The sequence below is a fragment of the Trachypithecus francoisi genome, unplaced genomic scaffold (genome assembly GCF_009764315.1).
Source record: "Trachypithecus francoisi isolate TF-2019V2 unplaced genomic scaffold, Tfra_2.0 Lachesis_group16, whole genome shotgun sequence".
Taxonomy (NCBI): Eukaryota; Metazoa; Chordata; class Mammalia; order Primates; family Cercopithecidae; genus Trachypithecus; species Trachypithecus francoisi.
In genome coordinates this window covers 3,893,443-4,360,378 of record NW_022681461.1, presented here as the reverse complement: position 1 = coordinate 4,360,378, position 466,936 = coordinate 3,893,443, and the positions used below count along the sequence as shown (strand labels likewise).

The 466,936-nt window shown below is 45.5% G+C and overlaps 3 protein-coding genes, 1 long non-coding RNA gene and 1 other non-coding gene across 12 annotated transcripts; 3 read left to right on the top strand and 2 right to left on the bottom strand.

The window, feature by feature from the left end:
• The first annotated feature begins 16,488 nt into the window (after positions 1-16,488).
• Positions 16,489-16,600, top strand: LOC117099559. The gene has a single exon (XR_004443883.1). It is a non-coding gene; the product is annotated as a U6 spliceosomal RNA (small nuclear RNA).
• A 58,876-nt stretch (positions 16,601-75,476) lies between these two features.
• LOC117098321 lies at positions 75,477-76,478 on the bottom strand. The gene is made up of 2 exons (XR_004443339.1): positions 75,914-76,478; positions 75,477-75,850 (listed from the first exon to the last, which is right to left on the bottom strand). It is a non-coding gene; the product is annotated as an uncharacterized LOC117098321 (long non-coding RNA).
• Positions 76,479-81,569: 5,091 nt separating this feature from the next.
• On the bottom strand, positions 81,570-90,443 carry FAM120AOS (family with sequence similarity 120A opposite strand). 5 transcript variants are annotated; one of them, XR_004443328.1, is made up of 5 exons: positions 89,912-90,443; positions 89,300-89,420; positions 86,814-86,904; positions 83,677-83,787; positions 82,383-82,987 (listed from the first exon to the last, which is right to left on the bottom strand). XR_004443328.1 is itself a non-coding variant. In XM_033236716.1 (4 exons), exons 1-3 carry the CDS (start codon positions 89,926-89,928, stop codon positions 86,818-86,820), a joined length of 225 nt encoding a protein of 74 aa, XP_033092607.1. In that variant the 5' UTR covers positions 89,929-90,443; the 3' UTR covers positions 81,570-82,376; positions 86,814-86,817. The 5 variants fall into 5 exon arrangements, 4 of the variants coding, with proteins under 4 accessions (XP_033092607.1, XP_033092604.1, XP_033092606.1 ...); XM_033236716.1 differs by lacking the exons at positions 82,383-82,987; positions 83,677-83,787 and adding an exon at positions 81,570-82,376; XM_033236715.1 differs by lacking the exon at positions 82,383-82,987 and having other exon boundaries at positions 83,450-83,787.
• A 314-nt stretch (positions 90,444-90,757) lies between these two features.
• Positions 90,758-208,353, top strand: FAM120A (family with sequence similarity 120A). The gene is given in 19 exon segments (XM_033236707.1): positions 90,758-91,231; positions 111,110-111,356; positions 116,547-116,629; positions 138,124-138,136; positions 138,139-138,251; positions 139,422-139,518; positions 156,912-157,012; positions 157,228-157,514; positions 168,858-168,945; positions 171,030-171,257; positions 173,836-174,010; positions 184,841-185,090; positions 192,552-192,666; positions 198,318-198,527; positions 199,730-199,913; positions 200,483-200,620; positions 203,011-203,152; positions 204,501-204,597; positions 206,467-208,353. Coding segments are annotated over 19 exon segments (3,354 nt in total). The 3' UTR covers positions 206,779-208,353.
• Positions 208,354-217,769: 9,416 nt separating this feature from the next.
• PHF2 (PHD finger protein 2) lies at positions 217,770-325,789 on the top strand. 4 transcript variants are annotated; one of them, XM_033236710.1, is made up of 22 exons: positions 217,770-217,813; positions 276,818-276,903; positions 283,214-283,328; positions 292,720-292,880; positions 296,181-296,322; positions 300,282-300,468; positions 301,506-301,668; positions 302,983-303,070; positions 303,544-303,650; positions 305,193-305,284; positions 306,529-306,618; positions 307,236-307,604; positions 309,898-310,017; positions 310,505-310,623; positions 312,619-312,797; positions 312,923-312,993; positions 314,006-314,169; positions 319,783-320,060; positions 321,115-321,210; positions 321,844-321,953; positions 322,754-323,138; positions 323,803-324,122. In XM_033236710.1, the coding sequence occupies exons 1-22, from the start codon at positions 217,785-217,787 to the stop codon at positions 323,889-323,891; spliced, it is 3,240 nt and encodes a 1,079-aa protein (XP_033092601.1). In that variant the 5' UTR covers positions 217,770-217,784; the 3' UTR covers positions 323,892-324,122. The 4 variants fall into 4 exon arrangements, with proteins under 4 accessions (XP_033092601.1, XP_033092602.1, XP_033092599.1 ...); XM_033236711.1 differs by lacking the exon at positions 217,770-217,813 and adding an exon at positions 219,889-220,396 and having other exon boundaries at positions 301,611-301,668; XM_033236708.1 differs by lacking the exon at positions 217,770-217,813 and adding an exon at positions 219,891-220,396 and having other exon boundaries at positions 323,803-325,789.
• The last annotated feature ends 141,147 nt before the right edge of the window (positions 325,790-466,936 follow it).

The following is a 466,936-nucleotide window of genomic DNA, read 5'->3' as shown; positions in this document are numbered from 1 at the left end:
TATGTCTATGTATTTATGCATTGTGTACACAGTATTTCACTACTACAAAATATATAAAAGAGTACTCATTAATTGGCTTAAAAATGAAATAGAAGTGCTGAAATCCAATAGTAAAAAAGGAAAAGACTAGTCAAGTGCTTTTTCAAGTTTATGTAACTTAATTAAAATATTTAATAAATAAGCTAACTTTAAAATTATTGGCAAAGTAATCTTAGAAATGTCTTAAGAATTGCCAGTATACATTTTTGTTTGCATTTATTAATCAAGCAATTTCATACTATCCCTGCCAAATACTATAAGGTGTCAAAATTTGGCACAAGGGTTACAAAGCTATAAACCCAGCCCAAGACAGAGTGATCTTTGCTTGTGTAATCTTTAATAAATAAGACATTGATATTGGTTTAATGAAAATAGCTACATCTTGAATTATTTAGTAAAATTACCATAACTTATAATCTTGTGGCTTTAGGCAGTCTAGTCCACAGGCAGTAAGGAGGTGTGTTTTGGGAAAGGAAAAGGACTGTTAACATATTTGTTTCAAAGCTAAACTATAAACTAAATTCCGCCCAAAGTCCAGGAATGAACAAGGACAGCTTGGAGGTTAGAAGCAAGATGGAGTCAGTCAGGTTATATATTTTTTTCACCGTCTCAGTTATAATTTTGAAATGGCAGTTTCATGGCTTTAAATCATGACTATTGAAGATTTCATAAGTAATCTAGCTAAACTAAGTAAATTATAGTTGTTTGTCTCTAACAGGGTAAATGTAATGTTATAAATACTTGTAGACAAACTTGTTATACTTTAGAACCTAAAATTTCATTATTTGGGTATTTTCCAACAAATATATATTGTAGGAAAACATTCTTGCTAAAAAAACAGTATGTGTTTTTTAAAAAAAGGTGAACAAGTTTTATATAATACAAAGCTTATTTATAGGTTATGTATAGGCTGGGTGCAGTGGCTCATGCCTGTAATCCTAGCACTTTGGGAGGCTGAAGTGGGCAGATCACCTGAGGTTGGGAGTTTGAGACCTGCCTGACCAACATGGAAAAACCTCGTCTCTACTGAAAATACAAAAAATTAGCTGGGTGTGGTAGTGCATGCCTGTCATCCCAGCTACTTGGGAGGCTGAGGCAGGAGAATCACTTGAACCCGGGAAGTAGAGGTTGCAGTGAGCTGAGACTGCACCATTGCACTCCAGCCTGGGTAACAGGAGTGAAACTCCATCTCAAAAAAAAAAGGTTATGTATAAAACAAGGTAAAAGGAACCAGGAAATAAGAGAGATGTAAAGAAAGTTATAAAACTAAAGAGGTTCACTGGACACAATGGCTGATGCCTGTAATCCCAGAATTTTGAGAGGCCAAGGCAAATGAATCACTTGAGGTCAGGGGTTCGAGACCAGCCTGGCCAACATAGCAAAACCCCATCTCTACTAAAAATACAAAAAAATTAGCCAGGTGTGATCATGCATGGCTGTAATCCCAGCTACTCGGGAGGCTGAGGTGGAAGAATTGCTTGAACCCCAGAGGCAGAGGTTGCAGTGAGCCGAGACTGTGCCACTACACTCCAGCCTGGACAACAGAGTGAGAATCCTTCTTAAGTAAATAAATAAATAAGTGAAGAGATATTTTTGTGGGAAGAAAGCTTGAAAAGAAATAATTTTATATGAGAAAGAATCTTGTATGGTAAATTTAGTCCTAAAATAAAACGACTGGTTGTTTAAGAAAGAGGGATGTTCAAGACAAACCAGAAAGTCCAAGAATGTCATGAATGGTCAGTGTAAGTCACAATAAAAGAATTTATTTTAAAAAAACACACAAGAAAATTTATAAAGTCAGGCTGTCATATTGTCATTAAGTTTTGGTTTGCTTAGGAATAAAAACTGATGTTTAAATCTTTTTTTTTTTTTTTTTTTTGAGACGGAATCTCACTCTGTCACCCAGGCTGGAGTGCAGTGGTGCAATCTTGGCTCACTGCAGCCTCCGTCTCCCATGTTCAGGCGATTCTCCTGCCTCAGCCTCCACAGTAGCTGTGACTATAGGCACATGCCACCATGTCCGGCTAATATTTTGTATCTTTTTAGTAGAGATGGTGTTTTAAACATTTCAAATTACAAATTATGTATTTTTCTGACCTAATTAATCATTTAAGATATTAGGTTCCCTAAAGTCCAAAAATGACATAATTTGGCTTATTTTGGTGCAAAAATTATACGGGAAGCATTGTCAAACATGAAATGGTGTTTGGTTTTCTTTGGGCTGTATTTGTATAAATATGTTATTGGTATGTGTTCCAAAATTATGGGAAACTCCTATAATTCTGATATATCTTAGAGGGCATTGTCAGTAATAATTATAATTATTATGTTAAATTATTGTGTGCCACAGAGATAACAAATTTCCTTGTCAATTGTGTCTTTGATTATGGCTGCCCTAAAACTTTTTGTCATGCATGGACAATTGTTGTCTTGTTTAGGTCCTCTTTAGAAAGTGGTTCTATAGGCCGGGTGTGGTGGCTTATGCCTGTAATCCCAGCACTTTGGGAGGCTGAGCGAGTGGATCACGAGGTCAGGAGATTGAGACCATCCTGGCTAATACGGTGAAACCCTGTCTGTACTAAAAATACAAAAAAATTAGCTGGGTGTGGTGGCAGGCACCTGTAGTCCCAGCTATTTGGGAGGCTGAGGCAGGAGAATGGCATGAACCCAGGAGGCAGAGCTTACAGTGAGCTGAGATCTCCCCACTACACTCCAGCCTGGGTCACAGAGCAAGACTCTGTCTGGAAGGAAGGAAGGAAGGAAGGAAGGAAGGAAGGAAAAGAAAGTGGTTCTATAATCAGTTATAGAATTCTAACAGGTGTTCTTTGTTTTGTTCTTTGAGACAGAGTCTCGTTCTGTTGCCCAGGCTAGAGTGCAGTGGTGCAATCTCGGGTCACTGCAACCTCTGTCTCCTGTGTTCAAGTGATTCTCCTGCCTCAGCCTCCCAAGTAGCTGGGATTACAAGTGGCCACCATCAGACCTGGCTAATTTTTGTGTTTTTAGTAGAGACAGAGTTTCACCATGTTGGTCAGGCTGGTCTCCAACTCCTGACCCCAAGCAATCCACTTGCCTCAGCCTCCCATAGTGCTGGGATTACAGGCATGAGGCACTGCTCCCAGGCTCTAACAGGTGTTCTTAAATGTAGGTTTCTGATAACTTTGGAGGTTGTGACATTAGAATAGAGGGAAAAAACTTTCAGGACTTACATGAAGAACTGAAGTGTTCAGGAATATTAAGCAGAACAGGAGTTAACTGCATAAACTGAACTGATAGAAGACTAATATTTTCAACTTTTGCTTTAAGTGTTGCTAATCCTTTGTTTTGTTTTTTTAGTCTTGAAACTTTTCTTTGAACAATCATATGTACAAAATTAGGAGCATATTTGTTTCTCTCTACCTGATTTCCCCAAAATCTGGAAACTATTTGCGAGTATTCTTAACTTATGGCAATACAGTTATTTGCATAAATGCAATAAGAATCTGTTTTCATTTGTAACAGGACGCAATTGGAGGAACTGGTTATTTTACCAAGGCTTTGACTGGAATGGTGTGCTCTCCTTTAAGGAATCAAACTTCACTTATGGAGCCAATAAAAGCCTTTGGTATTCTATGTTTTTGGTGCTATTTTGAAGAGCGTTAAAGACATTTTTATCTTCAAATGCGACATAATTTGTGTATGTGTGTGCACATGTGCAGAGTCTCCATTGCTTGGAATTGGATAGGTTATATCCCTTGGTACCTCACTGTTGATTTGTACATAGCAGACAACTTGCATATATAACTGTGTATATTTTCAGCAACATAATAAGCACGCTCTAAATCTCCTCCCAAAACAAAAGCTTCACTGACAATAACCCATAGCTACCTTCTGGTCCTCTCCTTTCTTTCTTTTTCTTTTTTCTTTTTTTTTGAGATAAAGTCTCACACTGTCACCCAGGCTGGAGTGGAGTGGTGCAATCTTGGCTCACTGCAACCTCTGTCTCCTGAGTTCCAGTGATTCTCCTGCCTCAGCCTCCCAAGTAGCTGGGATTACAGGCACATGCCACCATACCTGCTAGTCTTTGTATTTTTAGTAGAGATGGGGTTTCACCATGTTGACCAGGCTGGTCTCAAACTCCTGACTTCATGTGAGTCACGCCGGCCTCCCAAAGGGCTGGGATTACAGGTGGGAGCCACTGTGCCTGGCCTTTATTTCCAAATTTTTTATTGTGCTATTAAACATAAATTCATTCATATGATGTTGTACATTTTATAAGTGGTAACTAGATGTGCATCTGATTTATAGAGAACATTTTTCTCTTTCAATTTTGAAGATTTTTTGTGATATACCACATATACTTTGAATTTTTATGTAGTCAACTCTGATAAATTTCTATTTATGCTTTTGCTTGCTGTTTTTATTGCTACCAATGCCAAATTCTGATAGACACGAAACTACATTTTTTCCAGGTTTTACGTCATTTCATTTTTTCATTGAATTAGCTCTAAATAGCTTAGCCACACACCTAGGGTGTGTTTAGTATTCTCTAGGCACTCAAACTCTGAATCCTCACAATGATACTAGGAATTGCTAACTCCTATTTGAGGCTTGAAGGAGTGAGTAGTCCAAGGTGGTGCAGCAAGTAAGCCATGAGGTAGAGATCTGAACCCAGATCTCATGTCTTTAGTCACCACTCTAAATGTATGGTGGAGGCATGGCTCTCACATTTTTTCTTTTCCTTTTTTTCATAAACAGTTACACAATATTTCAGGAATTTTTACTGAATTTATTATTTGAAAATTTTTTTATTTTACTCTAAGTTTTATAATTACTAGAGTCTGGTTTAAACCAGTGTCTTTCTGTTCCATTAATTTGTCTTTTGAATTTTCTGCCAAAATTGTGTGCTATATTACTTTAATTATGATAGTTTCATTAAATACTTTAATGACTGGTAGTATAATTTCTATTGATTACTCTTTCTTTTTCCCTAAATGTCTAGTCTCATTTCACCTATTTATTCTTCCAAATGAAACTTTCTTGAGTCACTTTGTCAAGGTACAGGAAAAATTCCTTTGGGATTTTGATTCCCAAACTTGATGTGTTAAAAAGCTAAGTTCTTCTGATTCAGAAGCATGGAATGCCTCTCTTTTTATTCAGGTCTTCCTTGTGAATCTCTAAGTGAAGTTGTATTGTTTTCCTCCAACGGGTGCTGCATATTAGCAGTGCACAGAGGAGACTGGTTTTCGCACTGGCGTTGTATAACCACCGTGCATTCTCATTCTCAGTTCAGTCTCTATGATGGTTTAGTCTCTATATTGTAACAAGTGTTTATTGAGCACCTACTATGTGCAGGCACATACCACTGGGAGTACAGTGGTGACCAAGACAAAGTTCCTGCTCTCATGGAGTTGACATTCTAGATGGAGACATAGTCTGTATAGACAGAAACCACTCACTGTGTCCTCATTGGGTGGCACTATGACTGCATATGGTTTGTTCCCACCAAAGTTCATGTTGCAATTTGACCCCCAACATGGTGATGTGGGGAGGTGGGAGCTAGTGGGAGGTGTTTTGGTGCCTTGAAGGGGATGGATCCTTCATGATGTCTTGGTACCGTACTCCTGGCAATGAGTTCTTGCTCTGGAGAGACTGGATTAGTTCTCACAAGCCTGTATTTCTTCCCATAAGAGTGAGTTGTCAGAACGACATGATGCCTCTGGGGTTTTGTCTCTTTGCACTTATTTGCTTCCACTTTGACCTTCTTTGCCATATTAGGACAACACACAAAAGCTCTCACCAGAAGCCAGAACTGTGCCCTTGAACTTCCCAGCCTGCAGAATTGTGAGCTAAATATAAACCTGTCTTCCTTATCAATTATCCAGTCTGAGGTGTTGTCATAGCAATACAAAATGGACTTAGATAATGATAAATACTATGAAGAAAAACAAAAATAAAGTAGGTGTAGCAGGCTAAATAATGACCTCATCAAAGAAATTCACATCCTAATCCCTGAGTTGGGGAGGCTGCCTGGGGAAGTGAAGCTGGAGCAGGGATCGGGCACCGAGTAGGCACTTGTGAGGCCCTAGGAGGACGAAGCTAGGCCCCTTGGGGCTCAAGGGACCCCCGCCTAGTGGTGGGGCTCAGAATGAAGGGAGCAGCAGATAGGAAAGACCTGGAGAGGGCAGAGCCGGGCAAGGAGGCTGGACCAGAGCATCCATTGTTTGACTCTGAAGAGATCATGCAGGCGCAGTGGGGAGACTGGATGGAAGAGGGTTCGGGGACATTTCAGCTAAAACATCTACTCGGCTGTTCACAGCCCACATTTGGGAAATGAGAGGACAAGGATGAGTCTGAGTCCTAGACTGAGAATGAACCGGGTGACTGGTCATGCCAGCCTGGGAAACTGGGACATCTGGGAAGACCCCATGAAGCTTGGGAGCAACATCGTCTTACAACATGGAGTGTCTTCAAGATGACTTTGAGGGTCTCCATGGAAAAGGGGAGAGGCAGTTGGATTTATGGATGTGGAAGTTCACAGAACCTTGAGCTGGTGATCAAATTTGGAGGGCTTGGGCTCAAAAGGATCAACTCTTAGGAACTGCTGTTGCCCCAAAGCCCTCCTGCCCCAGCCCACACAGCCTCATTGGGAGGCAGAACCAGCTGGCTGTGGCTTCGACCCCTGCAGCCCAGAACCCTGGTCCCTGCTGTCTACCCACAGTGAGAAATGAACGATTCTTCACAGTTGCATGGGACAGCATTGCCTCCCCATTCAGCCTGGCCTCAGGCAGCCTTCGACCCCCAGTGCCCTCTCAGGGTGAGGGACTCTTCTCTGCACCTCTGCAGGACTGCATGAGCACCACCAGCACAGTGATGCCTGTGGTATGCGGGCCTTCTGCCCCCTCTCAAGGGCAAGTCTAATAAAGCCAAGTTCAGGGACCACAACCACGATGTGTACAGAGTGGTCACCACTGCTGAACTCCCTTAACCACCTGGAAGGCGGGCGTCCTGGCCCAGGCTTAACTGCATTCTCCAATGAATGAAGACACGATTCTGGGTTTTGTTGTTGTTGTTGTTGTTGTTGTTTTTGAGACAGAGTCTTGCTCTGTTGCCCAGGCTGGAGTGCAATGGTGCGATCTCTGCTCACTGCAACATCTGCCTCCCAGGTTCAAACTATTCTCCTGCCTCAGCCTCCGGAGTGGCTGGGATTATAGGCACCCACCACCACGCCTGGCTAATTTTTGGTATTTTTTATTAGAAATGGGGTTTCACCATCTTGGCCAGGCTGGTCTTGAACTCCTGACCTTGGGTGATCCACTCACCTTGGTCTCCCAAAGCACCGGCATTACAGGTGTGAGCCACCATGCCCAGCCATGTTGTTTTTTTAGAGACAGGGCCTCACTCTGTCACCCAGGCTGAAGTCCCATGGTGCAATCGTAGCCCTCACGATACTGGCTAATTTTTAAATGTTTTGTAGAGACAGGGCCCTACTCTGTTGCCCAGGCTGGTCTTGAACACCTGGCCTCAAGCAATCCTCCCACGCTGGCCTCTCAAGTGTTGGAATTACAGGTGTGAGCCACCGCACCCAGCCTATTTACTTATATGCATTTAAAAAACTTACAGCATTTTTTACTGCTCCCATTCTCACCATGTGATGTGCTTGCTTCCCCTTTGCCTTCCATCATGATTGGAGGCTTCCGGAGGCCTCCCAAGAAGCAGGCACCACTATGCTTCCTATACAGCCTGCAGAACTGTGAGTCAATTAAATATCTTTTCTTGTAAATGACCCAGCCTCAAGTATTTCTTCATAGCAATGCAAGAAGGGCCTAATACAGGGCTATTTCTCTCTGTTTTTTTGAGTCAAGTTAGACTTCTAGTTCATTTAACCTAGTACTTTTATGCTAATGCAGATGAAGTAAGAATTTTGTAGGTTTCTTACCTGTTTCACTTCTAGGACCACCATGATCAACTAACAAAGGCCATAGGTTTGTGGAATCACAGTTTTGAACTGCTGCTTTGCCTCTGCTGTTCCTTATGGTAACTATGCCCATCTTGCCTTTGGTGATTGAGTGCATCCACTTGGCCTCTGTCACCCTGGAATCCAATGACTCCTATTGCACATAGTTTTCCCAATTCAGTTACCACATCTCCTACGTAAGTTCTGGCCTATGCAGAAGAGCTATCACAGAGCTCTTCAAGAATGCTGGGGATCTCTTCACATGTGTTTTCTTCTTTTTTTATTTTAGAGACAGAGTCTTGCTCTGTTGCCCAGGCTGGAGTGCAGTGGTACAATCATGGTCCACTGTAATTTGGAACTCCTGGGCTCAAGCCATCCTCCCAACTCAGCCTCCCAAGTAGCTGGGACTACAGGCACATGCCATCACACCCGGCTACTTTTGTTTTAGAGATGAGGTCTCACTATGCTGCCCAGGCTGGTCACACAGTCCTGACCTCAAACAGTCTTCCCACCTTGACCTCCAAAAGCACTGGGATTACAGGCACGAACCTCCACACCTGGCCACCAATTTATTTCTCACAGTCGTGAAAGGTGTGTCTTTTGGACTCTTTCAGGGTGGGAGAGTAGGTCTTAGTTGACATATCTATTCTAACATTCCAGTCTCCCTAAGCCTTTTTATACTTGTTTTTTATTTTTAACTTTTGTGGGTACATGGTAGGTGTATATGTTTATGAGGTACATGAGATGTTTTGATTCAGGCATGCAATGTGTAATAGTCACATAAGGGTAAATGAGTTATCCACAACTTCAAGTATTTATTCTTTGTATTACAAACACTCCACTTATACTCTTTTAGTTATTTTATTTTATTATTATTTTGAGACAGAGTTTTACTTTTGTTCTTCAGGCTATATAGTACAATGGCATGATCTCGGCTCACTGCAACCTCTGCCTCCCGGGTTCAAGTGATTCTCCTGCCTCAGCCTCCTGAGTAGTTGGGATTACAGGTGCCCGCCACCACACCTGGCTAATATTTTTGTATTTTTAGTAGACACGGGGTTTCACCATGTTGGCCAGGCTGGTCTCACACTCCTGACCTCAGGAGATCAATCTGTCTCACCCTCTCAAAGTGCTGGGATTACAGGTGTGAGCCACTGTGCCTGGCCTCTTTTAGTTATTTTAAAATATACAAGTTATCATTGATTGTAGTCATCCTGTTGTGCTATCAAATACTAGATCTTATTCATTCTACCTAACTGTAGTTTTGTACCCAGTAACCATCCCTACTTCCCCTTCCCAACACTACCCTCCCAACCTCTGTAGTCATCATTCTACACTCTACCTTCGTGAATTCAATTGTTTTAAGTTTTAGTGCTCTTAAGTAAGTGAGAACATGGGAAGTTTGTTTTCTGTGCCTGGTTTATTTCACTTAACATAATGACCCCCCAGAGTTCCAGCCACGTTATTGCAAATGACAGGATCTCGTTTTTTTGTGGCTGAACTGTACTCCATTGTATATATGTACCACATTTTCTTTATCCATTCATCTGTTGATGGACACAGGTTACTTCCAAATCTTGCCTATTGTGAACAGTGCTGCAATAAACATGGAGTGCAGATGTCTCTTTAATATACTGACTTCCTTCATTTTGGGGATATCTCTAGCAGCAGAACTGCTGAATCACATGATACCTCTATTTTTAGTTTTTTGAGGAACCTCCAATTGTATTAATTTACATGCTTATCAACAGCATACAAACATTTTCTTTTCTCCATATTATCACCAGAATTTGCTGTTGCCTTTTGGATAAGTCATTTTAACTTGGGTGAGATGATATCTCATTGTGGTTTTGATGTGCACTTCTCTGATGATCAGAGCTGGTGAGTACCTTTTCATATACCTGATCGCCATTGGTATGTCTTGAGAAATGTCTATTCAGACGTATTGTTCACTTTTTATTCTGATGATTATTAGATTTTTCCCATAGAGTTGCTTGAGCTCCCTACGTATTCTGGTGATTAACTGCTTGTCTGATGAGTAGTTTGCAAATCTTTTATCCTATTCTGTGGGTTGTCTCTTCACTTTCTTGTTTCTTTTGCTGTGCAGAAGCTTTTTAGCTTGATGTGATCCCCAAAGACGAGATATGAAGTCACTTCTGAGAAGGCTGATCCGCAGGGGTGCATGGACCAGACTTGGGGGATTCTTCTCTTTCTCTCACTCCTTATCTCACACCCATCATTACAAATCCTATCACTTCTGCTTTCAGAACATGACCAGACTCTGGGCACTTTTCCTCTCCATTGCTCCCACCCTAGCCCAGGCCGCCTGGATTCATCTCTCACCAGGATTTCTGCAGTTGCCTCCAACATCACCTTCTTGCTTTGTCTTCATTGGTCTATTCTCAGCACATCAACCAGAGAGATTTCTCTTAAAAGTCAGTTCCTGTGACTGCTCAACTGAAACCCTCCAATGGCTTCAAATTTCACTCAAAAAAGTATTTCAGGTCCTTACCATGAGCTATAGGGTCAACACAATCCACATCCACTACCTCCTAAGACTGGCTCCCTGCTTTTCTCAGCCTCAGCCATCCCAGCCGCCTTTCTGTTTCTCACGTGCACTAAGCACATGCCAACCCCAGGATCTCTGCACTTGCTACTCCTTACCCAGACACTCCCATGGCCATTTCATCACTTGCTTCAGTATTCAGCTGAAATGTCATCTTCTCAGAGAGGCCTCCCCTGCTTGTGTATCCACTTGTGGCCTTAGCACACTCATCATTGTTCTTGATCTCTAAGCACCTCCTTTTGACCTCAGCCCCACTACAACAAACAATTAATGCTGTTTGTTGGTTTTCTTACTTCTACTTTGGACCCAGGAAGACTCCCAGGCCAGCACCTCTCAAACTGAAATGTGTATATAAACCAGAAAGACTTAGAACAGCACTTCTCACAGCATAATGTGCAAATTGCTTAGGGCTCTCATTAATTTCAGATTCTGATTCCGTAGGTTGGGGACATGGCCTGCAATTCTGCCTCTTTGACATGTGCCCAGGAGGTGCAGATGCTGCTGACCCTGGGTGTTACGGGCTGATTTGTGTTCCCCAATGTTTATGTTGGAACCCCGCCACCCAGTACCTCAAAAGATGGCTGTATTTGGAGATAGGGACTTTGAAGAAGAAGTAATTACGTTAAAATGGGATCATTAGGATAGGTTCCAATGCAATATGACAGATGTCCCTATACAAACAGGAAATTTAGACACAGAGTCACACAGAGGAAAGACCACGTGAAGACACCTCAGAAGAAGCCAACCTTCCAACACCTTAGTCTCAGACTTCCAGCCTCCAAAATTGTGAGAAAATTAATTTCTGTAGTTGAAGTCACTCAGACTGCGGTACTTTGTTACGTCAAACCTAGCAAACTAATGCTAATTTTGGACTGAGAAGTGCGGTGCTGCTGTAACAAATACCTGAAAATGTGGAAGTCACTTTTGAACTGGGCAATAGGTAGAGGAAAGAAGAGTTTTGAGACACCTAATAGAAAAGCCTAGATTGCCTTGATAAGATTCTTGGTAGAAATATGGACATTAAGGGGCATTCTAGTGAGAGATCATAAAGAAAAAAGGAGAGTTGGGCTGGGCATAGTGGCTCACGCCTGTAATCTCAGCACTTTGGGAGGCCGAAGTAGGCAGATCATGAGGTCAGGAGTTTGAGACCAGCCTGAACAACATGGTGAAACCCCATCTCTACTAAAAATACAAAAATTAGCCAGGTGTTGGTGGCGTGTACCTGTAGTCCCAGCTACTCAGGAGGTTGAGGCAGGAGAATTGCTTGAGCGTGGGAAGTGGAGGTTGCAGTGAGCTGAGATTGCACCACTGCACTCCAGCCTGGGTTGCAGAGTGAGACTCCATCTCAAAAAAAAAAAAAAAAAAAAACCGAGAAAAGGAGAGTTGTTGAAACAGTTTCTACCACCTTAGAGAATACATATATTGCCATAAACGAAATATTGCTAGAAATATGAATGTTAATGATGCTTCTTATGAGGTCTCAGATGGAAATGAGGAACATGTTACTGGAAACTTGAGGAAAGGTGATCCTTATTATAAAGTGGCAGAAAACTGGACTGAATTGTGCTCCAGTGTTTTGTAAAAAGTAGAGCATCTAAGTGATGCCCTTGGATATTTAGCTAAGGAAATTTCAAAGCGGAGTGTCAAAGGTACTGCCTGGTTTCTCCATGCTACTTATAGTAAATTGTGAGAGTGTGAAGGTAAATTGAAGGAGGAACTTTTGAGCACAAAGGAACCAGAATCTGAAGATTTGGAAAATATTCTATCCATATTGCAAAAACTGAGAAAGTGTATTCTGGAAAGAACACCAAGAAAGTAGCTGGAAAAGATTTGCTACAAACAGATTACAGTGTGGCTTATGGACCCAATTAACCATCTTAGCAGAAGTGCTGCCAGCCTGTACTGAAAGGAACAGACAGCACAAAATGGAGGAAGACTGTCAGATTTCTGAGATTCTACAGGATAAGCCAATAGAGCTGTCCAACTGTGAACATCCTTCAAGAAAGAGAGGAATGACTCTGAAGATAATTCAGAAACCAGCAAGGCTCTGCTGCAAAAGGCCAGAGGGCAAAGGTCTAGGGTCATTTTGTTCCCCAATATTTCAATCCTTCAAACCCTGAATCCCTTCTCTCACTACTCAGGACTTGTGCCTCCCCTATCTATTTAGTTTTAGAAGATACCGCAGGCTTCAGTCCATTGCTCATTCCTTCTTTTCCCAGTCCACTCAATGTCTTTCTTGAGGTTCCTCTGGACTGAATGTTTTTTTAGGAGTGTTGAGTGTTAAACAGTTAACAGGTAAATGTTTGTGTTGCCTACTTCTAAGCTTTAAAATATACTTATCCAGCCAGGCATGGTGGCCCTCGCCTGTAATCCCAGGACTTTGGGAGGCCAAGGCAGGCAGATCACCTGAGGTCAGGAGTTCGAGACCACCCTGGCCAATATGCTGAAACCCCATCTCTACTAAAAAATACAAAAATTACCCAGGCGTGGTGATGGACACCTGTAATCCCAGCTACTTGGGAGGCGGAAGCAGGAGAATCACTTGAACTCAGGAGGCAGAGGTTGCAGTGAGCCAAGATCACGTCATTGCACTCCAGCCTGGATGACAGAGTGAGACTCCATCTCAAAAATAAATAAAATAAAATATGCGGCCGGACGCAGTGGCTCAAGCCTGTAATCCTAGCACTTTGGGAGGCCGAGACAGGCGGATCACGAGGTCAGGAGATCGAGACCATCCTGGCTAACACGGTGAAACCCCGTCTCTACTAAAAAATACAAAAAACTAGCCAGGCGAGGTGGCGGGCGCCTGTAGTCCCAGCTACTCGGGAGGCTGAGGCAGGAGAATGGCGTGAACCCGGGAGGCGGCGCTTGCAGTGAGCTGAGATCCGGCCACTGCACTCCAGCCTGGGCGACAGAGCGAGACTCTGTCTCAGAAAAATAAAATAAAATAAAATAAAATAAAATAAAATAAAATAAACTTATCCCACACATATTTATCACAATAACAAGCACCCTCTGAACACAGGCAAACACTGATAACACATACTCACACTCGCATATACATAATTTTCAAATGACCATGAACATTCTTACCACAAACAAAATTTGTTAATGGAGTAATTGATACTCTGACCACACACACACCCAAACCACCAACACAGACCATACTTTATCTCAGAGCCCATATTGACCATACACCCTCTAAGTGCACATACACATTAACCAAACATACCAACACACAGATTACACAATGGCTATGCACCCTGTGGCCACACAAAATTGCTGAACACAAACACACATTCACACAGAAACTATGGCTGTGCATGTGTGCTTTAATTATGGTCATTCCATACCCCAGTATCAACATGGATGTCAAGAGTTGGAAGGGGCAGACATGGCACAGGGACAGAATGTGGGGGCCGGTTAGGCTACTCTTCCGTCAAGTAAATCTGATACCCACAAAGCTCATTGCTACATTTACTTGAGATACAAGAAACAAGAAAGGCCAAGAGGGTATAAAATAGTATTTTTAAGTGTCTTATGCAAACCCATCACCAAAAATCAAAATGTGAAAGACAATGATATTTTAATAAGCTGTGAGGAGATGCATTAAAGATTCAATGTAGTTCTAAACAGTGAAAGGCAAGATATTCTGACTGGAAGAATACTCATTATTGCTATTGAAATTCTAGGCAAAATATTCATTGGTTTAAAACAGTTCAGGGTAAAATATTTCACTTTCATTGAGTAGCTTGCATTGGACAGCCATAAAGAAAGCTGGACAAAACACACACACACACACACACACACACACACAAATACACAACTGAAGGACCAGAGATCTCAATCTCATTCACAGAGCTTGAGGGGCTACAATCCCTGAGAAAAGGGAAGGAAGCACAAGAATGAAGCAACAGGTTCACATGGGCTTTTCTCCTAAGGCCTTTACACATTTGCACAGCAGGAGCAGAGAATCCAAGCAGAAAAGGTAAGTCATCTGAGTTAAGGAAAAATATACAAAAACTCAGTTTAAACAAAAACTCAGTTTAAACAAACGACTATGACTTCTAATCAGATGTAGTAAATGTATAACAACAATGAAAAATCAATTTAATAAGCTCTGTATGTTTTTAAACCCCAAAGGAATGTGGAGGCAAACAGGACTAAGTCACAGACGATGTGAGTCTGGCAGGCTGGAGACCTAGAAAAGGGTTGACTTTCAAGTCTGAATGGAGTTTTCTATCAGAATTGCCTCTTCTTCATTGGAAGTCAGTATTTTTCTTAAAGACTTCCAATGATTGGATGAGACCCACTGACATTGTGAAGGGCAATCTGCTTTACTCAAAGTCTACTGGTGTAAATGTTAATCCTATCCAAAATATACCTTCACAGAAATATCTAGAATAGTGTTTGACCAAATATCTGAGTACCATGACTACTCAAGTTAACATATAAAATTAAAGTGTTGTTCAAGTTTTCTATTTTCTTATTTCTCCTGTATCTGGTTGTTCTATCCATTATTGAAAGAGGGATATTGAAGCCTCTTACTATTAGTGTGGAACTATTTCTCCCTCTATTCTGTTAATGCTTGCTTCTTAGATTTAGGAATTCTGGGGTTTGATGCACGTATGTTTACAATTGTTATAACTTGGTAAATTGACACTTTAATCAATGTATCATGTGATTTTTGTGTCTTGTAACCATTTTTGATTTAAAGTCTATTTTGTCTGATAATATAGCCACCCCTGCTCTTTTTTTGGGTTACTGTTTGCACGAGATATCTTTTTGCATCCTTTCACTTTCAATGTAGGTGCGTCCTTAGATCTGAAGTGCTTCTCTTGTAGACTGAATCTGTTTGGATCATATATTTTTATCTCTTCTGCCAATCTGTAACTTTTGATGGGGGAGTTTAATTCATTTACTTTTTTTATTATTTATTAATTTATTCTGAGACAGAGTCTCGCTCTGTCACCCAGGCTGGAGTGCAGTGGCACAATCTCTTAGTTATGTACATGTCCTCTCCAGAATTTTTGTTCATTTTTACAATTTTTCTCTTTGTTGATATTCTTACTTTTAATATATCATTTTCCTTATTTCTTTTAGTTCTATTCCCATGTTGTCATTTAGCTCTTTCAGCATATTTAAAACAAGTTTTTAAAAGTCTTTTTTAAAAATAAGTCTGGTGCTGCGTTTTCTCATGTATGAAGATCCACAGAAGCAACTTTCAATATTTTCAGTTGTTGCTTCTAGTATTTACCTATATGTTTCCAAATAATTTGTTATTTTGCTAAATTGACTTATTTATTGTATACATTATCTATTCTCACCTGTTGAGTATTTGAGGTTTAATTTCTCTTTCTTTTTGCTCATGTTTACTTCCTCCTCCCCTCATGTTTTCAGTGTAATTCTATTATAATTGGAGTTTTAAATGGTAATTCATGTTTACATTATCATGATTATGTAAATATTGTTTGTTGCTGAACACAGAATTCTTGTGGAGGAGGTTCATTCAATGTCCCTCTTCCCCATGGGGGAATATTTTTTGTTTCTGTTGCTTATAACTTTAAGTATATCATGTGTTTATCCTGTGAAGTGAAGTTGTAGTACCTTACCAGTTTCCTCATAATGATGAAATACATGAAATCTGTAGAGTATGTTCATTTTATATCTGTATGAGAGTCACGATTTTATCCTGTTTTGAAAATAGTTCTTTTACAAGTGCCCCTGGCTGATTAGAACATCTATCCAAAGAAATGTGGAACAGAAAAACACAAATACATTTTTAAAAGATTTAGTGTCACAGGCATTTAAAAATTGTGATAAAATATATATAATGTACAGTTTACCATTTTCACTATTTTGGTGACATTAAGTGCATTTGTATTGTGCAACCATCACTACTGTCCATCTCCAAAACTTTTTATTATCTCAAAGTGAAATTCTCTACCTTGTGCTCACTTCAGCAACACATATACTAAAATTGAAGTGATACAGAGAAGATTAGCATGGCCCCTGAGCAAGGATGAAATTCTCTACCCATTAAACAGTAACTCCTCATTATTCCTTCCCTAAGCCTCCAGGAACCACTGTTCTACTTTATGTCTCTACAAATCACTATACTGTTACTTATGGGTTTTCCATGTATAATTTTTATTGTGTTAAGGTACCTTCCTTCTTTTCCTAGTTTGCTGAATTTTTTTTAATCATAAAAGGATGTTGAATTTTGTCAAATGCTTTTTCTGCATCATTTGAGATAATTATGGTTTGTTTTCCCCATTCATTCTATTAATGTGGTGTACTGATCAATTTTTGTATGTTGAACCATCCTTGCATTACAATAATAAACCTCACTTGGTCACAGTGTATAATATCCTAGTTTTAATGTTACTAAATTCAATTTGCTAGTATTTTTGAGGATTTTTGTATTAATATTCTTAAGGTATATTGTTTTGTAGTTTTCTTTTCTTGTAGTGTCTTTGCCTAGTTTTGGTGTCAGGATAATGCTGGTCTCACAGAATAAGTTAGAAAGTGTTTTTTCTGATTCAACTTTTTGGAAGCGTTTGAGAAGGATTTATGGTGGTTCTTCTTAAATATTTGGTAGAATTTACCTGTGAAGCCATCAGGTGCAGGGATTTTCTTTGTTGGGAGGTTTTGTTATTATTATTAGTTAACTGTCTATTCAGATTTTCTACCATTTCATGGTTCAGTTTTGGTAGGTTTGTGTTCCGAAGAATTAGTCCATTTCATCTGGATCATCTTCTTGGTGTACAGTTGTTCATAGCACTCACTTAAAGTCATTTTTATTTGTAGAATCTGTAATTTCTGACTTCAGTAATTTGAGTCCTCTTTTTCTTGTCAGGCTAGCCTAAGGTTTGTCAATTTTGTTGATCTTTTCAAAGAACCTACTTTGGATTTCATTTATTTTCTCTATTTTTTTTCTATTCCTTATTTATATTTGCTCTAATCTGTGTCATTTCCTCTTTCTGCTAGCTTTTAGTTTAGTTTGTGCTTTTCTAGTTCCTTAAGTTGTAAAGTTAGGTTGTTGATTTGAGATTTCTCCTTATTTTATTATTATTAAATATATGTTTACAGCTATAAATTTCCCTTTTATCTCTGCTTTTACTGCATCTCATAAGTTTCTGTATGTTGTGTTATCATTTTGATTCATCTCTAAGTTTTTTCTGATTTCCCCTGTGATTTCTTTTTTGACCCACTGGTCATTTAAAAGTGTGTTTAATTTCCACCTATTTGTAAATTTACCAGTTTTCTTCTGTTATTAATTTCTAACTTCATCCTGTTGTGGTCAGAGAAGATAATTTGTATGCTGTATATCTTTGTGTATCTATTGAGACTTGTTTTGTGGCCTAACATATGGTTTATCTTTGTGAATGTCCCATGTGCACTTGAGAAAAATGTAGATTCTCTTGTGTTTTTGGAGTATTCTGCATATGTCTGTTAGATCTAGTTGGTTTACTGTCTAGTTGGTATTCAAGTCCTCTATTTGCTGACAGTTTCTGTCTCGCTTTCGTATTCATTTATAAAAGTGGAGTATTGAAGTCTCCAACTATTACTGTAGAACTATTTCATCCTTCTGAAATTTTTTGCTTCATATATTTTGATGGTCTGTTATTAGATGTATAAATGTTTATAATTGCTATATATTTTTGGTAAGTTGATTCCTTTGTCAATATATAACGTCCTTTTTGCCTTTTGTAACAGTTTTTGAGTTAAAGTCAATATCATTTGATGTTACTATAGGTCCTCTTTTGGTTACTATTTGCATGAAATATCTTCTATCCTTTCACCTTCAACCTGTTTGTGTCTTTGAATCTAAAAAATCTTCTTTTAGACAGCATATAGATGATCATGTTTTTAAAATTCATTCTGCAAATCTCTGTCTTTAGATTGGAGAGTTTAATCCATTTATATTTGAAGTAATTACTGATATGAAAAGATTTACTTCTGTTATTTTGCTGTTTTTTTCTATAGGCTTGTAGATTTCTTATTCCTTATTTCTTGCTTTACTGCTTCCTTTTGGTTTAGTTGACTTTTTGTAATGAAACATTTTAATTCTCTTTATATTGCCTTTTGTGTATGTTCTATATCTATTTTCTTTGTGGAGTTGCCATGGGGATTGCATTTAACAGCCTAAAGTTATAACACTCTAATTTGAATTTTTACCAGCTTCACTTCAATAGCATACAAAATGTCTGCTTCTACCTCTGTCCCTACCTCTTTCACTTATTGATGTCACAAATTACATCATTTTTCTGGATTTTAAAATTTTCAAAATAGATTCAGGGTGTGCAAGTGCATTTTTGTTTCATGGATATACTGATTGCATAGTGATGAAGTCTGGGCTTTTTAGCGTAACCATCCCCTGAATAGTGCACATTATATGCAATAAGTAATTTCTCATCCCTCATCTCCCTCCTCTCACCTTTTGGAATCTCTAATGTCTAGTCTTCCACTCTCTATGTCCACATGTACACATTGTTGAGCTCCCATGTATATAAAATATAACTTTAAACATTTTAAAATTTTATGCTACCTTTGAATTTTCTGTTTCTTTGTATGCTTTGTGATTTTTATTGAAAACTAGACATTTGAATCTATAATATGATAACTTTAGAAATCTGACTCTTCCTTCTCCAGAGGTTTGCTTTTTTTTAACAAAAATTGTTGTAGGATGTCTTTGTGCTGAGAATCAGACTTAGTTGTAAACTTCAGGTTTTCTCAGGTTTTTTTTAAGCCCATATCTTTCCCTGAGCATGTGTGGTGCCTTCCTACACTCCGCCATATATGTGGTTGCTTTGGAATGTCCTAATTCTTAAATGTCAGCCAAGTCTTTCCCTGGAAGCTGCAACCCTTCAAATAAATTCCAGAGTTTCAAAATAATTACATCAGGCCGGGCGCAGTGGCTCATGCCTGTAGTTCCAGCACTTTGGGAGGCCGATTCAGGCAGATCACCTGAGGTTCGGGGTTCGAGACCAGCCTGACCAACATGGTGAAACCCTGTCTCTACTAAAAGTACAAAATTAGCTGGATGTAGTGGTACATATCTGTAATCCCAGCTACTTGGGAAGCTGAGGCAGGAGAAGTGCTTGAACCCGGGAGGCAGAGGTTGCAGTGAGCCGAGATTAGGCCATTGCACTCCAGCCTGGGCAACAAGAGCGAAACTCTGTCTCAAAAAAAAAAACCACACAAAATTATTACACCAGATAGATTCATCCAGCATAATTGTTGTTAAAGTGAAGACAGGGATTCTTCGTGCTTCCTGTTCACCCATCTACCCTAATGACACAAATCCATGTCACAGGGTTTGAAACCTGCATATATTTTATCAGACTGCATAATGAATACAGTTTCTCTGAAATGTTACTTTAAAATTAATCTGTCACGGAGTATATGCGGCAAAGCCATTTAAGAAAAAAGGAAACTTTAGGTTTGTCAAATAGAGATCATCTGACCAAACTGACATGATAGACAGTGTCACATAAGTTCACCTTCATTGCCAGTCCAACTTAATACAATATAGGACTGAAGATGAACTATCTGTAGGAATATTGGTGCTGCACTCTTTTTGCTCATGTCCCAGAGGGTGGTAGGGGTATTGCACTGCACTAAAATCTCTCTCTTGAACCTGATGCCTTTTATAATTTCACAAATACAATGTGTCACTCTGTGCTACTAATAAATATTTAATGCATATCTATCATTTTAAAAGGGAGATGCGAATAACCTGTCCAGTGTCTTGGCTCTTACATGGAGCTCTGGTGTCTGGAAGCACTTCACCTCTCAGAATGTGATAGCCTTATTTCACTTAGAGAATACATAATCTTTTCTTTAAAATGTATACACTTATAAACTTATAAAAGCAATATGATACGGCCAGATGTGGTGGCTCACGCCTGTAATCCCAGCACTTTGGGAGGCCGAGGCAGGCAGATCACGAGGTCAGGAGATTGAGACCATCCTGGCTAACATGGTGAAACCCTGTCTCTACTAAAAATGCAAAAAATTAGCTGGGCATGGTGGCGGGCACCTGTAATCCCAGCTACTTGGGAGGCTGAAGCAGGAGAATGGCATGAACCTGGGAGGCGGAGCTGGCAGTGAGCTGAGATAGCGCCACTGCACTCCAGCTGGGGTGACAGAGCAAGACTCTGTCTCAAAAAAAAAAAAAAAAAGCAATATAATACAATACCAACATTTTGAAAAGTATATATATATATATATTTTGAGACAGAGTTTTGCTCTTGTTGTCCAGGCTGGAGTGTAATGGCATGATCTCGGCTCACTGCAACCTCCACCTCCTGGGTTCAAAAGATTCTCCTGCCCCAGCCTCCTGAGTAGCCGGGATTACAGGCATGCGTCACCATGCCCGGCTAATTTTTGCAATAAGAGCGAAATTCCATCTCAAAAACAAAAAACAAAAAAGAAAAAGAAACACGGATACAAAATACTAGAATAAAAATGAACAGAACATCAGTGAGTGGTGGGAAAACTTCAAGTAACCTAATATACACGTAACTGGAGTCTCTAGAGAAAGATAAGGGACAATAACTCAAAAAAATAAAAATAAAAACTTTTCAAATTTGATGACAATCTAAACTCTCAGAACCAGAAACCTCAACAAATCGCAAGGACAAGAAACATGAAAAAAACTAAGCCAAGGCACATCATAGTCAAATTGCTGGAAAAACTGACGTCAGTGACAATGGCAGCCGGAATAAAGAAAGACACGCTGCATAGGGAGGAATGAAGATAAGGAGAACATCAGGTCTTCCTGATTTTTGTGTTTTGTTTTCATCAGAAAAACACAAGCCTGCATATAATGAAGCAGTACCTTAAAGTACTGAAAGAAAAAAAAAACAAAGCTGTCATCCTAAAATTCTGTACCAAAAGAAAATAGCTTCCAAAAACGTAGACATAATAAAGACTTTTTAAGGCATACAAAAATGGAAAGACTAAATTAGCAGCAGGTCTGCACTATAACAAATGTGGTTTTCTACATTTTGAAATGAAGGAGGTTGATCCCAGAAGGAAATCTGGATGCACACCGAGTCATAAAGGGCGATGGAAGTGGCTGACGTGGTAGAAGATCTCTGGAAGACTTCCCTCCTTCTTCTAAAATTTTCTTTAAAAGGTAATCGATTGTTTCAAGCAAAAATAATAACAATGTGGCTGGGTGCAGTGGCTCATGCCTGTAATCCCAGCACTTTGGGAGGCTGAGGTGCGCGGATCAGTTGACATCAGGAGTTCGAGACCAGTCTGATCAACATGGTGAAACCCTATCTCTACTAGAAATACAAAAATTAGCTGGGTGTGGTGGCAGGTGCCTATACTTAGGAGGCTGAGGCAGGAGAATTGCTTGAACCCGGGAGGCGGAGGTTGCAGTGAGCCGAGATCGTGCCACTACACTCCAGCCTGGGTGACAGAGTGAGACTCTGTCTCAAATAATAATAATAATAATAATAATAATGCAGTATGAGGTCTACAACATATAGGTATAAAATATATGACAGCATTAGCCCAAAAGCTAGAGGATACCAAATGGAAATTCATTCTTGTAAGGCTCTTTGTTTATATGCAAAGAGGTGTGATATTATTTCAAAATAGATAACTATAGATTAAAGATGCATATTATAAACACTGAATCAACTTTTTTTTTAGACGGAGTCTCGCTCTGTCACCAGGCTGGAGTGCAGTAGCGCGATCCCAGCTAACTGTAACCTCCGCCTCCCGGGTTCAAGAGATTATCCTGCCTCAGCCTCCGAAGTAGCTGGGGCTACAGGCACGTGCCACCATGTACTAAAATTTTTGTGTTTTTAGTAGAGATGGAGTTTCACCATATTGGCCAGGATGATCTCAATCTCTTAACCTCGAGATCCACCCACCTCAGCCTTCCAGAGTGCTGGGATTACAGGCGTGAGCCACTGTGCCGGGCCTTGAATCAACTTTTATAGAAACAAAGGAGTTGTATCTATTAAGGCAAAAAGTAGGAAAATCTAGGATCATAAAAATTGCTCAATTAATTAAAAAAAAAAAACAAGAAAAAAAGAAACGACAGATAAACATATAAAAAAACCAAGAGCCAGATGATGGATTTAAACCCAAGTGTGTCAACAATCACATTAAATCTAAATGTTCTAAACATTCCACTTTTAAAAGATTATCAGACTGGAAAGATTGCAAGACCTATCTAATTACTGCCTATAATAAATTAAAAAGGCACAGGTTAAAAGTAAAAGAAAGGAAAAAGATATGTTTAAAAAATGAAAATAAAGCTAGAATAACTACATTAATAGATTTAGTGCAAATATTGTTACCAGGACAAAAAATGGTCATTTCATAATTATAAAGGAGTCAACTAATCAAGAGACAATAATAATTTCTAATTTTTCTATACCTAATAATGGAGCTACAAAATACAGGAAGCAAAAACTGATAGAACTGGAAGGAAAAACAGGCAAATATAAATTATACTCAGAGATTTCAACACACTCTCTTGACAATTGATAGAACAAATATACAGAATATCAGTAAGATTATAGAAGATTTGAACAACAATATTAAGTTAACCTGGTCTAATTGACATAGAACAGTCAAAAATAGCAAATATAAATTATTTTCACATGCACATGGGAAATTTACCAAGATATCTTCTGGGCCATTAAAAAATCCCAAAAGTATAAAATGACTTAAATTGTACAAAGTATGCTCCCAGACCATAAATGGAATTAAATTAGAAATCAATAATAAAAAATTATCTAGAAAATCTAATATGTGGGAACTAAATTAATTCTAAATAACTCAAAGTTCAAGAAGAAAAAGGGAGATTAGAAAGTAAGTTGAACTCAATAAAAATAAAAACACAATATCTAGAAATCTGTGAGATCAGCTAAAGCAGTACTCAGAAGGAAATTTATAGCAGTAAACTATATTAGAAAAAAGCAAAAGGCAAAATCAATAATCTGTTTCTACCTTATGCAGCTAAAAATAAGTCAAATGCAAAGTAAGCAGAAGAAAAATAATAGCATAAATGAATGAAAGAGAAAAATAAATAGAACAGAGAATAACAATGAAACCAAAGCTAATTCTTTAAGGCAAACAGAATGGATAAATCTCAAGTCAGACTGGTCAGAAAAAAGTAGAGACAGAAGAAACAATCAGTATCAGGAATGATACTGGTAACGTCACAACTGATTCCACAGATATAAAAAGATAACAAGGGGATACTATTTTTAAAAAACCTTTCTGCTAACAAATGGAAATTTAGATGTACAAATTATTTTAAAGACACAGTCTATCAGTGCTTACTCAAGAAGAAACAGATAACCTAAATAGCTTCATATCTGTGAAGTTATTTAAGTTAAAGAAGTTTATTCTGTAGTTAAAAATCTTGAACAAAGAAAGCTCAAGACTTGCGGCTTAACTAGTGAATTCTGTCAAACATTTAAGGAAGAAATAATGCTAAATCTAACAAACTGTTCCAGAAAACTGGAGATGAAGGAATATTTCCCAATTTATCCTTTAAGATAAGCATTGCCCTGAAACCAAAACTGGGCTTTTTTAAAAAAAAAAAAAAAAAAAAAAGAAAACTGCACGTTGATGTCTCCGTGACTATAGATGCAAAAATTCCTAACAAATTTTTTTTTTTTTGCAAATCAAAACCAAAAATATATGACCAAGTGAGGTTTACCCCAGAAATAATATCCCAGGGTTGGTTTAATATTTAAAAATCAATCAGTAGAATCCACCATATTAACAAACTAAAAAAATCATACAATAGTCTCAATTGATACACAAAAAATATTTGATAAAATCCTACTTCCATTCCCGATTAAAAAAAAAAAAAAACTCCCGGCAACTAAAAATAGAAGTGAACTTCCTCAAGCTGATAAAGAACATGTGCAGAAAATCTACTGCTAACATTAAACTTAATTGTGTATAATTAAAGCTCTCTTCCTAAGTCCAAAAATAAAGCAAGGATATTTGCTTTACTCACTTATTTTCAAAATTATGGTAACGCTGATAGCCAGTACAATCAGGGAAGAAAAAGAAACAAAGGCATCCAGAGTGATAAGGACTAAGGGGGAAAAATGTCATTCTATGCACAATAGGATCGTCTATATAGAACATACAATGGAGTCTACAAAAAAGCTTCTAGGCTGGGCGCGGTGGCTCACGCCTGTAATCCCAGCACTTTGGGAGGCTGAGGCGGGTGGATTGCCTGAGGTCAGGAGTTTGAGACCAGTCTGACCAACATGGTGAAAACCCCGTTGCTACTAAAAATACAAAAAAAATTAGCCGGGCCTGATGGCGTGCGCCTGTAATCCCAGCTACTCGGGAGGCTGAGGCAGGGGAATTGCTTGAACCAGGGAGGTGGAGGTTGCAGTGAGCCGAAATTGTGCCACTGTACTCCAGCCTGGGCCACAGAGTGAGACTTCATCTCAAAAAAAAAAAAATCAAAACCACAAAAACCTTCTAGAACAAATAGATGACTTTAACAAGTTGCAGGAAACACAATCTATATTTTTTTAAAAAAAACTTGTTTTATTTCTAATAATCATATCAAATAATGGGAAACAATTTTTTTTTTTTTTTTTTTTCAGATGGAGTCTTGCTCTGTCACCCAGGCAGGAGTGCAGTGGCCGGATCTCAGCTCACTGCAAGCTCCACCTCCCGGGTTTATTCCATTCTCCTGCCTCAGCCTCCCAAGTAGCTGGGACTACAGGCGCCCGCCACCTCGCCCAGCTAGTTCTTTGTATTTTTTAGTAGAGACGGGGTTTCACCATGTTAGCCAGGATGGTCTCGATCTCCTGACCTCGTGATCTGCCCGTCTCGGCCTCCCAAAGTGCTGGGATTACAGGCTTGAGCCACCGGGCCCAGCCGGGAAACTGAAAACTTGAAAACATCATTTACAGTAGCATCTAAGTTATATTAAAATAGGATAAATCATTCAAAAGATTTATGTTACATATGACCATACATTTTATTTATTTATTTATTTTTGTTTATATATATTTTTTGAGACAGAGTCTCACTCTGTTGCCCAGGCTAAAGTGCAGTGGCACAATATCGGCTCATTGCAACCTCTGTTCCCGGGTTCAAGTGATTCTCTTGCATCAGCCTCCTGAGTAGCTGGGATTACAGGTGTGCGCCACCATGCCCAGCTAATTTTTCTATTTTTAGTAGAGAAGGAGTTTCACCATGTTGGCCAGGCTGGTCTTGAACTCCTAGCCTTAGGTGATTCTCCAACCTCAGCCTCCCAAAATGCTGGGATTACAAGCGTGAGCCACCGTGCCAGGCCTGATCATACATTTTACTTATATATGTGTTATGAAGACAATAAAATATTGCTACTTTTTTTGCTTAAATACAATTAACTTTTAAAGATACTTAACAAAAAACATGTTTTTCATGTTTTCATTATTGTTTGTGCTCTTCATTCCTTCTTGTAAATCCATATTTCCGTTTGGTGCCATTTTCCTTCTGCCTTAAGGACAGACATCCTTTAACATTTCCTGTAGTTCAGGTCTCCTGTCAGCTTTGGTTGACTAAAAACATATTTGTCTTTTTAAAAATCAACTTTATTTTTTGGAGCAATTTTAGGTTCATAGCAAAATTGAGCAGAAGGTACAAAGTTTCCGTAAACCCCCTGTACCGACACATGCACAACCTCTCCCACTATCAACATTCCATACAAGAGAGGTACATTTGCTACAACTGATGAAGATACATTGACCCATCAATATCACCCAAGTCCATCCTTGATATTAAGGTTCACTCTTGGTATTGTACATTCTGTGGGTTTGCACAAAAATATAATGATGTGTATTCACCATTACAGTATTATACAGATTACTTTTACTACTTCTGTGACCCACTTCTTCATCCCCTTCTCCTCCCTAATACCTGGCAACCACTGATCTTTTTACTGTCTCCATAGTTTTGCCTTTCCCAGAATGTTTTGTTATCATACAATATGTAGCCTTTTCAGATTGGTTTCTACCACTTCGTCATTTGCATTTGTTCCTCCATGTTTTTTCATGGCTTGATAGCTCATTGCTTTTTAACACTGAACAATATCCCATTGTCAGAAGGCACCATAGTTTATTTTTTTCATTGACTTACTGAAGGACATTTTGGTTCCTTCCAAGTTTTGGCAGTTATGAATAAAGCAGCTGTGTGCAGGTTTGTGTGTGGACATAAGTTTTCAACACCTTGGGCAAATACTTAAGAGCTTAATTACTGGATCATATGGTAAGGGTGTGTTTAGTTTCATTTGGCAAACTGTATTGCCAAGTGGCTATGCCAGCTGGGTGCGGTGGCTCATGCCTGTAATCCCAGCACTTTGAGAGGCCAAGGCAGGTGGATCACCTGAGGTCAGGAGTTTGAGACCAGCCTGAGCAATATGGTGAAACCCTGTCTCTACTAAAATTAGCTGGGCCTGGTGGTGCATGCCTGTAATCCCAGCACTGTGGGAGGCTGAGGTGGGCAGATCACTTGAGGTCAGGAGTTCGAGACCAGACTGACCAACGTGGTAAAACCCCATCTCTACTAAAAATACTAAAAGGAGCCAGGTGTGATGGCGCATGCCTGTAATCCCAGCTACTGGGGAGGCTGAGGCATGAGAATCACTTGAACATGGGAGGTGGAGGTTACAGTGAGCCAATATCCCACCACTGGACTCCAGCCTGGGCAACAGAGCGAGACCCTGTCTCAAAAAATTAAATTAAATTAAATTAAAAAGTGGCTGTACTGTTTTGCATTCCCATCAATAATGAATGAGAGTTCCCATTGCTCCACATCTTCACCAGTATTTGGAGTTAGTGTTGTGAATTTTTGTGATTCTAACAGGTGTGTAGTGGTATCTAAATGGTAATTTACAATTATGTAAAGACATATGACATTGAGCATCTTTTCATATGCTTATTTGCCATCTGTATATCTTTTTTGGTAAGATGTCTGTTCAAATTTCATTTTATTTTAATTAATTAATTATTATTTTATGTGCACATAATCTTAACACACTTTTAAGCACACAGGTTAACTACAAGCAAAATGCTATACAGCAGCTCTCTAGAATATTTCCTCTTGCATAACTGAAACTATACCCACTGAACAGCAATCCCTCATTTTCCCCTTCCCCTGGTAATCAGCATTCTACTTTTCACTTCTATGGTGTTTGATTACTTTCCTCATATAAATGGAATCATGCAGTACGTTTCCTTCTGTGCTTGGCTTATTTCACATAGCATAATGTCCTTAAGGTTCATCCATGTTGTCACATATGATAAAATTTCTTTCTTTCTTAAGGCTGAATAATATTCCACTGTGTGCATATAGCACATTTTATTTATTCATTCATCTGTTGATGGACATTTAGATTGCTTCCACATCCTGGCTGTTGTGAACAATGTTGTAATAAACATGAGTTTGCAAATATCTCTTTGAGACACTGATTTTAATACCTTAGGATAAATACCTAGAAGTGGAGTTGCCAGATCATAGGAATAATTCTATTTTTAATTGTTTTGAGGAATTCCATGCTGTTTTCCGCAGAGGCTGCACCATTTAACATTCCCATTAACAGTGCCTAAGTGTTCCAATTTCTCCAAATCTTTGTCAACGTGATTTTTCTAATAATGGCCATCCTAACAAGTGTGGTTTTGTTTTGCATTTCCGTCACAATTGATGTTGAGCATCTTTTCATATACCTAATGGCCATTTGTATTGTCTTCTTTGGAGAAATGTCTATTCCAATTCTTTATGCATTTTTAAATTGATTTATTTGTTTTGTTTTATTTTGCTTGCTATTGAGTTGTAGGAGTTTCTTAGGTATTTTGGATATTAATCCCTTATCATATACATAATACACAAATATATTTTTCCATTCCATAGGTTGCCTTTCCACATTGTTGATTGTTTTTTGTTCTGTTTTGCTGTGCAGAAGCTTTTTTTTTTTTTTTTGAGACAGGGTCTCTCTGTTGCCCAGGTCAGAGTGCAGTGGCACAATCTCGGCTCACTGCAAACTCTGCCTCCCGTGTTCAAGCAATTCTCGTGCCTCAGCCTTTGAAGTAGCTGGGACTACAGACTCCTCTCATTGTGTATTCTTGGCATCCTCTTGACGATCAGTTGACCATATGTATGCATGGATTTATTTCTGGGCTTTCTATTCCATTGATCTGCGTGTCTGTCTATATGCCAGAACCATACTTTAAAAATAATTGTATCTTTATAATGTGTTTTAAAATCAGGAAGTGTGGTGCCTCCAGTTTTGTTCTTCTTTGTTTTGGTGATTTGGGGTATTTTGTGGTTCTACATGAATTTTATAATTTTTTTTTATTTCTATAAAAAATGCTATGGGGGCGGTGGCTCACGCCTATAATCCCAGCACTTTGGGAGGCCGAGGCAGGCAGATCAGGAGGTCAGGAGATTGAGACCATCCTGGCTAACACAGTGAAACCCTGTCTCTACTAAAATACAAAAAAATTAGCAGGGCGTGGTGGCGGGCTCCTGTAGTCCCAGCTACCCCGCAGGCTGAGGCAGGAGAATGGCATGTACTCAGGAGGTAGAGCTTGTGGTGAGCCAAGATGGTGCCACTGCACTCCAGCCTGGGCGACAGGGCAAGACCCTGTCTCAAATTAAAAAAAAAAAAAATGCCATGGGGATTTTGATAGGGATTGCATTGAATCGTTGATCATTTTGAGTAGCATTGACATATTAACTATATGAAATCTTCCAACCCATGCGAACAGGATGTTTTTCTATTTGTATCTTTAATAATTTATTTCATAAATGTTCTATAGTTTTCAGTATACAAGCCTTTTGCCTCTTTAATTAAGTTTATTTCTGTTTTATTCTTTTGAAGCTACTGTAAATGGGATTGTGTATAAATTTCCTTTTACTTTATTCAATGCTAGTGTATAGAAATGAAATTGTGGCCCAGACTGAAGTGCAGTAGCATGATCATAGTTCACTGTAACCTCAAGCTCCTGGGCTCAAGTGTTCCTCCTGCCTGAGCCTCCTGAGTAGCTGGGACGACAGGCGTGTGCTACCACACCAGCTAATTTTTGTATTTTTTTAGTAGAGTCGGGGTTTCACCATGTTGGCCAAGTTGGTCTTGAACTTCTGATGTCAAGTGATCTGCCCATCTTAGCCTAGTAAAGTGCTGGGATTACAAGCGTGAGCCACCACTCCTGCTTTTTTAAAGCAACTCCCAGCCATGTAGAGTGTGCCAGGTGTCAGGTTCCACTTTGAGCTGGGGGGCCTGAGGGGAGTAGGTGGACGGGTGGCAGGTAGCTGAAAGAACACTCGAGCGACCATAGGCAGTTGGGACATGGCTTTATTCTCTCTCTCCTACAGAGTCAGCAGTGCACTTATATGACTTACAGACAATAGTGGCTCAAAGCCAGGTATAAGCTCACACAAACAGGTTACGTTAAATGGCTACATAAATATGATCACATAATGCACAGGGTTGTGCGCCTGCACTCTAGACCCGCTGTGTCATGTTGTGCTGGATGTCTGCCTCGGCCTGCTCCTGACTGAAGCACAGCCATTCTTTTTACACTCTATCCCCTAGACTGGGAGAGCCCTCGTTGTGGGAAGACGTACCCACAGGGAGGAACCCTGGTCTTATAGGTCACAGTAGCAATACAGGGAGCAACAACTCATTACTAATACTCCCATGGTGCTGCCTACAATTATTAGGGTCCAGCGTAGGCCAGAGCCCAGAGACACCCACTGTGTCTGTAGGAGGTTGTCAGTAAGGCTCTCAACTGCCTTGATTTCCTGGGGAACTCCCTGCAAAGCTGCCATTAACGTTTTGTTGCTTGTCAGGGATGAAGGTACAACATTGAGTTCCCAAAAGAACACGGGTGCCACTTTGGGCAGCTGTTACTATATCTAGGACCATCCAGCTCTGCAGTACCACCTTCCTGGTTTGATCAACCTCATCTGTCAGCAGAAGGAGGGCAACTCAGGTGTCATTTGAGGCCCAAGCTGTGTGCTCCACGAGGGCCGTAACTTGCATTTCCACAGTTATGACACCTGTTCCAGGAATGGTTCATGCTAAGGGGTAGAGCCATCAGGGGGCTCGTCGAACTCGCAAAAACCAGGAATGTAGGGCCTCCCAGTTAGGTGGGCATCTAGGCAATGTGGGAATGACAGTGGCAGGCACATAAGGCCACCCCCAGGTACAGCAGCCAGTTTAGTTCACTGGCACATATGACCGTGTCTCCACAGACCCATAAACTCTGCGGGGACACAAAGTCCATTGGGGCTCGACCTTGATGAGGCCGCCTATTCCATCATACCAGGTGTGGTGACATGTTATATTTATGCAGGCTATGGCGGGCAGCTGCCCCACGGTGATGTTACCCCAATGTTGTTCTATACATCGTGGTACCTGTGGTGGGGGCACCACGTGTTCTCCCACTAACCAGCTCCATCCATCGTAGGCACTATGGGTCAGCCAGGGGGCAGGCATGCTGTGGGTTTTGCTGTGCTATGTTCCACCGCCAGCCATGGGACCCCAAGTTTCTAACCATGTCCAGTTTTCCACAGAAACTGGATGTACGTGCCAGGGCAAGCCATCTGCACTGCTGCTGGAAGAGTGGTGCAGATCCAACAGCTGGAAGCTTTGGTCACCTCAGTGTAGGCACGGGCCCCAGTCCACAATGCTGTGGGAGCATGTCAACCTACTGTTGAAACGACGAAGCAGGTGCAGGTACCAACAGGGGTAACTCATAACCCTCGGGTAAAATACAGGACAACCTTTCATCTCCGGATAACAATGCAGCCACCAAGGACTTCTGCCCTGGGCGATGGTACCACACCTTTTCAGCTCCCCATGGTTCCCCTGGGTCCTGTATCCATGCCAAAGTAATCGGGGAGCTCATAATAGGACACACAGACGACACATATGTCCCCCAAAGGAGGGTTCCTTCCCCAGCCATTCCCCTAAGAATAGTCAATCGTGGAGGCCACATACTAAATACCTGAGGAGTGGCATGTAAATCATACTGTAGCCCCCCACCCCCACACGCCCCCTGCCACCAGGGAGGTACAATAGCCAACCATCGGCAATGGGGGGCTTGGAGGGTCCAGGACCAAAGCCAGGTTTTCTCTTCCCCTGCCCTCAGGGCCGTTAGGGCAGGCAACAACAATTACCATTCATCTCCATACCTGGTCGGGGGAGGTCATCCTTGGTGTGTGTCTGTCGCTGGATGCGGGTGGCGGTCCGGTTAGCAGTGCCTGCACCAGGGCCAGGCCGCCTTTCCGTGGCTATTCATTCAAGGTTTGCAGCACCAGGTCCAACCTTGGACTCCAGCCCTACAAAGACAACATACGAGTGTAACCTGTTTTTCAGGAGTCTGTCATATCGCTCAGTCATACCAGCAGCTTGTGGGTTATGTGGAACATGGAACCTCCACTTTATGTCCATCCGTTGTGCCCACTGTTGCATCTGCTGTTCAGTAAAATGTGTTCCCTTGTCACTTTCAACAGTCAGAGGACGACCGCATAGGGCACACAAGTGTTGCAGGGCCCGAATGGTATGTTGCTGGTCGGCTGTCCTGCAAGGGTAGGTAAACAACAGACCGGTGGCCACGTGTACAGCTGTCAGCACATGCCTATGCCCCTGCAACCTTGGCAGCGGCCCGATGTAGTCTATTTGCCACCTAGTCAAGGGATTCTGCCCTACTGTTGCTTGTTGTGTAACCTTGGACAGCTGTCTCCATCTGGGGTATGCCTGTGCACATGCTGGGCACTTCTAGCAGGCCTCCCAGGTATCTTGTGTGGTCAAGGATAGACCCCAGTGCTTATTGACCTGTTGCATTAGTTCACCTCCTGTATGGCCCAATTTTCAGTGCAGTCATTGGGCTACATCTTGTGTAGGTGCTGACTCCAACCACCGGACCTTGGCCAAAGCATCTGCCTTGTCATTCCCAGGGGCAGCCAAAGGCACATGGCCTGACACGTGATAAATAGTTACATCTTTTTGGTGGCCCCATTTCCCAGAGGTCTTGCCACATGGCCTGGCCCCAAATGGGCTGGTGGCCAACTAACCAATTCTGTAACTTCCAGGCAGTTAACCACAAGGTCAGGCCTCGATAAACTGCCCAGCTATTGGTACAGATTACCATAGGTGTCTCCTCCTTGGTGATCACCATCTACACTGTCCTGAGTTCAGCCCATTGACTACTTTGCCCACACCCGGTATCAAACCATATGGTATCAGTACAAGGCTGGACCACAATAGCGGTCCAGGCAGCAATAACGACCCATCCGTATACCATGCCCCATTGGGAATAGGGGAGCGTCCTTCTTTAAATGGTGATGGCTCAAGGTTTAAGGGTGCCTCAGGCGACCCATGGCCTTACCTTGCATCTTGACTACAGGTCCCAAGACTTCTTGTAATTCTACTGCTAAGGGGTTCATACTCAGGATACTCCACTATTCTAAATAGGCACCCCACTTTGCTAAGGAGGATGTCTGTGCCATCTCAGTCTTGGGGGTCATTATCCATAGACATACCCACCCTGCTATTAGGTAAGTCATCTGCATAATGACTATAGCCTGCCTTGTCACACTCTCACAAGCCTGAAGGGCGGCATATGTAGCTGCTAATTGCTTCTTTATCAGTGAATACCGGAGCTCAGCTCCCTTTCAAAGTTGGGACCAAAAGCCTACCCATGTTCTAAAGTGCTCTGTGCACTGCCGCAGGCTCCAGTTGAAACCATCTGTGGCCACATGCACATCAAGTTCAAATGGGCACCCTGGATCAATTACTCAAAGGGCCTGCACTTGCTGTATGGCCTACTTGGCTGCCAGAAAAGCCATCTGAGCCTCATTGTCTCAATCCCAGGTAGCTCCCTTTTTTGTCAGCTGATACAATGGTTTATCATCTGAGTCAATGGGGCACAAATGCCCGCCAATATCCCAAGAGGCCCGCAAAAGTCTGTAGCTGCCTCATCATTGTGAGCTGGGGATATGCCTGAATTTTCAATGATGACCTCTGGTATGGCCTTTGTCTTACTCAACCAGATATCGCTCAAGAAATTGACAGACAATCCGGACCCTTGAACCTTGGATTCGTGGACGGCCCAACCGCATGCTGCCAAATGTTACCACAAGAGGGGTGCCGCCGCTTCTAAATCTGCACGAGAATCAGAGGTTAGCATAATATCATTAATTATGACATTTGCCATTTCCAGGTGGCTAAATCCATGGCAACGAGACCATGACATATGGTGGGGCTATGCATATAGCCCTGTGGCAACACTGTGAAAATCAATTGTCACCCTTCCCCTGTAAAGGCAAACTGTTCCTGACTCTCTGGAGCAATGTCAGTTGAGAAGAATGCATTGGCCAAGTCCACCACATAGTGGAATTCCATTGTCAAGCAGACCATCAAGTCCACGATAGACGATACAGCTGCATGTAAAGGGCATGTTACTTTATTTAGTTTTGGATAATTCACCATCATTCACCAAATTCCGTCAGGCTTTCTGATTGGTGATACCAGAGAACCAACCATAGGGGCTGTGGGTGCCACGCCCTATCTGCACCTCCTCTAACTTCTTAATAGTCCCAGTTATCTCCGTATGCCCACCTGGCAAGTGGTATTGATGGATAGAAGTAACCCGTCAGGGTTGTGGCAGGACCTGGGGCTGATGATCCATATATCCACGCAGTACTGGCTTAACCACACGTACTTGGAGTCTGAATTCTCCAGCTGTGGTTTGTAAAGCCAAGCCATGTAGAATATCCATGTTCCCCAGAATGTATTCAGGTATGGGAGAGATATACACAGTGTATAAGCGGGGAGCCAAGCAGCTTATGCCAAGGTGCAAAGATACAGGTTTTACTTTCACTGACCAGCTTCCATAGTTGTCTATATAGGCAGCCTTGCCTGGAAACTTATCCAGGTTCCCATGGATGAGGCTACAATCTGTCCTGATACCTACCAGCGCCACCACCCGCTGTACGTTGGTGGGGGACCAGTGGATTGCCAATTCCACATGTGACCTCTGGTTGTCTGGTGTACCCCCAAGTTGGGCACCTTGGCCAGTTCGCTAATCAGACACAAAAGGCTCTACACCTCAGCCCGTCTGCAGGTAGTCCTTGAGCTGGAGCATCTGGGTGGGACGGGGTGGAGCAGCATTGTCCTTCTGCCTCTTGGGCATTTTCTGGAATTGCTGCTCCGGGACAATTGCCTCCACAAAGTTAACAGTACTTCAGTGGTCTGCTTCATCAATTTTCTCTCAGTCAGCCCTAGCCAAAATTAAATCAATCCACATCTGCTTGAGGATCACTCACTGGGACCCCTTTTTGTCTTGTGAGGTGTCCCCCTGCAGAAGGGATACCTTCCCCTTTTTTATGGTGTGGATTCCCCGGTCTCGACAACAGCCCTCTGCTTCCCTGAGGGACATCATGGCAGTAGTCACCTCATATGTACGGTGCCCCACATACGGAATGAGGACAGCGGCAAGGGAGCCGAAGGCCCTCAGGGGCGCAGAGCCCAATACAAGGTCCCTAATGTGGGAGGAAAAGCGTTCATCACCTGGTCCTTGGATATTCAGATGGAACATAGCCTGCTGTATACCCATCTCCCCTATTACTTGCACTAAATCTGTATACAAGGGCCATTTACTCACAGTTTCTGGTATTTCTCCAGCATCGTTCCATACCGTTTGTATGGCCACCATCAGCCATTCAATTAGGGTGCGGTTGCCTCGCCCCAGTGCTAACCGCCTGCTCACCTGCAATCGCTAATGGAGGGAGGGATGCGTCGTGATGGAGGCCAACCTTTCCATTTCAGAGGTGGAGCAGACAATAGTCTCGGCTCCCTCATCCCAAAGGCATCCAGGTGGGAAGAGGTTCCCCCGAGTGCTGTCGACACTGCTTACCTAATTCCTGCAACTCAGTTGGCCTATAGGCACTGTATGATGTGTGTTCCATCACAGTAAGGGGTCCCTGAGCCCACCCCTAACGGCTGTTCACGCTCTATTTTCTGACGGACCACTGGGTGAGGCCGCAAAACAGATTCTTCCTCCTCGGAATCAGACGGAGCAGGGGTCTCTGACCACGATAGTGGGCCCAGGCCTGCACTAACCGCAGGCCCTAATTCTGCTTCCAAGCTGGGTAGCTGGACCTCCAGGCACTCTGCTTGCCCCTGGAGGTCCCTTACCTGCGCTGCATCCTGCAGGGACTGAGCGTGCACTTCCCATAGCGCGGTAAAAAATGCCCATCCAACTGTGCCGGCGAAGGCACGCTCCTTCTCGGGGCTCTGTGCTTCCAGGTGCTTCGGCAGCCTATGCTTGCATTTATCCATGGAGCCATCAGTTCTAAGGCTTTTCTTTTTTGGAAAGATTTTAAATTACCAGTTTATTCTCCTTATTAGCTATAGGTATATTTATATTTTCTATTTCTTCATGATTTAGTCTTGGTAGGTTTTGTGTTTCTTGACATTTATTTATTTCCTTTAGGTTTTCAGATTTGTTGGCGTAACTTGTTCAGAGTATCCTCTTATAATCCTGTTTATTTCTCCAAAGTCAATATTAATGACCCGTTTTAATTTGTGATTTAAAAAATTTAAATCTCTCATTTTTTCTTAGCCCATCCAGTTAACAGGTTGTCAATTTTGTTGAACTTTTCAAAGAACAAATTTTTATTTTCATTGATTTTCTTTATTATTTTTCTATTCTCTATTTTATTCATCTCTGCTCTAAGCTTTATCATATTCTTTCTTCTGCTAGCTTTGGATTTGGTTTGTTCTTCTGTTTCTAGTTCCTTAAGTTGTAAAGCTACACTTTTTATTTGAGATCTTTCCTTTTTTATTTTTGAAATGGAGTCTCGCTCTGTCGCCAGGCTGGAGGGTAATGGCGTGATCTCAGCTCACTGCAACCTCTGCCTCCCGGGTTCAAGTGATTCTCCTGCCTCAGCCTCTCAAGTAACTAGGACTACAGGTGCGCCACCACGCCCAGCTAATTTTTGTATTTTTAGTGGAGACGGGGTTTCACCATGTTGGCCAGGATGGTCTTGATCTCCTGACCTCATGGTCTGCCTGCCTCGGCCTCCCGAAGTGCTGGGATTGCAGGCGCGAGCCACTGCACCCAGCCTGATCTTTCCTTTTTAATTTGAGCATTTATAGCTATAGATTTCCCCCTTAGAACTTCCGTCCCATATGTTTTGGCATGTTGTAATTTCATTTTCATTCATCTAGAAGTCTTTTCTAATTTACTTTCTAATATATTCTTTGATCCATTGGTTGTTTAAGGTTGTATTGTTTAATTTCCACAAATTTGTCAAGTTTTTAGTTTTACTTCTGTTATTGATTTCTAACTTCATCCCATTTTTGCCAGAGAGGATATTTTGTAGGAGCTCTATCTTTTTAAGTCTACTGAGACTTAATTTTTGATTAACTTATGATATATCCTGGTAAATGGCCCATGTGTACTTAGAAGAATATGTATGCTGCTGCTGTTGGGTAAAGCATTTTGTGTCTATTAGATATAGTCGGTTTATTATGTTGTATCCTACTATTATTATAGAACTACTTTTATTTCAATTCTGTCAGTTTTTGTTTCATATATTTTGATGGTCTGTCAGTAGGTGTATAAATGTTTAAAATTTTTAAACTTCTTGTTGTATTTAACCCTTTATTAATATATAAAATCTGACTTTGTCTTTTCGAAATAGCTTTTATTTAAAATCTATTTTGTCTGATATTAGTAAAGTTACCTTTGTTCTATTTGGTTATTATTTGCATAGAATATCTTTTTCTGTCTTTTAACTTTCTCTTTATGTCTTTGGATCTAAAGTGAGTGTTCTATAGACAGCATATAGATGATCATGTGTTTTTAACCATTCTGCTATTTTTGCCTTTCCATCAAACAGGTTAATCCATTTACACAAAAAGTAATCATTGATAATGGGCTGGGTGTGGTGGCTCATACCTGTAATCCCAGCACTTTGGGAGGCCATGGCAGGTGGAATGCTTGAGACCAGCCAGGCCAATGATGGTGAAACCCCATCTCTACAAAAAATACAAAAATTAGCCAGGAGTGGTGGCTAGCACCTGTAGTCACAGCTACTCAGGAGACTGAGAATTGCTTAAACTCAGGAGGCAGAGATTGCAGTGAGCCAAGATCATGCCACTGCATTCCAGCCTGGGCAACAGAGTGAGTCTCTGTCTAAAAAAAAAAAAAAAGTTATCACTGATAAGGAGGGATTTACTTCTGTCATTTCGTTATATAGTTTCTATGTGCCTAATATTCTTTAATGTCCCTCATCTTCTGCATTACTGTCTTCTTTTTTTTTTTTTTTTTTTTTGAGACGGAGTCTTGCTCTGCCACCCAGGCTGGAGTGCAGTGGCCGGATCTCAGCTCACTGCAAGCTCCGCCTCCCGGGTTCACGCCATTCTCCTGTCTCAGCCTCCCGAGTAGCTGGGACTACAGGCGCCCGCCTCGTCGCCCGGCTAGTTTTTTGTATTTTTTAGTAGAGACGAGGTTTCACCGTATTAGCCAGGATGGTCTCGATCTCCTGACCTCGTGATCCGCTCGTCTCGGCCTCCCAAAGTGCTGGGATTACAGGCTTGAGCCACCGCGCCCGGCCTACTGTCTTCTTTTGTGTTGAGTTTTTATAGTAAAATGTTTAAATTCATTTCTCATTTCCTTTTGTATCCAGCAATACTCACTTACTCGTAGTTTTGCTTTCCATGGTTTTAGTGACCTACAGTACAGTACAATAAGATATTTTGAGAGAAAGGGAGAGCCCACATCCACATAACTTTTATTACAGTATGTCATGATAATAATTCTATTTTATTATTAGTTATTGTTGTTAAACTTTTACTGTGACTACTTTATAAATTAAACTCTAACATAGGCATTTATATATAGGAAAACACATGGTATTTATAGGGTTCAGTACTATCTGCAGCTTCACGCACCCACTGTGGATCTTGGAACATATGCTCCACAGATAAAGGGGGACTACTATGTATTCCATATCAATTTTTTGTGGTTACCATGGGGGATTACATTTAACACCCAAAAGTTATAACACACTAATTCGAATTTATACCAGCTTAATCTCAATGACATATAAAAACTTTACTCCTTTACAGCTCCTTTTCCCTCCTTACAGTTGATGATGTTACAAAATTACATGTTTATATCTCTTGTGACCAAAAACATAAACTAATAACTCTTACAAGTACATTGGTCTCTTACATTTGTAGAAAAGAAAATCTGGAGTTACACACTAAAATTACAATAATACTACTTTTTAGACTGATAATTGTTTTTAAATGTATTCTAAAATGTACTGTTTTAAAAATATTCTTATCTTAAATAGTGTAGAAAACATAAATTGGAGGTACAAACATTATTATTGTTACAATAGTACTAACTTTTATAATTACCTATGTATTTTTCTCATAGATATGTATTTCTTCACATGATTTCAAATTTCTGTCTAGTGCCCTTTCATTTCATCATTCAGGACTCCCTTGAGCATTTCTTGAAGGGCAGGTCTAGTGGTAACAAACTCCCTCAGCTGTTGTTTATCTGGGAATTTAATTTCTCCCTCACTTTTGAAGGAGAGTTTTGCTGGATATAGAATTCTGTATTGATGTTTTTTTTTTATTTTAGCAATTTTAATATATTGGCCCACTTCCTTCTGGTCTCCAAAATTTCTGATTAGAAATCTGATGATCATCTTATTGAGAATCACTTTTATGTGATGAGTCACTTCTCTTTTGCTGCTTTCAAGATGTTTCTGTCTGTTGAAAGTTTGATTATAATGTGTTTCAGCATGGGTCTCTTTGAATTTATCTTACTTAAAGTTTATTGAGCTGCTTAGATGTTTATATGTGTGTCTTACATCAAATTTGGGAATTATTTCTCTGAATACTCTCTCAGCCCTTTTTCCCCTTTCCTCTCCATCTGGAACTTTGACAATGGATATGGGTCCACTTGATAGTGTCCCACAGATTCCTTAGGCTCTGTTCACTTAAAATTCATTTTCATTTCTTTATTAGGCCATTTTTACATTGCCATAAAGAAATACCTAACTGGGTAATTTATAAGAAAAGAGGCTTAATTGCCTCACAGTTCTGGAGGCTATACAAGAAGCACAGTAGCATCTGCTTCTGGGGATGCCTTTAGAAGTTTATAATCATGGTGGAAGGGCAGGTGGGAGCTTGTATGTCATATGTATTAGTCCATTTTCATACTGCTGGTAAAGACATGCCCGAGATTGGGCAATTTACAAAAGAAAGAGGTTTATTGAACTTACAGTTCCACTGAGATCATGCCATTGCATTCCAGCCTGAGTGACAGAGCATGACCCAATATCAAAAAAATAAAATAAAATAAAATAAAGTAAAATAAAATAATAAAAGCCATCATATCTCGTGAGACCTATTCACTATCACAAGAACAGCATGGGAAAGACCTGCCCCCATGATTCAGTCATCTCCCAGTGGGTCCCTCCCACAACACGTGGGAATTATGGGACCTATATGATGAGATTTGGGTGGGGACACAGAGCCAAACCATATCATTCCACCCCTCGCCCCTTCCAAGTCTCCTATCTTCACATTTCAAAACCAATCATGCCTTCCCAACAGTCCCCCAAAGTCTTAACTCATTTCAGCATTAACTCAAAAGTCCACAGTCCAGAGTTTCATCCAAGACAAGGCAAGTCCCTTCTGCCTATGAACCAGTAAAATCAAATACAAGTTAGTTACTTCCTAGATAAAAAGTAGTTACAGGCATTGGGTAAATACAGCCATTCCAAATGGGAGAAATTGGCCAAAACAAAGGGGCTACAGGCCCTGTGCAAGTATGAAATCCAGCAGGGCAGTCAAATCTTAAAACTCCAAAATGATTTCCTTTGACTCCATGTCTCAATCCAGATCACGCTGATGCAAGAGGTGGGTTCCCATGGTCTTGGGCAGCTCTGCCCCTGTGGCTTCGCAGGGTACAGCCTCTTTCCCACCTGCTTTCTTTTTCTTTTTTTTTTGAGACGGCGTTTTGTTCTTCTTGCCCAGGCTGGAGTGCAATGGCACAATCTCAGCTCACTGCAGTCTCTGCCTCCTGGGTTCAAGCAATTCTTCTGCTTCAGCCTCCCAAGTAGCTGGGATTATAGGCGTGTGCCACCATGCCCAGCTAATTTTGTATTTTTAGTAGAGACGGGGTTTCACCATGTTGGTCAGGCTGGTCTTGAACTCCTGACCTCAAGCAATCCACCCGCCTTGGCCTCCCAAAGTGCTGGGATTACAGGCATGAGCCACCATGCCCCGGCCTACCCACCTGCTTTCACAGGCTGGTATTGAGTGTGTGCAGCTTTTCCAGGCACGTGGCACAAGCTGTCAGTGGACCTATCATTCTAGAGTCTGGAGGATAGTGGCCTTCTCCTCGCAGCCCCACTAGGCAGTGCTCCAGCAGGGACTCTGTGTGGGGTCTCTGACTCCATATTTCCCTTCTGCACTGCCCTAGCAGAGGTTCTCCATGAGAGCCCTGCCCCTGCAGCAAACTTCTGCTTGGACACTCAGCTGTTTACATATGTCCTCTGAAATCTAGGCGGAGGTTCCCAAACCCCAATTCTTGACTTCTTTGCATTAGCAGGCTCAACACCATGTGGAAGCTGCCAATGCTTGCACCCTCTGAAGCCACAGCCCGAACTCTACCTTGGCCCCTTTCAGCCATGGTTAGAGCAGCTGGGATGGAGGGAACCAAGATTTAATGGCTGTCCTACTGGGTTTCGAACTTGCATGGGGCCTGTAGCCGCCTCTTTTTGCTGACGTCTCCCTTTTGGAATGGGAATGTTTACCCAATACATGTAACTCTGTTGTTATACGTATTGGGTTATATGTATTGGAATGGGAATGTTTACCCAATACATGTAACTCTGTTGTTATACGTATTGGGTTATATGTATTGGAATGGGAATGTTTACCCAATACATGTAACTCTGTTGTTATACGTATTGGGTTATATGTATTGGAATGGGAATGTTTACCCAATACATGTAACTCTGTTGTTATACGTATTGGGTTATATGTATTGGAATGGGAATGTTTACCCAATACGTATAACTCTTGTTTTTGATTTTACAACCTCATGGGTGGAAGGGACTTGCCTTGTCTCAGATGAAACTTTGGACTTTGGACTTTGGACTTTTGAGTTAATGCTGGAATGAGTTAAGACTTTGGGAGACTATTGGGAAGGCAGGATTGTATTTTGAAATATAAGAAAGACATGAGATTTGGGAGGGGTCAGGGTTGGAATGATATAGTTTGGATATGTGTCCCCACTCTAATCTCATAATGAAGTGTAATCCCCAGTGTTGGAGTTGGGGCCTGGCAGGAGGTAATTTGATCATGGGAGTGGATTTCTCATGAGTGGCTTAGCACTATCCTTTTGGTGCTGTTCTCATGATATTGAGTTCTCATGAGATCTGGCTGTTTGAAAGTGTGCTGCCTTTCTCGACTCTCCCATGTCTTGCTCCTGCTTTTGTCATATGATGATATGGTTTGACTGTGTCCCCACCCAAATCTCATCTTGAATTGTAACTCCCACAATCCCCACGTGTTGTGGGAAGAACCTGGTGGGAAGTAATTGAATCATGGGGGCAGGTCTTTTCCGTGCTGTTTTCCTGATAGTGAATAAGTCTCGTGAGATTTGATGGTTTTAAAGACAGGAGTTTCCCTGCACAGCTCTCTTCTTTTGTGTTCCACCATGTGAGATGTGCGTTTCACCTTCCACCATGATTGTGAGGCCTTCCCAGTCACATGGAACTGTAAGTCCATTAATCCTCTTTCTTTCATAAATTGCCCAGTCTCAGGTATGTCTTTATCAGCAGTGTGAAAATGGACTAATACAGTAAATTGGCATGAGTAGAGTGGGGTGCTGCTGAAAAGGTACCCAGAAATGTGGAAGCAACTTTGGAACTGGGTAACAGGCAGAGGTTGGAACAATTAGGAGGGCTCTGAGGAAGACAGGAAAATGTGGGAAACTTTGGAACTTCCTAGATATTTATTGAATGGCTTTGCCCAAAATGTGGATAGACGTATGGACAATAAAATCCAGGCTGAGGTGGTCTCAGATGGAGATGTGGAACTTGTTGGGAACTGGAGAAGAGGTGACTCTTGTTATGTTTTAGCAAAGAGATTGTTGGCATTTTGCCCCTGTCCTAGAGAGCTGTGGAACTTGAACTTGAGAGAGATGATTTAGGGTATCTGATGAAAGAAATTTCTAAGCAGCAAAGCATTCAAGATGTGACCTGGGTGCTGTTAAAGGCATTCAGTTTCATAAGGGAAGCAGTGTATGAAAGTTTGGAAAATTTGCAGCTTGACAATGGAATTTTAAAAATCCCATTTTCTGAGGAGAAATTCAAGCCAGCTGCAGAAATTTGCATAAGCAATAAAAAGCTGAATGTTAATCCCTAAGACAATGGGGAAAGTGTCTCCAGGGCATGTCAGAGGTCTTCACAGCAGCCCCTCCCATCACAGGCCCTGAGGCCTAGAAGGAAAAAATGGTTTCATGGGCTGGGTCCAGGGTCCCCATGCTGTGTGCAGCCTAAGGACTTCGTTCCTTGCATCTCAGCTGCTCTAACCATGACTGAAAGGGGCCAAGGTAGAGCTCAGGCTGTGGTTTCAGAGGGTGCAAGCATTGGCAGCTTCCACATGGTGTTGAGCCTGCTAGTGCAAAAAAGTCAAGAATTGGGGTTTGGGAACCTCCGCCTAGATTTCTGAGGATGTATATATGTCACACTGGTGTGAGAGGTAGGCTCCTGAGGCTTTGGGCAGCTCCATTCCCGTGGCTGCTCTCACAAGCAGATCTTGAGTGTCTTTGACTTTTTCAGGCACAGGGTGCAAGCTATTGGTGGATCTACCATTCTGTGATCTGGAGGATGGTGGCCCTCTTTTCACAGCTCCACCAGACAATGCCCTAGTGGGGACTCTGTGTGGGAGCTACATCCCCATATTTCTCCTCTGCACTGCCCTAGTAGAGGTTTTCCATAAGGGCTCTGACGCTGCAGCAGGCTTCTGCCTGGACACCCAGGCTTTTCCATACATTCTCTGAAACCTAGGCAGAGTCTCCCAAGCCTCATTTACTCTTGCACTGTCTGCACCCCCAGGCTTAACACTACATGGGAGTTGCCAAGGGTTATGACTTGAACCCTCTGGAGCTGTAGCCCAAGCTGTACCTGAGCTCCTTTGAGCAGAGGCTGGGGCCTGATGGCTGGGATGCAGGGAGCAGAGCCTTGGGGCTGTGCAAGGAAGTTGGACCCTGGGCCTGGTCCATGAAACAATTCTTTCCTCCTAGGTCTTAGGGCTACTAATGGGAGGGGTTGTCATAAAGTTTTCTGAAATGCCTTTGAAGCCTTTTTCCCATGTCTTGGCTATCAGCACTTGGCTTCTTTTTAGTTATGCAAATTTATCTAACAAGTGGTTGCTCCACGGCCTGCTTGAATTGCTGTCCCCAAAATGCCTTTTCTTTCTTTGCCACATGGCCAGGCTGCAAATTTTCCAAACTTTTACACTCTGCTTCCTCTTTAAATATAAATTCCAGTTTTAAGTTATTTCTTTACTCCCACATATAAGCATAGGCTGTTAGAAGCAGCCAGGCTATATCTTGAATGCTTTGCTGCTTAGAAATATCTTCTGCCAGATACCCTAGGTCATCAATCTCAAGTCCAAACTTCCACATATCCTTAGGGCATGGAGACAATCCAGTCAAGCTCTTTGCTAAGGCATAACACACATGATTTTTGCTACAGTTCCCAATAAGTTCCTCATTTCCACCTGAAACCTTCTCAACCTGGCCTCCACTGTCCATATCACTATCAGCATGTTTGTTATAACAGTTTAACCAGTCTATAGGAAGTTCCAAACTTTCCTTCATCTTCCTGTCTTCTTCTGGGCCCTCCAAACTCTTCCAACCTCAGCCTGTTACCCAATTCCAAAGCTGCTTCCACATTTTCAGGTGTCTTTATAGTAATGCTTCACTCCTGGTACTAATTTTCTGTATTAGGCCATTCTTGCATTGCTATAAAGAAATACCTGAGACTGGGTAATTTATAAGAAGAAAGGTTTAATTGTCTTACAGTTCTGTAGGCTATACAGGAGGCATGGGGGCATCTGCTTCTGGGGAGGCCTCTGGAAGCTTACAATCATGATGGAAGGCCAAGTGGAAGCTTGCATGTCACATGGTGAAAGCAGAAGCAAGAAAAGAGAGAGCAGGGAGGTGCCACAGTTTCAAATAACCTGATCTCATGAGAACTCATTCACTATCATAAGGCCAAAACCAAAGGGTTGGTGCTAAGCCACTCATGAGAAATCCAACCCCATGATCCAATCACCCCACACCGGGGTCCATCTCTAACATGGGGGATTACAATTCAACACAACATTTGGGCAGCAGCACATATTCAAATGATATCATTTGCTGTTTCTTGACTTAATGATTTTCATTGGCCTGTCTTCAAGTTTACTAATTCTTTCTTCTGCCTACTCGAATCTGCCTTTGAATCACTCTAGTAAATTTTTAATTTCTTTTTTGTAGTTTTTAGCTTCAGAATTTCTTTTTGGTTTCTTTTTGGGACTTCTGTCTTTTAACTGATATTTCCATTGTGTTCATGTATTGTTTTCTGGACTTTCTTCACATCTTCCTTTAGTTCTTTGAGCATCTCTAAGACTATTATTTTTCAGTTTTGTCCAGTTGGTCTGTCAGATCTGTCATCTGGTCTTCTTCAGGGATAGTTCTCGTTGATTTATTTTTTTCCTTTGAATAGGTATACTTTCCTGTTTTTTTATATGCTTTGTGATTTTTTTGTTGAAAATTTGACATTTGAATTTACTAATGTGGTAACTCTGGAAAGCATATTTATTCCACTCCTCAGGATTTGCTGGGTTTTGCTTTTATTCAAATTTTTTTCTTTTCTTTTCTTCTTCTTCCTTTTTTTTTTTTTAGATAGGGTCTTACTCTGTTGCCCAGGCTGGAGTGCAGTGGTGTGATCACAGCTCAGTGAAGCCTCATCCTCCTGGGCTCAAGGACTTCTCCTGCCTCAGCCGCTCAAGTACCTGGGACTACAGGCACACACCACCATGCCTGGCTAATTTTTGTATTTTTTGTAGAGACAGGGTTTTGCTATATTGTCCAGGCTGGTCTCGAACTCCTGGGATCAAGTGATCCCCCTGCTTTGGCTTCCTAAATTGCTGGGATTACAGGCATGAGCCACCGGGTCCAGCTCTGTTTTTGCTTTCTTAGCTGTGTAGGCTATCTCTGTGCCAAGGATCAGTCTGAGGTGTAAACTTAAGCTCTTCTCAGGTTCTCTCTGTGCCTGCACCTTTGCCTAGGCATGTTCAGTCGCTTTCTAATTTTCCCTGTATATGCCATTGTTTTTTAGTGCCCTAGTCTTTAATGTCTGGTTCCCAAAAGGAGAAAGAAAAAAGAAAAATGAAGGGGGTGGGGGAAAAGAAAAGATACTTGGTCCTTTAGGGATCCTGGTGATCATTTTAGCTGGAGTGGGGAGGCTTGTATCAATACATAGAACTGCAACCACAAAGACCTCCAGGCCCTTTGCACCTCTCTGATCAGAAGGAGCAGTCAGCAATCAGAGCACGGATCCTTGATACTTGGAGGACAGAGGGCTTTTTCCCACCTTGGCTTCCACCAGCTGTGTGTAAGCCACTCCAGGAACACAGGTAGAGCTGCCTGCCGGGGTTAAGGATGGAGAATGGGTAGCTGCTACCGTGCTAAGAGCTGAAGTTAACTGCAATTTACATCCAAGCCTTCCCTTGGAAGTTCCAAACCATTAATAGACTCAGAGTTCCAAGACCGTCTGTCATCAGGCAAACTCTGTCAGTTCATCTACTTTCTGCGTGGAGAGAGAGATCCCTGATGTTTGCCACTCTGCCATCTCCCGAGAATATTCTGGGTCTCCTTCACTTTTGAAGAATAATTTTGCAAGCTACAGAATTCTAGGTTGGTGGATATTTTTCTCTCAACACTTTAAATAATTCGCTTCACTCTTCTTGCTTGGATGGTTTATGAAGAAAAATGAGATGTAAATGAGATGTTTCTCTACACGTAAGCTTCCCCTGCAGTTTCTTTCATGATTTTCCCTGTATTTTTGGCAGTTTGACTAGGAGATGCCTAGGTGTAGGTGAAAGCCACATGTCTCTTCACTCTCAGGCTAAAGGTGATGCCCCACTGCAGAATTCCTCAGCTTGACTTTGCATCAGAATCATGAGAAGAACTTGCAAAAAATACAGATGTCTAGGCTCCCCCTAAGATCAACTGAATCAGAGACATCCGGGGGGGCCAGATGCGGATGTTTCCTACTGTACTGTCTTCCGCGTTGTCTTCTCAGTAGTTCTTTTCCTGGCATCACAACTTCCTATTTTTATAGTATACCTGGAGGTTCAGTGTTTTATCTCACCATAAAAAAGTCCTTAAATCAGAGTCTAATAGAAGGATCATCTATTTATGATTCACATAGATATTGTATCACATGAACATTGCACAAGAATGGGCTCTTGGGAGAAGATTTTCAGGTGCAGTCTCTTCCGGTTCCACGAAAAATTGTAGGGACCTTACTTTAACAAAAAGAAGGCTCCAAGTAATGCTTATTTTGCACATCATTCAGATTTTATTAGAAACTGCTCAAACCTCAAATGGTTACCTTTGCTCTTCAAGGAGGTAGAATGATTGATATGGTTTGGCTTTGTCTCCACCCAAATCTCACCATGAATTATAGCTCCCACAATTCCCACGTGTCGTGGGAGGGACCCTGTGGGAGGTAATTGGATCATGGGGGTGGGTCTTTCCCATGCTGTTCTCATGACAGTAAGTCTCACGAGATCTGATGGATGTATAAAGAGGAGTTCCACTGCACAAGTTCTCTCTTGCCCGCCACCACATAAAAAGTCCCTTTGCTCTTCCTTCGTCTTCCGCCATGATTGTGAGGCCTCCCCAGCCATGTGGAACTGTGAGTCCATTAAACCTCCTTTTCTTTATAAATTACCCAGTCTCGAGTATGTCTTTATTAGCAACGGGAGAATGGACTAATACAATGATCTCAACTAAAAAGATGATTAAAAAAGAAAGGTGATGACACTACAATAGTTATATTTAAAAACATATGTAGTTTTTTGACTAACTCAGCTAAGCCATCATTTTGTGACCTTATAATTGATCATCATAACTGGAAAATGTTGAGTGAGAAGGGCAGGGCAACTCCTAATAACACAGCAGACACAGGCACCATGCAGGGCAACACCCAGTGGCCCTTCATGACCCGGAGCCAGGGAGCCGGCATGGGCAGGGACTGCTGCACGTTCACCACACTCATGCCACGTGCCGGCCTCAGGCTTGACAAGCTCAGGCCTTTGGTCAAAGGTCCCATGGCTGCGTGGAGGTGCATGGGAGGGGCAGGAGTGAAGTGGTTCCCAGGAAGAGGCACAGCTCCAGGAGAAACCGCTCCATGGAAAATCAAGCTGGTTTGCACGAAGATGGTGGTGGAACAAAGGAGAGAAGGGAGGGCATTTGAAGGTAGGATCTGTGGGACACAAGATGGATGGGATGTAAAGGGTGAGGAGAAGCACAAGTCAGGAAGGATCTGGGGTCCGGGCTGAGGAGCGAGTGGGCTGGAGGCATTTGAGGGTGCAGCTGGCAACAGCACCCCTGCAGAGCCGGACACAGGCTCTGCCACACGGTGCTGCCCTCCCTGCCTGATGCGGGGCCCCAGCAAACCAACTGCACCAACTTGCCACTCGCACTCCCATCCAGGATGTTTGCGACCTTGTGTCTCAGCCTGTGGTGAACCTTCTGCCAGGCCTGCCAGCCCCTTCATTTCACCCCACTTCTACCCAAGAAGCATCTCCATGTCTGATCCCAGGAAGGGTATGGCATATGACCATGCAGGGTCGCAGGCCCACCTAAGGAATGGGAGTCTGCACTGCAACAAGACCTCCAAGTGATTCCCGGGCACTGTGACGTTTTCAGAGCATTGTAAATATCTCCTGCCCATCCTGAAATATTCAGCTCAGGGCCACCTCCTCCAGGAAGCCCTCCCTGACCATTCTCACCTCCCAGGCCATGACAGGGACAGTGAGAGAGCGGGTGTTGAGGCAACCCTGACTGTTCCATTACATTCTTGAGCATTTCCAGCTCATGAGTCTTTTTCTTCCACTGGCCAGGAGCTCTGGGGGCTAAACTTCTCTGTACCCATGCCTCCAGAGAGGTGTAAATGCTTCATACTTGGGTTGCCTCGCCATGCCCTCAAGCCTGTCTTGCACCTGCCCTTGGGGTCCCTGTTGTGGGCTCAGCCGAGAGGCAAGGCCATCTGGTCCTGAGGGCCGGCAGGTATTGTAGACACCAAACAGAAGTGCAAGACGGATGTACCTTCCCACACTCTTCCCTGGGGGACCCGCTTCACTGGGCTCTGCAGCAGGACCTGTCCTTGGGTCCCATAGAGACTTCTCTGGGGGCAGTCCCCTTAATTAGATCATTAGGAAACCTTTCAGTGTCGTCCCTCACTCCTCCTCCCTGCCCCACAACCGCCCACAGCCAGCCCAGTCTATTCTTCCTTCTCCATGCCTGACGACCACCCAGGGCAGCCCCCAGAGCTCCCAGGAGACCCTGTGAGGACCCTCACCAAATCCCAGCCCCACCCTGAACCCTCCCTGGGGTTATCAGGCAGCACTGAGGTCCCCACCTGTGCACCTGGCCCTGCTCACTGTCCTCCCCCATCTTTCTCCAATTCCCCCGGGACAGCTTCTGAACCCTCAGGGCCTTGATCCTGCTTTGCTGCCAGGAATATTCCCCTGGACCTTTCCGGCTGCCTCCTGCCCTATTCAGATCTCAGCTTAGTCACTTCCCAGTGTGCTCCCTCCCTGTTAGCCCTCAGCCCTATCACAGGTGTCTGCAGAGCTCCTGTTACCGTCTCATGTATATTGGGCCCTGACGTCTGCCTGCCCACCATGAGGACGTGAGCTCCGTGGTGTTCAGGCCTCCTGGGGCTGTTTTGCCATCCCCCTCCCAAGTGCCTGCATCAGTGCTGAAGACATTGCAGACGCTCACGGATATAGACTGACTGCATAGACGCCAGTGAACACAGGGACACCCACGCTTCTGCTCTGTGGAGCTGCGCGTGCTGCCCAGGCTCCCTGTGCGCCTGTCCCTGTTCCTGCCTGCTCTGGTCCAGGAGGCTGACTTGTCTGCTCTGCAAGGCCCAGGCTCCCTGGGTGCTGGTGCCTGCTGCAAAATAAGAAGCAATGGTGGCAAAATGTCCACCTCCCTAAATTAACTATAAAGGCTAGAACCAAAATACTCAAAATATGATGAACTTTGAGTGGTCTTGTTTATGACTCTATTTGGGCATTGTTTTCAAACCAAAGTTGATTCCAGCCAATTTACTGTACTATTTTCTAACGATAGCTCATAGATTAGAAACGGTCTTTGTTTTAAACCTTCCCTTCTCTCTATGTGTTTGGTCAAGGGTGGCGCATAGGGCCACAGGACTGAAGGGTCTTCACAGAGGTGTTACCTGACAGACCTGGATTTCAGGTGTAAGAACTCAGGAGAAATTGATTTGAACAGGGTCCTACACTGCCAAGAGTTTCCCTTGGATCCAGTGTGTCTCCATTCAGTCCAAGCGTCCTGGATGGGGTGACTCCACTCTGTGGACACACAGTGACCTAGGCCCCTTCCCTTGTGTGGCACAGACATCTGCAGCTCAGGCTCCCTAGGTGCACCTGCAGTTCTCACCTCTTCAATTCTCATAGTCCTCTTCAGAAATCCACCTTTGCAGAGGGTGGCAGGTCATTTTTTGGCCCCAGTGTATTACCTTATAAAGCCATACCTCCTTTTATTGCACTTAGCATGATTGTGTTTGCAGATACTGTGATTTTTACAAATTGAAAAATTTTGGCAACACTACATCGAGCACATCTACTAGGGTCATTTTTCCAACAGCATTGCCTACTTCATGTCTCTGTTACATTTTGGCAATTTTTACAGTATTTCAAACTTTCACTATTACTATATGTATTATGGTGATCTGTGATTAGTGATCTTTGGTGTCACTACAGTAATTGTTTTAGGTTTAGGCAGCTATGGTAATTTCTTAAAACAACACAGCGGTGCAGTCTGCCACATTGATTGACACTTCCTTTCATGAAAGATTTCTCTGTAGCATAATACATATAGTAATAGTGGAAGTTTGAAATACTGTAAAAATTGCCAAATTTTTACAGTTAATGTGGTGTATCACATTTATTGATTTGCATAAGTTTAAACATCATTGCCTCTGAAGGATGAATCCCACTTGATCATATTGTGTGATCCTTCAAATTTAATGTTGAATTTTGTTTGCTAGTATATTGCTGAGGATTTTTGCATCTATATTAATCAGGAATAAGGTCTATAATTTTCTTGTCTTCTGATGTCCTGGTATGGCTTTGGTACCAGGGTGTCTTAGTTTGTTCTGCATTGCTATAAAGGAATACCTGAGGCTGAATAATTTATAAAGAAAAGAGATTTATTTGGCTCGCAGTTCTACAGGCTATACAAGAAGCATGGCGCCAGCATCTGCTTCTGGTGAGGGCTTCAAGAAGCTTCCACTCATTGTAGAAGGTGTTGGGGAGCCAGCATGTCACATGGCAAGAGAGGATGCAAGAGAGAAAGAGAAGAAGATGCCAGGCTCTTTTTAGCAATAAGATCTTGTGGGAACTACTAGAGTGAGAACCACTCGTTACCACAAGGAGCACACCAAGGTGGTCATGAGGGACCTGTGCTTATAACCCAAAGATCTCTCACTGGGCCCCAACTCCAACATTGGGGATCAAATTTCAACATGAGATTTGGAGGGGACAAATATCTAAAGGATATTACAGGGTAACACTGGCCTCATAAAATGAGTTTGGAAGTGTTCCCTCCTCTACAATTTTTTGGAAGAGGTTGAAATGGATTGGTATTCTTCTTTAAATGTCTGGCAGAATTTATCCATGAAGCCATCTGGACATTGACTTTTCTTTGTTCAGAGAGTTTTGGTTATGATTTCAATATCCTTAAAAGTGATCTTTCAGATGTTTCACTTCTTCAAGATTCAGTCTTGGTGTGTTGTGTGTTTCTAGTAATTTACACATTCCTTCTATGTTACCCAATATGTTGGTGTATAATTGTTCGTAGTAGTCTCTTAGGATCCTTTGCATTTCTGTGGTGTCCATTTAATGGCCCCCGTTTCCTTTATTTATTTGAGTGTTCCCTCTGTTTTTCCTAGTAGGTACAGCTAAAAGTTTGTCAATTTTGTTTATCTTTTCAAAAAAACAAGCTCTTGGTTCCATTGACTTTTATATCTTTTCAAGTCTGTCTTTAATTTCTTTCTCCTCTAGTTTTTATTCTTTCCTTTCTTCTGCTGACTTTTTGCTACTTCCTTGGGGTGAAAAGTTATACTATTTGAGATCTGTTGTGGTTTAAATGCATCCTCTGAAGTTCATTTGTTGGAAACACAATCTCCAATGCAACAATGTTTGGAAGTGGGATCTAATGAGAAGTGACTGGGTCATAAGGGTGAAGTTTTTATGAATGGCTAATGTCATTATTGTGAGAGTGAGTGAGTTATCATGAGTACGTTGTTATAAAGCCAGCACAGCCCCAATGCCTCTCTTTGTCTCATGTGCTCTCTTGCTCTTCTGCCATGGGATAACACCACAAGCAGGCCCTTATCAAATGCCAGCACCATGCTCTTGGACTTACCATTCTTCAGAACCATGAGAAATACATTTCTTTTCTTCATGAATTACCCAGTCTGTAGTGTTCTGTTATAGACAAAGAAAATGGATTAACACATATTTCTTTAAACATGGGTGTTGGGCCGGGCGTGGTGGCTCAAGCCTGTAATCCCAGCACTTTGGGAGGCCGAGATGGGCGGATCATGAGGTCAGGAGATCGAGACCATCCTGGCTAACACAGTGAACCCCGTCTCTACTAAAAAATACAAAAAACTAGCCGGGTGAGGTGGCGGGCGCCTGTAGTCCCAGCTACTCGGGAGGCTGAGGCAGGAGAATGGCGTAAACCCGGGAGGCGGAGCTTGCAGTGAGCTGAGATCCGGCCACTGCACTCCAGCCCGGGCAACAGAGCAAGACTCCGTCTCAAGAACAAATTAAAATAAAATAAAATAAAATAAAATAAAATAAAATAAAGTGTTTATCACTCTAAACTCACCTGTCAGAACTACTTTGGTTACAGCTCACAAGTTTCAGTATTTTGTGTTTCCTTTTTTCTGTTTTGTTTTGTTGGCCTCAAAGGATTTGTGTTTCCTTTTTGATTGACCCATTGTTTGTTCAGTAGTGTGTTGTTTGATTTTCACATATTTGTGAATTTTCCAAAATTCCTTGTTGTTCTGGTTTCATACTGCTGTAATAGGGAAAGATACCTGATGTAATTTCAGTCTTCTTAAATTTGTTTAGACATGTTTTGTGACCCAATGTATGCTCTATCCTGGAAAATGTTTCTTTTTTTTTTTTTTTGAGGTGGAGTCTCGCTCTGTCGCCCAGGCTGGAGTGCAGTGGTATGATCTTGGCTCACTGCAAGCTCCGCCTCCTGGGTTCATGCCATTCTCCTGCCTCAGCCTCCCGAGTAGCGGGGACTACAGGCGCCTGCCACCACACCAGGCTCATTTTTTGTATTTTTAGTAGAGATGGGGTTTCACCGTGTTAGCCAGGATGGTCTGGATCTCCTGACCTTGTGATCTGCCCACCTCGGCCTCCCAAAGTGCTGGGATTACAAGCGTGAGCCACCACGCCCAGCCAGAAAATGTTTCTTATGAGCTTGAGAAGAATGAATATTCTGTTGCTTTTTGATGAAATGTTCTGCATATGTCTGTTAGGTCCGTTTGGTTAAACCATAGTTCAAGTCTAAAATTTCCTCATTGGCCGGGCGCGGTGGCTCAAGCCTGTAATCCCAGCACTTTGGGAGGCCGAGACGGGCGGATCACGAGGTCAGGAGATCGAGACCATCCCGACTAACACGGTGAAACCCCGTCTCTACTAAAAATACAAAAACTAGCCGGGCGAGGTGGCCGGCGCCTGTAGTCCCAGCTACTCGGGAGGCTGAGGCAGGAGAATGGCGTAAACCCGGGAGGCGGAGCTTGCAGTGAGCTGAGATCTGGCCACTGCACTCCAGTCCGGGCGACAGAGCGAGACTCTGCCTCAAAAAAAAAAAAAAAATAAATAAATAAATAAATAAAATTTCCTCATTAATTTTCTGTCTAGATGATCTGTCCATTGTTGAATGTTGCATATTAAAGTTCCTTTCTGTTATTGCATTATAGTATATCTCCCCCTTTATTTCTGTTAATATTTGCTTTGTATATTTAGATCATCCAATATTGGGTGCATATATGTCTGTAATGATTTAGATCCTCTTGATGAATTAGCCCTTTAAACAAGATACAATGACTTTCTTTGTTTCGCTTTAAAGTTTTTGATGTAAAGTCTATTTTGTCTGATATAAGTGTCACTACTCGTGCATTCTTTTGGTTTTCTTTCGGATGGAATAACTTTTTCCATCCCTTCAGTTCCAGTCTGTATGTCATTAAAGGTGAATTGAGTCACTCATAGGCAGCATACAGTTGGATCTTGTTTTTAATCCATTCAGTCATTCTTTTTATTTAATCCATTTTCATTTAAAGTAATGATTGATACATAAGGACTTACTTTGTTATTTTCTGGTGGTTTCCGAGTATATTTGTTACTTTCTTCCTTTCTTGCTGTCTTTCTTTGTGAGTTGATGATTTTCTGTAGAGGCGTGCTGGATGCTTTTCTGGTTTTGTGTTGACTATAGGTTTTTCCTTTGCAGCTACCGTAAGGCTGACATAAGTCATTGTATAGTGACAATGGTTCATTTTAAGCTGATGACAACTTAACTTTGATCACATACAAAAACTCTACACTTTTATTTTTTCCCCACTTTATATGTTTTCAATGTCACAATATTTACCTTTTTAATACTGTGTATCTGTTAATAAATTATTATAGAATATTTATTTATTTATTTATTTATTATTTATTTATTGCGATAGAGTCTTGCTTTGTCGCCCAGGCTGGAGTGCAATGGTGTGATCTCAGCTCACTGCAACCTCTGCCTCCCGGGTTCAAGTGATTCTCATGCCTCAGCCTCCTGCGTAGCTAGGATTACAGGCACACGCCACCACACCTGGCTAATTTTTGTGTTTTTAGTAGAGATGGAGTTTCACCACGTTGGTCAGGCTGGTCTTGAACGACCAATCTGCCCACCTCAGCCTCCCAAAGTGCTGGGATTACAGGCGTGAGCCACCACGCTTGGCTAGCAATAATTATTTTTAATACTTTTGTCTTTGACCTTTATGCTACAGTTAAAAGTGATTTACACAACACCTTTATGGTGTTAGAGTAATATGAATTTGACTCTATGTTACTTTAACCACTGAGTTTTATACTTTTATATGTTTTCATGTTACTAATTAGCAACCTTTCATTTCAGCTGGAAGAACTACCTTTAGCATTGCTGACCTTTAGATAGGGTTTTTCTGGGGACTTTTTAATTGATGCTGTTGTTGCTTTCTGTTTGTTTATTTATTTATTTTTTTAACAGTTAGGCCCCTCTTCTATAGGGCTGCTGTAGTTTGCTGGGGGTCCACTCCAGACTCTGTTCACCTCAGTCCCTTCCACACCTGGAGGTGTCAGCAGTGGAGACGGCAGAACAGCAAAGATGGCTGCCTGCTCCTTCCTCTGGGAGCTTCATTCCAGAAGGTCTGCGACATTATACCAGTGGGACACCTGTATAAGGGGTCTGATGACCCCTGTTAGGGGGTCTCACCTAGTCAAGAGGCATGGGATCAGGGACCGACTTAAGGAAGCATTCTGACTGCCCCTTGGCAGAGGGATGTGTGCTGCACTGCAGAGAATCCCACTCGACCGGACTGCCGAGATTCCTCAGAGCCAACAGATGGAGAGACTAAGTCTGCTGATCTGGAGAGACTGTGCTGCCCTTTCCCCCAGGTGCTCTGTCCCAGGGAGATCAAAGTTCTGTCCATAAACCTCTGCTTGGAGTTGCTGAAATTCCTGCAGGGAGGCCCCACTCAGTGAGGAGAGATGGGTCAGGGTCCGGCCTAAAGAGGCAGTCTGGCCACGATTTGCCACAGCCGCTGTGGTACACTGTGGAGAATTCCTTCTGGGTCCAACTGCCCAGTGTTCTCTGCTCCAGCAGGGGAAAAATGGCAGACTGGAGCTGCAGTTAAGCCTGTCGCCCCTTCCCCAAGGAGCTCAGTCATCTTAGGCAGCAGGCAGCAGCAGTGATGATGGCCGCCCCTCTCCCCGGGAACTTGGTAGTCTTAGGCAGTCTCCAGCTCAGTGGCTGCTGAGAATCTGCACAGCTCTGTGCTTGGGATCCAAGGCCATGATGGTATGGGCTTACAAGGGGGATCTCCTCATCCACGGGTTGCACAGATCTGCAGAAAAAGCGTGGTTTCCCCGGGCGGGGTAGCACAGTCACTCACCACCTCCCTTGGCTGTGGGTGAGAGCTCCCCTTGCCCTGTGTGGCTCCCAGGAAGGCTATCACACCACCCTGTGCTCCTCACTCTCTGTGGGTCACATCAACCACCTAGTCCTTCCCAACAAGAGAACCCGAAGATCTCAGTTGCTGGTGTTGGATTCACTCACCGTTTTTGTTCTTAGTGGGAACCTTTAACAGCAGCTGTTTCTAGTTGGCCATCTTGGCCCCTCCTGCCCACTTCCCTTTAGCATCTCTTGTAAGGCAAGTCTAGTGGTGAATTCCCTCAGCTTTAATCTTTCTGAGAAGGTATCTTGCCTGCAATTTAGAGAACAGCTTTGCCAGGTAAAACATTCTTGGTTGACTTTTATTTTTTCTATCAGCATTTAAAATATTTCATTCTACTCTCTCCAGGCCTACATGATTTCTGCTGAGATAGCCACTGATAGTCTTGTGAGGATTCTCTTGTTTGTGATACATCACTTTTCTCTTGCTCCTTTCAAACTTTTTTCTTTGCCTTTAATTTTGATGGTTTGATTAAAACCTTTCTTAGTGGGCTGGTCTGATGGTAGCAAGTTATCTCAATTGATGGTTCACAGTCAGTTACAGATAGAACCCCTTATTCTACTCTTTCCCCTCTTCTCACTATGCACTTGGCTAGTCTTTTTTTTTTTTTTTTTTTTTTTTGAGATGGAGTTTCACCCTCATTGTGAAAGCTGGAGTGTAATGGCATGACCTTGGCTCACTGCAAACTCCACCTCCCGGGTTCAAGTGATTCTTCTGCCTCAGCGTCCAGAGTGGCTGGGATTACAGGCACATGCCACCACACCCAGCTAATTTTTTGTGTTTTTAGTAGAAATGGGGTTTCACCATGTTAGCCAGGCTGGTGTCGAACTCCTGACCTCAAGTGGTCCACCCGCCTCGGCCTCCCAAAGTGCTGGGATTACAGATGTGAGCCAAAATGTTCGGCCCTGGCTAGCCTTAAAAATTAATTATTTGGCTGGGTGTGGTGGCTCACATCTGTAATCCTAGCACTTTGGGAAGCTGAGGTGGGCGGATCACCTGAGGTCAGGAGTTTGAGACCAGCCTGGCCAAGATGATCAAACCCTGTCTCTACTAAAAATATAGAAATTAAACAGGCATGGTGGCGCACGCTTGTAGTCCCAGCTACTCGGGAGGCTGAGGCAGAAGAATCACTTGAACCTGGTAGGCAGAGGTAACAGTGAGCCAAGATCGTGCCACTGAACTCCAACCTAGGCAACAGAGCAAGACTCAGTCTCAAACAAAATTAATTATTTAATTTAGAAATCAAATGTGTCTCAGTGAAGTCCTCTTTGAATTTAACCTGTTTGTATACTTTTAGTTTCATGTGTCTGGATATACATATCTTTCCTCACATTTGGGAAGTTTTCAGCCATAATTTTAAAAGTAAGCTTTGGTCAGGTGTGGTGGCTCACGCCAGTAATCCCGGCACTTTGGGAGGCTGAGGCAGGCAGACCACGAGGTAAAAGGATTGAGACCATCCTGGCCAACATGGTGAAACCTCGAATCTACTAAAAATACAAAAATTAGCTGGGTGTGGTGGTGCGCACCTGTAGTCCCAGCTACTCGGAATGCTGAGGCAGAAGAATTGCTTGAACCTGGGAGGCAGAGGTTGAAGTGAGCTGAGATCCCACCCCTGCATTCCAGCCTGGCAACAGAGCAAGACTCTGTCTAAAAAAAATTAATAAATAAAGTAAGCTTTTCACCCCTTTCTCTATGTCTTCTCCTGGGACTTCTGTGACATGTATTTTAGTTCTCTTGATGATGTCCAATAAATCCCATACACTTTCTTTACTCTTTTTCATTATTTTTTCTTTTTTCTCCTCTGCCTAGATAATTTCAAATGGCCTGTCTTCAACTTCACAGATACTTTCTTCAGCTTGAACAAGTTTACCCCTGATGTTCTCTATTGCATTTTCATTTTATTCATTGTATTCTTTAGCTTCAGAATTTCTGTTAATATTTGTATGCTTTATGTCCCTTTATTTACTTCTTGCTTTATTCATATATTTTTTATTGATTTTGTTGAGTTGTCTCTCTGTGTTCTCTTATAGCTCACAGAGCTTCCTTAAAATAATTATTTTGAATAATTTGTCAATTTGTAGTTTTCCATCTTTGGGGTCAGTACTGGAACCATATTAGTCTCTTTTGGTGATGTCATATTTGCGTGATTCTTCGTGCTCTTTGTAGCCTTGCTACAAATGTCTATGCATTTAAAGGCACAAACACATCTGTTTTACAGACTGGTTTGGGCAGATAAAGACCTCCTGGGTCTTTACATTGCTGGGTCCCTGGACTGATAGATAGGTCTGTCTCCAGGGTCACAGATGAGCTGGGCTCGAGCGAGGTAATTTGTCTGTTTACAAATCCACAGCTGGGTCTGTTGTTGGCAGGCCTGTTACCATAGGTACAGATAGGCATGGTTCCTATCAGACCCTCAGGTGGACAGGACTTCCTCTGGAATATCAGTCCAGTGGGGCTAGAGCCATGTCATAGAGCCACTTCTGTGTCTGTAGTCAAAGCCATAGGCAGCAGGCCTGTTATCAGGGTGCAGAGTGGCTCTCACTGGGTCTCTGTGTGGGAAGAATGGCCTCCAGGACTGGAGCTGAGTCACAGGGCTGCTTCAGCGTCCACAGTTGGGAGCTAAGCCAGCAGGCCCACCACTTTTCAGGTGGCTGTGTCTCCTATCAGATCCCTGAGTGGACAGGACTGCCTCCAGACCACAGCAGAGACTGGTACTGAGTGTCACGGCCACTATAGGGTTCATGACCAGGACTGACTCCAGTGTCCACAGCCAAAACTGAGGTTGTTGGTCCTGCTAATAGGGACACAAGTGGGTGTTACTTGGTCACTGGTCAGGCCGGACTGAGATCAGGGATGGATCTGGGTCACAGGGCCGCTTACAGATCCACAGTTGGGTTCATGGCTAGCTGGCCTGTTACTGGGGACACGCATGGGCATGGCTCCTTCTGGTTCTCTTGGAAGATGGGCTGGGCTGCAGGACCACAGCAAAGTGGGGCTGAAGCAGAGTCCGTAGGGGGAGGGGGCTGCTTCGGTCTGCAGCCGGGACCATATACAGTGAGCCAGCTCATGGAGTACAGGTTTGCCTTCTCAAAGGAGATCTTCTGGGTCTTAGACTTCTCTGGAGTTTCACAGTCTCCTACCTGGACCTCACAAAGGCCCTTTAATCTGTGGGTGGCTGCCAGATGATTCTGTAGAGGAATACAAACTGGGGGCCACCTATTCCACGATCTTGCTGATGTTTGAAGAAATTCTTTTAACAATTCTTGCAAGGTCTAACAGCAGCAAATTAATTTTTGTTTGTCTGAAAAGGACTTTATTTCTTCTTAACTTAAAAAAAATAGACTTTATTTTTAGGGAAGTTTTAAGTTTACAGCAAAATTAAGAGTAAGGTACAGAGATATTCCATCTATCCTCTGCACACATGCACACTATCCCTGACCACCAACATTCTCCACCAGAATGGTACATTTGTTACGACCGATGAACCTACATTTAACACATCATTGTCACTCAAAGTCCAGAGTTTACATTAGGATTTATTCTTGTTGTATATTCTATGGGTTTGGAGAAATGTATAATGACATGTGTCCCTTATTACAATGTCATGTGGAGTATTTTCTTTCTTTTTTTTTTTTTTTGACATGGAGTCTCGCTCTGTTGCCCAGGTTAGAGTGCATGATCTCAGCTCACTGCAACCTCTGCTATCCAGGTTGCAGCAATTCTCCTGCCTCAGTGTCCCCAGTAGCTGGGATTACAGGCACACACAACCACACTCAGCTAATTTTTGTATTTTCAGTAGAGACGGGGTTTCACCATGTTGGCGAGACTGGTCTCGAACTCCTGACCGCAAGTGATCTGTCCCCTTTGGCGTTCCAAAGTGCTGGGATTACAGGCATGAGCCACTGTGCCTAGTCTATGTAGAGTATTTTCACTGCCTTAAAAATCTTCTGTACTCCAATTCTTCATCCCTCTATCCCTCACCCAACCCGACAACCGCTGATCTTTTTATTGTCTGCATAGTTTTGCCTTTTCCAGAATATCACATGACTGAAATCATAGAGTATGCAGCTTTTTCAGATTGGCTTCATTTACTTAGTAACATGCATTTAAGGTAATTCTGTCTTTTTGTGACTTGGTAGCTCATTCCTTTTTAACACCAAATCATATTCCTTTGTATGGACTTCCTCCAAGTTTGCAGTGGAGGAAGTCCCAGGGGGTCACAGGGCCACTTACGGATTCTCTTGGTTCCGTAAGAGGCTTTGCAGACTGTCAAGAGGCTTTGCAGGCCAGTTTATTTATCCATTCACCTACTGAGGTGCATCTTGGTTGCTTCTAAGTTTTGGTAATTATCAATAAAGCTCTATCAGCATCCATGCAGATCTATTTGTTGACATAAATTTTCAACTGATTTGCGACTTGTTTTGAATAGGTCCACATTCTCAGTTTTACCGGATGGAAACAGTTCTGTGGGTGGATGATGGTGATGGGAGCATCAAAGTGTGAATGTGCTTCATGCCACTGAACTGCACATTTTTAAATGGTTAAGATGGTAAGTTTTATGTTATGTGCATTTTACCACAATTCTTTTTTAGAAGAGAATACATTCCAAAATCTACTAACTTGGTTTCTTGGTAAATTACCTTCAGTAATGTTCCAACATTACTAGGAATCAAAACCTTAAAATAGGCATATCTTTTGATCCAGCAATTCCATTTCTAGAAATGTATTCTAAAAAATCAGACATGGCAATAATATTGTAAATATACACACATTTTTCCAAGCACGGTGGCCCACGCCTATAATTCCAGCACTTTGGGAGGCCAAGGCAGCGGGATCATCTGAGGTCAGGAGTTCGAGACCAGCCTGACCAACATGGTGAAACCCCATCTCTATTAAAAATACAAAATTAGACGGATGTGGTGGTGCATGCCTGTAATCCCAGCTACTCAGGAGGCTGAGGCAGGAGAGTCACTTGAATCCGGGAGACTGAGCTTGTAGTGAGCCAAGATCACACCATTGCACTCCAGCCTGGGTGACAGAGTGAAACTCTGTCTCAAAATAAATAAATAAATAAATAAAAATACACCTTTACCACCTAATATTTTTACATAATGAAAAATGGAAAATCACTTACCTGGCCCAAAATAGGCAATTCATTAAATATTTCTTTGTATATCACCATACAATGTAACTATTTTAAAAATTATGGCAGGTATGGTGGCTCACGCCTGTAATCCTGGCACTTTCAGAGACCCAGGTGAGTGGATTGCTTGAGCCTCAAAGTTCAAGACCAGCCTGGGCAACATGGTGAAACCCCATCTCTACTAAAAATACAAATTAGCCGGCGTAGTGGCACCGGCCTGTGGTCACCGGCCTGTGGTCCCAGCTACTCAGGAGACTGTAGTGGGAGGATCCCTTGACAGGGGGATGTTGAGGCTGCAGTGAGTCAAGATGGTGCCACTGCACTCCAGCCTGGGCGACAAGACAATAGTAATCACAGTAATAATAATGATCTAGTTGTGTGATTTTCATTACATTTCATTCCAGTATTTTGTTATGTTGAAAAAAGCAGATCAAAAAACAGTGCACACAACGTGTGTGTGTGTGTGTGTGTGTGTGTGTGTGTGTGTGTGTAAGGCTTTTCAAGTGATTTATCTAGAGAACTATCTGACAAGCATCCGAGATCATGTTAAAACCCCACCCAGCTGAACCTTGGGGAACCTGCATAACCTTTGATTCACACAAAAAACCGCGTCGATTACTTCTTGAGTGCTGATTCTGGCTCAGGCTCTTTATGTACATAGTCCATTTAATCCTCACAGCAGCCCTTCGTGGTAGGCACATTTATTATTCTTGTTTATAGATAAGAACTCAGGGAAGTGGAGTGCCTGGTTCAGGCTCACAGCCAGGCAGCAGCAGGATGGGGAAGCTGGAGGCCAGGCTGTCTAATTCCACTCCCGCAGCAGCAGACTGCTGTCCCACAGAACCCTCTCTACACGCAGGCCTGGGTCGGGACAGTACTGCAAGTTCAAGGAATTGAGGAGCTGATCAAGACAAAAAATATGACCACAAAGTGACAGTAGCACACACATGCTTTATTTGGGAGATGCTCTAAGAAGGCTGCACGCGGAGGAATCCCCTCAGGCATGGGCCTGTCAAAACACCGTACTAAAAGAGAGGAAGGCAAGGGAGCTCTTGGGGACAGGATGTGAGAGATGCGGGAGCTCCTGGGGACAGGGTGTGAGAGACGGGGCTTGCACATCTAGGTGATGTCACACAACAGCCCAGTAGGGAGAATCTGGGTCAGAGCTCCCAAGGGCAGCAGTGACTGGAGGTCCCCATAGCCTCAAAGTTCATCTTATCCATGGCTAATAGATGGTGGACATGGTTTTGTGGGGTAGGCAAAGCAGGTGGCCTCTAAATGACTAAAAATATGCTTATCTGGGCTACATTTAAAACAGCTGGATGTATAAAATTTGAGGTCGATGAATGGATCTCAGCCTATTGTTAATCAATAAAAACTCCAGTGGCCAATATACACACAGGGCAACTTTGGTTTATATAACATCTTTGACTGATGTAACAGACCAGCCTGTTGAGGGCTGCATCAATCATGGGTCCCTGAAATGGGGATACATACAGCCTGCTGGAGGAGACAGGCTGTGAAAGGAGAATGGTGGGTACCCTTCCCCTCAGCAACAGGGAGTGTGGCTGCAGGTGAAGGCAAGGAGTGTCCTCCCTGTGGGGCAGGGACAATATTGTTTTCAGGTGTTTTTCTTTTTTACTGTGATTATATATATATATAAAATTTGGTATATATGTGCTATATATTTTATATATAGATGCACCATAAAATTTATCATAGTAATAATTTTTTTTTTTTGAGACGGAGTCTCGCTCTGTCACCCAAACTGGAGTGCAGTGGCCGGATCTCAGCTCACTGCAAGCTCCGCCTTTCAGGTTCACGCCATTCTCCTGCCTCAGCCTCCCGAGTAGCTGGGACTACAGGCGCCCGCCACCTCGCCCGGCTAGTTTTTTGTATTTTTTAGTAGAGACGGGGTTTCACCATGTTAGCCAGGATGGTCTTGATCTCCTGACCTTGTGATCCGCCCGCCTCGGCCTCCCAAAGTGCTGGGATTACAGGCTTGAGCCACCGCGCCCGGCCCATAGTAATAATTTTTAAGTGTACAATCAGTGACGTTAAATTACATTAACAATGTTGTGGTACCATCATCTCTATCCATTTCCAGAACACTTTCATCATTCCAGACCAAAATTCTGTACCCATTAAACAATAACTGCCAATTTGCCCCTTCTCCAGCCCCTGGTAACTGTGATCTATTTTTTTCTCTCTATGAATTTGTCAATTGTAGGTACTTCATATAAATGCAGACATACAGTATTTGTCCTTTTGTGACAGGCTTATTTCACTTAGCATATTGTTTTCAACTTTCATCCATATTGCAGCATGTGTCAGAATTTCATTCCCTTTTATTGTTGAATAATATTTCTTTTTATGTACCTACCATATTTTGTTTATCTATTCATCTGTTGATCAAAGTTTGGGTTTTTTCCATCTTTTGGCTATTGTGAATGAAGCTGCAATGAACATTGGCATACAAGTATCTATTTGAATCGTTGCTTTCAAATCTTTTGGGAATATATCTAGAAGATGAAATTACCGGATCATATGATAATTCTATGTTTAACTTTTTGAGGAACCACTAAACTGTTTCCTGCAGCAGCTGCACCGTTTTACATCCCAATCAGCAATGTTGACTGTTCAAATTTCTCCACCTCCTCATTCTCACTTGTTATTTTTTGGTTTTGTTTGTTTGTTTGTTTTGATAATAGCCACCCTAATGGGTGTGAAGTGGTATCTCATTGTGGTTTTGATTTGCATTTTCCTAATCACTAATCCTGATGAGCACTTTTTCATATGCTAATTGACCATCTGTATTTCTTTGGAGAAACGTCTATTCAACTCCAAATTTTGATGAAATTGTTTTTTGTTGATAAGTTGTAGGAGCTCTTTATATATTCTGGATATTAATCCTTTATCAGGTATATACTTTGCAAATTTTTTCCCATTCCATAAATTGCCTTTTCACTCTTTTGATTGTGTCCTTTGATGCATAAGTTTTTAATTTTGATGAAGGCCGATTTATCTCTTCTTTTGTTGCTTTTAGTGCCATAGCCAAGAAATCACTGTCAAATCCCATGTCATGAAGCTTTTTCTCTATGGTTTCTGTTTGGACTAACGGAGGTAAGATGGTGCACTTCCGGGTTCTTCTTCACCAACTTTTCCTGCACGCGAAAGTGCAGCCGGCACCCGGGAAGGTGTAGACCAACTGGGCATGCGCCAGGTGACATCAATCCGAAGAGACCAAGATTTACCTGGTCGCACCTGCGGAACGCCCCCTGACACGCCCGTGCCCCGCCTATTGCCCTCCCACTCCTAGAAAAGCCGCTCCGGCCAGTGCGCCACGTGGACTTCCCAGCCCCACTCCTGTCGGGATGTCGGGACTGTATCAGGAACCCCGCCCGAGAGCCCCACCCGGGGAATCTGTCGGCCTTCTTTGCCGGAGGCCAACAAACCTCTCCCTACCCACCTTCTTCCCCTGAAGCTAGGTGATCAAAAATAGATTTGCAGTTTTGCTCCTACCCTTGCCTACTCGCTGGTTCTTTTGTGCCCGCTCTGGTGGTCTTTAGAAAAACAAATCAGTTTCTTCTAAGAATTTTGTGGTTTTTAGCTCTTATGCATAGATCTTTGCTATATTTTGAGTTAATTTTTGCATATACTAGTAGATAAGTGTCCAACTTCATTCTTTTGCATGTGGATATCTGGCTTTTCTAGTACTATTTGTTGAAAAGACTGTCCTTTCCCCAACTGAATGGTCTTTTCACCCTGCTCAAAAATTAACTAATCATGTATGTGAAGTTTATTTCTGGAATCTGTATTCTATCCCTTTGGTCCATATGTCTGCCCCATGCCAGCACCATATTGTTTTGACTACTAAAGACTTGTAGTAAACTTCAAAATCAGGAAATGTGAGCACTCTAACTTTGCTCTGCTTTTTTCAAGATTGTTGTGGCTATTTGGGTTTCCTTACATTCCCATATGAATTTTAGAATGGGTTTTATTATTTCTACAAAAGAAAATGCCTTTGTATTTTGATAGGGACTGAACTGAATCTATATATCACTTTGGGTATATTTTCATGTTGGCAATGTAAAATCTTCCAATCTATGTCCATGTATTTTTGTCTTCTTTAATTTGTTTTAGCAATGTTTTGTAGTTTTCAGTGTACAAGCCTTTCAATTCCTGGGTTAAATTTATTCCTAAGTATTGTATTCTTTTTTATGCCATTCTAAGTGGAATTGTCTTCGTAATTTCCTTTACAGATTGTTTATTGTTAATGTACAGAAAGGCAGATGATTTACTGTGTATCAATTTTGTATCTTTCAACTTTGCTGAATTCATTTATTAGTTCTAATAGTTTTTTCATTGAATTTTTTTTTTTTTTTTTTTTTTTTGAGACAGAGTCTAGCTCTGTCGCCCAGACTGGAGTGTTGCGGCCCAATCTCCGCTCATTACAAGCTCTGCCTCCCGGGTTCATGCCATTCTCCTGCATCAGCCTCCCGAGTAGCTGGGACTACAGGCGCCCACCACCACACTCGGCTAATTTTTTTGTATTTTTTAGTAGAGATGGGATTTCACTGTGTTAGCCAGGATGGTCTCGATCTCCTGACCTCGTGATTCACCGGCCTCAGCCTCCCAAAGTGCTGGGATTACAGGCATGAGCCACCATGCCTAGCCTTTCATGGAATCTTTAGAGTCTTTTAAAACCTATTTTTCACTGCAAACAGAGAAAATTTTACTTCTTTCTTTACAATTTGGGTGTCCTTTATTTATTTTTCTTGCCTAATCACTCTGGTTAGAACTCCTAACACTATGTTGTGTAGAAATGGCAAATGCCTGTCTCAGTGTCCTGTTTCTAATATTAGGGGAAGGTTTTCAGTCTTTCACCATACAGTATGGTGTTAGCTGTGGGTCTTTCACAGTCCTGGAGATTAGGACTGGAGATCTTGGATAATTGTTTTAGAATTTCACCACAAGAAGATCCCAGGCCTAGCATAATGCTCTACTTAACCAGGTATCTAGAAATACTTGCTGTGCTTATCTTCTCTTTTCCCTCCAGGTCCTGTCCTTATCCCTTTCCACCTTACTCTGTGCCCCACAGTTCTACTGGTCTTTATGGACTTCACTGATGGATTTCTTTGTCCTCTGGTTTCCTATTAGGTTTGCCAATGGGCAGCACTAGCACAAGGTTAGAGTGTAGGAGAGTGAGGATGGGTATTTATTCCCCTGCCTCCTTCCCTGTTGGGTCAACCTGGGTTGACTGTGTACCTTTATGGGAAACTCTTCATATGACCCCCTCTGACCACTGCTCCCTTAAGATTCTCAACTATTCTTTCTTTTCTATTCAGGCCTAGGGACAGTAATGCTGCCACACCACCCCTTAATCCTGCCCACACCTTTGCAAATAATGCTTTAGCCTACATTCTGCCTAATTACTCCATTTCAGTGTTCCATCTGTTTCCTCTTGGAATCCTGACTGATCAGATATTTGCATACGAACTTTTCCAAACTGCCTCCATTCATTTACTCATTCATTCATTTCCTCACTCAACAAACATTTTTTTTTGATAATTAACTATATGCCAAGCACAGTTCTAAGCACTGCTGATAAAGCAGTTAATAACACCTGAAAACCCTGTCCTCTCAGAATTTATATTTGGGTAGGGGAGAGGGAAAAACAAACAAGCAACATATATACTATTATAACAAATAAGCAAAATATTTTATCCCAGATATGATCACTGCTGTGGAGTGAAAGAAGAATGGGTGTAGCTAGCACGGGTTAGGATTTTTGATAGGGTCGTCAAGGAGGGCCTCATTGAGAAAGCAACGTTTTAGCAAAGATCTGAAGGAGAGGAGAATTTGTGTCACTTGGCTATTTGGAAAAATACCAGATAAGAGGATCTTTCAGCAGGACCATGCCTAGCCAAATCTATAAATAGTAAGGTGGCCAGTGTGGTTGGAACAAAGTAAGGAGAATGGCAGATGAGGTTGAAGCGATTCAGCCCACAAAAGTGACTTACTATGATCTGAAAATTAATACTAATGAAGATAAAGTTTTATGGATCATATGTCCAGGTCACTGAAATCTCTATGCTTATCTCTACTTGATAGGTTTGACTCATTTCAACTCTGAGATCATCCTGTCCATAAAGAGAACAAGAGCTTACCCAGTCAGCATTAGGTCAGTCTTGCTTCTCGTTCAACTCTGATGTTGAAATCTAGTTCTGATAAACAGAGTTAGGCCTTGTCCAGTTGTGCACAAGCCCCAGCACTGCAGTACACATCTAATAACTAGACCACTAGCTTTGGTATCACACGGAGGTCCTGGTCTGATGTCCTTCCTATTACCATAGTTCCTCCAGGACTGGAACTCTGCTTTCAGAGGAGTGAGCCCTGACTCTGGCCCCACCCTGGGCCACTGCTTTCTGCATCCCCTTCCCTGCAGGATCAGACACCAGTGGGCTCCATGGACCTTCTACTACCGCCCCCTGTTGGGTCCTTGCCTGTGCCGGCTCTGATCCTACACAACTGCCTGCTTTCTGCGTTCTTGTCCTCCTCAATTTGACCCATCCCATCACCAACCAGGTTGCCAACTGTTTTTAATCACCCTAAGTTTTAAATTGTTTTACTGCAAGAATTTCAGTTTTATTTGGTGGTAAAAGAATTTTTTAAAGTCGATAAAGTATTAATCAGAGAAACTGGAACAATGACCGGATATTATGTTAGGTATGATAATGGTAGTGTAGTTATGCCTTTAAGAGAGTCCTTATTTAAGACAGTCCTTAGAGCTCATACTGAAAAATTTGTGGGTGAAAATTATATGATACCGGAATTTTGCTTTAAAAACATCCAGTGTAGGAGGGGAAGGGGACACAGATAAATCCAAATTGGCCATAAGTCGATAATTACTAAACTGGGTGACAGGTACGTGGAAATGACTTACACTAGACTCTTTACTTTTATACATTACCATTTTACTTTTACTTTTATACATTAACATTTAAAATAAATTGGTGAAGGGATTTGTACATTGGCTAACTAGGTGCAAAAAATGACGTTAGATAGACCATACCTACAGTAAATTCCAGATCAATCAATATGAGCGACACCAGGGAAGAACCAGAGGAAAATATAGGCAAATGTTTACCTGACCTCAAGGTGAAAAATATCCCTTCAAGCATAAAAGGAAAAAAAAAAAAACTATAGAGGAAAAACTTAATTGATGTGATAAAATTTAAGAAAGGTTCTACATTAAAAATAAAAATTAAGAAAGCCTCTACATTAAAAACAAAAAAAAATCCTTTTAACAGGACAGCAACAAACTGGGAAAGATAAGAGGATCTTTTAATATGTTTTAACTAAAACGTATTATATAAGGTAAGCATTATTATACTTGATGTAAAAAGAGCTTTTATGAAATAAGAGAATAATGCCTCAATATAAAAAGTGTCAAAAGACATGAGTGGGAAATTACTTGAAAATACACGTATATGGCCAAAAAGATATATTTTAAAACCTCAATCTCAGCCAGGCACAGTGGCTCATGCCTATAATGCCCATACTGTGGGAGGCTAAGAAGAGAGGATCACTTGAGGCCACGGTTTCAAGAGCAGCCTGGGCAATATAGCAAGACTCTACCTCCAAAAATATGTATATATATATATATATATATATTAGCCAGGCATTAGCTAAAAATAAAAAAATTAGCCATGCCTGCAGTCTCAGCTACTTGAGGGGCTAAGGTGGGAGGATGGCTTGAGTCCAGAAGTTCGAGGCTACAGTCAGCTATGATCACACCACTGCACTCTAGCCTGTGCAAGAGTGAGACCCCATCTCAAAAACAAAACTAAACTAAACAACAACAACAAAAAAACCCCTCAATCTCAATAAAAATAAGAGCTACCATTTTTGATCCATCAGTTGAGCAAATTTTTGAAAATGATAACACTTGGTGTAGGTAGAGCAGAAAACAGGCATGCCCATTCATGGTATTAGGGTGGTGACATGATGCCACCTTTCCTGGGAGGAATCTGGCACTGGGCATCAAAGGACTAAGATAAGAATAGTTAGACTCTCTGACCTGACAATTCTAATTTGGAAATTTATCCTTAGGAAATTAGTAGACAGAAATATATTGATGCTCAGTGATGTTTGTTACAATGTTATTTACAATAATAACACACTGTAATCTCAGCACTTTGGGAGGCCAAGGAGGGAGAATTGCTTGAGCTCAGGAGTTTAAGACCAGTCTGGGCAATATGATAGAGCAATATCTCTACTTAAAAAAAATAAAATAAAATAACTGGGCATGGTGGTGCACGACTGTGGTCCCAGCTACTCTTGAGGCTGAGGTGGGAGGATTGCTTGAGACTGGAAGGCAGAGACTGCAGTCAGCCGATATCACACCATTGCATTCCAGCCTGAGCAACAGAGCAAGACCCTGTCTCAAAAAGCGACAATAATAATAACACACTGAAAACAAATGGAAACGTGCACAAATAATGATTTGGTTCATTCATAGCATATGGTATAGCTTATTCACAAGACAGAATACTATGTAGCCACAACACACACTACAACTAATGTATATTATACTCAAATGAAAGCGTGAGTACCTTCCCATATTCTGGAATATTGTTGAAAACATGATTTCATGGCTACTACATATTCTCTCTAGAATTCACACTTATAGATACTCATAGATTAATACGTATCTCAAAATGTTACTGGTGGTTGCTGCTGAATAGTAGGGCTCAGCATGCTAATTCTCTTTATCATACTTTTCTGGATTTTACAAAATTTTGACAATGAGCGTATATTGCTTTAAAATCAGAAAAATAGACTCGAAACAATTACAAAATCAGAAAAATGAATGACACTAAAGAAATTTAGACTTGGGGAAAGATGCCAAAAAGGATCTGGCATACCCCATGTACTGCCTCATATGATCCGGGATGAATTCAAAGCACGTGGGGACGTGCACATCCAGGGTTGCATAGTCAATCAGGCAGCAGCCCAGCCCAGCCTCTGACTCCAGGAACTTGTCAGTGCCCGCCCCTCTCAGAGGTGTCTTTGTGGACACATGTGGTACTCAGTGGTTTGACAGATGCAGGCTGATCAAGGAATGCGTCTGGTAAACTGCTATGTTAAAAACCTAACAGATCCTTGTCCAGGTGCGGTGGCTCACACCTGTAATCCCAGCACTTTGGGAAGCTGAGATGGGCACATCACCTGAGGTCAGGAGATCAAGACCAGCCTGACCAACATGGTGAAACCCCGTCTCTACTAAAAATACAAAAAATTAGCCAGGTGTGGGGGCATGTGCCTGTAATCCCAGCTACTTGGGGGGCTGAGGCAGGAGAATCACTTGAACCCGGGAGGTGGAGGTTACAGTAAGCCAAGACCGCGCCATTGCACTCCAGGCTGGGAGACAGAGCGAGACTCCATCTCAAAAAAACAGCAACAAAAAGAACCTAACAGATCCTGTACTTTCTTCTCAAAAGCTTGACAGATATCATGAGGCAAGTGAAGTAACTAGAAGCAAAAGTATACTTTACTGACGTCTACATACATTATTATTAGACCTGACAATGATGCTTTTCATACTCACTGCATTATTTATAAGCCTGCTGGTTATTTACATTTAAAAAAATCCTCCACAGAGCCTCACATAGTACTACGGATGTAATGATGTCTAATAGAGCCTTTTGCTGTTGCTGTTTTTTGCGCTTGCTTTTGTTGCTGTTTTTCTAAAATAAATAAATAAATAAAAACTTAAATTATAATATTTATCATTTTAATTGATGTGTTGAGTTTTAAAAAATCAAATAGTAATAGAAACAAAATAGCATCCCTTGCGCCTCCCCTCCCTATTGCTCCCTGGTCTTAAATTGTCATAAGAAGTCACGAGAAACCATGTACAAATTGTTAAGCCATTTCTTCTGCCATTTACCTTCCAATTCCTAAGGAATATGCATGTGCTGTTATTTATTTTAGACATTATCTTTTTTCTCCCTGTCTTGACAGATGTCATCTAGCTCAAGTGCACTTTGCTCTCCCTCTCCCATTCCCCTGGTGTAAGCATACCACAGTCTTTGAGTTCACATTATTATTTGTGTCATATCGATACTGTTCACATGAGCCAGGAAGAGTACAACTTTTTTCTTAAATTATCATCTCTCAAAAAATAACTGTTGTCTACATACCTGTCTTCCAGTGAGCCAGAAGCCTCCCTATGTCAGCAAATCCACTGGTGCCGTGACTTCCCACTGAGCCTCCTGACTTCCTGTTCTGCACTGGCTTGTCTGCTTCCTGGACCTGCTGCACAACTTGCTCCGAGTCCTATACTTGACGTCCTGCTTTTAGATCCCATGCCTTCCATGCCATTGGTTTACAAGTTTATTTTCCTGGGGTACTTCCTTCAGGAACGTTCAAGGAGACAGCAAAGAAGGTAAACTTTTGCATGCTTGCATGTCTCGAAGTGTCTTTCAGTTGACTGAAAGTGTGGCAGAATGTAGACTACTGAGGTTGAAAACTATTTCTCTTTGAATATGGGGATCATTTTTCTTCAGTTTCCTAGAGGTGCTGCTGAAAGTCAGCTGTCATTCTGACCTCAGTGTCCTTATGCATGACCTGTCTGCTTCTCTCTGCAAAGCGCTGTCTAACAGACACAGAACAGAAACTGTCTATGTCATGTAAAATTTTCCAGGAGCCACCTTAAAATAAAAAGAAACAAGTGGAAGTAGTTGTAATAATGTGTTATATTTAGCCCAATATTTAAAAAATTTTAAATATCATTTTGGCCGGACATGGTGGCTCAGGCCTGTAATCCCAGCACTTTGGGAGGCCGAGGCAGGTGGATCATGAGGTCAGGAGTTCAAGACCAGCCTGACTAATATGGTGAAACCCCTGTCTCTACTAAAAATACAAAAATTAGCCGGGCATAGTGGCGCACGCCTGCAGTCCCAGCTACTCAGGAGGCTGAGGCAGGAGAATTGCTTGAACCACGGAGGTGGAGGTTGCAGTGAGCCAAACTGCGCTACTGCACTCCAGCCTGGGCCACAGAGTGAGACTTCATCTCCAAATACATATATAATCATTTCAACATATTTTCAAAATGAAAAATATTAATGAGATATTTTACTATTTTGTTTTCTACTAAGCCCAGCAATATTCAGTGTCTACTTTACACTTAACAGCACATCTCCATTCAGTGGCCACATCTCCGGTGCTGAACAGTCAGCCATGGCTAATGACCACCATATCTAACAGCATTAATTTACAAGCTTTCAGGATTTTCTCTTGATCCCAAATATATGAAAATTTCAGGCCCATATATGTCTAGATGTGGGTCCTCTTCATTGTCATGCTGAGCATCTATCGAGCCCTTCCAATCCAGAGACTCATACACTGCAACTCTGAGAGGTTTTCTTGAAGACAAAGAACAAAAAATAGTGTTAGTAGTACTATTACCATGCCAACTCTTCACATCCTTTTTCTCTGTTCCTCTTTCTGGAACCCTGTTCAGTCAGGTATCAGGCCTTCTGGATTGATTCTCCGAATTAATTGTACTTTCTCTATTATCCTTTTCTGTTTTACTTCCTTTTTGTTCTGCTTCCTGGGAAATTTCTTTAATATTGCACTCTAATCCTTATTTGATGTTTTTAGTTCAGCTGCCACAATTTTGTTGGAGGTTTTTCTTCTCTCTTATATTCTAATACCTGTTCTGTTTCATGAATGTAATGCCTTATTTTATTTGTCTGCTGATAGAAATAAAAGATTTTAAAAGTTTTATTCTGGCTGGGTGCGGTATTAAGAAAAGATATTAAAAGTTTTATTCTGGCTGGGCGTGGTGGCTCACACCTGTAATCCCAGCACTTTGGGAGGCCAAGGCAGGTGGATCACCTGAGATCAGGAGTTTGAGACCAGTCTGGCCAACATGGTGAGACCAACATGTATTTTTAATTTTCTATTAAAAATACAAAAATTAGCTGGGTGTGATGGTGGGCAACTACAATCCCAGCTACTTGGGAGGCTGAGGCATGAGAATCACTTGAACCTGGTAGGCAGAGTTTGCTGTGAGCCAAGATCATGCCACTGCAATCCAGCCTGGGCAACAGAGTGAGACTCGGTCTTAAATAATAATAATAATAATTTTTTAAAAACAAAACTTTTGTTCTGTTCTCTTCATCACTGCTGTTTCCCCTAACTTCTGTTCTCCTGATATTTGTTCATTTGGGTCCGTGTGTAGTGTAGCATCTTTTCTTCAAATAACAGGTGATGCTTAGTGGTCCATTCCCCTTCCAGAGGGAGAGACTGACAGCTCAGTAGAGTGTCTGGGAAGACAGCCCAGGCTTGTCAGTCTGAGACTTCTCTATAGGATATTCAAGAGGCAAGCCAAATTAGAAAAAAAAAAAATTTTTTTTTTGGAAGACTCCCAAAACCAGAATTTGAGACATTTTTTCTACCGTCTTTCGAGATTTTCCCAGTAGATAACCTCCTGCCTGTGGGTAGCCAGGAGAGTTAGGGGTGGAACAGAAGCCTGAGAGCAGAAATAATCAACAAAGAGTTGAAGAAGAGCAGCAAGGATTTTGTTGCTTAGTATACAGATTTAATTTTAACCCGCCCTCCCTTCCTCCCTTCCCCGTCAACCTAAAATAATCAGAAGTCTCAGCCTCCACTTAAAAGAGTTTATTCAAGCGCAAGTGTGAGGGTAGCAGACACCAAAGAATGGTGATCATCACTCCTCGGTGTGGGGAAAGGTAAGATCATTCATATTGGTAAAAAAACAGGGGTGCTGAACAGAATTGCAACATTTTCTTTCTTGTTTGTTTGGAGATACAGTATTGCTCTGTTGCCCAGGCTGGAGGGCAGTGGCATGATCTTGGCTCACTGCAACCTCCACCTCCCAGGTTCAAGGGATTCTCAAGCCTCAGCCATCCAAGCAACTGAGATAACAGGCATGTGCCACCACGCCCGCCCGGCTAATTTTTTGTATTTTTAGTAGAGATGGAGTTTTGCCCTGTTGGCTAGTCTGGTCTCGAACTTCTGGCCTCAAGTGATTTGCCTGCCTTGGCCTCCCAAAGGGCTGGGATTACAATTGTGAGCCACTGTGCCCAGCCAGAATTACAACATTTTTTTCATTTTTTAATATAAGATATAAAACACACACACACAAGTTGGCTGGCCACCATTGACTATACTCTAAGAGTTACTCAACATTCATCACAAAGAGGTAAGGGTCTCTATCTCCAATGTCATTTAGTTGAGGTTTGAATGAAGAATAGGAAGGGTGGTTAATTCTCAACACAAAGGTCAGAATCAAGGGTCATACACCAGAGAAGAAAAATAGCATTTGTGTGACTCAGTTTCCATGGCTTAACTGTTTCTGCTGGCATAACCAATGGAGAAGGTCCTCAAACTTTCTTTTCTTTTCACACCTTTTCTCTCTTCCTCCTTTCTTTCCTTTCTTCTTTCCCACCTCCTTCTCTCTCTCTCTTTCTCCCTCCCTCTCCCTCCCTCTCCCTCCCTCTCCCTTTCTCTTTCTCTCTCTCTTTTCAGCACAAAGCCTCTCCTCTCACTTGTGTCTGGCGTCCAGGTCCGGAGCCTCTACCCTTCCATGGTCTACAGAAACCTACAGCTCTGGCCTGGGGCAATTTCCTGATTTCATGTGTTGGGGGAGGGATCCAGGCAGCAGCCTCTGCTGTGGCAGGACCTTGTCTCACTTGGTCTGCAGGCTGGTGTCTCTCCAATAGACTCAATTACCTCTGCTCCACCACTTCTTCCCTCCAAAAATATCTGTCAAATCCCCTTGTCTGTTGATGTTTCCTTTCCTGTTCTCTTTATCGTTGGAGATGTAACGTATTTTTAAATTCTGTTCCTCTAATTTTAGTGAGGTCTCAAAAGGAAGAAGAGTTGAAAATGGCCACTCTTTCTACTAGAATGGAAAGTCCTCCATTCCAGACTTGTATACATCATCTGCTCCTGATTTTTGGCTAGAAAAAGTAATAATTATATTATCCATTATTAAAGATGTGTCTACATGATTCCAATATAATTTGCAAACAGCCCATGGTTATATTCAGTACTGTTATATGTAAAAATGTTTATTTAGAAATAGAATGCTTGTTCCCCAGTGCCACAAAGAAATAGCACTCAAACATAAATGTAATTCTCTCAGCAAGGCCATTTTTACTTTCTGCAGAAAGGGTGCTTATGGCAGATGGAACAATGGCGAGAGGACACCTGAACAATGGAGGGAAGCAATTTTATCCCTTAGGCAGTTTGTCCCTGCTACTGTGTCCTGTCTCCATTGGCTGGAGCCAGACCTCACAATCTAAACTAAAACCCGATTGGCTAACAGTTTAAAACTTTTCTAAACAGGTAAAGGCAATAGAAAAACAAAGCAAAAAAGGAAGTTGCTTACGAAAGGACTTAGAAAAGTAATAAGATTCCCAAATAAGGAATAAACATTCCCAAATAAGGAAGGGTCATAAGCTGCGAGCTGAGACATGCCTGTGAGCACGTCTAGCACAGATACCTTGGTTAAAGTGCAAGTACGTAGACTGTACTACGTGCCTGTGAGCACATCTAGCACAGATACCTTGGTTAAAGTGCAAGCACATAGAATGTACTACGTGCCTGTGAGCATGTCTAGCACAAAGTTAGTCTTTAAAAGAAACGTTTAATTCTAACACTTAGGATTTTTTCTTTAATAAGAAGGGAAACTTTGAAGAGGAACTTTTTATTTTCTACAAGTGCAATACACCCAAATCAATACAATATGAAATGTTTTATTTAAGCATATTTAGTTAAGAAGTATTTGTACATTACACCTATTTTTGAAAGATAAAATATGAACCATAGTAAGAACACTAATATGACTGATTGTTTTCCTTGTGACTACTAATACAACTGCTAACACAATTCGATTGGTTGATAAGAATCTTTTTGGGAAAATTTCTCCAGCATTTAAAAAATAAAAATGAAAACTTGGTAGTCAGCAGTTTCTTTCTGGGAAATTTATTGTCTATGTTTAAAAATTATAAACTACAACTTTTAGCTTTGTCTTATGTAAAATTAAATATTTTTATTTACTTATAAATTTAATATTTATGGTATTTTTACCTAATAATAATTAAATAATGTTTATGTACTTGTCAGGATTCTTCAGGAAACAGAGGGTACACTCTTCTGGGATTTAGAAGAGAATCTCATGAAGGTCATATTTCCAGCAGTGTGGACCGGGCTAAAGGAACCAACAGGGGATGTCGAGGGACCCAGGCGCCAGCCAGAGTGGCCTGAGACGGCAAGGGTGGGAAAGCACTGGAGCTGTCATCTTCCTGGGACTCAGTCCTTGACAGGCTGGGAGGGCGTGGAGGTGGAAATAACCTGACAACTCCCTCGTTTTGCTCCCTGGGCTTCACCTGCTGATGAAATCCAACCGAAAGCAAGAGAAGGACGTCAGTGCAGCTGGCCTGCGTGGGTCAACCCTTGAGGCTTGCAGCTACAGAAGGACAGAGAAAGAGCAGAGCAGGGGAGGAAAAGGAACAGAACCAGCTGCCTCACAATACAAAACTGTTGGTGTGGGCTTAATTTGGAGAGAATCGAAAAGCTATTTGGTAACCAACCACTGGACTTGGGATAATGGTATCTCCCATTCCAACTGTTCTCTAAGTTTTCCATTCAATATTTTCTTTAGGTTTATAAATTCTGTGTACCAAGGACTACTTGGTGGTTCTGCTTGCAAAGAACCTATATTTGCACATTTAGGAATTTCTAAACAGAGATGGAGATTAAAGTCTCTTCACAACTGAAGTAAAACAGAAATGTTCATGTTTTTCTTTAAACACTTTCTAGTGTTAGCAAGTTAATTTAAAATGTAAGTGAAAATCCATTCTCAAATCAATGGTAGCCATTTAATTTTGCTGACTTCTTGGGCTTCAGATTTGAAGTTTAGTGATCTCTCAGTAAAATCTTAAATGTTGATTTTCTTTTACGACCTATGAAAGATGACACTTTCACTCAAGTCTTAAGCATGCGAATAAAAATTCATTTTATTATTATTTTTTGTTTGGCTTTCATTGAGCTATTTTGGGGTTAATCTTTTGGCCCTCACACATGCACAACTCCTTCGAGTTCAATGGGTGTTATGTGCATGGAAGAACTTAAGAACTGGGCCTTTGGTTTATTTCTGTAATACTCACTTGAATTGCCTCTGCTTAGTTTTCAAAAGGTGGCTTCCCGGATTTCTATTCATTTGTGCACTGCGCTCTCCCTTTCCCTTTGTAAACTTGGACAATTCATACCCCTACCCTCTCTTTGGTGTCCAGAAGTTCTAGTCTGTGAAGCACTGTTGCTTAGCAACAGGTTAACTGGCTCTTCCTCTCTATGGGGGACTATAAAAAAGCCGGTCAGAACCTCTACAAACTCTCAATTATTGAGGAATACAGATGCAGTTTCTTATGTTGCATTACTGATGGGCCATATGGTGTAAATTCTATCTTTAAGCTACAGCAAGATAGAAAATGCATGTTTCAACATCAAAATTTTAAAAATTCACATTGGCATACTTGTTTGGCTTGATTTAAAAAAAATCCATTTACTTAAAAAGAGTGCTTTTAATGAAATAAGGTACACATTCCCCCTGAATTAATTAATTAATTAATTTGAGACAGAGTCTTACTCTGTCGCCCAGGCTGGAGTGCAGTGGTGTGATCTGGGCTCACTGCAACCTCTGCCTCCTTGGCTCAAGCCATCCTCCCACCTCAGCCTCTCAAATAGCTGGGACCACAGGTGCATGCCACCACCCCTGGGCAAAGTTTTTGTATTTTTGGTAGAGACAGGGTTTCACCATGTTGCCCAGGCTCCTCTGGAACTCCTGAGCTCAAGCGGTCCACCTGTGTTGGCCTCCCAAAGTGTTAGGATTATAGGCATGAGCCACCACACTTGGCCTCCCCTTGAATTTAAACCAAAAAAACAAAAACAGACATAAGTTTAAGTTGATTACAAAATCTTTTCCAAAATATCTTCTCTTACTAAAATTTCTTTCATGTAAATATTGTTTGGAATAGAGAGAGGGTGGTGACAAAATAATCTTCCTGTATCTTATATCAAGTTGAAATAGACAGTGGAAGCCAATTTGGGATTCACAAATACAGTACTGTGACACTTGGAGAAACAGAAAACTTTTAGAAGGCATCTTTAGGAAATGCTAAGGTTAAATCCCGTTGAACTGGGGAACAAATAAAGCTAAGGTCAAGTCTGGTGTTTTCTCATTCAGTAATAAACAACCACAACATGCAGATTCTTCACCTGCCAACAAACAATTCTAAAAATCCCTCTTGGTAGGAAAGAAGATAAAAAATTATATTTAAGAACACCTGTCTGTGCACAGTGGCTCACGCCTGTAATCCCAGCACTTTGGGAGGCCGAGGCGGGTGGATCACCTGAGATCGGGAATTTGAGACCAGCCTGACCAACGTGGAGAAACCCTGTCTCTACTAAAAATACAAAGTTAGCTGGGTGTGGTGGCGCATGCCTGTAATCCCAGCTACTTGGGAGGCTGAGGCAGGAGAATCACTTGAATCCAGGAGGCGGAGTTTGCAGTGAGCTGAGATGGCACCATTGCACTCCAGCCTGGGCAACAAGACCAAAACTCTGTCTCAAACAAACAGACAAACGAACAAATAAAAAACACCTGATTACCTATAAACAAAAACAAAACAACTCCTCAAGTTTAAATTTTATAAACTTTTTTTAAGTTTTGGGACTTCTTTTTTTTTTTTTTTTTGAGACGGAGTCTCGCTCTGCCGCCCAGGCTGGAGTGCAGTGGCCGGATCTCAGCTCACTGCAAGCTCCGCCTCCTGGGTTTACGCCATTCTCCTGCCTCAGCCTCCCGAGTAGCTGGGACTACAGGCGCCCGCCACGTAGCCCGGCTAGTTTTTTTGTATTTTTTAGTAGAGACGGGGTTTCACGGTGTTAGCCAGGATGGTCTCGATCTCCTGACCTCGTGATCCGCCCGTCTCAGCCTCCCAAAGTGCTGGGATTACAGGCTTGAGCCACCGCGCCCGGCCAAGTTTTGGGACTTCTTGCTGGCCAGGATGGAGGGGGCACAGCACAGTTCAGTTCTCCCACTCATCAAAACCAAGGATTTTTCATCCAGCCTGGGTGACAGAGCAAGACTCTGTCTCAAAAAAAAAGAAAAAGAAAACTAAGAATTCTAAACAAAACAAAATGCCAACTCCTTGAGGTCTCTGGAAAGTAAATAATGGCATGCAAATTGGAAGAAGGAGGGTGACAAAACTTGAAGAAGTCACGAAACAGGCATGTGTTTCCCAGTTTTCTGTACTCCTATCCCTTTCAGGTTTTTTATTTTTATTTTTTATTTTTTGAGACGGAGTCTCTGTCACCCAGGATGGAGTGCAGTGGCACAATCTCGGCTCACTGCAATCTCCACCTCCCAGGTTCAAGCAATTCTCCTGCCTCAGCCTCCCAAGTAGTTGGGATTATAGACACCTGCCACCACGCCTGGCTAATTTTTGTATTGTTAGTAGAGACTGGGTTTCACCATGTTGGCCAGTCTCGAACTCTTGACCTCAAGTGATCTGCCCACCTCAGCCTCCCAAAGTGCTGGGATTACAGGCATGAGCCACCGCGACCAGCCCCTTTCAGCTTTGATATAAAGATAGCCAGCCCCCCAACAACCCCCTGTCAGGCAACTTCCCAGTTGACATGTGCAGTAAAAATTCCAAGAAGAGCTCGGTCTCTCTGGCCAAAGGACCAGGAAAAGGAGCCCCTGTGAACCAAGGAATGCAGGGGGAAATCCCTGTGTTCTTCCTCTCTCTCCCTTTCTCTTTCTTTCCCAGCCCTGCTTTGAGGGAGACCCCAGTCATGCTACCATAAAGAGGCAGATGGGCAACAAAACTCCAAGACGTTTCTGTGAGCCAAGCAGTGTGTGTTGACGCATCCTAGAGAAGAGAGAGCTAGAGGAGGGGAATCCCTAAGTCTGGGTTCCGGGCTGGCACAAGTCCTGGGCTCAGGCCTAAGCCGCACATGCACAGGCAGACACAGAGAAGTGAACAGAGTCTTTGAAAATTGAAGAGGTGCCACTGGGACCACCACCACAGAAGGGGAGACAGTTTGCCATCTGAACTTAACTGAGTTGGTTGTCTGCTTACAATCAGTCTTCTCCAGGGGATTTTAACAAGTTGCAGACTCTCGGGACTTGGTATTCAAAACATTCAGAATACGATCCAACATTACTAGATGCTCAAGGAACCAGGTAAGTGTGACCTATTTGCAAGGAAAAAGACAACCAACACGTCATTCCAAAAATGACTCGGATGTTGGATCATCAGACAACAACTTAAAACAACTTTTATAACTATTCTCTTAAGATGAAAACAAAGGGCCAGGCTCAGTGGCTCATGTCTGTAATCCCATCACTTCGGGAGGCCAAGGCGGGTGGACCACCTGAGGTTGAGTGTTCGAGACCAGCCTGGCCAACATGGTGAAACCCTGTCTCTACTAAAAATATACAAAAAGTAGCTGGGCATGGTGGTGCACATCTGTAATCCCAGCTACTTGGGAGGTTAGGCAGGAGAGTTGCCTGAACCCGGGAGGCAGAGGTTGCAGTGCACAAAGATTGCAGCCTGGGTGACAGAGTGAGACTCCACAAGAAAGAAAGAGAGAAAAAGAGAAAGAGAGAGAGAGAGAGAGAGAAGTTCCTGATGGAGACACAGAAGCTACGAAAATTACAAATGAGAATTCTAGAACTGAAAAAATTATATTTCTGAAGTTAAAAAATGTAATGGATGGACTTAGTAGCAGAATGGAAATGACAAAAGAAAGAGTCAGTGAATTGAAGACAGATCAGAGAAATTAACCAGAGGACACTGAGAAAATGGATTAAACAGAATGAACAGAACTTGAGGAAACTGGGAGACAACACCAGAAAATCACATATATTTGACACTGGAGTCTCAGAGGGAAAAGAGAAATTGGTGCAGACACAAAAAAGTTTTTAGAAATAATTGCTGAAAACTTCTTAAATTTGACAAACAATAGAAATACACATTCAAGAAACTCAGCAAAATCTAAACAAGATGCTCAGCATAACATAATCGAACTGCTGAAAACCAAAGATTTAAAGAATCCTGAAAGTAGCCAGAAAGAAACCCAATACATTAGGTATAGGGAACAACAATTCAAATTGCAGGTTCTCTCAGACATATAATAAAACATCGTGTAGGCCAGGATGCAGTGGAACAGTATCTTTAAAGCACTCATAGGAAAGAATCATCCACCCAGAATTCTATACCCAGTGCCAATATTCTTCAGGAATGTGGACTTCCTGAAGAATCCGAAAATATGTCCACAAAGTCATTGGAGATCCTCTCTTCAGAAGCTGGGGCCTAATTCCCTTACCCTTGAGTGTGAGCCAGAATGAGTGACTGACTTTTAATGAATAGATCAGAAGTGACATTTCATGATTCTGAAATTTTAGTTATTATGGTGAACACCAGTCCTCTGACAACATGTGACAACATGGTTCAAATTTGAGTTACCAGAATATATTAACTGTAACTACATGAAGTTCAAACTTTCTGCTAGCTCCCCAGTCCACAAATCACTACATAATAACAGAGGTACATCATGATCAGTGACCAATCATGTCTCTTCTTTCCAAAACCTGTGGGTGATTGGTCACTGTGCGTCTGTGTTCAGTTCATGCACAGACAGCGAAGTGTGAATTGTGTGGCCTCCTTGTCTCCCAGTGATAAACCCACACAGCATTTTACACAAATGGATATTCAAAAGAGAAAACGGACAAATAGAAATGCAGCAAAGAAACTCAAAACCAAAAACACTGAAAGTGAATGGAAATCAAACATAAACGGGGTCACTGAAGAAACAGACTATGGGATGCTGGCACTGCTGCCGAGAAGGTGAATTCATCCAATAAATGAAGAATGCGGTTGTGATGGAAAGGATGAAGATGTCCTAGAGGAAGGAACGTCAGCAAAAACCTTCACGTTGAACGGACTTGGAGATATTTCATGACACTGAAAGCAGAAAGGATAAAATATTAGAAGCTGATCCAAACTTAGAAGGGGCATGACAGGTTTTTGAAACACAGAAAAGGTGCTTGCTGCATATCATAAGGTACATGACTTTTGAAGAAGGCAAGCACTGTTCAAATGTCTCGATGGTTTTTAGGAAGACATCAAACACTTTAATTCCCAGTGTTGCTAATGTTTTAAATTACAGTGTACAAAAATATTTACTGTATTGTTTCCTTATACATTTCTAACAGTACAAGATTACCAATGTTTTGACAATTTTCAAAAGACAGGAAAAAAATCACAGTTTTACCCATTAATGATTATTAACAGCACATGCCACAGTTTCAGGTTGGAAGGTCATTTTTACAGTTCTGAACTGCTGTTCAAAGTGAGGACTGTGTTTTATGTTGCGAGACTCTGTGCTCTGCTAAAATTCCCTGAAGAATGTTTCTTTTTTTTGTTTTGTGGGGCAGTCAGCCTCGTTAGCCTTAGTCCGCAGGTCCTGCGTTGCCTTCTGTTTGGTAGTGGTGATCCGAGTGTCAGTTCAGAGTGTGGCTGTGTTGCTTGGGCTCTGCCTCTGGTATGTGCAGCTCTGGGCTGAGCACAGAATTCTGCTCATGTACAGAATAAGAGAATCCTCTTTTCAGGTCTTTGCGTTTCAGGATTTCCCCCCAGACTCCCTGGCACCCAGGGGGCCCCTTTTCCTCATCCTCTGGCTTAGAAAGGTGGGCTCTCTCTCTGATGATTACCTGCCCACTTTCCATTTTGCCAAAAGGAATGCCCCTCAGGCAGAAAGCAGAGAGGGGGGAAAATGATGGATTAGTTCTACATTCTTCAGACCATAGGGTCATTTTCTTCCTGCTTCCTCTGGCTGGAAAGACAGGTTTTCTCTCAGGGGTATTTTTTTTTTTTTGAGACGGAGTTTCGCTGTTGTTGCCCGGGCTGGAGTGCAATGGCGCAATCTTGGCTCACTGCAACCTCCACCTTCCGCGTTGAAGCGATTCTCCTGCCTCAGCCTCCCGAGTAGCTGGAATTATAGGCATGTGTCACCACACCCAGCTAATTTTGTGTTTTTAGTAGAGACAGGGTTTCTCCACGTTGGTCAGGCTGGTCTCGAACTCCTGACCTCAAGTGATCCGCCTGCCTTGGCCTCCCAAAGTGTTGGGATTACAGGCGTGAGCCACCATGCCCGGCCTGACTAGGGTCATCTTTAGGTCAGGACTGAGAGAGAAAAAGTTTAAAAAAGGAAAAAAGCCAGGGATTATAGCCACACTTTCTAGCTGGCAGGGGCCCCATTTACCAGAATGTTTTAAGAAAGTTCCAGACTGTTTTCCCATCAGTGTATGAGGGTTGCAGTTCTACATCCTTCTCAGCAAACAAATTAACCGTATTTGGCACAGGATTTCTAGACCTGTAGGTTAGGGAAATGTCACAACATGTTTTGAGGCTGGCAAGCAGTTCTGCGTTTCTTAAGAGAATCTGTGAGAAGATGTAGATATTGGCTTCATAATAATAAAGTGAATTTGTGGTATTAAATAAATGGAAAATAAAAGGCAAATGGTACAAATTGAGAGTTCTTGAGATGTTTGGACTACGAAGGGATTCATTACCTAAAGAGTGGCTTAAGATTTAGAAGGCATAGCTTTACAGTCTCTCTGTCTTCTAAGGGCAGGCTATCTTCTGTCTTCCGGGAGAGGGTATAGTAAGTCTTACCAAATATGCAATAAACATGTTGTTTAGGGATGGTCAGCATTCCTTTTCCCTTCCTAAAGGTACTCAGGTTGCTTTCTCAGAAATTGTATATATTCATCCCTGAGAGGTCTGAGAAAAAAATAAAAAAAAAAATTGTGTCTACTTTTGATGAGATTGTCAATCCAGGAACCTGTCTCCCCATATTAAAGTCAAAGGAACTATATACTGTTTTCATTGCTGGGCTGGGGACTCTTAGTACCTAAGTCTGGTCCATTCTACTCTTTTTCATGACTTCGAATCTTGAGCAAATGACTACAGTAAGATTGGGGTTCATTCACATCATCAACACCCCAGCTGTATTGTTAAAAGTACCTGTCAGTCTTATTCCTGGTTCTCCAAACTTTCATAATTTTTTTTTTTTTTTTTTTTTTTGAGACAGGGCCTCACTCTGTTGCCCAGGCTGGAGTGCAAGTGGCATGATCTGGGCTCACTCCAACCTCTACCTCCTTGGCTCAAGTAGTCTTCCCACCTCAGCCTCCTAAGCAGTTGGGACTACAGCTGCACACCAGATCTAATTTTTGGATCTTTTGTAGACAATGGGTTTCACGTTGCCTCAAGAAAAATAACGTCAGGGTAATATTAAGTCTTTTATCAGTGACATGTACCTGATTTTAAAATGTTATATATTGGCCGGGCGCGGTGGCTCAAGCCTGTAATCCCAGCACTTTGGGAGGCCGAGACGGGCGGATCACGAGGTCAGGAGATCGAGACCATCCTGGCTAACACGGTGAAACCCCGTCTCTACTAAAAAATACAAAAAACTAGCCGGGCGAGGTGGCGGGCGCCTGTAGTCCCAGCTACTCGGGAGGCTGAGGCAGGAGAATGGTGTAAACCCGGGAGGCGGAGCTTGCAGTGAGCTGAGATCCGGCCACTGCACTCCAGCCTGGGCGATAGAGCGAGACTCCGTCTCAAAAAAAAAAAAAAAAAAAAAAAAAAAAAAAAAAATGTTATATAGTGCTTCCTAGTTTAACCAAACTGGAGGCATGTTTTACATGATGGGCTGATGTCTCATGAATAACTGTGCCAAAATCCTCATTTCTGAGTGCACTGATGCAGTAGATGGATGTCTCAGGTCCCTTAGCTCCCAGATTGGGCCAACTCTCCTTATACCACACCTGGGACCTGGGAGGAATGGGGAAGTGGGCACAGCTTTCCCAGACTCTCGTTCCACCCTGAGGATAAAGTATTGCAGTAACTTTCTTCCTGCCTTCCAGACGCACTTGCATTCTTTCTGGAGCTCTAGTCAACCCTAACCTCTTCCTTTGTCATCAGCAAGGTCACAGGCCTGAGCTGCAAGTCTTAGCTGTTTCCAGAAGGGTGACTGTGTGCTCCCACCTATATCTGAGGTCCTAGACTCCTCAGAGGAAGTCAGCTTCATGTGATCTAGGCTACTTAAGCCTGGGGCTGGGGCGTTTTCATATCCTGGTATGACAGACTTGCTTCCTCTGGAAAGATCTTTATGGTTTACACAAATGCACAGACCGCTTAATAATAGTCTCTAAAATGTACACCTTAAAATGGCTTTGTACTTATGGAAATTCCTAATAAAAAAAAAAAAAACTCATTTGATTCATATCACATTGTAAAATATAGTTTACTTCAAAATATGATCCTGAAGATTCCATCAGGCAGTGTTTAAGGAATGACTATAAAGTTTTAGCCCTTAACAGTATACTCAACTGAGTACCGTCTCTCAAAGCAGTTCCTGTCAATGTGTGTCCATTGATTCCATAGCAGCTCCCACTGCCCACCCTGCTTGAGAAGCCTCTTTGAGAGTTGCCTAGAGTCTATAGCACTCATCTGAAGGCCCTCCATGAGAACAACTCTTCTTTCTCTCTTCCACATAGATACTTTTGCATCAGCCCAAAGCTATTTGGACACAAGTGGGGTGAACACGGTAAGAAAAAAACAAACCAAGCAACAAAAACAAAAAGCAGGCAGTGCTGCATTAGACTGAAAGTAAAAGATGGAACCTCGAAGCACCTATGAACCGCCAGGGCAGTGTTGGTTGCTTTCACCCACATGGTCTCCTTTGGTGTTCTGGTGCCTGTGAGGCAGTATTCCTATGGACAATGACCCTAGCTTAGAGGGCTGAGATTGGCTGAGAGTGATGCTGTTTATAAATGGTAGAGTCAGGACCCACACACGGGTGTGGTCTGACTGCAAAGTACATGTGGAATTCAGAGATGGGATTACCATCCTCGCTATAAAGGGCAATATGATCTGTGGCAGGAGGGTTGTATAGATACTTACTTACACAGATCACACTGATCCCCTTCTCCTCTTTCTTTTCTCTATGCAAGTATATAATCTATTTGTCTATATGTCTGTCTACCTTGGTAGATTGGGCTCCTTGAAGAAGGGATTACATTTTCTTCATCTCTATATCCCCAGTAGCTTGCCAACGCCCAGTATACACCAGGGGCTCAGTCGCTGTTTGTCTTATTTTCTTGTTCACTCTACTCTGACTGAGGACATGTCACTTTCTCCTCTTGACCTTCACATTCAGATGTGTTAATAGAAGTGGATAAAGACCACTCTAGCTTTAAAACACCCTCCAATATAGAGAGAACGCTGAAACCAGAAGCAGAAGCTGAGGAATGGTGAATAGAGCATTTTCCTTCACACAATGGGCATTAGGGTGGTATCCTGTCCCTTGAACGCCTCTGCAGAATTTGACCCTACTTTTTCAAACTGGACTCAAGAATGATCTTAGTGTTGGTGGTTTTGTGGTTTTCCTTGAGACTTTGTTATTGACAGAACAGCTTCTGGAAATCTGAAAAGAAAAAACAAAAAACAGGCAGTTTACATATTAGTTTGGAATATGAAATGTGTTTTGTCATGGTCTCCAGAGTCCGAATATGGATCTCTGTGGAGCTCTCCTATACTCTGCTACTGCTAACTCATACTACCGGAAAGACAGCAGAGCCTGAAGATGTGTGTGTTCTTCTGGGTAATTAAAATTGATAATTAATTAACAGGGCTGGTGCTAGGTAAACATTATAGGTTAGAATCCCAAGTGTGGATTAATTTGCTCTCTTCACAGACTCCCTGCTTAGCTCCAGCCTGCAGGTCTCCCAACATATGCTAACGATTACATGGGCAGGATCAAGGTCTCTTATTACCTTGTTTGGAAAACTGGAAACTCATCTGTTATTGCTGGTGGTTAGACACCTCCCCTAAGTAAAATATTAATTAAAGATATTAGGCCGGGCGCGGTAGCTCACGCCTGTAATCCCAGCACTTTGGGAGGCAGAGGCAAGTGGATCACTTGAGGTCAGGAGCTCAAGACTGGTCTGGCCCACATGGTGAAACCCCCTCTCTACTAAAAATACAAAACTTAGCCAGGTGTGATGGTGTGCACCTGTAATCCCAGCTACTCTACAGGCTGAGGCAGGAGATCACTTGAACCTGGGAGAGGGAGGTTGCAGTGAGCTGAGATCACACCACTGTACTCCAGCCTGGGCAACAGAGCAAGACTCCATTTTGGGGGACAAAGAATAAATAAAATAAATATAAAATAAAAAAAGAAAAAGTCCCCAATTATTAGTTATCATATTGTGACCCCCAAGAAGAGATAACTTACTAAATTTTAAATACAGATGTTTATTTTTCCCTCAATATATAAGCAATTTAACTTCAACCCACCCCTGAATTTGAGCTGAGAATGCAGAGTATATAAGCGTTTGTCAGCTAAACATTTTGCCCACCATCAATAGTTACTCAACAAATAAAGTGTGTGTGTGTGTTTTTTTTTTTTAAAAAAAGAACACACAACTAAATAGGGCAACTAAGAATTGAGTTTTATGTGTTATGATACAATAATGAATTTTAAACTTTCTAAAAGTACAATAACTGGTCTATGTTCTCGAGTATAAGTCTAGACAAATACAGTCTCTGGAAAGAACTACAAAAGTCAACATTTATTGAGCATTTGTTGTGTGGTAGGCACACAGATTATCTGATTTAAACCTTAAAACAACCTGGGAGGTTAAGTACTATTAATATGTTGATTTTACAGATGATAAAATCCAAGGTTCAAACAGGGTAAATATTTTTGCAAGGGCACAGACTTATCATAAGACAGATGCTGGGGGCCTGACTCCAGAAACTTAGAACTCTACAATGTGAAAAGGTGAAAATAAATTTATTTCCAGAATTTCAGATACTGGCACTAGCATTTTTTTTGTTTGTTTTTTTTTGAGATGGAATCTCGCTCTGTTGCCAGGCTGGAGTGCGGTGGCGTGATCACTGCAACCTCCGTCTCCCAGGTTCAAGAGATTCTCCTGCCTCAGCCTCCGGAGTAGCTGGGACTACAGGTGTGCGCCACCACGCTCAGCTGATTTTTGTGTTTTTAGTAGAGATGGGGTTTCACCATGTTGGCTAGGATTGTCTCGATCTCTTGACCTTGTGATCTGCTCGCCTCGGCCTCCCGATATGCTGGGATTACAGGCGTGAGCTACCATGCCCGGCCGTACTAATGCATTTTTAAAAATTAAAAGCAAGAGTATTTAAAGAAAAGGTAAATACATGGAATGCAATGCTATGAATGAAAATACAAGTGATTAAAAACTACTACTACTCACGTTGTGAACCTGCCTTGGGTTATGGAAGGAAATTTGGATATTTCTGGATTTTCCCTTATTATTTAATGGCTAACTGTATTATTTCTTTTATTTATTTAATTATTTATTTTTGAGATGGAATCTAGCTCTGTTGCCCAGTCTGGAGAGTGCAGTGGCGCCATCTCGGCTGACTGCAATCTCTGCCTCCCGGGTTCAAGCAATACTCTTGCCTCAGTCTCCCGAGTAGCTGGAATTACAGGCACACACCACCAGGTCCGGCTAATTTTTGCACTTTTAGTAGAGACGGGGTTTCACCATGTTGGCCAGGCTGGTCTTGAACTACTGACCTCAAATGATCCACCCGCCTCGGCCTCCCAAAGTGCTGGGATTAGAGGCGTGAGCCACCGCACCTGGCCTGTGTTTTTTCTGGATAACATGTCATCCTGGCTTTGTGACTAATTTTATGCATAAGTGAGTGGCATAACTTCTCAGTCTGCTTTTAAATGTAACTTCTTAAAATAGCAGCAGCATTTAATGTATGTATATATGATACTGGCTTGTATCTGAGGTGGCTATCAGAAGAGAAAGCAGAAAAATCCAACTTGCCTTTTTCACCGGGAGTATGGGGGCTTCTTTGACCAAGTCGTGCGCGTGCAGGCTCCATGTGCTGGGTAGCAGCTGTCCGGCCACAGCCTGTCGGTTGCATCCTGCTCCTCTACAGAGGGTTCTCCAGAAAAAGAACAGATGGAGAGGTGAAAGTAAGTAAAAGCGGCACTTTAAAACTTTTAGAGTGCTGGGTTTCTAAATTTATATTCTGAAAGGCATTAATCTCTTTTTGAAAATGTTTTATGCAAGCCTAATATACATACAGTAACAACCTCATTTTAGAAGCAATTACGACAGAGCTTTGGAACAGAATTTACGTAAACGACCTCCTTCCAGAAGATGCCACTAAAGCAACAAGATTTAAATCCCTCTCCCTAAGAAGAGCAGGGCGAGCCACTGCAAAGGCGCACGTTTCAGTCTGGCCATTCTGCAGTGGGAACGCAGGCTTTCCCACGCTGCAACAGACCTGTGCTCTCAAGACAGTCTCTTCCGTGACGAGCAGGCGCTCAGGACTACCTGTACCTTCAGACATTACGGTGCGTTTGGCCATGTCATTTGTCATAGGTGTAAAAACCACTACAACCGAGAGCCCGAAGCTGCTGGGATGAGCACCTGCCGCGGAACTGCATTCTCGCGCTCCTTCCTGCTCTTTCCAAGAAGCCAGGCGCGGCCGGCCAGCATCCCGCTCCCCTGGACCCCGCAGTCAGTGTGGGCAGCAGGCCCAGAGTGGTGCGAGCCCACCGTGGCGTTAGAAAGGCTGCGTCCCGACGAGCAGAGTGATTCGGCCTCCGGCTCACCCTCAAAGCTCCATCTTATCGCCGATTCCCTCAGGAGCAGGCGAGCTCTTCCCCAGGACCTGCTTCGCGGCTTCCCTTCGCCCGAGTACCACCGGGCGGAGGCGGCGGCGGCGGCCTCTCTGGCCCTGCGGGGAACAGGGCGCAGGGAGGGGAGCGGCGGCCGACAGGCCTGAGGCGGGCGAGCGGCCTGTGGCGTCCAGGCGCGGCCTGCTCCGTGTCAGGCGCCCCCTGGATCTCGCCCCGGCCCGAGTACGGGCCTCCGCCTCCGCCTCCGCCGCCTCCGGGAGCTCCGAACCACGTCCCGCCGGCGCCGCCTCTTCCGCCAGCTCGCCGGCGGGCCTGCGCGGGCCTGGGCGGCGTCCGCGCCGGGCGGGTCCGCTACGTCAGCGCCGCCCGCCCGCCCCGCCCCGGCCCTCAGCCTCGGCCTCGGCCTCGGCCTCGCAGCGGCGGCAGCGGCGGCGGCGGCAGGTCCCTCCCCAGACATGGCCCTGGGAGGCGGCAGCACATGGCGGCCGCGGCGGCCATGAGCGCGCCCCCGACCCGCCCCAGTCCCCCCTAGAGGCCGCCGCCCCCGCCCGCCCGCCCGCCCGCGCGCCACGGCCCCACCGCCCCCGGCCCCGCCGCCCCCGCCCGCACCCGCGCCCGCGCCCCCGCCGCCGCCATGGGCGTGCAGGGCTTCCAGGACTACATCGAGAAGCACTGCCCGAGCGCCGTGGTGCCGGTGGAGCTGCAGAAGCTGGCCCGGGGCAGCCTGGTGGGCGGCGGGCGGCAGCGGCCCCCGCAGACCCCGCTGCGCCTGCTGGTGGACGCGGACAACTGCCTGCACCGCCTCTACGGTGGCTTCTACACCGACTGGGTCAGCGGCGGCCAGTGGAACCACATGCTTGGCTACCTGGCGGCGCTGGCCAAGGCCTGCTTCGGCGGCAACATCGAGCTCTTCGTCTTCTTCAACGGCGCGCTCGAGAAGGCCCGGCTGCACGAGTGGGTCAAGCGGCAGGGCAACGAGCGCCAGACGGCACAGCAGATCGTCAGCCATGTCCAGAACAAGGGCACCCCGCCGCCCAAGGTCTGGTTCCTGCCGCCCGTCTGCATGGCCCACTGCATCCGCCTGGCGCTCATCCGCTTCCACGTCAAGGTGAGGCCGGGGATCCGGGCGGGCCGGGGACCGGGGCCGCGCCGCACCCCTATCCCCCTTCCCAGGGCACAGAATGTCGCCCGGCCGTGGCGGCGCTGGGGGCAGCGAGCTCCCCCAGCCCTGGCTCGGGATAGCCGGGCCGGGCCGCAAGATGGATGGCCGCGAGTGCAGGCCGCGCGCTGCCCAAGCCCGCCTCCAGCTGTCCCTGTTCGGGGTCCTCGGCCGCGTGGGGACACCTGAGGGCTGGGAGAGAGCACCGGACGAGAATTCGGAGGCGGCAGTGTCATCATCCCCAATATCCTTAGTTTTTCCCGTCCGGTGGGGGCGGGCAGGCTATCACTCACCTTCCACTTTGACAAAATATGACTCCCTTTTCTAATTTAGCCTGTTCTTTCCCAGCAACAGGTTCATCTTGGAAGCAAGCAGGATACAGAGTAATAGAGGGGGTTTCGCCAGGGCCCTTGGGGGCTGCAGATATCACTGCTGCTGCCGCCGCCCTTGCCAATGCTGTTAGCCCGGTGACAGCGAGACGTGTCTAAGGGCCAGTGCCCTGGCCTCTACTTCGGAACGCAGTGCCCTGTCCGTGTTCCTCTTAGTACAGGGTGTTTAGAGAATCTTTCTATGACTTTTTGTGTTAGATTTCAAAGAACCGTGCACTTTGACAGGATGGGATTTTGTCAGTTCTGTGACTTCACGTCGGTGTGAAAGGTCTTTAAGGCAGTTCGGTTTTGTAGATCCCACGCGAAAGGAGTCCTTCAGAGTCAGGGGGCGAGCTATGCGGGGCGTGAACTCGCAGGATTTATTTTTCGGGTGCACAGTAAGTATTCAGTGACCTTCAGCGGCGCCCTGACGGGTGGGTAATCAGAGCTCTCCATCACCGGCCTCCTCTGGCCCTTTGGCAGAGGGTTCCGCAGCTGGCACGGGGCCAGAGGAGAACTTCAGGACCCAGCAGTGACTGTGGAGATAAGCACATACATGATCCTGGACTTCACGTTCTGATTGCTTGCTTTTTTCATTGGTTTTCTTGAAAACAAATTTTGGGGGCCTTTTTGGTGTCTTAGCTCTTGCCACTCTGCCTTCCATCTTGTCATTCTTCGACATTTCCTTGAAACTGCTGGAGCTGAAAGTTTGTGAAATTCTGTCTTCGCGGTTGCCCCCGGTGCCCGCGACGAGATGGTGGTAGTTAAGCCGAAAATGATAGCGGAAGTCCCACCCACGATCCGGTTGCAATTGGTGAGATGGTGTTTAAGTCGTGGGTGGAGGCGGCCGGCAGAGTCCCGATTGGCCCCTACGCCTGGCAGACACACAACTGCCATTCCTCAGGGAAGTTCGGGTGAGAGGAAGTGCCTGCCTAGTAATTTCTGAATCGGAGCCTGGGGCGCTCAGGGAAGTGAGGTGCTGCCATTTGTCTGAGGCGATCCATCTCCCTAATAGAGCGTAAAAGTGTTCATAGTTTAGTCTTGTTCAGAGATGGAAAAGACTACTTAAGAGACAGGATGCGCTGCACTTACTTGCCTTTGGTAACCGCACAGCTATCTACTTAACTAGTCAGGCGACTTTCAAGGGAACACTGAATGTTATTTAGGATTAGAATCAGTGTGTATGCATATGGTCACTGTATCTTTAAAGAACTGAGTTCTTTTTAATTCTACAGTTTCTTTATCTTTGCACCCCCTTGAATGCCTCGCACACCTAGTAGGTGCTCAGAATTCAGACCAATGTGTAAGTGTTTGGAAACTAGATTTAAGCTCCATTTAAGATCGTCTTATTCACTTAGGTTTCTGGACAGGGGATAATTTTGTCTATATTTTGCTTTTGCTAAGCTTTTAATTATTGAGCTAGGATCATATTATAGTGTAAATTGCACAAAATGAATATTGTAATGACTCGATTACTTGGTGGTCTCTTAGCTGGCGACCTTACTTTTTTGAAAAGTGCCTAAGAGATTTAGCTACTAGAAATTTCTCAGCAACCAAGCAAGATGTCAGGAAGTTTGGGTACAATGTTGTGGGGGTTGGCGGGCGTGGGGGGGTGCCTTTACTTTCCTCACTGAAGAATCCTTTTAAGCTCTCTCACTCACGGACTGGTCTCTTTTTAGATGTAACTCTAACAAGCTTGGTTATCTGTTTTCTAAACTCAGCTTGAGAAGAGGGTGAAGAGGAGAGTCTGCCAGAGGCAGGAGCACCATTAATAGCAAGAAGTGACAACAAGAGTGAAGATTTAAAAAGCTATAAAAAGCAAACATAATTCTGGGGCTATTTTAAGAAAAGGAAAACAACCCTATGTACTTCAGTAGTTCCTGAGGGTAGTACAATGTGTATTCTATAAGGATGATTTTGAGTCATAAAAATTAATATTCAGCATTCTCTGTTTAAGGGATTGAAACAGTGTATACCATTTAATAAAATATACCCATAAAATGGTTAAAAGGTTTAAAACCATGATGAGGTATCTACTACAGGCCTATTAGAATGGCTAAAAGAGAAAAAAATTTGAGCAATACCAAGTGCTAGCAAGAATGCTGAGCAACTGGATCCTCACACATTGCTTGCGGGAATGCAGAACGGCACCGCCACCCCGGAAACCAGTGGCAATTTCTTAGAAAGTTAAGCATACATTTATCATACCATCCAGCAGTTCCACTCCTGGGTATTTTCCTAATGAAGACTTTTGTTTTCGCAGAAACTCATACTCAAATGTCCATAGCAGCTTAAATCATAATAGCCAAAAGTGGAAACAAAGTATCTTTTAATAAGTGAATGGTTAAACTACTGTAAGGCCATACTGTGGAATGCTACTTAGCAGCAGTAAGGAAGGTGTAGGTAACAACTTGCATGAGTCTTTAATTAAGGTTTTATACTGAGTGAAAGAAGCCAGGTTCAAAAGGGATGATTATAAAACTATAGTGATGGGGACCCATTCAGTGGTGCTGGGAGTAGAGGAGAGGAAGGATGTACACATTAAGGGGACAGCAGGAGAGAGCTTTGTGGAGTGATGGAACTGTTCTGTATTCTGATGGTGGTGATGCTACTGTACATTAAAATCAGAATGATTCATCCAAAGTAAACGTGTTAATTTTACCGTATGATAATTTTTTTAAGATTAAGTAAAAACCACTGGCAAAGGAATTGACATGAACACTTCAGTATATATAATGTTGGGTAAATGAGACATTTATAAAAACTTTAAGCATCTTACTGGTGCTTTCTCCTGTTTTGTAAATTGGCGGAGGGGCATAATTTCTTGTTACCCTTGCTTACAGAAATCTTTTTTTTTTTTTTTTTGAGATGAAGTCTCACTCTGTTGCCCAGGCTGGAGTGCAGTGGCGTGATCTTGGCTCACTGCAACCTCCACCTCCTGGGTTCAAGTGGTTCTCCTGACTCAGCCTCCCTAGTAACTGGGATTACAGGCGTGCCTGCCATCATGCCCGGCTAATTTTTGGGTTTTTGGTAGAGACGGGGTTTCACCATCTTGGCCAGGCTGGTCTTGAGCTCCTGACCTCGTGATCCACCCGCCTCGGCCTCCCAAAGTGCTGGGATTACAGGTGTGAGCCACTGTGCCTGGCCAGGAGAAATCTTTTTTGACTTAGAGATTATTTCTTTTACAGAGTAATAATTGTATTTTTTGTTCAGTAGTAGTAATTGTATTTCTTTAACCATTAGAAGTTGGTCTACATGGAAGGAGAGCCAGAACAATGAAAATAATAATAATACGTTGGCCTGTGTATTGACTAGTTTTGGACAGGTCCTGAAATAGCCTAATTTGAACTTGGTTTTAGCTAGTTACTTGGACAGTTTCCTCTTGTGTGCTTTGGGTCATTATAACCTTTGAAACTTCAGTAAATGACATGTTTATTTTAAAATCTTGGTCACTGGAGCTTTCATAAATGTTTCTGCTATGTGACTTGTGGTATCAGTGTAAGGGTTTATAATGAAGTCCTTCAGATCTTCTGAATTTGCTTCCATTGGAGTTTTGTTAAATAATGCTCTTACATAAAATGGCATTCATGCTTTAAGTCAGTGGAAGAATGTGAGGTTAGACTATGGTTTAGAATTTTCATGGTTAGCATAATTACATGTTTGTATTTAGAGATGATTTCTCTTCATGTATACTTGATGGGGGAGAGAATGGTATCAGACCAGGTCCTTGCTAGGTCCTTTCTCACATATGCCATATCATTTAATCCTCAGAGTGCTTTGTTACCCCATTTTACATGCGGAAAAAACAGGATCTAGTGATTAAGTGACATCTGGGGACAAGTCATTAGTAACCTCAAGACGGAAGTGGAGTGCTAAAGTCAGAGTTCAGCTTCTTTGTGTAAGAGTACTTTGTGGGTGTGCCTACCTACAGTTCACCCTCAGGTCAATTATGATAGCTAACCGCTTCTACTATGTTTTCTAGTTAGGATAGGAATAGCCAAGCTTCTACTCAGAAGAAAAAGTTTCTTTTCAGAAGAAAAATGTCCATCAGTAGATCCTGAACACTGACAGTATATCTTATTCTTTTTTTTTTTTTTTTTGAGACGGAGTCTCGCTCTGTCGCCCAGGCTGGAGTGCGGTGGCCGGATCTCAGCTCGCTGTAAGCTCCGCCTCCCGGGTTTACGCCATTCTCCTGCCTCAGCCTCCTGAGTAGCTGGGACTACAGGCGCCCACCACCTCGCCTGGCTAGTTTTTTTTTTTTTTTTTGTATTTTTTACTAGAGACGGGGTTTCACCATGTTAGCCAGGATGGTCTCGATCTCCTGACCTCGTGATCCACCTGTCTCGGCCTCCCAAAGTGCTGCGATTACAGGTGTGAGCCACCGCGCCCAGCCAGTGTATCTTATTCTTTTTTTTTTGAGACGGAGTCTCGCTCTGTAGCCCGGGCTGGAGTGCAGTGGCCGGATCTCAGCTCACTGCAAGCTCCGCCTCCCAGGTTTACGCCATTCTCCTGCCTCAGCCTCCTGAGTAGCTGGGACTACAGGCGCCCGCCACCACGCCCGGCTAGTTTTTTGTATTTTTTAGTAGAGGCGGGGTTTCACCGTGTTAGCCAGGATGGTCTCGATCTCCTGACCTCGTGATCCGCCCGCCTCGGCCTCCCAAAGTGCTGGGATTACAGGCTTGAGCCACCGCGCCCGGCCGTGTATCTTATTCTTAAGGACCTTTAATTGACTGGAAAATGTTTAAGGTTCAAAACTGACCATATTATACCTCAAACTAGTCATTGTATATATTTCTCTATTGTACTACTTTTGTCACTAGTTTAATTCACATAGCATAATGTCTTCAAGATTCATTCATGTTGTAGATTGTGTCAGAAGTTCCTTAACTTTTAAGGCTAAAGAATACTCCACTGTATCTCTGCACCACATTTTGTTTATCTGTTCATCCACTGGTGGGTACTTGGGTTGCTTCCACTTTTTGACTATTGTGAATACTGAGTAATGCTTTTATGGGCATGGTATACAGAGAGCTGTTCGAGTTCCTGCTTTCGCTCCTTTTGGGTATATACTCAGAAGTAGAATTGCTGGGTCATATGTAATCCTCTGTTTTTCTTTTTAAGGAATTGCCATACATTTTCCACAGTGACTGTGTAGGCCATATATTTTATGTCATAAGTTATATAATACATATTATTATAATATAGTTCTATTTTTTCACATTAATGTGATCACACTATTCGTTATTCAGCAGTTTGCTTTTTTATTTGTAAGAAGTCTTTCCATGTCTATACTTAGAGCCCTAAATCTTTTCAGTCCCTAAATAGTATTCCATAATTTATCCAACCCCGACAGATGGTGTACACATGGTATATACATACAGTAGAGCCAAAGGTATGCACATTTTAAAAGCCACGTAGGGCCATAGAGTCAACATTGCCAGACCTTCAGACTTTGCAAGAAAGCCAGAAACCCAGATTTTATTTAAAATTATTCCATTTTAAAAATGCCAAGTGAAGGAAAACTTGGTTCTAAGTTAGCTTCAGCTCTTGTGCCAATAATTTATTTGAGCACTGATCTTTATCAACAATTATCATGGTCATCTAAATCTCTTCCTTCTTTTTTTTTTAACTTTAAAATTAAACCTATCAAAAACCACTCTGTCTCTTCCTGTCTGCCTCCTTGAACCTTTTTCAGTGATCAAAATGCTTCCATTTCCTGGGGTTACTGCAATATGATGTTTCCTTAAATGCCACAATCCTCTTGGCCACTTCCATGGTATATTCTTTATTATGTACTTCTCAGTATTACATCTTTTGAGGTGAGTGCTAACCACAAGTTTATTCAACATCTCACCATTTCCAAGGGACAGCCTCACTGTCCTCAAAGACTTCAGCACCTGGTTTTACATACTTATATATTGTTTATACTGTGTCCCATCAACACAGACACTGACTTTTCACATCTCTAATCTGGCATCCTGATTCTGCAACTGGAGTGAATTTCTAATTGCACTTTAGATACTCCCGAGCTTGGACTATATAATTAGTGAGAAAAGTGACCCCACCTTTAACACTTGTGAATGCTGTGTCCCTGTCGCCCCTTGCCACTCCCACTGTCTGTCCCTGCTTGCCTTCTGCCATTTCTCTTTTCCCATTCTGTTGGCTTCCTTTTTAGTATAATGAGCTTGAGCTTCATGATCACACACTTCAGAGTTACACCCTCTACCACCATAGAGTCATGCTTGCTATTCCAGCATCCCATCCTCCCAGTCCCTAGAATAATGACACACCAGGCCAATTCTGGCTCAGTAGTCTCCTACTTAACTGTTATACTCTTCCTTTTTTCTGGTACCCTCAACATTTGAATTCACTGTATTTACCCAAAAGCTCTAAGAAATGCTTTGCAAACCCTTTGGTGGGTTGTGAAACCAAATTATTGGATGTTTGCCATTATTTAAAAATGACAGAGAATAAAATAGAATGAAAAATAGAATGCAAGGCATATACTATAGGTAAATTCCTTGTTATTACCCTTTTGTATTACTGTAGGTAGCAGTCAGAATGGCCTCTGCACCTACCCCCGCTCCCCGGTGGAACTAATCTTGCACAGCTTTGGCAGGGTAGACGGCCACATCTTCAGGGAGGTCACTCTCCTGTTGGGACTTGAGCAAAACCATTAAGTCCAAATTCCTGTTCAGACTTGTAGACCTTCCTGCGAACTGAACTCATTTGACCTTACTTCATGTTTCACAATCCCTCTACTGTACTTTTTTAAATGTTCCCAACCCAACTGCTCACTATTTCCCCAAGAAATATCCAGCTTTTGCTTATGTCATTCCCTCTTGTTTAACTACTGTACTGTGTCCTACTTTTGCTCATCAAAATTTTACTTATATTTCAAAGCCCATGTCAAATGCCAGCCTTCTTTGTGGAATCTCTTGATATTTGAAAAAGTGGACCGGGAATACACACACAGCATAGTGTGTTTGCCGTGGACGTTCTGTAGTCTGTTGTATTGCACCTACCTGCATAGCTGCATATTTACCTCCCCCAGCCACCCGTAGTCTCCTTGAGGCCAGGGACCGTGTGTTTACTCCTCTTGTACCCCCTAATGCTTACCATAGGCACTCAACTCTAATCAGAATATTTGCTGCGTTCCATTATATACCCAGACAAATTATTTCAAAATCTGGATCAATGGCCATTACTTAAGATTTGTTTTTTTTAATCTTAAATTTCTCATACACTCTTTTCTGACTGGTTCCCAGTGGTGGTTAATTCTCCTCTCAGCAAACGCTGGAGTGCCTGTTAATGCCCAGGCCTGGAGGAGTGAACAGAATAGGAAAGGAAGGAAACCTTCAGGGAACCTATAGCCTCTGGGTTGAAGAGGTTCATTTAAATCCTTTTTTTCTTGTTTGGAACTTTCTTTGATACTGTAGAACAATATATTTACTCAGTGAAGACCTGTGAGTGGCTCTCAAGTAGGGTTAACAGTTGAGACATTTGGCAGGGGACATTTGGCAGTGCCTGGAAGCATTTTTGGTTGTCACAGCTGGGGGAGGATGTTAACTGAAGGCATCTATTGGGTGGAGGCCAAGGATGCTGCCAAACATTCTACAGTGCACAGAACAGCCCCCATAGCAAAGAATAATCTGGCCCAAAATACCAGTAGTACCAAGGTAAGGAAATTTTGGTATGAGCAAATCAAAAAATTCTAAGCTTTATGCCTTTGTAAAGTCATATAAATGTTTGCAATAGAGATGTCCAAGTATACCAGGAAGAAAGTAATCAAAACCACAACTTAATTTTCTGAATCAAAATACAAGTATACTTCCTCCTATGTCTAACATGTTTAGATCGACATTGTTCTTCATTTTAGTTTTCTGAAATTTGTATGAATAGGAAGAAACTAACACATAGTACACATTCCAACCTTAATAAGCACTACACCATAGGAATAAATGTCAAATATCGCATAATATGAAGAAGAGAGATTTTAGGATTTGAAAAATTAGACTACTTTTCAGTAGATTTATAGGCATAATTTTCTAAATAAAACAGGCATTTAAGTGAATCACAGTTCAGATAAAAATATTCTTAAATTCTCTAAATGTCTCCATATAGTTCACCATTTATTTCACTTTTGCTTTTTTTTTTTTTTTAAATTCAAAGTCTCACTCTGTTGCCCAACCTGGAGTGCAGTGATACGATCTTGACTGACTGCAACCTCTACCTCCTGGGTTCAAGCGATTCTTCTGCCTCAGCCTCCTAAGTAGCTGGGATTACACGCCATGCCCAGCTAATTTTTCTATTTTTAGTAGAGACGGGGTTTCACTATGTTGGCCAGGCTGGTCTCGAACTCCTGACCTCTGATCCGCCTGCCTTGGCCTCCCAAAGTGCTGGGATTAAAGGCGTGAGCCATTGCACCTGTCCCCATTTTTGTTTATTTTTATGTTTTCTCTAGAAGTAAATCTGATGAAGACCTTGCCTGTTATCCAGCTCTTAGAATGGTACTTGGTGTGTAGTACATGCTCAGAAAATATTTGATAAGTGGATATGAATCACCAGTTACAGGCAAGGAAGTGTGATGACAGAAAGATGGTAGGAAGCAGCAGTTTTAAAGTCCCCATAGAGTTAATTCCAAAATCACTGGTGTCAGCTTGGCCACCTGGTGCAGAGCTTTTATCTTTGAATAAGCCTTTTATGCTTCTTAACTTAGGAGATGTGTTGAGGGCATAAAAGGGGTGACTGCTTAGGGAAATGGGCTGCATTTAGCCACTTTTCCTCTTGTTATACCTGGCTTTATCACACATTGTTTCTAGGCATCTCAGGGAAAAGTGTAGACTTGAACTTGACCCACTGCAATATTTGCAGAGGTGATGGTCAGTCTGCATTATAGAGTTTAGGATCCATGATTTAGAAACAGTACTTTTGTGCTCCAGTCATTTGGCATTTCTCAGTTGTCTCTAGAATCAATTAACTTTCTTGAAGGGATGAATTTACCATGTTGGTGTTTTACTGGTTAGTGCAGGGAAGTATACTAGAGGGTTTATTGCTGGAGGGTTGACTTGACAGGTCTGAAGTGCATCGTTCATCCTCTGAGCTGGAGCATATTTATGAACAGTAGGAACAAGCCAGCCCAGACTATTGGAGGGGTCACTGGGCTGCATGGATGAGACGGTTCAATTTCCTGGACCTATGAAGACTTTGCAAGTGTTACTATCTTGAAATAAATAGTATCAACCTGAGATTCTTATTGAAATTTTATGTTTTATATTTTAGAATGATATTTTAATAAGAATGATGTTGCTAGGATTTAGCTGAGTCATTAATTACTAGATTAGGCTAAATAGATTATGAATACAAATTATGTGGGTGTTTCCTCCTTTTATCATTTTATTTTTTTATTTTTAAAGTTTGTAAAGTTTAATTTGCATTTCTTTCATGACATCCACTCCTTTATTATTGTTATTATTGTTAATATTTTTAGAGGGAAAAATCAAACAGTTTTACAATTCGAGCATCCCAAATCTGAAATGCTCCAAAATCCAAAACTTTTTGAGCACCAGCATGATGCACAAAGGAAATGCTCATTGGAGCGTTTTGGATTTTTGATTTTTGAATTTAGAATGTTGAACTGGTAAGCATAATAACAAATATTCCAAAACCTGAAAAAGCCTGAAATGCAAACACTTCTGGTCTTAAGTGTTTCAGTAAAGGACACCTAACCTGTATTATTGAATAACCATTGAACCAGACTGTGATCACATCACAAGCAGTGTGTGCAAAAGAGATTGCAAAAGCAAAAAAGAAGTATCACCCTTTGATACAGCCTGGCAGATACAAACTATTACATACATGCTATTTGTCCTTAGTCAAAGGAAAAGGAAAACTCTCCCTTTTTATAAGTAGGAAGTTAATTTTGGAGCCAAGCACCTAGGCCTTCTGAGAAGACAGGGAGATACCCTTCTTTTTATTATTATTGTTAATTAAAATTGTGGTAAAATACGCATAACATAAAATTTACCAACTTAACCATTTTTAAGTGTACAGTTCAGTGGCATTAAGTATATATATGTATATATATATATATTTTGAGATGGAGTCTCACTCTGTCACCAAGCCTGGAGCGTGGTGGTGTGATCTCATCCCACTGCAACCTTTGCCTCCCAAATGCAAGCGATTCTCCTGCCTTAGCCTCCTGAGTAGCTGGGATTACAGTGTGCGCCTGCCACCACACTCGGCTAATTTTTGTATTTTTAGTAGAGACAGGGTGTCACCATCTTGGCCAGGCTGGTCTTGAACTCCTAACCTCGAGTGACCTACCACCCTCGGCCTCCCATAGTACTGAGATTGGCATAAAGTATATTCACATTGTTGTATCACCACCACCACCACCATCTATCCCCAGAACTTTTTCCTCGTCCCAAACTGAAACTATGTACCCACTAAACTGTAACTCCGCATTCCTTCCCTGCCCCAGCTCCTGGTAGCCACCACCTCTGTCTCTGAAGTTGTGTACTCTATGAACGTCATATAATGAGATCGTACAGTATTTGTAATTTTGTGTCTGGTTTATTGCATTTAACACAATGTCTTCGAGGTTCATACGTGTTGTAACGTGTCAGAATGTCCTCCTGAAGGCTCAGTAACGTTCTGTTGTATTGGGTAGACCACATTTTGTTTATCCATTCATCAGTGGATGGACACTTGGGCTTCATCCTTTTTGTCATTGTGAATGGTGCTGCTGTGAACATGAGTGTACTGACATCTCTTCGGACCCATTCTTTCAACCTAGAAGTGTAATTGCTGTATCATAGGGTAGTTCTGTGTTAAGTTTTTTGAGGAATCACCATACTATTTCCCAAGAGGCCACACCATTTTACATTCCCACCAGCAGTGCACAAGGGATGTATTTTTCTCCACATATTCTTGTTGACACTTATTTTCTTTTTTTTTTTAAATAGTAGCCATCCTAATGGGTGTGAAGTATACAGTGTCTCATTGTGGTTTTGATTTATATTTCTGTAATAATGAGTGAAGCTGAGCATCTTTTCATGTCCCACTCCCTTATTTTAAGAAATGTTTTCCTTGTTTTTAATATCGCTGTACCCAGTTCTCATTTATTCTAAACGAGATGTGTAAGATAAGCTTGTTTAGCTATGATTTCGCCTTACCTGAAGAGAGAGAGTTCTTTTTAGAGGCATTGCTGCTATGTGTCATAGCATTTAAATTGCCCTTCAAACAGCAACAAAACTCTGCCACCAAATTGGAGTTGACTTTTTTTAATGTTCTCATCTTTAGTTGGACTAGAGTAGGGAACAGAAGCTTCAGTGTTAGTTTTTCCCACCTCAGAGCTATTGACTGCCCATTGGGAAGGGGCCCAAAACTGCCTTTTTGGTAGTTGTTTTTTAAAACAAAGTAATTTAGGTGAACCTATACGCTCTTATGATCAGGTTGTTTTTTATCTTCTGAATCAGATAGTGGGCTGGAGGGTGTGTCACGTTGTTGCCTGAACTGGTGTAAAATTATTCTGAAGAAAAACCACGTGAACGGTGTTTTCCTAGTGTCAGAAAATCTATGTATGAGAACCCATAGCGTTTCAGGTCCTGTGTGAAAAGCATAAAGAAACCTTTTTACGTAGCTTCCTTAAAGGTACATAGTAACTGACATTTGTCAAGTGCTTATTATTTGTGAATGCTTCTGAGCTGTTTACGTGTAGTATGTTTAATCATCGCAGCTGCCCTATGAGACAGAGGAATACTATTATTCTTACAGATGAAGAAATGGAAGTACAGAAAGTACTAAAGTAGGCAGTGGAGTTCACCCAGCTGGTGCCAGAGTCACAAACCTCACTGTAGAAGTGTTTCTTTTTTTTTTTTTTTTGAGACGGAGTCTTTCTCTGTCGCCCCGGCTGGAGTGCAGTGGCACGATCTCGGCTCACTGCAAGCTCCGCCTCCCGGGTTCCCGCCATTCTCCTGCCTCAGCCTCCCGAGGAGCTGGGACTACAGGCGCCACCACCGCGCCCGGCTAATTTTTTGTATTTTTAGTAGAGACGGGGTTTCACCATGGTCTCGATCTCCTGACCTTGTGATCCGCCCGCCTCGGCCTCCCAAAGTGCTGGGATTACAGGCGTGAGCCACCGCGCCCGGCCAGAAGTGTTTCTTCACTGGAGACTAGGAGTGAGTAACAGTGTGAAGTTTTTTTCTTATGGGGTCGGCCCGTAGCTGTGTTTCAGAATTAATAAACATTATACTTGCCAAGTAAGCTTGGGAGTTTTTTAGTCGTTATACTTTGTAAAAGTCCTGAGTTTTGATATATCTGCTTTTTTAATGATGAAATGTAAATCTAATGAGATAAAAAGATTTACCTAGGAATATTTGGTAAATTTAGAGTGGCATAAAATTATCATCTTAAATGAAGTACAGAGTACTTTCTTGAGACCAGAAACGGGCCCTTTTGCCACTTCTTAAAACTTCTTTTTTTTTTTGAGACGGAGTCTCGCTCTGCCGCCCAGGCTGGAGTGCAGTGGCCGGGTCTCAGCTCACTGCAAGCTCCGCCTCCCGGGTTCACGCCATTCTCCTGCCTCAGCCTCCCAAGCAGCTGGGACTACAGGCGCCCGCCATGTCGCCCGGCTAGTTTTTTGTATTTTTTAGTAGAGACGGGGTTTCACCATGTTAGCCAGGATGGTCTCGATCTCCTGACCTCGTGATCCGCCTCTCTCGGCCTCCCAAAGTGCTGGGAAAACTTCTTAACACTAATGACACCTAGCATATTTTTTGAGGAGGGGTAGACAGGGAGGAAGAAGCTGAGAAGTGTTGTGCTTCCCATGCTGGCTGCCCCAGGTTAGGGTGTTCTATTGGACACTGGCCGCGTCATCACTTCACAAGGGATGAGAAGCAGAATGCTCCTCGGGGTTGTTTACAGAAGGAATTTGAGAGTTTCACTTCCTTGATCTCAAAGCTTGCATTTTGATAGAGTGGAAATGGTAGCCCTGACAAAAATTAATCAAGGCCTGGTGCTTTTGAAATGGCAGATACTTTCAGTGGCTACTAGCCTGGGACTTTCAGTAAGGAGGCAGCTCATAGTTCGGTGAGTGACTTTACCCCCTTTCAAGGGCTACCTGTAAGTAAGTGTTTTCAGGGCTTAATTTTTTACGTCATTTTGTTCTTCGAGGGGGTTCAAAATGAAATAATCTCAACATTGTGTTTAATAGTTTTAATTCACTTCTGAAATTAACATTAAGAACTGGAAGTACACATTTCATTATATTATGCCCAGTCCAAGCCAGGTGTTGGAAAGCCAGGGAAGAGAAGAAGCAGATACACAAGAGTGAGAGAGTAGCTTAGTGCAGGAGAAAGGAAAACAGGAAGGCACTTCAGAAGAGCAGATGAATAGCACGGGAGCTCAAGTCTGTCAGACCCTGAATCCCCAAAGCTTCAGCCTGGTACTTAATGTTTATTCTTAATTAAATAACTGCCTCGTAAGTTATTTTGATGCAACCCAGAATCTTTTTTCCATTCCCACCCAACGTTGCATTGTATCATCTTTTTACCCCTGCTCATGTCCTTGACCAGATTTTTAACCAGACTTTCCATGATTTAAATCTTAAGGAATTGTATATTGGGCCTCTTACGAATATTCTTAGTAGTTTGACTGCATTTATTCACTCATAAATTAATTGGTAACCAAATTCCATACTTTGTAGGTTTTCCTGTTTCTTTCAACTGGACTATCTGTGGGAAGATTTCTGTTTTTATGTAATAGGCTTTTTGAAACTTGCATTTAGGCCAGGATTTATTTTTCACGTGTCTGTTATACTTTGTTCATCTAATAAAGTGGTTTGAAATAGTCTTTCAGCTGATGTCTTGTCTTGTCTTGTTTTTTTTTTTTTTAGAAAAATAAACTTACTTGGAATAATTTTATAGAAAATTTGCAAAGGTAGTACAGACTTCCCAAATATCCTTCACTCAGCTTCCAGGGAATGTTCACTTCCTGCTAGCTGGCACAGTGATCTATACCAAGAAACTAGCCTTGGTAGACTACTGTGAACTTCATTATGGACTTCATTTGGATTTCATCTGTTTCCCACCAGTGTCCTTTTCTCTTCTGGGACTCTGGTCAGGACCTCTGGTATCCTCCATCCCCTGTCTTCTGGGACAGCTTCTCTGTGTGTCTTTGGTGATCTTGACACTTTTGAGGAGTACTAATCAGGTGTTTTATAGAATGTCCCCAATCTGGGTTTATCTGATGCTTTCTCCATATTAAATTATGGCGTGTGTTTGGGAGAAGACTAGCCCAGAGGTGTGGGGTGCTTCTCAGCACCCCACATGGCACATGGCATTGACTTGGCTTAGCACTGGACGATGCCAACCTTGGTTGCTTGGGTAAGGAGCTGTCTGCAAGTGTTTGCTCTGTAGTGACCAGTTTTCCTTTCGCTCATTTGTAACATCCTCATCCTTTGGAAGCAGTAATTAAGTCCAGCCCACATTCAAAGGGGAGAGGGTTAAACTCTACCTGTTGGGGAGAAAACTATATGGTATTATTTGAATTTTTCTGTAGGGAAAATGTGTCTCTTCTCCCTTCATTTATTTAATCATTTATTTTTATCATTATGGGCTCCCGTCCTCTTGCTAGGGTCATAATCAATTCACTTGGGGTTATATCCAGTTCTGCCTTATCCTTGCTCACATTATCCTGACTCTGGCTGTGGGAGCTCTCTTGGGTTGGCCCGTGTGACACAGGCCATCCTTTTGTTTTGGGAGTGCTTCCTTGCTTTCTGGACCTACAAGATGCTTTAGGTGCACCTTGTGTTTTCCTGCTCCAGTGTCAGCTGTCTCCAAAGAGAAGCCCTGGTTCTTTGTCATGGAGAAGGTGCCTGGAAACCTTGGTCGGGGCGCTGGTGTAGTCCTGCTGCTGGAGTGTCTCTGTGTCTGGGCCCTCGTAGCTGACAGCTTCAGGTACTCCTGCTGCTTGGGGGCCCCTGTGAGGAGATCTGTGTGGACACCAGCTCTTCCATTGTTTCTGTACCCACCTATGTGTGCATTTTCGCCTCAACACCAGTTCTCACTGATGTCTCATGGCTAATCCAGCACCATGAGGTTCATTCTAGCCTTCTCCTTTTGCATGATTATTTGTAGTTTCTCTGACAGTGAGGATCTGGCTCATACAGCATTTGCTTTAACCCTAGTGTTCCTGCAAAGTAATTTCAGAATTGTTAATGCAGATTCTGGGAGGCATGCTTAAACAAGTGGAGTATGCTGGTTGCCAGGTACTCAAGTGGTTTCAGTGAGGCTGTTTCATACATTTTATAATACAGTTGTATACATTTGTCAGTCTGCATTCTACCCTGGCATCCCCTGACACCCTGGTTGATTTGTTTTTTCATTTGCATACATTAAAGTTTATTCTGTGTGTTGTACAATTGAATGAGTTTTGACAAATGCAGAGTCATCTTGTTCCTACCACCCCTAGGCAATTGACTTTTAACTCTTTCATTCAGAGTTTTTTCTGATTTTCTTTGCCAGATCTGCTGTCACCACTCCCAGCATTTCCCCCACTGAGTAACTGCGGAACTACACTTCCATACTTCCATTCTTCACCCATGGAAAAGGACATCCTCTCTGTTACACTGGTGGTTTTTAATGCCAGGTTGCACTTCCTCAGATAAAAGCACAATTAATTTTAACGAGAAGGAAGAGTTCTAGAATTTTAGAAGTGGAAGGAATATCGAGATCTATGAGATTTTACATTGGTTGTTGGGGAGGTTGTCCTGGCAGGTTGGGTATCTGGGGCAGAGTTGGAGCATAGACTCTGATTTACACCCCCTCTCCCGCCCCCCAACCCTCTTTACTCAGGAGACTTGAGAAAGGAAAGATGAGCTGAGGCCAGGTTGGGAGAAGTCCTACCTTTGCCGCAGGTGTGAAGCTGTGTTCATGGGTGTGCTCCTTTAGCTTTTGTTTTAGAACACAAATTCTAGCAGTTAGATGTTTGTTGAATGCTCTGTCTGGTTTTGGGAAGGATTATGGTATTGTTAATCATTTGCAAATTAGAGTCGTACTGAATTATTAATAGTTCAATTACTTTGCTTTTTAATGCCAATCTAAAATCAAGTGTTCTGAGCAAATAGGTGATTCTGTTGTGGGTGGAGGAAGGAGGTAATTGTGAAAGCCCCACATGCCACCTTTGTTTTTTTGGTTTTTTGTTTCTTTTTTTTGAGACGGAGTTTCGCTCTTGTTGCCCAGGCTGGAGTGCAGTGGTGCAATCTTGACTCATTGCAACCTCCACCTCCCAGATTCAAGAGATTCTCCTGCCTCAGCCTCCTGAGTAGCTGGGATTATAGGCGCCAGCCACCACGCCTGGCTACATTTTTTGTATTTTTAGTAGAGTCGGGGTTTCACCATCTTGGCCAGGCTAGTCTCGAACTCCTGACCTCAGGTGATCCACCCACCTTGGCCCCCCAAAGTGCTGGGATTACAGGCGTGAGCCACTGCGCCCGGCTACCACCTTTGTTTTATAAGGTTCTACTGGATATTGGTCTGTACTGGATAGACCGTATCTTACTAGTTTTAATTTGCTAATTTAAGGACTCTTTGGGGAACCATCAAATGCAACGCCAAAACTGGGGCAGTTTTTAATTGTTTTTGGTACTTGCTGGCTGCCAGCACCAAGCTAGACCCTTGATACAAAGATGAGTAAGCTGTGCCCCTTGTCCTCTTGGAGAGACATGCATGTAAAAGAACAGTAGTTTGTCTGGAGTGCTGTAACAGAGAGATGACCAGAGTGTAGGTATGGTTTATAATAGGACTTCCTCCGCTTTTTGTTAGTTTTTTTTTCTTTTAAAAAGGGATTTTTAAAGCATAATTCCACCACCCTGATTACAACTATGTTGGCCTTTGCCTTTTTCTTTCCAGCCTTTTACCACAAATGAAGTTTTATATAGTTGTGTATACACGATATTGTATTCTGAAATGCTTTTGTTTAATACTTTACCTGAAGCTTTTTCTGTTTCTCCACAGTACAGTATAGTGACTGTGTCTATCTCTGTAATTTATTTTTTTCCCTTAGGAGTCTACCGTGATCCTTTTTATGCTTCTAATGTTGTTTATTTAGTGAATTGGTTTCTTAGGCTCTATTTCCTGGAGTGAGGTTACCGGGTTAAAGAGTATGAACGTTTTACAGCTCTTGAAATATATTGCCTGCTGTTTTACAACACTGACCGCATTACTTGAAAGCTGCCAGATTAGACCTGATCCCTGCTACTCTCAGACTTCATCATCCCCCACTTTTCCTCTTGATCCCAGGGTCGGAGCGCAGTGGGTCCCTCTGTCCAGGCAACAGGCCAGGCTCACTTCCTGACCTTTGTACGTCTCCCTCCCATGCCCCATGGGTACTCTCCTTGGAGGTCCTGCCCAGGGCCAGCCCCTCCTTTCAGGGCTTGGTTAGAAAGCCACTTCTTGTGAGATGCCTTTGCTTCCACTGTGGGCCAGCAGCCCCTTCTCACCCAGGCGTTGTTCCCCACCCTGTGAAACTGGGAGATGAGTGCTGGCTGTCTCTCAAGTCCCTGCTGATGGAGGTGGGCAGGGCTGGGCTCTCACCTCCTTTTAGCCTCTGTTTTAGTTCTGCCCAGCTTCCTTCCCAACATGTGTGAATCTAAGGAACAAGCTGCCTTTTCTAGATCTCCTTGGAGGAATGAGGGAGGGTGAGCCAAGAAGGGAGTGGTCACTTACTGTCTCCTTTCATTTTCGTATCTCTTAATAGAGTGTACAGACTTAACTATTAAAGATGTCTGGAAAAAAGCCAGTAATTTCTAATGATTTTAAAGTAGTTTAAAAATCACTGTAAATGTAAAGTTGTACATAATAAAAGGATTTGAGGTAAAGAACTTGGATTAGAAATTACCATTTCTAGAAGTGAGAGGATGAAGCAGGCCTAATTTTAGATTTTTGAAAAATCTATTCTGTTTTAGCTGGTGTACAGTGTTTTTAGATTGAAGGATAAAACAGCAGTTGCCTTTTCTAAAGAATAGAATGTTATTTGACTGGATGTTGTTGTGTTTTTTTCTTATAAAGTAAAATGTTTGTATTGAAATATTTACCAAGAATTCAGAAAGTGATTTCTTCTTTTACGTACGCATCTTGAAAAGGTTTGCTTTGCCTCTCAGTGAGATTTCATTATAGCTAACTTTCCAACAAAATGTGGCAGCTGCTTTTATTATGAAAGTTGGTGAGAAGTGAGGTAAACTCCACAGTGATGTCCAGTAGCATTATCTGAGGTAATGAGAATGTTCTGTCTGTGCTGTCCAGTTAGTATGTTAGCTTCTGGTGTCCTGTGACCTCTCAGTACTTGAACTTAATTTTGAATTTAATTTAATATAAACTTTCTCTCAGTGTAGCCACACATTGGACAGTAGTTTTAAAAACTTAAGGTTAAGAATGGCACACAATTTTCTCCTCTAAGGCCCTGTGGAGAGTTAATACTCCTTTGTTACTGGAATCACCTAATTTAGTTTAAATTAATGTTCGCTAAATTACCTTATCCATTGTAGAAACAAAAAATCTGCCAGAATTTTAGTTGTATTAATGAGTATGTGAAACAGCAGGAGAGAATTTGGTGGTCTTGGACTGTAAATCATTTAGAACATTTTTTCCGGGTGTTTTTGCTATATTTTTTGGACTAGAGAGTCCAGAGGACTTTGACTTCTCAGAGGTGTTGCTTCTCTGCTTGCTCCTTCGTGTGTTGTGGAAATCCGAGGTAGTGTGGATGTTTCAGTGGGGATTCAGCAGAAGTAAAGAGGGTGTCTTAGATTTTTCATCACTGAAAAGGCAGTTGATGTAGACCTAGTCCTGACATAGTGTGTGGGACACAGAATAAGCCTGTGGCAGTTACACTGAGGGTGAACATGTGCATCCTTATACAGTCTCCACGTGTGGAAGGCTTTAGGAGGATAATAACTGGTTGACAGGTAGGCGAGGGATCATACTTTTATTTTATTTTTAAAATTCTGATGATTTCACCTGACGCATTTGATCTACTTTGAAGAAATGGTTTGGTTTCATTGACACTGGGTGGCTTCTTTCTGTCTCCCTCTTTCCCACCTCTTTATTTTCTTGTGTCTTTCTCCCCGTCTCTTCCTTGAAAATACTGTCATGGGGTCTGCTGGCTTTGTGTGTTTTCAAGCAGGGTGATCTTTGAGCTTGACAACAATTGAAAATTGATTTGTAGTCTAGATGGGATCGTAACTTACTGACAGGAAATTATTTAAATGCAATGTCCCACAGAAATTTCTTAGTGGAGCAATGTGTCACAAACTTTATTATGGCATTTTTTTGACTGTTCGGCTTTCATGGATAGTTTCCATAAATGTGATTTTTCAGCTTGTGTACAAACATTCCTGCTTATTGAGCTTGTTGCTACAGTGTTACCCTACATCTGATGAAGTTTTTTTCTCGTTTGCCAGGTTGCACAGAGCATTGAGGATCACCATCAGGAAGTGATTGGTTTCTGCAGAGAGAATGGTTTCCATGGCTTGGTTGCATATGACTCTGATTATGCACTGTGCAACATCCCCTACTATTTCAGTGCCCATGCCCTAAAACTGAGCCGGAACGGGAAAAGTCTCACCACAAGCCAATATCTGATGCATGAAGTTGCCAAGCAACTGGACCTGAATCCAAATCGTTTTCCTATTTTTGCTGCTCTCTTAGGTAGGTGGAGCAGTGTGAAAATATTTTATAAGGGAGTGACCATATGATGCGCTCATTGATCTTTTAAGTATTCAGTGCTTGAATGTTTTGGATGTGTATCTCACATTGAAGAGAACCAAGGTGTGGGCTCTTCCTTAGCATTCCTTGCTTTGTATTATTTTTTGGCGTAGCTAATGTGCTACTTTTGTTCTTAAGTGTTTGTTGAGGTATCGGTATCGTTCTATCCAGGAATTGTTCAGATTAATTTTGTGAATAACCTTATTTAAGGTTTTGAAAAACTAACATTCTAAATCACAGTTGTCAACACATGGTCACTAGGTAAATTAGACATTTAAACCTTTGACATAAATTATGTTTATAATAGAAGAAAATATGCTATGGGGTTAGAACGATGATGTTTTCACCTCATTTTCAGGACACTCACTACTTTAGAAGAGAAACAAAAATAAGCTATCGTACCTTGTTTCCAACACGTACATTTTAAGTAAATGTGTACATGTCTTTAAAAAATTTCCTTGGAGGAATTCCTTATGCTGAATACCCAGAAAGGGTGAAATCTTGTTTTCACTATGACATCTTTTAATTTTCTTTAATTAAAAATAATCCCCCCATGCCTGTAATCTGAGCACTTTGGGATGCCAAGGCAGGTGGCTCACCTGAGGTCAGGAGTTTGAGACCAGCCTGGCCAACATGGTGAAACCCTGTCTTTACTAAAAATACAAAAATTAGCCGGGCATGGTGGCGGGTGCCTGTAGTCCTAGCTACTTGGGAGGCTGAGGCACAAGAATGGCTTGAACCCGGGAGGCAGAGGTTGTGGTGAGCCGAGATTGCACCACTGCACTCCGGCCTGGGCGACAGAGTGAGACTTTGTCTCCAAAAAAAAAAAAAAAAAACATTTCCCAAGAGGTAATATATTTGTCTGTCACTTTATATTTGCATTGTGTGTTTTCTTTCTTTGCTCTTTTGTCAGATACCTTTTCTTATGCTTTCATTGTGCTTGTCTCACCCTACTTTAATATTCAGCTCTAGTTTGCTTAGAGTTGATAAGAATCGTGTCCAACTGTAAGTAAACATGTTTTGGAGGGAGGCACTCCTGTGGTTTGAATCCATGAATCGGATGGGATTTGGGGCTGTTTCGGACACACAAGCCCAGTTTGGGAAGCTGTGTGGTCTCCAGTGCTCAGTTACCGTGCTGCCTTGCAGTATATATTCCATAGAGGCTAGCCGTCCAATCCAGTCCTGTTCAAGAGGGGATTATATTGTGGATTAGTTTTAGAAATGCCTAGTTATCAGAAAGATTTTTATAAACACTCCAAAACAGTTTTACACAACTAGAAATTGTAGTGAAGGAGTCACAATTTATTTTTATTTTTTTGGAGGGACTGGTTCTTTATTTCAAAAAGACACTTGTCAATCCAATATTCAGTATCACAACAGTTGCGCTATTGATTTCTCTTTCTCCCAGTTGGTCTCAAATGAGAGTACGTTTTAAGCCAATAAACTGTAGGATATATACCTAACAGACCTCCTAGAAACCTTATCAGAAAATGGGGACTGGGTAGGAAAGAAGCTTCAAAAGATCAGCAAACTGCCAGCCCATGGGTTGCAGAGGCTGTGCTCTTCAAGTTTTCATCTTTAAGATATCTTTGGACAATTTTTTTGTTTGTTTGTTTTAATGGAATCTCACTTTGTTGCCCAGGCTGGAGTACAATAGTGTGATCTTGGCTCACTGCAACCTCCGCCTCCATGGTTCAAGCAGTTCTTATGCCTCAGGCTCCTGAAAGCTGGGATTACAGGCGCCTGCCACTATACCTGGTTACTTTTTGTATTTTTAGTAGAGACAGGGTTTCACCATCTTGACCAGGCTGGTCTTGAACTCCTGAGCTCAAGCAATCCACCCACCTCTGTCTTTGCTGGGATTACAGGTGTGAGCCACCGCACCCAGCATTTTTTTTTTTTGAGACAGGTTTTCACTCTGTTGCCTATAGTGGAGTGCAGTGGTGCCATCTCGGCTCACTGCAACCTCTGCCTCCCAGGCTCAAGCGATCCTTCCATCTCAACTTCCCAAGTAGTTGGGACTACAGGTGCATGCCACCACGTCCGGCTAGTTTTTTTGGTGTGTGTTTTTGGTCAAGACAGGGTTTCACCATGTTGGCCAGGCTAGTCTCCAACTCCTGAGCTCACGGCGATCCACCTGCCTGAGCCTCCCAAAGTGCTGGGATTACAGGCATGAGCCACCGCGCCTGGCCACACAATTTTTTATATATTATCTTGTGAAAGCATTTCATGTTTTGCTATTATCAGTCAGTCAACAAAATTGTGATTTCACAAGTTGTGTTTGTTTGAATCTAATCGCAAATACAGTGCTTAGTAAGGGAACTCTTGTGTCTTTGGGGATTTGGGGGATTAAAACTAATCTTTTAAATATATTTTCAAATATTAAAATATAAAAGGATATTTCCTCTGATGTTAAAAGTGAGTATGGCAGTGTCACATTATATGGAAAGTTCCATATTTGCTTAAATGCTATGCAAAATAGCTTGGCATATTAATTGACTTTGAATGTGAAAATCATATGCTCTTAGAATATGGATGCCTTAGCTCATTTGATAAATGGAAGAATACTGTTTATCTTGTTGAAGAAACATTGACTATGGTATTTGGAAAATGATGCCAACTGATACTTTTCTAGCTTGTTAGTTTGTGAAGTTTTGAAATAAGTGAAAAACAAAATCAATTGCAATATGTTGTCAATTTAATTTAGGGCTTGGAATCTCTTCAAAAAGTTTAGTGACGTTATAGGTAAGCTCCTGAGTTTTTGTTGTCGTCGTCGTTTTTTGAGATGGAGTCTCTCTGTGTTGCCCAGGCTGGAGTGCAGTGGTGTGATCTTGGCTCACTGCAACCTCTGTCTCACAGGTTAAAGTGATTCTCATGCCTCAGCCTCCCGAGTAGCTGGGATTACAGGTGTGTGCTACCACACCTGGCTAATTCTCACCATGTTGGCCAGGCGGGAAAAGTTTCACTGTGCTCAAATGAGAAAGCTTATTTTTCTTTTCCCTTCTGTAATGGAAAGTATAGCTATATAAAGTATTTTGTTTTAGGAATGTTGGAATATTCATTTAAGTATTTCACCCAGTTTTTCACAGGGACTGTTACTAATGTTCAAGTTGCCTTAATATTATTTCAAATTGGCCGGGCGCAGTGGCTCAAGCCTGTAATCCCAGCACTTTGGGAGGCCGAGACGGGCGGATCACAAGGTCAGGAGATCGAGACCATCCTGGCTAATACGGTGAAACCCCGTCTCTACTAAAGAATACAAAAAACTAGCCGGGCGATGAGGCGGGCGCCTGTAGTCCCAGCTACTTGGGAGGCTGAGGCAGGAGAATGGCGTGAACCCGGGAGGCGGAGCTTGCAGTGAGCTGAGATCCGGCCACCGCACTCCAGCCCGGGCGACAGAGCCAGACTCCGTCTCAAAAAAAAAAAAAAAAAATATTATTTCAAATTGAAGCTTCCAAAATTTCAGACACGTCATTCTTCTTCTTCTTTTTTTTTTTTTTTGAAACGGAGTCTCGCTCTGTCGCCCGGGCTGGAGTGCAGTGGTGCGATCTCGGCTCGCTGCAAGCTCTGCCTCCCGGGTTTACGCCATTCTCCCGCCTCAGCCTCCCGAGTAGCTGGGACTACAGGTGTCCGCCACCACACCCAGCTAATTTTTTGTATTTTTTAGTAGAGACGGGGTTTCACCATGTTCGCCAGGATGGTCTCGATCTCCTGACCTCGTGATCCGCCCATGTCGGCCTCCCAAAGTGCTGGGATTACAGGCGTGAGCCACCGCGCCTGGCCAGACACTTCATTCTTCACCGTGAAATTCTATGCAATCCCTTAACAGAGGAAAACAGTATCAAGTACAGCAAACCTGGGCAGTTATGGTTCAGATTTGCTCATTTGGACATTACGGGAGTTCAGTACCTCTGGATTGTGTGTTTGTGTGTTTGGAATACAGGTGGAGTGTCCGTTATCTGAAATGCTTAGGACCAGAAGTATTTTGAAGTATTTGCATATGCCTAATGAAGTATCTTAGAGATGGGACCCAAGTCTAAGCATGAAAGTCATTTATGTTTCATATATACCTTATACACATGGCCTAAAGGTAATTTTATAAAACATTTTAAATAATTTTGTGCAGGTAACAAAGTTTTGACTGCCTTTTGACTGCGTCCCATCTTATGAGCAGAGGTGTGGAATTTTCCACTTGTGGCATCATGTTGATGTTGAAAAAGTTTCAGATTTTGCATCATTTTGGATTTTTGGACTACGGATGCTCAACCTATATTATAATGTAGCAATATTCCGAATGGTCTTACTTTGTTTTGCCTTCTGTTAGTAGCAAATTAATGAATCTGCTATCATAATGTGGAGGTGATTAAGTCGTGTTATAAAAATCACGGTTATGTGGGAAATTACTGCTTGGAGATTTCAGTGAGATAGCTAACCTACTAAAGATCAGGTATACCAGGCATATGAACATGATTGTGAAAGTAGAGTGTTCCCCCCAAATACAGTTTCTCCATTGAATACAGTTTTGTTTGTAGACTGTGACAGCACTGGTGATAGGATGAGCAGCTTAATGGCCTCATGCGTATTATTACAGGATGGGCCTTTTCACATATGTTTGTGGGTGGTGATGGAAATTATGGGAGAAGGGTGTTGATTCATGTTACAATCAGCAGTCATTGTCATTTAATCTTGCTAAGAAAGATTTTATAATTGTGCAGGTTTCACATTTGGTGTTTTTATGTAATTTTGAACCATAGCTATTTCATGAACAGATGAAAGCTCGAACCACAGCCATTTCATGAACAAATGAAAACTTGAATCTAACTGGTGTTTGATAGCCTGACATTGTCAGACTGACCTTTTGCAAACTGGTGTTTATTTTTAATACTGTGCTGTGAGGTGGCTTCAGTTTTATGCAGTTCTTAGGTTGAATGCTGCTGGGACTCCACTAGAAATTCCCGTCATTCTTGAGGCAGCTGCAAGGATTCTGCCTGCTGTATGTTGCTTTATGTTAAGAGATGAAGAGTTGTTCTCAGTTTCTGTTTGAAAGTTTTCTACTATAGATGCAGTGCTTTTAAATGTTTCCCTGTGTTACTTAAGATGATTGCTTTTATTTTATCCATGTTTATATTCCAGGAAATCACATTCTGCCTGATGAAGATCTGGCTTCCTTTCATTGGAGTTTACTTGGTCCAGAACATCCACTAGCCTCACTAAAGGTACAAATTTCACTTTATTTTTCTAGCATTTGTAATAATCAACTGTGAGTTTGCTATTACGGGGTTTTTTTTTTTTTTAAATTTTTTTTTTTGAGATGGAGTCGTGCTTTGTCGCCCAGGCTGGAGTGCAGTGGTGCGATCTCGGCTCACTGCAAGCTCCGCCTCCCGGGTTCACGCCATTCTCCTGCCTCAGCCTCCCGAGTAGCTGGGACTACAGGCACCCACCACCACGCCCGACTAATATTTTGTATTTTTAGTAGTTTCACTACTAAAAATTTTCACCGTGTTCACCAGGATGGTCTCGATCTCCTGACCTCGTGATCCGCCTCCGTCAGCCTCCCAAAGTGCTGGGATTACTGGCGTGAGCCACTGTGCCCGGCCTGCTATTACTTTAATAACATGTTAGGCCCTTTATTGGTGGTGCTACAAAGTTAGCAATATCATGTTTTCCCATGATTTCAGGATATGCACTGCCTTAAAAAGCAAGCAACAATGCTACCATCCTTTGTTCTCAACACCTATATGTTAGGTAAATGTATAAATGTCCTTGAAAATTTCCCTTAAGGAATTCTTTGTGCCTTGTACCTAGATAGAAGGAAATATTTGAGCTGATGTTTTATATATTAATTTTCTTAATTAAAATTAAAAATTTTAATTTTTTCTCTAGGTAGTATAGTTACTTGTCACTTAGAGCAACATCTTTTGCATAGTTGACAAATTTTGTAACTAATTTTCTACAATTATAAAATAATCTAAAGCTTTTGGATGATGGGGGAGACTCAAATTCATTAGATAAATGATCCATTTGTACTGTTTTATTAAAACTTAATATTACTTTTCTCTCTTTTGATTCCCTTCGTGTTTGTGATAGTCACAAACATCAGAGAGGGAGGCACTTAACTGATTTTCTACAGTGGAAGGTGTCTGTGTTTGATGTGAGCATAGGAGTAATGAGTGAGATTGGCACAAGGCACTGGAAAACTTCAGCTTGGAATTGTTAGTGACTCTTGTGATTGCAATGATCATTTGTCAGGTTCAAATAAATGCCTTTCTTGACTTGGGCAAATGGGAAGATGGGGACCTAGACTTTGTATCTGCTTCCCGCCCTGGGACTGCTTCCTTATAGTAAAGGGTGGCGGTTAAATTGGGTGGTTTCTGAAGGGCTGTAAAATTCTAAATGTTGTCATAATTACCCTCCCTCCATAAACAATTTTAATTGGTGGCTAGTTTCAAATGGGAGTTTTTCTTCTACATTTTAATTTACCTTTAACTTTGGTCATACCCAAAAGCTTAAGTAGAATTCCTTTCCTCCTTTCATTTTGTTCCTTGCTATTTCAAACTCTTTTTCATCTCTAGCATGCTATAAAATGTTCTCCTTTTCACCCTAACGGGTTGATATGGACTGTTTTCAACTTCTTGTTCAAAAATTAGTTTTTCTCCTCTTGTTAGAAATTACATTTCTGGCCATAGAATCCCTCCTGTATGTTTTCATGAATGAACTGATGTGATCTGTCATCTGGACCCTAAGCTCCCGGTTATGCCATGACTGAAATGCGGATTGGGGAAATGCGGCGTGTCATCAGCTGGACTTCAGAGCACTGCACCTGTGCTCAGTAGATCTGTTAAGCATTATGCTTTTATAAGCGAGACACAAATGAAGGCTTGTTTCCTACAAGATTTATTTTGTTTTGAAGAGCAGGGGTGAGATACTCCCAAGGTCTCTGGCTATATGTGTATGTCTAAGTTAAACTAGCCCTGCTTCATATGTCACAGGGTTAGAAGTGAAGAGCTGTTTGAAGAATTATTGGAAAACCAGCTCAATTTATTGCCAGGTGAATAACATCATTACATGTGTGTTTTTCCTAAATTTTGTTGAGAAAATCTTTAAGTATTAAAATGTGGAAAGAATAGAGAATGTGTATCCATATATCCACCATCTTGGTCTGACAATTATAACATTTTGCCATAAAGTGTATGTCTGTGTTTTGTTTAACAAAAACTCTTTGGAAGTAAGTTGCAGATGTAACACTTCACCCATGGAAATGTCAGGTTGCTCCACCACTTCAGCTTGCTCCATCACTTCCTAAAAATAAGGACATTTTGTTACTTTATGATGTTAGTCTTATGACATCAACTAAATTAATAATAATTCTCCAATATCTTTTTTTTTTTTTTTTTTTTGAGACAAGGTCTTGCTCTGTCACCTGTGCTGGAGTGCAGTGTCTAATATCATTTAATATTAAGTTCACATTCAGATTTTTTCAGTCATTTATAGGTTTTTTTTTTTTTTTACTCAGGGTCCAGTCAAGCTTTATGGATGCATTTTGATATTAACTGAGCACTTTTATGGCATATTGGAGAAGAAATCCTAAATTATTTTTCAGATGACTTGATAAGTTGTAGGATTTTAAAGTCAAACCTGAAATGCAAGCGCACCTGGTTTTGAGATAAGTTCAGAAACTGCATTTGTTAGCCACTTTAAATTTCTTTTTTGAGACAGAGTCTTGCTCTGTCACCCAGAATGGAGTCAGGGGTGAGATCTTGGCTCACTGCAACCTCTGCCTCCCGGGTTCAAGCAATTCTCCTGCCTCAGCCTTCCACGTAGCTGGGATTACAGGCACCTGCTGCCATGCCGGCTGATTTTTGTATTTTAATAGAGGGGTTTTCACCATGTTGGCCGTATTGGTCTCAAACTCCTGACCTCAGGTAATCCACCCACCTCGGCCTCCCAAAGTGCTGGGATTACAGGTGTGAGCCACCGCGCCTGGCCCACTTTAATGTTTTGACCCTTCACTCACATTTTTGTATACAGCACCACTTCAGTAATTTTAATGTACGTAGGGGAAATTGGATGTGGTTTTCTCCCCATGAGCATGACTGATGGATGTGCTGCAGAATTGTATGTATCCCACCTACTATTTAGTCTCTTTCTTTTTTCCCAGTTATAAAACCAATTGCATCCTTTGAAAATTTGGATAGTTGTTACATATCTCCATAATATTCTGAGTTTTATTTTCTGAAATATTCTTTGTGTTTTTGTATTGTGTTGAAATGATGACAGGTTTAAGATTATGGTATTGCATTTTAAAAGGTGCTTTGAATTGATTAGATAGTAACTTCATAGAACACCAACCCTCTGTGAACAATAATAAATGTGGCTTTGGCGAAATAGTACAAATATAATATGATAAAAGGGATGGACCAAGAAAGATTAAGCTTGAGGATGCAAAATCACGTGTCCTTAACAGCTGTTTTTCCAGTATACTGTGTTAGAAAGGGAACCAATAAAAATCATGAGAAAATTTCTGTTTTTACCATCTGATGAAAATCACAAAATACCATGGATAGGAAGTCATTAGTAGTGGATAATTTATGTGATTCCAAATCTTCAGTATGTTGGTAGCACTATGAATTTTTATTTGTTTTGTTTATAAGTAGCATTCTTAGACTCATCTTTTAAACATGTGTCTTTACAAATTTCACTACATGCATTCATTCATTCACTGTGAATTTTTAACTCTCCAACTGTCGTTGAACCAGCTACATCAGTTAGAAATTGTGAAGTCCTCCCTGACTGTCCACAGCCCTGGGGTGTGCTGAAAGAATAGCATGTCTGCTTTGGGGCTCTGGGGGCTCAGAAGCACAGGGAAGAACAACTGTTAAATCGTTGGGTAATATCTGCAAAGAGGAAAGCTAGGACGGGAGCCACATTCTGTTTTGTCCTGCTTTATTAGTTAGTAGTAGATCGTGCTTATTACTAGGTTATGACTGCAATGTTAGACATACTTAGAACCTAAAATTGGTAGAAGGCAGTAGGAAATAGGACGTAAGGTGACTTTTTCATATGTCAGTGGTAACCGTAAGAGTTGCTACTAAGGTGAGTGTCGAATTTCTTAGGTTTAGTTGCAAAGAATATTTCATTTATGTTCAGGACAGTTGGGCCATTTCATGTAACATGTAAAATTGTAGGGTGGTGTTAGGGGTCAGGTAGTTTCTAAGATGTGGTCAGTTCTATAATGAGAGTAAGAAAACAAGAGTTATGTGTTATTCCCTATTCCTCGGGAGACCTGGCTGTTGAGATTCCTCACTGTAGTCCTGGAGATGCCTAGAGGCTGGGCTGGAGTGTGACCTCTGTCTCTGCCCAGGCCCAGGTCCTGCAGAGCAGGGAGCCTGGCAGCAGATGATACAGAGCGGGCTGGCCCACGATGGGTAAAACCCCAGGGCTGCACAGGCACCCAAGCCTGAGGCTGCGTTTACCTTAATTTGCTGTAACTAAGTTACTCTGTTTGATTGGAAATGTAAGAGAATCTTTTATGTACCAGGAAGAGTTGAGATACACTCCTGAAATGTACACTCACTCCCAAACAATGGGGAAGGCATTCCAGGAGTGCATCTCATTTCCTTGCTCATTTAAACTTTTTCCAATGGCAGTATTTCTTCAAAGGGTCATATCTTTAATAAGGAAAATACATTGAATATCCTTTCAATGTATTTTTGGACATAGTGTTATAATTAGGAAGATTCGTGATTGTATTTACAGTAATGAAAAGTGGGTTGGATGCATATTGGTCTTTTGAAGAGGCTCCCACTGCTTGTGTTGCTCTGGGCTGCTGTGCTCCTTTGATGGTTTTGGTGTGGCTGGCAGTGTTGCATGAGAGAAATGGAAGGCGTCAGGCAGCCTGGTACCCAGGGAGCTGAGCCCACAGAGCATGGGCTCCAGTCCCAAGCCCAGCCTCTGTGACCCTTCAGGTGGTGCCCCCATGCCTACCTCCTCCTGTGCCCTGGGAGTGGTCGGCCATTCAGTCTGCCTGGTCATAAGGTTTAGTGAGCCTGTGGGTGCCCTGCATAGCTGGTGTGGCCCGTGCTCATCAGAGGGGGCCTGTGGCTATGGCAGTCCATCCTGGGCAGGGCCCCCTGGCTGTAGACACCTGTTAAGTGAGCAGTTTTTCAAAATGTGCTTTTTGGGGTTTTAAAAATTGTATGATTTTGTGTCCTAACTGGGTACGGGAATTTTTTATCTTGGGTGGGCATTTTGTTGTTTTAATTTTTTAGTATGTTTTATAGATGTTTGCTGGCTTTATTTTTTTAAAAACATAATTTCTTGTTGCCTCTGGTTTTCTTGAATCTTGGGTTTTTAGAACACTTTATAGAATGCTTTTTGTCACTTAGGTGTTCTACATTCTATTGACCTCATATTTGGATATAATAACATTTAAGTTGGACCTGTTTAGTGTCAGGTCATTGTATTCATTTTGATGGTTTTTGTGTTCCTGAACTTCATATTCAATTTCATATGTTTTGAGTTTCCATCCCTGCCAGTTGTTTGTGATTGCAAAGTATTCCCAACCACTGAGCCCTTTGAGCTCCTTCTGCCTCCTTGTCTGGGACACCCCAGCTTGCAGATTTTATGTGGGCTGACCCTTTCCTGAGACTTCACTACCAGCAGTTCTACTTTCTAGTTAGGTTTAGTCCATTTTACTCTGTCTACACGGCAGTTCCCAGTCTTTTTGAAAGACCCTATCTCTGCGTGGTGAGCCTCCCCTAGAAGTACTTGTCCTCCTCCAGCCCTTTCTGACCCCATCATCTGGTTGTCCTAGGGCCTGGCTGGGCCCTGAGCCAGGCTGCACTGTCATCCATGGAACGCCGTCTTCTCTGTATGATCCTCTCTTGGAGCTTCCCCTAAAGTACGCTTGCTTTCTTCTGCATCATCTTAGGAGCTCCCTCTCATTCCTAGCCCTGGCATTTCTTCCTTTTGATTTAAATGTCTTTGTGTATTTATCATCTTACCACTCTGATGCACTTATTTTTGGTAATCTTTTGCCAGCTTTATCTTTCCCTAAGGCACCCGTATACCGGGGACAATCTGTCAGGCCATATCAAGAAAACTTTTAGATTCACCTCCATTTTTTTCTTTTTGGAGACAGAGTTTTGCTCCCTTGCCCAGGTTGGAGTGCAGTGGCGCAATCTCGGCTCACTGCAGCCTCTGCCTCCTGGGTTCAAGCAGTTCTCCTGCCTCAGCCTCCCGAGTAGCTGGGACTACAGGTACACGCTGCTGCCACGCACGGCTAATTTTTTGTATTTTAGTAGAGACGGGGTTTCACCTTGTTGCCCACGCTGGTCTCAAACCCCTGAGCTCAGGTAATCCGCCTGCCTTAGCCTCCCAAAGTACTAAGATTACAGGCGTGAGCCACCGCGCCCGGTCATTCACCTTAAATTTTACCCAGGGGTATCTTTAACTATATTTTTTATGTCTTATTGTCCTCAACCAGAAGTCATTGAGTGGTACTTTTAAAACATGTCCTTTAGGGCCAGCAGTTGGGTCTGGCTCTGAGAGAGTAGTGAGGACGGTAGCATCAGGATCTCCAGGAGCAACGATGGTAGGGCTGTCAGTCTGGTCTTCTCATCACAGGAACCATGTCACCTCCAGGGTTGGAACGCACAGCAGACCCCACAGTGAACCAGTCTAGTAGTAGATCAGGGCCCTTCGAGACAGACAGGAACTGAACAGTCCTTTTTCTTGGGTTTCCCGGATGGACACTTGGGTGGCTGTTGCAGCTGCTGCTCAGCCTGTGGTCCTAGTGACCGCTGTGCCTGGTGCCTGTGTCCGGACTAGGGCTAGAGGTGCTGGTAGGTCTCATGCAGTGCCTGGAGCCAGCTTCCATCTGAGAAGCGCTGTAGCATTTCAGGCACTTTGAGGCCTCATTGTGTGTGACGTATACCATGTAACCTTGCTGGAGCTAGGTTGGTGATCAGATGACTTGATCTTTCTGAAATCTTTTTTTTTTTAAATTAAGTTGGGTATCAACTGTAAATAAATAGAAAGATGGACTTTGTTTATTTCTGACTTTCACCTATATTGTCATAGCGGGAGGGAGTGGTTCTGATTCTATGAACCCTCCAAAGAAGGAATTTCTCCTTACATGTTAGTGTTAATTGAAGTTCACTTCATATATTTTGTTCTTAATAAGTCATTATATAATAGTTTAGTAAGAGCTAAGAAAAACTTCCTAAAATCTATATACTTATTTAGCTTTAGAAAATATAATGTTAGGGGCCTGGAAGGTAAGTAGATTAAAAATATTCTTCTGTTTCTTTTTTTTTTTCTTTCTAAACATAATCCAAATATTGGGGAAAAAAGAGAGACAGACAAGATGAGGTAGTTTGACTGAACCCTCTGATTTTATTAATGTTTGTAGTCTTCATATGTCTATTGCATTTTTACTGTCTTAACTAGAAGCCTATGTTATCTTTTTTAAAATTCTTTTTTATTATAAAAATAATTAGAAAAAATTTAATCAGTACAGAAATATGTCATCTGAAAATGAAAGGTACTTATAATCCCACTTCTCAGAGATAACCACTTTAAACAGATTGATATTTGATCCCTCAAAGTGTAATAAAAATGTCTATCTTGCTAGTGGTGGTCATCATTGTCACCATCCATCATCATGCATGTGAGGCATCATGTGTGTGACATTAGCTAAATGTTCTTAATGGTTAATGTATACAGATTCATTGTGCTGGATTTTAAGCTTTAAGTCTTGAAAACCTGCATTTGATAAGAAATTTTTTCTTTTCTCCTTTTAATTTATATGTGAGGTTGTTAAATGAAATAACTTAAAATACAAACTGAACTCAAAAGGATTTCTGCTTGTTTATATCTTCCAGTCAGTCTCCTTCTCTGTTCCCTGTTTGTTTTAAAATAAAACTGGAAAGCTTAGAATTCTGAGGAATCTGCTGGAATCTCTTGGGGCTCAAGAATAGTTTTTCTGTCTCTCTCTTTCTTTTTTTTTTTGAGAGACAGGGTCTTGCTCTGTTGCTCAGGCTGGAGTGCAGTGGCTATTCACGGGTGTGATCATGTGCAGTACAGATGCAAACTCCTGGGCTCAATTGATTCTCCTTCTCCTGCCTCAGCCTCCCGAGTGGCTGGGACTACAGGTGCGCACCACCACACCCAGCTTCTGTCTTTTTTTCACAGATTAGGAGTAGGTCTCCTGTCATATTGCTGGGAAGAAAGGGATGTAAGTTGTGGGAGGTTTGTGCTCCTTCCTTGTTACAGGATTGCTTTTAGTTTGGCTCCTCCCATGGAGTGAGTGGGACTGCCAAGCAGAATTCTTCCTGATTGACCTGGAATGGATGACCCTGCCAGCAGGAGCAGGAACAGAGGCCAGCAAGGGAAAGGCAGACACAGTCTGAATGGGATCTGAAAGATACCGTGTTGGTAGTGCTGGCACTTACGGTATCTCTGGGAGAGAGACCTGGAATAGAGCAAGCAAAGAGAAGCTCAGTAGTAGTGTCTTTGCTAACTGTGCTTTATTATTATTACTATTATTCTGAGATGGAGTCTTGCTCTGTCACCCAGGCTGGAGTGCAGTGGTGTGATCTTGGCTCACTGCAACCTCTGCCTCCTGGGTTCAAGTGATTCTCCTGCCTCAGTCTCCCAGGTAGCTGGGACTACAGGCGTGTACCACCACACCGGGCTAATTTTTGTATTTTTAGTGGAGACCAGGTTTCACCATGTTGGCCAGGCTGGTCTCGAACTCCTGAACTCATATGATCTACCCGCCTCGGCCTGCCAAACTGCTGGGATTACAGGCATGAGCCACTGCGCCCGGCCTGCTAACTGTGCTTAGAACTAGAATGCTCTAGTTTTATTTTAAATAAGCAGCATAATGTCAGTCTTAAAAATGAGAGTGTAAACATTTTCTAGCTTACTTCCTACCCTGTGAGTTCATAATGTCAGCCCTGTTTCTAACCAGGCTTTCTCCATCACTTTCTGCTTAGCATATTCACCTTCCACTGAATGCCGTGGTGACACGTGTGAATTAGTGCCGTGTCCTAGTCCTAGTCCCGTGTCTTCCCCCTCCACTCGTGGCAGATCAGACACTGTTGTTGCGCTCTAACTGTATACCGAGGGCTCCTCAATCTAGAGAATATCACCCTTAAGACATTTTGCCTGGAAACTGCCACTACCCCCTGCCCAGCCAAATCTGGCACCAGATTTCGTGCCAGGCAAGTTCCTTCCAAGACATTCTTGGTCAGAAACAGAGGGCTTGAGCTGGGTGTAGTGGCTCATGCCTGTAATCCTAACACTTGGGGAGGCCAAGGTGGGAGGATCACTTGAGCTCAGGAGTTCGAGACCAGGGCAACATAGTGAGACCCTATCTCTATAAAAAATGAAAAAAATTAACTGAGTGTGGTGGCATGCCCCTGTAGTCCCAGCTACTCGACAGGCTGAAGTGGAAGGATTGCTTGAGCCTGCGATATCGAGGCTGCAGGGGGCCTTGATCTGTGCCACCGTGCTCCAGCTTGTGCGACAGAGTAAGACCCTATCTCAACAAAAAAGAAAAAGAAGCAGAGAGCTTGCTAGCAGCAGTCCCAGCTATGTCCAGCATCTTGGTTTCTTATATCTCTTGCTCACAGCCCTTGTCCAGGGTCAACTTCTCTTCCTGACCCTCTTGCTGTGTCTTTGAGACTCTAGCCCCTGCCACCCCAAAAAGAAGCCGTGTCTGCATTAGTAGTCCTACAACCCCTTGGCCAACCACTAATATGATTTCTGTCTCTATGGATTTGCCTATTCTGGACATTTATTTATTATTATTATTTTTTTGAGTCAGAGTCTGTGTTGCCCAGGGTGGAGTGCAGTGGCACGATCTCAGCTCACTGCAAGCTCCGCCTCCCAGGTTCACGCCATTCTCCTGCCTCAGCCTCCCGAGTAGCTGGGACTACAGGCACCTGCCGCCACATAAAACCACACAACATGTGGTCTTTGTGTCTGTCTTCTTTCACTGAGTATAGTGCTTTCACGGTTCTTCCATGTTGTAACATGTATCTGTACTTTATTCCTTTTTTTAAAAAAAAAAAAAAAAAAGAAAAGAGAAAGAAAAGAAAAGAAACTGTCTCCTAGGCTGGAGTGCAGTCAGTGGCGCGATCATAGCTCACTGTAACTTTGAACTTCTGGGCCCAAGCAATCGTCCTGCCTCAGCCTCCTTAGTAGCTAGGACTATAGTCACGTACCACCACACTGGGCTAATGTTTTAATTTTTTTTTAGAGACAGGATTTTACCATGTTGCCCAGGCTGGTCTCGAACTCCTGGCCTCAAGCATCCTCCCACCTCGGCCTCCCATAGTACTGGGATTACAGGCATGAGCCCCGTACCCAGCCTACTGCATTTTTTTTTTAAATGACTGAATGATAGCCCATTGTGTGAATATATGACATTTTTATTGCTCTTTTCATCAGTTGGTGGACACTTGGGTTATTTCTACCTTTTGACAATTATAAATAATGTTGTTATGAACATTTGTGTGTAAGTTTTGTGTGGATGTTTTCATTTTCCATGGGTATATGGCTGGGAGTAGAATTGCTGGGTCATGTAGTAGGTCTGTGCTTAGATTTTTTTTTTCCTTCCTCCCTCCCTGCCTCCCTTCCTTCCTTCCTTCCTCTTTTTTTTGAGACTTTTTTAGAGTCTCACTCCTTTACCCAGACCTGTGGCATGATTTTGACTGTCTGCATCCTCTGCCTCCCAGGCTCAAATGATTCGCTTCCCTTAACCTCCTGAGTAGCTAGAATGACAGGTGTGTGCCACCATACCCGGCTAATTTTTGTATTTTTGGTAGAAATGGGGTTTCACCATGTTGGCCAGGCTGGTCTCAAACTCCAGACCTCAAGTGATCTGCCTGCCTTGGCCTCCCAAAGTGCTGGGATTACAGGCGTGAGCCGCTGTAATTGACCTATGCTTCGCTTTTTGAGGACCATCAAACTGTTTCCACAGCAGCTGCACAGTTTACATTCCCCCCAGTAACGTGTAAAGGTTCTGATTTCTCCACATCCTTACCAATGCTCGTTATTGTCTGTTTTTTTATTTTCTCCATCTTAGTGAGCTTAATGAGGTTTCTCATTTTGTTTTGATTTGCATTTCTTTGACGACTGATGATGTTGAATATCTTTTGCTATGCTTATTCGTCATTTTTAGACCTTCTTTGGATAAATGCCTCCTCAAATCCTTTGCTCATTTTAAAATTGGGTTATTTGTCTTTTCATCATTGAGTTCTAAGGGTTTTTGTTTTGGTTTTTTGAGACAGATCCTCGCTTTGTCTGGAGTGCAGTGGCATGATCTTAGCTTACTGCAACCTCCGCTTTCTAGGTTCAAGCAATCCTCCTGCCTCAGCCTCCTGAGCAACTGGGACTATAGGCATGCGCCACCATGCCCAGCTAATTTTTGTAGTTTTGGTAGAAACAGAGTTTCAGCATGTTGGCCAGGCTGGTCTTGAACTCCTGACCTCAAGTGATCCACCCACCTCAGCCTCCCAAAGTGCTGGGATTACAGGCGTGAGCCACCGCACCTGGCCTGCATTCTAATGATTTTTAATATATTCCAGATGCAAGTCTATTATTAGATGCATGATTTACAAATATACTACTAATCTTTGCAATAAGTTTGCATCCCAAAGTGTTATCTTAAGCAAAGAGTCAAACCCAAAGGAAATCTGTCTGATCACGTTTATATAAAACTCTAGAAGAGGCAAAACAATAGTGATAGAAAGCAGACTTGTGGTTATCTGGGACCGCGGTGGGAAACGGACACAATGGGACTCTGGGGTGATGGGAATGTGATATTTTCTTGATTGTGATAGTAGTTACACTATTGGAGGCTGGCAGGGTCACTGGTGGCACTAGGTGGCAAGTACAACACAGGAGGACCAGCCAATTTAGAGAAGATGAAGACATCTGTAGATGAGAAATGCCTACATTTGTAGGCTGCATATTGTAACTCACTGAATTATATGCTAAAATTGATGGGATTTTATTCCATGCGAAATATTTCAGTAAAACTGATCTGAAAAATGCTGGTGTCTGACTGTAGGCAGCCCCTCCCTGCGGGCAGTATCATTCTATTCTCCTTCCCAGTTACTGTGAACACTCATCGCTCTCTCCTGGCTCTGCTCAATTTCACACTGCTTTCTCTTACCAGGTTCTTTCTGCCACAATATTGACACCTTCAGGCATGGTCCTCCTCAGCTTCTCTTTCCTCATCTACACATTTATTTTCCCATTTTTATTTCTTTTCTAGCCTGACACTGGAGTATTCCTGGCCTTCTTGAACCTTTGTCATTGAACACATCTGGTGGGACTTCTGTGTAATATCTCCCTCTCTCTCGGTTCTTGGCCCTCAGTTTGTAAATATGAACAGATCTGCCCCATATTCTTCTGACTACCATCTTGTGGTAGCTCCTGTCACATCCCCAACACTTAACTTCCTTCCCTTGAATCTCGTTGTCATAAGATTGCTTTTGTCAAGACCATGGATGCCCGTGAGAGCTGATCTTGTGGCTGGTTTTCCGCCTCATCATACTCCTCCTCTCCTCACCGGGGCCCTCCCGCCTGGCTTTCCACATGTCAGTGTGCTGTAGTCTTTCTTTTCCTCCTCCTCGCCTCTGTTGCCTCCTACGGGTTCCATCTGTACTGTGATTCTCACACTCTCCTGGCAGATCTGTGCTGAAGTCTCAGCTACCCTGAAATGTATTTCTCCAGACAAATCCCCTTCACCGAGCTCTCCACCCTGTCCTCTCTACTTGGATGTGCACCTGCACGTCAGATTTGGCATTTCTGATCTACAGATGTCTTCATCTTCTCTAAATTGGCTGGTCCTCCTGTGTTGTACTTGCCACCTAGTGCCACTAGTGACCCTGCCAGTCATCCACGGTAGAACTTGGGAGTCATCCTGATTCTTCCCCTTCCTGCATCTGCTTTGATATTTCCTGAATTGCCACATCCTATCCTTACTTCTGTTTCAGTCACTGCTTGCTGGGATTCATGCAGGAGCCACGGACCCTCCCTTTTGCTGATCTTTTGCTCGGCTATCTGTCTTCCACATGGTTCACAAAATGATCTGTTTAAATTCGGGTCTGATCTCATCATTCCCCTGTTTAGAATTTCTCAGTCACTCTCTTCATCTGTAGCAGTGATTTGAATTCCACGTATCTGTTAAAAAAAAAAAGTTGGAAGACTACTGTTGTGTTGCCAACTCTTAATTTTTCTAAGTAAGAATATTGGAAGAAAAAGGAATTCACCGTCTACCATCTTTTCATTAAATAAGCACATTTCAACACTTGAAAAAAGGCGCAATTTCGAATGGAAGATAAAAAGACCACAGTGCTGTAGCTAAGTGTGTAGAGTCCACTGAGCCACTCACCTGGTTGGCTGTGGTGGGTACTTAGTAAGCTCCTCTGTAAGCTAGGGACATTAACAGTGACTACTCATAGAATTGTGAAGATTAAATTGAGTATGCATCCTTAGGGCACGGCCTGGGTACACAGCCTTCGAAACTATTAGAATACATGACAGGTATTCCCCCAAGAAGGGAAGGTGGTCACAGTACACAACAGTTTCCTCCTTGGACTGGTGGCACCTTTTTGTAAAGAGATCCTGTCACTGCACGATGGAGCCCAGGTTCCAGTAGGGCAGCTGAAGTCACCTCCGGACTGCCTGCCTTTTCATCCTAGGCTCTAGGCCTGTAAAATGGAATGAATAACTTTTCTTTGTTCAGTTTCAAACCTTTAGGTACTTCAGTATATGTGCATAGCAGTTTCCATGTTTGGAGTGATGATCACACTTAAAATTATTTGTGATTAATTGCATTTTAACAGCCTTTCAAATCTTTATTTAGGCAAATGCGTACAGAATACTGATATATGTCATAACGTTTCAAGAATTTTGAAGGCGTGACTATTAGCGGTATCTGACAATTTTAGGGTCTACGTGTTTTCCTTTCCCTTGACTGTTATAGTAGAAAACCTTGGGCCTGCAGGGTGCATTTGGTGATTCCATAGCTTGGAGGGCTTGGTCAAAAGCACAGACTGCTGGGGCCAAGGACTGTGGTGGTGACAGTTTCTTGGGGACCACACTTTGAGCTTCGCCCACCTTGGATCACCAAGGAGGCATTTCTGCCTCCTCAGCCCCCGGACCTGTGCTCCACTGTGTCCTCTCAGGGGCTCTCTGAGAGACTGGGGCAACATTTTGTCACCAAGAAGAATGTGAGCTTCTGGAAGTCAGGAAATTTGAAGGGTGGTTCTGTGTTCCTTTTTTCTAGCACAGGCCTGACCCGTGAATGAATATTGGCCAAATTGAGCTTCCGTTTCCCTTCCTTGAAATTGCCAAAATGCAGAGTACTTGCCCTTCACTGTTTTCCACTTGGTAATGAAGTGGATCAGTTCTGCTTCAGCAATGATACTTTGTGAAACTTGCATTTATATTCATTTGCATTTTAAATAAGCAGCCAAGAGACACTTTGGGAGCAGTGGCACCAACAATCTCAAAATCATTTAATCATAGTTTTGTATGGTATATTTCATTAGCTTATACATCCCACAGGAATATGACTGAGTGGATTTTAGAGATTAGGTTAGACCCTGTTAGATGATCCTGTCTAGTGGTACATTTTAGAGAGCTTTGAAAGAGTTTTCAATCAACATATTACATGAAAAGGAATACTGGATTTTATTGAATCCTTTGAGTACTGTGGCATGTTGGGTTTGATTTAGCAGTTGGAATATTACAAGGTAAGTTCATTTAAACGAATTCACAGCTGTAGAAAAAAGGTTTGATTTTAAAGATATAACCAAGAGTGAGACTGCAGATTTTTAAGCAGTGAAATATTAAAAAACAGTGAATAAATAAATAAATGCTTCTTTAAGAGGGGCTAAATTATTTCTTATTTTGCTTTCAGAAACCAGGAAGAGATTGTTTTCTTTGGATTTCAAACGTTGTTATAGTGTAGTTGTTTCTTAGCTTCCTTAAGGTGCCCCTTGAGTGCCTGAAATAATTCACTGAAATCAGTGACTCTAAAGCATCAAAGATCTTTTCTGTCTGGAGTAGCCACCAAGCAGCTTCAGTGAGGGCTTTCCATTGAAGTCCCCTTTGAGGACGTGCCTGACAGGGTTTCCATGGACTTTTTTGTCCTTGTAGTATGTAGTATAGGTGCCAGCCTCCACTCTTCACCCCAACACAGGCCTGGTAGATAGATCGGTGAGAACACCTACTGCTTGTTCTGAAAGTTACGCCTGGGGGTGTCAAGCTGCTTGGAGATGACGCCAAAGGCTCGCCCTGCATGGCCGCAGCAGAAGTCCAGCCAGTGCTCCCAGCACCACCCATTTGGGGAACAGGCCCAGTAGTGTGGCCAGGCTGGTGTCCACACCACTGACCCAACTCCAAGATCGCAGCCTCCTGGAGGTTTTTTTTTTTTAAAAACAAAACAAAACAAAGGTTGTCAAGAGTGGCCAAAGGACTAGAGATTGTCATAGGGGACAATGGGGTGCCACTGCTCATGGATTGTGACATGTCAGGGAGATAGCCCTGCGGCGTGCTTGTCTGGGTCAGGTTTGGTGGCATTCTGCATTCAGCAAAGCCCTGAATGCTATATCCATCTGTCAATGATGTTTAGAAGACTGCAGAACACGTTTTTCAGTAGGAACTGATGAGGAGATTTGGGGAAAGATGAGCTAAAAGTGAAAATCTTTCACATAAGAGGATATTTTTGCACAGAGACAATCATCAATTTCTACCCAAACAGTATCTATTATTTAATGATTCTGCCTGGAAGCAAAGGGGTAAGCTGAATCTTTCAGAGGTCTTTCCCAGTCCTAAATTATTTTCTTGACCTACAAAGCAGGTAAAATTTCAGTCACAATTGGTGAAATTGCAACGCAGTGACATGAAAAAAGCAATTGATCATAGGCGTTAGCTTGTTAATGAAGTTTACTTACTCTCCTTAGAGGTAGAATGCACATATGGTTCTAGCTCTAGACATGTCGCAATGTATTTGACTTTTTTTTTTTTAAATGTTAAGTTTTTGGGCTAAGATTTAAAAAACCGATTAAAGAAAGCAGAGGAGGAAATAAATGGGACATTAATTACAATATTTTATACACTGTCTCTAAGCAGCAGACACTTGACTTGTTTAGTTTGAGTGTTAATTTTGTTTTTATGATAGGCAAGGACAAATTACTGTAACCCTCCTGCAGTACCTGTGTAGTTACTGCTGTGATGAGATGAACCACCTGCTATTTTAGAATCTCAGGGAAAGTTAGCAACACTGCTGATGACGCTTTTCATGGACGAACAAGTCTTGATGTGTTTTTTTTCCCAGTTGGAAGTATATTGATAACTACCTTCATGTGTGTGATGTTTATACAGGTGTGTGTGTGTGTGGTGTGTGTGTGTGTGTGTGTGTATGTATAGGGTTATGTAGATAGATAGCATAGAAATTAACTTCTCATACATATATGCTTTTATCATGTTAAAACATTTAACAAGTTTCTAAAGGATTTATCCTAGAATACCTTTTAGTACCAAGATTCCCTGGTATATGTAAATAAAGACATATGTCCAGCTTTCCAATCTATCTGTCTTCTTCAATTTAAACTGTCTCCTGTAAAGTCCATCCATATGTCCCTCTGCTGTTGCATTTCTGTCTCCAGTCACTTTCTCATGTGGCAGGGGTGGGATTTGTTGATATGACCAGGCCCTTAGGACAGCACCTCTGACTCCTCCTGCACCTGGGTAGCGAATGCACACCAGGTCCTGACCCTAAGGATTAAAGACGATGTCAGGGAGCTCATCCTGGATTGGATTGAGAAGGCTAGATTAGGAGCCATCCAGGAGGGAAGGAAGCTTCTCTCTGCACAGGCTCGGAGCTGCCTGCAGAGTCGGGTGGTGGAGGGTGGCTGGTGGGGAAGGTAGCTGCATGGTCAGCAAATTATAAAGGGCCAGTGTTTTCGGTGTTAAACCAGAGGTAGCATGTTTGATGTTATTGAGCCACTCAGAAGGATTTAGGGGACACTTTAATTATAGCACCTGTTTACTTCAGGGATCTTTTAGCTACATGTTGTAGGGCTGGGGATAGTGATGACAAGGATATCCACAGGAACAAAAGCAGCAGGTTCTGTTGTTTTCTTTTGAAGTGGGATGGGAGTGAAGCAGGGCTGCCCAATTACTTGTGGTGTCATGGGTGTAAGCCATCGTCATGAGCTGCACATGCCCCTGGGAGACAGGAGGCCCTGCACCCTTCTCTATGAACTTCTTTACTTCTGGGGAAAGCCTGTTGCTGTTCCTGCCTGCTCTGGCCCGGGAGGCTGACTCGTTTGCTATGCAAGGCCCAGGCTCTCCTGGTGCTGGTGCCTGTTGCAAAATAAGAAGCAATGGTGGCAAAATGTCCACCTCCCTAAATTAAACTACAAAGGTTAGGACCAAACTTAAAAATATGATCTTTGAGTGGTATGGTCTTGTTTTTGAGTGTATTTTGGCATTGTGTTCAAACCAAAGTTTATTCTAGCCAATTTAATGCACTATTTTCTAATAACAACTCTGTTTTAAACCTTCCCATCCATATCAAACACAATGATGTTGAGGTTAAGTGGGACCCTTTCTCTAAATGAAAATATAATACTTATCCTATATAATTTTGGAGGGCCCAAAGATGTGGAATCAATGTATTTGTAAGAATTGTATTAAATAATCTTCATTTGATAAACAGTACCTTACAATCCTAATGCTATCTCTCAAAGTTGAATGAGAGCAGTTTCAGCATCAACTCTTGAACGGTAGCTAAACTAACAAGAGAGTACCCAAATGTGCTCTAAAGGGAGCAGCACCGGCTGATGTTCTGCCGAGTCTGTGAGTGTCCAGGACCCAACTACAGGGAGATAACAGGCAGGTGCTCTCTACCCAAGCCCTCACATGGTGACCTGCCTCCCTCCTGGGGGCCCACTGTCCCCCGGGGGCTTTCAGGCCCTGTGGGTTTTGGGCAGAGTCCCAGGAGCCAAAGGGCTATTTGGGAAAGGCTGAAACTTGGCTTCACAGTCAGCCAGCTTCTATCCGGAGTAGTCATTTTCTTCCTGGAACTCCTGGAGCGCTCTCTCAGTGGATCCAGCAGCCATTCTGTCTTCCTGGTCCCTTTTCTTATGGAAGAAGATCTCCCTCTGAAAACTAGAAGTGTCTTCCTTCAATTCCTGGTGGTTACAGGTCTGACACATGCAGGTTAAGTATAGTGCACCTTGCGGAGTCTCTGCTCGAGGTCCAGGCAGTAGGTGTCCTCCTGCGTGAACTCCTACTGAGGCCCCATCATGGCTTCTCAGTGCAATTCAGGCAGAGCAGGACGCTTCAGCTGCAGCTTTGCAAGCTCCTTCCCCAACTGTGCCCTTGTGTCCTGCAGAGAGGCCCGCTCAGACTTTGGATTTGTGCTGTGCGTTCTTTACTCCTTTGGAATTCTTCCCACAGGTGCTTATCTGTTGCTCCAGTCTTTCCTTCAGGACATTTGAAGGATGCACCTAAGTCAGCATCACCATCCACGTTCTTTGGAGGAACTTGTAGCCGGGATGCTAGCGGACCACCATATCCTGCTTCCCTGTTCCCCTCCATTTCCAAGTCTCCATCCTTCATGTGATCTCTACTGCTTTCCAGCAGATGCAGGATGCTTGGAGAGGTGTGAGACGGGGAGGTCATCCACCTCACTCCAGCATTCGTGACCTGTTCCATTATTGTCTGTGCTTGCTCCGGCCTTTTCATCTTCCCCTTCTTGTCTGCAAGCATTGCTTCCGTCTCACAATTTCTTGGTCGGGCAGCTCTGCAGGTTGCCAGTGGTCAGTGCTGTCATTCAGATCATCTGTGCTTTGCCCCAGAAGATCTTCTCCATCGTGCTGTGAAGCGTGTGGGACCTGCTTTGTTCAGTCACTTGGGGAAATCCAGGAGGCCTGCTTTTCTGTGCTCTTTCAGAAGCTCACCTAGGTCCTGGTAGGAAGACCTGCTTGTTTCATTTGGAACTCTCAAGCAGAGGGTTTGGAGTGATTGAGGACTGGCCTCTGGCCCGGGCAACATTAGGCCACCACCAGCTTGGGGTGCTAGCCGCATCTTGGATCTGGCCGTTCTATGGACCTCACCCTGGGCTGAGTACCTTTGAGCTGACTCTTCTTGTCTTCCCACTGTGCGTCATGAACGTGAAGGCCACCACAGCAGTGCATGCCCAGATCACGCAGGGTTTCCATAGGTTCACTGGCACTAGTCCCAGGATTCTGTGCATCACTAGTACTGCTGCCTACAGGGGGCCCAGCAGCAGCTGAGTAGGCATTGTGTGGTGGGCAGCAGGCCCTCCGTGGCTGCCAAGGGCTCTGCCTCCACTTGCTAGTGGCCTGTGGGCCACAACTGACCACTTGGAAGCCTGTGGAGGGTACTGTCGCTAATACAAACAAGGGCTGCCATGATAGATGTGTGAGAATTAATACAGTACTATACATAAAACGCTTAAAAGACTGTCTAGCTAAGATATGTTAGCTAATATATCATCGTGATCCTCAACAACAACAAAATAACAGTAACCTAATACACCGTTATGACTCACTGGAACGTGTCCCTGTTTTGTGCATTTCTCACTCACAGAGACTTGGAAAGGCAAAGGCACTTACCAAAGGGGACTCTGCTGTTCTGCAGCCACCTCCTCACATACATGGAGCCTTGGAGAGCAGGGGCCTGGAGGGGAATGACAGAGAAGTCATGTCAATTTTAGGTTTTCCAGTACATATAATAGAAATGTTTACACAGTACTGTAGTTTATTAGGTGTGTAATGACATTACGTCTGAAACACAAGGTACATCCCTTAATCAAAAATACTTTAGTGTAAAAAAATGCCATGATCTCTTGAGTCTACAGTGAGTTGGAATCATTTTGCTGGCGGAGGGTCTTGCTGATGGCTGCTGACTGATAAGGGTGGTGGTTGCTGCAGGTTGGGGTAGCTGTGGCAGTTTCAGGAAACTGGACAACATTCAAGTTTGTCACATCAGTTCACTCTTCCTTTTATGAAAGATTTCTCTATAGCCTACGATGTTATTTGATAGCAGTTTACCTACAGTAGAAATGTTTTATGAAATTGGAGTTAATCTCAAACCCTGCCACTGCTTTATCAACTAAGCTTATGTCCTATTCTAAATCCTTTGCCTTTATTTTGACATCTTTGACAGCATCTTCACCAGGAGTAGATTCCATCTCAAAAAACTGCTTTCTTTGCTTGTCTGTAACAAGTATTTCCTCATTTATTCAGGATTTATCATGAGATTGCAGCAATTTGGTCACATCTTCAGGCTCTACTTCTAATTCTGGTTCTCTTGCAATTCCCACCACATCTGCAGTGACTTCCTCCACTGAAGTCTTGAACCCCCTCAAAGCCATTCACGAGAGCTGGAATCAACCAAGTCTTCCAAGCTCCTGTTAAGGTTGATGTTTTGACCTCCTCCCATGAATCATGAATGGTCTTTGTGACATCTAGAGTAGTGAATTCTGTCCGGAAGGTTTTCAATATACTTAGCCCAGATGCATCAGAGGAGTCATTTTCTATGGCAGTTCTAGCCTGATGAAATGTATGTCTTTAATAATAAGACTTGAGTGTCAAAATTACTCCTTGATCCATTATGGGATGAGGACTGAATGTTGTGTTAGCAGGCATGAAGACAACATTCATTTCCTTGTATATTAACATACAAGGGCTGGTCCCTCTGCAGGCTCTCGGGAGGATCCTGGCCTGTCCAGCCTCGAGTATCTGAGGCCCTGTCATGCTACATCACTGCCTCCTTTCTCCACATTTTGAGGACCCTGTGATTCCCTTGGGCTTGTCTGAATAATCCAGGATAGGATTCTTATTTGAAGATCAGCTGGCTGGCAGCCTTCATTGAATTTTGCCACGTAATGCAGCATATTCACAGGTTCTGGAGAGGAGGATGTGGACAGCTTTGGGAGGTCATTGTCCTTCCTACCACAAAACTCTTATTATGTGGTTAGTCTTCTTTTCAACCTGTTAACTTACGTTTTTCTGGTATCAGCTGTTTTTGGCTAATGAGATGTTCCTACACTTTATTTGATATTCTTTGTCACTTTCCTCAAACATGCCCCTCAACAGGTAGTGATACCATTTTTCTCCAGTTAGAGCTGAAGTTGGCCTTCGAAGGTGGGTTCAAGAACTTGGTGACTGCATTTATGCTTCCAGTTTCAGGGAGTCCTGGGCTCTAATCTAAAGGTCCTACTGGTGCAGGCCTTCATCTTTGTTGGTTGGTGTTGAAATAAAGGGAGTGAGTGGTGGCTCCAAGCCTTCTTTCTGGGCTGCTTTGTGCTTCGCTTGTTATGGATGCAGGTCCTGGGCCTGGAATTAATTGCAAACAAGTCTTGGACTTCTCAGAAGTGGTGGAAGGCTGTCAGATGCTCTTTTCACCCAACACAGTTTAAGCAGCTGAGTTGTATTTCATCCACTGAAAGGAAAATCTCGTTCTTGAGCTTCAAAATGTGAACCACTCAGGGAAGTCTTAGGGCCAAGATCTCACAGGTGAACAATCATCAGGCACTGATAAGATCTTAGATGGTAGCTCATTGTTGGAATTTCTGGCTCCTGCATTCAGATTAGCCTGGTTCTGGTTGCTCACCATCCACTGTTGACACCTGCGTTTGTTTTCTCAGGTCCGGGCCCACCAGTGGTCTTGCCACCTTGCGACGTAGTGATCAAAGCCGTTGCTGATTATGTACGCAACATTCAGGACACCTCTGACTTGGATGCCATAGCTAAAGATGTTTTCCAGCATTCACAGGTAAAAACAAAAACAAAACAAAACAAAAACCAGATTCGTGGGATACGACTTTGCATAGTGGTGCGGCCAGGTTTGGAAGAAGGGGACTTGTGGGTGCAAGCTGACCCGATGGGTCTGAGAGCTCTTGCTTAGGCCACTGGAAGAAAGAAAGCTGCGGGTTGCAAGGCCGAGGCTGAGGTAGCCTGGTCATGGTCCCTGCCAGCCAAGAAGTCTCAGCCGCTTCACCCAGCTTTTCCAGCCTGAGTAGAAAGAGGGAGATCCACTTGGACGGCTGGTGAGGTCTGCTGCTCCTAAGTTCTCGAGCTTAATAGGATCTGTATTTCCAAGTTTTCAGAACATAAACTGTATCAGGTCAGTCATATGGCATGATAAATCTCTGATTTGTCTGTTTTCTTCAGGTGATGGTCAGGGATTTTCTTCTTTTTTGGAGAAGTAGGTATGCCAACAAGTTGGCATCAGTAGAATAGGCAAGGCTCTGTGAAACTCCTGCCGTGTCTCTGGAGAGCTGAAATCGGGCCAGGCACGGTGGCTCACGCCTGTAATCCCAACACTGTAGGAGGCCGAGGCGGGTGGATCACCAGGTCAGGAGGGCCAACATGGTAAAACCCTGTCTCTACTAAAAATACAAAAATTAGCCAGGCATGGTGGCAGGCGCCTGTAATGCCAGCTACTTGGGATGCCAAGGCAGGAGAATCGCTTGAAACCGGAAGGCGGAGGCTGCAGTGAGCGGAGATCACGCCACTGCCCTCCAGCCTGGGTGAAAGAGTGAAACTCCATCTCAAAAAAAAAAAAAAGAGCTGAAACCCTGGGCAGGCCCATCCCCAGTCTGTCACTGCCATCCATTCCCTTGGTGCAGATGGCTTGAGATTCCTCTCTGGGCAGGACCAGAGACCGAGCAGAGTGGAAGTCAGAGAAGTCCTAGAGCTAGACCCAGGGCCCTGACTACCACTTTGGAGTTCTGCTCTGATAACTACATTGCTTTAAAAGAATTCACATTTGGTTTGATTCTTTTGTAATAATCTCTTAATTTTCCCTGAAAGTTTTAACGTCATTCTAAATTCTTCTCTTGAAAAGCTGCAGAATATTATACATGCGCTGAATTATAAAACATTGTGATACACATGACCAGTGGCACACTCATTTATGAAGGTTTTCCTGCCTTTATTTCAGTCTAGAACAGATGACAAAGTTATTCGATTTAAGAGAGCAATTGGATATTATTCAGCGACTAGTAAGCCTATGTCATTTCATCCACCACATTACTTAGGTAAGTAAATAAAAACCTGTGATCAATATTGACCATGTGATAATCCAAATAGGTTTAAATATTCACCATATAATCTTGTAGGTTTATGTTTCTGAAACATGATTTTCTGTAGTTATGCCAGTAAGTATAGCCAGAGTTCCTGGGCAGACTCAGTAGCAATCCCTGAAAATATTGAGGAGGAAGATAACTTAACAGCCTTCGTAGGATGAAGAAGAATCAGAGGGCATCATGCAGATGAGGCAGCAGGTCAAGGGGATGTTGACGTCTTGGCAGCGCTGAGATATCTGTCTGCTTCTAAATACAGAATTGCCTGAGGACATAGAAGAGCCTCCACAACTGCAAGTGACTTCATAAATGCAGTATATTTGTAGTTTCTCTTTTCTTGACCCCTGCCTTTTTTTTTTTTTTTTTTTTTTTTTTTTTTTTTTTTTTTGAGATGGAGTCTCACTTTGTTGCCCAGGCTGGAGTGCAATGGCGCAATCTCGGCTCACTGCAAGCTCCGCCTCCCAGGTTCACGCCATTCTCCTGCCTCCGCCTCCCGAGTAGCTGGGACTACAGGTGCGCGCCACCACGCCCGGCAAATTTTTTGTATTTTTAGTAGAGATGGGGTTTCACCATGTTAGCCAGGATGGTCTTGATCTCCTGACCTCGTGATCCACCCTCCTCGGCCTCCCAAAGTGCTGGGATTACAGGTGTGAGCCACCGCGCCCGGCCTTTTTTTTTTTTTTTTAATTCTTTTTTGTTGTTGAGCAGAGTCTTGCACTGTCGCCCAGGCTGGAGTGCAATAGTGTGATCTCGGCTCACTGCAACCTCTGCCTCCCAGGCTCAAGTGATATTTGTGCCCCAACCTCCTGAGTAGCTGGGATTACAGGCATGTGCCACCATGCCCAGCTAATTTTTGTGTTTTTAGTAGAGATGGGGTTTCACCATGTTGGCCAGCCTGGTCTCGAACTCCTAACCTCAAGTGATCTGCCCATCTCAGCCTCCCAAAATGCTGGATTACAGGCATGAGCCACCACGTTCGGCCTGCAGAAGACCAAAAGTTAATTCAGAGATTTGAAATTGGGAAAAAAAATATTTATAAGCTGTTAGCCTGAAGCCTGCTTCATAATGACCATCTTGTGGAGGTTATAAAACACTAAATCGTAAGTAGAAGTATGAGAAATAGACCCCAACTCTCGTTTAAATTGTGTTGTTCGCTTCATTTAAGTTAACAAAAGAACGAATGCATGTTCAAGAGACTCTTACTGGAAGGAAGCTTTTTATTTATTTGAGAAGACTAATTCCAAAATTGAAAGTGGCCTTAGGAGCTGCACCCTTCCTTTATTCAAGCATAGTGTCTGCTGTGTGCTCTTGGAGATCTGGGCAGTGGAGATCAGAGGCATGGCACTGGCTTTGGCTGCCTGTGTTTGTGGCTGGGTGACAGACAGGGAAACGTGGCCTGTGCTGATGCCCTGTGATAAAGGAGGTATGGCTTGTAACCTGGAGATGGGCATGGGTGGGGGCCAGGGCTGCTTGGCCCTGGCCTCTTCACTGGGAGGTCAGTAAATGGCAGCAGCCTCCCAGTGGGGCTCTTGGCTGCTCTCTTGCTCCCCTGCAATCCATTTTCTTCCCAACTGCCAAAGTAATGTTTAAAAATGGCAATTGGACTGTGCTACTCCCGTGCTTAGAATTCCCCACTGGCTTTCCATCACACTTGGAATAAATTCCCAACTGCTTACCTTGCTTCCTCCCCGTGATCTGAGACTGCTGGCTCCTCACTCCTGAGCGCAGCCTCCTTTCTTGCCTTGCATGAACTGAGCTAGCTTTTGCCCTGGGCCTCTGGGCCAGCTTTTGTGCCTGGAGGGCTCCTTTCTCTGATCGGCTTGTGTTTGTGCCCTTCTGATTTGTGAGATCCAGGCTGTCATGTTCTCCAAGGTCTGCCTGGCTTTAAATGTCTGCACACTCCTTGGCTTCTATTTTTCACCACCACCACCCCTTCCCCCGTCACTCCCCACAATGTGAAGTCTGGGGTAATGAGGGCCTATTAGTCACCTTTATTTTACTTATCCCCAGTGGATAAATATTTGACTGAATGAATTGATCCACTTGGTTTTTAAATCAAGAGAGTAAAGTGATGAGATGTGTTTTAGGATTATTTTTGGAAAAGGGGGCATAGAGCATCGGCAGGAGGGAGACTAGCTGTATGCTGTTTCATCAGTTAAGGTGAGGCATTATGGGACCAGATCGTGGTGTGTCTGCTGTATACCCTGCATACAGAAGATGTCTAATAATTGCTTGTGGCGATGATGGGGAGCATGAACATTGCCACCTGTGGCCTACTGCCTCCTGACCTTGGGCTCCCTATTTTATTAGAATGGGGTCATTATGTGAATATTAAAAGAGAAGGAATATGTAAAGTGCTTTAGTGAAGTACTTGTTCAGTCATTCAATGCCCTTTTAGGTCATTCTGCCTATGAGAATAACAGATACTGTCTGATAGTAGATACTGTCATTATTCTTCTCGTTGGCAGAATGCCTTCAACAGGCATGGAATGACTGGGCATTAGAATGAGCAGTGAGGAGCCTGGAAGGAGTGCTCAGAGGTGGGGCTGGCAGTCTCCTGTGTTTCGCTGACACTTTGCTCCTGTGGGACAATCTGTATGGCAGGTGTAGTTTAGAAAGTCCTTAGAGTGTACTTGGGACTAGCACATCTGCTTGGGAGAAAATTAGGAAGATAAGTATGGAGAAAGGCGGCACACTTAACATTTGGCATTGATCTGGGCTCATGATAACAATCATGAAGATGTTTTGAATAGGCAAGATGAGTTAAGTTTGAATATCTTAAAAATATGTTCTGCCAGGTGCTTTCATGTTCTTATCAAATTATTAAGATTTTAGGTAAGTACTTTAGAGATGAAGTTTACTCAGAATTTAGTTTCACTTTCATTTTCACTACTGGGTGGCTTATGGAGAACAGGAAAGTCACTGGTAGAGTCTGGGATGTTTGGGATGATAGTTGCAGGCAGCTTCGTGTAGGCATGAACTGCCTGTAAATCCTCCTGTACAGCGTTCCCTGATGTTTCTAGCTGTTGCAGAAATGTGGGTTGTATGCGAAGGGACTAACAAAAGTACAGGCACAGAATGACAGCCAGGCAGGAAGTTTGGGCAGTGTAGAATTTTAAGATGACTGCTATGCAGTCTGGAATGGCAGGAGGCAAGCTTGGAGAGAGGCTTCAGGCAAGATTGGGAAGGACATTTTGTTTCAAGCTACATACACACAATTTGAAACTAGCAGAAATGGATTCTTGTAAAAATAACTTTAGCTTTTTTCTGATAACTCTGAAGAAACATAAGTTATATTAGCTCTCATTGATTTTTTTCCCCCTGCATACTACTGGGATCCAACCAGTGAAACTAACAGGATGAAGACTGGAACCTAAGTTGAAAGTCTAGAAGGAACAACGTGGAGTCGGTGGGACCCTTTCTGGCACCCCAAGTTAGAACCCACGATACATTTTTCGTAGAAATATTTTTATAAGTAGTAGATGGGTCCTAAGTGGTGTTTGGTGATCTGTCATAGAATCCAACCACAGTCCATTATGTTATTCTACAGGAAGATAATTCAGAATTTTGAACAACCAATGTGGAGATATCACTTTCTTGTTATATTAGAATTTGTCTCAATAGTCATTCAGAAATTGGAACGAGTGTAGAGTTTTGGAGAAGTTTTAGGGTAATCGTATGATGAGCTTAGAGTGCATGGCTATAGGGAAAACAGGGCAAGGTGATCTAACCAGAAGTTTCTACACTTGGCTGGAATTTTAGATTCCATCTCGAAACTGCTCTTTCAGCATCTTAATTGGGCCTTAGGAATATATAAATATATATATATATATATTTTTTTTTTTTTTTTTTGAGACGGAGTCTCACTCTGTCACCCAGGCTGGAGTGCAGTGGCCGGATCTCAGCTCACTGCAAGCTCCGCCTCCCGGGTTTACGCCATTCTCCTGCCTCAGCCTCCCGAGTAGCTGGGACTACAGGCGCCCGCCATCTCGCCCGGCTAGTTTTTTGTTTTTTTTTTTTTGTATTTTTTAGTAGAGACGGGGTTTCACCGTGTTAGCCAGGATGATCTCGATCTCCTGACCTCGTGATCCGCCCGCCTCGGCCTCCCAAAGTGCTGGGATTACAGACTTGAGCCACCACGCCCGGCCAGGAATTTATATATTTTTAAAAAGGAATGTTCCTAGTTAGATACCAGTTGGCCTGGCTTTTAGGAACCACCACTCATCCTCTGTGCCTTTCCTTGTAAGCCTGTAAATCTATCTGCAATATTGAGAAAATTACCTGAGATCTCCAAACAGTTATTGGGTAGTGTAGAGTTCTTAGGAGGACACACACACACACACACACACACACTTGCAGTATCGTCTCCCAGAAATCATGTATTTTGAGGTGGTTTTGAAAATAAGTGGTGATGAGATACATTTTTAAATTTCATTTTTTAAGCATTCACTATGTCATAATACTAAGCGAGGACCTGCGTATCTGGAAATGATTGTGATTTGTTCTTTTTGTCACATCATGTAAAATCTGCCGTAGCTCACCAGGAAATCACTAATGTAAATGCAACACAAATAAGATATGTGATAGTTGAGATTTCAAAATATTTAGTTCCCTAGTTAGACCAGTTGCTTAAAAATCATTGGTGGAATTTACAAAATAACAAGTAACACAAGTGTTAGGGTCTCACCTCAGATCTGTGGATGTGGAATCTGGGCACAGATCCTGTGTGCAGGTGAAATGGAGGCTGAAGAAGTATCCACTGTGTCATTGGCCTTCCTTAGTGAAAACAGTAAATGAGCTCCTACTGCACATTTTAATTACACATTTGTTAGAATGGTTAACATAGAAAACACCAATAACACTAAATGCTGGTGAGGACGGGTAGCAACAGGTGGTGTTGCTAATGGGGATTGCAAAAATGGTACAGCTACTTTGGAAGACAGCTTCGCAGATGTTTACGAAATTTCCAAGTCATGCTTGTTGGTGTTTGCCCAAAGGAGTTGAAAACTGACGTCTACACAGAAACCTGCACACAGATATTTAAAACAACTTTATTCATAATAGCCAACACTTGGAAGTACCAAGATATCTGCAGTAGGTCAATAGGGAAATAAAGCTTGGTATATCTAAGCAATGAAATAATCAGCACTAAAAAGCAATGAGCTATCAAGCCATGAAAAGACGCAGAGGAACATAAGCACATATTACTAAGTGAAAGGAGCCAACCAGAAAAGGCTACATACTGTGTGATTCCAACTATAGGACGTTCTGGAAAAGGCAAAAAGTGTGGAGGCAGGAAAAAGATCAAGGGTTGTCAGAGGCTGTCGGGAGGGAGGGATGATCAAGCAGATTTTTAGGGCAGTGAAGCTATTCTGTATGATACTGTAATGGTGGATACATGGCATTGTACATCTGTCCATATCCAGAAAATGTACAGCACCAAGAGCGAACCCTAATGTCAACTGCGGGCATTAGGTAATCATAATGTAGCCAGGTTTGGCTCATTGGTTGGAACAAATGTGTCACACCAATGCAAAATGTGTCCTCTGCTCAAGATTTCTGTAACCTTGAAACTGCTCAAACAAAAAGGCCTTTTTTTTTTGTTTGTTTAAAGTAAAGAGCTGGTTGATTTGTGGATTTCATGACAGGCAGTGTGCTGCGTGCTGAATGGTGTGGTAAATAAGAGAGCAGTTACCATTGCCCCTACAGATGAATGCATAGTGGGGAAGTGAACACCAGGGAATCCTGCAGGAAAGAGAACAGGAACTTCAAGGAAGACCAACCTGATTGAATCAATCTACGATTAAAGTGACGATTCTGATTGATTAGATTATTGTTGAGTGGGGTTTGGGGGTTCAGTAGGCATCTAGCAAAGTGCCAATATGGGAGGAAGTGTATTCCATGCAGGGGAGGTGGCATGTGAGAGGTCCTGAGGTAGGAGGACATAGTGAAGAAGAAGAGGAAGAAGAATGTGGCGGAAGCACAGAAAGCAGGGAGAGTGGTCAGGTGATGCTGAGAGCGGCAGTGCAGTTGCCAGGCACCACCTTGGATTTTAGGCCTTAGTCTTAGAACATGAAATCTCATGGAAAAATTTTTACCTGTAAAAAAATGATTTTGTAACTATCATACTACAATATGTTAGTCTTAGAACATTACTAATATCTTAGCCTTCTTATATGTCTTCCCTGGTTGCTTTCCTCGACTCTCTACCACCCTCAATTTTGTATTAGTTATTCTCTGCTTCTCTGTATAATTTTATCATGTCTGTATGTCTGGATACAAAATAGTTTCATTTTGTTTGTTATGAAATAAAATCATATAGCATGTACTCCTCCGACTTGCCTTCTTAATATTTATATTATTGGATTTCATTCAGTTGGCATAGTTCATTTTTTAATGCCGTGCAGCATTCCATTGTATTAATATATATTCGTCCATCCACTGTTGATGGAAAATGGACTGTGTCCAGCTGCTTGCCATGATGGATAGTGCACTTGTGAACTTTGTTTCATGTGACCTGTTGTGCACAGGAGTGGAATTCCAGGGAACCTCCAGGGTAGGCTCTGCTCAAGCCTCTGCTGCTGCTGGACATGGATGCAACTATTTATTCTCCTGGCAGAAGTGAAAGAACTCTCTCGTTGCTCCACGTTTTTTTTTTTTTGGGGGGGGGGGCTAGTGATTATGAAACTATATCCTGTAAAGGTTTCAGTTTGCATTTCCCTGATTACTAATGAGGTTGAGAATCTTTGTGTTTATGGACCAGTAGGGTTTCTTCCATTGTAAAATGCTTGTTCATGTTGTTCGCTTGTGTTTCTGTTGGGTTGTTTTTCTTTTTGCTTATTCATAGGGATACTTAATATATATGTTGGATGCTAGTCAGATATATGGACTGCAAATAAGAATCTCCCACTCTGTGGCTTGCATTTTTCTGTCTTATGATGTGCTTTGATATCAGAGTTCTTAATGTCAAATACGTGAATTTTTCCCTTTATCATTTGTACCTTTAAGTCCTGTCCTGTATTTATGGTGAGATGATGTCATGTCTGAGATTTGCTTCACAGTAATGCAGTAGTGGGCAAAGAAGGGTGGAAGTGCAGATGACACGCAATAGGCCGTGTACTGGTTGATTTTGAAGGTGGTTGGTAGATACATGTGGCTCATCATACAGTTCCCTTTTTTCTTGTGTTTGGAATCACACCAACTCTGCAGATCAATTTGGAAAGAAGAAAATCTTTATTATTGAGTGTACTAAAGAAAATGTTACATTTCTCTATTGATTTGAATTGTCTTGAATATCTTTCCATAAACTTGAATTTTCTTCATTAAACATTCATAACATCTTTCGTTAAAGATATTGCTAAGCATTTATTTTTGGGTGCTATTTCTATGTGTGTCTTAAATTATATTTTCAAATTCATACTGTAAGTTGATTTTATCTTAACAGCTTTGCTCAGTTCTTATTAATTTTCATAGTTGATTTGTATCTTGCTTTGGCTGATTGTGTCTTCTCTAGTATCTTTTTGATCTCTGTGATCCTCTGAGCCAGCTGTGACTTAGGGCATGATTTTTTTTCTTCTCCTTTTTTTTTTTTTTTTTGGTTTTCAAGATGGAGTCTTGCTCTGTCCCCCAGGCTGGAGTGCAGTGATGCAATCTTGGCTCACTGCAACCTCCACCTCCCGGGTTCAAGCAATTCTGCTGCCTCAGCCTCCCGAGTAGCTGGGATTACAGGCGCCCGCCACCTCGCCCGGCTGAGTTTTGTATTTTTAGTAGAGACGGGGTTTCACCATGTTAGCCAGGCTGATCTCGAACTCCTGACCTTGTGATCTGCCCACCTTGGCCTCCCAAAATGCTGGGATTACAGGCGTGAACCACCGTACCCAGCCAGGGCACAATTTTTAATAGAAGGTGCGATGGTGACTGTTCTTGTCTAGCCCTTGATCTTAAGGGGGAGTCTGATATCTTGTCATCTTAACCCTTAGCACTGTCTCCTCTACCTTTTCCAGATTAAAAAAATGTCCTCATGAAAGAGTTTTAATCTGGGAGTGGTGTGCTGAGGTATGCATTTGGATTGCCCAGGCCTCAGTGTGCAGAGGGGATCGGGGTGGTTAAGGGCAGGTGTAGGGAAAGGAGTGGGAAACTCTTTCAAGTATTGAGGCAAGGCATGGTTGCAGTCCCTGGGGCAGGTTCTCCTCTGCGGGAGGCAGGAGTGCTGGGTGGATTTCACAGATTTTTGGGAGATAGAATAAGTAGATAGTAGATATTGATGCTTGATTATAGAAGCTCAGTGAAAAGAATTCTGGGGAAATGGCTCCCCGAGTTTTGGCTTGAGCAGCTCAGGTGAAGGTGCCATTAATGAGATAAAGATGATTGGAGGAGGAGCATATTTGGAGGATGGTTTTGGACACGAATGTTGAGGCGCCTTCTAGGATCCCAGTGGAGATGAGAAACGGGCGTTAGAATGCGCAGGTGAGAGCAGAGTGAGGAGCTAAGCTGGAGTCCTGGGTTGCCGCTTTGCTGGTGTGCAATGCTGAGAGGAGCCGCGGTGGTGGAAGTGGAGGATAAAGAGATGACGCCCCTGGGGCCAGATGCAGGAGGCGGATGCACAGAAAGAGTGGCACAGTGAGGCTGGGGGAGGTACCCTGTGCACAATTGTTAGCAGCGCTGAGTTCTGAGAGGTTGGGCAGGATGAGGGTGCCGCCTGATATAGATGGAGTGTCAGAAGGACCACTCAGGGCAGGCTTCGGCTGAATTTGCGGCTCCCAAACCTTGTGTATGTACAGTTGGTTGGCCCTCAGCAACAGGCAGTGGATCCTAGGAAAAGTCATTTTTAGCTTTCCTTCTTCCTCAGTATAGAAATTCATAGAAGAGGATAGGATGGGTGGCAAGCTCAGGCCTCTCTCCAGTCATTTCCATAAAGGGGTGGGGCTTTGAAATGCAGGGGAGAATTAAATAGGTTGAAGTCGTTATGGGGATGATGACTGCTGAGAGAGATGGGTGAAAGATACAGAAGGGATGGTTTTGGTGCACATGTGGTTTTGCAGTGGAGGTAGGGGAGCTTGATCTCTCATAGCAGACAGACAGCCTCCTGCTCTCTGGCCTTTTGAAAGTCTATCCTCCACTAAGCAGCATGGAGAGGTCACAGAGTGAGCAGACCGAGGGCAGATATGTAGAGCAGCCAGCATGCTGCGTGTCAGAGAAGAAGTTTGCAAATAGGACCATGTTGAAAAAGGTGCTGATCAGCACTAAGCAAAGAACAGATGCTGTACAGTGAGGAGCAACCTGGTCCTGGTCACAGCAGCACAGTGACCTCTGGCTGTAGCAGCTGCCAGGTGCTTGGGAAGGGCCCTGTGGGGTGTTTCATTGGTCAGGAACCTGTGGTCAGCTTGTGTCCTGACAGGTCCCCAAGGCAGGTCACATTCTACCAGACCAGACTGTGTCCAAGGGATCACCTTCCTGCAACGCCCAGTGACTGAGCTGGATGGCTGAGTGGTCTGGGGTGGGCACTGCCACCTCCAGCGCGGGCAGCCTGCCCAGGAGAGGGGATTCATGTTGCGAAAGTTATTAGTGACAAACCTGAGGGAGAAGTCGGGCTGGTCCTGGGACTGGTGTGCTGGGCTCTGGCCATGGGGAGCCTGCCCCTGCTTTGCTGTTGGGCATCACTCCATCCTGACTGAGAAGGGCTCCTGTGCTACATGAGGTCTGTGTGTCCTGCTGCTCCCCTGGCTTTTCCTCAGAATAAACAGCCCTACTTCATATGTCACCACAGCCCTGATCCCTGTGTCGCATTGCTCAGTAGATAGTGTTAACAGTTATTTTGAAAATACACGTGCTCTCTCTCAATAACATACCCCCCAGAATCTGAGGAGAAGATGAGAAAATATCGCACTTGGAAGTTGAAAAGACAATATGTAAAGAATGGTTTTAAATGCCAGACAACTGATCCTAAGCTGTGGAGAAAAGGTGTTCAGCCTCCAGGGAACCCAGTGGCATGCCACTCAGACCCTGGAGGTCTGAACAGAGCCCACTGCAGGCTCTGGTGAGAAATCTGTAGTGTAACCTGCCTGAGACAGCTGAGTGCTCTAGCAAAAGGGCCAAAGGATAGAGGCAGGTCCTCTAGTGCAGAAAGAATGGAAATGTGAAAGAGACCACATGGTGGCCCACACTGCCCCAGGCCATGCCTGGCTGACAGCTGGATGGCTGGACCCACCTGGACCCACCCGGTGGCCCTCCTGTCCTGCTGTGGTCAGGGCAGAAGCAGAGCCCCTGGGGCCTCGTGCAGAGGAGTTGGCTCAGCAGGGGACGTGGATGGCCTCGGGGGTTGGGACTGACCAAGCCTGGGGGCTATGACCGTAAGCAGAGCCCATTATAGAAGCTGAGGATGACTTTCTTATTTTCTCCGGAGGTGGTTTGATACTGTACAGTGTGGAGGTGCCATATAATTTAGCTATGTCCCTGCTGTCATTGTCAAGAACGTGTTTAGTTTTTTGCTACTATAATGATTTAAAAAAATTTTTTTTCACGAGGTATTCAATATTATACTATTGCTGTGTTTTACTAATAACCTTAAAAATTTGACATTCCTTAAAAATGTGTTATATTAGGCCGGGCGCGGTGGCTCACGCCTGTAATCCCAGCACTTTGGGAGGCTGAGGCGGGCGGATCACGAGGTCAGAAGATCGAGACCATCCTGGTTAACACGGTGAAACCCGTCTCTACTGAAAATACAAAAAATTAGCCGGGCGCAGTGGTGGGCACCTGTAGACCCAGCTACTCGGGAGGCTGAGGCAGGAAAATGACGTGAACCCAGGAGGCAGAGCTTGCAGTGAGCCAAGATTGTGCCATTGCACTCCAGCCTGGGTGACAGAGACCCCGCCTCAAAAAAAAAAAAAGTTATATTAAATCCTCACTTTGTCCTATAGCTTTGCTTACTAGACTTGCCCTTTCTTATTTTTATACTAAAGTTTTGTTGTTGTGATGAAAAACTGTTAAAAAAATAGAAGGAACAGTAGAGTGAGTGGTGGCATACCTACTTCAGGTTACACAAATGGCAGCCTGTGCTTGAGGTCAGTCTTTATAAAAAAGAGACGCATCAGGCTTTTCTAAAAGTCACGTACAGCCCCCGGAACGTATTTTTGTATTTCCTCACCTCATACATATGGAATAATTAATACAGTGCTTTAATTTTAAATTAAATGCTGTATTGTGCTTACTATTCTGCACTTGGTCTTTTTGAGATGTGTCCTAGTTCATCTTGAGTTTTTATCTTTAAAGCTGACGCAGATGATGTTGATGTTAAGCCCCGGAGGGTGACGGAATAAAGGGTACCAGGGGGAAGTCAGGGCATTACTCCTGTTGAGTAGAAAGGCCACTCATCTTGCGCTTCTGGTCCAGAATTCCCAAGTAGAAAACTGGATTCTCCTGCTGGTGCTGGGGACTTTGCTTTCAGTGTCTGCTCTGCGACCTTTCGCTCCATTTTCAGTGAGTTCGTGGTAGTTAGAGTGAAGTAGGAAGTGACACAGGTTGCCTGATCTTGTGGCCGTTTTGGAAGGTCATTTTTATTTTGAACTTAAAAATCGAATGTTTTGGAAGAACACTCCTTTGAGCCACTGTGTGATTTAAAAGACTGCAGCATGTGTCTTCCCAAAGCGGATGCATTTAGGTTTATTAACGTTGGGTTTGTTAATGACGTTTCAATGTTTGGTAACAAATGAGGAATGTCAGTTCAGTTTACCAGTGACTTCAAAATAGAGACCTGGTCGAGTTTCCTTTTAGGTTGGGCTTTTCCAAAATCCACAAATGGTCAGAAACAAATTTATCTTGTTTCATCATAGACTTACAAAACACATTTCGGTGCCTAAATGGGATTTGGGATTTTTGTTTGTTTATTGTGTTGCTTTTGTGAGTGTGTAGAGACAGGGTCTTGATGTGTTGTCTGGGCTGGTCTGAACTGCCTCAGCCTCCCGGTGTCAGGATTGTAACCAGCTTTAATGAGGTGTAATGTTTCTATCCTGCCTTCTTAAACTTTGCTCAGTCAGTACACATATTCTGTTCAAACTGAATAATTGAACCCAGGAACTGAATACATTTAGGTAAAACTTGCTACTTGAGACTCGGGCACCGGGTGGATTTGAATGATGCCGTATCTTGTGCTGTCTGTCCTCTCACTATCCACATTCAGGGATGGAAAAGATTTGGAGAGTGATGCTTATAGTAAAGTTCAGCCCAGCTCCCTGCTGTAGAATGTTCTTGTACGAGCAGTCGAGCAGTCAGTAAAGCAACCCTTTTCATTGTTGAACTGCTCTTGTTCTTAGAAAGTTCTTGTTTCTGTTGACTTGAAATTTGCTTCCGTGGTTTAATTTTTCCCACTGTTCCGAATTCTTTCACGTGCCTGTTCACTGAGTTCATAATCTTACTTCTCATGGGCCTTGCACTTAGCCTTCTTCAAGCTCATCATCTCTCAGGTTTTGCCTCCTCCTGTCATGAGGCCTTGTCTTCTGGGCACCAGCATCTGGCTCTTCCCATGGGGTCTGGCCAGTACCGCAGGCTCCGGACCAGCATCAGCTGCCCCCAGGCTCTTAGCTCTAGGGAGTTGCTCCTCCATCCTTTGCCTGCCTGGGCACCGACCTTGCACCTAGTCTCAGTCCAGGCTCGGCCCCGGCTCTGCTGGTCCTTCTCTCCCTACAGGATGGCCAGCCACCGCCCCCTCCCACTGTGCTCCAGGCCCCACCCTGCCTCTCTGGACACTGGATCCGTAGTGTAATGGGAACAGGTCACATGACAGTTTCCTTTCTATGCCTTTTTATCTTCTATAGACTATTGAGATTTAGTAAACATGTCCGTTTGCACATGCTTAAAATGGTTGAAAAGTTTTGCCTTGTGTGTGTTTGCAAGCGATGAAAACTAAAGGTGGTAGGGATTATATTAATTTATTTAATCTTGGACTCAACATTTTCAAAGCTATATTTTTTGGGTAATACTTGAAAATCATACAATGTCTGCCCATTTATTTATTTATTTATTTATGAGATGGAGTCTCACTATGTCACCCAGGCCAGAGTGCAGTGGTGCGATCTCTGCTGACTACAGCCTCTGCCCCCTGGGTTCAAGCGATTTTCAGCCTCTGCTTCCCGAGTAGCTGGGATTATAGGCACCTGCCACCACACCTGGCTAGTTTTTTTTATTTTTAGTAGAGACGGGCTTTCGCCATGTTGGTCAGGCTGATCTTGGACTCCTGACCTCAAGTGATTCGCCCGCCTTGGCCTCCCAAAGTGCTGGATTACAGGCATGAGCCACCGAGCCAGGCCAGTTTTTTGTTTTGTTTTGTTTTGTTTTTTAAGGCTTATTTTGTTATTCTTGTTTTGTTTAACATAACATTTCAGAATCATATGCCAAGTAATAGAGGAACGTTTGTTAGGTGGGGCTAGGAATGGGGACTGGGGTAAGGCCGACTGTAGTTCTAAGAAGAGGTTCCAGTTTAACACCATTCCTATAAGAATTTTTCGTATTTTAATTCAGAGCAAAAGCCACACAGCTGCATAGAGGTGTGAGTCCTTTGAGGAAGTAGGTAACTGAGCTGTAAAAAGTCAAGATCACACAGCTGAGGGATTGCAGTGCGTGTTTCTTTTCATTCTGAAAGAACTTTTTACTATTTAACAACTATTTTTAAAGTTACAAAATAGTTTGAAATATAGTAAACTTTTTTGGCCTTTTTTTCTTCGTTCGCTCCTTGTCTTCAGTCTGCGTACTTTTTTTTTTTTTTACCAAAAGCCCACCTCTCTAGTAAGTGTGAAAGGAAGAGAACGAGAAACCGGGGGTGTGATCTCTGCTCTGGAGCCTCGTGTCCCTTCTGAGAAAGATGCCTCTCGTTGTAGAGAAGACACAGAACGGTTCTGCTCAGCTGCGCTTGGGCATGGAGAACAAGAACCCATTTAGACGAAGGCCTGAATCCACAGAGGCAGACCCTGGGTTAGGACGCACTTCTGTAGCCTTCAGAAGATGCAGACCAATTAAGTAACTCATTGGACTGCCTTGATAGAATAGTGACTTGCTCTGTGGATTCATAGAGAATTATTTGAGGTCAATGATTGGAATGTGATTTTAGAAAATATTCTTTCCTTGGAATTCTTTGGTTTTATGCTGTAATGTAGTTTGTTTGTTTGCTTTGAAGGAAAGTTTGCACTTTCAAGGACGGTTTTAGGGTGTAATGGCCAAAAAACAAACAACAAAAACGATCATCTTCACTTGGACATATGGGTGCTACATGAGTCTAGCCTTTCATTTGTATTATTCCTTTTTTTTTTTTTTTGAGACGGAGTCTCGCTCTGTCGCCCAGGCTGGAGTGCAGTGGCTGGATCTCAGCTCACTGCAAGCTCCGCCTCGCGGTTTCACGCCATTCTCCTGCCTCAGCCTCCCAAGCAGCTGGGACTACAGGCGCCCGCCACCTCGCCTGGCTAGTTTTTTGTATTTTTTAGTAGAGACGGGGTTTCACCGTGTTAGCCAGGATGGTCTCGATCTCCTGACCTCGTGATCCACCCGTCTCGGCCTCCCAAAGTGCTGGGATTACAGGCTTGAGCCACCGCGCCCTCATTTGTATTATTCCAAAGTTAGGTATGTGAGGTCAGCCACAAGACATTATACACTAGACATTTTACATTGATTTAAATTATACTGTCAGAGTTTGAATAGATTTTATAGTATTCTTTGGGCCAAACCTGCCTATCAGAATCACCTGTGAACAGTTTTTTAATAGCGACTTTGATTGCACACGTGGAGGTGCAGATCTAGCGAACATACTGTTTTAGGAGCAGCTCCTTGTATTGTCTGTGCCATGCATGTGTGTGTGCCATGCATGCACGTGTGGGGTGTGTTTGTGTGCACTCCTGCGTGTATCCGCACTTGTGTGTGAGTGAGCACTTAATCGTGCACGCACATCCCTTAGAGGCGTGGACCTGTGGACTTACTGGTCAGTTAGGAATGTGTTGTGTGCGTGTGTCTGTGTGCATGTTGTGTGCAAGTGTGAGGTATCTGTGACTACACACATGCCAGTCTCATTATTCCCAGCTTCTTATACTGCAGTTGTCTTTGTTTGGTACAAAGGTGGAAGCTCTGCCAAGGCTTTTTCTTGGTGTGAGCCAGGATCAAAGGGCTGTGGCGTTTTAGAGCTTACAGGCTGAGGGCCCTTGGAAGGCAGGAACTGCAGACGAATTCTAGTCTGTAAGGTTCCCAGTTGTTCTCTGGGGGGAGTCAGCAATGATCTGTGCTTCACTCCCAGTGTCTGTTGGCCGTGCTTGGCTCTCAGGAGGCCGGACCAAGGACAGCGTTTGCTCTCCTGGTCTCACCACACCGGTATTGGCTTAGGGAGCCTCATGCGAATGCCGCCATGGACGTTAGCTTTTCAGAGAACGGGAGTGAAGGTTTGGGGAATGTTTCTGTCCTTACCTGTGTTGGCAGGAGTCAGTGTAAGAGGTGGTGGTTTGTGGGTTGTGTACCCTTTGCCTGGTGTTTTCTTCTGATTTCATACTGCTGTAAAGAACTGCCCAGGACTGGGTAATTTATAAAGAAAGGAGGTTTAGTTGACTCACAGTTCAGCATGGCTGGGGTGGCCTCAGGAAACTTAGCATCATGGTGAAGTTGAAGGGGAGGTAAGGCGCCGTCTTCACAAGGCGGCTGGAAGAAGTGCGGAGTGGAGGGGGAAGAGCCCTTATACAACTGTCAGACCTGGTGAGAACTCACTCACTATCGTTAGAAGAGCATGGGCGAAACTGCTCCTGTGTCGCCTGGTCTCTGCCTAGACACGTGGGGATTGTGGGGATTATAATTAAAGATGAGGTTTGAGGGGGGACGTGAAGCCTAACCATATCACCTGGTGTTCAAATGAAGAGGTTATAGAAGCATATCTACTGCTTAAAGAGGGAAATTGGAGTCAGGAAGCTTTAGGCTTAGTTTTCTTCCACATTTAAAACAAGCCCAAGGAAGAGATGGTGCAGCCGTGCAAGCCCCTGGCGGATCTGTTGTGTCTCACACAGGTTTTCTATTTTCTCTGTGTCTTCAGCAGTGCATCTTACACCACCTCAGGGCTCCTTTCATACCCAGGCCCAGTCCTCAGCCTGACACAACATAGACACTCAGCAACTAAGTGTTCTGAGAGGGGGTATAACTCCTGGGGGTCTGCGTCCTATGTCCTCGTGTTCTGAGAGGGGGTATAACTCCTGGGGGTCTGCGTCCGATGTCCTCGTGTTCTGAGAGGGGGTATAACTCCGGGGGTCTGCGTCCGATGTCCTCGTGTTCTGAGAGGGGGTATAACTCCTGGGGGTCTGCGTCCGATGTCCTCGTGTTCTGAGAGGGGGTATAACTCCTGGGGGTCTGCGTCCGATGTCCTCGTGTTTCCTGCTGGTAGTGTTTGGAAGTGCTGTTGACATCTGGGCCTCAGTGGGTCCTTGTTACTGCGGGTCTTGTGCCATCTCTGGAACAGCCCTTTATGGGCACCGTCTACTCACTCATTCACTTCTGTTGGCTGACGTGGCCCCTGAGATCTCTTCTTGTCCTTAGACTCCGTGAGGCCAGACGTTGAGTGTGGAGGCTTCCAGCCCCTGCCTTCTGTCCCAGCTTCGGGCTGGCCCGGCTCCTCATCCTGCTGTCCTGCTTCAGCCATTCCGCTATGTGCTTTCAGTCCCCTAACAGATTTCTTCAGTTTGCAACATAGCGTGGGAATGATGACTAGCACACATCGGGCAGGTTTATGAAATTATGTTTTAAGAGAACACAGAATCCCAAATTACTCATCCTGTATATGTGTTAAAATGTGTAACCTAATTGCTAAACAATGAAAAACAATTCCTTTTACATTTAAAAACTCAAGAATATAATGGTAGTTGCAATGTACTTTAAACAGAGAAGTCCTCTTGCTTGACAAAGGTAAAGGAAACTGTTCGGTCCGACTTTGTTCCTTTCATGCCTGCCAGGGCTTCGGTTTTACGGAGACCTCAGGCTAGGAGCAGCCCTGAGCAGGGAGACTGAGTTACAGAGAATCCCCGCCAAGTTGCAGGCAGAGGGACAGCCGAGGCCCTCAGGAAGTGCACGAGAGCAGAACCACTACGGCAAGTTCACCGAGAGATCTGGAAAGTTAGAATCCCAGTCCCAGTCCATCAAATCGAGCATCATAAAATTAAGTTGTCCTTACGGTGAAATGGCAATTTGTAATGATTTCTGAGAAGTGGGACCCATGGTGGTGTCGAAGTCTGAGCCAGGTGAGGGTGAGATCCCTGGCGCCATGGGCTGGCCGCCAGGATGCCCTGGGAAACGCCTTCTGTTCACCGCTGTGTGATTCTTTTCTTTCTGTGTTGGTGAAGCAGCCAGACCCGGTCCGTTTGGAATGCCTGGGATGGTGCCGCCGCATGTTCCTCCTCAGATGCTCAACATTCCGCAGACCTCTCTGCAAGCAAAGCCCGTGGTAAGGCCTTCCCTGCGCTGGGTCGGGTGGCCGGTCTCAGACACGGTGTGTGCATTGAATTTCAATGAATGCCAAAATAAGTTCCTAAGCTCTTGAATTGATGTGTGAAATAGATGCCAGTGTTTGTTGAAATAAAAATGAGCCGGGAAACGTCAGCCTGGACCTGAGTCGGGTCCTGCTGGCCACGTGCACGTGACCCGTGCCCTTCGCTTCAGGCCCCACAGGTGCCCAGCCCAGGGGGCGCCCCGGGCCAGGGTCCATACCCGTACAGCCTCTCTGAGCCAGCACCTCTCACGTTGGACACGAGCGGGAAGAATCTGACGGAGCAGAACAGCTACAGCAACATTCCTCACGAAGGGAAGCACACGCCGCTGTATGAGCGGTCGTCGCCCATCAACCCGGCCCAGAGCGGCAGCCCCAACCACGTGGATTCCGCCTACTTCCCTGGCTCTTCTACATCGTCATCTTCCGACAACGACGAGGGCAGCGGAGGGGCGACAAAGTGAGTGGTGCGCGGGTCGCGGGGTGCTTCCTGGCGGGTAGTGACCTGGGGAAGCTGCCTTCTGGCCTGCCAGCCCAGCGGGTGTTGTGCTCAAAGATGTAGTTGGTTGCAGGTGGGTGATGGTCAGTCTGTACTCAGACGGGGGCTCCTTGGACAGAGAGGAGAGAGGAAGAGTAGGTATGTTCTTTGAAGTTTTCCATGATTTAAAACCTGCACCATCCCAGCCCCATGGCCTGGAGCCACAGGAACCTTTCTGGGGAGGAATTTGACAAGAACTGGTTTGTGTGATGCTCCAAACATGGGGCCATTTGTCCGGTGTGGTGCCACTCACACGCACCACAGCAACTGCCTGCCGACCCCCGAAACACTGATCTCCTTCTCCTGGATCAAGGGAGCTCTGAATTTCCTCTCCTTCTCCTAAACTCAGCAGGTCAGAGGACACTTTTGAAATAACACTGTTTGTCCAAGCAAAACCCTAGAAAGCTGCCTAGACCCGGGCTGGAATTGTTTCCTTAGAGGAGTATTTTAAACACTGTGTGTCCCTGAGTAAATGAGTTCACAAATACATAGTTGGTTAAAATTTGATAGAGGAAATCTTAAATTTGCACTCCCCCTTTCCTTTAAACTGTCTTATGTTTATAACAAAAAAACAGAGACAGAAAATGTCTTTCCTTTAAGTCAATGTCTCCTTTTCCTTAGTGTGAACTCTACAGCGTAGATAACCAGGACTGGTTGATGTTACATGTATTTCTTATGTAAGAAATGTAAGAGACGTAGTTGTCAGTTTCCATGCCAGTTCTTACCTGGAGTGTCACCTGAAGCAGGTGATCTTTCTTCTCTGTCCTCTCTCCATCTGTAAAATGGGAATGAATGTCTGATAATCCAGGGCAGAGCTTATTGAAGGGCTCTCTGCCATCCAGGGATGCACACCCTGTTGATAGCAGAGAAGTATAACATTAATAAATGTTGATTTGCTAAATGTGCAGAGAAGTATAAAATTAATAAATGTTGATTTGCTGTATATGCAATGCCAAGACTCTAAAATGAAGTAAAGAGTTGCAGTTGAATATTCAAACTTTTAAATTAACCTCTAGCAAAATAATATATTGAGTACCCATTGAATCAGAATCTCTGGTTAGGGTCCCCAAATTTGCATTTTACATAAACACCTCAGTCAGTCTTTAGCACACTGAAGTTTGAGAACAACTGGTAGATGGTCTTAGAAGCCCTTATGCACCAGAATTCTAAGGCATGTGCAGTTTATTTTAAAATGTGACTCATATCAGCAAGGTCCAAGTGTCTGTTAAATACAGTTTTTGTTTTAGTAAGAAATGTTCTTTCTAAACTCTGAAACATGGGTGAGAAATAAGACAAAAAGCAAAAGAAGTAAGCTTTATAACCCCAACAAGAGTTCAGTGCTAATGATGGAGATGTGGAAACCAGGTCAGGGTGCTGACTTGGGGAACATAGGTGGTGACTGGAGCATATCTCAGTTGAGGCGCTTGTTCCTCCGGTGGGGAGGGATTGAGAAGAATGTGAGTTGCCATCTAATTTGGCAAGTTGTCTTTGTTAGGGTGAGCTGAACTTGGAGTGATTAGGACTGCCTGAGTAAGTCCTGTCTTTGCTGTGTACACACCCTCCTACCTGTCTGTAAAGGTTCTGGTCAGCTTTTTGGAGCCTGTGCATCTGGCCTCCCTCTGACCTCTTGCAGTGCTTATTGTCTTTATCCCCAGTATGGCATCTTTAGTGTTTTCTGGAGATGCATCTTGTTTCTTTTTTTTTTTTTTGAGACGGAGTCTCACTCTGTCGCCCAGGCTGGAGTGCAGTGGGGCCGGATCTCAGCTCACTGCAAGCTCTGCCTCCTAGGTTTACGCCATTCTCCTGCCTCAGCCTCTCGAGTAGCTGGGACTACAGGCGCCCGCCACCTCGCCCGGCTAGTTTTTTTTGTATTTTTTAGTAGAGATGGGGTTTCACTGTGTTAGCCAGGATGGTCTCGATCTCCTGACCTCGTGATCCGCCCGTCTCGGCCTCCCAAAGTGCTGGGATTACAGGCTTGAGCCACCGCGCCCGGCCGCATCTTGTTTCTGCCACTGGAATTTGACCTGGTCAGAGTCTTGTGTTTTTCCCATCCTTGTGGTATGAAGTGCCATGAAGAATGCAGGGTACACCCTGTAATCAAAAGATTGGATTCAAGCTGTGTGACTTAGGAGTGACTTAATTTCCTTGAATCTGTTTCTACTTTTATTATAATAAGGAAGAGACAGACATGTTAGAGTTGAGATGAATGCAGGCAGAGGAGACGAGGGTGCTTGTTTCTGAAGGCTTTGGGGTCAGAAACTAGCATTCAGCTTGGGGTCAAACCCTTGATCACGGTCATCCTTGGCTTCTGGCAGGTACAGGGGTGTGACGCGTGTGCCAAGTAGGGAGAGTGTTCATGATTTTCAGCGAGGGTTCTAGTGTGTTGAATTGGTTGTTCTGCAGTGTGTAATGTGCCCCTTAGGCTGTACATAAGAGAATGAAGAATTGCTTTCATAGTTTACCAAAAAAAAGTCACTACTTTTTTAACCTTTGGTTTAGAATTGAATGAGGACCCCGGGACCTATGTTGCTTTTTCAGGATGGTCCTTAGGGAATGGAAATTATTCATTCTCTTAGGTAAGAAATACTTAGGCATTTATTTACCAGTGAACAGGGCAGAGGATAGGAGTGATGAGGTCTGTGCGCAGAGCTTGCATTCTAGAGGACAGTATGTAAGCAGTGAACATAGAAGCCCTGACGAGTGCATGAAGAAGACATGCCGAGAGTGAGGAGCGGGGAACTGGGAGCACTAGAGCAAAGGGGAGCGGGAAGACTGGGAGAAAGAAGCAAATCAGCTGATGGACTGTGGTGTGAGGACCAGCAGGGCGGGGCCGTGCACAGCTGGGTGTGTTCTGAGTGCCACGGGAAACGTCTAGGGCAAGCTTGTTACCCCGTGGCCCGCGGGCCGCACGCAGCCCAGGATGGCGTCCCAACGCAAAGTCATCAACTTTCTTAAAACATGATGAGATTTCTGATTTTTTTTTTTTTTTTAAAGCTCATTAGCTATCGTTAGTCTATTTTATGTGGGGCCCAAGACAATTCTTCTTCTTCTAATGTGGCCCAGGGATGCCAAAAGATTGGACACTGCTGATCCAGAGTGAGCTTAGCATGACCTTAGGCTGGAGAGACCCTGGTGTTTTTTTGGAGGTGAGTTTACTTCCACCTTGATGCCATTTACCCTCGAGACAGTGGGTCTCCGGACAGTCAGACCATTCAGCTAGTGGAAACAGTTGAACTCCAGAACTCTGGTCTTAACATAAATTGATGGTAGAAATGTTTATATGTATGTATATATTTTAAAATTTTTTTGAGATGGAATTTTGCTCTTGTTGGCCAGGCTGGAGTGCAATGGCATGATCTCGGCTAACTGCAACCTCTGCCTCCCGGGTTCAAGCGATTCTCCTGCCTCAGCCTCCCAAGTAGCTAGGATTACAGTTGCCCACTACCACGCCCAGCTAATTTTTCTGTATTTTCACTAGAGACGAGGTTTCACCATGTTGGCCAGGCTGTTCTCAAACTCCTGACCTCAGGTGATCCACCCGCCTCGGCCTCCCAAAGTGCTGGGATTACAGGCGGGACCCACTGGGCCTGGCTAGAAACATTTATAATTTCTGGACTATAAAATAACAGAGGCGATTGGCCTTGTAGATGTGTAGCAAGATGTGCCCCCACCTGCTACGCTCTGCCTCTCATTGTCCAGCCCTAACTTCTCCTGTCTCTGTAGTGTACGTTCAGTGATACCACAAGGAAGGAATAATGTGGGACACCCTGCACAATAAACGGCCTAGTTTCCCCAACAGTAAATCAGTGGCACCCTTTTAAAGGGTGGTAGTGATGGGCGATGGGGATTGTTACAGAAAAAGACAACAAAAAAAGAAAAAAGCTTCCTATGAATTAAACAGGTAAGTGCTTTTCTAAAATTATTATTATTATTATTACTGTTTTAGGGACAGGGTCTTGCTGTTTCACCCAGGCTGGAGTGCAGTGACATCATAACTCACTGTAGCCTCAAGCTCCTGGGCTCGGGTGATCCTCACACCTCAGCATGTTCCCCCTGAGATGAAAGACATGTTCCCATGCCCAGCTAACTTGTATTATTTATAGTCATGGGGTCTTGCTGTATTGCCCAGACTGGTTTCAAACCCCTGGCCTGAAGCCATCCTCCTACCTCTGCCTCTGAAAGTGCTGGGATTACAGGCATGAGCCACTGTGTGCAGCCGACGGCAACTGTTTTAAATGGAAAAAGATACAAATGTGCTGAGTGTGGTCCTGTACACCTGTAGTCCCAGCTACTCAGGAGGCTGAGGCGGGAGGATCACTTGAGCCCAGGAGGTCGAGGCTGCAGTGAGCTATGATCATACTTGTGAATGGCCAGTGCACTCTCTCCTGGGCAATGTAGTGAGAGCTCATCTCTTAAAGGTATAAGCGTGGAATTCACAGAGGAAGCAGCCATCGATAAATGTAAAAAGTTGTTCACCCTCTGTAAGAATATCAAAGTTCTATAACTTAGAACATAAGATACCTTTCACAAAAGCTTATAAAATTGTCAAACATTTATTTCTGAAGATAAAATGTGGTGGGGGGTTATGGACGGAGTTATTGGGTCCTGGCTGTCGCCACTGAGCGTTGCTGGATGTTGTCATGACTTGTGGACGTCTGAGAGCTGTGTGGGTTCGGGTGCTCTTTGTGGAGGTTTGCTCTGTGCCTGTAGGAAGGTGGCTGTGGGGTGTGCATGGCAGCAACATTGGTGGAACAGATGTGTGTGACCCCATGCTGTCATCAGGGTTCATTGCACAGGAGCCTCATACATACTATAGAGAATCTGCTTTTATAACCCCAAGTTAATGGGGAGGCATCCACACAGATGGCAGCAGATCGGGAAATGCTCTCAGCCAGTCCTCAGGGGCAGTAGGGCAGTCTTCATCTGGGTGCGCTTGGCAGCTCTGAGCTTTATCTCTTCTTTTTGTTGTATTTCTTTAATATCTTATTCAGCGTTTTAGTTTCTTTAGTTGGGTGAGTTGTTCAGTGTCTTTGTACTGTGCAGTTCTCCTGTGCTGTTGGAATGGAAGTCATGGGCTGTGTTACTCTTTTGGAATGTAAATTTCTCTTTAGAATTTTTGGAAAAATCTGTTAGAGGAGGAGTTCTTAGAATATGAGAAGACTTCTTGCCACATAGCTGTGCCTGCCTGACGTATTTTTCCAACAAAATTGAAGGTGAACCTGTTAGGAGCTCAGTTCTGAGTTTGATTCGCTACTTTGAAGAGACACAGCACTCTCTTTGTAGCATGTTCCTTGAAAGAAAATAGGCTGGTGCTTGGGTAGTGATCAGAACTGGCAGTTATTCTAGGCCTAAAAGAGTTTGGCAATAAAATAAGAAAAAGGGGCCACGTATGGTGGCTCATGCTTTAATCCCCACACTTTGAGAGGCTGAGGCTGGGGGATTACGTGAAGCCAGCCTGGGCAACATAAAATTTAAAAATTAGCCTGACGTGGTGGCATGTGCCTGTGGGTCCAGCAACCTGGGTGGCTAAGACAGCAGGATCACTTGAGCCCAGGATTTGGAGGCTGTAGTGAGCCATGATGGCACCACTGCAGTCCAGCCGAGCAACAGAATGAGTCCCTGTCTCTTAAAAAGGAAAGAAAGAAAAGGAATGAAATGTGTGGCTTTCTAAGTAACGTCTCTGCCAGTTCCTTGTTAGAGCAGTAGTGCAGTACCAGCATAAACTTGCTTTATTCTTGTTTAAATTTTAAAAGTTAAGGTGACATTCTTGTCTTTTTTCCCTTCCTGGTGCCTGTCAGATGTTTGTAATCTTGTTTCAGTTGAATTAAGAATTAAAGCTGAGGCTGGGTGCAATGGCTCATGCCTGTAATTTCAGCAGTTTGGGAAGCTGAGGTAGGCGGATCACTTGAGGTCAGAAGTTCAAGACCAACATGGTGAAACCCTTTCTCTACCAAAAAATACAAAAATTAGCCGGATGTGGTGATGTGTGCTTATAGTCCCAGCTGCTTGGGAGGCTGAGGTAGGAGAATTGCTTGAACCTGGGAGGTGGAGGTTGCAATGAGCCGAGATTGTGCCACTGCACTCCAGCCTGGGCAACGGAGTGAGATCCTGTGTAAAAAACAAAGCAAAACAAAACAAAACAGTTACAATTGAATCCTTGTGGAGGTGTTTATTTTATGTTACTTTCGTAGATTCATTTGGACTTGCAGAATCTGAATCAAATCTGAGGTTGATGTATTACAATTTTTAATTCTTTGTTTTATACCTTTTTTCTAATTATCATCTTGATTCAAAGTTATATAGAATTCAAACACTGGAAAATACAGTATAGAGAATTCCCCATGATCTTACTTCTAGAGAGGTAATTATATTTGAAAGACTGGTGAATATTCAAGCACCTTATTTTCCTCTGCATCTGCTAAAATAAGATTTTTACAGTAACTAGGTCTATCTTAGGGAGAGTAACTTGCCCTTTTTCCTTTTCTTCCATCTTTTATACTTAATATACTTATGTAACTGTGTATTCTTATTTGTGCATGTATTAATATGCATATGTACTTAATACCTAATATTTAATAAGATCTATATATGTCCACTTTATTACTTTAATATTTTTGCATAAAATTACTGACATTTTACAATAGATATGTAAAAGTCCTCATTCAGAGAGAAGACTGACTGAGTTTCTTTCCACCTTGTGTCCTTATTTGTATAAATGTGTTTCATTTTCTTGAGAATTTATATATGTATCTTAGTAGAGAAAGCCCTGTGGAATAGGACATCTCCACATTTATTATTTATTTTGACATGTGGTGGTATGGAGGCATCTCTTGCATAAGTCTTGTGTTCCCCTCCCCTGTTAAGTTTTGCTAATGACTTGTACTCCCTGGACCAAATCTGGACTGTGAAAGATGAACCACAGGAAGGCAGGCTGTTTGGTGTTAGCGTGCTCCGTGAGCAGCACTGAGACTGAGCTGTTGGCAGGAAGCGGTTTGCTCAGAGTCTCTTGGTTGGTATTTCTTGGTGGCGTTGTGACTTGAAGCTCGCAGGACCTCAGAGCATTCAGCTGTGCGTGGCAGGTTTGCTGTGTTGTTTGTATATTAAATTAGCTGATGAATAAGCTCAATGAATGGTAGCTGTCACTACTTTTTAAAAATTAACTATTAGTATGCTAGAAAACCAGAACACTGATTCGGTTTTTAGTGTAAAATAACTAAAAGAATTTTATTTGGCTCCCTTTGATCTGGTATCCTAGGAAGTATGTACCTGATGTGCCTGTTTTGCTTGAAGATGGTGTTGAATGTTTTTCTTGTCCTTTAAGTCCTTTCCAACTCCACTTCCAAAAAAACTTTGTGTTTCCCGAGGAGAATTCCATCGTGCCCTGCTCCAGGATCCTAGGCATGGGTCCTGGGGCTGAGGGAATGACTTTACTATAGCTGTGGGTTTTTCTTTCAGATCGTTACGCTCTTGTTCCAGACAGATATTTGCTTTATATTTATGTTTTCACTTTTTAACACATGGTACCATTTCTAATATCTTCTCATAAAAGTGATTCTGAATTTTATACGTTGGCAAAAATTAATCATCATCTATATCATTACATTGTGTGCTAACCATCCACTAATCTGTGTAGACATTTCGTATTGGTCTTGAGACAGATGTGTTGACACAGTTAGGTGTCTCTGAATCCTCACTTGCGGTGTCCAAGGGGACTGCTCCGTGGCCAGTTGGGGCTTCTTGGTCACACAGTCTTCTGATGACAGTGAGAGGCCCTGACAAGGCTGTGAAAGAAGTTTGAGCCATCATCTGACTGCCACATGGAAAAGTGCTTTCTGTGTTCCTGACATTTTAAGCTCACCCATTACGTGAAGGAACCTGAATGTGTGATGTTAGCTTAACTAGGGCATGAGAAGACTAGACCTATTAGGTGTCTGTCTCTGTGACTCTTGTAGCTTCCCTGGTCAGGGCACCCAGATACTGGTGCTTCTGTAGGGAGATAGCACTTGGCAGGGCCAGGCCCTGCAGGAGAACTCTGAGCATCTGTCCAACCGGGCCGAGGCTTTCTGTTGCCCAGGCCCTCTTTGTTACACTATCAGAGACCCTCCCGGCTGTCTGTTCTCAGCCCTGTTGAGTTGGGGAGCAGATAGAAATGAAAAATTTATACATGCCAGATAGTTCTGCTGTGAATTTGATCTTTTCTTTTCTAAATTTAATGATTTATTTTCTTCCATTTTGGTTTATTTGCCTTTGCTCTTTCCTGTTGACACAGAAGTCAGCTTTTACTTAATGTTCTCTTTCTTTTCTGCTCCATAAAGGGAAACTCTACACCCCTGACAGTCAGGAGCATGAGTGACACGTCATACGCTGGTATACTTGGTGTAAACCAAGTTTTATTTGGTGTTACTTGGTGTAAACCAAACATCATTTAGGAAATAATTCTTATTCACACCAGAACACCAGTACATTTCCATCCTAGTCTCACCAACCTGCTGAAAGATGGAGAAAAGAAATCATTCAGTGACTAGAACATTTTACTGTCCTCCCAGGCTTTCGTACAGAAGCTCCAAACGTTCCTAGTGAAGTGAGACCTTGGCACACCTCTCTGACAGCCTGAGAATACCCCATCCTATAGTGCTGGGCTTCCCCAGCCACCGAGCTGACTTGCCAGAGTCACCCTTTCTGTTGTTTGAGTGCTGCATTCTCACATATGTATGAAACTGTAGCCGTGGTTCGGCTCTGCCGTGGTAGCAGGTGCCAGTAGTTTGAAATAAGGGTCTGGGTTTGAATCCAGCTGCTTTATTTGTGACTGTGAGTAGATTCCTTCTCTCTGAGCCTGGATTTGATCATTTTATCATTAGAGATTTATAGTGTGGGGGTGGGGATGAGATTGTGAGAGCACCACAGGCTTCCTGCACAGTGCCCGGGTCACCGACTCTACTTCCCTGTAGCTAGTACTTGTCTCAGCACGTCTCAGTGCAGTGTGAGACAGTGAAACGTCTGGTTTACGTACATGGTTCCAGGTGTCAGTTTAAGGTATTATTAGTTGTGTGAAATGAAACATAAATATATATATAGAAGTATTCTAAAATGTTATCCATCTGTTCTTCAAAGCAAGGCATTTGTCATATTCAATTTTTTTTTCAATTGTAAAGTAATATATTTGTCCTATTGAAATATATTGGCCTTCTCAAAAATTGTTTCTTGTCAAGATGCTTTTCAGGCAAAATTAATTTTAGATTTTACAGTATGATTGTTAGAAGGTTATGTGAGCATCCAGAGTATGACATTTATTTTTAGATTGATAATTTACATAGAACAACACTAAGGCTTGCAAGTGTAGGGGTCTCTGTGATCTCAGGTGGCACTGGCATGAACCTATTGCCTCTCAGTTTTAGTAGAGAGGTGCGTCCCCTCCTTGGTTGGCACTTTCCTAACACTCGGCCTCCCCTGCCCCACCATCCTAGGTGCATGATCCTCTAGATCCTCTTACCCTGCAAGAGCCCCAGACACTCTAGGGACAGATACCCCGGGGATGGATGCTTGGGGGTCTGCATGGTTAATAAGCATTCCACATGAGTCTTTAAGCTTAACAACAGTTTGAGAACGCTTATTGCTCTTTACATCCAATGGAAGATGAGCAAGATTTGTGCCAGTGTTGCCATGTACTTCTAGGCCAGCATTTAGTAATTTATTGCCCCCTGCATCTCCCAGCTTACTGACTCATGCTTCCCTATCAGCACATGCTCATCCACCTCCTGATCCTTTCTCCACTGTCTGCTCACATTGTGCCCTCAGTGACTGCTTTCTCATGGGACAGATCACCACACTCTGGGGATGCCTGTACTGGTTTTTTATGTAGCTGAGCCGCTGCTGGTGTTTCCTCTAGTTTTAAGTTGCAGGCAGAGATTGTGCATGAGGTAGTGAACTTGAACAGAGCAGTGGTTTCTCCACGCTCCATGAAGACCGGGAAACCTGAACAGGGTGGGTGAACTTTTCATGGCGTGTGTGCGGTATCCTTGGCTGGATGGGTCCATCGTGTGACAGTGGAATCTTTTTGCATTTTTTTTTTTTTTCCTTTTTTAAAAGACAGACCTAAAATGAAGTTGATTGGAAGACAGGAGAATTATCTGGTCTTAAAACCTCTCCATCTGTCATGTGAGTCAGTTACAAAGGCAGGCCAGTTGACCCATGCTGGCATGCCCTATGGCCAACACTGGTTTTCAGAAGGTAGTTTGGGCATAGAACCTTATAGTGGAAGGGTGAGTGCACGAAGCACCACAGCCATCCCTGCCTCAGGGTCACACTGTGTACTGAGGCTCCAGTGTGGTGCTGCGTCCTGCTGGCCCTGCTCAAGCCCCTGCATGTCCTCTGCTACCTGTAGACAGTGCATTTCACATTTGCCTGAGGACTATGGTAAACCCGTATACTACAAGTGAACAAAGACTTTAGGAAATAATGCTCATTCACACCACTCATTCTGGTCTGTCCTGTTTCAGTTTTTTTAAATGCTCATTAAACCCATGAAATTGTTTTCCCAGACTGTTCATGGGTAACAGCATAGTTATCTCTTATTCTGGAATTTGAGTTGCTCTGTGATCTTCTCATCTCTTTTTCCTTACCCCTTTTTTTCTCCCTACTTTGTTAAATAAAGCCATCCTCCAAATAAGTTCCCATGAACTCCCTGTTCTGTGAACCCACCAAGTTTGTGCCATCTCGCTTTGTCTAGAGCGTACCTTCCCTGCCTTTCAGATTTGCCAGTTCGAGTCACCTCTAGTTTTAGCTCTAATGCCCCCTCCACATGAGTAGGGTGGAGTGCCCTGTGTGATGTATTATCGCCTTACATTTATTTATGAATTATGTGTAGTATTCGATCCAGATAACATTTAAGTCTTCTACTACCTCATAACTGCCAATTAAATGCCCATCTTTTGTCTCGCTGTGACAATGGAAAGATCCTCCAAGGCAAGGCTTGCCTTTGTTTCCTCTGCATCCTCCATAGCGCTAAGCACACCACAGACCATCTCTAAACTGCCTGGTGACTCCTCTAAGTTAGGCGTTCAATAGTTTCTTTTCCATAGTATGTGGTTATCACCTACTCTTTTGAAGCAGGAAGAAATATTACAATAATAGAGTTATTTCTCGACGTTGTGTTTATTTTAAAAGTATTGTTATTATGAGCCTGCAGACTTAGCTCAGGCCCTTCTTGTCATTGTCAGCTGGTTTGTGAAAGTGATTGGACAGTAATCATGTTCATTTTATGTTTAGCCATATCAGCGGGAACAAGATTGGCTGGGAGAAGACGGGAAGCCACTCAGAGCCTCAGGCACGAGGAGACCCAGGAGACCAAACAAAGGTAGAAACTCTATGCCTTTTAGTTTTTGAGTTCTGACTCATTTTGTATTAGCATACTGTATTAGTGATCAAATAGTGAAAGATAATATCTCTCTTTTAATCAGGTCATGTAAACCTTTACAAAGGGGATAAGCGGGGAAGGAAGAGTTCAGAGCTACGCCCAAGCCTGCTAGTCTCTCTGCTAGTCTCTCTGCTAGTCTCTCTGCTAGTCTCTCTGCATGGCAGGCAGCTGATTTCCTCATTGTTTGCTCACTGCATCATCTTGGACAAGGTGCTTAGGACCTTCCTGAGCCCACGTTTGTTGTAGGTTTTTGTGAAGATTCACTGAGAAAGCACCAGGGCTGCTAAATTTAACTTCCCCTCCTTTTTTTCTTTTTCTTTTTTAAAAAAGTTTTTTATTTAAAAAAAATTTTTTTTTTTTGAGATGGAGTCTTGCTCTGTCACCCAGGCTGGAGTGCAATGGTGCGATCTCAGCTCACTGAAACCTCTACCCCCTGGGTTCAAGCAATTCTCCTGGCTCAGCCTCTCTGGTAGCTGAGATTATAGGCGTGCACTACCATGTCTGGCAAATTTTTGTATTTTTAGTAGAGACGGGGTGTTGCCATGTTGGCCAGGCTGGTCTTGAACTCCTGACCTCAAGTGATCTGCCCTCCTCAGCCTCCCAAAGTGCTGGGATTACAGACGTGAGCCACCACGCCTTGCCTCTCCGCTTTTCTTCTACTTCTACCTGTTAATAGTGATACCTAAAAATACCTTTTTAATTTGCAAAGCCACGTCTGCCACATGTGATTACCAAGAAGGAGCAGGTTTCCTGCTTGAAGGTTTTGGTGGTTAATATGCAGGGTTGCCTGAATATCAGCATACTATTAAATGATTGTTCTGCAAATAAGAAACAAAACTTTTGTGGATACATATTATTTTCAAAGCACCTTCCAAAGCATTTTGAGTTGTTTCATATCTGTATTCTTATGGAATGGGGAGTGTAGAAAATCTAGTGAATTATCTATGAGTTATTCTTCTTAAGACTAATTTTGGCACTTTGTGTTTTAAAGAATAAAATTAAGCACTTAATTACACACCATTATAAAGAGTATACTTTCGAAACAGAAAAATGTGTGTCTTTAGGGTGGCGTTAAATCAATCAATAAGCAATTCTTATTTTCAACATTTATTCTGATAAATTTTATCATACAGATAATCACTGCTCTTGGGCAACTATTCAGATAATTCAGACTGTGCTAAAGTGTCTCCCTTCCTTTTTCCTTTCCTTAGTTCTACTGCCTCGCCGCAATCCATCACTGTGGTAATAATCTGGGGTCCAGACTCTTTCCTGTTATGTTCATACACTCCGCGTCTGGGGGCTTAGTAGTTACAGAATGGGTGTTTTCACCGAACAGTGTATCATGAACCTCTTTCTATGTCATTATCCGTAGATCTGAGACCTTGTTTTTAATGGGATTATGCTGTGGCTTAGCAGGTTTTTGGGGCTTTTGGTTTAATTTTTGCTTGTGTATAGTTAGGGCTTTATAATGACTACAGAGAATGCTTGAGTTTGGGTTTTTGTTTGTTCTTTAAGTACCAGCTGCGGCACAGAGTCAGCCCTGGATTAGAATTCCATTTCTGTGTGTTGGGGTTGTGTAACTGTGTTCAGACTGCACAGCCTCTTGGAGTGTTAGTTTTCCTGTTTGTGTAGAGATCTTAGGCAAGGTCTCGAGAAAACAAACACAGGAATGGACCACATGGATGATGGGCAAGTGAGAGCCAAACAAGATAGCGAGGCTTCTGCCTCCCAACACAGAGGGACTGCAGGGTGACACAGAACAGCGGGGAGCAACAGGCCCACTGTCCTGTGGCACAGTAGATGTTGATGCTGTTTCAGTGTGCGAAGCTGTTCAAGGAGAGGGACTGGATCAGGGTGCTGTCTGTTTCTTCTGTCTTTAGGGTGGCACCAAATCTGGTCTCTCCAAGACAGGACTCATCTTTGTCCCCTCTGTGTCCGGCAGGTGAACAGGCACCTAACATACTTTGAATGAATGCAAACATGACATATACTCGTTTTCCTCCCTTCTGCTCTCTGCACTGTAGGCAGAAGGCTCGTCCACTGCCTCTTCAGGAAGCCAACTAGCCGAAGGCAAGGGAAGCCAGATGGGCACTGTCCAGCCAATCCCGTGCCTCCTGTCGATGCCCACCAGGAACCACATGGACATCACCACACCTCCCCTGCCCCCCGTTGCACCTGAGGTGCTGAGAGTGGCCGAGCACAGGCACAAGAAGGGGCTGATGTACCCCTACATCTTCCATGTCCTGACGAAGGTATTATCAAAGGGGCCCTGGAGTGGCTTCTGTTCTTTGATGAGTGGCCATTCCTATGGGTGTTTTGTCCTTTTGTCCTTTTTTGAACCATTTTTCTGTCTTACTAATCTATTTGAAGCAAAGTTCATTTTCCCCTTTCTAAACATTGAATGAAAGATGAACATTTATAACTGTAAATACAGTTTAAAAGTAACTCGTGAAAAGTCTCACTTTTTTCCTTCAACTTAGTATAAAATATTTTTATACTTCTAATGAAATAATGCATCACATTATTTTATGACTTGTAATTTTTTTCTTTTTATTTCAATTTCAGAATTTTCTTACACCATATTTGTGCTGTAACGTCAGGTTTAATTCTGATGTCAGATACAATATCTGATTCCTTTATCATTTGTGCTTAGAAAATAATGTTTCCCCCTTTGAATGGCTCGTAGTACTTCATGTGTTTTGACTTGTTCATAACCTTATTGCGTGCAGTTTTAATAGTGCTAAGAGCAAAAAATGGAATACAGGATTTTGTAAACATGCGCATAGTCAGAAAATGCAACTGTCTTTTTATACAGTGTCATAATTTCACTTTATTAGTGTCTTATCGAATGTATGCTTAAATATATACATATAGTGTGGCATCAATTATTTTTTAATCTTGGTGTCTCAAATGTATCTATGTGTATTTAAATTTCCTCGGTGATGTGTAGTCTTTACGTTGGCACTTTTAATCTTAGCCCCACAATTTAACAAGTTACCTCAGTTACTAGATTGATCCTGCAGACTTGGTTTATTACTATCGTGTATTATTAACAGGTTTTCCTCAGTATCTATACGACCATATATAACCAGACTTTTCTGTCTGTTCTCTACAACCCATCTGTGGTTTGTAAAATAGAGTCAATAAATGCAATAATGAACTCCTGTTCTCTAATACTCCTGAGGTGGACTTCAACTGTTAACCGACTAATCCAAATACTGCTTACTTTTGTTAATTAAAGGACATGGAAAACATGTAGCCAGTACTATTTGCTCAGATCCTTTATTTTTTAGTTGTAATGCCTCCAAATCTCATCTATTATTTGATATGGGTATGCATTTATAGTATCACTTTTCAGATTATGGTTGTAAGGTGAACATTTTATTTTTCAGGTTCAACATAAATTATAAAGGGTAAGTGAAAAGTAATTGTTGTGGGGAGAGCATTTTGCTAAGTTTAAGGAACCAAAGTTTTGGGAAGACATCTTTCAAAACAACGTGTTAAGAAACAACACTCATTCCTCGTGGGGCTGTTTGAAATGTAAGGTCCCCAGGAGCCACCTGATATGTCCACACTCCTGGATCTGATGCCTGGATAGTCGGTTAGATCTATATGAGGGTTGCAAGTTGTACCAACATACTTTCTTATTTCTTATGAATTTCAAGGACAAATACTGATAAAATGACATGGTTGAGATAATTGTCTTTTCAGATTTTAAAATGCTACTTAAGTTTTTTCAGTTTATCCTATAATCTAAATGGCTCTGGTATTTAATTGCCCACGCTAAGACATTTACAGTGAGATGCATCTTTATGGTAATGAAGAGAATTTGCAAAGCATCATATTATTAAGAGAAATATTCCCTAGATGAGAGTGTTAGAACACATGTAGCTACTGGATTAATGAATATGAAAGTACGGAGGGTAAGGGGAAAGACCAGTTTTGAAATTAAACTTATGTGAAAGAAACAGCAAATGTTTCAAAATTATTATTTAAAGCGTTTATATCAATGAACTTCACAGACATTGAGGTCATAAGTGCATTTTTATGCTCTGAGTAGAATTAAATAAAATTTATTGCACGATATCTTGAGATGTATTTTGATGCTGTAAGATCCCTGAGACTGATGAATTTTGGCAACAGTCTCAGCTGCCAAAGGCCACAGTCAGTCATTTGTCTCTTGGCAGCACGTTCTTGAGTCAGATGCGGTTCTTGCCGTATTGGACCCGGGACATGAAAAAGATGGAGTGCTTTTGTTTTCTGCCCTAGTGGCTAGGCATGTCCTTACCCGCAATGAGACACATTTCTTGAACACCTGCCACACTATGGCAGAAGCCTAATACATGAGGTGGTAATTTGCCATGGAAGGACTTGGCAAAGAAAATTTGACCATTGTATTTTCAGGATACTCAGTTCTTTAGTTTGCGTGTAGGTCATTGAAAATTTTCAATTATATTGCATATGACCATCCCCACTCTCTAAATAAAAGTTGCAAGTTCTCAGTCTTTTCTATTCTGTTTGTTGTCTGATGTTATCTGTCTGGATTGTTTCAAAGACTTTGGAACATCTACATGGTTTTCTTTTGTTCTTGGTTTTGGATTAAACATAAAATAATGCAGATTTTATTTTGATTCTTTGAGCATATGCTTTGGCCACAGCCTGCCAAATGAACTCTTCCTAAACGTCTTTATTTAGGCAAGTTGTTAAGCAGTTGATTTGGAATGGAATTGCAGTATCATTAACTGGAGATAATACAGTGTATTTCTGTGAGTGTATTGTAAATTCAACGTGAAAAATGTGCAATGTTATTCTGCTTTCTTCCATGCAAAGGGTGAAATCAAAATTGCTGTTTCTATTGAAGATGAAGCCAACAAGGACCTGCCTCCGGCCGCTCTGCTCTATAGGCCAGTTCGTCAGTATGTTTACGGAGTCCTGTTTAGTTTGGCAGAAAGCAGAAAGAAAACTGAGAGACTTGCTTTTAGAAAGAACAGACTTCCACCAGAATGTATGTACTGTAACAATCCATTGTTTGTTTTCCTCGGTACCTCGTAATCTCTTGTGCATTTTCTAAAGCCTTAGAAGAATCATGACTGAGTTGACCCCGAGTGCCTCTGTGTAAAGGAGGTGGGCCGTCATCGGGGCAGTAGGCCAGGGTAAAGGCTCTTAGAAAAGGAGGAGAAGCCACAGACTTTCTTCCTCAGTAACATTCCAATAATGATGTTTATTCAGTAAAATAATAAAACAGGTTTACACTTTAAAGTGAATGTTGATCTGAAAGCAGACCTGAATTGCCGCCACTCTCTGTAATTACCACGTCTTGGTAATCAGGACGAGTGTGTTTCTGTGCTCTGGTTTTCATGAAACAAAGATCTGCTCTCTCCAGAAGGCCAGGGTCCTGGAGAAAACTTCCAGCAGGTCTCTGATTGGCCATGTTTGTGCTGTTGGAGTGCCACCACGCATGGCTCTGCAGCTGTAGCGAAGGTCGTGGGACTCACGGATCGTCGCAGGATTGTGATGATTTGTCTCGGAATCCTCTGAGACATGTGCACTTCCAGCTGATCAACTCTGGGAGTGGGGGGTGCAGGTGGAAACACTGAAAAGGATTGAAAAGGTGGTCAAAGATGAGGTCAAAGCATTTTTCTTTTATCTTCTAGTGGGCTTGTGTAATACTTGGAGAAAATGATGCCTTTTTGTTCTAGGTAATTTTATTTCCTAATGTAAGGAATGTAAAAGTAACTGTATATTTAGTTGGAAATATAGAAAAGAATCCTCAAACATACAGTCTAAGAATGTTATGAATTGTGGAAATTGTAAATTACTAGATCTTTCTTTGAGCCATGGATAATTAGTTACAGATTATTCGTTTGTGTGGTGGGTCAATGCAGGCCTCCTGAGATGATGAGGCTCCTTGTCAGCACTGACTCTGTGCAGTGCTGAGCTTTGGAACTTTAACCTAAGTTCATTAGATTTAAAATTTTTCTGTTTGCAATTACTATGACAAACTTTCAATCCGTAAGGCGTTAAAGTGAAGCACTTCTCACTATCCTTCCTTGGTGATAGTTGTCCTGAGAGTGGTTGCTGAGCTGCTAGTGTGACTGTCACTGGCAGGAGGTGATCAGGACTTCTGTGTCTTCGATGGCTGGAGATACCATGTGGAACAATGAACATTGTAAATGACATTCTTCTCAAAGGTTCAGGACATTCTTCAGTGTACCTGTTTTCATTCTTTTCTCACATTGTGTGATCCATTTGCTCACAAAAGAATGGCATTTCTTTCTTTGCACATGGCTGGTCACTTCTCCTGGCCTGTCACTACTCTTCACTTCTCCTGCAGCCTGATCAGGCCCTCAGACCCCTTTTTTTCAGTTGTTCCTCTCTCCCGGGCTTAGGATGCCTGCGCTGCAGGCTCTGTCTAGTCCCAATTCCTGTGACATCCTGGGTGCTGCAGCTCCTTTGTCCACAGCTTCAGAGCACTGCACTGGCTTCGTGGTAGAAGGTATTATTTTTTATTTGCTTGTGTGTTCTAAAAACAGTGTTACCTTTACGCAGCAAACTCCTTTAGGCATTTCCAGTGATCACCTCGGGCTGAATAGGAACGGGCTTTGTGGCTTCTGTGCTGTCCCGTGGAGTCAGATGTGACTGTCCCCTACCCCTCCGGTGTTGGGCCATTCGGCATCATTGGTGTGCTGCAGTACCAAACATGCCCAGGAAATGGAGTCTTGACCTGGTGCCTGCCAGCACACACGTCCGATGGTGCTTCTCGTGCTAGCTCCCCCTCAGCTGTCTTGGTCTAGGTTGAGAGGTTTGGCTGGGCCTGGGAGAGGCTGTCCTGTTAATGCACAGTAGAGAAAGCTCTCAGAAGGGCCAGAATGTACAGAGCATGTGAATGGTGGGGGACAGGAGGAGAGGTGGGGATTATGGAAGCCAGGGTAGGCCACAGCTTTCATGGTGTCAGACTGCCCTGACCTTCTCTGGGCAGACCAACTCCAGCTGGAATCAGAAGTCACAGGAATGCCATCAAAGGAAGAAAAGACAAGAAGGGTTGGGGAAGTCTGAAATGACTCAAGTGAATGGGGGTGCCATTGATGTCGTTGGAGGAGAAAAGAGACACAGGAGAACACAAAACAAGATGGTGGCAGCAGGTGGCACTGGATCTTCTCTTGAGATGTGGCTGAGATGGCCAAAGGAAGGCCGTATCTTCAAAGTGAGAACTTTCAGGAACTCCCTTCCCTCCTCTCCTCTTCCCTTCTCCTCCTTCTTTTGAAGGATGGGAGACTGAATAGTTTTTGGTTATTGTTATGTTCTTTTTTTGACCAATGGAGAGGATTTAGTGGGGAAGAGGTGAGTTTATCAAAAAGAATAGGAAAAAATTAGTCCTGATAAAGAGTTTGTATTAGTAGACTTAGGTGGGAAGGAGGAGCAGAGGCAGGAGTTCATACTTTGGGGCCACCTTTGTTGGTGAAGGCAGGAAGGATTGGGGGTAAGGATGCATCAGATTTGGTTTGGGAAAGGGAGTCAACTAGCACTGAGGAAAAGGACAGAGGCCCAGCCAACCGCGCTTGTTAATTGATCATGGAGCCTGGGTATTTTCTCCACTGTGGAGGCTGAGCTTTGCCAATGGTAGTTTAGTACTTCTTTGATGGTAAATGAGATTTTAAAAGTGATTTCATAAACATTTATGTCTTTTGCTATTGTGTGTATTACTCTTAGAGCAGTGTGCAGCAGGCAGTGAAAGAATGAATAACTGGTTTAGGTACACACAGCTTGTTGGAGATGAAGACCTGGTTTGGTGCATCAGAAAATTAAACTCTGTTGTGTGAGAGCATGCATAAGTGCTGAGATGCTTTGAAAGGTCAGTGGTAAACAAACTGCAGTCTTTTCTGCTCAAGTGATTTATGAACTTTGATTTTGACTTTTCTGTAGAGATGGGAAGCCATTGAAGGTTTGTTACAAATGATGTTTCCATTTAGAAAGATGAGTTGGATAGCGATGTATGGACTGAACCAAAACAGAAATGGAGCCTTTCAGTGTCAAAGATAGAGCAGGTGCAGATGACCTTTGCCTAGACAGTTAAGACACTGGAATGTAAGTGTTTAGAAAGATGCATTATTAATGTGCTATGACAAATACAAATTTATTTCTGAATGGAAAAGATGTATAGATTTGACCTGAGTTTAGAAGTTGAGAGACCTTACTCAGTACCGTAATTTCAGTGGTTGAGATTTTTATAAGCAGCTTTGGAATCTAGGTCTTTATAGGGAGCTGATAAAATTGAACTTATTTGCCGGGCGCGGTGGCTCAAGCCTGTAATCCCAGCACTTTGGGAGGCTGAGACGGGCGGATCACGAGGTCAGGAGATCGAGACCATCCTGGCTAACACGGTGAAACCCCGTCTCTACTAAAAATACAAAAAACTAGCCGGGCGAGGTGGCGGGTGCCTGTAGTCCCAGCTACTCAGGAGGCTGAGGCAGGAGAATGGCATAAACCCGGGAGGCGGAGCTTGCAGTGAGCTGAGATCCGGCCACTGCACTCTAGCCCAGGCGACAGAGCAAGACTCCGTCTCAAAAAAAATAAATAAAAAAATAAAAAAAATTGAACTTATTTCATGCATAGTTAAATTCATGAGGGGGAAACAAGCCTATAAAAAAGGTTTTTATGTCAGTGATATATCCATGATTATCACCCTAATTGGAACACCACCTCTCCAGAAGGGATATTTTTGTTTTGAGAATATCTTGTGATTGTTAAGCCTCAATGCTCTCAACTTGCTCAAAACCAACCTTGTTTGAGAATTGAATAATGTGCACAGTGTGATCTATGTTCATGAACATTGCATGCATTAAAATGCCTTCCATATAACCTGTTCATTAGATTTTAGCTGATTAAATACTGACCCTGCTCGGACCATTGATTTAAACTTCATTACTTGAAATATCTATTAATTGATAACACATATTTGTACTAAGGAGAGTGCTACAGCTTCTTGACAATCTAAATAGGATAGGAGAATGTCTGATTGTGCCACAATGAAGCTGACATTGAAAAGTTTCTCAGGAGTTCTTGATTGACAAGATGGAACAATGATTGTATTTAGATCTTGTTGAAATTTGCTGTCTAATCTATGGCCACTCTTGGACCACATGTAGGTTGAATGAAATTATTGTCATACTGGAAGATCCATAAGCCAAAGAAAGAGTCCTGGGAGGCCCTGTGCCTGTGAAGGATGGTTCCCCCCCAACCCTGCTTCCTTGGCTTTCCGAAGTGATCTGGCAACCCAGCCCTCTGCATATGGACTCCAGAGAGAGCCTGCTGCTCCAGCAGCTGGTGTGGCCATTTCTGAATGGAAAATCTGTGATCTAAAATAGCTTCAGAACCTTATCTGCACAGCTGTATGTTCCTGTTCATGGTCACTGTAACAATAAAGAATGTCCCAAGATGACCTTATTATCGGAGAGAACTATCAAAAGGCAAGCATGTTGAAGTCTGAAGGGTTGCTTAAAAATATTTAACTCTCAGCAGATTTAAGTCATGTATATTCATTTGGAAACCTAGTCAGTGATTAAGGCATATGGTCAAGTGTTCATGATTTATAGCTAGCTTTCCTGTGATTTACCAAACTTTCATTTTTAAAGTCACTATATGGCGAAAGTAGGATATGAGACCCTCAAAAATTTCTAGCCCTTCTGCTCCTGAACTAGGTGATAGCGAAAAAAAAAAAGAAAAAAAAAAAAAAGAAAAAGAAAATTCCAGTCTTTTGAAAGTCATGTTGTATTATGTGCTGGCAATTTATTTTCCACACCTTTCTTTCCATACTTAAGTTCTATAATTTCACTTTTAGGAAATTCAGAAGAATATTTGCTTATCATGGCAGTATATGCCTTGGAATTCTAAGCCCTCTCAGTAGTGTACGTAGAAGAGAACTGTTAACACCCAGGGTCATGCAGATTCCTCCAGACATGATCCACGGTGACAGTGGCACCTGCTGGTAGGGAAGATGGAACCCAGAGACCTTTTCTGTTGATGCTGGAATAAAGGCTGGGCCTGGAGATGTGTCCAGGTTCTGACGCAGGAACTCCTGGCTTTGAAGCCTTCACCTTGCAAAAATACAGATACTGTGGCGAGTTTCTTCTACTCGTTCCTGTGGTGGAGGTGTTTATGTGCCTCAGTGGCTTTTCCTCCTTCAGAGTGCCTCTTGTCGCTCCCAGTCACTGGGGTTCTTTCTCTCCAAGGGTCAGTGGGAGAGGCTGCAGTGGTTTGAGGGCAAATGAGACGGAATAAAAGGCCTACATTTAAAAAGATTGTAGAGTAATAAGTATCCCCAGCTATAACTGAAGAGCACAAAGTTCAGAAAGTAAAGCTTAGTGATTTACACATTTTTAAAATTAACATAATCTTAATAAAATTGGCTTTTGTTTCTTGCCTCCCATTTCCTACAAAAGTCTTCCCTAGTACCTCAAAATTAAGTAAGTAAGAGAAACAGGCTTATAAAAAGTAGACAGATAAAAATTATACACACATGAAATAAATATGTGGAATGAGGGAGCAAGTTTATAGATGAGTACTATTTTTATGAAAGATTTTCCTATATTTATTCCTGTATTTTTAAACCACCAAGAAAAGCCGAAAGGAGCATTTTTTCCTGGTCTAGTTTGCTTTAAAAATGTTTTTATTTGTGCCAATAATTGGAATTGCTAATAAAAAGTAAACTAAGTCTGCTCACTGTGGATTATATTATGAAATAGAATAATCAATATTACTATACTGATTTAATATTGTGAAAATTGGTATTGTAAACATTTTTCCCACAATTTCTATGAAGGCTGCTAATAAGTCTGTCTGAATTTCTTTATTCTACAAAGCTTTCTAGGAGAAGCATTAAGGTTTTTTTCACAGAACTTTGAGTAGACCTAGCACAGCAGACGACTGCTTAGGAAGGCAAATGATATGACAGGCCAATTTGTGATATTACTCTTTTGGATTAATATTTGTTTCATAAGTCCTCGTACTCTTTTTAACCAGTGTTACTTGCCAATCCTTGAGCTTTTGAGTTTCTAATATATTATGAATAACATACGTGGAATGAGGAATATGAACAGCATTTATCTACATGTCTGTAATACCGTGTGCTGCTACATGCCCTGTGCCTTACTAAGCATTTATATTTTTGTGGACAGTGGGCTGCTCCATCCTCAAATATCAAAGGTTTAAGAAAATATCCACAGCCTTTTACCTTTGAGAATTACAGAGGGTGCTTACAGACGTATCAGCCTGAGGAAGAGAACCCAACGTGCTACCTACACGCTGGGGCTGCTTAGAAATTAGGGGGCAGTTTTTCTATTAGAAGGAAAAAAAACAGTCCTCATTGTATCCACTTTTCTGTTTTTGTCCTAATATAAATGAGTTGGAGGTTTTTGTTGTTGTTTATGATCATAACAACCTCAGGAAAGCTCGTCAAGTATAATAGTGGCTGTTCCCTAAATACACACAACCAGAGTCTAGTCGGCCACCATCTCGGAAGCCATTCATCTGCCTGCATCTCTTCCTAACCTATGAACACGTGTGCATGCATGCTGCAGTTCTCTCTCCTATGTTCTTAGTGGGCATTGCTAATTAATGGTCGTGCTCTGGCACTGACCTTAGAGACGTACTTTATAATATGATCTTACAGGGGGCCACTCTAGCAAGTTGGGATTGGCTTACAAAATGAACCTGGGCTGGGATAGATCCCAAAGTCAGCATTATAACAGATTTCCAAGGTGGCTTAGTTGTCATGTTAAGTGTGCTCCTAAAAGAAGATGATTAACATCTGATGGAAAATACTGAGTTTTTTACTGACAACTTAACTACGATAGTATTTTATGGCCCCAAATTATATTTTGAAGGGGTGCTCTCTGTAAGGAAAATGCATTATAAATTTAGCCTCCAGTAACATGTCTGTCCTAGAGTTGTTTTTGCCAGTGTAAAAATATGGTTTAGTTTAAGGTAAGGAAGACAGTTTAATATTCAGTCTTTCAGAAGTAGGCTACTTCCTGAAGTAGTGAATTTTTCTGACAGTGAAAAGATGAGATTAATATTTGTTGATGGTGATACGTGAGCTGACCTCCAGGAATCTTACTGTTTTAATAAGATGCAGTAGGAACATGTTTCTCTTCAAAACTACCAGTACAGAGTTCATTTTACACTACCATGCTCTAAGGCCCAGACGGTACCCACCCAGGATGTGCTGGAGCCTAGTGCCATGGGCAAGCCCACATACCCCCAGGTTTCTGTAAAAACTCAGATTACTTGCTGTGCTGGGTACTTTGTATTTGCTTATTTCCTGTGGGTTGAGTAATACTGTGAGGGCTAAGACGTCCTTCCTCCTGGGCAACAGTGACTCTTCGGAAGAAAGCAGCAGCCCAGAGAGAGAAGAGCAACAGACGTTCTCATCTCTAGTGGCTACCCTCCAGCTGCCCCTTGGCAGGGACTTGTAAAACAGAGCCAGGCATTTTTCTTTCCTCAACTTCTTCCACTCTTGAGGCTGCTGTTTCAACCCGAAAATTGGATGTCCCTTGGAATTCTTCATAAACACTAATTTGTAATTAATTTAATGTAAGTAATGTATAGAATGTGAATTGATCTCATTATCTCTACATAATGAGGGGTGCTAGGTGCTTTTCATGTTTAATCATCAGGACTGTGTTGCAAAGTTAGGTGTTACCTCTTATCTTAGTCCCTGGATCTAGGCCCAGGCCTGAGAACCCAAGGAGACCGTCCCTCTCAAGCACATGCCTGTGCAGATCGCCTGCTTCCCCCTGTCCCAGCCCTACCTGGCACATAGTAGTTGTTCCGTAAATACTTATTAACTGATTGGCTTAAGGTTCCACCTCTGTTCTCCGGTGGAATACTCAAAAGTTCTCTTAACTGTTAGAGATGAGCACCTTTGCTTCTGGAGCAAGCCTTTGTGTCAGTCACATCTATTTTCTTTGATAAAGACATGTATTTCCTGAATTGGACTTGCTGTTCTTGTCATGACTGTTGCACATGGGCAACAGCATGCTTAGTGCTGTGAAAGAGAACACTAACCCCCCTCTGTCCCTACTGTGTCTACAGGCTTACCCAGGACAGTTCTGAGCCCTTCTAGGACTCGGAGCAGCCTTTGGCTGGAGTATTGCCATGAGTTCATCAACAAGAGTCCAGTTTCAGCTCTCAGGAGTGTGTTCACCTGTTTCCTACTGGGCTGTGCCGAGTCTTGAGACACAGCACCAGGCCAGGCTCATTCAGGTACACAGGAGGCCCTCTGAGCTCTAATGGGGAGAGTCGTCAGAGCCTGCAGCTGGAGCGCATATTTCTGAGGATACCATGCATTAGGACTAGTGCCTGTGACCTCCTCTTCACTTTGTGACCTAGGGCCTCACAGGATGAACTCTGCAGAGGCCTAAAGGTTTTGAAATTGCGAAGGAAAATCTACCAATATTTTTTTTTTCTAGAATGAAAACAAAACATGAATGATTGTTAAAATGATTAAAGAGAGGCAAGAACAGAGCCGATGAAAGGGAAAGAAAAAAATGACAAAGTTAAAGGCCAATTTAGTAAGACTGCTTCTCTTGAAAACCCCTAGGGGACTCCTGACATGCACCACATAAACCCATGCTCTGTGTGTGGGGTATGTTTCAGTGTGTGTATTGTGGTTATGTGTGTGGTGTGGTGGGGGTGTGTATGAGGTGGGGTTTGTTGGTGGTATGTTGTGTGAAGTATGTGATGTGTGCATGGTATGAAATGTGTGATGTGTGTGTCCCATGTGTTCGCGAGGTGTGCTTATGTAATCTGATAGCAACATAGCATATTGGCGAACAGCTCATTCTGGAAGCTCCCCTTGCCTGTTGTTCTCTTGGGGTGAAGCAACCTTGGTGTTGGGTCACAGGAGGGAAGGCAGGTCGGCTTACAGGAAGGCCTGTGCATGGTAGTGGTGGTTGTGGAGATGATCCTGTATGTTCTGACACTACTTCTGGAAAAGCTTCTGGAAGCTGAGCTGTGCTGGAGATCACAGGATCAGGGTGGGGGCGGTACCTTAGATTGTGCGTCCAACGACAGGGTATGCTTCCTGATGGAGACTTATTGGTTTTATATCTGCACCTAAAAGTATTGAATAAAAACAAATAAGCATGTATTTATATATACATGTATGTCTGTTTTGACTTGATGGACTTTAAGCATTTGGAGTGTTTGAAATATTTCTTTAACATCTAAACACTAAGATATTCAAATGTAAATGAAAGATATTTGCCTAATGAGAGCAGTAACATTTTTGTAAAAGGAAAATTTTCAGTGACTGCCTTAACTTGTACCCCAGCTCTGCCCGGCAGGCTTCACATAAGGGGACACTATCTGGAGTTGGCTCCGGAAGGGCTTGTCACAGAGCCCTTGCCATGAGGTCTTGACTCGACGTGTTCCTATAGGTAACACTGTTACCTGACTTGTCAGGTATTGAAATGTGTTTAAGCATTTTTTTTCTGTTGCTGAGAAACTGTGTATCCAAGTTTCTAACTCCTGGCGTTTTTCATGACATTTTAAGAGATTATTGTATTGCCTGACTATATTTAGACTCAGTGGAACTGGAGATTAGCCAGTAATACATTTAACTCTGTCCTGCTTTTGGACTCTTCAGAATGCCTTAGGTATTACTTTAGAGAAGACAAGCCCAGATAGATTAATGTAATTTGGATAGAATTAATATGTTGAAGATCAAATTAGAGTTTATGATAGCCTCCTGGTCTCCGTACAGCCACTGGCCTTGGAGTGGGCCGTGCACTGGAGTGTGTTAGTCAGGGACGGTGCCTTTGCTCATGTGTAGCAGCACTGGGCAAGGGACCACACCAGGCCCTGCTTTGGTTCTGGTGTTTATTCAACTAGAGTGAACCACTTGTTACTTACAAAATGCACACCCAGATTTCCAGATTTCCCTATTGGGTTGTTACCTCAGTGCAGTTGATGAGATTTTAACATTCTACTGTGCAGTATGGATTGTTTTTGTTTTATTTCCTTGTCATTGTTTTTTCCTTAATTTATGTGGAAATCAAGTGGGAAAATGTGCATGTTTATGTATCTGTAAGAATTAATTGACTAATAGTAAAACATCTGTGGATAAAAGGTATTCTTTCTGTATTATATCAACTTAGAACTTCTTGTCTTTTTTGAGGCGAAATGTTGGGTAACTTTACACTCTGTCTGAAGTCTTGCTGAATAGAATTACTGTGTGCGGGCATCATCTGGGACTTCAAAACTTGGAATATTTACATCTACTTATGTTTTACTGGCCAGTCTTAAAAATAGAGTTTAACAGTTACATTTGTTGAAGTGGGAGGTTTAGTAAAGTGGCTACTGCATGCAAATTATTTCTCAAATCTAATTTTTAAGGGTATTTATCCATGTAGAAAGGGATTAGCTGTCCAAATTGGATTTTGTGTGTTAAAATAATTAGATAACCACATACTTCTGTGAATTACACTATTGTTAAAACTAAAACTATTTGTAGATATAAAATATTAAAATGGATTTTGTCTAACATCTTGATTTATACATACTAATTATATGAGAAAATCAAGTCATGATTTGATTGGATGAAACTTATTTGTGGCCTAACTGAAAATCTGAATGAGCCATTAATTGCACAGAGTAGAGGGGCAAACAGAATGCCCACAAGGACTTGATGATTGGTGGTTTCCTAAGGAGAGAATGCATTGTTACCTGAGAGGCCAATCTTCAGACCAGTTACTAGGGCTGCTTGTGTTTGTGAAGACTGAAAGTAGGTGAATGATGCATGAATGTGTCTTTTCTGGCTTTTTTTTTTCTGTAGTCTCACCAGTGATCATTAAAGAATGGGCAGCTTACAAAGGGAAGTCTCCCCAAACCCCGGAACTGGTTGAAGCTCTTGCCTTCAGGGAGTGGACCTGCCCCAACCTGAAGAGGCTGTGGTTGGGCAAGGCGGTGGAGGACAAGAACCGCAGGATGAGGGCCTTCCTGGCCTGCATGAGGTCGGACACCCCAGCCATGCTCAACCCTGCCAACGTGCCCACTCACCTCATGGTGCTCTGCTGCGTCTTACGGTGGGTGCCATGCATGGGAACTGGGACCTGGGTCCCAGCCAGGTGTAGGGGCCGTGACCACGGTGTCAGATGAGTTTGAGAAAGGATTTAAAGTTTATTCCTGATCAATCATGTTGTCTCTTGAAATTTATCCTCGTCCTGTATTTATATATGTGATAGAAGTGTAGGTTATGTAAATGCAAAATATATTTTAATTTATATGATACAATATGTTTATAGGTATATTTTGTAAGCATGTATGGTATGTAAATATTATATAATGATTTTAAATATGGTTTATTATTTAAATATTGAAGATTTTGAAGGCTATAAGAGGGGGATTCTTGTTATATATTATTTGGAGTTCTTCTATAGGGAAAATGTGCCACTTCTTCTTCCTTCATTTATTTAATCATTTACAGTCACACATTGCTTAATGATGGGGGTACATTTTGAGAAATGTATCATTAGGTGATTTTGTCATTGTGTAAAACATCATAGAGTATATTTACACAAACATGATGGTCACTATTTGTGTATCTGAATGTGAAAAAGGTACAGTCAAAATATGGTATTATAATCTTACACCATTATATATGTGGTCCGTTGTTGACCAACACGTTAGTGTGGCACATGCCGTATTTATATCAGTATGGGCTCCTTTCCTCTTTTTATAGGGTCATAATCAATTCACTTGGGGTTATATCCAGCTCTGCCTTATCCTTACTCACATTGTCCCGACTCTGGCCTTGGGAGGTCTCTTAGGTTGGCCCGTGTGACACACACCATCCTCTTGTTTTGGGAGAGCTTCCTTGCTTTTTTGCCCTATGAGATGCTTCAGGCATGCTTTGTGTTTCCCTGCTCCAACGTCAGCCATCTATCCAAAGAGCAGCCCTGGTTCCTTGTCATGAAAAAGGTGTCTGGAAACCAAGGTTTGGGTGCTGGTGTGGTCCTGCTGCTGGGATGTCTTTGTGTCTATGCCCTCACAGCCCACAGCTCAGGTGTATGGGTAGAAAATGTTGATGTTTTGAAGTTCAATTGAGTTGGGATGCATACTGGATGTTCTTTAGGTTTTGGAGTTGATTGGTTTGGTTTGGTTTTAAAAGAACCTCAAACAGAGAAAAGTTGCAAGTACAATACAGAAACTTTTTTTAACTTAAATACTTTACTGATTTTCTAACAATTGATGGCATTTTACTTCATAACCACCATAGAACCATTAAAATCAATCCATAGTGATGCTGTGGTCCATTCTACCCTTCAGAACTGTTAGGCTTGTTGTCCCAACAGTGTCCTTTATGACAAGGAACCTGTTCCTGTTCCAGGTTGTCTCTGCTTTCAGGAGTGATGCCCTGCCTGGGGATGCACACCTCCTTCTGTCCTGTTACGCAGGACACTGGCTCTGAGGGTTTGGTGCAGGGTGACTGTGGCTTCTCCGTGTGGAGCTGCTCTCACCTTTTGTAACCATCTCGTGTGGAAGAGCTTGGAGGCCCTGTAAAGGTTTCACTCCTCAGACAGCCAGCACATTTTTATCAGCATGGACTCAGAGCCTCCTGTTTCTCTAGGGGTCTTCAGCTCACTGCACCATCCTCTGTTTTGATGTTCCCTTTGTCACCTTGCAAACTGGCCTTCATCATCTTCTCTGAGCATCTCCTTTCTTCTCCACAGATGTTCTGCTTGCCCCTGTGTCTCCCTGCCTCAGCTCTGGGATCCCCATTTCTCCAAGCAGCCCCAGTTCCTCCAAGTAGGGGATGGCATTTAGAAGCCAGGCTCTCAGAGTTGGAGGTTCTGTGCTGTGGGAACTTTGCCGCCCTGGCCCTCCCAGTGCAGCATGGGAGGATCCACCCTAACATTGCTGCTGCGTATTCCTATATCTCATTGAAAACAGTGGATCCACCCTGGTCCCCCCAAGCTGGCACAGTCCAGTGTCCCTCCCCGTGTTCCTAGGGTACGGTCTAGCATCCTGCTGCATTCATAGCTTCTGACTCTGGCAGTGAGAGGCTTGGCTGGGAAGCCCCATGGCCCCTTACTTGGTCAGGATCCCTGTGTGGCGCAGTCCCCATTGCCCCTGCTTCTTTTGGGACCCATCTCACCCTCTGGGCTGGCACTGCTTTTGAAGGCACTGACCATCCCTCCCACTGGGTCCCAACTACCTGACTTTAGGAAGGGAGGGACAGAGCTTATTCATGTTTTTATTTCCTGGTGGTTCTTAAATTGGTAACAAATGTTAAGGCCAATAACTTACTTAGGAAGACTCAATTAAATGGAGATTGACTTAGATCACAGTGTGTCAGCTGAACGTGATTTCCATTGAAGACTGACTGATGGGAAAGACTCCTTTTTTAAATTTTTTTTTTGAGACGGAGTTTTTTGCTCTTGTCACCCAGGCTGGAGTGCAATGGCGTGATCACGGCTCACTGCAACCTCCACCTCCTGGGTTCAAGTGATTCTCCTGCCTCAGCCTCCCAAGTAGCTGGGATTACAGGCATGCACCACCACGCTTGGCTAATTTTTTGTATTTTTAGTAGAGACGGAGTTTCACCGTGTTGGTCGGGCTGGTCTTGAACTCCTGACCTCAGGTGATCCGCCCACCTCGGCCTCCCAAAGTCCTGGAATTACAGACATGAACCACTGTGCCCAGCTGATTCCTCTTTATTTTTGTTTTTAGAGGCTTCTGGTTTCCTCTGATGGCAAATTCAATTAAGGACATGTTTCTATCAATAACAATATTATATTCATAGACAGTTTAAGACTTTGGATTCTGTGAGATCAAATTAGCAATAATGAATTTGATTTTTGTTTGTATTTTTCTCTTCCAAGTTTAGTGTGATACATGGCCTTTAATCTAGCAGAGCACCTGACTGGCCACCATATACTTGACCTAAGGTACATACTGGGACCCTGAGTGAGGACACACTCTGGGGCCCCGCGGCTACGGCTGCTGTTGCACTGCAGGGGGCTAGGCTCACATCGTTTCAGCTTCGTGTTGAAGTTCATGCTCAGACTCTTGATGCCGTCCCATCTGCTCTATTTACTCTGCTCCTCCTGTGGCTGGTGCCTCGTGGCCTGCTGTGTGTGAGCACTGAGATGCACGGACAGGGAAGAGGCCATGCATGCAGCTGGTCCTCATGGCATTGCCTCCCAGCCCACTCTTCTGTTTGCTCCTCTCGATGCCTGGGGCCTGGCAGCAGAGTGCTGGCCCTTTCTCAGCAGTGATCCCGGAAACACCTGAGCCGTCTCCTCAGCATTGTTGAGATGGCCGTTAGCAAGACAGAAATGAATGGGCACGACCATGCTCCAGTAGCCTTCTCTTTACAAACACAGGTAGCCAGCTCATGGCTATAATTTTTTATTCCTTTGTAGACTATTGTCAATTTCTTTTGGACACATGTTTCTTCATGATTAGAGTCAGGGGATGCATTTGGGGTGGAACCCCACAGAAGGGGTATGGTGGTCTTCTCATTGCTCCCTAAGGCAGTTTAGTTTTTGCTTTTACTAGTGATGTTAACATCGATCACTTGGTTAAGGTAGAGTTTGGGCATACATATATTTTAAATGTTATACTAGGGCAGCAATTGGGATGGACAGCGGAAGAACATCAGTCAAATCTCTAGAATCCCTGATAGCAGAGACGGGGGATGGAGTCTGAGCAGAGGTTGCTGCTGTGTGAGGGTGCAGGCTGAGGGCACAGAGCAGAGCAGGTCTTTGTTGGGGTTGCAGCATGGATAAAATAGACAAGGCTCCTGTCCAAAAGCAGCAGCTTATGTTCTTGTAGGAGCAATATGGCAGACACAAAGATGCAGACTGGGTTAGGTTTTAGAAAAACTTGACTTAAATCAGTAAATACAGTAACAGGGATGGAGGCCGTAAGGCTCCAGAGCAATGCTGACGCCGTCAGTGTGTGCTCTGGAGGTGCCACCCGGGTGGCTGGTGGTCAGCCTGGGTGATGCGGCGGGCAGCCTGTGCTGGCTGAGGCCTGCTTCTTTCCTTTTGGAGCTCTGGGTTCACCCCGGCTTCCGTGCTTGTAAAGGGCAGCGAGAGGAGATAGGGTCAAGGTCATTCAGCCTTAGGAGAGCTCCAGAGCAATTTATGCTGCCCCCACCCTTCTGTGGTAAGGAAACGAAGGCTGCAGGAGTTTGCACAACTCCCTGAGGCCCTGTAGCTGGCTATATTAGCCCATTAAATAACTTTTTCATAATCTGCTTGATTGCACAGAAAAGAACATGGAGAGAAAAAATTTCCAGAAATACCATAGGTAGATTTAGTAGTGTAAAAGGGATCTGAAAACATTCTAAATGCACAGGTAGGAACAGCACAAATAGAGAAGCTGACCGAGAATTAAGTTCTCAGCCGCTCTTACCTTGACGCTTAACCAGGATCTCTGTGTTTTGGTATTTTATGTATGTATGTATGTATGTATGTATCTAGTAATTCATACTCTGTATCCAGCAAGGTATTCAGAGGACCTACGATGAAAAGGGTCTAAACACTAACTCTGTTATCAAATGCCAGATGGAGGAAATAGCAGATAGTCTGACCAACAAAATTGTTTGCTGTCCTGGCGAAGTTGAGTTCTGAGAGTCTTAGCTGCCAGGAAAACCAGGAAAGATCCTGAAAGAACTAGTGTGTCTGCAAGACAGTCTTTTTTTGATTAAAAAAAAAAAAAAATTTCCTTTTTTTTGAGACGTAGTCTCTATTGCCCAGGCTGGAGTACAGTGACGCCATCTCGGCTCATTGCAAGCTCCGCCTCCGGGGTTCACGCCATTCCCTGCCTCAGCCTCCTGAGTAGCTGGGACTACAGGCGCCCGCCACCTCACCCGGCTAATTTTTTTGTTTTTGTATTTTTAGTAGAGACGGGGTTTCACCACGTTGGCCAGGATGATCTGGATCTCCTGACCTCGTGATCCGCCCGCCTCGTGATCCGCCCACCTCGTGATCCGCCCACCTCGGCCTCCCAAAGTGCTGGGATTACAAAATTGTAAAAGGAACCAATAGCCAGGGGCTGAGGTAGGGAAGACTGGGGAGTTGTTGTCTAAGAGGAACAGTTTCAGTTTGGGAAGATGAAAGGAGTTCTGTGGATAGATGATGGTCATGGTTGCACAGCAATGTGAATGTGCTTAATGCCAATGAACTGTACACTTAAAAATGGCTTAAATGGTAAATTTTATGTGTATTTTACCTCAATTTAAAACATAAAAAGAAATGAAAAGGAACATAAAACATAGATACTTAAGGCAAAAAACATTGTATATAATTTTTTTGAGACAAAAATGGGAGGAGGGGACCTTCTTCATATTTGCTGTTTCTTGCATGCAGCCCTGATTAAAACTCAGTAAGACCAGGCCGGGTGCAGTGGCTCACGCCTGTAATCCCAGCACTTTGGGAGGCCGAGGCCGGTGGATCACCCGAGGTCAGGAGTTTGAGACCAGTCTGGCCAACATAGTGAAACCCTGTCTCTACTAAAAATACAAAAATTAGCCAGGTGGGGTGGCGTGTGCCTGTAGTCCCAGCTACTTGGAAGGCTGAGGCAGGAGAATCACTTGAACCCAGAAGGCGAGGTTGCAGTGAGCTGAGATCATGCCACTGCACTCCAGCCTGGACCACAGAGCAAGACTCCATCTCAAACAAAACAAAACAAAACAATAAAAAAAACCTCAGTAAGACCATTGTATTTAAGATTTGTAGCAGTCGGCCGGGCGCGGTGGCTCAAGCCTGTAATCCCAGCACTTTGGGAGGCCGAGACGGGCGGATCACGAGGTCAGGAGATCGAGACCATCCTGGCTAATACGGTGAAACCCCGTCTCTACTAAAAATACAAAAACTAGCCGGGCGAGGTGGCGGGCGCCTGTAGTCCCAGCTACTCGGGAGGCTGAGGCAGGAGAATGGCGTAAACCCGGGAGGCGGAGCTTGCAGTGAGCTGAGATCTGGCCACTGCACTCCAGTCCGGGCTACAGAGCGAGACTCCGCCTCAAAAAAAAAAAAAAAAAAAAAAAAAAAAAAAAAAAAAAAAAAAAATTTGTAGCAGTCAATCATTGCAAAGGATGTGATTTTTGTCATTGCAAATATTGATGGTTTAATTAAATGAAACTTTCACGTCACTCTTTTATGTATCTCATCAAATATAAATACTATAGAAATGTAACATTCACTGTTTGTTCACCTTGAAATTGCATTTACATCCTACTTTTGCCACATTAATTTGACCATGATGTATATAAGCTCTCTGTGCCTCAGTTTCCCCTTCTCTAAATTGGGATAATTATTATTCCTGTCTCAGAATTTCTGTAACAGTAGATGAATTAAAGTGTGTGAGGTGCTTAGACCAATGCCTTGGCACCTAGTGAGCACATAAACTTTCCGCTTTGGGCTCCAACTGAAAATATATGTCAATGAGCTATCTAGAACCTCCCCTACTTGGTTTGTGTTCCCATGGATGAATATTAATTAATGCAAGAATGACTTAGTGCTCAGCACCAACTCTAACCCTGGGTTTTGTTAACTCAGATTTTAAGCACTGAGCATACTTCGCAGATGGGAACAGAAAGAGCTTTGTTAAGCATGTCATGGTTCTCTGAACTCCTTTTGAATTATTTGCCAGAGATCACGTAGTAATCTATCATCAGAAGTTATTTTTAGTGATCAGCTGGCAACCTGATTAGGTCATCCTTCAAGTTTATTGAATGCGAAGAACTGGGAACCGTTAGACTTCAGAAAGGTTTATGACTAAGTCATTATAGTTAGCCCTTCACTTTTTCACACCCAGACACACTCCTTGAGGTTGTGCCTCGTGCAGTGCTCCAGGGTTTGTGATTCAGGCAGTGCTGTTACTGAGAAGGGAAGGAGACTCCCATGCGGACCTGTTCTAGTTGAAGCTGAAGATTTGGAGATTGATTGTCCTTTAGCAGCCACTTCAGGGTGCACACATTTTGCTGTGGTTCTAGTGATGGTCCTACGCATTGCTTTTCTTGAGTCTGACTCCCGCTCACCTTGTGTTACCAACCCCATCTTCGGTTGTTTACCTGCTCCATGGACCTGCAGCTGCAGAGTGGCCAGGCAATGGTCTTTGCTTTTCATCTCGGGATTTGTCTTTCTTATTTATACCTAGAGTCTGCCTCCTGGGTATCCTGGCTTGAACAAAAAAATGAATGAATCCTGAAAATTGGTACTTAGCATGTACTTTCAGGGTTTAAATGCTTCACAAGAGTGAGGTTGTATCAAAAATCCCTGACCAGCTAGTTTTCAGTCTCCACAATTTAGTGTGCTATTTTTAATTACTCTAAAGTAAAACATTCTGATCATCCTGTTTTCATTTGTAATGACATCATCAAATGAAAGTAGAAAAGTAGAAAAACTGAATAAGAAATCACATGAGTCTTCTTAGCTCACATCATCCGGAATTTACCTAGAACCTCCCACTGGGCTTGTCCATATGATGGGCGACCACTCAGTAATCACCAGCCTTTCATTTCTGCCCCTCACCAGGTACATGGTGCAGTGGCCGGGAGCACGCATCCTGCGGCGTCAGGAGCTGGATGCCTTCCTGGCTCAGGCGCTGTCCCCCAAACTCTACGAGCCTGATCAGCTCCAGGAGCTCAAGGTAATTTGTCAGCCTCATTGCATTGTCTTGGACAGTCTCGCTTTGGATTTTGGTGTAATACAGCTAACTTTCAACAGGCAGAATTGCTAATTCTTTAAACTAATTGCTTTAGTCCACTAAACTAATAATACTAATATGATAAGAACTTGATCAATCGCCTTCATGGCAAAAGGAATATTCCTTTCTAGTTATGGATTTGCTATTCCCAGTTTGGAAGTGATTAGTCCCACGTTGTCAGAGAATGGTTTCCCCTTGTTTACCATTGGATGTTTATTCTTATGTATCACATCATGAAATAAACTTGCCTTTTATATTGTAGGGGGGATTCCAAACCCTGAGAGGGCTTGATCTTAAGAATTTTCTAACGTCTAGCAAGGATTCTTTTTCTTATTTCATTTCACTGTTCCTAATTACAACTTTAGTTTTCTCTAAAAAATATTCTTTGCCCCTCTACTATTATAAAATCCCTTATAAAAACCACTTGAAGTCAACGATGTTACATCATCATTTCTATCCCCTTTTAAGTCAGCATTTAACATCATATTCCTTTTAATTTTGCCTTCTAGTAATTCCTTTTGTTCTTTGTTTTCACAATATTGATTTTTCTCCAAGTTGTCACCTAATTTTTCAGTGTGAATATCTTTTTCAGTATACTTTCATTAGTTACCTGGTTCACATGGTTGTAATTGCTTTCTAATTTCCATATTAAATTTTAGAAAGTTCAAGACTTTTCAAAGCTAGTTAAATTAGTAGATCAGCCTTTTCTTTTCAATGTATAGGGTTTCGTTTTTTTCTTTGCCATCAGTTCTTTTGTTTTGTTTTATTTTGTTTTGTTTTATAGAGTTTGATTTGTAATCAGTTAATCTCTTTCCACAAAATTGCCTTCACCTTTAGATCTTTTTGGCATTCTTTATGAAGGCATTCTTTCCATAGAGGGGAATTTTAGGCTCACTTAATAGATTTTCAGTATTCAATAGCTGTTGCTTAATACATTTCTAGTTTTCCCTAAATTACCATGTTAAATTGCGTAATTTGATGTTAAGTGGCCCTCCTCAATTGTGTGGGGCCCACCTGAGACTTCTTATGACTTAGAAATAAGCTAAGTAAAAAAACCAAAACTTAGGAGAATTCACTTCAAATTGTATTCTTTACTTTGTAGATCAAGCTTTTCTGTTTGTTAGACAGAAATTATTATTTTTAATGTTTTTGAATTTACGTTTCTGTTTTCAATGTTTGGTCAGGTGTCCCCGTCAGGCAGTGTGGCTGGTGCTAAGTCAGGTCCTTTCCCGTGTCCTCACCTGGTTTGTCTCATCACCACCGTCTTCGTCACAGACTGTGCTTCAGGGGGTTGGAGATACTTTTGCTAGAGTGTGGTGCCATCCCTCTACCTCTACTCCTGTTTCTCTTATATAGATTATTACATCAGTATTGACATCCCAGTTCTGAAAATCAGACCGCCAGGTATCAGGTATGCCCACTAAGCCTTATTCACCATCAAGTTACTTTTACTCAAAGTTCATCTTATATCCCATATCCTTTTCATTTTTGGATCAACACATAGGATATAACTTTTGAAAAACAATCACACTCGAAGCTTTCATTTTGGTTCTTTTGAGATCTTAGTGCTTTCATGGTTTTCTCCTGGTTCTTCATCTAAAGCCAGACATTTGTAGAGATGTGCTCAGAAGGACGTATGTATGTATAGTAAACTTCAGTCTGACTCATCGATCCTCTGGGTCTTGCTTGTCTGGAGGTCGACAGTTCCCTTTAATAAGAGCAGCCTACACCTGTAAGTGCTTCATTTTCATGATTAGTGTAAATTCTGAAAGAGCTATAAGGAAAAATAGCATTTGTTGGGGGGAAAGGCAGTTATTTGCTTTTTTGTTTTTTAAGATTGAAGATCCTCTCAGCTATCATCAGATTGAGAATTGATAGGAATGATCATTATTTAAATGCTACAAAAATTCCTGTGCAGAGCTGAGGGTTCCAAAATTCAGTGATAGAAAATTAAATTATAAAATTGCATTTTCATTTAACCATTAAAATTTTTTGCAATATCAAAAGCAGCAAGAGTGCTTTGTTGTAATACACCATTTCATGGTTTGTGATATAGTCAACTCTTGAATGTTAATTGGTGTGTCTGGGCCTGCTACCCAGTTTGTGGATTGCCCAGACCCTGTTTCTCTTCTCCCATTTATCGCCCACTCTGTGGTTGGCCATCAGAGGAGGAAAAGAGGAAGGAAAAACCCAGTGATGACAGTTAGGACTCTTGTTAGCTTTTTCTGATGGGAGGTTTGGTGGGAAAAGACATTGAAACCATTAGTTACAATGAATTTTTAAGAATTTCATCTCATCCATGCTTTCTTCGTCCACCATGTCCATGAATAATTGAGAGTGTTCCATGTGGCTCCTTGAATACCTGTGACAGTGATTGATGACCCTCATTTTTCCTGTTATATTTTTTTAAGCCCTTCTCCTAGGTTACCAGCATGAATGTAATTAAGGTAAAATTAGCACTGACCCTGTGTTTTGAGGAGGGTGGGTAAAGGATGAGAAGGAACTTTGTACCATTATAGTATTTGTCCAGTATCTTTCTCCCTTGCCTTGACATCCCTATAATTGCCTTAAATTCTTTTAACAGTTTCACATGCCAAGTGCAGAATATAAAAGATGGAAAATGAAGAGCTTTAAAGACAGTATTAGGGGCGTGCAACATGTCTGTGATACGTGTAAGAATTATTTTGCATATAGGTAAATATGACAAATTGAAGTAAGAGTCTGTTGCCCAGTAATCAGATGTTGGACGAAGTAACTTTACTGGAATTTGGTTCTTGAGCTAATTGGTCAGAGAGATTAACTTCCATATTTGTATTTCCTATAAAGTCAGAATTTTTTGTCTGTATTTCTCTAGTTGAGGAACTTTGGATGATGTTGAATATTTTATCTCAATTAATAGAATGAGGTTAGAATGTGAGTATTGCAACCATTTTTATAATCAAGCGTTCAGATTTGGGTTCTCCCAATTACCAGCTCTGTGACCTTGAACCCTCTGGGACCCGTCTGTACAAGGGAGTACTCTTTCGAGGGGCCTGTGTTCTTTGTTGTTTAGAGATGGCAATGAGATAATGAAAAAGCAGCGCTTGATACATATTTCTTAAGTTCCCCATAAATATTAAATATTATTATTTATATAACATTTAGGGAAAGAAAAACACCACATAATGTAAGTTTAAAAAATTGTCAAAGGAAGCAAATTTACACTGCAATCAAGATTTTTATTCAGATTGTTTATGCAAGCTCTTATTCTAAGAACTTTTCTCTGTTAGATTAATGCTAATTGAATTATCTTGAAACTATAAATATCTTTTAAAAAATTCTTAAAAGTGTAATCCCTTAATGTTAAGGCCATTTAATACACACACACACACACACACACACACTCACTCACACACACACTGTAGCCTTGCTATATTCTTCCTGTCAGCAAATGTGGAGATTAATAGTTTTAACTAGGGTGCTTCTGTGCCGTCTACATCTGCTGCTTTTTCTTAAGTTTGGCATGCAGGTAGCCATTTGCCGGATGAGTGGTTTTGAGTTACATTGGATGTGATCATCACCAGCCCGTTCCTAAGAAACACCTGCAGGGGCTGGACGTTGTGGCTCATGCCTGTAATCCCAGTACTTTGGAGGCCAAGGCAGGCAGATCACATGAGGCTACGGGTTTGAGACCATCCTGGCCAACATGGTGAAAACCCAACTCTACTAATAAAGTACAAAAATTAGCCAGGCATGGTGGTGCACATCTTTAATCCCAGCTACTAGGGAGTCTGAGGCAGGAGACTCGCTTGAACCCAGGAGGCAGAGGTTGCAGTGAGCCAGGATTGCGCCATTGCACTCCAGCGTGGATGACAGAGTGAGACTCTGTTTCAAAACAACAACAACAACAACAACAACAAAAACCCGTTAGGGTGGTGCTGCATGTGCTTTCACAGAGGGTGTTGGTGGCATTTTATGTTTTGACAATTGGACATTTGGATAGCCAGGCAAACAACTTTATAGCGACATTTTCACTCCCTAATCCTTGACCTGGATTCTGTGTTCTCTGGTGTAGGGCAGAGAGAGGGGCACAGAGGCCCCTGGGCTAGAAGCAGCGGAGTCCCACCTGACTGGAAGGGATTTGTGGTCATCATTTCTGCAGTGCAAGGGGCCAAGAGATGGGTGTCCTATTATTCATGGGCCACACCTCTGCTTGGCCGCTTTCCAGCAGGGTGGGCTCCCTCTTTCTGCCTTGAGAATTCTCCCTTTCTGCAGCTCAGAGGTGGGGGTGGCTGGGGTCTAAATGAATCAAGTACATTTTCTCCATTTTGTTCTAGTATGACCTCTGTTCCTCCACTTTGCACGTAAATATAAAAATGCATCTAATTCTCTCACCCCAGCCCTACCTGCTCCCAAGGGAACATTTTTTAGTTCATTTCCCAACAACTACATGGGAAAAGGAGGAGCTGGTGATGTACAATAGGATCCAGAAGTGTAAACAGCTTTCATAAATCGGTGAACAGACCTCTCCAGGTTTTGGAAGGTTAACTGCATTGTGAAAATTTACAAAAAGGTTGGGAAACAGTGTTAGCTGATAATAGGGAATGTAACACAAACAACAAAAACAGCAGATGATCGTAAGTTTATTAGCATTTGGCACCAGAATGACCTTTTTCTCTTTAATGAAAAGGCCCTTTAACTTGCCACATATAGGCATTGCTTAGATTGATCTCCCATAAACATTGCATTCTTGAAAAGCCACCAAAGTCGGAAGACAAAAGCCAGAGCAAAGCTAAAATTTTATCCTTTATCCTGGATAATCCACAAACTAGGTCTTTCACACACAGATGATCAAGAGTTGACTGTACTCATGTTAGTGTTTCTTACTCTGCTTATCAGACCTAGAAGCGTGGGCTCTACGTACAGAAGGTAGGCACCCAGCTCTCAACACTGAGGGAAGTAGTCTGTGCAAATTCTAGTAGTATGTATGGTTCAAGAACCATATTTTTGTTGTCTTCTTTCATTTATAAGCTATCCGTTTCTCCAGAAGACATTTTGGCAGTCTTATTGATAAGTTGCAATTACAAACATTGACATATAAAATAATGTAAACATAGAGCACAAATTTATTTTAGAATGTAATTATACCAAATATTTTTTAATGTAACTATTTGAAAATGCAGAATCTTAATAGAGTGTTCAGTTTTGACACTCTTTCTGTTAATATGTTACCTGTGTGCAGATCTGAAATGTGAAGTGTTACTTCACAAAGAGACTGTGGAGCTCTGGACTCTGAGGAGACCACAGATCATTGCTCATTTTGTCACATGTCAGCCTTAAGCACAGTGTTACCCTACACTGCAGAACGCTTTATAAACTCAACCTGAAATACTTGAGTATGTTCATAAAATATTCTCTTAAATTCAAATGTGTTATATCACATAAGTATTTCTGTTCAGATGAGGCCAGTGTTAGGTCAATATAAGGTCTACTACTTAGTGGTGCTGTTTTGTTGAGGGATATTCTGTTAACTTTGGAGAGTTTTAGTAAGACATTGGAAGAATTTAATACTGTAGTACTCTTATTCCATAGAAATTACTCTTTTCAATTTAAAGATTGAGAACCTAGATCCCCGAGGAATTCAGCTATCAGCTCTCTTCATGAGTGGAGTAGACATGGCCTTGTTTGCAAATGATGCATGTGGACAGCCAATCCCCTGGGAACACTGTTGTCCTTGGATGTATTTTGATGGGAAGCTCTTCCAATCCAAACTCCTCAAAGCCAGCCGGGAAAAGACCCCACTCATCGACCTCTGTGATGGTCAGGTACGCTGGGGGGCCGGGGGCCTGCCTTTAACTGCAATGAAATAAAGCTCGTTGGCTAAATCTGTCATCTTTTGTACCCTATTTATCATCCTGTGTTTCAAGATTCTGTTTTAGGTTGGGCCTGGTGCTGAGTGTCACTAAACATCACTTCAGTACCCAGGATGAGCCAAGCTCCTGATACAACATTGTTTCTCCTTATTTGTGGTAGTAATGTTCCAAAATTCACCTCGAATGCCAAATGAGTGAACGCTGAACCATTGCTCCTAGGGGAAATACAAGGCACTGGTTTCCTTCAAGGCTCTGGACACATATTTTTGTCAACCAATCTATATAATCTTATTACCTGTGCATTTCGGTTTAAAGACACCTTATATAGTATGGATTGTTGACTCGTTCTTATTGAACTCACAGTCAGTAGCTTCTGTAACATGTATTTTCTCTGTAAGGCACATTACAGCCTCCTTGTGCATTTGGGAACACCAGACAGCACTTCAGCATTATTTATTTATTTATTTATTTATGAGACGGAGTTTCGCTCTTGTCGCCCAGGCTGGAGTGCAGTGGTGCAGTCTCGATTCACTGCAACCTCCACCTCCCAGGTTCAAGTGATTCTCCTGCTTCAGCCTCCCAAGTCGCTGGAGTTACAGGTGCCTGCCACCATGCTCAGCTAATTTTGGTATTTTTGGTAGAGACAGTGTTTTGCTGTGTTGGTCAGGCTGGTCTTGAACTCCTGACCTCAAGCAATTCACCGCCCCCCTTGGCCTCCCAAAGTGCTGGGATTACAGGCGTGAGCCACCGCACCCAGCCGGGGACCATTTTAAACAGTGAAATCACCAACAAAAAAGGACAAAAATGTGAAACACGTGGCACTTAACAAACTGAAAAGGATACTTGTTTTCAGTATGAGCTGAAACAAGAAGGCAAGCGTTCTCTTGTTTGACCTCAGCTGGGGTCAGCGCATCAGGCAACAAAAAGTTTTGCTGTGTTCTGCACAAGTCTGCAGATGACCAGAAAACTGCCATGAGTATTGATTTTTGTGGTTACAAATAAACATCGGCAAGTAGGCGAATTTGCAGATGTAGAATTCATGAATAAAGGGAACCAACTGTACAGTTGATAGATCTTATTTCTTTAGTGCTCATTTAAATTCAATTAAAACCCCCTGTGGATGGCATTTTCACATGCTGGTCCTTGACTTCCAGGCTGATCAGGCTGCCAAGGTAGAGAAGATGCGCCAGAGCGTCCTCGAGGGGCTCAGCTTCTCCCGGCAGAGCCACACGCTCCCTTTCCCGCCACCTCCTGCCCTGCCCTTCTACCCCACCTCTGCGTACCCCCGGCACTTTGGGCCTGTCCCACCCTCTCAGGGCAGGGGCAGAGGCTTTGCAGGTGAGTTGCTTGGGGTGTGTTCCTGTGGGTAACAGATGCCAGATTCCTGTAAAGAACGTGCAGCCCTTATAGGCAAGCCCATCTGCTGTGCTGACCTTGTCACTGTTGGTCTTGGAGGTCCCGCAGCAGCAGTTCTTCAAGTCCGTGAGGAGCAAGTTTGATCCTGGAGATAGGGGAGAGGGACCTGCTGATGCGAATGCAAAAGCTGCATCGTAAAATCTGTCAGTCAAGCTGAAAACTCTGCTCACATTTTAAGATATATTTTTTTCTCATGTGTAAGGGAAAATAAGCCCACCCAGGTCAGAGAGAGCCATTTTCCAGGACTCATCTCCCAGGGCGCATCCTGAGCCCCGTGCCAGTGCCCTGTTGAACGACCTGCTGCAGGGAGGGTGGCCTTACAATGCTGGTCCCCAGGGACCATGGGCACAGGACAGTGAGGTGACAAGAGGGGCCAGGAGACCCCTCCATGGCAGCTGGAGGAGGCAGGGGCCACTCTGCCCGAATGTCCAGCAGGGCCCTGAGTCCTGTCCCTTACACTTCTCCCCTCTCTCTCACCCCGGGTCCCACAGGCGTCTGTGGCTTTGGAGGCCCCTATGGGGAAACGGTAGCAACAGGCCCTTACCGTGCCTTCCGTGTGGCGGCAGCATCGGGACACTGCGGAGCCTTCTCAGGCAGTGACAGCAGCAGGACTAGCAAGTCCCAGGGCGGTAATTATACCTACCCCTTCCCAGAGCTTCTGCCTGCCAGCACTTCCTTCGCTCCATCGTCTGGCGCCTTCCTTCCTCTACTGTCCTCATGAGCCCTTCCTCCAGCAGAACAGCCTTTCTTCTGGGTCCCCGCTCTGGCCCTCACTGACCGCTCCTCCTGAGACTCGCTGCCCTCAGGGCTCGGCAGCGGCTCTGCTGTGGCCAGTCTCTCCTTTCAGGGTAGACCACTGAGTGTCCACCTAGAACAGAACCTTTCTGTGCACCTGGGTAACCTGACCATCGCCTCGTGTTCATAGGATGAGCTGCTGACTAATAGTGGCGTTTCTTTCCCAAGCAGCCATCTTTTGGTAAAGATTATCATGCTTGTATAGAACATTCTAATGGTCACAGAATTCCTGACATAAAAAGTCTGTCGCAGTTTGTTTCGCAGAAACATTTTTAAACAAAGATCTAATGTTGGGAATATAAACAAGGCAGTTTACTGTAGATTCCCAGTGCTTCTCTTTGCATTTGTATTCAGCTTGCAAAGGAGAAAAGGGCCTTAACATTTAGCCCAGGAAGCAGTGTCCTGTGACGGGGCTGTAATCGGAAGCCAGTCACCTGGGTCTTTGACCTCATCCCGCATTTTGGGACTGCAGATCTAAATCTGCCCATCAAGTCACATAACAGGACTGACTGTTCAGATGTGATTTTGGAGTCGCATTGAGGATGGGCAAGCCTTTCTCTCTTGATTAACAATGTTTTTCCAACTCAGTTCCATGGGATAGTTAGGGAGGCCAGCAAGGGAACTGTGCAGGAAGGTGACTCTTGCAGATTTGGCCGTGGGTCACCCCCTCTGTCTGCAGGTCGCCTCTCCTTTCCCTGGTGCAGCTGCATGCCTCTCTGCCTCCTCCGTCTGCAAACCGGCCTCCTGCAGGGTGCTACTCTGCTCTGTGACTGCTCCTTACGCAGCTCGCAGCCATGTTTCCTCTCTGCTTCTTGATTTGCTTCAGCTCCTTCTAGTGCCTTGAAACTGAGGCTGGCCCGTAGTTGGGATCAAAGATGGAGGGAGAGGGGAGATTGCACTATGGATAGTGTAGGGCAAGATGTGAATTTTTAGACTGGAATGATAAAAGGAACCTGCTTCCTAATTTTCTTAAAATTGTGTCTGGAACTCAGATTTGCACTGCCTAGTATAGTAGCTGCTGGCCACTGCTCTGTTGAGCACTTCAGCTCTGGCTAGAATGTGTAAAATACATATCAGATTTTAAAACTTAAAATGGGAAGCAGACTAAAATAGCTCATCAATTTTTTATCTTGGGCTAGGCACAGTGGCTCATGCCTGTAATCCCAGCACTTTGGGAGGCCAAGGAGAGAGAATTGCTTGAGGCAGGAGTTCAATACCAGCTTGGGCAATATAGTGAGACCCCTGCCTCTACAAAAAATTTTAAAAATTAGCCAGGTGTGGTGGTGCACACCTGTAGTCCCAGCTACTCAGGAGGCTGAGGTGGGAGGATCGCTTGAGCTGGGAGGTAAGGCTGCAGTGAGCCATGATTGTGCCACTGCACTCCAGCCTGGGTGACAGAGCAAGACCCTGTCTCAAAAAAAAAAAAATCTTGACTATATGTTGAAATAGTGTTATTTTTGATACACTGAGTTAAATACATTATTAAAACTTCTTTCCTCTGTTTCTTTGTACATTTTTCATGTGGCTACAAGAAAATATAAAGCTTGTTGTAGGTTTCTCTTGGACACTGCCGAATTGCCACAGCTAACACCAAGATGATAGCTTATTATTATCCATTTCCACTGTCAGAAAACAAGATGCTTGGGGGTCTGGTTTTATTTGCTTATTTTTTTGTTTTTAATCAGAAGTTTTGCTGCCAATTAGCAATTAGAGAATTTTCTTAGAAAGCTTATGATTTGCAGTAATCAAAAGAAGTTAGTAAATTCTATTTGTGACTTTGCTTATGGAAATTCTAATTTAAAAATACAATAAGAAATACAGGCTATATTTATTGATTCTATGATGTTCAGTTAAGGTAGTAAACCTGGAAGTATTTGCCTAAAGAGAAAAACATTCTGAGTTTGCAGATTTCCATCTTGGTAATATAGAAGGCATGCCATACGCACCTGATGACAACACTTTATTGAATCTGTTTCTCTCTGAAAAGGCTTGCACATTTGCGGTTGTAACCTAATTCAGTTGTCATGGGTTCTTCACAATAGTTTTAAGTCAAACAGTGTGCACATAGATACACTACAGAATAAAAAATTGTACAAAACAGGAGAAAGTAGCTTCATAGTAAATATAAACCAAAACTGAAAAGAAGTTTCTTGCTTTTATCTTTTTGCTATTCTTAATTCTGTGATTGTAAAGATTGTGTCTTTTCGTATATTTTTGTGTGCAGGAGTCCAACCTATACCTTCTCAGGGAGGCAAACTAGAAATAGCTGGCACTGTGGTTGGCCACTGGGCTGGGAGCAGGCGGGGCCGTGGGGGCCGGGGGCCTTTCCCCCTGCAGGTGGTTTCTGTCGGAGGACCAGCTAGAGGGTAAGTTCTGGGCCACGAAAATGTCTTTTGTATAAATAACGAAAACAGCTTCTAGCTTGCTTTTTTGACTTGGAAGTTTAGTAGGAACATTTTTATATCATTAGATACATTCTTTAATATCTATTTATTTGTATTAATAGATATTAATACAATATCTATTAATACAATATTTATATTACAAATATAAATACGTTTGTATTTATTTAATTAATTAGTTTTTATTTATTTAAGATGGGGTCTCACTGTCACCCAGGCTAGACTGCAGTGGCGCAATCACAGTTCAGTGTGGTCTTGATTTTCTGGGCTCCAGCAATCCTCCCACTTCAGCCTCCCGAGTAGCTGGGACCACAGTCATGTGCCACCATGTCTGGCTAATTCTTGTATTTTTGGTAAAGACGGTTTTGCCCTGTTGCCCAGGTTGGTCTTGAACTCATGAGCTCAACCAGTCCACCCACCTCGGCCTCGCAAAGTGCTGAGATTACAGGTGTGAGCCACTGCACACGGCCTTTAACATCATTTATATGTTTGCATAGGATCCCATTTATAGTATTATGTAATTATTTAATTAACCATTATTAAATAATTAACCATGCAATTTTCAATTAACCAGGTGCCTTAACAATTTTTTTGAAGTAGCTTTTTTTTTTTTTTTTTTTTTTTTTGAGACGGAGTCTGGCTCTGTCGCCCAGGCTGGAGTGCAGTGGCCGGATCTCAGCTCACTGCAATCTCCGCCTCCCAGGTTTACGCCATTCTCCTGCCTCAGCCTCCCGAGTAGCTGGGACTACAGGCGCCTGCCACCTCGCCTGGCTAGTTTTTTTTTGTATTTTTTAGTAGAGACAGGGTTTCACGGTGTTAGCCAGGATGGTCTCGATCTCCTGACCTCGTGATCCGCCCGTCTCGGCCTCCCAAAGTGCTGGGATTACAGGCTTGAGCCACCGCGCCCGGCCTGAAGTAGCATTTTTAAAGTATTAGTTTTCAAATCAAATGCATTGGGTATGGGGGATGTAGCTCAGGGGTAGAGCATTTGACTGCAAATGTATTGGATATAAACCAAAAAAATAAGATTGATTGTTTGGAATAAATCTTCCCTATAATCATACTTAACCTATTTATGCCTAGCGTTCCATTATTGGAACGCGAAGCATGTGGGAGTTATTTATGTCCTACTGCTCAAGGTCATCACCAAAGTCTGATTGCAAAAATTCAAAAAATGGCAACTTCCGGCATCAATGGGTTAATTCAGTGCTTCATAAAGTGTAAGACTGGATGGCTTCAAAATCATTTGATACTATCTTAAATGTCTGTAACAGATTTAAGTGTTTACTGTTGTCCTTTTTAATTCATTTAGGCGTCCAAGAGGAGTTATTTCAACCCCAGTGATTAGAACATTTGGAAGAGGTGGAAGGTACTATGGCAGAGGTTACAAAAACCAGGCAGCAATTCAGGTAAGAAGACAACATGATGTTTGTGCCAGTTCAGTGCCCTCAGGGATGTCTCCTGTCTGAGCTTGCACTTCTAGTGCCTGTGCTCAGACAGAAGGGCTGTGAGGGTAATGTTTTAGCTGTCAAGCATCTAACACAGTAACTGGCACACAGCTGCTCACCACATGTCCATTTCCTAGAGCCCAGATCATTTTGCTATTGAGTGCCTCTTCAGGTGGTCTCTCCCCTTTGCCATGACCCTGTGTCTCTGGTGGCTTCCCGCCTGGTGTGACACGATGGGCTGGGCTCACCTTGGGCATTGCCTGGCCCTGACGGAGCTGGAACAGCCACTTTTAGTTTCTTTTTTTTTTTTTTTGAGATGGAGTCTTGCTCTGTTGCGCAGGCTGGAGTGCAGTGGCCCAGTCTTTGCTCACTGCAACCTCCATGTCCTGGGTTCAAGCGATTCTCCTGCCTCAGCCTCCCAAGTAGCTGGGACTACAGGTGCGTGCCACCACGCCTGACTAATTTTTGTATTTTTAGTAGAGTTGGAGTTTCACCATGTTGGCCAGGTTGGTCTCGAACTCCTGACCTCAGGTGATCTGCCTGCCTTGGCCTCCCAAAGTACTGGGATTACAGGCATGAGCCACCATGCCCAGCAGTCCTGCTATGTTTTTATGTTTTGTATTACTTGTCTCAAGATTCAAAGAAAATGATGATAGCATTGATTGATGGAGAAGGTGTGTTAGTATTTCTGAAATTTTAGGGTTGGAAGCTAAAATAGAGGCTGTTGTAGGAGAGTATGTGGGGACCCTTGGTTTATGGAGGTCATTCCTTAGGCAAGGGTCACATCTCCATCTGGTTGAGTGAATGGATTTTGTCATCAACAAGGCAAATACCCTGGTTTTCAGAATAGGAGGCTAGAAGATGCTGGAAGTTACCACCATCTTTGTTGGGAAGGGGATGCGATGACGAGAGCTGGAAGATTCCTGTTCTCGTCTGTAAAATGAACGTTTGAAGGTGAAAACCATCCATGTTTTCTTCAGCACCGAGTCAGTCTATGACAGTGGCTCTCAGCCCTGGTGATTGGCCTCCAAGGGACATTTGGAGACGCTGATTGTCACGACTTGGTGTGGGCACTGGCTTTTAATGAGTGAAGCCTAGAGATGCTGCTAAACACCCGATGGTGTATGGGACAGGCCCATCACCGAGAGGGAACAGAGCCACCGTATTACATGCTAAGGTTGAGCCCTGGTCTAATGATAGAAGCAATTCAAGATCTGTCTTCACTGCCTTCACAGAGAGCCATGTCTTTCAGAAAATGTGCTGGATTAGTCTCAAGGACCACTTTTTTTTCAGAGAATTATTTTTAAATCTATTCAGAGGAGTGGGGAAGACCTATTCAAAGAGCTGTTTCACAAACACGTGGTAATTATCAGTGCAGATTTCTTGTGGAGGTTCCCTAGCAATGAGTATAGTTCCCCAGTAGAAATGGGGTATGTGCACTACTGCATGTCACAGGCAGATGTGGGAGACCTGTTTGTTTTGTGGCGGTGGGAACAGTCGCAGTTTTAGAGAAGACTTATTGAGGGGCGTTTGTTACTTTAAACAATTTGGTGCCATTCAAAGGATTAGACAGATCTCCTGAAGGGGGAATTTTCCCTCATTTTCAGGATATTAACTACAGAGAGTTGAGGGAAGGGGCCATGGAGGGAACTGACTGAGACAGGTAGAGCGTCTACCGCCCAAAAGTCAAAGCAAAGACAGGGTTAGATGGACTCAGCTGGGCATTTTCTGCTCTTGAATCTTCAGAGTGTCATTAGGCCAAAATTTGCATCCTCCCTCTTCTGTTTATCAGAAACCACCTTCTCATTTGTTGTCCTTCATTTTAAACAGGGCAGACCTCCTTACGCTGCTTCAGCAGAAGAAGTGGCCAAAGAACTTAAGTCAAAATCTGGGGAATCGAAGTCCTCTGCTATGTCTTCAGACGGGTCCCTGGCTGAAAACGGAGTGATGGCCGAGGAGAAACCGGCTCCCCAGATGAACGGGAGCACGGGTGACGCCAGGGCCCCCAGCCACTCTGAAAGTGCCTTGAATAATGACTCTAAAACGTGCAATACAAATCCTCATTTAAATGCACTAAGTACAGACAGCGCTTGCCGCAGAGAAGCTGCTCTGGAGGCAGCTGTCTTAAATAAAGAAGAGTAAACTTATTTTTTATAGAGGGTGAAGGATGCTGGAAGGGTAAGGATTTAGGAATATCTGGAGAGAAAGAGAGCCTGCAGTTATGTACATTTTGTCCTTTCCGTAAGAAAAAATGAGGACTTTGGAAATTCAGATCCCTCTTTGATATCAGAGATTTAAACAACACATTTTTAGTTTTAACCAGTTGTAGTCAAAATGCTACAATAAAACAAAAAAGAGAAAGAAAATGAAGAGCATTTGACTCCCGCACTTAAAATGAAGTACACATAAAAGTTTAAACTGGTTATGACAAAAGCCTCTAGTTGTGTTTCTTGAACTATAAAGAAAACAAATTTTGGCAGTCTTTAAGTATATATAGCTTAAAATATAATTTTTAGCATTTGGCACCATATGTATGCCATTATATTTGATTTTGCATTACTGTTTCACAATGAAGCTTTCTTTAAGGCTTTGATTTTTATGATTATGAAAGAAATAAGGCACAACCACAGTTTTTCTTTCTTAAATTTCATCACTGTTGATGTGGTTCTTTTGTGTTAAAAAAAAAAAGTGCAACTATCAAAACTAAAAAATTATAGAGTAATATTGCCGTTCTGCTGATTTTAAATAGACAATACATCATACATACTTTACAAGCAAGTTAAATGGAGATAAAGTTGAAATCTTAGAAGATGCAAATGACCTTTCAAAATCAACACAATGTGTTCTGAAACTTTCGTGACTAATACCATGCATCTGTGATCAATGAACTATGTGGTTTTGAATCGGATGTAGACCATTAGTACTACTACTTGAGCTAAACTTCTGCATGGTTCATAATTTTTAAAGTGTGTAGTTAATATGCATGTTATCGTCCTTTCTTCCATTCTTACCAGTATGTGCCCATTTGCAAAACAAAAATGCTAATAATCAGTAATAGTCCTATAAAAGATGTTAACTCTGTTTAGTCATTGACTGATCTTGCTCTAACCTTAAAATTTTGTGATTATTGACCTCTGTTGCATTTATTCTAAAGCCCCCCAAAAATTATCTAGCCGTTTCGAATATCAACATTACCCTGGTGTATTCACTGCTGTATGCATTATTGTTCTTTGTTGCTGTTTTATGCCTTCATATTAGCAAATATGAAATTCTGTGAAAAAAAACCCTTTGATCTTAAAAAAACAAAAAAAACCACCCCCCCCTTCTGTAGCAGGAAACAAATTGCTTGTTCTTGAGAACTTTCCCATCAAGAATTTAGTAGAAGCAGGTATACTTCTATCATTTTGATGTTTTTGTTAATGTTTCCAAACAATGTACTTTGAAATCAGAATCACTTCTTATCGTTTTCATATACTTCTGATGCTCTTCATCACATTAGTGATCAGAAATGAGGTGTAATTCCCCAACCCCTGCCCGCAAGAGCTAAGTAGGATCTTACTGTAAGTTGAAGGGAGTTTTGCCCTAACTCATGGATTGTGCAAGAATGAACTGCTGTTGGGTTTGATTGACTGTCGATGGATTGTGGTGTGGTGTATCTGAAGGCTATTGAATGCAACTTACAATGCTTAATAAAAATCTTTATTCTTTTAGTATAAAGTATGGCGTGGCTTTTAAATTCACTTGTAAAAGCTAATTTTATCGAGGTTTAATTCAAATCGAAACGACGACTGAAAAGATGAGAAAACCAAAGTTTAAAACTATTTTACCTTTTCAAAGTAATTCCAGGTTTCCGGCTTAGAGGAACATTAATATATGATTAATTTGCTTGATAGCTAAATTTCAAGCAACCAAGGGGATTAAAAAAAATTCTGATAAAGCGGACTTACAGAAAAGGTTTTTTTAAGCCCCGAGGAAGCAATACATTTGACTCCACCACGTTTTAAAAGCTGGATGTTACAAGTATAGTCCGTTTTTCATGCTATCCTTTTGACTGAAAGGCTCTTCTCTGCAGCCTGATACGAGGTCCCCGTACCCAGGTCCGCCGAACGCCTCCGGAAAGCGTCCCGTGCTGCCCCCTAGCGGCAGATGGTGGGCTAACGGCGCCGGAGGCGGCCAGCAGAGCCGCGGCGATCCCGCTCGAGGGAGGGGCTGGCGCTCGCCCGGGGGCGCGTCTCCTTCCTGTGGAAGGGCGGGGCGGGGCCTTGCGTGGCGCTTCCCAGTCCGCCACCGCGCAGGCCCCGGTGCGCGCGCAGCTCGCGGGGCGGGGCCGTGTCGGTGAGGCCTACTCCCGGCTCTTTCCTCCCGGCGGCCGAGCCTGCGCCGTGAAGCCCGTTCTGTGTGTGAGGCCGGCGCCGGGCCCAGCAGAGACCCGTGTGTCCCGAGAGGGACCGAGCAGACCCCGGGAGCCCGAGTGCCAGCAAGGCCCGAGCCGAGCCAGTTTCTCCAACTAACACCCTGAGAGCTCTCCTGGTCCTGGCTGTTCAGACCTCAGACGAATTTACCCCTGCTTTTTATGGGGCAGGCTTTTATGGGGCGGGCTTTCAGAGTTTGAAGGAAGTGAAGCCAGTATCACTCACTCCAGGGCCTCCTCCTACCCTGACTCGCCCGTCCCTGACGGTGGCCCTCTGTTTCGAGCCTGCGGCTGAGTCCCTCCGCGCCAGCCTTCCGGTGGCGGGCCACCCAGCCCATCTCTGTGCTGTGGGAAGATGGGGGCGCCCGGACGTCTCGGTCTTTCAAAAACACGATTCCACTGAGGACCCTGCCTGTGACGGGAACAAGTCTAACCCACTCTGGATCGCACATGCCTGGCACGGGGACAGCGTCGTGGAGGAACACGTTCCAGGCCCACCAGCTTCCACCACCCATTGCTAGGCAGTGCCTCTCCCACCATGACAACCATGCGCTTTTCTTCCCTCTCTCAAGGGGCAGGTCCACCCCACTTGAGAATAGCAAACTGACGGGGACAGCCCTCTGGCTTTAAGAGGGGAGAGGGACAGGCTTCTAAACAGCACAGTCTAAGCAGCAGGAGCGCGCGCATGTCAAGGGTCCCTCTCTGCTCCCTGACAAGCAGGTGCTCCTTCCTGCCGGTGGCTCTCGTCTTAGTTGCAATTGCTGTAGGTGAGAGAGCAGCACAGCTTGCTCCAGGTCACTCGCAGCAGGGACTGGGCTGCAATCCAACCCTTAGCTCCAGGTTGGGTCTGTCCACCCGCTCCTAAAGCCCCAGGAGGTGCAGGCTTGGGCATTAAGGAGAGAGGAAGGGAGAGGGTGCTGGGGCTCCAGCGACCCTGTGGCTGGAACAAGGAGACCCAGGACACCCCTCCTTGCTGGAGCCATGCTGGCCACTCCTCCCACACCGCCAGAATTGCAGAGGAAGGCCCAAGGGCCAGTGACTGTGGGTGACGCTGGTGCGGCTGGACTGAACGCTGGTGCTGATGTTTTGCCTTCCTGGCAGCATGATATCCTGGGGCAAGTCGTATGCCCTCCCGCCTGGCCATTTATTCTTTTCCTTTTCAAAAATAGGTTTTACTTTTTTTTTTTTCTTGTTTCAAAAGCAGTATGTGTTTATTGTGGTAAGTTTAAAAAATACTGGCTAGATACACAAAAAGGAAAAGAAGTCCCCAGTAATTCCTCCATCCTGAGACACCTGTTTTTAACATTTAGTCTCTCTCCTTCTATGCAATATATAGATTTTTTTCTTATACAAAAAAAATCATGTTAATATTTTGTAACATTTCCCCCACTTAGCATCATTTGATGATTGCCTTTCCCTAACATACCATATCCTGTCATAGTCCCACAGACTCCACGGTGGGGCTGCACCGTAACATATTCAGTCTTTCCCCACCAGCATGGTTGGACATGTCCTTGTTCTGCAAGCACTTGGGGAGAGTCCATGTCAGGTCCAGCCCTAGGCCCCATGGGACAGAAGATGTCAAGGCCCCTGCCTTTCTGGCATTTACATTTGAGTAGGGGGACAACATACATGTGTACAAGTAAGAATATATCAAGCAAGAAAATGAGAAAAAGAAGATGGGGAGATGGGTGGCACGGGCAAATGATGCAGCCGTGAGTGGAGGCTATCTGGGAATACACAGCTGGGCCAGGAGCAGCGGATGGAGCACCCAGCCGAGGAGAATCCGTGGAGAGCGGAGAAGCCCATGGCCACCCTGCGGGCAGGGCTTGCTGTGTCCTCCAGTGCTGTGGTGTGTTGAAGGCTTTGGGGCAGGACGGGTTGTGCTTGGATGCCCAGTGGGCTCCAGGTATCCACGCTACCCTGTAGGTGAGTCTTGCGAGGACCAGTGTCATTATTCCTGGTTAGCATTTCACCAGAAGGATCTCCCAGTGGGGAAGAGTGAGGGAAGGGAGTCTTTTGGTGCTCCTGCTGACTTAGCCCTGAAATGCTGCTTGGTATGCGGGGTCCACAAGCTGTTGGTCTGTACTAGCCTGGCTGCTGGGCTCAGTCAGGGCACTGGTGTTTGCCAATTTGACAGGTTAAAAAATGGGTTTTTATTTGCATGACTTTGATTTCTAGTGAGGGTGAACATTTCCTCTTACATTTAATTTGCCCATAATTTCTTCATTTTTCAATTGACAGAGAACTTCTAATGTCTCTCTTGGCTGTTTCATGATCTCCCAAACAATCAGGCCAAAGGTAAGAATTTTAAGAAATAATTCACTGTCTCTACCTTCCTCTGTATCATCACCAACAAGGACCAAGGTAGTGCTCGTCTGCTCTACCTTCCAGGACACCCCTCCTTGCCCTGCATTCCTTCTCCCTGCTCAGAGGGAACCCACCTCTGCATTGCATGGGGCAGACAGCAGAATACATGTGTTTTATGACGGACGCTAACCTTAGGGGTGACTCTCATCCCTCCCTCCGTGTTATTCTACTTTCAGTTCTTCTGAGAATGCACTAATTTCTTGTTAGCCCCAACTCCCTACCCCTACTCACTATATCTTGGACAAAGTCCTTTGCTACTTAGCTCCTCATGCTGTGGAGTAGACGGTGCAGAGGCCTTTTTGCCAGGAGCCTGCTGCTGGCCAGCCTGCCAGCCCTGCCCTCATCCTCCCCACCTTGGTCCCAAGCTGTCTGGTGACTCCTCCCTGTACCCCAGGGAAGCCTCCAGTCTTGGCCCTAACACAGCTCAGGCTAAGTTGACCAAAGACCTGCAGATGGGGCAAAATAGGCTTTTCATTAATGTGCTTTGCCCTGTGCTGAACTGGCTGTGGGACTTCACCAGAGTTGGTAAAGGACAGTCATGTGAAAGTGCACTCAAGAAAAAATAAAAATGCAACAGCAGTGGTAGTAAGTTCTATGACGGACAAATGCAGAGGAAATGAGGGATTTACATGGGTGGGGGTAGGAGGAAGGTGTCAGGGAAACCTCTCTGAAAAACGGCCTAGAGGGGCAGGTGGGAGCTATCCAAGCAGATTCCAGGCACCTGGGGTGGACCAGGATGTCCTTTTCCCATGCTGTGCCCAGCAAGTTCCATCAGTTCAGGAAGCAAACAGCTGGAAGCACCTGTGTAGACCCATCCTGACCTCATGAAACCGTGCCTGCTCCTAGCATTTGTGCATGTCCATCCCCACAAACTCAACCGATGCCAGTATGGGCTACAGGGAGGGTCACATCAGTCCCAGTTTGCCCAGGATAGCCTCAGTTTGCCCCTGTTCTGGTGCTTTATTAACAGCACCCTTTTGGATACTAGTAAATAATGTGGTCACCTGGCTCAGAGACTTGTCCACAAGCTCACTGCATCCAAACATCACAGGACCATCCTAGAGATGGTCAACAAGGAGGGTCACTTTCATATCTGTCAGAAAAGCCCAGATGGCTTAAAAAATTTCCCCAGGTACTCCAAGAAGGGGCCCAGTCTTCGAAGTTTCTATGCAGTGACCAAATCGACTCATCTTTCACAAATACACAAATACACACCCAGCCTCGAGCTGGTATTTCCTTTCTAACATCTTCCACCCCCTATCAATTATTAGTTACCTGTCTCTTGCTCTGGCCTATGGAATCTATGGAGGTAGGAATGTTTCTGCCTTGTTCACTCTATGAAACCTGCATTGGTTGTGTGCCAACAAAATAACCTAGATTAAATGGACAAATTTCTAGACATACAAAACTTTCCAAGACTGAATGATGCAGAAACAAAAAATCTCAACAGACCCACAACTAGTAAGGAGATTGGATCACTAATCAACAACCTCACAACAAAGAAAAGGCCAGGAACAGATGGCTACACTGGTGAATTGTACTAAACATTTAAAGAAAAACTAGTACCCGTCCTTTTCAAACTCTTACAGAAAATTGAAGAGGAGGGAATACTTTCAAGTTCTTTCGATGAGGCCATGATTACCATGATACCAAAGCCAGACAAAGATACTAGAACGCTACAGACCAATATTCCTTATGAATATTGATGCCAAAATCCTCAATAAAATACTTGCAAACTGAATTCAGTAGCATATTAAAAGGATCATATGCCATGACCAAGTGGGATTTATTCCCAGAATGCAAGGATGTTTCAGCATCTAAAAATCAATCAATGTAATACACATGTTAACAGAATGAGCAATAAAAACCTACACGGTCATCTCAATTAATGTAGAAAAAGCATTTCACAAAATTCAACACCCTTCCTTGATTAAAAAATTAAATACACTAGGAATAGAAGGAAACTTCCTCAACATAGTAGAAGCCACATGTGAAAAGCTGACAGCTAAAATCTTACTCAATGGTGAAGAGCTGAAAGCATTTCCTGTAAGATCAGGAAGAAGGCAAGGATGCCCACTCTCACTACTTCTATTCATTATAGTACCGGAAGTCCTAGCCAGAGCAATTACACAAGAAAAAGGAAAAGAGAGAAAAAAAAAAAAGGCATCCAAATTGGAAAAGAAGTAAAATTATCTGTTCATAGATGACATGATCTTATATCATCATGTAAGATCATCAAGATATAGGAAGCCTAAAGAGTCCACAGACATAAAACCATCCCAAAACCTATGAATTTAGTAAAGAGCAAGATACAAAATCAACATATGAAAATTAGTTGGCTGGACATGGTGGCTCATGCCTATAATCCCAGCACTTTGGGAGGCCGAGACGGGCGGATCACGAGATCAGGAGATTGAGACCATCCTGGCTAACACGGTGAAACCCTGACTCTACTAAAAATACAGAAAAAAATTAGCTGGGCATAGTGGCCGGTGCCTATAGTCCCAGTTACTCGGGAGGCTGAGGCAGGAGAATGGCATGAACCCACGAGGCGGAGGTTGCAGTGAGCCGAGATGGCACCACCGCACTCCAGCCTGGGCAACTGAGTTGAGACTCTGTCTCAAAAAAAAAAAAAAAAAAAAAAAATTAGTTTTGTTTCCATACACTAACAATGAACAATCTTAAAACAGCCAGGTGCGGTGGCTTACACCTATAATCCCAGCACTTTGGAAGGCCAAGGCAGGCGGATTGCCTGAGGTCAGGAGTTCGAGGCCAGCCTGGCCAACATGGGGAAACCCTGTGTCTACTAAAAATACAAAAATTAGTCAGGTGTGGTGGTACATGCCTGTTATCCCAGCTACTCGGGAAGCTGAGGCAGGAGAATCACCTGAGTCTGGCAGGTGGAGGCTGCAGTGAGCCGAGATCATGCCACTGCACTCCAGCCTGGGTGACAGAGCAAGATTCCATCTTTAAAAAAAAAAAAATCTGAAAAAGAAATTATGAAAAAAATCCATTTATAATAGCATCAAAAAGAATAAAATACTCAGGAATAAACTTAGCCAAGGAGACAAAAAACTTGTACACTGAAAATGAAAAACTACCAAACACTGCTGAAAGCAATTTAAAAAGACACAAATAAATGAAAAGACAGCCTGTGTCTATGGATTATATGACTTATTGTTAAAAGGTCAATCTCTTAAAAGCAATCTACAGATTTACTGCAATCCTTATGAAAATCTTAACAATGTTTTCTTGCAGAAATAAATTTTCTAAAGGAAAAATCCACTCTAGAAATCATATGGAATCTCAAGGGACCCCAAGTAGCCAAAATGGTCTTAAAAAAAGAACAAAGTTGGAGATCTCACACTTCCTGATTTCACACTTAGTACAAAACTACAGTAATCAAAACTGTGTGGTACTGACATTCAGACAGACATATAGACAGACAAAATACAATAGAGAGCCAAGAAATAAACCCTCACATATATAGGATCAAATGATTTTCAACAAGGGGCCAAGACAATTCAGTGAGAAAAGGACAATATTTCTAACATGATGCTGTGAAAACAAGATATTCACATGCAAAACAATGAAGTTAGGTCCTTACTTTACATCATTTACAAAAATTAAAACGAATCGAAGACCTAAATGTAAGAGCTAAAACTGTAAAACTGAGAGAGAAAACTAGGGAAAATGCTTCATAACATTGGATTGACAATGATTACTTGGATATGAAACAAAAAACACAGGCAAAACAGGAGAAAAAATAGATAATTTAGACTTTACCAAAGTTTAAAACTTCTGTGCAAAGGACACAACAGGGTGAAAAGGCAATCTATGGAATGAGAGAAAATATTTGCAAATCATGTATCTGATACAGGGATTAATACCCAGACTATATAAATGGCTCCTAAAACTCAACAACCAGAAAACAACTCAATTCAAAAATGGGCAAAGAGGCCAAGCAAGGTGGTTCATGCCTATAATCCAGCATTTTGGGAGGCTGAGGCAGGAGGACTGCTTGAGGCCAGGAGTTGGAGAACAGACTGGGCAACATAAGGAGACCCCATCTCTACAAAAAATTAGCTGGATGTGGTGGTGCCTGTCTGTAGTCCCTGCTATTTGGGATCTCTTGAGCCCGGAAGTTCGAGGCTGCAGTGAGCTATAATCATACCACTGTACTCCAGCCTGGGTGATGGACCAAGACCCTGTCTCTCTCTATTAAAAAAAAAAAGAAGAAGAAAAAAAAAAAGGCTAAGAATTTGAATAGATGTTTCTCCATTAAGCACATGAAAAGATGTTCAACATCACTAGTCATTAGGGAAATGCAAATCAAAACCGCAATGAGATCCCACTTCACACTCATTAAACATGACTTTTACCAAATAAAAACAAAAACAGCAACAACAAAAAAACCAAGACAAATACAAAACAGAAAATAATCAGTGTTGATGCAGATGTGGAGTAACTGGAACTCTTGTGCATTGAATCTGGTGGGAATGTAAAATAGTATAGCCATTGTGGAAAATGGTATGGCAGTTCCTCAAAAAATACAAAAATTGAATCACCATGTGATCTAGCAGTTCCACTTCTGGATATATATCCAAAAGAAGTGAAAGCAGGGACTCCAACAGTTATCTGCATGCTGATGTTCATAGCAGCATTATTCACAATAGCCAAAGGATGGATGCCACCCAAGTATCCACTGGCAGATGAATGGAGAAACAAAGGGTGGCACATACATACAATGGAATATTATTCAGTCTTAAAAAGGAAGCAAATTCTGACTCATGCTACAATGGGGATGCAGCTTGAGGACATTATGTTAAGTGAAATAAACTGGTCACAAAAGGACAAATACTGTATGATTCCACTTATATAAGATACCTACAGGAGTCAAATTCATAGAGACAAAAAGCAAATGGTGGCTGCCAGGGACTGGAGGAGGAGGGGTTTGGTGTTTATAAGGGACAGAGTTTCCACTGGGGACCGTGGAAAAATTTCTGGAGATGGATGGCGGTGGTGGTTGCACAACAGTGTGAATGTACTTATTACCACCAAACTGTGCATTAAAAATGGTTAAAATGGTAAGCTTTATATTATGTATATGTAACCCCAATTTTACCAAAAAACCTGCATTTGCACTCAACACGTTTAGTGAATGTGTGAACCACAGGCCCTGGAGCAGGCTATGCTGATGGCTGGGTAGGAAGGGGAATAAAACACATCCATGCTGCAGTGGCACTGTCATTGCAGCACCAGGGTGCAGGTGTGTGGAGGCCCTGGAGCTTGTGAGCCCACCCACGCTGCACCTGCACAATGCCAGTCTGACTGGGGTTATGGGTAGGGACATCTTGACCCTGGCATAGCCTCCTAAGTGCTGAAGTGCAGCTGAGTCCTGGGCAACAGGGAGGGTGTGGTGGGCAGGCACTGAGGCACCAGGCAGTTAGTAGTTGAGGGAGTTAGTAGTTGGCTAACTACTAAGCAGAGGAGGCCATTGAGTTTGAAAGGCAATGAGGTGTGGGAGGCAGTAAGATGCTACCTGAACTTCCACGGCCACCGTGCTCCTCCTCTCTGGGGCCTTTCCCTCCTTACCACCAGGCAAGAATGAGTTCACTGTGCTCCTTGCCCTCTCTGAGCTGTCCTATCCTGGCCTTTGCCCCCAGCTCACCTTCTCAGGGGGGCGTCCCTCTAGCCAGTGCCCTTCTTTCTACCCAATCATCTTGTATGCATTGATGTATGTATTGACTGTCTCCCTTTACTCCAATGTGAACTCCAACAGAGCTGAGACTCTGCTGAGTCCTCAGTGTCTACAACACTGCTTGGGACACAGTAGATGCTCAATAAGTACCTCAGTAGACAAGTGAGAGAGAAGCGGGGAAGGAGGGAGGAGTGGGGAGGTGCGTGTCCTGAAGGAGATGGAGAAAAGAAAGGGGAAGTCAGCTGGGCGCAGTGGCTCACGCCTGAAATCCTGGCACTTTGGGAGGTAGAGGCAGGTGGATCACCTGAGCTCAGGAGCTTGAGACCAGCCTGACCAACATGGAGAAACCCCGTCTCTACTAAAAATACACAATTAGCCGGGTGTGGTGGCGCATGCCTGTAATCCCAGCTACTCGGGAGGCTGAGGCAGGAGAATCGCTTGAACCCGGGAGGCGGAGGTTGCGGTGAGCTGAGACCATGCCACTGTACTCCATCCTGGGCAACAAGAGGGAAACTCCATTAAAAAAAAAAAAAGAAGAAGAAAACAAAGAAAAAGAAAGGGGAAGCCATAGGGACAAGCCAAACAGAGGGAGCTTGTGGGCTTGTGATGATACTTGTTTTATCCCACAGATGACAGGCAGCCATGGAAGGGCTTTGAACAAGAGGAATGTATCTGGCGGAGCACAGGAGGTGCAGGTGGGCACAGACCATCTGGAGGGCAGGGCTGGGAGGTGGGTGGGGTGGGCACCCCTGAACGACTAGAGGGGAGGCGGAGCTTCTCCAGACACATTCTGTGCAGTGGCTGCGGGGCAGGGAGCACAGGCCCAGGACCTGGAGACCCTCCGAGGGCTGCTCACTGTCTCCCACCCTCTGCCGTCTCACCAGGGAGCAGACATCCTCTGTCCAGCTAGGTGTTGAATTGCTTAGCGCCTCAGTTTTCACTTCTGTGAAATGGCACCAATACCAATACCGAAAGGCACCAAAGGAGAGTCCTGAGTATGCATTAATAGTCATCATGACCCAGGCATTTGCTAAGTGCTTACAAATATCTGGTTGGGTACTGGTAAAACCTCATGAAGAACTGAGCCTAGGGCTCTGTCCTGGTAAAAGCATTTGCTAAATGTTGGCAAACTACTGTCATTGTTTGTAAACAGGCTAATAGGAGTGTTAAGGGATGGGGGGCTACCCACATCAGGGCAGCTTCCCCTGCACCACAGCAGCCTCTAGAAGTTTCCAGCTTCATTTGGGCACTGCTCACCTGACTGCTTTAGTACTGCTGTAAGGGCGAGGGAGCGAGTGTGTCCATCAAGGAAGTGGGCACCACTCACCTGAAACCCTCCTTTTGGGCTCTCAACCTTCAGGCTGAGCATTCTATCTATATAATAGTAGACAACGGCTTAAGACTTACTTTCCCAGAACTTTAGTATGTAAAAAAAAAAAAAAATTCCAGACTTTCACCCAGGAGGAAGGCAACCAGTGACAACCGGAATTCAGGTAGGAAGGTCTATTGCAGGCCATCCTGGCCAGCCCAGAGGTGTGGGGGCTGGGGGTCTTCTGCTCTTTCCTCGCCCTCTGTGGCCAGCTACTTCTTCCTCTGTCTCCTTCCCCAGTGCCCAGTTCTTTGGGCACTGCCCTGAGCCTGTATCCACGGGGTCACTTGTTGGGGGTGGGTGGCTGACTGTGAGGGCGGATTTTTGCTCAGTTGGAGTAAGGACCTTAATTGAGCCGCCTGCCCTGGAGCAAACAGCCCCTTGGCAGCTGCTAGTGGGCGGTGATGGTGAGGGGCCGAGGGGCTAAGGAGCCTTGTCATGGATGCTGCTAGGAGACTGGGCCAGGTTTTCCTTCCCAAGATTCTGGAATTCCGAGCAGGGGTGGCCCGCATTTCCCAGCATGATGCGGATTTTGCTGAGGGAGGATGGCGAGAGAAAGACGGTGAGGGAGGAAGGGCGGGCAGGGATGTGGCCCCCGCCCAGCGCGGATGCCCCAAGGATGCAGGGCTGGCGGGGCAGGGAAGGCCTCTAGAAAGGGTGCAAGTGACCACTCAGAGCGCACCTCCGCTTCTCCTCCCCACCGTGGGGGTTCAGCTCCCTGGACACGGGGGCCAGGGTTCCCGTACTCCTCGCCCCTTAGGTCACGGGCCTGGGGGGCTCAAATGCCAGGGAGCTCTCTCTTGACAGAGCTCACCCGCCCGTGCCAGCGCACTCCCCACCCGGGCTTCTGTCCTCTACCTCTGGGGCTGAGCATCAGGGAAGTCCCCAGCCGGGAATGAGGGGAAAGGGGAAGTGGTGTCCCAGCCAGAAACTCAGTGGGGAACGGGCAGAGGAGGGAGGCAGCGCAGTCGAGGAGGAGGAACACCCCCACCGTCGTGGGGGTCAGAAGAAAGTTAGGGCCAAGTATTTGCATGTCGGCCTTCTAGACTAGGAAGTCTCTCCTGCGGGCTCCGCTTCCGCACCCCGGGTCTCCCCGCCTGCCTTGCCCGGGTTCCCCCAGCTCCTCTTTTCCCCGGGGCCCCGCCCACCTTCTCCCCGGGGTCCCACCCCACTTTCAGCCTCAGGGCTCCCCCAACTCACCTTCGCGCCCGCGGACCCCTGGGTCTACCTTCAGCCTTGGGGGCCCTCCTCGGCCTGTCTTCCACCTTCGGGATCCCCCCACCCGCCTTCTCCCACGGCGGGGTCCCCCCGCCCGTCTTCTTCCCCGGCAGGGTCCCCCAACCCACCTTCTCCCCCGCAGGGTTCCCCAGCCCGCCTTCCCGGCGGCGGGAGCGGCGGCCCAGGCCGGCGGGCGGAGGCGGCGCCACCCGGGGCGCTGACGTAGAGGCCGCTCGGCGGCCGGGGGTCCCTTCGGTGGGGCCGCGGCTCCCCGCCCGCCGCCCCCGCGCGTCCATTCCCTTTTGTGTCCCGCGCGCGGCCCGTCCCCCGCGCACACTCGCGCCCTGAGCCCCGCGGGCCGGCGGGCGGCTCCCGGCGCGGCCCCTCCAGCCAGCGCGCCCGGCATTGTGTGGACGCGCCCGGCCGGGAGCGCGCGCGGGGGCTGTCGTGCGCCCCCGTCCCCGTCCCTTCCCGGCCGCGGCGCCGCCTGCGCCCCGCCGCCCCCGCCGCCCCCGCGCGGCCCGGCCCCCGGCCCGGCCCGGACCGACCCGGCAGCGCAGCGGCGGGGCCGAGCGGCGGCGCGGCGCGGCAACATGGCGACGGTGCCCGTGTACTGCGTCTGCCGGCTCCCCTACGACGTTACCCGCTTCATGATCGAGTGCGACGCCTGCAAGGACTGGTTCCACGGCAGGTGAGCGCGCGGCGGCCGCTCGGCCCGGCCCGGCCACCCCGCCCGACCGAGCCTCGCGCCCCCGGCTGCGCGCCCGCAGGCCCGGCTCGGGGACGGGCCGCCGCCGCCGCCGCATTCCGGGCGCCCGGGTCGGGGCTGGGCCGTGCCGGGCCGCGCGCCCTTTTGTGCCCAGGGCGGGGGCGCCAAGCACGGGGCCCGCGCTGGGCGCCCCTGGCCGCCGCGCACAAAGCGAGGCCCGCGGGCCGGGAGGTGGGCTCGGGGCGCGGGGAAGTTGGGGCTCCAGGCCCGGGCCAGGCCGCCTGTCAGCGGGGTCGCGGCGGCCGCAGAGGCCGGGCATCCGGAGGGAGGCCCAGGCCCGGAGCCCCCGCCGCCTCCCCCCTGCGAAGTTGCAGGAACTTTCCCCGCGCGGGCTCGGGGCTGGCCGGGCCGGGAGAAGCGGGCGCGCAGCCCGGCGCGGGTCCCGGGAGAGGCGCCAGTGGCGGGCTCCGACGCCGGCAGGGCTGGGGCGTCCGTGGGGGCTCCGGCGAGGTGGCAGCCGGCGCGCCCACCCTCCGCCGTGGCCTGCGAGCTCCCTCGGACCTTGTCCCCGAGGGCAGGACCCTTCCCGGACCCCCGCGGAGCAGCTAGACGCGGCAGGCCTGCAGGTCCCCGGGCGGGAGTGTGGTGACAGAATAGTGTTTGTGAGTTGGGTAAGGGGGTTTGTTGTGGCTTTGCCCTCTCCTCCCTGGCCTTCAGCTTTCCCCTATTCCCTCCTCTCAGTTCCCGGCAGGAACACCAGTTTTGACATATCTTATGCTCCGTAAGGAAGACGGTGGGGGGGAAGGAGGTAGCGCTGGGAGACACTGAAAACCTCAGTCTTCTTGGCCCTTGCCTGTGGCCATGACCTGGCCCCGTGCCTGGGGTAGGTCCCTTCCCACCAAGAAGTAAATGGAGGAGGAGGAAAAGGAGGTGATAGTCTTGCCCAAACTGCTCCAACAGGTTCTCTTGCATCTGACTTTGCCTGTGGAAGGTGTTTGGACCCGGGGCTAGCCAGGGATGTATGCCCTCTGGGGCTCCAGTCCCAAACCACCAGGAGCAAGCAGCCTGGGGGACGAGTGGGGTGTGTGGTGGTGGGTGGTCTGGGATTCTCCTTCCAGAGAGGAGACACTCCTGCTGATTCTAAGCCTGGGTCTTTAAGACTGGTCTGTGGCCCTTAAGAGTGGTCTGTGGCCCTGAGTCCAGTCCTGCCAGTTGACATGTGGGGACCTGGGTGACTGGGATGTGACAGGGCCTGCTACATCTGTCAGCCCCAGTCCTGAGTCCTACCTCCATGCTGTAAGAAGGGCCTGGGACTCTGTGGGATGGGGATGCCCACGGAAATCTGGGCTACCTTCCTGGGTATGCCCAGGGCTATGGAAGCCCCTCAGAGCAGGGGAGACTTGAGTGTGAACACCGGGCTCTGCCCAGAACAGGGCTGACATGCACACCATCAACTGGCAGCCATCAAGAAGTTCATGGCCGGGCCAAAGTGGGTGAGAGCCTCTAAGGCTCCTCATATCCGAGGATGCTGAGCAGCTGGCCCTGAAAAGCCCTGAACGTGGTGGGGCCTGTCCCTTCTCCCCCATCCCCGCCGGGGCCCTGACCTGGCAAGCAGTCGCCCCGCTACAGAACCCTCTGGGCACCTGTGTCAGCTCCTGGCTGCTGCCCACACTTGGGGCCCAGACTGGGGAGGGTGAGAGGGCGTGAGAAGACCTTTGTCTCACCGCTCAGGGGTCCCTCTGGGAAGGGAAGGCTAGTTCTGAACTGGACTTCAAGGCCAAGGGAAAAACTCCAGGAATGAGGGGCAGGCAGGCGACAGGGGCTGAGAGCTGGCCTGAGCGCTGGTTGCTGTCATTTGCTGTATTGGCCCATGCAAAAATCCCCAAAGCGGGGATGTTTGGGGAGGCTCCATCTCCTTTTTTCTTATTTGAGGTCTGTGATTGAATCCAATACAGGCAGTTGATGAGCACAGATTTCTTCTCACCTATTTGGGGTGGCCGTGGGGTCTGAAAGGAGCTGTGCTTTCCCTCGGCCGTGAAAGTCATTTTCTCCTGCATCTAATCAAGGGTCATCTGCCAAAGTGAACCCTGTGGGGAAAAAGCCTCTGGGTGTGCCTGCTCCCGGATGGTTCTGGGCAGGTGTGTGATGGGGAGGACAGGCGTCAGGGGTTGGTGGGATTGGTAGAGCTCTCACAGCCGTGGGCAAAGCCCTTGGTCTCTCAGCATCACTTTTCTCATCAGTGAAATGAACATGTGTGACCAGACCCTTGCGTTTCTTCACCTCCAGACAGTCTCGTAGCCCCCGGTGGTTCTTTCCTGATCTTCGTACCGCTTGTGCTGTGATTTACTTCCTATTTAATATTTCAACTCACTTTTTAAAAGTTTGAATACTTTTAAACTTTTTATTTTGTGAGGATTTTAGACTTCCAAAAGCGTTCCAAAAACGGCATCGTTTTCCTGTATCCTTCCCTGTCTTTCCCTGCAGTGAACATCTTACCTAGCCATGGGACCGGTACCAGAATGAAGTGAGCGCTGGTGCCGGGCTGCTAACTCAACTACAGACTTTATTCAGATGTATTTAACCAGTGTTCTCCCCTTAATGTCCTTTTTCTGTTCCCGGATCCCACCTTGCATTTAATCCTCATGTGTCCTTACTCTCGAAAGTATTGCTTTTAAAAGGAAACTTCGTATCATTCCCTGAAATAGAACATTACTGTAACTTGCCATACACAGTAACTATCAAAATAAACACACAACTATTAGAGTAAAAAGCCTGTCTGTCCCACCTGTGGTCACATCCCATTCGTCCAGCGAGCCCCGTGTTGGGGAGAATTGCAGAGAGGGTCTCTAAGTCATCACCCACACTCACAGTGGCTGCGTCTTTGCTCTCGGCAGCTGTGGCGGCAGCCGAGAACTTGCTTGGGATAGAGCTTTGGCCATTTGTGGGGTCAGAGCTTGCTTCTAGGGTGAGTTTTCCTGCTCAGGGACTCTGAGCACCCCTCCCAGTGTTCTTGCCATGGTGGGTGGGGCTGCACCGCTGGCCTGGGTTGGGAAGAATGTTCACCATGGGGAGGGGGAATTGTGTTCTATCCTTGGGGTCATGCATCCTCCATTCTCTAGAGGGGCAGTGTGGAGTGGAGGTCGGGGAAACAGGCCCTCCTTTCAGGCCCCCTCACTGTCCTTGGGATGTGTGTGCCATACCTGAGCTGTCCCTTCACCAAGTTCTCACAAGATTCTTCCTCCAGCCCCATCTTGACCGTGACTCATCACTGCTGGGGTAGGGATCCTTGTCAACCCAGCCTTTCTTCCCTGGCACCGACTGGGGTGCTGTCCCAGAATTTGACCTGGGAGGGATGGAATTTTGTGGCAGGACCTGGCAGGAGGCAGCTGGAGGCCTGTTGCCTTCGGAGGTGTCTTCTTTGCCTCGTTTGGTGGGGATGTGTGGCTCTGCTCAGGCACTGAGGAGGACCTGTCCTCTCCTCTCAGGGATCTCACTCTTGCACAAAGCCACTTGGGCCACACACTGTGGTCCCTTGTGCCTGTGTCTTCTAACTGAAGGATGGAGACCAGACCCGATGCCCTCCACCCCTGCCTACAGCTGTACGGTAGATGACCTGGCATCTCACTTTGTCACCAACTTACTTTGAATAATTTCAATCTGGGAAGCAGGAATGCTTCTGTTAAAGTTTTAAGCATCCTTCACCGGTAGCTTTCTGGCCCTCTTTCCACTGCTTGTTCTATTGCACTGGAAGGGTTTTTAGAGGTGTAATCAGTAAAACTGACTTGAGAGAAATTGAAAGCTGTTCAGGTCACTTAAGTGACAGACATTTCATTCATACCTCAGTAAATATTTGTTGGGCACGTATTCTGTACGGAGTTCAGAGCTGGCTGTGAGGGCCCAGGGGTTAGCCAGGCAGCTCCTCTGAGAGTGGTGGCAGCCACCCTGGAGGGGGAGTGTCTCAGCAGAAGAGGGGCAGGAGTGGACTGAGGTTTTGACAGGGTGTTGCTGTGGGGACAGTTCGGGAGGAAGTTAGGGGCAGGGAGCCAGTGAGGAGGCCCTGCATGTGTACCCAGGGGGTGGCGAGTGGGGACTGGGGTCGGGAGAAGGGTCACATTCTGGAAGTGCTCAGAAAGTAGAGTGGACAAGACTTGCGTGGCATGGCTCCCTCCAATTCCTGTGTGTCCATCTGTCTGTCTGGACTCAGCCTGCCCTCCTCCTCAGGGCACTGTCTCTATGTCCATCTCCCTAAGGATGGAGTTGGCCTTTCTGGGCTCTCATTGTGCCCACCCAGCCTTAAGCTCCTTGGGACAGAGCCATGTCTAGGGGCTACCTGCGAACACCGCCTGGGGCTGTGGCTGTGCCCTGCAGGCCAGCTCTGTTGTTGGCCAGTGGAGTGTGTGTGTGAGAGGGAAGGAGGTCCTCCCATGGGTCAAATCTGGGTAATCAGAACTGACAGTTAAATCCGAGAACCTCCAATGCTGGGGAGTACTGGGGGAAGGGGTTCTCCTCATGGAGATGTTGTTGTGATGTGTTTAGGAATAATGATTAATCATTTTACAACAAGGAATTCTCCCCCTCTGAGTTTTTAGAGTTCTGGAGGAGGTGGGAAGAATGTCAGGCCAGCTTCTAGAGGGTAAAGTAGACATCCCTGTCTGTCAGCGCTTTCCAAAGGAGGTGTGTCTTGAAGGAAGCAAGGAGCTTCATCTTAATTGTCAGAATGTTTGCTGTTATTAAATATAGTTAATATTTGGCTGGAAGTGTGCTTGGTGTGAACCTCTGGACTGCAGCCCACGTTTGTTTGGGGCGGCTTGGGTGCGGTGTGGCCACAGATGCCCTAAAATCTGGGCAGAGGTTTGGGTGGACCCTGCCACCCCTAGCCACCCTCTTTTTTGGCCATCCCGCTAGTACCTCGCAATATGCCAGGTCCTCTAAAAGAGTGAGTTTTTCTGGTGGGAGCAAGTGTGGGCCGGAAAACAGTGTTCCATGACGCAGTTATCTGGGAAAATCTCACTTTTGAAATTTAGGGTGTGGGTAAAACAAAGTCCATCTCTTGGTTTTTTAGATAAGACAGGCCTGATTGTGCTGCAGAAGCTAACATTTAGTTGGGGTTTAATGCCATAGGGGTTTTTCATTCATCATGTTTGGTTCACATGTCGACTGTGAGGGGCAGATAGTGTGGGTCACCCTATCACCTGCATTCCCAGCGTGGACACAGAAGCAGCCAGGGCCTCTGTCACATGCAGGTCTCTGGCTTCATCAGGTGCACTCTGAGCTGCAGCAGGTGGACCTACTCACCTCCCAGGGGGTGCAGGTGAGGATGTGGTACCTGGCTTAGGTTATTCTGGCTCAAGGGCCTGAGCAAATGCAGGGGCTGATAACTGCTCGTGTCCATGGTTTCGGCAGTGTAACATGGACGGAAATGTAGTCACAGAGGAAGGCCACATACTGAGCTAGGGGATGGGAGGTGCTTCCTTGTCCAAGCAGCTGACAACAGCAGCTCCCTTCTGGGTCTGAATATGCCCAGTGTCTCTCAGGGTCTCTCGCTGTAGTGCCTTCCTCTCTGCATCTCTCCTTCTCTGTCCCCTGTCTTCTGCCAACCTTGATTCTCAGCTTTTTGGTTCCATGGCAGATATGTGGCCCTAGCTGTGGGGGTCCAGAATGGGACTTGGCTCCTATGCTTCAGGGTGCAGGACCTATTTACTTTTCTCCTGGACCCCCCCACCACCGTAGTACTGGGTCACTCACAGAAAAACATATGAGCATATTTAGAATTCTAGCCAGTGGTTTGGATCTCAAAACATAGGAACTGAAAAATCTTTGTGATATCTGTCCCTGTCTATCAAAGCTTTCCGAAGGAGGCGTGTCTTGAAGGAAGGAATTTGGTGTGAGCCTCATCTTATTCACCAGAATGTTTGCTTTTACTGAAAATATTTAGCTAGAAATGTGCATATAGGGAAACGAGCCTTCTACCTTTTTTAAAAATTAAGGTGAAATTCATATAACATAAAATTAACCATTTGAAAGTGTGAAGTTGAGTGGCATTTAGTGTCTTCATAGTGTTGAACAACCACCACCTTTATTTGTTCCAAAACATCTTCCTCACTCCTCAGGTAAACCAGTGTCCAGTAAGTAGTCACTGCCCTTTCTTTCTCCCACTGGCCCCTGACACCCACTGGCCCCTGACAGCTAGCAGTCTGCTTTCTGTCTCTATAGGTGGGTCTATTCTGGATATTTACTATTTCATATAAACAGAATCATACAGTATGTCACCTTTTGTGTCTGACTTCTTTCACTTAGCACAATATTTTTGAGATTCATCCACATTGTATCATGTGTCCGTGTTTCAGGGATTTTTATGGCTGAATAATATTCCATTGTGTGGATAGAGCACAGTGTATCCATTCATCAGTGTGTGGGCATTTGGATTGTTTCCACCTATGGCTGTTGTAAATAGCGCTGCTATAAACATTTGTGTATACATATTTGTTTGAACTCCTGTTTTCAGTTCTTTTGGATATATACTTGGGAATGGAATTGCTGGATCATATGGTAATTCTATGTTTAACTTTTTGAGTAACCGGCAAACTGTTTTACACAGGAGCTACATTATTTTAAATTCTCCTCAGCAACGTTCCAATGTCTCCACATCCTCGCCGACACTTGTTTTCCTTTTTTTTTTTTTTAATTAAAGCCATCCTAGTGGGTATAAAGTGGGATTTCTTTATGTTTTTGACTAGCATTTCTCTACTGACCAATGATGTTGAACAGCTTTCACATGCTTGTTGGCCATTCGTATATCTTCTTTGTACAAATGTCTACTCAAGGACTTTGCCCACTTTTACATTGGATTGCTTGTCTTTTATTGCTGAAGTGTTAGAGTTCTTTATATAGTCTAGATACTGCATCCTTGTTTTTTTTTTTTTTTTTTTGAGACGGAGTTTTTCTCTTGTTGCCCAGGCTGGAGTGCAATGGCATGATCTCAGCTCACTGCAACATCCGCCTCCCGGGTTCAAGTGATTCTCCTGCCTCAGCCTCCTGAGTAGCTGGGATTACAGGCGTGCGCCACCACGCCCAGCTCATTTTGTGTTTTTAGTAGAGACGGAGTTTCTCCATGTTGGTCAGGCTGGTCTCAAACTCTTGACCTCAGGTGACCCACCCACCTTGGCCTCCCAAAGTGCTGGGATTACAGGCATGAGCTACCGCGCCCGGCCTAAATGCTGTATCCTTATCAGATACATGATTTGCACATACATTTTTCCATTCTGTGGGTTGTCATTTCACTTTCTTGATAGTGACTACTGATGCACAAAAGTTTTTAACTTTGATAAAGTCTAGTTTAGCTCTTTTTTCTTTTGTTTGTTATGCTTTTGGTGCCATTTCTAAGATTTCATTGCCAGATCCAAGGTTATACAGGTTTACTTCCATGATTTCCTTTAAGAGTTGTATAGTTTTGGCTCTTATCTTTGGTTTTTGATCCATCTTCTGTTTATTTTTGTCATGATGGAAGGTAGGAGTCCAACTTTATTCTTTTGAAGCTGGATATCCAGTTGTCTCAGCATCATTTGTTGATGACTGTTCTTTCTCCGTTGAATGATCTTGGCACCCTGGCCAAAAATCTTTTTTTTTTTTTTTGAGGCGGAGTCTCGCTCTGTCGCCCGGACTGGAATGCAGTGGCCAGATCTCAGCTCACTGCAAGCTCCGCCTCCCGGGTTGACGCCATTCTCCTGCCTCAGCCTCCCGAGTAGCTGGGACTACAGGTGCCCGCCACCTCGCCCGGCTAGTTTTTGTATTTTTAGTAGAGACGGGTTTCACCGTGTTAGCTAGGATGATCTCGATCTCCTGACCTCGTGATCCGCCCGTCTCAGCCTCCCAAAGTGCTGGGATTACAGGCTTGAGCCACCGCGCCCGGCCCCAAAAATCTTTTGACCACATACACAGGGATTTATTTCTGGACTCTCAGTTCTATTCCACTGGTCTATATGTGTCTCCTTATGCCAGTACCACACTGCTTGATTACTGCAAAGTTGTAGTAAGTTTTGAAAGCAGAAAGTATGAGTCCTCTGATTTTGTATTCTTTTTTCACTGTTGTTTTGGCTATTTTGGGCTCCTTACATTCCATGAGTTTGAGGATTGGCTTTTCCGTTTCTGCATAAAAAGGCTGTTGGAATTTTGATAGGGAGTGTGTTCAGCCTGTAGATTGCCTTGTCATCTTAATAATATTAAGTCTTTTGATCCATGAACATGGGATACCTCTTCACTTATTTGTGTTTTCTTTAGTTTCTTTCAGCAGTGTTTTATAGTTTTTGGTTTATGAGTCTTTCACCTCCTCAGTTACATTTATTCCTAGATATTTTATTCTTTTGGATGCTATGGTAAGTGGTATTATTAACTTCTTTTTCAGATTGTTCATTGATGGTACTTTTATCTTTTTTTGTAATCACCTTTTAATGTGTGGTGACTGAATTTCCAGAACTGTACACGTGCAGGGTGCTGCCCACCCCTGGCATGCTCTCCGTGTTCATGCATGTGCTGCTGTGTGCCCCAGTGCGTGCCTACATACTTGTGAAGGAGGGTTGCTATCTTCTTTTTTAACCGTAAGTCAGATGTTGAACTAGGCGTTTTCCATACATATGTAAGACTTCTCTCATATTGTGTATGGGTCTCCGTCTCCTTTCCCTGACTACCATCCTCCCCGAGGGCTGTCTTTTTGGCTACATGCTTCTCTGCTGAGGATGCTTTTGTGGAACAAGGCCAGGGTTCTGGATTGCTAGAGTAGGGACAGCAAGCACAGTTATGGAGCAGTGTCAGCCACTTTGTGTGAGCAGCATGTGGCCTCTGATCTCCATGCATCGAGTGGATGGTTCTGCTCAGGTGGAGCGCATGTATAAAGCCCTTGTTCATTCTTGTTCCTGACATGCCATGGGTTGGGCACAAGGCTACAGTATTGGATAAACATGAGGATCTGATTGGCCTTGGAGAGTGCTTTGGGACCAGGATCTGACCTGGGGACTGATACACCCACCCCTGGGGCTGCCAGACTCAGGTGTTGAACCCTGACCCCAGCACCTTTACCCCACAATTCCAGATCACTAAGATCTTATTGTAACTTTGTGATTTTGTCCCTTATTTTACCCTTCCCCTATAAAACCCCGTCAAGGCATGTTCTGTGTATGAATCTTAGGGAAAGCTTGGGCCGTGTAAAGAGTAGTCAGGAAGCACTTCCCAGGAACACTGGGCCTGGTGGGAAGGCAACGTCAAGTGGAGCACGAGGCCGTTCCCTGCTAGGTCCCATGTCACCAGCCTCCTAGGCTGACCTGCTTTTGCTGGAGCAATGGTGCAGACTGATTTAGGGGTTCAGGCCCATTTCCCTGAAGGAGAGACTGGGGCCCGGGGTCCTAAGACACGTGGTATCCTGGAACAGTATAGAAACTGCAGCCTTGGCCGGGCGCGGTGGCTCAAGCCTGTAATCCCAGCACTTTGGGAGGCCGAGACGGGCGGATCACGAGGTCAGGAGATCGAGACCATCCTGGCTAACACGGTGAAACCTCGTCTCTACTAAAAAATACAAAAAACTAGCCGGGCGAGATGGCGGGCGCCTGTAGTCCCAGCTGCTCGGGAGGCTGAGGCAGGAGAATGGCGGTAAACCCGGGAGGTGGAGCTTGCAGTGAGCTGAGATCCGGCCACTGCACCCCAGCCCGGGCGACAGAGCGAGACTCCGTCTCAAAAAAATGAAAAAAAAAAAAAGAAACTGCAGCCTTAGCTAGTCTTCTGCACATTGCCTGGAGAAGGGGTGAAGTGAGGCTTTTGGAGGGCTCACTGAACTCAGGGGAGAGGGAAGGACCCTGTGGCCCTGCATGAATCAGCACACACAGGCTCAAGTGGGAAGCAGGGAGGAGTCTCACTAAACCTTCTCTGGCTGGAGTCAGCCAGACATGAGGATTAGTTGCCCTTGGTGCTTGTGGAATCTCTCCCTGGAAGTGGGAGGCACTGTGGCGACCACTGCCCAGCAGCACATAGCAGAGGTGTGCAGAAGCAGCCAGGCAGGGAGAGGTTTCCTCCACTGTTTGTACCCAGCACTAGGCACTTCTGGATGCCACCCTATTCCTTGCAGCAGCTCCCCTGGTGGGCTTTGGATGGAGGGGTTACTTAGGAGAAGCCAGCTGGGGGAGGGCCAGCAGCTGGCCAACAGCCCCCACTCCTCCCATGCCAGCCAAAGTGCAGGCCGGATGGGAACAGTCTGTGAGGCTTTTGTGCCACTCCTGGCTATGCTTGGTCACTCTGCATGTCACACATGAGGAATCCTGAGTCTCAAAAGGGCCCGGGCATCCAGCACGAGCTGCGCCAGGAGTCAAGAGGTTTGCCATGACTGGGCTTGGCTCATTGTTTATCAGTGAGCATGTCCATCAGTCTGTCCGTCTAGCTGGTGACGTTTCCTGAGCACCATGGGGGCCAGGCTCTGTTGTAGGCACGGGCAGCAGTGAGGAAGACCGCATGGCCCCTGCAGCTAGTGCTGGGGGACAGGGTTGGGGTGGCATGGCCCTCATCACCAGCCGCCTACGATTCTGTGCCAGAGCAGATTGGGGTGACAATAGACTGCACTGTGTGGGGTGAGGGGCAGCATGTGCTGGCCCCCAAATGAGGGGAGATATGGTTAGGGAGGCACCTTGACCTGTTAGCCATGGGTGGGAGTTACATTTTGGCCCCAGTGCAGGAAGATGAGGACAAGGCACAACTTTGTTTAGTTTGCAGTCTATAAAGTTCTCTCAGAGTTCTGTGGGAGGCGTGGAGTATAGGGCAAGATGGAGAGAGGTCAGAGACTAGTTAGGGGCTGGCAGAGCCCTGGGTGAGGGACGGAGGAGCCTCAGGTGAGGGACGGAGGAACCCCAGGTGAGGGATGGAGGAATCCCAGGTGAGGGATGATGGAGGAGCCCTGGGTGAGGGATAGAGGAGCCCCGGGTGAGGGACTATATGGGAGCCCTGGGTGAGGGATGATGGAGGAGCCCTGGGTGAGGGATGATGGAGGAGCCCTGGGTGAGGGATGGAGGAGTTCTGAGTGCGGGGTGACGGAGGAGCCCCGGGTGAGGGATGACGGAGGAGCCCCAGGTGAGGGATGATGGAGGAGCCCCAGGTGAGGGATGATGGAGGAGCCCCGGGTGAGGGATGATGGAGGAGCCCCAGGTAATGGATGGAGGAGCCCCAGGTGATGGATGGTGGAGGAGCCCCGGGTGAGAAACGATGGAGGAGCCCCGGGAGAGGGATGATGGAGGAATCATGGGTGAGGGATGATGGAGGAGCCCCGTGTGAGAAACGATGGAGGAGCCCCGGGTGAGTGATGATGGAGGAGTCATGGGTGATGGATGATGGAGGAGCCTTGAGTGAGGGATGATGGAGGAGTCCTAGATGAGGGACGATGCGGGAGCCCCAGGTGAGGGATGGAGGAACCCTGGGTGAGGAACAGCGGAGGAACCCCAGGTGATGGGTGGAGGAGCCCCAGGTGATGGGTGGAGGAGTCCTGGGTGAGGGATGGTGAAAGAGCCCTGGGTGAGGGATGGTGAAGGAGCCCTGGGTGAGGGATGGTGGAGGAGTCCCGGTGAGGGATGGAGGAACCCCGGGTGAGGAATGGCAGAGGAGCTCCAGGTGATGGGTGGAGGAGCCCCGGGTGAGGGATGATAGAGGACCCCCAGGTGATGGGTGGGGGAGTCGTGGGTGAGGGATGGTGGAGGAGTCCTGGTGAGGGATGGTGGAGGAGTCCTGGTGAGGGATGATGGAGGAGCCTCAGGTGAGGGATGATGGAGTCCCAGGTGAGGGATATTGCAGGAGCCCCAGGTGAGGGATGGAGGAGCCCCAGGTGATGGGTGGAGAATCCCCAGGTGATGGATGGAGGATCCCCAGGTAAGAGATGGTGGAGGAGCCCTGGGTGAGGGAGGGAGGAGCCCCAGGTAAGGGGTGATGGAGGAGCCCCGGGTGAAGGAGGAGGCAGGAACCCTGGGTGAGGGAGGATGGAGAGGTCTGGGTGAGCGATGGAGGAGCTCTGAGGGGTGGGAGGGCTGGATAGGAGGGTGTCTCACCCTACCACCCTGCCTGTCAGGCACTGCTTCTGCCCGAGCTCCCCCAGTGCCAGTTGGAGGGTGGAAACACTAGCTGCTATTTGGTCTGGAGGTTCTCATGGGACAGTGTTGTTATGTGACTCTCGTGATCCCAGGCTGTGTCTGTGTAGCCAGCCCTCTGGTCCACCTAGGGCCCATCTGTCCCTGGAGCCGCCCATTGGCCTCACTGACCAGTCCCCTCTCCAGCAGCGTGGGCCCCCTGTCTGCTGGGTAGCCCTTGACCCTGCCATGGGCCGTCTTGCCACCTGCCCGCTGTGTAGGCATGTGACTTGGATCCTGGTGAAGGAGGTGGCTGCATGGCGGGGTGGGCAGGTGAAGCAGCAGCACAGGGTCCCCTCCCTGGAGGCCCCCATGACAGTGGGCTGGGTGCCTGGACAGTCGTGTGTCTGCAGGTCTGGGCGGCCGCTGCACCTCTCTCCCTGTCGCTGAGCAGCAGCTGGGGGCAGAACCACAGCTCTGCGGACCTGTTTATCTCAGTGCCTGACCACATGCTCTGGAGGGAGGACCTGTGCCCTGCACTGTGTGGCCCTGGGCAGGCAGGTCACTTCCTGTCGCAGGTGTACATCTGGATAAAGACGGTTCTGTCTTCCTGCCTGGTGGCGTTGTGTTGGGGACCATGGGACTGTGGGGTAGGAGGGAGCAGCTCCAGGTGAGCTCTGGAGTCACCTAGGGTGAGGGGTCCGTTCTAGCCTGGGGGCTGTGAGAAATGATTCCTCAGGGCAGACACAGCCCTTCTCAAAGTTAAGCCAGCAATGAGAAGAACTCCCTTTGGAGATCGGAAGGCATAGATCTGGAGGGAGCCTGTACCTGAGAGGCCCGAGTCTGTGGGACTCAGAGGATGAGCCCAGCCTTACTGAAGCCGTCCTCCCCACTGTCCCCTCACTCCCTGCCTCCTAAAAAAACACTTTATGGGCTGGGCACAGTGGCTCACACCTGTAATCCCAGCACTTTGGAGGATGAGGCGGGCGGATCACGAGGTCGGGAGTTCGAGACCAGCCTGGCCAACCTGGTGAAACCCCGTCTCTACTAAAAGTACAAAAAATTAGCTGGGCATTGTGGTGGGTGCTTGTAATCCCAGCTGCTCAGGAGGCTGAGGCAGGAGAATCACTTGAACCTGGAAGGCAGAGGTTGCAGTGAGCTGAAACTGTGCCACTGCACTCCAGCCCGGGCAACAGAGTAAGACTCTGTCTCAAAAACAAACAAACAAAAACTCCCTATGAAATCTCTGTTCCTGGCCCTGAAGGCAATGCCAGGAGTGACCTGATGGTATTTATGTTTAGGGAAGTCCCCCTGGCTACTTAAAGGGCCACCCTTCACTCCACCAGGTGAAGAAGAGAGAGACCTTGGAGGCAGCAGGAAGGTGAAGCCGCTTTCCCGGAGCCCTCAAGGTCCAGGGACTCTGAGGCTTAGTCATGTCCTGATACGCGTCTTTCTCATGTTTCTTCTGCAGAGCAGCTGTCCCAGCAACAGTGCTGGGAAGGAAACAAGTGCTCAGTGAAAGTTTGGAGCAGGAAGCTTTATAAGTAGGCAGCTTTGGGTTCAGTTTGAGGGAAACCTTTCTAATAATTGAAACTGGCCCCACAGCAGATACTGTGTAGGGAAACTGTGTGTATGGTGGGCAGGGTTTCTCAGCCCCTGCACCGCTGACATCTGGGCTGGAGAATTCTTTGTGTAGGGGCTTTCCGTGCACTGTAGATGCTGAGTCCTGGTCTGCACCCAGCAGATTCCAGGAGCACCTTGACGCCTGCCCACCACCCACATTTGTGACAACCCAGAGTGTCTGCAGAAATTGCCAACTGTCTCCTGGGGGACACCGTTATACCCAGTTGGGGGCAAGAAATGACTAACCTTCTGCTGAATGCATTGTGTCTTTATCACTTGGAAATTAAACTCAGTGACCCACCTGTCTTTTCTTATATTTATTTAGTTTTGGTAAGGCATCAGCTGCATTTACTCATTTGAAATTTTTTGATTGAATTTATTTTGCAAACAGAACATTAGCACATGGTAAGAAAAGTTTTAAAAAGAGTGAGAATTCGAAAGAAATGCAGTGGAATGCGTGCCTCTCCCCTGTCTCCCCGCTCTTCTCTCTGGAACTGACTCCCTTCCAGCTCCAGAGATGTCTCATGTTTCCACAGCCAACCCTTTTCCCTCTCCTCACACAAACAGCAGTGCGCTATGAATGTGGTTCTGCAGTGACCCTGGGTCCTCACTCTCGACCGCTGGGACTCCAGCAAACATACTCCTCCTGCACTTCCTGCTTCCCCTGGTTGGCATGTAGCTCCTTTCTCAACCAAGGCCACTGTCGTGTTGCTCCCTGGCTGTCCTATGTTTTTGTGCATGTATGCATGTATATCTGCTGGATATATTCCAATAAGTAAAGTTGCTGGGCTGAAGGATACAGCATTTCAGATTTAAATCGTCAGATTGGTTGTACCGATTTCTCTACACACTGGGCAACACATTTTCTGAGCTTTTGATCTTTGTCAATTGAACCTGAAAGGTGAAAAAGAGTACCTCACTATAGTTTAACGCGCAGTTACCTAATTACTGAGTTCGCTCACTTTTCAATCCTTTCCTCCCTAGAGTTGTAGAGTTGTGTCAGTAGCCCTGGTACTTTTTAATGAAAACAGAAAAGCAGGTTTTCCCTGAGAAGTCAGACATGAGAAGGGTGCCCCACTTTGATATGCTGGGAACAGGCCCTTCCTCTCTCTACCATTCCTGACCCAGAGCTGGTGTAGCCCCACAGACCTCCAGGGCAGGTGCTTCCTGGATGCTCAGTCTGTTTCCTAAATACTCCTCTGTTTGACTCCTGTTGTGAGGCCAAGCCTCATTTGCTTTATTTTCCCCATAAACTTTTAATTTTAGAATTATTTTAGATTTACAGAGAAGTTGCAAACATGGTACTGAGCATCTCCACATACCCCGGCCAGTGTTCCCGAATGTGCACATCTTACATCTCTGTGGCAGGAGCCAGTGTCCATTCCCACCAAGGAGGCTGCAGGCTTGCTGGGGCCGTGATCCTCCCTGCAGCATCCTTCCCCGGCTGGGACCACCCTGGAAGCCATGGGCTGGTCCTCAGGTCTCCTCAGCCCCTCTGGTTGCAGTGGTGTCTTCTGACTCCCCTTTGTCCTATGACCCTGGCACACCTGAGCAGCGCTGCTGAGATTTGAATATCCCTTTATGACTTGTGTTCCTTTGAGGGGCCACTTCTCCCCAGACGCCCTCACACACCTCCGGGTGGCTCCCCAACCTGAGTGAGGACATCCCGACAGCTCCGGGGCCATACTTGGCCTGGTTAGGTGGCAGACTGCTGTGACCCTCTGAGGGATCCGGCATCACTCAGCAGACGTGGTGGGTGAGGCCCTGTCATGGGGGCCAGCAGCCGTGGCTCCTGTGACCCATGCTCACTCACAGTCTGCTGGGACTCAGGGTCCCGAGCACCCCTCCCCCACCAACATTTGTCTGGCCCTGACTGTGTCTGTGATAACCATTATGGCCACAGATGCTTTTTCCTGATCATAGTTTCTTCTAGATCCCAAATGTGTATTATTTTATTACATTTTAAACTACTCTTTGGAAAGGAAGACGGTAATGAAATTGGTCTTCTGAACTCACCTCTGTTAAAAGCCAACTCTAGTAGAACAGTTTGGAATTGGGCTAGGCACCCATTCAGGAGCAGGCTGTACAGTGGCCTTGGTGCACGGGCACCTGCCTCTGTGACCATGTGAGTAGGGCACGTGGGCTGGGGGCGTCTCAGGGAGCAAGCCCCTCTTTTCACAAGTGGGAAACTGAGGCTATACAGTGAGTTAGGGGCGGGATGAGGACCAGAGTCCCTGCTTCCTCCCTTGGCCTGTTCTTTCCCTTACACTGCATTTTTTTCTCTGAATGAAATCTCTGTAACAGAATTCAGCTTCGATCCTAGGGAGACCCCAGACCTGGGCAGGGTCCTCGTGGGTGGAGTGTCCTGGCCTACATGTCTGAGTGCAGGGGTCCCCTCTACCTCTGGCCTTGATGAATGATAAGCTTTGTCACCGCTTCCCTGGCAAGGGAGTCAGAGGAAGAAGCCTGAGACAGCGTCTGTCAAGAGCCCAGTGCCCCACAGGGACCTCACCCCTGGATGCCTGGCCATTGCTTAGGGACCTAGCTGTGTGGTCTGCTCCTAGTCTGGCTCCTCACCTGCAGAGGCTTTGAGGCTCTGGGCTGTGAATATATCCCTGCCCGAGGGCGTTGCTGGGAGAGCCAGCTCCTTCTCCGGCTGCTCAGCGCCCACTCTGCTTCCTGCCTGCACTGGTGTTTGTGCATTTCACTCTTTACTCAGAGGTCATTGTAATTCGACCTTCACCAGGGACACCTTGGTTCCCATTCTTGGAGGTCCCCAGTCCTGCCATCTTGTGATGGGCGGCAAGGCCAGGGACTCTCAGTGTGACCTCTCAGGAGCCTTTTTTCACTGGAGCCACACTACTGTTCCTGGCCTGCTGGGACCTCAGGGTCTTTTTCTCAAACTCCTGGGGGGTCCCTGGGAAGATAGTTGCCTCCGTGGGGGCTGCTGGTCCCCACTGTGGGAGCAGCGGAGTGACCCCAGGCAGACACCACACTCAGGGCCGGCCCGTTGTTTACTCATTTGGGGAGCACAGCATCGTTGCCCCGTCACTAACCTGTTTAAAAGTATCTGCATCCCTTGCCTAGTGATTTAAGCCATAGGTTCTTGGTGAAGTTCCCCTAGCAACACTTGGCAACCTGTAATTTTTACCAATTGCCTGATAAGAGAATGTTTCATGGCGGTTCCTGGAATATCCCACCTGCTGGGTGGAGCTTAGGGACAAGACCTAATGCTTGTGTTGCTTGGTGAGTCTCTGTCACCCAGTGTTCAGAGGCTCTTTCCCAAGCCAAAGCGTGCGTGCTGTTGTCTGTCCTTTCTTCTGTTGGTGCCAGTGACCAGAGGTGTAGCTGGGGTATCTCAGCTGATGTCTGCCACCTGCAGTTCAGTTCATCCTGTGAACCAGCTCATGTCCCGGTTTTATAGATGTGAACACTGATGTTCTGAGTGGCTCAGGAGCTGCAGACAGAGGGGGCCAAGTACCAGCCAGTGGCCTTGCACCTCGGCTCACGGTCCACCTGGCTGTTGTTAAAAGTATTGCTAGAGAGGCCTTAGCTGGTACCATCCCAGCCTAAAACCCCCCGACTCCCTCTCCAGCTGGAGGGCCACAGCTCTGTCCTGCTCCAGGCCCCAGGCCCTGCAGCCGTACCCTCAAGGGGTCTAGGGCAGGGCACATCCAGAGGTCCTTGGAGGGAGGGCCTCAAGCTGCTATTGCCCATCCAGGTTTCCATATCCTAATCTTTACTTTTCTTGTCCTTTATGCCAAAAAAAAAAAAAAGGGGGGGGAGCTACAAACAGATGCTAGACTATTCCTGTTCCAGCAGGATGGGACATGGCAGCACCCCCTTCCCTGGAGTTGTTGGGAGGGCCTCCTTCACTTCCATTTTCTATTCCAAAGCTGACCCCTGAGGGCTGCACCCCCTGGACCCAAGGCACCTGCCAGGTCATTACCCTTCAGGGTGTGGTGGGGGCTGAGGACAGGGGCCTCACCTCCCTTAGTTTAGAGTTCCTATTTCTGTTAATATGACCTCGGACTACATTTGCTCTCTGGTCAAATTTGTCTTGTGTCCCTGAGGCTTTTATCCAGATAGAAGGCTGTAATTCCCAGAATTTCCCAAAGGAGATATTTGCTCTACATCTGCATACAATTGGTTTCCTTAGAAACCACTGGAGTAAGCTCCAAAACCGGCTTCGGATTTTTAAAGAGACCATGCCCTTTGTAATATCTGTTAAAAATCCTCCATAACAAACTTAAAAGTATATAAAGAATGAATATTTTGGATGTTCATTTAGTTTATCAAGAGTTCTACACTGTTGAATGATGGAGTTGGGATGACTAGGCAAATGACAACGTCCTCACATAATCGGAAATTATGCAGTCATCAGCCGTGATGTTTACAGCAAGGCTCTAATGCTATGGGGATATGTTTATGATGATATTAAATGAAACACTGCACACATAATGTGATGGCTGGTGTCAACCAATTAAAATAGAAGATGGTCCAGGAGGAAATATGCCAACATGTTAAACGTTAAGATTATTTTTTCCTCCCACTTTTGTACTTTTCTATACTTTCCACCTTGTTTTCCAAGAGCAGAATACTTTTGTAATCAGATATAAAGTAAACAAGGAAGTAAGACCATCAGGGTTTGGAGGTCATATTGCCTGGCCTCCTGTTTTACAGATTTTATGGACTGTGGGTTTTATAGACACTGGGGCTGGGGTAGCTCTTCTGCTGCATAGCAGTTGTCCTCAGGCCTCCTTGAAGGCTGTGGTGGGTGAGGTGTCTCTGCCCTTCCAGCACACCCCCTCTTCTCATGGGACCGCTCCCATTAATGCACATTAGCTTGGTCTGCAGCCTATCTGCCTCTGCTGGCCAGAGCCGCCTGAGGGTCCCTGTGGCTGGATAGGCCATTGACCGCGAGGCTGCACGTAGAGTTTTCAATTGAAAACGCCCAGTCAGCCCCTCCCCTGCTTTGGGAACATTCCAGGTCGAGGAGGCTCCTGTTCCCAGTCTCTTCAGGCTGATGTGTTCCTGAATCTTGGGTCAGGGATGGGCCTCTCATGGCACCAGGAGCAGCCACCACTTCCCAGAGCAGCAGGGCTGTCTCACAGCTGTCATCAGGTGTACTTCCTCACCCCAAGTGTCTACTGCAAGTGGGGATCCCAGCTTGTGGACACCTGCAGAGGACTCCACAGGCTGTGTGAACTGAGCTTCCTCTGGCACTGCCCTCCTGCTGATTGGCAGCTAAGCTCCCAGTCACTGCTCCCAGTGATGGCATGAGTGGGAGAGCACATTGAGACCTTGTGCCTAAAGCATGTGGGTTGCAAGGTACATGGGGGTTTGATGGAAGGTGGGACTGCTGGGGAGAGCCCAGTTTACGCCAGCCTTAGCCCACACAGGCTGAGGGCACAGACCAGCCTAAGTTCCAATCTGAAGATGTTATTAGGTTAGTACAAAAGTAATTGCGGTTTTTGCTATTAGTTTTAATGGCAATTACTTTTGCACCAGTCTGATACCATTCTGAGGGAATTATGTATCTTCATTGGAAGAATGGAGATTCTTCCTGCACAGGCTTTAAAGGAATACTTATAGTTACTTAGGTATCTACAGATGCCAAACAATCACCAGCAGGTACTCAAGTACTTACAAATACTAAAGGAATACTTATAGCTACTTGGGTACTTATAGATGCTAAATAATCACTAACAGGTACTTGGGTACTTATCTATAAAGGAGTACTTACAGATATTTGGGTACTTAGAGATGCTAAATGATTACTTGCAGGTACCCAAATACAGATATGAAGTGATTAGTTGTAACTATTCAGGTATTTACAGATACTAAATAATTACTTACACATGCTTGGGTACCTACTGATGCCAAATTATTACTAACAGATACTTGGGTAATTATGGACACTAAATGATTACTTATCAGATGCTGTGTGATTACCTGTGGATGCTCACATACTTATGGATACTCTTCACCTGGAGATAGAGAGTAGGGAAACCTGACCCCACAATATGAGGAGCCACTTTCAATCGAATCTACTTTAGGAATGACAGTAAGGAATTTCTGAAAATATAATGTAAACCTGAAGACATTTAGGATTTGGACTCACAGAAGATATTTCCTAGTTGTCTTCATTGTGTGACCACTCATTGGCCCAAAGCTGTGTCTGCAATGCGTTGTGCATGGCTCCTCTCTGCATGTGCAGACACACTTTACGCAGACCGAGATTCACATCTTCTGTGAACAAGGATGAACGTGGCTGTGCATGCACCCGCTGGGCATATGTGCGTATGCATAGCTGGTTTGCAGCTCAGTATGTGCATAACCAGAGATGCCTTCCTCTTGATGGAGCTTCCCTGAGGATGCTAGACCTGGATTTCCTGAGGTGGATTTCGTGAAACAAAAAGTCAACACCCTGATGTTAATCCATTTTCTCTATTTCCCTGAGCAGGCTAATGTATAAGGGCTGTGTTAATGTTAGTTTTACTCCTGTCTCACAGGCACCGGTGATACTGTACTCTTTCGGGTTTGATGACTAGTCTTTGAATTCTTGTGTCTGTGGCCGCCAGCAGAATGGGGGCATTTCCCAGTTGCTGTCTTACCCACAGTCTGTCCTCGTGGGTGAGCTGCCCTCCTGGCTCCACTGCTCCTGGCCTCTCTGGTTAAGCTGGCTTCCCCTCTCCTGTGTGCTGGGTCTAGGGGCACTTGAGGCAGGCTGTGTGGAGTGGGGACTGTCCTGGGAAGCTGGCCTCAGTCCAGCATGATACCTTTGCACAGCTGTGGGTTGGGAGGCGGTTTCCTTGTTTCTATCAGGACTCCCTGTGCCTACCAGTGGAGGGCAAGCTGTGTGTCACCTGGCTGGCAGCTGGAGGAGTGGAGCTGATTGAAGCTTCACTGGGGCCCCTGCATTTTTCATGTAGCCCAAATTCAGCACCAGGGATCAAGGCTCCATGGGTGCTTGAAGGAATGAAGGAGTGCTTGAAGGAATGAAGAAATGCATGTGCACCAGCTAGCTGGTGTGTACTGTGATGTCTCAGCCCTAAAATGCTGCCCTTCTTGAATATGGTAGGCTTCTTGGTGGGCCAGGTTTATCCTAGTGGGAGAGCCAGCCCCCAGAACCTTCAGAGGGCTGGCAGTCAGGGGAGGGGCGGGGCTCCAGCGCCGCTCCTTTTTGTAGCAGGAACAGAGGCTGTGTGGTGCTGGAGGGCTTCATCATCTCTGGCCTCCTGTGTGCCTAGGGAGCTTGCTTCCCAGGAAGGTGTTGATGCGTGCAGCTGAGCATGTGTCTCTGGGCAGAGTCTGGCAAATTGCACCTTCATGCCTCAATGTTTCTGCCAAGTTTTGTTTTGTTTTGTTTTGTTTTGTTTTTGAGATAGAGTCTCACTCTGTTGCCCAGGCTGGAGTGCAGTGGTGCGATCTTGGCTCACTGCAACCTCCGTCTTCCGGGTTCAAGTGATTCTCCTGCCTCAGCCTCCTGAGTAGCTGGGACTACAGGCACACGCCACCAACCCCAGCTAATTTTTGTATTTTTAGTAGACAGGGTTTCACCACGTTGACCAGGATGGTCTCGATCTCTTGACCTCGTGATCCACCCGCCTCGGCCTCCCAAAGTGCTGGGATTACAGGTGTGAGCCACCGCGCCTGGCCTCTGCCAAGTTTTAAAAAGTCTTAAAAGGAGTGCCTGGCCATGGGATCTGGCCAGGCCGCAGGAGCATCAGACATTCTGGGTCTTTGGTCTTAGCTTGTTTTTGTTCCTGGGACTCTGCACCCTTTAGCTCTGAGAAGTGGAAGGCTGAGCTGCAGAGACCAGGCAGACCCTCGGGCCACGGGGCTTGGAGGGAGACCCTGTGCAGGTAGCCCACCACCCGCTTTCTTTCAGGAAAGGAGAGCACGGTGGGCTGACCTGGTTGAGAGTACAGAGCCCTGGCATCAGGCAGGCTGTGGGGCAGGAGGCGGGGTGGGGGTGGCATTGGGGGTGGGCAGTGGGACACTGGTCTACAGCATGGCTATGGCTTGGCTGCTCGGCTTGGGTTTCCGGGTACAGGTGTGGTAGAGTGTTTTGGGATCTGCCAGGGAGAAGCCTGGTGCAGTCCTGAGGTGAGGGAGGCTCATCCCCGTGAGGCTGGAACCTACCCGTCCTGTGTGGCACTGCAGTCGCCTTGCTGCTGAGCACCTTTTCACGCGCCTCTTACATTTGTGGGTTCTTCCAGCCTCCCTTTTGAGAACAGTGTAGGGAAGTATCTCATAGCCAAGACTGGGGGATTTTTAAAGAACTCTTCCCTTCCTCTCAGATCTTCCTTAAATTTCCGAACCCCTCCTCCTTCCCAGGAGAGCATCTTGGCCTGACACCTCTCCTCCTCTGGGCACCCTGGGGTCACCCTGATGGGTAGTGGTCCTCAGGTCAACATGGGATGTTGGGGGCTCCTCTGCCAGCTCCGTTGGCTGTCAGTGGGCTTTACGGGCCGGGCCAGCCAAGTGTGTTTTGTTCTGGCTGAATGGTCCCCAGCTGGGGTGGAAGCTGGCAGGCCTGCCCCTGCAGCTCCTCAGGCCCCTTAGGGGGAGGCCTGCCATCTGCCTGGTGACACCCTAGGGGTGGGGCTTGAGAAGTCCAGATGCCTCTAAGGGGAGACAGGAAAAGCCCGACTCAAGCCAGGCACGCAGCACACTGTGGACGGGTTATTTTGACGAGTGAGCATCAGGCTTAGCATTTAATCGCGATTCACTCCCAGCCAGTGAATGGGGCCGTGCTGTGGGAACCCTGCCACTGTGCTCATCACCAGGACCTTGGCTCCCGTCCTACCAGAGGATGGCCGTCCAGGGGGACATTGGGAGTCTGTTGGGCAGTCCGTCCCTGGGGCCCGGGTGGGCTGGATGTACCCTTCCATAAGTGGCAGTTCTGAGAGAAAAAAAGCTGCCAGCCCCAGTCAGAAGTGGGTTGTGTCCATGATAGTCTTGATCGCTGAACTGCACTTGTCCCGTCACCTGCTAAGAGCAGGCATGGTGCAGACAGTCTGTCACCCCCCCCCGCCAAGAGGTTGTTCGTGAGTGTCAGGGTGGGGGTTCACCCTGGCAGGCCCCACTGAGCAGGGGCATCCACAGGGCCCTGGGCTAGGTAGGATGAGGCCGTACTTTGACCATTTTTCCTCAGTCCCCATCCAGGCTGCTGGCACAGGGCAGGCAGGGCAGGGCTCACATGGAGGCCCTTGTTTCTTTAAAAAGTTCATTTTAATCACCTAACACAGGAATGCATTTCCCTAAGAAGCCCATCGCCTTGTCCTGTAAGCCCCTCCCTTCCTGTGGCCTGTCCCTGCTGCCCACACCATTACAGGCTTCCCACTGAGCCCCACCTTGTGACGTGGCTGCTATGTCCGTGTGCACCCTTGGAAGCAGCGTTGTTTTGTTCTGTGCGTGCCTCTCAGACATGATGTCATTTATTGCTCTGTTGCTTGGCAGCCTGATTCTTGTGTCCAGCACAGGTCTCAGCGAGCTACCCCGTGTCCATCTCCATGGGTGTGGCTTTCGTGGTATCCCAGGGACCCTCTGCAGGGAGGTGGGGAAGTACCAGGTGGCCTATGGCATGCACCTGCAGGGGCTCTCCGGGGTGGGTTCCGAGGAAGGCCTGCTGGACCTTGGGCTGCTGCTGTGTTTGTTTTTGCTGTCATCATCTTCAGGGGGCAATGATGGGCAGGGATTAGGTGGCACTGGCCTGGCTGGAGAGTGGCTGTGCCCACTGGGAGGTTGCCCCGCCACCATGTTGTGGGCTGCCCTCTCCTCTCTCATTTCCCAGAGGCCAGCTCCTGTTGCTCCAGCAAGCCCAAGAAGTGGGACTCCACTGGGATCCAGGCAGGGGGTTCCTGACAAATTCCAAATGCCAGTGGCAGAGGTGGTACGAGGAGATGGAGTGCGTGGAGGTTGGAAACGGTGATTTTAGAAAACGAGCCAAAGAGCATGCCACACTCGCTGCCCGAATGCCAGTGTTTCAAAACCAGGAGCCAATGCCGGTGAAGCAGCTCATGGGGGACTGGCCTCTCAGCTGAGACATTCGATGGTTACCTGTGAATTTCACCTTTCCTGGACTTCACTAAACCATAACATGCCCCCACAAAGGCTGATGTGATGTGGTCCAGTGCCTCATTTCACATGGGAGCTGCTTGCAGCAAGGGGGATCTGGAGCACAAAAGGGATTTAGAGGTACTGGTGGGGCCAGGTGTATACATGATGCCCAGCCACGCTCCCAGTTCCGTCGATCTGAAACTCGTCTGACTGGGTGTCCTGCTTTTTTGTTTGCTGAGTCTGGCCACCCAGGTGCAAACCCTTTGTCTTTATCTATGAAGACGTTGAGGCCAAGAAAGATAGGACGTCCATGGCCCTCATGCTGCCCAGGAACAGCCCTGGGGATTCCCCTGGCTCCCAGCTCCATGCAGCCTGCGTGGCCAAGTGAGAGGAGGTACCTGCTGTGCTTGTGGGTGGTGTGTGTGTGTGATGTTTGTGTCTTTGTGGTCTGTGTGTATGTGTGTAATGTGTGTGAATGTGTGTGGTGTGTGCGGTCTGTGTAGTGTGTGTCTGTAGCATATGTGCATGTGTGTGTGGCATGTGGTATGGTGCATGGGGTGTGTGTGTGTGTGTGTGTGTGTGTGTCACCCTGACAGTCTGCTGGAGGCTCTGGTCCTAAGTGGTAGGCACCTCACATTTCTTCCGAGGGGAAGAGGCAGCTCCTGGAGGGCAGGACAGGCGGTGTCCAGAGCTGCGTCTTTGTGATCTCCCAGTCCGATGGCTGTCCTTACCTATGGGGACCCACATTACCTTAGCCACACTGCTCTGAGGGGGAAAGGCCCAACATGGGATGGTATTGCAGTGTGGGACAGCTTTGCAGTTCAGATCTGCTCCGCCACCTCAGGTGTGACCAGCGTGAGCCCTTCACCTCTGTCAGCCTCTTCTTGCTCACCTGTAAAATGCAGATGACACAGCCATCTCGCAGGTTGTGGGGTGGTGGCCCTGGCATGTGTGAGGGCTGGGTAAGTGGTGACACAAGCTCTATGCTGCGGCAGGAAGCAACTGGCACTGGGGGAGGGGAGCTCGGCCTAAGCAGCAGCACCCAGACCCTGCCCCGAACTGCTGCTCTGCTGAGCTGTGGGGAGGCCAGCCTCCCATTCAAAGCCTAACCAGGCCTGATCCTGCTTAGCTTCCAAGACTGGACCAGATCTGGTGTGTTCAGTGTGGGGTTGCTGTAGATGATCTGAGCCTCCTAATGCAGGTGTTTGTCCACCACAGTCAAGGAACAGTTAACTTTAAGTTTGTATTTCTGGATTTATAAATGTCAAGGGTGACTTCAGAGAGTGACGGAATTCTCCTGCGCTAACTGAATGGCCTTCCAATGTGCTATTGGGTGTAAGGGTTTCCTTCTGCAGTTTTTATTAATTAGCACAAATGACTTTGTCCTGTGAGTACTTACATCCCCTAGGAGAAAAAAAAGGCAAATTATCCTTACTTCCCCTGGCTATTTGTGTTCAAGAGTGTACAGAGCTTTGCATTACTGTCTACCGAAACCATGCAGACTGGCCGGGGCCCACCCAGGTTTGGCTGTCTGCACATATACAGCCAGGGACTCCAGCCCAGGGTGGGAGCCTCGTGAGGGCCCCCAGTGGCAATTGTGTGAGAAAGGGACATAGTAAGTAGCATAACTTTGTAAAATAGTTAAGGTTGGTTCGGGCTTGAGAGGGAAGGAATATCAGACGCTGCAGTAGTGCTGAGTTTGCAGATAGGCTGTGACAGGTGGAAACCACACGTAAGAGAGCCTCGTCTTTTTTTCCTTCAATGTCTGTATTTGATAAATAAAAGAGGAGGAATTAGCCGGTGGTGGACTTACGCGAACGTTTTGGGTTGGCATTTTGGGAGGGCTCAGTGTGTGGTAGGCAGCATGGTTGGCACTCCCAGGCTGGCCCACTGCTGCAAGGGTGTCTCCATTGTCCCAGGAAGACCAGGGGATGGCTCAGTGTGCAGGGAGGGCCTCAGCAAGGTCTTGGGAAGATGTGTGCGGAGCCCCTACGAATCTCGTGGATTCCTTGTTGGTGCTGAGGGCTGTGCTCAGGCACCCCCGTCCTGGAGGAATCAGTGGCTCATTCGTTTCCTGGAACTCCGGGGGCAGAGCAGCCAGGGTCCCTGATGAGGGTGGCAAGCAATGGGAGGAGGCCTGTGGCTTGTGGAAACGGAAGGGAGCCCGGTGAGTGCGCAGGTTGTCTCATGGGGAGCTCACGCCCAAGGATGGGGGCACAGGGGTGGGAAGGTGGGGTGGGGGTGGCCAGCCTTTTATCAATTCCACACCATCACACGGCCATCTGTCCTCCCCTCTGGAGCTCTTTTTCACCTGTCCATCTTCTTCCATCCCGGGGGCTCCTAACTGGGCTTTCCCGTCCTCCACCTGCTTCTCTGTATCACAGCCTGGGTTATTTTTTCAGATCTCTCTTCCAGTTCACCAGTTCTCTGAAGGTGGTGGAACTATCGAGCCAAAGTATGTAATTTGTTGTTTTAATTGTTTGTTGAGTTTTACATTTTAAAGTCATTTTTCATTCCTAGAGATTCTTTTATTTATTTTTTTTTAAATTTGAGATGGAGTCTTGCTCTGTTGTCCAGGCTGGAGTGCAATGGCACGATCTCAGCTCGCTGCAACCTCCGCTTCCCGAGTTCAAGTGATTCTCCTGTCTCAGCCTCCTGAGAAGCTGGGATTATAGGCGCACGCTGCCACGCCTGGCTAATTTTTTGTATTTTAGTAGAGACGGGGTTTTACTGTGTTGCCCAGTCTGGTCTCGAACTCCTGAGCTCCAGCAATCCACCTACCTTGGCCTCCCAAAGTGCTGGGATTACAGGCGTGAGCCATCATGCCCAGCCTTCTAGAGGTTCTTGTTTATCAACTTTGATTATTTTTTTCTAGCATGTGTGAATGTGCAGGTCCCTGTTTTGAATATTTTTTTCCCAGCAAGCTCATGGTTATGCCTGGGTCCTAGCTGGGATGACGTCTCTGCCACCTGGAGCCCTGGGTGCATGGGAAATGACAGAAGCATCTTTTTAGATTCTCTGGGCTCACTCTTGGGGGCAGATTCCCAGGAGTAAGGTTATTTGGTCAAAGGATTGTAGTCGAGTTTTATGACTCATTTGTTGTGATGTTGCCCCTCAAAGGGTCACTTAGGTGTGGTCTAGCCTCAGGACAGTCTGGTGACGCCAGCATGAAGAATGGAACTTTCTAGCTCTCCCAGAGCCGAGGCTGGGAACCCTATCCAGGGGTCTCAGGATACAGCAGGGCAGAGGTGACTGCTGTGAAGCAAGGGAACTGCTGAGTTGCTTGGACTGGGGCGGGGGTGGAGGGGCATGGAGGTGGGGACTGAGAAATGGAGTGGATGCCCAGGTCTACCCTTTCCTCTCAGGGCCCCGGGGCTTCAGAGGTGGCTGGGCTGGATGATCACGTTCGTACCATGAATCTTGTGGATTCCGTGTTGGTGCTGAGGGCTGGGCTCTGCATCAGTAGGCTATGTGGACAGGAGGAACAAAGGCCAACCGAGACACTTGCTTTCGTGATCCCGGTCGGAGAAAAGCCCCCAGGGTCAGGGGCACTCTGACGGCCCAGGAGAGGCCAGTGGCTGCACACTGCCTTCCCGACCCCGACTCAGCTGTGGGTGTCTACGGCAGGGAAGGCTGACATTTCTGGTGACAGAGTGTAGGGCTTTGACAAGCAGTAGACATGGTCTGTGTTGTTGTGGTTATTTTTGAGAAGCTCGCGGGCTTCCCAAAGTAATGCTGGCTCTGGACTCCCATAGGGCACACTGCTGGGGTCACCGTTCCCCTCTGGGCCAGCCCTCGCCTCGGGACCCACAGCTGCTGATCTCTGCCTCTAGCCTCTTCCTGCCTAAGTCCAGTTGTGGAACATTCACCCACAATGCAGACCTCGTGGAGCCTGGGACACCCCTATCATCTGCAGATTCAAGGGGGATCTGACCTCAACCTGCTGTCAGGATATCACTGCCAGGGCCACCTCAAGGTGTACATTCACCTTTCTTTGCCTGGTGGTGCCCCTCACCTGCACACCTACCTGCCTGGGGAAGCCTCATTCATCTGTCAGGACCAGCCCCAGCATCGCCTCCTCCCAGAGGCGTTCCTCTCTCCCATGGCATCCCCATAGGGTTCTGTGTGCCCTGATACAGTGCGTTCTCCTTAAATGCTCACCTTCAGTCTGAGGCCTTGGGGCTGGCTTTGCTTCGCCACCTCCAGATCACTCAGCCTGAAACCTGGTTCTGGCCCCAGCAACCTATGGCTGGAGTCAGGAGAGGGCAGTGTGTGCCCACTGGCCTCTCCTGGACTGTCAAAGTGAGCATCTCTGCTGAGTTGGGCAGAGTCCCAGCTTCTAACTCTGGAAACAGACGGGGGAGCGCAGGGAGGCACAGAGGGGATTCCGAGATGGGGACACCCCTCCGAGGTGGGAAAGACAGGTTGATGTGTGATAGGGCAGAGGCCTGTGGGGCTGAGGTCTGGGCAGGGGTGGCATAGTGCAGGGGCCGGGGACCGAGTGAGTGAGTTGGCTCTCCACTCCTGGGTGCCGAGGAGCCCTGGAGGAGGAATGGGCTCTGGCAGGGGCAGGAGGCCTTGCTGTTAAATTGAGCGAGACTTCTTTATAGTCATAGAGGATTCTAAGATTCCATAGCAGCGTGGTTCATGATCTCCTTACCCAATAAACAGAATTTCTTTTTTTATTTTTCATTTTTTGAGACTGAGTCTCGCTCTGTTACCTAGGCTGGAGTGCAGTAGCGTGATCTCGGCTCACTGCAAGCTCCGCCTCCTGGGTTCACACTATTCTCCTGCCTCAGCCTCCCAAGTAGCTGGGACTACAGGTGCCTGCCACCATGCCTGGCTAATTTTTTTGTAATTTTAGTAGAGATGGGGTTTCTTTTTTTTTTTTTTTTTGAGACGGAGTCTCGCTCTGTTGCCCGGGCTGGAGTGCAGTGGCCGGATCTCAGCTCACTGCAAGCTCCGCCTCCCGGGTTCACGCCATTCTCCTGCCTCAGCCTCCCGAGTAGCTGGGACTATAGGCGCCCGCCACCTCGCCCGGCTAATTTTTTGTATTTCTTAGTAGAGACGGGGTTTCACCATGTTAGCCAGGATGGTCGATGGTCTCGATCTCCTGACCTCATGATCCGCCCGTCTCGGCCTCCCAAAGTGCTGGGATTACAGGCTTGAGCCACCGCGCCCGGCCTAGAGATGGGGTTTCATTGTGTTAACGAGGATGGTCTTGATCTCCTGACCTCATGATCCGTCTGCCTCGGCCTCCCAAAGTGCTGGGATTACAGGTGTGAGCCACTGAGGCTGGCCAGAATTTCTTACATTCTAGTGCTTATCCATTTGCATGCTCATTCTTATTTTAAGTAATACCTGAGATAGAATCCTTGAATTCTGAGCCTTTCTTTAGCGTTTCCTTTATGAGATATTCCCATCTGGGTAGTCCTCCCCTTTACGTCTTAGCATTCCCACCCATGACCACTGATGGCCCCGAATTTCCCCAGGATCTTTCCTTTAGGAAGCATATAGACATGCATACAGAACTTTTTCTATGTGATTTGTTTTTAATAGACTTAAGTCTTTTAGAACAAGTTTAGATTTACAGTAAGACAGAGTGAAAAGATTGAGAGTTCCCACATAACTCCTCCCCCCACTTCCGCATTCATAACATCTTGCATTAGTGTAGTATATTATGATTGATGAGCCAGTATTGATACATATTCATTAACAAAGTCTGTAGTTTACACTAGGATTTACTCTTTGTGTTGTACGTTTTTATTTTATGTATTTTTTGAAACAGGGTCTTGGTCTGCTGCTCTGGCTGGAGTGCAGTGGTGTGATTAGAGCTCACTGAAACCTCTAATGGCTGGACTCAAGCTGTCCTCCCACTTCAGTCTCCCGAAGTGCTGGAATTACAGGCATGAGCCACTGCAACTGGCCTTCTGTGGGTTTTGACTGTAAAGTCAAACCATTACAATGTAATAGACACCATTAAAATGTATCCGTCACTGCAATGTAATTCAGAACAGTTTCATCTAAAGTCCTCTGTGCTCTGCCTATCCATCCCTCCCAGTACCCCCAAACCTCTGAAAACCACTGATCTTTTTACTGTCTCCATAGCTTTGCCTTTTGCAGAATGTCGTGTAGTAGAAATCACACAGTATATAGGCTTTTCACATGGGCTTCTTTCAGTTAGTAATATACATTTAAGACTCTTCATGCTTTTTTCATAACCCAATAGTTCTTGTTAGCACTGAATAATATTTCATTGTCTGGATGTACCACAGTTTATCCATTCATCTACTGAAGGGCATCTTGGTTGCTTCCAGATTTTGGCAATTATGAATAAAGCTGCTATAAACATCCATGTGCAAGTTTTTCTGTGTAAACACGTTTTCAGCTCCATTGGGTAGATACCAAGGAGTATAATGATTGCTGGATCATTTGGTGAGAGTATGTTTACTTTATTTTATTTTTTTTTGCCACAGGGTCTGGCTCTGTCGCCTAGGCTGGAGTGCAGTGGCGTGATCTCAGCTCACTGCAACCTCCACCTCCTGGGCGCAAGCCAACCTCCCACTTCAGCCTCCTAAGTAGCTGGGACTCTGCCACCATGCTCAGCCAATTTTTGTATTTTTTGTAGAGATGGGGTTTTGCCATGTTGCCTAGGCTGGTCTTGAACTCCTGAGCTCAAGCAATCCACCTGCCTCAGCTTCCCGAAGTGCTAGGATTACAGGCTGGGCGCCACCCATGCCCAGCCTGTTTAGTTTTATAAGAAACCACCAAACTGTCTTCCATAGTGGCCGTACCATTTTGCATCCCCACCAGCAATGAGAGTTCCTGTTGCTTCACATCTTTGTCAGCATTTGGTGTTGTCTGTGTTATGGATTTTGGCCTTCATAAGCTCATTGTTGTTTTAATTTGCATTTCCCTATTGAAATATAATGTGGGATATCTTTTCATGTACGTATTTGCTATCTGTGTATCTTCCTTAGTGAAGTGTTTGTTTAGTTATCTGGCCCAATTTTTTACTGGGTTGTTTGTTTTCTTATTGTTGAGTTCTTTGCAGACTTTGGATAACAGTCCTTTAACAGAACATATTTTGAAAATATTTTCTCCCAGTCTGTGGCTTGTCTTTTTTACTTTCTTAACAGTGTCTTTTGCACAGCAGAAGTTTTTAATTTTAATGAAGTCCAACTTAACAATTTTTTCTTTCATGGATCGTGTGTTTGGTGTTGCATCTAAAAGTTTATTACCAAACTGAAGGCCATCTAGATTTTCTCCTGTTATCTTCTAGGAGATTCATGATTTTGCATTTTACATTTAGATTTATGATTTAAAGTTGTTTTTTGTGAAATTAGTAAGATCTTTGTTGATTCGTTTTCTTTTTTTATTGCATTTGTATGTCTAATTATTAGAGCACCATTTGTTAATCAGACTATCTTGTCTCCATTGTACTGCTTTTGTTCCTTTTTCTAAGATTGGTTGACTATATTTGTGTGGGCCTGTTTCTGACTCTGTATTCTGTCCCATTAATCTGTTCCATTCAAGTCCATTCTTTTACCAGCACCACACTGTCTTGATTACTGTAGCTTTATGGGAGGCCTCCAAGTTATGGAGTGTCAGTCCTCTGACTTTGTTTTTCTCCATCACTATTGTGTTGGCTATTATGGGTCCTTTGCTTCTCCATGTAAACTTCAGAATCAATTTGTCAATATCCACAAAATAACTTGCTGGGTTTGTTGTTGTTGTTTTTTGTTTGTTTGTTTTGAGACAGGGTGTCGCTCTGTTACCCAGGCTGGAGTGCAGTGGTGCGATCTTAGCTCACTGCAACCTCGACCTCCTGGGCTCAAGCGATCCTCCCACCTCAGCCTCCCAAGTAGCTGGGACTACAGGCCATGCACCAACATGCCTGGCTAATTTTTGTGTTTTTTTGGTAGGGAGAGGGTTTCACCATGTTGCCCAGGCTGGTCTTGAACTCCTGCACTCAAGTGATCTGCCCACCTCGGCCTCTCAAAGTGCTAGGATTACAGGTGTGAGCCACTGTGGCTGGCCTGGGATATTGATTAGTATTGTGCTAAATGTATAGATCAAATTGGGAAAAAGTGGCATCTTGACAGTACTTAGTCTGTCTATCCATGAACATGGAATATCTCTCCACTTATTTAATTCTTTGAGCTACATATTTTGTTATATTTATATCTAATTATTTTATTTTCAGTGTAAATGATACCATGTTTTTAATTTCAAATTCCAAGTGTTCATTTCTGATAAATAAGAAAGCAATTGACTTTTGTATATCAATCTTGTATTCCTGCATCCTTGTTATGTAATTGCTTATTAATCAGACCATAGCAGCATGTAATGGAGAGAGAGGGAAAGAGATGAGAGAGAGAGAGAGAAAAGAGAGGAGAGAGGAGGAGAGAGGAGAGAGGGAAAGGAAAGGAAGGAAGGAAAGGAAGGAAGATGGATTATTAGTCCAGGAGTTCTTTTTTGGTCTTGTCTTATTGTATTAGCTAGAACTTCCAGGACAGTGTTGGAAAACAGTAGTGAGAGGGACATTGTTGCCTTTTTCCTGATCTCAGTGGGAAAGCTTCAAGTAATCCAGTAATCCTAGTTACTCAGGAGGCTGAGGTTAGAGGATTGCTTGAGCCCAGGAGTTTGAGGCTGCAGTGGGCTGTGATTGCACCACTGTACTCTAGCCTGGGCAATAGATTGAGACACTGTCTAATAATGATAATAATTCTTTTTATACATTGTTGGTTTTGGGGGAAATTTTTGCATGAGAAATACTGATTGGTAGTATTTTTTTTTTTTTTCTTTTTTTTTTTTTTGAGACGGAGTCTCGCTCTGTAGCCCAGGCTGGAGTGCAGTGGCGCGATCTCGGCTCACTGCAAGCTCCGCCTCCCGGGTTCCCGCCATTCTCCTGCCTCAGCCTCCCGAGTAGCTGGGACTACAGGCGCCCGCCATCTCGCCCAGCTAGTTTTTTGTATTTTTTTTAGTAGAGACGGGGTTTCACCGTGTAGACCAGGATGGTCTCGATCTCCTGACCTCGTGATCCACCCGTCTCGGCCTCCCAAAGTGCTGGGATTACAGGCTTGAGCCACCGCGCCCGGCCTTTTTTTTTTTTCTTGTGATATGTTTGGTTTTGGTATTAGGGTAATGCTGGCCTGACAGAATGAGTAAGGACGTATTCCCTCTGCTTCTATCTGAAACAGACTGTAGAAAGTTGATATAATTTATCCCTTTAATGTTGGTGGAATTCACCAGTGGGTTCTATCTGAGCCTGGTGCTTTATGTTTCGGAAGGTTATTAATTATTTATTCAATTTCTTTAATAGTTATAGACCTAGTCAGATTTCTGTTTCTTCTTGTGTGAGTTTTGACAAAGTCTATCTTTTGAGGAATTTGTCTGTTTCGTCTAGGTTATTGAATTTGTGGGCATAGTGTTGTTTCATCCTTTTACTTTTAGTCTGTCTGTGTCTTTATATTTTAAGTTGGTTTCTGTTGGACAACATAGTTGGACCTTGTTTTATTTTTATTTTTATACTTTTAATGCACTCTAAAAGTGTCTGCTTTTCAGTTGTTATATTTAGGACCATCGATATTTAAAGTGGTTGTGTAGTTGGATTAATATATACCATATTTGTTACTGTTTTCTGTTTATTGATCCTGTTACTTGTTTTGTTTTTTCTTGTCTTCTTTTGTATGCCTTCTCTGGCTTTGAGCATTTTATATGATTCCATTATTTTTCTCCTCTCAGCGTATCAATAATGCTTTTTTAAACACCTTTTTTTAGTGGTTGTTTTAAAATACGCAATATACGTTTATGACTAATCCAAGTCTTCTTTCAAATAATTAGCACTCTATGGGTATAGCAAGAAGCAGTATTCCTAATTGTTCCCTCCCATGCCTTAGAATATTATTGTTACTCACTTACTCATAAACTCTAGTCATGAAGTACATTGTTGCTATTATTATGGTGAACAAATTTGTCTGCTAGATCAAGAATAAGAAAAAAGTTTTTATTTTATTCTCACTTGTTACTTCCCTAATACTCTCCCTTTCTTTCTACAGATTCTAGTTTCTGACCTATATCATTTTCCTTCTCTCTGAAGTTCTTTTAACATTTCTTGCAAGGCAGATTTACTGGTGACAAATTTTCTGAATTGTTGTTTGTCTGATAAAGACTTTCTCCTTCACTTTTGAAGGATAATTTTGCTGGATACAGAATTCTAGGTTGGTGGGTTGGGTTTTTTTTTTTTTTTTCTTTCAGCACTTTGAATGTTTTACTCCACAGTCTTCTTGCTTGCATGATTTCTGAGGAGAAGTCCAAGCGCAATTCTGTCCTTGCTTCTCTGTAGGTAAGGTGTTTTTAGCCCATTCTCTGGCATTTTTCTTTTTTCTTTTTTCTTTTTTTTTTCGAGATGGAGTCTTGCTCTGTCACCCAGTCTAGAGTGCAGTGGCATAATCTTAGCTCACTGCAACCTCCTGGGTTCAGGCAATTCTCCTGCCTCAGCCTCCCAAGTAGCTGGGATTACACACATGTGCCACCATGGCCAACTAATTTTTGTGTTTTTAGTAGAGACGGGGTTTCACCATGTTGGCAAGGTTGGTCTTGAACTCCTGACCTCGTGATCTGCCTGCCTTGGCCCCCAAAGTGCTGAAATTACAGGTGTGAGCCACCACGCCTGACCTCCCTGACTTTTTCCAAGATATTCTTTTTGTGTTTGATTTTCTTTTGTGGTTTGAATGTGATATGCCTAGGTGTAGATTTTTTTGGCGGGGAGGTTTATATCCTGCTTGGTATCTTTTGAACTTTCTGGATCTGTGGTTTGCTTCCTGTTATTAATTTTGGAAAATCCTCAGCTGTTATTATTTCAGATATATCCTCTATTCCTTTCTCTTTTTCTTCTCCTTCTGTTATTCCTGTTACATGTTGTTATACCTTTTGTAATGAACCCATAGTTCTTGAATATTGTTTTGACATTGTTGTTCCTTTTTGTCTTTATGCTTCAGTTTGGGAAGTTTCTATGGCGTATCTTCAAGCTCTCTGATTCTTTCCTTGGGTGTGTCCAGTCTGTTGATGTGCCCATCAAAGGCATTCTTCAGTTCTATTACAGTGTTTTTGATTTCTAGCGGTTCCTTTTGTTTCTTTTTTAGTGTCTCAACCTCTCAGCTTTCGCCTATCTATTCTTGCAGGCTGTCTATCTTCTTTATTAGAGGCTTTAGCATATTAATAAATTCGTGTTTGGGTCATTGGGATCATTACAACGTCAGTGCCATCTCTGGGTCTAGTTCTCATGTTTGCTTTGTCTTTTCAGACTGTGTGGGTTTTTGTTTTGTTTTGTTTCGTTTTGTTTGCTTTTATTATACTTTATAATGTTTTTGTAGTAAAAAAAATTGGAAAACAAAAAGACTGTTCCCTTATACACCAGCATCCAGAGGAGGTCACCTGGAGTATCTGTGTACACTTGCCCCCTGCTTCCTATTTGGAGAAGTGTGACTTCTGGGGCTTCTTTTGTCTCAGTCTGTACGTTTCCCTGGGATGGTCTTAGAGAAGACTTCTCCCTGTGCGTTGGGCCTCCTGCAGCAGTGCCAGGCAGTGATTGTTGAAGGATTGAAAGTGCTGTGGCAAACTCAGTCTCCACTCCTGACTTTCCTGTCCTTGTTTCACAGATCAGAAGATTGGGCAGGATGGGCTTCTGTTCAGTCTTCCTTCGGATACTGTGACAGCCTCAAGTTCTTGCCTGCTTCTGGCAACTGTCTCTGGAAGTTCTGTGCATTTCATCCCTTTTTTTGACTTGCATTCCATACAGATTTATTTTTGAGAGTCAGAAGAGTATTCTTGGCCAGGCGTGGTGGCTCATACCTGTAATCCCAGCACTTTGGGAGGCTGAGGTGGGTGGATCACCTGAGGTCAGGAGTTTGTGACCAGCCTGGCCAACATGGTGAAACCCCATCTCTACTAAAAATATAAAACTAGACAGATGTGGTGGTGTGTGCCTGTAATCCCAGCTACTCAGGACTGAGGCAGAAGAATTGCTTGAACCCAGGAGGTGGAGGTTGCAGTGAGCCGAGATCACACCATTGCACTCCAGCCTGGACAACAAGAGCAAAACTCTTGTCTCAAAAAAAAAAAAAACTTTTTAAAGTCAGTTATAAAATTTTAAATTAAAATAGCTCTGATTTGAATCAAAGCAGTTTGTTGGGATTAAAAATATTCCTTTTATTTTTTAATACAGGGTCTTGCTCTGTCACCCAGGATGGAGTGCAGTGGTGTGGTCATAGCTCACTGTAGCTTCTCACTCCTAGGTTCAAGTGACCCTCCCACCTCAGCCTCCAGAGTAGCTAGGACTATAGGCGTATGCTACTATGCCTGGCTCTTTTCTATTTTTTTGTAGAGATGAGGTCTTGCAGTGTTGCCCAGGCTGGTCCTGAACTCTTGGACTCAAGCCATCTTCCAGCCTCGGCTTCCCAAAGTGCTGGGATTATACGTATGAGCCACTGTGTCTCACCAGGATTAAAAATACTCTTTAAAGTTCTTGGCCAGGCGCGGTGGCTCAAGCCTGTAATCCCAGCACTTTGGGAGGCCGAGACGGGCGGATCACGAGGTCAGGAGATCGAGACCATCCTGGCTAACATGGTGAAACCCCGTCTCTACTAAAAATACAAAAAACTAGCCGGGCAAAGTGGCGGGCGCCTGTAGTCCCAGCTACTCGGGAGGCTGAGGCAGGAGAATGGCGTAAACCCGGGAGGCGGAACTTGCAGTGAGCTGAGATCTGGCCACTGCACTGCAGCCCGGGTGACAGAGCAAGACTCTGTCTCAAAAAAAAAAAAAAAAAAAAAAAAAAGTTCTTGATGGGTAGCAATATATATATATAGGAAAATATTGAGTAGTCAAAACTTTGTCTCCAGTGAGAAGCCTGCCCTCTCTTCCTGCTGAGCACAGCCACCAAAGTGTGACCTCTCCAGAGATGGCCACTGCAATCAAGGGGCTGTGTGTCTTTCCTGAACATTCTGATTACAGACGGGCATATTTATGCATTTCCTTCGATCTTCCACACACAAAAAAGGTGTGTCTGTATACTCTTCTGCAACTTGTGCTCTTTGCTGAACAATATACATCCTGGAAATTGTTCCAGATCAGCAAATACAGGATTTGTACTTCTTGGCACTCCAGAATATTCCTCTCAGTCTCCCAAGAATGGACACTCAGCTTGGCTCTAATCTATTGCTGCTGCAGTGAATACACATGATCCACGTATCTATGGGGAGAGGACGGGCAACGGGTGTCTGTGTCTGAAATACCAACAGCTCCTACCCAAGAAGTTTTTACTAATGTGTGTTTTTGCCAAGAATATGGGAGAATGCTTGTTGGTCTGTGGCAGCAGGAGCATGTGAGGCACAGCCTAGGCCTTTGACCTTTGCCAGCCTGATAGGTGAGAAATCTTACTGCAGTTGCAGGTTCCATTTATTACTACAAGTGACGTTGCACAGCTTTGCATATGGCAAAAAGCAGTTTGTGTAGCCTTTTATATAAACTGTTTACTTAAAGTCACAATTTAAATCACTAGTCAGGCAGATACGTTTTCATTTTGTGATTTGGAAAATGACTTTTCGTATTGTGTACTACATCCTTCACATGCATTTCAGAAGTAGATGGAGGTTTCCCTTAGGTACATATGACTCATTTGCCAGCAAGCTTTTATTTTGAGTCTTGATGTTTTTTAGAATAATAGGCAGCTGTGGTATTGTCCTGAATTGTTTTGATTTTTGCATCCACAAGGTTGGCTGCAGCAGACTCTTGCAGGGCTCTGGGAGGGGTGTCCCCCACCCACCAGTGTCTCTGTGGGGTTGTGAGAAGGGCCAGTTGTCTGAGGCCCATGCCGTAGCCAGCCCTGACATGCTCTTGTGTGCTCACAGATGGTGCCGACGGGAACTCCAGGGCTTCCCCACTTCCTCTATAAGCGAGCACAGCTGGTGCCAGGCCTCTAGGCTTCCTGGTCACAGAGCTTTAGCTGTCTGGGGCTATTGAGATGTTCCTGGCAAAGCAGTTTGCCTGAGAGCTGAGTAATCAGGGCTTGTGCAGGGTGAGTGTCTTGCCTCCATGGTTCAGGTGGCTCTGCTCCGTATGTGATTCCCATTGGTCATGTTTGGGATTTTCTTTGAGCAAATATATTCTAGAAATGTAGTTAAGAAGTGAATTCCCAGAGAAGCGGGTCAAAGGCAGCACCTCGGCACAGACTCCGTGGCCGCATGCAAAGATGCCTGCAGGAAGGCAGCTCTGGGACCTGAGCCATGCATTGGGGCTGCTCCTCTAGATGGGATTCCGTGGTCCCCGTAACAGAAGTTCGAGTCCCGATGGGTCATGGAGAACCCTGGGTAATTAGTGATGGGGCACTTAGGGTTGGCCAAGGGCCCTAAAACAGACTCTGCTATAGTGGTGCCCAGACCTGGCTTGTCTTTAGAACCAGGTTCTGACTCAGTAGGTCCCAGTGGGGATTGGGGTTCTGATATTTTTTTTTTTTTTTGAAACAGGGTCTCACCCTGTCTCCCACACTGTAGTGCAGTAGAGCAGTCATAGCTCACTGCAGCCTCAAACTCCTGGGCTCAAGCGAGGGTCTCCTCGATCCTCCTGCCTCAGCCTCCTGAGTAGCTGGGATTTACAGGCATGTGCTACCTTGGCTGGCTAATTTTTTAATTTTTTGTAGAGTCAGGGTCTTGTCGTGTTGCCCAGACTGGTTTCAAACTCCTAGGCTCAAGTATCAAGGATACTACCTCAGCATCTCAGAGCACTGAGATTACAGGCATGAGCCACCACACCTGGCCCACATTTTCAGACCAGAAGTCTCTATGGGTTGTCAGCTCCTGGGCTGGCCCCTCTCCTCCTGGCTGCTGGGTGGACCTGGTGCTGCTGCCTCTACACGTCCTTTTCTTGCTGTTTAATCCTCACAAGTGCCTGTGGAGTAGGTGGTGCATTGTCCCTTCTCTGGATGAAGGAAGGCACTGAGTTACCTGCTCCGAGGCTGCCGACAGGAGAGGCACAAGGTGTCAGGACTTGCCCTCTACCTCAGACCATGGCCACCTCCCTCTAGAGTGAGTGACTTTGGCTTACAGGGTCGTCACCCACTTGTTTTGTGGATTGTGACATCTTGAGAAGTTAAAGCAGCACAGGCTCTTTAAGCAGCACAGGGTGGACCTCACTTCCTCATCCAGCAGCAGGGGGTGTTCCAGATTCCTGGAGCAGTGTCCCTGGGGCAGACATGGAGGATGGTGAGACTCCCCTCCTGCCTACTGACCTGGCTTTTTTTCCCTCTTGGCTTCTATACCCCCGTGACTTCTGTTTCCCCTGTGGCTTCTGTTCCCAGCTAGCTTTTGTTCCCTCTGGCTGCCCTCTCCTGCTGAAGAGAAGCACAGAGAAGTGCAAATGAAGGCATCATGGCTTGGGAGGAAGAAACTTTGGGTGAAGTGTGGGCATAGCCCAAATGGACAGAGGCTGCCTAGCTGCTCCATCCTTTCTTTAAAGACAGGAAGGGGCTGAGCTGGGATCTGTTCAGCTCACAGTCCTGGAGGAGTGGACATGGCACACTTGGAAAGAGAGAAGAGATGTTAACATTCTTTCCATGGAGATTCTGTGTTTTCTGTCCATGGAGTTTTGCACTTTCTCAGCTACTCCCTGCCAGAAATGAAAGCTAGGGTCATGGTCCATCAGCCCAGCAGAAAAAAAGTGATGATTGTGGTGGTGAGGATGATGATGGTAATGATAGCGATGGTGATGGTAATGATGATGGTGGTGATGGTGATAGTAATGATGATGGTGATGATGGTGACAGTGATGGTGGTGATAGTGGTGGTGATGATGATGGTGATGATGGTGATGGCAATGATGATGGTGATGATGGTGGTAATGATGGTGATAGTAATGGTGATGATGGCAAAGGTGATGATGGTGATGGTGATGATGGTGATGGTGATGGTGATAGTGGTGATGGTGATGGTGATAATGATGATGGTGATAGTGATGATGGTGGTGGTGATGATGATGGTGATAGTGATAATGATGATGGTGATAGTGATGATGGCAATGATGGTGACAGTGATGGCGATGATGGTAGTGATGGTGATGGTAATAAAGATGGTGATGATAGTGATGGCAGTGATGATGGTGATGGTGGTGATGGTGATAGTAATGGTGATGGTGATGATGGCGATGGTGATGATGGTGATGGTGATAGTAATTAATGGTGATGGTGATGATGGTGATAGTGATGATGGTGATGGTGATAGTAATGGTGATGGTGATGATTGGTGATGGTGATGATAGTGATGATGGTGATGATTGGTGATGGTGATGATAGTGATGGTGATGGTGATAGTAATGGTGATGGTGATGATGGTGTTGGTGATGATGGTGATAGTGATAATGATGATGGTGATGGTGATAGATGATAGCAATTATGGTGATGGTAATGATGGTGATAGTAATGATGGTGACAGTGATGGTGATGACAATGGTGATAGTGATGATAACTATGACAAGCAGTAAACTATCTTTACAGGCACCATGGTAGGCATGGTACATACAATCCCTCCAGTATTTCTGTCATTGACCTTCTACTGGATATGATGATCCACACTCTGCAGAGAAGGAGTCTGAGACTCACTGATGTTGATTACCTCTTGTGGTCATACAGTTGTTGGTGGCAGTCATTGCCCAGGGTTTCTTCGTGCACTGGGTGTCACAGGCTGCAGGTGGTGCCCCATGTGCTGTGCTGGGAGCCCTGCTCTTGCCATCCTGTTAGCCCCTTGACACTGATCTTTTCCCTCCTCCCCACAGGTTCCTTGTGAGACACCTGGGGGACTCCAAACAGCAGGAATCCATCTGCCCACTGGTCTGGAGACAGGGGTCATCAGCTTCTTTCCAGGGTGGATGGCTTAGGAAGCCTTCTCTGCAGGGGACCAGGACACAGGAAAGCCAGGAAGAGATGAGCTGGGAAGGGAGCTGTCAGGGGCCATTCTGGTTTTAAAAATAAAGCGGGACTTTTGTTGCTAGTTATAAAAGGAATACATGCTCATTTTCTGTGATTTAGAAAACCGCAGAAAAGTGTAAGGAAAGAAAGAACGTGGCCATTGCCTAGCACCAGGGAAAAGGGCTGTAGTTTTTAGTGTCTGCCTAACTCTAAACTTCTAAACTAAAAAACTTGTACAACCCATTGTTTAATGGCTGTGTAATACTCCCATCATATGAGTGCATCATGCCCTGGTTACCTGACCCTTACTGGGGATGTGTGCTATTCCTAGTTTTTGCTGTTTTAGATAACCATGGGAGGGACTACATTAACATGAGTCTTTGTGTGCATCTGTGCATTCTGCCTTAAAATAGATTTGTCAATGTGGAATTCTGGCCTGAAGGGTACAAATCTTTTTAAAGCTTTTGATACATACAGATGGGGTTCAGGAAACTCCTTCCTAAGTTAGTCCCCTGACTGACTAGAAGGGTAAGAGTGCCTGCCCTGCGGCCCCACCTGCGTTGTGGATTTGTATTATTAAAAGATAAGCCTTGCCACAGGGACATTTCTAACTTGAATGTGTGCCTGACACCAACTGAGCTCTGACAGAGTGCCTTGAACCCTGTGCCAGATGCTGCAGAGGGCCGCAAAGTAAGGCGAAGTCCCTGCCTGTTTACCTCACCTCTGGGAGTGAAAGAGGCCACTTCCTTTTTTTATTTGACGTTTCTCCTATATATGTGTGTATATATATATATGTATATTTTTTTCTGAAACAGAGTTTCGCTCTGTTGCCCAGGCTGGAGTTGGAGTACAATGGCTCAATCTTGGCTCACCGCAACCTCTGCCTCCTGGGTTCAAACGATTCTGCTGCCGCAGCCTCCCAAGTAGCTGGGATTACAGGCATGTGCCACCACACCCGGCTGATTTTGGGTTTTTAGTAGAGACGGGGTTTCTCCATGTTGGCCAGGCTAGTCTTGAACTCCTGACCTCAGGTGATCTGCCCACCTCGGCCTCCCAAAGTGTTGGGATTACAGGTGTGAGCCACTGCACCCAGCCACTTTTTTTTTAAATGTCAAAATTAGGTTCAAAAAGTATGGTTTACATTAAATAAATGTTCTGAACAACAATAGAAGAAACCAGGAATGCAATCCAGTTGTGCTGTCCAGGAGATCATTCCAGGCTTGGCATGGTCTGGAGGGTGGCATGGTTGGAGGGTGTCTGAGCCAGGGGCCAGGGCTAGGGCTAGGTGTCCATCCCTGGCTGTGCTTCTGTGCTGGACCCTCCAGCTCCCCTGAAGGCAAGCCCTAGCCGACTCAAGGCCTCATGGGAGGCTGCACCCTATAGCCTGCAGCAGGGCCACAGCTCCATGAGCAGGGCTAGCAACCACTGGCATGCTTGGGGTCAGAATTCCATGTCACCCGTGAGAAAGCCACTGTCTGCAGAACAAGGATTCCCGTGGGAAGAGCTCAGAAGAGCCGCTTCCCCTCTGGGGCTGCCCTTGCCTGAGGATCTTAGGCAGCCAGAGCAGCACCTGGGAGAGAGCGCAGGTTTTGTGGGGAGCAAGCTACTTTCCTAGAGAGCAGGCAGGCTTCTTTAGAGATCCCAAGAGGCAATTGTGGGGCCTCTGGAAGCATCTGAATTCTACACTCCCCACCCCCGACCCCTTTCAGTTTTCTTTTTCTTAGCCATTTCCTTTGATGTCTGTATTAGGGTTCTCCAGAGGGACAGAACTAATAGGATATATATATTTATATAGGAGTTTAGTAAGTATTAACTCACACTATCACAAGGTCCCACAACAGGCCATCTGCAAGCTAAGGAGCAAGGAGAGCCAGTCTGAGACCCAAAACTGAAGAACATGGAGTCCAGTGTTCGAGGGCAGGAAGGATCCAGCACAGCAGAAAGATGTAGGCTGGGAGGCTAGGCCAGTCTACTCTTTTCAGGTTTTTCTCCCTGCTTTGTATTCCAGCCACACGCTGGCAGCTGATTAGATGGTGCCCACCCAGGTTAAGGATGGGTCTGCCTTTCCCAGCCCACTGACTCAAATGTTAATATCCTTTGGCAACATCCTCACAGACATATCCAGGATCAATACTTTGCATCCTTCAGTCCAATCAAGTTGACACTCAGTCATTGCAGTGTCTCATCACTGCCACACCCACTCACCTCTGTGTTTGAAATTTCTTTTTTTTTTTTTTTGAGACAGGGTCTCTCTCTGTCTCCCAGGCTGGAGTGCAGTGGCATGATCTCTGCTCACTGCAAGCTCCGCCCCGCCCCCCCCCCCCCCCCCCCATTCGTGCCATTCTCCTGCCTCAGCCTCCCGAGTAGCTGGGACTACAGGCGCCCACCACCCGGCCCAGCTAATTTTTTTGTATTTCTAGTAGAGATGGGGTTTCACAGTGTTCACGAGGATGGTCTCCATCTCCTGACCTTGTGATCCGCCCACCTTAGCCTCCCAAAGTGCTGGGATTACAGGTGTGAGCCACCGCGCCCAGCCTGTGTTTGAAATTTCTATTTTCTTTCTAGTTATTGGGCTTTGGGCACTAAATGAGATTTAAACTTCTTTGGAGTTGACTCAGTTTGGGGAAGCTGGGGTCACAGTTGGCCCAGATGAACCCAATAGCCAGCGTGGCCTCATCTGGTTGTGCAAGTGAGCTCATGCAGCTGTTGTACCTGTGCCACCTGAACACACAGCCTTCCATCCCTTTCTCACCACTGGGGCCCCCCAGGGGCAAGGTGAGTGTGGTGGACTGAACCACGTACACATGACACACTCATGGGCACACGCATAGACAGGCGCACAGACATGTACACACGCATAGACAGGCGCACAGACATGTACACACGCATAGACAGGCGCACAGACATGTACACATGCATGCATCCACAAGGCAATGTACATCTGCCTGCATACTCCTGCACGCACAAACGGGCATACAGGCACACACAGTGCACACATATGCACATGCATGCGTACACACACCTGTGTGTGCATAGATGTGGACATAGAAACACACGCACATACGCACACTTATTTTGTTTTGGGTTTTCCACCAAAAAGAATTGTACCATACACATTCTTCTCAAACAAGCTTTTCTTCACTTAACAATATATTTTTGATGTCTTACCATGTCAGTAAGTAAAGATCTATTTTATTTTTAAAATTGTAATAATAACAGCATCCTGGTCACACAGCACTCTGCGCTTGCACACCTGTGTGTATGTGTGTGTGTGTATGCCTGTGTTTGTGTCTGCATGTGTTTGTGTCTATATCTGTGTGTGAGTGGTGTGTGTCTGCATGTGTGATGTGTATGGTATATGTGTGCCTGTGTGTGGTGTTTGTGTGTCTCTGTGTCTGCACGTTTGTGTGTGTTTGCACGTGTGTGTTTGCATATGTGTTGTGTGTGCATGTGTGATGTGTGTGTGCCTGGATGTGTGGTGTGTGTGTGTGCCTGGAGGTGTGGTGTAGGTGTACCTGCATGTCTGTGTGTAATGTGTATCTGTATGTGTGGTGTTTGTGTGCGTGTGTGCACGTGTGTTGTGTGTTTGCATGTGTGGTGTATATGTGTGTCTGCATGTGTGTGGTATGTGTCTGCATATTTGTTGTGTATTTGTGTGTGTCTGCGTGTGTGGGGTATTTGTGTCTGTGTGGTGTGTGGTGTGTGTCTGCATGTGTATTTGTGTCTATGTGTGTGGTGTGTTTGCGTGTTTGGGGTATGTCTGTGTGTGATGTGTGTGCATGTGTGGTGTGTGTGCATGTGTGTGTCTGTGCATAGTGTGTTTGTGTATGTATGCCTGCATGTGTGTTGTATCTGTGTGTGTGTTGTGTGTGTGTGGCATGTGTCCGCATGTGTGTTGTGTGTGTGGTGTGTGCATGTGGTATGTCTGCCTGTGTGTGGTGTGTTTGTGTATGTGTGTATGCATGTGTGGCATGTGTGTTTGTATGTGTGCTAAGCCGGGTCCCAGGCCTCACTCTGGTGCTTGGTCACTTCCCTGTGGGTCTGAGTCCTCTTCCAGCTGCTCGCAGGCAGCTGCCTGTCCTTCCCCACCGTGTGGTACACTGGGGATCTGCAGTCCTCGCTTGCCTGTGCAGAGGTGGATCACCCCCAGGCCTCATTGGCTCAGGCGGGTGTTCTCCGCTTCTCCTTTGTAGCTCTGAGGCCTGGGTCTGTCCTTGGTCCTCGCCCTCCCCTTACCCCTCAGCGTGCCTTTACAAGACGCCTGCCCAGCCATCTCCCAGCTCCTGGGAGGCCACAAGCTGTGACACAGACCCTTGGGCCTGTGAGTGGGTGGAAACACCAGTCTCGTTGTAGCCCCTCTCTTAGGGACCGGGTGACTTCATCCTCACTGGCTGAGGAGAACTTGCTCAGAGGACCTGATCCGGCATCCTGGGCTGGCGTCCTGGGCTGGCACTTTGCTCCGCTGACCTTGCCTGTACAAGACTGAGCGTTCAGGTGTCCTCAGGGTGGAGTGCGGAGGCCAAGAAGGCGGTCGGGGGAGTGGTAGATGTGGGCCTTCACCAGGCTGATGCTCAGATGGCCCCCCCAGTGGCCTGTGCTCCACACCTGCTGGTAGCCCCTGGTGGCCCGTGCTCCACGCCTGCTGGTGGCCCCCAGTGGCCCGTGCTCCACGCCTGCTGGTGGCCCCCAGTGGCCCGTGCTCCACACCTGCTGGTAGCCCCCAGTGGCCTGTGCTACACGCCTGCTGGTGGCCCCCAGTGGTCCGTGCTCCACACCTGCTGGTAGCCCCTGGTGTGCCGTGCTCCACACCTGCTGGTAGCCCCCGGTGTCCCGTGCTCCACACCTGCTGGTAGCCCCCAGTGGCCCGTGCTCCACACCTGCTGGTGGCCCCCAGTGGCCCATGCTCCATACCTGCTAGTGGCGCCCCGTGCCCTGTGCTTTATACCTGCTGTCCAGCCCTGGTGGGCCTGTTGCGGCCCCTGAAGTTTGCACTTCGGCCAACAAACTTCTGTTGTAGCACGAAGGAGTGCAGCCCCTGGGGCATCTCAGGAGGTGCTGCTCTTAGCCAGGGTTAAAAAGGGAAGAGGTCTGGCCAGCTTTGTCTTTTTGTTGATGTTCTGTGTAATACTAAGGTCCTGGGGTGACATTTGTGCCCCTGGTGGCCTCTGAGGTCTGTGTGTGGCCAGGCACCGCCTCTCTCAGCTGCTGGGTTTTCTCCTGGTCTGGTCTGCCCTGAGTTATTGGAGAAGCAGAAGCCCTGCCTAGCACAGCCTTAGAAGGCATCCCTGGGCTTCAGCTCAGCCAAATGGCCTGCTCTCCCTCGGATTCTGCAGTCCTGGCTCACCTGACCACAAGCAGCCTGTGGCCTACTCTTTCTGCAGATGTGGGTGGGCTCCCGGAACAGACCCGCAGGGCCCACCCTGGGAGTGTGCGAGGCCAGGTGGCCAGCGGCCTGCAGAGGGCTCCAGCGCCTGTTCCCAGGAGGGAGAGGCCCACCTTCTGTCTTCTGAAAGGTCTGAGTCAGGGGCCTTGGTTCTGTGAGGACCATCCTCTCCGCTCCCCCACATCTGGGTCCTCACGGAGCCTCTGTCTGAGTCCTGGGATGCATCTCCACGCTGGGGTGGGGGCAGCAGGTGAGGCACGAGGGCCTGTTTGCAGAATGCAGGTGGATGAGTGGGCCTGGCTGGGGGGTCCTTTGGGAGCTCAGCTCCTGTGAGCCAGCACTGTCCCCATGGGCGGCAACCTTTGAAGTCAACAAAATCTGGCTGGTTGCCTCTCAGGCGGCCCACGACGGGCTTCCTGCAGAGGGCAGAGTGGACACAGGCCGCAAGTACGTGGACATCTGGGAATTGCCCCTCTGCATTAGTGAGGGGATGAGGTTGGTTTTGGGTTAATGAGAAAGAAGCATGTGCTTGTTTTTGTCTCTGAAATAATGAAGTCTTCTGCTAACATGGCCTTGGGATGCCGTAACTGTTCGGTGTTACCTAGTCTCCTTTAGATTCTTAGTGTCTTATGCTCCTTTCTTTAGTGCGAGGAAAGTATTTTCCATTTTTCTGTAGTTATTATTCTCTTATTTTTCGTTTTGCCAACTTTTTGAGTAATTTCTTAGGGGGCATTTAGAGATCTCTAATTCTGGTACAATAAAATTAATGTCCAGTGTCAGCAAACAGCCTCTCCTGTGAGGACAGGATGGCCCCCGATGGAGCCTACTATACTGGAACTTGCACAGTCAGGGCCCTGGATCCTCATTAGGTGCTGTCTCCTCGGCATATAGTGGCAGAGCCAGGCTGAAAGCCCTGAGACTTAGTTTCACCTGCCAAGTGACCACTGTCAGGGTTGGTGGCACAGGCGGTAGGTTGGAGCAGCAATGCAGATGTAGGGTCGGTGTCAGCAGGGGATCTGGCCTGGATCCCTGTGGAAGGTCCACTTCCTACAGCCTTGGTGGGGGAGGAGGGGCAGCCCAGTGGTCGCCCCACCCTGGTGGGCAAGCCTTGGATACAGCCCCTGCGTCTGGCCCAGGCACCTAGGTGGTGAGGGGGTGCTGAGGCCTTTGGTTCTCTGAGCTTCTTTTGGGCAGCAGAAGGACCCTCCCACCGTGACCACCTCTCTTTTTTCTCAGTCTCTTGGGATCTCCTGCACAAAGCAGTAAATGACTGACCAAGGCAACCATCCTGGCTAAGGTGAGGCCTGTCACCTGTGCCACCCAGCTCATGGGTGGGTGGGTGGCCCAGGGGTGGGTGGTGCTGGAAGAAGGAAGCCCGCAAGGGACCTCTCCTTGTGTAAGTGAATTGGCTGTGCCAGGGCAGAGTGTCCAACAGTGGACACTGGCCCAGAGCCTGGAGCCACACAGGTAAGCACTGCATGGAGGGCGGGGCCAGGTGTGAGGACCGGATCCCCACCTGACCTTTGTGCCTCTGAGTCCTGGTGCTGGCTGTGCATGTTCTTGTGACCCCCGAGCTTCGGCCTCCCCACCTGTAAAGTGGGCTTGTGCTGTCTGTCCCCAGGATCCAGGATCCTGTGCCAACGTCCAGAGCTGAGAAACCTGATTCTTGATGGAGAGGTATATTTTAAGGACATATTGATCTCCATCCTTGTTTACTGACTGCAGCCCTAACTCCCATGTGGCCTTTGGACAGGGCAGTTCCCTCTGCACCCTTGGAGCCGAGGTCTGGAGAGCCCTTCAGCTACTTCTGCGGTGTGCCAACCCCTGGACTATTAAAAGGTTGTTGTTCACTAGGGATGTGCCCAACCATCTGGGGCATTTGGGGGCCTTTCCGTGTACCAAGGTGGTCCAGGCTGTGGGTGCAGCTCCTGGCTATGGCTTGTCCTTCCTGTGCTGAGTCACTGACTCACCATGGCTTTTGTCACCTTGTCCCTGCTACATCACAGGGAGGGTGAGGCCTGGGATGCCAGAGGGATGGGGTTGGAGGAGACTGGGGCTTCCTTACACTCACAGGCACTGCTGGGCCTCGCACAGGCTTTGATTTGGGCTCGGGGTCCAGTCAGGGCCCAGCCAGGCTGTCCATATGCCAAGCCTGAGGTCACCCTGAGGTGTGTTTCTTAGCTCAGTTGGCAGAATAACCGCCCCTGCTGTCACCCATGTCCTAATCCTGCAACTTTAAGTTGCATGGCAAGAGGAGAGGAAGGGAAGCTGTGGATGGAGTTGGGGCTGTTCACCCAGCTGTGGGTGGGGAGACTGTCCTGGATGACCCGGCGGCTGCAGCGTCATCAAGGTAGTCCTTAGGAGGGGAGGGGGGCGGGAGGAGGGTTGAGTCAGGGCAACGTCTGTGAGAGCTCAGCTGGCCATCACTGGCTTTGAACGTGGAAGAGGCCAGGAGCCAGGGAGTGCAGGGGCCTCTAGGAACTGGAGGAGGTGGAAACAGATTCTCTCTAGAGCTTCCAGAGGGAGCTGCCCTTGCCCACGCCTTGATTTTAGCCCAGTGAGACCCATTTGGACTTCTGATCTCCAACCTGGAGAGTGAGTCCCTCAGGGGCCTCCTATCCAAAGGCCCTGTGAGGATCCTGGTATTTCCAGCCTCTCACCCCAAGTCTTGTCCCCAGAACAGCCATGTTTCAGGGAGTGCTGGCCCTGCTAACTGAGCCCCGAGTCTGTCTGTCCTACTCTGAGTTTGGTGTTCTGACCTCTGACCTTCTGCCTGAGGGTCAGCACAAACCCATAAAGGCCTGGCAGGCAGGTGTGTGTGATGGGCCATAAGTGTGCAAGGACCCTGCTGGGATGGTGGCAGAACCAGGTCAGGGTGGTGTAGGCCATCCTGTGCCTTGGTCTGCTCCAGATGCTGCAGTGAGGGCACAGCCAGGAGCAGCCAAGGGCTAGGTGAGGGTGTGGACATGGGGCATGGGTGTGACTATGGATGTGTGCATGGACATGGAGCAGGGATGTGGCTGTGGGTGTGGATTTGGGGTCTCACATGGATGTGCAGTGTGGATTCTGGGTCTAATTTCTGGGCTGCAAGAACTCAACCAGCTCCCCTCCAGGGCAATGTATTATAACATGTGTCCTTGAAATGAATGATGATGGTGCTGAAGGGACTGTTCTCAGCTCCCAGCTCATCTGGTCCCACAAAAGTCCTTGCATGTGGCTGAAACTCAGTGTCACTGATGAGAACCTGAGGTATACATGGCACTGTGGTCAGTGCATGTGACATTTTCTAGCCCTGTCCTGCCCTCCTCTGTGCCGAGCTTTTCTTCACATGCCGTAGTGCTGTGCCCTGGTCCCGTTCCTGGCTTTGGGTCTTTGTTTCTATTGGGCAGACACCCTTAGTATAAACTTCATGAAGGAAGAATATTAACACTTTGCCATATTTGATGTATTTTTCATAGCGTGCATTTTAAAGTTTGTTTTGGTGTTTTGGAGCATAATTTTCATCCATCAGTGTTCTTTCTGAGTTTCCTTTCCAATTTTTGTTTGTTTCTTTATAAAGAAAGTCACTTTGCACCCTAAGAGCAGACAAATATTCCCTCACGTTGTGCTTTAGATGGCTTTTCTTTTACACTTGACTCTTTGGAGTGCGTGAATTGACTTTAGCTTGTGTTCTAAGAAAGAGTGAACTTTTTATTTTCAAAAACAGTTTGCTAAGATCTTTTTCTGGACTTCATGCTCTGTTTCCAGAACTCAGGACTGTGGTGGCTGTGGAAGAGAACACCCGTCTAGGGCCCAAGACCCTGGTGGCCTTGCAGGGTTAGTCTGATACACCGGGCACTAGCAGTAACAGCTCACTCAGAGTATTCACTCTGGGCCAGGCCCACCCATTTCTTTACCTGGCTTCATTTGCATGTATAAATGCCCCAAGGCCAAGGGCAGTACTATCCTTAGTGAATGAATAAGGAGACTATTCTGTCTGTGGGCAGGCACTTAACCTCTCATACCTACCTCAATTTCCCTATTGTGGTAAATAAGGCTAATAATAAGAATTCCCATTATTGCAGGGTTGTTGGAAAATAATGCTGTTAGAGTTCTTGACATGCTGCCTGTCTCAGAGTGAACGCTCAGCCAGAGTTAGTGATGATGGAGTTGGTGATGGTGGTGATGGTGATGGTGAAGGTCATGGTGATGATAATGTTGGTGAGAATGATGATGGTGATTGAGGTGATGATAATGATGGTGTAGCAATGTTGGTGATGGTGATGAAAATGATGGTGATGAGGGTGGAGGTGATGATGATAATGATGGTGTGGCAATGTTGGTGATGATGATGGTGGTGGTGGTGATTATAGTGGTTGAGATGATGATAATGATGGTGTGGTGGTGGTAGTGATGGTGATGACGATGGTGGTGGTGATGATGAAGGTGGTTGAGATGATGATAATGATGGTGTGGCAACGTTGGTGATAGTGATGGTAGTGGTGATGATGATAGTGGTTGAGGTGTTGATGATAATGATGGTGTGGCAATGTTGGTGATGGTGTTGGTGGTGAGGGTGATGATGGTGGTGGATGGTGGTAGAGGTGATGATGATGGTGTGGTGATGTTGGTGATGGTGATGGTGATGATGATGATGGTGGTGGTGGTTGAGGTGATGGTGATAATGATGGTTTGGCAATGTTGGTGATGTGATGGTGGTTATGGTGAAGATGATGATGATGGTGGTGATGATAGTGGTTGAGGTGATGATGATAATGATGGTGTGGCAATGTTGGTGATGGTGTTGGTGGTGAGGGTGATGTGGTGGTAGAAGTGATGTTGATGATAATGATGGTGTGGTGATGTTGGTGATGACGATGGTAGTGGTGATGATAGTGATTGAGGTGATGATAATGATGGTGTGGCAATGTTGGTGATGGTGTTGGTGGTGAGGATGATGATGATGGTGGTGGTGATGGTGGTAGAGGTGATGATGATGGTGTGGTGATGTTGGTGATGGTGATGATAATGATGATGGTGGTTGAGGTAATGATGATGATGATGATGTAGCAATGTTGGTGATGGTGAAGATGATGATGATGGTGGTGGTGATAGTGGTTGAGGTAATGATGATAATGATGGTGTGGCAATGTTGGTGATGGTGATGGTGATGATGGAGATGGTGATGTTGTTACTCTTACAGGGCCAGGTTCTTTTTCCTCTTTTATTGAGTTAAAATTCACATAGCATAATATTAATCATTTTAAAGTGAACAATTCAGTGGTACTTAGTAAATTCACAATGCTTTGTTTTGCAACCATTGCCTCTATCTAGCTTCAAAATGTTTTAATTGCCAAAGGAAACTCCGTACCCACTAAACAGTAACTCCTCATTCCTCTCTCCTCCCACCCTCTGAAAGCACTACCAGTCAGCTTTCTGTCTCCGTGGATATACCTATTATAAACATATTATCATTTCACATAAGTGGAATCATACAGCATTAGTCCTTATGTGTCATGCTTCTTTCATTTAGTGTAATGCCTTCAAGATTCATCCACATTGTAGGGTGTATCAGGACCTCATTCCTTTTTAAGGCTGAATAATATTCCATTGTACATACAGACTAAATTTTGTTTATCCGTTCATCTGTCAGTGGACATTTGGGCAATTTCCACTTTTTGGTTATTGTGAATAATACTGTTAAGAATATTTGTGTACAAGGATTTGTTTGAGTACCTATTCATTTCTTTTTTTGTTTTGTTTTGTTTTTGTTTTTTTTGGAGACAGAGTCACGCTTTATTGGCCAGGCTTGAGTGCAGTGGCACAATCTTGGCTCACTGCCACCTCTGCTTCCTGGGTTCAAGTGATTCTCGTGCCTCAGCCTCCTGAGTAGCTAGGACCACAGGTGTGTGCCACCATGCCCAGCTAATTTTTGTATTTTTGATAGAGCAGGGTTTCGCCATGTTGGTCAGGCTGGTCTCAAACTCCTAACTTCAAGTGATCTGCCCACCTTGGCCTCCCAACGTGCTGGGATTACAGGCATGAGCCACAATACCCGGCCTGAGTACCTGTTCTTAATTCTTTTGGGTATTTATCTGTCAGTGGAATTGCTGTGTCACATTGTAATTCTATGTTTAATTTTCTGAGGAAACATAAAATTTTTCTCCACAGTGCTTGCACCATTTTACATTTTCACCATTGATGTAAGAGGGTTATGATTTCTCCACATCCTCTCCAACACTTACTTTAAAAAAAAAAAAATTGGCCAGGCACAATGACTCATGCCTGTAATCCCAGTACTTTGGTAGGCTGAGGTGGGTGGATCACCTGAGGTAAGGAGTTTGAGACCAGCCTGACCAACAAGGTGAAACCCCATCTCTACTCAAAATACAAAAATTAGCTGGGCGTGGTGGCAGGCACCTGTAGTTCCAGCTACTCAGGAGGCTGAGACAGGAGAACTGCTTGAACCTGGGAGGCAGAGGTTGCAGTGAGCTGAGATTTCGCCACTGCATTCCAACCTGGGCGATGGAGCAAGACTCTATCTCAAATAATAATAATAATAATAATAATAATAATAATAAAATGTAGCCATCCTAGTGGGTGTGAAGTGTTATCTTACTGTAGTTTTGATTTTAATTTCCTTAATGACTGAGAATGTTGCGCTTCTTTTCATGTGCTTGTTGTCCATTTGGGTATTTCTTTGAAGAAATATCTGTTCAAGTCCTTTACCTGTTTATTAATCAGATTGTCTTTTTATTGTTGAACTGTAATAGTTCTTTATATCTTGTGGATACCGTACCCTTGTCTTATTTATGGTTTGCAAATATTTTCTCCTGTTCTGTCACTTGCCTTCTTACTCTGTTAATAGTGTCCTTTAATGCAAAAAAGTTTTTAATTTTGATGGAATCCAAATTAGCAATTTTTTCTTTTGTTGTTCATGCTTTTGGTGTCATATCTATGAATCTATTGTTAAATTCAGGGTCATGAAGATTTACTCCTATGTTCTAAGAGTTTTATAATTTTAGCTCATATTTAGGCTGTCAATCCATTTCTAGTTAATTTTTGTATGTGGTGTGAGGTAGGCATCCAACTTCATTCCTTTGCATGTGGATGTCCACTTGCCTTAGCACCATTTGTTGAAGAGATTATTCTTTCTCCATTGCGTGGTCTAGGAACCCTTGTTAAAAATCAGTTGGCTGTTGATGTATGGGTTTATTTCTGAGGTCTTAGTTCTATTGCATTGATCTATATGTCTATCCTTACGCCAGTGCCACAGTGTTTTATCATAGCCTTGTAGTAAGTTTTAAATCAGGAAGTGTAAGTTTCCTTAGCTTTTCCATTTCTGTAAACAAAGTTGTTGGGATTTTGATAGGGGTTGCATTGAGTCTGTAGATTCCTTTAGGTAGTATTGCTGTCTTAACACTATTAAGTCTTCCAGTTCATCAACATGGGATATATTTCCATTTACTGTATCCTTTAAGACCTCTTTCAGCTGTGTACAAGTCTTACGTTTCCTAGGTTAAATTTATTCCTATATATTAATATTTTGTTATTTTGATGCTATTATAATGGTAATTGCTTTCTTGATTTTATTTTCAGATTATTCTTTGCTAGTGTATAGAAATCCAACTGGTTTTTGTGTGTTGTTTTTGCAGCTACAACTTCTGAATTTATTTATTAGCTATAGAAAGTTTTTCTGTGTATGAATTCCTTAGAGTTTTCTATATACAGGATTATGTCATATGCAAATAAAGATAATTTTATATCTTCCTTTCCAATTCAGACTCCTTTTATTTCAGGAATTTTTGTTTCCTAATTGCTCTGGCTAGAGCTTCCAGTACTGTGTTAAACAGAAGTGGCAACAATAGGCATCCTGTTTTGTTCCTCATCTTATGGGAAAAGCTTACAGCCTTTCACCATTGTATACAATGTTTGCTGTGGATTTTTCATCCATGGCTTTCATCATGTTAAAGAAGTTCCCGTCTATTCCTAGTTTGTGGAGTGTTTTTATCATGAAAAGATTTTGTTAAGTGCTTTTTCTGTATCAATTGAGATGGTCACATAGGATTTTTCATCATTGTGTTAATATGGTATAATGTGTCTTGGGGAAGATGGGGAATTGGGGAAGGATTGGGAGAGATGGGAATATAGGAATGAGACAGAGGGCTGTGCCGGCTCAGGAGAAGGAGCCCAGTGAGCCCTGCTTCTTCTTGTATTTTACCCACTTAATGAGATCTTTCCTCCTAGGTGAAGGAAAGAGAAGCACAACTTCTGCTGTCCCAGCCTCCAGGACAGAGCCCCAGGGTTGCATCTTTTTCTTCTTGCAGTCAGACGTGATGCTTCAGGGGTTGAAGCACTGGTTTATTTTCATGTGCTGAACCATCCTTGCATTCCTGTGATAAATCCCAGTTGGTCATGGTGCATTGTCCCCTTAATGTGCTCCTAGACTTTATTTGCTGGTATTCTGTTGAGGATTTTTACATCAAGAATCTGTTGAGGATTCTGTAGAGATACTGGTCTGTAGTTTTCTTTTCTTATAGTGTCTCTGTCTGGTTTTGGACTCAGGGTAATGCTGACTTCATAGAATGAGTTAGGAAATGTTCCCCGCTCTTCTATTTTCTGAAAAAGTTTGAGAAGGATTGGTGTTATTCTTCTTTAAATATTTGATAGAATTCACTATTGGTGGTTCTGGGATTTTCTTTTTGGGGGAGGTTTTTTTTATTATTGATTTAATCTCTTTACTTGTTATAGGTCTGTTCAAATGTTCTGTTTCTTTTTGAGTCAGTTTTGACAGTTTGTGTGCTTCTGAGCATTTCTCCATTTCGTCCAGGTTATGTAATTTATTGACCTGTAATTTTTTATAGTATTCTGTTATAATCCTTTTTTATTTCCTTAAGGTCAGCAGTGTCTTTATGTTTGTTTTTTTTTGTTTGCTCTGATTAAAAACAGTTTGCTTCATTCACATCTGTAGCTTCCATGCCAGGTAGCTTGCTGCCCAGACCCCCTTCTATAGTGACATTCTAGGGCTGCCTGGGGCGAATGTCCATTTTAAAAATTACTGGTCAGTTTTATCTACATGCATTTGCTCACTAGAGGAAGATGTTGAAGTATTTTCCAGTTTGTTTGCTGCATTCTTCTTCTGGGAGTTGTCTGGATCTGTGCCCTGCCCATTATCCACTGTGTTCTTATTTAGTCTTGAGGCCTCTTTACATGCTACAGATGGCCATTCTCATGTCACTTTTTTTTTTTTTTTTGGAGACAGAGTCTCACTCTGTTGCCCAGGCTGGAGTGCAGTGGTGCAATCTCAGCTCACTGCAACCTCCGCCTTCCGGGCTCAAACAATTCCCCCACCTCAGCCTCCCGAGTAGCTGGGATTACAGGTGTGTGTCACTATGCCCCAGCTAATTTTTTTTGTATTTTTATGAGAGACAGAGTTTCGCCATGTTAGCCAGGCTGATCTTGAACTCCTGACCTCAAGTGATCCACCCAGCTTGGCCTCTTAAAGTGCTGGGATTACAGACATGAGCCACCACACCCGGCCTCATGTGACTTTTAACTAAAAAAAGTATCAGAATAAAACAAAGCATTTCCATTTTGCTGGGTTTGCTTCTGCAGAAGTTTATTGATGTCTTAGGTTGTGTCCTTTGATACTCTGTCTTCATTCCTCAAATGGCTTAAAGCCTGTAGCCCTGCCATCTGCGTGGGAGGAGCTCTCTCTTGTTCTAAGTCTCCAAGCAGGTTTGCAAGGGGTATGGAGGAGCTCCAGGGAGGGAATGAGGAAAGAATAGTCCTGTGTCTGGAGTCCTGGGCATGTCCCAAGGCCAGGCTGCTAGGCCTGTGTCTGGGCCTCTTCTTGGCCCCCATGAGGATGAGCTGGATGGGTGGCTATGGTGTGGCCTGCAGGAGGGGCTCCGAGCTGCCTTTGGTGTTTTCTGCCCCCTCGGGTTACCCCTGGTGAAGTGATGGGGACAGCCTGGCTCTGAGAACCCCTCTTCCTTCCCTGCCCCCCGGGTGACTGGGCATTGGTGGCCCTCACCCAGGCAGCCTTGCTGGATGGCCCATTCATTGGGTCCTCATGGTGGGGCGTATCTAGACGCTGTATCTAGGTCCAGGCTGCAGAGGCCTTTCCAGGAGGACATCTCTGCAGCTCTTTCCCTCCACCCTGCTTTCTCGACAGAACACTGTCCCTGCACAGCTGTGCTCCATCTGGTCCAGGTTCCCAGACAATGAGCAGGGATTCTCCCTAGAGCTTGGCAGATGGAAAGTGCTTGAATGCCTAGGTAATGGTCTGTTTCATCTCATTGCAGCTGTGTTGGGGTGGAAGAGGAGGAGGCGCCCGACATCGACATATACCACTGCCCAAACTGTGAGAAAACCCACGGGAAGTCCACCTGTAAGTACCACAGCCCGAGCGGCCACCTCTTGCTGGCGAGAGCAGCATCCACCCTGCCTGGGCTGTGTGGAGGGCGAGGTCTCTGCTGGCCCTGGGCCCTGGGTTGCTGGGGGCAAAACGCCCTGAGTAGTGTCTAGGGCTGGGGACTCTGCCAGTCTAGCTTACTGTCCCCTGTAGCCTCACTAGGCCCACTGTAGCCCCTCCTGATCAGCTCCCGCTGGCAGGGGCAGCTGTGTACAGACCCAAAGGGCCTTCTGAGGCCTAGGGAGAGGCCAGACCAGCCTGAGTTAGGGGGACACGAACTTGGGGACCTGGATAAATGGTGATGCGGGGGTTTTCCAGGGTCCCCAGCCTAGCTCTGCCCAGCCAGCCACTGCCACACAGGGGGCACAGCCTGCCTGTGTTTTCTGGGCACGTGCATTGTTGGTGGGCTCTGTCCTTCCCTCCTTTTTCAGCCCTGCCTCATGCCACCCACCTCCTCCTCTGCAGAAAATCTTGGAGGGCCTTTGCTTTTCCCACACAGCCTGCTGTTTGTGTGTCATAAGGACTGAGGCTCCGTTTTCTTCTTGGCCTTTTCAGGTGTGCTGGGTCCTGGGATGCAGGCTTGGCTCACACTGTTCAGGTTCATCCAGGTGAGCTGGAGGTTCCATGAGCCTTGAGCTCCAAGCCTCAGCCCTGGTTGCAGACGGGGAGCTGTGTGGTGGTCTGCAAGGACTCGGGAGGGGTGTGGCCTGTAGACAGGACAGATGGTATGGATGTGGGTGTGTTTGTTTAATGTGGCGTCTTGTTTCCACGTCATTGGAGGGTCTTGGGTGCTCACAGAATCTGCAGGCTGGACATGGGCCCTGGCTGGGTCAGCTGATCACATCCCTGCTGACCTGGGCCCTGGACAAGTCTGTGGTATTTTGTTATGGCAGCCTGAACAGAGTATGACGTACACACGGGCACGTGCACACACACATACACATGCACAAATATGTAAGCATACACATACATGCACACGCACATGTGTACAGCCAGGCAGGGGCTGGGGGTCCCACCGCCTGCAACCTCAGCACTGTCTGCTAGTCTAGAATGTCTCTCCCTGGGCGTCTGGCCATAGGAGACGGGAAGGGAAGCCTGCACTGATGTTTTAGTGCAATAGAGGGCAGGTTGGGACACCAGGCCTCTGTCCAAACTCCCCGCAGGCACAGGAGCAGGGTCTGGGTGAGGCAGGCACACAGGACTCCCATGGCAGGTGGGCTGTTTTTGGGGATGCCTGGGGACATTAGAGAAATTGAAGCCGTGTGCTCACCAATGTGTAAAACCTGCCCAACCCCAGCACCACATCATTGCTCTACCCCAACCCCAGCTCATGCAAGAGCCCCCAAGCAAGGACCCCTTGAAACGTATGCTGACTATCAGGAGAAGGGGCTCCTGGCCCAGGGGTTTCCGACACTTTCTTTTCTACCAGTCTGAAAGCCTCTTCTCAAGTGATGCACACATGTACAAACCACACAAGAGCAACGCCACCCCAGCAGCCTCCTGAGCCCCCCACTCAGGGGACCTGAGAGGGTCCTGCCTCCCAGGAAAGCATGTCCTGGGGTGTCCTGGCTCCAACCCTGCTCTGCCCTGACACCTGCCCCCTAGGCCCCATGGGACAGCCCCAGATTCCCACTGGAAGCTCAGCCCTGTTTGTGTCATTCCTGTCGTAAAGACAGCTTGACCCTGAGCTTTCCGGGTGGGCTCATTGAGGTGCCAGAAGCACGAAGATACCCCGCCGGGCTGATCCTTCCTACGGTTTTTGAGCAATAACCAGATGATAGGTTAATGAGCTTGCCATAGGCAGATGCATTCTGAGCATAAATGCAGCCAACTCTTGGGGACCAGGAGTAAGAAGGCAGTTTAGGAATCCCGGAACCTCCCCACAGGCAAACCATCAGCCTGTAAGTTCAGAAGAGGGGCTGGCTTCTCCTCATCACCCTCTTGCATACTTGTTGAGGCTGTGCTGGGGAGCGGGGCGAGAACCGAAGCACATGCAGCGCTCACCGCTGCCCAGCGATGGAGAGGCACCAAGTGTTCAGGCCTTGGGAGAGGCCAACAGAGAGCAGCCAGGTCCTCAGAGTAGTGAGAGCCCCACCTCCCCAGCATCACCACCTGCCAGGCCAGGCCTCCAAGGCTCCCTCCACCCGGCCTCAGCTCACAGAACAGGGGTGCTGGAGCCCCTTCCACCTATTGCCTGCATCCTTCCTCTGCCCCTACTGATTCCACAGGACTCATCCTCCAGGGCTCTGGGGGTCTGGTGCTTCAGCTTGCAGCTGGGCCCCAGTTACTTTACTGGGCTTAAGTAATAGAAAATTGGTTTCTTACAGTTCTGGAGGCTGGAAGTCCAAGATCAAGGTGCTGGCTGATTCCGTGTGTGGTGAGGGCCTGCTTCTGGTTCATAGACAGTGACCTCTGGCCTTGTCCTCACGTGGTGGAAGGAAGGAGGCAGCTCTCTGGGGTCTCTTTTATAAGGGCACTAATCCCATTCAGGAGGACTTCATCCTCATGACCTCATCACCTCCCAAAGGCCCCACCTCCTAAAATTGTCACCTTAGGGGTCAGGATTTCAACAAATAAATTTTGGTGGGACGGATATTCAGTCCACAGCTGTGTGCATGTGTAGATGTATATGTGTGTGCATGCACGTGTGTCTGCATGCACGTGTCTGTGTGCTGAATGTGCTGTATAAATTCTGTGAGGCAGATTTTCAGTCATTATTGAGGGACGTGTTCTCCATCAGGACAAAGGTACACGGTTCTAGCGCCTTCCACCAGTGTGTATGCTCAGATTTGAAGTGAGTGTGCACTGTGCCCAGAGCCTGTCTGTGATGCCTCAGTTGGTCTTTGCATTGACTCCAGGCACGCCTTGCACACCAAGGCACTTTAGGGACAAGAGGGCCCCTCTGTGTCCTTGGAGAAGCTCTAAGCCAGCGCTGGGAACCTCTGGAGGCCTTGAGCCTGCCTTTACCTGTCCTGCTCCTGCCACCCTGGCTTGCGGGTGGGGATGGGGGCTGCTCAGGGTTCCAGAGCGAGCTGTGCCTGAGGCCTGGTCCTCACAGTTTGCCCCCTCTTTTTGAAAGCCACAGTGGTGGGGACTGCAGGATGCCTCCCTGTTCCAGTATGTCCCTTGAGCTGATTTTGGCCATGGCCTGTGGACAGGGACCATAGGCCCACAGGTTTACCTGACTGACAGATTTGGTACAGGGTGTCCCAGGGTACCTGACCAGGAACTCGGGAAGGCATCCCTATCTGATGAGGAGTGGTTAGAAGCAGCCCTGAATTGCAGCTCCTGACTTACACACAGTCACTTTTCTTATTGAACTGACTTTCCTCATCCCATCCTGCCCTGTGGGGTTGGGTTGACTCTGCTCAGCGGCTGTCTCGGTGTGTTGTCACAGGGGTGCTGTCATCATGCTCTGCATGTGGCTCTGGGACAGGGTGCCCCATGCCAGCAGCAGGAGGGACAGTCAGCCTCCTTGCCCCTCTGTGTACCTTTGCTGGTGACCTTGGCACGGCCCCACGTCTCTGGCCTCAGTTGCTTCACCCATGAGGTGTGGACCCCACCCCACAAGAGAGGAGGTACACAAGTATAGCCGGGGGCCCTTGGCCTCAGTGAGCGTCCTCAGGCAGGAGTGTGATTGATGAAATAATGACCATGCAGACAGGTGATGGGGAGGATGCCCTCCCCCTGCCGGCCATGCTGGGCGCCTGTGGGCTCCCCTCCGTGGCACCCTGTCTCTGTGGGCTGCCTCCTCTTCCTTGATCTCCTCAGACAGCCCTGAGGCCTCTCCCAGCTGCAGTGCCACTGCTGCCGCGTAACCACAGGGCTGCCTCGCACTCCTGCCTGGGCCGCTGCCATCCTGGGCCTTCATTGCAGCCCCTCCTTGGAGCCCTGCCCACACTCGGTGCTCCTCACAGGCGGGGACCTAAGGGCAGGAGGGAGCTCTGCTTGGTGCAGAAAGCTTAGCTCTGGAAGTTTCCTCCCTAGGTCCCGCTTGGCTGTCCCATGGAGTAGATATAACTGCCTCCATTTCCACGAGGTCTTCCAAGGCAGGGAAGGCACTTTGTGAACTCTGAAGCCCTTTGCTCCCTTGATATCCACACCTCCCCAGGTAGCAGCAGGCCCAGCAGGAAGGTGATGGTATTCATCAACAGTCACCGAGGCTTAGGACTGTTGGGGGGTCAGGAGGGTCTGGGCTGTCATTGGGGGTGTCTTTTTTCCAACTCCTTTACGCTCTGGGCTGAACATCTCAGCACACACACTTCTAGGGCCAGCCTTGGCCCCCTTCCCATCTCAGCTCTTAAGAAGCAGGGGCTCCCAAGCATCTGACACTTGAATGACACCTGCTCCAGCACCCCCAGCCTTGCAGGGAGCCAAGCTGCTCAGTGAGTGCTTGCAAACTGCAACAGGAGGGCAGGTTAGAGTTATCTGTGGCCCTGGCATTGTCTGGCTCAGGCTGGCACCAAGAGGGCAGGAGCATGGGCTGAACTGAGCCTTCTCTGTTGATAGTGATGAAGGCAGATGCATCTACCTCTCCTTCCAAGTTGCTCTGAAGCTGAGCAGCCAGTGTGACAAGGACGGGAGACTTCATCTGCTTGCAGACACTTCCCTGTGCCCACTGTGTGCTGGGCCCAGTACTGGTCGCAGGGGGCACCCAGGGATGAGCCCAGGGTCTGTTAGGAGCACCAAGCCAGCCTGCGAGTGTGTTCTGCCCGTAAACAAGCAGCTACCACACCAGGTGGCTTTGCCCTGAGAAAAGGCCCAGCGGAGTCTGGAGCAGACACTGTGCAGGTGCCAACCTATATCCCACGGCCACCCCACAAGGCCTGTGGGGGCCTTTCTCTAGTAGAGATGAGGCACAGAGATATCAAGTGATTTGCCCAAGGTTACACAGCTAGAAAAGGATTGGCCAAAACAGATTTGAACCCTTTTTGTTGCTCATCTGTGCCCAGTGCTTCCTTCAGAAGTCCTGGCTTCTGGCCTTGACTCTGTCGGATTTTGCCAAGTTTCCATAATGTCCACTTGAATTGTGGGCAGAGAGATTGAACACAATGCGAAGATTCTTTGCAAATAAGAGGTCCCAGCCCCACCCAGCCCTGCTCCTTTGAGTTGGTAGCAGATCCTGCTCAGAGACAGGCATTGTCACTAGGTGGTCGTTAGTTCCATTTGTCCCCACAGCCACCGAGACTCAGGAGAATGACACATGGTCTTCTAAGGTCCCCATCCCCTGCGCCCCCCACCTCACCTTTGTCTGTGAAGGAAGAGCACCGTACGGGCCCTGCCTGGCTCTGCTCTTGGATTCAGTCCCTTTCCTGCTCAAGGGTCAGCCTGTGTCAGACTCAGCCAAGCAGCCCCCAAGGAGGGCATCTCCATGCCCCGATGGGCCTCCCTTACCCCAGCTGCTCTTCTCTGCCTGGTTGAGTACAAGGCTGGGAGCTGGGGACATAGCAGGGTGGAGAAGAAATTGCTTCCCTCCCTTCAGGGACTTGAAGCCCAGTAGGGGTGTGTGTGCGTGCATAGGGCTTGCGGTTCGGTAGGAGTGTGTGCATGTGTACGTGTGTGTGCATGCGTGTGTGTGCATGCATTGTTCCATGGGCGTGTAGTCCACTAGGGATGTGTGTACATGTGCTCACATGCACATGTAAGAAGTCCAGGGTGTGTATACCTCGTGCCCCGGGAGAAGGTGTGACCTGGGCAGTGTGAGGAAGTAGGTGGAGTGGACAGGTCCATGGTTGGCGGTGGGCAGGGGAGGGCTGGAGTGTGGCCAGCACAGAGGAGCAGGGATGTACACCACCTGGAGAGGTGGGGAGGAGAGGGAACAAGGTGGTGGGACCTGCCCTGCCCCTGTCGGTGGCTGTGGCTATTGGGGTGATGGAGGTCCAAGTAGGGAGGTGACAGAGTCCAGCTGTGGAGGCCTTGGGATGGTGAGGCTGAACCGTGGCTGAGGACCTTTTCAGGAGTTGCCTCTCTGGTGGTCTCTGCAGACTCAGAGCCTGAATGAGGAGGGGTCCCGGGAGACCCCAGCTTCTGGGTCAGGGAATGGAGGACAGTGGTGCCATCCATGGTGAGGTGTGGGGTGGGAGAGGACACGAGGTTGAGGTGGGGAGTTGACTCCTCTCTCTGTGTGTGGCAGGGTGGGGGTGTCATCAGCCTTGGGAGGTGAGCGTGAGCCCAGCAATGCTGGGAGTTGTTAGTAGGCTGGGTGGGCCAAGGTTCTTAGGGGAGGTTGTGGAGCCCTGCTGGGCCTGCGCTGTGTGATGGACCTTTCTTCCGGTCTCCTCCACAGTAAAGAAAAAGCGGACCTGGCACAAACACGGACCAGGGCAAGCGCCCGACGTCAAGCCCGTGCAGAACGGCAGCCAGCTCTTCATCAAGGAGCTGCGGAGCCGGACCTTTCCCAGGTGGGCTGGCCCTCCCTCTGTGCTCCACCTACAGCCAGGGGATGTGCATTCTCTCCGTCCCTCGCCCTGCTATCCATCACTGGGAGCTCCCTCTGCTATGCTTGCTGGAAAGCAGGAAGCAGGAAGCCTGTCTCCTGGAGGCAGCATAGCCTGCACCAGCAACCCAGAGCTCCCTGCAAATGGGCCAGACTCTCCTCCCCTTGGTCAGCACTTCCCTGGGGGTGGGGGACAAGCATTGGTGACCCTTCTCCTGCTGGGTGGAAGGGACCTCTCTCCCAACCTGAGTATGCCCAGCACCTGCCAGGTACTCTCCTGAACCCTTGGCTCCCAGTCCTTCCTCAGCCCACACGCGTGCTCTCATGACCCAGGCAGGCGTCCTCCTCATGTCTCCTTCTCAGAGACCCCCAGTGCCCGCACTGTTGCTCTGCATGAGGGCAGAGGACAGAATTCTGGCCACAGGGAGGACGCAGCTGGGAGCAGCTCCTGGTGAGAAAGGAGCTATTTAGGGGAAGCACCTCCGAGCTGTCCTGTGGCCGTTCATGAGCTGGAGACAGTTTCTGTTTGTCACACAGCCTTTATTTCTCCCTCACTTTTGAGGGATAATTCCACTGGACACAGAATCCTAAGTTGGCGGGTTTTTTTTCTTTTGACATTTTAAATTCCAACTCCCTTCTTGCGTATGTGATTTCTGATGCAAAATCCAATGGAACTCTTGTTCTGACCCCTCTCTGGGCAAGGTGTTTTTCTCCTGGCTTCTTTATTTTTTCTTTTCTGATCTTTATTGAGATAAAATACATATAATACAGTTCACCCATTTAAAATGTGCAGTTCAGTGGATTTTACCGTATTCATAGATATGTGCACATCACTGATTTTGGGACGTTTTCATCACCCCCAAAATAAATCCCATTACCTTTATACATCATCCCTGTCTTCCCATCCCGCTTCCCAGCATGTCCTTAGCAACTACTAATCCACCTTCTTGTTTCTGTAGATTTGCTTCATATAAATGGAGCTCTACAACAAGACTGGCCTCTTTCATTTAGCAGAGTGCATTCAGGGGTCGTCTGTGCTGTGGCATGTGTTAGCACCTCACTCCTTTTCTGAGGCTGAATGATATTTCATCATATAGATACTCCACATAGGTACTCTGTCTATCCATTCATCAGGTGATGGTCATTTGCGTTGTTTCTACTTTTTGGCTACTACGAATAATCGTGCCATAAACATTTTTATATGAGTTTTTATGTGGACATATGCTTTTATTGTTTTAGGAGTGTAATTGCTGGGTCATATGGTAACTCTGTGTTTAACTGTTTGAAGAACTGTCAGACTGTTTTCCAAAGCAGCTTCCCCGTTTTACCTTCCTACCAGCAGGATATGAGGGTCTCCATTTTTTCACATCCTCACTAGAACTTGTTATTATCTGACTTAACTTGATTCTAGCCATGCGGGTGGGTGTGAACTGGTATCTTATTTTTTGATTTTCATTTCTCTAGTAATTAGTGATGTTGAGCATCTTTTCATGAACTTGTTGATCCTTGTATATCTTCCTTGGAAAAATGACTATTCAGGTCCTTTGCCCATTTTTATTTGTATTTTTTGCTTTTTTAAAAAAATTATTGAGTTTAAAAGTTTCATATATAGTGCATTCTAGATACAAGCCCATTACCTGATATATGATTTCAAAATACTGTCTCCTATTCTGTGGGTTGTCTTTTTACTTTCTTGATGATGTCATTTGAAGTAGAAAAGTTTTTAATTTTGATAAAGTCCAATTAATCTATTTTTTGTTGTTGTGCTTTTGTTCTCATATCTGAGAATCCATTGCCAAATCCAAAGTCATGAAGATTTATTGATATATTTTCTTCTAAGAGTTTTGTAGTTTTAGCACATACAGTTTGTTCTTTGATACATTTTGAGCATATTTTTGTATATGGTGTGAGGTAAGGATTGAACTTCATTTTTTTTTTTGCATGCAGCTCTTCATTTGTTGCAGTACCATTGGTTGAAAAAACTATTCTTTTGCTGGTAAACAGTCTTGGCACCCGAACTCAATTGGCCATAGATGTATTTGTTTCTGATATTAAATTCTATTCCACTGATCCATATATCTGCTTATGCCAGTACCACACAGTCTTAATTACTATAATAATTTATAGTAAGTTTTGAAATCAGGAAGTACAAGTCTTCCAAGTTTGTTTTTCTTTTTCTTTTTCTTTTTTTTTTTTTGAGATAGAATCTCGCTCTGTCACCCAGGCTGGAGTACAATGGTATGATCTAGGCTCACTGCAGCCTCCACCTCCCAGGTTCAAGTGATTCATCTGCCTCAGCCACCTGAGTAGCTGGGACTACAGGCTTGCACTATCATGCCTGGCTAATTTTTTGTGGTTTTAGTAGAGATGGGGTTTCACCATGTTGGCCGGGCTGGTCTCAAACTCCTGCCCACCTCGGCCTCCCAAGGTGCTGGGATTACAAGCATGAGCCACCACGCCCGGCCAGGTTTGTTTTGATCATTCTAGGTCCCTTTTATGTTATATGAATTTTAAGGTCAGCTTGTCAATTTTTACAAGGAAGTCAGCTGGGATTTTGAAAGCAATTGCTTTCAATCTGTAGATCACTCTGCAAGTATTTCGATCTTAACAATGTTAAAACTTCTAAGTTGTGAACATGGATACTTTTCCATTTATTTAGATCTTTTAAGTTTCTTTCAAGAATGATTTATAGTTTTCAGAGTATACATTTTACATTTCCTCTGTTAAATATATTCTGAAGTATTTTATTCTTTTTGGTGCTCCTGTAAATAGAATTGTTTTTTTAATTTTCAGATTGTTCATTGCTAGTGTATGGAAATACAATTGATTTTTATATGTTGATCTTGTATCTTGCAACCTTGCTGAACTAGTTTATTAGTTCTAATAGTTTTTTTTTAGAGGGTTCCTTAGTATTTTCTATATACATATGATCATATCATTTGCAAACTGAGATAGTATGACTTCTTCCTTTCCCATCTAGGTGACCTGTATTTATTTTTCTTGCCTAATTGCTGTGCCAAGAACCTCCAATATCACCTTGAATAGAAGTGGCAAGGTGAGGGTGGTCAGGGCCCCACTCAGTACTATCAGCATGCCACACCCAAGGGAGAGCTTCAGTTTCACTAGTCAGAGCTGGATGCAAGAAGGCAGCCCTCACCCCTTGGCACTACTTGCCACAGACTTAAACTCAGCAACAGTCAGCTGGGGCGGAATGATAAGTGGAAGTCCTGCTTTTCCAAGAAGAAAGCTCTCTAGCTGGGAGGTGGTGGGGATGAAGCCTGTGTTCTTGGCTGCAGCACAGTGGAGTGTCCTCTCTGAGCTCTGAATGTGAATGGAGGGAGCAGTCTTGGTCCAAATGTCACAGACCTTTCTTACTGAGTTTTTGGAGATTTTCTTAAATAGATGTTTCTTCATTTGCTCTTTGGTCTTGGGACCGTTTCCAGAGGCTCTGAATAATTGTTTTTTAAATAATTTTCACCAGTTCATTGTCATGCTGGAAGTTGACCTTGCTCATCTGACTTCTTTCAAGATATTTGTTTTGTCTTTTTTTTTTTGCGGTTTGAATATGATATGCCTAAGTGCAGAATTTTTGGCATTTATCCTCCTTTATGTGGTCTAATATTTTTGGATCTTTGGTTTCATGTCTGCCATTAATTTTAGACAATTCTCAGCCCTTATTACTTCAAATAAATATTTATTCTACTGCATTTTCTCTTCCCTTTTATATTCTCAATATGCACATTACACTGTTTGTAATTCTTCTACATTTCTTGGATATTCTACTCCTCCCCTTGACCCCCACCCACCTGCTTCTTTGTTCTGTTTGGAGTTCAAGCTGGAAGTTTTTTTGACGTAACTTCAGGCTTACTGGTTCTTTTCTTGGCGATGTCTAGTCTACTGATGAATCCATCAAAGGCATCCTTCATTTTTGCTTTTATTATTATTTTTTAATTAGTAGCCTTTCCCTTTTGGCTCTTAGTTTCCATTTTTCTGTTTACATTACCCATCTGTTCTTACATGTTGTCAACTTTTCCCATTAGTGTAGCTAACATATTAATCCTAGTTATTTTAAATTTCCTGTCTGATAATTCAGAAATCTGTGCTATGTCTGAGTCTTGTTCTGATGCTTGCCTTGTCTCTTCAGACTATGGTTTTTCTTGCCATTTAGCAGGCTTTATAATTTCTTGTGAAAGCTGGACATGATGTATTGTGTAATAGGAATTGAGGTAATTAGGGTTTAGTGTGAAGTTTTATGTTAATCTGGGTAGGACCTGGGCTGTGTTAAATTTGCTCTAGCTCTAGGTGCCAGAGATATCAGCTTCTTCTAGTTTCTTTGTTTGTTTTTCTCCTGGTTTCTTTGGGTTTTCCTAAGAATTTCATATTAAACAGAGTCTGTCTGCAGCTCTCTCAGTTATAGTCAGCTATTATTATACTGATGTATGGTGGTAAGTTTTGGGGAGGGGAAGTGTTCTATAATTTCAGGATTAAATCTCAGTTTTGTAGAGTCTGGGCTGTGATCATTAGGCATATTTCTCAACCTTTTTAATTTTTCTTTCCTTATCTGAGACAGGAAGGCTAGTGGGGGCTGGAGGTGACCAGTTGCCTTCCTCATGTCCAGTAGAGTCTGATACAGGGGAGCAGACTTTTGTTGTGGAGAACAACACTCTGGGTGTATTTAAAAATTGTTCCTATTTCCATCCTCCTGCCGGATTAAGGAGTTTTTAACTCTTAAACTGATCTACACTTAACTTTTGGCAGTTTGTCAAAAGTTATCACTTAAGTGTTCCTACAGGTCACTGCCTCCAGCAGCTTCTGCTTCAGGTAAGGCGATCTCAGCTATGATTTTCTGTCTCCTCAGATTTTGGGTGGGTGGTTGTTTGTCCTATGAGCTCGATTCTCTGATGAATATAAGAAAAATTGTTGATTTTCTGTTTGTTCAGCCTTTTTCTTGTGTGGAAGAGGGGAGTGACAACATCCGAGCTCTTCACGTGTTGGAGTTGAAACCGGAAGTCCAGTTCCACATTATTTTAGCCACCTTATATTCATTGGGTTATCTGTTGTTTTATTGTTGAGTTGTAAGAATTCTTTACATATTCTAGATACTTGTCACTTACCGGTCACTTTCTCCCATTCTGTGTTGTCTTTGTACTTTCTTGACAGTGTCATTTGAAGCACAAAAGTTTTTAATTTTAACGAAGTCTAACTTACCTCTTTTTTTCTTTTTATTGCTTGTGCTTTTGGTATCACTGCTAATAAATCATTGCCTAATCCAAGAACTTGAAGATTTATCCCTTTGTTTTCTTCTGTGAGTTTTATAGTTTAAGCTTTCATGTTTAGGTCTTTGACTCATTTTGATTGAATTTTTGTATACTGTGTGAGGTAGGAAGAATTTTATTCTTTTGCATGTGGATATCAATTTTTCCTAGCAACATTTATTGAAAAGACTGGCCTGTCCCCATTGAACTGTCTTGGCATTCTCATTGAAAAGCAGTTGATTGTGGGTGTAAGGATTTATTTCTGGGCACTCAAGTGTATTCCATTGCTCTGTATATCTTTTCTTAGGACAGTACCACAGTCTTGACTGTAGGAGCTTCGTATTGAATTTTGAGGTTGGGAAGGGTCTTCCAACATTATTGTTCTTTTAAAAATCTGTTTTGGTCATCTGAGTGCTTTGCATTTTTATTCAGCATTCCAAGTTTAGTTTGTCAGTTTCTGCAAAGAAGTCAGTTGGGATTTTGATAGGGATTGTGTGGAATCTGTAGATTAGTTTTCCGTTGTCTCTTGAATCCCACACCTTTCTTCTAGGTTTGATTTCCTTCTTATAGAATTATATCTTTTAGTTCTTTCAGCAAAGGCTTATGAAAAATATACTGTCTTGTCTGACAATGACTGTCTTTTTTCTTACATGATTCTAATATTCTCAAATGGATCTAAAGTTCTAGAGTGAAAGCTATTTTTCTTTAATTCTTTGAAAGGTATTTTATTGTCTTTTGACATCTGTTGCTAATGAGATGTCTGTTCTTAGTCTAGTTGCTGTTTCTTTATATTGTTTGATGTACTCGGTACATGAGTGTATGGTACTGCCTCTAGATGTTCATTTGTTTTTATTTATTCTGCTTAGAACTCAGTAAGCCCCTTTAATTTGGAGAGTCACATGTCACTTCTGAAAAATACTGTTTTCTCTTTAGTAGCATTTCTTCTGTATTCTCTATATCATTTAAAAAATTTTCTTCAAGTTTACTATTTTTTGAGCCATCTACTGTTTAGTGCATCCGTTGAGTTTAAAAAATTTTGATCATCATATTTTTTATTTCTAAAATTTCTATAAATTTCCTTTTCAGTGTTGCCACGTCTTTTTTCTTTCTTTTTTTTTTTGAGATGGAGTCTCGCTCTGCCGCCCAGGCTGGAGTGCTGTGGCCAGATCTCAGCTCACTGCAAGCTCCGCCTCCCGGGTTCACGCCATTCTCCTGCCTCAGCCTCCCGAGTAGCTGGGACTACAGGCGCCCGCCGCCTCGCCCGGCTAGTTTTTTGTATTTTTTAGTAGAGACGGGGTTTCACCGTGTTAGCCAGGATGGTCTCGATCTCCTGACCTCGTGATCCGCCCGTCTCGGCCTCCCAAAGTGCTGGGATGACAGGCTTGAGCCACCGCGCCCGGCCGTCTTTTTTCTTTTTTAATACATCCCAGTGCCTTGCCACATCCTCTTGTTTTCCTTCTGAATGTGTTCCAATATATTTATCTTCAAATCTCTTTTCAGTTGTTCTGTTCCTCAGTTCTGGTGATGTCTTTTGGCTGCTGTGTCTATTGACTGACCCTCTTGGTGGTTCACTTCCTTCTGTGGGGCGTGGTGCTTCAGAGGGGTCACATTCCATTGGGACTAGTATGTCCTTGGCTGCTGTCCACCTACAAGATGGTTTGTGTTTGCCTTTTGCTAAGGTCTTATGGTTTTCACAGATTAGTTCCAGATCCAGTTTGGGATTCCCAACCGATGGGTTTAGTGCGAGTTTGGAACTCTCACTGTTAGACAGGATCTTGGCCTTGGGATTCATCAAGGGTAATTTTCTGCCTGTGGCCCAGGTGGATGGGAGGCCTTCCCCGTTGCTTTCAGAGCTTCGTTTGCATGGTTTGTATACCTCGAGTTTCTCACACGGTTACCTGTACACATTCTTTCTTCTTCCTCACCGTCCAGTACCCCCTGGTTTATCTTTAACGCTATTCCCATGTGGTCAAAGCCAACGGACACTCTTCAGTTCTGATCTTAATTGCCCTCTTGGCAAAATTAGGCACTGCAGCCCTGTCGATCCTTGAAGTCCTGTCCTTTGTTGTGAATGGGTTTCCTCCCACCTACCTGCTTCCTCTCCTGGTAACTGCTCTCCTTGAGGCATTTCTGGGGACTCGGCTCCACAAACTCTTTAGCTCTTCTGAGCTTGTGGCCTGTCTACGCAACTGGCACGTCCCTGGACAATCCGACATGTATCTTAGACCACATGTGTCCCCAGATCAGCTCTTGGTCTGTCCCTGTCCCCTGCTCCTGCCCCTCTACCGTGGGCCCTCTGTAAATGGCCTCGCCTCTGCCCCTCTGCTCACAACAGTCTCCTGGCTGTCTGTATTTGCCTCTTCCTGTTCCCTCCCACTTTCTGAGCTATCACCAGACTTACTGATCTCCTGAACCCCCTTGGCCCTTTCCCTGTCCCTTAGTCTAGGCATGGTGCCCTGAGCCTCCTGATGCTCTGTGCCCCCACTCTGCCCTGCTGCAGGCCACTGTCCACACAGCCATGGACAACCCGCAGACTACACCGCTGCCCTACTTAGAATTCCAGAGGCTTGGCTGGGCGCAGTGGCTAACGCCTGTAATCCCAGCACTTTGGGTGGCCGAGGTGGGTGGATCACCTGAGGTCAAGAGTTCGAGACCAACCTGACCAACATGGTGAAACCCCGTCTCTACTAAAAATACAAAATTAGCCAGGCATGGTGGCACATGCCTATAATTCCAGCTACTCAGGAGGCTGAGGCAGGAGAATTGCTTAAAACCTAGGAGGCAGAGGTTGCGGTGAGCCAAGATCGCACCATTGCACTCCAGCCTGGGTGGCAAGAATGAAACTCCGTCTCCAAAAAACAAAAAAAGAATTCTGGTGACTCCCAGTGCTCTTGGTGTGCAAAGAATTCCTGCAGTTCCCATTGCTTCTGGTGTGCAGTGGGAGCCCTCCGGCTGTGGCTCCTGTCATTCCCATGCCTGCTGCCGTCTGTCCGCGCCAGAGACCTTGGGTGGTGCACTCCTCCCCTCGGCCCTGCCTTGCTGGGTGCTCTTGCCCCTGTTCCCTGCTGTCCTCCTCCCCAGTGCTGCTCACAGCTGTGCCCATCCCATAGAAGCATGTCCCCAGGGTCACCAAAAAGAGGCTGTTCTAGCAGGCCCTGTGGACCACAGCTGCCCAGGGGCCTCTCAGGGAGCAGGAGGCAGCCTGGGGCATGGAGTGGGGCTGAGAGCTCTGGGTCCAGCTGTATGACCCTGGGCAGACCATACTCCCCCTGGGCCTCATGTCCCTGGGAAGATTCCTAGGGTGTGTCAATGCTCTGCCAAGGTCATTTGTCCTGTTTGCCTGTGGGCCCCTCTCATCTGCCTCTGGCCCTGTGGTGGTGGCCATGTCCAGTAGGGAGCAGGCCAGGACTGGATGCTTTTGTCTGGGTCCTTGGGGCTGACACCGCACATGCTGTTCATCCTTGCCAGCCAGGGGCCTCCTCCCAGCCCTGCACCTCTGCTGCTTCCTCTGGGGCAGGAATGTGGGGACAGGCTAGGCAGGGCGAGAGAGAGACAGGAGACCTAGTTTTCACCCCGTGCTGTCTATGTGGCTTTGTCCAAGGCCTTCCCAATATCAGAGCCGTCTTAGTGGCTCTTGTTCCTGAGCTGTGATTTGGTGACCCTGCCAGGGAGAAGCACCTAGCTGGGAAGGGGTGCATGGGAGGTGCAGTGGAGGAGCTGCCCCCATCCTCACCTATGGGTCAGCCTGGGTGCTGGTGGTGGGGGAGCAACCTTGCTTAGGCCCAGGTGCCTCTTGCCTCTCTGTCTTGTTGGGAAGGACAGGCCCTTGTCACCTCTTGACATTTCCGTCTGACATGTGTGAGACCCCATGTCCCTGCTCTGGGAACAGTGGGGTTCTGGAGTCATCTGCCCTGGTTGCCCTATGGTCCCACGTGTGACATCATGGCCAGGCCTCCTCCTGTGGCTATGGGAGGTGGGTGGCCAGACCCAGGCTTGCTTCTCCAGTGCCGAGGCCCTGTCCACACCTGTCCTGGTATAGGAGGCCTCAGGTCCGATGTGGCCTCTGACCTGATGTGGCCTCTGACCTGTGCTTCTCTGCAGTGCTGAAGACGTGGTGGCCCGTGTGCCAGGCAGTCAGCTTACACTGGGCTATATGGAGGAGCACGGCTTCACCGAGCCCATCCTTGTCCCTAAGAAAGATGGGCTGGGTCTGGCTGTCCCGGCCCCCACGTTCTATGTCAGCGACGTCGAGAACTACGTGGGTAAGTGCCATCCCCTTCACAGTGCTCTGGGACTGGAGCCGGGAGTGCTGGGGCACCCACCACTGTGCATGCTGTTTCCCCGCGCCCTGGCTGTGTCCCATGTGTGCCGTGAGCAGGGGAGCCTCAAGGCTCACTGTACTGTTCCCGGTACTCTTAGATCAGACCCTGCATCCCACTGAGATGACAAATGACCTGGCAGATTCCTTGCCCTCCCAGGTACTCTGACTGCAAAGTGGGGGCTGGTCTGGGAGACCCTGTGATTCTGGCAGCTATGAATTGTGTTACTGTGGGTGCCACTCGACACTGCCATGCCTGGAGGCCCTGGTGGTGCGGGCCCATGTCCCCATCCTGGCTGCCTGATTAGGGGCCTGGCCCTCCTCATCTGCACCGTGACCTGCCCCCATGGCACCAGAATCTCCTCATCTGTATTCCATCTGGGTTCTAGCCAGTGCCATTGCCATCAGCAGCACCCATTTCATGTCCCCTCCAGAGCTACTGGGCTCAGGTGGGCACTTGTGGGTAGAGGAGGCACCTGTGGGGGTGCCGTTCAAGAGGCAGCGGCAGGGAGAGGCCAGCACACCTAGCAGTGTCCCTGACAGGTCAGCAGCCACACGGCCAAGCATGGAGGCCCACATGGTTGCAGGGCCTCAAGGTGCTCATGGGGGATGCCTGGATGGCCGGCCTGGGGAGGAACAACCCTGAACGGGCAAACGCCCAGGACAGAAGATGGGCAGGCAGGCACACTGGCCTCTCAGTGCTGGGGCTCCGAGATGACTGGCCCCACCGCTCTGAGCCTCACTCTCTTCCTCTGTGCACCCCTCATGGGGTATGTGCTGGAGGTGAAATGAGGTCACCTTTACAAGCCTGTGGACACATAGGGGCACCCACCAGGAGGCCATCAAGTTCCATTTCAGCAGGGGGCTAGGGCCATGGATTTTCTTTGGAGCCACATGGCCACCCTGGGGCTACCGAGACTGGGCTCTCACACTCGTGGTGAGGAGGAAGAGCGAGCACCGTGGTAGCTGTCAGACATCTCAGGAAGAGGGCCTAGAAAGTGCCCATCCCGGGGCCTGGGGTGAAGGTGTTGGGTGTCCATGCAGAGGGGCTGATTCTGTGGGGTTCTTACTGAGGAGGAGGGCAGGCTGGACATAGTTGGAGCCGTGGCACTAGCTCTGTGGCTGATCCTGCCCTGAGCTGGGATCCAGCGCCTGGTCTCGCCTGTGCTCGGCTTTCCCACAGGTTTGCCTGAGAGGGGTCCATGGCCATCTGGTGGGCTGTTTCTGTCTTGCTGCACAGTGCTGGTCAGGCAGCCTTGTGTACCCCCACTGTAACGTTCATGCTCGCCGGGCCAGTGCTCTTTCTCACCTTCCCAGACCCTGGCATGGTGCATGCAGGATAACTTCTAATACACAGTGAGGGCCTGCCCAGTGCCAGGCACTTTTCTAAGCTCTTCCCATGTAAGAGCTAATTTCCTCCCTTCCACAGCTCTGAGAGGTGGGTCCTACCCTGCCACCAAGACCCTGGACTCACCTAATCATGCGGGTGGGGCCTGGTTTGTCCCCTGGCCCTGTTCCCTTCACAGCTGTCCCTGAAAAAGCAGGGAGGAGATGGTTCGTAGTTTGTATTGCTTCTATGTCTTTCGTTTTCCTCTTAATTTTTTTTTTTTATGATGGAACTTTTTAAACACGCACAAAATTAGAGAAACAGTAAACCCTCATGCACGTAGCACCGGAAACAAAAACCACCAGCTTTCGGCTGATTTTCTGTCTCCCTACTTTTTTGTTCTCTTGTAGTATTTTAAAAGGAATTCTGATCATGCATGGTAGCTCACGCTTGTAATCCCAGCACTTCAGGAGGCTGAGGTGGGTGGATTTCTTGAGGCCAGGAGTTCAAGACCAGCCTGGCCAACATGGCAAAACCCCGTCTCCACTAAAAATACAGAAATTAGGTGGGTTTGATGATGGCACTGGTAGTCCCGGCTCCTCAGAAGGCTGAGACAGAATAATCACTTGAATCTGGGAGGTGGAGGTTGCAGTGAGCCAAGATCGTGCCACTGCACTCCAGCCTGGGAGACAGAATGAGATTCCATCTCAAAAAAAGAAAAAAGAAAAATTCTTTTTACATCCATCATTTTACCCATAAAAATTCCAGTACATAGCTCTAGCAGACAATTTTAAAAATATATAATCACAGTTCCATCATCGCACTCGATAATATTAACAGTAATTCCTTGGTGCATGTAAGACCCAGTTTAATTCTTCCCAGTTGCCTCAAAAGTGCCTTTTTACATTTGGCTGTGGAATCCAAATGAGACCCTCACATTGCATTTGGTTTTTATATCCCTGAAGTCTCTTTTATTCTGACAGCCCCATCTCGTTTTATCCTGTTGGTTTGTTGGAGAAAAGGCCATGTTGGTCCTGCAGAATGTCCCACATCCAGGATTCTGTTGCCAGCGTCCCCAGTGGTATCACTAAGCAGGTCCCTCTGTCCCAGGTGTTTCCTATAAACTCGTGGCTAGAGGCTTGTTTGACTTGCCTTCAGGTTTTTGGCAGGACTCCCTCTGAGTGGGTGTGCTTCCATCCGTGGGGAGGCCTATCGTGCCTGACCACACTCTTGCAGTGATGCAGACAAGGCCAGTGGCCCCGGCACCCACCTCATCTGTCCACACTAATCCCACGGCCTTGCAGTTTGTGGTCAGAGGAGCCATAGAGAACTATTGCAAAGGGAGACTGGCAATTCTGTCCTTCCTTCTCCCTCTATCAGTCATGAGTCTTTTGTAAAGAAATTTTCCTCTCAGCTCATCTGGTTATCCTGAACTTTTCTTTGTCAACTACAGAAAAGCCTTTTCCCTTTATTTATCAGTTTGCCAATTCTCAGAGTAATGAATAGGTGCCCTAGAAGTGCAGGGGTTTTGATAGCTTAATTTTTAAAATGTAGGTATGTCTCATGAATTACTTGGAACACACACTAAAATGTATTTGCTATTCGTCTGAAATTCAGGCAGGCCAGGCGTCCTGTGTTTTTATTTGTTAATCTGGCCACCCTCGCTGAGGCCTGTGACCTGGCTGCGTCGCAGCATCACCAGGTCAGAGGAAGAGTAGTCAGGGTACTTTGTTGAGCCAGGGGAAAAGCAGGCAGGTGAAGCTGGACGTTGGCACCTAGAGCCTCTGCACCCAGCCCCTGGCAGCTCCTGCTGTGTGTGAGGGCAGCCAAGGCTGTGTGTCCACTCCACACATCCTGGCCTCAGGGAGGCTGTGCCACCTTCCCAGGGTGCTCAAGCTCCTCCCGCCACCTCCCCAGGGCCGGAGCGGAGTGTGGATGTGACAGATGTCACCAAGCAGAAGGACTGCAAGATGAAGCTGAAGGAGTTTGTGGACTATTATTACAGCACCAACCGCAAACGGGTCCTCAACGTCACCAATCTCGAGTTCTCCGACACCCGGTGAGTGCTGCCACCTGGGGGTGTGGGGGTTGGGGCAGGGGCAGGGGTGGGGCGCTGTGCCGTCCTTGGTGAGAAGCACAGGGCGAAGGTCTCAGAGTTGGAATACTGCACATGGCACACACTGATTTTTCCTGTCTCTCTCTCTCTAAATTTTTTCATTTTTTCCTCTTTTTTTTTTTTTTTTCTTTAAGGCTGGCCCACAACTGACTGTTTCTCTTTTTAAAGTATGAAGGTGACACATTGAGAAAAATTCAAACAAAAAAAGGAGCAGAAAGGCAAAGCATCCTCTGGTCTTGGCCCTCCCCATCCCACTCCTCAGAGAGAACCGTTGGTAACGGTGTGTAGTTTTTTTCCAGAAGGCACACATTCATGACACACTGAGACCTATAACACACCCACTTCTGGACACACAACATTCAACGCTTATTCATGGACACACCAATACTCATGACGCCCACTCGTGGACACACTCATGACACTCACACTGACTCTTGGACACTCCAATGCATGAGACATTCATGACACTCTGACCCTCACATTCGCTCATGGACATACTCATGACACGCTTACCCATAGATATGTCCCGCACCCACAGTCATGATACCTCATACCTACTCACAGACACCGATGCGTGGTGCACTCACACTAATGGACACACTCGCCAACACACTCGTGACACAACACATCAACACTCATGGACGTACTCATGACACGTAGACACGACACACTAGCGGACACATGGACACACGTGACACACTCAGCACTCACCAACACAGTGTACACTCACACACGGACACATTCGCTGACACACTTCTGACATATTCGCAACACACCGGCAGCACCGCTCACATGACTTGGACGTGGTACACACACTCATGGACATTCACGGACACATTCCTGATGCACAGACACTGACACACTCAGACACAGTCAGTAGACTCATGACACGCTTATGACCGGCACTTCCTTGATCCATTGAGATACTGACTCACTGGCACACTCACCCTCCTAACACCTGCATCCCTGGCACAGTTACCAACACCTGCACACACCCTCCTAACACCTGCATCCCTGGCACAGTTACCAACACCTGCACACACCCTCCTAACACCTGCATCCCTGGCACAGTTACCAACACCTGCACACACCCTCCTAACACCTGCATCCCTGGCACAGTTACCAACACCTGCACACACCCGTGTAGACGCCTACACTCACACACGAGATACTGCAGGGGCGGCTTCTGTGACCCACCTCCCTGCTTTCCAGGCAAGGCGGGACCCACACAGATATGCCTTGGTTGGCCTGGTCCCCCTGAGTTCCTGGCGCTAGTTGTCGTCAGCCCTGCAGTCACTGGCTGGGGCATCCTCTGTCAGGGCTGACCTACACTAGCCTAGCTTCCTGGTGGCAGAGCTGCTGGCCCTGCACTTTGTGGCTCTGACCTTGTTCTCCCCACGGGCTGCCGGCTTGGGTGTGGTCGGTGCCTGCCCTGGATCCACCCCTCACCCCCTCTCCAACACATCGTCTCTGCCCTCCTGCTGGCCCCTGGGAACGATCCAGAACACTCAGTCACTGTAAGGCATGGGTGGCTAAGGATGGCTTCAGTCTTCATGGTTTCCATCATGCTTGTTTCCTGAAAGCACATAACATGTGCAAAGGGGCAGGTAGGGAGAAACAAAAGTATTATCTAAAACCACACCAAGAAAGAGAATACAAAACTATACCAAGAGTCACAAAAAGGTAATATGACTGTGCATGGTGGCTCATGCCTGTAATCCCAGGACTTTGGGAGGCTGAGGCAGGAGAGTCACTTGAGGCCAGGAGTTTGCAACCAGCCTGGGCAACAAAGCAGGATCCTGTGTTTATTTAAAAAAAAAAAAAAAAAAAAAAAATAGTAATGAGCTTTCAGTTTGGTTTGAGCTTCCTAACAGCAAAGGCAAAAAGGGAACTGGAGTGGGTTACGGTATCAGAGAAGGTGGGATGTATTGCTTTGGTACCAAACAACATAACTGAGTCGTGTTTCCATCAGCTTAATTTACTGCCCTGCCTGGGTTGAGGGGTTCTCACAGAGAGATGTCTGGGTTATAGAGCTAGGGAGAGATGGTACTTTGGCATGTGGTTTTCTGTTGGGCCTTTCAGGGCCATCCCTTTGCCTCCTGTTTCCACAGGCCTAGTCCGTGGACCATTAGGGGGTTGTTTGCAACTTTTGTTGGGCACTTACCTACCAGAGCCTTCACATGGGCTTGGGTGGGGGCCATGGAGTGGGCTCTGCTTCATCGTTAAGTCTGTCCCCAAGGATGTTGGTCAAGCAGGTAAGGTCAGGCCTGATCCCATGTGCTGTCTGGGGTAGCTCTTGGGGCCTGCTGCCTCAGGGGGGCCCACAGTGACCAATGTACCCCCAGACCAGAGAGATGCCTGCTGTGTGGCAGGTCTAGGGTGATGTGCCCACTGCTGGTAATTCAGACACACATCACATCTGGACTCTGCTCATGGTGGCCTTGCGTGTCCATGGGGGCTTCGAGGACCAACCCCCTGCCAACTCAGAGGAAGATGTGGCCTGCACCTAAACAGGCCAAGCGAGGGGAAGAAGGACGTTTGAGGGTGTGGTGGGCGACAGGGACAGCCTGGCTCTGTGGTGTGTGGTGTTTGAAGGGCATGGCTGGAGATGGGTCATGAGGGCCCTTGTGGCAGGGAACCCTCTCCTGTGGGCGGCAGTGTGCCCAGACTGCTGAGGTTTCAGAGGTTGGCAGTGGTTGTGAATGGGGGCGATGAGGACTCATGGGGGATGGAGAAGGGTGCTAGTTTGGAACATGCTGGAGATTTAAAGGTGAGGTCTGTGACTGAAGCTGGTAGGATTGGGGATGGCGGGACTCTGCTTGTGATTTGTGACAGTCTTGTCCAGGGACAGCTTGTCTAGGTTGGTGTGGCCTTTGGGTAGAGACAGCAGCACTTGCAGATGGGCTGACAGAGACATGACAGACCCTGTCTTCCTGGAGGCAAGAACTCCCAGATCTGGTTCTTAGTGGCAGCTGAAATGTCACTACACGGGTGCTGTTGAGCTTGACTTTTTTTTCTTTTTTTTGGAGACGGAGTCTCACTCTGTTGTGTAGGCTGGAGGGCAGTGGGGTGATCTCAGCTCACTGTAACCTCTGCCTCCTGGGTTTAAGCAATTCTCCTGCCTCAGCCTCCCAAGTAGCTGGGATTACAGGCACACCAACATGCCCAGCTAGCTAGTTTTTGTATTTTTAGTAGAGACAGTGTCGTGTCTCGCCATGTTGGCCAGGCTGGTCTCAAACACCTGACTTCGTGGTCCGCCCACCTCTGCCTCCCAAAATGCTCAGATTACAGACGTGAGCCACTGTGCCCAGGCTAATTTGACGTTTTTGATGAAATGTAACGCATTTTATCCAGGACAGTGACATTTCATTGAATCGAAGACTGCCTCTGCATCTCCCTGTCTTCTCTGGAGATGAGCTGGCTGGATTTGACAGTGACCTGACATGGCCAGGGTTCGTGGGCACCCTGTTGTCAGCTCTGGAGAGCAGTGGCTGTTATCCAGGTGACGCCACAGGCACCTGGGCTGAGTGTGAGAAATGATATCTACGCTCCAGCCCAGTGCACCACAGCCACGTGCATGTGGCCAGTCTGGAAAGACTTGCTTTCCAGTTCCCAGGAAAGGAGGTTCCCTCTTAGGGGTGGATGGTTTGGGGGCCTTCTCATCGTCTTCTGAGGGTGGAGGCCAACATCAGACCCAGTCTCCTGCCAGGGCCACAGCCAGTGCCTGGGCTTGTTCTGCCCTCTGTGATCCTGTTTGCTCCTCTGTGAGATGGGAGCTGTGACACATGACCTGCAGGTGGTGAGAGTGTGTGGGACATGCCTCACGGAGCCTGTTTCCCTCTCCAGGGGACATCAAAAAGGGAGTCCCAGGTTCCCTCACCACCTTCCTCTCCCACCCCCAGAATGTCCAGCTTCGTGGAGCCACCTGACATTGTGAAGAAACTGTCCTGGGTAGAAAACTACTGGCCAGATGATGCATTGCTGGCCAAGCCCAAAGTGACCAAGTACTGCCTGATCTGCGTGAAGGACAGCTACACCGACTTCCACATCGACTCTGGGGGCGCCTCCGCCTGGTACCACGTGCTCAAGGTGAGCCATGCCCCTCAGCCTTGCCATGACCATGACCCATCTGCAAGATTGTCTGCAGTCCCCACAAGTCCTGACTGTGGCCAGGATGCCACTCCCCAGAGGGCCCTGGACCGTCCATCCCTGGGACGGGAGGCCTCTGGAGATACCTCTGGGTGGAGGGGCAGGGGTGCATGTGGGACCAGAGAATCGCATGAGTGTCTCCTTGTTCTAATGGGATTCAGGCTCATTAACAATTGGGTGAGGCCGCTGGGTGACCGTGCACTTAGAGGAGAAAGGGGGGTGTTGCAAAGACATCCTGGAAGAGGGGCCAGCCATAGCCAGGGCCCCGCACAGGAGCCAGTGGGCAGGATGGGGGCGTCTGAGTGGGCAGGGAAGGCTAGGTGCTTCATCATCAAGGCTGAGAGAGGGAAGCTAGAAGAAAAATGAGACATAAATAGCAACAGGAACAAAGGAAACCCTAAGTTGTGGGCTCCCCCAGTTGCTAACTGACCTTCTGCAGACCAACTGGAGCTGGACCTGGGGCTGGGCGGGTGCGCGTGCTTGTCCCACCTCTGGGAGGCTTTGAGCAAGTCACTGGGGCATCCTTGGAACCTGCCTTGGTCCCATTGCAGTAGGACAGGGGTCTTGCTGATCCTGGTGCAGAACCCCTCCTGGGGCCTGCCGTAAGACTGCCTGGGACACAGTGGCATTATTTGACCCAGCCTGGGATCCAAATGGCTCTCAAGAGTGGAGCTACCTGGAATGCTTTTGTGACCCAGTTACAGCTTTATTTGCAGCCTGGGCACCCACAGCATCTGTAGTGCCTCAAAACAATGTAATGTGGGATTATGGGCTTTAGCTCTTGACTGTGCTGGGGGCCCAGATACCCAGAACCTTCCTAACACCCACACTTCTGAATTGCAAAGCACCTGTGCCCTCAGTGTTGCAGGCAGGAGTCGTGGACCTGGGCAGGGTACTTTTCACTTTAGGACCTGTCACTTGCACCCCTATCCCCGCATCCCGGCGTGGGCGGCTCTGCCAACAGGCTCTCTTGGCAGGGGGAGAAGACCTTCTATCTCATCAGGCCGGCCTCGGCCAACATCTCCCTTTATGAGCGCTGGCGGTCGGCCTCTAACCACAGCGAGATGTTCTTTGCCGACCAGGTCGACAAATGCTACAAGTGCATCGTCAAGCAGGGCCAGACCCTCTTCATCCCGTCAGGTGAGTGCGGGCAGCTTTGGGGACCGTGTCCTAGGGATTGCCGGGCCTCATCAAGCTTACTGCCCTGTCCCTTGGGCCGTGTCCCCACCACGGGGTCTCTCAGCGCCCCTGGTGTGCCTGCTCCCTTGTCTGGAGCTTACCGCCACCCCAGCCCAGTCCCTGCAGAGGGGCCAGCCACGGGGCTTGTTTTGTCTGGTCAGCATGAGCACTCCTCACCACCGAGGCCACCTTGGAGCTGCACAGCCAGTCAGCCGCCTTCACAGCCTGGCTGGGCTCACTGTGACCGAGCCCACGGCTGGAGACCCAGCTCAGAGAGCCTTGTGCAGGGACAGCAGCCACGGCGTCAGAGCCAGTGAGGGAGGAGGGCGCTAGCTGCTAATTAAGGCAATAGTAGGGGACATTTTGAGCCTGTGCTGGGGGAGAAAGCCCATCATGAGCCACTGTGTGCCCCTAGATTATGGTAGAACAAATCCCAGACATCCTGCTGTTTCACTTAAATATTCCACTATTTCTGAAGGACTTCCTTTCCTTCTAAAGTAACATAGCTGCAATACTGTTCTCACACCTCGAAAAATGAATAATTAACAGCAATTCCGTAGTATCATCAAATAGCCAATTGGTGTTCAGATTTTTAAATCGTTTTATAGGGTTTTTTTTTTTTTCATTTTAAATAAGTATCAAACTGAAGCCCTCATATTTTAATGATTTATAAGCCTCAGAATCTTCTGTAATCTCTGGGTCCCTCCTCCCTCTGTTGGCTTCCTCACAGTCACAGCTATTTAGGAAAGAGCTGTGGATTTCCCAGGGTCTGGCCCAGGCTCTGTCTCTGAGGATAACCTGGGGACCAGTCCCAGCTCTGGGGGCGATGCAGCTGCCCTGGGCTTGTCTTCTGCTCCTGAGCATGGTTGGGAGGCTGGGTAGCTGGACAGAGGCTGGAAGCTTCCTCTCTCTGTCTGAGTACTGCCCCTTCAGGTGGCCTGAGTGAGTCCCCTCAGCTCTGGGCCTTGGGCTCTCTGTCTGTGCAGGGCTGGACTGACTAGTCTGTGCCGCCTCAGAGACAGCCTCTCCCCCGACCCCCTTCCATGGAGGCTAGGGTTGGACCAGGGCCAGAGAGCTTCTCCCAGGGAGCCCCAGGCTGCTGCTGGTGAAGCTGCAGAGGTGGACAGGGCACCAAGGTATAGGCAGGCAGGAGCTGGATCCTGGGCTGGGCTGGGGAAGGCCTGTGTTGGTCTCCACCGCTCCCTGATCTGGAGCCATGAGAAGCCCGTTCATGGTAGCAAGGTGGGGCACCAGCCACTCCCCTCTCTTTCCCAGGCTGGATCTATGCCACGCTCACCCCTGTGGACTGCCTGGCCTTCGCGGGACATTTCCTCCACAGCCTGAGCGTGGAGATGCAGATGAGGTAGTGCCTGCCGCGCTGTCTGCCCTCGGGCTCCGCAGGGCAGTGTCCTCCCTCTAGCTGGGTCGGTGCTGGACGCCTTGGGCTGAGTCCTGCCACAGCCTGCCTGTGGGAGGCCTGGACATGACCGTCAGCCTCTGTGGGCCTCTTCGGGATGTGGAGGGAAGGAGGAGGTGGGCTCTGGGGTCGTGCAGGCTGGCTCCCCGAGGGACCTGGCTGCTGGATGGTTGTAGTTGCCCTTGGTGGGGTTGGGGTTGGGGTTGCTTAAAAGGCTGCTGCCTTCTCTTCTTGGGCACTGACAGAGCTGTCATGGGCCCCAAGGCCTGCAGCCACCAGGGCAGTTGTCCCCTGGACCTCTGCAGCTGTGCAAGGCCCAGTGGGGAGGCCTGAGCTGGTGTGTCTGGGGCCTGGATTGACGCCCAGTGTCACCTGCTTGATGGTCAGTGCACTGAGAACTGCTGTTTGGTGGCTTCCAGAGCATATGAAGTGGAAAGGAGGTTGAAACTGGGCAGCCTGACTCAGTTTCCCAACTTTGAAACTGCCTGCTGGTACATGGGGAAGCACCTGCTGGAGACATTCAGAGGTACTGGTCACTCCAGGGCGGGCATCCAAGCCTGGGCTCTTGGCTGTGGGGACAGCCGGACCTGGGTCAGGGCTGACTGTCTGGGTGTGAGTGCCGCCTTCCTGTGACCTGAGCAAGGCCCTTTGGGACTCAGCCCCCTGGGGCTCAGTTTCCCCATCTGTATAATGCAGGACTGGATTGAACGGGCTGGGCCTCTCCTTCCGATTGGACTGTCCCTTGTTTTAGAACGAACACTGGGCTGTGGGTTGAGAGGGGCGAGTGTGCGTGGCCTTGGTGCAGGTATCAATCACACCTGCTCCACCCTCCACACTGGGAAGGTGGAACCCTCACTCTGTCACCAGCTGAGGAGTGGGTGTGAGTGGGCTCTGGGTCCCCTTAGGATCCCTCAGGGGCGTGGCAGCTGGACCGTGAGGCAGGCTTGTGGCTCGGTCCTGGCCCTCTGTGGATGCACTGTGGCATCCCTGGGCTGCCCCTTTCTGTCCCAGGTCCTGCCTGGCCATACCCTCAGAGATGAGAGCAGGTGGCTCCTGGCAGCCACCACCCTGTTCAGGCCTCCAGACTGCCCAGCAGCATGAGGGAGCCTACAGGAGAGTTTGCATTTATGTGTGATTTCCTTTCTCAGTGTGCCCTTCCCCAGAAGTTGCTCTTAGTTTTTCTTTTTTGGTTCTCATAGCAGCCAAGAGTTCTTTTATGCAGAGCCCTTTGCACTCTGGCCCTAGTTTGAGAAGGTAAAATGGTCCTTAGTTGTGGCTGGCCAGGTTTCAGTAAGACTTTCCCATTGCTCCCCAAATGTGGAGCCCAGAGCTTGACTCCGGCAGAAGGAAGTGCCCAAGGCCTGCCCTCAGGGGACTCGTGCCAGGGAGGCAGGGATCAGGGCGGCATCTGGGAAGCCACCCCACAGGGCCAGCCTGACTACTGGCCAGCTAGGCCACTGTGGCCGTGTCCTCTCTACCTGGGCCTCCCTCTCTGAGTGGACGACAGTACCGTTGGCCCCCAGGACTGAGAGGACCCAGGGAGCTGCCATGGTCCTGGTGAGTCGGAGCCCTGGAGCCCTGGAGCCCTCACCAATGGGAAGAGGGAGGGAGGCCCACAGCAGGAGCACACCTCCCAGCTGAACTGTGGTTGGTCCCTCCACTGTGCTAAGGGGGGTCATGAAATGGGAAGAGGTGCTTGGGGATGCCTTGTGTGGGCACCGGAGACAGCCTGTGGCCCGGGTCCTGGCATGTGTAGCCCCTTGCTCAGGCAGGGCTGGGGTACTGGGCAGAGTGAGGAGAGCCAGGCAGCCTGTGTTAGGGGCTGGGAGGGTGAGACAGTGGGAGGATGGTGGGAGGGCCAGTCTTTCCTCAAGCAGGGCAGGCCACCAGGAGGACGGGCACCCCCAGGTTCCAAGAGGAACTGTTGGCAGTTGAGCTGGTGGCCGTGGGTGGAGGGAGACCTCTGGAAGGCTGGACCTGGCGTCCCCTGGTCTGGCTCTGTGGCTGGGCATGAAGGCACCTGTGGGCAATGGGCATCCACCCACCTCACCCAGTGTCTCCTTCCCAGGCTCTCACAAATCTGGGAAGCAGCTGCCTCCTCATCTAGTCCAAGGAGCTAAAATTCTCAATGGTGCTTTCCGATCGTGGACAAAGAAGCAGGTAGGAATCATGTCACAAATGCCTAGGGCAGGAGAGCAGTGATAGGCGGGAGGACCTCCCTGGAGACCCAGCAACAATGTCCAGGACTTGTCCTGCTTCAGTGAGATCCAGCCTGGGAAGGATGGTGGTGCTCCCCTGCCTGGCTTGGCCCAGGGTGTGCCTTTGCCCCAGACACCCCTGCTGTCTACTGATTGGGCCACCTGAGGGCTGGGGGAGGACAGATATAGATGCAGAGCCCCCTCCCTCAGGGGCTCACAGCTTGGTCACAAGTTGGTGGGAGGAGGGTGAGCAGGTGCCAGTGCCTCCTGGGAGGAAGGTGGGTCTGCGGGTGGAGGACAGATGGCTCATGGTGGGATGACACTGAGCACAGAAAGGCCTGGAACCTCGTGGGGGCAGGGAAGGACTGGGGGAGTGGCTGGCTCCAGGACAGGGAGTGCTGGGGACACCCTGTCAGCTCCTCCTGGCTGGCCCTGGCATTAGCTCAGAAGCTAAGCTGCCTGATAGCGGGTGCAGCGCCCCAGCCACCTTGCTCTGTGACCTGGGCATCCCTCCCTGTGACTCTTCCCGCTGTGCGCGCCCCCACAGAAGCCACTTCCTGTGTTCCTTAGCATCTTCCCTTGGTTTGGCTACAGAAGGGAGGGGAAGGTCTGACTCAGCCTTGGGCACCCTCTGGGACAGTGTTTCCTGCTGGGACTCTCATTGTGCAGAGGCTCTATGCCCGCTCCTGAGAGGAGGGCCCTCTCCCAGGCCAGAGAGGGACAGTGGAGATTTACAGGCAGCTTTCAGGAACACCAGGCTGCAGGGAATACTGTGTGCAGCCTGCCTCTCTCATGGATGGCCCACGCAGGAGAGGTAGCCAGTGTACTCCCAGGGCCATCCTGCGGCCACCACCTCCCTCAGGTCTCAAGACCCAGGGCAGTCCATGGCGCCCCTCCCAGCTCATCTCAGCCAGGTGACCAGGTAGAGTGGCCTCTGACCAGAAAGAAGGGATGGGGCCCATGTCCACCCCATGGCCAGCTGGTGGTGGCCTCAGGCAAGCTTGTCCTCTCGGTACTCGGTTTGTCCCCCTGTTGATGGGGGCTCACAGCAGAGACCTCTTGCCAGGGCAGGGTCTGGCTGGGAAGCCCCTCGCCTCATGCTGATCAGAGTGGCTCGGCAGTCAGGCAACAGCCTGCAAGAATGCAGGGGTATGTCAGGGCCACGGGACGTGTCTGGTGCTGACCCTGGGCCCGGTTGTCCTGCAGGCTTTGGCAGAGCATGAGGACGAGCTCCCGGAGCACTTCAAACCTTCACAGCTCATCAAAGACCTGGCCAAAGAGATCCGGCTCAGTGAGGTGGGGCCATGTCCAGGTGCTGGGCTGAATCCCCGGGGATGGGGGAGGGCCGGCCTGTCTTTCTCTGGGCCCAGGGGCCAACCTGACAGACAGCTGCCAGCTCCAGGAAGGCCAGTGCCCCAGACAGTCCTCCCTGCACTTTCCTGGGCGAGCTTGCTTTTGTGAGGGCTCAGGGTCCCAGGTCTCTGGCTGGGTCTGTGTTCTGGTGTGAGTGTGTAGGGACTGAGAAATGGCACCAGCCTCTCTGAATCTCCCATGGGGAGGGTACTCTGTGGGAGGAGCCCCTGACTTAGCCCCTCAAGTCCCAGCTTGTGTGATCCTGGATGAGCCCTCAGCTGCTGTGCTGGGGTAGAACAGAAGAGCCTTGGGGAGAGCAAGTGACTGATGGCATGTGACGGGTGTGTCACACAACAGCGTGGGTTGGGTGTGAGTGTGTCACACAACAGCGTGGGTTGGGTGTGAGTGTGTCACATGATGGTGTGGGGTAGCTGAGCCTTTCCGGACTGACAGCTCCCTACCAGCCTGGCAGTGAGGGTCTCCAGCGTCCTGGTGTGTAGACCCTCCTGGGCCACAGTTTGGCGGAAGCAGCATGTGACCCTCTCCTTTCTGTATCCCAGAATGCCTCCAAAGCCGTCCGACCGGAAGTGAATATTGTCGCTTCGTCAGATGAGGTGTGTGACGGGGACCGGGAGAAGGAGGAGCCCCCATCTCCCATTGAGGCCACCCCGCCTCAATCCCTCCTGGAGAAAGTGTCCAAAAAAAAGACTCCCAAAACTGTGAAGATGCCCAAGCCGTCCAAAATCCCCAAGCCCCCAAAGCCCCCTAAGCCCCCAAGGCCCCCCAAAACGCTGAAGCTCAAAGATGGAGGCAAGAAGAAAGGGAAGAAGTCCCGGGAGTCAGCCTCGCCCACCATCCCCAACCTGGACCTGCTCGAAGCCCACACCAAGGAGGCACTGACCAAGATGGAGCCGCCCAAGAAGGGCAAGGTGGGCCCCCCTCACCCTGACTCCCCACCTCAGCACCAGAGGTGCTGCAGCATCTCTTGGGGGCCAGGCCCATGGAGATAGCTAGGACCCATTGTCCTTGTTCCCCGGGGGCACCTGGGAAGATCTGGGGGTCTGGGCTCTTGCTGTGGGCTCAGTTTGCCCAGAAGATGCACTTCCCTGCCTGGTCCTGACCCAGTCCTGCCGCATCCAGGTCCAGACCCCCCCGAGTGGACAGGCTGTGCCAGCAAGCCACAGAGCAGTGGGCCTGGAGAGGGGCCCTCATTGAGGAAGGCAACACAATGTGTGTGTGCTGTGGCAGAGGTGGCACCCAAGAGGGCCTCCTGGTGGAGGAGGCATGGTGGTTTTCCAGGAAGGGATGTCTAGTTTAGGTTTCCTAGCCAGATGAGTAGTTGCCATGGGACAAAGAAACCCTGGGTCCTCCCTGGGGCCAAGGCATTGAGGTTAAAACCTGAAGGTAGATGAGGTGTCTGTGCAGAAACAACAGGGAGAATGCCATTGGAGGGGAGGGGGTTTAGGGATGAGGACAGGACCAGGGTTGCCCTGATAGTCTGAGCCCCTGTGGACTGTGAGAGAGATGGGCCCAGCCCTGAAGACCTACTCTGACTAGAGGATCTTAGGTCTGGGCTTCAGGGACCATAAACCCCTGAGATCAAGCACCATTGAGTGTGAGCTTCTGCCAGGAGGAGGTTGTTACCCACTTCCTGGGGGCCAGGACACTTCAGGGCCAGTATCACAGGGGTGTAGTGGGACACTTTTGTGTTCTCTTTAACAGGGCAAGCATGAATGAATGCATGAGCAAATGAGTGGATGGCTAAATGGCTGGATGGATGAATGAATGAATAGATGTACGAATGGATGAGTAGATGGATGGATGAATGAATGACTCGATGAATGACTGGATGGATGGATGGATGGTTGAATGGATTAACGAATGGATGAATAGATGAATGTATAGATGACTACATGAATGAATTGATGGATGGGTAGATCGATGGATGAATAAATGAGTGGATGGATGGGTGAATGGGTAGATGGATGGACGGATGGAAGAACAAATAAAGGAATGGGTGGGTAGATGAATGGATGATGAATGAATGGGTAGATGAACAAATGGATGAATGGATGGATGGATGGATTAATGAAGAGATGGATGGATGAGTGGGTAGATGGATGAGTGCATAAGATGGATGGGTAGATGGATAGATGAATGGATCCTTGGGTGGATAGATGAAAGAATGGACAGATGGTTGGGGGGGGGGTGGATGGATGGGTTGATGAATAAATGGATGGATGGATGGATGAACAATAGATGGATGGAATGGATGGGTAGATGGATGGATGAATAAATAGATGGATAGATGAATGAAAAAATGGATGGATGGATAAATGAATGGATAGATGAATGGATGGAAAGGTGGATGAACAAACAAATGGATGGGTGGATAAATGAATGGATGGATGGGTGGATGATGAATGAATCAACAAATGGTGAATGGATGAATGGGTGGGTGGATGGATGGGTGGATAAATGGATGGATGAACAAATGGGTGGGTGGATGAATAAATTGATGAATGAAAGGATGGATAGATGGATGGGTAGATAGAGGAATGAATGGATGGATAGATGGATGGATGAATGAATGAGTGAGCAAATACATGTATGGATAGATGAACAAATGGATGGATGGATAGGTGGGTGAGTGGACCGATGGATGGATAAATGAATGGATGAGTAGATGGATGAATGGGTGGATGATTGAGTGGATGGGTGGATGAATGAATGAATGAACAAATGGATGAATGGATGAGTGGATGGGTAGATGGATAAATAAATGGATGAGTGGATGGATGAATGGGTGGGTAGATGAATGGGATGAACGGATGGATGGAGGGATGAACAAATGCATGGTGCATGGATGGATGAATGAATGAACGAATGGGTGAGTGGATGGATGGGTAGATGAATGGGATGAATGAACGGATGAACGGGTGGGCAGATGAATGAACAGATGGATGAGTAGCTGGATGAACAAATGCATGGTGAATGGGTGGGTGGATGAATGAACGAATGAATAAATGGATGGATGGATGGGTGGATGAATGGATGCATGGATGGGTAGATGGATGGGGTGAATGGATGCATGGATGGGTAGAAGGATGGAGACTTGAACTGCAAGCACATGGGCCAGAAAGAGACAGGGAATCTGTGACTCAAGGGAGCCCCACCGGCTCTCTATGTCTGCCTCTGGGTCACAGCAGCCCTTTTTTCTAGGCCACAAAGAGTGTCCTGAGTGTGCCCAACAAAGACGTGGTTCACATGCAGAATGATGTGGAGAGGCTGGAAATTCGAGAGCAAACCAAGAGCAAGTCAGAGGCCAAGTGGAAATACAAGGTGAGACATGCACGTGTGCATGTGTGTGCGTGTGTCAGCTCGGTGAATGTGAGCAGGGATGAATCTGTGAGGCCCTATGTGTGTGAAGGAATGTGCAGACATGTGTCTGCTTGTCCTGAGTAGGTAGTACCATGGGGTGTGGTTATGTGGGTCTGAGGTGTGTGTGACCACCCATGGACTGCCTTCTTCTGAGTTCGTTGGGATGCAAGAGGTTGAACGTGTCACTCTGTATGTTAACAGTGTTTCCCTTCACTGTCCACACTCTGGTTTTCATTCCCACTCCCTGGGGGCCAGGCAGCCTCGAGGCACTGAGTCCATGGGGTGCAGGCCTCTGAGCACCCCACAGCGGCCTGGGTGGCCACCAGAGCTATGGGTGACTTTCCTTAGGCGTGTTCCCAGCAGCTGCCTCTTCCCACTGACACTAGTCGGGGTCCTGACCCCCCACTTCTGTGTGGGGCTCAGAGACGGCCCTGGTCTTGCTTTTCAGAACAGCAAACCCGACTCCTTACTGAAGATGGAAGAGGAACAGAAGCTAGAGAAGTCACCTCTAGCTGGGAACAAAGACAACAAGTTCTCTTTTTCTTTCTCCAACAAGAAACTCCTCAGGTATGTGAGTGCCTGGATGGGAGGGGTGACCTCACACGTGCCCCACATCACACACGCCATACATACTACATCACACACACTGCTTTATACCACACACACACCACGCATGCAGTCTGCATCTCACACACACACACCACACACTGCATCACACACAACCACACATGCTGCACATCACGTACCCCATACACACGCAGCCTTTGCCTGACACGCCTCTGGGGACCCCTCTTCCTCTGAGCTGCTGACCTCACTGACTGCAGCCCCTGTTCCTGGCACGTCTTCTTCAGACCTAGACACCAGCAGAGCCACGTCCCTGCCTCCCACCACGCTCCACCTGCAGGGTGGGTGTGAGGAAGCAGACGTGCCTGGGTGGGGATGGGCTGGAAGGTGCAGCCAGCCTGCAGTGAGGGATGGGCCCCCGAGTCAGGGAGGGAGGCTGTGGGACTCCATGAATGTTAGATGTGTGGCTCTTGTGAGCTGGTGCTGAGGACGTGCATGGGGAACAGGGTCCTGGCTCTCAGAGCCAGTGGGGAGGGCCTGGTGTGAACTCAACATGGGACCCTGAGTGCTGAGAACATGACCCATCTGGGAGTCAGGAGGGCCTCCTGGAGATGGCCCTGAGCAGAGATTAGGGGGTATGTTTGGGTGGTGTGGTCATGCTGAATGAGCCGCGGGGTGAGGTGAGGGGTGCTGAGGGGCTGTGAGCCCAGTGGCAACCTCGAGAGCCTCATGGTTCCAGTGGCAACACTTGGGCCTGTGTGTGTTCCCAGTGCGTGGGGCATGTCACCTGCTGAGGCCCCACGCCTGGCTGGAGTCAGACAGGTTCCAGCAGGAGGGGCGGCCACTTTTCTGCAGCAGCCACTGATTAATTTGGCCGGGTTGTAGTGTCCTCATTGAAAAGATGGGAGGAGAAGGCCTCTTTCTGGGTGGTGGAGAAAGGGAGCAGTGCCCAGGTGGAGTCTTGTGAGGGCCGGGGAGCTCAGGGCAGCAGGTGAGGCCATTCAGCCAAGGGGCAGGTCGCTTGCTTTGTCTGAAACTCTGCTTCTAGGTTCCTGGGAAGCTATTAGATAGCATTCACTCTGTGATGGTGCTGCGGAGTTGAGGATGGAGATGAGAAAGAGCGGTGTGACTCTAGCCTGTGGACACTTGTGTGTTCTGTGGCCCAGCCTGTAAGGCAGCGGGGCGCGCCACCCCTTCATTTAGAGCATTGGAAGCAGCCTCGCCCAGGCGCTCTATCCAGGTGTCTGCACTTCCATTGGCTCAGAATTGGTGCTGTGTCTGTTTGAAGTTCCAGACTTTTCTGCCTCAGCCTGTTGTCCCTGCTACTATAGAGAGAGAAACCTGTCCTCAAACCCCTGGGAAGGCAAAGGCCGGAGCTGCTTGCAGGCCAAGCTCTGAAGTAGTCCTCCTTCGCGCCGGCAGGGAGACAGATTACACACTATTTCTTAGACTGTTACATCTATCCTGTATCCCTGGCCCGGAGTTTGTTTTTCCAACATAGCTATGGAGAAAAAACCAGGAAAGTTGGATCCTATTCTGGTTAAAGACCGGTTCAGCATGTGCCAGGATTCCTAGGCAGGCCGGAGGCAGGGCTTAAGCTTATCCAGTGGCCGTGGGACAGTTGGGGGTCACTGTCTTGAGCATCTAAACTGCCTGGGGAAGGGCTCTCTCTGCCTGAATGTGGTGCGGGGGGAGGCCCAGCGTTGTGTAGGAGGCCATGTGTAGGGGGCTGTCCTTTCCTGTGGGCAGGCAGCTTCCCACCGTGGGGACTGAGGGCCCAGCCTGGCCTCCTGTCTGCAGAGGCTTGGGCCCTCCACCCTCCTCCTGTCTCAACTGGGCCTGAGGCTTCTTTGAATGGAAATTCAAATGGTGGCAACATCACCTGCCTCCTGGAGGCCATCCTGCCGTGGCTCTGGCAGGGGACCCCTTGGGAGGTCCCACCGGTCCACTGGCCTTGGGGCTGTGTGGATGCTGCTGACCCGCTCGCTTCTGCCCTAGCTCCAAGGCTCTCAGGCCCCCGACGAGCCCTGGTGTGTTCGGGGCCTTGCAGAACTTCAAGGAGGACAAGCCCAAGCCCGTGCGGGATGAGTATGAGTACGTGTCGGACGACGGCGAGCTCAAGATCGACGAGTTTCCCATCAGGAGGAAGAAAAACACCCCGAAAAGGGACTTGTCCTGTGAGTTGGGAGGGGGTGTTGGGGGAGGGGTGTGGGAGAGGCCCGTCCCTCCCCCGAGAGGTCTTCCCGGGGTGGCTGGCTCCCTGCAAGGCTGCCCGCTGGACTCCCATCTGCTGTGCTTTCAGTCTTGTTGGATAAGAAGGCTGTGCTGCCCACGCCTGTCACGAAGCCAAAGCTGGACTCGGCAGCGTACAAGGTGAGCTGCCTTCCGGGCGCGCCTTAGTCTCGGGGGCCATCTCTGGGCAGTCCCCACGGCCGTGGTTTGAGTGACTCCAGGGCGGTCTCTGAGGGTGTTTCTGCATGAGATGGCGAACGGGCCCCTTACCCTCACCCCACTCTTCCATGTTCTGAGGTCATGTCCAACCCTAAGACACAGTGGTCATCTCTGCCTGGGCTTGCGAGGGGTGTGTCCCCACGGGGCCCCCTGCCGGGGGAGGTTATCAGGATCTAGTGTATTAACTGCTTTCCTCCAGCCTGAGGTCCCTCTGGGGCTGCAGGCCCTGCCCCCGCCTCTTCTTCCAACCACAGCGGCATCTCTTGACATGTGGTACACACTGGGGCTGTCTCATTTAAGGGTTCCTTTGAACCAGAGTTCCTCTGTGAGTATAGTGCACAGTGTGAAGACAGTTTGGTCCTTTGTGGTTCTGAGAGAGCTCTGGCACCTGCGTCTGACCGGTGTGTCTGTGTGTCGGCCATCCAGCCCTGTCAGCTCCAGGGGACTCTGTCTGACCCCAGCCAGTGTTCATTAGAAGGGCAGTGGCTCTTTAAAAACATTAAAAAACTGGCCGGGTGCGGTAGCTCATGCCTGTTATCTCAGCACTTTGGGAGGCCAAGGCAGGCAGATCACGAGGTCAGGAGATCGAGACCATCCTGGCTAACACAGGGAAACCCTGTCTCTACTAAAAATACAAAAAATTAGCCGGGCGTGGTGGCGGGTGCCTGTAGTCCCAGCTACTTGGGAGGCTGAGGCAGGAGAATGGTGTGAACCTGGGAGGGGGAGCTTGCAGTGAGCCGAGATCACACCACTGCACTCCAGCCTGGACGACAGATCGAGACTCCATCTCAAAATAAATAATAAATAAAATAAATAAATAAAAACGTTAAAAAACCTAGTTTAGTCCCTGAAGGGAAAAAGTATCCCCCTCCCAACTCCCAGGCCACTTCGGTGGCCAGACCCTCCCCTGACCGAAGCCCTGTCTCTCGCACAGCAGAGTGATGACTCCTCGGATGAGGGTTCGCTGCACATCGATACAGACACCAAGCCCGGCCGCAATGCCAGAGTCAAGAAGGAGAGCGGGAGCTCGGCGGCCGGCATCTTGGACCTGCTGCAGGCCAGTGAGGAGGTCGGCGCCCTGGAGTACAACCCCAGCAGGTGGGCCCCACCACCCGGCAGCACCCAAGAGCGGGGACCAGGCAGGCCCAGGGCTGGCCCTCGGCCACGATGGTGGGAGCCTGTGAGTTAGACACACAGCTGGAGCCAGGGCTGAGCCACCCCTGGGCCTGGGCAGAAGGGCAGACCTCAGGGTACAGATGCTGGACTGGTTGGTCCCACTAGGGCTTTGCTTTCAATTAAGGGCTTATTTTTCTTTTTATTTTTTGGGTAAATTCTCTCAGAAACACAGGTTTTCAATTTTATGTGCCGAGACTAGTTTTTTTCACGTGGAAATCTTACGGGTATTTCCACATGTACTGCAGACAGGTAACCCAGGGGGCAGAGCTGTAACCCCCTCCATGGTGCCCCTGAGCCCATGCAGGGGGCTGCAGCTGCCACGGGGGAGCACAGCCCTCCCGGTGCTCATGACAGCTGCAGATTACCATTGCACAGATGGGGAAACCGAGGCTCTGAGGGCTTATACTTGGACATGGCCACACTGCTAGGAATCCGCAGAGGGAGGCCCACAATCTCCATCTGCCTGATTGCAGAACCTGATCTTGGGGGTGCTGGGGGGTTGACTAGTGCTGGGCAGTGATATCTGGGTGTGTGTGGCTGGTCTCTTGTCCAGCAATGACTTGGACTGAGGAAGATGGACCCCGTGCTTGGGTCCCGCTCGGTTCCCAGGATCTGCCTGAGACTCTGTGGTTTCCAGAATCGATGGGCAACCCAGGGCCGTCCTGCTAACTGCTCCACACAGCCTCAAGCTTGTTCACTGGGCAGGTGGAGGCCGCAGGGCAGGCCTGCTTTTAGACAGATGGGGGGCTTGGTCAAGGTGGATTAAGGACTTGATTGAAAAGAACTTTTGCTAAATCAATTGGCCATATTTTATTTCATATACTGTTTTACATGCAATATTATGTTCATGTAATATTGATCAGAAAGCCAGCTGTAAGATGCTTTTTTTAATGGGAGTGAAGCATGACGGGAGGCTTCCATATCATGCCTTAGGGGACAAATTTCCTGCTTGGCACTAGGTGGTTCCTGTCCATGTTAAGCCTCTTGCTGCAGAGATGTGCTTGTGGCTGGGGGTGAAGCTTAGCTGTGAGCTCCTCCTCCCTATCGGAGGCTGTGGTGCTCCACACAGCTTGCTGGGGGATGCCTGTCTTCTGGGAAGAAGTATGCAGTAGCTGACACCTCAGTGACTGGCCTTAGGGGTGGCCCCTAAACGCTCTAGGCCCCTCCCGAGGTCCATGGAGAGGCCTGGGGGCTATAGGGGTGGGGGGTGTCTGATGCCACCCAAGATGAGGGCAGACAGGGCCAAGAGCCCGGGCGCCACCAGGTGCTTTGTCATGGGCAGCTGGGGCTTGCAGGGGGCATGGAGATGGGGACCGAGGTGGGGAGGGTTTTGTGCTTGAGTCTGTGAGGAGGCGCGGTGTCCTGGGCTCCTGGCTGTGAATCTGAGCCCGGGAGTGGGGCAGCCCTTCGTGGACACACTGACCACAAAAGACCCAGAGCTTCCCCGCCCCGCGCGACTAGCCCGTGCCTAGGGGTGGTGTGCACGTGCACATGTGCCTGCCAGGGGCCACTGAGGCCACCAGCCCCCCTCAGCCCGCTGCAGGCAGTTCCTCTCCCAAAGTCTCCCATTTGGAGCGTAGGTCAGTTTTTGATGGTCCATTTGCTCTGTTTTAAGTATCGGCTGCTTGGAAAAAACTGCTGAAGAAAATGGAGGAAAATATGTTAATTTATCGTGGATGGTTTGCTCAGTGTTTACTGCTGGGGGAAAAGGAGAGGATTTGAGTATGATAATTGGTGGATTAAAAGTATTATTTTCCATGCTGACTAGTTAGACGTTACTCATTGATTCACCAGCAACCCTGCAGGACCCGGGCATGCAGCCCTCACCCTCTTGGGTTGCCCAGATGGCATGGCATGCGCCCTCATAGTGGGTGTCCCTGGCCACCCCCCGTTCCCCTGTGGCTGGGTGCAGGCCCCCACCCTCCAGTCTGTCTTGGCCTTGCAGGCCAGTTGACGTGTCGGGGCAGGGCCTGCCAGAGGCTGCAGGGCAAGCTGCGTGCTCTGGCTAGCTCCTGAGCTGGGGCTGGGAGAGCCTGTTCCTGCGGAGATGTCAGTGAGGGCAGGAGTGACCGCGCTCTCTTAGGCAGGCCTTCAGCGCTGCAGCTTGTGTGGCAGGGGCAGTGTGGTCCTGGCACTGTGGGGGCGGCTCCCGGCAGTGCCTTCTGAGGAGCGCTCGAGGCTGACCATACTTGATTTCCGCATTGTTGTGCCTTACAAACCTCAGTCCTGTTCAGTTCCTGTGAAACCCGAAATGCAGCACAGCCCAGTGTGTCTCAGGCAGGGCCTGGGAGGTGGCGTTGGTGAAGGCTGCAGCGAGATCGCCTCCCCCAGCACTGGGCATCCCCCTGAGTCTGCTGGACCCTCAGAGAGCAATGAGTTCGGGCGTCAGTACTGTCCAGCATGGGCAGCTTTTGTCCACGTTGCCTCACCAGCCCTAGGACTCCCTCTGTGTCTGGGCTCCCTGTGGCAGCTTCCTCTCCCTGTCCTGCTGCAGCAGAGCCTCAGTCTTGGGAGCCCTCTTGCTTCTGAACTGGGACTTGTCCTATGGGGGCCACTGCCCCAGCGCCTCAGTCTCTGTGTCTGGTAACAGAGGTGGGCACGGGCATGCAGAGCTGGGTGGCCCGCCGGCCACTGCCTTGGCTTCTTCTTTCCTGTCTCACGTGTGTGCTATCTCTGGCAAGGGGTTCCGGGTGTACAAGCCCCCATACAGTCCCTGGGTGTGCTCACAGCCACAGGCTTGCCAGCCCCTCTCATTTGAATGGCTTTACTGAAAGTGCCTCCAGCGCTTCTGGGAAGTGGTGGAGAGGGCATGGGCAGCACTAGAGACAGTGATGCTGATGCAGGAGTCCTGGAGGGGCAGGTCCAGGGAGCAGAGGGAGAGGATGGTAGGCACCCCGTGTGCCTCAAGTATGGGCCCAGGAGTGGCTAGATGCAGTGACAGGTGTGGCTGGGCCTCCCCTGTAAGGTGGGGTGGGCTGGGTGCCAGGTTTGGGCCACAGGGAAGTGGGCAGGGGTGAGGACTAGAAAGGGATGTTGCAGGGTGTACCTGCTGGGCTGGACTACGTGAGTGGTGGGGAAGTCTGGGACACCTGTCCTGGCTACACACAGCATCTGGAACCCAGGGCAGGCCCCTGTCTCAGAGTTTCTGGGTGGGGCCTGGGCCTCGACATGTGTAAAGCTGCCCAGGTGGTTCTGGTGCACAGACTGGCGAGAGTCCTGGCTGCAGGGAGTTGTGGGCTGGGGTGGGGCAAGGCCCCATGAAGAGGCCAGGGCTGGATCACATGAGAGGGCCTGGCAGGGATGTCCCCAAGGAGCCCAGGACTTGGCCTTGGGGATCTTTGCTTTCCAGCAGCACCATGCCCCTGGTTCTCTGGGGTGACAGTGGTCACCCCATCTCACCACTCTATGAACCTAGACAGGCAGATCACAGACCGGGTGTCTCAGAAGCTTCTGGAAGGAGGGGAGCCAGTGTAGACAGGAGGAGGTGTGTGCACAGGCATGGGGCAGAGGATGAGGATGTGAATGAGAGACAGGCGGGGCACTATGGGAGGGGCCACCTGAAGCTGAGGGCAGCGGGGTGTGGGGGCAGGGCAAAGGGAAAGTCTGGGAGTCTGGAGCCTGCCAGAGGCGGGTGAACTTGGGCTGAGCTGAGGTGCAGCTATGCCTGTTCAGTTGTAGATGCAGCTGCAGGTCTGTGTGCAGGTGGGTGCAGGGTGGAGGTAGGTGCAGGTATAGATGCAGGTGGGGATAGGTTCAGGTGTAGATGCAGGTGGGGGTGCGGGGTGGGGGTAGGTGCAGGTGTAGATGCAGGTGGGGGTAGGTGCAGGTGTAGATGCAGGTGGGGGTGCAGGCTGGGGGCAGGTGCAGGTGGGGGTGCAGGGTAGAGGTAGGTACAGGTGTAGATGCAGGTGTGGGTGTGGGGGATAGGTGCAGGTGTAGATGCAGGTGTGGGTGTGGGTGTAGGTGCAGGTGTAGATGCGGGTGTGGGTGTGGGGGATAGGTACAGGTGTAGATGCGGGTGGGGGTGCAGGGTAGGGGTAGGTACAGGTGTAGATGCGGGTGTGGGTATGGGGGTAGGTACAGGTATAGATGCAGGTGGGGATGCAGGTGTGGGGGTAGGTGCAGATGTACATGTGGGTGCGGGTGTGGGGGTAGGTACAGGTGAGATGCAGGTGTGGGTGCAGGTATGGGGTAGGTACAGGTGTAGATGCAGATGCGGGGATGGATATAGGCACAGGTGTGGATGTAGGTGTAGTGGGGGTAGGTACAGGTGTAGATGCAGGTATGGGTATAGGTGTAGGTACAGGTGTAGATGCAGATGCGGGGGTGGATATAGGCACAGGTGTGGATGTAGGTGTAGTGGGTGTAGGTACAGGTGTAGATGCAGGTATGGGTATAGGTGTAGGTACAGGTGTAGATGCAGGTATGGGTATAGGTGTAGGTACAGGTGTAGATGCAGGTATGGGTATAGGTGTAGGTACAGGTGTAGATGCAGGTATGGGTATAGGTGTAGGTACAGGTGTAGATGCAGGTATGGGTATAGGTGTAGGTACAGGTGTAGGTGCAGGTATGGGTATAGGTGTAGGTACAGGTGTAGATGCAGGTATGGGTGTAGGTGTAGGTACAGGTGCAGATGCAGGTGTGGGGGTAGGTACAGGTGTAGATGCAGGTATGGGTATAGGTGTAGGTACAGGTGTAGATGCAGGTATGGGTATAGGTGTAGGTACAGGTGTAGATGCAGGTATGGGTATAGGTGTAGGTACAGGTGTAGATGCAGGTATGGGTATAGGTGTAGGTACAGGTGTAGATGCAGGTATGGGTATAGGTGTAGGTACAGGTGTAGATGCAGGTATGGGTGTAGGTGTAGGTATAGGTGTGGATGCATGTACCAGTGTAGGTGTAGGCACAGGTGTAGATGCAGGTGCAGGTGTGAGGGTAGGTAGAGGTGTAGATGCAGGTGCGGGTGCACGTATGGGTGTGGAGAGGAGTTGCAGGTCACTGGGGAGAGCGTGTGCCATGGGAGGCAGTGGGCAGCACTGCCCCATCTCAGGGTGACATGTGGGAGGGTTCCCTACAGAATGGGGTAAGGAATCCTCAGGGCTAGTTCTGCAGTTGGGAGCGAGGCACAGCATGGACTGAGGGGGTACACAGAGTGGCTGGGGTGCAGGAGGGAGGTCACTGAGTCGGCTTGCTGGCTTTAAGGTGGGAGAGACCAGTGTGTGACCATGTGAGGGTCTGGACCCTCCTTCCCATCTGCTGTCTTCCCAAGTCTCCTCTCCATGCCCATCTCTCTCCCCAGGCTTCCAGCCTTCTCTGTGGTGTATGGGTGGATGAACAGAGCTGGATGGGGGCAGTGGCTGGCCTCTTCCAAGGGAGAAGTCATCAGCTCACTGCCCCCCTCTACTCCATGCCCTCTGCCTGCCACCTGGGCCAGGAGTTTGTGCAGGAGTTTTTGCAGGCCATAGACTGTTGTCTAAGTGCCTGGGCTGCAGGCCAAGAGCGCTGAGCTGAGTGCCTGTCTCTCTGTGCCCGTAGCCAGCCCCCGGCCTCCCCCAGCACGCAGGAAGCCATTCAGGGAATGCTGTCCATGGCCAACCTGCAGGCCTCCGACTCCTGCCTGCAGACCACGTGGGGCGCCGGCCAGGCCAAGGGGAGCTCACTGGCCGCCCATGGTGCCCGGAAGAATGGGGGTGGCAGTGGCAAGAGTGCAGGCAAACGACTGCTGAAGAGGGCTGCCAAGAACAGTGTGGACCTGGACGACTACGAGGAAGAGCAGGACCACCTGGATGCCTGCTTCAAGGACTCAGACTACGGTGAGTGTCACTCCTGCATGGGGCAGGGCCCACGCTCAGCCCTAGAAGGCCTGGCTGAGAACGGAGACAGTAGCATAAACATGCAGCTCTCCAAGTTACAGTGGGCCTCAGCTCAGCAAAACCTCGGCCTCTAACTGCTGTCCTGGGAGACCCTCCTGTGAACGAGACTGGCCCTGGCCCACATCTGGTGGACAGACGTGGGCTTCGTGGTGGGGCCTACTCTCCTCTGACAAACGGAATGACAGCACGGTGAACTCCTGTTTTCTGGGCTCTGTGGGGGGTGTGTGGTGCCGGGCGCCATCTTGCCTCCTCCTGAGCCTTGGGTCCTGGGCGTTCCTCAACAGGCCTTGCAAGTTGAAGGACCACAACCTGCAGTGAGTGCAGGGTGGCACTTGGCTTGTGAGGGTCACAGGGTCACCGCGTCACCATGTTGGGGCAGCTCCCCACCAGCCACAGGTCGTGCCCTACAGGGTCCCCTCCACCAAGACCTGTCGGGCAGGGTGGGGCTGTCAGAGCCCACCCTCCATGGACGTTAGACGTTTTCCCTTTTCATAGCATCAGAGACTTTTCACCAAACAGAACGTTTCCTGGAGCCTCAAAGTGTTCCTCTTGCAGGAGCAGAGATGCTCTAGTCTGATTGTAGGGCCCCATCCTTCCCTGGTCTCCCAGTCTCTGCTGCAGCTTCCTCCAGGTGGGGCCTCTGGGGATCTCAAGCTCCATGAACAGATGTACGGAGGGCAGCCCTTAGAGGCCAAGGGCTTGCAGGCACCGGGGCTAGGCTGGGCAGATGAGGCTGGTCAGGTAAATGCAGATGCCCTCTTGTCTGGGCGAGTCCCTGCCCCTCTGGATCATCTCTGGGGCACCTGTGCCCATGCCTAGGGTGTCCTCACCATGGGCAGTTTCCATCACAGCCGACAGTGACACAGTGTGGCAGGCCTTAGCATAGGCCCTGGGGTCACTGGTGAGGAAGGTCTGCAGCCACCTGTACTCCCCGCCCCCTCTGTGGCCCCACCCTGCACTCAGCGGGCCCCGCCTTCCCTCTGCCTCCCTCTAGTTTACCCCTCACTGGAGTCAGACGAAGACAACCCCATCTTCAAGTCCCGGTCGAAGAAAAGGAAAGGCTCAGATGATGCTCCCTACAGCCCAACAGGTAGTGCTGGGACAGGGGCGGGGGTCCACCCGACACCCGGTGTGGAAGCTGTGACTTTGTCTGTGGCCCTCCAGCACCTGAGAATGTGAGCTCAGCTCTGCACCTGGCCTGTCCCGCTGAGGATGGCCGGCCACTTGTAGGAGTGCTGTGGGTGTCACTTCTGCTTTGCTTCTGGGGGCCTGGGGGCCCAGATGTGCTCTACACAGCCCCCACTCAGAAGCCCTCACTCCTCTGGCTGGCTCCTCTCTGGTTTCTTCCTCAGTGGGAAGCTCTGTGAGGGTCCCCTTTGTACCGGGGGCACCCCCTTGATGGTGGCTGAGGGACACCTGCTGGGGCACCAGTGGGGTGAGGCCTTGTCCTCCTTCCACGTTACCCTCACCCGCCTGCCCAGCCTCTCTGATGTTTCTGGGCCTCCTGCGCTCTGCCCCATGCAGACCCCACTGCAGTATCTTCCTCCTGGGGTGGGGCAGCGGACCCCGCCCTATTGTGAGGCGGTTTCCCAGCCAGGAAGCCCGGTGCTCAGGCCTGCCTGGCCAGGGGAAAGGCTGTGGTGGGGGCAGGGTAGCCCCAAACCAGGAGGGGTGGACAGGCCGCGGCCCACCACTTGAGGGGGCTGGCCCTTTTCTTCCACAGCAAGGGTCGGCCCATCAGTACCAAGACAGGACAGGCCTGTGCGTGAGGGGACACGGGTGGCTTCCATCGAGACCGGGCTGGCGGCCGCTGCAGCTAAGCTGTCCCAGCAGGTGAGGAGGGGTGAGGGAGAGGGACACATGGCAGCCAGGTCCCTGCTACCCCCACCTGGGCTCAGGTTCCCCAAGGCACCTGTTTCTTCACCCCATGCACAGACCCCCTGAGCCAGGGGCAGTCAAGGCTTGACGACATTTGGTTAGAGAGTGCCCTATTCCTCCAGGCCCTAAATTCCCCGTGTGGGGTCGGGGGGAGCTAGGAATTGATGGCTGGGGCCCTGACACTGGACAGCCCCATCTGTGCCGAGGCTGGGCTGCTCTCTGGTGCAACAGCAGCGTGGAGGGAGCGCCCCTTTCCCTCCCCCATTACACGGGTATTTTTGAATTGTCCTCAGTTGGGAAATGAGGTGTTCTGTCTCTACATGCTCCTAAAAATTCATCGCCCACCTTCAGCTCGTCCCAGCTCAGAAATGGAGGGTCCTAGAGCCTCACCTACCCTCCGGACCAGGCCCGACCTCATCTGGGTGCCCAAGGAAGTTATTAGGATCAAAGTAATATTCTTCCAAAACTGGGAGATGTATATGGCCGCTGCGTGGGGTGATGGGGTAGGAGGGCCTTCCTACAGGCTCAATTGCTAGGTTAACTCACACTGACGGGGAGGCCAGGCAGCTACTGTGGTGCTGGCACCCTGTCCCCTTGCGTCCTGTGCCTCCGGTGGCCCACAGTCAGGCCTCAGGCTCCTACTGCCCAGCCCTGCAGTGCTTAAGGGCCCCTGGCAAGGCCATGCTGGGAGCTCCCTGCTCTGTTGGCCCAAGTGGGCCGTGCGTCTGAGTCTGCCCTGCATGTTTTGTTCAAAGGAGGAGCAGAAAAGCAGGAAAAAAAAGAGTGCCAAGAGGAAGCTGACTCCTAACACCACCTCCCCTTCCACCTCCACCTCCACCTCTGCTGGCACCACCTCCACTTCCACCACGCCGGCCTCTACCACCCCTGCCTCCACCACCCCGGCCTCCACCACCCCGGCCTCCACCAGCACAGCCAGCAGCCAGGCCTCGCAGGAGGGCAGCTCGCCAGAGCCCCCGCCTGAGTCTCATAGCAGCAGCCTGGCCGACCATGAGTACACAGCCGCTGGCGCCTTCCCTGGGGCCCAGGCGGGCCGCGCCTCCCAGCCCATGGCTCCTGGGGTCTTTCTCACCCAGAGGCGGCCCTCCGCGTCGTCTCCAAACAACAACACCGCTGCCAAAGGTACCGTCCTGCTGGAGGGAGCCTGCAGCCCCGCTGCCCTGCCCCTTGGGCAGTCCCGGACGTGCAGACTCAGCCTGTGGTAGAGGGCGGCACATTGGGAGGGACTCCTGTGCCTCAGGTGGCAGGGTGCTGCGGTCCAAGTGAGTTGTGTCTTCGTGTGAGTGTGTCCTACCAAGTGAGTTGCGTCTCCGTGTGAGCGTGTCCTACGGCACAGGACATGTGTGCTTTCATCCTTCTGCTCAGTGGGGGTGCTCAGCCCCTGATCTGCCTGCACCCCTGCACCCCAGCCGTGGGGCTGGCCAGCTGTGGAGACTGAGTGACGCAGCACGGGGTGCTGGCAGTGGCTCCTGGCCTCCCGGCCTTGTTACTGGGGGTGGTGCCCAGGCATCCTCACGTCCTTCTCGTAATGCCATCCCCAAGTCCATGCCCATCCTACCCGCCAGGGCCCCTTGAGGACACGGCCTCTGAGGTGGAGGCTTTGCCGGTGATCCCGGACTCCTGAAGGGTGCTGAGCTCGGAGCTGGGGCCTCATAGGCCCATTTTACAGATGTGGGACTGCAGGCTGACCCTTGGTGTTAGCGGGACCCTCCCCCGCACTGGCGTGCCACGCTCCTTGCCATCTAGCTCACCTTCCTTTTTTGTGTCCCCTCCCCGACTCCCCTAGGAAAACGTACAAAAAAGGGCATGGCGACCGCCAAGCAGAGGCTTGGGAAAATTCTGAAAATTCATCGGAACGGGAAACTGCTCCTTTAAGGTTTGGAAAGCCAGGATCCTTCTGCTCCGCTCAGGACCCCCGGAGCCCCGCGAAAACACCTGCCTCCCAGGAGGGTGCCGAGCTGCCTCACCAGGGAGGGCCTTGCCTCTTCCCGGCTTGCCATCACCCCAGTGAGCGTCTGTCCCTTCAGCCGGCAGAGCAAGCCCAGTGCGGCCCCTCGATTTGAAAATGGACGTCTCTTCTCAAGTTGCTAAGAGTGACCTGTCCCAGAAAAGCGGCCCTACAGGTTTGAGGACCGTTCATTCCACTTTAAGGACAGCCTCCAGGCTCCCCTGAGCGTGGGTGTGATGGCGGGGCCTCTGCAGCTCTGCTGAGAGCATGAGTCCTTCAAGGAAGGCAGAGTGAGCCAGTGCTCACCAGCCCCAGAGTCGGAGCTGGCCACAGGCTGGCAGCCTCCTGGGGCTTAAAAAAAAGGCAAAGAACACAGAAAGAGGAGGAGCAAGTGGGATGTTTCTGTCCCCCCTTCTCTTCCTGAGTGATTCTCAGCCAAGTCCAGACAGTGCTCGGTGGGCGAGGAAGGGTCTGCCCCTAGCTCCCTGGTTGGCAGGTGGCAGCAGGATGGTGGGTGTCCAGCCTGAATGCCCAGGAGCATTTCTCGGGGGCAGCTAAGACTGGCAGCTGGGTTGGTGTGTTAGCAGGCAAGGGAGCCATTGTGGGGTCCCCAGGAAAGGGCAAGGGCTCAGCCATATCTTGGGGTCTGGGAGACCCAGGCTAAGCCATGTGGCAGGGACCGTCTTGCCCTGCTGGCCACACTCTGGAGAAGCACTTCTCAGCCCGGGCACCCCTGCCCTGGGACTGGCGGGACGGGCAGCGGCCAGGTGGCCCGAGGACTTACGGTCGGCACTTCTCTGTTCTCCCGTGTCAGCGTGTGGTGTCGCCTGCGTGGGCCGCACCTGGATGGTGTGTCCACCATCGACACGGAGGGGCTGGGTTTGTTTCTCAGGCAATCCTGCATTTTCATTTTAGATGTATTTCCTGAAGCATATTTTTCATAGAATGTAGCGTGTAAATAGCTTTTTAAATAACTTCTTTTTTATAAGAGTAAAAGTATCTTTAGGAATTTCTTTCTATAGAGTTCTTCATTAACATTTATACGAGTTTTTTGCTGAGTCAGATGGACAGTTGGGTTCTGATGCTTTTTCCTTCTTTCCTTTTATTATTATTATTATTTTTTTCTTTTAAGAACTAAGGTATTGCCTGAAAAACAAGTGATGTCTGTGCAGCCTTACACTCTGTCTTTACAGAAGCAAACAGTACACAAAAGATCTATTTCAGACACATTTTGAAGATAAATCTTCAACTTTAATACCAGCTCTTTGTTTTCCTTCTTGTATGATGAGGGGATTGGGGGATACAGTTATTTTACTAGCACCTTGTGAAGTGTTTCCGTGTTTTGTGATGCTGTAATTTATTAATGTTTGTAGCTTTTTATATTTGTACATTTCTTATGAGCTTTGTTTATATACCCATTACCTGGATGTTTTGTCCACGGGGAGAGGCAGCTTGGTGGAGGCCTTATTCACTCCCACTTGTCCTGTTTGGAGGGACGCAGTCCCCAGGGCCCGAGGCTGGGAGAGGGGGAGTCTCGCGGGGCCCCAGGCTTATTCAGAACCAGTGTTTTTAAAGTTTCCTTTACCCTGCCCTTGTTGAACATTTATATAATCTAACCTGGACATCAAGCTGTTCTCTCTCTCTCTTTTATTTTTAATTTTATTATTATTATTTTGGCAACATGTACATTTCTAACAAAGTTTATCGTGGCTATTAAAGTGTTTTATTTCCCAATTCATATTACTCTTGTATCGAGTCCATGAGGTCTAAGGCAACTTAGATCAAAGTTTTAAAAAAGTAAAAATATTTCAGGTTTTGTACAGAACCATGTCTGTGTCATTTCTGCCTTGACTGTAGTTGCTCACCCTGGCAGCGAGGGTGGCGAGGGCGGTGGGGGGCTCCGGCCACCTGTGTTGCTCATGGAAAGCCTCAGGTTGCCCCGCCTGAGGGGCACACACAGCACCCCAAGCTGGCCGGCAGGAGTGGGCAGAAGAGCCCCTCGGGGGCTGCAGGGGGGCAGCAGCCTTTGAGACTCTGGCTTTGCCAGTCCCAGCCCTGAGGATGTCCTCGGGAAGCCTCTAGAACCTTCTTTTGGACTCATGGGTATGGGGTTTGGCTGGGCCCAGCAGGCACACACGTGTGCACCCCGGCACGGATGCACACCCGGAAGCATTCAGTCCCTTGCCGGGTGCCAGCCGAAGTCTGATGTGATTACCGCGAACTACCAGGAGCAGCCCCTTGCCTGACAGAGGAACTCAAATGGTGCGAGCCCAGGGAGGGTGCTGAGCGCAGGGTGGGGTCGCTGGTGCGTGGCAGGCAGGGCTGCTGGGACACGGGTGAGGCCCGGGTCAGTCTGTTGGGGGGGTGCATGCGTGGGGCGCTGGTGACAGTGTTGAGGACCACGGATAAACAGGCCATTTGGCATTTATTGAAGAAACATGAATAACCTCGGGCCATTTGGGCAGTGCAGACGTTGAGAATCCGGGGGTGTGATGACGGCTGGACTGGCCCAAAGCCCTACACATGGGCTCTTGCCCTGGCATGGGAGCCGGGAGTGAGATAAGAAGCTGGGGACAGGCGTTTGGCCTGGGTCACCCAAAGTCGCTCAGCTTGCAGCTCGCTGAGCAGGGTCGGCCTTGGCTGCCGACACCCTGAGGAAGTGGGAAGCTGGTTCCCCAGTAGACCCTGAGCAGAGGGCCCTGCCGTGCCGGGCGTCCGACCCACCCCTGCGAGATTCCGGGGGGTTTTGTCAGCCTGCAGGTCTGTGGTCATTCACTCCGTGCAGTTTGTCATGTGACACCGGAAACTAACCCAAGGCTGCCCGTGGGCAAGTCCCTTCTTGCTGTGAGCTTGCTTTCCTCCAGTCCCTGCTGGGGGCTCGGGAGGGATGCTCTCACCATGCACGGTGGTCGAGCCCCTAGAAGGAACCCATCCAGGACCTGGGGACTGCAGGATGGGGTGGGGTCCCATTGCTGTCCCCAGGTGGTGCCTGGGACCCATGCTGGGGCTGCCCAGGCTGCCAGGCATTTTGGATGCCCCTGGGCTGTGGGCACTCCCACAGCCTGAGCCACTCCGCGGAACCCCACAAGAGCTGGGTGTCCTCTGCACACCCCTAGGCTGCCTGGGAAGCTGGCCTGTCCTTGCCAGGTCCAGTCAGAGACTGTCCTGTGGTTCCCCCAGGAGTCCCCGCACCTTCAGCCCCACAGCCACTGGGGTAAAGTGTGTAGCACCCTCCAGGTCCAGGCTCTGATGCTCCAACCACCTCAGGCTGGCCGGCCCCCTGGGCCCAGCAGCTGGATCTAGGTGGAGCTGTCTGGGTGCTAGTTGGGTCCATCCCCACCAAGCACTGCTGTTAGGACTTACATGAGCTGAGCACCCTGGGCCCTGGAAGGGGCTTCTGCGGCTGCCGAGCATCTCCTGGAGCCCAGGCTCCTCCCTGTGCTGCACTCAGGCCGGCCCGGTGTCTGGAGCCCAGCCCCCACTCAGTGCCAGGCAACCTGTGAGCCAGGTGTCATGCAAGGATCCTGCCCAGGTGTGTGGCACACAGACCTGGGCATGCATCTCTGGGTGTGCTCCTGAAACCGGGGGGCCAGCGGCCCATGTGACCCCAAGCGTGCCCAGCTGTGGCTCTGCCCCTAACTTTGGTGTCGGTGCTGACTGCTCTGTGACAGTGAAGTTGGGAGGCTGAGGTCTGGAAGGGAGCTGCCCACCAGCAGCGGACTTTGTGGGTCACGCCTCTGAGATTCGGGCCTGTCTGTCCTCTGTCCCTGCAGCCTGCCCAGCTTGGCCTGAGCAAGGTCAGCACGCAGTGTAGTGAACACACACAAGCAAACTGCCCCTGGTCCTGCCCTCCAACGCTCGCTGGATTCCAGTTGTTTACTGAGGGGCTACTGTGTGTCCGGCACTGTGTGGAGAACCTGCCCCAGCCTTCACCATGACTGACAGCCTGGGGCAGGCATTGTCACCAGCCAGTTCTGCCCAGAAGTCCACCAAGGCCCGGAGGAGGCGCTCGCTACTCACCGTGGAGCGGGACCCACACCTGCCACCTGTACCACAGGACCACAGGACCACAGGACAGCGTGTGGGGGAGACATGCCTCCAGGTGGGAAGGGCAGGTCTGCAGGGGTCCCTGGAGCTGACCGGTGGAAAGTGATGTTTCTAGCAACATGAGCAGAGGCGGAGGCAGGCAGCCATATCCTGGGGTTGTCAGACATGGATGGGCCCTGTGGGCTGAACAGAAAGGAGAGTCTGCAGTGGCTCAGAGCAGGGCCCTGGGGCCACCCTCACAGTGGAGGGATGTGGCAGGCCCTTGGGGGGCCGGGCAGTTTGGGAGCAGGTGGAGTGGGCTCTCCAGGACTACAGCCTGCTGTTGGTGGGCCAGAGGCAAGGGACTCTCCCTTGCCCCTGCCATGTGCCCATCATCTCCATGCCTGGTGGGGAGCTCAGAAACTAGGCCAGCTCAGTCTATTCTGCAGGGCCTTGCCTGTGTATGTGCCCAGGTCCTTTGGCCCCGGCTGGACCCAGAGCCAGTCCCTGAACCTGCAGTTGGCAAAACAGGGTTCAATTTGCGAACCTTTGGGGCCATACCCAGAATAACCACCGGGGGGCAGGGCAGGGCCAGGAACAAGGAGGACAATTGTGTGAGGTTATTTAGTGCCTGGGGCTGGGGTGGGTGCTGGGACTTAAGGGCTAATGGCAGGCGTGATGGTAACTACAGGCCAAAAAAAAAAAAAAAAAAAAAAAATTACAAGCATGCTGTGAGTGCTGGGAAGGTGACAGTAAAAATCAGCTTAGTCATTGATGCACATGTGCTGTGTTACCTTGCTCACGCTTCACAGTCTCCCCCTGAGGGAGATCTTCTGAGCGTCTCTATTTTACTGATGAAGAAACTGAGGCACAGAGTCTCTCAGCTGCTAGAGCAGGAATTTAAGTCCAAGCAGGTCAGCTCCAGGGCCTTTGGTCTTATAAGCGAAACCTGCAGAGAGAAGTTCTGCAGCCAGCAACCAGGAGGCAGCTTGCAAGGTCTGTGAAAGGAGGGCTGTGGGTGTGGGCCAAGGGGTGGTGCAGGAGCAAAGGCCCTGAGGTGGATGGCTGCAGCCAGGGCCTGAGCCCGTGGAAGGGCAGGACGGAGCTCGGAGCTCATCTAAGGGGCACCAGCGCTGTCTCCACGGCGGCTCTCTCTCTAAGGGCTGCAAAGAGGCCCACCCCTTTTCCCTCGATAGGCAGCTCTCTTTCCCCTGCCTGCCCCAGCCTAGCCTGAGCTCTGTGCCCGTCCCAGACTCTGTACAGCCCTGGGCAAGGAGCCCGATTTGTGGATGGTGACACGGAGGCAGGTCTTGTCGGGAACATATGGCAGCCAAGGGTCTCTGTCCTCCTTGTTCACAGTATCAAGAGGCTGGAGGGTGGTGCGGAAGGAAGAGTTGAGAGGGCTCACAGTCCAGGGTTAAAAAAGAGAGAGAGATGTTGCTGATTTTAAAATCCAAGCTGTGTTCCAGCCCTCACGAAAGCAGTCTCCTTAATAATAATTCCCAGTGGTGACGGTGACATAAACACTCAGACGGAAGGTCTCAGACATCAGGGTTCAATACCACTGGTCTTGTCCAGTGCCTCTGTGGCCAGTGGTCACAGTTCCTGAGCACCTACTGTGTGCTATGCAGGGCACTACAAGCTTTCCCCCGGCTGGCTGACCACTTAGCACGCTCCCTAATCCCCAGCCCACGGAGGGAACAGGGCTGGGTCATGGGCTGGGCGGGCTTAGACAGTCTGGCCTGGGGAGCCTTTGAGCAGAGCCTTGAAAGCCTGAGAGAAGAGTGTGAGCAGAGGGGACAGCCTGTGCCAAGGCCCTCGGGCAGGAGCCAGCTTGCTGAGGAAGAGCCAGGAGGCAGTGAGGTGAGGAGAGGGCGCTGAGAGCCCGCAGGGCCAAGGTTAGAGGGAGGCTTCACCCCCTCAAGCCCTTGGCAGGTCCTTGCCTTGGGGGACAGCCTCAGCCTCGTCTCCAGAGTGGGGGTGATGGCGCTGACCCCACATAGGGTTGCTCCAGGGCGCACGCCTCTGTGAGTGCCCCCCACTTCCCAACAGCCCCCTGTGGGGCTCTCCCCCACCCTTCTGCAAGCCTGCTCAGAGGGTCTTGCTCGCTGTGTGACCTCGGGCAGGTCACTTTCCTTCTCTGGGCCTCTTTTTCCCTCTGCCTTCCTGACAGCAAGGCTGCCTCCCCCTGAAGGGGCAGGGAAGGTCTCACTGGAGCTGAGGCAGGGGAGAAGATGTCCCCACCCAGGCTTTGACTTCTGCCCTCTGCCTTATCAAGAGCGGTGATGGCCTGCAGAGCTGCCTTGGGTGGCCAGGCCTGGCCCGAGAGCTTCCGCGGGTGGACCTGGCACCCAAGTGCAGCAGGGGCTGCAGGGGAAGCTGTGTCCTGGACCTCAAGGCATGTGTGCTGGGCGGGCCTGTACCGATGCTTAAACACTTACTCATTTCCAGTTTTTGGTTCTTTCTCATATTTTGGAGTACAAAAAAAATTTTTTTGGCTGCAACTTAAAGTTTTTTTCTGCAGAGCCCTGTGGCCAGAGGAGCTGGCTGTGGTGACTGGGGTGCCAGGCGGGGTGCCCTCAGGGGCCCAGTGGGCTGTGGATGCCTGACGGATGCCCCCTGGCAAGCCCCAGCCACCCCATTGAGCCACCCATTGCCCTTGAAGCCTGTTCCAGGCCGAGTCCCACTGCTGCCTCATCCAAACAACCCCAGCGATGCCACCTCGGTAGAAAAATGATGCTGTTCCATTAACATCTGACACGGATTTGCAGGCCCAAACATTCGAGCGAGCTGTAAACACCCGGCGCTGGCTGGGCCCTCGCCCGGCCTCCAAGAAGGATCCTTGTCATTAATCGTCCTCCCGCCGGCCCGGCTGGGCCCTGGGCCCCACCGTCCAGTCAGTGCTATTCCAAAATCGGAATCCTCCTCGTCCCTGCAAACTGCACTTACCAAACAATGGATGCACCGGCTTCGCAGGCAGGAGCAGCAAGAGGGTGCACCCCACTTCTGGTGCTGATGTGGGGGGTGGAGGTCCTGGCGCTGCCCTTGCCCACTGTGTGACCTGGGTCCTTGACTTCCTGCCTGTAAAATACAGCAATACCCCTGGCCTCCTGAAGGGCTTGTGAGAATAAGAATCAAGGGCCTGGTGTGCCATGATTCCACCTGCCTGGTGTGCTCTCGGGGACAAGTCTCTCAGGCTGCCTGGTCGGGATGAGTGGGCTGCCAAACGGGCGGGCAGCGCCACAGAGCCCTCATGTTCGCACACCCTGGCCGGAAGCAGCCCACTGCAGGGCTGTGTGATTTCTGCTCACTGTGGCTGATTTAATCGGTGTGTGAGACCACCTCCACGGTGTTACCTGTGTCTTTTTACCCAGAAGAGGAAGGATTTTGTCCATGTGTTGTCTAGCATCAGGAGTACCCCGTGTGTACACCAATATGAAGTTTTATCTGCTTGTCACAGGGAAATCTTACATAAATGTGCAGTGACCCACGTATTTGGTAGACGAAGCTTTGGTCTGCGACATGCCCAGGAGTACATTTGTATTTCCTTCCTTCCTTCTTGGGCTCCTTCCTGTTGGAGTTTAGGAAAACTACATGTCTTCGCCTCCAGGGGGCCATCGGCAGCTCTGCTCTGCTCCCTGGGCTGGCGGGGCCCCCAGGGGGACAATCATCTTACCTTCCGGTGCCATCAGGATTCCAGAGGTAAGCCACCTTAGCTCAGCGCCCCGCTCCTAGGGCGACCCACACGATGTTTACTGGATTATTATCATTGCTCAAAAAAGCCATTTATTTCACCTTTCAATCTGGAGAAGAAGACAGTCCTGTTTCCTTATTAATTACTGTTTAAACCACGCAGCTCTGCTCCACTGGGACGTATTGTAATTCGCTGCAGAGCACTGGAATCGCCCTGATATATTCCCCATTGGAATCCAGGTATTTGTGGCATATAAATACACAGAAATTAGTTTCCCCATGTAAAAGTTTAATCAATGTCTGGACTCTGCTCCTCCAGGGTTTCCACGTGCAATGCTGGAACATGTTCCCAATCTACCACATCCTTCTTGTCCTCCTTGGACTGATGAGCGGGAAACCCATGAAGCAAACCTGAAGGCTGTTGATGACCTCAGTCTGCATCCACTCTCCCTGCTCAGGGAGGAGGGGGTGCGCTCTCCTGGTCAAACCCTCCCTCTTTCCCCAACTCAATGCAGACACTCTCTGGGCTTAGCTCTCCGCTTTACTCTGGGGGGAGGGCATGCAATCTCCCAGGACCCCCTACACCAGCCCTGCCCTGTCCAGGTCTCCTGATTCCCTTCTTTATTGCCCCAAATTCAGCTTTGAGACACCATTTCCTCTGGTCACTTACCAGCTCAGCCACCATCTGTGGCTCCCCACTAACTGTTACGGGATCCTGACATTCTGTGTCCTCCATTCTCTTGTACTGCAACTCTCACAGCCCCAGCAGGGCATCCTTTGGGCAGCCATCAGGCCTCCCCAGGCCCATTTCACTCCTGAGGGTGGTCTCCATTTGACCCCATGTTGGCTGGTGCTGGGGCCAGAGTGGTGAGCCAGCTGTGATCCTCCCGCTGGGGAGCCCCAGCTCCTGGGCAGGTGAGGGCCTCAGTGGTGGGTGGGTAGCAATGTGAACAGCATGGCCACGGACCCTGGAGGAGAAAAGGATTGGAGACCAAGGTGAGGAGGGGCACACAGGGAATTTTAGAAAAGGAAGTGCCAGAATGGAGTCTGACAAGAAGAGACTGTGATTCCAGGCAGGGAAAGAGGGTGTCAGAGGAAGGGGCTCCAGGCAGGGGTACCCGTGAGAGCACAGTAGGGGCCAGAGTGAGCGCAGGGAAGGACAGGGGGCAGGTCTGGTGGCTGGTCAGGCTGCTGGAGAAGTGCGACGTGTATGGGCTTTGCAGGGTCCTGGGGCAGCTGGGGGTGGGGGAGGAGCTGCACTGAGCTTGGCCCTGCAGATGCGGATTAGGACGCACAGTGTATCCGAGTGGCCCTTCTGGAGTCTGGGGTTATTGCTGTTTCTTCCTCCAAGACCCCAGTGATTCATGGCCTGAGAGTGCACAGGCAGGCAGGCAGGGGCATGGTCAGGCAGCAGAGGGGTGGGTCTGGCAACTTCTAACACAGTGGGCTTGGCTGGCCTAACCAGGCAGGCCAGGGGCTCCTGGAAGCCTAGATGGCAGAGGGCAAGGCTTTGGATTGCCCAACCACAGCCCATGCCAGACAAGTGGCCGCTAGCCCTCCATCCCATACTCCTCTGAGGGGTGCCCATGTCTTCCTGGGTGCTCGGCCCAAACTTGGCTAGACTCTGCGAATTGGAAGCTGCCTTCCTGGGCCAACCTTAGGGGTGAGGCCTAGAGAAACGATTTCCCCTCTAGCCTCAATCTTAGCTCTGGTTCTGAGGCCATAAACCAAACCAAAGAGAAGTAGGAACGCAGCTCTGGGGCTGTCAGCTATTGTCTATGGCCCTCATCCCCTGGCAGTATAGTAGGCAACTGAGGCCAAGTGACACCAAGTCACATGAGCGTTCTCATGGCCCAATCAAAAGCAATCACACTTCAGACTTGTGGGACAGACAGATCCTCCCCCGCTAGGAAGCCCTGTGGAAGTCCAGGTAACAAGAGCATTGAGATTTGAGCAAGATGCATCAGGGTGGATTACTGAGTTAGAAGCTCCTTTGAGAAGCAGAAGTGGGAACAGATGATAAGGGTTGAGGGACCCAAAAGAAGGGAGGTGGTAACAAGTCCTGAGCTGGGGCCAAGGCCAGAGTTGTGAAGAGGACAGCATAGATTTGAGATCCACTTGTCCTCCTATAAATCCTGGGAATCTTGAAGAAAAATTCCTAAGAGAAATAGAACCAACTGAGGAACAGCCCTCCCATTCCCCAGATAGGACCATCCAATGGAGCATTCTGCAGTGACAGAAATGTTCATATCATGCAGTCAAGCACTTGAAATGTGACTAGTGTGACTGCATTATGAATTTTAAATATTTTTCTTTTTTTTCAAAACTGAATGGATCTGTGGAACAAAACTGTAAATTTTATTTGATTTCAAATTAATCACGTGAAAAATCAAAGAAATAGAAAATAGAAAAGCAAAAGAGAAAACCAATGAAGCAAAAAATTGGTTCTTTGAAAGATCAATAACATTGATAAACCTCTAGCTAGAAAGATTAAGAAAAAAAATGAAGAAGGCACAAATTACTATTAACATAAACAGAAGAGTGGCCATTACTACAGATCCTGCAGGTGTTAAAAGAATAACAAGTATTAGAACCAAGTTTATACAAATAAGTTTGACAAATTAGATGGAAAAATTCCTTGAAAAGCACAAGTAACCAAAACTGATGCAAAAAGAAATAGAAAATCTGATTAGCTATCTGCATATTAAAATTGAATTCGTAATTAAATGTCTTCCAACATTTTATAAAGATATGATATATAAAGTCTTTCAGAAAATAGAGGATTAGGCAAAACCTCTCATTTTATAAGGCCAGCATTACCCTGATATCAAAACTATAGACATTAAAAATAAATTACAAAGAAAACTATACACTTATATTTCTTATGTATGCAGTCACAGATTCTCCACAAAATATTAGAAAACTAAATCTAACAATATATACAAAGGATAATACATCATGTTGAAGTGATGTTTATCTCAAATCAGTCAATGTAACCAGACTTAGAGAATAAAGAAGGAAACTATATGATTAAAAATCACTCGATAAAACTGAGTACCCATTCAAGACAAAAGTTTCCAGAAGTGTAGAACTAGAAGGGAATGTCCTCAGCCTGATAAAGGGCATCAATGCATACTTTATGGTGAGGAGACTGAACACTTTCCCCCAAGAACAGAATTGAAGTAAGAATATCCACTCTTAGCACTTCTATTCAGCTTTGTAGTTAGCCAATGTAATAAGGCAAGAAAAATAAATTAAAAAACACATTTTAGATGGCACTCACAGATGGCATTATTATATTTGTATAAATTCCTCAGGAAACTACTAAAGAGCTATTAGAACTCTTTTGAGCAAAGACCTGGAGCATGAATCGGTTTTGTGTATAATGGCTGAAGGAGGAGACAAAGAGAAAAAGTGGTAAGACTGGAAAGATTGGCAAAAGCCAGTTTATCAAGGTTACAGAATACAAGATCAATACTAAAAAGTCAATTGTATTTCTATATGCTAGCAATGAACAAGTGGAAAATGGAATTATAAAGCAATACTTTTTCAGTAGCATAATAAAGATGAAATATTTCAGGATGAATTTAACAAAAATATTTGCAAAGCCTATACCCTAAAAACTACAAAAACTGTTGAGAGAAACTAAAGTAGGCTTTAAATGAAGAGATTAAGTATATTTACGAATTGAAAGAGTTACTATTTTTAAGATTTTATTTCCCCCAAACCAATCTATTCATTTATTGCAATTTCAATCTTGGCAATATTTTTGATAGAAATGGAAATAAATTGACATAGAAATACAAAGGTCCTAGAACATCCAAAACAAATAATTTTCAAAAAGAACAAATGGGGAGGACTACACTGGTTGGTGTCAAGAGTCAATATAAAGTTATAAAGACTTCTTATTAGCTGGGTAAACAAAACAGTGTAGTAGATAAAGAAAAATGGAACTGAATGGAATATTCAGAAGTTAATTCACATGCATATGGTTAATTGAGTTTTAGCAAAGGTATGAAGGCATCTCAATATGGAAAAGTAATGTCTGTTCAACAAATGGTGCTGGAAAACTAGACATCTGCCTAGGGGCAAAAAAATGAGCCTTGACTCTTAACTCATACCATACACAAAAATTAAGGCCAAAGGGGTTCAAGACCTAAACTTAAATGTTAAAGCAATACATTTTCTAGAAGAAAACATAGGAGAAATCTTAATAAACTTGTATAGGCAAAGCCTTCTTAGACTGAACACAAAAAGAACAAAACATAATATTAAAAAATTGACAAATTGGACTTCCAAATATATTTTTTTGTAAGTTTCTAACAAAAAAATTAAAAAGTAAGTCAGAAAGCTGTAAATCTACAGATAGAAGAAGTTAAATGAATTTCAAATAGGATAAACCTAAAGAAATCCACATCAACCAAGACACATTACATTTAAACTTATGAAAATTACAAAGACAATATCTTTTTTATAAAAGTCCGAGAAATGGCACATTTCCTACAAAGGAGCACCAATTCAAAAAACAGCAGATTCCTCATCTGTAACCATGGAGTTCAGAAGGAAGTGGTGCAACAATTTTCAAGTGAAAGGAAAGAACTGTCAACCCCAAATCCTATATGTAGTGAAACTATCTTTCATGAATGAAGAAGAAATAAAGACACTCTCAGATGATCAAACACTAAGATAACTTTTTGCTAATACATCCACTCTTAAAAAAATAGCAAAGAAGAAAATAATAGCAAGAATACTGGAACCTTTAGAAAAGAAAGAACAACAACAGAATAGATAAAAAGACAAAATAGAAGTAAATGAAATAGTTAAAAATAGAAGTAAATTATTCAAAAGAGTTCTTTAATCACATTTTGTGGTTGAAACAAAAGTAATAGTACCCTCAGATGTGGTGTTCAGTGTATGTAAAGGAAATAATTAGGAACATTATATTTTGAAAGTTGAGACTATAAACGAGGTGTAAGTGGAAGTAAGATTTTTAGACATTACTCAGATTGGTAAAACATCTGCGCCACTAGATTGCAATGAATAATGTTTGTACATGGTAGTATCTAGAACAATCACTAAGCATACCATACAGAGCTATATAATTAAAAATCACTAAAACTAAATCAGAATGGAGCTCTCAAAAATGTTTAATGCATGGAAAGGCAAAAAAAAAAAAAAAAAAAAAGAAAAGAAAAGAAAAGAAAAGAAAGAATAGAGGAATAAAAAGCCAAAAGGAACAAATAGAAAATAACAATAAAGTAACAGACTTAAGCCCTAACATGTCAGTAATTGCTATAAATGTAAATGGTCTAAATACATCAATTAAAAGGCAGAGACTGGCCGTGTGAATAAAACATGCTTCAACTATAGGCTGTCATCAAAAGACTCACTTCAAACATAATTATATAGATAAGTGAAAGCAAAAGAATGAAAAGAGAGATATGCGTTACAAGCATTAATTTAAGAGAAAAGAATAAGTGACTAAAATTATATCACATAAAGTAGAATTTAGAAAAAAGATAATATCTGGGAACAAAGAGGGACATAATGATAGAAGCATCATTTGATCAGGAAGATAGAGCAATCCTAATATTCATGCATGAAACAACAGAGCTTCAAAGTACATGAAGCAAAAATTGATAAAGCTGAAAGGGGAAAGAGAGAAATCCACAATTATGGTTAAGACTTAAACACTCAACTCTTAGCAACTGAAAGAACAATCCACTGAACAACAGAAGAATGCACATTCTTTTCAAATAGCCATGACATTTACCAGGATAGACTTGGGCCATAAAACAAACCTTAATAAATTTTAAAATGTGGAAATCATATAAGGAATGTTCTCTGACAATTCCAGTTTAATCAATAGTCAGTGATTTAATCAATGGTCACTTAGAAATCAATAGGACAGACACAAAAGGAACATCTCCAAACACTTGGAAAGTAAACAACACATTTCTAAATAATCCATGGGGCAAAAAGGAGGTCTCAAAGAAAAATCAATAATAAATATAACTGAGTAAAAATTAAAATGCATATCGGCTGGGCGCTATGGCTCACACCTATAATCCCAGCACTTTGGGAGGCCAAGGCAGGTGGATCATGAGGTCAAGATTTCGAGATCATCCTGACCAACATAGTGAAACCCTGTCTCTACTAAAAATACAAAAATTAGCTGGGTGTAGTGGTGCATGCTTGTAATCCCAGCTACTCGGGAGACTGGGGCAGGAGAATTGCTTGAACCCGGAAGGCGGAGGCTGCAGTGAGCCGAGATTGCACCACTGCATTCCAGCCTGGACAACAGGGAGAGACTCAGTCTCAAAAAAAAAAAAGCATATCAAAATTTGTGGTATACAGCAAAAGCCATGCTGAGAGGGAAATTTATAGCATTAAATGCTTATATTAAAATAGGGAAAGTTCTCAAAACCATAATCTGTATTTGTAATGGACTAAATGCTTGTGTCTCTTCAAAATTTATGTGTTGAACTCCTAACTCTCAATGTGATGATATTAGGAGATGTGATCATTGCGAGGTGATTAGTTCAGGAGGGTGGGACCCTCGGGAATGTGACTAGTGCCCTTATGAAAGAAAACAGAGAGTTCTCTTGCCACTTTCCATCATGTGAGGATACAATGAGTACCTGGCAGTCTGTGAATCAGGAAGTGGGACCTCATCAGACACTGAACCTGCCAGCACCTTGATCTTAGGCTTCCCAGCCTCCAGAGCTGTGAGAAATAAATGTTTCTTGTTTCAGCTACTCTGTCTATGGTATTTTTGTTATAGAAGCCTGAACAGACTAAGACAACATTCATACCTCAAGAAATCAGAAAAAGAAAGGCAAAATATCTCCAAAGCAATCTGAAGGAAGGAGATAATATAGATAAGAGCATAAATTGGTGCAACTGGAAACAGAAAAACAATGTCTAAAATTAATTTAAAAATTATTAAAGTTGATAATCTTCTAAAAAACACCTAAGATAAACAGAGAAAAGACCCAAATCACCAACACCAGGAAGACCCAAATCACCAATACCAAGAGGGAATATCCTAAGAGACTCTGCAACCATTTAATATGTAATAAGGGAATACTGTAAACAGCTCTATGCTCATAAATTTGAAAACTTAGAAGAAATGGACCAATTTCTCAAATATCACAAGTAACCAAAATTCAGTCAAGATGAATAAGACAAACTGAATAGTCTTATTGCCATTAAATAAATTGAATCGATAATTTTAAAGCTTCAGAAAAGGAAATCTTCAGGCCAAGATGGTTCACTGGAAAACTCTAGCAAGCACTTAATAAATAATTAGCACCATTCCTACATAATTTATTTCAGAAAATGAAAGAGGAAGAAACACTTTCTAATTCATTCTATGAGGCCACCATTATCCTGATACCAAAACCAGAGAGAGACATTACAAGAAAAGAAAATGACAGACCAGTATTTCTCATGAACTTAGATTTAAAAAGTCCTCAAGAAAATACAAGGAAATAAAATCCAGCAGTATAAAACAAATTACACTATGATCAAGTAGGATTTATTCCAGGAATATAAGGCTGGTCCATTATTTAAAAATCAATCAATACAATCTACCATATCAACAGGTTAAAGAAGAAAAATATAATTATATCAACTGATGCAGAAAAAGCTTTTGACAAAATCCAATAACAATTAATGAAAAGCAAAACTTAAGCAAACTAGGAGCAGAGAGGAACTCCCTCAATTTGCTAAAAAAAAAAAAAAAATCTACTAAAACCCTATAGCTAACACCATACTTACTGGTGAAAGACTGAATGTTTTCCCTCTGAGTTGGGGAACAAGGAAAAGATGTTTGCATCACCACTGTTATTTCACACAGTACTGGATGTTCTAGCTACTGTGATGAGGCAAGGAGGAAAAAAAGCACACAGATTGTAGAGGAAGACATGAAACTGTTCCCATTGCAGATGACATGATTGTTTATGTAGAAAATCCAAAGGAGTCTATAAAACAAAACAAAACAAAACAAAAACTCTTAGAAGTAGTGAGTTCAGCAAGGTTGAAGGACAAAAGATCACTATACAAAACTCGATTGTGTTTCTTTATACTAACAATGAACATCTGGACACTGAAACTTAAAACTACAATACCATTTTTACTCCAGAGAAAATTAAATACTTAGGTATAAGCATAACAAAGCATAAAAATGTTGATAAAAAGAAATCAAAGAAGACCTCAACAAATGGAGAGTCATACCATGTTCATGAACTGGCATACTCAACATGGTAGTCAGTTCTTTCCAAACTGATCTGTAGGTTTAATGCAATTCATATCAAAATCCAGAAGGCATTTGGTAGACATAGAGAAACTTATTGCAAAATATATATGGAAAAGCACAAGACTTAGAGTAATGTCTGTGTTCTCTTAAATTCATATGTTGACATCTTAACCCCCAGTGCCTCAGAACATGACCTTATTTGGAGACAGGGTCTTTACAGAGGTATTCAAATTAAATTAAGGTTATTAGGGTGGGCCATAATTTAATATGTCTGGTGTCCTTATAATACGGGGAAACTTGGAGACAGACACACACATAGGAAGAACGCCAAGGAAAGATGAAGACCACCATCTATAAGCCAAAGAGAGAGGCCTGGAACAGATTCTCCCTCAGCCTTTTGAAGGAACCAATCCTGCTGGCACCCTGATCTCAGACATTCATCCTCTAGAAATATGAGACAGTACATTTCTGTTGTTTAAGCCACTGAGTTTGTGGTACTTTGCTATTGCAGTCCTAGCTAACTATCCATAATCTAATTAGCTAAAACAGTTTGGTCAAAGAGGAATAAAGTGAGAGGAATCACTGTACTTGAAGGTTTACTCCACAGTTACAGTGATGAAGACAGCATGGTGCTGTTGGAGGGATGGACACACAGATCGAGGGAACAGAACAGAGATCCCAGAAAGACACCCACACAAGTACAGCCAATTGGTTTTTGACAACGGTACAAAAGCAGTGTGGTGGAGAAAAAACAGCTTTTCCAACAAATGGTGTAGGAGCAATTACACATTCACAGACAAAACAATGAGCTTTGACCTAAGCCTCACACCTTATAAAAATATTTACTCAAAATGGATTAGAGTTTTAAGTGCAAAATGTGAAACTAAATTACTTTTAGATGAAAATGTGGAACAAAATCTTCAGGATTAGGCTAATCAAAATGTTCTTAAACTTGATACCAAAGTAGCAATCCAAAAAGGGAAAATTAATACAAAATAAATAATTTTGCTCCTCTGTGAAAGACCCAATAAGAGAATGAAAAGATAAGCTACAGCCCATAAGAAAATGTCTGCAAGCCACATATCTGACAAGGGACTGGGATCAAAAACCCCTCAAAATCTAACAGTAGAAATAATCTTATCAGAAAATTGGCAAAATGCTTGAACAGACATTTTGCCGAAGGTGATGTTCAGATGGAAATAAGCAAGTAAAAAAGTGCTCATCACCAGCCATTTGGAAAATGCACATTAAATCCATAATGGGATATTATTATGCACCTATCAGAACAGCTAAAATAGAAAACAGTGACCACACCAAATGCTGTGAGGATGCAGATAAAGCAGATCAATCATTCATTTCTGGTGCAGCCATTCTGGAAAGTACTTTGGCAGTTCCTTTTAAGCCTGTAAATGGAATTACTAGAGGACCCAGAAATTATATTTATCCCAGAGAAACATATCCCAGAGATAAATCCCTAGGTATTTATCCCAGAGAAATGAAAAATTATTTTCATATCAGCTTTCTTTGTAATAACCAAAATCTGGAAACAGCCCAAATGACCTTCAACAAGTGAATGTCGAAAGGCAATGAGGTACATCCACCCCATGGGTGTAACTTGGTGATAAAAAGGAATGAGTATTAATGCACCAGAAATGTGGATTAACCCAGGGAACTATGCTGAGGAACAAAAAGGCTAGTTTCAAAAGGACACAGACTGTGTGATTCCTTTCATATAATATTCATTAAATAATATAATTATAGAGATGGAGAACCAATGAAGAGGTAGACTAGGGTTAGGGCTGGGGATAAAAGGAGTGGCATGAGGGGGTCTTTGGAGATAGCACAGTTAAGGATCTTGATTCTGGTGATGCTTACATAAAGCTACACATGATAAAACTGTACAGAGCTATACTAACACACACACACAAATTACTGCATGCATAACAGGAGAAATCTGAATAGGTTTCATGTATTCTACCAATGTCAATTTCCTTGTTTTGCTATTGTACTCTTGTTATGCAATGTATTTTCATTGGGCAAGGTTGGGTGAAGGGTGTATAGGACGTCCCCATACATTTTATTTTTTGCAAATTGTTTTGAGTCTACAATTATTTCAAAATTAAAAATTTTAAAAGGTACCACAGTTTGGAGGGAAAAAATCTAAATGGAATATATTGTCGGAAATACATGAAGAACTCTTAAAGCTCAATAGAAGACAAAAAACACAATAAAAATGGGGCAAAATATTTGAAAGACCCTTCAAAATGAGGATATTCAAATGGCCAATAATCACATGACAAGGTGCTTGGCATTATTCACCATGGAAATGCACATTAAAACTGTGATGAGGTACCACTCACTACATTTCTACTAGAATGACTACAATTAAAGTGATTGACCATGTGTTGAAGAAAATGTGGAGCCACTGGAACTCTAACACAGCAGGCAGCAGTATAAAATGTTCCCCACTGGGCGAAACATTTTGATAGTTGCTTATCAGGTTAAACACGTACTTACCATAAGCACCATCCAAGGTTATGACCACACAGACCTGGCCATAGCAGCTTTATGTTCCTTTAACTGGAAACAGCCCCCAAATCAAGTAACAGGTGAATGGATAAACAAACTCGGATACATTCATACAATGGAATACTACTCAGCCACGAAAAGGACTGAACTGCTGATATGCACAACCACAGGGATGAACTTCAAAATCATTATGCTGAATCAAAGAAGCCTACCTAAAATAGTACCTGTGGTATGATTCCATTTATATAAAACTCTTGAACAAGTGAAGTTTGCCTAATGGTAACAAAGGCAATTACTGGCTGCCTGGGGCCAGGGCAAGGGATGGGATGGGGATTAAGTACCAAGGGACATGAAGGAACTCTTCCGGGATGGGGGTGCGCTATGGCTTCACTGTGGTGAGAATCAAAATGTATCGAACTGAACGCTGGAAATGGGTGGAATCCATGGTATTTAAATCATACTTCAATAAAGTTGATTTTAAAATGCCCTTTTCTAAGGCTAAAGTTCAGTCTGGTTAATCACCCCCAACATCCCAGCTTGGGAGCTTGGCATGGCCGGTGCCTTTCTGTTCCCCGACGGAGACTTACATGTAAATGCACTCTTCCTCTACTTTGCTTCCTTCAGGCAGTAAACATAATCCTGGCCAGGCATGGTGGCTCATGCCTGTAATCCCAGCACTTTGGGAGGCCGGGGCAGGTGGATTGCCTGAGGTTAGGCATTCGAGACCAGCCTGACCAACATGGTGAAACCCCATGAAACCCTGTCTCTATTAAAAATGCAAAAATTAGCCAGGCATGGTGGTGCATGCCTGTAATCCCAGCTACTCAGGAGGCTGAGGCAGGAGAATCTCCTGAAGGCAGAGGTTGCAGTGAGACGAGATCATGCCATTGTACTCCAGCCTGGGCAACGAGCAAAACTCCTTCTCAGGGGAAAAAAAACAAAAAACATAACCCCGCAGAGGCTGACCTGTGCCCCTCTTTGCCGGGGCTGTTGTCCATCCAGAAGGCCCTTCCCTTCACTCTTGGTCTGTTGAATACTACTTTTCTCTTCCAGTCTGTTCCAGGCATTTCCTTCTGCAGGAAGCTTTTCCAGGGTCCCAGGCTTAGTCGGGCCTTTGTGGGTCCTTCGAGTCCCTGTGGTGCCACAGTCCCGACCTGCTGTTTTGTCTTTCCAGAAACCCTGGCTCCCTTCTACCCTAGGAATCCCTCCAGGGCAGGGACCTCCACCCACAGGGCTGGCACAGAGCCCCTGAGGCCCGGCCCTTAGGCTCCCCTGTTCAGTGCCTGTCCTAAAACTGCCAGGGCTTCTGCTGCATTTGGGGAAGGAAACTCACATCCAGTCTCGGAGCGGAGGCCCTACCTGTGTTTGGAAATCCAAGCCTGACAGGTGGGGTGGGCCTTGCTCTCAGGGGTTCAGAGCTGATTGGTTAAAAGGTTTTATAAAAGCGTGCTAAATAGACCGTGCAATTGTGAGAGTGAGTTCTTCTCTGGGGGAAATTACCCAGCCATTTGGTTTTTATTTTTGCAAACGTGGCTCCGCCCTTTTGAACACTCACTTGATACGCCTTCGCTGCCGTGTAAACACCAGGCTTACGGGTAATTGCAACAGAACACTATCTTGCTTAGGGAGCCTCCACAGGGCGCCCCCCCCCGACTGCTGCGGGGAAACATGGCTTGGCCTTGGAGGCCCGCGGCACCCACCCCCAAGGCTTCAAGGTCTAAAACATGCCAGTTGGGCGCCCACCCCACAAGACAAAGGCTGGGGCTTGTGGAAGGGGCTTTCTCGGTGGGGAAAGGGAGCGTGCAGCTTCCTCGGGCCTCAGCCTTGGTGTCTTGTCTCCCATGTTCGCTGAGTAAGGGATGTCCTTACTCATCCTTCGGCTGTGGCGTCCCAACTGGAGTCCCCAGGGACAGAAGCGCTCCGGAATGGTCTCCAGGCCACCCTCTCCTGCCCACCCCAGGGGGGCCTGCTCCTCCTTGCCACACCTGGAGGCCTCAGCTCCAAGGACTCTCATGCCCACCATGTGCAGGTCCACCCTGTCCCCCTCCCGGGTGGCCTTTACCTGGGAATTGACATGAATGTTCCTATTTGGTGCTCAGACTCCTAAGACAACTCAACTCTCCCTCGGGGAGGACCTTCCCTTGCTTCCATGAGCTTGGGGTGGGTGGCTGCACACAGCTGTGGGGGGCATCCGAATGACGCCGCCTCCATGCAGGCACACAGGCCCATGGAAGCCAGGGGTGGGAGCACTTGCAGGCCCTGGGTTCAGCTTCAACCCAAGCCCGGAAGCCACTGTTCTCCTGCCCAGGGCTGCCTCCCCTGCCACACCTCAGCCACAGACCCTCACTCCTCCCAGGCCTCTCTTCCTCCCTGGCTGAGCTCTCCCCAGAAGGACGTTCTGCACACAGAGCCACTGAAGCCTCTTGGCTAGACCTTGCAGCCTCGTGTGCTCCTATCAAGCTGCAGGGAAAACGGGGCAGCGGGCTGGGAGGGGGAAGCCTCCACGGGAGGTCTGAGCCTCCCTCCTGTGCAGCTAAGGAGGAGCCTGGCTCAGCATCAGGTCAGGTGTGGACGGAGGGAGGAAGAGTGAACACTGCAGTCACAAGGTCTCCTCGCGCCTCAGTACCCTCCTCTGGAAAAAGATGTGGGGCTGAACTTCAACTTCTTGAACTTGCAAGGCTGCAGTGGGCGTTAGGCATGGTGACATGTGTGAAACTCAACTCTGGCTGGATACAGGATGGACGGGTGTAATTGCCAGAATGACGGGCACCAGATGACCTCTGAGCTAACAGCCCTCTGCCCAGCTGGGCCCAGTCTTTCAGGTCATCCCTGGTGGTGGGTACCTTCTATACCTCTGGAAAGGCCACAGAGTGGGAGGCTACTGGGGAACATATTCCTGCCCCAGCAACACCAGTCTGAGCGTCCCCAGACCCTGGCCCCTGAACTCAGTGGCTGATCAGCTTGGTTCCTGATGAGCTCTTGCCCTAATTGCTGCTTTGCCCCCTCTGAACTCCAGTGTTCTGGAATTTTCTGCCAGCCTAAAGGGCAGGCATTGGAGAGCATCCTTGACCCCACTGTGGGGATACGTCCTGATCCTGTTCTTATCAATGCTGCTGAGAGCTAAAGGCAAGCCGACTGGGTGGCCCGCTGAGGAGATGAGCCGATGTCTCGGCCTTTCAGTAAATGCGGGTGCAGTGATCCCTGGCTTCCCCCTTGGCCACTGGATCCATCATTTATGTCATTGGAGTGTCCCGAGGGCCCTAAAGGCAGCAGAATGGAACACTTGTCTCTTGAAACAAACGAGGACATGGGGTCCTAGCAAGGTGAACCCACTGGAAGCAGGCCCTGAGACAAGCCTCTGAGTATACTAGTTTGTCTGGGAGGGAAGCCCAGGAAACAGCAGCAGTGGGTGAGGAAGCGGGGCCGGGGCAGAAATGGAACCTCAGTTCCCCCACCACTCCTGTCAGCCGCTGGTTGAGGGCTGCTCCCAAGGAACACCTGTATCCTGGCACCTCCCCCGTACCTGGCATTGGCAGAGGGCTCTCTGGTGACTGGACAAAGCCCTCCAGCCAGGAGTCCCACCTGCCAGGTTGGACGTCGACCCAGAGCTGGAAGTGGTGAGTTCTGAGGGGCGGGTGGGCAGTTGCGGTGTCTGTGTCCGTACAGCCTGTATCTCGAGGACATAGGAATCTTGCTCCTTGTCACATCTGCATACCCGGCACTTGGCTTGGCCCTGAGAGGGCATCCCTCCATTCCAAGTGGAACCTGCCTTGGAAGATGCAAACAGCTGGAGACTCCTGGAATCATCTGGAAGCTTCTTTGCTCATTTATCTGGCTGGGGAGTGGGATGACTCACACGGCTTCCTCACAGCATGGTGGCTTCTATGAGCGGCTGCAGGGCTTTGTGGGCAGTGGTGCTGTGAACCTATTGGAAGCTAGGCCTTAAAGCAGGAAACGTTACAGAGCCATTTCCTCTCACTCTGTCAGTTAATGAGGTCACAAGCCCAGGGACATTCCAAAGTAGGGACATGGAACCCACTTCTTGATGGGAGAGATGTCAGAGAATTTGCAGCCAAGTTCAGCATCAGCACAAATAGCAGTAGTGATAATGACTGTTCACTGAGCTGGGTGCTGGGTCTTGCCCAGCCCCTCCTGCCCACCCATGACACTCTGTGAGGTGGATGTTACCACCCTCAGGGCACCCCAAGAGGAGTCAGGCCAGTAGTGTGGGCAAGATTTGGCCTCCAGGGTTTTCCTCCCAGGCTCCAGAGCCTGCTTCCCTTTTGTTTTGTTTTATTTTATTTTCACAGAGACAGGGGTCTTGCTATGTTGCCCAGGCTGGTCTCAAACTCCTGGCCTCAAGCAGTCCTCCTGCCTTGACCTCGCAAAGTGCTTGCATGATAGGCATGAGCCACCCCACCTAGCCTCCCTTTCCCATTTGTAAACCACTGCACACCATTGTTGCATGAAAGCATTCGTTCTGTCATCAAATGTTTCTTTTTTTTTTTCTTTTGAGACGGAGTCTTGCTCTGTTGCCAGGCTGGAGTGCAATGGCGTGATCTTGGCTCACTGCAACCTCCACCTCCTGGGTTCAAGCAATTCCCCTGCCTCAGCCTCCCGAGTAGCTGGGACTACAGGGGTGTGCCACCATGCCTGGCTAATTTTTTGTATTTTAGTAGAGATGGGGTTTCAACATGTTGGCCAGGATGGTCTCGATCTCCTGACTGCGTGATCCACCTGCCTCAGCCTCCCAAAGTGCTGGGATTACAGGCATGAGCCACAGCGCCGTCCCAAATGTTTCTTGAGCGTTGGTCTTGGCCGCCAAGCTGGATGAGGCCCTTGTTTCCTGGAGCTCATGAATTGGGCTTGAGAGGCAAGAAACTGACAGGGACATGCCAGTCCCAGGAGGGTTGGGGTTAGGGGTGCCGTGAGGAGTAGGACAAGGACTAGTGATCTGAGACCTCAGTACAGAGAAGGCCTGAGGTATGCACAGACCCAGGGGAAGGGCCCTCCAGGCACTGGATACAGTACATACTAAGGACCTGGGTGCAACTGAGCCAGGTGGGTCTGAGAGCTGACAGCAGAGACTTGGGAGGTTGGGGAGGGGTGTGAGTGGAGAGGTCACCTGGAGTCATCCTTAGGGCCTTGTAGGTGGAGGGGAGGAAATGGGAGAGATGAGTAAAGGACAGACTCACCAAGGCCAACCCAAATCCTGTTCTGTCCCCTCCCTCTCCACTCCCAGGCCACGTGCTTGGATCTATAAGGGGGACTTGGCCCCCATGAAGACCTAGACGTCACTGCCAAGGCCAACCCTCTGTCCCCCTACCCCCATCCTCTCCTTGGTCTCAGTCAACAGGCGGCAGATCAAACGGCCCCCTAGGGCCTGGCCTTGCCCATCAGGGAAACATCACACTGCTCTGGAATGAGGTGATTTCGAGCAGCCGATGCAAGGAAATGGGTATTTATGTAACGGTGGGCATGGTTTTTATTTTCCCTAATTTTCAGATTACTTTCGATTAGGCCTCTTTGGAGTAGAAAAGGCTTGAAGTGAAATCGATCCTGCCTAAATCATTATGGCCCGTCCAGCCCCAGGCCGCCTCTGCAGACAATTACCCCAGACCCTAGGGTTAGGGGGCAAACTCCAGGCGGGGGATACTTCCTCAGAGCTCACCCAGCCGGGAGTGGCCAGGGCCCTGCTGGATGGGGCCTTTTGTGCTCGTGTGGCACACAGCGGTCATTGATTCGGTTCCTCTGGCCAGGGGGCGGGGGAGGGAGCTGAGGAGAGCAGTTCCCACAACATCTGGACTCTATCTCTTCTTCCCACTCCCAGTCAGGACTAGGAGGGGGTGGGGAGAGGGAAAAGAGAAAATGCCCAGGCCAAATTCAAATGCTTTCATAAATTTTGCACTAGAAATGTTTTGACATGAATATTTTTGTCAGTCTCCAGCGTTTGCCCAAAGAAACTCAACTCCACACAACAGCTCAAATATATTCTCTGGTTGACTCTGGAGCCGCTTGCTGCAAGGCAGGCGAGTTGGGCCCAGGCACCTGTGAGGAACGCCTGGGGCAGGCAGGGGCACTGGAGACCCCAGTGACGTCTGGGGAAGGCCCAGGTGTGGCACCCCGCAGCCAGGGGGCATCCTTCCAAGGTCCACCCAAACGGGTACTGCCTGGGCTCTAGCCGAGCACTGGGTGGCTGGAAGCTAGACCCAGAGAGATGGAGGGAAGGAGTGGCTACCTCGGGAGGAAACCCCACACATGTTAATAGTGGTTTTCTTCTGGGAAGCTGGAAAAAACAGTCTCTTTTGGTTTTCTTTTGTTCTTGACTATATTTTTTCCATTTTTCTATAATGAGTACAAATTACTAAAAAGCTATTAAAACTATATCTCTTCCTAAAAAAAATGAAGCATAAAATTACCACACAACCCCCAGTTCCAATTCTGGGTATATACCCACAAGAATTGAAAGTAGGGGTTAGGCGCGGTGGCTCACGCATATAATCCCAGCACTTTGGGAGGCCAAGGCTGGTGGATCACTTGAGGTCAGGAGTTCAAGACCAGCCTGGCTAAAATGGGAAAACCCCATCTCTACTAAAAATACAAAAATTAGCCAGGTGTGGTGACACACACCTGTCATCCCAGCTACTTGGGAGGCTGAGGCAGAAGAATCACTTTAACCTAGGAGGCAGAGGTTCCAGTGAGCCAAGATTGCACCACTGCCCTGCAGCCTGGGTAACAGAGCCCATCTCAAAAAAAAAAAAAAAAAAAAAAAAAAAGAAAAAAAAAAAAAAAGAAAGTAAGGACTCTAAGGACTCTAGCAAATATTTGGCATTGTTTGTCCTACTGACAGGGGAGGCAGAGGGCAGAGGTGATGCGTCCGTCCTGGGAGGAGTGTCTGACTGCAAGGGGGAGGCCCTTCAGAACCCTTCAGAGTTCTCTCTCTTTGCTGAGGATGCATTTGACGTGAGGGCTGCTGTTAGAGCCAGTGTTGAATCAGACCCTTCCCTATAAATCCCACCCCTCCATAAGTCACATGGGACATAAATTGCAGTGAATGACTAGAATGTTCCGAGACCCCTGCAGACTATGTGGGACATAGGAAAACATCTCTGTTGCTTTAAGCCACTGAGATGTGGGGATTGTTTGTGACTGCAGCAAGACCAAGACAATCCTGAGAGGTGCAGACGTTTCACAGAATGGATTTTCTAGAAAAATTTAGATCTGACCACAAGAGGCCCATGCTACCTCATGGAAACAAGTGGCTGAGCTGAGTGGTAGCTTTATTTGGGGTCAGGGGATCTCCACTTTGCCTCAGTCTCCACCTAGCCCATTCACTCACTTATGCTCTCTCTGGTTCATGTCCACACCACATTTGCTGCTCTGACTTGGCTTCCCCTGCAGGAGGGCCACACGAAGTCACTCTCGGAGCCTCCCCACAGCTAAGAACCCCTGCGCCCAGGACAGGCTCTGAAACTCAGCCACCCCAGAGGGCCTGAAGATTGTGCCCACCCAGGGATGTCTCTCTCCAACACTTAGCATTGAGCGTGGTGGGTAGTAGGTGTTTAAAACACTTTCATGGACTAACAAACTCTTAAACTGAAGAAATGACACTCCACAGTGGGATTCCATTTGCAGTCAGGAGGCAGGTGCTGTCTCCACATGGAAGTCTGACCATACTCACAACCATCTGCTCACTTCTGTTTGCCAGACCTGGAAGACTTTATTCTAGGGGCTCATAAAAGGTGGTAGGCACCTGGAGTAAGAGGACAGTGAGGCTCAGAGAGGGGAGGTGACCTGATCAAGGTCACACAGCCAGCAAGGGGAGAATGTGAAGGGCCTGAAGCCAAGGCTCACATTCACTCACAGGATCTCCTTCACGAGGGTTTCCCAGAAGAACCCAAGGATCTCCTGATTCTCCTGCTCTCCTCAAAGGTCATCAGGCTTCCTAAGGTCTTCAGGGAAAGACCTTAGTCTTCCTTCTTTCCTGGAAACAAACAAACAAACAATCACCGCTGAATGCTGCGGGTCCTGTTCAGATACAAGTCCCACACCTTCCTTTGAGTGCTTTGAGTGTAAGTGACGTTACTCCCTTACAACTCAGGTTATTTGCAGAGCTATTCCACTCAAAAAGTAGATTTTCCCCTTGTGAAATGCTAGGATTTATCTGGAAATAGAAAGAGTGTTTTCCCTTCACTTGTAGAACTAAGACGGGAAATCAGAGAAACGTTCTCCCTCCTTCTTCCTTGAGTATTAAAATACATCTGTTTGCTTCAAAAGTGAATATACCTAGCCTGAGAGGACTATTTACATGGAACCTGTGTTGGGAAAGGCAAAAATCCAATCACTTGGTGCAGTTAGGTCAACATGGCTGCCAGGCGAGCCAGGACGTTGAGCTTCCTGCTTGCTACCTCCCTCCTTCCCTTTCTCCCTCCTTCATTTCTTCCTTTTTGATTATTTTTAAAATGTGACAAAGTATGCATCACATAAAATGTATCATTTTAGTCATTTTAAAGTGTAGTTTAGTGGCATTAAGCACGGTCACAATGCTCCACAACCATTGCCACCCTCCATCTCCAGGACGTTCACCAGCCCAAACTGAAACTCTATACCCACCAAGCAGTCACTCCCTGATCTTGCCTTTGCCAGCCCCTGATACCCAGTATACCCTGTGATACTCTCTTATTTCTGAATTTGTCTATTCTAGGCACTTCATGTCAGTAGAATCATACAATATGTATCCTTTCATGTCTGGCTTATTTCACTTAACATCGTGTCTTCAAGGTTTATCGTGCTATAGCATGTGTCAGAATTTCATTCCTTTTTTACAACTGAATAGTATTCCTCTATATATCTATACTACATTTTATTTATCCATTCATCTGTTGGTGGGCACTTGGGTTACTTCCATCTTTTAGATATTGTGAATAATGGTGCTGTGAATATTGGTGTATAATTATCTGCTTGAGTAGCTGTTTTCAGTTCTTTTGGGAATATATCTAGAAGTGGAATTGCTAGGACATATGGTAATTCTATGTTTGTCTTTTTGAGGAACTACCATACTGCTTTCTACAGTGGTTGCATCATTTTACATTCCCATGAGCAATGCACAAGGGATCCAATTTCCCCATATCCTGGCCAACACTTGCTATTTTCCATTCCTTTCATAACAGCCATCCTAATGGGTATGAATTGCTATTTTATTGTGGTTTTAGTTGGCAATCCCCTAGTAATTAATGATATTGTGCATCTTTTGATGAGTTTATTGGCCATCTATACATTCTTTGGACAAAATATCTTTTCAATCCTTTGCCCATTTTTGAATTTGTTTGATTTTTATTAAGTGGTAGGAGTTTTTGTTTGTTTGTTTGTTTGTTTGTTTTTTAAGAGATGAGATCTCACTTTGTCACCCAAGCTGGAGAGCAGTGGTGCCATCATGGGTCACTGCAGCCTCGACCTCCTGGGCTCAAGGGATATTCCTGTCTCAGCCTCCCCAGTAGCTGGGACTACAGGTGTGCACCACCACATCTGGCTAATTAAAAAATTTTTTTTGACACAGATGAAGTCTTGCTATTTTGACCAGGCTGATTTTAAACTCCTGGCCTCAAGTGATCCTCCCACCTATGCCTCCCAGAGGCGTGAATCACTGCACCCAGCCCAGGATTTCTTTATATATATATATATATTTATTCATTTATAAGAAATGTATATTTTTTATAAAGAAATATATACATTTCTGCCAGGCGTGGTGGCTTACGCCTGTAATCTCAGCACTTTGGGAGGCCGAGGCAGGCAGATCACAAGGTCAGGAGATCGAGACCACGGTGAAACCCCGTCTCTACTAAAAATACAAAAAATTAGTCGGGCGCGGTGGCGGGCGCCTGTAGTCCCAGGTACTAGGGAGGCTGAGGCAGGAGAATGGTGTGAACCCAGGAGGCGGAGCTTGCAGTGAGCCGAGATCGCGCCACTGCACTCCAGCCTGGTGGACAGAGTGAGACTCTGTCTCAAAAAAAAAAAAAAAAAGAAACATATACATTTCTTATATAAATGATAAAGAAATATAAATATATTATATATATTTATGTAATATATTATGTATTTATAAGAAATATATATATATTTGTTGTTGGTAGTGGTGTTTTGTTTTGAGACCGAGTCTCTCTCTGTCGCCCAGGCTGGAGTGCAATGGCACGATCTTGGCTCACTGCAATCTCCACCTCCCGGGCTCAAGCGATTCTTCTGCCTCAGCTTCCCGAGTAACTGGGACTACAGGTGCATGTCACCACACCCGGCTAATTTTTGTTTTTTTTAAGTAGAGATGGGAGTTCTGCCACATTGACCAGGCTGGTCTGTAACTCCTGACCTCAAGTGATCCGCCTGCCTCAGTCTTTCAAAGTGTTGGGATTACAGGCGTGAGCCACCACACCCAGCCTCCTTATATATTTTGGATATTAATCCCTTATTAGATACATGATTTCCAAATGTTTTCTCCCATTTACATGGTTGTCTTTTTATTATTCTCTTGATAGTGCCCTTTTATGCACAAAAGTTTACTTTTTTTTTTTTTTTTTTGAGACAGAATCTCTTGCTCTGTTGGCCCAGACTGGAGTGCAGAGGCACAATCTTGGCTGACTGCAAACTTTGTCCCTGGGTTAAAGCAATTCTCATGCCCCAGGCTCCCAAGTAGCTGAGACTACAGGCACCTGCCACCATGCCCAGCTAATTTTTTGTATTTTTAGTAGAGATGGGGTTTTGCCATGTTGGTAAGGCTGGTGTCGAATTCCTGACCTCAAGTGATCCACCCGCCTCGGCCTCCCAAAGTGTTGGAATTACAGGTGTGAGCCACCCTGCCCAGCCCTTTAAATTTTTATGTAGTCTATTTTTTATTTTGTTGCTTGTGCTTTTGCTGTTATACTTTAAAAAATCATTATCAAATCCAGTATCACAAAGATATTCCCTATATTTCCTTCTAAGAGTTTTATGGTTTGAGCAAGAGTTTATGTGTTTGATCCATTTTGAGTTAACTTTTATATTCAGTGTAAAATAAGGGTCCAACTTCATTCTTACATGAAGACATCCAGTTGGAAACCCAACACCATTTGTTGAAAAGACCATCCATTTCCCACTGTATGTTCTTGGCACCTCTGTGAAAAATCATTTGGCCATATATACAAGAGTTTATTTCTGGGTTCTCTATTGTATTTCATTGATCAATACATCTGTCTTTATACCACACCACACTGTTTTGATTACTGTAGCTTTGTAGTAAGTTTTGAAATTAGAAAAAGTGAATTCTCCAACTTAATTTTTTTCAAGATTGTTTTGTTTATTTGGGTTCCCTTAACATTCTATGTTAGTTTTAGGGTAGGTTTTTCTATTTCTACAGTCCCAGGTCAAATGGCCTCAGGTGTGACTGGATACAGGTGTCCCAGTGATCTTACCAGGATCCTGAGTCCCCCTCAATTTCTGGGCTCCACTTAACTATTTTTGACTCTAATATCAGACAGGCCTGCCCTAGTGGTCACAGGCAGCCATGAGCAGTTCTGGCATCACCCTTCCCTGACTCCAGCCCTGCACAGAGCTGCAAGACTCTATGCCAACCTCCCCAGTGAATCAGGGCCTCTTCTGAGCCCTGTGGGGGTAAGGGCGGTGAGCACACCATGTTGATTGGCTAGGCCTGGTCACATGTTTCCAATCGGTGGTAGGGCCTTAACCCTGCTCCATAGACCAAGTGGGAAGGAGGGAGGAAGAACATTCCCCAAGTGCCAGTCAAAGACGTGGATGCAAGAAGCAGGAGTGAATGTGGGGAGGCCAAGACCAAATGTTCCCAACAACCAACAATCACAGTTGATGAAGGATGTGTTGATGAACGCACAGTATCCAGTTATGATGGTTAATTTTATGTGTCAACTTGTCTGAGTCACGGGGTGCCCAGCTAGCTGGTTACACACGATGTCTGGTGTGTCTGTGAGGGCCTTTCTGGATGAAATCAGCACTTGAATTGGTGGACTGAGCAAAGCACGTGGCCCTCCCCAGTGTGGTGGATCTCAGCCAATCCCTCTAGGGTCCAAATAGAGTAAAAAGGCAGAGGAAGCGGGATCTGCCCCTTTTCTTCCTGCCTGCCTGTTCCTGCTGTGACTTTAGTGTTCTGACAGTAAACTGGGACCTACACTCTTAGCTCCCCGGCTTCTCAGGTGTCTGGACTCAAACTGGAATTACAGCACTGCTTTCCTGGGTCTTGAGCTTGTAGACACCACACTGCGGGACTTCAACCCCTCCATAAACACACAAGCCAATGCTTCATAACGCATTGCAAATGCCTTCTCATATATATATATATATATATATGTATGTATGTATATATATATGTATGTATATATATATGAGAAAGAGAGAGGATATAGAGATTGGAGAGAGATATATATATCGGTGTGTGTGTGGTGTGTGTGTGTGTGTGTGTGTATAATTAGCCATCAGGGAAATGCAAATTAAAACCACAATACCGGCCAGGAGTGGTTTTGAGGTGTAATCCCAGCACTTTGGGAGGCCGAAGCAGGCAGATCGCTTGAGCCCAGGAATTCAAGACCAGCCTGGGCAACATAGTGAGACTCCATCTCTACAAAAACTACAAAAAATTAGCTAGGCATGTTGGAATGTGCCTGTAATCCCAGCTACTTGGGAGGCTGAGGTGGGAAGATCGCCTGAGCCTGGGAGATTGAGGCTGCAGTGAGCCAAAATCGTGCTACTGAACTCCAGCCCGGGTGACAGACTGAGGCCCTGTCTCAAAAAACCCTCCAAAGCAAAACAAAAACAAAAGCAAAACAAACAAACAAAAAAAACCAGCCCACAATACCACACTATATACATGGTGTGGAGAGAGGAGGTAGATTCTCTTGGCTCTGTTTCTCTGAAGAACCCTAACACTCCAGTGCCTCTCACAGATGACGTCTAGTCATCACATGAAAACAAGTAATAGGCAAGAAGACAGGGGACATATTACCTCCTTTTCACAGATGGTGAATGTGACTTGTAGGGAGCACATCTTACCCGAGGAGGCAGTTACCCAGAGAGGACTGGAAGCCAGTTCTTTGCGACTCAACACTAAGGGGTTTTCACTGCACCAAAACTCACCCCATGCTTATTGAATGAAAAATGCACAAATGGAAACAAGCCATAGCCAGTGCTGGGGCCTGACGGGCATGATAGAGATGCATGAGCTGTCTGTCCCCAGGGTGAGCAAGGCCAGAGGTCAATTTCTTGCAGTTTCTGGGGAGAGATCTTTTCCCCCAACTCCCTGACATTTTTCTTGGTGGCAACTTCCCAGCTTCCCTGGCTATTCTCTTCCCAAGGTGACATTCCAGAATGCCAGCACCTCAGCAGGCAATATTCTGAGGGATCAGGGCTTTTTGCAGACTAATCCTGGCTGGTGACTGGGACAAACCTCGATTTGTGACTGCAGGGAAGCTGGTAGTGCAGGGGCTGCCCAGGTGGGGTGCAATGCGGGCCCCAGACCGTCCCTCTCCATTCCATCACAGCAACTTCTTCCCCTTGAGAAGTGTTCCTGGCCACTTCCTCCACTAGAGGATATCTAAGAGCAGACCCAGGCAGAGCCAAGAACTTCTGAATGGTCCAAGTACCTTTAGGTCCAAGTGCCTTCCCCATGAGGAATGGAGCCTTGGCGGGCAAAGCCTCCTTTTCAGCCCAGATCCCCTCAAAGTCCATTTGTCCCGGGTTATGAGTACTGCTTTTTCTATTTTTTTTTTTTTTTTTTTTTTTGAGGCAGAGTCTCGCTCTGTCGCCCAGGCTGGAGTGCAGTGGCCGGATCTCAGCTCACTGCAAGCTCCGCCTCCCGGGTTCACGCCATTCTCCTGCCTCAGCCTCCCGAGTAGCTGGGACTACAGGCGCCCACCACCTCGCCCAGCTAGTTTTTGTATTTTTTAGTAGAGACGAGGTTTCACCGTGTTAGCCAGGATGGTCTCGATCTCCTGACCTCGTGATCCGCCCGTCTCGGCCTCCCAAAGTGCTGGGATTACAGGCTTGAGCCACCGCGCCTGGCCACAATGTCACAATTTTCTAGTTGGACTCCATTGGTTCTGGGGTCAGGAATTGGTTCTTTGGAGGGGAGCCACAGGTGGTTAAGACAAAGAGAAAGGTTTCCAGAGTTGGGTGTGGTCCCCTGCTCCAACAGTGTGGGCTCTGCTGTGGTGAGTGGGAAGCATCATTTGGTTACATTGTTGATTATTTTAAATTACATTTTCCCTCTAGAGTTAAGTGTAAATTCATATGCAATTGTAATAAATGATACAGAGAGATCCTTGTACCTTTTTACCCTGCTTCTTCCGATGGTAACATCTTGAAAAGCAACTGCAGTACAGTGTCACAGCCAGGATACTGACATTGACACAGCCCAGACACAGAACAGTTTCATCATCCCAAGGATCCCTCAGGTTAAACTTTCATAGTCAAATCCACTTCCTTCCTTCTCACCCTGTCCCTGACCCTGGCAACAACTAATTTGTTCTCCATTTCAATAATTCTGTCATTTCTAGACTATCATAGACATGGATTTATATAACATATAACCTTTCCTGGCTGGCTTTTTTTCCCTGACTCAGCATAATTGTTTAGAGACTCATCCACAATTTTGTGTACATAATTTCTTTCCTTTCGGTTGCCGACGGGTGCCCCAAGGTATGAACATACCATAGGCTAGCTCCACCCACTGAAGACTATCTGAGCTGTTTCCAGCTTTCAGCTATTACAAATAAAGCTGATAAGCCTGTAATCCCAGCACTTTGGGAGGCCCAGGCGGGCAGATCATGAGGTCAGGAGATCGAGACCATCTTGGCCAACATCGTGAAACCCCATCTCTACTAAAATACAAAAAAAAAAAAAAAAAAAATTAGCTGGGCGTGGTGATGCGCACCTGTAGTCCTAGCTACTTGGGAGACTGAGGCAGGGGAATCGTTTGAACCCCAGAGGCAGAGATTGCAGTGAGCTGAGATCATGCCACTGCACTCCAGCCTGGCGACAGAGGGAGACACTGTCTAAAAAAAAAAATAAATAAATGTTTTTTTAAAAAAGCTGATATGAGCATTCACGTCCAGGTTTCTGTGTGAGTCTCCATTTCTAGGATAAATGGACAAGAGTATAACTGCTAGGTCTTTTAGTAACTCTATTTTTAAGTTTACAAGAAACTGCCGAAGTATTTTCCAGAGTGGCTGTACCATTTTAAATTCTCACCAGGAAAATATGAGTGCCCCTGTTTCTTCATATGCTTGGCAGCATTTGGCGTTGCCAGTATTTTTTATTTTAGCCATTCTGATGAGTGTGTAGGTATCACTCCATTGTGGTTTTAATTTGCATTTCCCTGATAGCTAAGGACATTGAACATCTTTTCATGTTCTTGTTTGCTAACGGATTATCCTCAGTGACATGGCTGTTCATGTATTTTTTTTTTTTTTCCATTTTCTAATTGGTTTGTTGGGATTTTTGTTTTTGGTTGAGTATTGAGAGTTCTTTCTATCTTTGAGGTACTACTGTTCTTTTTTTATATGTGGTTTATAAACATTTTCTTTCAGTTATTGACTTGCCTTTTCATCCTCTTAATAGAGTTTGATAGAGCAAAAATTTTGACTTGATGGGGCCCAATTTATCAATTAGGCTCTTACAAATCATTTTTTGGTGTCAAGTATAAGTACCCTTGGCCTTGCCTAGATCACAAACATTTCCCTCTATTTTAAAAAGTGTTTCTTTTAGTTTTATGTTTTACATTTAGTTCAGCAATCCATTAGAGCCAATGTTTGTAAAAGGTATGAAGTTTAGGTTCAGGTTCCTTGTTTTGTCTATGGATGTGCAATTGCTCCAGCACCATTTGTTGAAAAAGTTATTCATCCTCCATTGAATTGTTTTTGCACCTTTATAAAAAAACTGATTGAGCATGTTCATGTGGGCCTCTTTGTGGGACCTCTGTTCTGTTCCATGGATCTGTGTGTCCATCCCTCCATGAGCACCACACGGTCTTTGTCACTGTAGCTGTGGAGTAAGCCTTAAGGCTGAGTGTGAAGATTCCCCATACTTTATTCCTCGTCTTTGTCTACAGTGCTTTAGCTACTCACGGCTCTGTGCTTTTCCATATACATTTTAAAATAACTTTGTCTGTGTCTACCAAAAACCATGTTGGGATTTTTGTAAGGATTGCATCAAACTTATAGATCAGTTTGGGAGAACTGACATCTTTACCATGCTGAGTCTTCCAATTTGTGAACACAGTATGGCTCTCCATTTATTTAGGTCTTTAATTTTTTTATTAACATTTTGTGACTATAAACATTTCAAGTTCTGTACATGCTACATTTCACCTAAGTATTCTGTTTTCTCTGGAGTGAGTGTAAATGGTATTGTTTTTAATTTCAATTTTCACATGTCCATGCTAGAAATGCAATAGATTTTTGTATGTTGCTCTGGTATCCTGTAACCTTGCTGAACTCATTTATTAGTTCTAGAAATCTTTTTGTAGATTCCTTTAGATTTTCTATACAAATAACCATGTTGCCTACATGTAGGGATAGTTTCGTGTCTTCCTTTACAACCCAGGTGCTTTTTCCCCGGTCTTATTGCCATGACTAGAACTTCACTATATGTGGAATAAGAGTAGTGGGAATGGACATTGTTTCCCTTTTCCCAAAATCAGAGGGCAGGCATTCGGTCTTTCACCCTTTAAGTAAGATGTTAAATGTAGATTTTTTTGTACATACTCTTTATGAAGTTGTGAGAGTTCCCCCTCTATTCCTAATTTGCTGAAGTCTGTTTCATGAATGGGTGTTGAATTCTGTCAAATGCTTTTTCTGTGTCAATTGATACAATCATTTTGTACAATGATTTTTCTCCTTTAACCTGCTGATATGGTGAATTACATTGATTGATTTTAAAATATTGAACCAACCTTGCATTCATGGAATAGATCCCACTTGGTTACGGTGTATAATTTTTTGTTTCACATTGCTGGGTTTGATTTGTTTATATTTTGTTGAGGATTTTTGCCTCTGATTTCATGAGAGATATTGGTCTGTAGTTGTCTTTTTTGGTACTGTATTTGTTGTTTGGTCTTGGTATCAGGGTAATACTGGCTTCAGTATTCATCTCTTCAGATCATTCCACATCTAACACATCTCATTGTTGATGAATGGGGATTATATTATGAAACTCTTGATTCTATTTAATCTTCTTTTTTTTTCTTTTAATCTGAAAGTCCCCTGTCTCCATATAACACAAGGGGTAAGTGGGTGTGGATGTTTCGCGTTCCCTTTGGCCCTGATGATACCTTCTTGGCTGAAGTGCGTTACCAACTCAAATCACTGCACTGTCTCTTAATGGAGATGTAAGATCAGCCTCCTGCTGGGCCCCACTGATACCAGGGAGGGGAAGAGGAGGACTGGCTCACAGTTTTGTTGCTGCAGGGAGGGATGCAAACTCAGCTCCCCACTGGGCCTCACTGACACCAGGGGCCCTGACTTATATCACTTTGCTCAGTGTTATTGATGCTGGAGGTGATGGAGGCTTAGGTTATCACTGGATCACACTAAGACCACTGGCAGGAGAATTGGGGTGCCACCTGCTTCTGCTGGGCAGAGGATGGAAGATGAACAGCCCACTCAATACCATCCAGAGTAATACTAAGCAGAGAATGGAAGGTTGACTTCCTTATCAGACCTGCTGAAACCACAAGGGTGAGGTGGTTACAGGTTTCCCTTCATCTTTGGCTGGAGTAGGGTGGGTATTGCCAGTTTTCTGCTATTAGGCTACCCGTCTTCATTTTTTGGCTGGGGGAATAGACTTTAAAGATTTTTATATTCTTTTATTGTGGCAAAACATACATAACATAAAATTTATCATTAGTTACATTTAGCGTATTTACAATGTTGTACAACTGTCATCAATATGCATTTTTTTTGAGGCAGAGTCTTGCTCTGTTGCCCAGGCTGGCATGCAGTGCCATGATCTTGGCTCACTGCAACCTCCACCTCCCGAGTTTGAGCAGTTCTCCTGCCTCAGCCTCTTAAGTAGCTGGGATTACAGGCGCCCATTACCACACCCAGCTAATTTTTGTGTTTTTAATAGAGACAGGGTTTCACCGTGTTGACCAGGCTGGTCTCAAACTCCTGACCTCAGGTGATCTGCCTGCCTTGGCCTCCCAAAGTGCTGGGATTACAGGCATGAGCCACTACGCCTGGCCTACCAATACTAATTTCTATAACATTTGCACCTTTAAAAGGAAACCTTGTCCCCTTTAAGCAGTCACTCCCTGTTCTCTCCTCCCCTGTCCCTAGTTGCCCCCCATCTCTATTGTGTGATTCCATTATGTGAAATGTCCAGAATAGGCTCTACTGTGGCTTTTGTGTCTTACGTCTCTCACGTAGCGTGATATTTTTGAGGTTCATCAGTGTGGTGGTATATATCAATACTTTGTTCATTTTTATGGTTGGATAACACTCCATTGCCTGCATAACCACATTGTTTTTAATCCATTCATCTGTTGATGGACATTTGGGATGTTCCCACTTCTTGGGAAGCATTCATAGCACATCCTTCTGAATGTTCTGCTACAAACATCCATCTACAAGTTTTTGTTGAACACCATTTTTAATTCTTTTGGGAATATATCCAGAAGTGAAATTGCTGGGTCGTAGGGTAATTCTACTTTTAAATTTTGAGGAACTGCCACACTGTTTTTTTTCACATCAGCTGTACCATTCATTTTACATTCTAGCAGCAATATATGAGAGTTCCAGTTTCTCCACATCCTCACTGACATTTATTACTTTCTGTTTCTTTTTCTTAATTTTAGCCATACTAGTGGGTGTGAAGTAGCATTTCTTCATTGTTTGGATTTGCATTTTCCTTATGACTAATGGTGTCAACCATATGTGCTTGTTGGCCATTTGAATAGCTTCTTCAGACATGTCTATTCAAGTCTTTTCCTCCATTCTATAATTGAGTTGTCTTTTTGCTGTTCAATGGCAAGGGTTCTTTTTTAAATTTACAACTTACAAAAAATTGTAAGACGAGATCTTGCTACATTGCTCAGGCTGGTCTCAAACTCCTCTGCTCAAGTCATTCTCCCACCTCAGTCTTCTGAGTAGCTGGGATTATAGGCATGTGTCACCCTGCCCAGCAACAGTTCTTGATTTATTATGGACACTAGACTCTTATCAGATATTGATCTTGCAAATATTTTCTTCCATTCTGGGGATTGTCTTTTCACTTTCTTGATAGAGTAATTCGGTGCATAAAGGTATTTAATTTTAATGAAATCCAGTTTACCTATTTTTTCTTTTGTTTCTTGTGTAGAATAGGCCTTTTTCTTTTTCTGACTGCTGGTGGCCCTCTGAGGTTGATATCATGAGTATTCTCATTACACAGGTGACAACTGATGGCCAGGGAGTCCGAGTGATTTGCCTGTAGGTGGTGGAGCTGGGTTGGAGGCCAGGCAGCCTGTCTGCAGAGCTCTGCTGTTTTTCAGACAAGCAAGTACTGAAGGCTTCACTGTTGGTCTCCAATGCCATGAAATGATGGGATATAGCACAGTGACATTCTTCGTATAAAAACCAACTACCTCACATTTAAGAAACCAATTAGTGCTATCAGAAAAAGAAACCAATCAGTGCTATCAGAAAACTCAGAGAATTCATAGCCATGCAATAACTACCATAAAAAGTCTAAGCCTAGAATTTCACAGAGGTTACCTTCCCACTAAAATTGAAGATGCCAAAAGGCAAGTGATGCAGGAAGACTTTCTCAGAGTTACACTTGCAGTGTGGCTAAGCCACCTAATTTCATCTGAGTCAAATTCCAAACAGGTTGGAGAATTAAGCCATCGATATGCTAGTCAAAGCTGGCTTAGAACAAAAAAACAAAACGAAACATGGAAAGTTTTAAAATTTCAAATATGATTTATTTTCTTTTTAAAAACAAGTATCTCTTTTCCATGATTCAAAATTCAATAGGTAGAAAAGGGTGCATGGGAAAATCCCTTCCCTCCCTGTTCAGTCCCAGCCACCCCATCCCACCTATTTCCTGCACATCCTTCCAGATTTTCTCTATGCGCAAACATTTTATCCATATATGCTTCCATTTTAAACAAATACTGTCTAGGTGCACAGATGTTGTGCCTTGGGGTTTTTTAACTTGCTACTCTGTCTTGGAGATTAGTCCTCATAAGGATGTACAGAGCTTCCTTGTTCCTTCTGATGACTTGGCCTCATCCTTTCTCCCCGTTCCCTTCCCACTGGATCTTTGGAAGTCAGAGCTGAGGGCAGAAGCCCCAGCAGCACTGTCATTACCTAGTTCTGAGTCCAAATCTTCCCCAGTCCCCACAGCACACCTGTCTTGCTGATGCCCCTCAGGAACCTCTGCAGAAGCCAGGAGAGCTCCTGAGACACAGGGGGTCCTCCTGTGCCTTTTGGGATGGAGCTGCGCCCAGCAGGGAGAGGGAAAGGAGAGAGTTAGAGGAGGCAATGTCCATTCAGACCCAGCGGAGGAAAAACAGCTTCCTCCTGCCCATGCGGGCCTCACTCCTGGCTGTGAGTTCACCATAGGGTTTCCAGGCCTGCCCCCTGCCACAGCCCCAGGAGGGAGGAAATACTCCTGCACCCAGCAGGTGAGGAGATGGGTGCAAGGGAGAACAGGACCTGGCCACGCTTTCAAGCTGGCTTGTAACTATGAGGGGGTTCAACCCCTGCCTCCACCCCCTGTAAAAATGGCTGAATGTTTTTGTTCCTCTTGGGAGAACACACACCCAGTTTCCCTGTAGTGCCTAAGCTCTGGGGCTAGACAGCCCTCCCTTGAGTCCTGGCCTGCCCTGAGCAGTGGTGTGCCCCTGGGCACCCTCCTTCAGCTCCGTATCTGCACCTGGGAAGTACCTGGCAGCGGGAAGACTGTGCAGGTCCGGGATGTGAAGGGGTCTAGGTAGTACCCAGGTGTGTGAGGAGGAGATCCCGCTGACCGGGTGCTGAGTGCTCTGGCTCCTCCATTACTGGAACGAAGCCCTCCTCCCTCCTGCCAAAGACGCCCCTGCTCCCTGGGCCTTTCTAAAGGGCACAGAGCTCCCTGACTTGTCCCTTCCCAGAATTCTGGCTGTCCTGCTGCACCTATCTGATAATTTGGCACAGGTGCACAATCCCAGGTGCCCTCAGGTGGGTCTGCCTCCTCTGACTCTACTTGGCACTTGGCTCTGTGAGCACGGAGCTGGGGTGCTGTCAGACACAGTTGCAGCTGCCAGGTTCCAAGGCATGTTGGCACCTGGCCATGTGGGAAGGCAGAAGGCTAGGAAACAGCCCCTCTGAGGAGCCTTCTATAACCCACCCCTGACCTCGGAGCAGAAGCTCGGAGGTGGAACAGGATGACAAGACTGTCTGCCCCTTGGTCTGAGACCACAATGTGTCTGGTGGATGAAGGGACAGGACAATGGTAGCTGTTTCTGCTGCCTACCCTCCATCCTGCCATCTTCTGTTTTTCTTTGGAGGCTCACAGGTCTCCTTCTCTCCTGGTCCAGGTGGTTTAGGTGGTGCTGACACTGGGGCCTAGTCCTTGGTCAGCACATATGGCATTGCCCTGGCTGTTATAATGGCCTCAGAGCCATCTGACATACAGCCCGATCAGAATTTGGCAAAGTGGGTAGAAATACAGCACAGGCTGTGTGCAGTTTACAAGGACCTCACTGTAATGACATAGGCAGGTTAAAAAAAGTAAAAGATTAGAAAAGGTAATACCATGCAACGACTAATTAGAAATGTTTACATAAATATCAGATAAAGTAGACTTCAGAGCTAAGAAAATTACTAGAGACAAAGGGGGACATTATATCATGAGAAAAAGCTCAATCCACCGGGAAGATATAATGGTCCTAACTAAACAACAGAGCCTCAAACTGCACAAGGAAAAACTGGGAGAGCTGAAAGGACCAACAGCCAAATCCACAGTTACAGTCGGTTCTGCGCACGTGACCTCAGCCGTGCAGTCAGAGAGAGCCTGGGATGTGGGAGGCTGCTGGGTGGGGCGGGAGACTGCCGTCCGTGACCCTGCAGAGTCGCCCGCACAGGGGATGCGGCCCCAGGACGAAGAGGGAGGGTGATCATCACATACTGTCGGAGTCCGCAGCCAGCGTCTCTGCCTTTTCCCCCAGGGCCTTTGCACATCCCCGCTGGTGCCAGGCAAGGTTCCGGCCACTGGAGCACACGCTCATCAAGAACACAGGCTGCAAGTGACATCTCTGACCCTCAGCTGCTTCTTCTGTAGACTCCACCACTGTCTCGGGGCATAATGGTGAGAGCTACGCGAGACAACTGACGTAAGACCTACTACCTTGCCTGTCACAAAGTTGGTGCTCAATACATGCAAACTCCCTGTCTCTAGGCACAGAAAAAGAGACTGGGTCCTGGAAATGAAGAGGTGGAGGGAGGCCACTGGTGTGTGCAGGAGCCTCCAGACACAGCCGACATGCAACAGCCCATCCTGCTTCTAGCCCCAACGGGCTGAATGCGAGGCGTCAGAACCACAATTCCCAGCTTCATTTCAGTGGCCCTCAAGTGCTCTATCTGAAAGTTCTCATGGCAGAATCTCAACTAAAGGCAGAGAAGACCCAATCTTCTCCACACATTAGTATTAGGTTTGACTATCATGAACAGAAAATCCAAAGTTATAGTAGCTTAAGAGAGATCAGAATTTATTTCTCTTTCATATAAAAGATGCAGAGGTAGGAATGAAGGACCCTGGTCCTTCTGTCTTTCTGTTCAGCCTTCCTCAATCTGCTGCTTCCATCCTGTGGTCAAAAATGGCTGCTTGAGCACCAGCCATCACAGCTACCATTCCAGCAATCAGGAAGAAGTGCAAGTGGCAAAGAAGGGCTCACCATCTTCTATTTACATCACTTCCATGAAGTTACATGAGGAATTTTTGCTGTGATGACATTGGCTATACCCAGCTGCACAGGAGGCTGGGAAATAGAGACTGCTCATGCATCACCCCATATGATTATGAGTAAGCATGCATGGAAGAATGGGCCATAGGGATATAACCATTCTCTCCTTCTCTTGCAGCCTGGGTGAGCACTGACCCCTTTTAGCCTCTGTGTGTATTTCCCTGTCATCACACCTGAGCCATGATCAAATCTATTCTTGTTCTGGCTGGGTCTCCACCATTCTCAGGGGAGCAAAAGAAGGTGTCCTGAGCCCCAGATGGCCCAGACAGTGCAGCAGGGCCCAGGTCTGCAGGGAATAGCTGTGGTAATTAGTGGGGGATTCTCAGGGAGAAGGGTTCACATCTCAGCTGCCCCAGTCTCTCTCCAGAGCTGCCCTGTGAGACAGATGCCTTTCCTCAGGGACCACACTCACTTCTGAAGCCCCCACTCTGCACTGACAGCTATCTGTGAGGTCGTGTTGGTGCAGTGGGAAAAGCCCAAGACTTGGAGCTAGAAAGACATGGGTTTGAATTCCAGCTCTGCTGCCTACTTGCTGTGTGACCTTTTGAGGGAGTGAGGGTGGTCCTACCAGCTCTGCAGCCTCCGTTTCTTCATCTGTAAAGTGGGGAAAGGAATGTTGACAATGGAGGGGTGTTACGAGTAGCATCTGGACAGCACATCCACCTACTCCTCATGCATTTATGGAGCACCTCTTGTATGCCAGCATGTGTTTGTCTCCAGGGATAGGAGTGAGCAGGTGGCCAACCAGATAGAACTCCCTTGACTCTGGTCTAAGAAAGGCAGTGGAAACAACCCCAAGTGGAGGTGTGTTACCAAGGAGTCCCGGATGCCCCAGAAGCCTGCCTAGCGCACCAGGAAGCCTGGGGTCAGGGCGTGCCTCCTGGAGGAAGCTGCAGTTGCTGAGGCCTGAAGTCTGAATGGAGTCCCTTAGGTATTGCAATAGGCAGCCAGGTTCCCACCTCTTATTACTCACAGCCTTGTGGTCCCTTCTACATGGACCAGGGTTGTGTGTGACCAACGTGTTTGAGTCTCCTAGAGCTGCCATGACAAAGTACCACAAACTGGGTGCCTTAAAACCACAAGAAGTTATTTGCTTACAGTTCTGGGGCCAGGCCAGGATCAGGGTGTTGTTCAGGTTGTTTCCTTCTAGGTGCTCTGACAGAGAATCCTTGCCATGTTTCTCTCCCAGCTGTCGGTAATCCTTGGCATTGCTTTGCTCCTAGAGGCATCACTCCAGTCTCTGCCTCCATCCTCACACAGTCCTCTCTCTGTGTCGTCTGGGTTAGCTGTGTCCTCATGCAGCCTTTCTATAAGAATTCCACTTATTGAATTTAGGATCCAGCCTAATCCAATATGACCTCATCTTAACTAATTACATTCTCCAAATATACTATTTTCAAATAAATTCATATTCTGAGTTTCTGGGTACACCTGCATTTTGATGGGTATTTTCTTTTTTTTTTTTTTAATTTTTGAGATAAGGTCTCATTCTGTCACCCAGGCTAGAGTGCAATGGTGAGGTTACAGCTCACTGCAGCCTCAACCTCCTGGGTTCAAGTGATCCTCCCACCTCAGTCTCCCTAGTAGCTAGGACTACAGGCATGTACCATCATACCCAGCTGATTTCTAATTTTTTTGTAGAGACAGGATTTTTCCATGTTGCCCAGTCTGGTCTTGAACCCCTGGACTCAAGCAGCCCACCCACCATGGCCTCCCAAAGTTCTGGGATTACAGGCATGAGCCACTGCACTCAGCCTTGATGGATGTTTTCAAACCAATACACAACAGCATATGGCAGAGGTAATGGCATATCATTTCCAAAATTAGGTTATACAAGACTGTGAGCCTTCCATCTTGACTCTGTTTCTCAGATCACTCACCCTAGGGGAGTTTAGTCTCCATGTTGTAAGCCCTCTCAGAAGCCTGTAGAGAGGTCCACATGGTGAGGAGCTGAGGCCTCCAGCCAACAGCCATGGGAGTGAGTCCAAGCTCTGATCCAAGTCACAAGGATCAGAAGCAGATCCTCCGGTCTCAGTCAGGCCTTCAGATGAGACCACAGCCCTCGCTGACAGCTGAACTGCATCCTCACAATAGGCCTAAGCCAGAGCTACCCAGCAAAGTTGCTCGTGCCTTCCAGATTCACAGGAACTGTGCAGTTATAAGTGTTTGTTATTCTCAGTTGCTAGGTTTTAGGGTAATGTGTTATGCAGCCATAGTGAGACAGCACAGATGAGGGGAGGGAGGGAGAATGCTCCAGGCACAGGGAAGAGCATGAGCAAGGCCTTGCATGCAGTGGAGTCTGAGAGGCTAGTGGGAATATGCCTGAAGGTGGGGCCAGAGTGGTCGGCCCTGGCCTGGAGGCTTCCTGACCAGGCCTGGCATCCAGCACATCCTCCATAAACAAAGATGATGGTTGACATTTCTACGATGGGCTGCAGATGGTGACTGTCCTCTAGCCTCCTGCACATTTTAGGGGAAATATCTGCCTTGACCACAGCATGGGGGTGTTCGTATTGCCCCTCCCTGTGCTGCCTTTTGTTTATGTCATGTTTTGTTATTTCTGGGTTCCCCATTTACAGTCACCAGATGTTGGCTGCTTTTAACCCTGTTGGCTGGCACTAGTAGAGTTCTAAGGAAGAGGCGCTGCCCAATGTTGCAGAGAGTTATAAATGAGTCCATTAAGGGAGGTGGATTTGCTAAAAGGTTGCCTTTGCTCCACCTGGTCCAAAGCATCGCTTGCATGATCGATGATTCCAGAGCCTTCAGACACGTCTTAAACTTCAGTGCATTTTTAATGCCTCAAAAGTTTCCAATTAAAGTCAAATGGCTCTTGGCAAAGCCCAAGACATTTTTACTAACTAAAATAAATACCTAAGCAGCCTCCAAAGTTTATTACTTCACACGGGTGAGGATAAGCAGTTAGGAGGTTGGGGTTAGGAACGTGCTAGGAATGGGAGGCCCAGGGAACCCATGAAAGTCTCCCAGAAAACAGTGCTGGGGTGGGGCTTTTTGAAAAGCACACTTCCACTTTTCATCTTCATCAGCCAGGAGTGAGGCAGGGGCTGATGTGGTGAGGGTCACGAGGAGGAAGGTGCTGGACTGAGGTCAGGAGGCTGCAGCCAGCTCCAGCTTTGCCATATGTACTTTCTGAGCCTGTTTCTGCACTGAGTTCCTGGTGAGGTTTAACTGAGCAGGTATGTGAGGTTTCTAGAAGGTGCCTGCCACAGGGAGTCCCTAGGGTTGCCAGGGGTCAGGGCTATCACCCCTTCTGCAGGTGACCCCTTCGCCTGATGGCCCCCAGCACTCGGAATGGCCAGATGCCTTCTCTCCTCTGCTTCCTCCTCACCCCTCTGATTTGCGTACCTGTCAGGGAGCATAAATTCCCAGGACACACACAGGTCTGATTTCAACAGCTTGCTGGTGTCTTGGAGGAGGAGCAGCTCTGAAGAGCTCAGTGTCTCATTGTGAGAAGAGAAGCCCTTGCTTTACAGTATTTAGTACCTAGAAGGTTGAACTAGACTCCTGGACAAAAGGGAGGGCCCTTCCTTCTCTCCCAGCCTGAGGTGTTAGCCTTTCCTGGGAACCTCTCTTCCTCCCTGAAGGATCTGCCTTTCTTCCCCTGCTCATTGACACTAGGAAGGCCACCCCCTTCCAGGGACCAAGAGTCCTACCCAAGGGGCAAGCAGAGCTAATGGGCTCCAGGCAGAGGTGTTCAGGAGGTTCCTTCAGAGAGCTGGCCTGGAAGGTGGAGGGGAGGGCAGCTTGGGTAGGGCCTGGCCCCACTGGGTGGGAAAGGCCAGTTCCTGGGGCAGCTGGCACTCCAGGCACATGGTCAGCATGCGTAGCTTGACCTGAGAGTGGGAAGTCACACCATCCCCCATGACTTTCTCCATGTGCCTCCTCCTCTGAGAACTTGAGCATCAGTGGGTCAAGACCCACGTAGGTCGACACTGCATGGAAAGGACCCAGTTTGCAAGCTGGGAATTTTGGACAAGTTGCATGAACTCTTTGAGCTCAGAATCCTGAACAATGTCAAATTGTTTTTTGGCAGATGAGAAAGAAGTATCTGCAGCAGGGCTGGGCAGGTTGGGGCGGCTGCACTGGCAGGTCAGGTCCTGGGGGCAGTAGTTGGCCTGAGACCTCCATTCTCAGCAACCCAAGGCCAGCGAGCCTCCTGATTCAGACTGAGGACACACCCTGCCTCCCGCCCTCTGCGAATCATACAAGTCCTCTGGGCTGGGCTACGGGGTCCTGTGAGACCCGAGAAGACCCTGGCATAGGGAGGGCAGCCTAGCCAACCTTTCTGACTGCTGCCTGCCTGGCAAGGTCCCATCTATACTCAGCAGGCTCAGAAGAGAGGGTGGTGTGACCACACTCTGCAGATGGCAATTCTGAGGCACCAAGGGGGCATGGTTTCTCCAAGGTCCCAGGTCCAGGGAAGCACCGAGCTGGGGATTGAGACCAGCTGTGACACCACCCAGGCCACCTCTGCTGTGCTGGGTCTGCCCTCTGACTGCCCAGAAGCTGGGGTGAACTCCAGCAGGCGGAGGTGGGCAGCACGGTCCAGAGTGCTGGACTTACATGAGAGCCCAAGGATTGCTGGGCTGTCCCAGGGTACGGTGCTGGCTCTGACCATGGGGTTGCTGGGAGCTCTTCCAAGAGAGCAGCTGGTGACCACCTCCCGTGCTCACCTTGCCAGACCCATGTGATACTCTGAGGTGCCCGGCCCCTCCTACACCCTCCCCCTGAGCTCTCACAGGTGTGAGAACCCCTGCAGACCCCTGATCCTCACGTCCATGTCCCCCGCTAACTCTTGTTTCTGGGCCCTCCTCTGCCTGCGCCTCCTCACCCTGCGAGAGGAGCCCAGGTCCCTGTGGGGGTCATGGGGCCATATCCTGCAGCCAGTTCCAAGGCTTGCCCATTGCCCAGCCCAGCCATGATGCCCACAGCCTCACTCTAGGTTCAGCATGTCCCTTAGAAGCAAGGGGTCATCCACTGCAGATGGGTTTTGAGGGGCCTGTGACCAGATAGTGACAGCTGTGGCGCCTTGGTGCCAGGCAAGGAGCACAGAGGATCTGACTTTTTGAGTCATCAGTATTGCTCTATTCAGCCAATATCCTTGGCATCCTAGGTGGGGGAGCTTCTCCAAGGTCTTGGAGCTCAAGGATGCTGCCCCTGCCAGGGGACAAGGACAGCAGAGCCTCCACTCTGACCCTCCAACCTGACATTCCCAAACTCCGTCACCCACTGTGTGTGTGTGTGCGTGTGTCCGTGTGTGTGTGCGTGTGTCTGTGTGTGTGTGTGCGTGTGTCTGTGTGTGTGTGTGTGCGTGTGTCCGTGTGTGTGCATGTGTCCGTGTGTGTGTGCGTGTGTCTGTGTGTGTGTGTGTGTGTCAGCCTGAGACAAAGAGACACTCCAAGCCTCTGGGGTTGTTGCTCAGGTTCCAACTCTGTCCCGCCATGGGTTGCTGTCATTTCCTTAGACTCAGCTTCCTTCAGCAAGACGGGGTAGCTAGAAGCATCACTACAAGCAAACAATGGGGAAACTGGGGCTCGGGGCTTGGGGCTCAGGGCTTTCCTGGGTCCAGGCTACAGGGAGGTGGCTCCATCTGGCTGGAGCTGTGGGAGTCATAAAGAGTGAAGTTGTGGCTCCAGAGAAAGACTGTGCCATGGGATTTTAGGAAAAGAACAACCACAAATGTTAATCTCGTTTCCTCACCAAAGAATCCTTGATGGGATCAGCCAATAGGGTCATTCCATGGAGTGCACTGACCATTTCAAGGCGGCAGGGCTCTCACCCTACTCCTCTTAAAAATTTCTCCTATTTTTTAATCCTCCTTTTCTGGTTTTTCTTTGTTTTGAATTATAAATTGCTCAATTGCCCTTTTCTCTTGTTACTCTGTGGTGTTTGTAACTAATATTCTGACAATTCTGGAAAATCCAGGAAACAGAACTAAGAGTCTGAGGGTGCCAGGGTGGACAAGGGTGTGAGCAACATAGGCTCCTGCCCCATGACTGGGTATGTGACTTGGCCCTGGCACTTGGAAACCAGTGTGACATCAGCTAGCAGAGTTAACAGATGCCTGCCCTAAACCCAGCAACTCTACTCCTGGGTGAGTCTCCACACATATGTACCGAGAGACAGGCATAAAAATGTTCCCGGGAAGTTTGTTCAGAGTAGCAAAGGAGTGAGGTAGCGCTTGGCAGTATAGTGGACAAACTGTGTGAATTCATACAACAAAAACAACATGTTGAGGACAAATTAGTTACAGCGACATACTTAGCCATGTGTGAATCTTAAGAACATGATGTTGAGTGAAGAGGCCAGTGACAAACAATACATATCACATCGTTCCATTTTTATCAAGTCTGAAAGTATGCAAAATTACACACTACAGCATTTAGGGATGCAGACACCCACGGTGAGATGAAATCTGAACAAACAAGGGAATTGTTAACACAGAATTAGGGTGGTGGCTACCTCTAGATTGAAGGGATGCCCACAGGCATTTCTATTTCTTAAGCCAAGTGATGGGGCATAGATGGGCATTTCTTGGTATTCTTTACCCCTTATTGTGTGTTATACATCATCATTCCTATGACTTCACTATTATTGAAAATAAGTAAGGAGTTTATTCGTTTACCTCCCTTCCTGCGCTAATAGCCCAGGCACCCGCCCTGAGAAACAGAGCCCGCCTCACCTTCCTCCCTGCCTGCTGGCCTCACTCTCTCTTTTTCCCGCAGATCCTGGCCAGACAGGATGGCTTTGCTTTTCCTCTAGGGTCTAGCCAGAGGCCTCTCTACTGTAGCCATAGGGAAGACTTCCCAGTCTCGTCCTCCACATCTGCTCTCAGATTGAACAAGGGATTCATGATAAAACATTTTGATTTAATATTCCCAGCGTGTCCTCCCTGTCCCATCAGTTCATTCTGGATGTCCTGTCCTCTCTCTACCCCTCCCAATACACTGGCAAAATGCTTCCGGAGGCTCCCAGTTAACAGTGGGGACGTTCTGATCCAGAATGCAGATTCTTCACTTGATGTCCTTGGCCTGGTCTTGCCAAACATCCAGCCTCTGTCCCTGGGCGTGGTCAGCTTCTCCTTCCTTGGGGTCCAGACTCCTCTTCCTGAGGCTCATCACCACCAGGACAGGCTGTGGAGCTGCTCTACAGTCAGGACACAGGCCCATGGGGGCGTCCCATGGCACTGGGTTTGTGGCTGTGATTGGCCAGACACACAGGGGCTCAGTCCCCCGAGTGAGGGGCACCCCGTTTTTTTCATCACTGGGTGTTACGAGTTGAATAGCACTCAATTCTAAGTGGAATGAATCTCCGCCAAAGTTATACTGAAGTACCACCCCCCAGGACCTCAGGATGTGACCTTATTTGGAAATAAGACTGTTGTACAGGTAATTTGTTAAGAAGCCATCCTAAAGCAGAGCGGGTCCTAATCCAACATGACATGGTCTTACAAGAGGAGAGACACAGACACAGACCCACAGGGGAGAAGGCCGTGTGACCACAGAGGCAGAGATGACGTGCTGAAGCCACAAACCAAGGAACTCCAAGATTGCAGGTCACCACCAGAAGCTGGAAGAGGCATGAACGATCTTCCCCTGGAGCCTTCAGAGTGAGTGCGGCCCTGCTGACACCTTCATTTCAGATTTGCAGGCTCCAGAACTGTGAGAATAAATTCCTAACTTTTTAAGCCACCAAGTTTGTGGTGGTTTGTGATGGCAGCTCAGGAAACGAACACGCTGGATATCTCATCACCAAATAAAGCTAAAACCACCTGAAATTCCATCACCCAGAGGAAATTGCAGCTTCTGACAGCCGCGCCTCCCGAGTAGTTCCTGTGCATAGCCATTGCACTGATTTGTAGCACCGAGATGTGCGTCTCGGACTGCTCTGAAACCTGCTTGCAGATGTATGGTAGATATTTACACGTGGATCTACACATGGATTCAAATGAGTGCAGCACTGCATGCATGGAAAGAACAGGCTTTAACAAAGCTGCTGGTGGTGTATACTAAGGTTATTTCTTTGCTCCCTCCCTCTCCCTTTCAACCTCTCTTATATCCTCTCTCTGTCTTTCCCCCTACACACTCCTACTCTCTCTCTCTCAAACCTCCCTGACTCTGTAAAGAAATGAGAAAACACAGACCTTTCTGATCACCAGTGTTTTTAAATGCCTGTGTATTAATGACTGGTGAGTATGTGTGTTGACGAGTGGAAGGCAATCTTTCTTGTCTTAAATGAGAAAAAGTCATAGGAAAAATGGGCTTTGTGTTGTCAGACATTAGCCTGAGCAGACGCCCTCTGAGCGCCCGACTCTAGGGGCTTCCTGAAACCAATTGCATTTTTCCTGAAGGAGTGTGTTTAACGTCAGCACCCTGAGGAGCTTGGCCGAGAAGAGCCCCGAAGCCCAAATATTTACACAGCCAACCCCGGAGCCCCATGGAAATGACCTCATGAACATTGTTTCTAATTCATAAGACATGGTGATGAATAGTGAATAGGAGCCACAGCCTCTCTAATCCTCACTCCAACACTCAGGGAATGGGTTCCTGGGTGGGGAGTGAGTTGGGGATGGCAGGAGAAAAAGACTTTGGTGTCCTGCAGGAGTGGGTTTCAATCTTGGCTCTAACTTTCTTGTTGTGTGACCTTAGATACGTCATTGCAGCTTTCTCAGCCTCATTTCCTTCTATAAAGTGTGGATGAAAAGGATGCCAACTCCCAGATTTATGGAGAGGATGGAATGGAATGATGAATGGAGCAGCTTCTAGGCAAACAGCAAACCAATAAGAGGTGTCACCAATGTTCTCTTTGCTCTTGAATTTGGCAACCCCCCACTTAGAGAGCTGCTGATTTGTGACTGTCCTCCGGCCCACCATCCAGTCTCTGCCTGTATCCTCAGCCTACATCCAACTGGACAAATACTGCATTTTCCTTGTCCCTCTGGTTGAATATCACTGAGGAGCATATTCTACATTGGTTCACAGGGATCTCCAGTGGGATTAAGCTCCAGTTGCCTACAGTGGTATGTTTCTTAAAAAGGTACCTTCTACTTCTCTGCTGACCTTCCCTGTCTCATGGCCCTACTCCCCTTTTGGTGTTTCCTGGAATTATGCCTCAAATAAACTACTTGCACTTGTAATGCTTGTCCACAGGTTGGCTTATGGAAAAGCCCAAAAGGATGTGTCTTCTTCATCTCTGAATCAACTGAACTTCAGTTCCCATGGCTTGCAACAACTGTCTCCCTGTTCTCAGCAAATTGTACCCCATTCTTCCAATTACTCAAACCCAAACTCTGAAAATATCTTTGATCCCTTTCTTCATTGACTTCACATCTGATCCATCACCAATATTCTCTTGCCTCTAACTTCAAAACATATCCAGAGTCTCTGCATAACATATTCATATTGCTGAAAAGCAATTGTAACAGGAAATATCTAAGAGAAAAAAGAAGCATTGTATACAGAAGTACAAAGATAAGAAAAACAGCTGACTTCTTCTCAGAATCTATGCAAGTCAGAAAAGTGTGGAGGCAAAAATGAAGCTAAAGACAACACCAAATGCAAGTGAGCAGACCAACAGGAACTCTCATTCATTGTTGGTGGGAGTACAAAATGGTACAGCCACTTTGGAAGAAAATCTGGCAATTTCTTACAACGCTAAATATACTCCTGCAACACAATCCTCAGGTAATTCCCTTGATGTGCACTCAAATGAATTGAAAACTTATGTCTACACAAATCCTGCACACGAATGTTTATAGCAGCTTTATCCATAAGTGCCCTAAACTGAAATAAATCGATATTTTTCAATAGATGAATGAACAAACTGTGATATGGCCATACAATAAAATATTATTCAGCATTAAAAAGAAATAAGTGATCAAGCTGCAAAAATACATGGAGGAAATATACACATATGTTGCTAAGTGAAAGAAGCCAATCTGAAAATGTTGCATACTGTGTGATTTCAACTATATGACATCTTTGAAAAGACAAAACTGGCCGGGCGCGGTGGCTCAAGCCTGTAATCCCAGCACTTTGGGAGGCCGAGACGGGTGGATCACGAGGTCAGGAGATCGAGACCATCCTGGCTAACATGGTGAAACCCCATCTCTACTAAAAATACAAAAACTAGCCAGGCAAGGTGGCGGGCACCTGTAGTCCCAGCTACTCAGGAGGCTGAGGCAGGAGAATGGCGTAAACCCGGGAGGCGGAGCTTGCAGTGAGCTGAGATCTGGCCACTGCACTCCAGTCCGGGTGACAGAGCGAGACTCCGCCTCAAAAAAAAAAAAAAAAAGACAAAACTATGGAGGCAGTGAAAAGATTAGTAGTAACCAGGGAGGAGGGAGAGAGGGAGGGATAAATAGGTGAAGCACAAAGAATGTTTAAAACAGTGAAACTATTCTATATGATACTGTAATGGTGGATACATGTCATTATACAATTTTCAAAACCCACAGAATGTACAACTGAAGATTGAACGCTAATATAAACTATGAACTTTAGTTAATAATAACGTATCAATATTGGCTCATCAATTCTAATACATTTACAACACCAATGCAAGATGTTAGTAATGGGGGAACTGTGTATGTTTGGCGGAGGAGGAGGTGTAGGAGAATGCTCTGTATTTTCTGCTCAATTTTTCTGTAAACCTAAAACTTCTAAAAAATAGAGCCGATCGATTAAGAAAAGATGACATCAAATATTTGCAATTTCTGTTCTATTGAGAAAGAAACTTGGAAGTCATCACTTCTGTCCCCACAACGAAGAAAGGTGAAGAAATGGAAAATCAATCACTCTTAAATCCACCCAAGAATTGAATTCGTAGAGGAAATGGCCACACTTAAAACTGGAGAGTTGGACTACACCCAAAACAACAGAATATATGCCACATGTGCCACATGGCACATATTCTAAAATCAATCGCATAATTGGAAGTAAAATACCCCTCAGTATACAAAAAAGCTGAAATGATAACAAACAGCCTCTCAAATACAGCACAATCAAATTAGAAATCAAGACTAAGAAATTCACTGAAAACCATACAGTAACATGGAAATTCAATAACCTGCTCTTGAAGGACCTTTGGGTAGATAATGAAATTAAGGTAGAAATCAGAAGTTCTTTGAAACTGATGAGAACAAAGATACAACATACAGAATCTCTGGGTCACAGCCAAGGCAGTGTTAAGAGGGAAATTTATAGCACTAAATGCTCCCATCGAAAGGTTAGAAAGATCTCAAGGTAACAACCTAACAACATGACTAAAATAACTTGAAAACCAAGAGCAAATCAATCCCAAAGCTAGTAGCAGACAAGAAATAACCAAAATCAGAGCTGAACTGAAGGAGATTTAAGACATGAAAAACCTTTCAAGAGATCAACTAATCTAGGAGGTGGTTTCTTTAAAAACTTAATATAATAGATCACTAGCTAAACTAATAAAGAAAAAAAGAGAGAAAATCCAAACAAAACGCAATTGGGAAAAACAAGGGGGCTGTCACCACTCACCCCACAGAAACACAACAACCACCAGAGAATATTATGAACACCTCTATGCACATAATATCTAGAAGAAATGGATAAATTCCTGGACATACACACTCTCCCAAGACTGAACTAGGAAGAAATTGAATCCCTGAACAGATCCATAAAAAGCTCTGAAATTGAGTCTACCAACCAAAAAACAAACAAACAAACAAAACCCCAGGACCAGACAAATTCAAAGCTGAGTCCTACCAGATGTACAAAGAAGAGCTGGTACTATTCCCACTGAAACTATTTCGAAAAACTGAGGAGGAGGGACTCCTCCCTAACTCATTCTATGAGGTCAGCATCATCCTTATACCAAAACCTGACAGAGACACAACAATAAAAAGAAAACTTAGTTCTTCACAGAACTAACAAAAACTATTTTAAAATTCATATGCAACAACAACAACAACAAAACCCCAAAGAGCCAAGGCAATCCTAAGCAAAAAGAACAAAACTGGAGGCCTCATGCTTCCCAACTTAAAACTATTCCTCAAAGGTGATTCCTCAAAGACCTAAAAACAAAACTTAAAACTATAGGCCTATAGTAACCAAAACAGCATGGCACTGGTGCAAAAACATGCATAGACCATAGGACAGAATAGAGAATGCACAAATAAGGCCACACACCTACAACTATCTGATCTTTGACAAACCTGACAAAAACCTGACAAAAACAAGTAATGGGGAAAGGACTCCCTATTTAATAAATGGTGCTGGGAAAACTAGCTAGCCATATCCAGAAGATTGATACTGGACCCCTTCCTTACCCCATATACAAAAATTAACTCAAGATGGATTAAAGACTTAAATGTGAAATACAAACCCACAAACTCCCTGGAAGACAACCTAGGCAATACCATTTTGGACATAAAATGGGCAAAGATTTCATGATGAAGATGCCAAAAGCAATTGCAACAAAACAAAAAATAGACAAATGGGATCTAATTAAACTAAAGAGCGTCTGCATAGCAAAAGAAACTACCACCAGAGTAAAGAGACTACTACAGAATGGGAGAAAAATTTTGCAAACTATGCACCTGACAAAGGTCTCATATCCAGCATCTATAAGAAACTTGAGCAAATTTACAATAAAAACCAAACAACCCCATTAAAAAATGGGAAAGGGACATGAACAGACACTTTTGAAAAGAAGATATACATGTGATCAACAACCTTATGAAAAGAAGCTCAACATCACTCATCATTAGAGAAATGAACATCAAAACCACAATGAGATACTATCTCATATCAGTCAGAATGGCTATTAATAAAAAGTCAAAAATAATAGATGCTGGGGAGATTGTGGAGAAAAAGGAATGCTTATACACCATTGGTGGGAGTGTAAATTAGTTCAACCATCGTGGAAGACAGTGTGATGGTTCCTCAAAGACCTAAAAACAGAACTACCACTTGACCCAGCAATCCTATTTCTGGGTATATACCCAAAGGAATATAAATCATTCTATTATAAAGACACATGCACGTGTATGTTCACTGCAGCACTATTCACAATAGCAAAGACATGGAATCAACCTAAATGCCCATCAATTGTAAACTGGATAAAGAAAATGTGGTGCATATACACCATGGAATACTATGCAGCCATAAAAAGAATGAGATCATGTCCTTTGCAGGGACATGGATGGAGCTGTAGGCCATTATCCTCAGCAAACTAACACAGGAAGAGAAAATACCACATGTTCTCACTTGTAAGTTGGAGTTAAATGAGAACACATGGACACATAGAGGAGAACAACAGACACTGGCTTCTATCAGAAAGTGGAGGGTGGAAGGAGGGAGAGGATCAGGAGAAATAATTAATGGGTACCAGGCTTAATACATGAGTTATGAAATAATCTGTACAATAAACCCCCATAAGACAAGTTTCCCTATATAACAAACCTACACATATACCCTGAAAGTCAAAATAAAAGTTAAATTTTAAAAATGTAAGGCCGGGCGCGGTGGCTCAAGCCTGTAATCCCCAGCACTTTGGGAGGCCGAGACGGGCGGATCACGAGGTCAGGAGATCGAGACCATCCTGGCTAACACGGTGAAACCCCGTCTCTACTAAAAATACAAAAAACTAGCCGGGCGAGGTGGCGGCGCCTGTAGTCCCAGCTACTCGGGAGGCTGAGGCAGGAGAATGGCGTGAACCCGGGAGGCGGAGCTTGCAGTGAGCTGAGATCCGGCCACTGCACTCCAGCCTGGGCCACAGAGCGAGACTCCGTCTCAAAAAAAAAAAAAAAAAAAAAATGTAAAAAACATTTTAAAAACTGGAGAGTTAGGAAGATACTGAAGAGTTAGGTAAGAATTACAACTTTCTATCAGCTGAAGCTACTGCTAAAGTCAGTGACTGTAGAAACACTTGGGGCAATTGGCTTCATAGCTCATGTTTTATTGTTTTTGAGAATTGGAACCATTTCTTCCTTAAACATTTGGCACAATTCAGGAGTGAACTCATATGAGCTTGATGCTTTCTATTAGGAAAGTTATTAATTGTGAAGTCCTTTAATACACATAGGACTATTCAGGTTACCTATTTCTCCTCATGTGAGTTTTGGTAGTTTGTGTCTTTCAAGAGATTGGTCCCTTTGATCAAAGTTGTCAAATTTGTGTACATAGAGTTGTTCATAGAATTCTTTTATTATCCATTTATTATCTTTGAGATCAGTAGTGATGGCCCTTCTTTCATTTCTGATATTGGTAATTTGTATCTTCTCTCTTCTTTTCTTCATTAGCCTGTCTAGAGGTTTATCGATTTTATTGATCTTTTCAATAACTAGCTTTTGGTTTTGTTGATTTTCTTTAACTATGTCCTGTTTTTAGTTTCACTGATTTCTGCTCTAATATTATTGTTAATTTTCTTCTGCTTACTTTGGATTTAATATGCTCTTTTTTCTGGTTTCCTAAGGTGCAAGTTTAGATTTTTGATTCTAGGTATTTCTTCTTTGTAATATACGCATTCAATGCTACACATTTTCCTCTAAGCATTGCCCTCTCTGTACTCCACAAATCTTGATGTTTAATTTTCATTTTATTTCATTCAAAATACTTCTAAAATTCTTTTGAGACTTCTTCTTTAACCCATGTGTTATTTAAAAGCATGTGGCTTAATCTCCAAATATTTATGGATTTTTTCAGCTTTGTTTTTATTATTTCTTTATAGTTTAATTCTATTGTGGCCTGAGACTATACTTTGTATCATTTCTATTCTTTTAAACGTGTTGAGATGTGTTTTATGGCCCAGAATGTGTCCTATCCTAATGAATATACCATGTGAGCTTAGGAAGAATGTGCATTTTGCTGTTGTTGCATGTAGCATTATAACAACATCAATTTGATCCAGTTGATTGACGGAGCTATTCAGTTCAACAATATTCTTACCAATTTTCTGTCTGCTGGAGCTGTTAATTAATGATAGAGGGGTGTTGGTGTGTTGAATTCACCAACTATCATAGTGTTGTCTATTTCTTCCTGCAGTTCTATCAATTTTTGCCTCACATATTTTGATGCTCTATTGTAAGGTACAAACACATTGAGAATTGCTACATCTAATCAAAACCACAGTGAGATACCATCTCATGCCAGTCAGAATGGTGATTATTAAAAAGTCAGGAAAAAACAGATGCTGGTGAGGCTGTGGAGAAATAGGAACACTTTTACATTGTTGGGAGTGTAAATTAGTTCAACCATTGTGGAAGACAGTGTGGCGATTCCTAGGATCTAGAACCAGGAATACCATTTGACCCAGCAATTCCATTACTGGGTATAAACCCAAAGGATTATAAATCATTCTATAATAAAGACACATGCACATGTGTGTTTATTGCAGCACTATTTACAATAGCAAAGACTTGGAAGCAATCCAAATGCCCATCAATGATAAACTGGATAAAGAAAATGTGGCACATATACACCATGGAATACTATGCAGCCATAAAAAAAGGATGAGTTCATGTCCTTTGCAGGGACATGGATGAAGCTGGAAACCATCATTCTCAGCAAACTAACACAGGAACAGAAAACCAAACACCACATGTTCTCATTCCTAAGTGGGAGTTGAACAATGAGAACAAATGGACACAGGGAAGGGAACATCACACACTGGGACCTGTCAGGGGTTGGGGGAAGGGGAGGGAAGAGCATTAGGACAAATGCCTAATGCATGCGGGGCTTAAAACCAAGATAACAGGTTGATAGATGAAGCAAACCACCATGGCACATGTATACCTATCCAACAAACCTACACATTCTGCACATGTATCCCAGAACTTACAGTAAAAAAAAAAAAAAAAAAATTGCTACGTCTTTTTGGAGAATTGACACCTTCATTGTTAATTCGTGTCCCTCTTTATCCCTGATATATTTTTTGCTCTGAAATCTGTGTTGTCTTAAACTAGTATGGCTACTCAAGCTTTATTTAATTAATGCAGTAGCATGGTATACCTTTTTCCTTCCCTTCACTTTTGATCTGTGTCTTTATATTTCAAGGGGTTTTCTCATAGACCACAGAGTCTTAGGTCTTTTTTAACCTATTCTGACAGATGATTATTATTTAAAATGATTATTTATATAGTCAGATTAATATCTGCCCTATCTGTAACAGTTTTCTATTCATTGACATTGTTCTTTGGGTTTTGTTTTTGTTTTTGTCTTCTGTTTTTAGTTGACTTCTCTAAACTAGGCACTTTATATTATTCCATTTTGTCTTCTTTCTTAGTATATTAATCGCACTCTTTTAAAAAATTGTTTTTTATGATTGGTCTAGAGTTTGTAATATACATTTACAACTTAATTTGGTCCGTTTCCAAATAACACTGTACAGCTTCACAGGTAGTGCAGGTGCCTTATGACAGAGTATCCCAATTCCTCACTCCCTTTCCTTTTAATATTGTTGTCATTCATTTCACTTATTCCTAAGCTCTAATCAGCAAATACATCGTTGTCATAATTAGTTTGAACAAACTGGTCAATTAAGTCTAAAAAAAGAAAGAGAAAATATTTTATTTTACCTTCATTTATGCCTTCTCTAACACTATTTCTTTCTTTATGTACATCCAAGTTTCTGGCCTATAATCAGTTTTTTTCTGTCTGAGGAATATCTTTTAATATTTCTTATTTAAAAATTCTACTTGTGACGGATTACCTCCATTTTTGCTTTTCTGACAAAGTATTTCTTTTCATGGAGATGTCCACATGGCTTTGGTTTTCAATTCTGTTTGTGTGATAAATCAAAATTATTGATTTGCATCTGTTGAACCAACATTGAATCCCAAAGCTCACTTAAGAAAAATTAGATGGCCGGGCGCGGTGGCTCAAGCCTGTAATCCCAGCACTTTGGGAGGCCGAGACAGGCGGATCATGGCCGGGCGCGGTGGCTCAAGCCTGTAATCCCAGCACTTTGGGAGGCCGAGACAGGCGGATCACGAGGTCAGGAGATCGAGACCATCCTGGCTAACATGGTGAAACCCCGTCTCTACTAAAAAATACAAAAAAAAACTAGCCGGGCGTGGTGGCGGGCGCTTGTAGTCCCAGCTACTCGGGAAGCTGAGGCAGGAGAATGGCATAAACCCGGGAGGCGGAGCTTGCAGTGAACTGAGATCCGGCCACTGCACTCCAGCCCGGGCGACAGAGCAAGACTCCATCTCAAAAAAAAAAAAAAGAAAAATTAGATAACCTGAATATTCCTGTCTGTTACCTAGATTGCATTCATAGTCCTATGTCTGTTAACTAGATTGCATTCATAGCTAAAAACCATTTCATTAGTAACATCAACACATGTGAATTCTCTGACTATACCAAATATTTAAGGAATAAATAACAGTGAGTCTACACCAACTTGTTCAGAAAATACAAGAAAAGAGAACACTTCTGAACTCATTTTATTGGGGTAGCATTGCCCTGCTACTAAAACCAAGTCATTAGAAGAAAAACAAAGCAATATTCCTCATGAACACAGACCAAAAAATGCCTAGCAAAACATTTGAAACTTAAATCTAGACATAAATATAAATAAATTATTAAAAAACCAAAACCACATTGTATATCACGATCAAGGGATTTTGTACCATGAATGCAAGGTTGAGCGAATATCTGAAATTCAATCAATGTAGTTCATATTAACAGAATAAAGAAGTAAATCTTATGATTAACAGAATTTTTAAAGAAAGGATTTGATGAAAGTCGACACACATTCATGATAAAATTCTCGACAAACTAGGGATAGAAAGAACTTCTTTAATCTGATGAAAGCATCTATAAAAAGCCTACAGCTGGGTTGGCACGGTGGCTCATGCCTGTAATCCCAGCACTTTGGGAGGCCAAGGCGGGTGGATCATGAGGTCAGGAGTTTGAGACCATCCTGGTCAACATGGTGAAACCCTGCCTTTACTAAAAATACAAAAATTAGCCAGGTGTGGTGGCGGGTGCCTGTAATCCCAGCCAGCTTTTTGGGAAAAAAGCTCAACATTCTTTCATGGTGAAAATATTCAGAAAACTAGGAATAGAAGGGAACTTCCCTAACATAATAAAGGCATTTATAAAAATCCAATAGCTATCATCATAGTCAAGATGAAAGACAGAAAACTTTGCTCTAAGATCAGGAATAAGATAAGAATGGCTGCTTTCACCGGTGCTATTGAATACAGCACTGGAAGTTCTAGCCATAGCAACTAAGCAGGAAAAATAAATAAAAGGCATGCAAATTAGAAAGAAAAAGGTGGAACTACCTCTATTTGCAGCTGACATGATCGCGTCTATAGACAATGCTAAAGAAGCCACACAAAATTTACTAGAGCTAATAAATACGACAAAGTCTCAGGGAACAAAATCTTGCAAAAATAAATGTTGTTTCTATACACCAGAAACAAATAATCTGGAAATGAAATTAAGAAAATAATTTCATTTATAATTGCATCAAAATAGTAAGATATCTAGGAATAAACTTAATCAAGGATAGGAAAGACCTGTGTACTAAAAGCTATAAATTATTACTGGAAGAAATTAAAGAAGACCTAAATAAATGGAAGAACATCCTTTGTACATGAACTGGGAGACTTAATAGTGTTAAAATATCAATACTAATGAGGCTATAGACAAAAAGCCAAGCTCAGTTTCTTCCACTACATGCTCACAACAGGCTCTGACACCAGATGCATGGGGATTTTTCCACAACAGCAGCATGCCATCAATTCTGCAGGACATCAGCTGGGTGTCCTCCAATTCAGTGGTGGCATATCTACCTGGAGATAGCATCAGATCCCACAGATTGAGGGCTCTTTCCCACAAAGCTGCCACCTACTTCTGGCCAGGTGTGGTGGCTCATGCCTGTAATCCCAGCACTTTCGGAGGCCGAGGTGGGTGGATCACCTGAGGTCAGGAGTTCGAGACCAACCTGGCCAACATGGTGAAGCCCTGTCTCCACCAAAAATACAAAAATAAGCCATGCGTGGTAGCCTGCACCTGTAGTCCCAGCCACTTTGGAGGCTGAGGCTCGAGAATCACTTGAACCTGGGAGGCGGAGGTTGCAGTGAGCTGAGATTGCACCACTGCACTCCAACCTGGGTGATAGGGCGAGACTCCGTCATACACACACACATACACACACAGACTGCCACCTACTTCTGATGCCAATCACAAGCTCCAGGTTGTTTTACCTGTGGTTCTGATTGACTGGCTATAGAGGTTCCCATGACTCCCTCCTCAGATTCTATTAATTTGCTAGAGAGCCTCACAGAACTCAGGGAAACACTTACGTTTACTGGTTTATTATAAAAATACTACAAAGGGTACAGATGAAGGGATGCATGGATCGAGGCATACGGGAAGGGGCATAGAGCTCAATGCCCTCTCCAGGTACCCCAGCCTCCAGGAACCTCCACGTGCTCAGTTATCCAGAAGCTCCTGAACCCTGTCCTTTTGGGGTTTTATGGCTTCATTATGTAGGCATGATTGATTAAATCATTGGCCACTGGTGATCCACTTCACCTTCAGCCCCTCCCTCCTTCTTGGAGGTTGTGGAGTGGGGCCGAAAATCCAAAGTGTCTAATCCTGTCTTGGTCTTTAAAGTGATTAGCCCCCATTTTGAAGCTACCTACGGGCTGCTAGCCATCAGTAATCTCATTAGCGTACAAAAGATAGCACTTTGGAGATGCCAAGGATCTTAGTTGTATGCCAGGAAATGTGGATGGAGACCAAATATATATTTTGCAATATCACAGTTCACCCCTGGTCTTTGAACATAGATCCTTTACATCAAAAGGGCATAGAACTTGGCTGGGCATGGTGGCTCAACCCTGTAATCCCAGCACTTTGGGAGGCCGAGGTGGGTGGATCATTTGAGGTCAAGAATTCAAGACAAGCCTGGACAACATGGTGAAACCCCATCTGTGCTAAAAAAACAAAAATTAGCCGGGTGGTAGTGGCACGTGCCTGTAATCCCAGCTACACGGGAGGCTGAGGCAGGAGAATTGCTTGAGCCTGGGAGGCGGAGGCTGCAGTGAGCCGAGATCGCGTCACTGCATTCCAGTCTGGGCGACAGAGTGAGGCCCTGTCTTTAAAAACAAACAAACCAAAAGGCATATAACTCAAAAGATACTGCCACATGACTAGAATCCCATTCAGTCATTAATAATTAGTCCAGCCTGTCATCATATAGTATAACTAGGTCTTCCAGGACAAGAGCCCTCAGGTTTGCAGGCTTCCAGTGGTGTCAGCAAACAGATACCTTCACCCTTTCAGGCATCTGGCATAATTGAGCTAAGACATAATATCAACTCTTCCTCCAAGCCTCTTTTGAGATGTTAATGTAAAATTGGAATTCCCTCCATTCATAACCCTTTACCCACAGCTACTATTTTTCCAGCTCTTCATTGATACCCAAGTTTTTTCACCTTTGGAAGGATGTTAAGTTCAGCCGCTGTGCTGGTCTGGATTGCAGGCAACAATATTAGTCTACCAAGTGCCTCCCGTCAGTTCACTCCCATTCAGACAGGGTAAAGTTACACAGGTGAAGGATTAGTGGCTAGTTTTACCACCAATAAATGTAGCTGCATTCACTCTTAGCTCCAAGTTTGTCAGATAGGGAACAGGCACAATCCATCCCCATCAGGCACTTGGGAATTCTGACATAAGTTTTAAAAACAGTTACAGTTTCTTGTTTAGGAATCATCCCTGCTTCCAGCACTTGTAGTTGCAGCCCTGGTCCTAGGACCACTGCACCAAGTAGTGGGTAATACACTGAGGCTAAGTGGGGATAAAAAGAAGAGAATTATAGTTGTTATACCAAACTCCCCCTCTCTTGGCAAGTATTGCATTGTCATACCAGCATCCTTCCCTGGCCCCTTCCCCAGATCCACAGAAAGAGAGATTTCCATTGAGGACACTCTTAGTACCTTTTATGTTGAACATGAGCACACACTCAAGAAAGTGTAGGCCAGCCCTTCATGTTTTTATCTGCCCCCATTTTAAATAACCAATGTTTTGTTTTGTTTTTAATAAATATTTTTAAAATTTCAATAGCTTATGGGGTACAAGTGGTTTTTGGTTACATGGATGAATTGTGTAGTGGTGAAGTCTGAGATTGTAGTGCACCCGTCACACTAGTAGTGTACATTGTACCCAATACATAGTTTATTTCTCACCCCGCCTCCCCTTTTTGAGTCTCCGTAGTCCATTACACCACTCTGTGTGCCTTTACTTATTCATAGCTTAGCTACCACTTACAAGTGAAAGCATATGGTATTTGATTTTCCATTCCTGAGTTACTTCACTTAGAATAATGGCCTTCAACTCCATCCAAGTTGCTGCAAAAGACATTATCTTGTTCTTTTTTATGGTTGAGTAGTATTCCATTGTGTATATATACCACATTTTCTTTATTCACCGGGCAACGGGCACTTAGGTTGGTTCCATAACTTTGAAATTGTAAGTTGTGCTATAATAAATATATGTGTGAAGGTATCTTTTTGATAAAATGATATGACTTCTTTTCCTTTGGGTAGATAACTAGTAGTGGGATTGCTGGATCAAATGGTAAATCTACTTTTAGTTCTCTAAAAAAATCTCCATACTGTTTTCCATAGAGGTTGTACTAATTTACATTTCCATCAGCAATATATAAGTGTTCCCTTTACACCATATCCATGCTGACATATATTGTTTTTTGACTTTTTAATAATAGCTATTATTGCAGGAGTAAGGTGGTATCTCATTATGGTTTTAATTTTCATTTCCCTGATGATTAGTGATAGTGCACGTTTTCTCTTATGTTTGTTGGTTATTTCTTCTTTTGAGAAATGTCCATTCATGTTATTTGCCTGATTTTTGATGGGATTATTTGGTTTTTTCTTACTGGTTTGTTTGGACTCCTTGTAGATTCTGGATATTAGTCCTTTGTCAGATGCACAGTTTGCAAACATTTTCTTTTATTCTGTGGACTGTCTATTTAGTCTGATGATTATTTTTTTTGCTGTACAGAAGCTTTTTAGCTTAATTGGGTCTCATTTATTTATGTTTGTTGTAGTTGCATCTGTTTTTGAGGTCTTAGTTATGAATTATTTGCCTATGCCAACATCCGGAAGAGTTTTTTCCTAGATTAATTTCTGGAGTTTTTATGATTTCAGGTCTTAGATTTAAGTCTCTGATCCATCTTGAGTTGATTTTTATATAAGGTGAGAGACAGGGACCCAGTTTCATTCTTATACATGTTGCTAGCCAGTTTTCCAAGCACCATTTATTAAGTAGGGTGTCCTTTCCCAAGTTCATGTTTTTGTGTTTTGTCAAAGATCAGTTGGTTGTAGGTTTTGGCTTTATTTCTGGGTTCTCTATTATGTTATATTTGTCTGTGTTCTGCTTTTATACCAGTACCATGCTGTTTTGGCAACTATAGCTTTGTAGTATAATTTGAAGTTCAATAATATGATGCCTGCAAATTTGTTCTTTTTGCTTAGGATTGCTTTGGCTATTTGGGCTCTTTTTTGGTTCTATATGAATTTTAGGATTTCTTGAAATCTTAAATGTGAAAAACAATGTTGGTATTTTGATAGAAACTGCATTGAATCTATTGACTGCTTTCGGCAGTATGGTCATTTTAACACTATTGATTCTTCCAACCCATAAGTATGAGATGTGTTGCCATTTGTTTGTGATAATTCTTCTAATTCTTCTTGAGTTTATTTTTTATTTGACTGTGCATTTCAAAAATTTCTTTTTCTCCCTTAAGGATGTGACTTTAATGTTTATAGTTTATTGTAGCCTAATTCAGCTCTTGGTGCTTTCAGAGGTGAAGACTCTGTATGAGTTCCTTGGTTATAGAGATTCTTCATATGATGGCTTTCTCAGATATTGGTTGTAGTAGTAATGTGCTCAGTGTTTGAGCAAGTTCATTGTCTTCTATGGGGTTGGAATGACAGAGGTCTCTTGAAGATTACCGTGTTCCCTCAAATTGAGCATTTATTTATTTATTTCCCCAGTATTTTATTTACTGGGTTGAATAGTTCAGGCTTCAGGTCAGTAGAGAAGGTGTGCTTGGGTTGAAACTGGTTGTGGTTAAAGCAGGTGGGTAAATTCAATAACCAGAAGTGGGAAAAGTCCCAGTCTTGACAGAGGTGGCTGGGGGAGCTCTCAGTGAAAGACACTGAGGTTTTATCAGGGGGAAAGGTGGGAGCCACTTCACCTCCCCTGTCAGTCCAGCAGTAAAGTGATCCACCTCCCAGACACACTCCCGACACAGTGTTCCGGCTATTCAGAACAGACAGGCACCACTTTTCATCTGCAGAAATGTTGATGTTCTAAGTAGAGAGGAATTGTGACTCTATCTCTCATGCAAGCTTGAACCTGGAGGGTGCTTCACTTGTGGGGATGCAGTCACCCTGAATTTTTCCAGAAAGGCTGTTTGTAGGTGCACTCATGCCAGTCTCCTGTGGGAGAAGCCTCAGGTGTTTCTGCAGTGGTTGACAAAGGGGAAAAACAGTCCCCTTCTCCAAGACTCTTCATGAGCACCAGGGCTGCCTAGATAACCAATGTTTAATGGCTTGTTCCACTTCTCTATTAAACTATTACTCTAAGGGGGATATCCCTCTGCCCATTGCTGGATATAAGGACTGTACTGTGTGTTCCTTGGCCAGAAGAAATGATGATTGGCTTCCAAATTTGTGCAATATCTCCTGTTCTGGTTTTAATTCTACTGCATAAGCAAAGCCCAGTCCAGAGTTAGTGTCTATGAGCCAGAGTTGTTCTAGCAAATCCCATTTATCTGACACTACTGAATGGAAAAAACACAAACTGTTTTTTCTCAGCTCTCACACCACAAAAATCAACACAGAAGACTTCCATAACCAAATCTGTGAGAGTTTCTCCCCATAAAAAGCAGCCATCAATTCTGCAGGGACATCACCTAGGTGTCCTCCAATTAATTCAATTCTGCACAATCTACCTGGGGATAGCTCCAGATGACACAGGTTGGAGATGCAGTCCCACAAGACTGAGCTTCATTCTTTTTTTTTGGGGATGGAGTCTCACTCTGTTGCCCAGTCTGGAGTGTAGTGGCACGATCTTGGCTCACTGCAACCTCTGCCTTCCAGGTTCAAGCAATTCTCCTGCCTCAGCCTCCTGAGTAGCTGGGACTACAGGCGCCCACCACCACATCTGGCTAAGTTTTTGTATTTTTTAGTAGAGATGGGGTTTCAATGGTTTCACCATTGGCCAGGCTGGTCTCGAACTCCTGACCTCGTGATCTACCCACCTCGGCCTCCCAGAGTGCTGGGATCACAGGCGTGAGCCACCGTGACCGGCCTGAGCTTCGCTTCTGATGCCGATTGCAAGCCCCAGGTTATATTGTGTGCGCTTCTGGCCAATTGGCTATACATCAGGATTCTCACAGTTCCCTTTTTGGGTGTGATTAACTTGCTAAAGTGACTCGCAGGATTCAAGGAAACACTTACCTAAATTGATTTTTTAAATAAAAGATAATTAAAACTGACACAGATAAAGAGATGCATGGATAAAAGCATGCAGGAAGCGGCATGGAGCTTCCATGCCTTCCCCAGGTACACAACCCTCCAGGAACCTCCCGATGTTCAGCTATCTAGAAGCTCCCCAGCCCTGTCCCTTTGGGTTTTTATGAAGGTTTCATTACATAGGCATAATTGGCCACTGGTGACCAACTCAACCATTAGTCCCTCTCCCCTCCCTGGAGATTGGAGTGTGGGGTTGAAAGTCCCAACCCTCTAATCTTGCCTCGTTCTTTCCTATGATCAGCCCCCATCCTGAAGCTGCCTAGGGGCTGCGAGCCATCAGTCAACTCATTAGAATGTGAAGAGTCATCACTTTAGAGATTCTAAGAATCTTAGGAGTTGTATGCCAAGAACAGGTAAGAAGACCAAACACAGTATGTATTTCACAATGTTACAACTACCCAAAGTGTTTTACAGATTTAATGCAATTTCTATTAATATTCACATTGTTTTTGCAGAAGTGGAAAAACCAACTCTCAAATTCATGAGAAATGCAAGAGGCCTCAAAGAGCCACAATAATATTGGAAAAGAAAATCAGTTGAAAAACTTACACTTATCCATTTCGAAACTTATTACAAAGCTAGAGTAATGAAAACAGTGTAGTATTAGCATCAAGTAGACATAGAACAATGAACTAGAATTGGGAGTTCAGAAATAAATCCATACATCTATGGTCAGCTAATTTTCAGTGAGGGTGCCAGGACTATTTGAAGGGCAAAAGAACAGTCTCTTCAACTAATAGTGCTGGAACAACTGTATTTCCACATGCAAAAGAATGAAATTGTGCCCCTATCTGACTCTATATCACAAATATTAACTCAAAATGGGTCAATGACAAAACTTAAGAGCTAAAAGCATAACACTTTTAGAAGAAAACATACTGGTACGTCTTCATGATGTTGGATTTGGCAACAGATTCTTAGGCATGATACCAAATCATAAACAGCAAAAGAAAAAAATGATAAATTTGACTCCATTAAAATTTAAAACCTTCGTGCATCAAAAGACATAATCAAGAAAGTGTGAAGACAACCTACAGAACGGGAGAAAATATTTGCAAATCATGTATCTGAATACTAAACTTTCAGCATTCAGAGTGTATAAAAAACTCTTACAACTCAATAATGAAATGAGAAAATCTTTTTAATGGGCAGAAGGTTTGAATAGACATTTTCTCAAAGAACACATACAAATGGCTGGTAACATATGAAAAGATGCTCCACCTCATTCATCACCAGGGAAATGCAAATTAAAATCACAATGAGATACCACTATATACTTTTTAGAATGACTAAAACAAACAAGCAAACAAAATTCCAAGTGCTGCTAAGGATGTCAATCAACTAGAATGGTCATAGATTGCTGGTGGAATGCAAACCTGTACAACTACTTTGGAAATAATTTTTAATTTCTTATAAATGTAAAAGCATATGATCCAACTATTCCACTTCTGGGTATTTACTCAAGAGAGATGTGAACATATATCCACACAAAGACTTGGACTTTAATGTTCGTATCACTTTTATTTGTACTAGGTACAAAATTGGAAACAACCTAAATGTATCAAATGTTGAATTGATAAACAAATTGTGATACATCCATAAATGGAATACTGCTCAGCAACCAGAAGGAATGAACAACAAAGACATATAACAATATAAATAAATCTCAAAAGTATTACACTGAGTGAAAGAAACCACACACAATAGGCTACATATTGTAATATTCTACTTACTTGCGATTCTGAAAAAGGCAAATCTATAGTGATCAAAACAGATCAGTGGTTGCCAGAAAATGGCAGTGAATTAAGTGCAAATGGCCATTAAAAAATATTTGGGGTGATGGAATCATTCTATATCATGATTGTGGTGGTGGTTACACAGTTGAATTCATTTGTCTAAATTCATCAAACCATATATTTAAAATGGCTATTTAAAAAAAATTGACATGTAATCATTTTACATATTACAGGGTACATAATGATGTTTTGATACGTACAATATGTAGTGATCAGATAAGGATAATTAGGATATCCATCATTGCAAACATAAATGTATAATTTATTGATGTACGTTACATCTCAATAAAGCTACCTTTGAAATCCACACCCAGAGTCAGTTCCATTAGGGCCATCCCACTGCTGCCACCCTGGACTCTGCCCAGGCAATTGTATTTGCCTCCTCCCTGGAGCCTCCTACTGTCCATTCTCTACACAGCAGCCAGAGGGTCCTTCCACACTCCAGAGTAGCCAAATAGATCTTTGTAAACATAAATCATATCTCATAACTTCCCCACAGCAGATTCCCGTTTCTCTTAGGAGAAAACACGCATTCTTCTGTGGCCACTAGAGTCTCTGCCGACCTCCAGCCTTAGCTCCCTCTGCTTTCCTGCTCTCTACCTGCCTGCCAGCTAAACTGGCCAAGCTTACTTTGGCTTCAGAGCCTTGACATGCCATCTTCTAGCCACACATTTTACCCTGGACTCTGTCCCTCACCTCATAGCTCAGCCTGGATAGTGCCACTTTCCAGACTCTTAAGGTGACATTTCCTAAGCTTCACTTGTTTGTGAAATTTCTTCTTGATTTTTACCATATCAGCATACCGTCTGCACTATCATTTTGTAAAATTTTATTTACCCTTACTCCACTTTTATTTAAATAAGTACACTTCAAGAAAGAGATTAGAATATAGGGGCAGGCAAAAAGTGAAAAGATAAAGAAAAATACATTTAGCAAACTATCCAAAAGTAAGCTAAGAGCAGGCAAAAACCCCCTCCACATTTTTTTTTTTCCGAGGCAGGGTCTCACTCTCGCCCAGTCTGGAATGCAGTGGTGCAATCTCGGCTCCCCGCAACCTCCGCCTCCCAGGCTCAAATGATTCTCCTGCCTCAGCCTCCCAAGTAGCTTGGATTACATGTGTGCATCACTATCACCCTGCTAATTTTTGTATTTTTAGTAGAGATGGGGTTTCACCATGTTAGCCAGGCTGGTCTTGAACTCCTGACCTCAAGTGATCCAGCCATCTCAGTCTCCCAAAGTGCTGGGATTACAGGCGTGAGCCACTGTGCCTGGCCTCCCCATCCACATTTAAGTAAAAGTAAATCAGTAATGAAGGGGAACATCTTATAATGATATGAGCCATTTAACTGTTTTAAATTTGCAAACACCTTAGAATAGAGCCTCAAAATACATAAAGCCAAAACTGACAAAAAGAAAATAGGTAAATCCACAGTCATCACAGAAGATTTTGACACATCTCCCTTGGTAAATGATGGAGCAAGTGTAAAGTATCTGTAAGGATATAAAGGATTTTTTTTTAATGGGTAAAATAGTTTTACTTGTGAGATCAATGAGTCCTAGTCTGTCTTTACTTTGGTGAGTCATTTGACAACGCTTTTCTTGATAACCTGATAAAATGAATAAATGTAAGTAGTATGAGTCTAAAGTTAGGAAGATTTCAGTGGCTAAAGCAACTCAAAGAGCTAGCACTAAAAACTTGTTCTTGGTTCCATCCCTATTTCATTTAAATCGTATATAACTACCAGTGATGAAAGAATCAGTTTCAAATTTTTCTTAATAGTTTGAAACATTGGTCGAATGATTTGAAATGAAGTCTGTGAGATAAAAGCTTAATTGGTATGAAAGCAAAGTCTCATATATTGCTTTTTTTGGTATGAACATAGCTTAACATTAAAAAAATTGAGAGACATATGTTTATATAAAAGTGCACAACTTGATTAATTTGTAATTCTTGTACATCCATGAACTAGGGCATTGAATAGTTCCAGCACCCTGGAAAGCTCCCTTGTGCGTCTTCTGAGTCAATACCCTTCCTCAGAGAGGTGACCAATATTCTGCCTTCTATTATCATGAATAAGTGTTGTCTGTTCTTAAGTTCTTAAATGTGATATAAACAGAATCATACATACATACCTATATATAAACATATATTCTTGTGTATGTGCATGCATATATATGTATATATCTCTATCTGTCATCTCTCCATCATCTATTTATTTATCTATTGTCTCTCACATAGCCATCTTTCTCTCTATGTGTAAATGTATGTGTCTACCTATGTATCTCTCATTTATCTAAAGGAAAATAGATTACACTCATAAAAAGATAAACAGGCAAAATGATGAATCTAGAGATAGACCTTACACTCTTCATAAAATTAACTCAAAATAGATCATAGATCTAAAGATAAAATGTGAAAGTAAAGAACTGCTAGAGGCCAGATGCAGTGGCTCATGCCTTTAATCCCAGCACTTTTGGAGGCAAAGGCTGGTGGATCACCTGATGTCAGAAGGTCAAGACCAGCCTGGCCAACATGCTGAAATCCCGTCTTTACTAAAAATACAAAAAATAGCTGGGTGTGGTGGTGTGTACCTGTAGTTGCAGCTACTTGGGAGGCTGAGGCAAGAGGCTCCCTTGAACCTGCGAAGCAGAGGTTGCGGTGAACCAAGATCATGCCACCGGACTCCAGCCTGGGTGACAAAGCGAGACTTGGTCTCAAAAAAAACAAAAGTAGAATTTCTAGAACACAATATATGAAAAACCTTGGGTATGGCAGTGACTTTTAGATACAAAATCAAAGGTGTGGTTCATGAAATAAATAACTGATAAGCTGGAATTTATTAAAATTAAAAATTTCTGCTTTATGAAAGACAATGTGAAGAAAATGAGAAGACAAGTCACAGACTGGCAGCAAATACTTGCAAAAGACACATCTGATAAAGAACTGTTAACCAAAACATGAATAAAACCACCTCTTAAAACCCAATTTAAAAAAACAAGAACCCAATTTAAAAAACTGAGCCAAAGACTTTAAGAGATACTTCACCAAACAGAATTTACAGATGGCAAATAAGCTTATGAAAAGATGCTCCATATTATTGTCAGTAGGGAACTGCAAATTAAAACAATGATGAGGTACCACCATATATCTATTAGAATGGCCAACATCCAGAACAGGGACCTCAAAAGCTGGGGAGGATCTACAAATAGATATAATTTTATTGACCATCTACAAATAGATATAATTTTATTTCTTCTTTTCCAATCTGTGTACCTTTAACTTATTTTTCTTGCCTTACTGGCGTGGCTGGAACATCCAGTAATATGTGGAATAAAAGTGATGAGAGCAGGCATCCTTTTCTTGTTCCCAATTTTAGAGTAAAAAAATTAAGCCTTTCACCATTAAGGATGATGTTAGCTGTAGGGACTTTTTAAAAAAGTAAACAAGTATTTATTAGCAAATATGGACAAAACAACTCATACAATCTATCCTATAGGTGAATGAGGCCTCAGCTCTCCTTCATTTTAGGTGCTGAAGCCATCATCTTGCATAGAAGGTGCTCTAAAGGTAAATGTGACACGACATGAGAGGTGGGTGTCTTAACGGTTAGCATCAAGGAAACAGGTCAACCTTCTTACCATTTCTCAGATTCAGAATCATTTAGTGCTCAAATCTCAGATGCCATTTCTAAGTGTGCAGCCTTCTGCACCTCTTACTAGATTGTTTTGTGGTAAAATACACATAACATAGTACTTACCATTCCAGCCACTTGTAACCATACAATTTACTTGCATGAAATACATTGACAATGTTGTGTAACCAACATTACTATCAATATGCAAAATATTTTCCTCGTCCCCAAAATAAACACTGTATGCATTAAGCAATGCGTTCTCATGCTCCCTTTCAACAAATCCTTGATAACCTCTGTTCTACTTTCTGGTTCTGAATTTGCCAGTTCTGGGTACCTCATATAAGGGGAATCATACAATATTTGCGCTTTTATGCCTGGCTTATTCCACTTTGCATAATGTTTTTAAAGTCCATCCATCTTGTAGCATATATTGAAATTCAGACCTTTTATGGCTAAATAATATTCCATTGTATGCTTGTACTATGTTTTGTTGTATATTCATTCATTTATCTGTTGATAGAAACTTGGGGGTTTCCACCTTTTGACTATTGTGAGTAATGCTGCTATGAACATCAATGTACAAATATCTGCTCAAGCCCCTGCTTTCAGTTGTTTTGGATATATTGGATATTTGGATGTGTATCTAGGAGTGGAATTGCAAAGTCACATGCTTAATATTTAGAAGAATTGCAAAACTATTTTCCACAGAGTCTGCACCATTTTACATCATCAGCAGCAACATATGAGGGTTCTAATTACTTTGCAACTTAGCCAACACTTATTTTTCTTTTAAAAATTATTATTAGAAGGGAACACCTAAGATGGCCGAATAGGAACAGCTCCAGCCTCCAGCTCCCACCTGAGCGACACAGAAGACGCATGATTTCTGCATTTTCAACTGAGGTACTGGGTTCATCTCACTGGGGTGTGTCGGACAGTCTGTGCTGGTCAGCGGGTGCAGCTGAAGCAGGGCGAGACATCACCTCACCTGGGAAGCACAAGGGAGAAGGGAATTCCCTTTCCCAGTCAAGGGAAACTGAGACACACAACACCTAGAAAATTGGGTAACTCCCCCCCAATACTGCACTTTACCAAGGGTCTTAGCAAATGGCACACCAGGAGATTATATCCCACACCTGGCCCAGAGAGTCCCACGCCCACGGAGCCTCCCTCAGTGCTAGCACAACAGTCTGAGATCTAACTGCAAGGCAGCAGTGAGGCCGGGGGAGGGGCGCCCACCATTGCTGAGGCTTAAGTAGATAAACAAAGCCACCAGGAAGCTCGAATTGGGTGGAGCCCACCGCAGCTCAAGGAGGCCTGCCTGCCTCTGTAGACTCCACCTCTGGGGACAGGGCATAGCTAAACAAAAAGCAGCAGAAACCTCTGCAGATGTAAGTGTCCCTGTCTGACAGCTTTGAAGAGAGCAGTGGTTCTCCCAGCATGGAGGTTGAGATCTGAGAATGGACAGACTGCCTCCTCAAGTGGGTCCCTGACCCCTGAGTAGCCTAACTGGGAGACATCCCCCGCTAGGTGCAGACTGATACCTCACACCTCACACAGCTGGGTACACCTCTGAGATGAAGCTTCCAGAGCAAGAATCAGACAGCAACACTCGCTGTTCAGCAACATTCTATCTTCTGCAGCCTCCGCTGCTGATACCCAGGCAAACAGGTTCTGGAGTGGACCTCAAGCAAACTCCAACAGACTGCAGCTGAGGGTCCTGACTAAAACTGCATCAGTACGTCACAATCATCAAAGACCGAAGACAGATAAAACCACAAAGATGGGGAAAAAGCAGTGCAGAAAAGCTGGAATTTCAGAAAATCAGAGCACATCTCCCCCTCCAAAGGAACACAGCTCATCATCAGTTACGGAACAAAGCTGGATGGAGAATGACTTTGACAAGTTGAGAGAAGAAGCCTTCAGTCAATCAAACTTCTCAGAGCTAAAGGAGGAACTACATACCCAGTGCAAAGAAACTAAAAACCTTGAAAAAAGAATGGATGAATGGATAACTAAAACAATCAATGCAGAGAAGACCATAAAAGAACTGATAGAGATGAAAACCATGACACGAGAACTATGTGACAAATGCACAAGTTTCAGTAACTGACTCGATCAACTGGAAGGAAGAGTATCAGTGATTGAAGATCAAATGAATGAAATGAAGTGAGAAGAGAAGTTTAGAGAAAAAAGAGTAGAAAGAAATGCACAAAGCCTCCAAGAAATATGGGATTATGTGAAAAGACCAGATCTACATCTGATTGGTGTGCCTGAAAGTGACGGGGAAAATGGAACCAAGTTGAAAAACACTCTGCAGGATATCATCCAGGAGAACTTCCCCAACCTAGTAAGGCAGGCCAACATTCAAATTCAGGAAATACAGAGAACACCACAAAGATACTCCTTGAGAAGAGCAACTCCAAGACACATAATTATCAGATTCAACAAAGCTGAAATGAAGGAAAAAATGTTAAGGGCAGTCAGAGAGAAAGGTTGGGTTACACACAAAGGGAAGCCCATCAGACTAACGACAGATCTCTCGGCAGAAACTCTACAAGCCAGAAGAGAGTGGGGGCCAATATTCAACATTCTTCAAGAAAAGAATTTTCAACCCAGAATTTCACATCCAGCCAAACTAAGTTTCATAAGTGAAGGAGAAATAAAATCCTTTACAGACAAGCAAATGTTTAGAGATTTTGTCACCACCAGGCCTGCCCTACAAGAGATCCTGAAGGAAGCACTAAACATGGAAAGGAAAAACCAGTACCAGTCATTGCAAAAACATGCCAAAATGTAAAGACCATTGATGCTAGGAAGAAACTGCATCAACTAATGAGCAAAATAACCAGCTAATATCATAATGACAGGATCAAGTTCACACATAACAATATTAACCTTAAATGTAAATGGACTAAATGGTCCAATTAAAAGACACAGCCTGGCAAATTGGATAAAGAGTCAAGACCCATCAATTTGCTGTATTCAGGAGACCCATCTCACATGCAGAGACACACATAGGCTCAAAATAAAGGGATGGAGGAAGATCCACCAAGCAAATGGAAAACAAAAAAAAAAGCAGGGGTTGCAATCCTACTCTCTGATAAAACAGACTTTAAACCATCAAAGATCAAAAGAGACAAAGAAGACCATTACATAATGGTAAAGGGATCAATTCATCAGGAAGAGCTAACTATTCTAAATATATATGCACCCAATACAGGAGCACCCAGATTCATAAAGCAAGTCCTTAGAGACTTACAAAGAGACTTAGACTCCCATACAATAATAGTGAGAGATTTTAACACCCCACTGTCAACATTAGACAGATCAACGAGACAGAAAGTTAACAAGGATATCCAGGAATTGAACTCAACTCTGCACCAAGCAGACCTAATAGACATCTACAGAACTCTCCACCCCAAATCAACAGAATATACATTCTTCTCAGCACCATATCGCACTTATTCCAAAATTGACCACATAGTTGGAAGTAAAGCACTCCTCAGCAAATGTAAAAAAACAGAAATTATGACAAACTGTCTCTCAGACCATAGTACAATCAAACTAGAATTCAGGACTAAGAAACTCAATCAAAACCACTCAACAACATGGAAACGAAACAACCTGCTCCTGAATGACTACTGGGTATGTAACAAAAAGAAGGCAGAAATAAAGATGTTCTTTGAAACCAATGAGAACAAAGATACAACATGCCAGAATCTCTGGGACACTTTTAAAGCCATGTGTAGAGGGAAATTTATGGCACTAAATGCCCACAAGAGAAAGCAGGAAAGATCTAAAATTGACACCCTAACATCACAATTAAAAGAACTAGAGAAGCAAGAGCAAACACATTCAAAAGCTAGCAGAAGGCAAGAAATAATTAAGATCAGAGCAGAACTGAAGGAGATATACAAAAAGCCATCCAAAAAATAAATGAATCCAGGAGCTGGTTTTTTGAAAAGATCAACAAAATTGATAGACTGCTAGCAAGACTAATAGAGAAGAAAAGAGAGAAGAACCAAATAGACACAATAAAAAATGATAAAGGGGATATCACCACCGACCCCACAGAAATACAAACTACCATCAGAGAATACTATAAACACCTCTATGCAAATAAACTAGAAAACCTAGAAGAAATGGATAATTTCCTGGACACATACACTCTCCCAAGACTAAACCAGGAAGAAGTTGAATCCCTGAATAGACCAAATGCAGGCTCTGAAATTGAGGCAATAGTTAATAGCCTATGAACCAAAAAAAGTCCAGGACCAGACAGATTCACAGCTGAATTCTACCAGAGGTACAAGGAGGAGCTGGTACCATTCCTTCTGAAACTATTCCAATCAATAGAAAAAGAGGGAATCCTCCCTAACTCATTTTATGAGGCCAACATCATCCTGATACCAAAGCTTGGCAGAGACACAACAAAAAAAGAGAATTTTAGACCAATATCCCTGATGAACATCGATGCAAAAATCCTCAATAAAATACTAACAAACCGAATCCAGCAGCACATCAAAAAGCTTATCCACCATGATCAAGTGGGCTTCATCCCTGGGATGCAAGGCCGGTTCAACATACGCAAATCAATAAACGTAATCCAGCCTATAAACAGAATCAAAGACAAAAACCACATGATTATCTCAATAGATGCAGAAAAGGCCTTTGACAAAATTCAACAGCCCTTCATGCTAAAAACTCTCAATAAATTTGGTATTGATGGAACGTATCTCAAAATAATAAGAGCTATTTATGACAAACCCACAGCCAATATCATACTGAATGGGCAAAACTGGAAGCATTCCCTTTGAAAACTGGTACAAGACAGGGATGCCCTCTCTCACCACTCCTATTCAACATAGTGTTGGAAGTTCTGGCTAGGGCAATCAGGCAAGAGAAAGAAATCAAGGATATTCAGTTAGGAAAAGAAGAAGTCAAATTGTCCCTGTTTGCAGATGACATGATTGTATATTTAGAAAACCCCATCGTCTCAGCCAAAATCTCCTTAAGCTGATAAGAAACTTCAGCAAAGTCTCAGGATACAAAATCAATGTGCAAAAATCACAAGCATTCTTATACACCAGTAACAGACAAACAGAGAGCCAAATCATGAATGAACTTCCATTCACAATTGCTTCAAAGAGAATAAAATACCTAGGAATCCAACTTACAAGGGATGCAAAGGACCTCTTCAAGGAGAACTACAAACCACTGCTCAGTGAAATAAAAGAGGACACAAACAAATGGAAGAACATACCATGCTCATGGATAGGAAGAATCAATATTGTGAAAATGGCCATACTGACCAAGGTAATTTATAGATTCAATACCATCCCCATTAAGCTACCAATGACTTTCTTCACAGAATTGGAAAAAACTGCTTTAAAGTTCATATGGAACCAAAAAAACCCCACATTGCCAAGACAATCCTAAGCCAAAAGAACAAAGCTGGAGGCATCACGCTACCTGACTTCAAACTATACTACAAGTCTACAGTAACCAAAACAGCATTGTACTGGTACCAAAACAGAGATATAGACCAATGGAACAGAACAGAGCCCTCAGAAATAATACCACACATCTACAGCCATCTGATCTTTGACAAACCTGACAAAAACAAGAAATGGGGAAAGGATTCCCTATTTAATAGATGGTGCTGGGAAAATTGGCTAGCCATAAGTAGAAAGCTGAAACTGGATTCTTTCCTTACTCCTTATACAAAGATTAATTCAAGATGGATTAGAGACTTAAATGTTAGACCTAAAACCATAAAAACCCTAGAAGAAAACCTAGATAATACCATTCAGGACATAGGCATGGGCAAGGACTTCGTGTTTAAAACACCAAAAGCAATGGCAACAAAAGCCAAAATTGACAAATGGAATCTAATTAAACTAAAGAGCTTCTGCACAGCAAAAGAAACTACCCTCAGAGTGAACAGGCAACCTACAGAATGGGAGAAAAATTTTGCAATCTACTCATCTGACAAAGGACTAATATCCAGAACCTACAAAGAACTCAAACAAATTTACAAGAAAAAAACAAACAACCCCATCAAAAAGTGGGCAAAGGATATGAACAGACATTTCTCAAAAGAAGACATTCATACAGCCAACAGACACATGAAAAAATGCTCATCATCACTCACCATCAGAGAAATGCAAATCAAAACCACAATGAGATACCATCTCACACCAGTTAGAATGGCAATCATTAAAAAATCAGGAAACAACAGGTGCTGGAGAGGATGTGGAGAAACAGGAACACTTTTACAATGTCGGTGGGACTGTAAACTAGTTCAACCATTATGGAAAACAGTGTGGCGATTCCTCAAGGATCTAGAACTAGAAATACCATTTGTCCCAGCCATCCCATTACTGGGTATATACCCAAAGGATTATAAATCATGCTGCTATAAAGACACATGCACATGTATGTTTATTGCAGCACTATTCACAATAGCAAAGACTTGGAATCAACCCAAATGTCCATCAGTGACAGACTGGATTAAGAGAAAGTGGCACATATACACCATGGAATACTATGCAGCCATAAAAGAGGATGAGTTCGTGTCCTTTGTAGGGACATGGATGCAGCTGGAAACCATCATTCTCAGCGAACTATAGCAAGAACAGAAAACTAAACACCGCATGTTCTCACTAATAGGTGAGAAGTGAACAACGAGATCACTTAGACACAGGAAGGGGAACATCACACACCGGGACCTATTGTGGGGAGGTGGGAGGGGGGAGGGATAGAGTTAGGAGATATACCTAATGTAAATGACGAGTTAATGGGTGCAGCACACCAACATGGCACAGGTATACATATGTAACAAACCTGCACGTTGTGCACATGCACCCTAGAACTTAAAGTATAATAATAATAAACTTAGCAGAGGATATAAATAGGCATTTTCCGAAGAAGATATACAAATGGTGAATATGCATATGAAAAGGGGCTCATCACTGATTTATGTTTTTGCCTGTAACTTCTGTTCCTCAAGACATAGGAAACCAAGTTGTAACCCAACCACCTTGTTATGATCTCAGGACTTCTGGAGGCTGTGTCCTGGGCCATGGTCACTCTTATTTGGCTCAGAATAAATCTCCTTCAACTCCTCTGTGAAGCATGAAAGAGACCACTTGATGGATGCGGCAGGGTCGGGATGGTCTCCTTGGAAGGAGAGAAGGGAAGGGGACTCAGAGAGAGCTCTGGAGTCTGGCAATGTCTGTTTCTAAATCTGGGTGCTGCTGACACATGGTTGAGTTGGCAAAACTTCATCAATCTGTCATCTTATGTGCATTTTCTTTGTGAAATTCTTCTTCAATAAAAGTTTTAATAAAAAAATTATTATTATTACTGTAGCCATTTCTATGAGTATGACGTGATATCTTCTTGGAGTTTTGATTGGCATTTCCCTAATGACTAATACATTGAGTATCTTTTCATGTATTTATTGGCCATTTGTATATCTTCTTTGGAGAAATGCCTATTCAAGCTTACTGCCCATTTTAAAAATTAGATTGTTTGGTTTGGGGGTTGCTGAGTTGTAGAAGTTCTTTATATATTGTGAATATTCATCTCATTAAATATATAATTTGAAAATGTTCTTTCATTTAATAGGTTGTCTTTTCACTTTCTGATAGTGTCTGCTACACAAAAGTGCTTATTTTCTTTTTAAATTTTTAATTTTTGTGGGTACATAGCAGCTATGTATATTGATGGGGTACATGAGATACTCTGATACTGGCATGCAAGGTGTAATAATCACATTAGGATGAAGAAGGTTTCCATCACCTCAAGCATTTATCCTTTGTGTTACAAACAATCTGATTATACTCTTTGAGTTATTTTAAAATATACAATTAAATTGTCATTGACTACAGTCACCCTGTTGTGCTATCAAATACTAGGTCTTATTAATTCTTTTTAACTATTTTTGTGCCCATCAACTATCCCCACTTCCTCCCCCAACCTCCCGACTTCCCTACTACCCTTCCCAGTCTCTGGTAACCTTGCTTCTGTTCTATATCTCCATGACTTCAATCGTTTTGATTTTTAGATCCCACAAATAAGTAAGAACACGTGAAGATTGTTTTTTTGGTGCCTGGCTTATTTCACTTAACATAATGATCTCTAGTTCCATCCATGTTATTGCAAATCACAGGATCTCATTCCCTTTTATGGCTGAATAGTACTCCATTGTGTATATGTACCACATTTTCTTTATCCATTCGTCTGTTGGACACTTAGGTTGCTTCCAAATCTTGGCTATTGAGAATAGTGCTGTGAGAATAGTGCTGCAATAAACCTGGGAGTACAGAAATCTCTTCAATACACTGATTTTCTTTCTTTTGGGTCTACACCTAGCAGTGGGATTGCTGGATCATATAGTAGCTCTGTTTTCAGTTTTTTGAGGAACTTCCAAACTCTTCTCCGTAGTGGTTGTACTACTTTACATTCCCAACAGTGTACAAGGGGTCCCTTTTCTCCACATCCTCACCAACATTTGTCATTGCCTGTCTTTTGAATAAAAGCTATTCTGACTGGGGTGAGATGATATCTCCTTGTAGTTTTGATTTACATTTATCTGATGATCAACGATGTTGAGCACCTTTTCATTTACTTGTTTTCCATTTGCATGTCTTCTTTTGAGAAATGTCTATTGAGATCTTTTGCCCATTTTAAAATCAGATTATTAGATGTTTTCTCCTATAGAACTGTTTGAGCTTTTATATTCTGGTTATTAATTCCTTGTCAGATAAGTAGTTTGCAAATATTTTCTCCCAATCTGTGGGTTGTCTCTTCACTTTTTCAATTGTTTCCTTTGCTGTGCAGAAGTTTTTTAAGTTAATGTGATCTCATATGTCCATTTTTGCTTTGGTTGCCTGTGCTTTTGGGACATTACTCAGGAAATCTTTGTCCAGTTCAATGTCCTAGAGAGTCTCCTCAATGCTTTCTTTTAGTAGTTTTGTAGTTTGAGGTCTTAGATATAAATATTTAATTCATTTTGATTTGACTTTTGTATATGATGAGAGATAGGGGTCTAGTTTCATTCTTCTGCATATGGATATCCAGCTTTCCCAGCACCATTTATTGAAGAGACTTTCTTTTCCCAAATATATGTTCTTGACCCTTTGTTGAAAATGAGTTCATTGTAGATGTGTAAATTTGTTTCTGGGTTCTCTGTTCTGTGCTATTGGTCTATGTGTCTGTTTTTATGTCAGTACCATGCTGTTTTGGTTGCTATAGCTCTGTAGTATAATTTGAAGTCAGATAATGTGATTCCTCCAGTTTTGTTCTTTTTGCTTGGGATAACTTTGGCTATTCTGGGTCTTTTGTGGCTCCATATAAATTTAAGATTTTTTTTTCTATTTCTGTGAAGAGTATTATTGGTATTTTGATATGGATTGTATTGAATATGTAGATTTCTTTGGGCAGTATAGATATTTTAACAATATTGATTCTTCCAATCCATAAAAAATAGTGACTCTTCCATTCCAAAAATGAAATGTTCTTTCCATTTCTTGGTGTCCTTTTCAATTTCTTCCATGAATGCTTTAGAGTTTTTATCACAGAGATCTTTCACATCTGTGGTTAATTCTTAGTTACTTTATTTCATTTGTGGCTACTGTAAATGCGATTACTTTCTTTATTTCTTTTTCTGATTCTTCACCATTGGTATAAAGAAATGCTACTGATTTTTGGATGTTGATTTTGTATCTTGCAACTGTACTGAATTTATCAGTTCTAATAGTTTTTTGATGGAGTCATTAGGTTTTTCCAAATGTGAGATCATGTCATCTGCAAATAAGGATAGTTTGACTTTTTTCTTTCCAGTATGGATGGCCTTTATTTCTTTCTCTTGTCTGATTTCTCTAGCTAGGACTTCCAGTATTATGTTGAATAACAGTGGTGAAAGTGGGCATCCTTGTCTTTTTCCAGATCTTAGAGGAAAGGCTTTTAGCTTTTCCCTGTTCAGTGTGATACTAGCTGTGGGTCTCTCATATATGGCTTTTATTTTGTTGGGTGTGTTCCTTCTATATCCAGTTTTTGAAAGGTTTTTATCATGAAGAGATGTTGAACTTTGTCAATTTTTTTCAGCATCAATTGAAATGATCATAGTGTTCTTAATCCTTTATTACACTGATATAATGTATCACATTGATTGATTTGCATATATTGAACCATCTTTCCATCTCTGGGACTCCCACTTGGTCGTTATGAATAATATTTTTAATGTATTGTACAATTTAGTTGATAATTTTTGCATCAATATTCAACAGGAATATTAGTCTGTAGTTTGTCTGTTTGTTTTTAGTGTGTCTTTGGTTTTGGTATGAGGCAATACTGACCTCATAGAATGAGTTTGGAAGTACTCCCTCCTCTAATTTTTTTTTTTTTTTTGAGACGGAGTCTCGCTCTGTCGCCCAGGCTGGAGTGCAGTGGCCGGATCTCAGCTCACTGCAAGCTCTGCCTCCCGGGTTCACGCCATTCTCCTGCCTCAGCCTCCTGAGTAGCTGGGACTACAGGCGCCCACCACCTCGCCCGGCTAGTTTTTTGTATTTTTTGGTAGAGACGGGGTTTCACCGTGTTAGCCACGATGGTCTCGATCTCCTGACCTCGTGATCCACCCGTCTCGGCCTCCCAGAGTGCTGGGATTACAGGCTTGAGCCACCGCGCCCAGCCCCCACCGCTATTTGTTAAGTAGTTTGAGTAGGATTGGTATTAATTCTTCTTTAAGTGCTTTGTAGAATTCAGCAATGGAGACTCAGGTCCTGGGGTTTTCTTTACTGGGAGAAATTTTATTATGGTTTCTATCTCATTACTTGTTACTGGTCTCTTCAGGTTTTGGATTTCTTTGTGGTTCAATCTTCGTAGGGTGTATATGTCTAGGAATTTATCATTTCTTCTAGATTTTCCAATTTATTGGCATATGGTTGCTCCTAGTAGCCACTAATGATCCTTTGGATTTCTGGTGTATTGGTTTTAATGTCTCCTTTTCCATCTTTGGTTTTGTTTATTTGGGTCTTCTCTCTTTTTTCTTAGCCTGGCTAAAGGCTTGTCAATCTTATTTATCTTTTCAAAAATCCAACTTTTTGTTTTGTTGATCTTTTGTATTATTTTCTTCACTTCAATTGCATTTATTTCTGCTCCTATTTTTATTATTTCTTCTACTAATCTTGAGTTTAGTTTCTCTTGCTTTTCTAGTTCTTTAAGATGCATTGCTATGTTATTGATTTGAAGTTTTTTCTTTTCTTTTTTTATGTAGGAACTTATAGCTATAAACTTCCCTCCTAACACTGCTTCCACTTTACCATATAGGTTTTGGCATGTTGTGTTTCCACTGTCATTTGTTTCAATAAATTTTTCAATTTTCTTCTTAATTTCTTAACTGACCCAGTTGTTATCCATTGATCCACGTATTTGTATAATTTCCAAAATTCCTCTTGTTATTGATTCCATTGTGGTCAGAGAAGATTGTAGATATTATTTCAATTCTTTGAATGTTTTAAGAATTGCTTTGTGACCTAACATATGGTCTATCCTTGAGAATGATACGCTGAGGAGAAGAATGTGTATTCTGCAGCTATTGAATGAAATGTTCTGTAAACATTTGGTCTATAGTGGAGATTAAGTCCAATGTTTCTTTGTTGATTTTCTGTCTGGCAATGCTGAGAGTGGGGCATTGAAATCTCCAGCTTTTATTGTATTGGAGTCTGTTTCTCTCTTTAGCTCTAATAATATTTGCTTTATATATCTGGGTGCTCCAAATTGGGTGCATAAATATTTACAATTTACAGTTGTGATATCTTCTTGCTGAATTGACCCCTTAATCATTATAGGGACAAGACATTATAGAGACAAAGACATTCTTTGTCCCTTTTTATAGTTTTTGTCTTGAAATCTATTTTGTCTGATATAAGTATAGCTACTACTCCTCTTTTTCAGTTTCCTTTGTCATAGAATATCTTTTTCCATTTCTTTATTTTCAGTCTATCTATGTCTTTACAGGTCAAGTGTGTTTCTTGTAGGCAATGGATCATTAGGACTTGTTATTTCATCTATTCAGCCAGTCTATGTCTCCCAATTGAGGAGTTAGTCCATTTACATTTAATATTATGATTGAGAGATAAGGACTTACTCCTGCCATTTTGTTATTTATTTTCTGGTTGTCTTATGTTCTTCTTCTTTCTTACCTGTCTTCCTTTTAGTGAAGGTGATTTTCTCTGGTGATATGATTTAATATCTTGCTTTTTACTTTTTATGTATCTGTTGTATGTTTTTTGATTTGAGGTTACCTTGAGGCTTGCAAACATTGTCTTATAACCCATCATTTTAAACTGATGACAACTTAACACTGATTGCATAAAAAACAAGCAAACATGCAAAAGGAAAATGAATAAAAACTGCACTTTAATTTTGTTCCTCTACTTTTAAACTTTTTGTTGTTTCTATTTATATCTTATTATATGACTATGTCTTGCAAAGTTGTTATAGTTATTATTTTGATAAGTTCATCTTTTAGCCTTTAAACTTAAGAGAAGAGTAGTTTACACACCACAATTACAGTGTTATCATATTCTGTGTTTTTCTATTTACTTACTATTACCAGTGAGTTTTGTACCTTCAGTTGATCCCTTATTGTTCAATAACATCCTTTTCCTTCTGATTGAAGAACTCCGTTTAGCATTTCTTGTAGGACAGGTCTGCTGTTGAAATCCCTTGACTTTTGTTTGTCTGGGAAAGTCTTTATTTCTCCTTTACATTTGAAGGATATTGTCACCAGATACACTATTCTAGGATAAAAATTTTCTTCCTTCAGCACTTTAAATATGCTATGCTGTTCTTTCCTGGCCTGTGAGGTTTCCTCTGAAAAGTCCGCTGCCAGACATATTGGAGCCCTGTTACACGTTATTTGTTTCTTTTCTCCCGCTGCTTTTAGGATTCTCTTTATCCTTGACCTTTAGGAGTCTGATTATTAAATGTCTTGAGTTAGTCCTCTTTGAGTTAAAACTGCTTGGTGCTTTGTAACCTTTTTGTACATGAATATTGATATCTTTCTCCAGGTTTGGAAAGTTTTTGGTTATTACCTCTGAACAAACTTTTCTACCCTATCTCTTTCTCAACCTCCGCCTTGAGGCCAGTAACTCTTAGATTTACCCTTTTGAGGCTATCTTCTAGATCTTGCAGGCATGCTTCATTCTTTGTATTCTTTTTTTCTTTTGTCTCCTCTGATTGTGTATTTTCAAATAGCCTGTCTTCAAATTCACTAATTCTTTCTTCTGATTGATTAATTCTATTAAGAAACTCTGATGCATTCTTCAATATGTCAATGGCATGTTTCAACTCAAGAATTTTTGCTTGATTCTTTTAAATTATTTCAATCTCTTGTTAAATTTATCTGATGGACTTCTAAATTCCTTCTCTGTGTTATCTTGAATTTCTTCGAGTTTTCTCAAAACAGCTTTTTTGAATTCTCTGTCTGAAAGGTCATATATCTCTGTTTCTCTGGGATTGCTCCCTGAAGCCTTCTTTAGTTGTTTGGGGAGGTCATGGTTTCCTGGATGGTTTTGATGCCTGTGGATGTTTTCCAGTTTCTGAGCATTGAAGAGTTAGGTATTTATTGTAGTCTTCATGGTGTAGGCTTGTTTGCACCAGTCCTTCTTAGGAAGGCTTTCCAGATATTCAAAGAGACTTGGGTATTGTGATCTAAGCCATATCTGCATTAGGGAGTACGCCAAACCCAGTAATTCTGTGGCTCTTGCAGACTCATAGAGGTTCTGTTCCCTTACTTTCTCCCAAACAAATGAATTATCTCTCTCTGTGCTGAGCCACCTGGAACTAGGAGTGGGGTGACAAAAGTATCACTATGGCCACTGATGGAACTGCACTGGGTCAGACCTAAATCCAGCACAGCACTAGTTCTCACCCAAGGCCTTCTGCAACTATTACTTAGTTACTGCCTATGTTCTATCATGGCTTAGGGTTTTACAATCAGCAAGTGGTAAAGTCAACCAGGCTTGTGTCCTTCCCTTTACAATAGTGAGTTACCCAGGGCCTCGGGCTGGCCTAGAGATGCCATCTGGGAGCCAGAGACTGGAGTTAAAAACCTTAGAAATCTACCTGCTACTCTTCTACTGTGGCTAAGCTGGTACTCATGCCACAAGACTAAGTCCTTCCTGCTCTTCCTCCCCTTTCCACAGGCAGAGGAACCTCTACTTATGGTCACCGCCACCATAACCACATTGGGGGTATTGCCAGGATACTGCTGATGTTCACTTAAGGTTCACAGGCTCTTCAGTCAGCTTGTGGTGAATGCTGCCAGGCTTGAAACTTACCCTTCAGGGCAGTGAGCTCCCCTCTGGCCCAGGGCAAGTCCGGAAATGCCATCTAAGAGCCAAGGGCTGGAATCAGGGATTATAAGAGCCCACCTGGTGCTCTACCAGGCCAACTGTGGCCAAGCTGGTACCTAAAATGTGAGACTAAGTCTCCTTTACTTTTCCCTTTTCTTTTCTCAAGCAGAGTCTTTTACTGTAGCTACCACAGCTGGAACTATGCTGCATCTCACTTGAAGGCAGCATGTCCCAGAGTCTCACCCAAGGCCCATGGCATATTACCTGGGTACTGCTGCTGGTTCTTCAGGGCCCAATGGCTCTTTAGTCAGCATATGGTGAATCCCACCAGGACTGGGTCTTTGCCTTCCAAGCAGCAGGTTCCCTCTGGCACAGGGTGTGCCTAGAAATGTCATCTGGGAGCTTGGGCCTGGAATGGGGGTCCCATGATTTTGCCTGGTACCCTATCCTATTGTGGTTGAGCTGGTCTCTAAGATGCAAGACAAAGTCTTCTTTACTCCCCCCTCTCCTCTTCTCTAGGGGAAAGGAATCACTTTTGTTGCTGTGAGCTGTGCTCCCTGGGGAACGAGGTAGGGTGGTGCAATCACTCCCTACCTAGCTGGTGTCTCTCTAGGTCATGTGCCCCAAAATGTCCACTGGCTCTGAGCCCACCACAGCACTAGGACTTGCCTAGGAATTGTAGTCCTTGCAGCCTAGACTGCCTTTCAAGTGTATTTAGGATCCCAGAGGCCTTTAGCCCGCAGTGGTGAGACTTGCTAAAACTCAGGTTCTGACCACTGGGATGGGCAGTTCCCCCTCAGCTAGGGCTGGTCCAAACTCTCCCTCTGTGAGTAAGTGTTGACTGAGTTTAGCCCCATTTTGCTTTCTGCTGTGACAGAGAAGCACTGAGTTCAATGCAGGGTCCCATAATCACTGAGCTCTCTCTCCCGTAAGTGCACAGATTCTCCATACCACATGACCACTGCCAGCGGATGGTAGAGGGGTGGCATCAGTGATTCAAGATTGTCTTTCCAACCTTCTTCATTGTCTCTTTTAGCAATATGAAGTCAAAACCAGATATTGTGATTATTTGCCTGATTTTTTATTCTTAAGAAGGTGTTTCTTCTGTGTATGTAGTTGTTAACTTTGGTCTTCCTACAGGACAGACAATTGGTGAAGGCTTCTATTCAGCCATCTTACTCCACCGCCTCCCAAACATACTTGATTTTGATGAAATCCAATTTATCGATTTTTTGATTTTGTTACCTGAACTTTTTATGTCATCTGTGAAATCATTGCCAAGGCCAATGTTGGGAAGATTTTTCCCTAATGTTGTTTTTTAAGAGTTTTATAGTTTTAGCTCTTAAGCTTAGGTCTTTGATACATTTTGGATTAGTTTTTGTATATAATATAAGCTAAGAATCCAACTTCATTCTTTGGCATGTGGATATCTAGTTTTCCACACCATTTGTTGAAAAGACAAATGTCTTTTCCCCAAAGACAAAAGTCATTTTCCCATTGCATGGTATTGGCACCCTTACCAAAAATCAAATGACCATGCATATGACAGTTTATTTCTGGGTTCTCTACCCTATTCCACTAGGCTGTGTATCTGTCCTTATGGCTGTACCATTTTGTTTTAATTAGTATGTTTTAATGTTTAGAAGTTTGAATCCTCTAGCTTTATTGTTCTTTTTCAAGATTACTTTGGCTATTTAGAACGGTTTCCAATTTCATATTAATTTGAGGATAAGCTTTTACATTTATGCAAAAAATGTTGTTGGAATTTTGATAAGATTGTGTTGATTCTATAGATCTCTGTGTGGTATTGACATCTTACCACAATTGAGCTTTTGTATCTATGAACATGAAATATATTTTCATTTGTTTAGATATTGTTGAATGTCTTTTAGCAATGTTTTGTAGTGTTTATGTGCAATTCTCTCACTTTCTTGCTCAGATTTACTCCTAATCATTTAATTGTTTTACATATTGTATTATTCCATTCTCACATTGCTATAAATTACCCACCTGAGACTAGGTAATTTATAAAATAAGAGGTTTAATTGACTCACAGTACCACAGGTTGTACAGGAAGCATTGTTGGGAAACTTTCAGTCATGACAGAAAGCAAAGAAGTAGGCACGTCTTCACATGGTGGAACAGGAAAGAGTGAAGAGGGGAGATGCTACCCACTTTTTAACAACCAGATCTCATGAAAACTATGTCACAAGACAGTGCTAGGGAGATGGTGCTAAACCATTAGAAACCATCCCCATGACCCAGTCACCTCCCACTAGGCCCCACCTCCAACATTAGAGCCAAACCATATCAGATACTACTATAAATAAAATTACTTTCTTAATTTATATTTTGAATTATTCATTGCTGGTATATAGAAATACAACTGATGTTTGTGTTTTGATCTTGTACCCTGCAACTTTTCTGAATTTATTAGCTCTAGTAGCTTTCTTCTTAGTTCTTTGGAATTTTCTATATATAGAATGATGCCATTTGTGAATACAGGTAGCTTTATTTCTTCTTTTATTTCTTTTTCTTATCTAATAGCTCTGGCTAGGACTTTTACAACAATGTTAGATAGTAGCAGTGAAAACAGGCATCCTTGTCTTGTTCTTGATCTTAGGGGAAAAGCTTTCAATCTTTCACCATTGAGTATGATGTTAGCTGTGGGTTATTCATTAATATTCTTTATCATGTTGAACAATTTTCTCTATTCCCAGTATTCTAAGAGTTTCTTTTTAATCATGAAAGTCTATTGAATTTTGTCATATGTCTTTACTACATCAATTGAGATTATCATGTGGTTTTGTTTCTTCATTCTATTGATATGATGTATCACACTGGTTGATTTTCTTATGCTGAACCACCCTTGTATTTCTGAGATAAATCTCTTTTGGTCATTGCTATAATTTGAATGTTTTTCTCCTCTCAAACTCATATTAAAATTTAATTGCTATTGTAACAACACTAGGAGATGGGACCTTTAAGAGATGATTAGACAATGAGGGCTCTGCCCTCATGGATGGATTAACACCATTATCATGAGAATGGGTTTGTTATTGAGAGACAGGGTTCCTTATTAAAAGAAAGAGTTCCACCCCCGTTTTCTTTGTTGCCCACTCTTTGGCCTTCTGCCGTGTGTTGTTTTCATCATGTTATGACACAACAAGAAGACTCCAGATGGTGGCAGCCAGAACTGTGAGAAAATAAATGTATGTTTTTAAACATAAATTACCCAATCTGTGGTACTCTCTTACGGCAGCACAAAACAGACTAAGACAGCCATAGTGAATAATTCTTCCAATATACTCTTAGATTTAATGTGCTAATATTTGGTTAAGGATTTTAGCATCTATATTCATAAAGATTTTTGTAATTTCTGTTGAAATCTTTATGTGACTTTGGTATCAGAGTAATGCTGGCCTCATAGAATGATTTAGTGTTCCCTCTTTTACTACTCTTTGGAAGACTTGGAGAAGGCTTGTATTAATTTTTCTTTAAATGTTTGGTAGAATTCACTGGTAAATCCACCTGGTCCGGAACTTTTCATTGTTGGGAGATTTTTGATTATTGATTAAATCTATTTACTTGTAATAGGTCTGTTGATATTTTCTATTTCTTCTTGAGTCTGCCTTATAATTTGGCATTTCTTCCAGGTTATCTGATTTGTTGGCACGCAAGTGTTTGTGGCATTCTCTTATAATTCTTTTTGTCTCTGCAAGGTCAGTAATAATATTGATTTCAGTTATTTCCATCTTTGCTCTTTTTTTGTCCATCTAGCTTAAGGTTTGTCAATTTTGCTGATCTTTTCAAAAACCAACTTTGATTTCATTGATTTTTTTTGAAATATTTTGAATATTTTTTAGAGGCAGGGTCTTCCTATGTTGCCCAGGCTAGTCTCAAAACTCCTGAGTTCAAGTGATCCTCCCACCTTGGCCTCTCTCAAAGTGTTGGGATTACAGATATGAGCCAATGCTCCTGGCCAGTTTTATTAATTTTAAATATTGTTTTTCTATTATATTCTCTATTTTATCTTCACTGTAATTAGTATATTTTCTTCCTTCTGGCAGCCTTGGATTTAGTTTGTTCCTATTTTAGTTCCTTAAGATGTAATGTTAGGTTATTGATTGAGATTTTTCTCTTATGTAGGCATTATAGCTACAAATTTCCCTTTGAGTAATGCTTTCATTCTATCCCATAAGATTTGGCATGTGATATTTTCATTTTTAATAGTCTAGAATCATGTTCTAAATTTTACTTGTGATACCTTCTTTGACCCATTGCTTGTTTCAGAGTGTGTTGTATAATTTTCACATAGTTATGAATTTTCCAGTTTTTCTTCTGTTATTGATTTCTAACTTCATCACCATGTGGTCAGAGAATATACCTTGTATGATATCTATCTTTCCAAATCTTGAGACTTATTTTGCAGTCTATCCTGGAGGATGTTTCTTGTGTACTTGAGAAAAATATATATTCAGGTGTTGTTGGGTGGATTATTCTGTATATGTCTATTAGGTCTAGTTGATTTACTGTGTTCTTTCAGTTCTATTTTTCTTTACTTGTCTTCTATGTAGTTGTTCTACCTATTATTAAAAGTGAATTATTGAAGTCTCCAACTATTATTGTAGAAATATCTATTTCTCCCTACAATTCTGTTCATTTTTGCTTCATAAATTTTCAGGATTTGTTATTAGCTTTGTAAATGTTTATAATTATGATATCATCTTGCTTTATTGAACATTTTACTGATATAAAATCTGCTTCTTTGTCTCCTGTAAACTTCTGGGATTTAAAGGTTGTTTTTTGTCTGATATTAGACCCCAGGTCTCTTTTGGTTATTCTTTGTATGATATCTCTTTTTCCATTCTTTTACTTTCAAACTGTTTTTGTCTTTGGATCTAAAGTGACTATCTTGTAACAGTATATAGTTGGATCATGTCTTTTTATGTGTTCTGCCAATCTCTTTCTTTTGATTGTATAGTTTAATCCATCAGATTTAAAGTGATTATCGGTAAAGTGGGACTTAATTTTGCCATTTTGCTATTTGCTTTCTAAGCACCTTATGACTTTTTTCTTCCTCACTTCCAGCATTACTGTCTTCCTTTATGCTTATTTGATGTTTTGGTAATGATTCCTTTTTCGTTTCCTTTCGTATCTATTCCTTAGCTACTTTCTTTGCTGTTATCAAAGAAACTTAATTGCATTTAACATCCTAAAGTTATAACAATCTAATTTCAATTAATACTACCAATTTTGATAGCATGCAAACCATCTCCTCCTACACACTACTTCTGTCTATCCCTTTCTAGTATGATGTCACAAATTACATCTTTATACATTGTGTGCCCAATATATAGATTAGTAATCATTTTTTAAAAACATTTGTCTTTTAAATTTTTTAGGAAAAAAAGGAACTGATCATAATCCTGAAAGACCCAATCCCAAGCAACATAAACCCAAATGTTGAAATCTTGAAAGATCAAAATCCCTCACGTCTAAAATCCTCCAAATCCCAACTCCAAAAGATCAAAATCTTAAAAATATAATTCTGGAAAAAAATAATTAAAAAATTTATTAAGAGGTATTTATTTACTTTTTGAACCTCAAGTTGAACAAAAGGGAATTTATTTCAGAAACATAGGAAAACATGACAGAACAATTTATAGGCCACTTTACACAATAAAATAGGCAATACTAACATACACATTTTTGCAAACATAAACACTCAGGTATACTAATAACAGCCACATAGGTAAATCAGTTATGAGCAGATAAATTATATGCATAAAGAAATAGATCAGAAAGAGAAATATATGAGCGCATATAACTATGATTGGTAATTGTGCACACTCAGCTTTACAGCTGTGGTCATCTGAAATGCTGTGATGGACAACCTAAATCTTCTGAGGAGATCAGTGAAAAATCATGATGGTTCGCCACAACGTATGCTGCCACCCAAAGAACTGAGATCTCGAGGAATTTTATCTTTCACCCATGCAGATGTACAAAAGAACATCTCTTCATTTATTGAGGAAGTTTCAATGTTTTTATGTGCATGCATTATGCTTACACACAGTCAACACTGTGACAATGCACTATTGTGGAGTCAAATTTCTGATGTTCAAGCAGCAGAAGAAAAAGCTGGCCAGCTCTCAGAGAGAGACCAACTTGCCTTTTGTATTTGTTGTCATCAGATACCTGGCTGATGGCATGGTGTCTGCCAAAATTGAGTATAGACCTTTCCCATCCAGTCTGCTCAGACTCACACGTTAATCTCCTCTGGTGACATCCTCACAGATACACCCAAAAGAATACTTTACCAAGTGTATAGGTATTTCTTAATTCAGTCAAGTTGATATTGAAAATTAAGTCCAAAAGTCATCCCTTGTCAACTTGACACCCATACATGTTTCTTTAGACTATATTTAATTTTTAGATAAAGATAATAACAATGTAATAGTTCTACCTAACATACAAATGCAATTAAATACAGATGATGCAACATGGGGTTGCCTGGGGTTCCTGTGTACAACTCCAAATGCACTAATACCATCCCCAGAACTCAGCTTTTTGGATTTCAACATTTGGGATTTTAATCTTTTGAGATTACAATTTTCAGAATTTTAGACATTAGAAATTTTAGACTTTAGGAATTCAGACCAGAGATTTTTATCTTTTGGGATTTTTAAAAACTTGGAATTATGACATTTGGGATTGTCTTTCAGGATTATGATCCAGATATACAACAAATGGATTTACAAAGTAAAAATAATTATGACTTTTATAACCGCCCATGCATTTGTCTTTACCAAAGCTCTTTATTTCTTTATACAGCTTTGAGTCACTGCCAAGTCCTTTTATATTACTTTGCAGGACTTCTTTTAGCATTTCTTGAAGTGCAGATATAATGCTAACAAACTCTTTTGGCTTTTATTTATCTGGGAATGCCTCAATTACTCCTTCATTATGGAAGAACGGTTTGCCAGATGTGGAATCTCACTTGAAAAATTTTCTCTATCAATTCATTGACTATCAACCCACTGCCTCTGGCTTCTAAGATTTCTGATGAGAAATTAGCTCACAATCTTATTGAAGAATTTTTTATGTAATGAATTTCTCCTTTCTTGCTGCTTTCTAGATTCTTTGTCTTTTTACATTTTAACTACAATCTGTCTCAGTTTGATTACAATGTGGGTCTCTTTGAGTTTATCCTCCTTAAAGTTTGTTGATCTTGGATTTGTAGATTAATGTCATTCATCAAATTTGGGAAGTCGTCAGATACTCTTTCTTCAGTATTTTCGCTTGTCCTCTTTTCTCTTTTCTCCTTCTGGACTAGCTTGATGGTGTCTCATTTGGTCCCCTAGGCTCTGTTTGCTTTTCTTCAATCTTTCTGTTGTTCTTCTTCGTTATCAATAATTCCAATCATCGTCCTATCTTCAAGTTCACTGATTCTTTCTTTTGCCTGCTCAAATCTGCTTTTGAGTAGTACCTCAAGTAAATTTTCATTTCAACTCCAGTATTTCATTTTGGTTTATTTGTATATTTTCTATCTCTTTACTGATAGTTTCATTTTTTATGTATTTGTTTTCCTGTTTGTTCATGTCTTTCTTTAGCTCCTTGAGAGCCTTTAAAACAGTTGTTTTAAAGTCTTTGTGTAGTCAGTCCACCATCTAAGCTTCCTCAGCAATAGTGTCTGTCAATTTATTTTGTTTCTTTGAATGGGCCATACATTCTTATTTTTATGTTTCCTTTGTGATATTTTTGTTGAAAACTGGACAATTAAATCTTATAATGTGGCAATTCTGAAAATTATATTCTCTCCCTTCCTCAGGATTTCCTGTTTTGTTTTATTTTTGTACAGTGCCTCTGTACCAGGGATCATCCTGAAGCGAAAGCTTAAGGTTTTCTTAGGTCTTTTGTAAGCCTGCATTTTTTTTTTTTTTGACTGTGTTGCCCAGGCTGGAGTGCAGTGGCATAATCTCAGTTCACTGCAACCTCTGCCTCCTGGGTTCAAGCAAGTCTTGTGTCTCAGCCACCTGAGAAGCTGGGATTACAGGTGTGCACCACCACACCAGGCTAATTTTTGTATTTTTAGTAGAGACTAAACATAGTCTGTACTAAAATGTGGTTTCACCATGTTGGCCAGGCTGGTCTAGAACTTCTGGCCTCAAGTGATCTACCCACCTCAGCCTCCCAAAGTGCTGTGATACAGCCATGGACCACTGTGTCTAAAAAAGCCTGCATCTTTACCTAGGCATGTGTGTTGGCTTTCTATAGTTCCCCATATATGCAATTGCTTTTGAATGTCCTAATCCTTAAATGTGTAAGTCTCAAAAGAGTAAAAAGGAATTTAAAAAACCCGTCAGATACTGCATCTTTTTTTTTTTTTTGAGACGGAGTCTCGCTCTGTCACCCAGGCTGGAGTGCAGTGGCCGGATCTCAGCTCACTGCAAGCTCCGCCTCCCGGGTTTACGCCATTCTCCTGCCTCAGCCTCCCGAGTAGCTGGGACTACAGGCGCCCGCTACCTCACCCTGCTAGTTTTTTGTATTTTTTAGTAGAGACAGGGTTTCACCATATTAGCCAGGATGGTCTCGATCTCCTGACCTCGTGATCCGCCCGTCTCGGCCTCCCAAAGTGCTGGGATTACAGGCTTGAGCCACCGTGCCCGGCCGATACTGCATCTTTAAACCTCTTGGATGGTACTTCAACTAGTGGAGTTGAAACAATGGCAGCTAGCCTCTGTGCATCTGTCCCAATGATTAAAAGCACCAATCAGAAATCAGAACACAAAATCCCACTATTTGAAGGATGCGATTCTTGTTTTGTACCCTAGCTCTAGCAAGCTGTACCAGGAACTAGGGCATGTGCCTGGTTGGTCGGGGATGAATGGCTGCTACCACGTTAAGGGCTGAAATTGACTGAAATGAACTAGCCAAGCTTTTTTCTGGAAGCTATAGGTGTTTAAATGGACTCCCAAGTTCCAAAATAGTTACCCCAGATAGTTTCTGCCTTTATATTCGTTGCGTAGGTGGAGAGACAGATTCCCAACCTTCCTACTCGGCCATCTTTCTTGACATCACACCTAGTTGTAGCTTTTTTAAAATAAATACTTTGTATGGCGTTGAGAAAGTTCCATTCTATCCCCATTGTACTGAGAATTTTATCATTAATTGACAATGAATTTTGTCCAATACTTTTTCCGCATCAATTGGTGTGAAATTATTTTTCTTCTTTAATTTGTTGCTATGTTGGATTACACCAGATGATTTTTCGAATACTGAATCAGGTTGATGTCCCTACAGTCAATCCCCCACGGTCATAGCATGTTAGTCTTTTTATACCTTACTGAATTCAATTTGCTAATACTCTATTGAAGATTTTTGGGGTCTAAGTTAATTAGAGATATTGGTGCATTTTTCTTTTGGTGTTTTTGTTTGTTTGCTTGTTTGTTTATTTTGCCAATTTGGCATCCACGTAATACTGGGCTTATATAATGAATTGGGAAGTGAGTCCTCTTCTTCTATTTTTATTTCCACTTAGCTTCCTTTACACTCTCCACTTTTTAAATACGATGGTTTTAAGTATGTCCTCTACATAAATTGAGCACTATATTAGACGGTGTTATAACTTTTGCTTCAACTATTAAGGACAATAGCTGGGAATGGTGGTGAATGCCTCTAGTTTCAGCTACTCAGGACACTGAAGCAGGAAGATTGCTTAAGCCCAGGAGTTTGAGTCCAGCCTGGGCAACATAGCGAGATCTCATCTCAAGAAAACAACAAACAAACAAATATACCAATAAAGTATGATTAAGATACTCAAGAAGTGAGGGATTGTCTATTATGTTTACTTCTACTTTTGCCCATTACCATGTTGTTATTTCCTTTCTGAAGGTACCCAGACTTTTGTTAATATTCTTTTTCTGTTAGAGAGATGTTCCTTTACCTATTCTTTCAGGATAGGTGGGTCTTCTAGGAACAGATCCTCTTACTGTTTTTTCATTTTAACAAATGTGTGTATTTCCTCTTCAGTCTTGAAGATAGCTTCACTGGATATAGGATTTGGGGTTTCCGGGTCTTTTCTTCCAGCATTTGAACAATGTTGTGCCACTTCCTCTGGCCTTCATGGTTTCAGGTGAAAAATCTGCTGTCATTTCATTTGAGTTGATTTTTCTTTATAGGTAATACATAACTTCTCTCTGGTGTTTTAAAGACTTTTTTTTCCCTCTATCTTTAGTTTTCAGAATTTTAATTATGATGAGTCTTCGTATTATAGATGGAATGTTTTTGTCCCTCCCTCAAATTAATATATTGAAGCCCTGACCACCAATGTGATAATATTTGGAGGTAGGGACTTTGGGAGGTAATTAGGCTTAAGTAAGGTCATGAGCATGGGGCCCCCATGATAAAATTAGTGTCCTTATGAGAAGAGAGAGACCAGACCACATGCACACACACACTCTCTCTCTTTCTCTCCCTTTTTGTCTCCCTCTCTACCTCCCTCCCTTTCTCTTCTCTTTCCTCTTTCTCTTTCTTCATGTGAGGACACAGAGAGAAGGCAGTGCCTCCAAGCCAGGAAGAGGGCCCTCACTAGAAATAAAATCTGCAGGCACCTTGATCTTGTACTTTCCAGCTTCCATAAATGTGAGAAATATACATCCATTGTTTAAGCCACCCCGTATGTGATATTTTGTTACTGGAGCTGGAGCTGACTAACACACTAAGTGGAGATTTCTTTGGGCTTATTTTATTTGTGATTCACTCGGCTTTTTAAATCTGTAGGATTAGGTCTTTAACCAAATTTGAGAAGTTTCAGCCTTTCTTTTTTCTTCCTTCCTTCCTTCCTTTCTTTCTTTCTCTTTCTTTCTTTCCTTCTTTCTTTCTTTCTTTCTTTCTTTCTTTCTTTCTTTCTTCTTTCTTTCTTTCTTTCTCTCTCTCTCTTTCTTCCTTTCTCTCTCTCTCTCTTTCTTCCTTTCTTTCCTTCTTTCCTTCCTTCTTTTTTTTGACAGAGTCTTGCTCTGTTACCCAGGCTGCAACCTCCACCTCCTAGGTTCAAGTGATTCTCCTGCCTCAGCCTCCCAAGTAGCTGGGATTACAGGTGTATGCCACCATACCTGGCTAATGTTTTTGTATTTTTAGTAGAGACTGGATTTCACCATGTTGGCCAGGCTGGTCTTGAACTCCTGATCTCAAGTGATCTGCCTGCCTCGGTCTCTCAAAGTGCTGAGAATACAGGAGTGAGCCACCATGCCCAGCCCATTATTTCTTTAAATACGTTTGCCATCACACACTCTTTCTTCTCTCCATTTGGGACATCAATGATGAATGTTAAAACTTGTTATTCTTTCACAAACACTTGAAGCTTTATTTATTTTGTTCAGTCTGGTATCTTTATTATTCAGATTGTGTGAATACTACTGTTGTCTTCAAGTTCTCTGATTCATTCTTCTGTCATCCCTACTTATCCATTAAGTACAGTTAACAAGTTAATTTGGCTGTTGTATTTTTCAGGTTAGTTGCCTGTCCACAGAAGTGATGATAGTATTAATAAGTTTCCCAGGAGTTCTTTGGATGAAAGTTCAGTTCCTCATCTGTGTGTAGAGGTGATCATTGTATCTCTCAGTTCCTCATGTTGCATTGGGGTGGTAGCATGATTTGCTTTCTTTTCTTTATGTTGAGTTGATAGTAGTAACACTTCATTCATTCTCTGTACATTGGGGTGAATGCAGTATCACTCAGGATTTCATTCATATATTAGGTTAATAACAGCATCAGTCACATCTTCATCTATACATTGCTGTGATCACAGTATTACTCAATTCATCATCTGCTCCTTGGGGTAATAGTAGAGTCATTAAGTTCAGTAGTTCTTTGGAGTGATGATAATATTGCTGTGTTCCTCATGTGTACATTGGGGCAACATTTGATTGATAATCTATACCTTGGGATAATAGTAAGATTACTTGATTTCTCATCTATACCTTGGGATGGTAATGGGATCACTCTATGTCTCATCTGTACATCAGATTTGGGAATATTTGCGTTGTATACTTACCAGTTGAGCATCTCAAATCAAAAAATCCCAAATCTGAAATGCTCCAATGAGCATTTATTTTGAGCATCATGTTGGTGCTCAAAAAGTTTTGGATCATTTTGGATTTTAGATTTTCAGATTTGGGATGCTCAACCTGCAGTAGAACCACTAGTTTCTCATCTGTACATTGGGTTGAGTGGCATAACTTAGGTTAAGTGATATCACTGGGATCAGCATCTGTACAATGAGGTAGTAGCAGGATCATTCATTTCCTCATCTGTATATTTGGCAGTAGTATCACTGGATACCACATCTGTGCTTAAGGATGATGATATAACTTGGCTTATCTTCTGTGCTTTGGGGTGTGTTTCACAGTGAGAAGGCCTATGCACACCTTTCCCAAAGTCAGAGGAAGCTGATAGGCCAAAGAAAGAGGCCAGTTTCTTGGAAACCCAGTTTCTTGGAAAGAAATGTTTAATGAGGTCTTACTAACAGAAACCATGTCTGTGTCTTCGACAGCAGGAAGACAAGATGGTGGATCCCCACACTATTACTCTCGATCCAGGGCTTACATACTATAAGGGAAGGGTGATTTAGCATGGATGGGTAGAACAATTGGGGCCATGGGTTTTCAGAGCTTGAAGGCACTGGTCTGAGGCGTTGGGTAGGAGTCCTATTGTGTACACTCAAGCATGTAATCCACTTCTATGAGCCCCACTCTTCTTCCCACTTGCTCAGGCATTCCAGGGGACAAATGTCGTATTGTTCTGGGTGGGCACATCTGAGCTTTGAGGTCTCTGGCTTTGAGGTCACCTCCTGAGGAAGCCTTTACTGACTGTCTTCCTGATCCTGAAAGCCTTTTGCACACCCCAGTGTTTGGGTCTGTCTGCAGGTCTAACTCTGCCCTGGACGAGGCTGGGAGCTCCGTGAAAGCCATGCTTCAGCCAGGGTCTGAGGGGGCTCATTCTCCCATGACGCAAGAGGCTGAGATGGCTGGAAGCTATCCTTCCTCCCGTGGAACCAGGCCAGCCAAGCCAAGATGGAGGCTGCTCAGGGGCCGGACACCCAGCAATCAGCAGCTGCCTCTTCCAGTTGACACCTCTTCTGAGTCAGGGAGATGCGCCAGCCAAACCCTGATCTACCCTCTCCTGATCATGTGACACCCCCACTCTGACCTTAGTCTCCCCACCTGCAGAACAGGGTCATAATGACTCAAGAGCTTGCAGTGGAAGTGTTCAGTGCACAAGAAGGGCTTCATCACCATCAGCCATCATCGCGGTTGTCGTCATCCCCCTCCCAGGCAGAGACGTGCCTGGCCTCTCCTGTTGGCCCTTGGAGGGTGCAGAGGCAATGGCCCCAGGCCCGCCCTCCAGACTCATAGTTAATGAGGAGCTGATAAATGACAGGGCCATGTGGGCTCCGCTTCCAAAGCTGTCCCTTGCAGGCTGTCAAAGCAGCGAGTGTTTACGTGCTCAGAACAAGTGTCCTGAGGCCTGCACTTTGTCAGACACTTTAACACTTGTGGCAGGGCTGGATGGTCCAGCTTCATCCCCAGTCTGGCTGGCATAAAGGCGACTTACTGGGGGAAAGTACAAGGAGTGACACCAGTTCCAGGGCAGGATGAAGACAGCTCTTCTCTCTCTGGGTACTGGAAGTTCAGGTGTCAGGCTGCAGGGGACTCCCTGAGACAATGACACCTGCCCAGGGTGTGTGTGGAGGGGGACAGTCCCAGCTCTAACATTAGCTCTGCCACCTTGGCCGTGATCAGCCTGAGCCTCGAGGTCCTCAGCTGCACATGTGCCAGCCTCACAGTCCTCACATGGGGGTTTGCTGTGTGGTGGGGTGGAGCAAGCCTGGAAGCTCAGGGACCTCCACTTTGCCTCCATTCTGCACATGGTAATCATAGTGGTGGTGATGGCCCAGCAGCCTCACACAGTAAATGCTAGGTCCCCTGCCCTGCTTTGAAACCCTTCAATATATTATTGAATCAACACAAAATTCCATGAGGCCAAAGCACAACATTATTGAATTTTCAGAAGAGCTCAGGGAAATGAAGTGCCTCCCTGGGGTCCCACAGCTGCCACCTTTAAGCCTGGGAGGTGCGTTGGTCTCCACCACCTAGTCAACTCAGGAATGGGCTTGAAGATTCAGACAATGAAAGCAAGGCTTGAAAAGGCTGAACAACCTCTCCCCAGGAGAAAGCAGACAGAAGAGGCTGGGCCAAGATCGGAGCCTAAAGCCCATTCATTCTGTAGACTCCAGGAAGAGTGGTCCCCGTGTCCACGCTGCCCAGGCTGCTGTGGGGGTCATGCAATCAGCCCCACAGCAGCAGCAGTTGTGGTCACAGGGACAGCCCTGCCCACACCCGCTGGGTGTTGGCCTGGCCTCTGTCCTGGAGCCTCTTAGGTTTCTCTCTAGCCTCTCTTGGAGCTCATGACATCCTCCAGGGAAGAGGTTCTGCACTCTCTCCCTGTGATGGGGCCAGCTCTGAGTTGATGGTGTGACCCTGCTTGCTGGGAAAGTCTGGGATGACTGCACCATTCATGACTGGTGACTTCCTGGAACTGAAGGTCGCCTTAGTCCCACCCTCCTAGAGTCCTGGGTCTTTGGGATGCCCCTAATGCAATCCAGGCATGCCCCACCCTCCACCCGCTCACCTGGCCCTTCCCTTGCCTGCAATTTGACCGTCCCCACCCTCGGCCCCTCCATGACCTATCACTACCATTCAGGTCCCCAGCGCCTCTGACCCCTCGCCAAGCCACTGGTTCACCCCTTCCCATGCCTGGGGCTGGCAGGGCCAGAAGCCTCTGCCCATCACGCCCTGTCCATGTGACCCTGGTCAGCACCACCATCCCTGAGCCTGCAGGTCCCACTTGTATGCCAGTGATGATGTTGAAAAGACCTTGCTAAAGTCTCAGGATACAAAATCCATGTGCAAAAATCATGAGGATTCCTTTACAGCAACAATAGGCAAGCAGAGAGCCAAATCATGAATGAACTTCCATTCACAATTGCTACAAAGAGAATAAAATACCTAGGAATACAGCTAACAAGGGATGTGAAGGACTTCTTCAAGAAGAACTGCAAACCACTGCTTGAGGAAATAAGAGAGGACACAAATAAATGGAAAAACATTCCATTTTCATGGATAGGAACGCTCAATATCATGACAATGGCCATACTGCCCATCAAACTACCATTGACATTCTTCACAGAATTAGAAAAACTAGTTTAAATTTCATATGGAATCAAAGAAAACCCAGTATAGCCAAGACAATCCTAAGCAAAAACAACAAAGCTGGAGGCATCATGCTACCTGACTTCAAACCATACTACAGGGCTACAGTAACCAAAACAGCATGGTAGCAGTACCAAAACAGATATATAGACCAATGGAACAGAACAGAGGCCTCAGAAATAACACCACACACATAAAATCATCTGATCTTTGACAAACCTGACAAAAATAAGCAATGGGAAAATGATTCCCTATTTAATAAATGGTGCTGGGAAAACTGGCTAGCCATTTGCAGAAAACTGAAACTGGATCCCTTCCTTACACCTTATACAAAATTTAACTCAAGATGGATTAAAGACTTAAATGTAAGACCTAAAATGATAAAAACCCTAGAAGAAAACCTAGGCAATACCATTCAGGACATAGGCATGGGCAAAGACTTTATGACTAAAACACCAAAAGCAATGGCAACAAAAGCCAAAATAGACAAGTGGGATCTAATTAAACTGAAGAGCTTCTGCACAGCAAAAGAAACTATCATCAGAGTGAGCAGGCAACCTACAGAATGGGAGAAAATTTTTGCAATCTCTCCATCTGGCAAAGGGTTAATATCCAGAATCTACAAAATCTTAAACAGATTTACAAGAAAAAAAAAAAAATCCCATCGAAAAGTGAGCAAAGGATATGAACAGACACTTACCAAAAGAAGACATTTATGTGACCAACAGACATATGAAACATATGAAAAAAAGCTCATCATCCCTGGTCATTAGAGAAATGCAAATCAAAACCACAATGAGATACCATCTCATGCCAGTTAGAATGGTGATCATTAAAAAGTCAGGAAACAACAGATGCTGGTGAGGCTGTGGAGAAATAGGAATGTTTTTACACTGTTGGTGGGAATGTAAATTAGTTCAACCATGGTGGAAGACAGTGTGGTGATTTCCTCAAGGACCTAGAACCAGAAATACTATTTGACCAGCAATCCCATTACTGGGTATGTACCCAAAGGATTATAAATCCTTCTACTATAAAGACACATGCAAACATATGTTTACTGTGGCACTGTTCACAATAGCAAAGACTTGGAACCAACACAAATGCCCATCAATGATAGACTGGATAAAGAAAATGTGGCACATATACACCATAGAATACTATGCAGCCATAAAAATTAATGAGTTATTGTCCTTCACAAGGACATGGATGAAGCTGGAAACCATCATTCTCAGCAAACTAACACAAGAACAGAAAACCAAACACTACATGTTCTCACTGCTAAGTGGGAGTTGAACAATGAGAACATATGGACACAAGGAGGGGAACATCACACCCTGGGACCTGTCAGGAGGTGGGGGTGGGTAGGGGAGGGATAGCATTAGGAGAAATACCTAATGTAGATGACAGGTTGATGGGCACAGTAAACCACCATGGCACATGTATACCTATGTAAAAAACCCACACATTCTGCACAATCCCAGAACTTAAAGTATAATTTAAAATTTTTTTTTAAATACAGAAAGAAAATAGTCATACTGCCCATCAAAATACCATTGACATTCTTCACAGAATTAGAAAAAACTCTTTTAAATTTCATATGGAATCAAAGAAGACCCTGTAGAGCCAAGACAATCCTAAGCAAAAACAACAAAGCTGGAGGCATCACACTACCTGACTTCAAACTATAATACAAGGCTACAGTAACCAAAACAGCATGGTACTGGTACCAAAACAGATATATAGACCAATGGAACAGAACAGACGCCTCAGGAATAACACCACACATCTACAACCATCTGATCTTTGACAAACCTGATAAAAACAAGCAATGGAGAAAGAATCTCCTATTCAGTAAATGGTGCTGGGAAAACTGGCTAGCCATTTGCAGAAAACTGAAGCTGGACCCCTTCCTTACACCTTGTACAAAAATTAACTCAAGATGGATGAAAGATTTAAATGTAAAACCCAAAACCATAAAAAAAAAAACCCTAGAAGAAAACCTCTAAACCTAGGCAATACCATTCGGGACATAGGCATGTGTAAAGACTTCATGACAAAAACGCCAAAAACAATTGCACAATAGCCAAAATTGACAAATGGGATCTAACTAAACTGAGGAAAGAAAATATCATCAGAGTGAATAGGCAACCTACTGAATGGGGGAAAAGTTTTGCAATCTACCCATCTGACAAAGGCCTAATATCCAGAATTTACAAGAACTTAAACATATTTACAAGAAAAAAAAAGTTTTAAAAACCCTATCAAAAAGTGGGCAAAGGATATGAACAGACACTTCTCAAAAGAAGACATTTATGCGGCCAACAAACATTAAAAACATTAAAAAGAGCTCAACGTCCCTGATCATCAGAGAAATGCAAATCAAGACCACAATGAGATACCATCTCACATCAGTCAGAATGGTGATTATTAAAAAGTTAGGAGGCCGGGCGCGGTGGCTCAAGCCTGTAATCCCAGCACTTTGGGAGGCCGAGACGGGCGGATCACAAGGTCAGGAGATCGAGACCATCCTGGCTAACACGGTGAAACCCCGTCTCTACTAAAAATACAAAAACTAGCCGGGCGAGGTGGCGGACGCCTGTAGTCCCAGCTACTTGGGAGGCTGAGGCAGGAGAATGGCGTAAACCCGGGAGGCGGAGCTTGCAGTGAGCTGAGATCTGGCCACTGCACTCCAGTCCCGGCGACAGAGCGAGACTTCGCCTCAAAAAATAAATAAATAAATAAATAAATAAATAAAAAATAAAAAATAAAAAGTTAGGAAACAATAGATGCTGGCTGGGCTAGGGAGAAATAGGAACGCTTTTACACTGTTGGTGGGAATGTAAATTGGTTCAACCATTGTGGAAAACAGTATGTTGATTCCTCAAGGATCTAGAATGAAAAACACCATTTGGCCCAGAAATCCCATGACTAGGTATATACCCAAAGGAATATAAATCATTGTACTATAAAGACACATGCACACATATATTTATTGCAGCACTATTTACAATAGCAAAGACATGGAACCAACCCAAATCCCCATCAATGATAGACTGGATAAATAAAATGTGGCACATGGAATACTATGCAGCCATGAAAAGGAATAAGATCATGTCCTTTGCAGGGACATGGATTAAGCTGGAAGCCATTATCCTCAGAAAAGTAACACAGGAACAGAAAACCAAACACTGCCTTTTCTCACTCATAAGTGGGAGTTGAACATTAAGAACACGGACACAGAGAGGGGAACAACACACATCAGGGCCTGTTCCTGGGGGCGGGGGATGAGGGGAGGACACCTAGAGGATGGACCAGTAGGTGCAGCAAACCACCATGGCACATGTATACCTGGGTAACAAACCTGCACATTCTGCACATATATCCCATTGATTTTTTTAGAAGAAATAAATAAATACATATATTTAAAAAATTTTAGAGGAAATATCTTGCTAGGTTTTCTTCTGCTTCATAGCAGCCTGAACTCGGCAGGGGAACGTGCTCCATCCTATGCCTCTGGGAAAAGGGTCAGCTCTCTGCTGAGGTGCTGTGTGACCCCTGATAAGTTAATTAGGCTCTCTGTACCTCAGCCTCCTCTATAAAATGAGGGTGATAAGAATGCCTACCTCAAAGCTTTGTTCTGAGGTTCAATTAGCTACTATATGTGAACAGACTGCTGGACACACAGCAGGTGCTACGTCAGCTCTTCCTGTCATTAGAGTGACTTTTATCTGTACTTTCGGGTGTGGCTGTGATTAGGTTTAAGAAGTGGAATAGGCCTGGACTCACCTTCTCTCCCTGCATGGTGCCCATTAGGGCCCTTGTCCCAGTTTGTCACTCAGCCAGGGAGCCGGGTGCCCAGGTCTGCCTGCCTACATCCACAGAAGAGCCACCTTGGCCTGCGTGGCCCCTGAAGAATGAGCCTCGGCTGCAGGTTTATCTCCTCCTGGGCAGTGGGCATCCTGGGCCAGCCTGAGGATTCCTGGCCCCTCCTAAGCCTGCCCTGGGCAGATGCTCAGCTCACACCATGTAGAGGTTTCAGAGGGGGCAATGCCACTTTAGACTTGGAACCCTAACCTGCTTCCAGCCTGGTCCTACAGTGACCAGCAGGGCAGCGTGGCCATCCCCTCCCCCAGGGCACTAGTCTCCACCTCCACTGCCAATGCTGCCACCAAGTCCCCAGCAGGGCGGACAGACATGCTGATGTCACACAGTAGGCGCTCAAACAGGATAGTCACCGAGAGATGGGCTGCTGGAGCTTCTGAATCCTCCCCTGCCAGCTGTCCCTTCCCCTCCCATGTGTCCCCTCCCCCATCCATTGTCCCCTCTGCCTGTGGGGAGTGACTGGTGGTTGTGTTTAAGTGAGTAATTTGGCCCCCGTTTAAGAAGAGGAAGCAATAATAGCAGCCGTAATTGTCCAAATTACTGCTGCCCCTTCCAGTTTGACATCTGCCTAATGACGGCGGATGGAAACCTGACCCGTGGCCGCGGGCGGGTGGGTGGTGATGGCCGCTTGGAGCCGAGCGTCCCGTCCCCAAAGCTGGCAGAGGCCCTGCTGGCCTGTGCTGGAGGCTCCAGGGCTGGGGGCTTCAGTGCGGAGTCCATGGGTTCCTCTTGACTGAGTTGAGGGATGGACCCAATTCATCTCAGAAACTCAGAAGCTAAAGCCCAGAGGGACAGCAACTGCCCCACGGCCACAGAAGGTGGCTGGACCAGGGGATGAGATGAAGACTGTTCACTGTTTACTATTTAGTATTTTTCGAATTTTGAACCAGGTACTGCATTATCGATCCAAAATTTAAAACAAACAAGACAGTGCCTCTTCACCTGCGGCTTGGATGGCTCCTGACAGTCAAAGACACCTGCTTTGATGTAAAAGCATCTAGTGAACAGCAAGGGGCTCTCCTGTCACCAAGGCCACTTGGCCAGGACCTCACTGTGAGGACACAGGGCATGAACCAGCCTCAATCTGTTGACCCTCCCCTCTGAAGGCTCTTAGGGCCAGCGGGCCCAGGAGCTCCTAGTCACGGGGTTTCACGGACCTATCACTTTTTAAAAGCTTGGGAGAAGCCTCCCCAGGGCTGCTCACTCTGTGTCATCAAGGACAGACCCAAATGGCCCTAACACGAACCCATTGCCATTTGTTATCTCCAAGCGGCAGAGCTCGCAGCATCAAGGACTGTCTAAGAAAGGACCATGGTAATGGCTTTATGACCTGCCTGGTATGAACCCAACTCCACTGTTAAAGGACAGAGGGAGCTATTGGCCATGGGCTGAGAAGTCAGGGTAGGGGGTGGGGTTTGCTGCAGGTGCAGCAGGTTCCAGCTACAATATCCTTGAGAAAGGCTCACTCTCTACCTCATAGTCGCATCCCGCAGGTCTTCGACAAGCTCAGGCTGTTGGGGACAAGGAGAGGATAAGGCGGCAGAGTTTAGAGAGGATTGGGGCCCTCCCAGTCCTCCTCTGCAGGAGCCAGGAGCCCCAGCTGCTCCCACTTACATAGTCGGGTTGCTTTGGGATGGCAAGGAGCTGAAAGCATCGGCTTCTCAGGGTCCCTAGAGGGTCAGGGCCCATTGCTGGGGACCGCTGCAGATTGGGATCCCCATACTGATCTGGCCCAGTGGGACGGGGTTCGCCATCAGGATTAGGACGATACTAAAAAGCTGAAGAATATGCTGTTTCTTCCACTCCTTAGTGGCTCATAACAAATATCCCTTCAGCAGCCTTTCTGGAAAACTCTGAGCTCTGTGTAGGCCCTTGCCTGGCATTGGGTCAGCTCTGTGCTATGGATCGAATGCTAGACCATTTCCAATTTCCTTTTCCTTTTCCAAGAGGAGCTTCTTTTTTCATTCATTAGCAGGCACTTAATGTCTGTTGGCTGAGGGTTCATGCTGTGTGGGGTGGTGCAAAGAATTCTAGATTTCGAGGCAGAGGCACACAGGTTTGAATCCACAACTCTGCCCTTTTGACATCTTGAACAGAGCTGTTCACTTCTTGTCCCTCAGTTTACTCCTCTGTAAAATGGGAATAATAATGCCGGTGTTGCGGGGTTGCCTTGAGTGCACGTTGGGTCCCCCAGCCTTGCACGGGCCTGGGGATCTTCCTGTAGGACTCTCGCCTCCAGTAGCTCCAGGCTTGAGGTCCCTCCTCTCCATGGGTTCATTCAACCCCTGCCCCGGGGTTTGTTGCACATTATCTTACCCTTACATTTGTGGGCTGCCCCAGAGCTGTAGGGTAATAGGCTGATGGACTGAGAGGATCCCAACACCAAGGTGGTCGGTGGGCTGAAAAGACCTGGGTGCTGGCTGAAGAGAGGGCACCAGACCTGTGAGGATGAACGAGTCCCCTGCCCCCGACACTCAGATGGCTGGGGCCTTTGCTGGTGAGTCCTCAGCCCCAGCTCTGCGGTCCCCTCCCTATTTGTGGCCTCAGGTGGCCTGAGCCTCAGGTTCTCATGTGTGAGATAGAGACTCCATTCACCATCCACTGCAGACCTGGGAGAGAGGGAGGGAGGGGCAATGCAGGGGAGAGAGTTAAAATGTTAGTGAGCACCCACTAAGTGCCAGCCCCACTGTAAGAGGGTCTCACCGACCCCTACACCGTACGAGAATGGGCCTCCTGTCACAGGCAGGTCAGGCCCAGGGCTCTGAGCATCTGTGTTATGGGATGATGCTTGGCACCCTGAGGCTGCGACAAGCTGGGCGATCCTCAAACCTGGCTCAGGCAATTGGCCCACAGCCCTGCTAGGGGCAGACTGAGGCGCCCACGTGGGGAGCTGGGCTGGACCCGCCACTGATCTGGTCCCGCTGGCTAAGTGTGCACAGAAACCAGCTCAGAGTGCCCAAGCAAGCCGCCAACGGCACCTGCAGACGTCTCCAGAATTCCTGTAGAGGAGGGGCTTGGAGCTGACTCGGGTTGCAGAGGGGCCCCCAGGCTGTGCCTCCATTCCCGCGCTCTTCTCCGGCTTCCTCAAAGCAGCCACTTTTCCAGCCACTCGCTAAGAGCCCTGCGTCCTTCCTTCCGGCCTCACGGCAGTTGGGGCCTCGGAAAGAGCATAAAAATGTCTGGATGACACTCTTTCACCTTTATTATATACAGAGGCCCCTCATCTCCTGCCTCACAGGAGCGCCCCTCCGCTGGCCCTGCAGGAGCGTCCGCAGCCCCCGCGTTTATCTGCGGGGAGGAATGTCTGCGAGGCCGGCGGGACGGAGCCTCCTCCACCCATCCATCACCGCCTGCCGAGCCCCTGACTGTGCCGGGCAGGCCACGGTGCGCCTCGGGGAGGCCCGGCTTGGGGGGCGCCGGAGGCCTGCTCAGCCAGTGCCCAGCCCCAGCAGGGGGGTTCGCGCAGCCTGACACCAGGGGCTCCCGGCCTTGGGCCCGGGTAGGCCCGGCCCGTCTCCTGGGTGCCGGGGGACTAGGATCCAGCACCCCAGTGGGGGCGGGGCTGCTGCAAGAAGAGGCCGACGGGAGACAGGTCTGGGGGTCCAGAGCAGGGGCAGGCTGGAGACCAGCGGGGGCCGTTTGAGAGGGATTAAGACACTGAAGGTGCAGGACTCCCAGTGCCGGGGCCAGCTCGGCGTCCTCCCCTAGACAGGGTCCCAAATACACCCACTTGGGGAGAGTACACGTGGAGAGAGTCAGTATCCCTGCCTGCACTCCTGTTTATACACTGTTTTATACAAAAACATGAGTGGTTTTTCCATGGTTTCCATGTACTCTGACTTTTCCAAGAAGGCAATGCCTATGGGAGACGTGGGACAGCCACACCCTACTTCGTAAAGCGCTGCTGGGTCTCCTGGGAAACAGCAGCTTGCCTGGCACTGCGCAAGGCCCGCACAGATGCGCCGTTGTCACCCAGCCGTAATTCCCAGGTTGCACATGCCTAGAGAAGGTGTTGGCGGGACACGGTTGCGCCTCTGACTTCGTTTAATTCCGACATCTACTTGCCTCATTGTGCAGGCGTCTGAGGGCCACCTGACATCGTCTAGTGTCTCCACGCCTTGACACTTGCCTATTGAAATGCACCTTTTTCTTTTTTTTTTTTTTTTTTTTTTTTTTTGAGACGGAGTCTCGCTCTGTCGCCCAGGCTGGAGTGCAGTGGCGAGATCTCGGCTCATTGCAATCTGCAATCTCTGCCTCCCAGGTTCAAGCGATTCTCTTGCCTCAGCCTTCTGAGTAGCTAGGGCTACAGGCACCTGCCACCACACCTGGCTAATTTTTGTATTTTTAGTTCAGCTAATTTTTCCATTTTTAGTAGAGACAGGGTTTCACCATATTGGCCAGACTGGTCTGGAACTCCTGACTTTGTGATCTGCCCGCCTCGGCCTCCCAAAGTGTTGGGATTACAGGCATGAGTCATGGTGCCCAGCCTTGAAATGCACCTTTTAAAAAATTAAGTGTTAATTTCCTTTGCCTTCCTCAATTGGGTTGAGGTATTATGTGGTAACAGGATGTCAAAAAATTCATCAGGAGGCGGGTGCTGGTTCTTACTGGGCAGGTGGGCAGGCTGAGGGGTCCACAAACTTCTCCCCTTTCCCTCCCACTACTTGCGGGCTTGCAGCCTCCAGGGAGTCACTGTGCTCAGCTCACAGATCTCCCTTCCCAACTCCAACAGGAACACAGGAAGTGGGAGAGCCAGCTAGTGATGGTCCCACCCGTGCACACTGTTGCAGGCAGAGTACTCACTCATTCACTAAACAAATATTTGGGCACCTGCTCTGTGCCAGGCCCTGCTCCAAGTAGCAGAGGTACACATGAGCAAAACAAGTGCAACCTCTGAGCCCCTGAACTGGTGTTCCAAGAGGAAAGTCAAAAGGAGACATCTAGACAGAAAACAATCCTTTTAAAGAGCAAGTTGAAAAAAGTCATACAAGTCATGAACCAGGAGGTCAAGAACTTTGGCTCAGGTGGCCCAGGACGGCTTCCTGGGGAGGTGACGTGGGTCAGAATCCTGTGACATGAACCAGAGCCGGGACTCACACAGCACCGGGGGATGCAGTTGTTCTCCCCATGAGGTTGCCAGGCCAGGAACTCTGAGGTACTCCTGGCCTTTCCCTCATGGTCATGAAGTGGCTGCCACAGCTCCAGACATCACATGTACACAGGACCACAGCTGAAGGCAAGGACGTGGAATGTGTGTATCTGAGGCTGGAGGTGGCACCTGGAACAGCCTCTTTCATCTCCTTAGGGAGGATAAATCTCTTTCAGACACTTCCTTCACAGGGAGTTTTTTCTACATTGTCTCACTGGCCAGAACTGCCTGCCCCTCTCCCACCCTCCTTGAATGGAAATTAAAGTGAGGGACTGGCTGTCTTGCCCTTCCAGTGAGAGTGGGGAGAGGACATGGGGCTGGCTGTGGGGGTGGGCTGGACCCATCAGAACCTGTGATGCTTACCTCCAGGCATTTCCTAAAGGCATCTGACTCTTTTTCTCTCCAAGAGCATCTGGGACCACATTCTGGGGACCTCTGCCCTGGGGAAACATTGCTGAAGGTGGTAGGAGCCTCTCGCTGGCTCTTCTCAGGGGCACAGCCCGTTGGGGTCCAAGTTTGAGAAGAGTTCTCTTGAGTGCTGATGGCCTGGAGCCCAGGAGCCCAGGGAGGAGCCCAGGAGCCCAGGGAGGAGCCCAGGAGCCCAGGGAGGAACCCAGGAGCCCAGGGAGGTTAGGTTCTGGGAAAGAGGTGGCCCCAGCAGATTCTCCAGACGTTTTTGACACATGTAATTGTGGTTGGAGAAGAAACAAAACACTTCACAGCTCTTAGGAAAGCAGTCACAGATCTGATGGACTAGGATTGATGAAGTTCAATATCATTCCTATGGCTCCTATTCAGGGCTAGCAAATTACAGGTGAAACCAACTAAAACCACATTTCCTATGAGATGAAATGGATGGAACGGGATCAGCCCACTAAGCCAGGAGCTTAGCTCCAGGGCGAGAATCGAACCCTCCCTCACTGGACTCTGGTCATGTTAGCTAGCCTTCTCACTGTTCCTTGAATCCCCCAGGCTGGTCTTTCCCCAGGGCTTTTGCACGTGCTATTTCCTGGAGCACTCTTCTCCAGATGTCCATTCACATAGCTCCTTTCCTCACCTCCTCAGGTCTTTGTTCTAAGCTCCTTGCTCAGGAAGCTCCCGCCCCATCTCAACATGTCTCCCAGAATCTTGCACCCCATCAACCACCACCTCACCGTCCAACATACAGTTCCCTGTCTTGTTTGCAGCCTCCAGGCAGAGCCTGGCAAATGGTACATGTTCAAGAATTCATTCATTCCTTTATCCATTCATTCAAGAAACACTGATTAGTGCTGACGGTGGGAGGTGGAGGTCATTAAAATCCCTCAAGAACCGCTCAGTCTGGTGCGGAAGACAGACTTGTAAACAGACCATCATGAAGCCGCGCTGTAAGTGCTGGGAGTGGGGGCACAGGCTGATGAGAGACCCTGGAGGAGGCATCTGAGTGCCCCCTTGGATGGGGGAGGACAGAGAAGCTGCCACATGAAGCCCAGCTGAGTTGAAATGAACTGGACACCAATTTTGTGCAGAGATATCTGCAGGGTGTCCAGGCCAGGAGGTGGGAGAGGATTTGGGGCATCAGAGCCCTGCAGGGTGTCCCCGCAGGCTTGGAGCCTCCATCCCAGGTGCTGACGGGAGCATAGGTGTGGTTGAATTGGTCATATATTTCTACCTGGCTCTCTCTGTGTGCAGCCACACACCCTGATGTGGCACCTGGCATCGTCACTGTGCCCAAGTGCTGATGTGGGCAGAGCACAGACAGACCTGGTATGTGTCGAGGGAAGGACACCCAGCGGCTGGGGCAGCTGCCGGGCCAAGCCCTCCCGGCTCAGGTGCACAGGGTGCAACCCCCACCTTCCTCGCCCCCTTGAGCTCCCTAAGCCCTCTGTTTATACAAGCAGCAGCCAGCAATACAAATCACCTGCCTCCACTAATGGAGCAGCCGCCTGCCGAGGCTGGCCTTCTGACAGCTGCAGGATGCCTTCAGGAAAGGCTTTTGACTCCCGGTGACACTAGGCTACAGTCTCTTGCTTCAAGCCCCCACCCCCACCTGCAGAGTCACACAAAGGATGGCTCCGAGCCAAATGCCCTGCATGGAGGCAGGAAGAGCTCTGCTCCGCAGCACCGGGGGATTCTTCATTCTCCAGTGGGACGTGGATGTTCTCAGAAAGCGGAGCAGAGGAGCAGAGCAAACACCCATACCCACAAAAGAAGTGCTTCAACTTCATGAGAGGACATGGAGGGCCCAGTTGGGTCTAGCACTGGCAGCACCTGGCATGCAGCCCTGAGTGGGTCCCCTTCCCTCTGTCTCTGGCGTCTCTGACCTCGGTGCTTCCTGGAGTAGAGAACTCACGCCCGTGACATTGCCCATCAGCTCAGAGTGCACAGACACAGGGCATCCTAACAGTGCAGTCCCTGCGGAGGGGGCAGCACCCCCGGCTGACCCTCTGGGCCCCTCTGGGAGCAAGCCCGCAGCAGCGGATCTCTCAGGCTCCAAGCTCTGCAATGCTAGAATGTAATCTCATCGTGTGCTTCCTGTTGTCTTCACTTTCCTGGCTATGCTTCAGTTTATGGCAAGTTCTGTTGGGTTTTATAGTAGTGGTAAAAAGGCTCCTTTGAAGCAAATTCAATTAAGGAAAAGAAAGAAATCCATGGAAGGAAAAAGGGGTGAATCATAGTGGAGGGTGTGGCAGAGCCTGCAGGGGCTTGTGACATGAGACATAGACAGTGGTTGGTCACCCTGACCTCCCAAGCTCCATCAACCTGCATCTAAACCCAGTCTGGGACCCTGATTTGCGCAGTGGCCCAGCAGAAGGGGCACGTTCCTCTTTCCCCTTTCCACTGGCCCATTGCCCTCGAGGCCTTCCTCACCTCCCTTCCCTGCGGGAGACGGAGGTGGAGGGGAGAAGCTGGCGGGTGTCCCTCCCTCTCATCTGTGCCCAGAGACGTGCATGGCCCAAGCACTCTGCAGGTGCCCTGGATGATTTGAACCATGGTGCCACTGCTCTCTGTCCTCCAGCTTTGGTGGCGGCAGCTTCCTGCTGGCACGAAGTGCAGCCCACCTTTCTCTAGGATGTTCAACCAGTTCTCTGCCTTAAATGCCCTGTATTCTAAGCACACGAGGGCTTTCTGTGACTCCCTCTGTGGGCTGAGCCCCACTCTCTAGCCCCTGCTGGCCTCAGGTATGCTGTGAGAGGCCAACACACGGAAAACGTCTGTCCCGCTCAAGCCCTCCGTGGGCATTTTCCTCTGCTGTAAAGCTTTCCCGTCCTACCTTTTCGGAGTTTTCATGCTCTTCTACCTCATCTGTGGGCCACCCTTGACTTTGCCACACCCCCTGGGATTTAGGCTTCCTCTTATTTCTGTGAAGCTTGTTTGACATGAAGAGGTGGACATAGCTCAGAAAGGGTTATGACACCATGGCCATCCCCAGCCACGCCACTCACCCACTGGCTGTTCCCAAGCTGGCCACGACCTCTCTACACCTTGGTGCTCTGATCTGAAACATGGGAAGGATCTGCTGTTCCTCCAGCCCTAAGGTAGGTCATCATGTGCATACAGCTTCTTGCTTTTTAAGTAATTATGATAAGACAAATATTCTCAAGAGGGGGATTACGTTGCCAAGGACTGTGAGCACTTGGGAGGCTGCTTCCAGTGTTTTTAATGTCTCCATTGCAGATATTGCAGCATGCTAAACTCACGTATCATTGTAGGTTCTGATGGACAATTTTCCCCTTTATTTATTAACCACATATGGGCTGGTCTCTCTGTTAAAAAATTCCAAACAGTCATTAATTACTCCCAATGATTGCAGGGTTTCGAAGGAGGTTTGGAACCAAATGGTGGAGGAATCCCTACTCCCCTATAAAATCCTGCGGCCCTCACCCACCTGACAGCAACTTGCAGCCAGAATGAAAAAAGCAGGAATTCTCAAAAATGGCTTCGAGGCACTGCCTAGCAGCAGCTCGGATAACTACTTTTTAATAGACATAATAGCTTTATTGAGATATAATTCCCATAATATAAAATTCACTGTTTTAAAGTGTACAATTCAATAGCTTTAGTATTCAGAGTTGTGCAGTCATCATCACTAATTCCAGAGCGTTTTATCCCCTTAAAAGGAAACCCATGCCTGTTAGCAGTGACTCCTAAATTACACCGTGTCCCCAGAGCTCCTGACAACCCCCAATCTCCTTTCTGCCTCTATGGATTTGCCTATTCTGGACATTTTGTATACATGAATCATATGCTATTTGTCCTTTCGTGCCTGGCTTCCTTCACTTAGCATGATGTTTTTAAGGTCCATTGATATTGCAGCATGAATCAGCACTTCATTCCTTTTTGTGGGCAAATAATATTCCATTATATGTGTCTGCCACATTTTCTTTATCCAGTCATCTGTTGGTTAACTCTTGGGTTGTTTTCGCCTGTTGGCTATTGTGAAGAATGATGCTATAAACATATGTACGCATTTTTATGTGGATGTTTTCATTTCTCCTGGGCATGCACCTGGAAGTGGATTGCGGTCATACGGTAACTCTTTTTAGCATTTTGAGGAATTGCTAAACTGTTTTCCGTAGCAGCTGTACCATTTTGTGTTCCCATTGGCAAGATATGAGGGTTTCACCTTATCTGCATCCTCACCAGTGCTTGCTACCATGTGTGCTTTTGATGTTAGCCACCCTCGTGGCCATGAAGTGGTCTCTCAGTGTGGACTTCATTTGCACAGTGGTACTGAGCATCTTTCATGCACTTATTGGCATTTGTAATGCCAATATTTGGAAAAATGTTTGAATAAATATTTATTCAGATCCTTTGCCCACTGAAAAAAATTGGGTTATTTGTCTTTACTGTTGAGTTCTTCTTATATTCTGGACAAAAGACCTTTATCAGATATATAGTTTGTAAATATTTTTTTCCCACTCTGTGCGTTCTCTTTTTACCTTCCTGATGGTGTTCTATGAGGCACAAAAGTTTTTGATTTTGATGAAGTCCAATGTATCTGTTTCTTCTTTTGTTGCTTATGTTTCTGGTGTCATATCTAAGAATCCAAGGATATGAAGATTTACTTCTAGTTTTCTTCTAAGAGCCTTGTAGTTTTATCTCCTACGTTTAGGTCTTTGATCCATTTTGAGATAATTTTTGCATATGGTGGGTTTGTATATTGTTCTTTGTAACAAATTTCTTTCTGAAGCTGACTACCTTAAAATGGCACTTTATGAGAAACAGTTGTGGTGTCTGGCTCATGTTGTTTTTGTTAGGAACAATACTTGTTGGTTTTACAAGGCAGCTCATCATGAGGAAATCAGTGGTACACCCACCATCTCATTCCCCGCTCACCCAGCCCTATACATGTTAGCGACCCCACTTCACACATGGGGACATGGAGACTTGTGAGGAGGAGGTAAAATCAAAGGGACAGTGTGAGGTGAGCCTGTGTTCTTTCTTTAACCCTCCTGCCCTCCTCCCTAGGAAGAAACAAGCTTTGCTATGAAGTGGGGTGACCTCCTTATTCACCAGATTCTTTCTTCCTCAGAAACCCCAATCTACTGACTTCTTTGGGCTGTCTGAGGTGTAGGTAGTGACTTTGGGCTAGATTTTCTATGCTCTCTGTTTCCTACATCAACAGCCTCATCTATCAAAAGGAAGGAGGGAGGGAGGAGGAAGGAGGGAAAGGAAGGAGGGAAAGAGGGAGGGAAGGAAGGAAGGAAGAAAGGAAAAGAAAGAAGGAAGGAGGGAAGGAAGGAAGGGAGGAAGGAAGGAAGAAAAGGGAAGGAAAAGAGGGAGGGGAGGAAGGAAGGAAGAAGGAAGGGAAAGAGGCAAGGAAGGAAGGAAGGAAGGAAGGGAAAGAGGGAAGGAAGGAAGAGAACAGGGAAGGAAGGAAGGAAGGAAGGAAAGAAGGGAGGCAGGGAAAGAAGGAATGGAAAGAAGGAAGAAAGGAAGGAAGGGAGGAAGGAAGGAAGGAAGGAAGGGAGGAAGGAAAGAAGAAGGAAGGAAGGAAGAAGGAAAGAGGGTAGGAAGGAAGGAAGGAAAAGAGGGAAGGAAGGAAGGAAGAAAGGAGGGAAGGAAGGGATAGAAAGAAGGAAGGAAGGGAGGGAAAGAGGGAAGGTAGGAAAGGAGGGAAGGAAGGGAGGGAGGGAGGGAAGGAAAGAAGGGAGGCAGGGAAAGAAGGAATGGAAAGAAGGAAGAAAGGAAAAGAGGGAAGAAAAAGGAAGGAAGGAAAAGAGGGAGGGAAGGAAGGAAGGGAAGGAAAAGAAGGAAGGAAGGAAGAAGGAAGGAAGGAAAAGAGGGAACAAAGGAAGGGAAAGAGGGAAGGAAGGAAGGGAAAGAGGGAGGGGAGGAAGGAAGGAAGGAAGGAAGGAAGGGAGGGAAAGAGGGAGGGGAGAAAGGAAGGAAGGAAGAAAGGAAGGAAGGGAGGGAAAGAGGGAGGGGAGGAAGGAAGGAAGGAAGAAAGGAAGGAAGGAAGGAAGGGAGGAAGGGAGGAAGGGGAGGTCATTTCCTCGAGGAAGTAAAAGTGCAGCTCCTCTCTGGGCTCCCCTGAGTAGAACATGAGAACATGACCAAATCAAAAATCAGGTATGTCTCTAGAGGGAGCTCGTACATCCAGGTGGACAAGCCCTCCATTACTAAAAGTGCCAGAGACAAGCTAAGGCCTGGGTGTGTGCACAGGAGACTGGAGGGCCCTAGGAGCCCTGGCTGGAGGCGGGACCAGGTTCAAGCCCATCTTCTGCTCACAACCTGGGTGATCCTGGCAGCCACGTGCCCTCCTTGCTGGGGCTCAGGTGCCTCATCTGTCAAGCGCCGGTGGCTGGGACGGGATCCCTCAGCCTGATAGGCTAAGACTCTAAGTGCTGCCGGAGTTAAGGCGGCAACGCAATCTCCAAGCCTGTCAGGGACCCCTGGTAGCCGGGTGAGTGATGGTCCCGGGGGATTGACCAGCTGTTTGGGTGTCCCATAAACACAGCCTTAAAGTGGCTGGTTACGCCCATCCATCTTGCCCTTGGGGCCGCGCCCTGGCGGCTTTCAGAGTGGCCCTAGTTGACATCGGCGTTGGCCCCTTCCGGGTGGCGCTGGGCCGTTGATGGGCTCTGTGATGGATGGGTCTCCACTGTGGAGGTGCCACCGCTCAGGACGCCCGGAGGGTGATGCCGGGGGCTTCAGCAGGAACATCCGGGTGGAGGCAGAGCTGTTCTGCTGTGGCTGCAGCCCTGAATGGTGAGATTCAGAGCTGAGGGTGAGGTAATGAGCCAAGGGCTTCCAGGGTCTACAGATGGAGGTGGCCCAGACACGTTGTACAATAGATTTTCTAGAGTTTCCTTAGTTCCACAGAAACCTGCTCCCTCCCAGGGGCTGTAAGCCTTTTGTGTCTCCCCTGGTCACAGATGGAACGCCAGCCTAGCCAAGCACAGGGCTTCCCTTGGGGCCATAGAAAGTGGGGATACTATGGCCAGCCAGGCCACTCAGGGGTCTGAATTCAGAACGGCTGTTTTTTCTGATTCCTCCAGGGACCCCTGTACAAACAACAAAGTTATTTCCCTGCAACCTCCGGGTCTGACCACGGATAACTGGCTGATTCCTCCTCCTGGCATTCAGGGTTGTACCCCTGTGTTCTGGACTGAGGGCAGGAGAGAGAAATAAACTCACCGGGCTCCACTGCCTGCTGCTGGCCACACGTCACAGCCCGTGGGGAGCACCGTGGCCTGACTTTATGCAGAGCCGCTGACATCCCCAAGGCACTCAGGGAAAGACTGAAACATTCGAGGCCATGCCCCGTGGTGTGAGAAGGGATGATGTGAGCAGCCTGTCTTCTGCTCGTCCCTGCAACACGCCTTAGGGTCTTTCAGGGGCATTGTTCATGACGGGAAACTCGGAGAGCCTGGCCACAGACAGAGGTGACCCACAGTCACTGAGTTGGAGGGGTGGCCTGCAAGCTGGGGAGAGGTAGAGACTGATGGAGATGGCTAAGGTCATTCCTCATTGACCCCCAATGGCCCTAGTTTTACTGCCCTTCCCACTACCTGCTTTCTCCGAACACACGCTCCCTCTCTTACCTGGCTCTCCCCCACCATTCTCGCTAGAAATGTAGACTCTGGGAGACAGGAAGGGCCCTTGGATCCCAGGACGTTCCTCTACGGCTTCCCTAGATGTTGGGCTTCTGCTGCTCTACTTGCATGCCCTGCATGATGGGGAGCTCATCACCTGTCAAGCAGCCCTCTCCATTTTTGTGTCCTTACTGCTGATCTCTGCCATGCCCCCACCCCTCCCAGGGACCCAGTTCTGCTCTCCTAGCCCTAGGACTCCTTCAGCTACTCCTGCCCCAGGACTGGCCCTCAGAGACGGGGGACAGTGAGTAGATGTCACTACTTTCTACTTAGGCTGTTAGTTGAGTGTAGCAGCCCCAGCTCCCCAGGAGTTGGGGTCTCCAGGCCCCTTGTCACTTTAGCTGCCTGCTGCGGACATGCTGGTGTCCCTCCCCAGGGTCCCAGTCTCAGGCCATTCTCCTTCCCACTAATGATCATTTAGCTCACCTAACTGCCCACTTCGGCCACTTGGGGGCAGAAAGCCTTGCTGGTCTGGAAACTGTCACGTGCCAGGCCGAAGTATTACTGCTAGTCCCTATGGCGCATTCCCAGCCAAGCATTGGATGGACAGCTGCATAGGCTGCAAGCTTCCTTCTGTTGCTGTGGCTGTCTTTGCAGCTGTTCCTAAACACCTGCTTCTCCCTTTCATTCTGGGCATGTCCCTAGTCCCTTTGAAGTTAGGTGTGGCTGTGTGACTTGCTTGGCAAATGAAATGTGGGCAGAAGAAACATGTGCAGCTTCAGGGTAGAAGCCCTGTCCCCTTCCCCGGGTGACTGATGGGCTGGCCCATGAAGGCACATCATGTAACTGACTGAAAAATGCATTTTTGTATGTGCAGACATGAGATGTTGGGCTTGTTTGTTACTGCAATGGAACCCAGCCCACCCTGACTGTTAGACCCTGAAACTATAATCAGGGCAAATCTCTACCCCTCTTCATAGCAGAACGTTCTCCATCTACCTAGTGACTGTTCCCAAAGCACTAGAAGCTCTCTCTGCACCATCACCTTTCCCAAGTAGTCCAGGACATGAGAGGGACTCAATACATATTTGTTGAATAAGCAAAGGAGGAACTCTGTCTCACCCAGTGGCATCCCTGGGGTTATGGGCAGCCACCTATTGCCTCTATTGCACTAAGACTAAATCCCCAATTCCCCACCAGGACCTGCCTGGTCCCCACCAACATCCTCAGCCTCATTGTCTCCCTGCTCCTCCTCCCCACACCACTCTGTCTTGAGCACACCCAACCCATCGTCCCACCGCAGGGCCTTTGCACATGCCATTCCCTCTCTCTGGAGCACTGGATGACTTTTTCTCATGTTGCAGCCTCTGCCCGAATGTTTTTCCTCAGAGCATTCATCCCTGACCACTTGCATCTCAAGGCGCCCCCTACCCACATCACTTTTTAAAAAACATTTTATTTGAAAACAATATACAATTTATGGAAAATTTGCAGGGAGGAGAATGGGACTAAAAACACCTGCGTACTCCTCACCTACCGTTAACTTTGTATTATTTACTGTGTGATTTGCTCTTGTTCTTTCTCTCTGTCTCTATCACTGTGTCTCTCCTCTGTGAGACACATTTTGAGGGTAAATTGCAAATGTCATAGCCCTTGACCCCGAAATACTTTGGTGTGGGTTTCAAAAAAATAGTTATGCTCTTATGTAACTACAGCTCCATTCTTGACTTTGGTGACATTGAAATTAACATTAACATTGACAAAACACTTTAATCTGCCATCCATGTGCCAATTTTGTCAACTGACACAATGCTGCCCTGATGCAACACTGCCCTTTATAGCACGTCTTTCCCTCCATCACTCCATCTGATCCGTAGTCAGGTATTGTATTCAGTTGTTTTGTCTCTTTGGTCTCCTTCAGCCTGAAATGGTGTCCATAATCTTTTGTCGTCTTATATTGCATTGCCATTTTTGAAGAATACAGTGTTTTTAGTGAACTGTTTCTCACTTGGAGTTTGTCTGCATTTCCTCCTGTGTGGGTGTCTGCATTTCCTCCTGTGTGCGCCTTCCAACCTGGTGTCAGTGGTGTCAGGGATGTGCACTTCTAGGGCATCGCAACGGGTGGCCCCCGATGCCCACCTGCACCCCCGTGGTGGTCAGTGGTCGATTTTTGTCACCCTGTCGGGGTGGGTCCTGATTTCTCCACTGTATAACTTTTCCCCACTCCTTGCATTGAATACCTGGTCTATGAGGAGACACCTACAGAGCGTGCAAATACCCTACTCCTTGTCAAAGCTTTCTACCAGATTTATCAGCCATTTATGACTTTTGCCTGAGCCAATCTTTGCCACAATGCCTGCAAAATGTTGATTTTTCCACCCAAATCTTCCCCCAACCTTTCCCAGGTGGCTCTCAACTGGGAAACAGAAGGGGAGAGAGTCTTTTTTTTAGAGCCACAAGCCTGCCACAGTTTTGTCAAGTGACACAATGCTGCCCTGATGCAATGCTGCCCTTTATTACATATCTTTCCCCTTCACCACCACATCTGGTCCAGGGTCAGATATTATATACCTGTATAAACAGTGTATAATCTTCCTTTTTTAGTGTATAACAACATGTTCCAGGCTTATAATGTATTGTTCCTGCCCCAAGTTTGGAATCAGCCATTTCTCCAAGGAGCCCTGGATCTCATTCCCACGGATGGTATTAGAGACCAACATCTGGGTACAGGGTGTGCTCACTGCCACTGAGGTGTCTGCTTCAGAGCTCTCTCAGCAGACAGAGCCAGATACATGATCTGGGTGACTAATCTGACACCTGTTTATCCTCCCTCTCCCTGATCCACTCCTAAGTGCCCTGGAAGTGGGGATTGGCCTCCTGTCTTTTCTTTTGCTGTGTGCCCAGCTTGGAGATCTTGAAGAACTTTCAAATGAGTGAACCCACCTCTGTAGGCCCCACAGGCTTTGCCTGAGGCTCTCAGGTTTCCAGCAACGGTCAATGGAACAAGTTAGCTTGTTGGACCATGTGGTCTCAGGCCCTGGCTTGTGGCAGCAGGCAACAGCCCTGTGACCCTGGTACCTGTCTCCAGCCCTCCTCATGCCATCCCTCTAGGGACAGAGCTGCTCCCAGGCCCCTCTGTGCCCATTCCTTGACCCTCCACACTAGCTACAGGTGCAAGGCAGCACCTGGAGTCCTCACAGCAGCCCTGCTCTTTCAGGAATCAGAGCCCCATTTTGCAGATTAGGAAACCAAGGCTCAAAGAGGCTCTGGCATCTCTTTGGAAAGAGATTGTGGAGCAGATTTCTGCCCAAGAAAATCATGAACTGCCCACATGAACCAAAGGTTTTGTGTGTGCAGAGTGGAACATCTGAGTCTGCCCATTTCTTGGTTGGACATGTGAATAATGTTTTCAAAAGAATTTTTGATTTGATGTCCTGGCCTAGCAGGGCTGCTGTGGGTGAGCCACATTCCACCTGACTCACCTGGTCCCAATTCCAACAGTGTGAGAATTCCCCAGGACTGCCTTCCTGCTCCGTCTCTGGCACCTAGACTGAAGCAGAAAAGGCTCAGGGCTAACTCATGCTGCCTCACAGCATCCCTTGGTGACCTTCAGCACATCCCTCCGAGCCTCAGTTTCCTAATCTGTCACTGGGGCTAAGTATCCTCCTCCTTGCAGAGTTGTTGGGGAGGAAGAGTCTCACCTCCCCCAGAGGCCTTGGGAATGCACCCCACGGAGGTCCCATTGCTGTCCCGCAACTTCACAGGCTGTGTGACCAGCAGACACGAGAAAGGGGAGGGCAGCTCATTTTTCAAACAAAACGGTATCAGATGTGTGATTTGGTTAAAAAAATATATATTTCTGGCAATGGCTTCAGCTTTGCTCAAGAGAGAACTGGGGTGGGGGGAGGAGGTGGAGGGGAGGCCGTTCCAGTGGCTTAAAAAACCCCAGATAAGTGTACGGTGATTAAGCGCAACCATTAGCTCTAATGGGCAATAATTGGTGATGAGAAATAATTTTCTGGGGCACAACTGCCCCTGGTGCCCCCACGCCCGGCCCCAGCAAGGGGACGGCCAAAGGGCTGATTAACTCCCAGGCTGGAGGAAATGTCGGAGGCACAAAAAGTTTCCAGATTCGAGGGTAATTGGGAGAAGTTATTTCACTTTCCACATCAGGCTGATGAGGGGCCACCCACCTGCCGGTGAGGGAGGGGCTCGGCCGGCTTCCTGCCCAGGAATGGAGGGCCACTGTGCAAGGGGCAGGGGTGGCCAGCACGGTTAGAGGGTGGGGGCAATTCCCACCTGTGTCACTGCTGGCCCTGTGACCCAAGCAAGTCACCACAGGGTCTCTTCTCTGTCCTGACTTGCTCCCCAACCAATGTTTGCACAGGCCCTGGTCCTTTTCGCCTCAAAATTCACAGACAGACAAAACCACCAGCCAGCAGTTCAGTCTTCCCGAGTGCCCTCCCTTCCCCCAGAGCCTGCCCAAAGACCTGCTAGCCTTAGGGTACCTTTGTGGGATTCAGGGGAAGATGCCCCTCTTGGCCGCAGGCTACAGCCTTCCCTGAGCGTGTCCAGCAGGAGCTGGCTGGACTCCTTGGAGCTCCTGTGTGCAGTGCGCAACCTGCCCAATAACCCTCTGCAGCCTGGCAGTGCTCATGTCTTCATCTCCTTCCTCCTCACTCTGTCCACTCAGCCTGTGCCCAGAAAGAGCTCTTGGTCACTTCAAATGGGTAAGCCAAAGGCCCCAACTCTCTGCCCCCCACCTGCCTGCTCCTTCCTTCTTCAGCTCTGCTGCTTCCAACACTTGCCTTCCTCTCTGCCTCAGCCTCACTCCCCTCTTCCCCAGCCCAAAGCACAGATTCTCCCAACCCCAACCCAATCTCTCTCTGAAAGCCCTTTGCCCTGGGGACTTACTGCACACCCTGATCATCTCCCTCCCAGATCTGCACCTTTCCCTGGGTCCATGAGTGGGCCTCTCTCCTCTCTGTCTTACTTTCTCTTCCTCTCCCTCCTCCTCTCCACGTGTGTGTGTGGTGTGTGTCAGTGTGTTCTTCACAGTGATTGACCCAAGTGAGTGAGACAAGCATGGTTCCTGAAGCTAAGGAGACTCTGTGCAATAGGAAGTCCTTTCCCTCCCCTGACTCAGGGCTGCAGTGCTCTCCTAGGCATGAGACTGACCTCCCCGTCACAAGAGGCATGTAACCAGGCCCTGTATGGATGCACCCTTAGGATGCTGCAGAGAGGAGTCGTGCCCTTTGAGGGCCTAGGTGGGATAATCTAAGGAGGTGCTGGCCTAGGATGAGCTGAGGCCTCTAGGCTGACCCCAAGGCAGCCTCCTCTAGCTGTCCTCTCTGCCCTCTGCAGGCCAGGGCCTCAGCTCCCAAGTTGCAGGTGAGGCCAGCCTCAGGATACCTCCAACACCGACCAGCTGCCAAACCTCTCTGGGCCACAGTGTCCTCCTCTGAAAATGAAACTCGTGGTGTAACCAACCTGGCGGGACTGACCTGAGGATGAAGGAGCTGGCCACAGAGGTGCTTCCAGGACTGACTGGCGCCCAGAAGCCTCCAGGACAGCAGCTGCTGGGATCACTGCGTGGGGCAGTGAGACATGGGGGCTGTTCCGGCTGCAGGACTGCCCCGTCCCAGGTTGTTGCCCACAAAGTACCCTCTTTATGCGCTGCGCCCCCAGAATTGCACAGCATCAGTTATAAACGTAATACTCTGTGGCCGGTGCCGTGGTAAGCACTGTAGATGAGTGTGTTTATTCTGTTTCTCCACACCTCTGTGAGGTGGGCATTCTGGTGACCCCTATTCCATCGGCGAGAATCGGGGGCAGCCAGATCCAGTGACTTGCCCCAGGCCGGGTGGGCACTGAGTGCTGCGCCTCCTCTGAGCCTAGCACTGTGGCCTCAGTCGGTGCTCGTAGCATTTCAGCTGTATGACTCTAACAGCAATTACAGTCATGGCCTTCGCCGCCGCCACCGTCCCTGTTCCGGTTGGAGAACACAATGCACCGCGCACAGGCTGTGCCAAAGCCCACACGCACCCTTTGGCCTCCGTCGTGCCCTCTTCACAGATGAGCAAACGGAGGCCAGACGTCACCGGCAGGCGGCGCCGCGGAGCGCGAGGCCTCGCACCTGCTCGCGGAGCGGCGGAGGGGACGCAGGTAAGGTAAAGCCGGACCTGGACGCGCACCTGCAGGGAGGGGTCTGCGGGAGAGGGGGTCTGCGCGGGGCGGGTTGCAGCCCCTCCCAGCGGTGCGGGCGGAGGCAGGGGCGGGCGGGGGCTTTCAGCAGCTCGTCCGCGGAACATTTGCATGTAATTTGGGAGCGGGTCACATGTGGGAGTCATCAGGCGGAGGAAAGGCTCAATCAGGGCCTAATCACTGTCTGTTTGGAGGGGTCTGGGCCCAAGTGAAAAATGAAAACGGGGCTATTTTGCTTGAGTGACAGCCATCAGTGGCCACCTTTGACCTCCCCACTCGGGCTGGGTCTGCCCGAGCTTTAAAAACCAATCATCAGGGAAAGGGTAGGAGGGGCTCCCTCTCCTCGGCTCTCCCCTCCCCCATCCTTTTCCCTCCCTGGACCTGGGTTTGTAAAATTCATTCATTCACTACTCCCATTCATTCTTTCCACAACCCATCCTGGGGCAGCAGGACTCCCTGGTCAGGGCCCCTGGGACAAATGCCGGTTTTGAGTTCTGACTCTGTCACTTGCCAGCAGGCAACCTTGGTGAGGTGACTGTCAAGCGTCAGTGTTCCCATCTGCGAAATGGATGCAGGGGGCACGCAGAGAACGGTTTATGTCGGTGAGGAGCTGAGGGAGGCGGGGCCGCAGGGGCAGGGGGCGAGCCCTCCTTCAGCCCTCCCGCTAAGGGACAGGAGCTTTGCAGAGGAGGGCCAAGAAGTCAGGTAGGGTGCAGTGGCTCTGCTTTTTGCATGAATGCATACCCTTCCTCCCCACACCCTGTGCACAAGGCGCAACCTGGTTCCCAATGTACAGAAGAGGGGCCTCTGCCAGGTGAACAGAAGAGAGTGCACACGCAGGCCAGGGAGACCGAGAGAGAGCAGGGAGGCGCCGGACCGCCCACGGGCAGTGACTACTCCCTAAAGCAGCCATGAGCCCGGGCTTGGTTCACCCCGGCATGGAGGGACTCAAGCCACTCTCCCAGAATGGTCTCCAGATCCCCAGACACCCAAGGGCCTGCACCCGGTGGTATGGAATGATCAGTGCAATGGCGGCCTGCAGGCCACTGGGGGCAGCAGAGAGCGGCCGCGAGTGGCTCAGGCGGGACAAGCTCAGCCAGCGAGCTTCTGCCAGGACAGCCTGTGGGGGCCGGCTGCGCCCCACTGCACCGGCTGCCGGGTCACTGTGCCTCTGCCCTCCCTGCCACGCAGTGGAACCGTTTTTCCCCAAAGGGGCCCTTGGAGTCGTCCTCCCACGGCCGAGGCTGGGAATTCCAGGCAGCCGGTGCAGCTGCGGGTCGGTGGCCCTTTCAGGCCTGAGGAATTGCTCCGGGGGCCGGGGGGCGGGCTGGGCGCCCGGTACATTAGCGCCTGCTTTGCTCGCTGATGGTGTTTATAGGGATGTGGAACGGGCCTCCAGGAAACCGTCTGGCAGGCTGGGCTTCAGCAAATGGATTGCCAATTAATCAGCATCTATTTATGAGAACGTTTAAACCATTATTAATGTAGTGTAAATACGGAACCGCTGGCGGCCCAGGGCGGGCGGGCGGGCAGGGGGCCATCTGCCGAGGCTGCCATCACATTCCTGGGGCGTGTTCCCGCTCCCACCCTCCTGGGGAGGGGTGCCACCCCTTGCCCTCATCCCCAGCCAAGCCTACTCCAGGTGCCGGCTTCCTCCTGCTGGGGCCTGCTGGTTCTGAGACCCGCGGCTGCAGCCTGCCAGGTTCTCAAGATTTTCCCCCAAGATGCTGAACAGGGGCGTGAAGGGTGAGTCCCGCCTCAGTCACTCAGCGGGGGGCCGCGGCAGCCCTGGCAGGCCGTGGCAGGGCTCTTTTCCACCTAGGGGAAGACTGGGCAGGTGTCCCACGCTGGGCCTGGCCGCCTCTTCCCTCCTCCTTCCTGCTCTGGACAGTGGATCTCAGCCTCACTCTGACAAGGCTCAGCCCCTGGAGGAAGGGGAGGAGGGGTTGGGGCACTTTCCCAGCCCCTCCCTCACCTACGGGGTCCCAGTTCCCAAGGCTTCCCCCACCCCCAAGACCTAGGGGCTCTCAACTTTCCCCCCAGGCTATCCCAAGGACAAAACAAGGTGATTTGTGCACCCTGCTGGCACCTCCACTTCTCTCCAAAGATGCCAGCTGAGCCGTCTGCCTCCTCCCTGACCCGTCTGGGCCTCCAGCATACATTAAGCCAAGCTGGGTGGCCTCTCCGAGAGCTGGTGCTGACCAAGACACCGGAGCCAGCCTGTGCCGTAGATTGGGGGGCTCCAGGGCTTTCAGCCTGCTCAGCCCAATGTCCTGATGATCCTTCTTCCTCAGTATCACCTCAGATGGCTTTTTCTTTACCAACTGTACCCATTTTACAGATGAGAGACTAAGGTTTAAAATGGAGAAGGAGCTGCCTGAGGCCACAGAGACAGGGAGCCAGAACTGAAGCGAAGCACCCCACCCACCAGCCCCCACCCACCAGCCCCTACCCACCACCCACCGTGTCCTGTTCCTCTGCAGGCCTCTGAGGTTCCTAAACTACATGACCACATAGTTTGAGACCTCTGACTTTTTACGAATGCTCCCCAGAGTTTTCCAATCTCTGTTTCATTAGCTGCGCTCACCTGGGCCTGCCTCCTTTCTCTGAATGCTTTGCATGGAGGTGGCCACACACCTTAATCTTGAATGCCAAGCCAGAGCAGTTAGCTTGAGAGTTCACTGTGCAAAAAAGAAAACAAATAATGAGTCTGAGCTTTGATGCTGGCTGTTATCAAACATCTTTAGCAATTCCGAGGACTTTCCCTGCTCTGGGAAATTGAGGTGTTGGTCTAACGGGGGCCCTTGACAGGGAATGCCATGAGGAGGTGGCAGCACAGTGCTTAGGAGAGGGCCAAGCCCTCCAAGGCAAGGGAGCTGCTACCTCCTGTCCCCACCCTGGGAGCTAGGCCCTCCCTCCCCAGGCGTGCGCGCTGTGCCACGCTGCTAACACTCATGGTTGGTGTGTTGATTTCTTCACTCAACTCTGTGCCCCTTGAGGATGGGGACAGCATTTTCACCCCCATTGCATCCTGGTGCCTCGACAAGATGCCAACCAATGTTTGTTGACTGACCTCCCACTTGGGAAATTTCTGCCTGGCACCGCTTGCCCAGGCTCCCCTCTTTTCTCTCTGGCACCGGCCCATCTGCCTTGCTGGCTTCAGCCCTGGTCCAAATTCCAGAGCCAGTCTAATGCCCAGAAGCATGGAGGGGTTCAAGGAGCTGGGACTAGACCAGACAGCCTTTAAGATGGATGCCGCATCTATCCCAACCCACCCGTGTGGGAACCCCAGGCCTCAGGACAGCCACCTGCCTGTGGTCACTCAGCACGCCAGGAAGCTGAGGTTTCTGATGTCCTGAGGGGCCTCCAGAGCTGCCCCGTGCCCCGGGCCCCCCGGCCCTGCTGCACTGGCATGCTGGGAGGAAAGAGAACAAAGACGAGGCGTGTGCCCCTATTTCCCGGCCCCGCTCCCTGCCCCCCATTAGCCTAGTGAGGCTTGTTTATATTACAGCAGGAATTATTCCAGCCCTAATCAGAGGCCCTGCGAGGTTTCGGCATTCGAGGTATTTCTTTACCCAAGGACACTCTCCAATCCTATAATTTCCATTTCCCCAGACGCCCCTGATTGAAAGCAAACATTTTATATTTGGAAAGGAAAAGGGCTGTGTGCTATTCATAGACCAGCCTGGCTGTCCAGAGCTAGGTCCTGGGGGGCTGAAGGCCTGGAGGGATGGACAGATCTGGGAGGGTGGCAGGGGACATGGCTAGGTCTCAGGCAGGAGAGGTGTGGGGAGATCGCAGCCCAGGGGTGGGGAGACCAAGAGACAGAGAGAGAGCCCCTTGCCACCGACTGCCAGGCCAGGGATGTCTGGCACTGCACATCCTCCCTGGTTGAGGGGCAATATGTGGGAAGGGGGGTGCTATAGTAGCAGAGCCTTGGGCTGAGAAGAGGGTGGGTGGGGGTGCAACTTGAGCATCTTCCTCCTCTGCACCCCCTTGCCAGGTAGCTGCACTGCCTCTTGCAGGTGAGGATAGGAGGCGTATTGCAGGGATGGGACAGAACACATTACTAACAGTGGGCCTGGGGACAGAGGCCAGGGTTTGCCCAAAGGGACTTTGGGAAGTCTACTGTCCAGGGGACTCTGTCTCCACTTCGGGCCCCTCCGTTGTCTAATATTCAGCTTCCTCTTCTCCTCCAGGTGCTGCCCATCCCTCTCGAGTCACACTCACGCATCGCTCCACAACTTTTTACGGTCTGAGAAGCACATGGACTCTACACCAATCCCAGGCCAGTCTGTTTCCCTCGCCCTTCCCCTCTGAGTTCTCTCCTCCCTCCCTTGATATGGAAGTCCAGGCAAGGACCATGTGTCCTTCATGGGAGAATATCAGACCCCCACTTACTCGAAGCTGTGTGTAGGCAACCTCTTCCCTGTGCCACACACCACTAAGCAAGCCTTTTGGAAAGACGCCTCCATCAATCCTTAGAAGCAGATATGATTATTCCCATTTCGTGGATAAAGAAACCAAGGCTTGTTGAGCTTAAGTCGCCATTGTCCCATCTATGTCCCTTGAATCTCAGTGCCTCAGCACTCACCTCCTAAGACCGGTGTAAATAAACTCAGACATGGTGTGCTGGAAGTCACAGTCTGCTGGCACGTGCTGAGTGGGGCACACACTATTCTTATTGGAATGAATGGATTTCAGGGAAGCAGGGAAATGAAAAGCGACTGCAAGTTTCTGCACTGTATCAATCCTTATTATTGGAATGATTAAGAGACTGCATTTGGAATTTAATTTTTTCCTTACAATCTAATTTTTATTTTTATCAAAGTCATGCATTGCAGCATTTTGTTAACTGCTTTATTGAAGCATAACTGATATGTAGTAAAATGCAAACATGTAAAGTAGGAAAGTTGATGAATTCTTAAAACAGTTTTTTTGAGATATAATTCACATACCGTACAATTCACCCATTTAAAGTGTAAAATTCAGTGATTTTTGGTATATTACATTATTAATTGTTTTAAATTGTGGTAGAGTATATATAACACAAAATTTGCCATTTTAGCTATTTTAAGTGTGTAATTCAGTGGCATTAAGTAATACACATTGTTGTGCAACCACCACCCCAAACAGAAATTGTACCCATGAAAGAGTAACTCTCCGTTTCCCCTCCCCTCTAGCCCCTGGTAAACTCTAATTTTTGTCTCTATGATTTTGCCTATTATAGCTATTTCATGTAAGTGGAATCAGAGTATGTGTCCTTTTCTGTCTGGCTTATTCCACTTAGCATGTTTTCAAAGTTCATCTGTGCTGTAGCATGTATCAGAATTTCCTTCCTTTTTCTTGTGGAATACTATTCCATTGTATGGATAAACCACATTCCTCTGTTAATAAAAGGGTGGATTGTTTCCACCCTTTGACTAATTGTGAATAGTGCTACAATAAACACCAGCAAACAAGTATCTGTTCAAGTTCCTGTTGTCAATTTTTTTAGGTATATAGCTAAGACTGAAACTGCTGGGTTATAGGATAACTTTTATGTTTAATTCTTTGAGGAACTTCAAAACTTTTCCATGGTGTTGGTACCATTTCACATTCTCACCAGGCATGTATGAGGGTTTAATTTCACCACCTCTTTGTCAACACTTGTTACTTTCTGTTTTTTAGGTTATAGCCATCCTAGTAAGTGTAAAGTGGTATCTCATTCTGGTTTTGATTTGTATTTTTCTAATGACTGATGATGTCAAGCATGTTTTCATGTCTTGTTGGCTATTTGCCCATTATTTAACTGGATTATCTTTTTGTTGTTGAGTTGTAAGGGTTTTTATGTATTCTGGATATTAAACCCTTATCAGATATGTGGCTTGCAAATAACTTTCTTCCATCCTGTAATTTGTCTTTTCACTTTCTTAATAAAATTGATATGCTTCTGTACATATGTGTGGGTGTTCATGTCTATCTATCTCTCTATCTGTCTATCATCTATCTATGGAACCCTCACCACAATTAAAATACTGAACATATAAATCACCCCCCAAAATTTTTCATGTGTAGCTTTTTTTCACTCAGCCTAATTGCATGGAAATTTATCCATGCTGTTGCATGTATCAATACTTTATTCTTTTTTATTGATGAGTAGGATTCCATGGTGTGAATACACCACACAGTAGTTTGATCATTCACCTGCTAAAGGATACTTGGGTTGGTTCCAGTTTGGGGCTATTAATTCTGGTTATTAAATAGTTTCTCTGAACATTCATACGTAAGTCTTCATTTCTCTTGGGTTTATACCTAGGTATATAATTGCTGGGTAATATGGAAACTCTAATATCTTGAGGAACTGCTAAACAGCTTTCCAAAGCAATTGCACAATTTGGTATATGGTGCGAGGTAGGGATACCCCTTCATTCTTTTGCATGTGGATATTCAGTTGTCCTAGCACCATTTGCTAAGAAGATTATTCTTCCTCCATTGAATCATCTTGATACCCTCATCATAAATCAATTGACTATAAAAGTGAGAGCTCATTTCTGGACTCACAGTTCTATTCCATTTAAATAAAGATCTTTCCTATACCACCGCCAAACTGTCTTGATCACTATTGCTTTGTAGTAAGTTTTGAAATAGGAAAAGAATGACTCTTCCAACTTTGTCCTTTTTCCAAGATTATTGTGACAATTTCAGGTCCTTTGAATTTCTTTATAAATTTTAGGATCAGCTTGTCAATTTCCAAAAATAAATCAGCTGAAATTTGATAGGTATTGCATTGAATCTGCACATCATTTTGGATAACATTGCCTTCATGACAATGTTAAGTCTTTGGTCCATGAATATGGGATGAATATGGGATATTTTTCCATTTATTTAGATCTTCTTTAATTTCTTTCAACAATATTTTATAGTTTTGAAAGTAAAAGTTTTACACTTCTTTTGTTAAACTTAAGTATTTTATTATTGTTCATGTTATTGTAAATAGAGTTGTTTAGAAATGCATTTGATTTTTATATATCAATCCTATATTCTGTAACTGTGTTGAACTTGTTTATTAGTTCTAATAACAGATTTTTAGTGAGTTCCTTAGGAGTTTATGTATAAAAGTTTATTTCTTCTTCAAATAGAGATCATTTTATTTCTTACTTTTCAATCTAGATACATTTTATTTTTTTCTTACTCAATTTCTCTGGTTAGAACCTCCAGTAAAAGTTGAATAGAAGTGGTGAGAACAGACATCCTTGTTTTTTCCTTGATCTTAAGAAAAAATAATTCAGCTTTTCATTATTATATATGAAGTTAACTTCATGGGTTTTTCATTGGTTTCCTTCTATTCCCAGTTTGTTGAGTGTTTTTATCATAAAAAAGGTGTTAGATTTTGTCAACTGTCTTTTTTTCATCAATTGAGACGAAAATATGGGTTTTCCCTTCATTCTGTTGATGTAGTGTATTACTTTAACTGATTTTCAGATAATAAGGCAACATTGCATTCTTGAGATGAATCTCATTTGGTCATAGTGTACAATTCTTTTTGTACATTGCTGGATTCTATTTGATAGTGTTTTGTTGAGGATTTTGGTGTCTATATATAAAAGTGAGAATGAATGAAACATGGTTTTCCTGTGGTGTATCTGTCTGGTTTTGAAATAAGGGCAATACTGGTCTCATAGAATGGGGTGGAAAGTACTCCAACCTCTTTTATTTTTGCAAGAGTTTGAGAAAAAATAGTATTAATTCTTCTTTAAGTGCTTGGTAGAATTAACCAGTGAAGCCACTTGGTCTTGGGCTTTTTTGGCAGAAGTTTCTTTGATTACTAAGCCAAACTCTTTACTTGTATAAGTATATTCAGATTTTCTATTTCTTCTCAACTCAGCTTCAGTTGCTCTTTTTTCTAGTAATTTGTCCATTTCATCTAAGTTATACAATTTTTAGCACACAGTTTTTCATAGTATTCCATTGTAATTGTGTTTATTTCTGTAAAGTCAGTAGTTATGTCTCCTATTTCACTTCTGATATTGGTATTTTGAGTCATCTCTTTTTTTCTTAGTCAGTCTAGATGTAGTCATTAGTGTAAAAACGATTTATACTAGTCCTTAGTGTAAAAAGGAATTTACACTACTCCTTAGTGTAAAAGGATTCATGACTGAGTGTAAATTTTGTTGTTTGTTAATTTTGTTAATTTTTTTTGAGAGCCAATGCTTGATTTATTTGATTTTCTCTATTATTTTTGTATTCTCTGATTCATTAGTTTTCACTGTAATCATTATTTCCTTTCTGCTGCTTACTTTGGGCTCAGTTTGCACTTCTTATTCCAGGTTCTTAAGGTGGAAGGATATTGATTTGAGATCTTTATTTTTATTTCATGTAATTCACATCTATAAATCTCTCTCTAAGCAGTATGTTAGCTGCATTCCAGAAATTTTCATGTGTTGCATCTTCATTTTTACCTATCTCAAAGTATTTTTCTAATTTTCTTTGGGATTTTTTGACCCATTGGTATTTCATAGTATGTTGTTTAATTCTCACATATTTATGAATTTCTCACATTTCTTTTTGTTATTAGGTTTCAATTTCACTTCATTGTAATTGGAGGTCCTAATTTATACAATTTCAATTATTTTAAATTTGAAATTTATTTAGGCTTGCTTGGTGATCTGCCCTGTTGTCTGTCCTGTAGAATGGTTCATTTGTGCTTCAGAATAATGTGATTCTGCTCTCGATAGGCACAGCGTTCTATACGTATCTGTTAAGTCTAGTTTGTGTATATTGCTGTTCAAGTCTTCTATGTCCTTGTTGACCTTTTGCCAAGTTGTTCTATCTATTATATAGAGTATTGAAGTTTCTAATTATTATTATTGAATTGTCTATTTCCACCTTCAATTCTGTTAGCATTTGCTTCATATATCACAGGGCTTTGTTGTTAGGTGCACATACATTTATAATTGTTACAACTTCCTGATGGATTGACACTTTTATCATTATAAAATATCCCTATTTATCTTCAGGGAAAATAATTAAAGCTATTTTATATGGTGTTAATATAGCCATTCCAGCTTTCTTATGGTTGCTATATGCATGATATATCTTTTCCATCCTTTCACTTTCAACCCATTTGTATCTTTGAATCAAACATATCTCCCAAAGTCAACATATAATTGGATCATGTGTTTTATTCAGTATGACAATTCTGCTTTTTGATTGGATTGTTTAATCCGTTCTAAGTTAATGTCATTGATATTGTTGGACTTACATCTGACATTTCATTTTTGTTTACTATATGTCTCCTTTATTTTGTTCCTCTGTTCCTCCTTGATTTCTTTCTTTTGTGTGGAGTTAATATTTTCTAGTATAACATTTTAATTCCTTTAATGATTTTTTCTCTATATTAAAAAATTTGTTGACACATAATAGATGTATATATTTTCAGGATACATGTGATAAATTAATACATTTATATAATTTATAAAGAAGAATTTAGTATAACTGGAATATTCACCACCTTGAATATTTGTTTTTTCATTATGCTAGAAACATTTGAATTATTCTCTTCTAGTTATTTTGAAATATGCAATAGATTATTAGAAACTACAGTCACCCTACCAACCTGTCAAACATTAGATCTTCTTTCTTCTGTCAAATTGTATATTTAGACTCATTAATTAAACCCTTTTCTCCCACCTCCACCTTCCCAGCCTCTGATAACCACCAATGTACTTTTTATATTTATGAGACCCACGTTTTTAAACTCCCATATGTAAGTGAGAACATGTCTTTCTGTGCTTAGCTTATTTCACTTAACATAGTGACCTCCAGTTCCATCCATGTTGCTGCAAATGACTGGATTTTGCTCTTTTTTTATGGCTGAATATATTCCATTGTGTATATATACACCACATTTTCTTTATCCATTCATCCATTGATGGGCACTTAGGTCGGTTCCATGTTTTGGCTATTGTGAACGGTGCTACAATAAATGTGGGAGTTCAGATGTCTTTTTGATATATTAATTTCCTTTCTTTTGGATATATACCCAGTAGTGAAATTGCTGGATCATGTGATAGTTCCATTTTTAGTTTTTTGAGAAACCTTCTTACAGTTTTCAGTAGTGGCTGTACTAATTTACATTCCCACCAACAGTGTAGAAGGGCTCTCCTTTCTCCACATTCTTGCCAGCATCTGTTAATCCCTGTCTTCTTTATAAAAGCCATGTTAGCTGGGGTGAGATGATCTCTCACTGTGATTTTGATTTGAATTTCTCTGACAGCAAAGTTGAGCATTTTCTTCATATACTGTTGGTCATTTGTATGACTCCTTTTGAGAAATGTCTTTTCAGATATTTGGCCCATTTTAAAATTGGATTATTTGGGGTTTTTTGCTGTTGAGATATTTGAGCTCCTTATGTATTCTGGTTATTAATTTCTTGTCTGATGGGTAGTTCGCAAATATTTTCTTCCATTTTGTAGGTTGTCTTTTCACTTTGTTGATTGTTTCCTTTCCTGTGCAGAGCTTTTTAGCTTGATGTAATCCCATTTGTCTATTTTTGCTTTGATTATGCTTTTGCTTTGATTGTGCTTTTGAGATCTTACACACACAAAAATCTTTGCCCAGACCAATATCCTGGAGCAGTTCCCCAGTGTTTTCTTCTAGTACTTTCTTAGTTTCAGGTCTTAGGTTTAAGCCTTTAATCCATTTTGATTTGATTTTTGAATATGATGAGAGATAGGGATCTAGTTTCATTCTTCTGCATATGATTATCCAGTTTTCCAGAACCGTTTATGGAAGGGGATGCCCCTTCCCCAGTGTATGCTCTTTGTGCCTTTGTTAAAAATAATAGACATATATGTGGGTTCTCTATGCTGTTCCATTGTTCTATGTGTCTTTTTAAAATGCCAGTACCGTGCTAATTTGGTGGTATATTTTGCTATATATACTACCATGCTGATTGTAGTATGTTTCAAAGGTCCTATGATGCCTCCAGCTCTGTTCTTTTTGCTCAAAATTTCTTCATCAAATAGATGTGGCTCCATGTACATTTTAGTATTTTAAACATTTCTATGAAGTACGTCAATGTTATTTTATAGGGATTGCATTGAATCTGTAGGTTGCTTTGAGTTGTATTGTCATTTTAACAATATTAATACTTCTAGTCCATGAGTATGGAATATCAATTTGTGTGTGTGTGTGTCCTCTCCAATTTTCTTCATCAGTGTTTTATAGATGTCCTTATATAGATCTTTCACTTTTTTGGTTAAATTGATTCCTATTTTTTTTTTTTTTTTTTTTTTTTTGAGACGGAGTCTTGCTCTGTCACCCGGGCTGGAGTGCAGTGGCCGGATCTCAGCTCACTGCAAGCTCCGCCTCCCGAGTTCCCACCGTTCTCCTGCCTCAGCCTCCCAAGTAGCTGGGACTACAGGCGCCCGCCACCTCTCCCGGCTAGTTTTTTGTATTTTTTAGTGGAGATGGGGTTTCACCGGGTTAGCCAGGATGGTCTCGATCTCCTGACCTCATGATCCGCCCGTCTCGGCCTCCCAAAGTGCTGGGATTACAGGCTTGAGCCACCGCGCCCGGCCAGATTCCTATGTATTTTATATTTCTGTAGCTATTGTAAGTAGAGTTGCTTTCTTAATTTCCTTTTCAGATTGTTCACTGTTAGCGTATATAAGTTCTACCAATTTTTGTATATTGATTTTGTATCCTACAGCTTTACTGAATTTATCAGTTCTAGAAGTTTTTTGGTGGCGTCCTTAGGTTTTTCTAAGTATAAGATCATGTCATCTGTGAACAAGGCTAACTTGACTTCTTACTTTCTAATTTGGACCTCTTTTGTATATTTCTTTTAGCTAATTGCTCTGGCCAGGACTTCAAGTATTATGTTGGATAAAAGTGGTGAAAGTGGGACTCTGCCTTGTTCCAAATCTTAGAGGAAAGGCTTTCAATTTTTCCCTATTCAGAATGAGGTTAGTTGTGGGTTTATCATATATGGCCTTTATTATTTTGAAATATGTGTCTTTAATATCCAGTTTGTTGAGAGTTTTTAACATAAAAATTCTTAACTCTTAACTGTTTAACATAAAAACTTAACATAAAGGGATGCTGAATTTTATTGATTGCTTTTCAGCATCATTGAAATGATCATATGGTTTTTATTCTTGGTTTTGTCAATGTGATGTAACATGTTTATTGATTTGAATATGTTAAACATCCTTGCATACCTAGGATAAATCCCAGTTAATCATGGTGAACAATCTTTTTAATGTGTTGTTGAATTTTGTTTGCTAGTATTTTGTTGAGAATTTTTGCATCTATATCCATCAGTGATATTGACCTGTTATGTTCTTTTTTGTTGTGTTGTCTGGTTTTGGTAACAGGGTAATTCTGGCCTCATAGAATGCGTTTGGAAGTATTCCCTTCTGTTTAATCTTTTGATGAGTTTGAGTAGAATTGGTATTAGTTTTTCTTTAAATGTTGGGTAGAATTCAGCAGTAAAGCCGTCAGGTCCTGGATTTTTCTCTAATGCAAGACTTTTTATCACATCTTCAATCTTGTTACTTGTTATCGGTCTGTTGAGGTTTTCTATTTCTTCATGGTTCAATCTTAGTATATTGTATGTGTCCAGGAATTTATCCATTTCTTCTAGGTTTTCCAATGTGTTGGCATATAGTTATTTATAATAGCATCTAATGATTCTTTGTAATTCTGTGGTCTCAGTTGTTATGACTTCTTTTTTGTTTCTGATTTTATTTATTTAAGACTTCTCTCTCTTTTAGTCTAGCTAAAAGTTTGTTGATTTCATTTACCTTTTCAAAGAATCAACTTTTCATTTCATTGATATCCTGTATTTTTTTAACTTAGATGTTTCTTTGCTAATTATCTGTCTGGGTAATCGGCCCATTACTAAGAGTAGGGTGTTAAAATCCCCTACCATTATTATATTGCAATCCATCTCTTCCTTTAGATCTATTAATGCTTGCTTTATATACGTGGAAGCTAGAGTTAATTGGGTGCATATATATTTATAATTATTATATTATCTTACTTAATTGATCCCTTTATCATCATATGGTGACCTTCTTAATCTCTTTTCACAGTCTCTGATTTGTAGTCTATTCAATCTAATATAACTGCAGATATTCCTGCTCTTTTTTGGTTAGCATGTAGTAGCTTTTTTGGTTAGCATAAAATATCTTTTCCCATTCCTTCACTTTCAGTCTATGTGTGTTTTTATATGTAGGTGAGTTTCTTTAGGTAGCATATAGTTAGGAATTATTTATTTATCCATTCAGCCACACTATGCCTTTTAATTGGAGAATTGAGTCCATTGACATTCAGTGTTGTTATTGATTAAATGTGGACTTATTGCTGCCATTTTGTTGCTTGTTTCCTGGTTGTTTTGTAACTCTGCATCCTTTCTTCCTTTCCTACAGTCTTCCTTTGTGGCTAAGTGATATTCTTTGGCATTATGTTTTAATTCTTTTTTTATTTTTAGTGAATCTATTATAGGTTTTTGCATTCTGGTTACCATGAGGCTTACAAAAAAATTGTATATATATAACAAATTATTTTGAAGAGATGACAACTGCTGTGCACACTGGTTTATGCCTGTAATCGCAATACTTCAGAAGTCTGAGGTGGGAGGATTGCTTAAGTCCAGGAGTTTGAGACCAGTCTGGGCAACACAGTGAGACCCTGTCTCTACAAAAAATGTTTTTTTAAAAAACTAGCCAGGCATGGTGGTGTGTGCCTGTAATCCAGCTACTTGGGAGGTTGAAGTAGGAGGATCACTTGAGCCCTGGAATTTAAAGCTGCAGTGAGTCATGATCACACCACTGCACTGCAGCCTGGGTGCCACAATAAGACCCTGTCGAGAGAGAGAGAGAGAGAGAGAGAGAGAGAGAGAGAGAGGAGAGAACACAGAGAAGAATAGAAACAAAGAAAACATTTTTTAAAAACTCTACAAATTAACTCCATTCTCTCAACATTTTGACTTTATGTTGTCTCAATTTACATATAATGCCTATCTCTTAATAGTTTTCTATAGCTGTTGTTGTTTTTGATAGATTTGTCTTTTGGGCTTTATACTAGGGTTAACAGTGCATTGCACACCACAATTAGAGTATTAGAGTATTCTGGGTTTGTATGTGTACTTAATTTTACAAGTGAATTTTATGCATCAAAATGTTTTCATTCTGTTCATTAGTGTTTTTCTTCTTTCAAATTGAAGAACTCTCATTAGCATTTCTTGGAAGATGGATCTGATAGTGGTGAATTCTGTTTTTGTTTGTCTGAGGATGACTTTATCTCTCCTTCATACTTGAAGGACAGCTTTGCTGGGTACAGTATTATTAGCTGACAGTTATTTTTTTCTTTCAGCACTTCGAAAATGTTATACCATTCCCTCCTGGCCTGTATAGTTCCTTTTGAGAAATCTGTTGCCAGACAAGTTGGAGTTTCTTTATATGTTATTTGCCTCTTTTCTGTTGTTATTTTTTGGATCCTCTCTTTGTCCTTGACCTTTGAGAGTTTGATTACACATTGGAGTAGTTTTATTAGGTCTTGCTCTGTCACCCAGGCTGCAGTGCAGGGGCATGATCATGGCTCACTCTATCCTTGACTTTGCAGGCTTAAGCAATCCTCCTACCTTAGCCTCCTGAGTAGCTGGAATCACAGGTATATGTCACCACATTCAGCTAATTTTTTTAATATTTTGTAGAGACAAGTCTCCCTATGTTGCCTAGGCTGGTCTCAAGTTCCTGGGTTCAAGTGATCCTCCCACTTTGGTCTGCCAAAGTGCTAAGATTATAGGGGTGAGCCACTGTACCTGGCCTATTTTGAATTTTTGATCAGAAAGTTCACATATTGCCATCTCATTAGGGTCAGTTTCTGGTTTCTTGCTTTGTACATCTAGAGAAATCCTGGGTCCCAGTTGGCTGTTGTTTCTTGTTGATGTATGTCTATATCTTTTCATTGAAGTCTTAGTTATTTGTTTCAGTTTTATCTGGCTTGTTTGGTTGTTTATTAAATATGTTTCCTCAGAGATTCTTTGTAGTTTACCCATTGATTTTCTTTCTTTTTTTCTCTGCTAGGTTTCTGCCTCCTTCTTTGCACTAGATGGTGCCTTAAGCCCAGGTTTGCCTCAGTTCTAATAAACAAGTAGTGTCATGTGTCTCAAATAGGGGAGGTCTCAAAGGGGATGACTCAGTAGTGTGGGACTGCTGGGTATAGGCTCATGCCCAGGGGACCTGTGGGATGAACCTCCTACAGCATGGTGCTGGTGAACAGCCACTGTGATTTGGTGTCTCCTTTGACCAAGTTACAGGGTTAAGTTTCCAGGGCTGGGGCTGGTAAGTCTAGCCTCTCTCTTTTGTCTCTGGCTATCCTCAGGGATCTTTCTCCTTTTAGGCACTCCTGATACCTCCCATGGTTGAAACAGGAATGGGTCACCTGCCAGTGAACCCAAGAGGATGAGGAAGTTGGCTTACCACCTTGATTTTTTTTTTTTTTTTTGAGACGGAGTCTTGCTCTGTCGCCCAGGCTGGAGTGCAGTGGCAGCAAGCTCCGCCTCCCGGGTCCACACCATTCTCCTGCCTCAGCCTCCCGAGTAGCTGGGACTACAGACACCTGCCACCTCGCCCTGCTAGTATTTTGTATTTTTTAGTAGAGACAGGGTTTCACCGTGTTAGCCAGGATGGTCTCGATCTCCTGACCTCGTGATCCGCCTGTCTCGGCCTCCCAAAGTGCTGGGATTACAGGCTTGAGCCACCGTGCCCGGCCCTTGATCTTATTTTTTCCAGTATTTTTCCAACTGTGAGTTGGGGAAAATTTTCTATGCACTAGGTACTGGATGGATTGTGGGGAGGGACATTGTGGATATGAAAATCCAATTTTCTTACTGTCTGCTCAGAGTTTGTTCACTTCTCTGTGGCTAAGGGAACCACATATATTCTCCTGATATTTGAGTTCTGGAATATTGCTGGTGATAATGTCAATGCTGTCTATTTGGTTCTAGTTTTCTGTGGGAGGAGGTGAAGCCAGCTTGCTTCTACACCACGATTTTGGAACCGGAAGTACTCCAAATCTCTGTATTTTCCGAGTTATTTCTTTGGTGGTTGCTCTAGGGCTTCCAAAGAGTCCAAATGTATCAAAATCTACTTACAGTTCTTCTAATTTAATTTCAGTGAACTATAGAAATGTTGCTTCTAGAAAACTCTGTGCCCTCTTTTCCTTTTTGTGCTACTATTGTTATATATATGACATCAGAATATGTCATAAACCTGCCAATACACTGTTATAATTATTACTTTATATATGGACACTTCTGTATAGAGAACAAGTAAATTTTTTTAGCTTCTTATATTTGCCTTCTTATTTATCATTTCTGGTTCTCTTTATTGGTTCCTGTGGGTTTGAGTTACCATCTGGGATCATTTCCTTACTCCAGTACCTGCCCACCTCCTTTGTGGGCGTATCACATGTATAGGCCTAACAATACCTATATGTTAGTGTCATACATATGTATACATGTATATATATATGTATGCATATATACATTCTGTTTCATACAATTGCTTTTAAAATCAGGTAAGAGAAGAAAGCAGAAAATATGCATTTGTTTATTTATTAATTTTGCATAACTACCTTTAACAGGACTCTTTTTTTAATGTGGGTTCAAATTTTCATCTGGGTTTACTTGCTTTTAGCCTGACTGATTTCCTTTAATATTTCTTAGGGTGAACCTGACAGCAGTAAATTCTCTCAAGTTTTGTTTATCTGGAAATGGTTGTATTGCACCTTCATTTTTGAAAGATGCATTTGCTAAATATAAGATTCATGGTTAATATTTTTCTTTGAGCACTTTAAATATGTCATACTACTAAGCAGTCAGCTGTTCATCTTATTGGGGTTCCCTCGTATGTAATTTTTTCTTCTTGCTGTCAAGATTTTATCTTTGGTTTTGGCTTTCAGCATTTCTACTATGTGTCTGGGTGTGGCTGTCTTTGTATTCATCCTAATCAGATTTTTGCTGAGCTTCCTGGATATACAAATCAATATTTTTCAGCAACTGGAAGTTTTCAGCTATTATTTCTTTTCTTTTCTTTTTTTTTTTTTTTGAGACAGAGTCTTGCTCGGTCACCCAGGCTGGAGTGTAGTAATGTGATCTCAGCTCATTACAACCTCCACCTCCCAGGGTCAAGTGATTCTCCTGCCTCAGCCTCCTGAGTAGCTGGGATTACAGCTACCGCCACCACGCCTGGCTAATTCTTGTGTGTGTGTGTGTGTGTGTGTGTGTGTGTGTGTCTGTTTTAGTAGAGACAGGGTTTCACCGTGTTGGCCAGGCTGGTCTCGAACTCCTGACCTCATGTGATCCGTCTGCCTTGGCCTCCCAAAGTGCTGGCATTACAGACATAAGCCACCACACATGGCCTCAACCATTATTTCATCTAATATTATTTCTGTTCCTTTCTTCTCTCCTCCCAGTATTTCTGTTACATGTGTATTTGTGTGTCTAAAGGTGTCCCACATTACTCTGAGGCTCTGCTCATTTTTTTCCGTCTGTTTTTACTCTGTTCTTCAGATTGCATGGTCTCTATTGATCTGTTTTTAAGTTCACTGTGTATTTCTTTTGCTAGTTAAAATCTACTGCTGAGCCCTCTAATGAATTTTTCATTTTATTTATTACACTTTTAAATCACAGAACTTTTGGTTTTTTATAGTTCCTATCTCTATTAATATTCTCCATTTGATGAAACATGATCTTCCTATCTTTCATAACTTCTTTAAGCATGGCTTCCTTTAGTTTCCCAAACATATTCCTAATGCATACTTCGAAGACTTTGTCTGTGAAGTGTAGCATCTGGAGTTCCTCACAGGCAGTTTCTGTTGCCTACATTTTTCCTGTGTATGGGTCCATGTTCGTGTTTTTTTTTTGTATGTCTTATAATATTTTGTTGGAAATGAAAACATTTCTGGTAATATAGCAACTTTGGAGACTGATTGCCCTTCTCCCTCTCTGAAGCTTAATTTTGTTTGCTTATGTGTTTTATGACTTGGCTAGACTAAGTTAACGAAGTCCATTTCACCCACAGAATGAAGTCTTTGGTGTTGCTCACCAAAAGGCACAACCTGGGACATGCACACAGTTATCTTGGGATGAGGATGGTGTTAGCACACTCTCTTTGTCTCTTTTCTGATCTCTCTGTTAAGCTGTCTGTTTCATTTGATATTACTCTCCATCCTTTAGACTCCACTAATTACCAACTGATTGCTTTATGTCTTTTTTGACAATGCCCTGAAACATTAATTTCTGAGCAGCCTAATCCAATTAAATTTGGAGAGGGCTAGATTTTGAGCTCAGTCTTTAAGGTTTATTCTGTACCCAGGGGAAGTCTTCTTAGCTATCTCTTTCCCAGATTCTCCCTGGTGACATAGATGGCCTACGGTTTAGCTTGTTCCCCTTAATTAAGAGCAACTATTGATTTTGAGAGCATCCTTAGGCTTAAACTTCTCCAGTCTCTTTCAAATAATGTCAGGTCCTTTGTGGAGAGAGCTTTTTCTATGTGCTGCCTCTCCCCTGGCGCAGTCTCTGAACCCTG

What these genes read in the sequence shown, in the direction of transcription:
- FAM120AOS (XM_033236713.1), bottom strand. An exon ending in CCATACTCCCGGTGAAAAAG is followed by an intron (nt 82,377 to 89,299) that starts GCAAGTTGGATT and finishes TTCTGCTTTCAG; the next exon opens with TGTCATGAAATATCTCCAAG.
- PHF2 (XM_033236708.1), top strand. Translation starts at nt 220,299, where the DNA reads ATGGCGACGGTGCCCGTGTACTGCGTCTGCCGGCTCCCCTACGACGTT. An exon ending in AACCCACGGGAAGTCCACCT is followed by an intron (nt 276,904 to 283,213) that starts GTAAGTACCACA and finishes TCTCCTCCACAG; the next exon opens with TAAAGAAAAAGCGGACCTGG. An exon ending in CGACGTCGAGAACTACGTGG is followed by an intron (nt 292,881 to 296,180) that starts GTAAGTGCCATC and finishes CCACCTCCCCAG; the next exon opens with GGCCGGAGCGGAGTGTGGAT.